Consider the following 576,716-nt stretch of genomic DNA (forward strand, 5'->3'; position numbering starts at 1 on the left):
TAATATTTTAGTTTCCCTAATGATGAGCTGAGATTAAAAGATGGCTGCAGAAAATAAAAACCGAAGACTGCCGTTCTTAAAAATATTTCAGAGTGTCATAAGTCGCTAATTTGTTGAATGTAGTCACTCCAAATTCGAAGCTTTGTTGGACTCTTTCACTTTCATGTACTCGGAGTCGATTTCACAATACCGTCGCAGTCGACAGTACGATAAGGAACAGTACAAAAGCTGTAGGCTAGCGGTGGCTCTCCCTTATTGCCCTGCAATTTAAAAAAAAATATACGTAGTGTGTTCAAAAAGTGGCGGGAATTTTGAATTTCGCATGTTGTATCAGACCAATTCGAGTTATTTTTTTGTTGTTGTGTTGGTAAACATGTCTGAAAAATATCTATACACTGTTATCCATATTGGATATTTAACATTTTATCAGCTGCCAAGAAGGCTGCATGTGTTTTCGTAGTATCAGCGATTATTTATTTTGTGTAAAAATCTGTTAGAGAATATCCATTACGTTTTGCTATAGGGACCGGGTAAAATGCAGCAGAGTTTTAGAATTGTTAAATATTGCTTTTGATGACTCTGCTATGGGTAAAACAAGGGTTTAAAAGTGTTATAAGCTTTTAAAATATGGCCATAAAGACGTCGAAAATGGCGAGCCCCAGTACATCATCAACCGATGAAATCGTGAAAAACGTGATATAAATTACTATGAACGATCGTTGAAACACAATCTGAGCTCGCACTGATGATGTTGGTTTCAAGTGTCTCGTGCCTTGAAATTTTTCTTTTCGGTATGAAACGTTAAATTTCGAACAAAACCGACGGTGAATGCATGTCGCTCAGGAGTGGCTAGATAAAGTCAATAACGATGCATTACTACCGATGCGTGTCGCCACAGATGATGAAATATCGGTTAACGGTTGTGACGACGAAACTAAGACCCTGCCATCCCAGTTGAAACATTCTGGATCGCTCGACAATGTTATGTGCACTGTGTTCTTCAATTTTTAACGGCGTAGAGCACCAAGCGTTGTTGCCTCAAGGTCGAACTATCAATTAGGAATCCGTCATGCAAATTCGATGCCTATTATACGAAGAAACCTGAAAATAAAAAACAGCTTGGATTTGGCTTTCGCACCACAATAATGCAGCTCTGTCGCAAAAAAGAAAAACAAATATTTTAGAATTAGTTGCGAGAATTCTAGGATATATTACAGGAGAGATGTGTTCTGTCTGCGAACCAATGGACCAGTGGAACACGTCTTTGATTAGTGACAGTGGCGCATCCACGGGTGTGAATTAGGGAAAGTTAACACAGATTTCGGTTATGGGTTGTACCATAAGACTGTGGGATGAGTGAACCTCATTTGAAAATAAATGTAGTACTAAATCTTAATCCGATCTATGAGATTGGTATAAACATGGCTCAGAATAAAAAGATCTCTCGTAAGCGAACATAACATTTCCAAAATGAAATTTTTCCTGTGCAGCGGAGTGTGCGCTGCTGTGTCAGGAAGTGACACAAAGTTTTAATATACCAGGAAGTTTCACAGTAACATACCGAGTGATCAAAAAGTCAGTATAAATTTGAAAACTGAATAAATCACGGAATAATGTAGATAGAGAGGTACAAATTGACACACATGCTTGGAATGACGTGGGGTTTTATTAGAACCAAAAAAATACAAACGTTCAAAAAAATGTCCGACAGATGACGCTTCATCTGATCAGAATAGCAGTAATTAGCATAACAAAGTAAGACAAAGCAAAGATGATGTTCTTTACAGGAAATGCTCAATATGTCCACCATTATTCCTCAACAATAGCTGTAGTCGAGGAATAATGTTGTGAACAGCACTGTAAAGCATGTCCGGAGTTATGGTGAGACATTGGCGTCGGATGTTGTCTTTCAGCATCCCTAGAGATGTCAGTAGATCACGATACACTTGCGACTTCAGGTAGCCCAAAAGCCAATAATCGCACGGACTGAGGTCTGGGGACCTGGGAGGCCAAGCATGACGAAAGTGGCGGCTGAGTGCACGATCATCACCAAACGACGCGCGCAAGAGATCTTTCACGCGTCTAGCAATATTTCTTTTTTTTTGTTCTAATAAAACCCCATGTCATTCCAAGCATGTGTGTCAATTTTTACCTCGCTATCTATATTATTCCGTAATTTATTAAGTTTTCAAATTTATACTGACTTTTTGATCACCCGGTATATGTACTTAGTTTGCCATTGCACTAACGTGTTTCTGACTGTAGAATACTAAAGATCATGACGCCTTTGCATACCTCCACGTAAATGTGACGGTTTTGTACACATTGATGTAAAATGTGTGCATATCCACTTGCATCTGGCGTGTTCATGTGTGCAATGCGGGGACCATAACCTAACCATCAAAAACGAGCCATTCCAGCCCAGTCTCTTACCTTCCTGTGCATAATCACTGTGTTAGCTGGGCAGGTGATAGCACATTGCAACTCACGAGTGATAAGTTGCATTGCTTTCATACAATTTTTTACAAGCACCTATGAGTGTCCTTGTCCGTCAGTACATGAGGTCCCTCTGGTCTTGGTTTAGCTGTTGTTGTTCTCAAGCGTTTCCACTTGACAATCACGTCAACAGCAGTGGAACTTCGCAGCTATGGATGGCCTGAAATAATGTCCCTGGTGGATTTATTAAGAGGACCGCACCCTGCCTATCTAACCCATGTTAATTTAGGCAAGTGTTTGACCCATTTATGGAAAACTATTTGATGCAGGACCTTAATATTTTTGCTGCATGTTACATGATGTTAATAGAGTCAACTGTACTAAAATCTACTTTATCCATTTTATAGTTTTTAAGAAATATTTTTTTTAAATTTTATTAACAAAAAATATTAAGTTTTTTTCTGCAGAAGATATTTTTTGTGAACTTCCTAATGGGGGACTATTAATGAATGTACTACCAGAGGTGGCGTTTTATGTTATGTAGAGTCTCTGAAAATTTCATTCATTTATCTATGATAGTTTCTGATATAATGGGGCATATGTAATGAAAATTTTAGTCAGCGGGAAACTGACATTAAAAAAAAACTTTTGAAATTTGTTACCTACAGTTAATTAAAACTGTCCTCCTGCATATGATGGCCCTTCTTTGGCCTCGCCGGCCAGGGTAGCCGAGCGGTTCTAGGCGTTATAGTCTGGAACCACGCGACCGCTACGGTCGCAGGTTCGAATCCTGCCTCGGGCATGGATGTGTTTGCTGTCCTTAGGTTGGTTAGCTTTAAGTAGTTCTAAGTTCTAGGGGACTGATGACCTCAGACGTTAAGTCCCATAGTGCTCAGAGCCATTTGAACCATTTTTCTTTGGCCTCTAGTAGGTCTTCCAGCTTCTTTTTCACCTTCCTGAATGTTTGTCTTGCTTACTTGGCCATATTAGATGCAGACCTGTCTGCATCGGCTATCCTCATGTTGCAGCCCAGTGATCATATTTTCACAGGATTAATTCCCAGCATTTTCAATAACCAACGCTTTCCAATATTACCACAATTGAATGTAATAACAGCATCATGAACTCCTAGGCTCATTGTATGCATGCCTACAAATACAATTTTAGGAAGGCGGTTCCAAATTATGCTGTTGAAACATTCATTAGGGTTCAGTGTCTGCCCATGCAGACATTTCCTTAGAAGGTCAAGATGAGCCAAGTCTCTGGCAATAGGTTTAATTGCTGTAATAACAGCAGCAGGAAGAGAATGCTGGTGAGAATAAGATTCTCCAGTTGCCTGAGCCCTATTTTATTTGCACCACCTCTTGTACAGAAAGCTTTCTAAACTTGTTTCTTCTAAATTGTTGTTTTTTGAAAATGCCTTTACGTTTCGTCATCTTCAATAAATACTCGTATAACAAAACACACGTAAAGAAGCACTGCAAACGTAAGTATAGCAACTACTCGCAATCACACTTGAGCAAAACTAACCGCGTGTTTGAAAGCGTGTTGCTTACAAACAGTAGAAACAAGAGAATACCGACCGTTGCATTCCAAGGATAGCCAACACACTCGGGAGTAAAAAAAAAATCCCTAACGTGCAATGTAGGGGATATAAAGATCTAAACTATAGGCAGAAAAGTGGGTGACAGAGAAGTGGGAGTGGCACATAAACACAGGTGGTAGGAAAATGCTCTTTAAATGCTAGAAAAAAATTTTCAGCAAAATCCTTTTTAGAGTACTTAAATAAAACCATAATCTATCGAAATATGATGAAAACCGAAAATCGATTTTTTCGACCTGAACCACAGTATGGTCCCCTTAAGGTGTGTTTAGATGGCTCGTATTTTACCACAGTATTTCGCCACATAAACATTGCCATCAACATTTCTGTAGTGCGACGGCAAAAGATGACAATTTTGCAGTATGCCTGGAAAAGATTGCTGATCTTGCAGGTTGTTGCAGGTAGTTTCTGGCGTATTACCTAGGGATTGACGGTGTTGTCCACCAAGGTTGGAGAATATTTCGTATTGCGGTACAATAGTTATCTCTATCCTCGTTTGTATGTGCTTCCCTCTCGCTCTACCATTGTTTCCTACTTCTCTCACCAACAGCGCTGCAGTCACGTATCTGAGCCAAGGTCTGAGCGAAAACAACATCGATTTGTTTTTTTTCCGAAAGTTCGCCCGCCAACATATAGGCACGTGTTTCGTAGTTGTTTGCTGCTGTTACTTTGTTGTGTACAGCAATAAAGTGGACAAACGAGAGACTTATTTATTTTATAAATGCGATTCACTTATGACCAGAGATATATGACGTCGAAATTAATGTAAAGAAAGATTCTAGTCTAAAAAAAAAAGTCAGCGAGCTGTTACCGATGAGCTCAGAATCACACTTGATGAAGCATACAATAATTCAGAAGCCTTCTAACCTACGCCAAATGCATAAGTATTCCATAGGAAGTGTGTAAGTGCATATCGCTCTTCATCCACATGGTTTGCGCATGATACCATGACTTTCATATTAATCTCGAGATGTACCTGATGCAGAAATTGCCAGTAAAAACAGCGATGAGTGCTGGTGAACAAAAATAAAATAAAAATATTATTATTCTTATGGACAGCGAACTTTAAAGAGGTACATAAATGTCCATACGAATCACCAGTAGCAAAAAAACAGAAGGGCGATCACAAGTTGGGTTGTAACTCGTATAAAATTTTGAAATAAATAAGTAAATAAAAAATTAATATACCTTGTCTCATATCTGCATCTCGGACAAAGATATTGGAAACTTTGTTTCGAGATTCCTGTAAGATTCTGGAACAGGTTTGTATTCAGCATCAGTTCACTAGTTAAATTTTCTGAAAACATTTTCTTAAAACGTAACGCCTCCACTAAGGTGTTTCAATGAAGTGCCTTGATAGCAAACTGCTAGTGATTTGCAATACTTTGTTTCGGGTTTTTCTCGTTCGGACGTAGACCGTTCTTTCCATCCCAATTGTGCCTACACCCCCCCCCCCCCCAAAAAAAAAACAATAATTTAAATTTCAATCCTCACTCCGCCAGTTACTTGAAAGACTTCATTCCACCCTATACTTCTTCCACTAATACCTCAGGTTTATATCGGTATGTTTGAGTTCTCCACGCAATTAATACGTCGTCTCTTATTGCTGCTTATATGCGTTGTGGTATGGTAGTTTAACTTGAAAGGACTTTGAAATACCATAAGTACTGATATAGTTCGTATTTTATGGGCCTCAAAAATCATGAACAAAAAAACCGAGTGAGGTTAAGGAAACAATCAGTTTCTTGTATACTGACAAAACTGCAGCAATGGTTACAGGAAGCTTTTAGTTAGAAAGACGTAGGCAAATCATAAGAAGAAAATATGGTTTAAAATTTAAAACTAACTAGTGAAAGAGGTTAGAATTTTAACTGAAGTACCTTACCAACCTGTTTAGGTCAGTCACTGCAGTTGTAGACAAAAGAGAAATTAATCTGATTTAGTAATAATAAAGAAGTGCACTAAAACCCCACCAGCATCATTTAGAATCGTACGCCTAAATTAATATTGTATTCACAGGAGGCAAAACTGGGTTTAAACAATGAAAATGCTTAACAAGTCAGAAAGACATAACGCGCTTGTTTTCAGTGTATTCGGAGAATTTTAAAAAAGTGTGGTTCATCTGTAAACGAGACTGCTTATGGGTTGCTGGTGCGACCTATTCTTGAATACTGCTCGAGTGTTTAGGATCCGTACCAGATCAAATTGATGGAGGACATTGAAGCAATTCAGAGGCGTGCTTCTAGATTTGTTACCGATAGGTTCGAATAGTGCGTAAGTGATACGGAGATGGGTCCAGAATGAGATTTTCACTCTACAGCGGAGTGTGCGCTGATATGCCAGGAAGTTTGATACGGAGATGCTTCACGAACTCAAATGGAAATCCCTGGAGGGAAGGCGACGTCCATTTCGAGGAATACTGTTGACATAATTTAGAAAACTGGCGCTTGAAGCTGACTGCCGAACGATTCTACTGCCGCCAACATGCATTGCGCGTAAGTACCACGAAGAGAAGATACGAACTATTAGGGCTCACACGGAGGCATGTAGACAGTCGCTTTTCTCTCGCACTATTTGCGAGTAGAACAGGAAAGAAAGTGACTAGTAGTGGTACAGGGTACCCCCCAACACGCACCGTTCTGTGATTTGCGGACTATCTATGTAGAAGTGGATGTAAAATATGTAAGAAAGAAAATAATTAATTGCAATAATGTAGGACACGAAGTGAACGAAATAGATCAAAATGTCTTGAAATCAGTGGACAATCTGGATATGAAAGAATTAAGCATTACAGAACACACACACAACCAGTAAAACACAGGTTTCATTGCGACGAGATGTTTTCACGAAATTTCAGTCACAAAATGTTCCCCACGAATTCAAAAATATTTTTTTGCCCCCCATCTATGCAGGAAGAAGTGGCCATCTTAATGAAATAAGCGAAATCACAAATCATTTTTCCCTAAGTGCTACACAAGAATGTAACGATCGAGAAATTATCTGCAAGTGGTTCTGCAAACCCTTTGCCAAGCACTTAAATGTCGATTGCAGAGTAATCATGTAGCTGTAGGTGTAGAGATAGACATACAAATTGAATTTGTGATTTTATGGTTAAATCTGACTTTGAGATCACAACAATCGGTGTCACTTCTACAAGTCTTTCAGACCGTCTTTAATTAAATGGACAGTTCTTTATCTCCCTTACCGAGTGAGGTGACGCAGTGGTTAGCACAATGGGGTCGCATTCGGGAGGACGACAGTTCAAACCCGCTTTCGGCCATCCACATATAGGTTTTCTGTGATTTCCGTAAATCGCTTCAGGCAAATTCCGGAATGGTTCCTTTCAAAGACCACAGCCGATTTCCTTCACTAATCCTAGCTTGCGCTCCGTCTCTAACGATCTCTTTGTCAACGGGACGCTACAAATTATTCTCCTCCTTTTCCTCCTCTATCAACCATGTCCCGTTCAGTGGTTGAGTATCGACTACCCACTGTTAGGTTTTGAATCGTATGGTCTTTGTGGGATGGATGTTCGTTTCACTTCTCAATGACATCGAGTACGACTATGGACCGAAGATCGACGCAAGGTGGTTTGTGTGACTCCTGCGTATAGCTGGTGGATTCTGGGAAGCGCTACATCTGAAAAACATGTTCAGAGATTTCATAATGTTACTACATTTGAAAACTAAACTAACATAACTTATAGTGACAAACAAACGGATCAGGAAAAGATGTAGTGTGTAATAGACACTTTTTAGCATATATCTTGGAGGTGTAATACGAGAATGAAAGCTCAGTTACGATAGAGAGGGTGCTGAATCAAAAACAGACAGTCTCATTATATTTCCGTGTCTCTTATATTACGACGATATCTTACTTTTGACAGGAAAAGAGGATGACTTATAAAAATAAATTTGCTTATTGGGCAAGACATGTAAAGAGTGTGGTCGTAAGGTATTGAAAGAAAAAGCAAAAAATAGTTTTAAAGGAAAATGATACATAAGAACAAAAGTTGTTATAAATCATGAAATGGTAGAACAAGTTCAATGTTTTGACTACCTGGATTGTAAGAGAACATACTAGTACGATAAAGATATAGAGAAGAAGCTAGTGAATTTCGCAGATATACGTAGGCAGTAAACCTGAAACACAACATTTGAAATTTTGTAAGGTCGCAGAGTTATTGTATCAAAGTAGGGCCTGGGTCGTAAGTAACTCAAGAATTGTAGATTTAGTAGCAACATTGAAATATCTCCGAGTGGTGTAAATATGTCACAGATTAAAATTACAAATTATGACAATGAGGAACGTTTCTAACGACTATAGATTATGAAATAAAATTCACAAAAATAGAACAAAATTAATTTAACTTATCAACAAAATAAAATTTTAATACATAAACCTGAAAAAATACGAAGAAACGTTGACGAAAAGATGGGCTCGCTACATGAAAATGCTCAGTGATTAAAGTGCAGGAGAAAAAGGAGATAAGCAATGTCCAGTCCCTTGGTACACGATCTAGTAATGGCACACGATATACTAACACGTCTAAAGAGTGCAAAGGAGATACACCAACAGATTGATCTTCACTGGATACATAAACCTGAAGAAATACGAAGAAACGTTGACGAAAAGATGGGCTCGCTACATGAAAATGCTCAGTGATTAAAGTGCAGAAGAAAAAGGAGATAAGCAATGTCCAGTCCCTTGGTACACGATCTAGTAATGGCACACGATATACTAACACGTCTAAAGAGTGCAAAGGAGATACACCAACAGATTGATCTTCACTGGATACATAAACCTGAAGAAATACGAAGAAACGTTGACGAAAAGATGGGCTCGCTACATGAAAATGCTCAGTGATTAAAGTGCAGAAGAAAAAGGAGATGAGCAATGTCCAGTCCCTTGGTACACGATCTAGAAATGGCACACGATATACTAACACGTCTAAAGAGTGCAAAGGAGGTACACCAACAGATTGATCTACACTAGATACAGGGTCATATCGATATTAGAACGTACAGAACAACTGGCTAAAAAGGCAGAACCTCCTGCTACCGAAATCCTACTGTACAGCAATCGTCATAGCAAGCTCGCCTACATATCACACGGAATGGACAGTGTTTGTGAACATGACACATGATATTTGGCGACACTGAAACATATAAGAAAGCTATACTTGGTTTTTCAACTTGGAGATGTCGAGAAAAGAAATTGTTCCTATTAACAGAATAAGATCATGTCATATGAGTACCTACTAAGAAAGTGAGACATTTGGCAAAAATAATACCCTCTACAAACTGCGATTCCTGTCTCACTGAAAATAACATTATACATGAATTAAAAGAAGGTGACAAAGACAGTCATTCAGTACTCTTACACTGTGCAATGTTTTAAAGATTACGAACTATTTTTTGCTACATTACCTCTTTGTTGCATAAATAGGATCGTTCGCTAATTAGTTATACATTTAATTCCTCTCAGTAAAACGCAATTTAAGAATTTTACAAGCATTCCCTATGTATCACGTTGTATACTTCTACATCAATATAGTTTTCTGTTAAAACTATTTGTTCCTCATTGCACTAGTGCAGCTAGACTAACATACTTTTTAGAGTCACTGTTTTAAATAACTGTTCTCTTATCCGTATATCATCTAGTTTTGTGTAATATATTTTTTTTATATTTCGTTGTTAATACCTTCTTGTATAGAGTAGAGCGACGATCTCTACCTTGTAAGACAGGGAGGCGAGGCAAACCCCCCAGGATAGAATCCGTGTGACAGATTAATGACCGTGAGCTGGTACACTGGCCAGCCCGAGTGCGGTTTTTAGACAGTTCTGCACGTTCGTTTTGGCAAGTGCTGGGCTGGTCCCCATGGTACGCCTCACACTTTACGATTCAAGAATAATCAACATTCATCAGGAACGTTATAATTTTAAGAACATGGACATTCATAAATTTTTCCTAGAACAGCATATGGAAGCATGTGCAACAGAAGTAGAATTTCACAAAAAATCCTTCATAATATTAAGTGTATATCGAGCACCTGCAGGTAACTTTAATCTGTTCGTAACCACCCTGAAGCTGTACTGGCCCATTTAACAACAAAAACAAATAAATAGTGGTTCCTGGTGATTTCAATGTAGATTTCCTTAAAGACTCTCCCAATAAGAACTTATTTGAGTTAGTAACACTATCATTCAACTTAATTCCCACTGTAAAGTTCCCCACTAGGATAGCCAATTGCTCACAAACAGCCATTGATAATATCTTTATAGAGAAGTCCAATGAAAAAAATTATATTACAAAACTAGTAGTCAATGGCCTCTCAGATCATGACATGCAGTTCCTTCTGTTAAATGTTAACACTGAACAGGATATAAAATCTGTTAAATCTGAGCTCAAGAGTGTAATCAATAAGCCAAAAATTGATTATTTTAGGACACTCCTCAGAGACATTCACTGAACTGATGTTTACAGTGCTCATGGCATGAATGAAAAATATGACACTTTTGCTAATAAAGTGCTTACCTTATTCGAACACTGTTTTTCCCAAAAACTTACCAAGGTTAGAGCAAAGTCTACAAAGAAGCCATGGATTACTCAAGGAATAGGGGTATCTTGTAAAACAAAAAGAAAACTGTCTGTGAATTCGAAACAGTTACGACATTGATGCTCTAGCACATTACAAGAAATACTGCAAAATATTAAAGACTGTAATACAGACATCAAAGTAAATATATTACACGGAAAAGATAGTCATATCAGATAACAAAATAAAGACAATACGAGATATAGTGAAGGAGGAGACTGGTAAGACCGGACATGAAGAAGGACAAATAGCATTAAGAGTAAATGCTACATTGGTGACAGATGTGTATAGTGTTGCAGAACTTTTTAACAAACATTTCATAACCGTTACTGAAAAGATGGAGTTGTCAGGTTCTGTAGAAGCTGCTATGGAACACCTAAGACCAGACATTTCAAGGAACTTCCATAATATGAATTTGACCCTCACTACCCCAGCAGAAATAATACCCATCATAAAATCTTTAAAATCAAAAACATCTAGTGGGTATGATGAAATATCAACAAATCTAATTAAAGAATGTGATTCTGAGTTAAGTAGTATATTTCCTGAATGGTTAAAATATGCAGAAGTTAAGCCACTGTTTAAGAAGGGAGATAAAGAAATAGCATCAAATTTACATCCATTTTCACTTTTGCCAGCATTCTCAAAATTTTTAGAAAAAGTAATGTACAATCGGCTTTATAACCATCTTATCTCAAATGACATACTGTCAAAGTCACAGTTCGGATTTCTAAAGAGTTTCTAAAGAGAGATATTGAGAAGGCTATCTACACTTACAGTGAAAATGTGCTTAATTCATTAGATAAAAAATTGCAGGGAACTAGTATATTTTGTGATCAGTCAAAGGCATTTGACTGTGTAAATCACAATATCCTTTTAAGTAAATTAGAATATTATAGTGTAACAGGAAATACTGCAAAATCGTTCAGATCTTATTTCTCTGGCAGGAGACGAATGGTGTTATTAGGAAAGAGACATGTATCAAGCTATCAGGCATCATACAACCGGGAACTAATTACATGTGGGGTCCCACAAGGTTCCATTTTAGGGCCCTTACTTTTTCTTGTGTATATCAATGACCTTTCGTCAGTAACATTACCAGATGCCAAGTTCGTTTTGTTTGCCGATGAGACAAACATTGCAATAAATAGTAAATCAAGTGTAGTCTTCGAAAGATCAGCTAATGAAATATATGTGGACATTAATAACTGGTTCCTAGCCAATTCCTTGTCACTAACCTTTACTAAACTTTGAAAAAACACACTATATGCAGTTCAGAACTTGTAAGGGGTGTCCCACGAGTATGTGCCTAACATATGATGACAAGCAGATAGAAGAAGTGACAGTGTTAAATTCTTGGGATTAGAGCTTGATAATACATTCAACTGGGAAAAGCACACCACAGAACTGCTGAAGCGTCTTAACAAATCTCTATTTGCAATGCGAATTGTGTCAGACATAGGGGCTATAAAAATGAAAAAGCTGGCATACTATGCTTACTTTCATTCCATAATGTCATGTGGGATTATTTATTGGGGTAATTCATCAAGCCAAGCTTAAGTTTTCCGGGCACAAAAACGTGCAGTAAGAGTTATATGTGGTGTGAACTCTAGAACATCCCCCAGAAGCCTGTTTAGGATACTAGGGGTACTAACTACAGCTTCCCAATATATTTGTTCTTTAATGAAATTCAGTTTAAGAGAAGCCTAAAGGATTTATTGGTGGCCAACTACTTCTACTCCATAGACGAATTTCTCAGTAAAACCAACTGATTTGTGTGTGTATATATATATAAGTACAATATAACTTCTCCACAATTTCAGTGCAGTAATGTGTTCATTGTAAATAAGTGTGTGTGTGTGTGTGTGTGTGTGTGTGTGTGTGTGTGTGTATGTGTAAGTACAATTTAACTTCTGCACCATTTCAGTGCATTGATGTGTTCATTGTAAATAAGTACTATAGAAGTTGTATTACGTGTTTATTACCTTATAAATAAATAAATAAACCTTTTTATTTTAAATTCAGTGCATTAGTATTTGTAAAATGATTCTTTCATATAGTGTTCATTAAAAAATGACGATCATTCCACTTGGGACCTGTGGAATGGTACACTAGCTTATTTGTTTGAGTTGTAAATATTTGTCATGTATTGTTGTTTTTCTGACATGTTCTACATCCTGGAGGACCTCCTCACTGCGGATCAATTGAAATAAAAATAAATCTAATCTAATAGCTAAAAACGATAACACACAGAACAAAGTTTACGCGATTCACAGACAGATGGCGCTCACGACTTATCTCCCTTAGGTTACATTGACGAAAGAGGCTTCGGGAAGCGCATCCGACCACAAAGTCAAATAATAAAATAAAAACTGTCGAATTTTGATCAAAGGGGCCCCGTACAAGACGGGATAAAGATATTTTGTATTTAATACCAGCAAATGTCCTGTTTGAATTTTTATGTCACAAATTGTATCTTTTCAATCCTGCTTTGCCTGAAACGAACAACAATTTTAGAAATAATTGTGTCCAAAGCCCTCGATTGTTGTTGTAGATTGCAACAGTCTTGTCAAGAATGGCTAAATTATGTACTAAACAGTTCGATATACTATTTTGCACACTGGTTACGATACCGACAGAGCGATGTTCACACACTGTTGCCCAAAATGATTTAGGTTTCTGTAATTTCTCTGAATGACTTTATGGGATACAGGAAATTTATTCAGTTGCAAATATCAAACAACTTCTATCATATATTGGAATGAAGACGATGAGAATTTGTAGCGGACCGGGACTCAGTCGAAATTTCCACTTTATGCGAGCGGTTACCTTAGCCGCTTCGGCCATCCAAGCACGAGTCAGATCCAAACTTCCATATATCGTCGTCCATGTGACACAACCTGCACTCGTAAGTCACAAATATTTCCCTCCGAAAAGGACATATTTATTGAGAGTCAAGGGCCTGGTATTGGCGAATAAATACGCAATAGCAGTGCCTGTGTTATTAAGAATTACGATGTAATGTTCCTTCGGTCACATATGCATGCATGACCGAAGAAACCGAATAGCATCGTACTCCCTAATAACACAGACACTGCTGTTTAGTGTCAACTTTAAAGAAATTCCACAATCGTTTTCTCAACAACACAACGGCAAATTCCCTATCTCATCCTTGTCGAACTGACATTGTGCTGCCGGCCGGGCTGGCCGAGCGGTTCTAGGCACTACATTTGGAACCGCGCGACCGCTACGGTCGCAGGTTCGAATCCTGCCTCGGACATGGATGTGTGTGATGTCCTTAGGTTAGTTAGGTTTAAGTAGCTCTAAGTTCTAGGCGACTGATGACCTCAGAAGTTAAGCCCCGTAGTGCTCAGAACCGTTTTTTGACATTGTGCTCCGTCTTTAAATATCTTCCTCCCCTTTTTATACCAAAAAAGACATGCATAAAGTAAATAGAAGGTTTCTAATCAGTCCTACTGTGACAGTGGTCTCAGCGGTCTCGCTGCCGTGTGAAGTGACGATGTAACCTGAAACAGCTGCAACTGGCGTCGGCGGAGGCCGTCTGTATGTGTGTGTGCAGTACGCGCTGACTCCGTACCGGAGTGTAAGCTGAGATCTGGAAATCGCCCTCTCTGCCTGCTGCGAGGCCTTCAGGGCTTGGGTGGCGTCCCAGTGCCCCTGGCCACCGTACGGGTATATAAGTCGTCCGCCACCACCCCACTGCAGCCCACACCCGAGATCGCTACAGCGGCTGCACCGACGTCCGCTACGACGAACAGTATGAAGATCCTGGTGAGTTTCTGCAAATAATCTACCGTTGTTTGCTGCGACATGCCGTCTACGTGGCACACCATGGATTTTGCTCGCTGTAGCACACCGTCAGCAGCTGGCGCGTCTGATGCTGTAATATGATCTTTAACTTAGCTGTCTGTCTCCGCAGCCGAAGCCACTAGCGAGCTCCTCTCTCTTCACCACTTGCAAGCGTTCTCGTCAATACGGTATCAGAATGTTTAAGTTCTACCACTGTAAAGACGGAAGATCCGCGATTCGGAATGTCGGAACTGTGTAGTAAGTAGCGGCAGGAACACCACCAAATTTACGTATCACTAACACTCCAAACCATCGACTCTCGGAGAGGGATTTTAACCGTGTTCAACCTAATGGTAAAGTATCGAACTATTTTTCTCCGAATCATACAGTTTGTGGGAAAAGCAGGGAGAGTAATTACTTTTGGAAACCTTTTATCAGACAAAGCCTGTCATAACAATAAACTGTTTTGCTTAATAAAACGGCCGCCAGCCCAAATCGGGCACAGTGTCTACACAAAAAGATGAAGTTATTTTTCGACACTGAATAAATAACTACTTTCACTTACTACGTAATTTAAACACAAGCACTTGATTTCCATTTACTACGGTCACTTGGCAATAAGTACTATTAATCCCACTTTCTGTTACTTATGGAATTTATCACTATACTTCATTAATTATTTAAAGAAGACACACATATATTTCAACAAGGATACAAAAACAAAACATTTAACTTATAGTTATCATTCATGTGACCAAAACTATTATTTAACACGACTAAATTTCATTTCTTTAGGACTGTTATTTGTTAACATTTTACTAACACCAATATTTGTCTGGCTTTCTTTGACGTGGAGAAGCAACACGAACAATTACTGTTAAGATTGTTGCAGTTAAACAAATATGTTACTTTACTTTCAGGAATGCTATTGAAAACTTATCCTCATGGTCACGCAAAGCGGTGGCCCTTAAACTTATACGTGCAAACTTTAGTATTTAATAATGATTTTCAGAATTTACTACCAAAACAGTACTCTTGCCAGTAATTTACTATTATAAGCTGCAATAAACATCAGGATACTCGGAATAAATTCGTTTAGGTAAGGACCCTACTGAGGTAAATGAAATAGGAAAATCACGGTTAAACACAAAGGTACATTTAACAGTTATATTCCACTGATTGAAGATGGATAGTTCATACTGTGATACACTTCTAAATAAGGTTACTGATGTCGGAGGTGGCGTGAGGCGGTGCTGCGTAGTAACATTGCGCAGGTACGGCTCTTGATGTACATAGCTCTGTCTTCCTCTTGGTGGCGACGGTAAAATTGCAAATTTCTGAGCTATTAATTTATTTCCGTACTGCGCCAATCATGAGAACACGTCCGAGGCCAAAACCCAGTCTTGCAGTTCCATTCTACCTATGATCCCTACACCTTTTCAATTTACACTTCTGCTTACAAAAACCCTAAGTATGAACCATATACAATTGCATGACAGCATATACATACAAAATTGACATAATTAATTACAGTTGTTCTTTAAATATTACGTAATTATTTACAAAATATGTTTTAATACATTTATTCCACCTACGTCAAAGAGGTTATTTTAAATAGATGAACTACACTTACCAAAAGCTTATTCTCGTTATCTCTCTCTCTCTCTCTCTCTCTCTATTCGTTTAGTCGGTTCCGACTCTTCGTGACCCCATGACCCAAATCACGCCACTTTCTCCTGTCTTGCACTTTCTCCCGTAGACCTTCCAGATTGGAACACATTGCTTCTGTGATGCCATCGATCCATCTCATCCTCTGACGTCCTCTTCTTCTAGTTCCTTTAATCTTCCCCAGCATTAATATTTTTTCCAGCGAGGCATGCCTTCGCATTGTGTGTCCAAAGTAGGTCAGCTTTTGTTTTAACATTAGACCTTCCAGGGAGAAATCTGGTTTAATTTGCTCCAATATTGATCTGTTGGTTCTCTTTGCAGTCCATGGAACTCTAAGAAGTTTCCTCCAACACCACAATTCGAAGTAGTCAATTCTTCGCCGTTCAGCCTTTCTAATGGTCCAGGTCTCACATCCATACATCACAACTGGATCTTTGTTGCTAGTGTTATATCTCTGGACCTTATAACCTTGTCACGGTTTGACATCGCCTGTCTACCGAGCAACAGGCGTCTCCGGATTTCATGGCTGCAGTCGCCGTCAGCAGAGATCTGGGAACCGAGATAACTGAATGTGGTCACTACCTCCATGGTTTCTCCTGCTATATCCCACGAATTGGTAGGTGTAGTTGCCATAATTTTCGTTTTCTTCACATTCAGCATAAGACCGGCCTTTTCACTTTCGTCTTTCACCTTCAGTAAGAGTGTTCTCAATTCCTCTTCACTTTCTGCCAACAGGATCGTATCATCCGCGTACCTGAGGTTGTTTACATTTATTCCAGCTATTTTAATTCCTGTTTCTCCTTCATCTAGCCTCGCATTCCTCGTAACATGTTCTGCATACAAATTGAATAAGTACGGTGACAGCATGCAGCCTTGCCGGACCCCTTTCTGAATCTTTATCCATTTCGTTGTTCCATACATAGTTCTCACCGTGGCTTCTTAGTCAAGGTATAAACTCCGTATCGGATGAATGACGTGATCTGGTACACCCATGTTTTTCAGTACGTTCCATAATTTGTTGTGATCGACGCAGTCAAAGGCTTTGGCGTAGTCAATAAAGCAGAGGTACACATCTTTCTGGAATTCTCTCGCTTTTTCCATAATCCACTGAATGTTAGCAATTTGATCTCTAGTTCGTCTTCCTTTCCTAAATCCAGCTTGTTCTTCTGGTAGCTCTCGATCTAGATATTGGCGAAGTCTATTTTGTAAGATTTTCAACATAACTTTGCTAGCATGTGAAATTAGTGCGATTGTTCGGTAATCTGTGAATTCTTTAGAACTTTTCTTCTTTGGAATTGGGATGAATACTGATCTTTTCCAGTCTTCTGGCCACTGCTGCGTGATCCATATTTTTTGACATATTGAGTGCAGCACTTTCACTGCATCCTTTCCAGTGACTTTAAACAATTCTGCTGGTATTTCATCATGTCCACTAGTTTTGTTATCAGCCATATTTTCAAGGGCCCACTGAATTTCGCTCTCCAAAATATCTGGCTCTAGTTCTAAATTAACATTAACATCAGCAGTAGGAGCCCTGTCATGATGCAGTTCTTTCTTGTATAGTTCTTCTACATATTCTGCCCATCTTTCCTTCACATCCTCTGCTTCACTCAGATCTTTCCCGTTTCTATCTTTTATCATTCCAATTTTTGCCTGGAATTTTCCTTTAATTTCTCTAATTTTCTTATAAAGATCTCTTGTCTTCCCCATTCCGTTACTATCTTCAACTTCCTTGCACTATTCATTAAAGAATATATTTTTATCTCTTCTAGCTAATTTCTGAAATTCTTTATTTAATTCAAACATAGCTGATCTATCTCCCTTGATTTTTGCTTTCCTTCGTTCTTCTGCAACTTGCAGTGCCTCAACTGATAGCCATCTAGCCTTCTTACTGTTCCTTTTCTTGGGAATGTGTTTCTCTGCGGCCTCCTTGACAGTATTAGCTACTTCTGTCCAGATCTCTTGCCAGCTTTTGTCCTCCAGCTGTAATACATTAAATCTGTTTTGTACCTCTACAGCATAGTCGGAGGGTATAGAGTTAAGGTCGTATCTGCAAGTTGGGATACTTTTTGCTACATTCTGAAGTTTCAGCCGAAATTTTGCAATCAGGAGCTCATGATCTGATCCGCAGTCAGCCCCAGGTCTTGTTGTAGCTGACTGAACCGCGCTCTTCCACCTCTGATTACAAAGTATGTAATCAATTTGGTTCCGGTGTTGGCCATCTGGCGAAGTCCAGGTATATAGGCGTCGTTTTGGTAGTTGAAACAGTGTATTAGTAATTATCAATGAATTTTCTTTGCAGAATTCTAGGAGTCTCTGTCCAGCTTCATTTGTTGTACCAAGACCATATTTCCCTGTTATACCTTCTACAGCTTCATTTCCCACTTTTGCATTCCAATCTCCAACTATGAAGACGATATCCTTTTTAGGTGTTGACAGTAGTAATTCTTGTAAATCGCCATATAACTGGTCAATAATTTCCTTTTCAGCATCGGTTGTTGGTGCATAAACTTGAATTACTGTGATGTTGAGGGGCTGACCTTGAAGTCTGATGGACATCATTCTATCATTTTTATATTTGCATCCCATTACAGCTTTTCTCACTTTATCACTAACTATGAAGGCTACTCCATTACTTCTGTTGTTATCGTGCCCAGAATAATACACCATATGGCCATCCGAAGCAAATTCTCCCATGCCAGTCCACCTCATTTCACTTATTCCCAATATGTCGATGTTAATTTTCTCCATTTCTCTTTTCACTATGTCTAGTTTTCCTTGATACATGGATCTTACATTCCATGTTCCTATGCAGTGCTTCTCTTTGCACCATCTTACTCTTCATGAAGCTCCTCTCAACCTGGTTCCCCCCGGAGATCCGATCGGTGAACTTGAAACTCCGGAACATTTTGAGCTGAGCGAAGCCATGGGGTTTTCTTGGGATAGTTCAGTGGTGGTTTCCCGTTGCCTTCCACTGTCCTCCAACTCCTATCTGCTCACCGACTCAGTTTCCCGCTGGGGTTGGTTACCCAACCTTCCGCTGAGTTGCTCGGCTTAACAGGGGCACCACGTGTAGGTAGGAAGTTGGAGAATTGAGGTGACAGAGGCTGTGAGAACTCTCTTGCTGAGTTCTTGTAATCGCGTATCACCCCCATTTTATGCCAGAGTCTCATGATGTCTGCAGAGACCCCCCCAGGTCATTTCCTGGGCCCATTCTCGTTATAGTATTTGCTTAATTTTTCAAAATTATTACAGAGCAAAAAAATTTTAAAATATACATATTAATGACAGTATTATATTTACAATAGCGTTACACACTGAGTCACTTCACATAGTGCGGTAGCGCTAGGTGCAGAGGCAGACAGACAAATCATAACTGGATTACATTCTGGGTAAAATATTAAAGCACGCGTTAGTACCACGAAGGTAGTGATGGCGTATGGGCCAATCTTCTGCTGTCCGAGAGAAGTAAACAACGAATCGACAAATGATTTCGCCATCTCCCTTTCGTTCCCGTAGAAATCCTCAACAACACAAACAGTGCACTCTCTGCACGAGCACTAATCACAGTTCTCCTCGCAACACAGAATCACCGCTGACGTACTAAGCTGCATTCTGACTCTTTTTCTGAAGCGCAGCGTTTCGAATCGTTGTCCCACCATTCAGATCTCGGTTGTTCGTGGTTCCCCTAAATCATTAAAGGGAAAGGCTGGATGGCTTCATTGAAAAGCACATGGGCGAATTTCAGCCCCAGGCAGAGCCTGTGCTCCGTCTGTAACGATCTCAACGTAGACGGGATGTTGAAACCTAATCTTCCTTCATTTCCTGCTACACTGAAGAATCGAACATCCGTGAATATACGTTACACTGACAACAGCAGCAGCTCCAGCCGTAAGACTTTTTTTGTTAGTTTCTTTCCAGTTCCTTTAGTTTTGCAGGTGCGGTGAATGAGCCTGCTCCACTTATTTCTATGCACTCAAGGGATATCGATGACAGTCTGATACAAGTGCAGACCTCGCTGTGCTACATCGTCTCTTATCTGTTCGATTCATATTTTCTTGGCCGCCTTCTTAGTCTCTCTAACTTCTTTCTTCAACCACACTAGCTGCTTGTGGAACCATCCTTCTCAGATTGCCAAATCATTTCAGCCTATTTTCATTAATGATCTCATTAAGGGATTGTTTCTCTTGGACCAGGTGACGTTCCACATTTTTACCCTTATTTCTTCCGTCCTTATGTTCTGAAAAACAATTGTTAAGAACTTCGTATCGGAAACTTGACATGGTTTCCTAAACTGTCTAAACCAGCCATTTCTGTTGAGAGAAACTTACAATTCAGCTAGTCTTATTGCCACCAACTATCAAATTCACCGCCCTCCTTACTGAAAAATTCCTCGTACGTTACACTGTTTGAGATAAATGAACGACTGGGGTAGAATCGTTTACTAAGCTGCGAAAGGTCAGAATTCGCCATACTTCTACCGTTTTATGTTCTATAATCATTTATACAAATGGATACATCTCAACAACGTAACTTAGAACTGACGCTGGAAACGAGTGTCAAGAATTTCTCGTAAACGTATTATGGGATCACTGCTTTTTCGTAAACGGTTTAGCGTCCAATATAGAAATTTCTCAAATAATGCTGATTCTTTATAAAATCCAGGTTCGGCTTCAGAAAAATAAGAAATTCATAAAATGTCTGCCAGCTTTAGCACTGAAACTTAATGACTATAAATTGCTATGCTGCCTTTTTAGTTCGCTTACAAATCGCGCTCCTTATCGCCAAGTCACAAAACATCAAGAAACTAAACTTCGAGTCTCCTAATTCACCTGTGTTCTCCAGAAGTACATTCATACTATTCTGTAGTAAATTCTGGCAAAACGTTGATACAAGTTTCATGTATCGCTGTGTTGACTCCTACCTCAAGTTTCAGCGTTCACTCACCAGGAAGACCACGCACAGAGTAACTGTCAAGACATGGCAGTGTGACACATACTTCGCAAGTATATAAGAAAAGTACACAAAAGATTTGTAAAACTTATAGCTTTTTGGCTACGATTCAGATTACGAAGCGCTTCTATTGCTGAGGGCGTATCAGAAAAATTATAGACCTGTAGCTATTTTTATCTTCGTATCGGTCCTATCGAAAGCCACATACACTCTTCATCGTATTTTCGCTGCCGGTTGCATGTCACAGAGTAACTGCTTTCCTTTTCAGGTTTTTTTTTTCTGTGTTTATCGCTCATCAGTAAGAGATATTAACTTACAGCATTTGAATGAGATACCTAGTATATTCATCGAACTTTTGGACAAATACGTCTTCTGCAAGTCGCTATGAAGGAACACATTTGCAGTCACTAAGGAGGTAGAGCGAAGTGAATGAGAGAGTCTTTAGATCCTTGTTTTGAACTGCATTTGTTAAATGAAAGATATCCCGCTTCTCTGCCAGTTAACGGAGTGTTTGGTAAATATGCGGCCGAGACAAGCAGAAGACTACAGCAAAATTGGACTATATATCTAAATTATATTTAAAATGAAGAGTAAAGAGATGTACGAGGGGACTTCAGAAAGTACATTACATAGGTCGTCCCACGCCAAGACCACTACGCAACAAGATATGTACATTGTCAGAAAAGAACCTCATGTTTTTGAGTTTCGTGTAGACACAATTCTGCTGCGGTGCGGATAAAAGGTATATCACAGTGTGAGGGTGAAATTGCGCTGCTACTGGAAACGTACTCCAAAATTGAAGTAAGAAGAACAGCACGGCTCTTGTGGACATTCTAGTGATATATACTGAAGAAATGCAATGTGGTGTCCAGCCAACAATTTCACCAGTGCTGCACAGACATCGACCACAGACAACAAGACCCAGGCCGTCAAGGAACTGATTCGCTGCAACTGTACGTATTCCAACGATGAGGGCGTTCACACAGCGATTCTCGAATGGCTCCATGACCAAGGTGCCGAAAAAACAGTGTATCTGTGTCATTATGTGCTGCAGCATTCACTAATAGTTACTTGGCATACCATAATAATGTGTAGATTACGTTTTGAAGTCCGCTCGTAGATATTCTAGAAGAGGTGCATATCCAGCATTGATAATAATGCAACTTCCGAGAGTTGCAAGTCGCCCATTGTTTACGCTCACGGCTTTTGGAATGGTGTTTCAAATGTCCCTGTCGCGCAATAATTATACATAACAGGTATGTGTTAACGATGGACAGAGATTTTAAAAACATACTTCCTTCTCTTATTTTTCAGTACTGACAAAATTTCATGAGTGAAGATTAAGAAGCAAAGAGTAAAATGCTGCTTCTTGATACCAAACACTACATTTTGAAATGTTTGTATTTACTTGTCTACTGTTGTTTGTTCTAAACGTTTTAAAATGTTTACCATTAAGCTCACTGAACATACTGGTTTTTTTTACAATATTAAATTCATTTTTACTGACTACTTTTACTCTGCACATCTGACATTTTTGTCTTATTTAATCTGAGCCGAAAAAGAGGAAAATAACATGCAGATAAACAGCAAATTACGTACTTTCGTGATAATTTTATGGCCGGCGCTTCAGTGGGGCACGACTGCTCTGAAATGCCGCGCAGTTATAAATCCCATTCCAACTTGTTAATTTTTTAATTCGTACTTAACCGTTTATGCGTCATTTAGATTGCAACGAAGATGCAAATGAAAAGAAACACTGCTCTAGATTTCCTATTCTTGTAATTCGTAACTACACACAGATTTTTGAGTAACTGGTTGATTAGAATATTTTGGGACGTTTATGCGTGAGCGGGAAACACGGAATTTGACTTCCTTGTAGCCATATGTTAATAAATGTAACATAAGTTCTGTCAGAGGTATTCAAATAGTGAAGTGTTTTCGTGCAGGTAAAAATCCACGGAGTCCCCTACAGACGTAGTAAATTTCTAATTTTCCCACTTTGGTGGATGGGGTTGAGGTGGAGTAGCACGATTTCGTAATTTGCAGTTCGTGAATTGATGTCCCGTAAACTATTTACAAGTAAGTTTTTACCAGTATGACAACAGAGTAAGACTTTGAATCGGTTTGTTCATTACCATAAAATCGTGCAGCGACGTCTCTTATAGTGTACCAAATGTCGTTTAAAGGCTTGTAAAGTGATATATTTTCTTCAATGATGTCCCTAGCCATGTAATCCTTTTTAAAGGACAGCATTTCACCTTCCACATTCAAATTAATGTTATATTTAAAAAATGCATAAGAAATTGTTCGTGATATTTCTCGATAAATAGGCAATTTGATAAGCACCCTCTCACATGTCAGTTGGGATTGATAACACTGTGTAATGTTACACTCGACAGTCATGTACCCCGAATGGTAGCGTCGTCAATGCTAACAAACGACAAAGCACGTTCTCATTTAAGAGATAAATCCAGTAACATCAAAACCTCTTCATCACGTGAAACAAAAACACTAGAGGCTAGTGACGTTCATTTGAATAATTTTGGAGACACTATCCATATTTAAAACAGTGACCTCTAACTTGTTTCTCTGATACTTAATGCTGCGTGATATTTGGTATGCTAGACCCATGCCCACTTTGCCCCACCGAAAATCCCCGTAGGGTTTCGTAAATCACATGGGTGAACACAAACTGTTAGTTATACTAGATAATTCACGGAATATCAAAACGACTGACGCTACAAATGTATGTATTTCTTCCAACAATCACGGTCCAAGGTGGAGGAGATTTTAGGACGTATTTGGACAGGTACTAACTTCCTAATCACTAACTACCTACAAATAATGTTTTACAACGATGGTAGTTTAGCGTCCCGTCGACATCGAGCTGATCAGAGATGAAGCATATACTCAGATTGGTTCAGAATGGGCAAATAAATTGGTCGTTGCCTATTGAAAGCTATCATTGTCTCATAGGATATAAATAATTTTGGAATTATTCTCAAAACATAAATCTGAATAGAGAAACGGAGACTAGATATCCAAGGCGTGCCTGGTGCCTGTGGTAGTAATCGAAGGCATCACAACAACTAATGACTGCCTGAGCATTATTGCAGACCAGTTGCTTCCATGCATGCCTGATGTCTTCCATGTAGAACATGTGGTTGACCATCTCGGATGTTTGTCCCAGTACCAGAATTCACACATTTCTGGGCCGATTTGCCTCAGGAGGGGCATTAGAGGGTGGATCCAGACAAGCGAGGGTGTAACGTCATACTGATAAGTGGGCCCACACTCCCAAGTTCTTTGTAAATATGACATGGTATTGTAGTCATCGAAATAGCATACCCTCTCAATCCATAAGGTTTCACGTTGTTTCCTCTTCCCCTTTAGGGTGATTCACCTTATATGTGAGGCAGTGGATATTCTATCAAAACTTATCTGTATGTAACATTTAAGAGACATAATTCCTTATAGGGTAAAGAAAATACAATAACGAAGATGTTATTCGAAATCTTACAACCCATGAAAATCGTCAGCCAATCAATATCGGTATAACAAATAATGATTTTTGCTATGGTGGAGGTATTATGTAGTGCTAAGATTGTAGGGACACAACAAATTTTTGGCAAACAAAAGTGTGCACAGCGAATTAATAAACAGAAAAAAGCGCCCTGAGAACAACACAGAAACGAGATTCACTGGAAGAATGTGGATGACACAATGGGAAAAGAAAAAAGGTAAACTCTGCGATCAGGTCCTAAAGATCAAGCGATGCCGATCGGCCTCCGTGTCATCCTCTGCCATGTGGCGTCACTCGGATGCGACATGGGTGGGCATGGGGTCAGCACGGCGGTCTCCCGGCCATTGTCGACCTTTAAACTTTAGAGCCGCTACCTATGAATCAGGCAGCTCCTGAGTTGGCATCACAAGGCTGAGTGCACCCCCGGCCAGTCCTCCCACCAAGGAAAAATCCTCGGCAGTATCGAGAATCGACCCCGGGCCCTCCGCAAGGCAGCCATCTACTTTCACCACTCAGCTACGGAGGCGGACACAATATGGAAAAAAACTCAATTTTCACTCTCCTACAAGAATGACTTAGTATGAAATATCAGTGTGGTCCTTCCAGTTGAAAAGTTGTATAAAATGTTAGTGGACACTGTGAAACATAAACTTAAATGTAGAAATTAAACGTGGATTTAGAAGCTAGCACCATAACGGCAAGATCCAGCGAAACGCAAATAAACTCTAAAATCAAATGGACATGGCATCCAAGTGCAAAACCGAATACATTTACCTGTTTATTGGGAAAATATGTTTAATAGGTAATATGTCATGAAAAATCGTTCTATCTCAATAAACGCAAATGCTAAATATGAGCTGAAATACGAGCAGAATTTCTTGTCTGATATTTTAAACCAACAGAGATAAGTAACACTTTTACTTTCATCTCTAAAGCAAGGGTCGGTGTTCAGCTCCAAGTTTTGTACACAGTATTAAATTTCCATCCATGGGATATACATCTTGACCACTCGTTTACTAGAGTGTTGGTCCATCAATGCAATGCAGTATAACAAATGGTTCAAATGGCTCTGAGCACTATGGAACGAAGCAGGGTTTATTCGTGAGTGTGTTTAATTATCACGCTTTTCACGTTTGAAGTCATCTGCGCTCCAGCCCACATACTCTGCACGAGTCTTCAGATCAGCGAAGTTTCTCATAGAGTGCGTGGTTCGGAATACTAGGTAATGGTCTTATTGGGCCGTACATGTTATCATACAAACGTAGTGAACGGTATTACCTTCGGTTCCTACAACATCGTCTTGCATGATTGCTTGAGGATGTTCCCTTAGAGCAACGCCACACGATGTGGCATAACGGGCGATCAAAAAGTTTTCGTTCGAAGGTCCGCACAGTCCAACATCGGCATGCCAATCAGCAAAATCGCCATGAGCATTGAAGCAATTATCCCATCGACGCAGCCGGCCGCGGTGGTCTAGCGGTTCAGGCGCTCAGTCCGGAACCGCGCGACTGCTACGGTCGCAGGTTCGAATCCTGCCTCGGGCATGAATGTGTGTGATGTCCTTAGGTTAGTTAGGTTTAAGTAGTTCTAAGTTCTAGGGGACGTATGACCACAGATGTTAAGTCCCATAGTGCTCAGAACCATTTGAACCCATCGACGCACCAGGTTTCAGATACCCGTTTGGTAAAACACCGAATCCTGCTGTGTGAAAAATTCCGTAACTGACTGACGCACATCATCGTCCGACGAGAATCATCAACCCTTCACGGCCTTATTTAAGAGACCAAGGGCGTGAAAATCGCGTGGTGAGAGGTCACTACTGTAGGGCGGGTGCTCGATTGTCTCCCACATGAGTGGGTGCGACTTCCACGTTATGACTTTTACGATATGGGTAGGTGCGTTACCATGAAGCAGCAGCAACATCCCTTGTCGCACTTTTCCCGAACATTTCGCCTGAACTGCATGCCTTAATTTCTCCAGCACTGGGCTACACCATTCCCCAGTGATGGAGACACCAGGTTCCTTGAAATCAATAACCGAGAGGGACCAGTAGCAGCACGTTTGTCCTTTTGAGCGCTTTTGGTAATAACACTGCTTCAGTTCACGTTTCCGCATTTAGCGCACGCACGTCTGAAAGCCACGAATGTCAGACTAATATCTTCCCCACATTTCGTTGTTCATACACTCACATCTGAGTCGCAAGACGTTCCATATAAGCTGCAGCAACGCCCTCGAACGGAAACGTTTTGAACGCCCCCTATACGTGCTTGATGGAGCAACGGCACATTTTGTGGCTACGACGAGACCACTTCAAACGCGCCGATGTCGTCAAAGATGGATTGGGCAAGGAAGACCAGTACCGTGGCGTCCAAGATCTCCTGGTATGAACCCCAAGCATTTCTGTGTTTTGGGCAACCTTAAAGGTGTAATGTACGTCTCTCTCGTTAACACAGTTGAGGAATTGAAGTACAGACTTGTCAGTGCTTGTGAAGAATTTCAAAACGATCCAGTCGTGTTTGAAAGGGTTCGAACCTCATTTCAGCAACGGCTACAGTCAAGCAGGCAGGTGCGAAGGTGACGTTCTAAACACTTCCTTTAACTACGAGTACAGTCAAGTAACTGTTGTCGTGTGCATTCAAAACACCTGCATCTCTGTCACAGTATCTCTTAATAGCTACTGCCGCTGTGGCCGAGCTGTTCTAGGCGCTTCTTTCCGGAACCGCGCTACTGCTACGGTCGCAGGTTCGAATCCTGCCTCTGACATGGATGTGTAGGCTGCCCTTAGGTTAGTTAGGTTTAAGTAGTTCTAAGTCTATGGGACTGATGACCACCGATTTTAGGTCCCATAGTGCTTAGAGCCATTTGAACCATTCTTAATAGCTTTTCTTGATTCTGTACTTTTCTTAACTGGAATGATATTTATGCAGAATCAAGTCAGTGGTGGCTGGTAACCACAAAGTCACAGTTATCTCTCAAACGGTACGTTTGCGGACCTGTATTTATTGAGAGTTTTTTGCTGCTAGTGGCGCGTATTTTTAACGGTAAGCGAATACACCATTAATTACGATAAATCCTGTACGTGTGTGTGCAGTTTCGATTTACTAAAATGATATTTCGTTCTGGAAACTGCCATAAGACTACAGCAACATTTGTCGGCCTTTTTAAGTAGTGATTCTATTCAAGCACAAGTTTTCAGATTTAAGCGAGGTAGACTTCAGATAACTTAATTTGCATTACTGTATGCAATATACTATGTAGTTCTAAATTCCCCTTACAAACTCCAAACTCATACAGATGGTGCTGAGTAACAGTGGTTTGAATGGAAATCCAGGTCCGTAACATACCATTTCTGTGCTTAAAAGAACAACCATGTAAGCCAATGTGTTTTTCTGTGTGTGGAGCTCATTTGTTGAATCTCTGATAATTATCACATCTGTAATCAACTGATTAATGTCATAAAAATGCTCATTGTTAACTTGTGTTTTTATAGTGGATGGTATGCAGACCATCAGTATGAGAAGCATAATTTGCTTCTTGTCTCCTTCAACACTGTCATTACCACAGCATTATTTAGTTGTTACAAATGTAACAAAAAGAGAAAGAAACTTGAGGAGTTATTAGATGAAGATCAAATTTGGTTTAGGAAAAGTAAGGGCACAGAGACACATTTTTGGTATTGAGCTCGGTAATGGAAGCAAAACTTACGTAGAATGGAGACACGTTTATAGGACTTGTAGACCTATATAAAGTGTTCGACAATTGGAAATGATGCAAGATTTCGAAATTCTCAGGAAAAGAGGTGGCACCTACAAGGAAAGAGTGGTAATATACAATATGTACAAGAACCAAGAGGGAAGAAGAAGAATGTAAGTTCAAGAGACTAGTAGTAGTTGTAGTAGTAGTAGTAGTAGCAGCAGCTTTATTCATCCGCAGATCTCTTTTTACAATGATATAGGACATGTCAAATTATTTGCAAGTTTAAATCAATTTAACATATGCTAATTCGTATACACATATATTTACAGAATTCTAGTTAGAGACAATGATTAGATTTACTCCTGGTATACAATACTTTTCTTACAAATAACTTATTAAATAATGTAATGCCACACTGTTCACTCATATCTCACTATCAGTCACTGCACAAACTATACACACAATGTTTCATAACACTGAGTACACACACACACACACACACACACACACACACACACACACACACACACACACACACACACACATCTCTGGGCCATATTCTGTATCGCAACTTCCCATTTGCTATCCTGAAAAACTGAGTCAGCGTCCCTCCATAATGAGTGAGATGTTGACCTCAGAAAGAGGAAGAGGTGCTAGTATTGTGCTATGCATAGCTTGCGGGGGTAAGTATTTCTAGAAAGGAAAGAAGAAGGGAAAAAAACATAAACTGAAGGAGTTATGTGGAATGTTGGATATTTTATAATCATTATTACTATTATTTATTTGTATAACTTTTTTTTTATCAAACCCCTACTCTGTTTTACTCGGATAAGAAAGGGTATAAGACAGGACGCAGTCTTCCACCCCTAGTGTTCAATCGATACATCGAGGAACCATTAATGGGATTAAAATAAAGGTTAAAGAGTGGGATTAAAGTTCAGGGCGAAAGGATATCAATGATAACATTCGGTGATTACGCTACTGTCGTCATTGGACGTGATGAATAATCACAGGATCTGTTGAATGGAATAAGCAGTCTCATCAGTACAGAACGCGGACTGAGAGTGAGCGGGAAAAAGGCGAAAATAATGAAAACCATCCGAACTGAGAATAGCGAGAATCTTATCATCAAACTTGGGGACCACGAAGTGAAGGCAAAAGCAAACTAGCCCCAGCAAAAAAAATGGTTCAAATGGCTCTGAACACTATGGGACTTAACATCTGTGGTCATCAGTCCCCTAGAACTTAGAACTAATTAAACCTAACTAACCTAAGGACATCACACACATCCATGTCAGAGGCAGGATTCGAACCGGCGACCGTAGCAGTCGCGCGGTTCCGGACTGAGCGCCTAGAACCGCTAGACCACCGCGGCCGGCTCTAGCCCGAGCAAACAAGGATTTCCTGACCAAATGATGTCCGCAGGTATCAAACATGACCTTAATTTGAGGAAGAAATTACTGAGAATGGACTTTTGGAGCACAGGGGTGCACGCTTGTGAATCAAGGACTGCGGAATAATCGGAAAAGAAGAGAATCGAAGTGTCTGAGATTTGACGAAACAGAAGCTTGAAAATTAGGTGGACTGGTAAGGTGAGGAAAGGAACATATGGAGAACCCTGACAAGAAGGGACAGGACGATATGGTACTTGAGGAAGACAGAGATTGAAATACATTCAATAAATAATTGAGGAAGTAAGGTGTAGGTGCTACTCTGGGGCAAAGAGGTTAGTGTGAGAGAGAATTTCGAGGTGAGCAGCATCAAACTAATAGGAAGACTGGATTACCACAGGGCTTCGATTATTGACGTCGGAGTGGTGAGGAGTTGAAAGCTGGCTCGCTGGTCAAAGCGAGGCTGACGATCCTTCTCGAAACTAACGTTACGCGTGCAGCAGTGCAAGGAATTACCCTAGTCCGCCAAAGAACGTTTCCGATTATATCTGCGAAGCAGCACATCACATAGTTTGTTTGGTGCGCCGTTTATAGCCAGAAGCGCATAGAACCTGACCGAGGCCGCGAATGTGATTTAGCGCTACGCCACGGAAGCTCCGATGTGCGGACGAAAGTGGCGTTTCACATTATATTTACTCTGTCTCAACCAAACGTGACACGCTGGAAAACAATGTTTTCATGGGTATTGTTGTGTCTCGTCTCCGGACAAGTGCTTTACTTGTGATCATTTCCTGTCCCCCACATCTTCCACACGCCTAGCAACACGTAATGTGACTTCAGCAACATATTGCATTTACTTTACTCGCAGATAATATCAGTAGTTCTCTGGGGCTCTTTTGAGAATGCTTACAAGGGAACCTCCCCATCGCACCCCCCTCAGATTTAGTTATAACTTGGCACAGTGGATAGGCCTTGATAAACTGAACACAGATCAGTTGAGAAAACAGGAAGAAGTTGTGTGGAACTATGAAAAAATAAGCAAAATATACAAACTGAGTAGTCCTTGGGTCTCATATGCAACATTACGGAGTTCGTCGGTTCGGGAGCGCCGTGGTCTCGTGGTAGCGTGAGCAGCTGCCGATGAAAAGATCAGAGGTCGTTGGTTCAAGTCTTCCCACAAGTGAAAATTTTACTTTCTTTATTTTTGCATAGTTATTATCTGTCCGTTCGTTCATTGACGTCTCTGTTCACTGTAGTAAGTTTAGTGTCTGTGTTTTGCGATCGCATCGCAAAACCGTGCGATTAATAGACGAAAGGACGTGCCTCTCCAATGGGAACGGAAGACATTTGATCGCAAGGTCATAGGTCAACCGATTCCTCCACAGGAAAACACATCTGATATATTCTATACGACACTGGTGACGGCATGTGCGTCACATGACAGGAATATGTTGTCGACCGACCTAACTTGTGCACTTGGCGAATGGGTAAAAAGACTCTTCTACCTTGCCCGATTTAGGTTTTCTTGTGGATGTGATAATTACTCCCAAAAAAGTGATGAAAACATAAGAGTTTGTCACATAAACTGGAAATAAAAAATTATAATTTTCACTCGATTGAGGATTTGAACCAAAAACCTTTCGTTCCGCAGCTGCTCACGTTACCACGAGACCACGGAGCTCCTGCTATCCTAGCGTCCTTGATGTTACCTATCTTCCCATGAACTACTCAGTTTGTATATTTTGCTTATTTTTTCACAGTTCCACACAACTTCTTCCTGTTTTCTCAATTGATCTGTGTTCGGTTTATCAAGGCCTATCCACTGTGCCAACTTATAACTAAATCTGAGGGGGGTGCGATGGGGACGTTCCCTTGTTAGTTGTTTACGGTCTGTTCACTTCTTCAGGTAATTGTTGTGATACACAGGAAGCCAAACAGATTATCAATGTTGCTTTCATGAGTGACAGCCCAACCTATCAACATGAAACACAATTTATATTGCTTAAAACAATCATAAAAGTATGAATGTAACTCGGTTATGGATCACCGGAATCTGTCGTAACCGCGGAACTTTAATGGAATCCATATGTATTATTTTAAAATGGATCATTAGTTACAGGGTTGAAACCAGAATTTTAGATTAGAGAGTTAATGGAAGACTAATTTATCCACAAATGAGACCGCTTGTTTCAGTGCAATTGGTATGTGACGTTATCTACGCTACAGAAAAATTAAAATTCAAAGAATAGCTATGCAGTTCCTCAAATAGTAGTTCAGTCAGTTCGAGATCGTCATAGAAATGAGCAATAAACTCAGGTAACTCACAACAAAGGTGTTGTGCGTCGTCAAAATGCTTAATATTCCGAGAGCAGATGCTTCAAGAAGAGTAAAAAAATGTTATGCCCATATGTGAGGGGCTCGACTCCAAGTATCCATTGCATGCTGTTCCCTTCGCAACGTTCGCTCGGAAACCGGTTGAGATGGACCTGCATTTATTGACAGCAGAAATTCGTGTCGGTTTTGAAGCCGACTGACATTGACAAGGCCTGACAGTCGCTCACGCTCCCTGTCGGTCAGAATTTTATTGCGACCACTGTTCTTTCTCTGTGTTACATGGCGTCAGTGGTACTTTCTTTCTTGCAGTTCGTTATACAGTCCGTGTTGGTACACCACTGTATGGTATGTTAAATCTATTTTGATGCGTGCGGTACCTGTGTCTTACTACATGGCCTGAGATCTTCGCTTTCAGTGTTTGCAACAACTAAAGTCATACGCCCACTATCGGTTGAGTTATACATTACAGCATTAGGTGACCCTTCAGAAGAATTGAGAATCACTGTTCAAGTGCTCTCTAGTGATGTGCACAGACGGCAGTTGCCATTTGTGGACGTTGCATTCAACTGGGCACATGCAGTGCGACATCTCAGTGAAGTGAAAGATGCAAGGGCAGTCTGGTTCAAGAAGGATGAGCTTACCGTCGTGTTGCTGCGGATAACAGTATCTCTCCATCTGTCATCCGTAGGTTGTGGAACGCTACAGGGTGTTATCAGCACAAAAGGCGATAAGGACATAGTCAACGGCGCATTATAACCCCACGTGAAGACCAATATCTGGTCACGTGCGTGTTGCGGCGTCGTACGGATCCGTATTTTACGGATTTCAGTTTTTTAAAATAACATTTTACCATTTTCATCATTAGACTGGAAACTCAGACTAAAGAAATTGTTAGTTCATAAAACAGACCCGACCTTTAAGATCCTTCGAAATCGTCATCTGAACTTTCTTCTTCTTTTTCTTCTTCCTTTTCGTCATTGTTGTTGTCCTCTTCACATATAAGATAGCCTTCGCTATCATCGGGAGCGTTACTTAGACCGCACTTCTTGAAAGATTTAATAATAATGTCTTCTTTCACTCGAGACAACTATTGTTTCGTCCACTGACACACTTGTTTGATTAAAAGCCGTTTTAAAGCTCCCTTCGGCGTGAATTCTTGCTGGATTTCATCCATCATCCATTTGTTCCATTCCTCTCTCATATACACTTCAAATGGTTTATTTGTCGAGCTATGAAAAGGTTGCAATTGTAAAGTCAGTCCTCCCGGAATAACAGCAAGCTCTTTATTTCCCTGTCCCAATTTCTCTTTCACAGAAATTTTCAGATGACTTCTAAACTGATATAGCAGAAGAAGAGAACTCTTCTTCAATAAACTACCTTTCCTTCTCTCCCACACTCTGTTAAACCGTAATTTCATAACAACCTCGTCTATCCAACCCTTGTCATGTAGATGAACAACAACTCCTTTCAGAAGGTTTTTGCATTGTTTTGCGCTTGATAATGATCATTGAATTTAGTACCGTCAGCACAACATAAAAGGACAGCAGCGTAGAGCCTTTTTTTCATGTGCGCTTGTTTTTGTACTTACAATTGTAACACCTTTCATGGCAGCAATTCTGTTATTCGGCACGCCCATATTCGCTATTTCGCATAGTTCCACACCGGTTTTCTTTCGATATTGAAAAATAAAGCGATGGAAAGATAATATTTTCATATTCTTGTGGCATTTCCTGAGATATTTTGGTTTTGGTTCGCATGCCAATTCCATGAAGCTTCATAAACATGTAGTACCAACCACTTAAGCCCTTAAAGCCTGGTAAGTTCCACTGTAGCGCTAGCTTCCGAGCGTTTATTTGAATCATTCTTGCGTTATTTCCAATGTCATTTTGACGGTGTACTTGATCCATTTCAATAAGTCATATTCTAGTTTGGCCTTTTGGGTTCAGTCTTCTGTTTGCACGCTTAGTCTTCCTTATTTTCTTGATTTCTTCTTTAATAGTCCGCCAATCGCGAATGGTTTTTTTCTGTTGGTCAGGGCTAATACGCCGCTGAGTTGCTCTGTTTTCCTGTTCTTCTGCACATGCTATTACTCTCAATTTATGGCCTGCATGATATGAATACCTTTAAGTTTTTTCTCATTACGAAACTAGCTATTAACAAAAATATTGTGGTTGCCTATAATACAAATAACTTTCAAGTTTACTAGGATGCAGTGATGCATTACAGGCTAGACAGTGTTCTGGGATTGTGAGACTGTGTTAGCAAGCTTGTGAATCCCAACTACTCATGTTCGTCATATCGGTGTACTGCTGCTGTCGGTTGAATCCAGTGTTGCCAGACAGAGATATGTTATTTTCGGCATCGAATATATGGACATTACATTTCTAAGACTGACGGGAATTTTAAATCAAACACGGGACGTTTTTATATTAATTTCGAGACCCACCTGAATTTTGAAGGCAATTTTTCGAAGAAAAAAGTGCGTCCTATAGTCCTTGAAGAACGGTACCGCCAGAACACTGCAAGACGATCTCAGAGAGGGCACTTGAGCCCCTGTGCCCCATCAGACGCTAGTGAACAGGTTACGAGAGAGGACCTTACCACCTAAGCTGCCCCTTGATAACATCCAGCAGCTCACCTTCAGTTCTGCCGTTGCCATGTCTACTGACAACTTCGTCACTGGCGAAACGTCTTATTCACAGACGAGTTCAGATTTCCTCAGAACCAAGATAATGGCCTTGTTCCTGTGTGGAGACGCCTTAGTGAGCGATACGTGGCAAATGTTGTTCAAGAAATATATTCGCCTAGGTTGCGTGACGGTGTGGGAGGCATCAGTGTCGGCAACCATACGGATATTAAACAGTTTTTGATGTTTCTGATCAACAGTCATACAATAGTTTTTAAATGTACTCACTGCCATTTGACTGTACTGTTGTTTATTTAATTACCACCCACGTTTCGGCATTTATACTATTTTCAAGTGACATAAATTGAATCACTTGAAAATGGCATAAAATGCCGAAACCTGGGTCGCAATTAAATAAACAACGATACAGTCAAAGGGCGGTATGTTCATTTAAAACCGTATGGATATTGTTGTCCGTGGTCGCCTTACCGCCAGGCAGTACGTAGAACGAATGCTGTTGGACATTGTGGTGGTCCTTGCATACGGTAGTGGCCCTGAATTACTTTTCATGCAGTATAATGACAGGGCCCATGTGGTTTGTGTCAGAAGGGGCATCTTGCGAAACCTGGACTTCAAAATAATGGAAATGCCACCTGTGAGTTCCGAAGTAAATCCCACCAAGCATGTGTGAGTCATGCTCGACAGATATGTTTCTGGTTGCCCTGTTCCACCACAGACACTCCACGAACTCTCAATGTCCGGTATCGCAGGGTACGACCGGGTAACATCTGTGGACTTCTACGGAACGTGCCACGTAGCTGTCATACGGTGATAAACACTCACGAAGGGCGTATAGGTTATTAAAGTTCCGAAATTTCAATCAAAAGCACCCAGAATGACGGGACGAATTATTGTTTCAGCTTTGTTTTTGACATCTGTCGAATATTTCAGTTCTTTTTGTGTAAATGAACAAGACTGTAAGATGTTTTGCTGTTTAGATAATTTTTGAAAGATAAAGGTGTAATTTGGTAACACATCCATACCTCAATTATCGCTCAGTAGAAAGTAACAGTCAGCCCAAAGTAATGTGCCTCTAATTCTATTGCGCACTGTACGTCAAGGAGAAAAAGGAATCTCGCAACGGCACCTCGCGATGGCTTCCATCGCAGCAAGCTGGATGACGAAAATACTTGCTTTCATTGTTCCCTAATGAAGAAGAGCTTTTACTTACCCTTTTGTCAGGATAATTTTTATTTATAATGTAGAGGCGTCCTCATTATCGATACGATTTTAGAGCGGTTATTTACGATTTTTAGGTCAGTCTTAGAATATACGGGATGCGTCACTTACGGTGTATACTCTCATGGACGATGGAAAGCAAAAATGTATTAATCCATAGGGATCCATAGACGGGGAAGTCCTTAACCAAAAGTAAAAGTGGGAAAATTTCAAATGTAGCATTGGTCTGCAGACGGTGATAAAACTCCAAATGGACACATTTTTGCAGTAATTTAATTTATCTGCAGTAAAAGGGGAAGAACGGCGCGCGGGCATAATGATTGTCGGTAAATATCCGTATGAGCTGTAAGTTCTCTGATTATTTCCTCATGATCATTTCGCGAGATGTATGTGCGAGTATGTAACATGTTGCATTGATACTTCACAGAACGTATTCTCTTGAAACTTCAATAGTAATTTACAAAATCGTTCACGCAGCGTCTGACAATGGAGTTTCTTCATCAACATACAGGGGTTGGTCAAAAATATGGAAACACCGGAAAGCACAACACATTACCGTATCTAATATGGCGTACGAAAACAGCTGGCTTTCAAAACAGCTTCCAGTCATCTCGGAATGGGTGAATACAGGTCCTGTATAGTTTTCAAGGGAATCTTATACCATTCTAGCTGCAAAATACTGGCAAGTTCAGGCAACGATAAAGGAGGTGGATAGCGATTAAACACTCCTCTCCTCAAAGTAGACCACTAGGGCTCAATAATATCGAGATCTAGTGACTGTGACGGCCAGGCTCAGACCATCACACCTGGTGTTTGTTCGCCATGGCGCCCTCCGGGTTGCGCTCATCACGGTACCACCGGCCACGTATGCGGTCATCAGTTGCTGACACGTTGAAGTGAGACTCGTCCGGTAAGGTTACATGTTGCCACTCAGCACCCCAGTGTCGGTGTTCACGTGCTCATTGCAGTCGGAGGAGTTTGTGGCTTCTGGATAATGGAAGCCAACGTAATGGTATGCGTACGACCAGTCCAACCAGCAGCAGACGGCGACGAACCGTCGATGCAGACAAGTTCACACCTGCTGCAGTGCTCCAGCGACGAGCCAGCACTGTGGATGACGCTGTACGGTCCGTAATGGCCATGCGGACAAGATGACGGTCATCCCGTGGTGTGGTCATGTTCCGTGGTCCAGTTCCCGCTCGTCGCTGCGTACGACCTTCCTCTATCCACTGCTTCCACATCCGCATCAGTATAGTAGCAGCATGCCCTGTGCGATCCGAAATGTCACGGTATGACAACCCCGGTTCTCGGAAACCGATCATTCTGCGCTGTTCTAACTCGCTCACATGCCGATACGGTTCCGTGGCAGTCCCTGGCAGTCACTGTATTGTTTCCACTTGTGCGACAGCTCTGCACCGACTACACTAGGCGCTACACCGACCCTGTCAGGCTGACATGAGAGGGCTCTGTTCGGCCTACGTATACCCCATCTCGCTGCAAAACGTATCACGTATTGCTTGCACACCCGTCGCCACTTCCACCAAGTCTGGAGTTATTCGGATAATTCCTTCTCGGCGTGGCACTTTTCACAAACGGCAGTGTAGCTAAGTGCGACGAGTGCTTCTGTTAACTCACTCGCAGACCAGAGTGGGGCGTCGGCAGAAGACAGCAAAAGGAAACCCGAATTTTAATTTTCGCCTGTAGAAAATCTTTTATGCGGAAGGATCGTACAGACATACTATTGTTTGACCGCCGCACAAACTCCCTCATGGAGGACATAGAAGTAGGTGTACATAGAAACAGGCGCCCCTGGCCTTCGAAAACTGCTGAAGGAGCCGAAAACAAATAAGGCGAAACCTAATTAGGTTTTACGGAAAGCACTCCTCGCCACTGAACAATCCTTAGCTTGCACTTGTCGGGAACCTTTCACGCAGCCGGAAGTCCCATACGATTGGAAGAAAGTACAGATGACTCCCGTATGTAAACAGCATAAGAGAAGGAACCCTCAAAATTATAGCGAAGTATCCTTAACATAAGTTTGCCGCAGCATTCTTGAACATATTCTGAGGTCGAATATAATAAATTTTCATCAGACAGAAATACTTCTATTCACAAATCAACAAGGATTTGGACAGCATCACAGATGCGTAACCTAGCTTGCCCTTTTCTCGTACGATATTCCGCGAACCGTGAATAAAGGACAGAAGGCAGGCTACACACAGCCGCACTGCAGACTGTTAACGAAGGTCCGAGCATACGGAAAAGCTTTTCAGATACGTAAGTGAGTCGAAGACTTCGTAAGTAAAGGAACCTAGTACGTTGTCCTGGACGGTGAGCGTTGAGCAGACAAAGGTAGCGTCAGGAGTGCTGCAGGGAAGTGTGATAGGACCACTCTTCTTCTCTCTATACATAAATAATCTGACGGATAGGGTGAGCAGCAATATGCTATTGTCTGCTGATGGCGCTATAGTGTAAAGGGACAGTGTCGTTTTTAAACGTCTGTGGGAGAATACAAGATTACTGTGACAGAAATGCTATTTGGTGTGATGAACAGCTGCTTGCTCTACATATGGAAGAATATAAATTAATGAAGACATGTAAGGTTCAAATGGCTCTGACCACTATGGGACTCAACTGCTGAGGTCATTAGTCCCCTAGAACTTAGAACTAGTTAAACCTAACTAACCTAAGGACATCACAAACATCCATGCCCGAGGCAGGATTCGAACCTGCGACCGTAGCGGTCTTGCGGTTCCAGACTGCAGCGCCTTTAACCGCACGGCCACTTCGGCCGGCGAAGACATGTAAGGAAACAATCCTGTCATGGTCGATCACAGTGTTAGCGGTGTGTTGCCTAACACAGTCATACCTTTTAAATGTCTTGGCGTAACGGTGCAGCGAGCGAGGTGGCGCAGTGGTTAGCACAATGGACTCGCATTCAGGAGGATGGCGGTTCAAACCCACGTCCGGCCATCCTCATTTTTGTTCTCCATGATTTCCCTAAGTCGCTTCAGGCAAATGCCGGAATGATTCCTTTGGAAAGGCACCGTCGATTTTCTTCCCCGTCCTCCCCTAATCCGAGCTTGTGCTCCGTTTCTAACGACCTCGTTTTCGACGGGACGTTAAACACTAATCTCCTCCTCTTCGTAACGTCGCAAAGCGACATAAATTATAACGAGCATGTGGAGCCAGTCGTAACGAAGTGGAATGGTCCACTTCAGTTCAAATGAGAGAATTCTAGGAGCGTGTGCCTCATCTATCGCGTTCAGAATATTTGTACTGCATGAGTGAGGAAGACATCGAAGCATTCCAGAAACGTGCTGCGGCAGATTCGATCAACACTCGTCTATTACGGAAATGCTACGTCGACATGGGAATCGCTGGAGGGAAGAAGACGTTCTTTTCGTGAAACACAACTGAGAAAGTTTAGAGAACCAACCTTTGCCGCAGAATGGAAAACAAACTTACTGTCACCAACAAATATCTGGCGTAAGAAACGCGAAGGCAGATAAAAGAAATTAGGTCTCGTACGGAATCATATAGACAGTTATTTTAATTCGCTCGCCGGCCGAAGTGGCCGTGCGGTTAAAGGCGCTGCAGTCTGGAACCGCAAGACCGCTACGGTCGCAGGTTCGAATCCTGCCTCGGGCATGGACGTTTGTGATGTCCTTAGGTTAGTTAGGTTTAACTAGTTCTAAGTTCTAGGGGACTAATGACCTCAGCAGTTGAGTCCCATAGTGCTCAGAGCCATTTGAACCATTTTTTTTAATTCGCTCGATTTGCAAGTGGAACAGGAAAGGGAATGACTTCCAGGAGCACAAGGTGTCCTTCAGATGCATCGTGTGGTGGCTTCCGGAGTATGGACAGGGCTCGGGAAAAAATAGAAACATGGAAAGAAACGCTTGCTTGGACAAAAATGCAGATATTAGCCAACCTGTGGCTTGCGCTGTTGTATTTGGCCACGGATGGCACTTGTGCAATGTCCTCAATACATGGAGGTCGGAAATTCCCGTTACAAACTTCTAGGACATGTAGAGGGTAGTGGGTACACAACGTTTTGAATAGGAACACATGTCCGGAATCGTATCGTTTCCGTTCTACGACAGTTTCAGTTCAGGTTTGTACCTCGTCAACGTCTGCTTAGGGCAAGAGAAACGTCTCAGAGTTCCCCGTCCTGGTATGCAGCAGGGTAGACACGGTGACGTGTACTACGTCAAACGATCCCCAGATGTCACTTATTGTCCGCTTTGCTGTCAGACCGAGTCAATACCTGTGCATCACCAATAGAGGAAACATGGTGCAGAACACGTTTGCGGAATACACAGACATGTTCCTTGTGTATGGGGAAGCTGGAGGTAACGGAAGAGCTGCTAGTCGGCTGTGTATCATAAACATTTCCGATACCGTCACACTCCAACGCGCAAACTGTTTGCCCAAGTTACACAACGGCTACGAGAAAAGGGTACCTTCACCGTGAGGAGGCAGGACTGTAGTGCTCCACGGCGACGCCTCGGTGTACTGCGACGCATTGAAGATAGCCGCCGCGCGGGATTAGCCGAGCGGTCAGGGGCGCTGCAGTCATGGTCTGCGCGGCTGGTCCCGGCGGAGGTTCAAGTCCTCCCTCGGGCATGGGTGTGTGTGTTTGTCCTTAGGATAATTTAGGTTAAGTAGTGTGTAAGCTTAGGGACTGATGACCTTAGCAGTTAAGTCCCATAAGATTTCACACACATTTTTTTTTTTAAGATAGCCCGTCAACGAGTACACGAACAATTGCGCATGCAATGGCTGCTAGTCACAGTAACGTCTTGGACGTCCTGCACGAGCAACAATTACATCCGTACCACTTACAAAGGGTAGACGCTATGAATCCAGCAGACTTTCCACAACGCGTCACCTTCTGCACGTGGTTCCTGCACCGTTGCATCGACGCGCACCTGTTTCCACGTCGAGTTCTCTTCACAGATGAATGTAGGTTCACAAGGGATTGTGTTCTGAATGCTCGAAATAGCCATGTCTGGGCGGACGAAAACCCTCATGCCACGCATGTTCAGAGATTTCAAGGCAGGTTTGAAATTAAAGTGTGGGCAGGTATTCTGGACGGTCGTTTGATTGGACCATACGTCCTTCCATCCAAGCTTACGGGTCCCGCATAGTTAGTCTTCCTACGACACGTAATGGACCGGTTCTTGGAAGCTGTGCCATTGAATGTCCGTCTGGAAACGTGATTTCAGCCTGATGGAGCACCACCTCACTTTTCACTGGCTATCCGGAGACATCTTAACAGACGGTATGGTGAAAGATGGATAGGCCGTGGTGGTCCAACCGCGTGGCCGCCACGATCGCCGGACTTAACTTCTTGTGGGGTCGTATGAAGAGCCTAATTTATGAGATACCTGTAGAGACAGAGGAAGATCTGCTGGCACGAGTTCTGGCCGCTGCACAAGACATTGAAGAGACACCAGGTGGTATGGAGAGAGTGTACCAGAACATGCTTCGGAGGTACAATGTGTGTGACAACATTGGTGGTCGACACATCGAGCCGCTTTTGTAATGCATTGGTACGTTGCAGCTGGTGCCGTAGATGCAGGGTTCTTGTTGTTGTCGACTAATGTAAACCATAAGGTGTAAGTAGTAATGCAAATGCGTAAGTAATAACGGAACGAGTCAGTATTCTTTTCAAATGGATTGCAACAATTGTACTGGGTCACGCCTAACAAGGGAACCTCCCCATCGCAACCCCCTCAGATTTAGTTATAAGTTGGCACAGTGGATAGGCCTTGAAAAACTGAACATAGATCAATCGAGAAAACAGGAAGAAGTTGTGTGAAACTATGAAAAAAATAAGCAAAATATACAAACTGAGTAGTCCATGCGCAAGATAGGCAACATCAAAGACGTTATGAGATTAGGAGCACCGTGGTCCCGTGGTTAGCGTGAGCAGCTGCGAAACGAGAGGTCTTTAGTTCAAGTCCTCCCTCGAGTGAAAAGTTTACTTCCTTCATTTTCGCAAATTTATGATCTGTCCGTTCGTGCATTGATTTCTCTGTTCCCTGTAATAAGTTTAGTGTCTGTGTTTTGCGACCGCACCGCAAAACCGTGCGATTAGTAGACGAAAGGACGTGCCTCTCCAATGGGAACCGAAAACATTTGATCGCAAGGTCATAGGTCAACCGATTCCTCCACAGGAAAACACGTTTGGTATATTCTATATGACACTCGTGACGGCATCTGCGTCACATGACAAAAATATGTTGTCGACCCACCTAACTCGTACACTTGGCGAATGGTAAAACGATTCTTCTACCTTGCCCGATTTAGGTTTTCTTGAGGATGTGATAATCACTCCCCAAAAAAGTGATAAAACATAAGAGTTTGTCACATAAACTTCAACAAATGAATGCAACAGTTTCACAGTCGCACAGCTTTCCCTATGCTCTGTCAAAACATATGTTTTTAACGTTTTCAAATTTTTCCGTGTGTAGACCGTCCAATCATACATATGTCCAAGCAAATCTGAACATGTCCTGGAATTTTGGAGAGCGAAGTTGATTATGTGTGAGTGCCTGAACTTTGATAATTGTCTGAAAATAAAAAATTAAACTTTTCACTCGAGGGCATACTTGAGCTCCGCAGCTGCTCACTCTAACCACGGGACCACGGCGCTGCCTACCTCATATTGTCCTTGATGTTGCCTATCTTGCACATGGACTACTCAGTTTGTATATTTTGCTTATTTTTTTCATAGTTCCACACAACTTCTTCCTGTTTTCTTTATTGATCTGTGTTCAGTTTCTCAAGGTCTATCCACTCCGCCAACTTATAACTAAATCTGAGGGGGGTGCGATGGGGAGGTTCCCTTGTAAGTACATTCCTCACGTGGGTGTGGATGAGATAATCATTTGCATTGAAACTGTCGTAGAACGGAAACGATACGTTTCCGGACATTTCCTATTCAAAATGTTATGTATTCCTACCTTCTACATGTTCTAGAAGTTTGTAACGGGAATTTCCGACCACCCTTTATATTGCAAGAGTCAGTCGTGGTCAGAAGAGTGTTTTGTGTAGCTGTCAGTGCTCAGTGAAATCGAAAGTAGGCAAGCTTTTACTGCTCGTGCGGTGGCTGCTTCCGCGACCAAGAGAGCCGAAGTGTATGGTGTTTCAAGAACCGTCGTATCGAACATTTATACCGCATACAAGAAAAGCGGAATAACATCATCAGCAAGTGACAACGCGAACGAAAGTGTGTGTTGATAGACTGTGACAGGCGGTCATTGAAGAGGAATGTCATGAAAAATAAGAGAAGGACAGCTGCAAAAGTTACTGAAGAACTGAATGTCGCACTCGCGGGCCCTGGCAACACCACACCAAAAAGAAGGGAGCTCCATAAGCAGGAAACTGCATGCGAGCTGGAATTACAAAACCACTCATCAGTGATTCGAATGCCCGTAACGTGGTGCCAGATCCATAAAACTTCGAATTCATTTGATGGGATGAGTCTTGTTTCACACTTTTTTCAGCTTCTGGACGAATTTACATCCGAAGAGCAAAACATGGCGTGGGTTCGTGATGGTACGGGCAGCCATATCTCGGTATTCCACGGATTCGACGGTTATTTTGCTAGGTCACATTACTGCCAAGGACTTTGTGACTATTTTGGCTGGTTAGGTCCAACCCATGTTACAATATTTGCTCCCAAATGGTGCGTCTGTGTTCCAAGAAGACAGGCGACAGGGCCCCTGTTCACAAAGCTCGCGTTGTCCAGGGCTGGTTTTGTGAGCAATACACTCAATTGATGCGTTTCCTTCTTGGTGTTGCAATTTCCACAAACGGTGGTGTATTACACGGAGGACCATAATTTTGTAGGATTCTCGGAAAGATCTGTCGCTAACGTTAGACGATGGAAGATGAATGCTTCGGGCATAGATCTTTTATTAACACACGAATGTCTACTCACTTTTGTATATTGATAGTTCGGCGTTCTTTTTTCACTCTCAAGTGCAGCATTTTCTGCATTTTTTTTATTGAACTGCGATGGGTTTCTTTAGTCCATAAGCCACTTACTCGTCACATACTTTCACATACTTCTCCAGAGAGCGATCTGCAATCAGTTTAAACTTTGCCCATAATTCTCCTTACTTCATCATAATGGAACTAAATAATATCCATGTACTGTCTTAGTACGATGCTAACAGCTTCTCTTTACCGCATAAAAACTTTAGTAGTACTCTTAATGGATTCATTAAGTTTAGTAACCATCATCTTATCAGTTGCTCTCTGTATTTTATTTCTGTCTGAAATTTAGCCCAACTTTACAGAACCTGATATGAACTGAACTGTATTTGACATGAATGCAGCTTGATTTCGTATTAAATGCGCAACGGAAGTGAAACAATGGTCTGGCCCTAATTAAAATTTCCACTTACCTCGCGTCTTGTCAATATTGTTGCTGATTTATCGAAAGAACAACAGCAAATAGCAAGCAGACACCGGCTAAGCTTCTGTTTCTAAACACATATTCAAATTGTTGTATGTGGTAATGCGTAATGATAAACAGTGGCGTATGAAATGATATGCCGATATTACGATTTTAGAATGAAATATGTATTCAAAAAGACTGAGTAATACTTCACGTGATTTTTACACTGGTCTGAACAACACTACGCTTCACAAAGTGAACAATGATTTTAAAAGGGTACAAAGTTAACACAGAATTTCTATAAAAATCATACAGCTTAATCAATTAATATGCAAATGCATGACTCAGGGAAGTGGCTGTCTTTCTCTCAGCTCTGAGCAAGTTAACTAGCTGACAATAATCATTCCTAGCTGCGCAATGCCGCAGTCTCACCTCAACTTCATCTCTTCAAAAATAATGTCATTATTCAAGAATATTCCTTTCGTCTTTCAATGTGTACATGATTTTGAACCTTCTGTCCGTTCTTCATTTAACAGATGTAATCACAAATCCACACAACATTTCTAAATACGTTCATCATCTACCACACTTCAACTGCTGGCTGAGGCCGAGAGGTTCTAGGCGCTTCACTCTGAAGCCGAGCTGCTGCTACGGTCACAGGTTCGAATCCTGCCTCGGGCATGGATGTGTGTGATGTCCTTAGGTTAGTTAGGTTTAAGTAGTTCTAAGTCTAGCGGACTGGTGACCTCAGATGTTAAGTCCCATAGTGCTTAGAGCCATTTGAACCATTTGAACACTTCAACTAAGAATGTATCAGATTGGGCAGAGGCAAACACTGCGCCACGACAAGACCAAAGAATGTTTAACAGTAACGTAACTTGCTCTCTCTGAGATGCACATCAGTGACACACAAAATCAAAATGACACGACCACCTTACTAAATCTAGAACATGGCCCTTGCCAGCACCAGTACGTAAGTTAGTTAGGCATGTGACAGCCGAGAGTACAATTCAACGCATGCGCTTTCCTTTCCAGAAACTGCACAATAGCTAACTCCGTGCAGAGTTCATTGCATATCACTAGGGTGACTAGAGCAGCGAATAATCACTACTAAGGAAAGTAGTAATTCATTACACCAAATTTGCGCAACCGAAAACCATCTGTAAGTACAGCTGACCGTACGAAGCATCGGCAAATAAGTATAGAGGCCCTAAACTCCAGGTCCAGCGAACGTCGCTGTCCCATTAGCAACCGCATGTCACGAACGAAACCTTGCATAGAGAACCGAAAACAGTTCCTCAAGACGTCGTGCCTAAACTAACATGAACACACACGTTGACTGGTGGATAGCGGCCGCGCCGAGCGACCCCGCGGTTTAAGGCGCCATGTCACTGATTGTGAGGCCCCTCCCGCCAGAGGTTCGAGTCCTCACTCGGGAATGGGTGTGCGCGTTGTTCTTAACATAAGTTAGTTTAAGTAGTGTGTAAGTCTAAGGACCGATGACCTCAGCAGTTTGGTCCCTTAGAAATTCACGCACGCAAATGGACAGCGTTCGACCGACAAATATTAACTGACCCTGTAACCCTGCACACTATTCGCATTTGAAACACACTCCTCTGTCCTAATCGACAATTACACGACATTAGGGAAACACGAAGGAGCCAAGACGAATTTCGAACTCGAGGTACAAAACTAACTAGGAACAGACACACAAACACTAAACCCGCCGCGAAACCATGCAGTCCTCAGCAAACCCAGGGCTACAACAAGGAACACTTACTGCAGCTGGTAGAATGTAGCAACTCCAACCGATGACATCTGCAAGGGAAATTTCCCGCCGCACCCCGTGGCCCGTCAAAAACTGAACACAGATCAAGCATGAAAACAGGAAGAAGTTGTACTGATCCGTTAAAAAAGAGACAAAAAAGAAACAGTGAACGCCCCACGCTCGAGGTGTACAACATCGAGCGAATTTGAATAGCTAGGAGTCCGTTGTCATGAGATCACGGTGTTGCGATATGAAGAGGGGAAGGTGTTCAAATCTCCCTTGCGCCCCTTTCTCACAAAATTACGAACTGTCTGTCCGGTCACTGACGTGTCTGTTCACTCTATTCAAATTTGTGTCTGTGTCTTGTGCGACAGCGAGGATTAAAGAAGGGACCTTCAGACGTATTGACATCCTACTTGTTCCACACAAATACCACATGTCATGATCCTCGTATCCCGTTTTGGAAGATTTGTCTCTTGGTTTACTCTGTTGTAATATAATTGACAACAGATATGTGTTTTTTTTTTCATCTCTATGAGAGGTCTATGCACAATCTCACCTGCTCCCACTATTTATCGCATTTACTTGCGACGGTAATATAGCCTTACCATATGACGCATATTCTATAACCAATGTATAGTATGACAGATGCCACAACTACAGCAGGAGAACAGACACGTCAATGGGCGTACGGAAAGTTCATGGCTCTGAGCGCTATGGGACTTAACATCTGAGGTCATCAGTCCCCTAGAAGTTAGAACTACTTAAGCTTAACTAACCTAAGGACATCACACACAGCCATGCCCGAGGCAGGATTCGAACCTGCGACCGTAGCTGTCGCGCGGTTCCAGACTGCAGCGCCTAGAACCGCTCGGCCACCACGACCGGCGGGAAGTTCATAATTTTGTGAAAAAAAATGTTATTGGGCCACGAGAGAGATTTGAACACGGTTCTCCCGATTTTCAGTGCAACACCGTGACCACGCAACCCCGACACCTGGCTCGATGTTGCACATCTTGAGCTTGGACTGTTCACTGTTTCTATTTTGCTTCTTTTTCTCGCAGTTCAGTGCACCTTCTTCCTGTTTTCATGTTTGATCAGTCTTCAGTTTTTGACGGGCTATCCACTGGATCATTTTAATACTAATTCTGAGGGGAGAGGGGGGATAATGTGCGATGGGGGAGTTTCCCTTGTTAATAACCAAACACGCAAAACACTGAGGATACACACAAACAGCTTCCGCTCCTAAAAGAACGCTGCACAGATGGAAGTGGACTCTGGTGCCCATAACGGTGCGATCGAGAACCTATCACATCTTTCACATACGTCTCTGCACTCCTCCGCGACACAACGAGAAAAATTCTCACACAACCGCTAGAGGCGGCCCATGCTGCTGGCTAGTTCCGCACTGCACTTGCTTGCTGTCACGAAAGATAGGATTCGTCTCTAGCCACCACTCGCCCCACGTCGCGAGAACAAGCCACCAGAGAGCGTCACTTTGACAGCGCCATCGTCGATTGCTACGAACACTCCCCCTTCTTTGATGCATTACCTCTGTTTACGATAAACCTTCCACGCCACGTTAAATATTTCTGAGCTTTCTCTTTCTTATTTCATAGAGTATACACTACTGGCCATTAAATTGTGACACCAAGAAGAAATGCAGATGATAAACGTGTATTCGTTGGACAATTATATTCTACTAGAACTGACATGTGATTACATTTTCATGCAGTTTGGGTGCATAGATCCTGAGAAATCAGTTCCCAGAACAACCACCTCTGGCCGTAATAACGGCCTTGATACGCCTGAGCATTGAGTCAAACAGAGTTTGGATGGCGTGTACAGGTACAGCCGCCCATGCAGATTCAACACGATACCACAGTTGATCAAGAGTAGTGACTGAACTATTGTGACGAGCCAGTTGCTCGGCCACCATTGACCTGACGTTTTCTATTGGTGAGAGATCTGGAGAATGTGCTGGCCAGGGCAGCAGTCGAACATTTTCTGTATCCAGAAAGACCCGTACAGGACCTGCAACATACGGTCGTGCAATATCCTGCTGAAATGTAGGGTTTCGCAGGGATCGAATGAAGGGTAGAGCCACGGGTCGTAACACATCAGAAGCGTAACGTCCACTACTCAAAGGGCCGTCAATGCGAACAAGAGGCGTGTAACCAATCGATGTCGCCAAACACGGATGTGACCATCATTATGCTGTAAACAGAACCTGGATTCATCCGAATAAATGACGTTTTGCCATTCGTGCACCCAGGTTCGTCGTTGAGTACACCATCGCAGGCGCTCCTGTCTGTGATGCAGCGTCAAGGGTCTCCGAGCTGATAGTCCATGCTGCTGCAAACGTCGTCGAACTGATCGTGCATATGGTTGTTGTCCTGCAAACGTCCCCGTCTGTTGACTCAGGGATCGAGACGTGGCTGCACGATCCGTTAGAGCCGTGCGTATAAGATGCCTGTCATCTCGAGTGCTAGTGATACGAGGCCGTTGGGATCCAGCACGGCGTTCCGTATTACCCTCCTGAACCCACCGATTCCATATCCTGCTAACAGTCATTGGATCTCGACCAAGGCGAGCAGCAATGTCGCGATACGATAAACCGCAGTCGCGATAGGCTACAATCCGACCTTTATCAAAGTCGGAAATGTGATGGTACGCATTTCTCCTCCTTACACGAGGCATCACATCAACGTCTCTCCAGGCAACGCCGGTCAACTGCTGTTTGTGTACGAGAAATCGGTTGGAAACATTCCTCATGTCAGCACGTTGTAGGTGTCGCCACCGGCGCCAACCTTGTGTGAATGCTTTGAAAAGCTAATCATTTGCATATCACAGCATCTTCTTCCTGTCGGTTAAATTTCGCGTCTGTAGCACGTCATCTTCGTGGTGTAGCAATTTTAATGTCCAGTGGTGTAGTTTGAGTGCGACAACTTTCCAGGATGGCGGTAAAATCAGGCACTTCATAACAAATGCTTGCTCTAGAAAGTTTCTCTACCTTGTACGCTTTCAGATTTCGGTCTTTGCATACTGACTGACGCGCGTTCATCAGAGCTCTTAAGTATCACGTAGCCTTGATATGAATGTTATGCATTCCACATGTACTCTGATGGACTTCCTCTGTGTAATACACCGTGGCGTATCTACGGGAATTATACAATTATATATGTGAAGACAGTAACTGTTCTCGAAAGAACAGATACTGTAGATGACCGTGCAGCTTTTCCCTGGAATAAATGATGACTAACTGAAACCCTCAGCTGCCGACAGGTGTTGTTGGTATACCTCGATGTGGACAGCTGAAAATGTGTGCCCCGACCGGGACTCGAACCCGGGATCTCCTGCTTGCATGGCAGACGCTCTAACCATCTGAGCCACCGAGGACACAGATGAATACCGCGACTGCAGAGACTTCCCTTCCACGCTTCCCGTGAGACTCACACTCCCAACTGTCCACAATTCTACCTATATAATGTACCTTACAGACATTTGCTCATTCATGCGAATGCGCATAGTTTGCCCTAACTCTTACAGGAAAGCGTGGGCGAGTAATGAGTGAATGGGCAAATGTCTGTAAGGTACATTACATAGGTAGAATTGTGAACAGTTGGGAGTGTGAGTCTCACGGGAAGCGTGCAAGGGATAAGTCCCTGCAGTCACGCTATTCATCTGTGTTCTCGGTGGCTCAGATGGATAGAGCGTCTGCTATGTAACCAGGAGATCCCGGCTTCGAGTCCCGTTCGGGGCACACATTTTCAGCTGTCCACATCGAGGTATATCAACAACACCTGTCGGCAGCTGAGGGTTTCAGTTAGTCATCCATTATACAATTAGCGACGCAATAACGCTGGTCCAGGAAGGAGAGGAAAACGATATTGCTGCGCAGTGTCCCCGATGTGAACGCAAACGTACGCCCGGCAGGTACTGCTGAGCGCCGTGACGGCGGCCTGCCTCGCCTCCCCCGGCTTCCTGGCTAGCGGCGCGACGCCGCTGGACGGCTTCCGCTGCGCCGGCGTGCCCTGCAGCCTGGCCGGGCTGCCCGCCGTATCCTACGCCGCCTCGGCGCCCGCGGGCGTCGTCTTCCCCGCCGCCGCGCCCGTCGCGCTGACGTCACAGTTCCACGCGCAGGACGAGCTGGGCCAGTACAGCTACGGATACCAGGGCGGGCCGTCGGCCAAGTCCGAGACGCGGGCCTTCGACGGTTCCGTGTCCGGCGGCTACTCCTACGTGGACGCCAACGGCGTGCTGCAGACGGCGCAGTACGTCTCCGACCCGGTGAACGGCTTCCGCGTCGCCGCCACCAACCTACCGACCGCCACCGCGCGGCCCGTGGAGGACACGCCCGAGGTGATGCGGGCGCGCGCCGCCCACGCCGCCTTCGTGGCTGACGCAGCCGCGCGCTCCGCCGCCCTCGCCGCCGCCGCCACCCCCGCGCCCCCGGCCGCCGCCCCCGAGGCGCGGGACGGCCAGCAGGCCGCCCGAACCGCCCCCGCACCGCCCGCCTCCGCTGCCACCGGCCGCGCCGCCCCCGCACGCCCACCCTCTGCTACCAGCTACGCCAACCTCGTGATAGGACCTTCGGGAGTGCCGCTGGACACCCCCGAAGTGGCCGCCGCCCGCGCCGCTGACGCCGTCGCCCACCTGCAAGCCAAGGCGGCGGCACTCTTCGGCTGAACGCGCAAACTTCGCTGCGGGCTCCTAGTCTGCGAGTTAGCCATTACGAAAACCTACAGCTTTCACACTTCTCCTCTTCCTTCAGCAGTGGGTTCGCTTCTGTTGCACCGTATCTTCACACCGTATACTTGCAAGTGTATCTCAATGACGACTATGGCAAAGACTCGTATTTATGACTACAAGTATGTATACTGTATAGGAAATAAACAGATCCCACAATATTTCTTCTTTATTCACAAAAAGTTTGAAGTTTGCCAGTACCACTTGATGCGCCAGCATGAAACTAACCCATCCTCAAAACAAAGTACCAACACAACTGGCAATGTCCGCAGCTCGTGGTCGTGCGGTAGCGTTCTCGCTTCCCACGCCCGGGTTTCCGGGTTCGAATCTCGGCGGGGTCAGGGATTTTCTCTGCCTCGTGATGGCTGGGCGTTGTGTGATGTCCTTAGGTTAGTTAGGTTTAAGTAGTTGTAAGTTCTAGGGGACTGATGACCATAGATGTAATGTCCCATAGTGCTCAGAGCCATTTTAGCCAAAACTTGCAAGAATTACTTATTGGGTTGGGCCTGTTCACACACAAGCTGCGCTTACATTACACATACATTTTACAAATAGTTCAAATCGTTCTAAGCACTATTGAACTTAACATCTGAGGTCGTCAGTCCCCTAGACCTAGAACTACGTAAACCTAACTAACCTAAGGACATCACACACATCAATTCCCGAGGCAGGATTCGAACCTGCGACCGTGGCAGCCGTGTGGTTCAGACTGAAGCGCCTAGAACCGCTCGACCACAGCGGCCGGCATTCATTTTACTAAAACATCCCAGTCTCTTGATTAGTATTTATGACATTCATAATGCATTAAGAATTCTTTGCTAAACCCATAATTTATTTTGCCCACAAACTTAGTAAAATCGCAATAGCTTCACCAAATTACAACAGAAAGGAGTTTTGCTATTTGGGGAGCAAAATAACTGATGATGGTCGAAGTGGGGAGGATATAAAATGTAGACTGGCAATGGCAAGGAAAGCATTTCTGAAGAAGAGAAATTTGTTTACATCGAGTATAGATTTAAGTGTCAGGAAGTCGTTTCTGAAAGTATTTGTATGGAGTGTAGCCATGTATGGAAGTGAAACGTGGACGATAAATAGTTTGGACAAGAAGAGAACAGAAGCTTTTGAAATGTGGTGCTACAGAAGAATGCTGAAGATTCGATGGGTAGATCACATAACTAATGAGGAGGTATTGAATAGAATTGGGGAGAAGAGGAGTTTGTGGCACAACTTGACTAGAAGAAGGGATCGGTTGGTAGGACATATTCTGAGGCATCAAGGGATCACAAATTTAGCATTTGAGGGCGGAGTGGAGGGTAAAAATCGTAGTGGGAGACCAAGAGATGAATACACTAAGCAGATTCAGAAGGATGTAGGTTTCAGGAAGTACTTGGAGATGAAGAAGCTTGCACAGGATAGGGTAGCATGGAGAGCTGCATCAAACCAGTCTCAGGACTGAAGACCACAAGAAAAACAACAACAACAACAACTTTATATCAAATTTTTATGCTTGTCTTTTTAAAAGAATTCAAAAGATTTTATTGAAATGTAAATTTACTATATCTTAAGGTTCTAAAATATCTGAGAACTAGTATGAATCTTGAAATGGCTCTACACCTTAAACGTGGCTCAACAATAACCATTTTGAACAGATACAAAGCACACTCTGTGGCGTCTCTATCTTGGGCCATCTACTTTAACATGACAAGGTAGATTATATTAAATGGCACCTGCGAAAGAACTCTTATTAATACCTCATAATAAACACATTAGGCCTGAGAGGTGCCGGCCGGTGTGGCCGAGCGGTTCTAGGCGCTTCAGTTTGGAACCGCGCTACCGCTACGGTCGGAGGTTCGGATCCTGCCTCGGGCATGGATGTGTGTGATGTCTTTAGGTTAGTTAGGTTTAAGTAGTTCTAAGTTCTAGGGGACTGATGGCCTCAGATGTTGAGTCCCATAGTGCTCAGAGACATTTGAACCATTTTTGAACCTGACAGGAAGCAACCTGTGATGCACACAGCTGATTTGACTTACACATTAATGCTCCATCAAGTAAAACCACTTAAGCTAATAATAATACACTAAGTCGGACATACAATACCACTGCTAAAACCGCTGCAGGGATTTTTCTTTGTTTTCCAAATACACCACTCGCTCAAAGCCGATCGAAGCCATTTGACAACAGATTCATGTTACAGATAGTTCAAGGGATGCATGCATTAGCTAAACTAAAATGACATACTAATACTTCACTTCAAAGAGACACGATGCCTAAATTTCTCACGGGGCCGACTAGATATTCCAGAGGGGACGACGAATTAGACTCCAAATTACAGGTTGCACAGCAGACCCAAACGATAAGACACTTCACTACCCATAGCATGACTATAACTTCGGTTAACATCCATCATTCGGAAAGCAATTCCATCACAGTACACTCCTAATTAAAAGCAGGGTGCCGTCACAATACAGTGACTTATAATTCACTGTTGCTGAACACACGACCTTCCCGTATTCCTTAAACAACCACCACAGTCCTTAACGCACACTTTTGTACTATCCCGCGTAAAATTTGTCACAGCGACAGACAGTTTCAAGCCCCACTGTTCAAAGGCATCGCCTACCGGTTTCCAAACAGCATTTTCTTCATCATAAGCCACGACTTCCCTCTGCGTGCGCGCCGCTGCCGGCACCCAGTCGTCTCTCTCCACGCCAATGGATTCTGCTCGTACCGACAATTCCCAGTAGAAGATTTAAAATCTGCAGGCAATCGGCACACACTGTAATTCTTTCAGAGACAGCAGATGTCTTTGAAGAGCGATTGAACGGAATCAACAGTCTCTTGAAAAGAGGTTCTTCTTTTGGTGTTCAACCCTGAGGTTGGTTTGCAGCAGACCGCCATTCCTCTCTCCTGTCGGCCTTCCACTTCATTTCCACGTATGTGTTACACCAAACGCCACTCATGATCTGTTGCGTGTATGATATGCTTGGTCGCCCCCGCTGATTCCTTCCCTCACTAGCTCCTTCCGCTATTGTTCCAATGATGTTGTTGTGTCGTAGTATGTGCCCACAAGTTTGTCTCTTCTTGTTTGGATGTGCCTCCACAGAGATCTGGTTTCCTGTACTATTCTAAGCACCTCTTTATCTGTTACTTTGTCTCTCCAGCTGATCTTCATCATCCTTCTGTAGCACCACATCTCCAGGGCCTCTAGCCGTCTTCTCTCTTCTCTTCCAACTGTCCAAGTTTCACGTCCGTATAGGGCCACGCTCCAAACGAAACCTTTCATGATACGTTTCCTTGTTTTCAGACTGATGTTGTTGCTGGCGAAAAGTTCCTTCTTCGATTAAATGCAATTTGGGCCTTTTGTATTCTGGTCGCAATTTCTTTCTCTCTTGTGATTTTGCTTCCCAGGTAAGTAAATTCCTCTACCACTTCCAGCTCCTCTCTTCCAATTCTCATTCTCAGAGGTTCATATTTTGCTCCTGTACTGCATACCATCACTTGTTTATTCTCATTCCATACTGATTGCATAGAATTTTTTCCGTTGTTCTGAGGACTTCCTCTAGATCTTCTTTTGTCTCCGTGACTATAGCAATATCATCTGCATAACGTAGCATGTCTATCTTCCGCCCATTAATTTTGATCCCCACCTCAGTAGTTCCTCGACATAATAACAAAATTAAATAATATATATTTTTATTAATATTTATTTATTATTATTTAAATAATATTATATATATATATATATATATAATTTAAATAATAAAAATAATAAAAAAAGTAAAATGGGGATAGTGGAATGTAATGGAATCAAATCAGGCGTTGCTGAGCGAATTAGATTACGAACTGGAACACTATGGTAGTAAATAAGTTTTGATATTTCGGCAGTAGAACTTAGAACTACTTAAACCTAACTAACCTAAGGACATCACACACATCCATGCCCGAGGCAGGATTCGAACCTGCGACCGTAGCCGTCGCGCGGTTCCAGACTGTAGCGCCTAGAACCGCTCGGCCACTCCGGCCAGCGGTAGTAGAACTGAAGCGTGTAACATAAGCTCAACTGTGAGTAAGTGGAAGGACTAGGCCTCAAACAAGCAGCATTCGTAGGAAGCACAGATTTATTAACCATAAATATTAATGTTTAAATATTAAGTTGCTTAATGCAGTCGAAACGTCAGCAAAAGTGCGGTTGAACGGTTGAGTTGAATGACAATGGAAGAAATGGAGCAGGACTCAAATCCGTCCAATAGTCCCAGGCATCAGACACGACGTAACGGGAGGCTGATAAATGTAGCGCAGTGCACACCACTTCTATAACAGGGAGATAAAGAATGTAAAAAAAAGAAAACAGCAATAATGAAAACAAGGAGAATTACAGACTCAATGTTAATTACCAGCTGCATCCATAGTAAGAGCAACCAGCTATGTCACCAGAATGGACGCATACATTTACATCCATTAACAGAAATATATTTTATAGGCTAAGTTTCCCGTGGCTCTCAGTTTAAACTAGTGCCGCTCAAATCCGCCAAGCAATAACCATCTGAAACCGGGCTGTGGCGGACATAATTCCGTATGGCGCAGCTAATTTACGTTGACTTGCCGTGGCAACCATCAATTTAAGTACGAAACTACACGAGTCACATCCGATGGTGAACAACATCTACATGTACATCTACATCTACATGGATAATCTGCAAATCACATTTAAGTGCCTGGCAGAGGGTTCATCGAACCACCTTTGCCGGCCGAAGTGGCCGTGCGGTTAAAGGCGCAGCAGTCTGGAACCGCAAGACCGCTACGGTCGCAGGTTCGAATCCTGCCTCGGGCATGGATGTTTGTGATGTCCTTAGGTTAGTTAGGTATAACTAGTTCTAAGTTCTAGGGGACTAATGACCTCAGCAGTTGAGTCCCATAGTGCTCAGAGCCATTTGAACCATTTTTTGAACCACCTTTACAATTCTCTATTATTCCAATCTCGTATAGCGTACGAGAAGAATGAACACCTATATCTTTCCGTACGAGCTCTGATTTCTCTTATTTTATCTTTGTGATCGTTCCTCCCTATGTAAGTCGGTGTCAACAAAATATTTTCGCATTCGGAGGAGAAAGTTGGTGATTGGAATTTCGTGAGAAGATTCCGTCGCAACGAAAAACGCCCTTCTTTTAATGATGTCCATCCCAAATCCTGTATCATTTCTGTGACACTCTCTCCCATATTTCGCGACAGTACAAAACGTGCTGTCTTTCTCTGAACTTTTTCCATGTACTCAGTCAGTCCTATCTGGTAAGGATCCCACAGCGCGCAACAGTATTCTAAAAGAGGACGGACAAGCGTAGTGTAGGCAGTCTCCTTAGTAGGTCTGTTACATGTTCTAAGTGTCCTGCCAATGAAACGCAGTCTTTGGTTAGCCTTCCTCACAACATTTTCTATGTGTTCCTTCCAATTTAAATTGTTCGTAATTGTAATTCCTAGGTATTTAGTTGAATTTACGGCTATTACATTAGACTGATTTATCGTGTAACCGAAGCTTAACGAGTTCCTTTTAGCACTCATGTGGATGACCTCACACTTTTCGTTATTTAGGGTCAACCGCCCACTTTTCGCACCATTCAGATATCTTTTCTATATCGTTTTGCAGTTTCCTGATGGTTTATTACTCGATAAACGACAGCGTCATCTGCAAACAACCGAAGACGGCTGCTCAGATTGTCTCCCAAATCATTTATATAGATAAGGCACAGCAAAGGGCCTATAACGCTACCTTGGGGAACGCCAGAAATCCCTTCTGTTTTACTCGATGACTTCCCGTCAGTTACCAAGAACTGTGACCTCTCTGACAGGAAATCACAGATCCAGTCACATAACTGAGACGATATTCCATAAGCACGCAATGTCACTACGAGCCGCTTGTGTGGTACACTTTTTTTTTCACTAGCTGCTTATATTTTATGACCCACCGTCTAATTTCTTATGGTGGGTCGTATATTGCCACTTAGCCGCTGTGACTGGGTCCGGGGTCCGCAGTGACTGAAAGTAACACCACACAGGCTCCCGTCCCCACTCACACCGTTGCCCGTGTCCCGCCACGTGGAGGCGGGCTCTGTTTAGATCCATTTGATATCTTTTTTTTTGTGCAGCATTAGAAAAACTTATAACTAATACAAAATCAAGTAAGATATTAATAAACAAAACGAAATTAAATATTTAGAAAGAAGGAAGGAAGAAAACTGAATACAGAAGTTATAGGTATAATATTGCCCGTCACCTGGTTGTGGGCGGCGGCCCGGGTCTTGGAATGACCCTCAAGACGCTGGCCGTTGCTCACCATGCCTTTAACATCTACCATCCTAAAAACTACCTTAACTAGAAGATATTAGGGTACGTTAAAGCTAGAAACTAAGACTAAGACCTCCATGTCCAGCCTGCTAAACTATTTACGATATACAATAGAGAGGTAACTGATTTTGTGCTTGGCTCAAAGTTGCTAATGAAAGGGTACTCGTGGTAAAAGTAATAAGGTATTGACGCTAACGGTTTGTGTTGAGCCTACAAGGCTCCTAGTAGAGTACATCAGGCGCAAGCACCTCCCGGCCCCGCCGACAACACGACCTGAACGGTGGTTTTCCCCGATCTACCATAGATATCCGTCGGGTTGGGCTCAAAAGAGAGGAACCACAATTAAGATCCTTCCATCCAGAAGTGCGCCGCCTCTTACCAGGGGGGCGTAGGTCCCTTGAAGAGGTGCCCAACTTTAAGCTTCAGATGAGAAGTTCTTAGTATAGTGGAGGTTGAGGTATAGGCTGTGTAGGTTGGTTGTACAAACAGTTCACACTGAGCCAATGAGACTTACAATGATACGTGGTGTGGCAGTTAGCACCTTCCGGCCCCGCCAGCAACACAGCCTGAGCGGTGGTTTTCCCCGATCTACCATAGGTATCCGTCGGGTTGGGCTCAAAAGAGAGGGACCACAATTAAGATCCTTCCATACAGACTGTGCGCTGCCTCCTAACGGAAGGCGTAGGTCCCTTGAAGAGGTACCTAGCTTTAAGCTCTTATTGGACATGGAGATGCTGTTAACTATTTATATATAAGGTGCAATCTGTTTTTAGGATTGTGTGTGACTTGTGCACCTCTTGTCGGTTGTTCCACTCTGTTCTTTGAATTTGACTTGGTTGACACTATGGATCATCTGCGCTGGACGCTTCAATATCTGTATTGGTGCCCTGGTCTGTATCTGTTTCTTCTTCATCACTCGTGGTGCTAATCATATCTGTTTCCCCCTGGGCGTCGTGACGTCTGTTTGGACCGACTTGCCTTCGGTAGGGTCTGTTGCGCAAGTATTCTATTTGTTGGATCTTCGAGATTTCGTCCGTTAGTTTGTTGAGTTCAGTCCACCTTTCCGGGTCGCATATTATGGCATGTAGTTCGTTCTGTGTGTTCAGGCGATTTATGTGTACTGTGTGTCTTATGTTCGTGCGTTGTCCGCAGAAGGAGACAGTATGTTCAGGGGAACCTTCTTCCCCGCATGTGCATCTATTAGTCTGCTGCAGACTCACGCGGTACAGGTGCGTGGGATAAGGGCCATGTCCTGTGATGAAATGTACCATACCGCGGCTGGGATCAATATGTTTTAGTTTTAGTCTTTCCCGGATGTCAGGGAAGAAGTTGTATACACGGCGGCCCTTATCGCTGTTGGCCCACTCGCTCTGCCAGGTATCCACTCGCCATGCTCTGAGTTGGCGTGTTGTCTCAATTGGTACACCAGTTATCTGCCGAACCTGGGCTATTCTCCCCATCCTAAGCCAGTACATTGCTGCGCGGTACCTGATGGTGATATCTATGGGGAAAATTCCCATGACGACACATAGTGCGTCATTTGATGTTGTGTTGAATGCCCCTGTTAGTCGAAGTAGAACACTTCTTTGGCCTCGACGTACAATGGTTCTGTTGGTTGAGAGATTTAACCTGTGGGCCCACGTACTGGCAGCAAAGCATAGTACTGACTCGAAGAGAGCGCAATGGTATGTTCGTGTCACTGACAGGGGTAGTCTGAATTGTTCCGAATTTAGCCTAGCCAGTTTGTGTAGTATCTTTTCTGCTTTGTTTGTGAATATTCGCATGTGTTCGTGGAAGTTCAATCGTTCATCAATGTATACTCCTAGATAGCGTGTGACTGCTAGTCTTTTAATGTTTGTGTCCCCGATTTTGACTATTGGGTTCCTGCGCAGGATACCCTTTAGCAATGTATAAGTTGTTTTGTTTCCTGCTATCTTTAATTTATTATCTGTGCACCATTGGGTTATTGTCCTAAGTGTTCCATTGGCTCTTTCTTCTAGCTGGGCACGGTTATTTGATGAAACTACGACGAGTAGATCATCAGCATAAGCGACAGCTCCATCTGTCAAGATGTGCTCCTCTAGTAACTGTAGGAGCGGCTCTATAACTATGTCCCAGAAGATGGGGCCGCAGATCGACCCTTGTGGACAGCCTTTTGTAATTCGTTTAATCACTTTCTGGTTGTCCATTTGCCAAACGACCGTTCTGTCTCTGCAGTAGTCCATGAAACTATTATACAGAGACTTCGGTACCTGCAGGTGTCTGAGCCTCTTGAACAAGGCCGGCCACCAGAGGTTGTCGAAGGCACGTGGGATGTCTATGATAATTGCAAGTGTGTATTTGGAGGGTGTGTCGTGTACTATTTGGAGTGCTCTGTTAATTGCGTCGTCTATAGATTTCCCTTCCCTGAAGCCATATTGGTGTGGTGTCAGTCCCCGTAGTGTTCGGTGTGCTTGTAGTCTTTTGCAGAGTAGTTTTTCTTGTACTTTACCGAGTGTATTGACAAGGCAAATTGGTCTGTATGACTTGGGGTCTGATGGGTCTTTGTCTGGAGCCTTTTTGATGATAACCGCCTTCGAGGTCTTCGACACTGCAGGCACACGGCCCAGCCTTAATGCATCGTTTAACAACGTTGTGAGAAACGGGGTGATCTGCGGTGAAATTTGTTTCAGTACCTCAGAGTGGATACTATCCGGTCCAGGCGCCTTTTTGTTTTTGAGTTCTGAGATCGCTGTCGCCACTTCTTCCTGCGCAAATGGACAGGTGACGGTTGGTGTGGTGTATACTGTGTCTACCTCGCGTCTCAGTGCTGCATGTTGTGGTGTGTCTGTGTCTGCGATGTCGTCGGGCAGGAGTTTGCTCAGCAGGAACTCCGCTGTGCGTCTCCAGCCCTTAGTCATCTCACCATCCTCCTGTCGCAGCGTTCCCAGAACCAGTGTGCTCTTAATTTTCTCTGTCACGATTTTGTATGGTTCCCCCCAAATGTTTAGTTGTGTTTGTGCTGCTACAAGTCCCATAGTGCTCAGAGCCATTTGAACCATTTTTGAACTTCATCTGAATAAAGAGCTAGTTGTGTTTCACAAGTACGATGATTTCTAAACCCATGGTGACTGCGTGCCAATAGATCGTTTTCTTCGAGGTAATTCACTACGTTCGAACACAATACATGTTCTAAAATCCTGCTGCATATCGACGTTAATGATATGGGCCTGTAATTTAACCAACTTAGCTATTCTAGCAGGGAGAAAAGGTAGCTATTCTAGCAGATAATCCGAGGGCGCACAAATACCACATTACCGACGTTCCAAAATGTGCTCACCAAATTCAAGTGTACTGAGCACAGTGCGGAATATTCCGGCGAAGCTCCGCGCAGAACGTCGCTGAAAGCCTCGCCCAACGATAGGAACCCGGTACCTCAAGACAATAGGCGCCCCGTTAGACTTCCACAAGCGGGTTGCAGTTCAGTGGTCTGTTGCCGTTGTGCCCCCAGTCGCCCACTCTGGCTTCCGGCACCTTCCGTCGATAGTTGAGAAGCTTGCTGTCCCCTGCCGAAACACAAATTGCCACCATCCGGTATCGCTCGCGTGCAGCAAAACTGAAACATCCGCTCGCGCCTCTGACAAGGGGAGGCCGCCAATTGTGAAATTCAGATTCGATTCATACTGCGCATAATAAAAGCTCATGGGCAGAGGTGTAATGTGGCAAAGCACCAAGATGCACTTCTCAGCCGTTGTCGAGAAAACCGAGTTAAAAGAAACCGTTGCGGTGAAATACTCTCTACGATTAATAGTTTCCTACAGCGTCGTGGCGCAGCGGTAAGCGCTCGGGTTTGTAATCCGAAGGTCGCCGGATCGAATCTCGCGCCATGCAACTTTTTTTTTTTTTTTTAGTATTTGTTTTTTGTAATTCAAATGTATATATATATATATATATATATAAATTCCCGGCAATCAGTTGCAACAATTATGCATATAATAAGTTGTTGAAAGTCGTTTGTCGTGGAAAAACTGGCGACTTCGAACATCATTATGTTTTCCACAAATAAAGTTGTATTTCACAAATGTTATTAATTGTCTTCATAATGTTAACCACGTATAGTTAACGGAAGACGTAGAAACGATATTCCGAAACGAATACGTATAGCGTAAGTAAAACGTTCGAATTAGAATAGAGACCCCACGAACACAAATTTGCTGTGGCAGGTATGAAATATAAACTCCGTTACTCGCTCGTTACACTTGATGGACAGATGTTGAATGGGCCGAAACGAGCCGCCGCATAACAGCGTAGTTGCATGCTAACTTCGAAAGAAGGTAGATGCGGTCCCTAGCGCAACTTATAACATCGTTGAAAATCAGTGCGGACGTGAGAGTTTTGGTACACCCTGTTAAACAAACGGAAAAATGGAGGCGGTACAATTGGAGAGCGATCCGCCTTCTCCAACATGCATAAGCAATTCATCAATTACAAAAAACTAATAATGAAAAAAAGTTGCATGGTGCGGGATTCGATCCGGCGACCTTCGGATTACGAACCCAAGCGCTTACCTCTGCGCTACGACGCTGTAGGAAATTGTTAATCGTAGAGAGTATTTCACCGCAACGATTTCTTTTTAACTGTCGATTTTCTCGACAACGGCTGAGAAGTGCATCTTGGTGCTTTGTCACATTACACCTCTGGCCATGAGCTTTTATTATGCGCAGTATGAATCGAATCTGAATTTCACAATTGGCGGCCTCCCCTTGTGAGTGGGAGACGGGCCAAGCGTTCAGTCACAGAGATTACACATGCGGCCTGTTGACATAAGCCGCGACCGCTCAAAAACAACTAATGATGGATATAAAGTGCAGACTGGCAAGAGCAAGAAAAGTATTTCTGAAAAAGAAGAATTTGCTAACATACAATATAAGTGCAAGTGTTAGGAAGTTTTCTGAAGCCATTTGGAGAGCAGATGGTGGCAGCTCCCTTTCGTAAAACAAAAATATATTTGAATAAGGATGAAACCCATGCTTTAAGTTCATGTTTTTATAGTTCGGCTCGGGTGAGCCACCGCTATTAGGGACCTAAAATGAAAATCCCCTAGAAATATTAATTTATCAGTGCAAGGGGCCTTAGAATATGCATCTGACTTTCTGTTTATGTTGCTCCACCGCTCCGGGCGTCGACAAGCTCGAGAGAATATTAAATGACAAAACAAGGAATAACGAACTACACATAGCAACTAATAAAAAAAAAATTCAGCACACTGCACTCAGTTACTGGAAACAAAATTAGAATATCTTCAACTCGGTTCGCTTTGTAAAGGTAACGGCTGATTACTCGATTAACTCTGTAAACAAAATTAGGATCATTGTACCTCGTCGTAACAACTTATAACAGTTTTTAAATCAATGTTAACAATAACAGTAATCAGAATGAGATTTTCACTCTGCAGCGGAGTGTGCGCTGATATGAAACTTCCTGGCAGATTAAAACTGTGTGCCCGACCGAGACTCGAACTCGAGACCTTTGCCTTTCGCGGGCAAGTGCTCTACCATCTTTTTTTTTTTTTAAATCTCATTTTGTTCGCTTTTGTTCGTTGTATTTACTCGGAGCGGACGTCGTAAGACATCCGATTAAGTTCGTTTTTTTATTACAGAGGGTACGTAACCCTCTGACCGAACACGCTGAGCTACCGTGCCGGCTGCCATCTGAGCTACCGAAGCACGACTCACGCCCGGTACTCACAGCTTTACTTCTCGGTCGGGCACACAGTTTTAATCTGCCAGGAAGTTTCAATAACAGTAATATCCCTAGTCTGGCGCAAATGTAAACACTTCGTTCCAAAATGGGTACAATACTAAGCCTGACAATATGTACTTCCATTAGTCTATTACTTTTTCGTGGTACTGGCGGGATGTGGATGCTGTGTGTCTTAGATGATTGTTCCGTGGCAACACCTCAGTCATCCGGGTACTGCATCCTCCGAACTCCAAGCTACTCAGCGCTCGGAAATCTTTGACGACGACACCTAACAAATTTTTGCACGAATCATTAATGAATAAGGAATTTTCCCCACTTGTCACCATTTCCTATCTCTCAGCCACAGTTTAAAATGAACACTTCCTTGACTTACACTATATGATCAAAAGTATCCAGACACCCCCAAAAATATACGTTTTTCATATTAGGTGCGTTTTGCTGCCACCCACTGCCAGGTGCTCCATATCAGCGACCTCAATATTCATTAGACATCGTGAGAGAGCAGAATGGGGCGCTCCGCGGAACTCACGGACTTCGAACGCGGTCAGGTGATTGGGTGTCACGTGTCATACGTCTGTACGCGAGATTTCCACGCTCCTAAACATCACCTAGATCCACTGTTACTAATGTGATAGTGAAGTGGAAACGTGAAGGGAGACGTACAGGCCGCGCGGGATGGGTGTGTGTGTTTGTCCTTAGGGTAATTTAGGTTAAGTAGTGCGTAACCTTAGGGACTTTCGACCTTAGCAGTTAAGTCCCATAAGATTTCACACACATTTGAACATTTTTTTTTTTTTTTTGACATGTATAGCACAAAAGCGTTACAGGCCGACCTCGTCTGTTGACTGACAGAGACCGCCGACAGTTGAAGAGGGTCGCAATGTGTAATAGGCAGAAATCTGTCCAGACCATCACACAGGAATTCCAAATTGCATCAGCATCCACTGCAAGTACTATGACAGTTAGGCGGCAGGTGAGAAAACTTGGATTTCATTGTCGACCGACTGCTCATAAACCACACATCACGCCGGTTAATGCCAAACGACGCCTCACTTAGTATAAAGAGCGTAAACATTGGACGATTGAACAGTGGAAAAATGTTGTGTGGAATGACTAATCACGGTACACAGTGTGGCGATCCGATGATACGGTGTGGGTATGGCGAATGCCCGGTGAACTTCATCTGCCAGCGTTTTTAGTACCAACAGTATAGTTCGGAGGCGGTGGTATGGTGTGGTCGTGCTTTTCATGGAGGGGGCTTGCACCCCTTCTTGTTTAGCGTGGCACAGACTTACATTGATGTTTTAAGTACCATCTTGCTTCCCACTGTTGAAGAGCAATTCGGGTGGCGATTGCCATCGAGCACCTGTTCATAACGCACGGCCTGTGGCAGAGTGGTTGCACGGCAATAACATCCCTGTAACGGACTGACCTGCGCAGAGTCCTGGCATGAATCCTACAGAACACTTTTGGGGTGTGTTGGAACGCCGACTTCGAGCCAGGCCTCACCCACCGTCATCGATACCTGTCCTCAGTACAGCACTCCGTGAAGAATAGGCTGTCGCTCCCCAAGAAACCTTCCAGCACCTAACTGAACGTATGCCTGTGAGAGTGGAAGCTGTCATCAAGGCTAAGGATGGGCCAACACCACACTGAATTCCAGCATTACCGATCGAAGGTGCCACGAACTTGTAAGTCATTTTGAGTCAGGTGTGCGGATACCTTTGATAACATAGGGTATATTTGAGCTAGCTGTACCTGGCCGTGCGTTGCTGCGAGTCACTGTGTTTAAATGGAAAACAAAATGGGATATACGCCCTAATCTCCTTGTCGCCTTTGTCTCTGTCCATATCACCCCCCTCTCTTTGTCCGACTCTTTCTCCTCATTCGCCTTCTCTCTGTCCGCCACCTCCTCCCCATTCCATCTCCTCTTTTTTAACACGAAACCTGCAGATAGTTGTTAAGAAATATGTGTTGTATGTCCGTCTGAATGTTTAGCGGAGTATCGTTTAAAATTTGAATCTTTAGTGGAGTTCCGATTAAAATTTGAAGTGAATCGGTCCAGAACTTGTCGATGTTTTTGATAACAAATTTTCCCCTTTACATATTACATATTTATTTATATATCATAGTCAGTCAGATTAAAACAATGATCTCATTCACTTCGAAGACTAGATGAAAATAGAATTCTGATCGACTGATTTGGTTTCACGGTTAACTTCCAGTACAAAGCGAATTATAGTATTGACAGTTCAGTTCATCGAACTTTCACAGCAAATGATAACTGGGTCCTACATCGAAGAAAGACGTATTTTGGAACGTGCTCTAGACTATTTAAAAACAATGAAATAGATTAAGCAGGCTTAAAAAATACGTGAACCCAACTGAAATAGAAATGGAACAACGTCAGAAAATGTTATCAACGGAAGAACCCAGATTCTGAACTACTTTCCATCATAGTCGTCAGGAGAGTAGAAACTGTTTAAAGACAAGTAACATAATGCGCGTATGAGGCAGCTTACAAAGAGAACTTGTCGAACTGAGTGTCTGATGAAAACACAAAGTCGAGGAGCAGTAACACATAAGGAAACCTTTGGTGAAACTAAACGGGATTCAATTTTTTGTTAAAATTTAAATCTATTGACGTGGCAAATAAAGTCGGTTTGACAAATACTCTTAGAAAGTTTGTGTAACTGTTTCTTAATAGAGGTACTGATAAACATAACCTCGAAAACCTGAACGAAAATACTCTGGAACTAGTTACCCCAGGCACACATTGGCCACAGACAGGGACAAGCTCAGGTATACAGGCGTAATTCAGATGTTCCTTTGTAGGAAACAAAGGAACGGACAAACATCAAGCATCATACAAAGAACACACAGAGAAGACGTATTTTAATGAATAAACATTTCCATGCAAACGCTTTTCATGCATTACTCTATATTACTACTTTAGTTTATCCAGATTTTGCTTCCTTTCACTGCTACAAAGCGTTCTGAAAATGCCACCAATTGCTGTTCATAGAAACCCTGAGGCTGCAAAATAACATGTTGTACGGCTGCGTAAAGCATCCAAAATGGCATGTCTCATACCTCTGTCGTTAAGTTCCTCTTCGGTTTAGCACTTGAGCAAATGTTTTACTGAAGAAAATCAATAGCTTTCACATGGTACCACAATTTGAAATGATGGACACTGTGACCGGAAGACCCAATTTCGAGTCTCGGTCCGGCACACAGTTTTAATCTGCCAGGAAGCTTCATATCAGCGCACACTCCGCTGCAGAGTGAAAATCTCATTCTGGAAACATCCCCCAGGCTGTGGCTAAGCCATGTCTCCCCAATATTCTTTCTTTCAGGTGTGCTAGTTCTGCAAGGTTCGCCAGAGAGCTTCTGTAAAGTTTGGAAGGTAGGAGACGAGGTACTGGCAGAAGTGAAGCTGTGAGGACGGGGCGTGAGTCGTGTTTGGGTAAGTCAGATGGTAGTGCACTTGCCCGCGATAGGCAAAGGTCCCGAATTCGAGTCTCGGTCCAGCAGACAGTTTTAATCTGCCTGGAAGTTTCATATCAGCGCACCCTCCGCTGCAGAGTGAAAATCTCATTCTGGAGACAGTTAAGGACCTTATAGCTGCAAAGTACACAACGTGCCTCGCAGTTCCTAAGAAAGCAGCCACTCTGCCTCCGAACCCAATCAATCATCCGCTTCATATAATGTGACTAAATTCTTTTCTTCCGTAGTCCGCAGCTCGTGGTCGTGCGGTAGCGTTATCGCTTCCCGCGCCCGGGTTCCCGGGTTCGGTTCCCGGCGGGATCAAGGATTTTCTCTGCCTCGTGATGAGTGGGTGTTGTGTGATGTCCTTAGGTTAGTTAGGTTTAAGTAGTTCTAAGTTCTAGGGGACTGATTACCATAGATGTTAAGTCCCATAGTGCTCAGAGCCATTTTTTCTTCCATATATTGGCTGTTCTCATCGTCTTCAGTACGAATGAAGCACACGTGCACAGGAAGTTCCATAGAGGCCTCCAGCCCGACTGCCTCTTCTCACAACCGTTGACCACTCTCATAGTCTAATTTTCAACATTCTTTTTTAGGACCTTATCTCAAATGCTTCTATGATCTTCTGTTCTTGTTTTCTCACCGTCCACGATTCACTACCATATAATTCTGTGCTCAAAATGAACATTATTACAAAATTCTTCCTGAAATTAAGGCCTATTTTTGACGCTATAGACCTCTCTTGACCAGTAATGCCCTTTCTGCCTGTGGTAGTCTGCTTTTTATGTCTCCCTTGCTTCGTCCGTCATGGATTATTTACTCCCAAGGTAACAGAATTATTAAACTTCGTCTACTTCCCAATCACCAATTCTGATGTTAATCTTCCTGCTATACTCATTTCTGTTACTTCTCATTACTTTCGTCTTTCTTCGGTTTACTCGTGATCCATATTCCGTTCTCTTTAAACAGACCCTGTAATTATTCTTCACCTTCACTGACTACGGGAATGCCACCAGTGAATCTTCTCATTGATATTCTTTCCCCCTGAACTTTAATCCTTCCTTTGATCGTTTCTTTTATCATCGTTATTGCTTATTCGGTGTACAGACTGAACAGCAGGAGCGAAAGACTGCTCGTTACAGAATAATAATACAATCTTGACTTATTCAGTTTTTACCCCATTATCTTGATTTCTGTGGAAGTATAGCCACAACAGTGAAAAGGATTATAATAATGACTAAAACGTACAACAGCTCTCAGTACTGTGATCTCGTCGCCCTCTCTGTGCGAACATCTCAGCATAGCATTATTGTTCCGAGCTCCCATTACACCCTTGAACGCATACGCGAGATGTGTAGTGGTCAACTTTCGATCATTAAACCTCTCCGTACCGTCGTGTATCACTGTTAACGACCAACTAAGCTTCAAGGCGAAGAGTAAATTAGGTATTGCTGTTGTCAGCCGCAAGCAACGCGAGTGAATGGAAAAAGTTTGTTTCCAAGCAAGTCAGACAGCGTATACCGTCGACAGTTCCCCTGCTATGTAGATATTTTCAATTCACTACAGATACAAAGATAAACAGGGCAAAGAAAACACATTAAAGCAATTACGCTGTATCGATCCAACGGAGATGGCAGGTCCCTTATATCAAAATGAGCAATTTTGTCGACGTAGGTCTGGCTGATCCTTTATGTACACCACATCGTTAAAGAGTTTGCGAAGAAAAGGAGAGCAGCATTAAACAAGTAATATATTAAGACGTCATCACCTTCCCACTCCGTCTGTTCTGTGCAGTAGTTCCTCGCAGTAATTGAGAATGTTTCTCTGTAATGGGATATTTATTCTACACTCTCTGTTTTTCCGTGTTTTACTTATTCTTTGTTTATAAATTTTGTAATCAGCATTCCGTAAACTATGTACCGACTCGGTCCATGATCAAGTAGCTTTTACTCTAACGGTCACACGTAGCCTGACAAACAAATAAATACCCACTGTTGGATGATAGTCTCCTGCTCTTTCCTAACGTCCTCAACTCACCTTGTATCAGGTCATCTGCTCTGTATTTTTCTATCTTTTGGAATCCAGCGAAGTTCTTCGGTCAATCTACCACCCATTCTCCTGGCTATACATCTCCACCTCATTTTCATTAGGACCGTCATTACGCCTTCCATTCCCGTCTTTACCTGACGTTATTTTCTCCTGTCTCTTCCACAAATTCCCAACGTGAATCTCTCCAATGTTCCTGTGTAATCGTCAGATTCTGTATGGTTTTCGCATTAAAAGAGCATGTCCCGCTACCATCACTCAAAACCAGAAACCTGTTATACATAGAGATTGTCAGCTTCGCTTTTGACTCGCCGGAAGCTTGATTTTCGAAATTCTGATTAGTTGGCTAACAGCACTTCAGGCCATTTTAACAGATCTTTCTTTCCAGTCGTCGTCTACAGTTCCCCTATCCATGGGAACGTTTTTGATTTACACGTTATTTTTTGCTAACAATCATAGGCGCCATTTGAGTTATCACTACAGCTGCAAGTATGCAGTACTTTGGTCTATCCGTAAGTGGCAAGAGGATCACTAGAAGTGTAATACCTTCACAGTAAGCCCATTTTCCCCAACTGCTGTTATTACATGGGTGGACAACATGGAGTGTGACCATCAAGAACATGTTTCTGTGGAAGGAGGGTGGGAACACAGCGGATATTCACAGGCTATTAGTGGTAGTGTGTGGACCATATGCACCGTTCGACTCGTGTGGAGACGAACGTTGTCGCGTTGAAAGAGCACTTCGTGATGGAGCACAGTCTCCACTCACTGCAACCAATCGCCCGTCAATATCCGTAGTGTTTACACCCTTCTACAAAAGAAACCACGGCGTCCGGCGCTGATCTTGATGTCGACATACGATGTTGTCCGCTTACGTAATGACAGAAGTTGGGAAAATGGGCTGTACTGTGCACGGATTACACTTCTAGTGGTTTTCTTGCCACCTACGGTTAGATCGAAGTACTGCATACTTTCAACTGTGATAATAAGTCATATACGGTTAGATCAAAATACTGCATACTTGCAACTGTGATGATAAGTAATATGGCGCACCATGACTGATGAGAAAAAAATGTAAATCAATATGGAACGCCCCTTCTACAAACATACATCTGAGTCGTTCTATGTGAAGTGTCCTAGGGCTCCCAGCTCGACCATCTTCAATTTTGATGAAATTTGTACAGGATATACCTGAGGGCCCTACATGAACCTACGCAAAGTTTCAGGCTCAACTGTAACTTGGTTGAGGTGCTAGAGCCATTTTCGTGCAGACCACTTTTACAGAGACCGAAAAGTCGTGAAGAAATCGTCGAGTTTTGCATTCCACTGTTCCTAATGTAAAAGAGCTAGCCTCTTGCTTCTGGGTATAGTGGTACAACTTTGTGTGGTCTACACACAAATGTTGCAAGCATAGTTCAGAAATCAATTAATTTGGCATAATCTCAGCTCAAAGTGGGCAACAAATCATGTCGCTAGAAATTGGCCCCATAGTTTAACGAGGCATAAGTAGTGGAGAAAGTGCACTATGGACCTGGTCTTTTGCCAAACTACTGTCTGTCTGGGTGTTTAGTATAGCACAATATCCTTGATATTCATTTGTAGTAGACTATTAGAACTTTTACATCAAACGTACATCTCGAACATAGGGACTCCCTCAATTCCAACAGGCATGGATTCTCAAAACATCAATCACGAGAAATCCCGCGCTTTTCTTGCATGATATCCTGAAAGTAATGAATCGAGGCAGTCAGATATACGCAGTATTTTTTGACTTTCAAAAATCATTTGACTGAGTATCACACTTACGCTTATTATAGGTGTTGTTGTTGTGGTCTTCAGTCCGGAGACTGATTTGATGCAGCTCTCCATGTTACTCTATTCTGTGCAAGCCTCTTCATCTCCCAGTACCTAATGCAACCTATATCCTTCTGAATCTGTTTAGTGTATTCATCTTTCATCTCTTGGTCTCCCTCTTCGATTTTTACCCCCCACGCTGCCCTCCAATACTAAATTGCTGATCCCTTGATGCCTAAGAACATGTCATACCAAGCGATCCCTTCTTCTACTCAAGTTGTGCCACAAACTCCTCTTCTCCCCAATCCTATTCAATACCTCCTCATTAGTTATGTGACCTACCCATCTAATCTTCATCATTCTTCTGTAGCACCACATTTCGAAAGCTTCTATTCTCTTCTTGTCCAAACTATTTATCGTCCATGTTTCACTTCCATACATGGCTATACTCCATACAAATACTTTCAGAAACGACTTCCTGACACTTAAATCTATACTCGATGTTAACAAATTATAGGTATGAAGCCAAATTTGTAACTGAATTGAGGATTTCTTGATAGGCTGGACGCGGAGTCGTCTTCAGAAGTAGAAGTAACTTCAGGTGTGCCCCTGGGAAGGGTGTTGGGACCCTTGATGTTTACGTCGTGTATAATGACCCTACAACTTATCTTAGAAGCTAGATTGAGGAAAGTAAACCTACTTTCCTAGCATTTGTAGACTTAGAGAAAGCTTTTGACAATGTTGACTGGAATACTCTCTTTCAAATTCTGAAGGTGGCAGGGGTAAAATACAGGGAGCGAAAAGCCATTTACAATTTGTACAGAAACCAGATGCCAGTTATAAGAGTCGAGGGACATCAAAGGGAAGCAGTGGTTGGGAAGGGAGTGAGACAGGGTTTTAGCCTCTCCCCGATGTTATTCAATCTCTATATTGAGCAAGCAGTGAAGGAAACAAAAGAACAATTTGGAGTAGGTATTAAAATCCATGGAGAAGAAATAAAAACTTTGAGGTTCGCCGATGACATTGTAATTCTGTCAGAGACAGCAAAGGACTTGGAAGAGCAGTTGAACGGAATGGACAGTGTCTTAAAAGTTGGATATAAGATGAACATCAACAAAAGCAAAACAAGGATAATGGAATGTAGTCGAATTAAGTCGGGTGATACTGAGGGAATTAGATTAGGAAATGAGACACTTAAAGTAGTAAAGGAGTTTTGCTATTTGGGGAGCAAAATAACTGATGATGGTCGAAGTAGAGAGGATATAAAATGTAGACTGGCAATGGCAAGGAAAGCATTTCTGAAAAAGAGAAATTTGTTAACATCGAGTATAGGTTTAAGTGTCAGGAAGTCGTTTCTGAAAGTATTTGTATGGAGTGTAGCCATGTATGGAAGTGAAACATGGACGATAAATAGTTTGGACAAGAAGAGAATAGAAGCTTTCGAAATGTGGTGCTACAGAAGAATGCTGAAGATTAGATGGGTAGATCACATAACTAATGTGGAAGTATTGAATAGGATTGGGGAGAAGAGGAGTTTGTGGCACAACTTGACTAGAAGAAGGGATCGGTTGGTAGGACATGTTCTGAGGCATCAAGGGATCACCAGTTTAGTATTGGAGGGCAGCGTGGAGGGTAAAAATCGTAGAGGGAGACCAAGAGATGAATACACTAAGCAGATTCAGAAGGAGTAGGTTGCAGTAGGTACTGGGAGATGAAGAAGCTTGCACAGGATAGAGTAGCGTGGAGAGCTGCATCAAACCAGTCTCATGAGTGAAGACCACAACAACAACAACAACAACAACAACAATAATGACCTTGCAGACAATACTAACAATAACCTCATACTTTTCGCAGACGTTGCAGTTATCCATATGGAAGTAATGTCTGAAAAAAGCAACAAAAATGTTCCGTCAGATCTTCAATAGATTTCAAAGTGGTACAAAGACTGACAACTTACTTTAAATAATAACAAATATAAAATATTTCACTTTAAAAAAATGAAAAGATATGCTGTTCCACGACTACAATATCAACGAGTCGCAACTGAAATCGAACAACTCAACAGAGATCTGGATGTAATAATTTCGAACGATCACATCATAGGTACAGAAGATTGCAGACTTCGGTTCATTGGTAGAGTGCTAAAGAAATTCAGACTACAAAATAGTTTACTTGCAAAACATTCGTCCGACCCATCCTAGAATATTGCTCAAGTGCATGGGACGCTTAGTAAATGGGTCCAGCCAGGGTATGTTGAGCTATGAAACTTCCCCTTTGATCAATTATACGTGACTGTGCTTAAACTGACACACAATATTTTGTTAGCGCAACGCAATCTGACTTTCAAAATTCCCTACAAAAGAATGGCCCTGACTAACATTAATCTATACCTTTCACAAATCACTTACCTCACAAAAATCTTCGCTGCTCAAGCTACTGCAATACAGCGAGCGCCACTACTGCCAGCTAAATAAAAGATTCAAACTATGGAAGGCACTAACTACTGATAGGGATAGTTAGCAAATGAAAGATATTAATAGAGCTGGGGCCACTGCTGGGGCCACTGCTGTTCCTTATTTATGTAAATGATATGCCTTCTAGTATTACAGGTGATTCAAAAATATTTCTGTTTGCTGATGACACCACCTTGGTAGTGAAGGATCTTGTGTGTAATATTGAAACATTATCAAATAATGTAGTTCATGAAGTAAGTTCGTGGCTTGTGGAAAATAATTTGATGCTAAATCACAGTAAGACTCAGTTTTTACAGTTTCTAACCCACAATTCAACAAGAACTGACATTTTAATCAGACAGAATGGGCATGTTATAAGCGAGACGGAACAGTTCAAGTTCCTAGGCGTACGGATAGATAGTAAGCTGTTGTGGAAAGCCCATGTTCAGGATCTTGTTCAGAAACTAAATGCCGCTTTATTTACCATTAGAACAGTATCTGAAATAAGTGACATTTCAACACGAAAAGTAGTATACTTCGCATATTTTCATACGCTTATGTCATATGGTATTATTTTTTGGGGTAATTCTTCTGATTCAAAAAGGGTATTTTTGGCTCAAAAACGGGCTGTTCGAGCTATGTATGGTGTAAGTTCGAAAACCTCTTGTCGACCCCTATTCAATAGTCTGGGAATTTTGACATTGCCCTCACAGTATGTATTTTCTTTAATGTCGTTTGTTGTTAGCAATATTAGCTTATTCCCAAGAGTTAGCAGCTTTCATTCAGTTAATACTAGGCAGAAATCAAATCTGCATGTGGAATGCACTTCCTTGACTCTTGTGCAGAAAGGAGTGCAGTATTCTGCTGCATCCATTTTCAATAAGCTACCACAAGAACTCAAAAATCTTAGCAGTAGCCCAAACACTTTTAAGTCTAAACTGAAGAGTTTCCTCATGGCTCACTCCTTCTATTCTGTCGAGGAGCTCCTGGAAGAGATAAAAAATTAAGCAAATTCCAGTGTTACATTCTTGATTTTCTTTATTTAAACTAACGACTTGTTTCATTTTATCTGTTTCTACAATCGTGTTATAATTTCATGTATTGACTCATTCCATGACCATGGAGACTTCTCCTAAATGTGGTCCCACGGAACAATAAATAAATAAATAAATAAATAAAGAGAACAAACAATGTATTTACCTTGATATCATCATATATAAATATAGCAGTTCATGACAAATTTCAAAACTCCGCCATCTCTCTCCCCACATCCACCACTGCTGGCGGCTCACCTCCAACTGCGCAACGCTACGCGCTGTTCACATCCAGCTGCCGCTGCCCAACACTACAATGGCGAGTATTACAACAATGCAAAGCAGCCGCAGACTGCACACAGCATAGCCAGTGATTTTCATACAGAGGTGGCGTTACCAATAAAAAACCTAAACAGCCTACTTACAGAACGTACACAAACTAGACCCACACATATGGTCACACGTTCGTTCGACCCATGGGAGAGTGTGACGGGGATGTCGAAGAATTTGAACTGATAGACGCTTGAAGACGCAAACCCTACTTACAAAATCTCAAGAATCAGCTTTAATTAAGGACTCTGGAAATATACTATAACCCATTAAGTATCGATCCCGTATGCACGCAGAGAGGCGTTTAAGTTGTCTTTCTTTCCGCGGTCGTTACGTAAATGTCACGGAAAGAAATCCTGACTACATACAATAGGATGTTCCCTCTGCGATGTACTTCTCAGAGTTGTGTTAAGTATGTATGAAGATGTAATACTATTATAATGCGAAGAGTATTTGTTAGTTAATTAGTTATATGTTCCACAGATCATTTGAACTATCCTTTTAACGAAATATGTCAGAGACTATGGTAGTTATCTTTTACTTTTCCTAATATTTGTAGAAGCCGGTACACAGAAAGTAGAGTGCGTTGGAAAAGAGCGTAAATTGTTCCATAATTTTTAGACTGAATGAACTTGGTAATGCATAACGGACTACAGAAAACATGGCGCAGGGTGAAATGACAGAATCGTGAAAGTTTGATAAACTCTTTTTTTTCTAATATGTTCATTAAACAGTGGTACTGAAGTGCGAGTAGTTCTTCCTGTCACTGTAATTTCATTCCCTTCATCTTGACCGGTGCTCTGTATATTACTTGTACTTTTCTACACATATCTGAAATAGACAAAAACCTTTGCTTTGTAGGTGTGGCAGACGTGCTGTAGTAGTACGTATTGGTTATGAACGAGTTCAGATACCTGCCTGCACAATAAACACATAACGTAGCTGACACAGATGTGGTTGGCGTTTTGTTACCATTCCAATTACTGCAGCGCCTCTCAGCCAACGACGCAGCGCTCTTGTTTGCGCTGCTAGTAATGGCCTAAGAACTTCGCAGACTCGCCGTCAGATGGCAGCGCTAATCAACATAGTCGATCGCGGCGCTGCGGCAGAATTTGTAGTCGGGTATTGTATGTAAAGTGATACCGATGTTTGTAATGCCTGACATTATCAGAAATGCGGAATCCTGTCTTTATATAACTTGTTAAAACCACAAAAAATTACAATAACCTTTTAATGCCTAGATCGCATTTACATAGGACAATCAAAATTTGACCACTAAATTTCCGTTCTAAGTAATAAGCGTCTTCAGATCTGTAAAGAAGCAAAATATAGACAATAAACTAAGAAAAAACTCTTTAAAACGTAACATACAAGATAGAAATTTTGAAAAAAGCAATAAATACAGAGGTGAAACCTACAACTCTGGTAAAAATGGTAGTATAAAACATCGTAGGTAAATAAACCATCATGTATGAAAACGAACGAGCATCACTATAGTCAACTTTCCAGTGTCACACCGATAATTTTTTTTATACTTTTAATATAACCATGTACATATTAAATGCTGTTTGCATACAAACTGGATGTACCAGTAGTAATCTCATGCACTGACATTCATTTGTGTCGAGAGCTATATGAATTAGAAATTTGGTGCTACGAGCACAACAAAACTGAGCCAAGCTGTACACCTGTAGGAATACACAAAACAAACAAATACCTTATTAAAAAATTTCCATACCAAATAATCCAAAAAAATTTAGAATGACTGAGTCGTCATTACAAAGCTACAAACCTATCGTTCTTGGTAAAAATAGCAACACATCACATACGCAACCAATATCTTACGTAATTGTCATTTGAAAATGAACACAAAAGATTCCAGTGCTACACTGATAATTTAAAAACATACCATACTCGTACGAGACACATTTTGACCAAACTGGCTGTCGCATGAAAAATCACATTCGTCATCAATTTGCAGTTCTGTGAAAGGCAAGTTCAGAGAAAAAAAACTTTTCTGCAGCTGCACCAAAACAGAGAATGGTTCTACACCGGTAGGAATGAACCAGACAATTTACAGCAACAGTATCAAATGAAACATTAAGTTAAAGTCCGTAACAAAACTAAGGGGAAGAACGTACCCTGGTTGATATAATCGTAGTCAGTCATAAAAGATGGCCATGGTTGCATCATATAACTCGTCGACAAAGTAACCAAAAGCTCGTACGTCCCGCTGGACTGACTTGACTATCGCCATTCAAAGACAAAACACAACTGACCTGATGTCGATAACCCTTCAACATAAATAGAAGCGCATGCATCTTGCCTATATGTTGTATTTTTATGTAATTTCTTTTTTCGTTTATGTGAATTTTTATCAGTGACATGTAAGAGAAATTATAATACAACCAACTACAAAACTTTATTCACTTTCCATGCCTCGAAATACACTCCTGGAAATTGAAATAAGAACACCGTGAATTCATTGTCCCAGGAAGGGGAAACTTTATTGACACATTCCTGGAGTCAGATACATCACATGATCACACTGATAGAACCACAGGCACATAGACACAGGCAACAGAGCATGCACAATGTCGGCACTAGTACAGTGTATATCCACCTTTCGCAGCAATGCAGGCTGCTATTCTCCCATGGAGACGATAGTAGAGATGCTGGATGTAGTCCTGTGGAACTGCTTGCCATGCCATTTCCACCTGGCGCCTCAGTTGGACCAGCGTTCGTGCTGGACGTGCAGACCGCGTGAGACGACGCTTCATCCAGTCCCAAACATGCTCAATGGGGGACAAATCCGGAGATCTTGCTGGCCAGGGTAGTTGACTTACACCTTCTAGAGCACGTTGGGTGGCACGGGATACATGCGGACGTGCATTATCCTGTTGGAACAGCAAGTTCCCTTGCCGGTCTAGGAATGGCAGAACGATGGGTTCGATGACGGTTTGGATGTACCGTGCACTATTCAGTGTCCCCTCGACGATCACCAGTGGTGTACGGCCAGTGTAGGAGATCGCTCCCCACACCATGATGCCGGGTGTTGGCCCTGTGTGCCTCGGTCGTATGCAGTCCTGATTGTGGCGCTCACCTGCACGGCGCCAAACACGCATACGACCATCATTGGCACCAAGGCAGAAGCGACTCTCATCGCTGAAGACGACACGTCTCCATGCGTCCCTCCATTCACGCCTGTCGCGACACCACTGGAGGCGGGCTGCACGATGTTGGGGCGTGAGCGGAAGACGGCCTAACGGTGTGCGGGACCGTAGCCCAGCTTCATGGAGACGGTTGCGAATGGTCCTCGCCGATACCCCAGGAGCAACGGTGTCCCTAATTTGCTGGGAAGTGGCGGTGCGGTCCCCTACGGCACTGCGTAGGATCCTACGGTCTTGGCGTGCATCCGTGCGTCGCTGCGGTCCGGTCCCAGGTCGACGGGCACGTGCACCTTCCGCCGACCACTGGCGACAACATCGATGTACTGTGGAGACCTCACGCCCCACGTGTTGAGCAATTCGGCGGTACGTCCACCCGGCCTCCCGCATGCCCACTATACGCCCTCGCTCAAAGTCCGTCAACTGCACATACGGTTCACGTCCACGCTGTCGCGGCATGCTACCAGTGTTAAAGACTGCGATGGAGCTCCGTATGCCACGGCAAACTGGCTGACACTGACGGCGGCGGTGCACAAATGCTGCGCAGCTAGCGCCATTCGACGGCCAACACCGCGGTTCCTGGTGTGTCCGCTGTGCCGTGCGTGTGATCATTGCTTGTACAGCCCTCTCGCAGTGTCCGGAGCAAGTATGGTGGGTCTGACACACCGGTGTCAATGTGTTCTTTTTTCCATTTCCAGGAGTGTAGATTCATCAAATAACCTGTGACAATAAAACAATGTCGGTTGCGAATGTGTAGTTTTTGGGATTTAATAAAATATATCAGAACGATAAATAAACACGTAGTAGTGGTTATTTATAAGAGTTGCAAAATATTATGTGCTATATACTTTTACGAACTTTTTGTTTTTATGTGTACTTATTTACTCTCATTTCATACATATTAAATCTGCATCTTTCGTTGTAACATTCTCGGTCTCGAAACACGATTCTGCATTGTTCAACTTGTTCACTTGATTGTCTTCTCGCTGTACGTATCCAAAATTTTCTAATCCCATAGCGAAATCTGTTTCTGAAAGAGTATCGTATTAAAGAAAGTATTAGGTATGCCTTAAATAACTTAAGAATTGAAGGAGGTGAATTTAGATTGCGTGGAGCCGAGATGTGAAGGAATTAATGAACCTTACTGTTTCATATGATACTGTCGCTTGACCAGTAGATAGAGATATTGACGTACGTAACACCCACAGTGAGTATAAAAAGCCTCTTAGCACAACACAAACAGGAACTAGGACCAGCCACGCCTCGACATTCCTGGCTAGTGCAAACGGCAGAGGTCATTTCACAGTGCGATAGTTGCAAAGTACATTTCATCTGGATCTAACAAGATTGCTAATCTTTCGCTCGAGCTGTCCTTCGATAACGTTAGCCCCTAGCAAGCCTCCAGCACATCATAGAAACAGATTCGTGAGAGTATTTACGAGGAACAGTAGTAAGTTAGACAGAAGGGTTGATGAAAAATACTGGGAATCCTAGTCGATAGTAATTGAAACAAACAGGATGATTCCGCCATGAAGAGTTAAAAACATAATTCCTTTTTTTTTTCATTTCCTCTTGGGCTCCATTTATTTTTTTGTACCCATCCCAAGATCTGAGTTATATTTCCATATCCTATAAGACAAGTTCCCAGATCGTGTATTACTGTGAAGTTTGGAAAGTAGGGGTGGAGTTATTGGTGGAGATAAGGATATGAGAGCGTGTTGTTGCTAGTGCTTTGGTAGCTCCGTGGGTAAAGAACATGCTCGCGTATACCAGAGGTCCTAGGTTCGAATCTCGATACGGCTTACAGTTTTAATTAATCAGAAAGTCTCAGGAAAAACGTTGTTTCGAATTTCAACGTCAGTTTCGTACCCTCGCCTTAAAAATAATAATGTCGGCCTGAGAAGATATTGCTTTGTCTTTTATTCACAGAGCGGTATCTCTGTTCTGGTAATTGTGAAGCACGGCAGTATAAGTTTCGTGAAGGACGGACAAATCCAATTAACACTAAATTTGCTTTACAGTTCGAGCTCTTTGACCGAGAGGCGTGTTTCCCAAATACATTTAACCAGTAAAAGAATAAAATATGTTACTTTTTCGCTCTATTTATTTACATAATGTTACTTTATCTCTTAACATTAGATGGAAGATATGTTTGATCGAAAGAAAGTTTGATACATAACATCACAAAATAGCGTCATTATAGAATGAATTTTTCACTCTACAGTGGAGTGTGCGCTGATATGAAACTTCCCGGAAGATTGCGTGCCGGATCGAGACTCGAACTTGCCTTTCGGGGGCAAGTGCTCTACCGACTGAGCTACCCAAGCACGACTCACGCACCGTCCTCACAGCTTTAATTCCGCATAGGTCCCGAGTTGGAGTCTCGGTCCGGCACGCAGTTTTAATCTTCCAGGTAGCGTCATCATATTGCAACAGAAGCGTCTTATAATGCCCACATCAGTGCTATGTGACATCAAATAAATCAACATGCCACAATTTAGTAAAGTCTTCATAACTGACATCTTCAACTTTTATAGTCCTGTCTTCCTCAGTTGCGTGTAATATTACGGTATATTAATAATTTTTACTTATGGACCGTCTGACAGCAACTGTATAAAACACAATTTTAGTGCCATACGCGTTTCGCCTTTATTTTGTGCAAGGCATCAACAGTGGCAGGTTGCGTGGACAATTTCCTACATATTACGCTCCTGTTGCATTTTTGGTGTTGTTCTTCTTCTTATGAACGCCAATTTGCGGTTTTTTTTTCCATTCCACAACACTATGCACTGAACGCTTGTTTTAAAGCAATGAAAAAAAAAGAAAAAAAACATTGCTTTAAAACAAGCGTTCAGTGCATAGTGTTGTGGAATGGGAAAAAAACCGCAAATTGGCGTTCATAAGAAGCAGAACAACACCAAAAATGCAACAGGAGCGTAATATGTAGGAAATTGTCCACGCAACCTGCCACTGATGATGCCTTGCAGAAAATAAAGGCGAAACGCGTATGGCACTAAAATTGTGTTTTATTCAGTTTCTGTCAGACGGTCCATAAGTAAAAATTATTAATATACCGTAAAGCTTCATAACTGAGTTTTCCATTATCTTTGATGTGTATCACGTAATCTGATATCTTTAGATAGGGCACATCTGGCAGAATTTTGAAATCTTTGCAGGGTGAGACACACTAAGGCAACTCCTATGGAAAAATTTGAGGGATTGAGGGTAATCTAAACTGAATAGAGAGTGTCCCAGAAATGTTGTGACAAACTTCGAGGGATTGTAGATGGTCTCTTGATGAAAAAATCGAGGATAGGAACTCATGCCTGGAAACACCATCCAGCGATCTACATAGTGTCAAAGTTATAGGCACCGGCGCCTGCCGCTATGCTACCCCCTCGGCGGCAAACTTGACTTCGTACTACAATGGACAGTAGCGGAACGTCTTGCAAAGTTGTTTGTTATTCACTGACCGCGACTGATTCCCACCATCGCTAGTGGGAAAGATGGAGCTAGCTGCTGCGTATAAACTCTTTGTCTCCTATGACTGTGGTGCACTATTCCCTTGGTGGATGACGGTTACAGACAGGGGTTTCCATCCGCAGTTTATTTATTTTTTCCTGGTACCATCTAATATCCCCAATGTTTTTTTCGGTTTACAGGAGAGAAATAAACTATAGATGGAATCCTCCGTCCGAAACCGTCATCCACCAAGGCAACAGAGCATCGCATTCGTAGGAGATGAGGTCTAGCTCCAGTTTCTCCATTGGCGATCATGGCAATCAGTCCCGACCGATGTAAACAAACAACATTGCAACACGGTCCGTCAGCGTACAAAGTCACGTTTGCTGCTGAAATGGCCGCCTAGCGGCTGGCGCTGGCACCTATAACTTCGACACTCTGGAATGTCATTAGATGACGTTTCCGGACCTGGGTTCCTGTCCTCGATTTGTTCCTCAAAATACCCTCTACAATCTCTCGAAATTTGTCGCAACATTTCCGGGACAATCTGTATACAGGGAGCAGTAATGAAGATCAACTCCGTCGAACAGGCCTCGTAAGGCTCAACGGTTACCGACCAACCTCAGACGATAAGGGTCACTGGATGCGGATATGGAGAGGCATGTGGTCAGCACATCACTCTCCCAGCCGTTGTCAGTTTTCGAGACCGTAGCCCCTACTTCTGAGTCAAATAGCTACCTGATTAGCCTCACAAGTGCTGAGTGCACCCCACTTGCCAACAGCGCTTGGCAGACCCGAACGGTCATCCATCAAAATGCTAGCCAAGCCCGGCAACGCTCAACTTCGGTCACCTGGTGACAACCGGTGTTACCACTGCGGCAAGGCCTTTGGCCCAATTGCTTTAAGATATCTTAGAACTTACTAATAGATGCGTAAAAAAATCCTACACATTCCGTAAGTTTCCTAAATCCGAAACACATCTTTCTACGGTACAAATAGGTGTTAGGTAGATGGTGTGATGTCCAAGACGGAGCACTTGATCAATCATGTTACAACTGTGGTATTAATACATAACTGACTTGAGGCGAATGCCTTTAGGATTCGCATAACAAGGTCAAAGCTAATTCCCCTTTTTTCCCTCCGCTTGATGTACCTCTGTCATGATACAGCCGCCGGCTGATTTAAACTTTAGAGTCAGTTGGCAACTCTGTTACCTCATCGATTTTAGAGTAGCACTCTAATTCTTGTTGACTATCCATCACTGCCAATGACGCAAGCTCTTTTTTCTGTTATTTGATTAGTTTCCAGTTCCAACAGAACAACTGTGGCTGTCGTAGAAGGCCGTCCTTTCCACCAGCTGCCGGCAAACTGATATTTGGAGAACACGAATCCAGAATGGTAATCATATGACACTGTCTTTCTAGTTCCCTCACTTGCTTTATAACACAGGAATGTCTAATGAAAAACCTGTTCAGAATTGGAATGTTGGGACACGAGAGGCTAAGGAGATATAGACACTTGAGTAGCAACTCCTGCAAGAAACTGTCAAATAGTTAACATGAATATTTTCTGGATTTGGCACCGCGCCATGCTGTAAAAAAACTGTTATCGATGAAACCAACTACTTCGATGAAAAAGTTTGGGAACCTTGTTTCTTGAATTTAAGGCAATGTTTCAAACCATTAGTTACTTCTGTGAAAAAAATCATGCATCATCTGGACTGATCTGCCTTTTATGGCGTTAATGTCTCGAGAATTTTTAAGTAATTTACTACCCAGGGTTCGAAATTCGTTCACTTTCCAGTCTACTTTTTCAAGAGCTTCTTTTGGCAGATTCTTCCACTCGTTTCGTTTCTTTAGACGATATAAATGAGCTGTTATCTGTATTATTGATACTTATTCTATCCAGAATCCTAGCTGCGATATGCTACTTTTAATTTATTCTCTAAGAAAAAAACATGGATGCCAAAGGAAGGAATTAGCCAAATGGGACGGAAGTACAGACGAACAAATGATACCGATTTCAGAAAAATTGGATTATTTATTCAAGAGAAAAGGCTTCACAAATTGAGTCAGTGACGTGTTGGTCCATCTCTGTCCCTTATGGAGACAGTTATTCAACTTGGCATTGATTGATAGAGTTGTTGGATGTCCTCTTCAGGGATATCGTGCCAATTTCTGTCCAACTGACGCGTTTGTGAAAGTTCGAGCTGGTCGGAGGATCCTGCCCATAACGCTCCAAACGTTCTGAATTAGACAGAGATCCAGCAACCTTGCTGGAAAAGGTGGGATCTGGCAAGCACGAAACAACCAGTAGAAACGCTCTTCGCGTGCGGGCGGGAATTATCTTGCTGAAATGTAAGCTCAGGAAGACTTCTCATGAAGGGCAACAGATCTAGGCGTGGAATATCACCGGCGTACTGCTGTGCCACAAGGGTTTCATGGATGACAAACAAAGAGGTCCTGCTACGAAATGAAATGGCACCCCAGGCTTTCATTCCTGGCTGTCAGGCCGTGTGGCAGGCGACATCTACATTTACATCTACGTTATTACTCTGCTATTGACAATAAAGCGCCTGGCAGAGGGTTCAATGAACCACCTTCAAGCTGTCCACTCTAGAACGGCACGCGGGAAAAACGAGCACTTAAATTTTTCCGGGCGAGCCCTGATTTCTCTTATTTTATCGTGATGATCATTTCTCCCTATGTAGGGGGGTGCCAACAGAATATTTTCGCAATCGGAGGAGAAATCTGGTGATTGAAATTTCATGAAAAGATCCCGTCGCAACGAAAAACGCCTTTGCTTCAATGATTGCCACTCCAATTCACGTATCATGTATGTGACGCTATCTCCCCTATTTCGCGATAATACAAAACGAGCTGCCCTTCTTTGTACTTTTTCGATGTCACCCGTCAGTCCCACATGATGCGGATCCCACACCGCAAAGCAATACTCCAGAATAGGGCGGACAAGCGTGGTGCAATCAGACTCTTTACTTGACCTGTTGCACCTTCTAAATGTTCTGCCAATGAATCTCAGTCTTTGGTTTGCTCTATTCACAATATTATCTATGTGATCATTCCAATTTAGATTGTTTGTAATTGTAATCCCTAAGTATTTAGCTGAATTTACAGCCTTCAGATTCGTGCGACTTATGCGTAATCGAAATGTAACGGATTTCTTTTAGTACTAATGCGCATAACTTCACACTTTTCTTTATTCAGGGTCAATTGCCGCTTTTCGCACCATACATATATCTTACCTAAACAATTTTTCAATTCTTTTTGGCCGGCCGAAGTGGTCGAGCGGTTCTAAGCGCTACAGTCCGGAACCGCGCGACCGCTACGGTCGCAGGTTCGAATCCTGCCTCGGGCATGGATGTGTGTGATGTCCTTAGGTTAGTTAGGTTTAAGTAGTTCTAAGTTCTAGGGGACTGATGACCACTGCAGTTAAGTCCCATAGTGCTCAGAGCCATTTTTTCAATCCTTTTTGGTCATCTGATGACTTTACAAAACGGAAAATGACAGCATCATCTGCAAACAGTCTAAAAGGGCTACTCAGATTATCTCTTATGTCGTTAATATAGATCAGTAACAATAGAGGGCCTATAACACTTCCTAGGGAACGCCGGATATTACTTCTGTTTTATTCGATGACTTTCCGTCTATTACTACGAACTGTGACTTCTCTGATAGGAAATCACGAATCCAGTCGCACAACTGAGGCGATACTCCGTATGCACGCAATTTGGTTAGAAGACGCTTGTGAGGAACGGTGTCGAAAGCCTTCTGGAAATCTAAAAATATGGAATCAATTTGACATCCCCTGCCGATAGCACTTATTACTTCACGAGTATAAAGAGCTAGCTGTGTTTCTCAAGAACGATATTTTCTGAAACTGTGCTGACTATGTGTCAATAAATCGTTTTCTTCGAGGTACTTCATAATGTTCAAATACAGTATCTACATCTACATCTACATCTATACTCCGCGAGCCACCTTACGGTGTGTGGCGGAGGGTACTTATTGTACCACTATCTGATCCCCCCTTCCCTGTTCCATTCACGAATTGTGCGTGGGAAGAACGACTGCTTGTAAGTCTCCGTATTTGCTCTAATTTCTCGGATCTTTTCGTTGTGATCATTACGCGAGATATATGTGGGCGGTAGTAATATGTTGCCCATCTCTTCCCGGAATGTGCTCTCTCGTAATTTCGGTAATAAACCTCTCCGTATTGCGTAACGCCTTTCTTGAAGTGTCCGCCACTGGAGCTTGTTCAGCATCTCCGTAACGCTCTCGCGCTGACTAAATGTCCCCATGACGAATCGCGCTGCTTTTCGCTGGATCATGTCTATCTCTTCTATTAATCCAACCTGGTAAGGGTCCCATACTGATGAGCAATACTCAAGAATCGGACGAACAAGCGTTTTGTAAGCTACTTCTTTCGTCGATGAGTCACATTTTCTTAGAATTCTTCCTATGAATCTCAACCTGGCGCCTGCTTTTCCCACTATTTGTTTTATGTGATCATTCCACTTCAGATCGCTCCGGATAGTAACTCCTAAGTATTTTACGGTCGTTACCACTTCCAATGATTTACCACCTATGGCATAATCGTACTGGAATGGATTTCTGCCCCTATGTATGCGCATTATATTACATTTATCTACGTTTAGGGAAAGCTGCCAGCTGTCGCACCATGCATTAATCCTCTGCAGGTCCTCCTGGAGTACGTACGAGTCTTCTGATGTTGCTACTTTCTTGTAGACAACCGTGTCATCTGCAAATAGCCTCACGGAGCTACCGATGTTGTCAACTAAGTCATTTATGTATATTGTAAACAATAAAGGTCCTATCACGCTTCCCTGCGGTACTCCCGAAATTACCTCTACATCTGCAGATTTTGAACCGTTGAGAATGACATGTTGTGTTCTTTCTTCTAGGAAATCCTGAATCCAATCACAAACCTGGTCCGATATTCCGTAAGCTCGTATTTTTTTCACTAAACGTAAGTGCGGAACCGTATCAAATGCCTTCCTGAAGTCCAGGAATACGGCATCAATCTGCTCGCCAGTGTCTACGGCACTGTGAATTTCTTGGGCAAATAGGGCGAGCTGAGTTTCACATGATCTCTGTTTGCGGAATCCATGTTGGTTATGATGAAGGAGATTTGTATTATCTAAGAACGTCATAATACGAGAACACAAAACATGTTCCATTATTCTACAACAGATTGACGTAAGCGAAATAGGCCTATAATTATTCGCATCTGATTTATGACCCTTCTTGAAAATGGGAACGACCTGCGCTTTCTTCCAGTCGCTAGGTACTTTACGTTCTTCCAGCGATCTACGATAAATTGCTGATAGAAAGGGGGCAAGTTCTTTAGCATAATCACTGTAGAATCTTAAGGGTATCTCGTCTGGTCCGGATGCTTTTCCGCTACTAAGTGATAGCAGTTGTTTTTCAATTCCGATATCGTTTATTTCAATATTTTCCATTTTGGCGTCCGTGCGACGGCTGAAGTCAGGGACCGTGTTACGATTTTCCGCAGTGAAACAGTTTCGGAACACTGAATTCAGTATTTCTGCCTTTCTTCGGTCGTCCTCTGTTTCGGTGCCATCGTGGTCAACGAGTGACTGAATAGGGGATTTAGATCCGCTTACCGATTTTACATATGACCAAAACTTTTTAGGGTTCTTGTTTAGATTGTTTGCCAATGTTTTATGTTCGAATTCGTTGAATGCTTCTCTCATTGCTCTCTTTACGCTCTTTTTCGCTTCGTTCAGCTTTTCCTTATCAGCTATGATTCGACTACTCTTAAACCTATGATGAAGCTTTCTTTGTTTCCGTAGTACCTTTCGTACATGATTGTTATACCACGGTGGATCTTTCCCCTACTGCAAATCGACGTTAGTGATATAGGCCTGTAATTCACCGGATTATTCCTACTTCCCTTTTTGGCTATTGGTGTGACTTCAGCAATTTCCTGTCTTTAGGTACGGATCTTTCTGTGAGCGAGTGGTTGTACATAATTGTTAAAAATGGAGCTATTTTATCAGCATACTCTGAGAGGAACCTGACTGGTATACAATCTGGACCGGAGGCCTTGCCTTTATTAACTGATTTAAGCTGCTAAGTTACTCCGTGGTTATCTACTTTTATGTTTCTCATCTTGGCAGTTGTTCTTGATTGGAAATCAGGAATATTTACTTCGTCTTCTTTGGTGAAGGACGGTTAGGTTTGTGTCCCACCGCTGTCTTGGGCGTTTCCAGACACGTCTCCGCTGGACATCGGGGCTCATTTCAAAGCTAGAGTGATCACTGAAGACAGTTCAGTGATATACAAGGCCGAATGTGTCATCACTGCAAACGGGCTTGTTGTTGTACAGAGGTCAATGGTAGTCCGCGCAAGGGGCGCCGTCAGATTAGTTCCCTTTCTCGGAGCCGCCTGTGGATGGTCCTCCTGGCCACTGATGCACCAGTTGCACGTCAGATCGATGATAACGATATCCGGGGTTCTAAGTTCCTGACGATTTCTCGGTCCCCGCGTTCCGTCGTCTCTCTAGATCGAGCGCTTCCTTTTTGACGCTGTCTTCGACCATGGTTCAACTGTTCCTGCCAACATCATGGAATAGTGGCCAACATCGCTCCTATTGTATTGCCGAGCGATTAGCCAATTCTTCCAACTGACTTCCTCGAGCGCAGCTACACGTCCTCTCTCAAATGCTGGCACACGCGTATATTGTTCACGTGACCGTCTGCGAGGCATAGTTATTGTCTAATTGGGTACACGGAGTGTACTGGTATCGACATATCCCCAGTTGACTCTCCTTGCCAAATGCGCGGTAAAACTGCGCAGCAGCGTCACACGTTCATCCATCGGCAGCCAAAGATTACAATTTTTCAATTCCCGTCGATACCTGTACGAATACCAATTTGTGAGCAATTTGCATATTTTTTGAGTGATGCGTCTTTTTTTTCTTAGAGTGTATTTTTTCGTCATGTGAAACAGAAATCAATGCCAGAATACAAGCAGGAAACCGATCCTACCACAGCCTAGCACAACTGCTTTGGTCCAGATATCTCTCCAGATAGTTCAAAATTCGACTGTACAAAACCCTGATCAAGCCTGTTGTTGTATATGGCTGTGAGACATGGAGAATACGGAAACAGGACTTCCATAAGCTCCTTGTTTTTGAGAGAAAAGTGCTTCGGAAGATCTTCGGTCCGGTTCTGGATGCAGATACAGGGGAATGGAGGATCAGATACAACCAAGAGCTTGAGGAACTATATCAGCAGCCCAACACAGCAGGAACTGTCAAAGCCAAACGAATGCAGTGGGCCGGCCATGTGGCCCGGATGGAGGATCACAGACGGCCTCGGAAGCTCCTGGATTTCACACCTACAGGAAAGAGACCGCCAGGGAGACCCAAGAAGCGTTGGAGGGATGTACTCCATGAAGATTTAAACCAAGTGTCAATAGATGTGAACGGAAGGCGGATAGCAGAATACAGTGGGGGAGGAAACTTGTAGATGCGTGCGGTCCACTGGACCCGATCACGTAGTAGTAGTAGTAGTAGCGTATTTTCTCGGATACTGGTTCAAATGGCTCTGAGCACTATGGGATTTAACTTCTGAGGTCATCAGTCCCCTAGAACTTAGAACTACTTAAACCTATCTAACCTAAGGACATCACAAACATCCATCCCGAGGCAAGATTCGAACCTGCGACCGTAGCCGTCGCGCGGTTCCAGACTGTAGCGCCTAGAACCGCTCGGCCACCACGGCTTTCTCGGATACTACGAGGATATATTGTTATTGGGCTTACCCATAAACTCCACTGCTTATGTACTTTTTTTTCTCATATTGTGTGAAATCTTTTTACCATGACCTACGTCACGTCCTAGTCAGATTCGCAGTGCAGTAGTATGAACTATTTAGGACGGAAAATTTCGGCACCTGGCTCCAGCAAGACGCTAGACGCATACCGCAGCGGCCGCACCCTTGCCGTGGACGAACCGTGGAGCCGCGGCGGCAGGTTCCTCTGGGCCGGCGCTGTCGTCCTTGCGGGAGCCTGTTCCGCGCAGAACCGGGTTCGCTTCCCACACGCCGTAACGGACACCCGGCCAGACTCGCTTTTGCTGCTACGGTTACGCCGTAAACTAGGACAGCCGGCAGGCCGCACTGCATCTATCGGAATCGTCCTCTTTTGTCAACAACAGTGACGCTACCAGACGCTGAAACACTGCGCAAGATTCACAGCAAGTGGAAGCCTTCGACGGAAAACACGCTGCTAATGAAGACGGCGATCTCTTTGTGCGTCGAGGGCTATAGATTTCGTTAGCATCGGCCCTGGTCTCCATCCTGTCAATTTAAAAAAAAAAATGGTTCAAATGGCTCTGAGCACAATGGGACTTAACATCTGAGGTCATCAGTCCCCTAGAACTTAGAACTACTTAAACTAACTCAGGACATCACACACATCCATGCCCGAGGCAGGATTCGAATCTGCGACCGTAGCGGTCGCGCGGTTCCAGACTGAAGCGCCTAGAACCGCTCGGTCACACCGGCCGGTCCTGTCAATTTAACTCAGTTTTCCTAACCACAGTACAGACAACGTCCTGACTCATCTCGATGCGCTTTATAAATCAATAGTCGTTCGTTAATTAGTATGGTCCGACATACTGTTAAATTCCCATTATAAAAGTCGCTTTCACTCGAGGATTATTGCAGCTTATTCATTATCCGTGAGCTATACATGTTTAACAGTAGTTGCCTCAAGCAAATCACTATCTAATAATTATCTCTATATCTACATCAGCACACAGTATAAACCACCGTGAAGTGTAAGACAGAGGTTACTTAGCATGTGTAAGTAGGCTGTTTAGGTTTTTATGTTGGTAACGCCACGTAGCGCTCTATATGAAAATCACTGGCTGTGCTGTGTGCAGTCTGTGGCTGGTTGGCATTGTTGGAATATTCGCTATTGTAGTGTTGGGCAGTTGTAGGTGAGCCGCCAGCTGTGGTGGATGTGGGGAGTGAGATGCCGGAGTTTTGAGAGCGGATGATCTGGACGTGTGTCCATCAGACAGAGTAAATTTATAAGACTGGATGTCATGAACTGATACATATATTATGACTTTTGAACACTATTAAGGTAAATACAGTGTTTGTTCTCCATCAAAATCTTTCATTTGCTAACTAAGCCTATCAGTATTTAGTGCCTTCAGTAGTCAGAATCTTTTATTTAGCTGGCAGTATTGGCACTCGCTGTATTGCAGTAGTTCGAGTAACGAAGATTTTTGTGAGGTAAGTTATTCATGAAAGGTATAGGTTATTGTTAGTCAGGGCCATTCTTTTGTAGGGATTATTGAAAGTCAGATTGCGTTGCGCTAAAAATATTGTGCGTCAGTTTAGTGTTGATCAGAATAAGTAAAGAGAAAAATGTCTGAGTACGTTCAGTTCTGCTCAGCTGTTTGAAAATCAAATAACGTAAGAGGTTTATCAGCACAGTAATTCATTGATTTTTTTAAGGGGAGGTTTCACATGGTACTATGTGTTAAAGTACCTTATCTTTCCGGGGTGTTCAAAAAGTCTCTCCGCAGTGCCGTATGATTGTTAGCTGCGTGTGCCGTACGATTGTTCGCCTGCCTGGGTTACTTCCCTTCAAGTGGACTCTCCCAACATACTAATGTTTCGTTTATCTCAGCCAGCGTCAGTAGTATCGTTGGTGTGTGTCGTTACGTGTTGGCGTGAACTTTTAAGTTCAGTTACTTTGTTCGTTTGTTTCGTTTTTGTCACTGTTAAAATGCTAACCACTGAAGAACGTGTGTTTTTAGCCGAACAAGTGTTCAAAGCTGACGGCAAATACACAGTTTCAGTTCGTCAAACATTTAATTCAGTTTTCTCGGAGACAACACTCCCACATCGCGATGATGTGCGGTATTTGATTAACAAATTTCGAAGTACGGGTTCAGTGACAGATGCACCGAGAAGTGGTCGTCCTAGCGTTTTGTCTGAGGATAAACTACTCGTTATTTCCGATAAAATGTCCATGATTCCGAACAAGCCAGTAAGAAAACTCGCCCAGGAAATCGATGTTGGTGTCGGAACTGCCCACACAGCTGTAAGCTTTTCCCATACAAAGTGACAGTCGCGCAAGAACTGAAAAATACTGATCATGGCAAGACACTGTATCATTGTCAATGGTTCAAAAATTTCGTTCAACAAAATGGAAGGGATTTTCTTTATGAAACTTTTTCACTGATGAGGTGTGGTTTCATTTATCCGGGTACATGAACTCGCAAAATTCTTGTATGTGGAGTACTGCAAATCCATTGTGTATTCATGAGGAACCACTTCATTCTGTGAAAATAGGAGTTTGGATTGCAATTTCTAGGCGTCGGATTGTGGGTCCTACATTTTTCAACGAAACAATAAACGCGCAACGATACTGCAGTGAGTTTCATTTCGGTATATTCACTGCGGCATACGGCATGCGCGGCTAACAATCATACGGCACTGCGGAGAGATTTCTTGAACACCCCGTATATGGAGCGCAGGAGAATAACTGCTTAAATGCCTTCATGTATGTTGTACTTAGTCTAATTTTAGTAAGACCTGACATCATCAGGTGACAGAAACAAGTGATCCGACGTACGAGGTGTGATCAAAAGGTAACTTGAATTTTTTTCTAAAAGTATCTTTATTTATTCATCAACATTAACTTCGGTCCCTTCAAACTAATACACTACAGATATAATATACTTGTGCCAGCGCTGTTTCTAATTTTAGAAGCGCTTCTGGAATTCACTTTCCGCTATGGTGTTCAGTTCCTCCAGCGATTGTTTTTATCTCATCAATTGTGACAAAACGACATCCTTTCTTGATTCTCTTCAGCCTCTGGAATAGATAGAAGTTGCAGGGGGCCATGATGGGCGAATACGATGGCTGAGGCAACACAATAGTTTTGTTTCTCGCCAAAAAATCACGAACAAGCATTGAGGAGTGAGCAGGAGTATTATCGTGATGCAATTTCCAGCAATTTCCACTAATGATTTTGCCACTATTGGCGCATAACTTCCAGATAATATTCCTTATTTATTGTACAACCGTAAGGTAGGAACTCACGACGTACAATCCCATTGTTATCGAAGAAGACAGTAAGATGAACCTACACAAATGACCCAACTTTTTTTTTGCGGACGCTTGAGGCAGTTTCCATTGGGACTGTTGGGCCTTGGTTTCGACGTCCAACCCGTATACTCGTTTTGTACCTGTTATAACCTTGCTTAGAAGTTCTGGATCGTTGTCGATTTCATTCAGCAACTCCTGAGCGATGTCAGCGCAGTGGCGTTTTTGATCGAAATTCAGTAATTTTGAACAAACTTTGCTACTACACTTTTCATGCCCGAGACAACCAAAAACCTCTCTGATGATGATTCGCCGATTTTTCAGAACCATTTCCTTCATTTCTTCCTCATTGTCGTCCGTAATTGATGGGCAATAGTGTCTAGGCGGTCGTCGTCTTCAACGTCTTCTCAACCAACTTTGAAACGTTTATATCACTCGGAAACTATTATCTTACTCATAGTAGATTCACCAAAAGCCACAGTAAACTTTTTGAATGCGGTGCTGCACTTTATTCCATTTTTCAAATCAAATTTAAAGCAATGTCTTTGATCCATGTTTTTCGAAAGTAAAAATCCGCCAAGCACTTGAAAATACGTAGAACCTTTTAGATTGTCAGCAATAAACTAAATATTCAAAACACCTAAAAATGCAAACATACACCAGGAACTTGTGTACGAGCAAGGTAAAAAAGTTTTGAAAATTGGATGTATAAAGCCAGCCAACTTAAAAATATAACAGTTAAAAGTTGGTTGGTTGGTTGTTTAAGGTTTAAAGGACCAAACAGTAAAAGTTGGTCAAAGCATGTTTGTCACCGTTTGAAACCATCAGAAGAATGACTCATAATATCCTTGTATTACAACAGTGTATTGAAAACATGGTTCATTAGTGAGCAAGTGCCTAGATACACTTCCAGACGTTGTAGTCGTAGCCTACAGTGTAAATGGACACAGAACCTATAGCATGAGTGATCTGAAGATGGCTGTCTAGCAACCGAAACTAGTAATCATAAATGCGATCAACACAATCAAAAAAATTAGAAATAAATTTTATAACATTTTTCGAAATACGAGGTGTGATCAAATAGTAACGAGAATTTTTTAAGTTGACCAAAGCATATTTACCACCTGTTGCAGTCACCAGAAAACTAGCTCATTACATCGTTGGTATAACCAGCAATGTACTGAATCTCACTGAATCACTGTACATTTCACGCTGACTGTAATTTCAGCCCATGTTTATCAACGACCCTTTGCATTATTGTAATAAATTTGAGTATGCCCATCAGTTTCATTCGGTAGTTAGGTGAAACACTTCTTTACTATATCCGTCAGCTATGAGCCCATGCTGTCATGTTTGTTAGGACGACAGTCTTGTCACTCGAAGTTTCAGCAGTTTATGTCGTGCGACTTTTTCATGAATTAATTTCACCTGATTTCAAGAGAGAGGGGCGACCAGTTTCCTGATTAGGTTGCCGATTACAGGTCTTACTAGCATCATAGGAGTATGCTGAGCACCCAATTGTAGTCTCACATAAGATTTTTTCTAATATACTCAGCCGCCTTATAGGTCACGAAATTAAGATTTTTGCAACCCTCTTTTTGAGGATTTTCCATTCACTGTGAACTCTCGAGGCACAATCACCTACAATTTCAAAAATTTTAACCATTTTCTTTTCTTGCACTTCAGACCATAAAATTATGTACAGCGCAACTGAAGTCAGCCGAATAAATTAATGGTTCAAATGGCTCTGAGCACTATGGGACTTAACATCTTTGGTCATCAGTCCCCTATAACTTAGAACTACTTAGACCTAACTAACCTAAGGACATCACACACATCCATGCCCGAGGCAGGATTCGAACCTGCGACCGTAGCGGTCGCGAGGCTCCGGACTGAGCGCCTAGAACCGCGAGACCACCGCGGCCGGCCGAATAAATTAGAAATTGGAAATTTGTGGTAAGATCTTATGGGACCAAACTGCCGGGGTCGTCGGTCTCTAAGCCTACACACTACTTACTCTAACTCAAACTAACTTACGCTATGGGCAACACACACATCCATGCCCGAGGCAGGACTCGAACCTCCGTCGGGCGGAGCCGCATGGGCCGTGGCAAGGCGCCTGAGACAGCGCGGCTAATAAATTAGACATAAGATGATTGCACAGTGGTAATTTGTGTGCACCTTACAGTAAGGGTTGGTGATTTAAGTTCATCGTTGTCCTGTTTCACCATTTAAAACTTTTGGGTGCCATTTTTGTGTTCATTTTGTGTTGTTTTTGTAACGATTTAGTGTGTTCTATTGTGTGCAGGAAATCAGATAACAGATATAGAAATTTTTTTGTGGTTAGTTTTCAGAGATTTGTGTTTGCATTAATGACTGGAATATTCCACAATATCAAGTTCTTCGGGTGAAACTGGTACAGAAAAATGCTTTACCGGATTTTAGCCAGTTCAAAGGGCACTTGCAAGGAGCAGGTAGTTTGCTTCCTACTAAGTGTGCTCAATGTCATTTGACTGGCTACAGCTTGCCGTGGAATACAGCAAGCAGGAATTTTATGCAATGTGCAGACAGTATGGGCACTCGGCACAGGAATGTGAGAGTCTCTCTTGGTTATGCATAAGGAGGAACAACTAGCGTGTTGAGAAATGTGTAAGGAGGCAATAGACCACGATCAAGTATTGATCAAAGATGATGATTAAGGTAAAATTTAGAAATGGATAGATCAGTGGGTAAGAGTCTTTATAGTGATTTTAATCGCCGGCCGCTGTGGCCGAGCGGTTCTAGGCGTTTCAGTCCGGAACCGCGCTGCTGCTACGGTCGTAGGGTCGAATCCTACCTGGGGCATGGATGTGTGTGATGTCCTCAGGTTAGTTAGGTTTAAGTAGTTCTAAGTTCTAGATTACTGACGACCTCAGATGTTAAGTCCCATAGTGCTTAGAGCCATTTGAACCATTTTAATCCTGCTTGCGACATGGCGAGGCCAGCGTTCAGGTATGACTTAATAGGTAAATATATTTCGTTAGATGCGTTCTTCCCCAGATTCGTGATTCTGCACACTGCGTGCGATATTGGTACCGTTGGTTAGTGGCGTTGTTGGTTCATCCATTCATTATCTCAGAGAAAGCATGTCTAATGCAACGCTGGAATGAGGGGAGAATTTTTGTACGTACAGTAGTTGGAGAAACAAACAGAGAGGTGAAGCGGGCGAAGTGCAAGCAGCAGAAGAAGCTGGAGCAGAATATGGATGGTTAGCGGCCACTTGTGAGAGAAATCTGGTTTAGTATTCGCCGATACAACAAGAGCAGCTAAGGAAAATGAAAAGCAAACAGTAAACATAAAACTGACCTTATAGACAAGAGAAATACGAAAGTCGTGATTAGTTGGCCAGCAATACGAATAAATGTGGGCAAACTGAGAAGAGCAAGAAGAATGTGCGGAAAAAATTTCGAGCATGAACGGAACACGAATCGCAGCAGACAGGATTGTTGAGATTCTACCAGAAGTTCAAACGAATACAATTTTACGAACGAATTTCGGGACCGAAACTATCGTGCAAGACATGTTAGTGAAGAGTGTAGGAAACAGCATGAAGCCAATGTCAGAAATTCGACGAAAAATCAAGATATATGGATGAAAATGAGTGAAAAAAAAAAACGAGAAACACATGCACAGAACAAAAGAAATGTTTAATGAATTGAAGGGAGTGCCACACAAGAGAAACAGAGTATAGCTTGGGAAAACCAAAGCGCCCAACTTGCAGCACAAGCTATATATTCACCTACACCCATATAGAAACTCCGCAAGCGGCCGTACAGTCCGTCGCGGAGGGTGCCGTGTACCATTACTAGTCGTTTCCTTCCTGTTCTCCTTGCAAATAGAACGAGGGAAAAACGACTGCGTGTGTGCCTCCGTTTGAGCCCTAATGTCTCTTATCTTCGTGGTCCCTGGGCGTAATGTATGCTGGCGGCAGTTAAATCATTCGGCAGTCACCATCAGATGTCGGTTCTTTTAATTTTCTCAGTGAAGTCCTCGAAAAGAACGTCACCTTCCCTCCAGGGGTTCCCATTTGAGTACTCGTTGTATCTTCGTAACACTTACGTGTTGTTCGAATCTACTGGAAACAAATCCAGCAGACCGCGCCTGAATTGCTTCAGTGTGCTCCTTCAATACGGTCAAGTACGGATCCCAAACACTCGAGCAGTATACAACAATAGGTCGCACTAGCGTCCTATACGCAATGCCGTTAGACATGAACAACACTTTCCTAAAATTCTCCCAGTAAACTGAAGTCGACCATTCGCCTTCCGTACCATAGTCCTCACATGCTTATTCCATTTCATATCGCTTTGCAACGTTACACCCACATATTTAAACGACGGGACTTGTTGCAGCAGTACACTACTAATGTTGTATCCGAACATTACAAGTTTGTTTTTTCTACTCATCTGTGTCAAGCTGTGGAGTAAGTCACGAAAACCTACGGAATGTTGAAACAAAGTGAGAGGGAATGCGAAGAAAATATTACTGACCTAGGAAGGAAGAGCACTGAGAAATGTCAACAGGCCCAAGAAGTAGTGTTGCGAATTTACACGAACAGATAAAAAGAAAGGAAGCCACATTGGAAGCGACTGTGTGTGATCACTGCAGTACAATAAAAAAAAATGTTCAAATGTATGTGAGATCTTATGAGACTATACTGCTAAGGTCATCAGTCCCTAAGCTTACACACTACTTTACCTAAATTATCCTAAGGACAAACACACACACCCATGCCCGAGGGAGGACTCGAACCTCCGCCGGGACCAGCCTCACAGTCCATGACTGCAGCGCCTAAGACCGCTCGGCTAATCCCGCGTGGCGCAGTACAATCACTGATTTACACAGTGAAGACAGATCAGTGCTGATTGTGAAGAATGCAGTTAATGGAGATTTGGAAATATTGAAGAAGAAGCTACAAGGACTATTCGAGGAATGAGAGAGGCAACGAGCAGAAGCTGCACATGAGAAGAGGAGTAGCATTGATAGTATTTGTCGTGCTTCACATCTGCATGAGTCGATTATGAAGCAAGACACGATGTAGACGGAGTACATTGGCGTACAGAGTGTAACCAGCTTTTCGGATCAGAGAAGAGACCTCCACCCAAAACTGTGGATCAGCCCATTGTCCGGGTCACCAGCTCAACAAGTAAATTTTGTAACCTCACATCTGCAAGGCGAGTGGGCTACAACCATGAGAATTTGATCAGAGATGTACAACACATATCTAAATTTTCGATGGGAATTATTGGAACAGTACTGGTGACAGAGGCAACAAGAGCATGAGAAGAGGAAAATTCTGACGTTTCCGAAGTACTTGACCTCTGAGTTCAGTAGACCTGCGTCATGCTGCAAGGATATAATGATGGAAAATAATATGTTTAATTAACCCTGTTCGGCAAGGGACGTCATACTGATTTGCTTGCTCAAGCTGCCACAAAGAGTACAGAAAGAGATAACCGAGGCTGGACAAGGTATGTGTGATGTAGTCAAGTTTAATGAGCTAGTGAAAGTTGTTGGGCACAACTGCAGAACGAATAAAGAAGACTCGCTCTGGATGCATTACTGAATATGGAAAGAGCACTTGAAATACGCATCTGCATTAGTAGAAAGACATTTTACTGTCAGGTGGTTAGGGTTGTATTGTAAATTAGAATTATAAGTGAAAGACACGCGAGATTAGCCGAGCGGTCTGAGGCGCTGCAGTCATGTACTGTGCCGCTGATCCCGGCGGAGGTTCAAGTCCTCCCTCGGCCATGAGTGTGTGTGTTTGGCCTTAGGATAATTTAGGTTAAGTAGTGTATAAGCTTAGGGACTGATGAACTTAGCAGTTAAGTCTCATAAGATTTCACACACTAAAAAAAATTATAAGTGTAAGGGTAAAACAAGTGTGTGTGTTTATTTAGTAAGTTGTGTGTGTGTGTGTGTGTGTGTGTGTGTGTGTGTGTAGGTGGTTAGGGATGTATTCTAAATTAGAATTATAAATGTAAGTGTAACACAAGTGTGTGTGTTTAATTAGCAAGTTGTGTGTGTGTGTGTGTGTGTGTGTGTGTGTGTGTGTGTGTGTGTGTGTCGTTTAACGATCTGATACTGTATAAAATCGTGGGATTTAGTAAGTGTATATGAGTTTGTGGACGGGTGATCAATCACTTCGCTAATATGTATGGACGTCGGTATTTTCGCGTATGGTGAGATATGTACTTGTTCCATTAGTGACTTAAGAGACAAATTATTGCATGACGTATGTGAGGGATCTCCATAATTCTTACACATATGCAAACTGCAGAAAGAGGCCGCACTAAATAAAAGAATTTTGAGCTGTATTGCTGGGCACGAGATAGCACCACATTTGAATATTGAAGGAAGAGGCCAGAAGTGGGTTCACTCTGTGCTGTGAGGAAAGAGGAAAAGTAATTGCAGCTTGGGAGAATGCATTCTGCTGTGCGAAAATAGACTGTTTATTATATAAATTTAACAGACACGAGATCTTTCTCAGTTATCGGGCAATTTTACTGTCAAAGGATAAATGCTCTAAATTACAGAAAAGTACACATATCCAGAGTACCAAGAGTATAAAATTTCTTTGTGTCCTGGTTATGCTTTTCACAGGTAATACAGTCCACACCTGGAGGACGTACACGTTAGGAAAATTTTGTTAATAAAGTCATGGAAGGAAGCAAGTAATTAATAAGAACTTTTTTAACTGAATCAGAAGTAAAAGGTAACATGCTCATCTTGAGGTATGGAGTTATACCAGAATGAGATTTTCACTCTGCAGCGGAGTGTGCGCTGATATGAAACTTCCTGGCAGATTAAAACTGTGTGCCCGACCGAGACTCGAACTCGGGACCTCAGCCTTTCGCGGGCAAGTGCTCTACCATCTGAGCTACCGAAGCACGACTCACGCCCGGTACTCACAGCTTTACTTCTGCCAGTATCTCGTCTCCTACCTTCCAAACTTTACAGAAGCTCTCCTGCGAACCTTGTAGAACTAGGACTCCTGAAAGAAAGGATACTGCGGAGACATGGATTAGCCACAGCCTGGGGGATGTTTCCAGAATGAGATTTTCACTCTGCAGCGGAGTGTGCGCTGATATGAAACTTCCTGGCAGATTAAAACTGTGTGCCCGACCGAGACTCGAACTCGGGACCTGAGTTCGAGTCTCGGTCGGGCACACAGTTTTAATTTGCCAGGAAGTTTCATATGGAGTTATACTTACTCATATGTAATCAAGCACTGGTCTTGTCTGTCATATATTAAGAGATTTTATGGTTTCCAGAAAACCTAAACACTGAGTTGTTATTAAAACGGGACATACATAGTCCACCGAAGGAAAGTATGATGAATATAAGAAAATTTATTATGAAAGATAAGTAACGCCATGCATGCTGCATGGGAAATAGTTTGTGTTATGAGGTGCCATCAAATAGCCTAGCTTTGCATGAGGGCAGTAACTGGAGAGGACCCATTCAGTATAAAAAAAACTCAGGAGTTAGAAGATGATAAGGAATCAACTGCACGAATACTAATTAGTACACAAAATGACATCCCACGCAAAACACAGAACTTCCAATGTAGAGTTAAGTACTGAATATGTGCCAGCATCTTCATGGTTAGTAGCTTAATTAGTTTTTACAGACTGAATAGGACAAAGGAGCATTTTAAATTGTATATTTATCTTATTTCGTCTGTCATGATAATAGTGTATCATGAAAGATTTTCCTGAAATTCCATTGATTTTTAACCAGAAATTCAAAGCGACCAGGTCTCCTGGGGAGCCCAGCCATTAAACTTCCTGCAGAGTCCACTCTTGCTCTCGATGGAGCAGCTTGGCAACTTTGCAGCCCTCAGCACCAGGGACACGTGGCACAACTGGTGACAACATGAATCCCCAAGGCCGACATCGAACAGCCATCAGCCACCTGTAGCCGTCACAACGACAGAGCACCGTCTAACAGCCGTTCTGGACTGTCCAACGCCGATTGATGAACGAATAATCCAGCAGTAATGCTCGCAATGGTTGTTTAACTGCAGTTACAAGAACCAAGCCGGTCTAAAGTAGTTCTGGAAGCGCTTGCGCGAAGTCAGTACTGACTGCTATAGGCTTTATTATTGCGCTGTCCACACAAGTCGCAGCTTCATTATAACGTACAAGACCATGTGCCACAACCACTGAACTTAAGAAGTTATGGACACTGTCAATGATCCTGATGTAATAGAACAATTGCATCTTTTGAACAGGCACTTGTGAGTCATTTCACATGTTCGTACGTGGGACAACTGACTGAAGCATCCCTATGCAGTCACATCGAATAACTATTACAGATAAAATAATGTAATCATGAAGAATATAACAATATTTTTCTGGAAAGAGAGATAATTGACCCATGTTTGATGTAACAGGCACCTAGCGACAGTATACAATGACACTTGCTAGCCCTTGCAACCAGAAGTATAGGTTAATGGCAGATACCACAAACTCCTTCTTCTGCAGACTCGTGGCTAAGTCCACACTTCTGCAAACTCAATCGTAAGATTGTGTGAACTTGAAACCGTCGCACTCCATGTCATTTTTCATATCAGACCTCGTAAGAAAGACAAAACGTATTATACAGTGTCTGCCCAACATCAAACAGTACTTTTTTGTATTTTTGTATTATGTATTTTCAGGGACGATATTTTGATCTTAGTATTTTTCTATAAATAATCACCTCCGTCAAACGATGTATTTTCAGATACTGGCCTGTAAGCTATAACAAAATCCTTAGAGAACGATAATCAAGTGATTGAATAACCCTGAGGCACACCATCAGTGCTGTTGCAACTTGTATTACACTGTAAAACTTTGATAATTTTATTATGTGTTTCTGTGTGTTTGATTAATTTTGTTCAAGTTTCAGTGTTATGTGTTTTACAATTTAGGTGTGATATAGACCCATCAGTATTTACAGATGTACTTGCAGTTCTTTGTACAGTAACAAGTGTTTTGAGTGTATAAATTAATGTAGATTTTATAAATTTCATCTCAGATGATTATAATTCAAATCCAAAAGAGTGAAAAATTTCAATTATGTTTTAATAAAACCAAATGTTGACTAAGTAACCTGTGTGTTATTTTGTGTATGAATATTTTTGGTTTAGAAAGACATCCACAGTTGAGAGTCAGCTACTTAGCAATGTCACTTCCAGATCCGTGTATAGTATATTTAATAAGAGTCATTGAGAAATTAAGAGCTGCTACTCGTTTATTTATATTTAATACTGATGAGACGTGATCATGAATCCAGCAAAGTGTATGGATGATGGAGGCTTTACTTTAGTGATAGTGAATGTTTAAATAATATTGTGCCCTTGGTGTCAACACACCCTAACCCATTCTATAACCTGTGCTATGGATAAGCAATCACAATGAGCAAATCAAAGAAAAAGTAAAATTAACGCACATAATCCAATTTTAAAAAATTGGTTTGTTGTATTTGTTCTAAAACGAATCACAACACATACCTCAGCATCAGTTTTGAAAAAAACAACAGTGATGTGATGATACATGGCAGTTTTTGGCAAACCGACACATAACCTAATTATCTTTCATTTATTTCAAGAAGTAGACCAGTAAAGTCACAAAATGAGTAGTGCATTTGAGTATGTATAGAAATATGAGTTATTACAATGGTTGCGATTCCCTTTAGTTTCTGTTCTTTCTTTTTACACTCTGGCCTCCTTTCTTTCCACCAGCAATACGAGTGAGGTCCCATGGGACATTTCAACTCAGGGGCGCAATATAGGTCATAAATGTATTCCTCTCTGAAAACCCTGATTGAAGAGGTGATTGCCGTGGCTGGAGGCCGAAGCAAGCCACAACCATCCAGAGGCCGCTACAGTAGGGGGTAGCCTGGCGAAACTGTAGACCTTCACGGCTGTGATGAGCTATTTAGGCAGATACACATTTATGAGAGGGAAAAAAGCAAAGCAAAGAACGAAGCCATAGAGAAAAAGAAAGAAGCCAGGTGTTCTTAATCAAATTTGTAAAACAAACCCTGATTGGTTCACGCAAATTATTTTGGTAACCAAAGGAAGGGCTCATACCTTACTGACCAAGACAGAAAATAATAATCTTAGCAAGAGAGTAATCTGAACTTTTGCCCCCACTTTTAACCTCACCTGAAATATACTGTGACTCAGCCGGCCGCGGTGGTCTAGCGGTTCTAGGCGCGCAGTCCGGAACCGCGCGACTGCTACGGTCGCAGGATCGAATCCTGCCTCGGGCATGGATGTGTGTGATGTCCTTAGGTTAGTTAGGTTTAAGTAGTTCTAAGTTCTAGGGGACTGATGACCACAGTAGTTAAGTCCCATAGTGCTCAGAGCCATTTGAACCATTTTACTGTGACTCAAATACACAACCGTGGGAAAATAGGTGTTGCTTTTTAAAGTCTTGGAGAAAGATAGACACTGAATTTGACTTGTTTAAATAAATGAATTTTTAATATTCAGGAAGTTGTTGAAGAACACATCTATGAAAACTTGAACAAGATGAAACAAGCTTAAAAAAGGCAATGTTTAGTACATGTATGATCAAAAAGAAGTAGAAATTAGAAACTCAAGATCAGTAATTAGTGAAGTAAATAAACACATTGGTGACACTATGTTCATGTCATGGTATACTTCTAAGTGTTATGCTATACTTCTAGCCAAGTACTACTGGATGAATATCAAACCAAGACAATGATTCAGAAAGTTATATCTGCATTCAACGAGTAGTACATCAAATGAACAGGAATGTTAGAACCTTCGTACAGGCAAGTACATGTGATCATTAAAATTTGGTCTGAAATGTGGACCTGCCCTATTCCCTCCATATCAAGTCGCGAACTGCAGCGTCCTCGACTATAAAACGGATCCCTATCGGCAGTACTACGGATGCAGCAATCCCAATGAACAAAACAAAGAACCAGCACAGTTGACACTTGATGGATGGTTGTTGATGCATGTGGATGTGCTGTGATTCATCTCTCCCAACGCATCCTATACATGCTCTATGGAATGTAAGTCAGGGGAATGGGCAGGACAGTCTATTCACCAAATATCCTCTAGTTCCAAGTTCTCCTCCACCTAAGCTGTTTGATGCTGTCATGCATTGTCATCCCTAAGAATGAAGTCAGGGCTGAATGCATCCCTGAAACCGTGCAGATGGGGAAGGAGAACAGCGCCATAACAACGTTGATCAATAGGTGTACTGTGTTCAAAAATTGGATGTCAGTACACTCACGCAACATTATGCCCCCCTGCACCTAATGCCAAAATGATCATGTTCGAGAATGTTTCTGGATGCTTTATTTGTTCCTACCTGTAGCCATATGACGGTATGTAATGCACCCAGGAACGTTGTTGACCATGACCATTTTGGTGGTCCAGGTGTTATGGTGTTGGCAAGCATTATGTTGCCTGGGTATATTGACCCCAAATCTTTAAACATGGTATTCTCACTGGTGACACTATACGCCTTCCTGATGTACATATTTATGGAGGCGCATTCGGCCCTAAATTCATTATTATGGATGACAGTGCACAACTGCATCAAATTGCACAGTTGGAGGAGCTCTTGGAATGAGAGGATATTTGGCGAATAGTTTGACTTGGCCACTCCCCTGACGTAAATACCATTTAGCACATCTGGAATGTATTGGGGAGCATGTTATAGCACATCCGCAAGCACCAACGGCAGTCCAACAGTTGTCAACTGTGCTGGTGTAGGAATGGAATGCAGCGCCTCAGAAAGTTCTTACCAACATTCTGACCAACATAGAAGTGAGTCGCAGAGCATGCATTCGAATCCGTGCTGCTCATTCATCTTATTAAAAAACCATTTCCCACCTTTTGTGATCTCCAGAAGACTTCAGTGTAGTTATTGTCTTTGACTAAAAGTGTCATTTCTGTTCCTCATATTGTGTATTTATTTCAGTTACCTCCTGTACTACGCTTTAGCAGTTCTTCCTATGTATGGTCCAAGTTTCATAGAACTATGTTATTTGACAGTGACACACCATGAGAAAGTTACTTTCGTCATTACGTTTTTGGCACCAATGTATTTTCTATAGGCGGTGCTCCACAATATATCACTCTCAATCCAATTTATTTTCCTGCCTGAAACTATTTCTCATTTGAAACAAAGACCTTGCTTCATCTCATTAGTGATTAGCAAATTTGGCACCACCACAAAAAATTATTTTGTAGGCTGACAACACATGGTGGCCCATTACCATAAATCTATACTCCAATCTGATTTTTGCAACGACTATGACCAACCCAAGATCAAGAATCTTGGGATGAATCTGAGGGATGAAGCCAAGATCCCAGTGACCAATATCATAGGCATACATTCATCAATCGTGAACAGCACAGTCTATGTTAAAGTCGTTAACAACATGGCATATGAACACATCCCACATGAGACCAAGCAGGGACTCTGCTTCTGTCATTCCACTGGCAATGTCTGAGCAGTGACCAATAATCACACCGTATAATACGCATTTTTCAATTCCCATTTGAAGCTCCAACAGAGCAGTTGTTGCATCTCCCTGATCATGTGGCACAGTCCATTCTGCAGAAAAATGGATTCAGTTTCGTCCGACAAATCACCACTGATCTCTGAATCCATGTCCCATCGTACTTACAGATCGTCAAATGCCATGCAATAATCATGTGCAACGGTCAGCGTCTAAGACGTTCCAGGTGGGGAAAATAAGATCATCTTAGATCCGAGTGCCTACAGCAGTGCATTAGTTGACTTCCAACTGCCGACTCTCTACCCATGTTGCAAAAAATGGCATTGCCAGTGACCTACATCACTCCCCTCGTGACTCCTGCTGCCTGGCAACGAACGTCCAGACGTCGCCATTGAGCCAGATCATACCTCAACAGAGGGGGACGCCTCGGATGGCCCATTGCCTCGGCCGACAGTCACCCCCACTCTGATGGTGCTCACTCTGCTGAGCACTGTTCCAGTCCTCAGCAACAATATGGAGATTGACTTGCTCAATGTCCCTATGACTGTCTTGTTGCGAGAGAGATGCGACTCCCTGCTGTCGGTGGGCGTGAGGGCAGCGTGAGAAAACAATATTCTACGAAATTTCAAACCATCTTCGGCCAAGGGGAGACATTGCAGGCTGAAGACGAGGCCTCTGTTGACCTAACGACACCCATGAAACCGCCACTGCCAAAGGGGACAACTTGAGCAAGGTGACATCTACCAATATGTGTGCCAGTCCCATCACAGCATCGTGAGAATGTTGAACTACCTAATGGACTTAGCTCTGCTGATACAACATCACGAACCACTACCAAATCTTCGAAGGACCAAATGGATGATACGCTGATGCCCACCTCCATGGCACAGGACAAAGAGGACGTCGAGGAGCAGGATGCGTTATGGGGCCCTGTGTAGTCATTAGAGTTCCACTAACCAAGCTCTTCCCAAAAACCTCCCATGGGCGATCAAGATGATGATCCACTAAGATGCCTACATCCTTCTACAGACAACATGGAATATCCACATCCAACGGTCTGCCACCAGGCCTAGCAGATAGCAACAATGAACACCAACAACAACAGTTCACCAATGAAAATCGACTTTATGTGGGACATGTTCTGGGCTTCTGATATAGATTTCACCTTATTTTCAGGGGGATAAGAACACTACCTGCTAGAAGGTGATTTTAACTGCTTTCTGCACATGAAAGACAAGGCACCCCACTATGCCACATGTCAGGAACTACGTCTAGTGTTGCAGGACCTCCTGCTCCATAATATGTGGTAAGTCCAACATAGCGACCGTTTTGTCCATAAGTATTTTAGAAGCCATCCTACTAGCTGTCTTGACAGAATATATGTCCCACAGGACCTTACATCTGCAGTACGGGACGCCAAACGCTGTCCCCTGGCCTCTCCCGACCTTTGCGCTTACTCCTGCATAATTCTCCTGCTACCAGGACCTGTATGGTGCGGTCAGGCTCCTTCTCATCCACATGACGCAGGTTGTTGCTAACACTTTGCTAACACTTTGTGCTGACTCGCCAGAAATTGCGGGGAGTGGTGATACGGACGTGACGAAATGACCAGGCAGGATTGGAAATTCCATTCATGTATTACATAGTGTTTGAGGAGCTACACTCTGGTCATCTCACATGCTCCTTGTGTGACTCATCAGAAATACATTATTAATGTGTTTGTTGAACACTACCAACGTACTTACAGGGTAGAGGACGCCAACTACATTGCGAATGATGCTGTCTTGTGGTGCATCATGCTTGCCCTCAACCACACGGAGGCGGATACTTTGACGATGGCAGTCACATGGGATGAAGTCGATGACACAATCAAGGGTGCAGTCAACAGGTCGCCCGGCATCGACAGCTTGCCATTTAAGTTTTACCAAGCCTTCCAGGGACTCATGGCAACATGGTGGACGTCTATGTTCCAGGAACGCATGACATCTGACCAAGCAGTCCCACCCATATTTGTTGAGGGTATCATCATTCTGGTCCACGAACAATCCCACAGTTTGATGGTCATACACTATTGGCCACTTTCCCCTCCCTACTCAATGTAGATTACAAGATCTTTCCCATATACTAAAAACGCATCTCTAAAAGATACTAGCATCCTTTCCCTGAAGCAAAAGATGCCTGGGGGACAGGGTAACATACAAACTGCCACAGGTGAATGTCACAACTTACTTACTATGATGGCGATGTGCAGACCCCACATAGCGTCCGTCACTGTAGATTTAGGTAGCGCCTTCTCTAAAGTGCATCACGGTTTCCTCTTTTTGGTGATGGCCAGTATGAGAATCCCATCTCCATTAATAAACGTCCTCTGGCGCCTTTACAGTGGTGTCGGGTCCCAAGACCAAGTCAACAGACATTTGTCAGGAACGGTACTCATCCACAGCTCAAGTCAGCAAGGATGCTCCCTCTCTAACTTCCTATATGCTGTTCCCCTAGGGTCCTCCATTTGAAGCTCTCTACCTTGGCTGTTATCTTACAGTTGGTTCCGTATTTAAAGTCCATTATGAGACTCTTATCCTCCTCCCACTGAATAGAATTGGAGAGAAGAGGAGTTAGTAGCACAACTTGACTAGAAGAAGGGATCGGTTGGTAGAACATGTTCTGAGGCATCAAGGGATCACCAATTTAGTATTGGAGAGCAGTGTGGAGGGTAAAAATCGTAGAGGGAGACCAAGAGATGAATACACTAAGCAGATTCAGAAGGATGTAGGTTGCGGTAGGTACTGGGAGATGAAGAAGCTTGCACAGGATAGAGTAGCGTGGAGAGCTGCATCAAACCAGTCTCAGGACTGAAGACAACAACAACAACCTTCCCATATCCTGTTTTCCTAGGGCCCTTCCTTTGAAGCCTGTAGACTTAGATCCCCAGTCTCGCCTTTCGCTAGCAAACCTTTTGTTACCAACCATTTGCTGACGACCTTCGACTCCTCATCCACTCCGGCTCCAAGATTAGAGTAGTTCTCAGATTCATTATGCGTTATGAGGCTGCCACAGGCATTGTCATGAACGTGGCCAAATCCCTTGTGATGTACTTCAGAAGAGGCCTCCAGGATGGTGTAGTGGCAGCTCTGCCACAAGTGCAGACTTTCCGGTACCTGGCCATTACCTTTCCCCCGCCGTCACACGCACATCTGTGACGAATTTCCGTCACCAGTTACACTTCATCCCCATTGACGTCTGCAGAACCCCCTGTGCTGCCAAGACACCCTTCAGTGTGTTGAATTCCTTAATCATTATGTGGTTTCTAAATTTGTCCATGTCGCAAAAATGTTCCCTCTGCCAATGGCGACTGGGCACCATCTTCAGGTTGCCCTTGGCTGTTATCTTACAGTTGGTTCCATGTTTAAAGTCCATTATGAGACTCTTGTCCTCCTCCCACGGGAAGATGGTCTCGGACTTGTCAACGCATAAATGTGAGCTGTGGCCTTATATATGATTACCATGAGAAAACAAAAAGACTAGATGAACACATCCCTAGCACGAGGTTTGCTTGAGGTCTTCCTACCTACGTCTACCTTACCATCAGTCTCTGTTGACCACATTGTGCCACACCTGTCGCACATTTTGGCCTTCCTCGTTGACTACAGTTACCCACATAGCGGCCTCCCGGACACATGGCCGCCCAGGGCCTAGGATTTTTACACCCTCCTATTGCACTGCCTTCCCTACCCATCAGTCCAGTGGCCCATAGTGTGGCGTATTATCTACCAGTCCGTCCTCCTTGCTGACTTCCAGGCGACGTGGTATCATATAGTCGACAGGAAATATGCACAGCATTGGTTTGCTCGGTTCCCTCTTTGCCTCAACATTCATGAGCATCATCCAACCTGCGCCTCTTCGCACGATATCTGGCAGTTTGTGCAGCATATGGCTGCCAACTACATCCAGGGACTATGGATGCGTTCGATATGTGAATGTTTACGTGGATAAAGCGGTGTGTGATCGGTTACTTTATCCGTAAGTGAGAAAAATCCCGTCTCGACCTCTGGAACTAATTACAAACCGCTTGTGCAGCGCTCTAACGCACTTCAAAGGGTCTTTGTTACACCCGAAATACTTAGGAAGTACTTGGAGATGAGGGCACCCATCCTCCCTACGGCAGTGTCTGAGCTTCAGCTGACTATGAGCGATTCTATCCCCGACTTCCACGGATGGGAGAGCGTGCCGTAAAAGCGCGGATATGGATATTTAGCTTTTCGTTTTGCTTCACACCTCTTCCATCGTCAGTTATTAATCCCCTTCCGGCTCCTACGCACGACCGACGTACTCTTGTCGCCTGGTAATTTGATCCCCCACCCCACTTTTATTTTCTCTCGTTGTTCCTTGAACCAGACTTTGGCAATGATTTAACATAGGTCATTATTCTAATGAAAAAAACTCGGAAGATCACTTACCAATGAAACACAAAGGTCCCGAGTTCGACTCTCAATCCAGAACACAGTTTTAATCTGCCAGTAAGCTGCAAATCACTTGATACCTTGGAAGAATCGCTGTGGGAAGAAGAAACCCCTACCTATAAAGGCTGGGGTGTATCTACATCTACATCTACATGGATACTCTACAAATCACACTTAAGTGTCTGGCAGAGGATTCATCATACCACCTTCGCAATAATTCTCTGTTATTCCAATCTCGAACAATGCACGGAAAAAAACGAATACCTCTGATTTCATTTATTTTATTATGATGATCGTTTCTCCTTACGTGGGTCGGCGTCAGCAAACTCAAAATATTTTCGCACTCGGACGAGAAAGTTGGTGACTGAAATTTGGTGAGAAGACTCCAACGCAACGAAAGACGCCTTTCTTTTAATGATGTCCATCCCAAATCCTGTATCATGTCAATGACACTCTCTCCTCTGTTTCGCGATAGTACAAAACATACTGCTGTTCTTTGTACTCTGTTAATCCTGCCTGGTAAGGATCCAGCACCTCACAGGACTACTCTAAAAGAGGACGGACAGGCACAGTGTAAACAGTCTCTTCGGTCTGTTCCATTTTCGAAGTGTCCTGCCAACAAAAACGCAGTCTTTGGTTTCCCTTCCCCACAACATTTTCTGTGTGTTCTTTCCAGTTTAAGTTGTTTGTAATTGTAATCCCTAGGTATTTAGTTGAATTTACGGCCTTTACATTTGACTGATTTATCGTGTAACCGAAGTTTAACGAATTAGTTTTAGCACTCATGTGGATGACCTCACACTTTTCGTTATTTACGGCCAACTGCCAATTTTCGCAGCATTTAGATATCTTTTCTAAATCGTTTTGCAATTTGTTTTGATCTTCTGATGACATTATTAGTCGATACGCGACAGAGTCATCTGCAAACAGCCGGCCGCGGTGGTCTAGCGATTCTAGGCGCTCAGTCCGGAACCGCGCGACTGCTACGGTCGCGGGTTCGAATCCTGCCTCGGGCATGGATGTGTGTGATGTCCTTAGGTTAGTTAGGTTTCAGTAGTTCTAAGTTCTAGGGGACTGATGACCACAGATGTTGAGTCCCATAGTGCTCAGAGCCATCTGCAAACAACCTAAGGCTGAGATTGTTTCCCAATATAGATAAGGAACAGCAAAGAGCCTACAACACCACCTTGGGGAACGCCAGAAATCACTTCTGTTTTACTCGGTGACTTTCCATTAATTACTAAGAACTGTGACCTCTATGACAGGAAATCACGGATCCAGTCACATAACTGGGACGCTATCCCATAAGCATGCAATTTCACCACAAGCCGCTTGTGTGGTACAGTGTCAAAAGCCTTCTGGAAATCTAGAAAGACGGAATCAATTTGGAACCGCTTGTCAATAGCACTTTGTGTGTGTAAAGAGCTAGTTGTGTTTCAGAAGAACGATGTTTTTGAAATGCGTGTTGACTGTGTGCCAATAGACCGTTCTCTTTGAGGTAATTCATAATGTTCTGACACAATATATGTTCAAAAATCCTGTTGCATATCGACGTGAATGATATGGGCCTGTAATTTAATGAATTACGCCTGCTACTTTTCTTGAATATTGCTGTGACCTGTTCAGCTTTACAGTCTTTGGGTACTGATCTTTCGTCGAGCGAATGGTTGTATATGATTGTTAAGTATGAAGCTAATGCATCAGCATACTCCGAAAGGAACCTAATTGGTATTCAGTCTGGACCACAAGACTTGCCATTATTAAGTGATTTAAGTTGCTTCACTACTCCGAGGATATTTACTTCTACGTTACTCGTGTTGGCAGCTGTTCTTGATTCGAATTCTGGAATATTTCCTTCGTCTTCTTTATTGAAGGAATTTCGTAAGGTTGTGTTTAGTAACGCTGCTTTGACAGCACTGTTGTCGATAGTATTTCCACTGCTATCGTGCAGAGAAGGCATTAACTGTTGCTTGCCGCTAGCATACTTTACATACGACCAGAGCCTCTTCGGATATCTTGCCAAGTTTTGAGATAAAGTTTCGTTCAGGGAACTATTGTAAACATCTTGCAATGAAGTTCGCGCTAAATTTCGAGCTTCTGAAAAAGATCGCCAATCTTGGAGATTCTGCGTTCGTTTAAATTTGACATGCTTTTTTCGATGTTTCTGCGACAGTGTTCTGACCCGTTTTATGTGCCAAGGACGATCAGCTCTGTCGTTTGTTAATGTATGTGGTATAAATCTCTCAACTGCTGTCGATACTATTTCTTTGAACTCAAACCACATCTAGTCTACACTTACATTGTTAATTTGGAAGGAGTGGAGATTGTCTCCCAGGAGGGCGTCAAGTGAATTTTTATTTGTTTATTTGGATAGATATATTTTCCGTTTATTTTTGGAAGATATGGGAGTTACAATATTCAATCTCGCTACGACAGCCCTATGTTGACTAATCGCTGTATCCTTCTGATGCTCGTTATTAGCTGGGGAATATTTGTTGCTAAGAGGTCAATTATGTTTTCACAACCGTTTACTATTCGCGTGGGATCATGAAGTGACTGCTCTTAAAGATTTTCAGAGAAGGTGTTTAGCACACAGATTTGGTTTATGTTTTATAGGTACTAAGGGTAAGGGTGAAAAAGAATTGTAGGCCACGACACGTGAGTACCCAGACTTCATTCATCCAGTATTCGAGACTAGATTTCCAACAATGTTTACATAATCATCTTGAGGTTGAAGCTCTTTTGCCTGTGTTTACTTCAACAATACATATGTTTTTGGATAGGGTCGGTCTTTAGCAAAACAAAATTTTGTTTCTTGTCCCCAAACGTATTTCACTGCAGTTGCAGCATCATAATTTCAAAACTCACTGACAACCCCATTTGCTATTCATGCAGGATAACTGCTGATCAGGAATGACGTTTTTATTTATCACTTCTTTATAAGAAACTATATTCGCGACACATGTTGCACACCGTATACACATATACTAAAAACCTTCCTGGCAGATTAAAACTGTGTGCTGGACCGAGACTCGAACTCGGGACCTTTGCCTATCGCAGGCAAGTGCCCTACCATCTGACTTACCCAAGCACGACTCACGCCCCGTCCTCACAGCTTCACTTCTGCCAGTACCTCGTCTCCTACCTTCCAAACTTTACAGAAGCTCTCCTGCGAATCTTGCAGAACTAGCACTCCTGAAAGAAAGGATATTGCGGAGACATGGCTTAGCCACAGTCTGGGGGATGTTTCCAGAATGAGATATTCACTCTGCAGCGGAGTGTGCGCTGATATGAAACTTCCTGGCAAATTAAGACTGTGTGCTGGACCGATACTCGAACTCGGGACCTTATACTACTGAATGTACCTGCAAAATTATGTCATAGTACGACACATAGTTTGGGTGATACGACAGCAAAAACAGGGAGATTCTTGAAAAATCACATCATGCTTATTACTTCTTTGCTACACATATACTCCCAGTACACTTCGCATACAGTATCCACATATTCCGCTTTGTATACACAAATTACATCATTCTGCGACACATAGTTTATGCGATATAACGTCATAAACATTGACCTGCGTGAAAACAATACAGTACGGCGAAATTCGCTAGAGTTACAGGTGAACTGTGTGTACAAGTATGTGTGAAGTACGTTAAATATATATGAAATATATGTGACATGTGCGTCCGCTAACAAGGTCATAGGTAAAAAGCTACTGCTAAACCCCTGGGTCGATTTCAGCCAAACATGGTACACATACTACTTATCGTCTGATCGTCTGAAAAGAGATACCGTGGGAGTAAGAACCAGCAACCTCCTATTGGGATAAAGGTGATAACGTGGAGAGAGAAGGGGTCAGTAGGAGATTTACAGTTAGTGAGGGGAAGGAAGAGATGAACACAGATAGGGAACAAACGGGCAGAGAGGGAGGGGGAAATGGACACAAAGGTAAAATGAAGAGATGGACTGAGAGAGGGAAGGGGAGGAGATGAACAAGAAAGAAAAGACGAGATGATGAACAGAGAGAGGAAGGAGGAAGAGATGGTCAGAGAGAGGGGGAGAATCAGATGAACACAGAGAGGGGAAAAAAGTAGAAGGACTTAAGAGGAGGTGTGGAGGAGATGGGCATAGGGGTGACAGATGAACAGAGAAAAAGAAAAGAGGAGGTGACGGATAGAGAAAATGGAGAGGAAGAAATGGGCACGAGCGGAAGGAGGAGGAAACAGACAGAGAGAGGGTGAGGATGAATTGCACAGTGAAAGGGTAGGAGATGGACGGGGAGAGAGGAGATAAGGAAATGGACAGAAAATTGAAAGAAAATGGAGGAGATGGACAGGGAGAGGAGGAGGAGGACGAGATGGACAGTGAGATGGGTAGAGGGAGATAGGCAGAGAAGGAGGATGGGTACGGGGAGATAGACAGAGAGAGAGAGAGAGAGGGAGGAGGAGATTGGCAAAGCAAGGTGGGAGCAGGAGATGGACTTAGCGGAGGTGAGTAGCAGATAGAAGACGAAAAAGAGATGGGCAGAGGGGGAAAGAGCAATTTGATAGAGAAGGGGAACAGGTGGTCAGAGAAAGGGGGAGGAAGAGGTGTATAGAGAGAGGGAGAGGAATGTTAAGACCAGACGAAACTACATCCGAGGCCGCGCGGGACTAGCCGCGCGCTCTAGGGCGCTGCAGTCATGGACTGTGCGGCTGGTCCCGGCGGAGGTTCGAGTCCTCCCGCGGGCATGGGTGTGTGTGTTTGTCCTTAGGATAATTTAGGTTAAGTAGTGTGTAAGCTTAGGGACTGATGACCTTAGCAGTTAAGTCCCATAAGATTTCACAGACATTTGAACATTTTTTGAAACTACATAACTGTAGGTTCTTTGATTGCTCTGGAGTATGGCACATTTGAACTACAACATACGAAATATTAGCTCACTTTATTACATGACTGATATAAAGATTTACATAAGTTGATACAGTCCTTTGCCAAAAGATTGCTTGATAATTTACAACTACGACTGACTATTAAGGCATCACTTGATGCACTATTTAACAAACTGTTCTCTTGAAGTACAATGTGCAACATTTACGAAAGTACATTTCCATCTGAGACTTTGAATAACATTTGCTCTACTCGATAATGTTGACTACTTCTGCTGAAGTCGCTCCCTGGATGGAGTGCTTCCACACTCAGCTCTATATTGACCTCTATGTGAGGGCACTGCTGTACTGAGAGGGAGGACGTATCTTCTCCAGTCTCTCGCACAGTCGATGTTGATTGCAGCAATCAATGTGCGTCGTCAACTTTTTGTGTGGCACTGCGATCTCTAGACGATACCACCCTGCCGTTCTCTAGTTACAGAGCTCCCTTCGTGTTGTTTTCGGGGCTGACAGGGTTCGCGAGTGCGACATTCAGCTCTCCAGTGACTTTTGTAGCTGCTGTCAATTTATTTCTCGTTACAAGCCTCTTCATTGAGCGTCTGTAAATGATCACTCAGCACACTTTCACCTGCATATCGGATGACGTTTTCCCGCCTTCCCTGTATGTGGTGAAATTCTTCGATATGGTGCCTCTTGAAACACCAAACACTTCCTCCCCCCTAATTACGGAAATACGCACCATACGCGCCCAACAATATGCCCACGTTCGAATTCACTTATCTCCGACATAATGCACCCATAACTACACAGATTACTGTTCCGACCACGAGCGACACAACGTATTGAGGATATTTCGTATGTGCCGTTCGTGGTCAAATACAACAGCGCAACCTGCACTCCTGCCTGACATCTAAATTTATGTTCAAGCATAAATTTCTCGCTGTGTTCCCATATTTTTGTCCAATACTTGTGCGTAAACATGTTCGACCTGTAATTTTGTTCATATCTGACATTTCAGAGGTACGGTAAGGCAGAAGTTAAGAAATAAATTTCATCTTATATGTTTTAAACGCGAGACGGAAAGGGGATTATCAACCCATTATGCATTATAAAAACATATACTAACTGTAAGAAGATATTTTGTGACCCTCACTTCATGAGACACTACAGACTAAAGACGGATTTAACCCAGCAGACTGGCTCGTGGTGACAGACTCGAAGTCAACTATTTAGTCAGGCGAGTTCATCCTATTCCCAGAGAGTTTAACAGCAAGTCAACACTGAGTCTAATAGAGCGTAGCGCTAGCTGAGTGATCTGGACGCTGGGAATAATCATCCATAGTGTATTACAGCAACCAGCATTACATTCATCCTGGACCGATTTACGCAATCTATGATAGGCACAATTCACGAATTTAATACCGTATTGACTGTTAATTGACAGTGAATGTTTCAAAAATATGAAAAGGTTTTACAAATACCGCTACCAGTCAAAAAATTTATTGACGATTTAAACTGTCTTTTTAGCAACAGGCTTCGAGGTTAGACATCGTACAAAAATATTTACCACTCATTGATGTCTACGTTAAATGTTTTCGTTGTGCCACAGCAGCCTGACGATGAGGTCTAACCTTCAAACATATTGCTAATTATAAAATTTTAGGTTGTCATTAAATTTTGTGACTGGCAAAGATATGTGTAAAACTTTTTCACGAGTCACAGGTACCGAACTGAACTGGAAGCAACTACGAGTAATCCCGAATACAAGCCACTGCGCGAACTTTTTCAGTTATTCCGAAAACCGTTTCTTTTGGCGTGAAAGCAAGCACAGTAGCGTGAATTCTTGCATGAGGAGGGAATAAAATGTAAAGAAACGAAAGAAACTTCTGAAAGCGAGAAGAACTCTGCAGAGCCGTTAGCAGTACGCCGCGGCTTCGATTGCAGGGTTGGTTCTGCTACTGCTCGTTAGGCGGCAGCACACGTCAGCATTGCAATCGCAAGCCGATGTCTACGAAGCGAGAGACGATCGCAGAAGAAAATTCACATCAACTAAGTAATCAGTGCCTCAGGAATAACACGGAATGGTTAATATAAGAGAATTTGAGAGCTCCGCGTGCTGTAAAATGTGAGTAGTCATTTCTACCGATGTTTTCTGCCCATATAGTTTAAATTATACATTTCCAATCCACATCACTGTAACACGACGCTCGTGTGCAAAAGGAAATTCATTGCCTTGTTTTCCCGAGCCTAAAGCCAGGAGGACAGCTTTTTCCCTTGTCTTCGTCCATCAAGTTCATCATATTTCGTCTTATTATGGAAATAATATTCATAAGAAAAAGAAACCAGTAATTTAATACGAAACTGCTACTGCGTCATCCCACACTATTTACTGACGTTAACGTATTGCAAGAGTAAATCGTCACTAATAGCAATATAGTAATCAGGCAATGAAATTATAATCTCAGAAACAATATCGAACTGGATGCGGCAAGTATATTGAAAGAATCCATTTTGAGCACAAAGGACGTCGGATCAGACATGACATATAGCCGACATATAGCCTAAATCAGTAATGGTGTACCACCTTCAAACTGACTCAGTCTAATCAGTAACTATTACGATTCAGGAGGGAACTAATACCCTGAACGGCCAAAGCGCGCAATACTCCTAGGACTCCAAACTGACTCTCTACATGTCGAGTAAGTGTACACATAAACAAATAAACTTACACATACACTGGATATTCTTAATTTGTGTATAGGATATACTACCTCAGAATTAAATTAAAAGTAGTGCCCATTCCCCGATCCTGACCAACGTTTTGCGAAGGTTTCCCTTGAATGTAAGCCACTTGGTGGAACTGAAAATACCCTTCCAAGGATTCCCTATTGGGACGTCCTCTACACTGGGTCAGAATAGAAACAGCTGGCTCTCTCTTTAAGGATAGAGAATAAAAAGTGAAAAAAAACGAGTGTAATATTTGCCGCCGTTTGGTTTGGATATGTAGTGTTTCGTAGCAGCACATGTAGGTTAACATGATACTTACGTAAGTTTTAAGCAATATATGTGGTTTGGATTCTTACTTTTATCTCCGCAATCTTCTGTATGGATCAGTTGACTTTTACGTCAGTATTCCTGGACACAAAATCATTAGCCGTCTGTGTATAATATTTTCACTCTACAGCGCTCATTGAACAATTGAACAGTACAGATCAGTGCAATGTATTACGAAGGAAACTTTATGTTCAGAAGTTTCATGATTTTGAGTCCAGACTTGCTAATATAGGAGCCAATGGACCCATACAGAAGACATGAGAGATATAAGTAGGATTTCAGTCTACATACCATACGCATAGCGTGAGTCTAAATGTGCTACTATGAAACACCACACACATCTCAACCAAACGACTCAAAACAAAACAAATATACAAAGTAAACAATTATTCCAGCTATAATTTTCTCCTGCAGACCACTGAAAATGCTTGTAGTAATTAGTCGAAACATGTTTGCTCAAAAAATTATGTTCGAAAAGACGAGTAATACAGGGTGCGGCAGCGTTCGTAGTAGGATATTAGAAACACACCATCAGGCAGTAACTGTAATTTATTTATTAACTGTTATGTCAATTAATAGTTAAAGGTATGTCATTTACTAATGTTTAAGTCATTGTCCATTGTGTGGATAAGTTTTTGAATACGACTCCTGTGAAATGATGCCTCCTCTGCCCAACACATTCATGTACGCGGCGTTGGAAGCTCTCCATAACTCGGCGTAACGTATTCCCTGGGACGCTGCAGGTGGCAGTTCTGATGCGATCCTTCAACTGAGGAATGGTGGCCAGAATTTGCATGGATTTATTGAGACAGACATTTCCCGCTAGAGTAATTTCCCGTTTTGGTGACATTTCCTGGCCGCCTCGCTCACCTGACACCTGACCTTTCGGTGCAGACTTTTTCCTTTGGGGCTGCCTGAAGCAAGAAGTATTCTGAACACGTTGTGCCACCATTCCTGAGTTGAAGGATCGCATCAGAACTGCCGTCTGCAGTGTCCCAGGGGATACGTTACGCCGAGTTATGGAAAGCTTCCAACGCCGGCTAGATGAATGTGTCGTGCAGAGGGGGCATCATTTGACAGAAGTCATATTCAAAAAGTAATCCACGATAAGGACAATGAGTTACACATTAGTAAAGGGCATACCTTTAACTATTGATTGACATAAAAGGTAATAAATAATTTCTGTTACTGTCTGATGGTGTGTTTTTAATATCCTACTACGAACGCTGCCGCACCCTGTAGTTATTCTTACCCACATTGTGAATACTGATGTCGTTCAAACTGATTTAATACTAAAGGAAATAACGGAAATTTAGAAGATAACAGTGAGTATGAACAAAACCTATTACTCAACTTCAGAGTGCACTAACGGAATACTCGCACAATTATTGTGTTAGCAGGGGCTTTCCCACATCCTGCTTGTTAGATACCTCTTGAATTTTCAGATGGATCTGTGGTGCGAAGGAAGATTTAGCGAAGTGTTCAGTGAAACGTTGCTCATATTAATTTCTCGTAACTAAAACTTCAATAAATCAATAGCTATTTGTGGAAAATTGCGACCAATTGAAGAAGGTATGAAGCGGTATATATCTTGTAAGTGGCATTCAGCAGATACCATTAAAAGCAGAGTACTGCAATCGCACCGAGCGAGGTGGTGAAGTGGTTAGCGGATTGCACTCGTATTCCGAAGTACGACGGCCATCCAGATGTTGGTTTTCCATGAAAGCCATAAATCGCTCCCAGCAAATGCCAGGATGGTTGCTTTGAAAGAGCACAGCCGATTTTCTTCCCCAACTTTGAAACACTCCGAGGTTGTGCTGTATCTCTAATGACCTCGATGTCGACGGGACGTTAAACCCTAGTCTTCCCTATTACAATCGCATAGTTGTCTTCAGCTCCAAAGGAGCACTGAATAGAACCAGTTGGAAACTAACCTTCTATCGCCGATTACTTTCTCTTCGGCTGAACTATGGTGATGGCCTAGTACATATAAGATGTTTACACAACTGAGAGTGTGGTATGGTGATCTAACTCACTGTCAGATATTATGGGCTATCCAGGGTGCTTTGAACTCCGCATGCACCTGGCAGCCAAAAATACGAGGTGCATTCAAGTTCTAAGGCCTCCGATTATTTTTCTCCAGACTGGAAAGAGATAGAAACATGCGCATTGTTTTAAAATGAGGCCACGTTCATTGTCAATACGTCCCAGAGATTGCAGCACCGTACGGCAGATGGAATTTTACCGCCAGCGGCGAGAATGAGAACTGTTTTAAATACTTAAAATGGCGACGTTTTCCTTACTTGAACAGCGTACAATCATTCGTTTTCTGAATTTGCGTGGTGTGAAACCAATTGAAATTCATCGACAGTTGAAGGAGACATGTGGTGATGGAGTTATGGATGTGTCGAAAGTGCGTTCGTGGGTGCGATAGTTTAATGAAGGCAGAACATCGTGTGACAACAAACCGAAACAACCTCGGGCTCGCACAAGCCAGTCTGACGACATGATCGAGAAAGTGGAGAGAATTGTTTTGGGGGATCGCCGAATGACTGTCGAACAGATCGCCTCCAGAGTTGGCATTTCTGTGGGTTCTGTGCACACAATCCTGCATGACGACCTGAAAATGCGAAAAGTGTCATCCAGGTGGGTGCCACGAATGCAGACGGACGACCACACGGGTGCCCTTGTGGCATGTTGCCAAGCAATGTTGACGCGCAACGACAGCACGAATGGGACTTTCTATTCGTCGGTTGTGACAACGGATGAGACGTGGATGCCATTTTTCAATTCAGAAACAAAGCGCCAGTCAGCTCAATGGAAGCACACATTCACCGCCACCAAAAAAATTTCGGGTAACCGCCAGTGCTGAAAAATCGATGGTGTCCATGTTCTGGGACAGCGAGGGCGTAATCCTTACCCATTGCGTTCCAAAGGGCACTACGGTAACAGGTGCATCCTACGAAAATGTTTTGAAGAACAAATTCCTTCCTGCACTGCAACAAAAACGCCCGGGAAGGGCTGCGCGTGTGCTGTTTCACCAAGACAAAGCACCCGCACATCGAGCTAACGTTACGCAACAGTTTCTTAGTGATAACAACTTTGAAATGATTCCTCATGCTCCCTACTCACCTGACCTGGCTCCTAGTGACTTTTGGCTTTTTCCAACAATGAAAGACACTCTCTGTGGCCGCACATTCACCAGCCGTGCTGCTATTGCCTCAGCGATTTTCCAGTGGTCAAAACAGACTCCTAAAGAAGCCTTCGCCGATGCCATGGAATCATGGCGTCAGCGTTGTGAAAAATGTGTACGTCTGCAAGGCGATTACGTCGAGAAGTAACGCCAGTTTCATCGATTTCGGGTGAGTAGTTAATTAGAAAAAAAAATCGGAGGCCTCAGAAGTTGAATGCACCTCGTACATCACACAAATTAAAAAGTCTGAAGCGGCGACCCCCAGACTGGAGGCTTCAGTGTTTAGGACATTCGACTTGTATTCACGTGGAGATGGGGTTCAGTCTACCGTCTGGCCACACAGATGTAGGGTTTGGTTGCATTGAAAGCAGTAAGTTAACTTAGTGGTGGATCCCGAAACAAGACTTGCTCGTTTCGTTCTTCCAACGTTCTCCATCTGAGCAAGTGTTCCACGTGAGTGAGTGAGTGATCCATACCCATACCCCATGAGCTACAATGAAGTGACGATAAACCACAGTCCGCAGCTCGTGGTCGCGCGGTAGCGTTCTCGCTTCCCGCGCCCGGGTTCCCGGGTTCGATTCCCGGCGGGGTCGGGGATTTTCTCTGCCTCGTGATGACTGGGTGTTGTGTGATGTCCTTAGGTTAGTTAGGTTTAAGTAGTTCTAACTTCTAGGGGACTGATGACCATAGATGTTAAGTCCCATAATGCTCAGAGCCATTTGAACCATTCTGATAAACTACAGTGCACTTAGTTTAAAAGTAATAATCTTTCTTTAATGCTTTACAGAAATTTATTTGAACAGGCGACTATCTGTCCCTATATGTCATAGAATATTCCAGACTTCTCTGCACAAAAACTGAATGCCAGCTGTTCACTCGATCCCCTTGGGAATTCGTAGGGTGGCGACTCAGTAGCGACTGTCATACCGGAGGCCCACCCTCGACCAAACTTAATGTAAAACAACCAATGGGTTTGTTCAAAATGCATTGGGTGGAGGAAGTGTATAACCTTTAAATTTTGACGCTGTACCGTAGGATAGCTACAGTATGCCCGTTCTTCCGATAGGTTTACAAATTGTTGCTCAGCCCAGGGTTATCCAAAACGCTTGACCTCTTATCTCCGTGGTCAATAAACCCGAGATATGACCCCCTGAAAAATCACATTATCGTGTGCGGCTTTTTAGAACATATTTGTACCGTGTACTGTCGTGCAAAGATCGATAGTTTCTCAAAGAGTTAGCATATTTTATAGCTTTATGCAGAGCAAGAGTCACAATACATCACGATACAGAAAATTTAAAAAGTTTGTTAGTATAACAATTACCTTCAATAAGGACAGAATCTTAAGTAATGAATTGAAATTCGTGCGAAGGCTGGGATTGAATCTAAGTCTCGGGCTTATTAGACAGATGTGCTGACCACCACACCACTGTGGCATTTTGGCTGGCATACCTCTACGGAATACCCTAGCCATTGCCCTCCCTAACACACATTTCAGTTCACGCTGTCAGCCCATTTTATCCTTCTTAAATCGTTAGTATTGCCGAGACTCTCCGATACCACCTTAGCTTTGTATATAATGGGGAACTCCTGCTTATACTTCCAGCGTAGGTGATCTATTGATTTGATGGAATTACATTTTACTGAAGACATGTGAGTCTCTACATTCGATAAGTCCATGTAACTGCAGTAGCCAAAATGCCGCGGTGATGTAGTGGTAAGCACATCTGCACGTCTGCCTAGTAGGCAGGAGGCCTGGGTTCAGGTCCCAGCTTTGGTGCAAATCTTAATTCATTGCCTCATGTTCTATCCTTATCGAAGATGAATTTGAGACTCATACGTCTTCAGGAAAATGTAATTCCAGCAGATCATTAGCTTCAAATTTGACCTCAGTGCGTTTCCTAATCAAAGGTGAAGGGAATAGCCAAAACTGTAAATTAGTCGTTTCGTGCATATGAGCAATCTCAGTACAATGTAAATTACAATGTCTATGAAACATCTACCGCTTTTGAAGAGAGCAGTCAGGAACAATAGATAGCAGAGAGCACGATGAAGAAAATGTTACTGATGTGTAACCGTGTAGAGAAACGGCCCAGTCCCCTTCCTCTTATTTAAGGAAATATATTATTGTAACGATATCAAAGTGTATAATGCTAAAAATGTTTCAAAACCAGTTCTATTCGACAAGCGTAACCTTTTAGGAAACGTTTTGAGTGTGACTACAGCGTTATAATAAAAAAAATCCCAAAGACAAAATTCATTAACATAAAGTAGGTTTTTCTGATGTTAATCCAGGTATTTGTGAGAAATCTGTATTACCGATTTTATTCATCTCAATAGTAATTTTTAACACCATGAAACCTTCATCACTAAAATCGTTCTACAATATTTACAACGTTAGCAAGCGACTTATTACAGCTTTAATAGAGTCACAGGGCATATGGAGTGCTTTGTGAGAATCTGCTTTTCATGTATTAGGCAGTTAAAGTCTCGTCGACTTCATTAAGGATGGGACACAAGGCATGTTGAATAAAAACAACGACCTTACTGAAGGAACCAGTCTCGGAGCTCGCATAAAAGTGATTTATAAAATCAGAGGGGAGCGTAGATGTTTCTAAAAACTGCGGTTCGCAAACGGCTTCTCCCGAATACAAGTTCAATGCTTTATTACTCAGAAACGAAGCTACCGTTTTCAGATATATCCTTTTCATAAGTTATCCGCATGCTACTTGTACAAATCAAGAGCTAATGGACACCTTTCACTGGCGCTGTCGGTAAGCATGTAATCAATGACGTCGCGCACTTCTTCTGATCTTACGTCAGCCACCTAGTGACTTGGCTCGCTGAAACCGCCTTCAACAGGAGCTGGATTCGAATCCCTTTCCGGCAGGCCTCATTTAGTTTTTCTTAAAATGTTTCTTTGAAATGGACAGTTCGATTTCCTGACCCATGTCCTGTCTGATATTGCAGTGTAACTTTAAAGTCTTCGTCTTCGACGAGACGTTAAGCCTTCAAGTTTTTACTAAGCCCGATACATTTGGAAAGAGAACTAAACACACTTTAAAGACAAAAAAAGTTGCGCGACGAACGAATTATCCGAGTAGGACGGAAATAGGTAGATGTTATGTACAAATACAGACAAGAAAATGATTACCATTTCAGAAAAATTGGGTGATTTCTACAGGAGAAAGAGCTCCACAAATTGAACAAGTCAATAATGCGTTGGTCCACCTCTGGCCCTTAGCAATTATTGGGCTTAGAACTGATTGATAGAGTTGTTGGATGTCTTCCTGGGGGATATCGTACGAAATGTTGTCCAATTGGGGCATAAGATGGTCAAAATCCCGAGATGATTGGAGGGCCCTACCCATTATGCCCCAAACGTTCTCAATTAGGGAGAGATCGCCGGCCGGAGTGGCCGTGCGGTTCTAGGCGCTACAGTCTGGAGCCGAGCAACCGCTACGGTCGCAGGTTCGAATTCTGCCTCGGGCATGAATGTGTGTGATGTCCTTAGGTTAGTTAGGTTTAAGTAGTTCTAAGTTCTATGGGACTGATGATCTCAGAGGTTAAGTCCCATAGTACTCAGAGCCATTTGAACCATTTTAGGGAGAGATCCGGTGATCTTGCTGACGAAGGTAGAGTTTGGCAAGCACGAAGGCAAGCAGCAGAAACTCTTGCCGTTTGCGGGCAGACATTGTCTTATTGAAATGTAAGCCCAGGATGGCTTGCCACGAAGGGCAACAAAACGGGACGTTGAGTATCGTCGACGTAACACTGTGTTGCAGGGGTGCCGCGGATGGCAACCAGAGAGTGTTGCAGGGGTGTCAAAGATGGCAACCAGAGAGGTCCTGCTATGAAATGAAAAGCCACCCCAGACGATGACGCCTGGGTGTCGGGCGGTATGGCAGGCGACAGTCCGGTTGGTATCCGACCGCTGTCCAGGGGCGTCTCCAGCCACGTCCTGGGAACTAATTGGTTAGAGTGGAATTGTCTTCAGTGATGAGTCCCGCTTTGAACTGGGCCCCGATGACCATCCACGTATTAAAATGAAAAATGGACGATGAACAGTTTAGACAAGAAGAGAACAAAAGCCTTTGTAATGTGGTGGTATAGTAGGAAGTTGAAAATGGAATGGACAGATCGAATAATGAATGAGAGGGTACTGAGTCGAATTGAAGAAAAAGTTAATTTATGGCTCAACTTGAGTAAAAAAAAAAACCATCGATTGATTGGAAACATCTAGAGAGGCATCATGGAATCGTGAATTTGGCAATGGACAGAAGTGTTCGGTGTGTGGTGGAGGGTAAAGGGCTAAAGGGGGAGGGTGGGGAGGTGAGCTTTTTACATCTGTACTCATACTCCGCAAACCAGTGCGAAGTGCATAGCAGAAACTAAAACACTGAAGACGAGGATATAAATACGGTTTCATCCTTGTTTATGGGGAAAAGGAACGCTGTTGCATCGCACAGGCCTCGCTTTATTAATTTGCATCATTTCTGATTCATCGCCTATGGGTATAATCGAAGTACTTTGTTGAATATTAAAACAGAAGGGAGACCTCACCAACATTAGTGATACTCCCGGTAAACTACAGCTGAAACAAGGTCAAATTAAGAAAGTTGATATAGTCAGGTATCTAGGAGAATGGTTCGAACCTAATCTATCAGAAGGAACAACACTAACAGCTCGGATTAATAAGTTACAACTAACATATCGATTAACCAAGAACATCTATAAGAAGAAAAGCCTATCTCGCAATTCCAAACTAACACACTGCCAAACAGTTATCCATCCTGAAACCCTATATGCCTCAGAATGCTTGAATCTGAACAGGAAAGGCTTGACAGATAAACTGGAGGATCAGTAGAGGAACATCGTGAGAAAAATTCTGGGACCGATAAAAAAAGATGGTGAGTACAGAAGACAATCAGTCCAGGAGCTATACAATCATACTGAAAAAATCACAGATGTAGCCAGGAAGAGACATCTCGCATTCTACGGACATACCACAAGGATGGACCCAACAAGACTGACCAACCGACTTCTCAACTACTCTAAGAGCAGGTAGACCGTGACACCATGGCTGATAGAAGTCAAGAACGACATCCAGGAACTGAACGTAACTGAAAGTGACATTAGAAACCGAGCACTTCTCAGAAGGATACTAAAAGTAAAGAGGTTTCAGGACAGATCAGCCCTTTGGACAAATGAGAGAAAGGAGAAACATAGCCAGAGAATGCGGGATTACTGGTCAAACAGCAAGTCCCTCTCCAGGCTGAAAAGCTGAATATCGTGGTCTTTAGCTGGCCCATTCGAAAGAAGAAGAAGGGAGACCAAGATCTGAATGTAGTAAGCCGATTCAAATGGATATAGTTTCCAGTAGTTACGCAAAGATGACGAGCCTTGCACAGGACAGACTGATATGGAGGACTGCATCAAACCAGTCTTCGGACTGAAGCCCACAACAGCAAGATCATCTGCCGTTTGACATTTAGTGCTGGATTTGTATTAGCTCTAGACTTGTCGGTGCACTGCCGTCTCCGGCTACACCCATCCACGTACTCTTTCAAGTTCGCTAGTGTCATCTAGAAACCTCCCACTGAATCGTCATCTCAATCTTTTCTTACCTCTTGAAATCCAACAAACATCATCTGACATCCATTCGACTAGTAACATGTTCTACCCACATCTACATCATTTTCAATACAGCTGATTACCTATTATACTGCAGTCTGTGCCCTCAGTTCTTCGTTTTCTTGTTCTTTCTGTGTCAGCCCTCTAACTGGTTTGATGCGGCTTCCATTGCTTCCTCTTCTGTGCCAGTCTCTTCGTCTCAGAGTAGCACTCACACACAGTATCCTCAATTATTCTATGTTCTGCAGCTCCCTCTAATACTATGGAATTTATTCCCTAATGTCTTAACAAATAGACCACTATCCTACCTCATCCTCTTACCGGTGTTTCCGACATATTTCTTTCCTCGTCGATTCTGCAGAGAACCTCCTCATTTCCTATCTTATCAGTTCACCTAATTTTCAGCATCCTTCTGTTGTACCACATCTCAAACGCTTCAATTCTTTTCTCCTCCAGCTTTCCCATTATCCGTGATTTACTTCCATACAATGCTGTTTTCCAGACGTACTTTCAAAAAATTTCCTTCCACAACTTTAGACTTTTTTGGAAAGGAATGCCCTCTTTGCTTGTGGCAGTCTGCTTTATATGTCCTCTTTGCTAACGCCGTCATACATTAATCTGCTTCCAAGATAAAGGAAATCCTTCGCTTCCCCTACTTCGAAGTCGTCCGATTACGACATTAAGTTTTTCGCTAATCTCGTTTCTTCTGCTCCTCATTTCTTTCATCCTTCTTCTTTTTCCTCTCAATCCGCATTCTGTGCTCAGTAGACCATTCCATTCAGAGCGCCCTTTAGTTCGCCTTCACTTTCACTGAGAACAGCAATGGCATCAGCGAATCCTATCATTGATATTCTTTCACACTGAATTTTACTCCCAGCTTTGAACCTGTCTCCCACGGTAATTTCCAATATTCATCGCTTAGTTGTTCACTGATAATTCTCAGTTTCTGAATAATTTTCTCGTTAAAAGTCCATGTCTCACTCTTATAGAATATAACTGGTAATGTGACGCAGTATTCTTTCGATAAGCAGTACTGTTTTTCCATTAAGCAGGAAAATTTCACAGCCTTACAAAAGCGTTAATAATTGTACAAAAGAGCTTTCTCTGCAAATGAACAGTTCGTATAGCACACTCACACACATAGATGCCAACATGGGAAGTTGAAATGATCCCCATGCACTACATATCCCCCTTGCTGACTGACTGAAGGCTTGTACTCAGTAATGAGACTTTACATACCTCGCAGAGCGTTTCGCCACTGCCTACCCCCGACTGCCGAATGCTGTGTCAAACGGGTAGCTTTATGAAATGTTTAAATGTTTGACTGTGGGCTACAAATGTAATGTTTTGCCGTGCGGAGTAGCCGCGTGGTTAGAGGCGCCTTGTCACGGATTGCGCAGCGCCTCCCGCTGGAGGTTCGAGTCCTCCCTCGGGCATGGGTGTGTGTGTTGTTCTTGGAATAAGTTAGTTCATGTAGTATGTATGTCTAGGGACAGAAGACCTCGCAGTTTGGTCCCTTAGGAATTCACACACACACACACACACACACACACACACACACACACACACACACACGTGACGCATTAAGGCGGATGAGTGTGCAAGTATTGTGCCAGCACATCTTCTGCCCACCGCGAATAACACAGCAGACCTTCGCGTCCCCACACTCCGCATGCATCTCAATAAAAACCAATGTACGTTGACACTCAGTGAGACACTGTGGTGAAGTCTGAGATTTAATTGAGGACACAGAACCACAAGCTGTTCATTAGGAACAACCAATCGCCTTTTGCTCTCCCTTTATCAGCTAAATTCTAACGTAGAAATTTTCTTGCACTCTCAAAATTAGAAGTAAGGACAAAATTAAAATTACAGTTTAACTTTCGTATTTGAGGGGATTAAAGGCTGAGCTCTTAGCAAGTATGGGGAAGCAAATCGAGTATGGAGATTTTTGAAGAACCAGTCCAGCTATTCTATTCGCTTGCATTAAGGAAACCAAAGGAAAAACTCCGTTCTCTTAGGTCCAGGATTTGAACCAGCTACTTCCAGACCGATGGTCATCGCGTATCACCATACGTTAGCTGCTAAAACTGCGTAGTGGGCAACAGTCAAAAGTTTTAAGTCTATATGACGTTCTAACAGGTACTTGTTTCGATGCCTAACAAAGAAAGATCGACGTAAACACAGGGTGAGTCAGGAGGAAAGGTACATGCTTCGAGGGACGATAGGGTTAGCGATTCTGTACAAAAAACTTCGTAGAAATATAAGCTCTATTCCCAATGGTTTCCGATATAGAGCATATTAAATATCATTTTGTATGTTTTTTTGGAATAACTCGAAAACTGCTCCTTCGGGCAGAAACGTGTCGCAGTATAAAATTAAACTACATTAAATTTCAAGCCAAAAAGGTCCCATTCATTTTTTCTCTAGGACTATTAGCTTGCGCGAAATAGCTTCTCTGCCGCTCCCCCAAGGTCCATCTGAAAAGAGGCAAAATTGTGACTCCCTGGACCACACTTCACGCCTCCAATCGGTTACTGTTCAGTTTCTGTATTGTTTGGCCCGCTGACGAGGTGTAATTTTGTCCCTTGCATGCCGTTCCCTTCGAAACGGTTGAGGTGGATCTGTATTCACTGACAGCAGCAATTTTTTGAATTTGAAGCCAACTGTCCTCGACACGGCATGACACACGTCTTCGGTCCCTGTCAGTTCGTATTTACGACCATTGCCCTTACCCCACATTACATTCAGTGAATGGTATACTACTCATTGTAGACCCGCTTGATACCCCACGTTGATACACCACCAAATCGGGCAACTTCACTTACGGTAAAGTCAAACACGATAGCCCCTTTCTTGCGTTCTGTCAGGTCGAACCATCTTATGGCACTGATTAAATACATCTGTCTAACACGTACACACCACTTGCCTTCCATGACTTACGTCAGCTTTGGAGAGTAAACCTGGCACCAGTCTTAAGCCATCTGCAACGCTCCAAATGAACAGCATGATTCTTTAAGTGTGTGACTAACACACTCGAAAACAAAAAAAAAAGTGGCACCATGAGGTAATATTACGAATCGAATGCAAATCGATAGATGTGATGTGCAGACAACCAAGTGATCACAGTTTCAGAAAAATTGGGTGGTTTATTCAAGAGAAAGAGCTTCACAAATTGAGCGAGTCAATAACGTGTTGTCCACCTCTGGCCCCTATGTAGGTAGTTATACGGTTTCGTACTGATTGACAGAGTTGTTGGATGTCGTGTTGAGAGATATCGTTCCAAACTCTGTCCAACTGGAACGCCAGATCGCAATGTGTGGGCGAGCATTATCTTGTTGATATGTAAGCCCACTACGGCTTGCCACGAAGGGAACAAAACGAAGTGTAGAATATAGTCGGTGCAACGGCCTTGCCGCAGTGGATACACCGGTTCCCGTCAGATCACCGAAGTTAAGCGCTGTCGGGCTGGCCGTACTTGGATGGGTGACCATCCGGGCCGCCATGCGCTGTTGCCGTTTTTCGGGGTGCACTCAGCCTCGTGATGCCAATTTAGGAGCTACTCGACCGAATAGTAGCGGCTCCGGTCAAAGAAAACCATCATAACGACCGGGAGAGCGGTGTGCTGACCACACGCCCCTCCTATCCGCATCCTCACCGAGGATGACACGGCGGTCGGATGGTCCCGATGGGCTACTTGAGGCCTGAAGACGGAGTGCTTTTAGAATATTGTCTACATTTCGCTATGCTGTAAGGGTGCTGTGGATGACAACCAGATGGGTCCTTCTGTGAAAACAGTTGGCAGCTCAGACCAGCACAGCTGTTGGGCCGTACAGCGGGCGACAGTCACGATGCTATCCCACCACTGTCCAGAGCTTCTCCAGACACGTCTTCGCTGGTCAAAATGCCTCATTTCGAAGTGGGATTCATCACTGAAAGCAATTACACTCCAGTCAGTAAGATTCCAGGTTGGAGACGTGTCTGGAGACGCCCCGGCCAGGGGTTGGATACCGACCTCACTGTTACCAACCATACGGGGCCTACAACCAGGAGTGATGGTCTGGGGTGCCATTTCTTTCCATAGCAGGGCCCCTTTGATTGTCATCTTTGGTTCCCATACAGCAAAACGATACATTGACGATATTCTTCCTCCCATCTTTTCACTCTTCATGGAACACAATCCTCGGCGTACATATCAGCAAGAAAATGACCACCCATATATGGCGAGAGTTTCTACTCCTTGTATTCATGCTTGCCAGAGCATATCCTGGCCAGCAAGATCGCCGAGTCTCCTCAAACTGAGAACATTTGGAGCATTATGAGCAGGGCCCTCCAACCAGGTCAAGATTTTGACAATCTAACTTTCCAGAAGATCGCCGGGTCTTCCCAAACTGAGAACATTTGGAGCATTATGAGCAGGGCCCTCCAACCAGGTCGAGATTTTGGCAATCTAACGTTCCAGTTGGACAGAATTTGGCACGATAGCCCTTGGAAGAACACCCAACAATTCTATCAATAAAAGGCAAGCCGAATAACTGCTTGCCAGAGATGGACAAACACGTAATTGACTTGCTCGTTTCTGAAGCTCTTTCTCTTGAATAAATCATCCACTTTTTCTGAAATTGTAACCATTTATTTGTCTGTAGATGTACATCAGATCTACCGATTTCTGTCCCATTCGGATAATTCCTTCGTGGTGCGTCAATTTTTCTTCACAGTGCAATTTCATCGGTGGGATTAATTTCTGTAAAAAGTTATTTAGTATTCTGTAGGTCCTTACATCGGTTCATGGGTTACTAGAGAAGTTCTAGATTTAATTCGACCAACAATCCTTTCCAAATAATATAAATAATCCTCCTGAAGATGTGATGGTTCAGATAGGTTCCTCTGTTAGGTGGAAAGCCAATCAGACCATTATAAAATGTAGCTATAATAATTAGATACGAAAGAAACCTTTTTGTGTCTGACTAGATCGCATCCTTTTCGTATTTTTGTTGTGTAGTGTCCTGCAAAAGCGAGATAGAGAAACGAAGGTTGCTGAAGGCTTCAGCTGACTTTGTGTGACGGAGGAGATTGACCGTGGCGGTGTTTATGGAACTCGTCTACGCATTATGTGGTTTACAGATACCACGAAAAATTTAAATCACTATGGCCGGACGGTGATTCGTATGTCACTTCTCGCAAATGCGAATGCAGTGTCTGAAAAGGACGTACCCTATTATGGTGATTACGAAACAATATTAGCATTCTGGAGATGGTGACTCCATTTATTTGCTAGAATGAACCTTGTTTCAACTGATATTACAGAATCTAAAGCTACATCGACAAAAATACACTCCGCATGCCACCTTTCAGTATACGATGCTGACATTACCACTCTGCCCTTTTCCTACTCTATTCGTGAATGATGCTTGGCAAGAAATTGAGTAATCTTTGGTATGAGTTCTAATTTTTCCAATTTTTTTTTCGTTGTGGTCAATTCGTTCCAATTTCTCCAATTTTTTTTCGTTGTAGTCAATTCGCGAGGCATATCTGGGAACAAGAAATATTTTACACACACAGAAAAACTCATATTCTATGGAACTGACACCTTTACACACAACTGGTTTGAATCATACTTAACATACAGAATGCAAAACGTTGTGCTGAATAATTCAAACAATGCTGGAAGGATAGAATATTTCAGCGATTAGAGAGAAACCACAAACGGGGCTCCACAGGGTTCAGTTTTGGATCCACTCCCATTCATTGTGTTTGTGCATGACCTCCACCTGAGCATTCAACAGTCAGTTATAGTGAAAGTAACAGAGGAGATTTTTAATGATTTTTTCAAAGAATTATTATGTGCTTTTCGGAAAAATGGACTCTCCCTAAATGTTGAGAAAATACACTATATTCAAGTCTGCAAAACAAACAGAGTCATACCAACAGTTCTCACAGCACATGAACAGGTTTTAGTAAATTGGCAGAATGCCCCAAATTTTTGAGCGTACATGTTGATGAAAACTTGAACTGGAAGAAGCACATTAGTGAACTCCTCAAACAATTAAGTTCAGCTACATTTGTTCTTTGTGTAATTGCCTGTCTTGGAAACAAACGAATCAAACTCCTAATATGTTAACCATATTTCCACTCAATCGTTTATTATGAATTAATTTCCTGGAGTAGCCAGTTAGAAAGAAAATGTTGATTGCACAAAAATCTGAGCATTAACAGCAATATATGGTATTCACTTGCGGTAGTCATCTTGTTACCCCTTCAAGAACCTAGGAATTTTAACTGTGCAGCAACAATACTTATATTCGCTAATGAAATTCGCAATAAATGATCCATCACAACTTGAGAGGAACAGTGAGTTCATACCAGCAATGCTAGAGCGAAAAATGTCCTTTATTGCACATTATTGAAGCTGTCAGTGGCTGAGAAGGGAGTTCAGTATGCAGCAACATTTTTTAAAAAATCTTTTGGCAGTAACATAAAAGGTCTGATAGGTAGCAAAGAAAGTTTTGAATATGGATACCTGCTTCTTCTCTATGGACGTATTTCTATTTAAAAACTGATAACCTGAAAAGAAACCTTGCTTTTAAATTCAGTTGCATGAGTAGGACTAAAAAGTAAGGTGTCCATTGACGCTAACACTAATCATGTATGCATATCACGCAAACTGACTCGTTCCGCATCATTTGGGCAAAAGAATTGTTCAAATGATCTGTGTAATGAGTAACTAGTAAACTGACTAGCTGTTACCGAGCTCTTCTTCAAACGTACGCTATCGGACATTCAACAGTAACCTTCTCAGTGATACGTAACGCCTCTTTTGTCGCGCCTGCCATTAGAGTTTGTTGAGCACCTCTGTTAACAATTTCTCACTTTCTAAACGATCCCATGAGAAACGTGCCGCTGTTTGTTGGATCTTCTCGATCTCTTTATCCTACTTGGCAAGGATCCCATTCTGAATGAACTGTAGGAATGAATCGGTTTGGTGGCCGAGCGGTTCTAGGCACTACAGTCTGGAACCGCGCTACCGCTACGGTCGCAGGTTCGAATCCTGCCTCGGGCATTGGTGTGTGTGATATCCTTAGGTTAGTTAGGTTTAAGTAGTTCTAAGTTCTAGGGGACTGATGAGCTCAGAAGTTAAGTCCCATAGTGCTCAGAGCCATTTGAACCATTTTGAATCGGTTTCACAAGTATTTTTCAAGCCACTTCTTTCGTGGACGAAGTACGTTTCCTTGTGATTCTTAGAAGGAATCTCAGCCTATAATATGCTCTTCCTACAGTTTGTTTTTTGTACTCATTCCCATTCGGTCGCCCCGAAGTCCTAGGTATTTCACGGTTGTTACTGTTCCAGTGTAATCCAATAGTAAACCAGAGACAAAAACACAACAAACGGATGACGAATTGATTCGTTTTTGGATCCTGAGATCCGTCTAGGTACTAATATGCGAATGCGTATGACGCAACCCGAATAGGAGAGACGAAAATACGACAAACGGATGACTAGTTGATTCGTTTTTAGACCGTGAGATCCGTCTAGGCGCTGGTAGGTGTGTACGTATGTATGACGCAACACGCCCGTCAGTAGTGTAATAATATACACCGGGCCTTTGTTCACAACCCCGCCTTCACGGGCGAGGTAGATATGACGAAGCACCTTTGGCGGAACCGTCGTAGTTGGCTTCCTGACACAAGCCGTTTCTTTGTTCACGACATTTCCGGAACTTTCGATGCTTGTCGCGTGTAGTGAGTGCGTTTGTATGTGCGCGTGTACGTGAGTTCGCGATCTGTCGTCAGTAGGTAACGGAAACCCCTAGACGCCCGAGGCGAGTATTTCCTTTTAGCGCGAGTCACTCGAGCGGCGACAAGTATTTTAATAAATCACACCTTTGCGCCAGCGTCGTTATTAGTTGTTTTTCCCCACTGTCGCACAAAGCGACTGTAGAAGAAGAGGGAGAAAAAAATAACCAGCTGTCCTTTGCTTTTCTATCCACGATTCTCTCTATCTCTCTCTCTCTCTTTCTCTCTCTTTGTCTCTCGCTCACTCTCTGTTTCCTTGACTGTCCGTGAAAGAAAGAGAAAGAAAAGAAAAGGCTAACGGTTTGATTTCCATAAAATATGTGGCCGGCTATCAGGTTCAACGAATCTGTAGCAAAAAAGCGGCTTGGCGGCCGCGCGCGAGCCGCGGCGCGCTGGAAAGATCAAGGTCTGCGCAGAGCCACGCCCAGGCACTCCGGCCTCGCCCAGAGACCTGCCCTGCCCGGCCGGCGAGGCAAGGACGACCACTGCCGCAGTCGCCAACGGCTTAATTGGGCGGCAACGGCAACACAACGGCTCCGCGCCGAGGAAGGACAGATTCCAGCGCGAGGCCACAGCGCTCCAGTGCCCGCCGCGCCTAGCGGGACCGCAGGCTCCAGTCGGCTCCTGGCCGCTAGCCGAGGAGCACTCGTGCTGGGCTGCTCTCGAGCGCGACCCGAACGGCTTGCCCCACAGCTCGAGAAACCCAGGGCTCTGCTCCACCTTTTGATCGCCCCGCCATCTAGCGACTTTTCTTGGTACTACGTCCACCGTAGACTCTATTGCACTATCAAATTTCTTTGCCAAAGATTTGATCAAAGATGTGATCAAATATTCCGTCAAATATATTTGACAAAGATCTTTGACGTAGCGCTAGAAGGGGTTTTACACTGTCATCAAATTTTTCGTCAAAGTTCAAGATGGCTGACAACAACTTGTTATTAACCGCAGCAATTGCACGTACTGTAATTAAATTGTGTGCACATGCGGAAAAGAAGTGGGGGAAAAAAAGGAACCATACATACGAGGTTGACAGTCTTGTATTCCTGAGACTACAACTTGATAATAAATTCAGTTGAGAGGAGCACGCCACAGAACTGCAGAAACGGCTTAACAAATCTGTATTTGCAATTCCAGTGTTAGCAGACATAGGCAACATAAAAATGAAAAAGCTTGCATACTTTGCCTACTTTCATTCCATAATGTCATATGGCATAATATTTTGGGGTAAATCTTCAAGTCAAAGAAAAGTTTACAGAGTCCAAAAGCGTGTAATACGTATTATTTGTGGAGTAAATTCACGGACGTCCTGCAGAAACCTCTTCAAAGAACTGGGTATACTAACTACTGCCTCTCAGTGTATTTACTCCTTAATGACATTTGTCCTAAATAATATATCTCTTTTTTCAACAAACAACTCAGTTCATACATACAATATCAGGAACAAAAATGATCTGCACAAGGACTTAAAAGCACTTACTTCAGTTCAAAAAGGCGTCCACTACTCAGGAACACCCATCTTCAGTAATTTGCCAGCAAACATAAAAAATGTAGTTACAAATAAAGATCAGCTTAAAAGGAGCCTGAAAGACTTACTAGTGGCCAACTCCTTCTACTCCATTGACGAAATTTTTAAAAGAAACAAATGGTGTATTTTATTTATTCATACTATTAGTATTGTTATTTCAGCTTTAAAAAAAATTGGCATGTTCCACATCCACGAGGATCTCCTCAGCACGGATCTATGGAACGAAAAACTAATCTAATGCGGGTGAAGCCGAGTGTTTTACGACGACACGATAAAAGCATTCAACAAAACTTGTTACGTGAGCTTACAGTGGAAGACGTCAAGTCGTACATCAATTACTTAAGAATGGATGAGCATACATTTCTGTATGTACTCAGTGAAGTGTATCCTCATATCACAAAGCACAATATTCACTTAAGAACTGCTACATCTTTATAAGACAGACTCACTGTAACACTCCGATTCCTTGCTACAGGAGAGGATATTGTTAGGTTAGGTTTATAAAAACACTACAGACGACAGAACGCTGCAGCGATGCTAGCGCTCCATGTGGTAACATGTCACATTGCAGTGAACAGAAGATAAGCGATTTCTTTGATCAAATCTACAGCGAGACCCTAGATTTGATCAAATATTGGACGACATTTTATAAAGTTCCTATTACACCATCAAATAACTTTGACAAAGATTTTTGACAAAGATATTTGACAAAGAAATTTGATAGGGTAGTTCCGGCCTATTATCTAGAGTCTAAGGCGCCACTCGTAAAAGGCTCTGAGACGGAACCGCTCCGAAAGATGGGCTGGTGCATAAACACATAGCGTTTTTCCATAAGTTTAACAAACACACAAATATAACAAAAAAATTTGTCATCGATAATATAGAGGGGTCCAAAAAAAACGTATCCACTGTTTAAAAGTCCATAACTGACAAACTAATCGACGGAGTTGTCTCATCTTTGGTAGTGTAATAGTTTGTAGTTCCGGCAATCGCCACGTAAGCGTTGTATTGCCTTGTTTTGTTTTGTCTGATGACAGTCGCCAGATAGTCAGTGTTTTGTTCTTAGTTGCACCTAGTTACTCGAGTAAACATGGCTGGCGCAAGGCTTACATTCGATGAACGGAAGTCAGTTTTGAAGTGGTATTTTAAGTACGAAAACATTAATGAGGTTCAACGGCAATGGCGAGATGAGTATCAGAGCCACCGACACGTTTAACGATTCGTCGCATTCGAGACAAATTTGAAGCCAAAGGCTGTGTTAAAGATGTACGCAAACAACGATATGGACGACCTGTAACAGTAACAAGTCCAGCTAACCCCCGTCCTGTGTTACAACAATTCACTCGCTCTGTGAGAAAGTGTGCCCGTGAAACTGGAGTGAGTCGCTCAAGTGTTCGGCGAATTTTGAAGACAGCAAAGTGGAAGTGCTACATCCCACGATTGCTACACGCAATGAACGAGGACGATGCAGATCGTAGAATGGAGTACTGCGACTGGTTTACTAACATGGTGCGCAGCAATAAAGAGTTTGCAGAGATGATTGTGTGGTCTGATGAGGCACAGTTCAAGCTCAATGGTGCAGTAAATCGCCACAATTGCATCTACTGGGCCGAAAATCCGAACAAAGCTGTGAACTTGCCAGGACTAAATGCGTGGTGTGGGTTGTCTTACCGGGGATTGATTGGGCCATTCTTCTTTGACGGCACAGTTACCGGTGAGGTGTACCTTCAGAAGCTTCAGACATCCATTTTACCTGCCATCCGAGACTTGTATGGAGACGGAAGAGTTTATTTCAACAAGATGGTGCCCCAGCCCACTACCAAAATCGTGTTAGGGCGTATCTCGACGAAAATCTACCAGGAAGATGGATAGGCCGTACAAGTGCTGTGAAGTATCTACCACGTTCCCCTGACCTAACTCGTCTGGACTTTTACCAGTGGGGAACACTAAAGGACGTCGTTTATCGACAAAGCCACCCACACTGGATGAACTTCGAGAATCCATCGTACGTTCATGTGCAAATATCCAACTGAACACGTTGCAGTCAGTAGTTGGTGCTGCAGTTCGGCGGCATCGTTTGTGTGTGTATGTTAATGGTGACCATTTCGAACACCTACTGTGATATCTTTAAGTTGGACTTTAAGCTACACTTTCACCAAAAATGAGACAACTCCGTCAATTAGTTTGCAAGTTATGGACTTTTAAACAGTGGATACATTTTTTTTGGACCCCTCTGTATATTCTCCTTCGCCATTTTCACTGAAGACCCAAAGAGACTGATACACGTGACTAATATCGTGTAGGGGCCCCCGCGAGCACGCAGAAGTGTCGCAACACGACGTGGCATGGACTCGTCTAATGTCTGAAGTACTGCTGTAGGTAATTGACACAGTGAATCCTGCAGGACTGTCCACAAATCCGTAAAGAGTACGAGAGGGTGGAGATCTCCTCTGAACAGCACGTTGCGAGGCATCCCAGACATGCTCAATAATGGTCATGTCTGGGGTGTCTGGTGGCCAGCGGAAGTGTTTAAACTCAGAAGAGTGATCCTGGAGCCACTCTGTAGAAATTCTGGACGTATGGGGTGTCGCGTTGACCTGTTGGAATTGCCCAAGTCCTTCGGAATGCACAATGGACATGAATGGATGCAGGAGATCAGACAGGATGCTTACGTACGTTTCACCTGTCAGAGTCGTATCTAGACGTATCAGGGATCCTATATCACTCCAACTGGACAGCTCCACAGCATTCCAGAGCCTCCATCTGTTTGAACAGTCCCCAGCCGACATGCAGAGTCCGTGGATTAATGACGTTGTGTCCATACCCGCCGGCCGGTGTGCCGAGCAGTTCTAGGCGCTTCAGTCTGGAACCGCGCGACTGTTACGGTGAACTGTGCAAAGACTGGGAATTTACACGGGTACCGATAAACGCGCAGTTGAGCGCCCCACAAACTAAATATCGTGATAACCATCATCCCAATCCAACTCCCGTATAGTCTAGCAGAAAGCTGGCGGGAACTGTCGTGGAGTAGCATCATTTCACACAGTCTTCCTGGTCGCTTTCTCTCGGACTGTGACAGTGAGACGTCTCAGTTGTTGACAGCAAATATCAGCAGTGGCCGGCCGGAGCGGCCGAGCGGTTCTAGGCGCTACAGTCTGGAACCGCGCACCGCTACGGTCGCAGGTTCGAATCCTGCCTCGGGCATGGATGTGTGTGACGTCCTTAGGTTAGTTAGGTTTAGGCAGTTCTAAGTTCTAGGGGACTGATGACCTCAGATGTTAAGTCCCATAGTGCTTAGAGCCATTTGAACCATCCGCGTAGCAGAGGTTTGAAGGCGAGGGTCCTACGAAGTACAGATCTTACGGGCCTCCCGATGGCTGTATTCGTTCGGCCTAAAGTCATGTTCCCACGGGCCTGAGTTATTTACACATGCGTGCTCCCACCAACACCCTTACAAAAATTCAAATGGCTCTGAGCACCATGCGACTTAACTTCTGAGGTCATCAGTCGCCAAGAACTTAGAACTAATTAAACCTAACTAACCTAAGTACATCACACACATCCATGCCCGAGGCAGGATTCGAACCTGCGACCGTAGCAGTCACGCGGTTCCAGACTGGAGCGCCTAGAACCGCACGGCCACACCGGCCGGCCAATACCCTTACAGACAAGTTAACATTTCCACAAGCTGAAGTTGGAAACGCTACCTACTTGACTTTCAATATAGCGACTAGCGAAGTTACTCATACCTGAGTTTAGCAGTTTTTAATCGAGGAAGTTATAGTGACTCTGACGAAGAAAAAATGGACCAACAAATGTTGGGTATGGAAACGGGTATCTTGTAGGAATCGCCAATATGAGAGCTGTCTGCCGAGAGCGACATTTCGTTCAAAAATCACATTCGAATGAGTAAAATCAATCCTTTTGACCCACAATTCTGGCTCCATTCAAAAGTGTAATACAAATATGCGAAAAGCGCTGCCAGATCACATTAAATTACAAGCAATATTGTGATATCTGGCAATTGGAGTCACTGCAATATAAGTATCGCATTCCGAAGCACACTATTTTTAAATTTTTATGGTATCTACAGTACACTCAAGGTATGAGGGCTAGTCCAATAAAAACTGATCACCTGCCGCAACAGGACCATGGAATGATTACATTCAGAAGTAATCACCATATGCGTTAAGACATTTATTCCTCTGAGAGACGAAAAGATCAATTCCTGTTTCGTAGAACGCGGTCGGCCGCTGACAGAACCACAAACACGCATCCACTCATGTACTTCCTCATCCGACAGAAAGCGGCATCCACGTACGTCTTTCTTAGGTCGCAAGAGGTATGTAAATCACATGGTGAAAGAGCCGGCCTGTGCGGAGAATGTTACAGCATTTCCCAACTAAATCACTAAAGCGAAGCCTTCGTCCGATTAGCAATGTGGGGGTGGGCGTTATTTGACCGTATGGCATCGTTGACCGGGAGGCCCGATCCGGGGAAGTTCGGCCGCCAAGTGCAAGTCTTATTTCAGTCGACGCCACATTGGACGGCTTGCGGGCCGGCGATGAGGATGAAATGATGATGAGGACAACATAACACCCAGTCCTCGAGCGAGGAAAATCTCCAACCCGGCCGGGAATCGAACCCGGGCCCACTGGCACGGGAGGCGAGCACGTTACCACCCACCTAAGCAGGCGGACAGAGCAACAGAATGATTCTTTTCGACAGCATTCCGATGGCCCGAAGGCTAAAGGCAAAGCATACAGTAGAAACATCCGACATCTCCCCCGACAAAATAATCTGAAGCTGTTCACACAAATTCCGGTAATGTCATGACGATCTTCTTCTTCGACTGAAGGGACACTCTTCTCGTCGAGTTCCTCGAGCGTGGAACCACAAATAATGCACAGTGGTATGAAGAGACTGCAGAAACTGCGACAGGCCATAAAGTCAAAACGACCACAAATTCTGTTGAACGGAATTGCACGATAGCGCCCACCCTAAACTGCTTGTCAGCGCTTTGCTTGCGAAACACTGCAACACTTTCCGCTCAATCCAAATCTTTCACCCTATGATTTTCGCATCTCTGTCGACCTCAAGAGGAACAGAGTGGACTTCGGTTTCAGACGGACGAAGTGGTGGGGGAGTGGGACTCGTTGTGGATCCGTCATCGGCCGATCTCGTTCTACGAAACAGGAATTGATCATATCGTGAGGTAAATGTCTCGACTCTGGTTGTTATCTTTGAAACGATACGTTTGACTGCCCCTTGTACATGGGAAAGAAAGTTTTTGTCTCAACAGTTCCGCTTTGTTTTTCTGTTTAGAGTTAGTGAAGTTTCTGATAGGTGCTGTCAGCATTGCGTTTCCTTCGCCAGTACGCTACTTAGTTTTGTAACCAAGCTTTGTACTGCTGTGCAGAACAGTCATTAGCGGCACTCAGTGACAGAGCAAATACAGTGATATGGAAAGCTTAAGAACGAAAGTAACTTCCTCATGGAGTCATTGCCAAGTAACAACTCTATGAAACTTAGACTTTACATACACTCATGCTCATAAATTAAGGATAATTGCAGAATGTGGTGCCACACAACATGGCACTACACAGAACTGGCGCTAATAGCATAGGCACATAGGGCACACACACGACACAGATCTGTTAAATCCACGGTATTGGTGATAAGTTGAGAAAACCGTCCTGAAACACATGTGCTACAAAACGCCACTGCTTCCTGCACATGTACATCGACATCAATATTAGATATGATCACCATGCACACGTACACAGGCCGCACAACGTGTTGGCATACTCTGGATCAGGTGGTCGAGCAGCTGCTGGGGTATAGCCTCTCATTCTTGCACCAGTGCCTGTCGGAGCTCCTGAAGTGTCGTAGGGGGTTTGAAGACATGCAGCGGTACGTCGACCGAGAGCATCCCACACGTGCTCGATGGTGTTTAGGTCTGGAGAACAGGCAGGCCACTCCATTCGGCTGATATCTTCTGTTTCAAGGTACTCCTCCATGATGACAACTCGGTGGGGCCGTGCGTTATCACCCATCAGGAGGAAGATGGGACCGACTGCACCCCTGAAAAGGGGAGAACAGGCAGGCCACTCCATTCGCCTGATACCTTCTATTTCAAGGTACTCCTCCACGATGGCAGCTCGGTGGGGCCGTGCGTTATCATCCATCAGAAGGAAGATGGGACCCACCGCACCCCTGAAAAGGCGGACATACTGGTGCAAAATGACATCCCGATACACCTGACCAGTTACAGTTCCTCTGTCAAAGACATGCAGGGGTGTATGTACACCAGTCATAATCCCAACCCACACCATCTCACCACGACCTCCATACAGGTCCCTTTCAAGGACAGTAAGTGGTTGGCATCTGGTTCCTGGTTCACGCCAGATGAAAACCAGGCGAGAATCACTGTTCAGACTATATCTGGACTCGTCCCTGAACATGACCTGGGACCACTGTTCCAATGACCACATACCGTGTTCTTGACACCAGGCTTTACGGGCTCTCCTGTCACCAGGGGTCAGTGGAATGCACCTTGCAGGTCTCCAGGCGAATAAACCATGTCTTTTCAGTCGTCTGTAGACTGTGTGTCTGGAGATAATTGTACCAGTGGCTGCAGTAAGGTCCCGAGCAAGGGTCTCCGTGGCCGTCTGCGGGCACTGATGGTGAGATATCGGTCTTCTTGTGGTGTTGTACACCGTGGACATCCCGTACTGTAGCGCCTGGACACGTTTCCAGTCTGCTGGAATCGTTTTTGAGATCACGCTTTGTGGCACACGGAGGGCCCGTGCTACGACCTGCAGTGTTTGATCAGCCTCCAGTCGCCCTAGTGTTCTACCCCTCATAACGTCATCAATGTGTGTTCTTTGGGCCATTTTCAACACACAGTCGCCATTAGCACGTCTGAAAACGTCTGCACACTTACTCGCTGCACCGTACTCTGACATGCACCAACATACTTCTGCGTATGTGGACTGCTGCCAGCGCCACCGTGCGACGACCGCAGGTCAAATGCACCGCATGGTCATACCCCGAGGTGATTTAAACCAGTAAGCAACAGCGTTGTTTCACCATGTATCAGTATTATCCATAATTTATGAGCATCAGTGTAGAAAGAATTGCTGCATTATGGTACAGAATGTAATTGAAAGAAATACGCAATGTGACGAAAAGAAATGACACTTTTATTCAGAGACAATAATTACACTTCCTTCACCGCGATTCATAATAGCCCACTGGACATTACAAAAGGTGGGACATGGTTCTTGATGTGGTGAGTGATCGTCAAGGACGACAGTGCACGATCTGCAAAGTGTTTCCCGTGCTGGCTACAAGACTGGTGAGGCGTTGTTGTGGTGGGGACTTCCATTCCTTCATCAGCACGGTTGACAGCCGCTGGATGACTGTTGGTGTACGAGAATGTGCTGCAGTACACCTTCCCTGCACATCCCACATGTGCTCGACAGGATTTAAGTCGGAGGTACGAGCATTCGCCAAATACCCTCTCGTTTCAAGAGCTCCTACACTCGCTGTTCGATGCGGTCGCGCATTGTCATCCATAAAAATGAAGTCAGTGCCGAATGCATCCCTGAAAAGAAGCACGAGGAGAAGGAGTATAGTGCCACAGTAGCGACTACCGGTGTGTTTATTGAGGTCAAAAGATTCTGAAGTCAGTACACTCATATAACATTATGCATACCCACACCATAACACTTGGGCCACCAAAACAATCATGTTCGGCAGTGTTCCTGGGTGCATTACGTGTTATTCCCTCTCACCATATTAGGGTATGTCCACTACTGTCGAACATAATCGCTTTGGTGGTCCAGGTGTTACGCTGTGGAGAGGCATAATGTTGCGTGGGCGTATTAACCTCCAAATCTTTGGAACACAGTACACCCACAGTCAACTGTACGCCTTCCTCAAGTGTGTCTTTTCATGGGTGCATTCGTTCCTGGCTTCATGTTTATGGTTGAAAATGCGCGGTCGAATCGAGCAGCGAAAGTCGAGGAGCTCTTGGAACGAGAGGATATTCGAGTAATAGACTGGCCCGCCCATACACCAACTTAAATCCTATCGAGCACGTCTGGGATGTGTTGTGGGGACGTATTGCAGTACGTCCATAGGCAACAACGGCCGTCCAGTAATTGTCAACAGCACTGGTGTAGTAATGGAATTCCCTACCAGAATACTTCTTACTAACCTATTGGCCAGCATTAAAGCACGCTGCAGAGCATGCATTGTCGTCTGTGGTGATTATATACCCAATTTAAGAGCCATGTTTAAACTTTTGTAAAGTCCAGTGGACCATCGCGAATCGCGATGACTGCTGTGTCTTTGAATAAAAGCGCCATTTCTGTTCGTCTCATTGGATATTTCTTTCATTTGCTTTCTGTTCTTCCTGTGTATGGCTGGACTTTCTTCGAGCTATGTTACTTGGCAGTGACACATCATGCGAAAGTTACTTTAGTCCTTAACTTTTACACGTCACTGTACGAACACTTCCCGTCGGAGGTTCGAGTCCTTCCTCGGACATGGGTGTGTGTGTTGTTCTTAACATAAGTTAGTTTAAGTAGAGTGTAAGACTAGGGACCGATGACCTAAGCAGTTTGGCCCCTTAGTAATTCACACACATTTGAAATTTGTACGAACACTGTTGTATTTACGTAGGCTTTTAATGAGGGTCAAGAATAGCTTTAAACCTCTGAACACACAATTAAATTTCCACATCACCATAATATTTACACTCAATGACTAAAGCAAAAAAAAATATTATCATTGTACTGAAATACAAAATACCTTTACAATTTGTCCGCAGTTCGTGGTCTAGTGGTTTGCGTTGCTACCTCTGGATCACGGGGTCCTGGGTTCGATTCCCGGCCGGGTTAGGGATTTTTCTCTGCCCGGGGACTTAGTGTTTGTGTATTCCTCATCATTTCATCATCATCATCTATCGTGACAGTGGCTAGATTGGACTGTGTAAAAATTGGACTTTGTATGGGCGCTGCTGACCGCGCAGTTGAGTGCCCCACAAACCAAACATCATCACCTTTACAATTTTGACTGTTCTGTAGTAATATGAGCCTCAGCAAGTTCACACTCTCACTTATAATACGTTTAAAATCTCTTTCGTCACTTCAAATGATGGTGTTTTGCTTGACTACAAACAAGTGGTTATAAGGAATTGCCAAATGCTAGAAAGAGATTCCTATCGCACTGTTCAAGAACACTGCTATTTAATAACGTATTTATTAACTTAGTTGAAGACTAAGTCCCTTACTTTGGCAAGACGTTAACTTTTCATGGACGTTAACAAATGACTCACTATCTGTGCCGTCTACCGATCCAGAACAGAATGAAGGCAACTCTATCTACAGCAGTTGCTGGCGAGAGATACGTCATGCAAGAAAATTAAACGCCTTTTGCCTTTCGTAGGTTAGGAGTAAGTTGCCTTGACAGTGTTGAGGTAGGGTGTTTGTACACGTAAGCTGACTTACGCGGCGGTGGTGAGGTAATGCATACTTAAGTAAATCACATGGTAATCCACGCCTGTGGAAACCCGGCTTAAGGATCTCCCACCAACCTCCACGTGATTTTTACGTTCCGCTGCTTACGACTAAAGGGAATTAACAGAGCAGCTGTACCTTCGCTATGCAATCCCTGTCTTTGTATATCTCTATTATGTTTTGATGCGTCGTTAATCAAAATTTAATGTTCTGTTAGTGTTGAACATACTTTTTTCAGTTATATCCTCTTAAGGAAAGGCATGCTAAGTTCGTAAATTCGCATCTACATCTACATGACTGCTCTACAATTCACTCTTAAGTTTCTGGCAGAGGCATTCTTCGAACCACTTTCACATTATTTCTCGACCCTTCCGCTCTCTAACAGTCCGTGCGAAAAATGAACACTTCAATCTACCGCAGGAGCTCTGATTTCTCTGATCTTGTTATGATGATCATTTCTCCCTATATAAGCTGTCGACAATAAAATATTTTCACATTCAGAAGAGGAAATTGGTAACTGAAATCTCGTGAAGATGTCTCGCCGCGAAGAACAGTGCATTTGTTTTAATGATTCCCGTCTCGGTCTCGCTCATCATATCCGTGACACAGTCTCCCCTATTTCGCGATAATACAAAACGAGCTGCCCTTCTTTGAACATTTTGGATGTCCTCCGTCAATGTTATCTGGTAACGATCCTATACAGCTTAGCGATACTCTAGCAGAAGACGAACAAGCGTAGTGTAGGCAGTCTCTTTAATAGACTTGCATCATCTAAGTGTTCTTCCAGTTATGCGTAATCTGTGGTTCGTCTTCTCCACATTATCCATGCGGTCGTTCCAACTTAACTTGTTCGTAACTGTAATTCCTAGTCATTTATTCGAACTGACAGCCTTTAAATTTGTGCGAAGTATCGCGTAATCGAAATTTAATGGATTTCTTTTTGGACCCATGTGAATGACCTCATACTCCTCCTCATTGAGAAACAATTTCCATTTTTCGCACCATTCAGATATTGTGTCTAATCATTTTGCAATTGGTTTTGATCTTCTGACGATTTTAGTTAACGGTAAATGACAGCATCATCTGCAAACGGTCTAAGAGGGCTGCTCATATTATCTCTTAAATCGTGTGTGTAGATTAGGAACAGCAGAGGTCCTATAACACTTCCTTGAGGAATGCCGGATGTCACTTTCATTTTTCGGTGATTTTCCGTCGATTACTGCGCCCTGTGACCTTTCTGAGAGGAAATCTCGGATCCAGTTGCACAGCTGAAGCGATACTCCATAGGAACGCAACTTGATTAGAAGTCTCTTGTGAGGACCGTTGTCAAAAAACTTCTGGAAATCTAGAGATATGAAATCAATTTGAGATAACCTGTCGATAGTACTCAGTACTTCGTGCGAACAAAGAGCTAGTTGTGTTTCACAAGAACGACATTTTCTGGTCCGTGCTGACTGTGTGTCAATAGATCGTTACCTTCGGGGTATTCATGATATTCGAACACAGTACATGTTCCAAAACCCTACTGCAAATCGCCTATAGTGATATGGGTCTGTAATTAGCGGATTACTCTTATTTCCTGTCTTGAGTATTGGTGCGACCTGTGCAGCTTCCCAGTCCTTCGTCAAGCGAGTGGTTGTATATGACTGCTAAGTACGGGGTTATTGTATCAGCATTCTCTGAAAGGAACGTCATTGATATGGTATGTTGATCGAAAGACTTGCCTTTACTAAGTGCGTTAAGCTGATTCGCTACAGTGAGGATATCTACTTCTAACTTACTCATGTTGGCAGTTGTTCTCGATTCGAATTCTGAAATATTTACTTCGTCTTCTTTGGTGAAGGAATTTCGGAAAACTGTGTGTAATATCTCCGCTTTAGTGGCACTGTCATCGGTTATATTGCTATTTGTATCGGGTAGTGGAGGTATTGACTGCATCTTGCCGCTGGTGTACTTTACATGCGACCAGAATCTCTTCGGATTTTCTGTCAGATTTCGAGACAGAGTTTCAGTGTGGAAGCTATTAAAAGTATCTCTCATTAAAGTCCGTGCTAAGTTTACAGCCTTAGAAAAACATAGTCAATAACTCGCTAGAACGCACTATAATACGGTAATGCAAGTGGCACCACCTAGCGAGAGGTTCGCTAATGATTAGAGAAATAAGGGCACGAAACATGTTCCTATACCTTTATTTGTTAAGAATTTCCTTGCTTGCTGACGGCGTTTACGGGATAAAGTGCATTATTAGAAAGTTAATTTTTGTGAGTTTTATTGTCTTCTGAATAACTGTAGTACATTGAGAGTCTGAAAACAGCGTAATTTGGATTCAGTGTGCAATTTGTGAGCCATAAATTCGGAACACGGTGAGGGTGAAGAAACTTGGAGCACTCATATTCAATTTAAACATCAATCAACAACAAAAACAGTGCAAATCAAAAAAAAAACAGTATACACGTAATTGCAAGGGAGCAGTGCATGGTAACATTTTAGCTATCAACGTTATATTTGCCAGCAGTTTAGCACAACAAAACATACTACAAATTACGCGTTTTGGAGAGACTTTTAATTCCCTACATCACTTAAACTGCATATTTTCGCAGTGCGCAAGCATAAATACGAAAACAACAAATGCGGCAAGTTAGCTTAGCAAAAACTTAAACCAACTAATGGGCTACTCGGTTTGATCCTGCAAGCCAATCGCAGCATAGGACCTGTGACGTAATGGAACATCATTGTTTCGTCGCGTGAAAAACGTTAAACATCTCAAGTTCGAAACTGAAACACGAAATATATTAAGCACACAGCGAACCTAACATATATCGTACCTAAGGTCTCTCAAAAATGCGTCATTTCTAGAACAGTTTGTTGTGATAAAATTTTAGGAAACGTGGCGTCAGAGGCTAAATATGCTATCTATAGATCTTATCCTAAAGTATTCGTTTCGAGTTTTTTTTTCTTTTTCTTTTATTATTTGATAATGAGAAGGAAAGAAGATGCAGTCTGTATACTTTTCAGAGCACCTTGGTATCAAAGATCCGATCGGCAAACGTTCGCATTCTTCTCCTGAATGGAAATTACCGAGTCGCGCGCGACTGCCATAGATACATAGACAGCGCGCATGGCCCTATTTCTGCCGTGTCAAGTTTGAAACCAAACCACGTGACGAAGGCAAAATGTCGATTCTCTTATCACACATTAGCCGAGATCGTGCTGACAGTTACAGATTTTTTAATATATAACTGAAATCAAGCCCTGATTATAACAATTCAACTACTTGTTATATAATGTTATTACACATGCAGTAGTACAATTAACCGAATTTTTCCGATGTTCCCAATATCAATGTGAAGGTTATCATTTCTACATTTGTCCAGGTGAAAGGGTAATAAATAGTTGGAACATTATGTCAACTGTTTACAAGGGACGTAATTAAAGTTCGTCAGTGAATGGGTTGGACTGCGAGTCTTTTCGTTCAATTCTTCCACGTGAGTAGAAGAAAAAACATCCAGTGAAACTATATGGACCCAGAGACCGTTTCAAGTCTCACACATCTATGATGTATATATGCTGACTGAAGGACGAATGAAAATTTATACCAGTCCCAGGATTCGAAACCAGATCTCCCGCAGATGCGCTAACCACTACGCCGCCCTGGTGTACTGGTGTGTTGACTACCCTAGTACGCCTCCCTGCTCAGTCCAGGTTCCCATCCACCAAGCAGGCTGAGGCGTGAACGGGAATTTGGACTGAGGGGAGAAGCATAATAGGATAGTCATGCAGATAAATGCTCAGCCTGTTGAGAATGGTCTTTCTGATCATGGTGCACAGCTAGTTACAATATATGACATAACTCCATTCAGCAATACTAAACAGTCCTCCAAAGTAGTACGTTCAGTCAACGATTTAACAATTGCAAATTTCAGGGAAAGCCTACAGCAGTTAGACTGGGATGAGGTGTACCGTGAACCTGATGCCAATTTAAAATATAATTTATTTCATGACATTTTTGTAAATGCATTTGAAAACTGCTTCCCCAAGAAAATAGTTAAATATACTCGTAAGAAACCTTGTAACAAACCATGGCTTACTAAGGGTATAAAAATATCTTGTAACCGGAAAAGGGAAATGTATCTGACAGCAAGAAAGAGTAGTGACCCAGAAACTATCAAACATTACAAAAACTACTGTGTTATATTAAGAAAAGTTATTAAAACAATTTGGAATATTATTAAACGAGAAACAGGTCAACCAAGAGCAGAGGAAGACAGTATTACCATCAAATTGAATGAAAACTTTACGAACAAAAAGTCAGAAGTTGAAAATATTTTTAATAATCATTTTCTAAATGTTGTGGATATAGTAGGATCCAGGTGTTCATTAGAAGATGCTAGGCAGTTAATGGAAGAGGCCATACCTATGCAATTTGATACAATTGAAATCTCACCCACTTCTCCCTCTGAAATTAGGAAAATAATAAACTTGCTTAAAAGCAAAAACTCACGTGGAATGTCCAGCAAAATACTAAAAGCTTGTGCTCAACAGATAAGTAAGATTCTCAGCCACCTGTGTAATAGCTCTCTGGAACAGGGCATTTTCCCTGATAGACTGAAATATGCTATTGTTATACCTTTGCATAAAAAGGGGGATAGATCTGATGTCAACAATTACCATCCAATCTCCCTTCTAACAGCTTTATCCAAAATTTTTGAGAAAGTAATGTATTCAAGAGTAGCTTCACATATCTGTAAAAATGAAGTACTAACAAAATGTCAGTTTGGTTTCCAGAAAGGTTTTTCAACAGAAAATGCCATATATGCTTTCACCAGTCAAATTTTGAATGATATGAATAACCGAACACCACCCATTGGGATTTTTTGTGATCTCTCAAAGGCTTTTGATTGTGTAAACCATGAAATTCTGCTAGACAAGCTCAAGTATTGTGGCATGAGTGGGACAGTGCACAAATGGTTTAATTCGTACCTGACTGGAAGAGTGCAGAAAGTTGAAATAAGTAGTTCTCGTAACATGCAAAGATCAGCACATTCCTCAAACTGGGGAACTATCAAGAATGGGGTTCCACAAGGGTCAGTCTTGGGTCCTTTGTTGTTCTTATTACATATTAATGACTTGCCATTCTATATTCATGAAGAGGCAAAGTTAGTTCTCTTTGCTGATGATACAAGTATAGTAATCACACCTGACAAACAAGAATTAACTGATGAAATTGTCAATACTGTCTTTCAGAAAATTACTAAGTGGTTCCTTGTAAACGGACTGTCACTGAATTTTGATAAGACACAGTACATACAGTTCTGTACAGTGAATGGTATGATGCCATTAATAAATATAGACCTTAATCAGAAGCATATAGCTAAGGTAGAATATTCCAAATTTTTAGGTGTGTCCATTGATGAGAGATTAAATTGGAAGAAACACATTGATGATCTGCTGAAACGTTTGAGTTCAGCTACTTATGTAATAAGGGTCATTGCAAATTTTGGTGATAAACATCTTAGTAAATTAGCTTACTACGCCTATTTTCACTCATTGCTTTCATATGGCATCATATTTTGGGGTAATTCATCACTGAGGAATAAAGTATTTATTGCACAAAAGCGTGTAATCAGAATAATAGCTAGAGTCCACCCAAGATCATCCTGCAGACATTTATTTAAGGATCTAGGGATATTCACAGTAGCTTCTCAGTATATATACTCTCTTATGAAATTTGCTATTAACAACCAAACCCAATTCAAAAGTAATAGCAGTGTGCATAACTACAATACTAGGAGAAAGGACGATCTTCACTATTCAAGATTAAATCTAACTTTGGCACAGAAAGGGGTGAATTATACTGGCACTAAAGTCTTTGGTCACTTACCAAATAGTATCAAAAGTCTGACAGATAACCAACAAGTATTTAAGAAGAAATTAAAAGAATTTCTGAATGACAACTCCTTCTACTCCCTAGAGGAATTTTTAGATATAAATTAAGGAAAAAAAGTTGTTATATTAACTTAAGTATGTTGTTAAATTAACCTAATTATGTCATGTATTGGAAAATTCGACTCGTTCCACATCATTACGAAATATCGTATTCATGATCCATGGAACTTGTATTAATCTAATCTAATCTAATCAGTTGTGCAAAGCCACTGCGCCAGGATGGCGAAGTGGTTAGCGCATCTGCCTGGTGAGCAGTAGACTCGGGTTCGAGTCCTCGCCTTGGTACAAATCTTTATTCGTGCTTCATTCTGTAAACATACATCACAAAAAAAGATACACACACCTCTGAGTATCCCAGTTGGTGGACGGATGTGCCAGTACTACTAACAGAGACGTCCAGTGTAACAGTGAGGCGTTTGATTGTGATCCGTCGCTCATCTCAAATTGAAGTGTCCCCACATTCCAACACTGTAGGAGTCACTGCTCTATGCGACCGGCTGGCACACTGGAAATCAAACTGGTTTGCACGACTTTGTGATGACGACAGACGCCTCGCCAAACGACTCGCCATGCTTTTGTTCACTGCCAGGTCCCCGTAGACTTTCTGCAAGCGCTTATGAGCATCTGTGAAGCTGTGGTTTTCCGCCAAAATAAACTCAATGACATCTCTCCGCTTTGAAGGCACCTCCGTTACAGACGCCATTTTGAATGCTACGTATAGTGCAGCCACCTATCGGAACTTCATTAAACTATAGGGTTTGAAGAGGTGTCTAATAACAAATTTTGCCTTTTGTCAACCGAAATTGGGCGTGAAAAAAAGTATTGTATTACTTACTGAACGCTCCTCGTAGGTGACTGCCTAATCTGCAAAAAGTCTGAGATTATTGATGATATTATCTGAAAGGTCATCAACATACAAATGAACAGCAAGGGTGCCGACACACCTTCCTGGGCCACACCTGAAACTTAATACTACTACTTTTGTCGATAGCTCTCCATCCAAGATAACATACTGGATCCTCCCAATCAAGATATCCTCAATCCAGTTACAAATTTCGCTTTATGCACCGTATCACTGTACTTTCGATGATAAGCGTATGTGTGGTAGTGAGCTTAAATGCCATGTGGAAGTCAACAGTACAGCTACAAGTGAAGTGCTTTATTGCTCTCTTATAAGAAATGACATCGGATTCTATCCATAATATCCAGCTTTTAGACGAACTAAATGTTTTTGTTTTATGACTTTAGCTAAATCCACTGCAGATACCGAATTAATCCCTATATACGCGAGGCAATGTCCTGACTGATTGATTCATCATTGTCCAGCCAAACCGCCGAGGATAGAAACTTGAAATTAGGAGGTGTGGACATGATACTGTAGGCATCGACTAAGAAAGAATTTTTCGAAATTCTAACCCTAAGGAGGTGAAACAGGGAATGAAGGTCTTTTTGAAAAACGTTGCTATTAAGGCAATTTTGAAGCTAAATCTCCGAAAATAGGTATTTGGTTTCTCGGTCAGAAATAATGAATTACATGTTTCAGAATTTTTGGAAATTTAAACCTATGAGGGTGAAATAGTGCGTGAAAGCTTGTTTTGAAATATATCGCTATTAAAGAACTATTAAAGTATTTTTAAAGCTACATGTATGAACACCGATGTTTTCCATCTCGGTTACAAATAAAAAATACGTGTTTCAGTGTTTTTGGAAACTGAGTCCCTAAGGGGGTGAAATAGGGGATGAGATTTATTACGAAAACATTTTATTGTGAAAGTATTTTAAAGCCAAATCTATGAAAATTTAAATTTCGCTTCTCAATTAAAAATTAAAAAAAATACGTGTATCACTGTTCTTGGAAATTCAGCCCCTTTGGGGTGAAACTGGGGATGAAGATTTTTATGGAAATGTTTCATTGTGTAAGCAATTCTGAAGATGATGCTATTTTTGGAAACTCAACCATCACAGAGATGAAATAGAGGGTGAAACGTATTGTGAAAATACTAAATTTCGAAAGCATTTTTAAACCTGAATCTTTGAAAACTGGTGTTCGGCTTCTCGGTTGGAGATGAAAAAATACGTGTTTCACTGTTTTAAGAAATTCAACCTCTAAGGGGGTGAAATACGGTCAGACTGATCCACTGACTCATCATCGCCCAGCACAAACGGCTAAGGATAGAAACTTTAAGTTTGGAGATGGTGTGGATCTTATACCGTAGACGTCGTTTAAGAAGGGCTTGTCCGAAATTAAACTCCTAAGTGAGTGAAATATGGCGTGAAAGGCTTTTCTAAAATAAGCCGCTACTAAGATAATTTTGCAACTAGAACTACGAAAACTGGTATTTGGTTTCTAAGTCAGAAAATAAAAATTACGTGTTTCAGAATTTTTGGAAAGTCAACCGTTAAAAAGGTAAAAAGCAGAGTGAACGTTTTTTTTTTTAATATAAATAATTACTGAAGAACTACTAACGGATTTCCAAGCCTAGTTCTATAATACCTGATATTTGACTTGCCGGTTATAAATTTAAAAAAATAAGTCTTTCAGAGTTTCTGGAAATTCAACTCCTATGAGAGTGCAATAGAGGATGAAAATTTTTAAGAAATTATTTGGTTACATTAAAACAAAATTTAAAGCTAAATTTATGGAAATTGGTATTTCAATTCATGTTTAGATATAGAGAAATATTTGCTAAGAAATGTCTCCACAAGAACGCAAAAGGCATGATTAACAAAAACTTTGGAGTCCAGCTACCAGAGTCGCTTTTTGTTCAGAACTGCATTCGGAAAACACCGTGCTTATATGGCCTTAAGTGGCATGAAAAGCTTAGAAGGCGTTGCAGTTTATGAACAACATAGAAATACGATTAATTAAAAATAAAAAAGTCTGTGCAGACCACACAGTCTATGCGAGCGATGGTCACTAAGCTAGTGACAAGATACGAAACATATTAGAAAACGTTGATTAGTGAGAAAACACTCTTAGTGAGTTAGACATTGATATAATAGCTTTTCAAAATCTTCATCATTTATGGAGTTTTAGATCTGAGGATCAACGTAATTATATGAGGCCGGTGTAACCGCTCAATGGCATTCAATACGATCACGACGACACCCTTCGATCGACGTTAGCACTCGTGGTGTCACTCGCCTTCATACATGGCAGTGGACGTTTGAAAATTCGTGATGGTCGTCAATTGATTTAAATGTATTTCCCGGCTGACTCTTAATTCAATTACTGCCACGGGGGTGAGGAGAAAGAGCACATCCTGGTGGTACCAGCATTATGCGTATTTAGATGTTCGATTAATATGATGGTTTGCAATGTTCCAGCGATTCTATTCGAACTCTATGCTGATGTACCGACAAGGACCATTTTCGCAGATAAACATGCAAGTACGTAATGGATGTTCAGTTTCTCAATATAGTTCGTCGCACTCACACATTATACATCCGCTGTAAGAACAATTTCATGCATTTACATTTTTGGTGTCCCACAATATTGGTTGGCTAAATATTATGACGATGCGTTGCATACAACTTCCACAGATATTGTTTATCATGTAGTGAAGACTACGTAATGAAGCCAAAATCGTGGATAAAATTGAAATGTAGTTTGTTTATTAACACTTCTCTTTTCACTAATTAAATATGAAATATGAATCGGGATTGGAGGTGATGATCCTATCCTTCTTTTTTAGTATTTTAGGTCCCCGTTAATTAATATCTGGTAGTTAATAAGCGAACTATTTTTATGATGGTGCGTTGTTTGTATCAGTTACCCCGCAACCGTCCAAGGATAAGATACTCTTAATGTTCCGCGCACACGCGTTTCACAATTTTATAAAATGCAGAATTACGTAAACTATAGCTTTCCATTGCGTACAACTTTCGTGGGCTCCACAACCATAATAGTTTCCCAAGAGTACTTTTCCCAGCTAGTACAAAGTTCGAATTATGTTGTCGGAATCATTTTCACTTCACCCGACAATAAACGTCTCTGATCACTTCGTCACACGTAATGTATTTTAAACGTGCTTGAAGAGTCTTTAAATAATCTCCTTAACGAATTTCGCAGTCGAGTACCACTTTTTCATCGACCAGCCCGATCGCGATAACTGCGGGTAGAGAGCTCAATAATGTGTTACATGTTCTTTTATATGTATTAAAAAACAAACGCACCCCTATATCATTCTGTCCCGCTTGGTCTTTGCTACTTTGCTTTTTATTGCTTTTCATTATATTGCTTCTTAGTAATACTGTGCAGTTATTAAAGTTTCGTATTACTTTCCCCTTTTTAATTCTTCCAAAATAAAGTCTATTTATCCCCCATTTTAGTTAATATTATGCTAATTGACACGCCTGCCCGCAAAGTACCGTTATACCGACCGGTGTGGCCGAGCGGTTCTAGGCGCTTCAGTCCGGAACCGTGCTGCTGCTACGGTCGCAGATTCGAATCCTGCCTCGGACATGGATGTCCTTAGTTTAGTAGTTCTAATTCTAGGGGACTGATGACCTCAGATGTTAAGTCCCACAGTGCTCAGAGCCACTTGAACCATTTTTATGAGATAGACAGTTAATGACCCTTATTATTCGACTCGCGTAATTTAGAGACAGATAAATACTCTCAAACGGAAGACTATTCACATGTGATTAGTAACGATATCACACTTTAGCTTCAACCTGTAAATTCACTTCCTTGCTCTCGAAAAATGCGTTCACCAATTTTCCTGTGTTCTTAAAAAACTTTACGTGTGGAAAGAAATATTATTTCCTTTGACATATTTTTTCAGTGCAACCAAACGCTGCATAAGATTTCACCATTTTAATAAAGAGATCATTACCGAAGGTACTGCAATTAAGATAAATTTAACAGTAGTGTTAACTGAAACAGTCAGCCACTAGTTGCACAAAAGAAATTTCATTTCATTTACTGGTTTCAGGCACCTAGCGCCCTTCTTCAGATGGTTATAACAATCGCATCATTATTAGTGAGATAGACAGAATGTGAGAGTTGTATCATTTTGAAGAAGAGCACTGGGTGCCTAAACCGGTAAAGGAAATAACATTTCTACCTCATTTGCTCCAACTTGCGAATATGACCATAAACTTGCTGCCCATACAGGTCACTGATAAGTTAGTAGGCTTCCACGGCCTCTGTAATTTTCGATAAAATAGTTTTGGGTACACATTTTCGATAAAATGGTACAGCACCGCGTCACTGTAAACCACTAAAGAGGACCGCAGCAAGTCGGTCGAAACGTCAGCACTTCAGCTGTTTTAGTAGTTTACAATGACACGGCCCAATACCCAAAATTATTTTATCCGAAATAATTGTGAATTAAAAATGTCTGTTAATGAAAATATCGTGAAAGTAGGAGCAGCTCCAGACGAAATCAATCAAGATTCATTTTATACAATGAATGTGGAAGGTTAGGTTAAAAGTTGCGGTCATTTATTACGAAATTTTGCTTGCTGAAAATGATATGATTACAGCGTGATCTTCAACGTATGCATGGTAATCTTCCAGGCTTTCTGATGAAAGAGAAGTTTTCATAAAGGTTATGGAGTATGTCTTCCAACAGATCTTTTAAAAGAATGTTGTTCGTGTAGACATTCGTCCGACATAAATTGTGTTTTCAATGTTTTTGTGATAATTGTCATTCTGGTACTTGTATGTAAAATACGAAACTGACAAGTAAAGACGATATTGTAAAAATTTCTATGAAAATAGAACCCTTCGCGAAATTTTGTTACAGAGGTAATTAAAGCTTTAATTTACCTCCATTGAAAATACATTTGAAACTATTCAACTTCTTAAAAATAAAATATTAATTGGAATTCATATTTTTATGTTAATTAGCTATAACAGTCATAACATAATTTAAATAAAATTCTTCATGATCTAATTAACAATTTTAGGTCATTAACTTTATTTGAAAGCTTTTATAATTTTTAAAGCAATTAAAACAATAAAATAGGAAGAGCACGGAAAGTAGGATCTAACGTGGATCGCGTGCGTAGTAAGCGAGTCCAGTAACGGCGCAGGCATTTCGATCTGCTGGCCTGGGATATAAGTTGACCGGTATATGAGCTGCGCTTAAAGCTTTAGAGCCCTCTTCTGGCTAGGGCGCTTTACGACTTACGTCGATGGATACCCTCGAGGTTTACTGCTAACCTGCAAAGTCTCATCCGAACTGAATTTCCGAGACGGCAAGATCCTCTTGTAAGCATTTGAGTGAGTGACCCCGTGCGCCGGCCTAATCTATGACGATAGAGCGATAAGACCGCATACCTTGCCCGCACCACATGCTGTAGCATTTTTTCGTGAGACATTGGCCATTCACCGTTTACACATACACATTATTATTATAACAGGATTAATCAATACCAAGATTAATTAATAACAACATCTTGTTGTATTCCTGTTATCCTCCGCCAAGCCTCTTTACCCAGGGAATCTTCCTTGCCGATGCTGCGATGTTCCATTACTCCATTTATTTGGTCTGTCCGAGAACGTCGTGGTCTTACGCGCTTACGTCTGCAGGGTGGTTTCCAGTCATAAACCCTCTTTGGCCACCGATGATCTGGCATTCTCATCCTATGTCGTGCCATTTTAATGATTTTCTTTCAATTCTATCTATCACTGTATCATTTGCTTTCATTCCAGCTCTTACGTCATCATTAGTTTTCCTTTCGATTCTTGAAATTCTGGCATTCCTACGCAAATAATCCATTTCCACTGCTATTAGTCTTTTTTTGAGGTCTGCATTTAAGATCCATAGTTCTGATCCATAGCATAGCACTGATTCAACAATTATCTTACCTACTCTTTTCTTATTGCAGCTGGAAATATTCTTATCCCACCGAAACGAAATCATGCACTCTAACACTTTTCTGCTTTGCTGTATTCGATATTTTACTTCTGTGTGGCCCAAGCCATTTTCATCAATATGTGCCCCGAGATATTTAAATTTCTCTACCTGTCTCATAACTGCTTTGTCATTTATGTGTACTTCAAATTTAGCATCACTATTCACCAACAGATACTCTGTTTTTGTTAGACTGGTTTGTAGTCCCCATCTGTTGTATTCCTGATATAATCGTCGTACCATGAAGTCAACGTCATAATCATCTTGTGCTATAATAGCTTGATCGTCAGCAAAACTTAATGAAAATATCTATACACCGTTGACAGTGATTCCCATTCCTCTGCAGCTGTTCTTCCAATTTCTGAGTGCCACTTCTACATATAAATTGAACAAGATGACTGACATACTGCAACCTCGTCGCAATCCTTTAGTGACAGTAATAGGTTCTGATAACTTTGTGCCGCGTTTAATCTGTACCACATTACCTCTGTATATTTCAATAATGATTTGTAAAAGGTGATCATCCATGCCTATACCTTTCATAGCTTCCCACAGCTTAGATCTAGGGACTGTATCGTAAGCTTTTGCTAAATCTACAAAGGCAATGTGTCGCTCCTTCCCTACTGCTATATATATCTCCATTAGTAGTTGTAAAACAAATATGTTATCTGTACATGATCTGTTCTGCCTAAACCCGCTCTGGTCTGCCCCAATATGGTGGCCAACATTTTGTCTAATTTTTTCAAACATTATCTTGCCAAATATGCGGCTCATTGTACATAGCAGTTTGTGTCTTTTGTATTCCCTTTCTTGAAAATAGAAACCATATACACTTGACATAAGATATATTCTGGAACAGTCGGCAACGTGTTGTTCGAAAATTCTTATACAACTGTTCGTACTCCACGATGAGACCATTTTCTCCTGGATGTACCCTGCACTGGCAGGTACAAATCAGGGCCGGCCGCGGTGGCCGTGCGGTTCTAGGCGCTTCAGTCCGCAACCGCGGGACTGCTACGGTCGCAGGTTCGAATCCTGCCTCGGGCATGGATGTGTGTGATGTCCTTCGGTTAGTTAGGTTTAAGTAGTTCTAAGTTCCAGGGGACTGATGACCTAAGATGTTAAGTCCCATAGTGCTCAGAGCCATTTTTTTACAAATCGGGACATTGTTGTGTGATGGAATGCATCTGTGAAAGAATAACACGTCCAGAGCTTCAGGTTCTCAATGTCTCGTTAAATGTTAACACTCTTCCACATTTCGAAAACTATAAGTCCAGGAGGGAAAAAAACTATGGGATTTGACTTATTGTGCATAGCAGCTTGCGGTCATCGACTTCGTATTCCCCATTTATGGCTCACACTATACATCATTTTGGGTGTTTCAGACGCAACAGGTGCAAAGTTTTTGTTGTTTATGACGTAATTTTATCCGATTCGCCGCGCTTTTCGTAAATGCGAGATCGTCTGCCCTCGATTTAGTCCAAATCGATTGTTTCATATGATAACTGCTTTTTTCGTCATAACCTAAATTCAACGTAATAAAAGTTGGTTCTCATGCAATGTAACAGACAATTTCGGCCACTACATAAAACTGCTTGAAATCATCTGACCCTCTCCACACCGAACTTTGCACTTACACACTGAGGGGTTGTAGTCTTAGTGATTAAGTTGTCACGGTCATCGGCAATCAGATGGCGGGCAGGACACATGTCTGGAAACCCTCTGTTTCGATTCTGGGATGGACATATCGACGGATTACTGCACATGTTAGGCGCAATGTGTCGGTGGTGTACCTCTGCTTTCAGAAGTAGTCTGTGGAACATGCCCACACCTGTAGATCACGTTCTCGACATGAGCGTAGTACGGACGCATGTTAAGATCGACGCATTGTGCGTGCAGCGGCGGCCGACCGAACATCATCCAGGAATGAAATCTTGGCACCTGCTTTGCCATCATCAGAAACCATTATGAACCGTCTGCTTGCAGCAGGATTAAGACCATAGCCATACTACTATTGACACTGCTATATTCTTGATAAGCAGTAATAAGAAACAGATAAGCAAGAACGAGGGTTTATTACGACCACAGTAGAGAGGATCAATAACAAAAAAATAAAATAAAAAACGGTAAATAAACGTAGTGGGACTTCAATACGATGTCACTGATAATTCCTAACGACCGAGGAGTTGGCCGACAGGTACGTTTCAGGATATCGCTGGAAAGTCATAGGTCCCGCTGCGGCGCGGCGGCTTCCGGCCGGGCTCTGGACCGATGGGCTGCTAAGAGCCAGCGGCTGAATTGGCCCAGAGTTTCGGTGGATCGAACCGCCGACTCCTTTACTTGCGCCGCGCTGTACAGCCGGGGCACGGAGGAATTTGTGTCGATCCCCTTCTGTCAACGTTACACGGCGGAGGAAATAGGGAGCACCTCTGGTAGCGCGTGTCCTGCCGTCTTTGGTCCTGGTGGTCGATACAGTCCGGGGAGGCAACGCCTTGTACATATGCAACCCCGTAATGTTTCAATGTCTGAGGGGCTGCCGACTCCTGTAGGCGAACGTCGGGTACATGGCAGACACCACGCCATTGTCAAGCGTCACTACTGTGGTGTCGTGAAACAGTTGACGAGAGTGGACTGGCGTTGTTTCTTTCAGTGATGAGAGGAGATTTTGTTTGTACGTGGGTGATGTACGTACACTTGCATGGCGTAGACAGCGTGAGCTACTATTCCAGAGTGCATTCGCCCACGGCTCACAGGTCCCATCACAGCTTCCTCGTGGACTCGTGGGCAATTTGAAGTTTCTGCAGGGTAAAGTAATCAGTGTCCGCTGCATTGCACAGGTTGTTATCCTCGTGTTATGGTCATTTCTCCAACGGGAAGGTAGTGTGCCTTTTTAACAGGACAGTGTACGCCCACATACGGCTTCTGCTATCTGCGATGCTACGTGCTCTTCGTAGTGTATAACAACTGCCCTGGCCAGCACGATCACCAGATCTCTCGCCAATTGAACGCCGGGGAGGTGTGAAGCAGGAACTTACCCGTCCTCCAGGTGCTGCAAGAACCATTGCCGAATTGCAACAAAGAACGCAAGATGTTTGGGACAATCTGTTGCAGGATGGCATTCTGGAACGTTATGATCGTTTTCATGCGAGAATATATGCATGAGCTGTTGCCAGATGGAGGTATACAGTGTACAGAAGCGACTGTTTGGGCACCGTTTACTGCGACACGTATGTTTCATTCGGTCTGAATTTGTCATCGTATACTCTTACAATTATGAATCTCCTGGCACTTCACTTGTCAATAAAATGACATTTTCCTTGGGGGTATTGCACTTTTCTCGATAGTTTATTTATTTTTCTTCGTGTTATCCAAGTTTTCGTACTTGTTTCCTCCATTAGAAAATATCCGCAGCTTTACTAACGTGTATTTGAAGTCTGAAACACCTCTTATTCGTTATGGCATAATAGGTTTCGTGGGATATAGCTTCAATCAACTAACCCTCCAAAATCTGATATGAGAACACTGCTCATCTTAATTCTGATACTTATTTAGAAATGCCTTTTGAAGCAGTCGAACGCATTAGTTTGACACTCATCACAATAGATTTGTGTTTGATTCCAATTTTGACATTTTTCTAGTGATTTTTGTTTTTGTATGTTTTTACCTCTTTCCACTTCCTTTCAGCCCGGTTGAATCAATGTAATGCAAAAACGATCTGCATGCAAACACGACCGACGATTTGTGAAGGACTTCCAATGCTGTGCTGGTACTGCGAACGGCTGAAAGCAAGGGGAAACTACAGCCGTAATTTTTCCCGAGGGCATGCAGCTTTACCGTATGGTTAAATGATGATCACGTCCTCTTGGAGAAAATATTCCGGAGGTAAAATAGTCCCCCATTCGGATCTCCGGGCGGGGACAACTCAAGAGGACGTCGTTATCAGGAGAAAGAAAACTGGTGTTCTACGGATCGGAGCGTGGAATGTCAGACCCTTAATCGGGCAGGTAGGTTAGAAAATTTAAAAAGGGAACTGGATAGGTTAAAATTAGATATAGTGGGAATTAGTGAAGTTCGGTGGCAGGAGGAACAAGACTTTTGGTCAGGTGAATACAGGGTTATAAATACAAAATCAAGCAGGGGTAATGCAGGAGTAGGTTTAATAATGAATAAAAAAATAGGAGTGCGGGTAAGCTACTACAAACAGCATAGTGAACGCATTATTGTGGCCAAGATAGCCACGAAGCCCATGCCTACTACAGTAGTACAAGTTTATGTGCCAACTAGCTCTGCAGATGATGGAGAAATTGATGAAATGTATGATGAGATAAAAGAAATTATTCAGGTAGTGAAGGGAGACCAAAATTTAATAGTCATGGGTGACTGTAATTCGAGAGTAAGAAAAGGGAGAGAAGGAAACATAGTAGGTGAATATAGATTGGTGGTAAGAAATGAAAGAGGAAGCCGTCTGGTAGAATTTTGTGCAGAGCATAACTTAATCATAGCTCACGCTTGGTTCAAGAATCATAAAAGAAGGTTGTATACATGGGAGAATCCTGGAGATACTAGAAGGTATCAGATAGATTATATAATGGTAAGACAGAGATTTAGGAACCAGGTTTTAAATTGTAAGACATTTCCAGGAACAGATGTGGACCCTGATCACAACCTATTGGTTATTATTGGTTATGAACTGTAGATTAAAACTGAAGAAGCTGCAAAAAGGTGGGAATTTAAGGAGATGGGACCTGGATAAACTGACTAAACCAGAGGATGTACAGAGTTTCAGGGAGAGCGTAAGGGAACAATTGACAGGGATGGGGGAAAGAAATACAGTAGAAGAAGAATGGGTAGCTCTGAGGGATTAATAGTGAAAGCAGCAGAGGATCAAGTAGGTAAAAAGACGAGGGCTAGTAGAAATCCTTTTAATAGATGAAAGGAGAAAATATAAAAACGCAGTAAATGAAGCAGGCAAAAAGGAATACAAACGTCTCAAAAATGAGATCGACGGGAAGTGCAAAATGTCTAAGCACGGATGGCTAGAGGACAAATGTAAGGATGAAGAGGCTTATCTCACTAGGGGTAAGATAGATACTGCCTACAAGAAAATTTAAGAGACCTTTGGAGAAAAGAGAACCACTTGTATGAATATCAAGAGCTCAGATGGAAACCCAGTACTAAGCAAAGAAGGGAAAGCAGAAAGGTGCAAGGAGTATATAGAGGGTCTACACAAGGGCGATGTACTTCAGGACAATATTATGGAAATGGAAGAGGATGTAGATGAAGATGAAACGGGAGATATGATACTGCGTGAAAGGTTTGACAGAGCACTGAAAGGCCTGAGTCGAAACAAGGCCCCGGGAGTAGACAACATTCCATTAGAACTACTGATGGCCTTGGGAGAGCCAGTCCTGACGAAACTCTACCATCTGGTGAGCAAGATGTATGAGACAGGCGAAATACCCTCAGACTTCAAGAAGAATATAATAACTCCAATCCCAAAGAGGGAATGTGGTGACAGATGTGAAAATTACCGAACAATCAGTTTAATAAGCCTAGCTGCAAAATACTAACGCGAATTCTATACAGACGAATGGAAAAACTAGTAGAAGCCGACCTCCGGGTAGATCAGTTTGGATTCCGTAGAAATGTTGGAACACGTGAGGCAATACTGACCTTATGACTTATCTTAGAAGCTAGATTAAGAAAAGGCAAACCTACGTTTCTAGCTTTTGACAATGTTGACTGGAATACTCTCTATCAAATTCTGAAGGTAGCAGGGGTAAAATATAGGGAGCGAAAGGCTATTTACAACTTGTACAGAAACTAAATGGCAGTTATAAGAGTCGAGGGACTTGAAAGGGAAGCAGTGGTTGGGAAGGGAGCGAGACAGGGTTGTAGCCTCTCCCCGATGTTATTCAATCTGTATATTGAGCAAGCAGTAAAGGAAACAAAAGGAAAATTCGGAGTAGGTATTAAAATCCATGGAAATAAAAACTTTGAGGTTCGCCAATGACGTTGTAATTCTGTCAGAGACAGCAACGGACTTGGAAGGGCAGTTGGACGGAATGGACAGTGTCTTGAAAGGTGGATATAATATGAACATCAACAAAAGCAAAACGAGGATTATGGAATATAGTCGAATTAAGTCGGGTGATGCTGAGGGAATTAGATTAGGAAATGAGACACTTAAAGTAGTAAAGGAGTTTTGCTATTTGGGGAGCAAAATAACTGATGATGGTCAAAGTAAAGAGGATATAAAATGTAGAATGGCAATGGCAAGGAAAGCGTTTCTGAAGAAGAGAAGTTTGTTAACATCGAAAACAGATTTAAGTGTCAGGAAGTCATTTCTGAAAGTATTTGTATGGAGTATAGCCATGTATGGAAGTGAAACATAGTTTGGACAAGAAGAGAATAGAACCTTTCGAAATGTGATGCTACAGAAGAATGCTGAAGATCAGATGGGTAGATCACATAACTAATGAGGAGGTATTGAATAGAATTCGGGAGAAGAGGAGTTTGTGGCACAGCTTGACAGGAAGAAGGGGCCGGTTGGTAGAACATGTTCCGAGGCATCAGGGAATCACAAATTTCGCAATGGAGTGCAGTGTGGAGGATAAAAATCGTAGAGGGAGACCAAGAGATGAATACACTAAGCAGATTCAGAAGGATGTAGGTTGCAGTAGGTACTGGGAGATGAAGAAGCTTGCACAGGACAGAGTAGCCTGGAGAGCTGCATCAAAGCAGTCTCAGGACTGAGGACCACAACAACAACATTCAAATGTCATCTGAATGCACAGAATCAACTGTGTAATTGGCCATCAGTATAGCTTAAATTGACACTAAATGCTGCCTTGAGCCATAAGATACGTCGTAATTCTGACATAAGGCTTCTTTGACATCATGAAAATTACGTTACAAGCCACATAAATAAAAGCTGCAGCATCAGCTGCAGAGGACTGCTTGGTATTTGGCCAGTTCGGGTTTCCATCTTCAGACGATATCAAAGAGAACAGTTAGCAGAAACGCTGTGCCACCGATTCGCTGGTTTTTTAAGATGGCGCTGTATTGTTTTTGCCTACTGTGAGGGTGAGAACCATAAAGCTGAGAGTTATTTCTATGCGTCGATGTGCTGTTGTTGTGCTTGTACTGAACAACAATAAGCGAGCTTTATTCAAAGTTATTAAGCGTTATTTATAAAGCCAAAAATTATCTCAGTCAACACATGAAGCCGTGAACTTGAAACCCTGAACAACAAACGACTACAAGGTAACTCCGTCCGAACAGGCCTTCAAAGGTCCAACGATTCCGACCGGCCGCCGTGTCATCCTCAGCCCACAGGCGTCACTGGATGTGGTTATGCATGTGGTCAGCGCACCGCTCTCCCGGCCGTATGTCAGTTTACGAGGCCGGAGCTGCAACTTCTCAATCAAGCAGCTCCCGCTTGCCAACAGCGCTCGGCAGACCGGATGGTCACCCATCCAAGTGCTAGCCCAACCCGACGGGGCTTGACTTCGGTGATCTGACGGGAAGTGGTGTTACCACTGGGGCAAGGCCGTTGGCCCACTACACCATAAGTATACTGTATAAACGGGAGATGTGGGTTTTGGGATCCACACTGCCCAATAAAGGAAGCGGAGCAGCCAGAAGGAAGAGATGGGGAGGAAATGAAACGAAATTTCTCGGTTCGGAAGATATGAGATGTCATTTCGGCGATTACAAAATCGAGACAAATTTAGAAAGAAGTTTGCAGTATGAGCTCACTTATCAGTATGGCCCATTCAGCTCACGGGACTTTGCTGGCAGTCTCCGTAAAACTACCTTCCACACTGATGTCGCTACATTCCTCAGCCGTCTGTTGATTCCTCGTCTGTCGTTTCAATCGTTGAATGCAAGGACGACTCTCGGTTAGGATCCGTGCCGACAGAGATATTTTCAATTTCCTCGTCCATAAAATTCTCTCTCCTCCGATGACGTCACACACTTCTATTAATGTAACATACGGCTATTCTTCTCTCTTCTAATACCCAACAACGGAAACAACAGTCGCAATTTTTTTCAACTCCGAGTGGAGATTCCTGACGTATTACGACTATGGATCTTATTATATTGCAAGATTCCAGATGATACCTATGGTATTTAAGATTGGATGGTATGGCGGCATTAGGCGGGAGTAAACCCATTTGATTTAAAAAATTTGTCAGTGGAATAAGCAGAAAAATTATTAATTAATTCCGACGCTTACCTTAGATCTGGCACTTAATGTGTATGACTGCTGGCCACACATAACTTTATTCAACTTTTTAGCGAACTAGAGGTAGATGAACTGTGAGAAAACAGGTACAGCAGAGAGTCGAAGCATTTGGGATGTGGTGTTACAGAAGAATGTTGAAAATTAGGTGGACTAATAAGATAAGGAGTGAGGAGGTTCCCCGCAGAATCGGTGAGGAAAGGAATATTTAGGAAACAATGACAAGAAGAAGGGAAAGGATGATATAACATCTGCCGAGACATGAGGGAATAAATTCCAGAGATTGGAGTACATCCAGCAAATATTTGAGGTTTTCGGTTGTAAGTACTACTCTGGGATGAAAAGGTGGGCGCAGGAGAGAAATTCATGGCGGGCCACACCACACCATTCTGAAGACTGATGAAAAAAGAGGAAAATGGCGTATTGTCTTGCATGTTGTGATATGGAGTGTTACCAAAAATGACCATACTTCTAGCAGCTAATCCTACAATATAGTGAGTCTCTACTTGTTTTAAAAACTTTTTTCCAGATATTTCCGGATGACAATTCGAAGTTTAACTTTATATTTTAGAAGTAAAAGTAATACTGTCACGCAACAATTGCTGTTAGAGCAAAAACCATCTACCTTTTATAGTTCAGGAGATATGACGTCAGGAACAGTGAGGTGTGTGAAAAACTTCTGCATGAGACATGACGTTTAAATGTATTACTTCTGCGCTACTATATGCGCAGTACATTTCGCGGGCGGTATCCACATGTGCAGCTAAATGTATTTACAAAAGTATATCAAAATGGTTCAAATGGCTCTGAGCACTATGGGACTTAAATTCTGAGGTCATCAGTCCCCTAGAACTTAGAACTACTTAAACCTAACTAACCTAAGGACATCACACACATCCATGCCCGAGGCAGGATTCGAACCTGCGACCGTAGCGGTCGCGCCCTTCCAGACTGTAGCGCCTAGAACCGCACGGCCACTCTGGCCGGCAAAAGTATATCATGGTATGACATACGGTTATGAAAATATGACGTCATAAACACTGAGATGCCTGAAAAACTGTCGCATCATGCATAACGTTTAAATTTATTACTTGTTCGTTACTAACGCTATTCGTAAAATATTTGGCTGAACGTATTCACATATGCAGCTGAATGTACCTACTCAATTATATCATTGTATGATACATATTTAAAAATATATGACATCATAAACACTGAGAAACGTGAAAAATCCCGCGTTATTAATGAAGTTTAAATACATCTAGTATTTATTAGTAAGACATTCCTACAGTCGAATCGTCTTCAAAAAATCCATGACATCTGGCAGCACTTTTGACAGCTTTCAACTTCTAAGCGCAAAAGGCGAAAACGATAGCCGTGTATAGAGCTATGAAGATGTGTTGCCGTAGAGACGTTTACAAAATCGCGTTGTACACACGCGAAGCACCTGCGCCCAGCATACAGAGCTGTCCGGGATGATGTTCCTTAATTCCGATACTTTACTTGTGCATTTGTACATTATGCATGTTTCTTTGTACGATATCTTCATAATTTCAAAGGTCGGAATGAATACCCGGCTAATGCCAGGCTTGTCAGCTAGTACACGAATAAATTAGAAGCGTAATGCAATGGCAACGACATGAAAGTGACGTCCAAAAAACGTCAAACTGGCTTGGCATGAAGTACACTGCCCGATTCTAGGGCGCCCACACGCAAAGGCAAGAGGGAGGCTGTTCCACCCCCTCTCCCCTTGCTCTCAGGGGAAGGAAAAGTTTAGTATAGTCGCTTGTTTTTCTTTCAAGTCAATATTACGCAGTTTTTTAAGAGTCTGCCGCGCGGGATTAACCGAGCGGTCTGAGGCGCTGCAGTCATTGACTGTGCGGCTGGTCCCAGCGGAGGTTCGAGTCCTCTCTCGGACATGGGTGTGTGTTTGTCCTTAGGATAATTTAGGTTAGGTAGTGTTTACGCTTAGGGACTGATGACCTTAGCAGTTAAGTCTCGTAAGATTTCACATACATTTGTACATTTTTTTCAAGAGTCTCGGACCGGGATCTTGTTTATGGCTATTTACAGGTTTAAGGGATCCGTGATCCCACGAACATAGATGCTAGTATCCGACACCCAGGTCGATAGTAGACAGGAGTCGATTGTCAAGCGCTGCAGGAGGCAGTGAGACGAGTATCGAGTGCGCACTAGTATGGGGGAGTGACGAGTAGTGTTGGAGAGACAGGCAAGAATGGTGGTCGAGTAAGTTGTAAACGGTAAAATTCACCGGAGTATGACGAGTGAGCACGTCCCCCTGATCGCCGTGGGGTTGACCCTCACTAATACCGATTCGCGACTGATATGAAGCAGAAGTGACAAGTGCCGAATTACGTGGTTCGCGTCAACCGCGTCGGCCAGCAACAACCATGGATTGCAGTGAGGATTGTTGTGAATGTTAACCATCATCATTGCGTGTGACGAAGTACTGAAAATCAGCAACCAATAGAAAGATATAACTGTAATTAGACGTGTAACTGCCTCAGAATTTGTGTGTTGGTAGGAAATATATATCAGTTTGTACATCGCAACATTTGTGGTCCTTAATAATAGACAAACTTTCAATCATTAGCTATTCCGTCTCAGAACAGCCGCATTCGGTTGAAATACTCCCGAAATCACAGCAGGAAAACCGATAGCCTTCATCCATTAAGCACGCGGTCATATAATCATAATAATTAACTGTTTGGCGGCTTCGATAAATTACACAAAACCCAATGAAGGAATTTAAACGGGGGTGTTTCAAGGTCTCGATTCGTCTTACAAAATATTAAAAATACTTAATACCCCCAGGTCTAGTCCACACCCACACCCTATAAACTATCATATGGGCTCCCTTGGCATGACTGGATATGCAGGTGACTGGTATTTTTAGCGTAGCCCCAACAAAGTTCGTTGATTGTGAGAAGGTAGTATTGTGCTACACCGAAATCCGACGGCAGTGATATCATGGCCTGTCGAGACTCTTGGTTTATCGTTCTGCAACATCACTGTTATTGGCATTCGGCATACCATGACTGACGTGTGGATATGAAATCAATGGATTCATGAATGTTTATATTCAATGTCATGCAGGACCTCAGTGGCTGTGAATGAGTAGCGCCTGAGAGGACATGTGTACTGTTCTCTCGGCAGTGCAATATTGTGTAGCCACACGACATACAGGGTCACAATTATTGAATTATATGAAAAAAACGTAAATTAGTTACAAACTACGGCGTACACACAATTTATTCAACATGTAAACGTCACTACAGATACTCGGATTTAGGTTATGACATGTTCGATATTCTGCCATTAGTGGCGACGATGTGGCGCAGACGAATAGCAAAATTTTGCATGAACTGCTGAAGTGTCGGAACATCGATGCTGTCGATCACCCCATGAATGGCTGTTTCCAGCTCAGCAATGGTTTTGGGGTTATTGCTGCACACCTTGCACCTCTGGGTATCCCAGAGCCAGAATGCGGTCCCCACTGTCCTGCTTCGATGGTGTCAAGATCCGTCTTGCATGAACCATATCTTATCGAAATTAGGGTCAGTTTGGATAATCGGAATGAAACATTCACGTACCGTTCCGTAGTCACCGTAACATCAAGGAATATCGCACTGACTATTCCGTGACTGGACACTGCACACCACACTGTTACCTGTTGTGGGTGAAGAGGCTTCTCGAAGGCGAAATGCCGATTCTCAGCCCCCCAAATGCGCCAATTTTGCTTATTGACGAACCCATTCAAATGAAAGTGGGCTTTGTCGCTAAACCAAACCATGCATGCGCATACTAATTCCCATAACGCCCCACGGCCAAGCTTGCAGTTTGGACGTCCTAACGCAAACTATTCAAGTGTTATGAGTATTTTATTTCATATAGTTCAGTAACTGTCGCCCTGTATCTTGAATCAGGAAATTGGCCTCGCTGAAAGACAACTATCCACAAGAACAGGGTGACGGCGTCTGGAACATCATGGACTGTCAGTATAGCAACCAAGCAGTGGTGCGCCCAGTGACAAGATTGGACACAGGAGTGCACCACGTCGTCTTTTCAGACGAGTTCCGGCCCTGTGTACTGCAGAACAATGCATGTATCCCTGCGAAGAGGCTCAGAGAGGAACGGACGTCTCTAGGTTGCATTCGTCATCGGCACAGCGGCCCAGCACCAGGAATGGTGCCATAGGCTGCAGTGGGTACAAAACACGATGTCCTCTGCTTCACATAGCCAATAATTTGGACAGCAAGCTTTGCATTTCTGAAAATTGAGGCTGATGGCTGTGCCCTTACTTTGAGATCTCCGTAACTTTATCTTTCAAAGTGATAACACAAGACTGCGTATTGCCTGTGCTATCCAGACGTACCTTGATATGGATGGTGTTCACACATTGCCCTGGCCAGCATGTACTCCAGACCTCTCACCCACTGAAAACATCTGGTGATGCATTGCCAAGATACTGGCATGCCATGACTCGCAAGCCACTACAACTGGTGAACTTTGGCATGGAATGACATACACATATGTGTCAGCAAAGCTCGGTTCGACTCATTGGTCAGGTGTGTTAGAGCCACTGATTTTGCCACAGGTGGCAACTGAAGGAAGTCATTCACAAGATGTGCACGATGGAGTCACGAATTGTCATCCATGAAGACGAATGCCTCGCCAATGTGCTGCCGATATGGTTGCACTATCAGTCGGAGGATGCAATTCACATGTCATACAGCCATTATGGCACCTTCCATGACCATTACCGGTGTACGTTGGCCCCACGTAATGCCACACCAAAACATCAGGGAACCTCCACCTTGCTCCATTCATTGGGCAGTGTCTAAGGCATTCAGCCTGACCGGGTTGCCTCCAAACACTTCTCCGACGATTGTCTGGTTGAAGGCATATGCGACACTCATCGGTGAAGAGAACGTGATGCCAATCCTAAGCGGTCCATTTGGCATGTTGTCTGGCCCATCTGTACCACGCTGCATGGTGTCATGGTTGCAAAGATGGACCTCACTATGGACGTGGGGAGTGAAGTTGCGCATCATGCAGCCTCTTGCGCACAGTCTGAGTCGCTACACGACGTCCTGTGGCTGCATGACAATAATTATTCAACATGGTGGTGTTGCTGTCAGGATTCCTCTGAGCCATAATCCGTAGGCAGCGGTCATCCACTGCAGTAGTAGCCCTTGGGCAGCCTCAGCGAGGCATGTCATCAACAGTTCTTGTCTCACTGTATCTCCTCCATGTCCGAACAACATCGTTTTGGTTCACTCCGAGAAGCCTGGAGACTTTCCTTGATGAGAGCCCTTCCTGGTACAAAGTAACAATGAGGACAACGATCGAACCACAGTATTGACTGTCTAGGCATTGTTGAAATACAGACAACACGAGCCGTGTACCTCCTTCCTGGTGGAATGACTAGAAATGATTAGCTGTCGGACCGCCTCCTTCTAAAAGGTGCTGCTCATGCATGGTGCATGGTTGTTTACATCTTTGGGGGGGGGGGTTAGTGACATCTCTGAACAGTCAAAGGGACTGTGTCTGTGATACAATATCCACAGTCAACGTCCATCTTCAGGAGTTCTGGGAACTGGGGTGATGCAAATGTTTTTTTGATGTGTGTATTATTTGCAGTCAGATGCTTAAGGAGAAGCTTGAACACACACTTTTCAAATATTTTTGAAAAAGATGGCAAAAGTGAAATTGGTCGATAGTTTGATGAGGCTTAACTTCAGCATATTATAGCCAGTCTGGAAATGTTCCACTGATAAAAGACTGGTTACACAAGTACCTTAGGATAGACCTCAACTCATATGAGCAATCTTTGATTAACTTCATTGGTATGTTATCATAGCTACTATAATAGTTTCATTTTATGGATTTTATGATGGCTGCTACTTCTTTGGGAGATGTGTCATTTCCATTTTACTGAAGTTATTTGTAAAAATTGGATCCGGATACTACATTGCATTGTTTTCTTAATCCTGATAACCACAACCTGTCAGTAACATAAACAAAGTACTTGTTTAATAAGTTTGCAACGCTATGTGCACTTGTTACCAGTGTCTCATTTACTTTTAGAGCTATCTGTTCCTCTTCCTTTTTGGCCCCACCTGTGTTTGTCTTCATTATATCCCATATAGGTTTTATTTTGTTGCCACATGTAACTACCTTTTTCTCACAGTAAAGCTGCTTAGGTCTCTAGATTACTTGCTTCAATATTTTGCATTATTTTTTGTAATGTATTACAATGCTAACATCGGAGCTGTTCCTAGATAGTAGATACAGTCTCCTCTGCATCCCACATGATATGATATCTTTATTCCTTGTGTAACCCATGATTTATTTTTAGACTTACGTTTAATTTGAATTACCTTTAGGTGGAAACCATTTTCAAAAGAATTTACTTTATGAACGAATTATTTCATTTTCCATTTGAGTTAAAAGTATTGTAAACATCCATCCAGTTCATGTCTTTGAGAGATCTCCTAAAATTCCGAATTTTAGACTGATTTATTGCCCTCCTGTACTCAGATTTAATAGATTTTTTATCCTGACAAGTTTCAACATTTAACAGAAGATGCAGCATATCATGATCAAATAACCCATTTCCTATTGGTTTTGTGATATGTCTTTTTCCCGTATATTTGTCTACAAATATATTATTAGTAGCAGTTTCAGAGCATTTACAATTGAATGACAGTATTGCTGATTGCAATAATTGTTTACTGATAGACCTTTTCAGCAAACCCAGATTAAAATCACCAGCAACCACTATTTCCCTTATTTATTTATTTTTTCTTTACTCAGCAAAATTTATTAATATCAGTATTCTTGAAATTAATACAGTTTCAACAAATGTGGCAACTCTTCCTTTCTCTATATTTTCTCTACAGAATTAAGAAGCTAACTTGAATCCTGTATCAGTGCTCACATGATGTTCAGAGAGACAGATCATATCAACTGGTTAGCTCAGTTATTAATTCTTCAACACAAATAAGCAACTCATTAAGCTTACACCATGGTCCTCGGGTATTCTGATGCAATAAGGATAACTGATTTTGTGCACTGGCTGAATTACAAATGGATGAACCTAATTTTTCTGTCAATTTTTTTAATATCTCCAGTTTCAATCAAGGGCTGTCTGCATGAATTGTGTACATTACACAACTTTTTCTGACTTCTTACTTTCCAAACACTTTTTGAAATTTTGTGTCCTGTTTACTCCTGTGTCCACTTGTGGCTCGTCAGTTTCCAAGTGACAACAGATCAAACCTGTTTTCCACACTGACAACAAAACTGTCTTAGAAAATCCTATTCCTATTTCTTTTATAACATATTGTTACTTCCTATTTCTCTTTTCCCTTCTCCCCTGCCCCTTCGTTTTTTTTGGTACCAGGACATGTGGAAATTTGGACAACAAAGGGAGGGAATTAGGAGCTAAGAAAGCTTCCATTATCTCTACAGTTACAGAATATAAAGTCACCTACATAGAGTAACTTCACTCTCGAGGCATAGGGCCATGCAATGGCTGGGAGTGCATGACAAGAAACTGCAATCAGTGAAACCAACTATCCAGCCTCGAAGTTGCTCCTTCCAGGCACAGAAGTATGACTAAGTGTACTATTCACACTCATCTATAAATTGGGCTACATCAAAGAGATGGTATAGGTACGTAGGATGATAAGTATCATTTCACACTTTCTGTACCACTGGATACCATCTTTTATTTAGCCAATCTGTAGCTTTTTTGAAAGTGAAAGAGTCTGTGAGAGTTGCATTTATATACTTTGTTTTGGACATAATGTTTGCTGTGTGCTCAGCATATAATTGAATGCACAGAAGCTATAAACATATGAATTTTTCTTATTTTGGTTTGCGTAATTCACAAATATTCGCTATTAGTGTTATTTCTGTTAATTTTCTACGGTGTAGCTGACTATGTATTAAAAACCATCATTGCTTTCCGTAAAAAACTAGAAATGGATAGTTGTGATAAGTAGAGATAACCAGTTTTTGACAGAAAAATGTTCTTCACATTTTGAAGCCAAATTTATGCTTGATGTGAATAACACTTCTATACAATAATACTGCTTCCTTTATTTCTTAAGCATTTGTCAACTTAATGCCATCAACATATTAGTCAATTAGTGATTGCATCATAAAGTTGTTCTAGGCTGAAAATGTCAACTTTCAAGCCCAATTCTCGTCATTTGCAGAAAGTTTTAATTTTCTGCTGTAGCATGAATAAATCTGTCGCTGAGGCACATAAAGTGCTGTTAGATGAACGGTGAGGCACCTATTAGTGAAAGGACATGCAGAGAATGATTTCAACTCTTCAAGAATGGTTATTTTGATGTCGAAGGCTGGCTTGGCGGTGGAAGAGAGAAGTTTTTCAAAGTTACTCTAACCGATGGAAACAATAACAACATGTCATTACCGAAAGTGATTGATGTGTTTGATCTGACCACTGAAAGACAAACACCCACAATACAGCGGTTAATATGAAAATGTGATTTTGCAGCACGACAACGCTCAGTCCCATGATGCAAAACCTGCAAAAACATACTTGGAAAAACATTGCTCCCTCTGACTACCACCTTTTACGATCAATCACAAATGCCTTGGCTGACCAGCACTTCCAGTCATATCAATAAGCGCAGAATTGGACTGATTCATGAGTCTCCTGAAAAGATGCCCATTTTTTCCGCCAACAGGATTCGTAAGCTGCCCAAAGGATGGGGGAAAGTAGTAGCCAGCAATGGCCAATACTTTGAATCATAATTCTTTTGTTGGAAAAGAAAGGTGAAAGTAGTAACACATCTAACTACAGGCATGTTCTGAAAATTGGTCACAAAATCGAAAAAATAATAAATGAAAGGCTATGAAATATTTCAGATATAATTTTAATGGAGGTTTCCAAAAGGGAAGACAGTGTATAGTTGATGTTTTCACACTGAAAGAAGAAAATTCTGGTCCTATGTAAAATCACTAAGTGGGTTGCTGGTTGACTAGTCTGGTGTGGCAAAAAGAGATAGAAAAAAGTAAAGCTGACGTTTTAAATTTTACTTTTAAGAAAGAAATTGTTCACACAGGGGAATTGTACAAACAAACCACTGTTTGACCATTGCACAGACTCCCATATGGAGGACATAGTAAAATGCAATCCAGTCGTGGAAAAAAAAACTGGAGAATTAAAAGCAAAGAAGTTGCCAGGTCCAGACAGAATCCCAAATTTGTTTTTCAAAGAGTACTGTACAGTACTGGCCCCTTACTTAGCTTGCATTTGAGTAGGAACGACGAGAAACCTCACCCATCGAAAAAAACTAAACTTTTCAGGAGATAAAACACTCCAGGTCTTAATATAACGCTGAAATTCTATTTTTTCTTAAAATGAATGTAGAATGAATAATACCAATGCATAGTAGAATATCATGATATATTTTCTTGATGTTAAGTGAATGTGTGGACTATCTCAACATTTTGTGATGAATAAGTCATACATAGACAAAAGCCAAATATATTAAGCATAATTTCTATTCTCTTTGGCATTATACTCTACAAATGGTTCGTTCTTTGACACATGTTGGCGAATTGTGTATTTCAGAGTAGATGATTTTTTCTTTTGATAGAAATCATCTTATACCAAGCATATTCTTCTCTTTTACAGGCACATGAACTTGATACACCTGACTTTCAAGGTTTTGTGAAACTATGCATGGACCAACCAGTTGGAAGGTGTGCTCTTCTTCCCCATCACTGAATGGCCTAACAACACCAAGACTTTCATGCAATAGCAGAATCACATGATTCGTGTAACAAAAAAGTGACATTTGTTATTTCTTTATGTAGCCCTCCCTCAAGTTTGAATGTAAATAGCATTCTTCCCATAGAACTTTGGCCACCATTCCTTAAAATTTAGCCCTCTTCGGTTTTTGGTCTCTTCACTTCAAAAGTCATCTTTGTGCTGCACTCTATTACTAACTCTGCATATTCTTTCACGAATATATCCTATCCTCCTTCCTAATTTTCCATCTTATAGTGCTGAAATGTCTATCACATAGAAGGCAAGAGTGGCCTCTTATTGGAAGTAATTAGTGAGGAACTGAAATCTTCCCACTGTCACAAGCATTAAACAAAATCTCACTACTTCATGGTTCTTATTTTGGCCTGCACACAATTTGGTGAACAAAAGAAAGTGTTTAACATCTTCATTTATACAAGCAAAAAGAAATGAACAGATTTCATTAGGGCTTGTTCATGCTCTTTCTTCACAATAGGGGTAAAACCTAGTTCTTCCATTTTGTAAGTCATTCACATTAAAGACATTTACTAAAAGCTGACACAAATAAATTTTATCTTGTATTGGTATCTGAGGCAACTGCATGTTCTGCATAACAATCAAACTAGAGGCCTTTTATCTTCAACTGCAAGTAATTTCTTGAAGATTTTATCAGCATGCCTCTTGTGTACTCTTAACTTTCCTGTCGCTGCCCACTTAGCAGTGTCATTCTGAGACAGACTTTCAATTTTTACACAGAGCTCTTCACATGTGCAACAAGTGCCCACTTGCGGTTGCCCAAATTTTGAATTAAAATGTCCGTGGAAAATTTTCAGATAAAATTGATAGTTACCTTGAGTATTCAATTTAATGTTTTTGGAGATCTGATACATAATCTTTATAGCCTATTAAGTTTTGGGTCAAAATAATTTCTTCAATGGTATAATGTGTTTTCTTGCCTGGAAATGAGGTGACGTAACCCCCCCCCCCCCCCCACCTACACACACACACACACACACACACTATTAAATCCACTGGTTTTGCATTTCCAGGAGGAAATTTTCCCTACGTCTTCTGGAGCTTTACCTTCTTTCAATAAACAGCATGGGTGCCTTATTCAGTCACTGATGACACAAAAAACAATTTAGAAGGCAGATTTACAAACCTGAACATTACCTTCAAACCTTGATTATCAATAAGCATATGACTGTCCCTTCGGTTTCCTCCTCCCAACATCCTTGTCATTACTAGGCTTCTTTCTTGCCAACAGTTTTCATCTAAGAGGGTTTGAAGGAATCCATCTTGTTCTTTTTTGTTTGGAAATCAATAAATTTAGTGTATAATTCTATCTTGCTGTCGGCTGTTATCCTAGTTGTTATGATTTTCATCCGGCAATGCAAAATAGAATTACACATTCAACTTAATTTAATGTTCTATGTTATTATGTTAACCGTTATAATTAAAGCTTAACTTTGAAGCAATGCTATGTTTCAGGTTTAACTCACCTGCAGTTATAACCATGATGTTTTGGTTGCACTCTATCCCCTTTCCCATTTGTGTGTGTTTCATTTTTGATTCTTGCAAGTATTTTCAGAAACTCCATTGCATTCTTCCTTTTTTTATTTCTAGACATTTGTCACTAGCACTAAAACTGCCTTGACATTGTACCATCAAGAACAGGAATCATTTAAACAAAGAGTGAGCGACAGTATCAATTATTCTCTCTGTTTACAACAGTGCTGGCAACTGAAAATTTTGAGAAGGCCCATATCTTTTGTTCATGTGGCATTTCTCTTCAGTTTAGGCGATACAATGGCTGCATAACAACACAGAAAATGCCCAAAACTATGGGGCTTTATCTATATCATCATCGGTCTATATGTTTACAGTACAAAATCACAGGTAACTCAATTTTGTCACAAAATGGACATCTGGTGTTCCTTTGTATTCCCATCCATTTATCGCACATCCCTCACCCAGCACAAAGTCCCAAGTGAGAGGAAATAACTGTAGGTGACTCCTGGACCTGCAAAATTACAGGCCAATATCCATAACATTGATTAGCTGCAGAATTCTTGAACATATTCTCAGTTCAAATACAATAAATTTCCTTGGGATGGAAAAGCTTCTGTCCATGCATCAGCTTGGTGTTAGCACTCAACTTGTCATTTTCTAACATGATATCCTGCAAACCATGGACGAAGGGCAACAGGCAGATTCCACATTCCTAGATTTCCGAAAATCATTTGATACAGTGCCCCACTCTAAACTGTTAATGAAGGTAGAAGCATACAGAATAGCTTCCTAGATATGTGAGTGGCTCGAAGACTTCATAACAACAGAACCCAGTATATTTCCCTTGATGGCGAGCGTTCATCAAGGACAACGGTATCATCAGTGTGACAGGAGCACAATTATTTTCTACATACACAAGTGAGCTGCATACAGGGTAAGTGGCAATTTGTGGCTGTTTGCTGCTGTTGTCCTGTTGAAGTAACATTGTCTATGAGGTAATAATGTAATGTAATGAGGTAAAAGTAAGCTAAAGGAGTTCTTGCTGGAAAAAGTTTATATTCTCTAGGGGAATTCTGTAACTGGGATAGCTAAGATTGTTTACCATGTATTATTGTGTATTCCTGATTCAACATATCTTACTGCTTTAATTAGATTAATTGGTGATCTGCAAGTCATGAAGATGGTTACTTTTACTCTGCAAAAAAATTGTTTAGATATGCTCTGAAAATTGTCTCTTAACCTCTGTTTGTGAGTGTATTTAGAACTTACTGATTGTGTTACTTTATTGTTTTCAGTTTGTATTCTTAAAATTTGTTTGTTGCCCTGGTGGAAACAAATGTAGTAACGAATTAAATGTTTTGACTCATTCCACATCCATGCATTACCACACAAAAATGGATCTATGGAATACATGTTGCAATAAATAAAATAAAAAAGTGACTGTAAGAGGATATGTGATGACTAAGACCAAATTTCTAGTTCGCACGATCAATGCCAGGTAGTTCTGAATGTACAAAAATGTAAATTAATGCAGATGAGTAGGAAAAATAGACCCATAATATTCAAATACAACATTCGCTGTATGCTGCTTGACCAGTTACATCAACTAAATCTCTAGGCGTAACATTGCAATGCAAAATGAAATAGAACAAGCATGTAAGGATTGTAGTATGGAAGGTGAATGGTCGACTTAGGTTTATTGGAAGAATTTAAGGAAAGTGTGGTTCATCTGTAAAGGAGACACATATAGGACACTAGCGTGACACCTTCTTGAGTATTGCTCAATTGTGTGGGACCTGCACTATGGCCAATTCAAGTCGAGAGAAGAGCTCAGATGGCGGTGCAGTTGCCAGTATTCGACACTGACAGGCAGTGAGACAGCGGCGGTTGGCCAGCAACACCGGGGTGTTGCCACGGTAACATAAACAAAAGCTCATGATCTGATTGGCCGTCATAGATGCACTAAGCACATGCGATAATACTGCGTCAACTGCCAGAGCTCTTCTCTTGCCATACGCAATGTAGATTTGTTACCAGTAGGTTCAATCAACACACAGCTATTACAGAGATGCTTTGGGAACTTAAATGAGAGTCCCTGAAGGGATTGTGATGTTCTTTTTGAGGAACACTATTGAGAAAATTTAGAGAACTGGAACTTGGAGCAGACTGCAGAATGATTCTACTGCCGTCAGAGTATATTTCATGTAAGGACCATGAAGATAAAGTAAAGAGACACTAGGGCTTGTACGGAGACATATAGACAGTCATTTTTCTATTGCTCTATTTGCAAATGGAGCAGGAAAGGAAATGACTAGTCATGGTAGAGGGTACCCGCTGCTATACACTATACAGTGGCCTGTAGAATATTTATGTAGATGTAGAATGCAAGAGAGACAAGAATTTGGAAACTCACCTAGCATTAGTGGAGTATGAAAAAGAATTTGACAGAATTCAAAGAGATTAACTACAGGCAATAATGGGAAAAACAGGCATCCTTAAATGTCTGACCCAAGTTAAAAAAAGCCAATAAATGAACACCAGAATTAGAACTGACATGGGTAAAGAGACAACACCTGAAATACAGTTGGAGTAAAGTAAGGATGCAGCTTGTTACCAACATTATTCAGTATCTATACTGATAACATGACCAGAGAATGGAAAAGAGGGAGATCACCATCAGGCATAAAGGGAGAAAGACACATATTAATGATGATCAAGTTACCTTACAAGACAATGGTGATAAATTACAAATGGGACTACATAAACTAAATGAGGTAAGTGCAAACTACAATCTGACTATATCTATGAATAAAACTAAAATATCACCTTTTCAGATATTGACCCAGTACAAACAAAAATAATTGTCAAAATAAACTGATAGCACTGGTAGCTCATTTCAAGTATTTGGGGGGTGGCATATCTTACGATCAGGATATCTATATAAAGAGAAAAACTAATACTTATACAGTGTGTGTGGCACAATAAGGAGAACATTTCAGAGTAAAACATGGAAAAAGACAACTAAAATTTTATATAGTTACCACAGTTCCCATTTTATTACATGGGGCAGAAAGTTGAGAAATAACATCAATTACAGGCATCAGAAATGAAATTTCTAAGATCTGTAAAAGGCTGCATTAGGGAAGACAAAATTAAAAAGTAATAAGGAAAAAATTAGGGGTGCAACCAATAACGCAAAAGGCAATCCAGAGTAAAGAAAAAACAAGAGAACATGTACTTCATGTGCCACCGCAAAGACTTCCTAAACTAGAAATGGATTATAAACCTGGGGCAAGAGAAATATGGGAAGACTGAGGAAGAGATGGTGAGACCAGAACAGGCATTAGACCTAACACTGGACTGACAGAACAACAACAACAACACAGAGAATCTTGTTGTGGGTTGATATCAGGAAACAACTCTTCCAGCTACACTTTAATTTCTTCAACTACTGAAAGCCAGTATTGGATGCCAAAGGGAGTGCTTCTGCCTTTGTCCAAAGTCCTCCACCTTTCAGCCAATGAATCTTCAGTGGAATTCTCTTTGAAGCCACACATAAAATTGCAGCCACCACTCCCTGCTTCTAATATCTGTTCGAAGCCCTGCACCTGGGTCTGCTGGCATACAACGTGTAATTCTCCTTGAACCAATCACCTGGTTCTTCACTTGGAAGCATTCCCCTTGTCACACAATACCACCAAGTTCTCAAATGCCTCAACAGAGTACTCCGTTAAGGTTTTATTTCTCAAGTCAAGCCCTGAAATGAGATTGTCTCACTCTGATATCTTTCCTGCACCGACATGTTTCACTACCTCTCCAAACTTTGTTGTTAAATTAAATGACATTCCCATATCCTTATCTGTACTGAAAAGTTCCCACCCCCACAGTCATTCCCACTGGAAAATATGACCTATGTACCCATCCACTGCCACTCCATTACTGGCATATCATACAGTAGGCATAAGATGTGAAACTACAAGCTCTTACCAACTGCATTTATTGCACAGCTTTTTATATAGGAATGGTCACCACTAAACTGGCTGAACAAAATGGGCAAAGAAGAGCTGCCACTTGGGGACCCCTAATACCCAGTTAGCGATGAGCACGACACACAGCATGACTCAAGAGACCTGAGCACTTGCTACATCATGCAGGACATTTGGATCTTTCCATCCAGCACTAGCTACCCTGAATTCCAGAGATGGGAACTCACTTGCTAACATATTCTCAGCATCCCATCACCCTCTGGGATTTAATTTCCACTAAAAAATCCCCCCTCCCCCAATTAATTTTATTCACACTGAGTGATAAAATAAAATTATCCAATATTTCAGTGGATGACCATATGCACCAAAAAAAGAAAACATGTCTTATAACCATGGATTCTACAAAGCGTACATTCTGACAAATGACCACTTGTTCGGGGAAGGTGCTCAACATGAGGTCCACTCATCTCAATGCATGCCTCTGCCCTTTGATGTAAGCACTCAGGCACTCTTTGAAATTGCCCTGGTTGGTTCTGAATGTGCTGAGATGCACAGAGAATGCGACTGTGTAGTGTCTGCACACTTCTACCTTATGGTGTAAAGAGTCACACACTCTTTAAAATAACCTAGTTGGTTCTAAATGTGCTGAGATGCACAGAAGACAAGACTGTGTACAGTCTGCACATGGTTTATGGGAGTGACACAGACCGCCTGCTCCATGTGTTCCCATAACCAGACGTCTAGTGAATTTAGGTCTGGGGAATGAGAAGGCCAAGGTATCGAACCCCCACCCAACCCCCCCGCCAATCTACTAAATTTCACAAGCAGAGAAAATGTACTGGTGCACCATGATGCATGAACCACATTTGTAGTCTGTCTTGAAGTGGCACATCCTCCAGCAAGAGAGGCAAAGCGGTGATAACGAGCCCCGATTAATCTGTGAGATAGGATGTATAGCCCTAGTATTCCATTGCCAAGAACGCCTACCCATACACTGGTTGAGAATCAGTCCTGATGCCTTGCTCCTTGAACAGTATGGAGATTTTCATCGGCCCAAACACAGTGATTATGGAAATTTATAATGGCATCTCAAGTAAATCCTACCTGATCAGTAAACAAAATCTTGGAGGCAAATTGTGGACCTGCACCACACTGCTGCAAGAACCATTAGCAGAACTGCACTCACAGGATGATCTTGTGCCCTAAGGGCCTGGACATGCTGCAAATGGTACAGATACAATTGCTTATGAATTACCACCAAGACCAGAGGAACATCTTCAGTTGCTGCTGTTCATCATAGGCCTACCATGATTCCAGGATTGTTGACCACTGTACTTAGAACATGCACCTCAATTTCAGGCATGCAAACTGAACAAGGCCTTCCACTGTCTACTTTCTTGGGTGCTACAAAACCCGTTTCCCCAACATGCTGGCACAGTTGGCTGAACAGTTTAACAGATGGTACCTTGAATGTTGGAAGTCATTTGCTGTGTAGGTTCAGGCTCTCAGATTAACTCCATCTGCTAAACCATAACAATAAATCATGTTTGCCATTTCCCTGATGGGATAAAAAGGCCTACATTCCTAGGTTGTGTCAGAGTGTCTGCTTGAGAGGAAACATGTTATACAGCACCACAAATGTCCCAACAACAACATGCACTTTAAAGGTGACCCTAAGTAGCTCAAACATCACAGTATGCACTTGGGAGTTGGACAAATGTATGCAGACATAAACAGATGTAACAAGACTACAGTCCAATCTCAACAAAAGTGCTCATATCCACAACCACATGTTCGTGATGCCTTCCACCTCACAGTATTCCATGCCAGGGGTTAAAATTAACATTAATTATTTGATAGTCATCTGTAGTAGGACACTTAATGCATTTCCAAGGATGACATCACAAGACCACCTCCAACGAACATGTCATATGTCAGAACATATGCTTTGTTGGACATATGGTCACAAGACATTTTTGTCTTGTTTTGATGCATACTATCATCCCCTGAAATACTGGATGGTTTTTAACAGCCTGTATATTATCATAGCCAGTATTTCCTTATTTACTCAACTATTCACTCTCTTTCTCTTATTCCTTTTCGATCAAATATTTGAGCAGAGTGAAAACAAAGCCTCCTTATAAGTTACATAATGGACTTTTGTCTGAATTTTTGTAGCCAAACGATGAATGGTAAATGGACAAATTGTGTATCAAACTGACCAGTGTGAGGTCTAGTTTTGTAAAATAATATTTAATTGGAACTTCATGGGAGATTAAAGCTGCCTGCCAGACCGGGACTTGAACCTGGGACTGCTGCCTTTCATGGGAAAGTGCTCTACCGACTGAGCTATGCAAGCATGACTCTCAGCTTTACTTGCCTCATTTTTTTCTTTCTTCCAAACTTCATAAAAGTTCTCCTGCACACTTTCCAGGACTAGTACTCCTGGAAGAAAGGATACATGTTTGGAAGGTAGGCAATTAGGCAATGGCAGAAATAAAGCTGAGAGAGCAGGTTCTGAGTTGTGCTCGAATTGCTCAGTCAGTAGAGCTATTGTGTAAAAATGACAAAGGTCCCAGGTTCAAGTCACGGTCTAGCACACAGTTTTACTCCGTCATGAAGTTTCAAATCAGAGCACACTCTACTGCAGAGTGAAAATTCACTCTGGAAAAAGATCCAATTGCTTGAAAGTAACCAGGAAAATATTCTCTAGCACTCTTTACAATACTAAGTTAAACATGCAATTTTAAATTCTCACTCAACAACTCTTTTGCTTTCTCTCAATCTGTACACTGTTAAAGACAATAGATTGGTTGGTTGATTTGGGGGAGGGGACCAAACAGTGAGGTCATCAGTTCCATCAGATTAGAAGAGGATGAGGATGGTAACCAGCCAAACACTTTCAAAGGAACCATCCTGGCATTTGCCTGAAGCGATTTAGGGGAATCCCAGAAAACTGAAATCAGGATGGCTGGATGCATGTTTGAACCGTTGTCCTCCCAAGTGAGAGTCCAGTATGCTGCCCACTGCGCCATCCTGCTCGGTCTAACAATAGACCACCACCTGATACTGAACTTATTATATTTCATGCTTTCTGAAAAAAAATATGAGAATAAAAAATAGAAAAGAGCAAATGTTTTGAGAAACAGTTTGCCTAAAAGTATGAAAGAAAATAGATTAAAGAAACATTTGACACATGTTTGAACAATACTCAAAATCATGTACAGCAAATGAGAAACTGACTGATAATTTAAAGATCGATGTTTAATTTAAGAAATTTTGAAGAGTATTAAAAGATATTTGTCTGGTGATTGAAGTACATCATGCAGTTTGACATATTCCATGCCTATAGGTGTAAAAAAGTTCCAACGAATTTTCAGTCTCAAAATTTTTTAGTAGAGGATTTTTGATACGTTAAGAAAGAGAACATGAATGGTGCAAAAAGTAATGTCTCTCCTACAAGTACTGTTCACATTATTATTCTTGCTACTCACTTTTTCCAATAAAAAATTAATTTAAAAAACAGAATAATTTGGAATGGTAAATCAGAGATCAGTTTCACTTAAACTGTGGATTCTGCTTAGTGCTCTCTCTACATGACTGATTGTCTCGCCTCATCCTCACAACTGATGCATCCCTCCCAACCTGGAGTCTGATTGACTGCCTTTTCTTCCCAAACCCATACTTTTTTCTTCCCAATGAGGAACAGCAGTTCAAAAAACTAAGAGTAATAGCTTTTTCTTCTTTTAATTTATCTTTCACTAGTATTGCAATGTCATTCTGTCTCCTCGTAACTCTACAGTTTTCTCAGGCGAATTCTGCTTTTGGTATTACAATAATATTTATCAGATTTCACTTAAAGACACTCAAGAGATAAAATAATCGCTAGACATCACACCAGAATTTACATTAAAAGTTAATTTACTTCAAACTTTGTTCTTTAATTGGTAAATTATCGCATCTTTGGATGCCCTTGCATTCTTGTGACCTGATGAACACAACTTAATACTATACCTTAACACCTCAGTGAAAACACCTAAATACAGAATTTATTTATAGTGTTTTCTAAATTTTTGGCATACACTTGACAATATGTGGAGTTTTAATATCATCTGCAAATAATGTAGTGATACTTGACTAGTAAATACTTCTTTATTCTTTCACAAAAAATGTGCTGCTGCTGCTTTGCCATCAATAAAGTTTAATAAAGCTGCCTTGCCACTTGTTTCATGTCTCATGTTCCAAATGACGGCTATCAGCAGTATGCTAAAAGATACCTGTAGAGCAAATGTTGCAAAACATTACTGCACTGTTTGCAGAGTTTGTAGGAAGCTTAATTGTTTATTTACTTAGTATTCATTGTGGACTGTATTTTTATGTGGATCTGGTTATTTTCAGTATGCTATTTCTTATAGGCCACTAGCACACAATTTCTACTAGAGAATCATGTAGCCTAATTCAAAAGTAAGAGTACTCAATGTCTGAAACAATAACTTTATTTGATACAAGATAATCATTGTTCCTCTTAATCTGTTTTACTCACAGAGTTTTATATTGTTCATACAAATATTATATCCATCTTTAGACAGATGTATTAATCATATAAATAAAATGTCTGGATTTAGAATAATACAGACTTGGCCATGTGCAGCCTACTCATAAAATGTGCATATGGTTCATACAATAATCACAGTCTTATTACAAAGAGATTACTCTTCAAGCATGAATGCGGCAATGAAAAATAAGGGAAAAAAACATATACATAAATACTGAGAAAATGAAAAACTGCCATACAATAAGTATTTTCCACTTAAATTAAAACACATTAATTAGCTTGCTATGGAAATGGAAATCCTCAGTCAATGTAGTAAATCAGGTTCTAAAACACGGAGTTACACACAATCATTTTTCCACCAATTCTCTGAGATAAATAAAATACGATAACAGTTCGCATTTGTAATAAAACAAAAGTAGATGTAAAACAACAGATTTAATTAAACCTGTGACATGTCAACGAAGTGCTATGGGTGTGAGACACTATAGCACACTGAACATACATATATATATTTTTTTCTTTTTACATTAACAGTACTACATAAATTATTCTTCCTGGCAAACTAAAACATCACATTTAAATTCAATACAGCCTAACACTAATATCACACTGTTCTTCTCGTAGGTGCAATACTTCACCGTACAAAAAGATATTATAAACTTGCATTCTCTCAAACAAAGAAATAATGTTCACAAAATCAGTTACCACCAAAAAGTGAAAAAATATTTTGAATGTCAAAATATTGTATTTAAATCATGAAAAAAAAATCAATTTTTACTGATCCCAATCATTCAAAAAACAATATAAGTTACCACAGTTACAATAGATCAGTTCAGCACCCTTCAAATTATTAATACTGAAGAAGCACAATTTAAAAGCACAATTTAACACCACAATATAAAACAATTGGAAGCTCAGTGATAAAAGTGAGCTGCAGTTCTGTCATCTACTCTCTGTGAAAACTTCATGTGTATTTCAATTTGGGGGGTGGGAGGGGGGACTGTGTTTCACACTGGAAATACGGTAACTTGAGGGATAATTTTCTTAGAACATTACAACAGAAGTTAACTGTTGTTTTTATGGTTAAGAAACAGCCTTTACCACGTAGAAACTTTCAACAAACAATTCCAAAGCTTCACCAAGGTGGTTGTTACTTAAAAACAAGGTTGATACCTATACAACTCTCTGATAGCAAAAAAGCAGTCATACTGCTCTTCTTCAACCTTACAAGTCTGGTTTGTATTCCAAATCAATGACCAACTACTGGGAATGAAGTACCATAATTATAACACAAGTGTTGGGCAACAGACAGGTATGTAAACCATCCACATTTCAACAGTTCAGTGAAGATGACAAAAATTATAACAAATTTATGAAGCAGTACATAGGGCGAAACAATAAAATGAGGCAATGTAGTGTTGACAAAAGTGCTTTTTAAAGACTGAGCTTTATCAAAAAATTACTTTCTTTGTTCTAATAAAGAAATTAAGAACAGGTCACTGTTTTGTACTGAGAGGCACTGCCTGATTAGAATAAACACAATAATATAATAACAGTTCGCTACACGTACACAGTAAAGAACTTCTTATTAAGTAAGTCTATGTGACTGGTTCAGGTTTGTACTAGCAAAGTGACTGATGAAACAATACATCTCATTCAATTGCAACAAACAGCTTTAAGCAATGAATTTAATTAATGTGTTGGGAAGTTCTTTAGTTTTAATTTGAATAGGTGTTATGAAACCAAATAACTGATTCAGGTTACAAATTATTAAGAATCCGTCATCATTTCCAGTCATGGCAAAGATATTAGAACACCTCAGACAGTGTCAGTGTCAGTGTCACTCTGCTCAAATTATCAATTACAAAGAAATATGATACTCCACCAATCAGCAAAAACTTGTTTTCCATGTAATGTTGCACTGCCCACGAATCAATAGCTCCTAAAATCTGACCAGCTTGGCTTTTATCTTCTAATATATAAAACTACCTGTCTGTCTACTCTTTCACGAGGACCCAAGTTCCAAAACATAAAGTCCATAAAAATTTCTTAAATGGCTTAGCCACTTTTTTGAGGCAAAGTGAGTGTGTTATTTGTTTTTAATTATAATAGTCACTACACTTACTAATACTATTTTCACTATCACAGGGTTTACAGCAAAATAAAAAGTAAACCAATGTGAACATTATGGTCCTATGGCTGTTTTTCCATTTATTAAGTGTTTCACAATTTGAGTATAGGTTCAGCTTATTTGCTTGTAGGCAAGGGAAAAATAAAAACTGAAAATATAGTGCAAACTGTATCAATAAAATATGTCAAGCCAACATAATTTTTATTGGCAGCATGATCGAAAATGAGTTGCACATTTCACGTTAACCAATAAAAACATTATACCTCAGCTTTCAGATGTCATAAAAATCTTTGTAGATGACAGATCTGGCTGCAGCTAAATTCACTTGAATGGAAGCTTCAGAGATAGCTTACAGATTTGCCACATTGTCCTGCAACAATACTTTGTGCAGACCATGGCATACACGAACAATGGCATGGCAATGCCAAACTACTTAAATCCTTATCACCAACAATTTAATTAATTCTTTAAGTATGCCATTTGCAAGATTCATAATTTCAGTAAGTCTTTTCTAACAGCCATCATTCGTAAATGGAAGAAACTTTAACTGATGCTAAAATAACAAAGGTGCTAATCAGTTATGTGCTAGTAGTAGACAGGGAGAGCTTCTGAACTCAACAGGATTACTCACATACAAATACTGAGGAAAGGAACAGAGAAACTGAACTTGTCACAAGTCTTCACAAATTTCTTACTACAGTGCTGTGAAATATGTTGCAGATGTTTTGAAAGCTGTACCTGTAAGGTAGTAGAAAACATGTATTGAGTTACTGATTACTTAAAAATACTATGATGTCATCAATTTTCCATTTTCTTTTTTTTTTTTTTGTGTTGTGCATACACACAAAAACCAACTGCAACTCTAACTGGCTTTATGTAATAACTTATGTTAGGAATAAATTTAACAGCCATATTTCAATTATTTAAGAGAGAAGGTTCCCTAAAAAGATAGGGTTACTGGTGGGAGACTGAATATGGGGTTGATCTGTTTTTGCTTTCTTCTGTTCTGTTACTGTGAACCAGAATGTTCACAACCAGTGGAAAGAAAGCTACATATTCTAATATGACAAGAACCACAAGAGTTCTTTCTATTCCTGATGTAATGAAGGCATTCTATCTCCAATCAGTGTTTCTATCAAAAATATCTGCCTATAGCAGTTAACTTAAAAACATCAAGTATGTGTTTAATGAAGTGGATAAAAACAATTACAAGTGTTACTCACAGAGAGGAGACAAAGAAAACAAAACCAATGACACAATGGATCAGCTCCAAACACATATTACACTGTCGTCCCTATTTCTCGAGTTAACTATTAACAAAAAGAATTCTCTGAGTGAGATTCCGTGACAGAAACGCTTTCAGTTTTATTTTATGGGGGCAAAATAATAGCCAATTCTATCACTCTTCAGTTAGTTCATGTTATTCAATAAATATTGCAACAGCAAAGCAATGTGGAATGTTTATTTTCAGCAATAGACTGTGTCACTGAAGAAAATGGGTGAGAATTAAAAAAGTACAAGACACGTTAGTTCTATCGGAGCTTTGAATAGAAAACGAAAAGCAGTCATCAATGGCAGTGTATTAGTTAATACAAATTTACAACAGTTATCTTACTGTACATTTTGTTGTCAGACATCAATACATGATACACGTACAAATGTCCACACAAAAAATCAAAGAGCACACAGCAGGCAGAGATCAGAAAAGGATAGCATTTATATGCATAATGTTATGTAACTTCCTTCACTACAACAAAGAGGAAATTTCATCACAGAATTCTCCACTGAATCTCTGACTGCTGATTACAAGATAATTATCAGCTAAACTATTCTCCATGTTCATAAATGTTCACATACCACTTCTTAACAAAATTACTACAGTAAATATTTACTACAGTAAATATTTTACAGATTGTATATCTTCAATTTTTTCTGGGATGTAGATCATCCTGGAAGTTGTACATTCACCACTTATGAGGCTATTATTTTACATGTTCGCCACCCACTTATTCTCAAGACAGTCAGCCTGCATATGGCTTAAATGTGTGTCCATGATGTTCTGAAAATAACTAGCTGGAATACAGAAATTTCACTGAAAATTTTCTATATTATTTCTGCTCATTTTGCATATCAAGAAATAGAAATATATGATATCACAATGTGTTTCACAGCATACAGTGCATCCTATAATGAGTGCAGGAGAAGTCAATGACTAGACAAAAGAACAACACATGACATAAAAAGAAGTAACATCATACAAATTGGCACCACAAGATGTGCTGTGAAGTACCACTGTCCAAATATGAGATTAAGCCAGTAATCACTGTTATCCATTTGTTTCATATAAGTTCATGGACACCAGTCAGCAACAAATACAAGGTACGTTACACTAAACTGTGCATTACTGGAACATTCCAATTCCAAAAAAAGATTTTATTTAATACTGATGCTAAATGAAACTGCACACTCACCTCTCTTTCAACAATCTAACAGAAAGGAGGTTTTTAAGACTGACTGCAATATTTCCATTTCTTCTCTCTGCATGTGAGGAAATAAACTATTTACGAATATCCTTTAAATACATGGTCTCATGAACATTTGTGTACATGAGCACAACACGCGCTCTCTCTCTCTCTCTCTCTCTCTCTCTCTCTCTCTCTCTCACACACACACACACACAAACACACACACAATTACTAACACTTCAGTAACAACTACATGTGATACATGTGGCTGTTAGCTGAAGAGTTCTTAATTATTTTCCGCAAACTGTCTAATACATGCTGTCGACATAGTGACATTTTGTGCAGCCATGACATTAAAAGTTCATATCAGCTGCTGTAGAAATGACACCCTCATTCTTTGTTATAACCACTATCAACAGTAGTGAATCACATCCACTGTCAATTAGCAGCTCTACATTTACACATGAAAGAAGAGATCTGCTGTGATAACAGTGACCCATTAGCCATTACCTCAGGCACAAATTCCATGCTCTATTAATAAAAGAGCTGTCCAGGGTCATGAGTCTCATTCACTCAGAAGACACGGCCAAGATACGTTATCTCAGGATTCAGTCCAGGATGCAATTCCAGAAAACCTAACTTACCATAAAACTCCAACATATAAGTGTCCTTTGAATTAATGGGAACATAGACACCAAACGAACCTGCAAATCAACACACAGACATTTTAGCACTTAACAAAACACATGTAAGTTGTGTTGTATAACTTATTAACACAAGTACTGCTATTTCCATCAATTACTGCATCCAAACAATCAGACTTACAACACACTGCTTGCTGAATATCACTTAGTAAAGATTAATTTAAAGTAATATAACTAGTTCTATGATTGTTTTCATCATAAAATACAATCACACACATGAATTATAATTAAAAAAACATTTAAAGGCCAATAAAAAAAAACATCAAATGTTTCAACAGATGACTGTTTCAGTAAAGTTGTGTACAGTACTTCGTAGTACTGCTCAATTGAAGACTATACTGTCTCTCCACAAGACCCATGACACACAGCAAGATGTATTTCCACTCAAGACTTCACAACTGCTATTCAATATTTCAGACACTGGTGAAGGTATTCATCCTCTCATTGATTTCTTATGGTAAACAGAGAATAAGCCATTCTGGGACTCTAACTTCACTGAGTGCAAATGAGCTGAAACTCCATGTGTGGCCACAAGTTCCAAAAACACAAATGAAGATAGTGAGTTGTGAACCCATTTTTTTTTAAAAAAAAGATATACTGGACCAGCAAAACTGCTATTTTACTTTGTCTATAGTGTACTTAAAATTTATATTTTTATTTTTTGTTTTAGGATTTTTAGTTGTGCCAAATTGTAATTTCTGTATGTAACTACATCTGATATTGGGCATTAACCTAAAACTAGCAATACTGTATTACAGTATTAATGCCAAGTCATTAACAGCAGGCAATATCAGAGATCTGAATTAATTATACTGAATCACATCACAGAAAGAGCTGGTAATGATAAACAAAATTTCTAATTTTTACACACTCAGTTTTGGTAATTCCTAGAGATCTTTTAAATATTTCGCCAAATGTTACTGAAACATCAGTAGTCAGTAATACTATTTGCAAAAGGCAGCTATTTAAAATAACACATAATTCTTGAATTCACAAGATGACAATATATCACAGATGTTATTAAATTCATATGGCAACAAACTAAGTTCCAGGGGGCATATAATAATAATAATAATAATAATAATAATAATAATAATTGGACATCTTCTGAATGGATATTGAGATTTAACCCCTTGAATTAGAACACTCTGTAGCTACTGTATTTCTACTTTACATTCCAGGGACAGGAATGAAGTATTCAAAACCATAAACACCGTTCTAAAAGTCCACACTTTAAAATGATACACAATTTAGTCAACTAGGTATGAAAATTAATTTACACCTGGAGTGACTCTCATTCAACCACAAAACATACACATTCCACATCTAGATATTTACGCCACCTGCTGTGAGTATGTCCCTTAATTAAAGATAAGTAAAAGGGTCCAACTGAAGCTCTCCTGATGGTGGTCATAATGATGATGATGATGATGATGATGACAATAATGATTTATACCTGTATGTCCACTGTAGGCTCTTTCCTTATTTCTAACTGATTAGCCATTATTAAGATGATAATATATTTAATGACTTGCCTGTCCATCACAAAATCTGAACTATACTAATATATATCCTCTTTCCTTAGGTCTAAGGAAGCTGCCACCTTTCTCTGTCTCATAAAAATAGTAGCATTTCATTATTTTATAGTCAGACTTTACACAACTGCCAAAAGCAAAACATTAAATAACACATTAAAAAATTATGGAATAAGCAAAAGGCCATAATTTGCCGTTTAGTTAAGGCATTAGATGGACAACAGACACCTTAGCAAGATAAACTGTTGCTGAGCTTCCATACGGTTTCAGAAATAACTTATGCACTTTGCTGCTTGTATGTTTGTGTTTGTTATTTGGCTGTGAAGAAAGACATTGCCTGAAAGCTTAACAATGATTCAAATTCTTTAGGACTGAAGGAGACCACTCACTGAAAAACAGGGGTGTGGAGTTGTCGATAGGCACACACAAAAGGAAGAGAACTTGCTTGTTTTCGGATTTTAGCCTTTGATGACCTACAGTAAAACAAAACACACACGCGCACAGATGTACGCGCATGTGAGCAGAGACACGCATGTGCCCCTATGAGGTGTTGGGTGGAGGGAGATGGACAGGGAAGGAGGGGGAGATAGGGAGGGTGAGAGGGAGGGAGAGGGGGGGGGAGAGATGCAGGGAGAGTTACTGAGGGTGGGTAGCTAGTGGCTCGGAGGGAGGTGGCTAGTTTGCTGACTAGAAATAGAGGATGGAGGGGTGGCGGATATATAGGCTGGCATGATTGTAGAGGCTGGTGGAAATCAGCGCACGCCAAAGACAATGTGAGGACGTGCACTGGGAGGGGATGACAGGACAGAGGAAGAGGAAATTGTTGGATGGGAGAGTCCAGCGACAGTGGATTCTCTGGGACTGAGGCCATGACGATTACAGGAGTGGAGGATGTAGCTCCCTATAGTAATGTTTTAAATCTTGTTTATGTGCCACTCAGTGCCTCAACTATACTTCAAGTTCTTACCTTTAAACCATTCATTATTTGTAATCTACTCAGGACTTTACAGTATCACATTCATATCTCAGCTGTTATTAAAAGTGATTTATTCTACAGATTTTTTACACCCACCCCTCCCCCAACTGCACTCAGTAACTTTATACTCTGTTTTAACATTTTAATACAAATTTTGCACACAAAAAGTCATTTAAAAAAAAAGAAGCAACAAAGATGAAACAACCAAGCTATCATATCAATTCTGGAAAACTGAAACAGTTAAGAATGTAGGAAAAGATTTTATGAATTTACTTTAGTGAATGCAGTGATCAAGAAAACAATGCTTTTCTTTCAATGAAATGGACATTAGCTACAGATAGCTAGTGGACTGTTGTGACATCCTGTTGTAACCCACTAGGACATAAACAGGTCTTCGCACTGCCTGGCGGACAAGTACCATTCTTTTAATATATGTTTAGTCCCATGTATTTTAGCAATACTGCAAAATAAGTTATCTGATGAGTGGTTCTCACTATTTGCCTTTCTATATGTACATTCCAATGCCATGTTAACTTATTTCCTTTAGTATACCTCACACTAGCAGCGACTGCTGGCATGTACTACATCAGCACCTCCTAAAAAAAATAAAGCCTGTGAATGTAGTGAGTGATGTCACAACATGGCATCATACGTCAGCAACAGAAGCTTGTAAACATTCGCACTGCATGCTATTTGTCGTAATTGTGCTCATTCATGAATAATTGCTACATGATTGATTTTGTTTACCTTGCGTGCACTAGAATGGACAATCTGTGTGTGTTCAATCAACTTATGATGATCTTTTTACTACCAAAAGCTGTCTCATTGTTCTGTGCCATCTCCTAGAAGAAATTATGATGGAGGCCCAAAAATTATTGTATTTAAATTTCTGGAGGATGAAATGAGGATAGCTCTCATGGATTCACAGAAATAACTTTAATCAAGTTCAAGTGTTTTGTTTAAGTTTTTAAAAGAGGTTAATTTTAATAAGTAAAAGTACAGTTTGGCATGGTTCTTTTCTCGGCTTGCGACATCCCCCCCCCCCCCCCCCCCCCATATTAGCTTGTTTACATTACGTAAATTTGTTATTTGCGCAGGTGCAAGCAGCAGAAATTTGTATAAATCTGACAACTGAATGTTCTGCAGATGCTTCTTCGAGAACATAAGCTTCCTTACGTTCACATGGCACATTTCCTCTTTAGTATTTGCTGCTAATAACACAAATTGGTCTGGCTGTAGTATTCAGTTCTGGTTTATGCTGCAAAAACTTTCAGTAAGCTGCCTGATGAAAAACGGCAAGAAATTTCATATAGGTCTACCAAGTAAATGAAAACTAAGAGAATAGTAGCCATCAAATCAGCATATCTCCCATGAATTTGACTGTATGTAGCAACATGATGTTCAAAATTCATGTTAGTAATTCACTGCATAGCACTGAGTCAAAAATGCTTCTGATCTTACGATGCACAAATAAGCTAACTATTTTTCTTTAAGGATATTGACAAAGTTCCCCAAAAGGGAAAAATGCATGAGTAGGTGAATGCAGCAAATGGAAAGACAGGTATGTTTTTCTGTTTTCAAGGATTTATAGTCTGTCAGCAGATATAAACACAAAAAAGTCCTTGAACACATGTGTAAAATGTTATGTGTAACTTATCAGTTCTTTCAACAAATTATCTTAATTTCTGGTTCTGAATTTCAGGTATACAATTAAACTGTTTGAAAATAACTGTGTGCATATGTTTCTGCTACCACACAGCACTTACGTGGCAATGTTTCAGCTTTCTTCACACTGTCAGTTTTTGTGTATGAGTTAACACATTGACTTTGAAATAATAATTAAAACACAGAAAAGCAAAAGGACCTCACAGATAGTCCATAAAAACACTACCATTTAAAATAAATAGGCCATAGTTAAGGAGAACAAAGAAGTGTTTTTGATACCTACATAAATACACTTCTTGTAGTAATTACATTACTTTCTTTCAATAGCTTATATGGAACATTTTGTGTCTACTGTCAGGTTTTGTGTGTGTGTTTATGTGTGTGTTTTGTGTGCCTTCCCCATGTTTCACATTTGAGTATACTCATTTTTATTTACAAGTATATCAAACCCACTTTCAGAAGGATGATTGTCCTTGGAAAACACAAATTTGGCATAAAATGACAGAACAATTATTAAATGCCCCTTCTAAAAATGATGTTCGAAGCCAGGTGTAGTTCCATTGCTGTTCCCGGACTGCTCTTCCTGCTTCTCAAAAGAAGAGAATAGATGTGAAGTGACAGACGAGAAAAAGCTGAGGTTGAAAAATTAACAGCTAGCAACAGCTTTAGAGCATAATCTATCTACTGAAAAAGACTAAGAAGACACTTTCGGCTTCAGTTCTGTAGCAATGAAACATACTCTAATACAAAGTATTTCCTTCCTTCCTTAATTGGTAAAGATTGATAAATAAACCATTAATTCACAATTTTAATGTTTTCAGAATGAGATTTTTCACTCTGCAGCGGAGTGTGCACTGATATGAAACTTCCTGGCAGATTAAAACTGTGTGCTGGACCGAGGCTCAAACTCGGGACCTTTGCCTTTCACAGGCAAGATAGGAGACGAGGTACTGGCAGAATTGAAGCTGTGAGGACAGGTTGTGAGTCATGCTTGGGTTGCTCAGATGGTACAGCACTTGCCTGCAAAATGCAAAAGGTCCTGAGTTTGAGTCTCGGTCCAGCACATAGTTTTAATCTGCCAGGAAGTTTCAATTTTAATGTTTCCTGTCTGCATACCTTTCAACATGCAGATGCATAAAATATTTACACCTGATGCTTTATCTTCAGACTCATTTTAATGGTCTCTCACACACTTTGTGTCACAGTGCTTAACAGCTTTAAATGATACCTTTAAGTAAATAAATTAACACTATATCTTTTTTTGTACCTTCCAGCCTTAAACAGCTTGGTATAAATGGCTATGACATAATTTATATCTTACAGTTATGTAAGTACCAGTATGGCTTGTCCCTTACATTTCATTTCATTATTTGCACTTTTATTTTGATTCCATGTTCAACAATAGAGGCACCTACGTAAAAGGTCTGTTAGACAGATCTCTAAAAGCAGCTTTATAACGTCCCTAGCAGGTTATAGGAGTCTCCAATGTTGTTTATGAAGTTTCTTGAAATTAATACAATTTTTCCACATGCTGCATTGTTACTTTTATGGTCCATTTGCCCCAACAAATCTGCGGCAAAAATTTCATGCCTGTGTGCCTAGTCATTTCCAAGAAAAACACCATCAGTTTGCCCAGTGTCATATTTAGACAGTGACTCAACTCTATTAGGAATTAAATATGACTACCTAAAAAAAGAAAACAATTTTTGTTTGATTTTTTAAAAGCAATGCATTTCAAGTTATGTACACTTCTCCACAGGTGTTGCTCATGTTTACATGTAAGTTGGATTTTTGATCAATGTAGTTCAAATTTGATGCCAAATATATACCCAGGCCGTTGAAACTTTCCACTTGACATATGCATTTCAAATTGGCGGTGTACCAGATTAACATATGAAGAACAAGAAGCGCTAGGTAGGAGCTAGGCATGGTGCGTGAACCAATATCAGCACAGTAATTGCTGCCTAAACAACATACACTCTGTGTCGTTTCTACCATGTGCTTGTGTTGAACTGTGATTTCTTTCACTGTGGCTTACCACATTCTGATACTCAAAACAAATTCACTTCCTAGTGACAATCCTTTACGTCAAGGCATGCCACTGGACAGCGCTGCAGTGAAGTTACTACAGACAACCCATGAGTTTTATGAGCAGGAGAAAGAATACACATGTAATCATGGACAGCCATCAATTCCCCCCAATAAAGCTGTGGAACGAACATCAAAAGCTCTTGGAATTAGTGCAAGAACAGTAGTAAGCAAGGTAATGTTATTGCAAAAGCTGAAAGATGTAGACATGAGCCGTAAAGATTCCAAGCTGTCTAGATCAGATAATATATTTTTAGCAACACCTGGAAAGAAGAAAAAGCTGCCTCGCCCTGTCACTGAGTTAGAGTCTTTCAAGATTGGTGCAATTTGCAGGCATATTTATGCTTACTACAGCAGGAAAGAGTATCCTACGGTAGCAAAGTTACTAGTGTCATTAAAAGAAAGTGACCTTTTTAGGTGCGGAAACATCACTAAAAATTGTGCTGAAAAGTACTAACTTATGTTACAAAGCACTAGACAAACACAAAGTTCTGTTGGAAAAGGAGCATATTGTTACGGCTCAAAGCATATTCTTGTACAGACTTGTGGGTAAAGAGAATTCATTCAAATTTGTTTTTGAGACGACCATGTGGATGATTTCGGCACAGATTCCAACTGCAGTGACGAAGGGGAACTGGATGGAATTGTGGCATTGTTGCCGTAAAATGGTGAGTGAATATGGGTTGGATTATCGGTTATTTATTGCATCATTGTCATTATAAGACATGGAGCAGGAAGTTACAAACTCAATTATTACTATTTTAGAAACTATGTACCGTACTGTTTTCAAGATGTCAGTCCTCATCAAATGCTAATTTTCTGTATTTCTTTGCTCCGTTATCAAAAGTGTGTGCTTCACAATGATTATGCATACATTATTAGGCAGTTGTTTATTTGCTGTCATGCTGGTAGCACGTCAAAAACGATTTCTTATATATACTGTTGTTGCTCAATAACTTACATTTACAAGATGGAACAGAAAACAGTACCGTCTGCTAAGATAGATGTGTTATTCCTCTGGTCATTATCTAATAGACATTTTCTGAATCTATCTAGCAGTTTCACTTCTTATGGTGTAAAGTGTGTTCAAAAAAGGTCCAAACATGAATATTAGAGTACACTATAATTCAATCTGTGACCACAAGCTTATAATCATCTTTCAATCTAACATAGGCCTCGGGCTATCCTACAAAACCAAGATTTCTGGAGGGCGGGCGGGGTCCAGTATTACACTTCACACTATAACCAAAAATATCAGTGCTCGTGCCAGATGAAACAGCACATGTGAAACTTTTATCAGAATAAACTATCTTCTTGACTCATTTCTTCGCCCATAAGTGGATTATATGTTCAGAGCGTGAGACACAAAGTTCTTAGAATGAAGTATGAACATTGGTCATCGGATGACACATGGAACTGAATATTATAATGCTTAAAGGTTTCTTTTAGTTGCTGCTTATGACCTAATTGTAGCTGCAAAGATTATTGTGAAAACTGCAACTTCTCAATCTCTGTGATTTGAACCAAATATGTGATTTACTGCCGGCCTTTAGTGTGAAAGGTGTTTCAGTAATGAAGAAGACAAATACTCAAAATGTTACGTGCAAGCAAACTATATATTATGACTAAAATCAGGACAATAGCCTACTTATTATTTCCCTCATTATTTGTAAGCTGAGCATTATGAAAAAACACTCAGTCTTCCTTCGTAGTCCAACCACAGCAGTGAAATTTTTATTGGCACCCATTATTAGATGCATTATAACATTTAAAAAACTGACTGAAAAACTGACTGAAATACAGTTAGCTTACAGATAAAAACAAATTGTAAAAATTTACAAAGTAGGCCTGTCATAACTTTCTGGTAACATTGAACATACTCATCTCGAACAAGTGGGACATTTGAATGGTAAGGCTATACAAACTGTGATGGGCGATTTTTTTGCAGTTGTTATTGGGGAAACAAGAGGAAGATACACCAATGACCACAGAAGATGCTTTACACGTAAGTATAAAACACTTCTATGAAACAATTCCTTTAAATTGCAGTAAAGAAAGAGCAGAGAAAGATCCTTGGCATCTCTCTGAAAGATAGAATATCGAACACCTCAACACACAAGATGTCAGCAACAATAGACATAGCACAACAGGCTTTGAAGACCAAATGGAAACGGGGCGGCCACGTGGAGAGGCTGCAAGATGACACCTACATCGGCAACAGACTCCCAGGAAGACCAAGAAGCAAATGGTCGGTCTTATTCAGAAAACAAGCAGGAACACAGTGGACTAGCATAGCCTGAAACAGAAAGGAGTGGAAAAAAACTAGAACTACAACTAAGTGATCAAGTGTAATTCAATGTGTAGTGTGCATTAAGTGCGGTACCCTCTTATGCGGACTAGCTCACCGAGTGAATCTTTAAAAGCGGCTACCCCTACTTGTAGGAGGCCTTTGCCCTCAATGGGACAACACAGGCTATTTTCATTCATTCAAACTTAAGACAGGAAAAAACAACAAATGTAAATTTGTAAATAAAAGCAAAACGTCTATGGGGAAAATATTCTCTTAAATTGCAGCAAGCATAAGACAGCAAAAAACAATAACAATTGATACATAATATCTTCCATGGAATATGGCCACGCAATTAAACATACTACATTATTTCATTTCAAAACCACTTAAACATAATCAGCAATAAGTTACAAATGCAACAATTATGTCATTTCAAAGAGAAAACACCATTCCACAAAGCATCAGATAGTTCAAAGCAATTTCTTCACAAACTTTTGACTTCTGGGGCCTGTTACCAAAGAGACTACACAGAGGCTGCAGTGATGTCACAGGCTTCCTTTTTCAGCAGATGCTGATTGTATGGATATCTCCTTTTATCTCATTTTACTTGGTGCCATGGCTTACTTTTTGTTTCTCATTGATGTAATATTCCTTATATAATGATCAACAGATGATATCATTTGTCATACAGTATTCACTTGTATGTAGATATGTAATTTCTTTATGTTAAACACCTTTGTGTTTCGAGACTTCTAATGTCATTACATTGGTACGATACTTTTAACCTTTTCTTTCTGTAATGTTGCTACACGTTTTTAGGTTTGCTGTTTTATTTATTTATTTACAGGTCTGAACACTGCTGCAGATCATAACCGAAACCAATAATTGTAAATGTGAAGCTAGTGGTTGTCATCCAGTTGTATACAAGAGGATTGTCATCCAGTTGTACAACACAAGAAAAAAGTAATGGAAACATGTAGTGAACAGTCTACTAAAGTCAAAACCATGAGAAAAGAAAGAGAGATTTAATGCTCATCCTGTAAGTCAATTATGGAATAAGACAACAAACTGTGTTCTTTAGGGAGATCATTCTGACAAACAAAAGATTAACAAAACATTACACACCCCTAAAATGTTTTCTAGCATCAATTGCTGTTACAAACATAGTGCAAAATTAAAATTACACGACACCATTGTTGGAACACATACACAAGGACAAACATTCCTCCACAGGATAACAGTCTGTTAATTATAAACTCAACCTGCCAATAATTAAATGGGCACAATGCACAACATTAATAAAGGCATTTGAAAATTTCAGCTATTTATAGCATGAGACATTAAATTTTCAAGCTGCTGTCCTACTTCCAATGATCCCTCTATTTCTCACTCCACACTTGTATTGGCTAATAAACCATTCATGGGCATTTACCACACCACTGAGAAAATGACACTCAGAAAGGTCACCACCTTCTTATTCTCTGACCTTCCTTCTATTGGTAGTGTGCCAACTGCTCAGTAAACACTTATTTTCTATTTAGTATACTATTTCTCTCACATAGCTTTCACTGAGGAAACCTGCAGCTTCAACACTTAATTCACTGCTCTCAAGGTTATTTCCTGACCTTCTCACTAAATATACTTTCAAGCAATTTCAAAATTTTACTCTGTGATTGCATTTTTCTGTAATTTTTAATATCTCATATTTTGCATACTATACTGAGCAGCATGAAAAACGCAACACCCAATAAATGATGTGTAATAACTGTATAATTATCTTCAATCAAACTAGGCATTTCAACCAATGTTTTGAGACAGGGTATGTTATTGATGCTGCTTAGGGAGCAAACAATGAAGTGTTGATTATTTACTGCACTAGCCTCAATTGTTGTTTCCCATGCAATCTGGAAAACTAGTCACTGAATGCGAGTGAATAAGGTTTTCTCACTCTTGTAGTGCTTATTGTTGTACCCTGAACTATTCCCCTTTCAATCTCAGGTGTGCATAGGATCTTTCTGTGATTGCCATTATCAGATTTCTGGAGTAGACAGGCCGCTAAGCAGTGAACAAGCTGCTAAAGCTGTTGCTTTAGTGGAAGATGGCCACAGCATGCATTACATTGCAGAAGTATTGAGGACTACACCTTCCACGATTTTCAGAACCGTAGGATGAAGCAGACAAAAAGGAATACAAATGTCTAAAAAAAGGCATCGACAGGCAGTGCAAAACGGCTAAGCAGGGATGGCTACAGGACAAATATAAGGATGTAGAGGCATATATCACTACGGGTAAGATAGATACTGCCTAAAGCAAAATTAAAGAGACCTTTGGAGAAAAGAGAACCACTTGTATGAATATCAAGAGTTCAGATGGAAACCCAGTTCTAAGCAAAGAAGGGAAAGCAGAAAGGTGGAACGAGTATATAGAGGTTCTAGACAAGGGCGATGTACTTGAGGGCAATACTGTGGAAATGGAAGAGAATGTAGATGAAGACGAAATGAGAGATATGATATTGCGTGAAGAGTTTGACAGAGCACTGAAAGACCTGAGTCGAAACAAGGCCCCCGGAGTAGACAACATTCCATCAGAACTACTGATAGCCTTGTGAGAGCCAGCCCTGACAAATCTCTACCATCTGGTGAGCAAGATGTATGAGACAGGCGAAATAACCTGAGACTTCATGAAGAATATAATAATTCCAATCCCAAAGAAAGCAGGTGTTGACAGATGTGAAAATTACTGAACTATCAGTTTAATAAGTCACGGCTGCAAAATACTAACACGAATTCTTTACAGACGAATGGAAAAACTGGTAGAAACCAACCTTAGAGATGATCAGTTTGGATTCTGTAGAAATGTTGGAACACTTGTGGCAATACTGACCTTATGACTTATCTTAGAAGATAGATTAAGGAAAGGCAAACCTATGTTTCTAGCATTTGTAGACTTAGAGGAAGCTTTTGACAATGTTGACTGGAATACTCTCTTTCAAATTCTGAAGGTGGCAGGAGTAAAATACAGGGAGCCAACATGTTATTTACAATTTGTACAGAAACCAGATGGCAATTACGAGAGTCGAGAGGGCATGAAAGGGAAGCAGTGGTTGGGAAGGGAGTGAGACAGGTTTGTAGCCTATCCCCGATGTTATTCGATCTGTATATTGAGCAAGCAGTAAAGGAAACAAAAGAAAAATTTGGAGTAGGAATTAAAATCCATGGAGAAGAAATAAAAACTTTGAAGTTTGCCGATGACATTGTAATTCTGTCAGAGACAACAAAGGACCTGAAATAGCAGTTGAATGGAATGGACAGTGTCTAGAAAGGAGGATATAAGATGAACATCAACAAAAGCAAAACGAGGACAATGGAATGTAGTTAACTTGGGTGATGCTGAGGGAATTAGATTAGGAAATGAGACACTTAAAGTAGTAAATGAGTTTTGCTATTTGAGGAGCAAAATAACTAATGATGGTCGAAGTAGAGAGGATATAAAATGTAGACTGGCAATGGGAAGGAAAGCGTTTCTGAAGAAGAGAAATTTGTTAACATCGAGTACTGATTTAAGTGTTAGGAAGTCGTTTCTGAAAGTATTTGTATGGAGTGTAGCCATGTATGGAAGTGAAACATGGACGATAAATAGTTTGGACAAGAAGAGAATTGAAGCTTTCGAAATGTGGTGCTACAGAAGAATGTTGAAGAGTAGATGGGTAGATCGCATAACTAATGAGGAGGTGTTGAATAGGATTGGGGAGAAGAGAAGTTTGTGGCACAACTTGACTAGAAGAAGGGATCGGTTGGTAGGACATGTTTTGAGGCATCAAGGGATCACCAATTTAGTATTGGAGGGCAGTGTGGAGGGTAAAAATCGTAGAGGGAGACCAAGAGATGAATACACTAAGCAGATTCAGAAGGATGTAGGTTGCAGTTATTACTGGGAGATAAAGAAGTCTGTACAGGATAGAGTAGCATGGAGAGCTGCATCAAACCAGTCTCTGGACTGAAGACCACCACAACCACAACAACAACAACAACAACAACAGGATGGTACAGGGAAACTGGAGGCTTTGCAAGGAGACCCCAGAAATAGGCCCAAGAAGAGCAGCATTGGAGAGAGATGACTGCTTCTTACAACTGTAAGTCCCTCACAACTGTCACAGCACTGCTATTGAAGCACGAAATCAACTCCACCAGTTTCGAGGGGTCAATGTTGGTAGAGAACCGCTCAATGAAGACTGAAAGAAGCGAATCTTCAGTTCAGAATACCTTCTACAGGTCTAGAACCCACCAGAGAGCACTGCACAGCTCGACTACAGTTCCCAAGAGAACATCTTGGCTGGACAGTACAACAATGGAATCAAGTGTTGTTCACTGATGAGTAGCAGTCTAGCCTCCAATCACTGTGAAGAACATATAAGGATTAAATATTGAAGGTCTGTTTATATTAGTACCAGTTAAAGGGGGTAAGACATTGAAAAAGGAGAAAAAAAAGATTTTTCAAAAATATGCTTATTTTGTAACGCACATCTTCCTGAATAATTTGATGTATAAAACTATGTATCTGAGGAGTTATAAGGTACGTAATTTGGTCTTAAGTGTACGAAGGTGCAGCGCCACGCCCCTCTGCACAGCATTCTTCTGTCATACCTACGGGTATTTCACTCTGTAGAATTCGAATGTAATATTTGTGCCAAAGATAGTCATACGTGAAACAAAGGACTATCGATATCAATACTTTCTCTGCTGCTATCAACATGCATAGCTTTGATCGCTGGTTTTGTTTGTTCTATGTATTGAAAGACGTGCAGTGTGGTGCTGTGATCTTCGACACAATTTTCATTTTGCTGTGTTGTTTTGTGTTCGTTTGTGGCATATTATCGCACAGGATGCCTAGAATTCGTTGCTTCAACCGTAAACAACGTCACCATGGCAACAGATACACAGTAAAGGGTGTTACAACAAATGTTACACCAGTGGCTCAAGACTGCAACCTTTCAGAGCCAGTAAACAATTCACTGAGTGCTTCTAGAAGGAAACTTGTTTTTGGTACTACTGAAAATGGAGGCTGTGAATCCGAAGGTTCATGTAATATTATAGTTGATGTTAACATACTGTCACAATTAATATTGGACAATGTTATGTGCAAGCATTGCTTTGGTGTTCAGTGTGTTTCTTTGGTGGAAGATAAAGAGTGCCAGGAAAGGCCTTGTTATGAACTTATCTGTAACGTGCAGCAAATGCAACGTTGGTGCATTTTGCACGACATCTAAAATCGCAAACAAAGGTTATGATGTGAATTTGAGGGTAGCATATGGCATGTGCTGTACTGGTAGGGGACAGAAGGCAGCAAGAACACTTTGTGCAGTGATTAATCTTCCTCCTCCTCCAGCAAAGTTTGAGAGGAATTATGGCTTACTGATTGAGGCTGTAAAAGAAGTTGCAGAATCTTCAATGAAAAGTCCTGCAGAAGAATCTATTGTCGAAAATGATGGTGACAGGGACATACTGGCTGCTTTTGATGGTACCTGGCAAAAAAGATGGCACACTTCATTGAATGGTGTTTTAACAGCAACACCTGTTGACACTGGTATGGTACTAAATGTTGAAGTGCTGAGTAAATTTTGTCAGAGTTGTGTGAAAGGGATTGCAGATCATGTATGTAATACGAACTATAAAGGCTCAAGTGGAGGTATGGAAGTGCAGGGAGTTATAAGCTTGTTTACCAGATCTGCTGCCTCCCGTGGCCTGCGTTATGTGAAGTACCTTGGTGGTGGTGACAGTAAAGCTTTCCTTGAGGTTCAAAAGTGTGCACCATATGGAGCTGAGACTATTGTGCAGAAGTTAGAATATGTGGGACATGTACAGAAAGGACTTGGCACTGGACTTACAAGGCTGAGACAAGATTTGTCAGGAAAAAAATTATCTGATGGGAAGGGAATAAAAGGGAGAGGGCAACTGACGGATGCAGAAATTGACAAACTACAGACATATTATGGTTTGGCAATAAGAAGGAACACAGGGGACTTGAAAAATATGAAGCAAGCAGTTTGGGCCTTATACTTCCACAAAATGTCCACAGACAATAACCCTATCCACAACTTATGCCCAAAACGAAGTGAATCATGGTGTGGCTACCAAAGGTCAATTGCTGGTGGTGAAGAATATCATCATAGGAATTCTCTACCAACTGCTGTAATGGAAGCCATCAAACCTATATTCAGGGACCTTGCAAATGAAAACTTACTGAGGAAATGCCTTCATGGTGGTACCCAAAACCAAATGAAGATTTTAACCAATGTGTATGGGAAAGATTGTCAAAAACTGTTTTGTGGGAAGAAATGCACTTGCTATTGGTGTTTATGATGCAGTTTCATGTTTTAATGACGGTGTGCAAAGCAGGAAATATGTATTAGAGAAAATGGGAACTAAGCCCGGAGTGAACTGTAGCAAAGCTTTGTATGCAATAGACAGAGAGCATGTAGTGAAAGCAGATAAATCATTTTTGGAGGTCATAAAGTCAAGAAGAGTGCATCATAGGAATGTGAAGAGGAAGGAAACTGACATTGAAAACGAAAAAGAACCTGCTTGTGGTGCTGGACAGTTCTAAAACTATGCCAAATACAAGCAGAAACTTTAACGGCCATTTTCTGTAAAAACACAATTTTCTGTACTTAGGTACATGTAGAATCCAAAATAAATATTCTATTATCAAACTAGGTATGCTTATTAAACACAAACTCCTTAATGCAAAACTCTAGAATTTTCCAAATCTATTAAAAATTATGGTAAAAATTGGGATAATTAAATATAAAATTTGAGTTGTTTCTAAACATGAAGTTTAAAATTTAATAACTCAGTCACTTTTCCATAAATTAAATAAATTCTAGAGTTTCATACTCCTTTAATTATGAAGAAAAGTGTACCTAAAGCAATTAATGCAGCCAATGGTAACGGTAAAAATGGTCGAATTTCACATATAAAGCAAATTGCTTTTGTTATGTTTTTCAACGTCCACTGCTATCAGTGTGAATCCTGAATACTTCTTGGTTATGCTGACAAGTTTTTTATGAATTTATTTGTAAAAGTATAGACAGTAGAAAATAAAGTGTCCTGTGGTGCCTCTCCTGCTGTAAGTCGGCCCGTTTGACGTCCTACCCCCCCCCCCCCCCCCCCCCTGTTAAATAATCTACAATTTTTTTAAATCATTCTATCAAAATTTTTCTTTTAATTATTTAAGCAGCAAATTTTTATTAAGATTTCCAATATACGTATCACACTCCTAGTCCCCCACCCCCACCCCACCACGATTCATCACCTGACGGAAGAGAGAGGGTCTGGACAAGGCCAGGGCAAGGGATTCCCCTTGCATATTCTCCTCCATGACACCTTTCAGGGTGCTTCTGTGATTGTGTGGCGGGAATCAATACAGCTGCAAGGACAGGTTTGGTCTTCGTGGAACATGGGAGCCTTACCATATATCAGTATGTGGAGGAAATCTCTCTGGAGCATTTTGTGCCTTTCACTCCATTTATTGGTGGTGAATTTTATGTCAATGCATGACACTGCACACCCACATGATGCAAGAATTGTGCAAGAGTTCTTTGGTGAAACAGGGATTCACGCTATGCAATACCCTGATCGAAGCCCTGATTTGAATCCTGTTGAGCATGTTTGGGACCAGCTAGGGAGTAGAGCCCGTTGGCACTATCCAGCCATCCTACAGGACCTACAGAATGCCCTCCTGGAAGAATGGGATATAATTCATGAACAGGACATTACCACATTAATCAGGAGCATCATGAAGCATTGAAAGCTGTCACTCGTGTTAGAGGTGGCAATACATGCTTATGAAGATGCGAACAGAGATGTCCGAGATCACCTCCGAGGTCTGTGAAGCAAAGCGTCAAGTGTATAATATCAAAACAGACGTGCATTACCTTTATGAGCTTACTCAAAATTTCTTTGAAGTGTGCGTCTTTGGCTTAATTTGTTTAGAATTGTCTTCCTTTTCTTGTTGTTGAACACTTAGATGGACAGTACCACAACATTCCATCACAAGATAGTCGATTATTGTCATAAAAGTGTCATAATTTTAAAATAAATTTCAGTTTTTGTAAGAAATTGAAGGGTTGTGTTTTTCATGCAGGTCAGTGTATTACCAGCAACCAGCAACCAAGGTTCAACTAAAGATAGAATAATTCCTCACCATTTGCTCGCAGAGCTGCCAGTAAGCAGGTTACTAGTCTCTTGGATACACTCTGATCCAGGACATTTGGAAGCAGCGCACAACACATAACAGATGGATGGTGACTATGGATAACATCAGGGACATCTGCTTTGTATGTATGGAACCATTCTATTACCTCCTGAAATTGAATACAACACTACAATAGAATTTTTTTAAAGAAAGTGACTTTACATAGTAAGCTTACCGTATTTACCCAAGTATAAGATGACCCTGAATATAAGACATCCCTGAATATAAGACGACTCCCCATTTTTTAGGAGGCTTCTTGAGAAAAATTTATTTTTTTATCAAATTCTTACTAATCAAAATCATAACCGAACATGTAGCAGATTTTGCTTCTATACTGACGAGAGAATGTTACAATGTCTTTTTCTACAAAAACATACTGTCTCCTCGACACTCTCACATTGGCTGTGTAAAACCAACAGCTGACACCCCCCTATTGTTTCTGTCATACCTCATAGTGAGCAACGAGAACATTGCTCCATGAAACATGTAAGTACGCCACTGACCCCAATCTAGACTTTAGCATACCCTGCAGAAATGTATGCTACTGTTGAGTGTTGAGTATTTGTCCAATTTTAAAGTCAATTCCATTACGAGCACAAATGGATTTGGGCAAACAGCAGTTTAAACATGGTAGATGTTCATAAAAAGCCAATGTATGCAGTACAGATTACCATGGTTGGAAGCAAAATGAAATTTACTGCTCGCTCACCACTCCCCTCCCAACACTCATCATAGTTCTCTCCAAAATAAATTTGTATGAAACCTCAACAGCCAAAGCATCATCTGTAAATGTAAGATGACAATCATATTAATCTATTAAACAGAGTACGTTTTCCTCAGCAGCAATAGTTCAATCTGCGAATATAAGACAATCCCAGGTTTTCCAATGACGAATTTGGGAAGAAACCTCGTCTTAAATCAGGTAAATACGGTATATAAACATTATATACAAAGAGCCACACACAAATGCATTCACAGAAGTGCCTCTACCCCCCCCCCCCCCCCCCCCACACACACACACACAATAAGAAAAAACTTGGCTGAAGACTTCTTGCACCTCTGCCAAATGAAAATATGTCTTTAAATATGTCTGCTTGTGTCTGTATGTGTGGATGGATATGTGCGTGTGTGCGAGTGTATACCTGTCCTTTTTTCCCCCTAAGGTAAGTCTTTCCGCTCCCGGGATTGGAATGACTCCTTACCCTCTCCCTTAAAACCCACTTCCTTTCGTCTTCCCCTCTCCTTCCCTCTTTCCTGATGAGGCAACAGTTTGTTGCGAAAGCTTGAATTTTGTGTGTATGTTTGTGTTTGTTTGTGTGTGTATCGACCTGCCAGCGCTTTTGTTCGGTAAGTCACCTCATCTTTGTTTTTATATATAATATATTAACTTCAGTGAAGATAGCAAGCTGTCCTCTCATGTCAAAGAAATAACAGGGTACCGAATCTATAGATGTAGGCTAAATTTACATATGTGTGACAAGGTGAGTCACTCAACGAAAAGGCAATGTTGGCCCATCACAAGCTAACGGAGCCCCAGGGGTCGCTGTCATCTTCCAAACTGCCATTTCAGTCTCCCTATAATGGCTCACGATTTTTCTTCACTTATGCACAGAATGAAAAGCTCACCCTCAGCCCCATCAAGTTTGTACCCCTGAACTGTCTTTAAATGATTGTGGTATAATCAGATATCAGGCATACCCCAGTAAGTTGTCTTTTGAGCTAAGGAAAGTTAAGAGAAAAACTTTTATAGTGACAAATTTTTGTACAGACATAGGAGGGAGAGCCATGAGCAACATGCTACAAATCCTGACCACTGGAGTGTGAATATGAGGGTTTTTCTTGAGTGATTCAAAAATTGCAGCTTCCAGTGAAAAAGTTTAGCAGTATGAGACTAAACTACATTAAATTTTCTACAAAAAAAGGTTTTATTCATTTATTCTATAGCATTAATAGTTTCTGTGTTGCAAGGATGGAAAAATTGCAAACTATTAAAAGCAGTGTTTCAATGGGATAAAATTAATGTTTGTTGCCAAATGAAGTGATTTAACAACAGTTGTTAACTGTGTGTACCACAACTAAATGTAGGAGATCTGTTTTAAGGAATAAATTGTGTTCTGGGGTATGGAAGGGGGGCAGAATGATGGAAGGCAGGTTGTCACACTGTGGTCATGCTCTTCCCTCCTTCATAGGTTTGCAAACTGAAAACCTAACACGCAATTTCCCACTCTCTCTGCCCCACTACATCACAAGAAAGAACTATTGTATATTTCACAAAGTTATACCAATCCTTTCGCAGTCCACCTTATGAACCACCAGCGATGCAGTGCACAGATATTACATTCCAGAATTCAGGTGTGAGTTACCAAAAATACTAACACATATGAACTGGATCTGTATAAATCTCTGCTAACTGTTCTATACTGCTATGGGAAAATTGATTATGCCATCCTGTATGGCAGCTGAATCATTCTTTTGGTGGGGGATGGGAGGGGGGGGGGGGGGGGGACAAATTCCCAACAATGTGTGCTGCTCACTTTCTAGTTTACAAATTGACTATACTTCCCCAGAATTTTTTATCCAGTTCTCTTATGTGAGTAGACAAAATTGCTTCACTGGGCTCATGTTTATAAAGTACAAAATAAGTTAGTGCTGATTTCCAATTGTTAAGTGAGCTATTATGTAAAAAGCTCAACAGTTGGCGGTATCAATTGTCTACCAAACTGAAGAGCCTGTTCCAAGTCATGTTGCCAATATGTATTCGACAATGTCAATTTCATTGTCCCTACTACCAATGGTTGGGTTGCTTCTCACAGCATGAGAGGTATCACATGCATCACCCTACCTCAGCACTCCCAACATCTGAATAGGCACGGAGGCTTAAATTGGCTCTCTTTTTACAACAAAAGTAGGTCACCTATAATATGTTATGAAACTTTGGATATTTGAACGTAAGTCAAGTAATAGATTATAGCAGATTATTTTTCTAGACTTGAACATGATCAGTCCCACTCTGTAAGACATATACACACCCATCTTGGAAGATATACTGTGGATGTGTGGCAAGTAGCTGCACTCAGTGCAGCTGACAACACAAACGCCAGCAATTCCTGAATGGGTGAGATCTACGCACTCTACTAGGAATGTACTCATGGTGAAACAGGTGCAGTAACTTTCTGGTCATTCATTAATTCACCACCAAGTGACTTAAACACAGTTTTATGGCTTTACAGTATGTTGACAACAATATACGGAAGCAATGTGTCATATTTACCAGGCAATTCCTTTTCTACCAACATTACAGAGATCACCAACAACATCACACTTACAAATTAAACACTTCTCAACCACTGTTCATAGGAATATATTTTACACTAAAGCTCACTAAACAACTTCAATTAAGTAATTGCTTAATAAACTGAAAATAACTGCACTATATAAACATGAGTTCAGTGAAGTTATTTTGACTACTCACAAGAGAACTGGATACAGAAGGCTGGAGAAACTGAAAAATGAGCGGCACTCATGGTAGGTGAAATTGCATTCGGTGGACTGTTGCTTATAAACAGATGCCACATCAGCGCTCTTGGAAGAGAGCTGTGGCAGTGACGTGGCTCTGTTGTTGTTCCAACATAATGATTTGCGAAGATGGAAAGAATTTAGATTCGAACAGTGATTAAGTACTTCGTAAAGAAAGGTATGAAAGCAAAGGACTTTCGTGCCAATTTCCAGAATACATTGGGGGACTCTGCTCCTTCATACTCAACTGTTGCCAAGCTGACAAACGAATTTAAATTTGATCGGGAGAGCTTAGATGATGATCCAAGCAATGGTCAGCCAAGATGTGTCACTAGTCCAGAAATCATTGCAAAAGTGCACAAAATGGTCATGGAGGATCGCTGATTGAAAGTGTGTGAAATTGCTCACGCTTGCCATATGTCATCTGAAAGGTTGTTGTTGTTGTTGCTGTGGTCTTCAGTCCTGAGACTGATTTGATGCAGCTCTCCATGCTACTCTATCCTGTGCAAGCTTCTTCATCTCCCAGTACCTACTGCAACCTACATCCTTCTGAATCTGCTTAGTGTATTCATCTCTTGGTCTCCCCCTACGACTTTTACCCTCCACGCTGCCCTCCAATACTAAATTGGTGATCCCTTGATGCCTCATAACATGTCCTACCAACCGATCCCTTCTTCTGGTCAAGTTGTGCCACAAACTTCTCTTCTCCCCAATCCTATTCAATACTTCCTCATTAGTTATGTGATCTACCCATCTAATCTTCAGCATTCTTCTGTAGGGTATACCACATTTCTGTAGGGTATATCACATTTTAACTGAAGAATTAGAAATGAAAAAATTATCTGCAAGATAGGTGCCGCAACTTGACGCTGGATTAAAAATGCATGAGAATGGACGTATTGGAACAATGTTTGGCCTGTTTTAGGAGAAACAAACAAGATTTTTTGTGCCGGTTTGTGACCACAGATGAAACTTGGGTGCACTACTATATCCTAGACACAAAACAAGAGTCAAAGCAGTGAAAACATGCTGATTCTCCGCCACCAAAGAAGGCAAATACAATTCCTTCGGTGGGAAAGGTCATGGCACCAGTGTTCTGGGATGCGAAGGGGATTCTGTTTGTAGATTATCTCCCCACAGGGCAAACAATTACTGGCAAATATTATGCTAACCTCCTGGACAAATTGCAAAAGAGGTACACGAAAATACGCCAGGTTTAGCAAGGAAGGAAGTCACCTTCCATCAAGACAATGCACCCCCACACACTTGCTGTCGCCATGGTAAAATTACATGAGCTAAGTTATGAATTGTTGGCACACCTGCCTTATTCACCTGATATGACTCCATCAGACTTCCATCTCTTCCCAAAACTGAAAATATTTCTTGGTGGACGAAGATTCACTTCAAACGAAGAACTGATGGCCAGAGTTGACAACTATTTTGCAGGCCTGGAGAAAACCGACTTTCGAGATGGGATCAAGGCACTGGAACATCGTTGGACAAAAGTGCATTAATCTACAAGGAGACTACATTGAAAAATAAAAAACGTTTCAGTGATGGAAGTACTTTCCGTTCCAAGAACTTTTCAAATCACCCTCACAGATTCAGTCCAGATGCATTTAATGTGTTAGCATTACCAGTAACAGTATTACCAGTAAGTACTATTAATGCACTGTTTGGAAAGTAAACAGCCCCAGACACTTCTTTGCACTGCGTCGTCAGGGAGCCATCAGGCATGCTGCGGAAGAGTCAGTGTAACTTTGTGAAACACACCGTAGTTGCTTCTTGCAATGAAGTGAGGAATCACTTGTGGGCTCTTCAGTTTATAGACCTATGAAGGAAGGAGCAGCATGACCAAAATCCGGTGATCTTGCCCCCTGTTCCAGTTACAATGCTACACCTCTAGAACACAATTTATCCCTTAATATGGGTCTATTGTGCTTACATGTAGTACAAACATTTAATATTAAACAAGGGTAAATCGAGGGTGGAATAATGACAATATTATGAACAGGATAAATTGCTGTTCACCATACAGAGATCTCAAGTCGCAGACAGGCACAACAAAGGTAATGCTAAACACACGAGCTTTCGGCCAAAAGGCCATCTTCTACAGTAGACAAAACAGACATGCACATATGCATGCACGCGCGCGCTCGACACACACACACACACACACACACACACACACACACACACACACACACACACACACACACACACACAATGTAAAGCACAACACACACACCCATGACTCCTGTTTCTGCTCACTGTGGCCACAGGCTGCAGAGAGAGAGAGAGAGAGAGAGAGAGAGAGAGAGAGAGAGAGAGAGGTCAACTTTAGAACTACGTCTTTGGCCAAAATCTCATGTTTTGCAGCCTTTTTGTTGTGCCTGTCTATAGCTCAACGTCTCCTCTATGTGGTGAGTAGCAATCAATTCTTTTCATAATATAAATGTTTAATATTTGTTCTTAATCCTCTTCATCTAATAACAATCATTAATTTTAATCCATTAAACATTATTTTTAATCATGTGCAGTTTTTCTATCCCCTGCAATTCAGAAACTTATAGACCTACAGTAAAAATGAATAGGACCTTTTTGCAGGAAATTTAATGTAGTTTAATTTTGTACTGGGAAACTTTTCACTAGCAGCCACAGCTTTTGAGTTGCTCCAGAAAAACATATAAAAGTGATCTTTAAACACCCTGACCCTCATGCCCTCACCCCACCAGTCAGGTTTTTTAGTCTGACACTCTCTCTTACCACTGTACAAAAACTTGTGACTGCATGATTATTCCTCCTATTTGATATTTTTTGGTCTTTGTGAAATGGGCTGTATTATAAGTGTCTACATTTGTAGTAAAACATCAAAGAACTTTGAAAATAGGTATGAAAATTAGATCTTAACATCTCATTAAGCCCATTGGAGACAGAACAAAAAGTGTTTGAGGAAAACAAAATAAATCTGAAATATCAATTCAATATTACCTCAGAAGGTGAAAGTGTTCCTGAGAGATTGTTGGACCGAGGATATTTGGCACACATTTCTGGCAACCAGGCTAGTTCCAACTTCTTGTGATACTGCCGTGCATCAAGTGCCGCCAACGCATACCCAACAAGTCCATTCTCATCCTCAACAACAAAGCAGAACTCTGTACTAAGTGCCAAGAACCCTCCAACCAACCTAGTAAAAAAAAAAAGTAATTTCACCGTAGTACAGAAAAGCAGACATGCTACAAGCTTAAACTGGGAAAAAAAAGATTCCACAAAATTTAGTGTTATTCTTGTCATGCATTAGACAGATGGGTATTCAATGCTTTCATAACATAATTCAGTATCTGAATATTCAGCAAGTACACTCATCAAGCAATGACAAAATTTTCAATTAGTTAGCCCTAAACATTACATCTACTCACATGATGTACAGTATAAGAATAAAGTATTTACTAACATATGCTGAACAGATTACATAAAGTAAAAAGTAACTGCATCTATATGTAATGTATATCACAAGAAATTAGGACTTCAGCCACCTACACACTTTGAAATAAATCAATGGTGAAAGTTGAAAATTTGGACATGTATGACAGAACGGACACCACATATCTGTATCTCTGTATGTAACATATTTGTAAACATTTCCACACTGTGTTTGACACCTTATTCATGATGTGCATGTTTTCAGATCTGTAAGCCAAATCAAGGCAAGAATTCACTGCTGAATTCTCACCCAGCCCTCCCCTCCCATCTACTACACACAATAATTCCATGTTTCCTGTTCTACTTTCAAAATGCAGCTGTGTCAATCAAGCATGGAATGATATTTTGTTTGGTTTGAATAGATATAACTGTCGAAATGATCATCAGCCTCCTCATTTTCTTAGTTGTAATATTTTATTAACTGCTTAAATCTGTATCTCTGTAGCTGATGCGTTATTTACTGCTGACATCAAGAGCTAATCAATCCTGTCCAACAAGCACCTGCTTCATTTTTTGAAAAAATTACATTAATGATACTTATGTTCAATATGTTTTTCCCACCAGCTAATGGTACTGAACTCAAATCAAATTACATTAAGTTGTACACATATTGTCCAACATGATAGTACCTAATCATTACGTTATTGTAATACATAAAGAAAGCACCAGCAAAAACTTGGAAATAGTTAAAAGTTTCACAGAAAAAGTAACGACCAACCTTTGTCATCATGATGAGTTGTCTCAGAATGAAACATTTTTTTAATATGCTCTGCTTTATTAATTCAAATTTAGATATACAATTCCGTCTGCACTGGAGTGAATGCCACCACAGAAGTAGTTAAGAATCTGACAGCAAGAAAACTGTTTCAAAATTTGATAAATTGAACAAAGTTTCAAGGATGTGATTCTTGATAAATTTCCTACATTCCTCTCCCAGATGCAAATTGTCATAACATCATACTTCTCAGTGTCCAATCATGTTCGAGACAGCGCACATATCTGCAGTACAGAAACAAGGATTTGCAATATGACATCAACGCTGCTGGGCATCATTTTCAGGCATGTTTCATTGGCGTATTTTTCAGTGTTATGCGAGATCGATGTAGGACAAGACAAAATATTGAAGACATCTATGTTGTCCAAATTGTGAAATGGAAATTATAATCTCCTGACATTAAGTGTGGAATCCTCCACTATATACTAATCTGTAGCATCTTTCACTGCAGCTAATAATGCTGCAGAACTTACACTCTGATGTGTTCTGCACAAATGTGCCTTCAGATAGGTCATAATGGAACTGAAAGACAAGAGAGAAGAGCACCTGTTACACTACACATAACCAATGTGATTTCCATCCTCTTTATAATGACTGGTGAAACTCTTTCCCAAACACTGTTGCAAGCAGCATCTTTCACACTCATGTCATTACCTTCAAATCTAGCTAAACTTTCACATTTTCTTCACGTTCCTGTTTACACACCATGGTCTTGCAACAGATAGTGGATCAGTGATCAATAATTAGACAGATAGGCAATTTGAGTGTGGGACGCCTGAACAAGCGTGAGTGAAGTTGGATGCTGTTGCTACCCCCTTCCAACAAGGATGCATTGACATTTGCTAGACTTTCGCGATCTACACGTGGCGCCTGCACTTTACCACCATATAACCCAATATAAAAAACACAACTCTCCACGACACAAAGATATTGTGTTTATTCAAACAGTAGTCCAAATTTGGACAGGTAATTCATGGCAGTGCAAAGCATATGCGTATTACAATGTCACTATGGTGCAACCAAATTCACCAACATTTTTCAGAAAAATTAATATGCTTGTACATGGCACTACCATTTAAATAAATATTAAGAGCTACACACTATGTGAAGGTCCTAGGCAGATTAAAACTTCATAACAGATGGTGATCTCTAACTCTACCTCCTGTAGGGAGAGATGTTATTAACTGAACTATCTGTTATGCCGCAAGGCTTCCATCAAGCTGAGTGATATATCCTTCATTATTTCTGAAAAGTTGCATGAACATAAATATTAGATGCAGACTTCTAGCACAAAATACCAAATTCTGATAAAGAAAGAAAGGGAAAGTTTCATATGTGCTAATTTCAGGAAGATATGGAGTTAGTTCCAAGTTCAACAAGGGGGAGTAACTTTGGTGAACTTAAGTGCTGTGTAATATGAGGTCATCGTACTTACATTTCAGAAAGCTCATAGCTATCAAGTTATACAAAGAGGAAAGTAAATACAATTATCATACACATGATTTGACCAACAAACTGGAACAAGTGATCTCTGACTGTGTAACATGCTTACTACCAATGAATAAGAAATCAGCAAAGATTCCTACAACACTCATTTAAAGAGAGTAACCTACTGAAATATCAGACAGATCACACTTTTTGACAGAATAATTTAATTGGGTAGATAAAAAAATCTACTCACCAAGCAGCGACAGAACATACACATGAAAGGAGGTTGTAATTAGGCAAGCTTTCAAAGCCAGTGGCTGCTTCTTCAGGCAGAAATTCTGCCTAACAAACGAGCCACTGGCTATGAAGACCTACCTTCTTTTATGCATGTGAGATGCTGCTGCTTGTGGAATAGATTTTTTATCTATCGAATTACATTATTTTGTCAAAAAAGACAGATCACACTGGATCACATCAACTGACTTACAAAGGATAAAATCATATCTGAAGAACTAGTGATGCATTGGGCAAGTTTACTTGCTACATCCCTTAAAGATTACAAAAACAGAATTCAGAACTTGAAACTACAGATAAGTAATACAGGAGATTCAGTACAAGAAATTACCAAAACAGGACCTTCCAACCAAAGAATTTGAGGAGTATTTGGAGGAAGAATGAACTGAACATTTTTAATAAAAACAGGACTCCACAAAGTAGATTGAGAGCATCAGTTCTTATTTGGCAAAAATCACTGCTAAATTTACCACTGACAACAAGTTTTAAGGGTGCAAAGCAGTATCATCGAATCAACTGGAACCAAGTATTCTATATAGCACTATAGCATCAGGAAAAACCATTTGAAGTTTCGATGGTTGTTAATATGCATATACACACTGATCACAAACTTAGAAGAAGAAATGAAGATTGATTCATTTTAAGAAAGATTCAAAAAAGGGGGGAATGTTAAGTCATGAATCAGCAAAGTTCAGGGTGAGAAACACACAAGCTTCAATTGATACTGGAAGAAAGCCTTTCTGTACAAAGTTGATGACCTCATGGCAACAAAATGAATACAATTCAAATCATAACAACATAAGATGAAGGGCAAAAATTTCAGTCCAATCAAGTTGAAACAAATAATATGTACACACATGAAGAAAATGATAACCCTAGGGTCCCATGATGATGACAACATGTGGCCCTGGGGAAACAGCTATTCACAATCATGTTGGATGACTAACATGACATTCCTATGGGGAATTTGAAGGTTTTTCCCACCAACAAGGTAAGAAGTTTTCAAATAATCCAGGTAGTATTTCAAATAATCTGAACAATGCAGAGTCATTGGTGACAAATGACACACGAGTCACTGTTGTAAAATTGCAGAGTCCAGAAGTGATTTGCTTTAAGACCATTCGTTTGTTCCATTTACGGATATAATTGGTAACCTTTATAATAATAAGAGAGTATGTAAGATCTGGAATCGTGTCATTCCCACACTGATTGAAATAAGAATAATCAACACAGAGATTTGACACAATGGTGTACCTGTTACACAGGATGTTGGAATAAGCCATTATTCCATGAATTTTATTCAGAGACTAATTAATTATAACATACACACACAGGGAAACAGGCAACCTGAACAATTATTATTACCCAAAACGCAGCATTCACCTTTTGAAACTACATTTGCTTGTTTGGTAACTTACTTGTCTCCAATAATATCTGGCAAATCTAGAAAACGGTCAGTTCCATCCCGTCCATCTGCACATGTTTGGCGGCACACTGCATATACCAGACTTTCATCTGATGGTAAGTATGGCCTTATGGTAAAAATCTGACTACTTGGTACATCAGGAGCTTTGTACATGAACAGATCATTTCCAGAATCCACAGGTATTAATCGCTAGAGAAATGAAAGGGGGAAATTATTTATTTGTGTATCAAAAACAATCTTCAATGAAACAACATTCAATTTCTACTGTCGTTGAGAATAATAGTGCATCTCAAATATCCACATCATGAATACACACTCCTGGAAACAAACACTTGGAATGCTAACAATGGTGTATTCGTTACAAACTAAAATAAAATACTACACATCACACAAAAAAGCACTAATAAAGCCCAGTGCTCTTTCACAATCATTTTTCCTTATACATGGAAACACACTTAAAATGTCTGAAGTTCTTATGCACCATGTATGGCTTGGGTTAACCACAAAGCATGAAAAGGAAAACAGATCATTATTCACAGAGGGCACAGTGACTAATACGTGAATATAAGGATCCTGATTACAGCACTCATCACAAACCTTCACTCTAAGATGAGTTGAATGTGCCTTCTTGGCAACATATTTTTCTACACTATCAGATACCTTTTAAGTGTTAAATACAATACTATCAATATTATGGGCAGTGAAGCTCAATTTTGACAAATTGGAGTAAAGAAAATGGGGCAGCCTCTATGAAAAAAAAAAGAACATTTTGGTACAGCATTAGTGTGGAAAGATTCAGAGCAACCACGCAGAGGCCAAATATGGATGACTGGTGGATGACTGCTCCTACAGTATAATTAAGTTCCTCTCGATAACGCACCTGCACTTTACCACCATATAACCCAATATAAAAAACACAACTCTCCACGACACAAAGATATTGTGTTTATTCAAACAATAGTCCAAATTTGGACAGGTAATTCATGGCAGTGCAAAGCATATGCATATTACAATGTCACTATGGTGCAACCAAATTCACCAACATTTTTCAGAAAAATTAATATGCTTGTACATGGCACTACCATTTAAATAAATATTAAGAGCTACACACTATGTGAAGGTTCTAGGCAGATTAAAACTTCATAACAGATGGTGATCTCTAACTCTATCTCCTGTAGGGAGAGATGTTATTAACTGAACTATCTGTTATGCCTCAAGGCTTCCATCAAGCTGAGTGATATATCCTTCATTATTTCTGATAAGTTACAAACAAACTAGGTGTTTCTTCTTTTTTATTTGTCACTTGAAATACTGTGACCCTCAAAAACAAATCCCTTTCTCAGCTTTTCATTGTTCAAATTTATTAACATATATAAATAAAAAAGTCATCTTTCCAAAGGTGTGTCTTGTGAATAATGACCTAAAGCTACTTTTTTTCCTTTGTAACAAAATAATTCTGACACTAAACAGCCTACAAACACTTGAAAATATGTGTACCTGAAGGTCAGCTGTCAGACCACCCCTGAACACCCACGGTTCTTGTTCACCACTCATAAATGTCTCCTTCCATCCTTTTGAAAACCCTTTTTTTGTTTTTGTAAGAGAACAGAAAATTTAGATAAGTAGAAATCAGTATATACTGAACTGATTAATGTCTATCTGCTACTATATAATGTCACTACTAATTTAAACGGTCACAGTACCTAATGATTCAGGTAAAAAGGGGTTCAAATACAAATTGTCTTGCAGAATATCTATTAGGTACTGCTAAACCATAACAAACTGTACTTTTAAATTACAACTAATTAAATTTCTGAGAAGTCTACATGAAACTGAGCTTGCTGCCTTTTATGTAATTTGCAGCAACAATCCTGGGAAACTGAGCACTACAAGTTTTCCCTTTTATTACAGAATTCATAAATTCCACGGGAAACGATAAAACGGTCCTGTTCTTAACTTTGCACATATGACATTCTGCAAAAACTTTTTGTAATTGACTGGAAAATTGAGATGGCTTAATTAAATTAGTGATTCTTGCTACAGCTGTTTTCAGTAAACATTAAGTGAAAAAATATAAATAATTGAAAAATAAACAAAGAGATAATTAAAAATATAAAGCAACATCTGGAGGTCTGCAAATAGTGGAACAATTCCTCTTCCTACAAAAGAAAAATGTAAAGAAATAAAAATTTGTGTACATAGTACTAACATAATACCTGCAAGGTGCATGTATGTAGTACTGATAAATTTCTTGCTTAAAAACTAGTACTGAAGTAAAGGATCTCAAAATGTTTAAGAAACAGCTGCAACAGCATTAATAATACACTAAAAGCCACATGTTTTTTGTTAGGCAGCATAGAGGAATGGGAGCTTGCAAGGTTGCAGCTGTGGTTTTGCATTGAGAGTAAAACTGTTACAGCACATCTCCCACAGAAACACAAATTCTCATTTCAGTCAAATCAGATGAACATTAGATCTTGTAACTTGAAACTATACAAAATGTAAAAATCACTACCAACAATTGTTGCCAGTTTTTAAAGTCAGTTAGAAAAGTTGAGAGAGTCTACAACTACATTTTTTCCTTAAATTCAATAATGTTTCATAGACAGTTTGTTGGTGGAAAATAAAACAACTTGGTAGATGTGCTGACCAGAGTACAGAGAGCATTACTTTCTAGATGTGGCTGTGGTGGTGGCGGCACCAGAGGTGACAGCGGCAGCGGCAGCAGCGGTGGCAGTGGCAGTGGCAAGTATTTGAAGGGAGAGCACTAACCCAATGAATGACCAACCTCTTCCTTCGGGAAAACTGAAACAGTTACTAGATAGTAACTAACAGTTACCGTCTGGAAGAAGAATTTATAGCAATCATCATAGCACATAGCATGTACTAATATCTGAAAAAAAGTACTAATTTAGAGAAACTAGCTGGCCAGTCCCCTAAGAAAAATAACTGCCATTTCATAATGTAGGCACTAGAGATTGACTTAACCAGTAAATGTGAAAACCTGCCACAGCTTTCCTGCAATTATGCAACTGTAAGAAAGCTGAAAAAAATCAATAAAATATAAAAGTATGGAAATTATTTTTATCAGGGGAATAGCCAGTATCATATTTTGGCCTGCATCATCCTAGCAGGCGCCTAGAAGAGAAAACAAAATATTATTTTGGTCCCTGGAATGCTGAAATTGGGAGCGCAGCATGCACATGTGGCTTACCTGAATCATTAGGTTCAGGATTTTTGTGTCACAGAACAAATGTACCAAACAAGCATGCATTTTTGTCAGTACCTTAGTTCCTCAAACAAACAAAAATTGAAAATCTATTTCAAGCAAAACAATTTCTATGCTACGTTTGTCACTCACTTTTAGCGTGTGAGTGTAAACTTCATTTTCCTCAATTTTAATGACTTTAGTTTTTGTGACTATGAAGACATGATATAGTTACATTAACCAAATGTAATGTTCTGTGACAACATTAATACTACAGAAAAAGGGATGGGCATTTTAATGGATTAATCTCAGAAATGCCACTGCTAAAACATGGAAACTGGTGATGACGCTGCCAGTGGACATCTTGTCATATGAATGTTTTGGCAGAGGCATTGTTGACATGATTGCTAGTTACGAGAGTACCGCGTACATGTGTAGCTGCCGAGGGTGAAGCTGGCTACCATCTGCGGGAAGCGGCCGCTAGCTGTGGAAACAAGCATACATAAATTAGTAAAAATACAACTTCCTGTTCAGAAAAAAACATAAGTCACCCAAGTCAGATGGAAGCTCTCTTCTCAGCACAATGTGGAACGCAGCCTGTTTAAATAAGGGCAGCTGCTGTTTAACCCTTCAAAACATATCTTCAAAAGTTCAAAGGCACCAAAGTTTTCTGTATTTTATAATTTTAAAGATCAAGCAAGAAAATCAATGAGATATTCTTTTCTTCTGAATTTATTTTCTTATTTGTCTTTGCAATCTGTAATCATACAAACATTCACTATTGGTATTTGAAGTTATGGGCACAGCTGGCAGTAGGAAACAATTTGTAATGAAGGGTTAAGGCTTGAGCAGAAGTATATTGTTTTATCAGTCACAGCATTTAGTTCAGAGTCTCCTGTATTGAAATAATGATGCAAAAATTGACAATTTGCAACACAGCATAGCAACTGTCAAATGTAATTGATTCTTTGCTACAATATAGTGATAAGTATTTTTTTTCCATGCTGAATCTGTGTACAGTATATTACTGGAAACTGAAAAAGAACACCGTGAAGGATTGTTATTAGGTTTACTAATACTGACCTCACATGGAATCAGGATTACTAACACTGACCTTATATGGATTCAGGATCACTAATACTGACCTCACAGTGTTTATGGGTCTAATTTAACCCTTGAACTGCTCTGGATGTGTTAACGCGTGCGCATTTGTACCCGTCCCTGTGTGCTCTGAACGTGCTTATGCGAACCACCAGTCGTAGACACTTTCAGAGTACCAGGTAGAAGGACTGGTGGCGCGCGTAAACACGTTCTGAGCACACAGTTGTTGTTGTTGTGGTCTTCAGTCCTGAGACTGGTTTGATGCAGCTCTCCATGCTACTCTATCCTGTGCAAGCTTCTTCATCTCCTAGTACCTACTACAACCTACATCCTTCTGAATCTGCTTAGTGTATTCATCTCTTGGTCTCCCTCTACGATTTTTACCCTCCACGCTGCCCTCCAATACTAAATTGGTGATCCCTTGATGCCTCAGAACATGTCCTACCAACCGATCCCTTCTTCTGGTCAAGTTTGGCCACAAACTTCTCTTCTGCCCAATCCTACTCAATACTTCCTCATTAGTTATGTGATCTACCCATCTAATCTTCTGCATTCTTCTGTAGCACCACATTTCGAAAGTTTCTATTCTCTTCTTGTCTAAACTATTTATCGTCCACATTTCACTTCCATACATGGCTACACTCCATACAAATACTTTCAGAAATGACTTCCTGACACTTAAATCTATACTCCATGTTAACAAATTTCTCTTCTTCAGAAACGCTTTCCTTGCCATTGCCAGTCTACATTTTATATCCTCCCTACTTCGACCATCATCAGTTATTTTGCTCCTCAAATAGCAAAACTCATTTACTACTTTAAGTGTCTCATTTCCTAATCTAATTCCCTCAGCATCACCTGACTTAATTCGACTACATTCTATTATCCTCGTTTTGCTTTTGTTGATGTTCATCTTATATCCTCCTTTCAAGACACTGTCCATTCCATTCAATTGCTCTTCCAAGTCCTTTGCTGTCTCTGACAGAATTACAATGTCATCGGTGAACCTCAAAGTTTTTATTTCTTCTCCATGGATTTTAATACCTACTCTGAATTTTTCTTTTGTTTCCTTTACTGCTTGCTCAATATACAGATTGAACAACATCGGGGAGAGGCTACAACCCTGTCTTACTCCCTTCCCAACCACTGCTTCCCTTTCATGTCCCTCGACTCTTATAACTGCCATCTGGTTTCTGTACAAATTGTAAATAGCCTTTTGCTCCCTGTATTTTACCCCTGCCACCTTTAGAATTTGAAAGAGAGTATTCCAGTCAACATTGTCAAAAGCTTTCTCTAAGTCTACAAATGCTAGAAACATAGGTTTGCCTTTCCTTTAAATTTTCTAACCTACCTGCCCGATTAAGGGATCCCGACATTCAGGGACAGGTACAAAGGCGCACATTAACACGTCCAGAGCAATTAAAAAGGGTGTACGAAAAGTTTTTTGTTAAGATTGCTGAGGGAATTCTTTTACAATTAGCTAAAGTGATACTGAAGACTATCAGGAAAAACTTTTAAAACACAACCTCATGTTTTGCATCTTCACTTAATCTCTGCATACTTATTACACATTATAAAACAACACAAGTTCACCACCCCTTTCACATCACATACTGGGCATAAGATTTCAGGAAACAGACCCTATATATTATTCACGTGATACATTTGGCAAATATTTTACATGTTTCCTAACTAGTGTTCAAATCGCTGGTGAGGAAATTATAAGCATCATTTAAAGTGCGCAACATAACTGTACTTCCCTATGGTGTGGACTTCCCAGGTCCTTAGTGTATAGCCATGCACAGACTGCAAAGTAGCTGTAGATTGCAAGGAGGCACAAAATAAACAAATTTCATGCATCTCCCACCCTAGTGCGAGTCTTTCAATGTGTCACTATTACTGCTTATTTTTTGAAGCTTCCCATTTGCTCTCACAAAATCTCCCCACCGCAGAAGAATCTGAGATAAAAATCTACGAATCAAAAGCATGTCCTCAATGACAGCAGCAAGGAATGCTAGCCACAAGGAGACATATGCAGTCAACTTAAGGTGCTTTGCAAGCTCTGAGCTGACACTTTGACGATATCTGAAATGTGACTGGAATTGTCAACAAATGGTGTTCTTTGGCTCGGACATGTACTGTACTTCAACATCACATTCCTTATAACTAGTGTGACGTTATTCAAGATTTCATGGCATGAAAAAGTTTTCTGGTGGGAAATTCTAGTTACAGTGAGGAACAAATTACTGATGAAGCCTTAAACATAATCAGTAATAATACTGATGTAGTAAACAGATCCCAGCAAGCTTTCTGCAGTAACCACTGACCGCAGGGAAGTCTAGGTGAATGTTTTCTACAGCATACTACTGCCACAACATTGTTTCACAAGCTGCTTTCAAGCTAGCATTTACAGGGTGACAGCATAGCATGACATGGTCAATTGTGTAATGTAAACAGGGACAAACTCTAGTTACTGTGCTTCAGTATCCACTCCAATGGCAATTGAGTGTGTTACTGTATAAAAACAACAGTAGACATATGCACCAACAGCTGCTAAACATCAATTCAAGAATGAGCAATAAACACTGCATTCCAAAATATTTGTGCCTTGCATTACACTGCACTCACGTTTCAGATGCACCAGATAGAGTTATCCATCCCTATTTAAAAATCTGGTAAGTCCTTATTGTCCCTATTCATGGATGAGATATGTTGTTTTCTAGCTGATCAGTATCATCAAACGCTTCTGACATATACTAACGAGAGTAAGCAAATATTCCATGAGCCCAACTGGTTCCGTGATCATTCACCATTAATGGGGTACAATACCTTCCTTTCTTTTTAAGCAATACCTTCCTTTCTTTTTAAGTCAGTTAAATCAGAATTTTCCCAATTCTAAACAAATAAACTCTGCATGTTATAACCTCACTTGTGTTTTGTTCCTATAGCAGTTTATCATTATGTTAAGCCTGAACAGCATCTATTAGTATGTGGTACTGAAGCAGAGATAAAATAAGATGTTTTCTATATCGCCTAGTTTGGTGATGGATTTAAGGGACCTGAATGACGAGTGAAATATTGAACTGTGTTAACTACAAGAGGGGAAAGTTACTTCCTTCTATTTTGCTAATAAAACACAATGATAGTATAATGAAAAAGCATCAGAGTGGAGCAACTACCGCACTTCAGTAATGAAGGTAGTTTCCAATGACTTTTACATTCTGTGGAATCTGAAACTATGGTGAATACAATAGTCCACCATCAGCTTGTGTAGCTCAAAGTAACAAAAATTAATGTGTCACTCCCTCACAAACAATGTGTGGTTATTAAGCATTACGAACATTTTGAACAGTCGGTGCAAATCTAGACTGTACGTGTAGTGTTAGAACACACAAATGATTACATTTGACAAAATGAGTTGGGAGCTAATAAAATAGCCAACTGATTCTGTACCGCACAATAATTTCCATATGTCTAACAAGTACATGTTTGTTTGTCCTCTAAGCTAGTAATCTGATCGTAATCAAACGTTGGTGAGTTCTTGTGTGCATGCCCATAAGGGTTTCTGAGGATGTACAAAAACATACAGGGCAGAGGGGGGGGGGGGGGGGGGGGGGGGGGGGGGGAAATGTCCGGAGCAATTTCAGCCAAATTTTGTATATAAAGGCTCATTATTTGTATAAAACTACTGTAGGTGTAGGGTGCCCTAATACCCCTACAGGTTGGTGTGGGAGTGAGAAGCCATGAAAGTAAAAATATTTGATAATGACTGATGTACTAATATTGAATTGATAGTTTCCTGTTTCATAAGACTCATTGGTGACAGTCCCAATAAATTTTCACCAAGAGTGTGGATGTGTGAGGAGTGGGGATTGCAAAGGCAGTGAAATGTCAGCACATCTCTGTCATGACTGAAGCAATTTCTACCCAACTTAGTACCTGTATCACCGGAAAAAAATTACTGTGGCAATAAGAGACCCCTAGCATCCCTATGGCTGAAGGTGAAGCTGAAACGAGTAACACATACATATGTTTGAAAATGATCTGATGACATTTTTTCCTGTATATGGTTGACTTGGAATACTTCAAAAATGTGAAGTTCACCCAGTCTCTTACTCATGTTGTTCAGTGTGTCAACAAGGTCGCGACAATGTGCACTGCGACAGGGCAACAATTCTGTACAAGTCAAAAGGAGATGTTCTGATTCCACATATTCCCATCATTCCTAATGACACACTATCTGATTTCATACAACTGGAGTTCCTGGCTAACCTTGCATTCTCAATGACCATTTAAAGGGCCCAAGGTTAACCACTTGAAGTAAATCTGGAAAATCCATGATTTATATGTGGACAATTGTATGTTGCATGCTCACAAGTGGGATAGCTGAAAAATTTAATCATTTTCCAGAAGACTACCAAAAATTTTGCATACCCAAAAGCACTTTAAGTAACTTAAAATTTATTTTAATGCACAAAAATCATTGTCATTAATTTATTTTACACATATAACTGTGCCTTGTATAGGGGTATATGCACCTACTTCAAAAAGAAAAAGAATCATTGCAACAGATATCGTGCACAGCTAGTGATTCCATACATCGAAACTGAGGTTTGCAACATCCAGAACACGCATCACAGAACTGAAACAGTACATACAGTTTGCATTCTAACATTTTTTAAATGCTATAATACTCTCCTCACAATAAATTATGTTGCACCTTTTTGGTGTTCTTCTTCAAGTATGCCAATATATAACAGATACCAGATTGCCAGCTTACTAGTGTCCATTTTTCGAGCTGTCAATATACACCACATCCTGATGTTCCCCTTCTGATCTTGCAAGATCACCAAACACATTTATATTTCCTTTAATAAAATTGGTTTTGACACAGCCATCCATAAACAATGAACAAAAATTTCATAATGTAAGTACATCTGTATGCACTTACAACAATGCAAATATTAGATTATTGATAAAGCTCTATTTTGACTTTCACATAAAGCTCATGAATTCCTATAACAACAACTGATTGCATAAAATCACTACTGCATGTACCTTATGCAAGATCAGCCGTCAAACATATTAAACGACTTGCAGACATGTTTCCCAAGAATGGCTTGTCATCCAAGATTGCCTAAATGCTGAGAATGAATTAGAAATTCAAATAAAGATAGAACTGGAAATGCAATACCTGAATACTTCCATCCACAGTATTCATTATGCATTCCTAGTCCTAATCCAAGATGAAGTAAAGTTATCCACAGACTCTAAACATCACATCAGTGTAAATAAGAACAATATACGAAATCCTCCTTTTTCTAGTCCACAAGAACATAATGATTCATTTTAATTTAACACTTGAGAATTTTATTCAAGCAGCATATTTACTATAAAAGCAGAGTCTATAAAATAGTTTATAAATATTTTACTGTCATATTTAGCAACATTACAAGAAGATAAAATCTGTGGACCATACATTTACTTGCATCTTCAGTGGCAACTGTAGCACCATAAATATGATGTCTCCAAGTAGGTAACTTGTCCATTCCCCTTGCATGTATGAAATCAGCTGGAACCAATAGACATGGCACACAAACAGTGCTTGTTTCAATTTTGCATACATGGTTAAGACAAATCCATAAGCTTGAAAATCTTTTGGTTGAGATTTCTGCTTCAGCAAAACTCTGAAATGGCTAGTTGAGGGGCAGGGAATGAAGATTATTTCAGTACAGTAGTAACAGCATACTTTAACAGAATCTGAAGGGTCTCAAAATAACTTCAACAACAGGCAGTTAACAAAGTATTGTTACATGTTGTTAGCACTAAGGAAAATTGATCACAACATATTCTTCCCTAACTAACAGAGTTTGCCAGTTTTTCTAAACGTATAACATTCAATGAATGGCACATTTCTGGAGTGTATCAGACGGACTTTTACTGATGAGATATACATATAGCTCCAAAACTTGGCCAGACAGCTGCTCTCTAAAGAGGATTTGAAAGAAAGGAGTGGTAATTTTTGAAATTAACATACTGCATCTCTCAACTGAAAGCCATACAAATGCGCCATGAAATTAAGGAAAAAGAAGAAGAAAGAAAAAAGGTAAGAAAAAAAACTGTTTTGACAATGGCAGTGTTACAATGACACAAACACAAGTGTTCAGCAGTAAACATTATAGAATAGCATAAATAAAGTGATAACCATTTCTTTACAACTTAAAATACCTGAGGAACAACCAGAAACCTGAACTACATACAGCACAATGCTTTGTTTAAATATCCGTATTTTGCTGAAGCTGGCATAATACTGCATTCATTCTCATGCATGCAAGAGGAACAGACATAGCAGTTACATTCTGTTAAAAGACACTTATACGCTGTGTATTTTTAATGGGTGTGCACTACACCATTTTAAAGCTGGAAATTTGTTATAGAAAGACAAATCTTGCTCTCTGACTACAAATAAGTACGTGAGTTAGTAAAAAGGTAACAACCAACAAATAAAATACTGATCACTAATTACTGCAAAATCATTGCATTACATATGGTCATATTGCCCAACCTGTGGCTTTATAATTTTGTGGACAATCTGTTAGACATTGCCTTTAGCCTTTACAAAAGAAAAGCATAAAATGAATTAACAAACTAAAATGTGGAAAAAGTTTCACATATCACACGATATGCCTACCACCCAAAATGTGCGCACGTGCTCACACAGATACACATCTCCCCCCCCCCCCTCCCCCCCTTTTCCCCCTCACTACATAAACAACTGTGAAACAGAAACACACAAATGTGAAACAGACAAATGAATATAATGAATAAAAATGGGGTTGGCAGTAGAAGGTGTTATTATGACCTATGAAAAGGTAGTAGTAGTAGTACAGGGTCATCTACATTGCTGTTTTTTGGAATTTGTGAATTGTGAGTCACATCACAATTAAATAAATGGCAAATGCATTAGTTACCTTGCTTTATCTGATACCCTTTTGTACTGAAAATAAATGTGAGTGCTTAAGAACTTTTTTGTGCACTGTTAATATTTGCAATCAAACTGCACTGCACAAAACTGGCTGAACAAAGGGAAATAATCATTTTTGTGTTAAAAATTTCTTGGGCATTTGTTCTCCTCACATGCGAATAACAGTTGCTGATGAATAGGTTAGAAGAGTGTGAGAAGGAGGGGTGAAGAGGATGGCAGCAAGAAGGAGAAGAAAATTATTCTGCAACTAGAAAGTAACTTTTTCTGTTATAGGTGACCTCTAATTAGTGTCTGCTGTGGTGCTCAACACGATCAAGATTATAGTTATAATTCACTTCTTTCCCTTAAATTTTGCAAGTAATCAGCAAACTACGATACTCTGTGTAGATTTATAGTTATTATGTGAATGACAGCTGGTTATTTCAGATCTTTACATCACACCATTCCCTGGAAACTGGATCATTATTATTCACTGGGTGAAAATCAGTCAGATCATAGAAAACCATAACTTGTTTCCTTCTGTACTCTCTTTTTCTTATGGTTGGTATTGTTTTTCTGCTTTGTACACATTCCCTTCATTTGCAGTACACTCTGTTGACATAGCCTATCATCTTTTCTGTCTATATCCATGCCCATAAAATATTTTCCTTAAAAGACAGATGTAATTTTACCCAATAAAAGTGTATCTTGCACGGGTTTTAGCATACCTAGCTTTGCTTCCTCCCCATCATCCGACACAAAAAAAATTTCACTAAGAAGCTCAGAAGAAGTGTTCATCCAAAGGTTAGCAAAGTTCTGTCTGGTTTATGTGCCTATGGCCAACTCAACACCTCAACTATTAGGTAAGTTCTTGCCTTGATTATTTAAATGATTTAAAATCACAAATAAAAAAGAAAATTTGTTTCCTTCGTATTTTCCAAGACACAACTTTATTGCGAATTTAGTTTCTCAATTACATTTAAAATCTTATTTTCACAGTTTTAAGTCAGTTTTCCTTTTATAGCTGGGATTCTCCACTTACTAATTTTACATTTCTCAAAATTTATTTCCCTGATCTCGTATTCCCTTATCTCTTTCTCTCAGTCTCCAGCAGACGGTCTTAAGTCCTTAACTTGACTGAAATCTGTCCTGTCTGTCTGCACATATAAATCTGCTGTCTAGTTATTACAGCTCTTTCTACCAGGCTTCTCCATTATGATCTAATACCTTACATCCTTTCCATTTATCTTCCATGCAAGGAACAGCTTATTTATAAGCTTAAAGCACAATGTTCTTGTTAACTGTACCAACAATACATTTACTATAGGCTTACTCTTTGTTAAAGCCACTTCAGGTGTGTACCTGGGACGTGTGATGGCACTTCTGTTTTTCATGCTGTATGTCAGCAACCTGGCAGACAATACTACTAGTAACCTCAGACATTTTTGCAGATGATGCAGTTACCTATAATGAAATACTCTTTGGAAGAAAACTGCAATTTAAGTGTTCAATAATGTAAAACTGTGAATTTGATAAAATACAGAAAAATGGTATCCCATGATAACAGTAGCTATGAGTAACAACTGGAATCAGTCAACCCATACAAAAGCCTGCATGTAACATTGTGTACAGATACAAAATGGAATGATTACATTGGCTCAATGAAGGTAAAGTAGGTGGTAGATTTCAGTTCATTGGCAGGATAATGGGAAAATGTGGGCTTACAAAATGTCCCACATCAAAATAATGTTGCTAACGTGTATGGAACCCACGCTAACTGGGTATATTGAAAGGATACTAAGAGGGCTAGCACACACAGTCACAGGTTCATTGACCCACAGGAGAGCATAACAGAGGTGTTGAAAAACCTGAACAGGCAGAATCTACAAGATTGACACCAATTATCCTGTGAAAACCTACTTACAAAGTTTGAAGAACCAGTATTAAGAACAAATATAAAGGTATTCTTCAGTCCCCTACATATTGCTCCTACAGTGACCTCGATGACAAAATTAACTAATGACATCGTGCACATAGGTGTTTATGCTGTCATTCTTCCCAGGCTCCATACACAATTGGAATAGAAGAAAACCCAAACATGTGCTATCATGCTAAGAACACTCTGCATGCAATTCACAGTGGCTTGCAGAGCATGAATGTAGATGTAGATTAAGGATGGAACACATTGTACAAAAATCTTAAGCTGTAGTCCCCCCCCCCCCCCCCCTCTCTCTCTCTCTCTCTCTCTCTCTCTCTCTCTCTCTCTCCCCCCCCCCCCCTCTCAAATTTACAACTGCTGGAAATGAGATAATCTGACATGAATCATTCAAATTTTAATGGAAATGCCACCGGCCATAGCATTCTTGCATTGTATCATTAAGTTTACTTCAAGAACTTTCCAACTACTAAAAAAAATCCCAAACAAAAGCAAGTTCACACAACTCCTAAGACACTCAAGCCCTCTTTTGACTGAATGGTTCTTACACACAATGGATTGTTGCAAAGCAACTTAAACATTTTTCATAGGGCACACTGAAACTTCACTACTATTTGCAAAACTTCAAACATAGCACACCAGAGCCATTACACCAATAAAACAAGGAACTGAAATTGTTTCCTTTCCAGTTTTTGTTTACATGATTCCATGAAGCAACTGAACATCAAAACAAGAAGTAAGCTCACTATAATTTTTGTAACAATATGACTTGACATGTCACAGTGGTAAAATATTGTGCTCTGAACAGTGAAGTTTTAGAAACAGAATGCCATCCACTCACTAAGTTCAATGGAGAGCACACAAATTACATGCCAACAAATACAGAAGAAATCTACATCTACTCTCTGTGAATCTCTATAGTGTGTTTGTAAGAACAGTAGTAACAATTTTAAACACATAAACATTGTGTTGTGCTAGAATAATGTAGAATTGCTTGAGACATACAAAGGTATACTGGAAAGAAAACAACAACAGCCAATGTACTGCATTACCATGCAACAAAAAAGTATGAGATAAGGGAAGTACTCACCTAACCATTTGATGTAAGAGTTCAGCAATGATATAACACCACGCATATCCCAAACATATGGATATAAATCATACAACAGTTCCCTATTTGCACAGTAGGTGAGTCTTCGAAATAAGGTATTCACAGCCTTACTCATTTCATCAAGTTTTGCTGCCCTTTCTAACCACTCTTGTACCTGAAAAAAGACAGGGTTTTAAGTACATTCACTGCATAAGCATATGGCAAAGATTTTTAACATGTTTTTGCTTACAGAAAACAATTTCAAATGTGGCAAGTAGAATGTGTACAACTGTCACTACATGTGTTTAATTCCAGCACACTGTATATTTGCCCCCACTGAATGCCACATGATTCTGAAGGAAGAACGAAAACCTGGGTCAGAAGCCCATGTCACTTCACTGGCACAATATGTAACAGTAGGATGAAGGTGTTTGGGAAGAGACCTAATGCAGCACACTTGTTGCAAATGCTTTTATAGGTTACCTCAGAAGCAAACAAAGTAGTTTAGTCACACAGATACCTCCATGCTCTCTTTACCCACTGAGGAAGTAAATGGAACGTGTACTCACATGTGGCAATGTTCTTTTGTAATCTTCTGAAAGGCCATACATGAATACTTATGGGAAAATCTCCCACAAAGAATTGGTTTGTTTGGTTAGAACAGATCAGTGCTGGTTAGACCGTCAGTGAGAGCAGCACCTCTAGTTCCTGCTACTAATAAGGCGAGTACACCATTCGCTTGTTACATATTTTTACGAGCTTCAAACAGGAGCAACTTATTTTCAGTTATTTGCGTAGTTAATAGTATATTTTTGTAATTTCTTGCGTGTTTGAGTGCTTACTAGGAACAACCTTTTATTGGAATAACAGTGTAGTGTACAGTACCGCCGTTGTATTGTAAAGGCCTCGTATTGTAAAGGCTTTTGTTTGTTTGCTTAGAGCAGCTCAGTGTCAGTTAGACCATCAGCGAGAGCAGCACCGCTAGTTCCTGTTACTAATAAGGCGAGTACACCATTCAATTGTTACATATTTTTACGAGCTTCAAACAGGAGCGACTGCAGTAATGGATGGGAACCGTGATTCTTGTGTACAGATGTGAGCTGGGTTGGCGACCCTTCGCTCACAGCTCCAGGCTGCTTTGGCTTCTATCACACAGCTTGAGGCTGCTGCCAAGGGGTGTCACTGTGAGGGATCGAATGCGAGGAACGTCGAACACGTCCCACCTTTCCTCCGATCAGTCCACTGCTGTAACCGCTCCAGGTACTGCCTGCACTAAGGTTGACCCCTCACCCTTGGTCGAGTGGGAGATCATTCCAAAGGCTGGCAGGCAGTACAAAACTTTACAAGGGGCCAATCGTAGGGCCTCCCTGGTTCATTTGACAAAAGGGTTTCAAGCGTTATCTGTGGCTGATGATGTCTCTGAGCCGAATGCAGTCGTCCACCCTGTTCCAGAGGAAGCTTCTTGGCCCGCAAGGTCTGGGCATTCACAGAGGGTGGGTTTGCTGGTAGTTGGGAGCTCCAACATTAGGCGCGTAATGGGGCCCCTTAGGAACATGGCTGCCATGGAGGGGACGGAAGCCAGTGTGCAGTGTGCATTCTGTGTGCATTCCAGGGGGGGGGGGGGGGGGATCATTCCGGATGTGGAAAGGGAGCTTCCAGATGCCATGAAGAGTACAGGGTGCAGCCAACTGCAGGTGGTGGCTCATGCTGGTACCAATGACATGTGTCGCATTGGATCGGAGCAGATTCTGTCTGGTTTCGGGCGACTAGCAGAAACAGTAAAGACTGCCAGTCTTATTTCTGAGATTAAGGCGGAGCTCCCATCTGCAGCATCGTCGATATAACTGACTGTGGTCCTTTGGTGCAGAGCCGAGTGGAGTGTCTGAATCAGAGGCCCAAGCGGTTCTGTGACCATGTAGGCTGCAGATTACTTGATTTGCACCATCGGGTGGTGGATTTCCGGGTTCCGCTTAATAGGTCAGGCCGGTATTACACTATCAAATTTCTTTGTCAAGTATCTTTGTCAAAGATATTTGATGGTGTAATAGAAACTTTGTCAAATGCCGTCCAATATTTGATCAAATCTAGGGCCTCGCTGTAGATTGGACCAAAGAAATCACTTGTCTTCTGTTCACTGCAATGTAACATATTACCGTACGGAGCGCTAGCATCGCTACAGCGTTCTGTCGTCTGTAGTGTTTTTATAAACACTGCCGGTAAATACAACTGGTGTGTGCCGACAACTACAAAATTAATAGAGATCTATGAAGCTGATGAGACGCTTTACAAAGTTAGGCACCCTGCACACAAAAATAGATTAAGAAGATTGGAGACCTGATCTGACCTAACATAACCCTCTCCTGTAGCAAGGAATCGGAGTGTTACAGTGAGCCTGTCTTCTGGAGATGTAGCAGTTCTTAAGTGAATATTGTGCTTTGTGATATGAGGATACACTTCACTGAGCACATACAGAAATGTATACTCATCCATTCTTAAGTAACTGATGTACAACTTGACGTCTTCCACTGTAAGCTCACATAACAAGTTTTGTTGAATGCTTTTATCGTGTCATCATAAAACCCATGGTTAGATTAGTTTCTCGTTCCATAGATCCGTGCTGAGGAGATCCTCGTGGATGTGGAACATGTCAATTTTTTTTTAAGCTGAAATAACAATACTAATAGTATGAATAAATACAATACATCATTTGTCTCCATTAAAAATTTCGTTAATGGAGTAGGAGTTGGCCACTAGTAAGTCTTTCAGGCTCCTTTTAAGCTGATCTTTATTTGTAACTGAATTTTTTATGTTTGCTGGCAAACTATTGAAGATGAGTGTTCCTGAGTAGTGGACCCCTTTTTGAACTGAAGTAAGTGCTTTTAAGTCCTTGTGCAGATCATTTTTGTTCCTGATATTGTATGTATGAACTGAGCTGTTTGTTGGAAAAAGAGATATGTTATTTAGGACAAATTTCATTAAGGAGTAAATATACTGAGAGGCAGTAGTTAGTATACCCAGTTCTTTGAAGAGGTTTCTGTAGGACGTCCGTGTATTTACTCCACAAATAATACATATGACACGTTTTTGGACTCTGAGAACTTTTGTTTGACTTGAAGAGTTACCCCAAAATATTATACCATATGACATTATGGAATGAAAGTAGGCAAAGTATGCAAGCTTTTTCATTTTTATGTTGCCTATGTCTGCTAACACTCAAATTGCAAATACAGATTTGTTAAGACGTTTCTACAGTTCTGTGGTGTGCTCCTCCAACTGAATTTATTATCACGTAGTAATCCCAGGAATTTAAGACTGTCAACCTCATATGTTTGGTTCCTTTTTTCCCCCCACTTCTTTCCTGCATGTGCACAGAATGAAATTGCAGTACGTGCAACTGCTGCGGTTAATTACAAGTTGTTGTTAGCCATCTTGAACTTTGACAAAAAATTTGATGACAATGTAATACCCCTTCTAGCGCTACGTCAAAGATCTTTGTCAAATATATTTGATGGAATATTTGATCACATCTTTGACAAAGAAATATGATAGTGTAATACCGGCCTCAGGAGTCCACTACACACAGGAGGTGGCTACACGGGTAACGGGGGCTGTGTGGAAGGGACTGGGCAGTTTTTTAGGTTAGAGGGTCTTAGGGAACCACAGAAGGAACGTCTGCCTATAGGTGAGCAGGTAAACACAGTAAGGTAGTTGTAGAAACGATTGGTATTGTAGTTGTTAATTGTCGTAGCTGTGTTGGGAAAGAACCAGAGCTCCAAGCCCTAATAGAAAGCACTGGAGCTCAAATAGTAGTAGCTACAGAGAGCTGGCTAAAGCCGGAAATAAGTTCTGCCAAAATTTTTTCAAACGATATAACAGTATTCAGAAAGGATAAATTAAATACAGTTGGTGGTGGAGTATTTATTGCAGTCAGAGGTAGTTTGCCTCATAGCGAAATTGAAGTAGACAGTTCGTGTGAAATAGTATGGGTAGAGGTTATACCTGACAATCAGACTAAACTATTAATTGGATCGTTTTACTGACCCCCCGACTCAGAAGATATAGTTGCTGAACAGTTCAAAGAAAACTTTTAGTCTCATTTCAAATAAGTACCCCACTCATACAATTATAGTCGGTGGTGACTTTAATATACCCTCGATATGCTAGAAAAATTATACGTTTAAAGCCGGCGGCAGGCATACAACACCATCCGAAATTGTACTGAATGCTTTCTCAGAAAATTATTTTGAACAATTAGCTCATGAGCCCACTCAAAGCGTAAATGTATGCGAAAGCATACTTGACCTTTTTGCAACAAATAATCCTGGGCAAATAGTGAGTATTGTGACGAATACAGGGATTGGCGACCACAAGCCAGTTGCTGCTAGGCTGAATACCGTAACACCTACAACCATCAAAAAGAAACGCAAAGTATATCTATTTAAAAAATCTGATAAAATTGCTCTTAATGCCTTTTTAAGAGACAGTCTTCGTTCCTTCTGATCTGATCATGTAAGTGTAGAAAAGTTGTGGAATGTTTTCAAAAAGATAGCATCGACAGCAATTGAGAGATATATAACACATAAATTAAAAAGTGATGGTACTGATCCCCCATAGTACATAAAACGGGTCAAATCGTTGTTGCAGAAGCAACGAAAAAAGGATGCCAAATTTAAAAGAATGCAGAATCCCCAAGATTGGCAAAGTTTTACAGAAGTGCGAAATATGGTGCATACTTCAATGCGAGATGCTTTTAGTAATTTCCACGACGAAATTCTGTCTCAAAATCTGGCAGAAAACCCGAAGAGATTCTGGTCATACATAAAGCACACCAGTGGCAAGACGCAATCAATACCTTCACTGCGCGATAACAATGGTGAAGTCACTGATGACAGTGCCACTAAAGCAGAGTTATTAAACACGGTTTTCCGAAACTCCTTCACCAAAGAAGACGAAGCAAATACTCCTGAACTCCAATCAAGGACAACTGCCAAGATGAGAAACATAGAATTAGATATTCTCAGAGTAACGAAGCACCTTAAATCACTTAATAAAGGCAAGGTCTCCGGTCCTGATTGTATACCAGTGAGGTTGCTAATAAAATGTATGCTAGAGTATGCTAATAAAATAGTTCCATATTTTGCAATTATATACAACCACTCGCTCACAGAAAGATCCATACCTAAAGACTGGAAAATTGGTCAAGTCACGCCAATGCCCAAAAAGGGGAGTAGGAGTAATCTGCTGAATTACAGGCCTATAACACTATCGATGATTTGCAGTTGGGTTTTGGACCGTATACTGTATTTGAACATTATGAAGTACCTTGCAGAAAACGATTTAGTGACACGGTCAGCACGGTTTCAGAAAATATCATTCTTGTGAAACACAACTAGCTCTTTATACTCATGAAGTAATAAGTGCTATCGACAGGGGATGTCAAATTGATTCCATATTTTTAGATTTCCAGAAGGCTTTCGACACCGTTCCTCACAAGCGTCTTCTAACCAAATTGCATGCCTATGGAATATTGCCTAAGTTGGGCGACTGGATTTGTGATTTCCTGTCAGAAAGGTCACAGTTCGTTGTAATAGATGGAAAGACATCGAGTAAAACAGAAGTAATATCTGGCGTTCCCCAAGGAAGTGTTATAGCCCTCTATTGTTCCTGATCTATATTAACGACACAGGAGACAATCTGAATAGCCGTCTTAGATTGTTTGCAGATGATGCTGTCATTTACTGTCTTGTAAAGTCATCAGACGATCAAAACGACTTGCAAAATTATTTAGATAAGATATGTGTATGATGCAAAAAGTGGCTACTGATCATGAAGAGTACTAAAAGAAATTATCGATTACGCGATAAGTCACACAAATCTGAAGGCTGTAAATTCAACTAAATACTTAGGGATGACAATTACAAATAACCTAAATTGGAACAATCACAAAGATAATATTGTGGGTAGAGCAAACCAAAGACTGCGATTCACTAGCAGAACACTTAGAAGGTGCAACAGGTCTACCAAAGAGACTGCTTACACCACAATTGTCCGCCCTATTCTGGAGTATTGCTGTGCAGTGTGGGATCAGCATCAGGTGGGACTGACGGATGACATTGAAAAAGTACAAAGAAGGCAGCTCGTTTTGTATTATCGCAAAATAGGGGAGATAGTGTCAGAGACATGATACGTGAATTGGAGTGGCAATCATTAAAACAAAGGCGTTTTTTGTTGAGACAAGACCTTCTCATGAAATTTCAATCACCAGTTTTCTCCTCCGATCGTGAAAACATTCTGTTGGCACCCACCTACATAGGGAGAAATAATCATCATGATAAAATAAGATAAATCAAGGCTCACAAAGAAAAATTTAAGCACTCATTTCTCCCGCTTGCGATTCGAGAGTGGAATGGTAGATAGACAGCTTGAAGGTGGTTCACTGAACTCTCTGCCAGGCACTTTATTGTGAATAGCAGAGTAATCACGTAGATGTAGATGGTCTGTGCAAGACTATAATAATGATCTGTTGCAATTTGTATAGATGAAATTTACCCTTCAATAAAGGTGAAACATTCTGTCAAAATATACTTGAGTTTCTGCGAGCAGCTGACTAAAACTGGAATTAATATATTTGGTGCTTTTCAGGTTGACACTATAAATTCATTGTCACTATAAGGATTTTACCAGAGTTTTTTTTTAAAAAAAAAAAAAAAAAGTCGTAAACAAAAACTTATGTTTGATGCAGGTATCAAAAACAACTGTCAATATCAATGAATTTATTATGCTTCACAAAGTGTGGAAGGAACTAAAGCTATAATCAAGATGCAAAGCAACTGACAGATCAAAAGACCCAAATAATGCAAACAAAGTTGCAAGACTAAACACAAGCAAGTATAAGGGTTTTGCAATCAAATCCTTGCAGAAGTTGTTTACACAACAAACTTTAATGGTACACGAGTATGATAAATGAGCAACTCATTATCAGCTTCAAGGAGCATCAATGGTATAATCATTATAAGTAAAAATTTGAATGTTTTAAGAAGTTACTCTAACAGCCACTCAAGTAAAGTTCCTGACAAAAAAGGCCAAACACCCACAAGACATGGTTGGATTTCAGTCTAATTCCACACAGCACACCATCAGCGAACATGTACATCATGAAAGATAAAATTATATCTGTTAGGTAGAACGGCCATCTCAGTGCACTGGTATTGTTCATGTTTAGTGTTGTTATCAGGCCTGGTACAGTATCCAAAGGTGTGAACAACATCAGATGTTGCATGATCATTGTGGAGAACATGGAGTTACTGCACACTTGTGTGAGACAGTGTCACCTATACCAGACAGTGTGTGAAAGGGGCTTCATTGTGGCTGGAATAAATATGCTGTGTCTAGATTTGTGGGGCATTCAGATGTGACAGTAGCCCAATGTTAAGACCACATACAAGGGCAGGCATTCTGGCCATAAATGTTCCAATCGACTACGACTAATCACCACAGAGGAGATCACCATATTATGAGCTAAAACCTTCACATCTGCACCTGCCACTTGAGAGCAAGTAATAGACTCCTAGCAACATCCATTGTTATCCCTGCGGTGAGACATGTTGTTCATTCAGAACAACATATTACCCTTCTTCATCTCAAGCCAGCAAAAAATGTCCATGTAAAAACATTTTTTATGTAGTATTTAACAGAGAACTTCCCGCTGTGCATCCTGTGGTCTGGTGTATGTGCAGATATGGTGAAATAAGTGTGAAATTAGAAGATCGACAAGATATGATGCAGTGGGGCCTGTTATACATTGCTGCTGCAGAATGGCGTGTCTTAGAAAGCATGGAGAAAGAGGCGCTGCTGCTAATGACAACGCCCGGAAACAGCTGAAGAAATTTTAATAGAAAAATCATCCTGTTTAGAGATTCAATTCTAAGACTCACTTCAGTTGTGCTCTTCTTATTTATAAATTAATAAGTGATCTGTTCACCTGGTGCTGTAATATTGCATCAAACCAGCAAAATACAGAAGGGTGATTTAAATGGTGGTTACTTCATTTCATAGCTGCAATCGTTCAAAGCTCTCTTCCAGCTATCGACACTCTGCAAACTGCGAAGAACTCGCATGGCAAGATTTTGTGGCACTTCATTGTACATCTACTAGGTGAAGAAAATTATATAATCAATCTGAAACCTTCCAGTGTCTCTAGGTCTCTTTCACGTGTACAACCTTCTATCATGATTCTTAAACCAAATGTTAACTATGATTAAATTATGCTTTGTGTAAAATTCTAACACGTATCTTCCTCTTTCATTCATTTCCTCCAGTCCATATTCACCTACTACTTTTCCTTCTCTCCCTCTTTCCCTATTGAAATCCAGTCCCCCGTGACTATTAAATTTTCAGCTCCCTTAACAATCTGAATAATTTGTTTTATCTCATCATCATACATTTCCTCAATCTCCTCCTCATCTGTGGAACCAGCTGCCAAATAAACTTGTACTACTATGGTGGGTGTGGGCTTCTTGTCTATCTTCGCTACAATAATGCATTCACTATGCTTTTCATAGTAGCTTATCCTCATTCCTATTTTTTTTTTTACTCATTATTAAACCTACTCCTGCATTACCCATATTTGATTTTGTATTTATGGCCCTGTATTTACCAGACCAGAAGTCCTGTTCCTCTTGCCACTGAACTTCACTAATTCCCACTACATCTAACTTTAACCTATCCATTTGACATTTTAAATTTTCTAATCTACCTGCCCAATTAAGAGATATGACATTCCACACTCTGATCCGTAGAAAGCCAGTTTTGTTTCTCCTGTTAACTACAGCCTAATGAGTAGTCCCTGTCTGGAGATCCAAGTGGGGGACTATTTTACCTCTGGAATATTTTACCCAAGAGGACGCCATCATCATTAAACCATGCCCTTGGGAAGGTGCATGGCCTCGGGAAAAATTACAGATGTCGTTTCCGCTTGCTTTCAGCTATTCGCAGTACCAGCACAGCAAGGGCATTTTGGTTGATGTCACAAGGACAGAACAGTCAATCATCCACACCCTGCAACCACTGAAAAGGCTGCTGCCCCTCTTCAGGAACCACACTTTTGTCTGGCCTCTCAACAGATACCCCCTCCTTTGTAATTGCACCTATGGTACAGCTATCTGTATCCCCACCAATGGCAAGGTCCATAGTTCTTTGGGGGGGGGGGGGGGGGGTGGTATTATAATATATAGTTATAAATTTGTTTTAATTTGGAAATAACACAACAGTCCACATAGACTTATGCGTTATTTTTCTCACAAAGTTAAGAAACTGGCCACAGTCCCACCAATAGAACTTCAAGGATAATAAATGTGTGAAAAAATGAAACCAAAATTGTGGTAGTGTGTAAATTTTTAAGCAAATATCATCCAGTATTCATTAACATGTTAAGTTTCACAACTACAGACTGGCATGCTACAGAAAAGGCAGGGAGGAACAGACGACTAGGCATGGAAGAATGGACAACTAAAATCAGGCTGATCATCTTACAAACTATCAGAGCACTAGTCTTTACAGATTTAGAGAATTCACAGAAAACCTAAATATGAATTGTCAGACTGGGATATGAACTGGTGTCCCCCCAAACACAGAGGCAAGACAGGGGACAGGTGCAGATGGTATGAGATGGAAGGATCTAGGTTGCAGCAACAGCACTATGTGGATAAGCAACATGAGGAGAACTGAAAAACGAAATCAATGTTAGTTGGGCAGAAAATGAGGAAATTATAATATAAGCTTGAGTAACTAGAAATACACAGAGATGTGTAGCAGATTAAGTTTCTACTCATGAATTTTTGTAGTGTGGACGCAAAAGAACACAAATGATTCAGATGTGATACATGGCAGCTTAATAACAATTGATTTTGTTTAAGACAACGTCTTGGGATTAATATTGAAAACTGTTTCTGCAAATACTTAACATTAGCTAGAATGCCACATAATAGCTTTCTTAGCTCTCTTGATTGATAGTACATGTTCTGACAACAATGAGACTGGAAGAGTAGATGGTTTCATACTGAAGAGAACACCGCATAAGGAAGCTAGTTGGGATATGACCAAGATTTTGTCAAAACTGATAAAGGCTTGTTTTCCTATGAATTATTGCAACTCATTAAACAAATAAACATCTTTACAAGACTCTCTTATGCAAAAGAATGAGTTCACCAAAAGAATGAAACTGCCATCTCTGCAACACTGTCAAAATTAGGCAAGGGTCATGCAAAACATCAAACAGTATTTTCAGACAAGAGGATTTGAAAAGGCCATTAGAAACTAATTTAAACACAACAAACTTGTAAGGAAGGCAGCACACACACTTTAACATTCACACATGGAATACATGAAGTCCATAATACACATGTACGGAAAGAGTAGTAGCGACAACCAGCTTTCAGAGATGGCTATACAATATTCTGAGCATCTTAATGGATTTCGGAGTGGCAAACTACATTACAGAAGAAGCTTTAACTCTCAAGAAATCATGTACTGTTGCACAAAGCCTTACAAAAGAAGAAGCAGATATCCAGTTGTTAGATGCCTAAATGCGAAAGATAGCAAAGACTTGAACCTTTGCTCTCAATATCAAGGAGGCTGCTTCACAAACTGTAAAAGGAGGAGGAGTCCTTCAAAGTGCCAATATAAAAATTTACAGGGACTCCTAGCAAATGCAAACTGATCAGAAAAATGATTACACTCTCAGGAAATAAATATACGATTTGGTCACCTAAGCAACAGTTACAATGGGAAATGTTCACAACAGAAAGCAGTGAATGTATGGACACTATTGCGGCATTAATAACCAGTTACTTAGATGGTCTGTAAATCATACTTATAATGAATATTGTAAATTTTAATATATTATTTATACAAAAAAGAGACAGAAGTTTGATTTTATCTGCAGATGGATTGCACAGCAGCATCTGACAAGTTTCAAAGTAATTACACATTGCTATGATAATTAGAGTCTTTGATTAAGATCATGGAATAACATATGATGTTCCATATTATTGTTGTACCAATAACACTGCTTTAAAAAACAACAAATGAACATACCTCTGGTTTGTTACCATGCTCTGCATCAGCCTTGTTGCGATTCTGAAGTGTAACAACATGGGCATTGCTTTTAAGCCAATTGAACTCTTGCAAAAGTTGAAGACCCTGTCCTCCATGTTCAAATGGCAAGTAGAACAAATCACATAGTAATGCAAGGTCATCCTCAGTTAACTGGTGATCACTACTGCAAACAAAATATTTCAGCTCATTGAAAACATAAATTAGCAACAAGTAGACAAGATAAACTGTAAAACTAACCAAACTTCAGGTTTTTTAATACTATGAGGGTGTCAGAAAAATAATGAGACTTTTTTTTTGACCATGATTTCTATTCTTTGCACACATCGAGGTAGACCCCTTCAAAATAGTTACCTGTGATAGTTACACTCTGATAGAGATGCTGTTTCCAGTCCATGTAGCAATTCTGGAAGGCTTCTACTGAAATAATTGGTTATGCTCTTCTGGATGTCAGACATAAGTACCAAAGTTAAGCCCTTGCATGGGCATAATAAAAAGTAGTCACAGGGCTTGTGATCCAGCAAGTAGGAATGCTGAAGAACCCTTGGATGCACATGTCACCCTTTTAAAGTCTTTTGCAGACTACTCGATAAAATGTTTGATTGAAAGTGTGTACTGGAGGCACAAATTCTTTGTCTACTGTTCCCCGACTGCCGGAACAACGCTAATTTGATTTTAGATTAGTGTGCCACTTCCAACTATGGTATTTTTGTCTCAGAATCATATTCAAAAATCCTTTACTCATCAACTTTTATCGCAAGATCCTAGCTCCTTTAGAAGGCAGCCTGAAGATCAGTACTAAAATCCTTCAGATTGTTGTGCTTAGTTCTGATGTTTTTGGAACCTCCTCTGCATAGTTTTCAGATGCTCAAACTGTGTCAAGATTTGATGGACACTAATACATTCAAATTTAACTCACAAATGGTAATTCTCATGTCAATTGGTACTCTAACTTCAAAAAACTCTTCACTCTTTCCATACCGCTATCCATTCTTTAGCATGATTATTTCCCCCACAAACTTTGTCTTTCATTTCTTCTCCTGCTGAAAAGGAGTTGTGTCATCTGGACACTTGTACCCTATGTGGGGAACATTCTCCATTAGACCTTTGTAACTTTTCGAAAGTTGCAATAGTAGTTACACCTAGCTTCACCCCAAATTTCGGTGGAACATTGGTTATACAATCGCTGGTCCACTCAATGTCTTCACTTCACACACTTTCCGATATTTAAGTAACTACTGAAACAATTTAAAACTAATACCAAATCAAGCGCTTTATTCAACCTAACAGTTGTGTGAAAGGGGGGCAACAGTGCTATCAGTTCATACAGAATGTTACCAGTCTCATTATTTTTATACCCCCCATGATAGTTAATTTTCATATTTTATACTCAATGGTTCTTCCTTGTATAAACATTTCTTTCTTTAGTACAGAAAAACGAGAGAGAAAAAATTTGAAATCCTGTACGTATTTATAGACTACAATACTTTATTGATCAGTCAGGTTATAAATACAATTGTGATCTTTACTGATCAAGAGATACTATAACAGTAAACTCAATACTATACCTGACTCTCCAGACCTTGGATTTGTTCAGTCTTGTATCACATAAATTACACTTTTGAAAATCATGGAACTCCAACCTTGAGAAATTCAAAGAGTTCTGTTAACTAGTCTCCGTAACAGTTGTAACATAATGTGCATTAGGTTCAGCTCGCAAATTTTGGTTGAAATCAATTGTATTCTCTGAAGCACTGCTGTGTAGTACAAGTGGAACTTATATAAATAGTAATGCTCTTCACACTAGAGCTTCATTTATTGTCCACACCATCACATACACTGCAAAATATTGCAAACCAGAAAGCTAACAACAGCACATCTGGCAGCAGAGCAACAGCAGGTGTAGCAGCCCAGCCATTGGCAGAAAGTAAGGCCTTAGTTTGAGGTATAGCAGAACTGATCCACTCTGCGCTCCACGACACAGATACCCTTGATCAGATTGTAAGCACTATACCAGATGCAGTAACTGCAGACGACTTACTTCAAATGCATGTTAACTATTGTTAGCAATACTTCTGAAATTAGTGATCTACAAAAGGCTGTGTCTGAGTATGAGAAAAAGACACAGGATTTGGAAGACAAACTGTCTGCTACTACTGATGAACTAAAACAGTACTGAAAGCAAAACAGCCTGTGGGTATTCAAAGTTGTGCAAGTGACCCAATACATAAAGCCCATACAGGTTGTATGTGAAAAATTAGATGTGGAAGTAAGCAAGCCAGACATTTACAAGGGCCATCGGATGGGACAAAGAGTACCAGGTGCTACTAAATCTTGATCAATAACTACAAAGTTTGTTTCGTACCAAAAAATGGTGGAGACTTTTAGCCATGGGAAAAAAATGGCAAAACCAGCATTAACAATAAGCTGATAATCATGTAGCTGTTAGGTTTACTTTTCTCTGCTGGCGGCGTTCACCCTGCAAATCATCCTCCTCTTTATTTCTGCTCTGAACTGCACAATCTACATTTCATCCTTTGTAATGCAATGATTCTAGCAAGGCTTATCACGTGTTGGGACATGCATTTTTGCATTCGTGAGAGGCCACTAACAAAGAAAGAAACCCCAGACAATTAAAAACTGACAGCATTTTGGGAGGCAAAACCATGAAAGTATCGGTTAGGTTTCAAATCTTGATTTTTTTATTTATTAATTCTTCTCCAATCTCTCTCTTGAAATGAACTTCGACTGTGATAGGTAATGATGAGCACAGACATCAGGTTTAAGCACATCATCAATTGTGAGACTGTAGCACTTATTCATGCTTCTGACACCTGTTGATCTTATGGTGAGTCGGTTGAGCTGTTCTTTAGGCCCACACAGTATGTATGAGCATTTGTGACAGGCTCTCTCGATGGTTTTTCTGGTATTCACTTAAATGTGGGCTCAGCAACTGTGTGCTTTAGGCCCTTATGGTTCTCAGCACTTGAATATGTTCTGCTTCTTAAACTCACTCTTATTATTACGTTTTCTCTTCTTTTCTTTTAAAGTCTAATAGCCACAAGGATTTCAGTAGAATCAAATCTGTTCATTATGTCAGTCCTGTTAATAACATAATATTTACATATTCATTCATCATTATCCTTTCTTCACCAATTAGGTTTTACTTGCAGTAATCAGTTATACCTGACTTATCAAAACATTATATTTATATTAGCAACAGAGTCTACTTGCTTTCCAATGCCCATACCACAATGTATTTAAAGTCGCCCGTCTTATGTAAACTTCTACAATAATTATTCAGCTTAAAATGAATTCCAGAAAAAGTTCTAATACTTCAGTCATTAGCTACTTGGCCACTGTTCTAAAGTCACTACTTGTGTAATCCATCCTTAAATTCTTTAGATATGGCAAAATAAGGATAAGCTTGACTGTATATATCACAGCTGACAATATTATGTTACGGATAGATTGTTATTCTCCATAAAGATGACATGCTGAGTTGCAGACAAGAATGATGAAAAGGCCATTACTTTCAAGCCTTCTTCGGTTAAGAGGAACACACACATCCACACAAGCAAGCAAACCTCACACACACATGACCACTACCCAGGTCAGACTGCAACAAAAAAGTGTTGAACAGGGAGCAACAATCAGGAGCAGAGCGGGGAAGGGATAAGGACAGCAGGGTATTGGTGTTGGGAGAGGAATCACTACTGCCTAGTGGAACATATAGGGACTCAGGTGGCAAGACCGAGCTGACAGGTACAGTTTCTGGAGGCTGTTACAATTAAGCTAACCATCTTCGTACAAGCTTCTAAACTAACTCATTAACCATCTTTAGAACACTATTCAAATCTAATCATATTACCATTCACCAAGTTAAAAATATAACAAATTCCTTTTGTACCACAACCACATCAATTATTGTAGTTATCCGATTATAAGATGAGATTTATCACTCAAAAGATAAGGGGTCATCTCATATTTGCAGATTAAAATATTGCCACTAAGGTCAACATTCTTACATTGTTTAATAGATTAATATGGGAGTGGTCTTGTATTTGGGAAATCATGGATAGCCTAAATCAGGATGGCTGGATGCGGGTTTGAACCACTGTCCTCCTGAATGTGACATTTGGGACTCGCAGCAGTAGTGCAAGGAATAAGCGAGAAACTATGAACCAGTCACTATAACAATTTAATACTCTGCTTAAAACTTGACAATTTTGTGAGGAACAGGAGGAAAGAACATGAAATTTTATCAACTTACAAACTTTTAATGTATTGGAACAGGTGTGTAACAAAAGCTTTAATACATTTATGGATGCTGTAAACATACATATACGCTGCTTTTTAAGTAAAAGTAACATTCAAAGGTGAAAATCTTGTACTTCGAAAACCATTACTTGATTCTGAACCCAACTCAATATTTTATTTGGTTATGAGAAACTCTAACAAATCACCAAGTGGACTGCAAATAAGAAATTCAGTCCCAGTTCGCATATTAGGATACCAGGGAAAAAGCTTACCAGCTTTTAATCAATGTTACCAGCTTTTAATCACCTTTAGAACATTATGATGAAAGAAAATTAATCCAAAAGTAAATCTATAACAAATGAAATAAATCACATTAAACTCACCGCAACTGTTATCACAAGAGTAAATTACAATGGAATGTTGCGTTGTGGAGACAATACCATGACGCATTGTGGAGATTACACCAACAAATGTCACTAGATTACAGGATGAGCGAAAGTTTGAGCCTCTGACTGAATCGAGATTGTGATGTTTTATTTAGCTATTAGTTGCTATTGTTACTTATGGCCTACACTCTAGCGGATACCAGTGTCCACAATTCACTGTTGCTCAAGCGCAATACTATCGAACATGGAGGAGAAACAGTAACACCAACTTGGCTGAGAACTATGATGAGGACAAGCAGTGGAATGTTAAACAGGCAGTAAATTTTACCATGCAGTCAACCTTCGGAATATACACTAAGTACTTTGGCTTTCTAGGGACCTCTACCACACTTAAACTGAAGTTTGCCTGAATCCATTTGAACTCAGAATCAAAATGACTTTAAAATTGGATGAATGTTCAACAATAGCATACATTTCTGCAGGAGATGCTGAAAGTCTAGATTGGAGCCAGAGGCGAACTTACGTGTTTTGTGCAACAATGTTGTCAATATTCACAGTGAGGTACGATGTGAATGACACGGGGTGTCAGCCATTCGTTCTACACAGCTAATGAGAGAGCAGCGGGTGGCTGATATGTTTGGAAACAAGACAAGCGACGTGACATTTTCATGTTGATATAGAAAGGATGTGTTCAAAAAGGGATGGGGGTGGGAGGGGTGGGGGGGTGAGGGGAAGCTGTGATCTCAGGTCCCACCATAACCACAACCTCGGAAATAGCAACATATTCAGAAGAAACAGCCAAATATTTGTGACAACAAAGATGTAATTTTCACAGCTGTCCTGTTAGGATGACGACGAGTATGATGATTGGAAGTAATGATACTACAGATGACAGGCTAAGTAAACACAAAAGGCAGTGATGACAAAAATTATTGTAAACAATTTCATTTTGTTTATTACATTTCTCCTTGTATTATTTAAAGTAGACAATTAATAAATGACTAAGTTTAGAATAGGTGTAATCTTAACTGTTTACACATATGGATGTAAGATTACATCAATAAAAGTTTGTAATTCTGATTAGTTGAAATATGTAAAGAAATAAATTTTCCTCAAGGAGCCTCTTTTTCCTTGGCTCCTTGAGGAAAATTTGTTCAATTGATTCAAATGGCTCTGAGCACTATGGGACTTAACTTCTGAGGTCACCAGTCCCCTAGAACTTAGAACTATTTAAAGCTAACCCTAAGGACATCACACACATCCATGCCCGAGGCAGGATTCGAACCTGCGACCGTAGCGGTCTCGCGGTTCCAGACTGCAGCGCCTAGAACCGCTCGGCCACCCCAGCCAGCAGGAAAATTTGTTTTTTTACATATTGCAACTAATCAGAATTACAAAGTTTAACTTCATTCACTGCCAGTTAGCATTAGCATTCTTCATACTATGATTATCCAATCAGCTTTAATGTTCTAAAACAGTCTGCCATATTTATATTTTAAAAAATCATTGTGATTATCTGTGAAACTTCCTTAAAATATGCTCTGAAATCATTATATTGCCAAACATTTATTCCCCCCAAATGACCAACTGTATTCTGAAGATCCTAGAGATATTTTTTGAAATTGAACATGTTGGACATTTGGTAAACCTTTCTTAATAACTGTAAAATTCTATAATATGTATTATCAGCATTTCTACATCATATTCAATAATATCTACTGTCAGTATTGGTGTATGAAATCCTGCAATAATTTGTGTCACTATGTACACCACATACATGCATGCACTGGGAATGCCTGCCATTCCCTGCCACAAGGCAGTGGGCCAACATGGTCCACAGCCACAAAAACCCAAGGTGTCTCCGGTATTATTAGATATAAAATATTATACACAAATTAAGTAACATAAGTGTTAATATGTAATATTAAAGTATTTTTGTAATATTAAAGTAAATGTTTTCATTTTGATTACAGTAGGATGCTAAAGGCACTGATTAAAATAATATAATTTTATTTAATTGGGTCAACAAGTGACATATTTTCTTTAGGTGATTGTGATCCATGACTTCAGGAACGACAGCAATAAACTTTTCCTCACAATACTGGCTATTTTGCCCAGGCCAAGGTTTGCTCCAACAATCGACTTGGAAGAAGATCTGTTACAAATGGAATGTGTCCTGCTTAGATGCTAGAGGAGTGGAAGCTTTATTTAATGAAATAAGCTAATGCTGTAAATTCTTCAGCTGTGAAATGGCTAATGCACTGTCAGCTAATAGTGTGGTTCCTTAAGTGCTGCATTATAGAAGGAGCAACATGTCTTACAAATGTGTAAAAAATAAATTTTTTTGTTATGTTTGTGGCAAATTCATTTTAAAAGTGCAGAGGGACAATCTGCCTCTAATTAAAGAAGCTTATGAGTGTTATTTTGAAAATAAAATAGACCAGAATGATTTGGGCTCCAAAAATGTGTTGTGCCAAATTTGAAACATCATTAACGGGCTGGTTAAAAGGATCCTGTCATATGAGTTTTGCATTTTCCATGATATGGCGGAATCATTTAACGGACTACTACTTCTGCATAATAAATAAAGGGTTACTTCACATGATTTATTAATTTTCAAAGTTCAATATTTTCCATAAGTATTACATGTACACATGTAAATAGAACTGTAAACTTATTGAGTTTACATAATGCTCACCACATGACAAATGCAGTGCCTTGAGAAAATGGTGACAAAGCATGACACAAGATTTTGTGTGTTGTTTGTTCTAGTCCTTCCATTGTGGTGAGAATCAAAATCAAGCAATTTATCATTAAAGTTAGATAGTCTTTTGTTTATCTGACCAAATCTTTTGCTCATGTGTGAAAATCCTTTGTTCGCATCTACTTTTATTTCTGTTGACTGATTTAATATCACCTGCATAACTGCTTCTACATCTACGTCTACATTTACATCCATACTCCACAAGCCACCTGACGGTGTGTGGCGTTGGGTACCTTTAGTACCTCTATCAGTTCTCTCTTCTATTCCGGTCTCTTATTGTTCGTGGAAAGAAAGTTTGTCGGTATGCCTCTGTGCGGGCTCTAATCTCTCTGATTTCATCCTCATTGTCTCTTCGCGAGATATACGTAGGAGGGAGCAATATACTGCTCGAGTCCTTGGTGAAGGTATGTTCTCGAAACTTCAACAAAAGCCCGTGCCAAGCTACTTAGCATCTCTCTTGCAGAGTCTTCCACTGAAGTTTATCTATCATCTTTGTAACGCTTTCGCGATTACTAAATGATCCTGTAATGAAGAGCGCTGCTCTCCATTGGATCTTCTCTATCTCTTCTATCAACCCTATCTGGTGCAGATCCCACACCGGTGAGCAGTATTCAAGCAGTGGGCGAACAAGTGTACTGTAACCTACTTCCGTCATTTTTGGACTGCATTTACTTAGGATTCTTCCAATGAAGCTCAGTCTGGTATCTGATTCACCGACGTGTAAATTTATATGGGCATTCCATTTTAAATCACTCCTAATGCCTACTCCCAGATAATTTATGGAATTAACTGCTTCCAGTTGCTGACCTGCTATATTGTAACTAAATGATAAAGGATCTTTCTTTGTATGCATTCACAGCACATTAAACTTGTCTATATTGAGATTCAACTGCTATTCCCTGCACTATGCGCCAATTCGTTGCAGATCCTCCTGCATTTCAGTACAATTTTCTGTTGTTACAACCTCTCGATATACTACAGCATCATCTGCAAAAAGCCTCAGTGAACTTCCAATGTTACCCACAAGGTCATTTATATATATTGTGAGTAGCAACGGTCCTACGACACTCCCCTGCGGCACACCTGAAATCACTCTTACTTCGGAAGACTTCTCTCCATTGAGAATGACATGTTGCGTTCTGTTATCTAGGAACTCTTCAATCCAATCACACAATTGGTCTGATAGTCCATATGCTCTTACGTGGTTCATTAAACGACTGTGGGGAACTGTATCAAATGCCTTGCAGAAGTCAAGAACACGGCATCAACGCGGGAATCCATGTCTATGGCCCTCCGAGTCTCGTGGACAAATTGCGCGAGCTGGGTTTCACACAATCGTCTTTTTCAAAACCCATGCTGAATGCTACAGAGTAGATTTCTAGTCTCCAGAAAAGTCATTATACTTGAACACAATACATATTCCAAAATTCTACAACTTCTAGTGTCACCTTTTCCTATATGAGAGAAATTCAGACAATCTCCCAACAGTAAATGATAAAGCCACAGAACAGGCATTATGATAAAAAATATATGTTTCTTTTGTTTACATATCTCAGTAATAAACTAAATTCCCTGAACAAGTTATCTTTTGAAATTCAATTTTGTTTGGCACTTCAATTGTACTGTCTTTCCTTCTCATCCCACCTGGTAACTCCCCTGTTTCCTGAACCTCACCATTCCTTTCCTTTCATATTTCTTCCTGCCCCTTCAATCTTTCTGCCAGAATGAGCCACTGGCTCTGAAAGCTTGCACAATTTATTAGCTTTTGTGTGTGTTTTCTCCTGACACCACTTGGTATACTACTGACTTACATCAAATAATGAACTACAAGGATGTTGCTTGCAGATGTTTCAATGCAAATCTGAAATTTGAATGCCTAGAAGAAAACAGGAAACTGCAAAACAATGTCAGAATCAGCCACGCTTTGTTCCTTTCTGTACAGCAACATGACATCTGCTGTTGTGTGGCAAAATCTCTGTAGCTTGGGGGTCAAAATGGCAAAATCTGAAACTGTTTCTTTTAGATCTCAGCTAATGAGGTGAATAATTTCTCAGCAATGGCCAATCCTCTTGCTACAAAGAACTATCGTCTACAAGAATCCCCAGATTATGGAACTTACCGCAACACTTTCCACCTCAAACACACTGCAATAAACACAACAAGAAAAGCAGTAATGATAATCTCTTCTGAGGCAATAGGCATCAAAGGTATCAGAACAGCCATTATCACTAAAGGAACACGACCTACTATACATCTACATACATACTCCACAAGACAGCATACAGTGCACGACAGAGTACATTAGTCTAAGTATGGAAAACTGTGCAGTAAACTGCTGTACATACACACTATTTTAATTTACTCAGTACAGTAAACATGTATTAGAATATTTGGCAAGAAAACATTGGGTTTAAACAATGCATAACAATGAAAGAAAGCTACCCAACTTACTAAAATACAGTAGACATTTTACCCCTACTTTTTAGATTACAAAAACTCAAGTCATTGTTTTTTGGCGTAATGAAGACAGTCTGTTATATGATGCACAGTTACTCCATCGTCTCATAAACATAAAATCAGCAGGTGTAGCAGTGGGTTGTTGCTCCGAATAACATAGTGTGGTGTCAAGGGCTTCTGCTGCGTCACTGTGTGGCACCAGCTCTCAGGCTCATTGTCACTTCCATCACAGTAGTCCACTTCTTCCTGGTCTTCAGTCACAGCAGCAACAAATTCAGCGTCAGTAAGGTTCTCCACACATGACCCCTCTGCTGGCATCCACTCATCTACGTCTCCTTCACTAGCTTCTTCACATCCAGGGATTGTTTGTATCATTTGTAGTACATTTTCCTCTTCATTTGTCCTGAAATTCAAGAGGCGTCCACAGTTTTCTCCACGATTTTCTCAGAGTATTTTCTGAAATATTCAGCCACGTCTCAGTGGCCCAATAAACAACATCTCCACATTGGTCTTTTTTATTTTGTCCGCTATCATCTTGGAGCAGCATTCTTAAAAATTGTTTTCTGTTAATCAGTTTTAATGTTTGCAGTACACCCTGGTCCATCGGCTGTAGAAGTAGTGTAACATTTGGTGGCAAAATCTTCACCACTGTTTCTCCATCACATATTCCTCAGTGCTGGGGTGAGATGGCGCATTATCAATCAAAAGGATTGCACGGGGAGACAAATGATTTTCCTTAGAAAACCATTGAACAGAGGTAAAAAACAGGCCATGAAACCATTCTTTGAACAGCTTATCATCCATCCATACTTTTTTCTGGTTGCGATAATATATGGGCACGGGCTTCATGTTGTAGTTTTTATGGATCGGCATTAAAGGCAGCTTGTGATTACCAGCAGTGTTGCTGCACGCTAACAGAGTCACACAATCTTTGCACATTTTAAAACCAGGAGCATGGTCTTCTGCTTTTGATGCCAGTTTTTTTTGTTGGCAATGCCCTAAAATTAATGCCAGTTTCGTCAGCGTTATAAATTTGTTGGGGAGAATACTTTCCCTCTGTTATCATTTTTTCAAATTTTCCCAAATGTTTCCTCGCTGCATCACCATCAGAAGAAAGCTTCTCTCCAGTAATTGACAGATAATGGATTCCATGACGTTTTTCCAACCTGTCCCAACTAACCTGTCCTCGCACTAAAAGACTCATCACCATTCATTAACTTGTTCAGGTAAACGGCCTTCTCCTGAACCAGGGATCCACTCAAAGGAGCTCCCCTTTCTCTTTCCTGCACAAACCAAAGGAAAAGAGCTTCATCCACTTATCGTACTGGGACTGTTTCAGTCTGCCGAATTTCCAGTGTTTTTCCCGAAGACATTGCAGAGGATTGTTCAAGCTTCACTTGGTTCTTCTTCCAATCACAAATGGTTGCTTTACCAACACCCAGTTCCTTTGCCAGTTTAGGTACATTCTTACCATTGTCTATCCATTTCAAAGCATTCAATTTTTCTTTGAGAGTTAATGTTACATGTTTCCGTTTACCCATGACGAAAATACGTACACCACTACACCTGAACGAATACAATAAAACTGTTAAACGTGCCAGCGATAGGTAGCTAACATAACCAATCGCTTTGCGAACCAACTGGCAGTGCACTGACCTCAGACACTGTAAAGGTCTCAACAATGGATGACAACAAGGGCAGGGAGTGAGAGTGAGCCATTGTACCCACACTTGTTCCCATTTGTTACCAGGGTGTACCTACTTATCTGCTTGGTTTACTTCAGACTAGAAACTCGTCACTGTAATTCCAGCTAATCCGAACAAATCGGTAATCCTAACAAGGTCCAGTCCCAATTAGTTCAAATTAACGGGACTCTAATGTATAAAGAAAATAGCAAAATCCTATCACAGTTCCCTGGGGCCCTCCAGATGTTACCCCTATCTCCAATTAACACTTGCTATCGAGGACAATACACTGGGTTCTATTACGTAAGAAGTCTTCAAGCCAGTCACATATCTGAGAGCCTATTTTGTATGCACGTCCTTTCGTTAACAGTCTTTAGCGGAGTAACGTGTCAAATGCTTTTTGGAAATCTAGAAATATGGAATCTCCCTGTTGGCCTTCATCCATAGTTCTCAGCATATCATGTGAGAAAAGTGCAAACTGGGTTTCGTATGAGTAATGCTTAGCTGTGCTGATCTGTGGGCACGAGCTTTTGGGTCTCTAGGAAATTTATTACACTCGAACTCAGAATATGCTCTAGAATTCTGCAGCAAACTGATGTTGAAGATGCTGGTCTGCAATTTTGCAAATCTGTTCTTTTATCCTTCTTACATAAAGGAGTCACCAGTGCTTTTTTCCAGTTGCTTGGCACTTTGCGCTGGTCGAGAGATTTGCGATAAATTCAAATTAAGTAAGGGACCAATGACATAGTGTACCCCCTTGTAAATCTCAACTGGGATTCTATCTGGACCTGGAGACTTATTTGTTTTCAACACTTTCAGTTGTCTCTCTATGCCAGGCATGCTTATTACTGTGTCATCCATAGGATGACTCTGTGCAACGGTCAAATGACAGTACGTTTGTATGATCCTCCTGCGTGAGAAGCATAATCTGGCCTTTGCATAAGTGTGAAAACACACAATCGCCTTGTCATTACAGACCAATCAGCACTGACCCCGTTATACCCAAAGTGCTAGAATATATCATACATGCCCAAATTAGTGAATATTTATGGAAATTCAACTTTTTGCAAACACACAGTACAAACACAGCCTAAGTTAAGGTGCAGATGACCTATAATATTCCATCAACAACTGTGCGATCACAATACTGACACTACTAGAACTCAGCAAAAATATTGATACCGTTTTAACATACCTCTCAGAAGAATACAGCAGTGTAAGTTTTCAGAGAGCACACTGAAGTGGTTTGAAAGCTATGTGATAAAAAGAGAGCAATGTGATGTCTCTCTGTGTGACCATGGTAGAGTATAGTATGCCCAATTAGGTTGGTAGTGATCAGATAAGTTATTGGACTCTCATACGTTATGTCAACTTTATTGGCTCCACAGTGTGCATTCACCCCCACTACACTACTTCACAGATTAAGTGCTGGTTATCTAACAATCGAAATAATCTCAGTTAACTAGTGTTCTAGCTGTGTCTATCAATAAAATAAAAAAAATTATGAACTTCTTTGCTGCTGCTGTCTGCATCTGGAACAAGGAACCCTGCACTTTGCAGACATTTCAGTGACCTTTTGCTTCTAAGTTGTGAAGTACTTTTATGTTCCTGTAACAATTACAGTATGTGGCCAATTTTTCCCTTCAGTTAAAGAGTAAAGCAAATGCTCTCATTTGGTCCAGTTATGCTTCTTTCTCTTTTCATTTCTCAGTCACATCATTTTTTCCCTATCTTCATGAAATGTGTTCTACCATATTCCTCTTGCCTCTCCTCTTCCACCCCTTGCTCCATGTCCATTATTGCTAGCACTCACAGTTTAAATATACTTTCCTATAACTTGTTTTATTGTTGTATTTCTCATGCATGAATGAAAACTGTGTTTTATGTCTGCACTACAGTAATCTCTAAATCTTGTATTCCGCGATAGATGTAACTCATATAATACACTTATCGTAATGTGTGCCACGTAAAATATGTAGAATGCCTGGTTAGATGCAAGAGAGGACCTGATGGCCCTAATCTTGCCAGTTTACATAAATCAATAAATGAATAAAAATAAAATAAAATATTTAGGTCCAGGCAAATGTTTGCAATACCTCTCACTGAGAGTCTCATTAGTCTCAGCAGATAAAGAATGATCTCCAGATGACGGAGCAGGAGGCGGTGGTGGTGGTGGAGGAGGAGGAGGATTACACTCCATTGGCTCAGCCGAATCACCAACCACAACTTTTGTTTCCGATACAAGAGAGTTCATCACTGCTCCAGGAAGTGGCTGCATCATACTTTCATTGGTATTTGGCACCTTAAAAAAAAGGTTCTCAATTATAAAAGCGTATTCCTTACATGCATTTGATTCAATGTATTTTGCTAAGTATCTCATACAATTATCTTACTGAGAAGAAAAACAGTAGAGAAACATTGAAATCTGCTCCAACCAAAGCTGCAAAATATATTATTATACAACATGGGGATACATCATAAAATAAAGAAAAAAATGGGATTTTTGAAGTGATTAAAAAGTAGTTCCTGAGTGTCTAGTATATGCAGAATAACACCTGAAAGTCACAACGCAACAAGACAGAAAAAATTTTAGTCCTCCACCATAGTTTTGGATGTGTAAACTATAAATTTATCAAACTGAGAAGATAGGACTATAAAAAGAAGATGATAATACACAAGTCAGAGGGTAAGCAAAATAATAGGAGGAGGAAGATGGGGGGCAGTCTGCCACAGAAACTTCTGCTGTGCCATATTAATGAGCAAAGTGAATCCTAAGCAACATTGCTGACCCTTCTTTATAAAGCTCAAGATGTCGACTGTTGTAAACTGATATGTTTGTACAGTACTGCTTTATGTCAAAAGCAACTTAAATAACTTCAACACCAGACAGAACATACACCTTCACAAGACAAAACGCAAACTGGACTTTAAAATGCTAAGACACAGACTGACAAAGACCGCAAACTCACATGAAGTAACAAGCTTAAAACTTTTTAATAAACATCCAATATATGTTCAGTTCCTTTCCTCCACTATTTCCGAAGTTAAGATATATGATTTGTTACTGAAACACCCACTTTACAAGAAAGCAAGTCATTTGAAATAAACATAATCAACATTAGTTTTTAAAAACACCTCTAAGAGAAGTGGAATTAAATTATAAGAACTTCCCAGTAAACTGAACATCTAAACCTATTCTACTATAGTGGTCAATATTGAACAAAAACTTTATTTGTACTGCCTGCTTCTTCATTCTACGAATTTTATAGTATTTACTCACATCTTGACAACAAAAAAGGACTAGAAGCATGAAGCAATTACCAGAAACTGAGCTACTCCTCATTCTCCATACTTTCCCAAAGTTTGAAGTGTGGCTAGATTGTTATTCAAAAACCATCAGTTTGCTGTCCTTAGAACCCATTTGTGCAGGTGTATTTTTGGCCCTGTTTTATTACAAGTGTATTTATTTTGTGTTGGGATCATTAAAAATAAATTCAGCATTCACTTACTAATATACAATGGCAACCAAGACAGGTGAGCGGCAACAGAAGTCAATGCAAATTGATGTTTGAGAAAGCAAGGTCATGAATGACTACGTTTTTTTTTTTAACAAATGCTGGAAGAACTTTTAAGACATTGAACCTGCTTTGAAGTATTTTAATTGGATAAATGTCTGTGGACTGAATCAACTGCATGGAAATTTTCATGTGAGATATTTCATGACACAGTGAATAAAGAAAGTACACCATCGAGCTCCTTGATAATACACTATAGCAGTACCTGTTTGTGATTCAGTAATGACACAAATAATGGGAAACACATTCCTCTGGGTAAAGTCACATCCATATGGGTTTTGAGGGTCTTCATTTCCATCTCTCATAAGGAGCAATATTTTCTTGTGATTTTCCATTCTTATTTCTTAATTTATGTGACTTTAGAGTGACTTCCATCGGATATTGTTTTAGTTACATATGGAGGAAAACATCTGCTTTACAAAGTCACAATTTTGGCTCTCGTAATATTATTTGTTTCTTGTAACAATTTCTCTTTAATCAGTATGCCTTCTGAAGTTTTATCACCCTTGAGTAAGTCTGATCTACTGCTGAATCCTGATGGCAGAATGATCTTGGCAAAGTATTTGATGAACATGTGAATATTGTTTCATTTTCCAGTTGTAAAGGAATATTTCTGCCATTTGGGCCTAGTCTTTCCAAGGAATAAGCTTTTTTGTATGTTTATGTGACAGCAAATGTAGCAATGATGTTGTGCTAGATGACAAACACTAAGCAAAGTATAGTTTTCTGTCTAGTCTTACTGATAGCTGTTGTATTATTAGTGAAGATAAAATGGATGCTTGAAATCCTATGAAGACAGTCATTAGAAATTTAAGTTAATTGAACTACGGAAGATTTACAGGAAATAATCTTCACAGAAGACACCATGTGGAATCATACAGCCTTTGAAACACTAGTAGCAAATTCTCTCTCTCTCTCTCTCTCTCTCTCTCTCTCTCTCTCTCTCTCTCTCTCTCGTGTAATAGAGCAACACAGAGTATTTAAACTGAGTGGATTAAATTAAGAAACAACAAAACAAAAGAAATTCAGGGGATAGGGAAATAAAAATTGCCAGATGCTTGAAAATCTGTTCAGAACTGAGTAAAAAGTCTCCCAAACCCAACTGCAGCCATAATTTCATGTTTACTTCTACTGCTGTTACACATTTCGCTTTATCACCCCCTATCCCCTCCCCTCATTGATCTGTTGCAGATCTTTTCAACCAGAGTAAGCACACTAAAGTCACAAGTGTACATGCACATTTTTGAGTAAGTCTACAGATGTATGATTTTAGGTTTTCCCACCATATGCTTACCGTGCTGCACACATCAGCTAGTGCCTGAAGTTGGTTTGCATTTACAGTAGATAATGTGGGTCCACAGCCAGCTGAGCAACTAGTTGTTGTTGTTGTTAGACTCATACAGGTATTGACAGATGGCACTATAGGCACAGGAATGGTCACAGGAGCAACAACTTGTGGTTTTGCAATAGGGCCCCATGCTGGTCGTGGGCGGTGGAATTCATGTAACCATTCTGAAATGGCATTGCGCAGTGCCCGTCGTGGGTGATATGTATTGGGACTCAGATTAGATGGAACATCCTCTCCCACACCTCCATCCTCAGTTTCAGTTTCCAATTTGATGTCTGCACTCACAGAATCATCTGAAATAAATTATTACTTCACATAGCTGATAAATTTGCAGAAATAGACACTAATGTAAACAGTTATCTGTAGATAGTACAGCTGGGACATTTATTACGACACCAACAAACAGTTTGCACTTCTGTTACAAATAGGGAATTCTTCCAACCAGTTGATGTTCAAAACCACACTGGTCTATAGGACACTTCCAAGCAATTAGTTTTACGAAGCAATATAAAAATCTTAACACCAATCTCATCTCCATGAAAATATTTGCTTCCAGAAACATTTTAAACAATGGAAAATCCAACATGGAAGGTAACTATATTATGAATAGGGTAGCTCCTACCAACCATATTGCGGAGATGCTGGGTCGCAAATAGGCACAATAAAAAGACTGTCACACAATGTTTTCTGCCAACAAGGCCTTTGTCACAAATAGAGAAAACACACACACACACACACACACACACACAAATGACCAAAGCCAGAGGCAGCTGAGGCAAGACTACAGACAGCAGCACCTGATGGCATAGGCAACCGGGTGGGTGTCAGGAAGAGGCTGGTGTGAGGAGGGGGAGGGATAGCATGGTAAAGATGGGGGAAGCAAAGTGCTGCTGCCGGAGCATGCAGGGATGAGGTGGAGAGAGAGTATGGCAGCTCGGTGCAGTCAGGAGGTTAGATGGAGGATGGGAGAGAGAAGGGGTTAGTGGAAAAAGAGAGAAATAAAAAGACTGGGTGCGTTGGTGGAATAGACCGCTGTGTAGTGCTGGAACAGGAGCAGGGAAGGGGCTGATAAGTAAGGACAATGACTAACAAAGGTTGAGGTCAGGACGGTTATGGGAACGTAGGATTTATTGCAGGAAGAGCTCGCACCTGTGTAATTCAGAAAAGCTGTTGTTGGTGGGACTGATACAGAAGCCACAGGCTGTGGAGTAATCACTGAAATGAAGAATGTCGCATTTGGAGGCATGCTAAGCAACAGGGTGGTCCTGTTGTTTTTTGGCCACAGTTCGTTGGTGGCCATTCATGTGAACAGACAGCCTGTTGGTAGTCGTGCCCACATAAAATGCAGCACAGTATTTGCAGCTTAAGTTGTAGATCACCTGACTAGTTTCACAGGAAGCCCTGCCTCTGATGGGAGAGGTGATGTTTGTGACCAGATTGGAGTAGGTAGTGGTGGGAGGATGTATGCGACAGGTATTGCATCTAGGTCTATTACAGCAATATGATGCACGACGCAAGTGGTTGGGAGCAGGGGTTTTGTAGGGATGGATGAGGATATTGTGCAGGTTCGGTGCGTGGTGAATAGTGTTGTTTGTGTGTATGGGGGAGGGGGAGGGGGGATGGGGGGGGGTGTAGTAGTGTGTAGGCCATTTCTGGGTACTATGAGAGGTAGTCAAAACACTGTCGAAGAATGTAATTCAGTTGGAGAGTGGAGTGTGGATCAGTGGAGGACACGGTTGGTCCCAGAACCTCTCCTGGAGTTCATCTCTCTCCTCACACCTACCACTCCTGCCTACTACATAATTCTTAAAGTCATAAATCCAACCACCCACGATACCTCATTGTGGCTGGTTACTGTGCCCACAGTGAGAGAATCTCTGGTCTTGTAGACCAACACCTTCAGCCTATTACATGCAACCTAGCCTCTTATATGAAATATATCAACCATTTCCTCCACTGGCTCTCCACAGTTTGTGTTCTTTTACCATATGGTGCCCTACTCATCACTACTGATGCCACCTCCCTTTACACTAACATCCCTAATGTCCATGGCCTTACCACATTGAACACTATCTTTCCCAATGCCGACGGATTCCAAACCAACAACTTCCTTCTTAGTTGCCACAACCAACTATATCCTCACCCACAATTACTTCTCCTTCAAAGGCATTACCTACAAACAAATCTGGGATACAGCTATGGGCACCCAACATAACACCATCCTATGCCAACCTATTCATGGGCCATTTAGAGGAATCCTTTCTAAACACCCAGAATCCTTAACCCCTCACCTGGTTCAGATTAACTGATGAAATATTTCCGCTCTGGATCAAGGGTGAGGACACACTATCCACATTCCTCCAGAACCTCTACACCCTCTCCCCATTCGCTTCACCTGGTCCTACTCAACCCATCAAGCCTTCCTTGATGTTGACCACCTCACAGATGGCTACATCGGTACCTCTGTCCATGTCAAACCCACCAACCGCTAGCATTACCTCCATTTCAACAGCAGTCACCCATTCCGTACCAAGAAGTCCTTTCCATACCTGTGACCGTCGCATCTGCAATGATGAGCAGTCCCTCTCAAAATACACCGAGGGTCTCACTGAGGCCTTTACAGATGAAGATGAGTAGCTTTCTTCAGAAATTCTGAAGGAAAACTATTCATGTAACATGGACCGTTGATTCTTGTTTTCAAAACACAAATGGATCCCAGAGTTTCATTCGGCATGGATTACCTAAACTGATTGAAATTATTCTTCACCAAGCTGAACACGCTCACACTCTGCATTGTTGTGTGGTAGAGTCAAAACAGAAAGTATTAGCCTGGATAACCTATCGTACGTAGGAATACATCAGCTCCACGAATGCTCATCAATCGATCCCATTTGGTATCGTCTGTCAAGTTCTCACTCTCAACAGTAGTAGAGTCATCAATCTGCAAAATGAATCAATTTTCCTACTGCTATCCTTCATTGTCACATTGGATATGTGTTTAACGGATTTAATATGATTTATTAATTCAGTTCTTCCTCCGTAAGCAACATTTATATCACACAAACACATGAACAGAACGCTAATGTTGCATCTGTCCGTGATCGCATCATACACAGAAATTCAGCAGAATATGCATCCCTGAAAGACTGATGATATCGTTTATTAGTTGAACTCATCATGAAAACACTAAATCACACAAAAATTCGTCACACAATTGCACGAATACCAGAATATACAGCAAACACTGCATATTAGCAAGCACAAAAAAACCTTTCCCGCTAACATGCAGTTGAAGCACAAAGAGAATGCAGCAATAAACTGTGAGATGTGATTATCGATAGAATTTTTGATCAACTTTTGCCGGAACTGTTTCAAACACAAAGAGTAAATGAAAAAAGCGCAGCGATATTCTGGGAGAAAGGAATGTCGATAATATTGTCAGTTGTACTTCGAATTTCACTCTCATCTCAGAATAGCGGCTATTATCGAAAGTCAAAACTGAAATGCGATATGAATGCAATGGGTGGGAAACAGCCCAGAAGTTGGGGAAAAAAATTATGTTCATCCAAAAAACCGGAAGACTACCCCAAAATCCGGAAATCATCTGGGAAAACTGAAAAACTTGGCAAGTATGCTTATCTTTCCAATCACCCACCAACTCTCAACAAAGTCCCACCATCCGGTCACAGAGGCGCATTCCTCTTGTGACGTAGTACCATCCAGGACTGGAGCAACCGAATTACATTCTCCACCAAGGTTTCAACAGTCTCTCGTCATGTCCTGAAGTGAGAAATGTCCTACCCACTATCCCGCCTCCCCCCCTCCCCCCCTCCCAAACAGCACTACTCGCCGCCCACCAAACCTGCACAATATCCTCATCCATCCCTACAGAAACCTGCTCCCAACCCCTTGACTCGTGGGTCATACCCCTGTAATAGGCCTCAATGCAATACCTGCCCCATACATCCTCCCACCACCACCTACTTTAATCTGGCCACAAACATCTCTTAAGCCATCAAAGGCAGGGCTACCTCTGAAACCGGTCATGTGATCTACAACCTAAGTTGCAACCACTGTGCTGCATTTTATGGAGGCATGACTACCAACAAGCTGTCTGTCAGCATGAATGGCCACCGACAAACTGCGGCCAAGAAACAAGTGGACCACCCTGTTGCTGATAACACTGCCAAACATTACATCCTTCATTTCAATGACTGCTTCACAGCATGTGCCACATGGATCCTTCCCTCAAACACCAGCTTTTCTGAATTGCGCAGGTGGGAATTTTCCCTGTGATATATCCTACATTCCCATAATCCTCCTGTCCTCAACATTCGTTAATCACTGTCCTCCCCCACCCAGCCCCTTCCCTGTTCCCATTCCAGCATTACACAGCCCTCATTACACCATCACACCCACCCTTTTTACTTCTCTCCTTTTCCACTAACCCTCCCCCTCTCTTCCCTACCCACCACCTAACCTCTCAACTGTACCTTGCGGCCCTACCCTCTCTCCACCTCGTCCCTGAACACTCCCGCAGCAGCACTTTACCCTGCCCCATCCTTATCCTGCTAACCCTCCTCCTCCCAGCTCCAGCCTCTCCCTTACCTCCACCTAGTTACCTCTCCAATCACGTGCTGCTGTTTATCGTCTGGTTTCAGCTGCCAGAGACTGGTCATGTGTGTGAGCATGATCAGTGTGTGTGTGTGGCCTTTTTCATACAATGGCCTTGTTGGCCGAAAGCTTATTGTGTGAGGGTTTTTTTTGTTGTCCCTATCAGCAACTCAGCATCCCTGGTATATGATGAGTATCAACTATCCTTTTTATAATACAGAAACCTTGTAAGTCAATTAACCTGTTTTTTTACACTTACTGAGGGATGAATCACGTTTTCCATCAACACTGCAGCGACTCCACTGAGCCAAGGTATGTATTGCCACAAAATTTGCACCATATTCACAATTAGGATTTGTCAGAACCCCACGCAACTTTGGTATAAGATCAGGAGATCGACCAGAATATGGTCCTAAGAAAACACGTTTCTGGTCATAGTCATTGGCGTGCAAGTTGTCCCAAATAACAGGTGGCCTTCGAAGAACATCCGTTATTTCTTCAATTGATTCCACTGTAAGCAGACGTGAAATGACTTTTGAACCTGCAACAGAGAGTAAAACCGTTTTAATAAAGTTACAATTGAATAATAGAAATTTGGAAAAAATGGCCATGTTTCAGTCATAATATACTAAGATCAAGTGTCTCTGAGCCTATAAAAGATGTAATACGTTGGAAACAACAGTCAGATAAACAAATATACAACATGTATAACATGAAGTTCTGAAAATTGTCCAAAACATGAGGATTCCATTCCTACACATCATAATTCAGTACAGCTTTATTCAACAATTGTAAAATACATACGCTACAATTTTTCAAATCCATAAAAAATTGGAATTAACAGAATTGTCCTATTGCAACCTCCAGAAAATTGTGGATTAAATGAGTTTTGGTCATAATTTTTCTACAAACAGTAATTGTAGAACACACACAGTAATCACTAAACTGACTGATACTATACTGTAGTATATTTGTCATCAACATGTAAATATTATATACACAGCTTAGAAAGTTATCGTCAGCCTACCACACATAACTGAAACATTAAAAATTATAAAATCAGTAGAAACTATTTTATCTTTGCAACAAACAATGGGGCATACATTTTCACAAGTGCATAGATCACAATGAAAATAATGTTAAAATTCAAACCTGTCCACATAATATCAATCTCAGGTGCCAGTTTTGCTCCAAGAGTATTAAGATATTCTGAATTTTGCACATTAGGTGTCGCTCTAGCTGCGCAGTACTGAGTGGGACATAACATAAAGCGTGGCTGCCCCAGGTGTTGGAAAACCTCGTTACTGACAGACACCTACAAAGAAATTAATACAGACATGTAATGTGGCTTAACAAAGTAGGAATGACATCTATTTTTCACCATAATTTGTTTGAAGGAGGCCACAGTATTTGTTAACAGACAGTTTGCTTTGAATTTTATAGCACTAAGCAACAGCAACCTAAGCAATGGAGTAGGACATATTCATTATTCAAGTGAGTCAGCTGAAATCACAAAAACAACAAAACTAACCTCAAACCTTGATGTGAAAGTGAGGCAAGAAAGCAATAACAAAACTAGTCAAGAAATTTCCAGAATGAAATTTTCACTCTGCAGCGGAGTTTGCACTCATGTGAAACTTCCTGGCAGAGCACTTGTCCGCAAAAGGCAAAGGTCCCAAGTTTGAGTCTCGGTCCAGCACACAGCTTTAATCTGCCAGGAAGTTTCTAGTCAAGAAATTTGACTAGAGGTGTTTATTTCAATTAAAAGAAAAAAAGCCATTTACTGAGTAAAAAGTCCAAAACAGGATAAACAAAAGTCTGAAGAAGTATTTAAAGCATTTGGAAACAACTAGGAGTCATTCCCAGGATTTAGATTTTAAACAATGTAGTCTTTGATGAATTCTCGTGCATGAACTACACCTGCTGCATCTGAATTAGAATTCGAAGAAGACTATCGGCTATCCTATAGCCAGTCAGTTTGATAACGGTAACTGGAATAACCAAATATGAAGCTTCGTTAAAAATAATAAATTGGATAAAGAAACAAAAAGTAAGTACAGAAAAAGCACAGAAAGCGTACGGGATAGGATGTAGATAAATAGGAGCCTTATGGCTAATGTCACTAAGTGAAAGCTACGGAAAGAGAGACCAGACTGGAGAAATAGGAGACAAGGGTGTTTACAGCTGACTAGCAGACATTATAGAAAGCAAGAAAAGGGTGTACCAATCCATTACTTGTTTGGAGAAAACTGTAAAATGGTAAAATGATTTGAACAGTCATTCCAAATCTCTCTTTGTGGCGTAATGTAGTAATCTTGAGAGTTTTTTAAATTGTATATACCATAGCTACATGTTTGTCAACATTACCTGTGCATGAGCGAAAGACTGGAAAACTTCTTTATCAGCTTCTGACATTTCAGGTTCTATATCATCAAACAAGAGTGCAAATGCAGAGCAACCAAACTGAGAGACCTGTAAACAAATGAAACTAATAAATCATTCCCCCCAATTCATTGCAAACAAAAGCATCATTCAATTTAAATTTCCACATAGTTTGAAGGATATGATTAAAGTTCATTTATCTACTAGTTCAAACAGTAATGCACAGCTGTTCTGTACACACATATTCCTTGATAAGAAAACAACATACTTGTTAAAACATGATTGTGTTCATTGCTTTCCTTTAATTATTTTGTACTAGGAAGTAAACTCTCCAAATAAAAAGTACTGAAAAGCGAAGCAAATACAACCAAATACAGCCAGCTATAAATACCACATACAGTAATATATTAGTAGGAAACTGCTTTGAGCTGCCTTTCCTGAGGGCGTAACAGATAAAAACATCAAATGTGCATGAAGCAGTAATCACATTGTCAATCAAAAGGAAAACGTTTAAAACATTTCAATACAACGTAAAATTTGCTTACCGTATTTACTCAAATCTAAGCCGCAATTTTTTTCCGGTTTTTGTAATCCAAAAAACCACCTGCGCCTTAGAATCGAGTGCAAAGTAAGCGGATGTTCTGAAAAATGTTGGTAGGTGCCGCCACAACTAACTTCTGCCGCCGAATATATGTAGCGCTACATAGGCATACTTAGCAGGCACAAAGATAAATACTGGCGCAAAAATCTCTGTGTAGAGAGAGAGAGAGAGAGAGAGAGAGAGAGAAAGAGAGAGAGAGAGAGAGAGAGAGAGGTGGAAGACGAGCTTTTTTCTCCGCTCCGAGTTTCGACCACTGGATTTTCATACATTATCCAACGAAGTAAATACAAATTCTGTATTGTTCATCTTCAACTGTAGCAGCATTTCAATGTACTACGAAAATCCGACTGGCAAGACTGTTTGGGATGTGTGTCAATATGGCTAACTCTACGATTTGAATTTTTTCCTACCTGTGAGAAGAGATGGTTGCTAATACAAACTTTTATGAATTGTGAATCACAGGCAGTATTCTCTTCACCATAAGAATAATACGAATATAAACATTTTGCCATGCATTCTTTCATGTTTGCTGCTATCTCATTTAAATCCTGTCTGCCTAATAAACTACGAAACTAGAGTGAGACAACAGCAAACGCGGAAGAATATACATATCATGTCATGTTTATATCCGTATTATTCTTATGCCTAATAGTGATACAATCAGAAATGAAGCATGGCAGTTGACTAGATTTTTAAATCTAAGATGACTTTAATTTCTGCGCAGAATGTAATGTACCGGTACCAAAGAGGCGTCTGCAAAGATTTTCAAACGGAGAAAAATTTTCGCTGAACTCTCATTCAGAACATCTTCTATCATACACAGTCTATTATTTGGTTCTAGTTGATCATTATCAAAGAAAGCAGCAGTGTAAGTAACAACAAATAGCAGTCTCTTGCCATTGTTTCGCTAATGAAACGATTCCTCTCTTTTTTTTATTGTAAGCGGCAGTAGCGCGCACAAAAGCAAGCTATGCCGCGAGCGGCGACAGGTCGTAAACACTCATCATCAGAATGCGACAAACAATGCATGACACAGTACAGTAATGCATTTTCAACTTAGAGTGGTGTAAACACCTATAACAAAAAGAACGGCACTTATCAGATCAAAGAAAAATAAGCAATCACTTCAAACTAGATGAAGCACGTGAAAAAGGAAGGGTACCGTACCCGTATAAATAAGGACACAGCGCCTGATGCATAGCAATGGCTACCTGGTAAAGCTTAACTGCTAAGCTTACGACTCAAACCAAACTACTGTAGCTGTATCGTCATTCATTCGACCTAAATTGTGCCTCATATTACAATGGACCAACTTTGTTTCGATTTGGAGGTGGAGCCTAAAACTTTTCTCTCCCCTTGAATTTCGAGTCTCAAATTTCAGGTGCGGCTTAAATTCGGGAAAATTTTTATTCCTCGATTTCGAGTCTCATTTTTCATGTGGAGCTTAGATTCGAGTGCGGCTTAGATTCGAGTAAATACGGAAAAAAAAAAAAAAAAAAAAAACAGGAAAACATAAAGCTGTAAATTGATTCAATAGACGCCTTTCGGGGAGGTATCTTTTTATGAAAGTAGTAACTGTAAAACACTTGCGGCATTTAAAACTATCCTAATTTACTGAGGAAACCACTGCAGTTCAAACAAAGCCTTGTGAAGATTTTACTAAGTGCGCGCGCGCGTGTGTGTGTGTGTGTGTGTGTGTGTGTGTGTGTGTGTGTGTGTGTGTGTGTGTGTGTGTGTGGGGGGGGGGGGGGGGGGGGGCAATTACCACTGCTCAAAAGCCAATTAAATTATAAGTACCATTATAAACTAGCTGCCTAAGGTAGTTGGCAGATTAGAGGCAGGCAAAATGTGTCATATCCATTGATACCAAGTACAATAAATTACTGCAGTGCTCATATCTGCTTTGAGCCAAAGTGAAACATGTGATACCTCTTGTTTCTATGATTTTTACACGTAAGTTTAGTAAACACCAATAACACCAACAAGAATGAATTTTTATGACACATAAAGAAACGCTCATAAAACTTCAGTAATCTCGTGCTGCAAAAGAAATTCTAGAATCCTGTTCAAAATAAGTGTTATGCAGAGACTGTAGCAATAAAATTTTTACTTTATTATAATCCCTCCCATTGACCATGTCAATCAGGTTATTAATTTCAGTCAATGATGACCATCTTCAGACCTTAAATACACACACAGAGGTGACATACAAATATATCCAAATTACACAAATTATGAATAAGAAATCCATTTAAGTAACACAGAAACATTTCCATACCTAAGTGGAGTCAGTATAATAAACATACTGTGTCTTTATCTATAAAAATGGTGCAATCACAATGATTATCCACAAAAGCTTCATTACAAAGTTAATGTATCTACTCAGGTGTGAGAGTGCTTCCGTGTAGCTTAAACTGATTTCTGATACTGTATTTGTGTAATTTGGATATATTTGTAAGTCATCACTGACTGAAATGAAAAACCTGACTTATAAACGCTTGTGGTCTGCAATTGTAATTATAATAAAATAAATATTTCCTTAATTGCTGGAAAACTATACTGCGTCACACCTTGTAAATGAACTATATTAGCTTGGAAAGAAGCTAAGAGATAATCAGTCTTCACATACAATGTCTGCGGAGGACGGGGACTAATTATGGTCTGAGAAACTCTCAGCTATATACACTAACCCATGGCTTCTGAGTATGAATGTAGAAAATTAGGGGGTTGAAATCACAAAACTCACAAGGAGAGGTCCCCAATGGTGGGATCAACTTTTTGAAAGCATCTACACAGTAATGTACATTAAGATCCCAGACACCACACACTGTAGCCATTCACTGCTGAACCCTCGTTTGCGAATAGTTGACGGAAATAAAATTCAGAATTTTGCACGACCTTCAATAGTGTTAAAAAAGTGTTGCTGTGTAGATTGGCTGAGTGCTGTAATGGGGAGAATAATGCTTTAACGTGTAGAAGGCTGCAGGTTCAAACCTTATCAAGTAATTCTTTTTTTTTATATATATATGTTTAAATCTTTATAAACTTGACTTTGATCATTAGTTTTATTGAATTAAGTCTTTAAATGTAATTTTATATTTCTATTCCTTTGTCACATCATTTTGATAATCATATCAACTTCTTCATTTGCACTCATTTTTTTCCCTATCATTCTCTTTCCGTTTGAAATCTTTGTTCATGTGATTTTCATTAATTTTATGTACTAATTTCGATTTAATTTCCTCTTTTGTTTAAATCTTCATATGTGTTATTTTGTCCATAGTTCAATAGAAATTTAGGCTTTGTTTTAAATGTTTGTATGATGATTACCATTCAAAAAAATTCACATTGCATAACAAAAAATACATTTCTGAAACCACGGCACAGTCAATATACAAGCATTGTTCAATAAGTAATGCCCCACATTTTTTAAAAAAGCTCTTAATATTCAATGACAGAAATCCTCGTTGGTGCTTCAAATTTGATGTTTGTTCTGTGCGCTGGTGAAGCTTCAAACCTTTCTGGCAGATTACAATACAGCGTCAAAATGGCGCCTACATACGCCTCATGTTACAAGCAGCATGCTGTTACTGAATTCTTGTGTGCAGAAAAAGAAACTGTGGTGAACATCCATAAACATTTTTGTGCAGTGTATGGCAATGCTGCAGTTGAAAGGAGTACAGTTGGGCGTTGGTTAAAGAAAGTCGGGAACTGCAGAAACAGAGCTCCATGATCATTCACTCTCATGGTGTCCTGTCACAGCCACTGCTCCAGACATGATGAATCATGCGGATATCATTATTTGTACCGACCAGCGTTATCACAACTTGACAACTGGCTCTACAGTTGCCGGCCAGAATTGGAAGTGCATCTGCAGTGATCAAGACTCTCGGATATTCATAGAGGTGCTCACAATGGGTTCCATGAATGCTCACAGAGGACCACAAGATTCAAAGAAAGGCCATTCCTTCTGAATTGTTAGAGTGTTCTGAGACCGACGCAGAGGCCTTTCTGTCATGGATCGTAACGTTGGTCGAAAGCTGGGTGCACCACTTTGCACCAGAAACAAAAAGGCAGTCCATGGGGTGACATCATCCTCATTCACTACAAAAGAAGAAATTCAAGACAACACCCTCTGGAGGAGAAGTCATAGTGACAGTCTTCCGGGATTGTGATGGTGTCATTCTTATGGATGTGATACGAAGTAGGTTAACCATCAATTCAGAGGCATATGTGAAGACTTTGAATAAACTCAAGAACGGTTCCCAACATGTTCGATCGGACAAGGATCCAGCAGAAATCTTGCTCCAACACAATAATGCATGCCCAGAAACAAGTCTGAGAACCCGGGAACACATCACCAAATTGGGTTGGACATCACTGCCTCATCTACCCTGACACCCCTGGACTTCCATCTCTTTAGGCCGCTTGAAGATTCTTTATGGGGAACAGACTTTCAAGATGACGAGAGTGTCTGTCATGCAGTGAAAACATGGCTATGCCTATAGGACAAGAGCTTTTACCAGCAGGGAATACATGCTCTTCCACAATGTTGGCATATGGCCATAGAACTTGACAGAAACTGCACAGAAAAATAGGACATGGACAAGACATGTTGATGTATATTGTCATCAAATTCTGACTCTTAACAATATATATTTCTGAGGAAAAAATGTGGGGTATTATTTATTGAGTAACCCTCATAAATAGATTATTTCATCTTTTGTTTTTAACTGACAGATAAGTATTTTCACTTATTCTAATATCAAAACAAATAAATATAATTGAATTTTCATTCACAAAAATTCCAAGTGGAAAAAGAATGGATAGAAAGAAATATGAGGGTAAATGAAGAAGTTCATATGATGTTCAAAATGATACGACAATGGAATAAAAATATAAAATTATATTTAAAGCACTTAATTGAATAAAACTAATGATCAAAGTTATTTTGATAAAGATTTAAAAAAGAAAAATAAATTTCAATCACCTCGCAAGGTTTGACCCCCACAACTTTCTGCACGTGAAGATATCACTGTCCACTGAATCACAAAATCAATCTGCTCATTACTACTTTGTTTGACACTACTGAACGTCAAGTAATATACCACAGTATAGATAGTTTCAAAAAGTTTATCTTGCTGCTGGGGATATCTCCTTTAGTTTCTATGATTTTTATACAGAAGTTTAGTGAACACCGGTAAAGCCCATAATTTTAAAAACTACTTTTTAGCACCATTATGTAATATTTACATTACACCACTAATGCAACATTTTTAGTTATTGATCCATGAAAATCTCATGGTGCTATTAAATTAATGAAATTTAGTGAACAATATACTCAATTTGTCACTTCTAATTCTTCACCCTGGCATCTAGTCCATTTTAATTAACTTCAAGTACTACAATTTTTTTTCATTCAAGTAATCACCAGTACCCCGTTCTCATAAGCTGCATACAATTCCCTTTATCAAACATGCTGTTTATCACTGAACATTGTACATATGATATTGTCAGTTTCCCAGATTAACAACTAATTATACTGAATACATATGGTTGCTTGAAGATTCAGTTACAGATGGAAAGTTGTGATGCTATGAGGCATATGTTACCAAGCCATAGCTTCCACTGGGTGGCCTGGAAGAAAGGGTAAAGTTTAACTTCCCATTGAAAAAGATGGCACAGGTAACAGAGCATACAGAGATAAAAAAGGATCAACCGAGAAACTATTTCAATGCTACAGAAAATTCATTGTCGGGCATCAAACTGCACCTGTCTCTTTGCAAATAAGAGTACAATTCCTAATGATGTGTATTTCATAACGTAGAAGTTCTCAAAAGATCAAGCACATGGTACAGTAACAAAACACTGAACCTGCACTTTAAAATAGCATTTTCAAATGCTCATCTGGCCAAAATGGTTTACCTAATTAATTTAAGGCGAATGCTGACGAACTACAAAGACTTCTTCAGTGGCATTATTTCCTGATATTGTTACTACTAATACACACGCAATGCGTACAATGTGGTATCCTCCTGAGACATACAAACCTGTTCAAGTTTCCTCTTCAAAGCAGCTACCTCTTTGGCACTAGAATATGTTATGTCCAGGCCAGGAGAAAGAGCATAATAAAAAGTGATTCCATTTTCTTTTGCTGCAGTTATAAGACTCGTAAGATGTTCTGCTTCCTCCACTGTATACAACTCGCGCCAGTATGCCCTGTGTTTGTAGTCATCTTTTGGAGCATAGAGGTATGAATCCATTCCCCACTTTTTTAACCTGTAATGAGGCATTCAGGGTAATGAAAAATCGGAGAAAAAACAATCTAATTTATTTCAGTAAAAGATGATGAGAGGAAAAATTGTTCAAGAGACATATAAGAAAAGTGTGGAGTCAGTGCAGTGCTATCAACAATCAGGAGCATTTGATATACATTTTCTGACCTCAAAAAACACTTTTGCAATGGAGATCATGAACATATTTCTCATAAGGAGTCCAGAAGTTTGCTTGTTCTAAAAATGTTTTGATCTTACAGTTTATTAAGTAACCAATCCAACACTTTTTGATAGATCAAAATCTGATAGTAAACTCTGAGAGCAAGACTTGCATTTAAATATATGCATGTATACACAAATACACAGTGTCCTACCGAACTAAACTGTTGCGATGCTGCTGCCTGGCCCAGATAAACTTCAATGCTGGAACAATATAGTCAGCCAGGAGATTGTAACTGAGTGTGTGTGTGAGGAGGAAATTGTCTGAACAAAGGGGGGCAATAAAGTATGTCGGAAGATACAATACTCAGTAAAATAGTCATATCTCAAGGAGGAACTGAGAAAATTTAGCTGTGGGCAGGAGCATGTGGGGAACTGTGGGTCATGTTTAGAAGTTATTTACCTAGTGGATCACTTCCATTATGGGAAGGAGCCTCCAGTCTCAAGAAAAAGCAAAAGAAACAGCAACTACTGCATAACAGATGTAAAAATAACCATAGGACTTAAATATATAATAAATCTGTTTGTAATAAGGTGAATTTTTTAAGCATTTAGTGACTGCCATAATAGAACCTTAAAGCTACCTCTCACAAAACCTAAAGAAATCCTGTTAATGCATTAGAACTATCTGTGGCTTCAAAGTTAAGGTATCAAAACTAATGGATGACAAGAACAAGGAAATTGAGGGTAGGAAAGCAAAAGTTGATATACTGAACTTCATTTCAGATGTTCCTTTACAGAGGAAACACCCAAGTAATGCCACAGTTTACTCTGCTGTCACTGCAAAGATGAACAATGTTTAGTGTCAGTGGCATTGAGTTAACACTGAAATCACTAAAACTGAACAAGGATCTGGGGGCAAATGGAACTGCTGCCGGATTCTAAATAGAATCTGCAGGTTGGTTAGTTCCTCCCATAACTATAATACACTGTATATATGCCAAACAAAAAACTGTCCCCCAATGGTTGGAAGAAAGCACTGATTATGCTCACTTACAAGTGAGCTGCAGGTGTGATGTACAAAACTACCATACAGTACCACTGACATTCATCAGTTATAGAATCTTAGAACTTGTTCTGAACTCAAATGAAAAGTTGTATCTCAAACAAAATGACCTTCACCATGTTAGCCAGCATGGATTTCGAAAACAACGATCTTGCCAAACTCAACTTGCACTTTTCTAACATAGCACCCCGAAAGCCATCAATAAAGGGAAGCAGGTGGCTGCCATATTTCTTGGCTGCTGAAATGTCATTTTAATCAGTACCACACCAGTGCACATTAATGAGAACACAATTATATAAGGCAGACTTTGTCGTGGTCTCTAGTCCAAAGACTGCGTTGATACAGTTCCCCATACTAGTCTATCCTCTTCAAGCATTTTCATCTCTGCACAGTTACTGTAACCTACATTGATCTGAACTGGCTTACTGGATTCAAGCTATGGTCTCCATCTACTACTTTTATAACCCTGCACTTCCTGCCATTACCAAACTGAAGATACCCTGATGCTTCAAGATGTGCACTATCAAATAATACCTTTTCTTAGTCAAGCTGTGCCATAAATTTATTTTTTCCCGTTTTAATTCAGTACCTCTTCACTAGTTACTCAATCTACATGCCTAATCTTCAGAATTCTTTTGTAACATCAGATTTTGAAAGTTTGTATTCTTTCCTTGCCTGTCATCCATGTATTATTTCTGAGCAAAGGTACACTCCAAACAAATACCTTCAAAAAATACTTCGTAACATTTAGATTTACATTAGATGTTCTTCAGAAATGCTTTTCATGTTGTAGCCCAAATGCATTTTATTTACTCTCTACTTTGATTACCATCAGTTAGTTCACTGCACAAATAGCAAAAATCCTCTACTACTTTTAGTGTCTTGTTTATAAACTTAATTTTTTTCAGCATCACCTGATTTAATTAACTTAATTCCATTATCCCCCCATGAACCATGGACCTTGCCTTTGGTGGGGAGGCTTGCGTGCCTCAACGATACAGATAGCTGTACCGTAGGTGCAAGCACAACGGAGCGGTATCTGTCGAGAGGCCAGACAAACGTGTGGTTCGTGAAGAGGGGCAGCAGCCTTTTCAGTAGTTGTAACGGCAACAGTCTGGATGACTGACTGATCTGGCCTTGTAACACTAACCAAAGTGGCCTTGCTGTTCTGGTACTGCGAACGGCTGAAAGCAAGGGGAAACTACAGCCGTAATTTTTCCAGAGGGCATGCAGCTTTACTGAATGATTAAATGATGATGGCGTCCTCTTGGGTAGTATTCCGGAGGTAAAATAGTCCCCCATTCGGATCTCCGGGTGGGGACTACTCAAGAGGATGTCGTTATCAGGAGAAAGAAAACTGGTGTTCTACGGATCAGAGCATGGAATCTCAGATCCCTTAATCGGGCAGGTAGGTTAGAAAATTTAAAAAGGGAAATGGATAGGTTAAAGTTAGATATAGTGGGAATTAGTGAAGTTCGGTGGCAGGAGGAACAAGACTTTTGGTCAGGTGAATACAGGGTTATAAATACAAAATCAAATAGGGGTAATGGAGGAGTAGGTTTAATAATGAATAAAAAAATAGGAGTACGGGTAAGCTACTACAAACAGCATAGTGAACACATTATTGTGGCCAAGATAGAGACGAAGCCCACGCCTACTACAGTAGTACAAGTTTATATGCCAACTAGCTCTGCAGATGATGAAGAAATTGATGAAATGTATGATGAGATAAAAGAAATTATTCAGGTAGTGAAGGGGAACGCAAATTTAATAGTCATGGGTGACTGGAATTCGAAAGTAGGAAAAGGGAGAGAAGGAAACGTAGTAGGTGAATATGGATTGGGGGAGAGAAATGAAAGAGGAAGCCGCCTGCTAGAATTTTGTGCAGAGCATAACTTAATCATAGCTAACACTTGGTTCAAGAATCATGAAAGAAGGTTGTATACATGGAAGAACCCTGGAGATACTAAAAGGTATCAAATAGATTATATAATGGTAAGACAAGAGATTTAGGAACCAGGTTTTAAATTGTATGACATTTCCAGGGGCAGATGTGGACTCTGACCACAGTCTGTTGGTTATGAACTGTAGATTAAAACTGAAGAAACTGAAAAAAGGTGGGAATTTAAAGAGATGGGACCTGGATAAACTGAAAGAACCAGAGGTTGTACAGAGTTTCGGGGAGAGCATAAGGGAACAATTGACAGGAATGGGGGAAAGAAATACAGTAGAAGAAGAATGGGCAGCTTTGAGGGATGAAATAGTGAAGGCAGCAGAGGATCAAATAGGTAAAAGACGAGGGCTAGTAGAAACCCTTGGGTAACAGAAGAAATATTGAATTTAATTGATGAAAGGAAAAAATATAAAAATGCAGTAAATGAAGCAGGCAAAATGGAATACAAACATCTCAAAAATGATATCGACAGGAAGTGCAAAATGGCTAAGCAGGGATGGCTAGATGATAAATGCAAGGATGTAGAGGCTTATCTCACTAGGGGTAAGATAGATACTGCCTAAAGCAAAATTAAAGAGACCTTTGGAGAAAGGAGAACCACTTGCATCTGTAATTAATATGCATCAGCATTTTGCAACCATTATGCTTTAAATGAACAGTTTGGCAATATTCATACTTGTCATGACCTACCTTCTTTGGAGCAGGAATTATTATACCGTTCTTGAAGTTTTATGGTTATTTTGTCTGTCTCATAAATCTTCAATACAAGGCGAAATAGTTGTCATGTGTGCCTCTCCCAAAGATCTCAGCAACTCTGATGTAATGTCATCTACTCCAGGGGACTTTTTTCGACCTGCGTCTTTCGAAGTTCTGCGAAAGTCCTCTCACAGCATCATATCTCCCACCTAATCTTCATTCATTTCCTCTTTCTCTTTCTATAATATTGTCTTCAAGTTAGTTTCCCTCATAGAGGCCCCCTATATATTGGTGGACAGTGTCTAACATCTTGAATAGGAAATACAGGCTGATCCGTAGACCATGCTGCTATAATCGAAACATGATCAACTAACGTCCTACAAAACTGCAGAAGGCAGGACCTGTCCCCTCCCCATGCTTTTCCATTAAGGGATTTCAAAATATTCAATGACTGGAAGCCCTTGTTCATAGGCCTTTCAGGTGTGGGAGCCAAGTTAATTTTGAGTCAAATAATAAAGCCAAAAAGCTCACAGTTTCCTGAAAATGTAAAATATTTTCCCCCATTGTGAACACTGGTTGATTAAAACTTCAATGAGCACAATTAAAATTGACAGACGTACTCTTCTCTGGTGAGAACCAAGAACCAGTTGTCTTGGCCCAGGTTACCAGCCTCCTGATGATCAGCTGTAGCAGCCTCATCATCAGTGTAAGATCAGAGGAAGAGTAGAAGATTGCGAAGTTTCTCTCTCTCTCTCTCTCTCTCTCTCTCTCTCTGTTCCTCTGGTGTTTCAGTCAAATTTGATCTGATGGACAGTATACCATGATTTGGAAGGAGGCAATATTAGTTCCATTATGGAAACCAGGCAAGGACCATAGCACCTCTACGAGTTACCAGAGTGTAGCCATACCAGTTACGTGGGTAAGCCTCGTGAATGCATGATCAACCACTGCCTCGTATGGCAACTCAAATCTCGAGGTCACCAGAGCCACCCCCAGTGCAGTTTCAGGTGCTACCATTCCACCCTTAACAGCTTAATCCTACTGGAGATGGTGATACGGGGGTCCTTCTTGCACTGAAACCATTTGATTTGTGTGTTTTTTGACCTTGAAGTCGTTGCCATTGCTATCAATGGGATTTCCTTCGCAGTCAGGAGCCCTGTCAAATGCCCTTTTGTGTGTGTGTGTGTGTGTGTGTGTGTGTGTACATTGATTGTTGACGAAGGCCTTAATGGCTGAAAGCTTTGTTTATTTCTGACAGTCTTTTTGTTGTGTCTATCTGCAACTCAGCATCTCCACTATATGGTGAGTAGCAACTTTCCTTTCCATAATACTGTTGTATTCCCTCCTGAATTTTCCACTGTTTTTTTACACAGATGATTTTAATGTCATTGCTTTACAGAGAGGATTACAGACAGTACTGAAGCTTCAGCTTTCAGTACTAGAGCTACCTTTACCTTATGATGACGATATGAGAGAAAAGGCATAAGGTTATCAACCTTTGAATGGACAGAGAGATCGCTTGTGGCATCTGACGAAGCATACATAAAGGATTAATGAAGATATGGTAAGAATAAAACCAATGTTTTCATGTTTATGCACTGCAACCTGAATCTTGCCCTACCTTGATCCACATTTCTCACTAATGCATCTTCTCATATAAAGCTTTGGACAGTACTTACTTTTGGAAGAGATCTTTTCGTTGCTCTGTTGTCCATGGCCTCCCATAGAATCCTTAAAAGTTAAAAATTGTACACATTAGTGACAAAAATGAAACAATGCAGGAAAACAATGAAACAGAGGATAAAAGAAATCAAACACGTTATTAAAAAACTGATACTTATTTGTACATACTAAATCGTCCAGGATTATGGAAGCAATTATCCGGAAAGGATATTGCTGTCATTATGTCATAGAATTCATCAAGTGCCCAAGCGTCTAAGACTTTTTCTTCTGAAATGATAAATTGCGATTTACATGTAGATCTTGCAGGAAACTTGACTGACTGCCTTTAGCCACAGAATTTTAAGGAATTACAAGAAGCTTTGTCTTCACATCAGCTACAGCTCTACAGTATTATCTACTAATGATGTCCCTACATGTTTGCTTTAAGTAAACTTAGTGATGTTGCGACTTCCTTTTCCATACAATCTCCTAAAACTTTGTAACCAGAGGGCACCACCTTGTAGATCACCCCCGGTAATGGTGCCCTGGCTCTCACGAGTAGTACTAAATTTTTTTAATAGTTTTTTTTCTCATACTTTTGCAAGTTTCATTTTGGCACGTATTTCAATGTTGTGTAAATCTTTCTTCCATTTATACAATTTACGTTAAGATTTTTTGAAATGAAACTGGCTTTCCACACTGCTTAACTTTAAGCACTTTCTCTCCCCTTTGTTTGATCAGAAAAATTACAGCCTGAAAGCTGTAAATGTCAATGTTTTCTTTGGGCTTGGAAGGTATTGCATTTTTGTTCTTGACTTTCATTTGCACAACGATCATCATTCAAACCATAATTGACGGAAGTGTCAGTTATTCCTAGTTACTTCTAATGTTTATAATGGATAACAAGATGTCTATACCATTCGAATGAATTTCCAGGAAATTTACTAATAAGTAACACATATGTAGGTTTTATCTAAATTGAAGGTGGAAGGGAAGGAAGCAAAAGGGAAGGAAAGGAACTAATGGTATCAGCTGAATCAGGACTTTATGCATGATCAGCGGCAACAAGTGAAAATATGTGTCGGACCAGGATTTGAACCCAGGATCTCCTGTTTGCTAGGCAGCTGCATTAACTGCTGTGCCACCCAGACAAAGTGTTTATGGCAACTGCACAGATTATCTTGGCATGCTCCCCAGCTGACCCACATTCCCACTAGCTCCACCTAGCCACAAGGTCAATGTCCATACTTGTTAATTTTAGATTCACATTGGAGGTTGAACTTAAATGTGCATCCGCACTGAAGGTTGTGGATTCATTATCCATTGAAGTGGATCAATTATATATGAGTGCATGGTGTCTGTTCTTTCATTCAACCTCCAGTAGGAATCTAAAATTAGCGAGCATGGAGGACAAGGATGGGGACTGTGGATAGGTGGCACTAGGTGGGAACAGGGGTTGGGCAGGGAGTGTACTGAGACAGTGTGTGCTACTGTGATAAACAATACTATGTCCCAGTGATTCAGTGGTAATGCAACTGCCTAGTACGCAGGAGATGCCAGGTTCGAGTCCAGGTCAGACACATACTGTCACTCAGTACCGCTAATTCTGCATAAGCTCCAAATGCAGCTGATATCATTAGTTGCTCCCCTTACCTTTCCTTTCTCCCTCTTCTATCTTCAATTTCTATACAATGTATCACAGCTGTGGACCAAGAGTGTTTCCTATTGAGCATGAGCCCCCAGGAATTTCGTAGTTTCAACGAATGGAAGGGCAACAGGCCCAAGATGGGGAGATGGTGGGAGAAACCATCTGCATCACCAGAAATTCATACAGATGGTTTTGTCAGTGGAAAAGCAAAAGCCATTGTCGATGCTCCAGGAGTAAAGATGATCAAGACAGCACTGAAGATGCCGCTCAGTGAGACATGTCCATGGAGAACTGCAATTGATGGCCAAATCGTCAACAAAAAGAGAGCCGGAGATGCCCAGCGGGAGACAGGCCGTTATAAGGTTTATGGTGACAGCAAAGAGGACAACACTCAGGACAGAACCCTGAGGCACACCATTTTCCTCGATAAAGGTGTCTGACAAGGCAGAACCCACACCCGCCTTGAAAACTCAGTCTTGTAAAAATGCCTGAAGAAAACAGGGCAGGCACCCATGGAAGCCCTACATATAAAGAGTATGGAGGATACCAGTTCTCCAGCAGGTGTCGTAGGCCTTCTACAAATCGAAAAACATGGTCACAGTATGGGATTTCTGCAGAAAACCATTCATGACATGGGTGGACAAAGTTAACGAGATGATCAACGCCCCACTCGAAATCCACACTGTGCATTTGTTAGTAAATGGCGAGACTCGAGCCACCACGCCAGCCAGACATGAATCATATGTTCCATGTCCTTGCAAAAGCAGCTGGTAACACAAATGAGGAGGTAGCCAGAAGGAAGGTTTCTGTCCTTACCAGGCTTAGGTATGGGTATGATGGTGGCTTCCTGCCAGTGTCCAGGAAATGTGCCCTCTGACCAGATGCAGTTGTATGTGTTACGCAGAAAGTGCTTGCCCGCAAGAGAAAGGTGCTGCAACGTCTGAATGTGGATGGTGCCTGGCCCTGGGGCGGAGGATCGGGATGAACTGAGAGCATGATCTAGCTCCCTCATAGTAAAGGTGGCATTGTAGCACTCGCGATTCGGAGATGAGAAGGGTATCGCCCGAGCCTCCTCCACTCATTTCCGATGGAGGAAGGCAGGGCGATAGTGGGAAGAGCTCAAAATTTCTGCAAAATGGCGGCCCAAGCTGTTGGAGATAGCAATAGGGTCCACAATGACATTGTCAGCTACTGTCATGCTGGAAATTGGGGAATGGATCTTGGTTCCAGAGAGCTGTCGGAGGTAGGCCCACATGACAGAGGAAGGTGTGGAACTGTTAAAAGAACTAGTGAATGAAATCTAGCTGGTTCTTTTGCTATCCCGAAGAACGCAACGACACTTTGCACATATCTGTTTATAATGAATACAGTTTGCCTGCATAGGGTGGCCGTTAAAATACGGATAGCAAGTCTCCATACACGAATTGTGTCACGGCATGCCTCACAGTCCACCAAGAGACTGAGACATGATGTGGTAAAGAGGAAGTAATGGAGATGGAACATTCTGCAGCAGTCAGCACAACTGGGGAAATATCATTCTTCAAAGGTCGCCAAGGAGAAGTAAAGCTGCCAGTCAGCATGTACAAGGATGGGGTAGGAGTCGGCAAACGGATAGCACCCGGGAAATGATCGCTCGACTAGGTGTCAGAAAGAACGGACCACTCAAGACCAGGGGCAAGCTGGGCAGTGCACAAGGGAAGGTCCAAATGGGAATATGTGTGTGAGGAGTTGGCAAGGAAAGTGGGTGCTCCAGTGTCAAGGCAGAAGAGGTTAAGTTGGTTAAGGTGGTCAGCCAATAGGGCACCTATCTGACAGGTCCTGGAAGAACCCCAAAGGGGAAGATGCACATTAAAATCACCAAGCAGCAAAAAGGGGGGAGATAGCTGCCCAATAAGTTGAAGGAAGTCTGACCTGGTGACAGCGAATGACGGAGGGACATTTATGGTACAGAGGGAAAAAGTCAGGAGGGGAAGGAAAAGATGAACTGCAATAGCTTGAAGATTGGTAGTCAGGGGGTGGGGTTGACTATGAATGTCAGCCAGTATGAGCAGCATGACGCCCTCATGAGATGGAATGCCAACCTCAGGGGGAAGATCAAAACGAAACGGTAAGAAATGTGAAAGCTCAAAGCAGTCGTGAGGGTGCTATTTTGTTTCCTGAAGGCAGAGTACAAAGGGACGCTGCAATGCTAAAACCAGCTATAAATCCTCTTTGTGGGACCGAAGGCCGCGAACATTCCACTGGAGCATTGGACGAGAATCATGATGATGAAGAGATGTAGGGGTGTCACCTCAGCGGCTGCCGAGAGAGAGCTGGGGAAGAGGCACTACTACAGGACACCAATGCAGGAGGATCCTGCTCCATGGGGTCCACAGAAGCATCAGCTTGCTTGTGCGGTCGGTCTGTGGAGTCCAAAACAGTTGTTGGTGCGCACTGGCGACATGGAAGCCGGCTGGGCTAAGGAACCACGTGGCGACACCATCGAAGAGGATCTTCAAGGTGGCAAAGGAGAAGACCATTTGCCTTTGGTGGACTTCTTCGAGACTTTCCGGTTAGGGGAAGCCTCGGTGTTGTGTGGCTGAAGGGATAGAGGAAGTCTTCATGGGAGTACTCCTTCTGTCCTTTGTGGCCTAGCGGTTGTGTAGCTGGTGGCTTCACCCCATGAGGCGAGAGTTTGACGGCTTGTTGCACAGCCGGACAGGGGGATGGCGATGCTACTTTGACACTGGGCGATTTCACAACCTCAAGAGTCGAATTGGAGGTCGCATGTCTGTGTAGCCATGTCCTTCATGGAGCGAAGGGTAACAAGAACAGAACTATAGGTACCAGACGGGAGAATGCAGGGTTTGTGACTAGCCAGTAACTTGTGAGCGACTGGATAAGGCACCTTTTCCTTTACCCGGATCTCTTGAACAGCTCACTCATCAAGATACACTGGGCAATCCCGAGAGGAGGTGGCATGGCCACCTTTGCAGTTGATACAGTGGGGAGAAGGAAGTGGACAATTGCTCTCGTGTGCATCCCTACCATAGGTGACACATGTGGCTGCGTGTTGATAAGACTTTCTAGTGTGGTTGAAATTATGACACTGGTGGCAGCGCATCAGGTTCAGAATGTACGACCAAATGGTGATAATTTCATAGCCTGCTTTGAGCTTGGACAGAAGCACCACTCTATCAAAGGTGAAAAGAGAGTGTGGGTGGGCACTAAGGAGGAATCGTACCTTTTACATTACACGATGGACAGCAATGACACTCTGATCACAAGAAGTAAGATTGGATTTCGGCCTCAGTTAGACCTTTCAGCAGCCTGGTCTAAATTACAACACAGGAAGAATTTAAAGTTCTATGGGCCTTGACACGAACAGGGTAACCGTGGAGAAGCGAGGCAGCAAGCAGTTGTTGTGCTTGAGAATCAGAAGCGGTCACCAAAAGCAAAGTGTCATTCCGTAAATGAGAGCAGGATTTCACAAGGCCAGCAATTGCATCTACACCTTTCTGAATAATAAATGGATTTACTGTGGCGAAGGACTGTATGTCTTCAGTACATGAGACCACGAGGAACTGCGGTGCAGCCGGAAGGGTCTTTGAATAATTAGCCTCATGACTGGGAAAATGATTGACTCATAGTGAGAAAATCCCCCATGATTACCAGTGTCTCCGATGGCATGCTCCTTCCAACTGGCGGCCCCCTTCACAAGGGGGCGCACACGCCTTAGGTAACTGTTCACACCTCAGGTCACACCTCCCGAACACCTGACAGAGGGACCAGTCAGCAATTTGGGAAGGTTACAGCTCAGGCATTCACCCCTCCCTGGGCCTGGCCGGTACCAGGGGGTACGTGCGAACCCTACCTGTCGACCCGGGGCTGGGAATTACACATTACTCATTCACCCGTTATAGGCAGACGCATGGGCCAGTCTTCAGGAGCACACAGGGAGAAAGAAGAAAAAAAGAGAATCCTCAAATGCCAAAGCAGAGAAACGAGAGGAGAAGGAAAACAAAGAAAAGAAAAGGGAGTGAAAAACAAAAGTGAGACTGTTCACTCTTCAGCGACAGAATGCACAACATTCCCAATAATACTGCAGACATTTTCCCCAAGGGAGGGGAAAAAGAACAGCAAGAGGATAGCCATGCAGCACGGAATGGAAAAAAATGCTGCAACGGCTGGGGATCCACGGTAGGTAAGCATGAACCTGCTAAAGAGTGGCGAGCCCCCTGGTGGGGTAGCACCATATGACAACAATACCAATGAGTCACAGTTCTAATCGGCCGACTCAGACAAACACCTGGGTGTAATACTTTGTAGGGATGTAGCATGTGAAAGTTGCTGGATTTGGACGGGTTACTCCTATAACTGAAATATCAGATCGGAGGATGGTTCTGAATGAACCGAAACCGGTCATATATATATATATATATATATATATATATATATATAAAAATTGCAATCAAGACGGATTTTAAGTAACAAAACTTTGTAGGGATATTAAATGGAATGATCATACAGGTTCAGTCACGGATAAAGCGGGTGGTAGACTTCGGTTTATTGATATAATTGTGAGGAAGTGAAATCAGTCTACAAAGGAGAATGCTTACAAATCACTTGTATGACACACTCTAGAATATTGCTCAAGTGTGTGGGACCTGTACTAGACAGGACTAACGGGGGATATTGAATACCTACAGAGAAGAACAGCACAGATTGTGACATTTTTATTTGATGCTTCACAGAGACAGTGAAGAAACTGAACTGGCCAACTCTTGAAGATAAATGTAAACTATACTGAGATAGTCTACTAACAAAGTTTCAAGAACTGGCTTCACATGATAATTCTAAGAATATATTACAACACCCTTCAGGGATTGTGAGGAAAAAGTTATAATAATTACTGCACGCACAGAGGCATTCAAACAATCATTCTTGCTGCATTCAATATATGAATGGACTGGGAAGAACCCTAATAACTGGGTCAAGGGGAAGTACCGTCTACCATGCACTTTAGGGTAGTTTGCAGAGTATAGATGAAGACATAGAAAGGTTCACAAATATAGGAAAGATAGGTTAGACTTTTGTGAAAGAGAATATGGTGTAAAGAGGTAAAAATAGAATATCTGGGTTTAAAAATATACCTGATACGATTGTGGTAACCATAGGTTTTAAATGGCCACCACATACAGCAACAGCTGTCTCTAAATATTCCAAATGCAACATAAGTCAACTTTAAAGAAGTATTCAAACCATGTAATAAAAGTGATAGTATGAGAGGGTAAAAACAGAATAACATTGCTGTTGCCAGGGCTTGTGTAATATACATTTCTGCATCTTGGTGTCTATAGCACAGCTCATTGCTAGTTCAGTGCCACCTGTGTTGTCAACCTGGCTTGTTCTGTTCATATGCAGTGACTGCTTTTGCTCGGACTGTTTTGTTCTCATTTCGTTCTTTATGATGGAAAGTTTAAATGAACACTATGCAACAGTGAGTAGTTGACAAGGACACACAAAAAGGAAAGAAAACTTGTTAGCTTTCAGAATAAATACTTCCTCCAGGTACAGTATGAAACACACACACACACACACACACACACACACACACACACACACACACAATACCAGCTCTACACACAGTGAAAGGATTGCAGTTTGACTGGTGGACTATAGTGAGGTGGGGTGGGTAGAGGGGAAGAGAGGCGGGTAAGGATGGGTAGCCAGCAGCTCAGAGGGAGGCGGATGGTCTGTTTATTAGGAGCACTGGAGGGAGAAGTGGCAGGTGCATGTGCTAGGCATGTGGGCAGTGGTGGTGTTGGTGTGTGTGTGTGTGTGTGTGTGTGTGTGTGTGTGTGTGTGAGAGAGAGAGAGAGAGAGAGAGAGAGAGAGAGAGAGAGAGAGAGAGAGAGAGCGCACATGCTCTAACTAGAGAAAGAATTTACTCTGAAAGTTAAAACAAGTTTTCTTTCCATTTTATTTTAACAAGTTTTCTTTCCTTTTTGTGTGTCCCTGTCAACTATTCAACACTTCTGCTTTTCGCTCAGTGGTCTACTTTACTCCTAAAGTATTTAATGGAAGAACTTTCAGAACTGCTTTGTATGCGAAGAATTATGGCTGAATCTGAGGTCAACTACCTATCAGCTCTTACCATTCCCCTTTCGGGGCCCACAGTATATGCTGTATCTGTCTACATTACTGTTATTATTTTAGTGTTCATTCTTCAGATGTCACAATTTTTAACGATGATCACACAACTGTGAAACAAATTCTCTAAACTAAAAACTTAACAAGGAACTTCGGCACTCATTGTTTTATCCTGAAATTAAATAAATGTTATACTGTACATTAAATTCTATGTCACTCATTTATTCATTACATGAACTGCTTAACATTCCCTTGATTTTCCTATCAGTTTTTAACCAGATCAAAGATGTTGGTTGGCTGATATACACTCCTGGAAATGGAAAAAAGAACACATTGACACCGGTGTGTCAGACCCACCATACTTGCTCCGGACACTGTGAGAGGGCTGTACAAGCAATGATCACACGCACGGCACAGCAGACACACCAGGAACCGCGGTGTTGGCCATCGAATGGCGCTAGCTGCGCAGCATTTGTGCACCGCCGCCGTCAGTGTCAGCCAGTTTGCCGTGGCATACGGAGCTCCATCACAGTCTTTAACACTGGTAGCATGCCGCGACAGCGTGGACGTGAACCATATGTGCAGTTGACGGACTTTGAGCGAGGGCGTATAGTGGGCATGCGGGAGGCCGGGTGGACGTACCGCCGAATTGCTCAACACGTGGGGCGTGAGGTCTCCACAGTACATCGATGTTGTCGCCAGTGGTCGGCGGAAGGTGCACGTGCCCGTCAACCTGGGACCGGACCGCATGGACGCACGGATGCACGCCAAGACTGTAGGATCCTACGCAGTGCCGTAGGGGACCGCACCGCCACTTCCCAGCAAATTAGGGACACTGTTGCTCCTGGGGTATCGGCGAGGACCATTCGCAACCGTCTCCATGAAGCTGGGCTACGGTCCCGCACACCGTTAGGCCGTCTTCCGCTCACGCCCCAACATCGTGCAGCCCGCCTCCAGTGGTGTCGCGACAGGCGTGAATGGAGGGACAAATGGAGACGTGTCGTCTTCAGCGATGAGAGTCGCTTCTGCCTTGGTGCCAATGATGGTCGTATGCGTGTTTGGCGCCGTGCAGGTGAGCGCCACAATCAGGACTGCATACGACCGAGGCACACAGGGCCAACACCCGGCATCATGGTGTGGGGAGCGATCTCCTACACTGGCCGTACACCACTGGTGATCGTCGAGGGGACACTGAATAGTGCACGGTACATCCAAACCGTCATCGAACCCATCGTTCTACCATTCCTAGACCGGCAAGGGAACTTGCTGTTCCAACAGGACAATGCACGTCCGCATGTATCCCGTGCCACCCAACGTGCTCTAGAAGGTGTAAGTCAACTACCCTGGCCAGCAAGATCTCCGGATCTGTCCCCCATTGAGCATGTTTGGGACTGGATGAAGCGTCGTCTCACGCGGTCTGCAAGTCCAGCACGAACGCTGGTCCAACTGAGGCGCCAGGTGGAAATGGCATGGCAAGCCGTTCCATAGGACTACATCCAGCATCTCTACGATCGTCTCCATAGGAGAATAGCAGCCTGCATTGCTGCGAAAGGTGGATATACACTGTACTAGAGCCGACATTGTGCATGCTCTGTAGCCTGTGTCTATGTGCCTGTGGTTCTGTCAGTGTGATCATGTGATGTACCTGACCCCAGGAATGTGTCAATAAAGTTTCCCCTACCTGGGACAATGAATTCACGGTGTTCTTATTTCAATTTCCAGGAGCGTATTTGTGGGAGAGGACCCAACAGCAAGATCACTGGTCCCATCAGATTAGGGGAGCATGGGGAAGGAAGTCAGCCATGCCCTTTCAAAGGAACCATCCCAGCATTTGACTGCAACAATTTTGGGAAACCACAGAAAAACTAAAACAGGATGGCTGGACATGAGTTTGAACTGTCGTCCTACTGAATGCGAGTCCAATGTGCAAACCATTGCACCACCTCACTCGGTATGAAAAATGCCTTTAAAGAATCGCAATAGGTTCCTGTTGAATTAACATATGGACACTAAATGTAAGTTTGTTACTATGAGTTACATTTTTGCGAGATTATTTTTCTTGTACAGATATTTACAACATTTACTTTAACATATCTACACAACAGCACATAAAATTATGTAACATTACATACATGGATTGGATATGAAAGTACTTGAAGCTTTGAAGTTATTCTGATTTTTGAGAACAGGACCAGAAATGAGTGTGTTTCTAACCATAAGCTGAACTCATTGTTCCACCAATTTATATGCGTCAAGCTTATTTCTTTATTGCTGAATAGTTCAAAATTGGTGACAAAGGGAACAATAAACTAGTCTGGTTAAGGTTTTAAAATATGCTGCTTTTTCCTGCATTGGTAGAATACATAAACAGTTCTGAATGCACGTACTGCAAAAGAATAATCAGTGCGAGAATAGAGAAATATTTTGAGCCAAGGTCTGATAAATTTACAAAGATTGCAATGAGGAAGGCCGCATTCTGCTCAAAAGGCTTACCACACATTGTGTCACAGCTATTCCACATAGATCAGCCCAAGAAAGCAATTGACAGTTGAATACAGTTAAGCATACAATGAGGAAACACTGATGGTTCACCAACATCCACATAGATACTACAACCACACCACCAACAGTTGTGTCATTCTTTACAGTACATCCATTACATACTTCCCATTAATGTGCAGTATCGAGTATACTTTTCTGTACACTTTCAATGTTAACTATAGATGTTTGGAAGTGTTAAACATTTAGTGCAGAGAAACAAAGTACAAAATGAAAACAATCACAACACTTATTTTATTGGCTGTATTGTGATCTGCAACAAATTCGGTGACTGGCATCGAGTGATCAGTGAAATATGGCAATGGTATAAAGAACAGAACATTTGACCGAGCTCATTCCCGATTAGTTGTTGCAATGCTGTGTGTCCTGCAAACAGCTCACAGCAATTCATTTTGTTATTCCAAATCAGATATAATAGCGTATATTTTTTCTCGTGGCAAGGGGACCAGTACTTTCTGGAGAAGAATTAAAATATCAAGTGGAAAGAAATAACTGTCCTTAACTACTGGTCCATTGTCTGTTAGAATTCTAAGAGCTTTGAACATAGAGCTACATGTGATTTCTGGTTTAATGCCACTTCATAGCACACTTCATAGCATTATATTTAAATGAACTGTGTAATATTATAGCTTTGAACTCAAAACAGTGATATGAAACAATTTTTTAGGCTTCTTGGTACAATGCTGCCAATTTAAAAAATTATTCCAACAGCGACAAAGATTAAATGATATGCTTAGAATGTTTTCCATTTTTCAGTGATATTCACTGTGTGAAACTGAAACAGCATAATTAAGAGAACTCACATAAAAGTAAATGAATAAATGTTACACTATATGTTAAAGATTAAATAGGAGCTTTACCTTAAATAATGTTCTGATAATATTCATTGGATTATAATGTATTTAGTTCCTATCCAGAACATCAAATGATTGTAGTTTCATCACTTGCATGCAATTTATCTACTGTGTTATATTTAAAATCCAATTAAAATGTCCACAATAAGTTTACAGCATGTTAATGGTCAGACAGCATGTCCTTATGCTACTCCTGTTCTCACACTAAGCATTTACATTATTCCCACAGGTTTAATTAGGCAATGAATCTCACTTAGGGGAAAAAACAGAATTAAGGACATACGTCTGCAGATGCATCTCAAAGTCATTCAGTATCCTCCAGGAAACATAGTTGCTGCATCATCAAGCGTAAAATAATTACATTAACTTAAGTAAAACAAAATGATGATGTATTACAAAACTTCATATCACCAGAATGCTAATGACAAATATTATGGCAATGCTTATATTCACAGAGTTACATGTTGAATACCATTTGGAATAGACAACGTCTTGATATTAATCTTTTTGTTGAGAGTGGCAGTGACAACTATCTGAATGTTGCACAATTGTCTTAAGATTAACCTGTACAATGCAAAAGGTTCAGGATAGTGTGTCATGGTATTAAACATTGATACAATTTGTTATAATGTAAAAGTAAGGAAGTCACAAAACAGGTGACATGTAATTATTAGTTTATTCACGTTCAGAGACTGCTGTTTTTTGACAACTGTAAATTCAATTAATGAAAGGCCACTCTAATTGCTAAATATATACTTGTACTTTATCCAAGTCCACAACTGGGTTCGGGTTTCCATCCAGACCAATTTCAAGCGGAGCGGGAAATTTTAATGTTGCTTCACAACAGCATAATTTTTGGATGTGTACCAGCAAGTGGAGTAGCCTTTCATTGACTGATATGGAATCGTTCAACTCTTTTACTGAGTATGTACTATGTTGTTTATAGGTGACTCAAAATCAAATATCTGTACTTTATCGGCAGTGTGTTTCCAACTGTACTATGTGCATTCACATACTTAACCCATTCTTTTCAAACTCTATATTGACCCTTCATAGTACTTTAAGACTAGAACATTCAGGAGAATGGATATGACATGGAATCTGACATCATGGCCTTTAAATTACTGCTTAGTTGGAGCTGTTATATTCATTTGTGGAATAATACTGTGTTGATTGTGTGTGACATTTTAAAGGTGTGCATCAGATAGTCATGCCCAAATACCTGGCTTCTGCAGTCTATAAGCGATTAACTACACTATTATTCAGAAAATATTTCTTTCTCGTCGTGATTTAATAGTCCATCAGATTAAATTGTTACTAGTTAGTTCGTTTCTGTTCTATAGATCATTCGTATGATTAATCGTGGGTCATTTTACATACATATTACACATTCATATGTAAATATGGCTTCATGCTGAGAACATGTAAGTATTTTTTTAATTATCATACATGTTGAATAGTAATTCTTACCCACCATTTTTTACATATTGCATAAATAGAAATTCTACTATGGAATCGAAGCCGTCAAACACAAACTTTTTGTTTGTTTTAAAATTTAGTTTCGCAGACTGTCAGACATTTTCTATCATTCAGTAAACGATCAAAATTTTTGGTAGCAGCACTGCACACCTCTTTTTGTGCTAAGGACAACCTTAGTGTGGAATACTATATGTTTTCTTTTCTGGGAGTTTTATTACATATATCTTTGTTCCTTCTGAACTGTAGTGGGTTATTTCAAACATATTTCACCCGAGAATAAATATACTGTGAAGTAGCACTCAAAATGCCTAACAACTTAATCAGATGTCTACAAGATGATCGTGAGTGAATACGTGTTGTTCTTACAGCACATTTTACAGTGACAAAAATTTACTTTCTTAAAGATGAATCACCCCAGAACATTATTCCATACATAACTGAATGAAAATAAGCAAAATATGTTAACTTACTCATTTGTCTCACATCAAGATTTACAATGACGTGAAATGCAAATGTGGCTGAAATAAGTGGTTTTAGAAATTGAAAAATCAAACAATGGAAACTCTGAGTAGGAATATCAACAATGGAGGAAAAGATAGATTGCTTCTTACAACAAGGAAGGCATGTTAAGTTGCAGACAGGTACAATTAAAAGACACATACACAAAGATTTCGGCCACAGCCTTCATCAGAAAAAGAGAAACACACATCATTCATACACACAAACAAGCACACCTCACCGAAACGTGACTGCCAACTCTCATTCCAGAATGCAACTATCACACGGGATGGTAGCAGCAATCTGGAGGGGGCGGGAAGGGAAAGAGAGAGTGTATCGGTGGGGAGACAGAGGATTGCTGTCTGGCGGAGTATGCAGGGATTAGAATGACAACAGCCACAGCTTCTTGAGGTTGTGGAACAAGGAGGTGGAGTAAAAAGGAGAGGAGCGGATAAAGATGGTTGGGTGCATTGGCAGAGGGCGCCAAACAAAGAGGCTGGGAGATGAGAATGGGGAAGAAATGATAGGACCGGGGTTGGAAACTGTTGGGTGGAGGGTGTGGGGACAGTATATTCCCGTAGGTTGAGGCCAAGATAATTACGGGAGCAGAGAGAGAGTTTTAAGAATAACTTCCAAGTGCACAGTTCAGGAAAGCTGGTGATGGATGGAAGGACCCAGATGGCTTAGGTAGTGATACAGCCATAGAAATAAAGCATGTTATGGTCAGCTGCATGTTATACCACAGTGTGGTTTATTCTGCTCTTGGCCACAGTTTGGTGGTGGCCATTCATCAAGGTGGACAGATGGTTGGTAGTCATACCAATATAAAAAGCTGTGCAATGGTTGCAGCAAAGCTGGTAAATGACATGGGTGCTTTCACTGGTGGCCCAGCCCCTGATGGTGCAGGATAAACCTGTCACAGGATTGGAACAGGAAGTTGTGAGTGGGTGGTTGGATTGTGCAGGTCTTGCACCTGGGATTTTCACATGGATATGACCCTTCTGGCAAGGGGTTGGGGTTGGGATCGGGAGTAACATAAGGATGGACTAGGATTTGTGGAGGTTGGGTGGCCAATAGAATCCCACTTTAGGGGGAGTGGGAAGGATCTCGGGTAGGATGACCCTCATTTCAGGGCATGACGACAGGTAATCAAAACCCTGCTGAAAGATAATGTTCACTTTTTCCAGCCCAGGGTAACATTGGGTGAGAAAGGGGGCACTTCTTTGTGGACATTTCTTGGAGGTGGTCGAAGGATTGGGGTTGTAAGAGGAAAAGGCATAGGAGATCTGTTTGCAGATTAGTTCTGTGGGGTAGTGCCTGTCTGTGAAGGGCTTAGTGAGACCCTCAGCATATTGAGCAAGGGAGTTCCTGGCACTGCAAATATGCCACTGCAGGGTGGCCAGGCTGTGTGGGAAGGATTTTTTTATATGAAAGGGATGACAGCTGTCGAAATGCAGGTACTGTTAGTGGTTGGTGTGTCCAAAGAAGTGCACAGGAGTGCAGATGGAGCCATCAGAGAGGAGGTGGTCAACATCTAGGAAGGTGCCACATTGGGTTGAGGAGGACCTGGTGAAGCAGAGAGAGGTGTTGAGGTTGTGAAGGAATGAAGATGGGTTGTCTTGGCTCTGGGTTCAGATCATGAAGATATCATCAATGAACCTAAACCAGACTCAGAGCTTGGCATTTTGTGAGGTTGGGGAGGGCTCCTCTAGTTGGCCCATGCACATGTTGGCACAGGAGGGTGCCATACGTGTGGCCATGGCTGTACTGCAGAATTGTTTGTATACCCTCCCTTCGAAGGAGAAGTAGTTGTGGGTTAGGATAGAGTTAATAAGATGTACGAGGAATGAGGTAGTGGGTTTGGAGTATGAAGGATGTTGGGAAAGGTAGTGTTCAATAGTGGCAACACCAGGGACACGAGGGATGTTGATGTATTGGGAGGTGGCGTCAACAGTGATGAGTAGGGACCCTGGAGGTAAAGCTGTGTGAATGGTGAACAGTCAGTGATGTGGGAGGCTAGATTATGGGCAACTGGTTGGAGGTGTTGGTCAATGAGGGCTGAAATTCTTTCAGTGGGGGCACAATAACCAGCCACAATGAGGCATCCAGGATTGTTGGGGTTTGTTGATTTTTGGGAGCATGTAGAAGGTGGGTGTGTGGGATGTCATAGGGTTGAGGAGGGAAATAGATTCAGGGGAAAGGTTCTGGAAAGGGCCTAAGGCTTTAAGTAGGGATTGAAGGTTGTGTTGGACTTCTAGGGTGGGTCACTCTGGCAGAGTTTACAGGTGGAGATAATTGCCAGAGGCCTTCTGCCAGGCTGTCACTGTGATTAATAACAACAGTTGTGGAGCCTTTGTCTGTAGGTAGGGTGGTTAGATCAGCATTTGTTTCGAATTTATGTATGGCTATTCTTTCTTTTGTTGAAAGGTTGGTATTTTGAGGAAGGGAGCTGGGGAAGGATGGTGAGGCTAAGCTGGAGGTAAGGAATCTCTGGAAGATGGCCAGCAGGCAGTTAGGTGGAAGAGTGTAGGATCACGGTTGGCTGGTAATACAAACAGGGAGAAGCAGGGTTCAGTGTTGGAATTAGGTTGGTTTTGGTTGATAGGAAGGGGAGCAAATAAGTGCTTCCATTGCAGGGATTGTGAGAAGGAGGTGATCTTTGACACATCCAGCATTGTTAAATTTCAGTGTAAGGCTACAGATGAGGCCTTTAGATAGGACTAAAACTTCTGTGGACCTGAGGGTTTTGATAGAAAGATTAGCAACAGTGTTAAGAGAATGTTTTGTGAAGTGTTGGTAGGGAGTTTTGGGGGATGTGGCAAGTTGAAAAGGTCAGCTAGGCAGGGTTTAGGTGCTATGAGCGGTGGACAAGGAAGAACTATGTGGACAGAATAGGGGTTGGATAGTGGTGTCCCAAGATGACAACAGGATGATAGCAGGCAGGATATCTTATGGAGGTGGTGTCTGGTATGCTCCTCCAGGTGCTGGAGAGCAAGGACTCAATTTCAGGGGATATGAAGCATGGAGCAAGGATTGCACATCTGGTGGTCATGTGTGCATGATGTGTGCTTGCTTGTGTGTTTCTTTGTTTCTCTTTTGGGGTGGGATGGTGAGGGTGTGGGGACCTCACTAGTGGTTCTAAGAACATTATTTCCAATTTCTTCTGTTGTTTGGCGTATGTTCTGACAGGTTAGAATACAAGTGTCACCTAAAAAAAAGAACTAATTCTACTGGTTGTGCATTAGAGAGAAGGTAGTTTGGATATTTGAAAAACAATAGCTGATGTAACACTGGCTTGGGGAGCCCTACAAGTGATTTCTTCCCAGTCAGAAGAATCTCCTCTGCTTACACTTGTTCAATCATTAAGTATAGCTTTCCACGTTTTTGTTTGATTCCACTGGTCGGCTATAACATCCATTTCATAAACCCTCAGTTTATGTAGTAGGATATTGCGATTCATACTTTCAAATGCCTTTGATACAGCACAGAAACTACTAGTGGGTGCTATTTTATTATTTAATGCTTGTAAAATTTGTAAATCATATTTTCAGTTAAGCAACTCAACTCATTTTAATTGCAAACTGTGTTTTACTTAGATTACTATTGGTGCTCAAGTAGGATATCATTCTACAGTACACCATCGTCTCAAACATTTTGGAAAATGATGTCAGTTGTGAAACGGGTTGGTAGTTTATTGGCATCTCTCCTATCACCCTTCTCACACAAGAGTTTAGAAATGGAATATTTCCCTATCTCTGGAAAGATGCCCAAAGTTCGTGGTGCTTCACATAATTCAGAAAAAACAGCTTCTACAGACTGTGTCTCACGAAAGATGCCCGGAAGGGGTCTGTGGGTCGCGTGCCATGGTTACCGGCCGCCGCCGCGCCCGACACACTTCTGCAGGTAGTGGTGTGTGTGTGTGTGTGTGTGTGTGTGTGTGTGCGCGCGAGGCCCGGGTCTACGGTGGGGCAAACCGGGGTATCTGCCCCGGGCGGCAATTTCTGGAGAGCGCCAAATTTGTATTCATGAAGAAAAATACCTTGTTGCACGAAGTGCCTTTGCGTTCAGTGCACATTGGTCTATCGATTATTCAAATGATTTTGAAACGCATCCCAGCTGATTTCTGGAGATTTTTGAACACATTCTAAGTTGATTTCTCAATGAATCATAGTTTGATTTTTGAATGCGTGCATAATGTACGTGATGTCTCCGCCAGGGTAATCCAGGACGCATCTAGAAATAATAAACTTTCCCGTAGACAAAAGGGGACACGGCTATACGAACTGAGCCGAACGGGTGAATGCCAATCGCTGTTTGTTTAAGTGGTTGATTGGGTGTGCGAATGATCAGCGTTGTTGCAACTGTTTGTGAAATCCATGGATTCCGACTATCAGAGTGGAAATAAATGACTAATTGGAATGACAAGTAAGAAAGATTACACATTATCTTCTCCGTGACTCCAGGAAAATGAAATTTTGACAGAAAATTTTTGCCAGAACGCTACTCTATCAGTTGTAACACCTGGTTAGCAGCCGCTTCAAGTTCTGTTCTCGGAATAGCGCGGAAAACGCATTGTACGAACAAGTAATAGCGCCTAACTCGAGAATAAACGTGGAGTAACTGAACCTGTGATTCTGGCAGGGTTAGTTAAGTTAAGTGGTGAATAAGTTTTGACAACTGCGGGAACAGTTACAGAATTAGTGGTGACAAGATTGTTTGTCACAACAAGGTAGTAGAAGAAACGAAGAAAATTTTTATACTTATTTCGTACTGCTACTTTTCGATCTCACGCTTGAGAAAATGGAGTGTATGAATGAAATGTGACACTATTTCCTGACATAAAACTTGTTGCTTGTAGTAGGCCAATACGCATTTGATATTAGCACTTTGTGAATTATGTTCTGTCATTCTACTTAAGTAAATGATGTAAATAAAAATGACAATTTTGTGCCGAAACAGTCTCGCTTATTTGGCGTATGTTACAATTGCTGCAATATTAAAAAGGCCTATTTCGTTTTATCTAGCAGACAGTGGCTAAACAGGCGTAATCAAGTAGAGAAACCACACCAGCTTTGGGCGTACTGCGTGGCGGCAGGAAGGGCATCCGGCCATACCTAACATTAACATTTCCAAATCCGTTGTAACCACGCCCACCCTGCGATAGCTGCGTGACTATGGCGTAAGCGAAAGAAAGAAAGATACATGTTTTACATATGAAACTCTTCAGAAAGATGTGCGCTACAAAATGAACATATTTTTGAAAAATCGATTTTTTTTTAAATTTTTGACGTCCTGTCTCAACCGCTCGAGACGGGGGAGGCGCTATCAAGTTTTTGACCCGGTTCGTAAATATCGTAGATCCGAGACTGGCGCGCGCTTCTCCCGAGTTAAGCACAATGTTGCCATCTGATCAACTTAAGCTTACCTTTAATTATAGTAGGTGCTCAAAATGATGTCCCTCTGTAGTAAGAGCAGCCTGATATATCCTAAACACATTAGCAAACACTCGTCGAACTTGGTTGCCGAAATCTGGGAAATGATTAGCAGAAACCAGTCTTCCAACTCTTCGAGTGTGTGGGAACTGGTTGCATACACCTTGTGTTTCAACATACCCCAAAGACAAAAAACTCACGAATTTAGATCTGGAGAACGAGGAGGCCAGTCCAACTACCCTATCATCAAAAACACTTCGTATTGCTGTCATAGAAGTATTGGCGATGGGTGGTCTTGCACTGATCTGCATTAAATGTTCACAGAACGTAATGTTTCGTGGAAAAGGATTGGTTCAATAATTCGTCTTGCACTAACTGCACACCACACTCAAGTTTTCACATCACGAAGAGCAGCTTGATATGATTCATGAGGATTTTCGGAGCTCCAACGTCGATTGCTCTGAGAATTTACGTACCCTGACAAATGCAGCCATGCTTCATTAGAAAAAAAAAATCTCAGGATCAGCTTCCCCATTGTGCAGTCTTAACAGCCAGTAGCGATAACGACGTCGGGAAACAGTATCTCAGTTGGTGCACGGCCTTTATTTTGTATGGTTTCAGTTTGCACACAGCTCTGTGAGCAGATGCTCCAGACACAACAGTCTCAAGTGCCAAACGGCGGATAGATTTTCTCGGACTTCTCTTCCAAGACCTCCCCCATCTGTTCTAATTTATTTTCGGTTAAAACGCTAGGTTCTCTAGGCCTTCGTTTGTGTAACACAGAGCCAGTCTCTTGAAATTTCTTCACTAATCTGCCTATTGTCGAATCATTGGGAACATGCTCATCGGGAAATTTTCATATGAATTCAAGCCGACATTCCACATACGATTCTGTTTTTGCCAAGTTCAACAACACAAGAAACACTCGTTGATCCTTCGTGTATACCATACCGAACGGAAACGCGATCGGAAACTCCAGACAAAACACCCGAACATTGAGTCGCATAGTACAGAAGACACGCGCACGGTGTTTCTAGATCCAGAGACATTTGGGCAGGGAAAGCCCCGGACTCGGCGCAGTTGCAACGATGACGTCTAGCAACAACATTTATAGCGATTAAACTTGACAAAATAACCCAAAAGAAAACTCTAGTACACTCAATCGCACAGTTTAGAAGGCACGAGCAAAAGTATTGGTGTCCAAAAACAACGCATAGCGACAACCAGCAGACGTGGCGCCAACAACCGGGAAACGCGCAGAGCGCCCAGCTGCCCCCCGCCCACCGGGCGTCTTTCGCGAGACACCTTGCATTTTATGGAAACAAGTCTTTCGCACTCTGGGGAAACATCAGATTCAGATTAACTGTTACTCTTGAAAGAATATATAATTCTATTCTCAGAAGGGGACCTCTATATGCGACATCTATAAGTATTTTATAGGAGTTTCTTTTAACGTCGTGCTTTGATTTTTCTCGTGATCTCTTGCACCTACACTTTATACTATATTTAACATGTGATAACTAAACATAGGCCTACTTGTTACCTGAGATCTATTGTTTATAGCAATTTTAACAAATAGTGATGTTATCCTGTTCTGTGACCTTTTGTCCTGTCGCTTGTTTCACTACATTCTATACAGACTTAAATCTGTTGTCGGATTTATTGATTTCCGACATAATGTACATGTTCCTCGATTTTTTAATACTTTACTGGCCATTAAAAGAGATACACCACAAAGATGACGTGCTACAGACGCGAAATTTAACCGACAGGAAGAAGACGCTGTGATATGCAAATGATTAGCTTTCAGAGCATTCACACAAGGTTGGCGCCGGTGGCGACACGTACAACGTGCTGACATGAGGAAAGTTTTCAACCGATTTCTCAAACACAAACAGCAGTTGACCGGCGTTGCCTGGTGAAACGTTGTTGTGATGCCTCGTGTAAGGAGGAGAAATGCGTACCATCACGTTTCCGACTTTGATAAAGGTCGGATTGTAGCCTATCGCGATTGCGGTTTATCGCGTCGCGACATTGCTGCTCGCTTTGGTCGAGATCCAATGACTGTTAGCAGAATATGGAATCAGTGGGTTCAGGAGGGTAATACGGAACGCCGTGCTGGATCCCAACGGCCTCGTATCACTAGCAGTCGATATGACAGGCATCTTATCCGCATGGCTGTAACGGATCGTGCAGCCACGTCTCGATCCCTGAGTCAACAGATGGGGACGTTTTCAAGACAACAACCATCTGCACGAACTGTTCGACGACGTTTGCAGCAGCATGGACTATCAGCTCGGAGACCGTGGCTGCGGTTACCCTTGACGTTGCATTACAGACAGGAGCGCCTGCGATGGTGTACTCAACGACGAACCTGGGTGCACGAATGACAAAACGTCATTTTTTCGGATGAATCCAGGTTCTGTATACAGCATCATGACGCTCGCATCCGTGTCTGGCGACATCGCGGTGAAGGCAAATTGGAAGCATGTATTCGTCATCCCCATACTGACGTATCACCCGGCGTGATGGTATGGGGTGCCATTGGTTACACGTCTCGGTCACCTCTTGTTCGCATTGACGGCACTTTGAACAGTGGACGTTACATTTCAGACGTGTTACGACCCGTGGCTCTAACCTTCATTCGATCCATGCAAAACCCTACATTTCAGCAGGATAATGCACGACCGCATGTTGCAGGTCCTGTACGGGCCTTTCTGGATACAGAAAATGTTCTACTGCTGCCCTGGCCAGCACATTCTCCAGATCTCTCACCAATTGAAAACGTCTGGTCAATGGGGGCCGAGCAACTGGCTCGTCACAATACGCCAATCACTACTCTTGATGAACTGTGGTATCGTGTAGAAGCTGCATGGGCAGCTGTACCTGTACACGCCATCCAAGCTCTGTTGTACTCAATGCCCAGGCGTATCAAAGTCGTTATTACGGCCTAAGGTGGTTATTCTGGGTACTGATTTCTCAGGATCTATGCACCCAAATTGCGTGAAAATGCAATCACGTGTCAGTTCTAGTATAATATATTTGTCCAATGAATACCCGTTTATCATCTGCATTACTTCTTGGTATAGCAATTTTAACGGCCAGTAGTGTAAAATGATAGAAACCAAATTTGTAAAAACATAATCTGGAGTAAAAGCTTTCTTGTACTGCATCAATCTTAAAATCACTTTGGGCCTTTGAAGACACCAAGGCGGCAATGCATTCCTTTCCTGGCTGTGTATTTAGAATTCTGATAGATCCAGGTCCAAGAGACAGTCAGCAGCAAGTATCTCGAATGAATGGGTCACATGGGGCCGATTCCTAAACAGCCATTCAAAGTTGGGTCGGACCACTGCACTAAATGCCAATGACTGAGGTGACACGAGATTTGCGGTGCCTGTCGAGCCAAAGGGTACGTTGCTGAATCCAGAGTGGTGGTTCACTAGTCTCTGTACACAGACTCTGAACTGGTTTGGTCCAAAATGATTCAGTTGATATTCAAATGCCTTCATGGTGGTCAGTGTCTAACATCCTGAGTAGGAAATACTGGCTGATCCGTAGACCGTGCTGCTATAATCGAAACATGATCGATCAACTAACGTCCTACAAAACTGCGGAAGCCGGGACCTGTATTCTGCGGTATTTCTTTGGCCTCGGTTATAACAGGGTTTTTGTATTTTTTGCTAATAATCGAGTAAAAAATCAAAATATCAATTAGCATTAGCAGCGGTGCTAAAATTTTTTCGGATTTAAATAAAACTTTTTTTTAAAAGAAAGAGTAATTTTTATTGCGTTATTACAGAACATGAGAAAAGTGACCAGTGCTATTTTCATAAAAATGCTGACAGAAACGAGCAACAAAAACGCGACAGTGACCTATTTAATATTCTGATTCTATGTACCTTGAAGCTGAGAGAGTCAAATTTTTTCTATCTTTGTTCGATTTCTACGATTGGTACAGGAAATAATAGGAATAAAGACCCGAAAATCGATTATTTGAGAAACCAGTTTTTTGAGCGGTTTTAACAGGTTAAACCGGCGTGGAAAAAAAACGATATAATCGAAAAAACGGTTGTTTCACGTTGGCTGGCGACACTGCCGCTACTACTAGTGTAAGACTGAACCAAATGTACAGGGTTATTACAAATGATTGAAGCGATTTCACAGCTCTACAATAGATTTATTATTTGAGATATTTTCACAATGCTTTGCACACACATACAAAAACTCAAAAAGTTTTTTTAGGCATTCACAAATGTTCGATATGTGCCCCTTTAGTGATTCGGCAGACATCAAACCGATAATCAAGTTCCTCCCACACTCGGCGCAGCATGTCCCCATCAATGAGTTCGAAAGCATCGTTGATGTGAGCTCGCAGTTCTGGCACGTTTCTTCGTAGAGGAGGTTTAAACACTGAATCTTTCACATAACCCCACAGAAAGAAATCGCATGGGGTTAAGTCGGGAGAGCGTGGAGGCCATGACATGAATTGCTGATCATGATCTCCACCACGACCGATCCATCGGTTTTCCAATGTCCTGTTTAAGAAATGCCGAACATCATGATGGAAGTGCGGTGGAACACCATCCTATGGTACGTTTAGCTCCCTGCTTGCTTTATTCGTCGACTTCCGCGGGCTACGCGTGAAACTTGCCCGCACGCGTTCAACCGTTTCTTCGCTCATTGCAGGCCGACCCGTTGATTTCCCCTTACAGAGGCATCCAGAAGCTTTAAACTGCGCATACCATCGCCGAATGGAGTTAGCAGTTGGTGGATCTTTGTTGAACTTCGTCCTGAAGTGTCGTTGCACTGTTATGACTGACTGATGTGAGTGCATTTCAAGCACGACATACGCTTTCTCGGCTCCTGTCGCCATTTTGTCTCACCGCGCTCTCGAGCGCCTTGGCGGCAGAAACCTGAAGTGCGGCTTCAGCCAAACAAAACTTTATGAGTTTTTCTACGTATCTGTAGTGTGTCGTGACCATATGTCAATGAATGGAGCTACAGTGAATTTATGAAATCGCTTCAATCATTTGTAATAGCCCTGTATCTAGACTGAAGGTGGAAAGTCGCTGGATGTAGCTAAAATAATTTCATGGGTTTGACGAATTGAAACACAAAAATATTATATCTATATTCATTATTGCAGACTTTTTTTTGTTTGTACATATAACAAGTTAGGAATGTCTTTTAAAGTAAACGAAGAAAAGAAGACAAAAACAATTTATTCCTCTTCACAGTTGGAATTGTAAACTAGACACATTAAATACAGAGTCCCATATCTGAAGTTGATGGCTGTGCATCACATTCATCTTTACTCCCAAGTGCGTGATTTGTTGGTTCCAGTAAGTCTTAGTACAATTGTTGATAACTCTTAGTCAAAACATTTTTATTCAATATTTTTAAGGTGCTTTTGATCATCAAAATACAGTACAGTGAATTAAGACAAAGGCTATTGCTAAGTTTTGATTAGACTATATTCATAGCACTAAACTTCGTTTTATCTCTGCATTTGAATAGGGAAATGACACGACATGGAATAGTGCACAATTCTTTGAATTGATTTCGATTTCCACCACCTTTATACGATCTAACTTACCGTATAGCGTTTTCTGAAGCGTGACTTACTGCTAGCTGTAAAGAATGACATACGCAACGCACGAGTACGAGATTTGGCAGTCCACAATCAGTTTTTAAAATTGTACGTAGATCATTATTCACTTCTGCCATAACTGACGCGTTGTCTGCAAATATCCCACTCAAATTTTTAATTCCCGGGTTGTGATCTTTTAAAGTTATTACGAGTGCATCCGTGAAACCTTTCGCATCGGTTTCTTCGACGTGAATGAGCGATAAAAATGTCGACACTATTGTTTTGATTCGCTGTAATATCTTATTGCAATTATTAGATGTTTTAGAAAAGTTATGCCGGTGGATTCGTCTACCAGCAGACCAAATTTTTCGTTACCGGTATCAGTTCGCAGTTTTTCCACGAAGTGTGGATCCAACACTTCACTCTATATGTTTGAACCCATCGTTCGATGTAACTGTATGCCTGTGGTGAATTTAAAGTAAGAAAACATAACTTTACACAGCTGTCCCACATGTTCCAGTCATAACCGAACAAGTTAAGCTATGAAGAATGCAAGTGAGAATTCCGCTTTACTATTGTCCACTTATTGTACAAACAAGCTCTTCTGTGCCGATTTTATGTCAAGTCTTAGTTTATGTTTCTTCGTTTCAGCGTGGTTACTCTTTTTTTACATCGCTCAGTTTAGTATAAAATCCGGTCTGGTAACAGCGACACATACCTTTAATATCATTTCCAGGTACTGGTTTCAGCCATCCTGTAAACATAGTTTATTCTCCCATTCTCTTTTGTACTTTTGAGTGTAGCACTTTTTCTTCACTGGTACTTGCATTCCACCACACTGTATCCGCTCATCATACACGACGCCACAAAGAAACAAATATGGGCAAAAATACACTTGAGTCTGCCCTTGGCGTTAGCAATACCAGCCCTAGCTACCAGAACGCATACGAAACGACACGGCCCAAATGCCGATTACAAGCTACCCGAACAGCTCGAAAGTGGCACGAGACAAATGCCGACTTCAGAGTGCCGCGCTCTAGCTTTTTGAAGTGTCAACTGTAGATCAGGATCAGAGAAAGCATTTCTTACCGAGTACACAGTTATTTCCTTGTTTTTGACAATTAGCCTCTTGCTGCTGACAGGCTCGCAGCACGGTAAGGAATCCATTCCTCATAAACAGTTCAAAATATTTCAGTGGGGATGTATATACAGTTACAATTAAAAAAGAACTATTTTTCAGTATTTATTCAGAAGCAGACACTGCTATGTGCTGATCACTACCACAGCTACTTGTTTCAACGTTTTTGAATTTCTATTCTGTTTTAATGTATGCAACAACTGCTCCTATTCCGATGTTAGTTCTACAGGGATACGGTGCTAGAGTGTAATCTTTTTGTCTAACTTCTCTAACCCTATGGTTGTGTGGTGCTCAGATGTTTGTTTATCAACTATACACAATACTTTAATTGCACACTTCTGCAGCAATATTTTTTTCAGCTTCACTGGAATACCCTACAAGATTATGCCATAGGACAAAACTGAGTAAAAGTGTGGCTAGTGTGGCAGCAACCTTGTCTGCACATCAATATAGTGAGAGATTCCTGACTGCAAAACAGGTAGAACTGCGCTTCTTGGTTAACTTAGCTACATGCTCATAGCATCAAAGTTATTATCCACGTCATCACTGTTAGCTGCAACAGGCAGAAGACGACTTGCTTTGTTGTTGCTGCACATTTTCGTGAATTTGATAGATGGAAACTCAAGCTGCAATGTTTTTCTTCGCCACACCAGTGTAGAAGTTGGCGCCGAGACAGCTAATTAAAAGAAATACCTGTGCAATTTGCACGTTTATTTAAAGGAAAAGCCGACTACGGAATTTCCTTTGTGTGAGACCGCTTGTGCAAGATCGTGTGCCAACTGAAATTCTAGATTCGCGTGTTTTACAGCTCGCGTCGCTCTGCACAGTCTTGCACTGATTTCTACAACACTTGTTTGCCTTGTGATTAAAATCTTGAAAATTCGCGAGTACCGCGATAAATTCGTACTGTTATTGTCAGTTGTGAGCTTAAACCTATTTGCGCTCTTCTAAAATTTTTGAGAACATTAGGCCTATCCTCGTCCAAAACAATCATTCTCTAAATTTATTGTATAACTACACGATGAACTGGTTATTTCCGAGGATTTTCGCGCTTACAGAACTATTTTTTTTTTTTTTTAATTTTCGTAAGTTATGAGAGATGCGGGCAACTCATTTCATAGTACATCATCGTTTGTGACTCACAGTTACTGCCAAAGAATAGATCACCGCGAATTTCGTCGTATATCAATGCAAATAAACATACATTTCTGAGAATTTTCGGAAGTTACCACTGTCCTGTGCAAAAACTAATTCGTAGTATTAAAAAACATGGCATACATAAGACTCCATGCCAATATGGGAAATCTTATGTCGGTTAGACACGCCGAACCGTGCAACAAAGTCGTGTTGAACACCATCTTCATACACGTCTGAGCCAAAGTGATAAATCAGCGGTAGAGGAGCATTGCCTGGACACGGAGCATCGCACGTTTTGCGGCAAGAGCAAAGTTTTATCCTCAGCGCTATCATTCTGGGACAGTTTTTAATGAGCCGTGTGCGGCGGACAATATAACCTCTTCAGTCCCGACGTACACATACGTGCACATCAGGTCTTTGTAGTGTCATCCCGGCAAGTGTCGTTTTCCCGAACTGAGACCTGATGTGCACGACTGTGCCCATCATGTAGTTTCTGTTGTTGCCACTAGGTCGCGCGCAAGTCAGTTTTGACGGATTTTCTCGCATCCTGAAACTTCCAATCTTAAGAATGGCGTCATCTGCGACAAGCGAGAAAGGTAAATTCAGTTTCAATATTCGTTTTTTAATTGTATTGCTGTTTTTATCGTGTCTTAGTCCAAACAAGACATCAAGGAAGTGCTATGTGCATGCAATGAAGACGATAGTTTCGTAGTTTTACAAACATCGACTGTCGAATTTGAAGTACACATTTGTGTACATCAGGTCTTAGCTCATAGAATGTAGTGGTACTAACGCTAAGACTGATCTCACTGAGAAATCGTAATTTAAAACGTAATCTAAATTAAAATCTGAATGTTTAGGTACTAATAATGTAGAGTATGAGCAAAGTCGTTGTGCGTGTTACGGGTAGCATGATGGACATGTAATCTATAGGTCCTCGGTACTAATCTCAGTAAAACCTCTACATTTTTTAATTTTGTTATTAGGTTCACTTTCATTTCCTTATTCAATTACATCAACAGTTACCTTCACTTTATTTAATTTTCGCTTCTCAGCTCTGACAAACGATGATATTATGAAACTACTTGAGACGAGTGACCTGAGTAAATTGTCAGATGAAGACGAGGATTATGTTGATGAACTTCAAATCAACCTGAACGTATTGGTGTGGCACTATTAATTCATGGATTATGTACAAAAGGTGTTGTCAAAAAGAAGGGATACCAAAACAAAAGTGGATGTCTCTCATTATCTTCAGAATTCACTTGGCCCACGACTTGGTGAAGTCTTCAAAAATTGTTGACTCATTGGAAGTGTCAAAAGAAATTTCTTCGAGTGTAACACAGTTCTGATGAAGATGAGGAGCATCAAACCACACAAAACGAAGATTAAATGTGCCAAAGCCAACTAGAGAAAGCAAATGTGGCGGGGTTGGCCACCTTCCTGAACATATTGAGAGTATTTTTGCCTCAACGTGTCTTCTTCCAAGGTGTAAGTCACGTTCTTGCATAATATGTTAAAAGTGTGTTCATAAAATGTAATGTGTACATAAAAATGAGAAGTAATGTGAACATTTTTCATTTCAAATAAAAATATGAAAATACTACGAGATCAGCATTTTTTTCTCTGTTAAGACCCAATGTATACATATGTGTACATTCAATTATTCAAACATTATCTAAAATTAAATTTCAAAATTAGAGTTTTGTGCTACTTTGAGATCAACTGCACCAAAGAAAGTGACTGAAATATTTTTCCATTCTTTGTTTATCTTCGGGACTGAAGAGGATAATCAACAGGGATGCAGGTTTTCAATTTATTAAGCGCTGTCTAGAATAGAGCACTGGCTGAAATGAAATCAAAACAGAAGAAACAAGAACTTCCAGTTCATGACTCGGCGCAGCGAACTCCTGAGACTTAATTCCGCTTATAAGTAGACCACGAATTTTTAGGCCGTAAAAAAGTGTGTTTTAGGCACCTAAAATAGGCTCCTTCAGTAGTTTATTTAGGCTACATAAAACCTAAAATAGGCTCTAATAAAAATGATGCAGAGAAAATAATAATAAATTAATATACACAGTGTTGACAGTATGAACATCTTATTAGTCATTAAAACAAGGAGTATGAATATTTACACAGCAATCTACAACATTAATGTTGAACAAAACTCCAAATACTTTTGAGTTCCTGCAAGATAAAGATCTCCGTAAAAAAGATGTGGCAATGGTTTAATTAATACATTAGTAGTTTCACATATTCTGACCATAGTTGGCTTCACAATAAATAACCAAAATCTTTTCTCGGTTTTCTAGTGAAAAACTGTGGCGCTTGTCAGTCAGAATCAATTTATACGTTGAAAAATAACGACGTTCTACATCAACAGATGTGACAGGGGCGTACTTCATTTTCGGCACATGTTGGACAGGAATGCTATAGTCAGGAGTGCTGGATTTTCCACTAAGTATGTCGGCAGCTGCACACCACTCCTTCAGGCGAGTGTTCTTCTGCAATACCGTTTGCATTTTTGCCCGTACTTTTTCCCCCTACTTCACCTGGCTCTTCATTAATTTTCATTTTAACTTCTTCAAGCAAAGAAATATTGTCGTAGATAGGTCTCCCTGAGCCTTCTAATTGTGAAATTATTCTTGCCATAAATGTGTAGTGGACCCTAATGTAAGATAAGTCCCGTTTTAAAGAAGAATCTTTGAGTAACTCCATTGCTGCAGTTACGGATGCAGCATCCTGCGGTATATTTTCAACCACCTTCTGGACAGCTGAGAGATGCATACTATAGTATTCTGGTGCTATCAGCCACGTGCCCCAGCGGGTGACAACAGGCTCTGGCGGCAATTGGACATCTGGAAGCTGTTCTTTGAATGCCTGTATTCGTGATGGTGCCTTAAAAATTTTCTTCACCATAGATATTACTTTATTTACTTTAGGAAATTGTAGCCTTACTTGCTCTGCTATGCGGTTGATCCCATGCACTACATAAGTTACGTGCAACATCAATGGGTAGAATACTTTTAATAGTTGAGCACCTTATTCTCATCCACTCCGTTTGGGTATAGCACCTTAAGCCCATTGTTCACAAACTGTGCTACTGTTTGTTGGTTAGTTTTTGCAAGCTGTTTTGAGTAAATCAAATGAGCCCTGGATGGAGCATCTGGATCTAGCTTGCCAATAATCAGGTTTGCAATGTAACGGTCAAGACTGTCAGTAGTTTCATCCACAGAAATCCATACACAAGATTCTCCAACGTCTTCTCGGAATCTGTGCAATGTAGCATTGTAAGCTGAATCCACATAATTCTTACGTAAAGTTGACTGTGCAGGAATAGACTGGTGGCAGTACTTCTCAAGAAAACCTCTAAAATTGGGTTTCCTAGTTTCCGAAAGGGGATGTCTGCTGCCACAAGTGCACGACACAAATCACTGCAGAACTGGTTTTTTTCGGAGGATTCACCAGATTTATTGGTTAAAAGAGTTTGCTTCAATTTTGACTTTCGTTCAACGTTAGTTTTATGTGCGATTCCATCTGCTTGCTGAGTTAAGTGAGAGTTCTTAACACTCGCAACCTAATACGAGAGAAAAGGGAAATGCAGTTTAGAATCGCATATAAAGAGTATTCCGTATTACTAAAGGATAGCGATAAAAAAGAAACCTAAGTGACAGGAAAATAAGAAGTCTAAGAAAAACATCAACTAACCTCCTTGTTGCATGCTTGGCAGAAAATAATTTTCCCATCTGTTGTATAATGCGGAAAATTTTGCAGCCACTGCCTTATATGAGTAGACTTTGAACTAGCTGTTTTCGGCATGACGTAGTATTCTCACACAGAAACTAGAATTTATTTTGCACTTAGCAAGTCAGTAACACTTAACACGTCGGTCGCTACACAACGTTCTGATTTGTTTTCGCTGGAAAAAAGTGAACCATGACCTGGGGTTTTTTTTTACTGCGGTGCATGGGAGCGGTAGGGGAAGTACCGTACTCGTTGCTGGACATATGGCACCTGACAGATGGCCGCCCCTTCTGAACAAGCGAATGGAATCTACTGGTGCTTCAGATGAAAACATCTCACTACTGGCAAATTATTTTTCGAACCTGAAAATTCACGTATAATACCTTTCACGAAATAGTAATTTGATAGGACTGCCCGTAGACAGCAGCGCGAAGGGCAATAATTCAGCTATAGAGGGCGCCTACGATTAACATTGTGATTTTTTAATCCATGCTCAGCTTAAAGCCTATGAAACTGTTTCTTTGCGAAAATACACAGCTGGCCACAATCCTACGAACGAAATATTTTCAAATATAACATTTAGTACTCCCACGTTCGATTCTAATGTATAACTCAAATCTTTGACCGGTTCCCATTCGCTCAACGAAGTTAAGCACTGTCGGGCTCAGCGCGTACTTGGATGGATGACCATTCAACAGTGCCAAGTGCTGTTGGTAGTAAGGTAAGCAAAGGAATTGTAAACAGTCTCTAACGACCTTCGCCTTTGACGAGACGTAAAGCCCTAAGTTTACTTCCTTTTTCTAATCTTTGAAAACACAAGAACTCTATGTCAGATTAACGAAATAGGTACTTTTTAGGATTTTGATGCCGAAATAGGCAAAATCAGGTGTCAACGTCGAAATACGCAATTTTAGGTCCTATAGAACTAACGGTATTCAGAATGCGATTTTCACTCTGCAGCGGAGTGTGCGCTGATATGAAACTTTATGGCAGATTAAAACTGTGTGCCCGACCGAGACTCGAACTCGGGACCTTTGCCTTTCGCGGGCAAGTGCTCTACCAACTGAGCTACCGAAGCACGACTCACGGCCGGTACTCACAGCTTTACTTCTGCCAGTACCTCGTCTCCTACCTTCCAAACTTTACAGAAGCTCTCCCGCGAACCTTGCAGAACTAGCACTCCTGAAAGAAAGGATATTGCGGAGACATGGCTTAGCCACAGCCTGGGGGATGTTTCCAGAATGCGATTTTCACTCTGCAGCGGAGTGTGCGCTGATATGAAACTTTATGGCAGATTAAAACTGTGTGCCCGACCGAGACTCGAACTCGGGACCTTTGCCTTTCGCGGGCAAGTGCTCTACCAACTGAGCTACCGAAGCACGACTCACGGCCGGTACTCACAGCTCAGTTGGTAGAGCACTTGCCCGCGAAAGGCAAAGGTCCCGAGTTCGAGTCTCGGTCGGGCACACAGTTTTAATCTGCCATAAAGTTTCATATCAGCGCACACTCCGCTGCAGAGTGAAAATAGCATTCTGGAAACATCCCCCAGGCTGTGGCTAAGCCATGTCTCCGCAATATCCTTTCTTTCAGGAGTGCTAGTTCTGCAAGGTTCGCGGGAGAGCTTCTGTAAAGTTTGGAAGGTAGGAGACGAGGTACTGGCAGAAGTAAAGCTGTGAGTACCGGCCGTGAGTCGTGCTTCGGTAGCTCAGTTGGTAGAGCACTTGCCTGCGAAAGGCAAAGGTCCCGAGTTCGAGTCTCGGTCGGGCACACAGTTTTAATCTGCCATAAAGTTTCATATCAGCGCACACTCCGCTGCAGAGTGAAAATCGCATTCTGGAAACATCCCCCAGGCTGTGGCTAAGCCATGTCTCCGCAATATCCTTTCTTTCAGGAGTGCTAGTTCTGCAAGGTTCGCGGGAGAGCTTCTGTAAAGTTTGGAAGGTAGGAGACGAGGTACTGGCAGAAGTAAAGCTGTGAGTACCGGCCGTGAGTCGTGCTTCGGTAGCTCAGTTGGTAGAGCACTTGCCCGCGAAAGGCAAAGGTCCCGAGTTCGAGTCTCGGTCGGGCACACAGTTTTAACGGTATTCAGTTTAGGTAGTCATGAAAAGCATAAGTACCACTTATATGCAAATTGGAGCTTAGGAAAAAAAATAGGTTTCAACCTAAAGATCCGTGATCTATTTTTTACATATGAATAATAAAACACCTATAAAGAGTATTTGGTATGAACAGGGATAGCGATATAAAAAAATAAAAAAGACCGAAGTGTTAGGCAAATACGAAGCGGTGGTGGTGGTCGTTAGTGTTTAACGTCCCGTCGACAACGAGGTCATTAGAGACGGAGCTCATGCTCGGGTTAGGGAAGGATTGGGAAGGAAATCGGCCGTGCCCTTTCAAAGGAACCATCCCGGCATTTGCCTGAAGCTATTTAGGGAAATCACGGAAAACCTAAATCAGGATGGCTGGAGACGGGATTGAACCGTCGTCCTTCCGAATGTGAGTCCAGTGTGCTAACCACTGCGCCACCTCGCTCGGTAAATACGAAGCGTGAGCGAATATGAACTAGCCACATTGCTGCACGCTGGGCAGAAAATATTTTTTCCATCTGTCGTATAGTGTGGAAAAACTTGGAGCCACTGTCTTATATGATGCAATAGGCACTTTTTAGGATAAAGCCGAAATAGGCACTAACGTCAAAATAGGCTTTTATAGGTCCTATAGTATTAACGCTATTAAGTGTAAATAGTCATGAAACGCATAAGTACAAATTTTTATGCAGACAGGAACAAAATAGGTTTTTACCTAAAATCCGCGGTCTACTTATAAGCATACATGGGAGCGTTTGGCAGCATAGTCGTTGCCCACCGCGCATGCGCGACACGGCGTTCTTTGCATCCCGGCAGTGGGTCGTATGTGCGCCATTTTCCTCCAACGGCCAACGTCTTCCCACGTACGAGTATTGCCTGCTCCGGGCCTTATAAATTGCGACTTGCCGCACGCCTATCACCCGTCACGCCTTGTAGCATGTAGGATCTTCACAGTACGATCCGACAGCAAATCCGAGAAGAGTATTTGCAGCAATCCTGAAAAGTGTCACATGCTGCTGCTTCTTTATTCAAGCACTCCTCCTCCAGCCTCACGAGGTTGAGTGGTAGCAAACTTCCCAACTTCAGAAAAAATCTGTTTTTGGGCATAATATACGGTCTTTATCTTTTTGATTACACACTGAATAATTTTAATACCGCTTGCTGTGCATTTTTAATCTTGATTGGAGCTAGTTCTATGGCTTAAGTGAAGTTCTCTCTTCCTGATACATGATATTTTGATCCCCGATGTTGGCCACCCTTTTTCTTTGTTCTAAGCTATTGTAAAGGAAAACTGATTTCATAACATTGTAAGATTTTTTTTAAGAGAATAATTAAAGTTCGTGTCTACTGTATCTCCTAGCTCAGCTTCCTCCCGTTTTTCATACCACAAATTCTCTGAAGTGAGAGTGAGTTGGCATTTACAATTCTTTGACATTTTCCTTTACCTTTTTAAGGTTCTGTAACTCAATCAGTAAAAAAAAGAGGCCCTTAAAAGTTTACTTTGTTGTCCGTCTGTTAAGACGCCTTTCTCTCAGAAACAGTTACATGTATCAAGTTGAAATTTATGTCAAATTCTAATATCCCTTGATGGTTTAAAAAAATTTAAGCTTCTAAGTCAACGCAATCAGAAGATACGGCCATTTATGACACTTTTTCTTAATGATAAACCACTTTACTGCCACCTGACCACCATGGTCAGATAAACCATTTATTATGAGCACATGTCGATTTCAGTAAAGACAGATGGATTTATAAATAAATTATCAGCTACTGTTGCATTACATCTTTCTGTTCTTATTGGGAATGTTTTTGTGGATATTAAATCAACACTGGAAATCTATAACTCTAGGTGCCTTGATCAGAATTCAAGATAAAATCTGTGTACTGAAATCTCCATACACACAACCATATCCACACACAGTTAGATCTACTAAGTCTTATTAGTATCCCGCCTAATTGCTTAATAAAGTTTAAAACATTTCCTGTGGTGTGGGGGGGGGGGGGGGGTTAGAACCATGGATGAAGGGCAACAGGCAGATTCCATATTCCTAGATTTGTGTAAAGCATTTGACACAGTGCCACACTGCCGGCCGTTAACGAAAGTACAAGCATATGGAATAGGTCCCCATGTATGTGAGTGGCTCGAAGACTTCTTACGTAATAGAACCCAGTATGCTGTCCTTGATGGCGAGCGATTATCAGAGACAAGGGTATCATCAGGAGTTGTAAAATGTAAACTTTAATGGCTGGAAATGTTACAGTTAATAAAATTTCTGGGCTATTACACCATGGTTGAACAGATTTCTCCTTAAAACCCAATGTTTCATTCCCATCTGCAGTGGATATTTTCAGAGGGGATCATAGCATCTTTGAATGTCCATTTCACACCTGGCTCACTACTGAATGCAGCAGAATTTCATTTCCATGCAATGATGTGACGTGGCGTAGCATATAAGAAGGAGGAGGGCATAAAACTGAATGACATCTGGATTCCCACGCTGAAGGTGAACCCTGTGATTCCCACTGGACAAGCAATACTGACAGGGAAACACTTGTGGCACCTCATGTTGGAAAAATGGTAGTTTCTAGTGGAAGCAAAGAAAGGACAGAATTTTATCAGGGACTGACAGATGACAGCATATTGGCTCAATGTACATCAGGTAAATATATACGTTGAAAAGACTACCTTGTGAAGCAAAGGACAAAGTATTTAGTGGGTGTAGCCCACAAAAATGAATAATTGTAAAAAAGTGTATTTGTTGATTTCTAATGTGGAATGAATTACAGTAAATTTTATCCCTCTCTAATGTAACATTGTGAAGGAGGTACAAGCAGAATGCACTTACAGAATTATTTTCTGTCTTTTCTCTTGCAAACATTATTTGAAAAATGAATAATAATATCCATTACGTACCAGCCAGAAAGATAAAATTAATAGTATGACAACATGGTAGTGCACAGATTTCATTTATTTTGGAAGAGAAGTCTTTCAACTCCATTTGAAAACAAATAAACACATAAATTACCTTTAAACATTGCGCATTGGTGGTAATGGATCAATTTAAATGCAGTAAAACACTTCAGTGGTGGAGAAGGAAGAGTTGCATTTTTTCTCCTGGTTACTGGCAAAAGCCACAAACAGAAATGTATAGAAACATTTTTTCCCCACTCCCCTCAACTGTAACATACAAGACACTCTTGTCTAGAGCCAGGCTGAAAAGGTGAAACTGCAGTCTGATCACACAGTACTGTCAACATGTTATTCACATGAAAGATTAAGTGACATTAGTTAGTAGTAAATTATGAATCCAGTTACATAATTACATACTCAGCCAGTGAAGACTTAAAGTATATTCATTCGCAGCAGAGGCTATCACTAAGCACATGTGTGGCAGCCACCTTTAGGTTCCATAATATGCTGTTGCTTCTTGTTTAGGCAACAAGTCTCAGAACATTACATCTACTATTTGTGAATGCTCTAGCTGGTACTCATTAATATTGGTGGCCATAATTACAGCTGCAGACTTTCGTATCAACTGCTCGTTACTGGCATTGCTCAAGGTTAAAGATTTCTACACAGCTTGCTCACTGCACATGTTGTATGGTAGTCATCACAAATTTTTTTGCCCTTTTTTCCCTACACGACAAGTTGTACAATATTAAATCATCTGCACTGCAGTTTATAAGTACTGTAACTGGTATTAGCAAGCTGGCACTGTGTGTGTGTGTGTGTGTGTGTGTGTGTGTGTGTGTGTGTGTGTGTGAGCGCGCGCATGTCCTCTAGGTTGACAAAGGATTTGCCCTAAATTACCACAGCATTCTGCGAAGTCAATGAGCCTGCCAACGACTCAGCATCTCTACTATTCGGTGAGTTGTTGCCGTTTGTCCTAAATTATTTACACTCTAACAGAACTTCCCGCCCATCATATTTGTCCATTGTGACTTATTCTGCAATAGACTATAGATAAAATCTCTGAGAATGATGAAACAACAACACTACATGTATGGGAAGTAATGAACACAATGAAATTATGTTTTGCCTATGATGGAATCCTCAAATATATTTTTTTGTTGAAACCTGAACTACACGCTTCTGACGAGCAACTGTTACTATAAGTATCTGAAATTTCGAGCTCTTTTTTTTGGCCGATTATTTACCTTTATAGAAATTCCATCACTTTCTTGGTTTCTTTTTGCTATTTCATTCTATATTATGTTCCAAATAAATCATATCATGTTGCTCGATGAACTTATTTGTCCATAAAGATACAAAAATTTCAAGTGCCAATGACTTTGCACACAATTCAACAAGACAAGTTGCAATTTGATTTAACTTTGTCAGCAAAAGTGTCCCTTGATGTCAATAAAGTATTCTCTCACTTCTGTATGATATTTTGGCAATTTCCAGAGTATGGGATCATCTAATAATAAGACATAGATCAATTACTTAGGACTACAGTTTTCTAATACATAATTTTTCTCCTTTAAGCCAAGGTTTTTTTTTTTTTTTTTTGTAAACATTTGTCATCTGTATTTTTCAGGTACTTCTTGAATTCCCTGATATCTGTTTCACTTATAACAAACGAGTAGTGCTATGGTATTAAATGTTATCATATAAATGTAATAATCTAGACGAGCACTACCTACAGAACATACACTATGAGTTTACAGAGTGAATGTGTGTGCAAAAATGTTCTTGGTGTAGCCTGTATTCCATGACACTGGTAGCAACAGAGACTTATCATAATACCTCAAAACAACAACAAAATCAATTTTTGTATGGTCATTTCCCAGAGTTCAATTTACCATGTCATTTTTAAAGTGTTGCTCCTACTTCATCAAAACATGTTGTTTGGAACCTCAAAGGCAGGTACATCCAGTTTACATATAGTGTTCTGCTGCTTCTCAATATATTTAATCCACAATGAAAATTACCATAAATAAATTTGCTTTTTCCCAACCAACAGCTCAAATTCACAAAATGAATGCTAAATATGATTTGACTGCCACATTGTTTTATGCCAGGCATGGTTCTAATGGAATTGGTTTGCCTTAGACTTCCTCTGAGATGACTTATCCTGCCTGTTATAGAGTAATGTGCTTACTGCGTACCCCAAACCACATTGCAACTTGGCATGTTCTGTAAATGCAAATTATTGCCTGGGATTAAAGAACCAGTAAGGTAATGCTGTCATCAACCTGAAGGTTGGTTTGAGTGCCTCAGCATCTTACTTGGTATGTGCCCTTGTCTTCCTCCGAGCTTTGAACTGCCTTAACCAGAAAGTTGTAGGGGGCCCACAGTTTAATATGCAATTCTAAACCATGCAATACGACTTTTCCCACATTACTTAGTTTTACCAGAAGTGATGAAAGTTGTAAGTGACAATAAAAATGCTAGGCCTGACTGGGGACTCAGGCCGAAATCTTAGGATTTGTAATCTGGAACTTTCATCACTGTGCCACGAAGCTACTAAAAACGCAATACATGAAGAAAAATCTTAAGGACTGATAAGAGATAAAGACAAGCAACTTTGGTTTTGTGGCACTAACACTGGCTCAGAAAAAGGTATTCTCCACGCAGGAATATACTTTTTAAATAGCTTCTCATCAATCATAGAATGTTTAATAATGTACAGAAAGTTCTGGTTGAAATCAGAAAGCTAGTCAAGCTCCGTATTTTTCGTTTGTGTACCTATCGACAATGCACCACTTCTTTCTTTCGATGAGTCATATCCTTGATTCCTAAATAAAATGCTTAACATAAGGACTTACTGACGCCCAGCTCATACTCATATAGTAACTTACACATAAAATGAGTTCAATAAAATATTTGACTTCTGCATATCTTAAATGCAATGACAGGAAACTATCTTAACTTATAAGGCATTCAGTTTTTAGTTGTTCTTTCAAGCTTCTCCACAGCAATGAGGACCAATTAAGATCTGTGTAATGAATATTAATTCCAAGTAGATTAATGTGTACTGTCTAATGTCAAAATACCATAGTTCTGAACATTTTCCTGTCTGGCCACCATGGATTTCAAAGAAATTTTATGAACATTTGCACGACCCCAAGGAACACTGAAAGTTTAACATTCATCGAAGCAGTACTGGCCAAAGTCCTTTCTTTCACTCCATGTGGAACTTTGTACAGAGTGAGCATGAATTTCTGGTGACTGAGTTGTTATACTTTAGGCAATATTTTGTTCAAAGAAATAAAATTTGACCATCTTGTGCGATTTTATCCATTCTCTTAAGAATCATAATGTAAAAGAACTTTACAAGTAATATTCAGCCAGAAAAGTTTAGGCAAAATCATCCAATAAAATTTAATCGTTTGGCTTCCTATATCCAAGGGGCGAAAGGTATGGAGAACATGAAACATCTTATGTCATAATCTAACAACGTTATTAAGTATAAAGTTTCATTTATGTAACACTTTTCAAACTGAATACATTAAGTGCAAAGGCAAAGATTTAATAATAAAAAATAAATAAAAAGGTCAAAAATTCAATTTTTTCCACCCCATTTTGCAAAAACCCATGTTATAGAAAACCTTCCAAACTGGGCTCATTAGAAAGATCATGAACTCAATCACAAAAAAATGTGTGTTTGACTATCCAATGAGGGCTAACAATGCTACATAATAGAATAATATTTTCACTCTACAGTGGAGTGTGCACTGATATGAAACTTCCTGGCAGATTAAAACTGTGTGCCAGACCAAGACTCGAACTCAAGACCTTTGCCTTTCGCGGGCAAGTGCTCTACCAACTGAGCTACCCAAGCAAGACTCATGCCCCGTCCTCACAGCTTTAATTCCACCAATCTCCTACCTTCCAAACTGCACAGAAGCTCTCCTGCGAACCTTGCAGAACTAGCACTCCTGGAAGAAAGGATATTGCGGAGACATGGCTAGATAATATGAATCACAACTGAGCACAAAAATCGCATCATGAAAAAAATGTGAACTTCGGATTCTTAAATCTCTGAGAGTAGATGCATGAAGAACATTAAACTTCATATGCGATAGCTCGGTAGCAGATGGATGTGGAGTACAAAATTTAATTTGCCTGCTATTTTTGTAATTTTTATGAAAACCTTTACACAAATTTGGAAAACATTACATGAATGATATTTTACAGTGGAAAACTGCAGTTAATTTGTGACAGTATGCACTGGTACTCCATATACTGGCACCTCTGATGAAAAGAAAATCAGAACAGCCGCAGATTTTGAGATGTGGCACAAATTACGATTGAACTTTTGTTGTGGTTAAAGCGATGTTAAACTATTCCTACTTGGTGCGTTGTATTCAAACTACTGAACAGCTCAGATAAGTGTTAAAGTAATGTTTTACGAAGCCTCAATTTCAAGAGCACTCTCTTTTTTTCACAAATCAATCACTGATTGAAATCCTCATGTTGCTAAGCTGCTGTGTCCAAAGTTTCATGCTTATCATGCCTTTAAACAATGAGCTATATGAAGCCAAATTTAAAACCTTATTTTCAGCGGTTTTTTTTTGGCTACTTTGCCTCAATTTATGTAGGACAGTTAGCCAATGTTGGAAATTAAACCCAGTTTCCTCCTGTTTAGAATGAGACTGAAGGTTTAATAGAAAATGATATTTATAAAAGAAGTGATTAATATATTCTATTCTTTCCACAAAAATCATCATCTTTTCAATGAATTTGTAGATAAATGGAAAATAGAAGGGGAATGAATTTCTGTATTTCACATCCTTGTGCTATCGAGCTATTGCATGTCAAGGTTCATGTTCTGCATTTACTCCGCGAGATATAAAAATCCGAAGTTTACATTTTTTTTGTGCCATGACCTTCGCTTCCAACTTTGATTCAAGCTTCCAACTTTGATTCAAATTACCTAGAGTTGTAAGCCAGTGCTAGATATCAAATACACTTCTTTGCGGTTAAAACCATGGTCTTTCTAGTGGGCCAGTTGGGAAAGTTTTATAGAACACATTTTTTTTGCAAAGTAAGGTCAATAATACCTCATTTTCCACCTTACAAATCTTCAACTTTGCACTTAATTTATTCAGTACATAAATGAAACTTTATTTTTGAGAACCTTGTGGGGGTATGTTACTACATGTCAAGTTTCACATTCATCATACCTTTGGTTCTCAAGATATAAGAAGCCAAATTTACAATATTTTCAGGCGATTTGGATACAATTTTCTGGCTGAATATTACTTGAAAAATTCATTTCACTAACAATCTTAGGACACTGCGTAAAGCTGTATAAGGTGGCCACAGTTCATTTCTTACAACAATATACTGCTCGAGATATAATAGCTCAAAGTCATCAGAAATTAATGCTCGCTCTGTGCAACATTACACATGGAGTCAAATGACTATATATGTAGGCCAGTCCTGCTTCCACGAACCTTGAACTTTACCAGTGTCATTGAGGTCACATGCTAATGTTGAACATCAATTCGTAAAACCCATGTTGGTTGGGCAGGGAAGCCTAGTTGAGTTGACATGGAATGACCAGTATGATATGAATTGTAGTCCACTGAATACTGTGCTATAACATCAGCAATAACCAACATACAATTTTAGCAACAGTGTTCTTCTTCACAGATTTGTTAACTCTGAACATCAGCATCCATCAACGTGAATAAATATATATTTGTGAGAATTTTCAGAAGTTATGAGTGTAATGTGTAACACATTTACTGGTAAATCTGTGTTAGTGACTTACAGTTACTGCAGCACACATTGTAGTACCATATCTTGTTTCATTTAGATTTCCCTTTCGATAGGAGTGTATTTTGTCAGCATCTATCATAAATAACTAGTACTTTGGGGTTTGTTAGCAACTATAACATCAGAAAAGATTCAAGGAACCACTAACTTTTATCCCACGTTATTCTGTTGCCTTAATAGAAATATCATTTATTAACTGCTTCAGTTCTGAATAGGTATTATTAATGTGTTTTAGCTTAACAGAGTCATAAAAGAGAATCAGCAAGCTAATTTTAGAGTTATTTGTTTACTGTTCTTCAAAATATTGCATCAGTCCCTATGCAGCCCCATTGTGAATTTTACATAAAAAAAAGAAGAGACATAGTACCCTTTGACTATAATATCAATGAATCACAACTGCAATTGGTAACTCCTATAAATATCAGGGGGTATTAATTCATAGGGATGTGAAATGAAAAGATCATGTAGGTTCAGTTGTAGGTGAATCAGATGATAGATATCACTTCATTCATTGTAAACTAGGGAAATACAACCACTCTACGAGGGCAATTGGCAACAAAACATTTGTGTGACTCATACTAGAATATTGCTCAAGTGAGAGGGGCTCGTACCAAATAGGACTAACAAGGGATATTGACATATACAGAAAAGCACACCACAAATGGTCAAGGCTTGTCTGACCCACGAGATACTGTCATAGAGATGCTGAAGCAACTGAACTGGCTTACACATGAAGACAGTTGCAAATATCCAGATAGAACCTCCTTACTAAGTTTGAAGGACCTGCTTTAAGTGTCAAATATAGGGATATACAACCCCCTATGTACTGCTCATGTAAGATTTACGAGGATAAGTTTAGACTAATTACAGCATGCAAAGAGGAATTGAAACAGTCATTCTTCCCCCATTCCATACACAAATGGAACAGTAAAAAGTCCCAACAATTGATACAATGGAGGTACTTCACATTGGTTTGCAGAGTACAGATGTAAATGTTACATTATAGACAATGCATACCTATGTTATTTGAAATCATAATATTCACCATCATAATATCCACCATACGAAATACAGGTTGGCAGTTGGAAAAATGTAAAGCTAGCTGAATACATAAAATGATGTAACCACTGAAAGAGCTTCACCCAGTATATGTCACCATGGCACTATCTTGAACAGAATGGACAGTATCTTGAAAGGAGGATATACAATGAACATCAACAAAAGCAAAACAAGGATAATAGAATGTAGTCTAATTAAATCAGGTATGCTGAGGGAATTAGATTAGGAAATGAGACACTTAAAGTAGTAAATGAGTTTTGCTATATGGGAAGCAAAATAACTGAGGGTGGTTGAAGTAGGGAGGATATGAAGTTTAGACTGGCAATGGCAAGAAAAGCAGTTCTCAAGAAGAGAAATTTGTTAACTCGAGCACAGATTTAAGTGTCAGGAAGCCCTTTCTAAAAGTATTTGTAAGGAGTGTAGCAATGTAAGGGACAATTAACAGTTAAGACAAGAATGGAATAGAAGATTTTGAAATGTGGTGCTACAGAAGTATGCTTAAGATTAGATGGATACATCATGTAACTAATGAGGGGGTACCGAATAGTGGGCAGAAGAGAAATTTGGGTAAAACCTGAGTAAAAGAAGGTATCAGTTGGTAGGACACATTCTGAGGCATCAAGGGATCACCAATTTAGTACTGGAGGGAAGCATGTGGAGTAAAAATTGCAGCGGTAGACCAAGAGATGAATACAGTAAGCAGATTCTGAGGGATGAAGGTTGTAGTAGTTACTCGGAGATGAAGAGGCTTGCACAGGATAGAGTAGCATGGAGAGCTGCATCAAACCAGTATTTGGACCGAAGACTACCACCACATAATCACAAAATTTGTAAGAAATATACAGCACATAGGTAAGACAGTCCTGAAGACGCAATTCTATACAATGTGAATGAAATATACCCTCAATCATCCATTGTTTTGAGAATGAGAATTTTAACTACTTGGGGAAAAAAGTGAAAGAGTGCATTTCTTCTCAGATTGTCATCTTCAAATCTAAGTCCATGTTGGGCTACCTATCAGTATGCCATCACACACCATAACCAATCAATTGTATTCACATTGTCAACTTCCGTCAACTCACAAACTGTCAACTTTCAACCCAATTTTCACATCAGTACAAAATACTGTTTGTGGTACCCCTGAAGTAGTCATAGGTGAATACTATGTTGTGTTTATGTTACTTTAAAATGAAGAATGATTCCATTTATGGTCCAACAAAGGAATTGCTAACAACTTTGTGGAAGTACAAAACACTGATACATATTAAATAAATTTTCGCTTTGCAACAGAGTGTGCACTTATCTGAAGATCCCTGGCAGATTCAAACTGTATATGGAGTAAGACCTGAACACAGGACCTTTGCTTTCACAGGCAATTGCTCTACTCACCAAGTTATTCACGCACAACTCACAAACCTACCCTCACAGTTTTATTTACACCAGTAACTTTCCTCTACCTTCCAGACTTCACCCTTGTAGGACTACCACTCCTGGATGAAAGGATAAGGAAAGAAATGGCTACTAAGCCGTAGTCTAAAGAAATATTAGCAGAATGACTTTTCACCCTGTAGCACAGCATGCATTTATTTGAAATTTCCTGGCAGATTAAAACTGTGTGCTGAAATATGACTTGAGCCCTTTCTTACAGAAATGCTCATCCCACAAGATATGCAGGATAACGCCTGCGAAGTTTGCAAAGTAGCAGAGAGGTAGGGCCTACTGGTGGAAGTAGAGCTGAGGGCAGGACAGGAGTTGTGAATGGATAGCTCAGCTGATAGGGCATTTGCCCACAGGGCAAATGTTTCATGTTCAGATACAGTTTTAACATGTCATTTAGTTACACAGATACCAGCTGCCTGCACTGTGAGAGGAAAGGAGGGCCAACCCCTGTCAACCAGTACTGCTCCACTCACCTTGGTAGTCTATATAAGGCATCTTTGTAACAGTAAGACCTTCTAATAGGAAGGATGGTTCTGCACGTAATACTTGACAGGAAGTACGACATAAATATTTTCACTGTGTGCTACCGATATCACTTGTCTGTCATTTCTCAGTTTGGTAAAATTTTTGTACTTGCTTGTACGATTCTGTTATCTACACAAAAATTTGATGTATTTAATTCTGTTTCCTAATCTTTTACAAGCATAAACCTTTGTATATTTGCGTTTGTGAGCTAGATAATTTCAATACTTTCCTGCAATAGTGTAATGATATTCAGCACTTAAATTAGATACTAGAGTGTGATTGTGTTCCTCTCCCTTGATATCTTGGTTGTAGTGACAGGCTAATCTGTAGCATAGCCAGATGTCAACATTTTCACTAGATGTAACACACTTTCACTGTAATCTGCCACAACTGCATGGAAATTTTTTTAAGTACTACATACTACGTACATTTTCAACGAGAATTTTGGTGCACATTATGTTCATACATCATACATTACTTACGAGAAATGCATTGTTTTGTGGGGTTGTGATGTGGTCAATAAGTAGGCCTACCTATAATAAAAACTTGTCCCAGCATTCTTAAAGTTTTAATTCCTTTCGGTATCCAGTTCGTAATCACTTGAGTTTTGTTTACCATGTAAAAATACAGAGAAAGTATCACTTTAAGAAAGACAAGGATCCAGTAGCGGAAATCTCCTGTAACTGCGGCCACACAAGTAGTAGTCCGAAACCATTAAATCATTTCAGATTGTTCGGTAGTACACATGAACATGTTGTACATCCTACAAAACAAGCTACATAAGCTAACTGTGTATGATACAAACATCAACATCCTAGCAATCATTAAAATCCTACATTGCAATAAACTCCAATAGCAGATAAACTACTTAAAAAAATAATGATTCAAATAATGACTAATAGCAGAGCGCCTTCGAATCTAATGTAATTTCAGTTTGTTTATTTACCTTCGACAACACCGCAAATAAAGTTGCCATTTTTCACATGTAAGTTGTCAACAGTTGCACACTTGTCAGCCATTTTGCTGGGACAGCTGCTAGACTTGATATTGTGTATAAACTTTACCGCACGCCAATACCGCTACCTTTATTTTTTTAAATTTTTTTTTCCGTCAAGCGCCAGTAAATCAGCTACAGATTATCGCTCAATACAGTTTACTATTAACGACACCTGTCGAAGGATAAGGTGCAGGTTCTAAAAACACAAACTTTATCGATTTACTTTCACAAAGAAGTTCAACGACTCGGGCAAAGTTGTGTAGTGCTTCCACTATAGATAAACCAGTCCCCATATACAAGTCGATAAGTCACGATGCATGCAGACCTACCGATATTTTCGAAATTAATATACGATTATCATGGTTGTAACCGAATAGCATGTCAAGTAGTAATTTTCTGTCAAAAACGGTCATGTAAAATTTTAAAATTGGAAAATAATTTTTAGGGGATTGTCAATGCCTGAAGCATATACCATTAACACGCAGCAAAAATTCATGTTTAAGTTTCAACGAGGCAATGCTGTATGGCTTCATTTATTGGAAATACTGAACGCAAGAGGACATATATAAATGAGATGGAAACAGTATAGCCAATCTTCACATCAAATGAACTTTTCCGATTTTGGCCGACGGTTACGTGATTTCTGATAATCGTCAATACATCGTTTACTTGTAGTCAGTCGCCAAAATTTCTATAGGTGTTAACCATGAATACCAGTTGAAACTCAATTTAAAAAATGTCTTTAGATTTTCTCATGTTTACAACTATGATTTAGGTTTAATGTTTGTGTTCTAAGATGTTGTGTATTCTATTTTTACTCTAAGAAAGTGACTGTAAGAATGTCGTAAAAAAACAAAACAAAACTTGTACTGCCAAAGTTTATTGTTTCAATGTTTGTTGCTTTGATGGAGTGATTATAACCATGACTTCAAACGAGGAATTTTTACGTACGTTTGATTGATGATCCAGCTGCCTTATGCCCAGCAAGTAAAGGATTGCCCTCAAATTACTTGCAATAATCGCTTTTGTATTCTTTGCAGCGGAAGAAGTAACGAAGCAGGCTTTCCGTGAAAAAGTTTGGAATTATTTAGAGAAGAATGATTTAGCAGCATTTCCAAGACCAGTACACAACCGCATACCCAACTTCAAGGGCTCGGAAGAGGCTGCTCATAAACTAAAAGAAATTGACACCTTTTTAGCATCCCATGTTGTTAAAGTGAATCCTGACAAGCCCCAGGAAACTGCTCGCTTACTGGCTTTGGAAGTAATAATCTATGGCTTAGTTTTTAAATAGCAGGTGTTGTGAGATGTGAGCCAGAAAATATGTTGGCTGTTTTGTACAGTTTAATGTTTTCTCATTAGTTTGGTTTGTCAGCCATCTAAAGTAGAATTTTCGTTACTGACAGAGTATTACTCCCCTTACCATTTACAGCTTAGCACTGACAGATCTAAATTAGATATTTCAGTTAAGACCAGGCTGCAAGAACCTGGGAAACGCACATTTAGCTATAAAAAGTTCTGCACGACTTTGGCTATGGGAATGTTTTGCTTGTCAGTAGAAGTATGGTTGCTTAATTTCGCCATTAATCACTTTACATTAGTAAATTACGTACATGAAATAGTTTGACTAACCAGTGATTTATAGAATTCGTGGTTGTACATCAGTAAATTGATTTTGAATATTTGAGGCCGTACTTTTGTGAAGATGCATAGTTCTACTGTTGCTGTTTACAGTTCACTAATTTAGACAGAACATTTGTTTAGGCTGCACATTTTACACTATATTTTCTGCTTGTACTTGAGCTTTTATTCATAAATTTCAATAATTTATAGTTATTATTTTCGTGGGTTATATATATCCTTGTGGTGGTTTATGAGTACAAGGTGAAATGCATTCTTTTGATGGTCCTAGTGGCTGTTTTGTCAGTTCTCCCTCCTCTGTCAGTATGATGTATGTGCCAGTATCGTGTGTTTCTGTCAGTGGGTACAAAATGGGGGTGGGGGAGGGAGGGGGAAGAAGAAGAAGAAGCACGCCAGCATGTAAACTACTTCTCTCAAATACCATCAGTAGAGAAGCGTAAGGTCAGCATTTGAGAAATGGCACCAAATGATAGCTGCACTCTTGAGGCACTACAGATAGATGCGGTATTTAATATAGGGCACTAGTACAGTTCGTTGATTCATAGGTTTTAAAGGAAAACCATAATCTGTTAACTAGAAAATGAACTGACAGGTGGAAAGAATGTGCAGATATTGCTTAACCTTGATAATGTATGGTATAACAGCTGTGTGATAGAAAAGTGAAAATTAAGAACAGCACAGAATTGAGAAAAAAAGTAATGAAAAGTTCTGTCAGATACTATTAGGTATTTTCTTAAACCGCAACCAGTTTTGCCTTTACAATTGGGCCATTTCAAGTGGATCTGAAAATTGTGATCTTGTGAACAAATGTCAAATGATCGTTTGACATTGTATATCAACAGCTCAGTTTTAAGGTACAGTTGATAATAGCTTGATTGTATTAACTTGGAATTAAGAAAGAAGTTTAATTTTTTCTGTGAAACTCTCACTAAAAGGCAAAACACATTGATAAGGCACCCCAAAACACCTTGTCACACATAACACAGCAAGGGAGGCTGCTGTAGCAATGAAAACCATAGGCCTAACAAAGGTTGCATCATGAAAGGCAGATTATTAGAAGCAATGGGCATATCTACATAGATACTCCACAAGCCACTGTACGATCCATGGCGGAGGGTACCCTGTACCACTAATTGTCATTTCCTTTCCTGTTCCATTTGCAAATAGAGTGAGGGAAAAACGACTGTTTATACGCCTCCATATGAGCCATAAGTTATCGTATCTTTGTGGTCCATATGTGCAATGTGTGTTAGTGACAGTAGACTCATTTGGCAGTCAGCTTCAAATGCTGGTTCACTAAATTTTCTCAATAGCGTTTCAAAAAAAAAAAAGAATGTCGCCTCCCCTCCAGGGATTCCCGTTTGATACCCGAAGCTTACGTGTTGTTTGAACCTACTGGAAACAGATCTAGCATTTCACCTCTGAATTGCTTTGATGTGTTACTTCAATCCGACCTGGTATGTATCCCAAGCACTTGAGCAGTACTCAAGAATAGGCCGCACCAGCATCCTATATGCGGCCTCCTTCACAGAGGAACCACTCTTTCCTAAAATTCTCCCAATGAACCAAAGTTGACCATTTGCCTTTCCTAACACAGTTCTCACATGCTTGTTCCACCTAATATCACTTTGCAACATTACACCCAGATATTTATATGACTTGGCTGTGTCAAGCAGGACACTAGTAACATTGTATCCGAATATTACAGGTTTCATCTTCCTACTTATCAGAATTAACTTACATTTTTCCACATTTAGGGCTCGCTACCATTTGTCACACCAACTGGAAATTTGTCTAAGTCATCTCATATCTTCCTACAGTCACTCAACTTTGATACCTTACCGAACACCATGGCATCATCAGCAAACACCTGCAGATTTTGTATGACAATAAAAAAATAAAATTGCACACAATTCTGATCTCGTATTTGTTTTCTTTGTTCTAAGTTATATCTAGACAACACATTAAATTATTTAATTCCAATTGCATTAAATGGTTTTTGCCTGAAGCAATCATCTGTTCAAAGAGTACTATTACTATCACAAACATTTGAGGTATCACTTGTGTTTGATCTCAACAAAAATTGGAATAATGAATTGGATGCACGGTAACTCTCTCTCTCTCTCTCTCTCTCTCTCTCTCTCTCTCTCTGTCTCACACACACACACACACACACACACACACACACACGTATTAAATTAGCTCCTTGAGTAGGAGGAGTTAAGCAAAACTAATCTTAGAGCTGCTTACTCTGTCTGTCAAGACCTATAATTTAATGGAGAAGTAATAAAACAATTTTATGGCTGCATAATTTTCTTCTTCCATGCAAGAATTTATTGTCAGTATTGTAGGCAACTGTTTTTCCGGGCATATTTATGAATACGTTTTTTATGTTGACTTTATATGGCATTATTAACGAGGCATCCTGGAGGGATAGGTTCAGCCATCTAATTAGAAAGGCTTTCTTCAGTGTACCATTCAAGTTTAGTTGAGTGTGTACGTAATTTAGTTTATTGCTGGTGATGACTAGATAGGAGGAGGAGGGTGAAACTTATAGTCAGCACTAGCCTTCTCCACTTGAATAATATCAAGAGGCTGCCGACTTTTACACCCTATTATTTTTATGGTGTGGCTAGTTTTTGATTAACTGTTGTGTGTGAGCATTAATTTGTTTTGAGGCCATTATTGGTACTTGCATAGTTGCTTAAGGAAATGTATCATGTTATATTGTAAGCTTTGTGCAATGAATACTTTGTGTCCTAGTGTAGAATTACTCAGTCCATGTAAAATAAAAGTACGAGGAGATAGAATGGCTGGATAGTCCTTACCTTGAGGAGGAGAAATTCCGCTGACATGCATTTATAAAAGTACAAAAAAATAGTCCTAGCTTTTTGAACCATTAATTGCTTTGTGGATGTGAAAGAGTGATTAACTAAGGAAGGTCAGAAAGGAAAGGCAGGTCATTAAGACTCCAGTCTGTGAGGGCCACACCTGTTGTAAGTAAGGAATCAACAGTTCTGAAAGGTAGAATAGGGTTTTTGTGATTTTTGTCTGTTTCATTTGGCAGTACTGAGAATTTCGCCCCCTAAAGGTAAAGTACTACACAACCATTCTGTCTCCTTTGTAATTTTGTGATATTTTGTGTGATATTAGTGAATGGGAACATACGAAATAACTTACATTTGTCGTGTCTCAATTGTTAATCTTTTATGTGCTGAATTCTGGCTAGGAGTGTGTTGTAAGGCTGTTATTGACTGCTTAATCTTAAGGATCAACTGCTTTTAACTCTATAAATACAGGGTGAACACAAATAGCTGTACACATCTAAGAAATTCATATGAACGAAACAGAACAACTTGCTTCCTTCAAACTTTATCTTGTTACAAACATAGTGTACCATTTTTTACATAACCACATAAAAAATACAAGGAATTAAGTCTGGTGAAAAAGAAGTGGCTCTAAATCTTTTTGCTCAACATTGCACACAACACATTGACCTTTGGTGAATCTCATTGGTGTCAAGTGGAGAAACGAGGATTTCCTGTTCCCCAAAAATTAACTTTGTGCCGATTAACTCCACCATTAGTGTGACACATTGCTTCATAAATAAAAATTAACCTCTTTTATTTATCATCATTTTCTGCCCTTGCCAATGCCTCGGTACAGAAGTTGTTTCTGGGATCTGAAGCTTACAGCTTGCTTGTAATGTTCATTTCTGTGGGCCTCATTGGAATGCTCCTCAAATGTGATTGACATTTGCTCCAACACAGGAGACTGGCTGGGACTTTTAGCTTTGCAAATGCAGCCCTTCTCTTCAAACTGTTTGTACCCAACATAAGTGGAAACTCTGCCAGGTGTCTTCTGGTGAAAGCGTGGGAAAAATGCTTGTTGAACAGCAGTTACCAACTCCCTTTTTGCTAACTAAAGCAAACATCAACCCTTCTGTTCTGATTATTTGCCATTTTCTACACGAGTACTCTCTGGCAGCGATAGTGTAGAATGCAGTAATTTCACCCATACATAAAAAAATCTTTCAGAGGTACTCTATTAACCGCTTACAGTTTGAAGCATGTAAGATGCACTGTTTTGTTAATATAAATTTTTGAAAGTGTAAAGTTCTTTTGTGCTCACCCTTTATAAACTCTTTGCTATGAATGCTGACCAAATATTCTTTATAAGTGGGTGTCAAGAAATTAATTGAAAAAGCCGCCCCCCCCCCCCTCTCTCTCTCTCTCTCTCTCTCTCTCTCTCTCTCTCTCTCACACACACACACACACACACACACACACACACACACACTAACTAGTTGATGGTCACTTGAATTACACATGGCTACTGTGTTTAACAGAAAATACTACTATCACAAGGCAAATATAATAGTTCAATATGCCACATGACTGATTGTTGTCAAACTTTTTATTGTCTGTCAACGTGAAAGTTGTTCACAGAATAGGCACAGTTCACAATATCAGCACATTTGATCATTGCCAGATTGTGAGTGCACGATGCATGGGGCAGTCCACATCTGCGACTGTGCAACAGGCACTGGGTTTTTCGCATGCTAATTTGTCTAGGATGTACTGTGATTACAATCATCACCACAGAGACAACTGTCATGAGCAAAAATGTGTTTATGACAGGATCACTTTCAACCCCTCCCCCCCCCCCCTCTCTCTCTCTCTCTCTCTCTCTGTCTCTCTCTCTCTGTCTCTCTCTCTCTCTCTGTCTTTTTCTTTTTAATGAGAAAACAGACTTCTGTACAGCAATGTACTTGCTGTTTCAGTGCTGGATAACAATTTGTCAGCAGGAGAAACACCTTTTCACTAAAGAGTACATAACATTGCTTCAGGTATGTATCTTTGTGCACTGTGTGACGCAGGGCATCAGGATTTGCATGGGGGCAGGAATACCACTGTTTGGTGACCATACCATGGAAAAGATCACATGGACTCAAGAATTACGGTACATTATAGTATACCCAGATAGAAAGGTAGCGTACGGCATAGTGTCCTTCTTCATATAAGAGCAGTATTTAGCCAGATGGTGGAAGTTTTTAATTAGGGGGTGTTTATGTGTGATGAAATAAGCTCCCTGATAAATCTAACATCATCTCTTATTGGAGAGTGACACAGAACGGTCCAGTTATATGCATCAGGTTGTTCACCCCACAGGTGACGTACCTCCAGCAAGGCAGTGCCCTACCTCATCAGTCCCAGATTGCCAGAATGTTTTGAGGAGATGGACATAAGTGAGAATGTGGTCCAACTAAGTCATCTAACCTCATTCCCATTGATTGTCATATTTCAGCATCTTGAGCCCATGCCATAATGTGGCATCCTCGTCATTAGATAGATAGAGTGAGTGAGAGAGAGAGAGTGTGTGTTTGGTGTTATGATTTCTTGTCACATTAAATGCTACTCCACACTATCCATTGTCTATTTGTGGACTATATGCTACTGAATGTATCAACCCGGGTTCGATTCCCGGCGGGGTCAGGGATTTTCTCTGCCTCGTGATGACTGGGTGTTGTGTGCTGTCCTTAGGTTAGTTAGGTTTAAGTAGTTCTAAGTTCTAGAGGACTGATGACCATAGATGTGAAGTCCCATAGTGCTCAGAGCCATTTGAACCATTTGATTTGAATGTCTCAATTAAAATGCATTTTTTCTGTTACATGCAATGCTAAAAGGTAAGTGTGTGAACAAACATATGAGGGCTCTAATGGAAGTAATGCTGAAATGGTCATGAGTTCTTTATTAAATTATTTATTGCTAAAGAGGCGCTGGTCACACATTGATTTCACCTTCAGGTTATTCTTCATTGGACTCATTGCTGTTGTGGCCTCCTACAACTGATCTCTCTCTCTCTCTCTCTCTCTCTCTCTCTCTCTCTCTCTCTCTCTCTCTGTGTGTGTGTGTGTGGGGGGGGGGGGGGGGCTGTCAAATGAAGATTAATAACAGGTTACCGTTGTATTTTATCCATTGTAAATAGTTACTGAAAGCCTGTGATTGTAAAAATGATGGTTTTGTTTTTCATAAACTACATTTGCTACTATCATACAATTTTTGCATTATTTTAAGCATGGTGCATTTCAGGGAGTAAGTAAAGAAAAATGATGGTTGGCAGCAGCAAATGTCATTGCGTAAGGAGCATAACCAGTGGTTTAATGGTCACATTTATCGAAATTTTTTGGGACATTGTTCATGGAAATAACAGCGGTTGAAAGGTCCTATTAAAAATGTTGATTAAAATCTGTCTTAACAGCATAAAATAATTTATTTTAATTTTAAAAAGGTGACTGGTTTTAATCTATGAGATATCACATTCAGACCAAATAGCCAGTGAAAGGAGTAACATTAAAATTCCACCTTCTTTGTCATGTTGTATTGCTGATGTAATCTGTGATCTCCCCAATAAGATAATCCACACTGCCAGCATTACTGTTCCATGCTTGACAGACCCTGTTCACTGTTGGCCAGGTCCATGATGGAGCATGGCCATTGCCACCACTACCCGTGGTTAGTGTTGTGCCTTGCAACATCATAAGCAGCACCCATCCTCCAATGGTCTCATTATCTTTAAACGTCTTTGGCACCAGAGCCCTTTACTTAATCAAACGGAGCAAATGGGTGTGTTAGGAATGCTTTGTATCCTCTCTAGGTTCCTCTAGAGCCCTTTACTTAATCAAACGGAGCAAATGGGTGTGTTAGGAATGCTTTGTCTCCTCTCTAGGTTCCTCTGTCCCTTTTTCACGAGTGTGGGCTACACTCCACACCCTAAGAGGTTGTCTGCGGCAATCTTCCATTCTGGGTCTTGCCCTTCCAAATGACCTTTTTACAGATGCATCAGTTCTCGCAGAACACCTCACCACTCATTTTGTGACTGCATTTGTGTCAGCCTCCTGTCCAGCTGCCTGCCTCCTCCAGCAACAGCAGGCTAAAGCTTCCTGCTTATGTTTTACCCTTCATCAGGTGTAATCCTACAATGGACCTTTTACTGAATGGGAACTTGTTCTAGCCCTCATTTCTTCCCACGATTCAGCTCCTGGCCTTGATTCCATCCATAACCTATTGCTTCAATACCCAATCCTCCAAAATGCCAACATCTCCTCCAGGTGTTTAACCGTAACAAGCCCATCAGCCTGATCAGTGTCCCCTGCAAGTTACTAGAATGTATGGTGGCTCATCAGCTCAATCGGGTCCTTGAATCTCAGGACCTTTTATCTCCTTACCAGTTCTGCTTTCAGAGGGACGGTCTCTGATCGATGATCTGCTATGATTGGAAATTGCAGTTAAGCAGCCTTTTTCTCAATGCCGCGATCGTGTCACAGTATTCTTTGATCTCTGTAAAGCCTATGACACAGCTTGGCACCATCACATCCTCCATACGCTCCATTAGTGGAGTTTTCAGTGCTCCCTCCCAATTTTTATTTACCAATTTGTATTGCACCAGTCGTTCAGAGTCTGGGTTAATACTATTCTCAGCCCTCCATGGACCCAGGAGAACAGCTCCTATTATGTATCCTTTTTCTAATTGCTATTAATGGACGTATGGCCACTGCTGGACTGTCGGTCATCCCTGCTCTGTATATGATGATTTTTGTATTTGGCCTAGCTCCCACTCGATGACCTCTGCAGAATGACACCTCCAGGATACCATCTGGCGCACTTCCACGTGGGCACTCTTGCACAGTTTTCAGTTCTCTTCCTTAAAATTGGGGGTGGTACATTTCTGTCACCATATTATGTTCCATCCTGAGCTGGGGCTCTACCTCGATGTCCAGCGCTTGACCATGGTCCCCGATTTCCATTTCTTGGGTCTTATTTTTGACAACAAGTTTCCTTGGTTGTCCTGTATCCGTCATCTGAAGGTTGACTGTTTGCATAAAGTCAATGTTCTTCACTTCCTTGCCCACATGTATTGGGGTGCAGATCGTTTGACACTTCTCCGCCTTGACTGGGTGTTAGTTCTGTCTTGTCTTGACTATGGTTGTCAAGTTTATGTATCAGCTGCCCCCTTCCACACTAGCTCCTCTTGGCCCTGGTTTACCATCCTGGAATCCGTTTAGCCATCGGTGCCTTTCACTAACCCTGTCAATAAGTCATCTGATTGACGCTGAGATACAGTGGTCCCAGCTCCTAGTTTCCTGTGCCACTAATATTCACTCATCCCCTTCTCACCCTTCCTGCTCTGTTCTTTTCACAGTTTCGGGGCCATTGCTTGCCAACTGCCTGTCCTTGGGTGGGTTTACCGGTTGAGATTCATCTCGCTTCCCTCCACTGTGACTTCCCTCTTCCCTCTTCCCTCCTTGTCTTCTTCCCCTGTTTCTCTCCCGACCACTTCCCCTTGGTTAGTTCCTTGGCCACAGATTCAAAGGGATCTCTTTTGGTCTTTTGGGATCCAAAGCCACCATCGCTCAAATGGTGTTCCGTTGTTTGTTCCAAACGCACTTGCTGTTGTTTCAGGATGCCATTGTTTTTTATACTGATGGCTCTAAATCCGCTGATCATGTGGATATGCATTCACATCTCTTGCCAGCCACATGTGGAGTGTTGAGTGCAGAGTTGATGGCCATCTATTGGGCCTTCTGTTTCGTTAAACCGTCCTCCCTCACCCAAGTTTTGTTGTGTGCAGATTCAATGAGAGGCCTTCAGGCCATTGCTCGGTGTTTTTCATGCCATCCCTTGGTCTCTGCCATCCACTACCTTCTCGCTTATCTTGGTGATGCTGCTTGTTCAGTCGACTTTCTTTGGGTTCCTGGCTAGGGGGGAAGGGGAGGTCACCTCCTCCCCCCCCCCCTCCATTCTCCGTGACCCCTGCAGGGGCAGATTTGCTCAATCATCAGCTCACTCGTGTGAGGCTTTCCATCTGTCTAATAAATATGATGCTATCAAGGAGACTCCCACCTTGTGTTCTTGCCTCTGCCTCTCCCGACAGGAGTCTTACCATCCTCTGCCGTCTTTGTATTTGTCATACTATGTTGACCCATGAGTTTTTACTCCACAGTGAGCCCCCCCCTCCCACTCCCTCACATGTAGTTGTGGGGCTCCACTCACTGTGATCCATATTTTGCTCCCTTTGTCCCTTCACATTAATTATGCATTCCCACCTTCCTTGCCTCAGGTGTGACCCCTGAATGGTTATGTCTGTCCTCTGTGTTCTTCATGAAAGTGGTTTGCACTCTCAGGTATAAGTCCTTGAATTTTCCTCTGGAATTTGAGTAATACTGGCCAGGTTCTCCCCACCTTTTCTGTAGATTTTGTGTTTTGTTGTACTATTTTGTTTCCTCTTTTTTTGTGTCATCTTCCCCTGGTGTTTCCATGTTGTATCATGATAATACTATTGTATGGTTTGAATGTCGGTATGGTTCTGTTAAGGTGCTGGAACCCTACCACATGTAGTGTTTCTGAGGCACCCCTGCTCTACCCGTTTCCACCCATCCCCATCCCATTCTTTCCTCCTCCTACTGCCCTTATGTTCCATTTCCCTCTTTATTTGCTCGTTATCCCTTCTCCTTGACTGGACTGTGCTGTTTGTGTTGTTCCTCCCTTGGTTCCTGCTATCCTAGGTTATGGGACCAATGACTTCACTGTTTGGTCTCCTTCCCCAAATCAGCCAACCAACCAATCTAAATTCTCCAAGCCTTCTTTCATTATTAAAAATTCTTCTAGCCTCCTTTCATTATTAAGCGCAGGACACAGTCTTGTAATAAATTTTTGTATGTAAGCGGCAGCACACCTCATGAGAGACGTTTCATTTTTCTCTATAGGTATGTATCGTCAAAGCAGATGAAACTGACCATGTAAAACTGTTACCATTTCTATGGAATGTAATATGTGGTACAAATCACTAAACAAATTGGGAGGTTGTTAAGTAAGATGACATCAAACCATAATATAATAGCAAATTGTGAATAAATTAATTAATCTTCTTTTTCTTGAGCCTTCGCCCCACATCAGCACAGGGTCAGCGTGATTATTAATGGATTTGGTGCAGTTAATTTAACAGGTGGTCGGGTACCCCTCCTGTTTCCACCCTGTTACTTCCTGCAATGAAATGCGTGTATGCCCAACTGTCTGTCTGTACTGTTATTTTTGTGAAAGTATTCTTATGTTTGTGAATTGTGTAACTGAGGCAGGACTGGGTACCAGTGTGATGTTCACATACTGGGATGTGGGAAACTTCTTAAAAATAAGGTTGGCCAGCACATCAACCATCATCATTAACCTGCTGAGCAGTTTTGACTTGGGACCAGTGCATCTACCCGTCCCAGAAGCGGTGCTTTAATACGCGCGACTATCCGGACATCTGAATACATTAATTAATGAAAAACTGAATAATCTATAGAGCAATTTGAATATTCAATAACATTCATTTATTCACGCATCATGTACCATAAAACCCATGATGAATTAAATTATACAAGAATAGGCTGAAATAGCCACTGCAGACTACTTCTGTAAAGTATATTAACAGCAAATTATGACTGGTGCTAATCTCATACTGATTATTGTCAATCTGTATATGTGTTTTTGTGTTTTAGAAGAAAACAGCTACTTTGAAAAAAACCCACTGCAGTTCCTCTTTCTGTTTTTATCTAGTACTTAAAATGAATCATTTGTTTAACTTTACACAAATCACAATCATCAGTCTGTATGCTGGCAAAGTCAAGATCATTTCAATATTAACAGTAGAGTGGTGTAGAATTTACAACCCAGAGTCCATAAAATTCTTACAACTTGTAATATCAGTGTCTTTGTTTTTGAATACCTGCAGATCTCGTTTCCTGCCTAATATGTACCATAACCTTCTGTGCTGTAGATTTTCTAAATCTAAGATGCATAGTCTGTATTGAATTACTTTTAGTATTGTGGTTGTGAAGTGCACAGTTCATTCCAAATTTGCTCTTGTTATTAACCACAAATACTATTAGATAATGTATTTATAGGTGTGGAAGTGTAAGAATGTGCAAGGTAATCAATTGTCAGTTTTGTACAGTAGTCGTACTGCACACTTCTGTAGAATAAATACTTTTTCTCATATTGTTTATACACTTTTGACATTTACTTAGTTTTTCTGCTTGTAGAATTACAAATCTGCGACAGATTTTTCAATGAATAACCCTACTTGTATTTAAAACTGCTGTCAGACCTATGCTTTGTGTACACTTTCCACATTTTGTCTACAGATCTTCATGTAAACCTATATGCTGCTTTTGCGTGTGTGTGTGTGTGTGTTTGTGTGTGTGTTTGTGTGTGTGTGTGAAGCTTGAGAGTGGCCAAACTGACTTAACCAGTTAGACATATGGACCAAAACAAGGGCTTCATGAGGAGAGAGAGGTGTGGGCCCCCATTCCCAATGTCTCAAGAGATATGCAATGGTGATGCTGCAGTTAAGTTGTTGAAGTCAGATGCTGTGCATCTGCAGGGTATTGTCGGTTGTCCTGTCGCTAGTGACTTAACCCACTTTTCACTGTGGCAACGAGAAAGATCAGCTGGGAACAGTATGTTAGGTTCTTTCTGTTTTGACTAATATAACCTTTGACAAAACGATAAGGGCAGTGTGAATAGTGTCTCACAGCAAAACTAAGCCGTGTTTAATAGTGGAGGAGTGCAAACTGTTGTGGGCACTTCACTGCACAACAGCAAGGTGACGTAAAATCTTGAAAGAGAGGCCTCGCAGAGCAGCAGTGATTTTTGTCAATGATAGTTTTACTCAGATAACAAATATGACATACACTGTATCTGTATGTTATTCAAATACCTTTACCATCAAGAACAAAAACATCACGGATTGGCTTTGCTTAGAAAGAAGACAAAGTGTACAAGGTGGACGAAGACACTGACATGGACTCAGGCGGTGAGATTGACTTTAAGAAACCTGCATAATTTCTTTCTTCCTAATGCAATAGGTTAAGCACTACAGCGTATAACATATGTTCTTCTGCAGAGTCATGTTCTTGGTGAGTAACTCTAGAGAACTTGGAAGACATTCTCAATCCAGGTAATTCCCTCATTCCCTTGAAGGCCTACATTACACTCCCAATGAGATGGCTAACAGTTACATGTCTGATGATGATGTGATGCTAAAAGAGAAAAGAAGCAGAGAAAGTAACAAAGTAATTTGTTTCATGCCTTGCAGTTTCTTTAACATTGCAATAAGATGACAAACTAAAAACTTGAAATGAACCTGCCTCGCGTTTTATAGGATAATGCAGAAAGTAATAACTCTCAGATATTGTTATTGATATAAACAGTGATGGCACAGATCTGAAGAATAGATTTATAAAAAGAGGAAAAACAAGGAAACATTGGCTGAAGAGAGGGAATAAGAAAATCAGGCGAGAGCGGAAGCCTCTACATGAAGCAGGTCGAGAATATCAACCAATGAATGGGGCAGTTGTGTCAGCTCAGGTAAGTATAGCATTGGCTGAACACAGAAAGAAGTTTAGAAGAAATACCTCACATGAAGTTTGTGAGAAAATATTTGACATACTGAAAAATGAATGACTTATGCAGAACAGCAGATTCCATTGTTTGTTTCCTTAGAGTTAACTGAAATAAAACAGTTCATAATAAGAAATGAGAATGTAAATAATCGATTTAGAAAATAAATGAGAAGTATCACATGGGGTGTGCATTAAAAATTGATTTTACAAGTCACAGTTTTTAAAGAGAGAGAGAAATATTTATAGAAACCTTATTAAGGAAAAAAGTTTATGTTAATCCATAATGGTCTTAACAAGTGTGCTAAGGGGCTTCACTCAAAAAGCAATAAAACCCTAGAAGAAATAAAAGTGTGTGTCTTGTATTGTTCTAGCTAAAATCCCTACATATAAATCCTACTATTCCAGAAGAGGTTGTGAGAAAAGGTTTTACAATTTCAACTGGTGTGTTGCATGAAATCTCATGTATTTCAGCTCTCAAATATTTTTGTTCAGGTTTTGCTCCACAGCTTTTATGAAAGATTTCTGTGTGCTCCACCAAAAATCTGTATTACAACTCTTATTAGAATGTAAGTAATTTAGGACTAAAGGTAACAATTCACAAAAATTAGAAGAAATGAGCCACTGACTAATGAGAGCTGTACAAATATTTACTATCCTGTGTGACATATAATCATGTGTATTTGAGTCATTATTTCAGTGATTTGTTAATTGCTGCACTTGTCTCTCTCCCTTTTTTTCTCTAATACTACTATCGTCCGTGGCTTTCGTGCAAAATGATAGCGTAAAAAAGTTTCGATATAAGTTGTGTCAGAGACATTCTCTCTGAGTCTACTTAAATTGACCTGAAATGATCATTTAAGGTATTTTTAGATCTCATAATGTCACCAGTGTCTTTCATTTACCATTTCATGAATTTAATGTATGGACCTTTTTCTCAGACTGCCTGACAGTGGCCCATTTCTTATATTGTCCTAATTTTATTCAGAGAGTTTGTGTCTTAATTACATTACCAATACTTTCTGGAAACACTGCTTTAAGCATTAAAAAACTGTCAATAATAATATACTCCAAATAACTCTTGATTACATTGTAAGCTTTGATACAGTTCCTGGTTTCTCGTACATGGAATTCTGGTACAACAGATTGTCACCCTTTCTGCCTGTCACTACTAGGATTGAAGTAAGGACTAACAGATCTGTAAATTTATTGTATCAAAAATTTGCTTCCACCTGATTCTAACATTGCTCACAGTTATCTTTCAATTGTTTACTACAATCTTTTGAGATTAAATCTTTTTTACAATGGCAACCCCTCCTCCCATACATAGTAAATACCTGAAAATTTGATAACATGTACTTTGTCAGAAGAATTCCTACAACATGCTTAGAAGAGGATGGTGGTGTTGTCATCTTCAGTCCAAAGACTGGTTTTATACATGTCTCCATGCTGATCTATGATGTACAAGCCTATTTATATCTCCTGGTACATACAGCCATTTGAACCTGCTTATTTTAATGAAGCCTTGAGCTGTTCTATAACTTTTTACCCTCACCACACTTCCCTCTATTGCCAAATTGATAATTTGTTCATACCTCTAGATGTGTCCTATTAACCAATACCTTCTCTTAATCAAGTTGTACCATAAATTTCTTTTCTCCCCAATTCATTAGTTATATCTGATCTACCCATCTAATTGCTTTCTGCTGTAGAACCATATTTCTGAAACTTCTATTTTCCTCTTGTCTGTACTGTTTGCTGTCCACATTTAATTTCTCTAAAAGGCTACATTACAGACAAATATCTTCAGAAAACATTTCGTAAGAGTTAACACTTTTCTTGCCATTGCCAGTCTGCATTTTAAATCCTCTCTACTTCAGCCATCTCCAGTCATGTTGCTGCTCAAATAGCAAAACTCATTTACTACTTTTAGTGTCTCATTTTATAATCTAATTCCATTAGCATCATCTGATTAAATTCTAGTACATTTCATCGTCCTTGTTTTATGTCTTGTCTGTATTCATCTTAAATGCCTTTTTGAGATACTGTCCATTCTGTTCAATTGATCTTCCAATTTCTTTACTGTCTGTTGTGGAATTTCGATGTCATTAGCAAACCTCAAAATTTTTATTTTTTTCTCCTGCACTTAAATTCCTTTTCCAGATGACACTTTGGTTTCTTTTACTACTTGCAAAATGTGCAGACCGGATAACATTAGGGATAGGCAATGAATCTGTCACACTCTTTTCTCAACTTTCACTTTCCTTTCATGTCCTTCTGCAGTCTGATGTCTGCATGAGTTGCAGATAATCTGTTGCTCGCACTATTTTATCCATGCTACCTTCAAAATTTCAAAGAGTGCATTCTACTGAACATTGGCTAAAGTTTTCTCTAAAACTGCAAATGCTTTAAACATATGTTCGCATTTCTTCAGTGTGTATTCCAGTACACGTAATAGGGTCAGTATTGCCTTGTGTGTTCCTCCATTTCTCCGGGACACACACTGAACTTTCCCAAGGTCAGCCTCTATGAGTTTTTCTGTTCTGTGAAGAATTTGTGTGAGCATTTTATAACCATGCCTTATTAAATGACAGTTCGATAATATTCACATCTGTCGGCACCTCCTTTGCTTGGAATTGTAATTATTACATCTTGTATGAAGCCTGAGGATATTTTGCCTCTTTTGTATATCTTGCAGACCAGGTGGCATAGTTTTGTCATGTTTGATTCTCTCAAGGATCTCAGTAATTCTGAGGGAATGTTGTCTACTCTAAGGACCTTATTCTGATTTAGCTCTCTTGTTGTTCTGTCAAATGTTTCTCACAGTATCATATTTTCCTTCTTATCCCTGTTTGATTCCCCTCCCCTTTCCATAATATTGTCTTTCAGTTTGTTTCCTTCCATGTTTCAGCCCTCCTCCCTTCTTTGCTTGGTATTTGCTTATCATCTGATCTCTTAATATTCACACAGGTGCTTCTCTTTCCTCCAGAGGTGTCTGAATTTTACTGTAGGTGGCATCTATCTTCCCCTATCCATGCACTGTTCCACAGCACTGTATATCCCACTAGCCATTCCAGCTTCGCCATTTTGCACATTATGTCAGGCTCACTTTTTTGACACCAGTATTCAGTTTTTCCTGTTTCATTTGCTGCATTTTATATTTTCCTCTTTCCTTAATTTCATTCAATATCTCTTGTACTGTCAAATAATTTCTGCTGAGCCTTGTCAATTTGTCTCTCTGAGCTTCAGCTGTTGTATTCCTTTCTCTTCTTTCACTCACTTGTTACCTATTGCTCCATTTAAAACCTTGGGTTCCCTCACTTATCCAGGTCCTATTTTCTTAATTTCATTATTTTCTGCAATTTCTTCAGTTTTATTCAGCAATCATAACCATTAAGTATACCAAGAGTCCACATTTGTCTCTTGAAATGTTTTGCAGTTTAAAAATTGATTTCAGAATTTCATTCTTACCATTATACAAAGGATTTTGTAAAAGTATCCAACTTTATTTGTTATTGTTGAAACCAACAGTGGTATCAGGGCATGCATGCTCTCTGTGCTCATGGGCATATGTAGTGTGCATGCCTGATTTTTTTCATGGCTGTGGTAGCAACTAGTCACTGTCTAGTTGTTGACAAGTGGACATATGTAAGTGGTAGTTGACTGATTTTGTGTTGTGGGCAAAATGACAAAAAAAGCTGAGCAATATTACTGCATCAAAGTTTGTTTTAAGCTTGACAATTCTCAGGTTGAAAACAATGCACAAGATTTGACAAGTGTTTGGGAACGAAGCAGTGGATAAAGGAGTGGTACAACTGCTTCAAAGATGGCCACTCATCAGTGAAGAGTGAAGCATGTTCAAGTAGTCAACATCCACAAATGAGGTTGTTGTTGATCATGTAAGACCGTGGTGATGTAGGATAGACAAATCAGTGAACTTGAAGACAAGGGTAAAAGTAGCATTGGCTACATTCATTCCATTTTAAAGGAATACTTGATCCTCAGGAGGATCTCAGCAAATTTTGTGCCGAATTTGCTAACAACTGAGCAGAAGCAACTTCATTCAGACATCACACAGGACATGCTGGAGTCTCTAAACATTAATTTGGACTTTCTTATTTCAGTAAACACTGTTGATGAGTCTTGGGTTTATCGGTATTACTCAGGAATGAAGTTCCGGTCATCGCAATGGAAGCATCCATTATCTGCAAGACCCAAAAAAGCAAGGGAAGTCTGCAGCAGTGTGAACCCTTGCTGACCATTTTTTTTTATTCTTGTGATGTAGTCTTATCATGAGTATGCCCCAGAAGGTACTAATGTCAACAAAAAGTACCACCGAGAGTTTGTGCATCACCTTCTTGAAGCAGGGAGATGCAAATAGTTTACTGTGTGCAGTTGGCACCTCCACCATGATAATGCACTCATTCTCAATTCAGAGTTTTTTTGACCAACCACAATACAGCTGTGGTTTGTCAGCTGTGGTCTGTCAGCTTCCCTGTTCCCCTGATCTAGCATTGAGTCAGTTCTGCTGCTTCCAGCAGTGCAGCAGCATTGGGAGAGTTGCGTAGAAACTGAAAGTACAACTTTGAAGGTGACTAGTGTCAAACAACTGTATGTGAATAAAGATCAAATAAATGTCGGATACTTTTTGAACAGCCATTATATATGTTTAAAGCTTTCCTGGTGTACTGATTGTTCCATAAAAACACGGGAGAACTGCCGAATATCGGTAACATCCTGCTACAATATTTCGGCGCAGAGTCTTCTGGCCAGATATCCGGCAGTTCTCCCTTGTTTTTATGGAACAGCCATTATATAATTTATCTGAAACCTTCTGGTATCTCTAGGTCTCTTTTGGATGTGCAGCTTCCTTTAATGATTCTTAAACCAAGTGTTAGCAGTGGTTAAATTATACTTTGTGTAAAACTTGACAAGGCACTTTATCCTATTATTTGTATACCCCTCTCCAAGTTCTCTAACCATTTTTCCTTTTCCTGCTGAGGGTGGAGATCTCTATTTATGTAAAGTTTTGTCACGTACCTCTGCTCTCTCGCAGGTAACACTTGTCAGCATTGTTATTTCAGTCATCGTGTCATTTTGATTTTTCACCACATTAAATTTTTTCCATGTCTATACTATCATGCTTATCATTACTTATTAAGGCCATATTTAGTTGCCTATCTGATTTTCTTTCTTTTTTTTTTTTTTTTTTTTTTTTTTAAGAACAGCTGAGTCTACAGATTGTTCATAATGCTTCCTTTGCAGTTTTTCATGTCTAAAGATTCCTTGGCTTTTCTTAATTATTACTTCTGCCCTGCTGACAGTCTTGAAAAGATTATTGTTGTTTGAATGTCTGCAAAATTGTCAGATAATGTACACAGACCAGTTTTACATTACTCTTTGTTTCTGTCTCTTATTCTTTGCACACACATCTCCCTGTATCTAGTGAAACCTCTATGCTTTTATTTATCCTAGTCATGTGTATTTCTTTTTATTGATTATATCATTTTGCAGATGGCAGCATTCACATGAAACAGTATAAATGACAGTCGCTTCATATTGTTCCATCACTCTTTCAAGATGAAGTTTTGTGTTTGGTATTTACCGTGAATGTGGTGTTTTACATTTGCTAACATCATGTGACAAATTCCAGTGGTCTCTTCAGTCCAAGTCTTTGACACACAGACACACATTGTACTGCCATTTGTTCTGATCAATAATTGACGAAGCTTCACTGCGCAACAAATTATATCTTCAAAGGCTGGCTGTACATACCCATTTCAATTCCTTAATGTGATGTTTAGTGTTGATGTATGGTTTTCCCACATGGAGCATTACTGCTGACATAACAGTATATTTCCTTGTGTGATGGTGGACAGGTATTTGACTTGGGAGAATCATATAAATAACACCTGTTGTAACATGAGGGCAATTATATTTCTAATGAGAAAAACTTTGAGCACAAGAAACACACAAACAATACTAATGATATACTATGGGCTAGTCCAAACACAACTGTCATATGGTATCCTGGTATGGGGAAATGCAAATGTGCATATACGAAGATTATTAAAGCTACAAAAGAAAGCTGTAACATTTATAGCGAAATTACCTTGTAGATACACCTGCAGAAACAAATTAAGTGAAATAAAAATTATGATTGTCATGTCTCCATAGGAGACAACAAAATATCTTTGGATTCAGAGGAGAAAGTTGATGATTGAAATTTTGTGAAAGAATCTCACTGCAGTGAGATGCACTATCATTTTTATGATACCACCCACATGGGCATCGTATCCATGACACACTCTCCCTTATTTCACGACAATACAAAATGAGGTCCCTTCCTTTGAAATTTTTTCATGTCATCTGTCAAACCTATCTGGTAAGGATACCACCCCATACAGAAATACTCTAGAAGAGAACAGACAAGCATAGTGTAAGCAATCTCTTTAGTACATTTTTTCAACTTCTCACAAATTTTCTGATTATAAATTGCAGTATTTGGTGGTTCACTTTTAGCACAACATTTTACTGAAACAGTCACTACAGGATTGTATTTTGTTTGTGTTACTAAATTATTACAACTGCTCTCTTCTGGAGCCTGAACACAGTATCCACATAGGCTGCACATCTTCCACCCTAAATTTTAATCCCATATGTGAATGTAGATGTATTAATCGGTTGTACATTTCTTCCAGGGCAGTAGTTATTATGGTTGTGAGACAGTTTAATGAGTACAGAGCACAGCTAATAATTTTATGCATATTAACTGATATGATTTTCTGTGTAAGATGCTCATGCATCAAAATATCTAATGTTGTTGTTGGTGTTGTGGTCTTCAGTCCTGAGACTGGTTTGATACAGCTCTCCATGCTACTCTATCCTGTGCAAGCTTCTTCATCTCCCAGTACCTACTGCAGCCTACATCCTTCTGTATCTGCTTAGTGTATTCATCTCTTGGTCTCCCTCTACAATTTTTACCCTCCACGCTGCCCTCCAGTACTAAATTGGTGATCCCTTGATGCCTCAGAACATGTCCTACCAACCGAACCCTTCTTCTAGTCAAGTTGTGCCACAAACTCCTCCCCAATTCTATTCAATACCTCCTCATTAGTTATGTGATCTACCCGTCTAATCTTCTGCATCCTTCTGTAGCTCCACATTTCGAAAGCTTCTATTCTCTTCTTGTCCAATCTATTTATCGTCCATGTTTCACTTCTATACATGGCTACACTCCATACAAATACTTTCAGAAATGACTTCCTGACACTTAAATATATTCTCGATGTTAACAAATTTCTCTTCTTCAGAAACGCTTTCCTTGCCATTGCCAGTCTACATTTTATATCATCTCTACTTCAACCATCATCAGTTATTTTGCTCCCCAAATAGCAAAACTCCTTTACTACTTTAAGTATCTCATTTCCTAATCTAATTCCCTCAGCATCACCCGACTTAATTCGACTACATTCCATTATCCTCATTTTGCTTTTGTTGATGTTCATCTTATACCCTCCTTTCAAGACACTGTCCATTCCACTCAACTGCTCTTCCAAGGGATCACCAATTTAGTATTGGAGGAAAGTGTGGAGGGTAAAAATCATAGAGGGAGACCAAGAGATGAATACACGAAACAGATTCAGAAGGATGTAGGTTGCAGTAGGTACTGGGAGATGAAGAAGCTTGCACAGGATAGAGTAGCATGGAGAGCTGCATCAAACCAGTCTCAGGACTGAAGACCACAACAACAACAAGTTGTAGAGTCAGTATTGCCTCACATGTTCCAACATTTCTATGGAATCCGAACTGATCTCCCCGTGGTCGGCTTCTACCAGTTTTTCAATTCGTCTGTAAAGAAATCGCGTTAGTGTTTTGCAGCTGTGACTTATTAAACTGATGGTTCGGTAATTTTCACATCTGTCAACACCTGCTTTCTTTGGGATTGGAATTATTATATTCTTCTCGAAGTCTGAGGGAATTTTGCCTGTCTCATACATCTTGCTCACCAGATGTTAGAGCTTTGTCAGGACTGGCTCTCCCAAGGCTGTCAGTAGTTCCAATGGAATGTTGTCTACTCCGGGGGCCTTGTTTCGACTCAGGTCTTTCAGTGCTCTCTCAAACTCTTCACGCAGTATCATATCTTCCATTTCATCTTCATCTACCTCCTCTTCCATTTCCCTAATATTGTTCTCAAGAACATCGCCCCTGTATAGACCCTCTATATACTCCTTCCACCTTTCTGCTTTCCCTGCTTTGCTTAGAACTGGGTTTCCATCTGAGCTCTTGATATTCATGCAAGTGGTTCTCTTTTCTCCAAAGGTCTCTTTAATTTTCCTGTAGTCAGTATCTATCTTACCCCTCATGAGATAAGCCTCTACATCCTTACATTTGTCCTCTAGCCATCCCTGCTTAGCCATTTTGCACTTCCTGTCGATCTCATTTTTGAGATGTTTGTATTCCTTTTTGTCTGCTTCACTTACTGCATTTTTGTATTTTCTCCTTTTATCAATTAAATTCAGTATCTCTTCTGTTACCTAAGGATTTCTACTAGCCCTTGTCTTTTTACCTACTTGCTCCTCTGCTGCCTTCACTATTTCATTCCTCAAAGCTACCCATTCTTCTTCTACTGTATTTCTCGCCCCCATTCCTGTCAATTGTTCCCTTATGCTCTCCCTGAAACTCTGTACAACCTCTGGTTCTTTCAGTTTATCCAGGTCCCATCTCCTTAAATTCCCACCTTTTTGCATTTTCTTCAGTTTTAATCTACAGTTCATAACCAATTGACTGTGGTCAGAGTCCACCTCTGCTCTGGAAATGTCTTACAATTTAAAATCTCGTTCCTAAATCTCTGTCTTACCATTATATAATCTATCTGAAACCTTCTAGTATCTCCAGGGTTGTTCTATGTATACAACCTTCTTTCTTGATTCTTGAACCAAGTGTTAGCTATGATTAAGTTATGCTCTGTGCAAAATTCTGCCAGGTGTCTTTCTCTTTCATTTCTTAGCCCCAGTCCATATTCACCTACTAAATTTCCTTCTCCTCCTTTTCTACTGTCGAATTCCAGTCACCCATGACTATTAAATTTTTGTCTCCCTTCACTACCTGAATAATTTATTTTATCTCATCATACATTTCATCAATTTCTTCATCATCTGCAGAACAGGGAATCAGTGATCATAAGGCCATTGCAGCATCCCTGAATACGGACGTTAATAGGAATATAAAAAAGGGAGGAAGGTTTATCTGTTTAGCAAGAGTAATAGAAGGCAGATTTCAGACTACCTAACAGATCAAAACGAAAATTTCTGTTCCGACACTGACAATGTTGAGTGTTTATGGAAAAAGTTCAAGGCAATCGTAAAATGCGTTTTAGACAGGTACGTGCCGAGTAAAACTGTGAGGGACGGGAAAAACCCACCGTGGTACAACAACAAAGTTAGGAAACTACTGCGAAAGCAAAGAGAGCTCCACTCCAAGTTTAAACGCAGCCAAAACCTCTCAGACAAACAGAAGCTAAACGATGTCAAAGTTAGCGTAAGGAGGGCTATGCGTGAAGCGTTCATTGAATTCGAAAGTAAAATTCTATGTACCGACTTGACAGAAAATCCTAGGAAGTTCTGGTCTTACGTTAAATCAGTAAGTGGCTCGAAACAGCATATCCAGACACTACGGGATGATGATGGCATTGAAACAGAGGATGACACGCGTAAAGCTGAAATACTAAACACCTTTTTCCAAAGCTGTTTCACAGAGGAAGACCGCACTGCAGTTCCTTCTCTAAATCCTCGCACAAACGAAAAAATGGCTGACATCAAAATAAGTGTCCAAGGAATAGAAAAGCAACTGGAATCACTCAATAGAGGAAAGTCCACTGGACCTGACGGGATACCAATTCGATTCTAGACAGAGTACGCAAAAGAACTTGCCCCCCTTCTAACAGCCGTGTACCGCAAGTCTCTAGAGGAACGGAAGGTTCCAAATGATTGGAAAAGAGCACAGATAGTCCCAGTCTTCAAGAAGGGTCGTCGAGCAGATGCGCAAAACTATAGACCTATATCTCTTACGTCGATCTCTTGTAGAATTTTAGAACATGTTTTTTGCTTGCGTATCATGTCATTTCTGGAAACCCAGAATCTACTATGTAGGAATCAACATGGATTCCGGAAACAGCGATCGTGTGAGACCCAACTCGCTTTATTTGTTCATGAGACCCAGAAAATATTAGATACAGGCTCCCAGGTAGATGCTATTTTTCTTGACTTCCGGAAGGCGTTCAATACAGTTCCGCACTGTCGCCTGATAAACAAAGTAAGAGCCTATGGAATATCAGACCAGCTGTGTGGCTGGATTGAAGAGTTTTTAGCAAACAGAACACAGCATGTTGTTATCAATGGAGAGACGTCTACAGACGTTAAAGTAACCTCTGGCGTGCCACAGGGGAGTGTTATGGGACCATTGCTTTTCACAATATACATAAATGACTTAGTAGATAGTGTCGGAAGTTCCATGCGGCTTTTCGCGGATGATGCTGTAGTATACAGAGAAGTTGCAGCATTAGAAAATTGTAGCGAAATGCAGGAAGATCTGCAGCGGATACGCACTTGGTGCAGGGAGTGGCAACTGACCCTTAACATGTTGTTGTTGTGGTCTTCAGTCCTGAGACTGGTTTGATGCAGCTCTCCATGCTACTCTATCCTGTGCAAGCTTTTTCATCTCCCAGTACCTACTGCAACCTACATCCTTCTGAATCTGCTTAGTGTATTCATCTTTTGGTCTCCCTCTACGATTTTTACCCTCCACGCTGCCCTCCAATACTAAATTGGTGATCCCTTGATGCCTCAGAACATGTCCTACCAACCGATCCCTTCTTCTGGTCAAGTTGTGCCACAAACTTCTCTTCTCCCCAATCCTATTCAATACTTCCTCATTAGTTATGTGATCTACCCATCTAATCTTCAGCATTCTTCTGTAGCACCACATTTCGAAAGCTTCTATTCTCTTCTTGTCCAAACTATTTATCGTCCATGTTTCACTTCCATACATGGCTACACTCCATACGAATACTTTCAGAAACGACTTCCTGACACTTAAATCAATACTGGATGTTAACAAATTTCTCTTCTTCAGAAACGCTTTCCTTGCCATTGCCAGCCTACATTTTATATCCTCTCTACTTCGACCATCATCAGTTATTTTGCTCCCCAAATAGCAAAACTCCTTTACTACTTTAAGTGCCTCATTTCCTAATCTAATTCCCTCAGCATCACCCGACTTAATTAGACTACATTCCATTATCCTTGTTTTGCTTTTGTTGATGTTCATCTTATATCCTCCTTTCAAGACACCGTCCATTCCATTCAACTGCTCTTCCAAGTACTTTGCTGTCTCTGACAGAATTACAATGTCATCGGCGAACCTCAAAGTTTTTATTTCTTCTCCATGAATTTTAATACCTACTCCGAATTTTTCTTTTGTTTCCTTTACTGCTTGCTCAATATACAGATTGAACAACATCGGGGAGAGGCTACAACCCTGTCTTACTCCCTTCCCAACCACTGCTTCCCTTTCATGTCCCTCGACTCTTATAACTGCCATCTGGTTTCTGTACAAATTGTAAATAGCCTTTCGCTCCCTGTATTTTACCCCTGCCACCTTTAGAATTTGAAAGAGAGTATTCCAGTCAACATTGTCAAAAGCTTTCTCTAAGTCTACAAATGCTAGAAACGTAGGTTTGCCTTTCCTTAATCTTTCTTCTAAGATAAGTCGTAAGGTCAGTATTGCCTCACGTGTTCCAGTGTTTCTACGGAATCCAAACTGATCTTCCACGAGGTTGGCTTCTACTAGTTTTTCCATTCGTCTGTAAAGAATTCCTGTTAGTATTTTGCAGCTGTGACTTATTAAGCTGATAGTTTGGTAATTTTCACATCTGTCAACACCTGCTTTCTTTGGGATTGGAATTATTATATTCTTCTTGAAGTCTGAGGGTATTTCGCCTGTTTCATGCATTTTGCTCACCAGATGGTAGAGTTTTGTCAGGACTGGCTCTCCCACGGCCGTCAGTAGTTCCAATGGAATATTGTCTACTCCGGGGGCCTTGTTTCGACTCAGGTCTTTCAGTGCTCTGTCAAACTCTTCGCGCAGTATCATATCTCCGATTTCATCTTCATCTACATCCTCTTCCATTTCCATAATATTGTCCTCAAGTACATCGCCCTTGTATAGACCCTCTATATACTCCTTCCACCGTTCTGCTTTCCCTTCTTTGCTTAGAACTGGGTTTCCATCTGAGCTCTTGATATTCATACAAGTCGTTCTCTTATCTCCAAAGGTGTCTTTAATTTTCCTGTAGGCGGTATCTATCTTACCCCTAGTGAGATAGGCCTCTACATCCTTACATTTGTCCTCTGGCCATCCATGCTTAGCCATTTTGCACTTCCTGTCGTTCTCATTTTTGAGACGTTTGTATTCCTTTTTGCCTGTTTCACTTACTGCATTTTTATATTTTCTCCTTTCATCAATTAAATTCAATATTTCTTCTGTTACCCAAGGATTTCTCCTAGCCCTCGTCTTTTTACCTACTTGATCCTCTGCTGCCTTCACTACTTCATCCCTCAAAGCTACCCATTCTTCTTCTACTGTATTTATTTCCCCCATTCCTGTCAATTGCTCCCTTATGCTCTCCCTGAATCTCTGTACAACCTCTGGTTCTTTTAGTTTATCCAGGTCCCATCTCCTTAAATTCCCACCTTTTTGCAGTTTCTTCAGTTTTAATCTACAGGTCATAACCAATAGATTGTGGTCAGAGTCCACATCTGCCCCTGGAAATGTCTTACAATTTAAAACCTGGTTCCTAAATCTCTGTCTTACCATTATATAATCAATCTGATACCTTTTAGTATCTCCAGGGTTCTTCCATGTATACAACCTTCTTTCATGATTCTTAAACCAAGTGTTAGTTATGATTATGTTGTGCTCTGTGCAAAATTCGACCAGGCGGCTTCCTCTTTCATTTCTGTCCCCCAATCCATATTCACCTACTATGTTTCCTTCTCTCCCTTTTCCTACACTCGAATTCCAGTCACCCATGACTATTAAATTTTCGTCTCCCTTCACAATCTGAATAATTTCTTTTATTTCATCATACATTTCTTCAATTTCTTCGTCATCTGCAGAGCTAGTTGGCATATAAACTTGTACTACTGTAGTAGGTGTGGGCTTCGTATCTATCTTGGCTATAATAATGCGTTCACTATGCTGTTTGTAGTAGCTTACCCGCGTTCCTATTTTCCTATTCATTATTAAACCTACTCCTGCATTACCCCTATTTGACTTTGTGTTTATAACCCTGTAGTCACCTGACCAGAAGTCTTGTTCCTCCTGCCACCGAACTTCACTAATTCCCACTATATCTAACTTCAACCTATCCATTTCCCTTTTTAAATTTTCTAACCTACCTGCCCGATTAAGGGATCTGACATTCCACGCTCCGATCCGTAGAACGCCAGTTTTTTTTCTACTGATAACGACATCCTCTTGAGTAGTCCCCGCCCGGAGATCTGAATGGGGGACTATTTTACCTCCGGAATATTTTACCCAAGAGGACGCCATCATCATGTAATCATACAGTAAAGCTGCATGCCCTCGGGAAAAATTATGGCTGTAGTTTCCCCTTGCTTTCAGCCGTTCGCAGTACCAGCACAGCAAGGCCGTTTTGGTTATTGTTACAAGGCCAGATCAGTCAATCATCCAGACTGTTGCCCTTGCAACTACTGAAAAGGCTGCTGCCCCTCTTCAGGAACCACACGTTTGTCTGGCCTCTCAACAGATACCCCTCCGTTGTGGTTGCACCTACGGTACGGCTATCTGTATCGCTGAGGCACGCAAGCCTCCCCACCAACGGCAAGGTCCATGGTTCATGGGGGGGGGGACCCTTAACATAGACCCTTAACATAGACAAATGTAATGTATTGCGAATACATAGAAAGAAGGATCCTTTATTGTATGATTATATGATAGCGGAACAAACACTGGTAGCAGTTACTTCTGTAAAATATCTGGGAGTATGCGTGCGGAACGATTTGAAGTGGAATGATCATATAAAATTAATTGTTGGTAAGGCGGGTACCAGGTTGAGATTCATTGGGAGAGTGCTTAGAAAATGTAGTTCATCAACAAAGGAGGTGGCTTACAAAACACTCGTTCGACCTATACTTGAGTATTGCTCATCAGTGTGGGATCCGTACCAGATCGGTCTGACAGAGGAGATAGAGAAGATCCAAAGAAGAGCGGCGCGTTTCGTCACAGGGTTATTTGGTAACCGTGATAGCGTTACGGAGATGTTTAATAAACTCAAGTGGCAGACTCTGCAAGAGAGGCGCTCTGCATCGCGGTGTAGCTTGCTCGCCAGGTTTCGAGAGGGTGCGTTTCTGGATGAGGTATCGAATATATTGCTTCCCCCTACTTATACCTCCCGAGGAGATCACGAATGTAATATTAGAGAGATTAGAGCGCGCACGGAGGCTTTCAGACAGTCGTTCTTCCCGCGAACCATACGCGACTGGAACAGGAAAGGGAGGTAATGACAGTGGCACGTAAAGTGCCCTCCGCCACACACCGTTGGGTGGCTTGTGGAGTATCAATGTAGATGTAGATGTAGATGTAGAGCTAGTTGGCATATAAACTTGTACTACTGTAGTAGGTGTGGCCTTCGTATCTATCTTGGCTACAATAATGCGTTCACTATGCTCTTTGTAGTAGCTTCCCCGCACTCCTATTCTTTTATTCATTATTAAACCTACTCCTGCATTACCCCTATTTTATTTTGTATTTATAACCCTGAATTCACCTGACCAAAAGCCTTGTTCCTCCTGCCACCAAACTTCACTAATTCCCACTACATCTAACTTTAACCTATCCATTTCCCTTTTTAAATTTTCTAACCTACCTGCCCGATTAAGGGATTTGACATTCCATGCTCCAATCCGTAGAATGCGTTTTCTTTCTCCTGATAACAACGTCCTCTTGAGTAGACCCCGCCCAGAGATCCGAATGGGGGACTATTTTACCTGCGGAATACTTTACCCAAGAGGACGCCATCATCATTTAATCATACAGTAAAGCTGTGTGCCCTCGGGAAAAATATCTAATAAGTATGGGAATTAAAATTCTTGAAAGAAAGCAAACAATTCAGGAGTAAAGATAACTACTTACTGAATAGGAGAGGCATTGAGTTGTCGACAGACACATAAACGGGACTGAAAACTTCGCCTGCTTTGACTAGTTTCACAGATGGCCTTGCCACCAGTGGGATAGGATAATTCTGTAATGGGACTGGAGTAGTCACAGGAGATGGGGGGAGGGGGGGGGGGGAACACTTATCCTTATTCAGAGGGTGTTCATTGAAATGTGTGGCAAGGGCCTCCCAGCGGGTAGACCTGATTGCCTGGTGCAAGTCTTTTGAGGTGACACCACTTTGGCAACTTGCGCGTCAATGAGGATGAAATGATGATGATGAAGACGACACAAACACCCAGTTCCAGAGCAGAGAAAATCTCCAATCCATCCGGAAATTGAACCCGGCCCCTCCTGGCATGACAAGCCAGCATGCTGTCCACTCAGCTACAGTGGCTGACAGTGGGTGTTTATTTATCATAAGATATTCTGTAATCAGACAACTTGTTCTCATTACCGTTTTGCATTTAAAACACTTGAGTACATTCGTAACTAATATAATCACAATAGTTCACTAACTTTGAGCTACTTATGCAACACTTTGTTGGTGTTGTGTATCAAATTTGGCCACTGTGATATGTTATGTTAATAAGATAAAAAAATGGCCCATTTTTTTTTTCATTTGGAAGCACATAAACATTTTGGCATGATATTTTTCACAGTTAGAAACTGCTCCTCATTTTTTAAATATGGTATGGCACATTTTCTTCTACCACCTAAATAAGAATTTAAAAATCTGATTCTTTGCTTCCTTTATTCAACACTTTACAGAAAAAAGTTGGTACTGCTGTTTGGATTTCTCTTCTAGGAATCGGTACTGCTGTTTGGATTTCTCTTCTAGGAATCCATATTGTGATTTGCTAAGCAAGCTGTATTTACTGAAGAAATATTCCATCTCAACAACAATTACTCTCTCAAGTAATTTAGAAAGTGTGAGGCCACTGAAACTGGCCTGTAATTGATTGTGAAGCTGATTGCTTCCATTTTATTCACTGGTTGTTGTTCAGTGATTTAAGAGGTCAGGAAAAATCCTCTTGGCAGCTGAACTGCACTGCCCACTTTCAAACTGTTGCTGTGTCATCCTTTTAATCTTCAGTAACTTCCACATCAGTTACACATTTCCTTTGTTCATTTTTCAGCAGTTTTCATGAATAATAGTATGCTACTCAACACAAATATCATTTAAAAGCTTACAAACTCACAGATAACTTTGATTTCCTGACTTCTGAGAAAGACTGTGTAGGGTTAGAGTGGCTGTCTGTAGCATCAGCTGATGTTTGGCATCAGTTTAGATCTAGATTGTGGTGAGCACAAAGTCGTGACCTGATCATAACAATTTATTACAGAATAACTGTTTGACATAATTATTTGCATTTGATGCCGTTACGTAGGTTAGTGTTACTAGTTTTTTGTTAAGACCACTTACATTAGTAAACCTCAGCGTGTGCTCCCTTGGTAGCTCGGAGAATGTCGAGACGGTATTCCAGTTCCCGTCAGGTGTTTTGTAACGTGTTCTGTCACAGTACCCACTGCAGCTTATATCCTAGCCTTCAGTTCGTTGACATCAGCAACCGGTGTGACGAAGACTCTATCTTTCATATAGCCCCAGAAACAAAAAGTCAAGGGGTGTCATGTCTGGAGAACGGGATGGCCAGGGTGTTGGACCATTCTTTCCAATTCACTGATCTGGAAATGTTTCATCCAGGAAATCACGCACTATCAAAGCCCAGTGGGGCAGGGTGCTCCATCTTGCTGGAAAATTATCCATGGTTGATATTCTTCTAACTGTGGGGCAATGACCTGTTGCAAACCATCTAAGTAAATGTTGGTGGTAATTAATTTTTCCGCAAAGAAAAATGGACCAAAAACCTTGTTACGCATGAGGCCGCAGAAACATTCAATTTTGTGCTGTCTCACTGTAACTATACAGTAGCATGTGGAGACTCTGAACCCCATATAAGGACATTATGCCTATTAACCATTCCACTGACATGAAAGGTGGATTCATCAGTAAAGCATATGCGATTTAAATAATTGTTAGCGCCATCAATCCTGTTGAGAATCTCAGTTGCAAATTCAGCATGTGTCAGCGAATCATTCAGTTGCAAGGCCTGCACGATTTGCAGTTTGTAAGCATGCAATGTAAGCCTTTCATGAAGAATCTTCACCACACTTGCTTGTGGTATTTGAAGTTCACATGATGCTTGATGAGTTGATTTAGATCAACTCTGTTGAAACGATTGCCAAACACAATCAACAGTTGCATCACTCTCATGAGGCCTGCCACTTTGAGGACGATCTTCAATGCTGCCTGTTTCATTAAACGTTGCCTACCGTCACTTTATTGATTTAACATCAGGAAGGCTGCTTCCAAAGAAGCCCAAAACTTACACTGGGCACTGATGGGCGGTTTCATTTTGTGAAACCAAAGCACACATTGCGCTTTCTCCTGCTTTGACGCCATTTCTCCAGCAACTAACGTGACCTAACAGACTGCATCGGTGTTGTAGAGCACAAGCGCCATCTGTTGGTCACAACAACTAATAACACTAACCAGCCTAATGACATCAAATGTAACTTATTATGTCAAATGGTTATTCTGTTAAAAATATACACCACCACCTTCTTGGGGAGGCAGGGTGGAGGGGGATCAGATGAAATTATTGAAACTTAAACCTGGAGTTGAATACTCTGTATCAATCACCACTAGTTTTACTGGACTTTTATGACTTTAATTATGTACCCAGAATGAAACGACAGTCTCCTTGGAAAGCAGCATACTGATTATGTGAGCACCAGTGCTCAGACACATGCTCTTGACACATTGTATCTCAGAAGTCAGATTTGGATTCAGTGGTTTTTGACTTTAAAAAAGCTTCGGATTTTGTACTACATCAAAATCTGTCAGGGAAATTATTGTAATGTGTAATATTGATCTAGGTTTTTGACTTAATTGAAAACATCCTGACAGCCAGAATGTAACATATTGTCATGAATGAAGAGTCACTACAGATGCTAAATTAATTTAATTGTGCCCCAAGAATGTATGATAGGATTGTGCATAATATGTTAATAAATTTTTCGGAGAATATTATTTACAATCTTGGCACACTTCATATGTGACACATTTATCAAAATGGTGGGTATATTCTGTAAAAATCATAATACTATGAAGTCTGGTCTTGGAAAAGTATCCAAGTGACGCAAACAAGTATAAATACACAGTAGTAGACTTTAAAAACTCAAAATCCAGTAGTTTTTGGCATCATGATTAACCAGTAGAGCTAGTCATTTCATTCAAATACTTTGGAAATATTTTGTGGATTTACTTAGTGGAACAATCACATACATTCAATCATAGATTATGCAAATAGCAAGATGGATTTCTTTTGGTAGAATACTGGGGAACTATCTTGCTTGGAAAAAAGTTTGCCGGTAGAACATCTTTAGAAATACTTCCCTAGTGTTCAAGATCCAGTTGAACTCTTCAGGCACTGATAACATAGGGAGTGCAGGAGGTGTTTTGCAAGTTAATAATGATGAACTAGTTAGCATACAAACAATAAACGTGAAATTGTGGTTAAAGGATTTTGGGACAACTACCATGTCATGAACCAAAGGTGTGAAATGTTTAATCCCATTTTTAATGTGATTTTTGTATTTTATTGTATATTTCTTATTTAAATAATGAAAATATTCTCATCTTATTTAAATTACTGTCATTAGTTTCTCATCTGTATGATGAGTTTTATTTTATTTTTCATTTTGCCCCACAGGCAGGAAAAACTGTGTTAGTGCCAATACCACGTTTACGCAATGGATTATTAAAACAAATACAGTTGCCAGTGGGAGCATCAAATAAAGATTGTAGAGTTGGAGCATCTCGAAAAGGACTTGAGCTGTATGGAAAACCCATTGGATTGGATGCCAAGATCAAAGTTGATTTAGTTATTATTGGCTCTGTTGCAGTTTCAAAAGAAGGTACGTTAATGTTATGAGTTTTATAAGTGCTTTTGTTAGATTTTCATTAGACTAGTATCATTGGCAACTTGCATTTCTGCATATATTCGACCTACTCATATTGCTTAATGCACGAAATGGAGGTGACAGGGAACTGAGCCAGAAAAGGATCTAATCTATATTCCGGAAACAATGGCCATTGGCCTGCTGGAGTATGGTGTTTAGTCAGTTTTCCCCATTTGTTTAGGCAAATACTCGGCTGGTTCTTTCTCTACACCTCTGAAACACAACATACAAATAGTGAAATACAAACACACAGAGGATGTAGCTTGTGCTTTCACAGACAACCGGCACACAGAACTTTCCTCACATAGGGTAACTAACAGTTGGGCAACAGCAAGTGCGTCCTACTAACTATTTTAATGTAAGTGCCAGCTCATGGATTGACAACTGCCAATCATTAGCACTTCCTGGTATGTAAGGGACAAATTCATTTATTAATTTTTCATCTGTTGATCACCTTTACAGTGGTACTGGACATCTCAGGTTCTAAATTAACAAATCATTTGATATTTATAGAAGACACATCTAACAGAAACATGTAATAGTTTCATGTTTACACTTACTACAAGCAGTTTTCTAGCTTCAGACAAATTTCAAGTTTCAGGTAAAGTTTGCAATGCACCGTTGCATACTTCTGTATGTTATATTTACAATTTATTATTTTGTGGCAGATAAATTACCAAGGGAATAATTGCCTTTTATTCCAATCTGTCATTTAAGTATCATGGAAACCTCGTGAACTGGTGCTAAAAATCCCCTTACATTGTAACAAGAAGCCAAGATCAGGTGACTTCTTAATTTTTGTTTGAAAGAAGCCCATATTTTTGTGTTCTTGATCAGCATGGAAATTTATCATTAAATATGAATCCAGCATTTTCAGGTTATTTTTTGCTTAACTTAAGCATTTTTTTCTGTACATAACAGTTTTCTGTAAATTTAATGCTGTATTGTTAACATCTTCGTTCAGCAAAGCAGGAAAGGTTACTCTTAAAAACATATTTATCCATAGCTGTACAGTCAGTATTTGAAATTATTTAAATTTATTTCTGCAGTACTACTTACATGATATATTTCTAATGTAATTAATAGCCTCCTTCTGCAGTTTCTGTAGCGGGAAACCAGCTTTTCTATGCCCTCTTTGTTTAGTTATTTCGCAACAATACAGATTTTTCTTTGTTCAAAAACAATAGTGTATTAAAAGTCTACACAGTAAAGCTTAACAATGACAAAAACTGTCATTGTGCCAAAGAGCATGTAACAGTCTGTGTCTGATAAAACAGAGACATTTAAGTGTCATCTAAGTTGTTAAGTAAAAATGTTCACAACACAAAACTGTAACACTCTTCGTAGAAAGATGCTGCTAGTGAAGAGAGCCACTGTTGAACACTGTTTTTTGCCTTGTCATTGCTGTGAAAGCACTTTCCTCCAGAATCATGTTTCAAGTTCAAGAACAAGTAGTAGACAGAAGGTGTGAGACTGGGGCTGTACAGCAGGTGAATGAACTGCTCTCAGTTGAATTGTTGAATAAGGTTTTGAGTGGCACCAGCAAACAGGGGACTTGCACTGTCTTGAAGCAACTCAATGCCTTGACTGAGCATTATACGACTTTTGTTTTGAACTGCATACTGTACTACATTGACGCATTCACCTCTGGGAAGGAATTCAGCAAGCAAAAAATGATGCAAAAAACACTCTCTCTTTTCACTAGTGCCATCTTGGTGTGAGTAGGACATAGAAAATTTGATTTCTCACTATAACTTATGTCTGAACTACGGTGACAGCTATGTAGAAAAATAGTTTAAGAAATGCTCTTTCTTGTAAAAATAAATTTTGGATTGAAGAAAGGAGGGTCTTTTTTTCCAAATCAGTACCTACTTTCTGGACATTTGCTTACACGCCTTAATTCCTTTGACCCCTATGGGGTCACAGGACACCCAAGAGAACTCGCCATGCATCTCTGTCTTTGGCCATTTCCCTCAGTTCCACCCAGGTCTTGCCAACTCTCCTTGCTTCCCCTTCCACCATCCTCCTCCATGTACCTCTACTTTCTATCATGTATCTATTCCTCTATAGGTGTCTTGTTTGTTTCTCTCCAGAGATCTTCTCCGGCCGCGGTGGTCTAGCGGTTCTAGGCGCTCAGTCCGGAACCGCGCGACTGCTACAGTCGCAGGTTCGAATCCTGCCTCGGGCATGGATGTGTGTGATGTCCTTAGGTTAGTTAGGTTTAAGTAGTTCTAAGTTCTAGGGGACTGATGACCACAGATGTTAAGTCCCATAGTGCTCAGAGCCATTTTTTCCAGAGATCTTCATTATTTATTTTTTCTGGCCACCAGATATTCATTATGAAGCTCTGTAATTACGATGTTATCTTTGTTTCTGGGAGAACAGACAATGCATTTGTATTGAAAATATGAATTTTGGTTTTGCATGTGATGTTTCTGTTTCTCCATATTGGGTACAGTTATATGAAGGCAGCATTTGCCTTCTTCATGCAGTTCTTCACATCTTCTCTGGCTCCACCATCTTCTATCAACACATTACCCAGATACAGGAATGAATTGACAATCTCCACTTGCTGCTCCCCTAAAAGCAGTGGCACTTCCATTTTACGAGAATTTATTCTTATTTCCTTTGTTTTACTTATGTTAACTTGGGCCCAGCAACTTCTTTTTCTTTTTGCATTGAGTTTAATTTATCTTTCTTATCTGTCAGCCTTTGAGATAATAAAACAATGTTGTTGGCTGAGTGGTCAGCACGACGGAATGCCATACCTAATGGCCTTTGAGCTAATAAAACAATGTTGTTTGTGAATTCCAAATCATCCAGATGTCTATGGATCACCCATTGGATTCCTCATCTCTTGTACGCACTGGCTCTTCTCATAAATGAGTCAAGGGCAAGTAGGAAGAGAGTTGATGACAAAGTGCTAACCTGCTGGGCTCTGGCTATTATCTCTGTTGGATGTGTCAGATTTCCCTTGTGGAATACACAACATTTGTAGCAATCATACAGGTCTTTGGCGATGTTTAGAGTCTTCTGTGGTATACCATACTTCGGTGACACCTGCCATAAAACTTGATCTTTCACAGAATTGAAGGCCTTTTGAAAACCGATAAATGCCAGGTACATTGTTGCTTTGACTCTTTGCTTTGCTCTAATATGATCCTAAGAGTATTAATAAGATCATCATGACTGCTTTGTGACTGAAAACCAACTTGTTCTTTATGCAGTCAATTTTTGATTGAATCTTTAATCCTATTTAAAATAATTCTGGTTAGGGCCTCACTGGGTGCTGACGGCCAGTTGTTACAATCCAAAAAAATTCCTTTTTTTTTTGTGGAACTTTACCACTCTGCACTCCTGGTGATTTCCCTTCAAGCCAAATATGCTTTAGCTAGGGATGGAGCATTTCAACAAAGCTTTTTAATATCGGCTTTTCACAGTTCCGGTGCTATGTTGTCTGGGTCTGGAGCCTTTGCATTTTTTAGATTTCTCAAAGCACTTCTTATTTCACCCATTGTGGGACACTGCAGATTTTTATCTTGATCTGCTTCAGCTTCCTCTGGAACATCGCTCACCTGTTCCTTTTGGTTGTCTTTATGATTTAACAACTCCTTGAAATACTCCACCCATCTCTGTAGCTGTGCCTGTTGCTTTGTAATCATCATCCGATCCTTGCCCTTAACTGGCCATCATGTCTAAAGTTCTTCATTGAGAGTTGTTTGGTGGTATTGTACAGCTCCTTTATATTTCCCTGTCTTGCTGCCTCTGCTGATAACTGTGTTAATATAAACACTGCAAATGACAATAGAGAATCAACAACATTTATTGATTCAATTAAAAAGTCTGGTTTTAAACTAAATTTTTCGGAATTCACCAGAGAAAATATTCACTCAGCAACATGCATCGACAACATTGTAACAAATTACTACTTTGATAATGTACATAAATTCTGTCTAGACTGAGGACTTTCTGATCACTCAGCCTCATTTGTCTCACTGGCAAAAACTGATAAACATAATATAAGAAAAACATATATCAAAAGAAGTTTCTGTGAAACAAATATTGAAATATTCTGTGAGAAACTAAGTAAAGTTAAGTGGTATTTCATGGATGGTGATTCAACAAATGATAACTTTAGTACATTCTTAAACACTTTTCTTGAAGTATTTAATGAAGCTTTCCCACCAAGATCGTATTGCAATAAAACGTCAAGTAAGATAAGATGGATCACACCAGGAATAAAAATATCGAGTGAGAGGAAAAGGAAGCTACACAATCAACTGAAGTACAACAAAGATCCTGATTTTGTAAAATATGTTAGAAACTATAAAACTATTTTTAATAAAAGTTGTGAAAGCTTCAAAACAAATGGCAAATACCAAATTCATTCTAGGGCAGAAAAATAAAACAACGGCAGTATGATCTGTAGTTAAGTCTGAATTAGGTGTCCGAAATCATAAACAAGACATTTTAGAAATCAAACTTAAGGAAAAATGTGTTGTAAATCCAGCTCAAATAACTGAGTACTTCATAAATGTAGCAAAATCTGATTTAGACATAGCAAATTATGAGTAGAAAGTAAATGGTTTTGGGTTAAAAGGCGATACCAGTGAATGTCTCAAAAAATTCAACACAGTCTCAGCAAAATTTGTTGAAAATGTCATACTCTCCTTAAAAGACAAAAACACTGCTGGCTGGGATGGGATACCCACCAAAATAATTAAAACAGTTTACAACAAAATAGCTCATCCTCTCTCTCTCTCTCATAATAAACAAGTCCTTTGAAGAAGGTTACTTCCCTGATCTTTTGAAACACACGTAAGTAAAACCATTGCTTAAAAAAGGTTCAAAATATGATATGGGAAATTATCGCCCCATCTCAATACTCCGTCATATCAAAAATTTTTGAAAAAATTGCTGTTTTACAGATACAAAGCTTCATCACACAGAATGATATCATTTCAAATAACCAATTCGGCTTCCACCAAGGCAAAAACACAGTAGATGTGATAAATGAGTTTATCAAAAAAATTACTTCATCACCAGGTAAGAAAGCTAAGGTCACAGGAATATTCTGTGATCTTACAAAAGCATTCGACTATGTAAACCATGCCCTGATGCTTTTCTAACTCAGCAGGTATGGAATAAGAGATGTTGATTTGAAATGGTTTGAATCATATCTCTTGGAGGGGAAACAAATGGTAGTAATCACATCAAATGGAGCAGATCACTTCTCTGAGTGGAAAACTGTGTCACAAGGTGTTCCTCAAGGCTCAATCCTTGGACCAATTTTATTCCTGTTTTATGTAAATGACTTGCCTCTCAATATAAATACTCATTTAACTTTGTTTGCAGATGATACTTCTGCCCTAATTGAAAATGAAAATTCTGACAATATACCACAGAGTGTCATGAATATGTTAAGTAACCTGGAAACATGGTGCAGTCAAAATGGCTTAAGGCTAAACACTTCAAAAACCCACATGATGAGTTTTAAAACCAAACATTCAAGAACTGAAGAAATCTGTGTAACTCACAACAATCAAAAAATGGAAGAACTTGATTCAGTCAGGTTCCTGAGAATAAACTTGAACAGAACTTTGAGTTAGAATTCTAATATACTCATAGAATATCTAGCAAATAAATTAAACAACCTTACATTTGCAATGGAAATTTTAGCCTGTGCCACTGATATGGCCACCAGGAAAATAGCATATTATAGCTACTTTGAATCAGTTATTCGATATGGAATAATTTTTTTGGAGAAACTCGGGAAATGTTACACTAATTTTAAAGTTCCAAAAAAGAATCATTCGCAACATATGCTCTGCACAGCCGAGGGCATCATGTCGACCATTATTTAAAGACCTAAAAATATTAACTGTCCCCCCCTCTTTACACATCTTTGAGGTGATTCTTTTCTGACGCAGCAGAGCTGATCTATACAAAAAAATCATTTTGAACACTCGTATGACACAAGGCATAAAGAGAACTTTATGCTCACCTCTCATCACTTAAAAATGCATGCTCAGACTCCTCAGTATACCGCCATGAAAATTCACAACACAATAAAAGGGTGTGACATAATGAATATAAAGATAAATATTTTAAAAAGCAAGTTCCATGATTTTCTAATTGAACAATGGTACCACTCTGTGGAAGATTTCATGAAGGACAAAGTGATACTTTGAGGTGGATGCCTAAAATGGAATAAAAATTTATGATAATAGTATATGTAAATACTGTAACTTTGACAAATTGCAAGTAAGTAAACGCTCTACAAAGTAAGTGTGACAAAATTTTAAATTAGCAGATTTGAACCTTGACATGTCTCCTGTACATCAGACACATATTCTGAAATTGTGTACGTTGTGAGATGAATAAAACATATTTCACATTTGGTCATATATCCACTTCCTTTTATCTCGCCTTATTCTCATTTTCAATCTTTTGTTTGCCTCCATATATTCTTTATGCACATCAATCTTCTGCACTTTTGTCTTACAAAAATTTAACTTTTAGTTTTTTCCTGCGGCTAATGTCATTCCAGGTATCATCAGAGATCCATTCATTTCTGTGATGTGTCTTAAATCCTGATATGTTCTCTCCAACATCTAGATAGCTATCTTTAAGTTTCTGCCAACCTGTTTCAGTTCCTTCCTACATAAAGGTTTTGTCGGAGAGTACCTGGAATCTGTTTTGTAGTTCAAAGGCAAATGTTTCTTTTATATGTTGGTCTTCTAAACTTGCCACTTTTTACTTAATTTTCTCCTGTGATTGAGCTTGCTTCTATTTGCCACTGTCTTCAATCTGAACTCAGCTAAAACTAGGTGGTGGTCACTTCCAACATCTGCTCCTCTCTTATTTCTGTCATTTTACAGAGAATGTCAAAATTTATAGCCTATGGCTATATGGTCTATCTGATTTTCAGGAACTTGATCTGGTGAGATCTATGTTATCTTACGGCAGTTTCCATGACTAGGCCATGCTCAGTGTGTGCAGTTCAGCATCTGCATTTCTGTTCCCAATGCTGTGTACACCCATGACGTATTCAAGCCTTTCGTTTTCTGAAACGACTTAAGCGTTCAACTCTCCCATTAAAATTTTTATGTCTCTGCAACTAGTTTGCATAAGGACACCATTTAGCTCTGTAAAAAATCTGTTAATTCTTCTTCAGGCACTTCAGTAGGTGCATATCATTGAATTAAAGTGATATTTTGCACATTTGTTCTAAAGAGTTCGGTTAGTATCCTTTCTGACACTGGTTTCCACTCTAGTAAACTCCTTTTGCAGTTTTTAGACAGTAAGAGCCCAAAACCATTCCTATGCATTGCATCTTCACTTGTCTGCGCTGCTTACAGCAGCTCTCCACCACATTGTGTTTAAACTTCCCCAGATTCTGGACACCTTATTTCACACAGTCCCACTATATTCAGTATTTTTTGCCCCGCATTTGTGTATGACGTAAACTGTATGGATAAGTGTGGCCTTTGTGCATTTTTAGTAACCTGTTGCTGTTGACAGATTTTTTATGGAGGAGAAACATATTTGTGCTCATTTTTGAACATGTTTTATTTATAAGATCATCCCACATGTACAACTGTCAGCCATCAGCTACAGCTGTTTACTGCAATGAACTTTAGAAAAACATGTATCTCCTGGCTTGATCATCAGCCTTGATTACCTAATTTTGCTTGTATTCTCATGTATATTGTCTCACTTCCATTTATGAAAAGATTGCTTTCACCAAAATATATATTTGCTAGCTCTTTAAATTTTGTCAAACATCCTCATTTCCTCAGTAAAATCTTCTCAGTTCACAAACTGCGTCACTGCAAACAAAGAACTTAAGCTTTAGATAGTTGTCTCCACCATCACCATCAGAAGATAAAATCACTGACTACCAGACAGACAGTGATTTTAACTCATGGTGACAATGATGGAGGCAGCTATAAAAAGCTCAAGTGTTTTATTGGTAGTGATGCAGCTTGTAAACTGAGAAGATTTTATGAAGTTCCCATCACAAAAGACTTCAATGACACATCCTCATGTCTTAGTCCTTCACTGTTTAATTGGTTAGTACTGGAAATGTGTGTAAAGAATATATGATCAGTTCTTAGTTTACAGTTTCTACCATATCATTTACACTGATGGGCCAAAACATTATAACCACTGCCCATTGTGAGGTTGAATGTCTTCTGGTGGTGCTGAGGGCATGTGACACAGTGAGGAAAAAATGTAAGCGGAAGAGAGATGAATGGACAGACATTATAGTGAAGATACGGGACGCAAATCCGGAAATCCACTGATATAAGTAGTTTTGACAAAGGACACATTGTTGTGGTGCTGCAGCTGAAAGTGAGAATCTCTGAAACTGCAAACCTGTTTGCCTGTTGGCGTACTATTGTTGTGAGCACATATGGAAAGTGATTGGAGGATGGTGAAATAATGAGTAGGCCATATTATGCTACTGGAAGATTACATCTCATCACAAAATGTAGAGGCTAGAGGATCCACCACTGTAATCCAGGATAGGTAGTGACCTGTAGCAGATTTAATGACAGAGTACAATGCTGGTGCAGGCACAGGTGTTTCAGAACACACCATTCAAAGGGCATTGTTGAACATGGAGCTCCACATCACACAACCCCTACGTGCTCCTGCATTAACTCAAAACCACATCATCAGTTATGATTGCAGTGAGCACAGCATCACTGAGTTTGCACTGTGGATCAACAGAGATGTGTTACCTGTTGAACGAATCACATTTCTTATTACACCTGGTCAATTGTTGGGTCCTTACACACTGTATCCAGGTAAATGGCTGCACGAAACATATTCGTCACACCATGGATGCAGGCCAGTGACGGCAGAATTATGCAATGGGGAACATTGAATTGAGCTTCTGTGGGTTCTGTGGTAGTAATCAAAGGCAAAGTGAAGCGTTATTGCGGGCCACTTGCATCACTTTGTGCTTGATGTCTGCCCCTATGGCGATAACGTCTTTCAAAAGGATAACTGTCCATGTTGCAAAGCCAGAATCATGCTACAGTGGTTTGAGAAGCATTGCAGAGAACTCAAATTGATGTCTTGGCCAGCAAATGTTCCTGATCTGTACCCATTGGAACACACATTGGGTGCCAGCTGTGTGCCCGTAAACCACCATCCATAATTTGCAGGAATTACTTGACCTGTGCATAGACATTTGGTGCCATACACTTCTGAAATCTAGTCAAACACTTGTGGAATCCATGCCAGGCAGAATCTCTGTTGTACTATGTTTGAAATTTGGAACAATACCCTATTAAACAGGTGGTCATAACGTTTTGGCTCATTGGTTATGTAAAGAATAAAAAGTAACGGTGACAGTACTGAACCTTGTGGTGCTTGTTTCTAACCTCTCAAAATTGAATGCATGTTGTCCAGTCTGTCAGCAATCTTACAGTTTATCTATACACATAGTTATCAACATTGCAGGAAATGGAGATTGTTACACTGTGAAGCACCAGCCCAATATTTATGAACTTTGTTGAGATTAGAGATGGGCATAGTCATTCATCCTTGGGAACTAGTTCACTGGTGAGCGTTCTTTTTTGGGAACTGTTCAGTTTTACTTGTTCACAGTTCATTGTGCTTGGTATACGATTTTTATGAAAAATTGAAAATTAGTAGCGTAGGTGACTGAAGATGGAAGGCGTGAAGACGGGGGCTTGCCTCCCCCTGGAGTACAGAGTTTTCATTCATAACAGAATTCTTACACACTTGTAATTTTCATGATTCTGCAAAACATCTTGTTTAGCCAACCGTAGTGTTATGCGGCTGATCGCAGTGGAATAATATAAGGTGGCGCACGAAATCCAGCTCTGCGTATAGACTGTTCACCAATTTTGTTGACCACTCCGAGCAGAGCAGATAAACATGTAATAATTAGGCAGTGAAGAAATAACAAATAAGATAATGCAAACAACTTTGGAACAATAAATGATGATTGGTGGGCGACAGTGAGCAGTCTAGTACTCGGGGCCGATCTTTCGTGCGCCACCCTGTACCACAGAAATAATATTGTAGGAGTTACAAAATGTGACACCATACACTCAATTACAAAGCGTGGGCTTCATGCGGTTGTGAGTCGGTCTACCTTCCATAGCAATGAACATACTCTTATACCTTGGATCAAAAAAAGACGGAAAATGGCCACTCGTGTGTGACATGCCGACATCCTTTGCATGTGTAATAACAAAAAGTCTTGCCTTTTTACAAGTATTTCTTCCGCTGTTTATCGAAATAGTGATGTAAGCTGATACACCGTTTTGTTACCTGAAAGTATGTATGTATTACATACTATGTAATTTTTATGTAATTTAAGTAATTATAAAATACATTTTAATTACCAGTCGTGGATGATGAATAGAATAAGAAAAGAACCAGAAGCTCAGAATTCAAAAAAGGTTTGACACAGATCTAGAATGGGCGTGCGAAGTGAACAAAACGAACAACAACAACTCGATACTGAACTAACTATGAGCAGCCGGCAATGGAACTGTGACGAGTGGCCACGCGTAGGACGATTCCAGCCAAGCGACACCGAGACCGAGACAGATGGCAATGGGATTGATGCTGGAACAAGACCGGCCGACGTGCTATTTGGGAACAAGACCGACCATTTCCTGTTCCCGGGAACTATAAGTAGAGAGCCGTGATCGAGACCGAGACAGATGGGAATGGGACTGAGGCTGGATCAAGACCAGCCAACGCGCCATTGAGAATTTGTTCCTCGCTCGTTCCGTTCACCTTGGTGAACCATTCCTTTAGACCCATTAGTTCACCAATGACCCATCTCTAGTGGAGATGTTATGCACAGATTTGTTAAAATAATTAACCTTCATTCAGTTTGGGATTGTTGTCCATAATTAACATCAGTATTTGATGTGACTCCAATGGGCATGAATATGCTGTTATATTTGTTGTGGCATGGAAGTCATGGAAGCAAACAGTCTTCAAATATCATCCTTAAGAACATTTCCTGTGCCTCAAACACCTGCTACGTCATTTAATGAAGATTGCTAGTTGAAAGCTGACCCATGGCAATCCAGACATGGGTGACAAATGTGGATACCAGGCTACCCAGTCAAGGACCCATGTGTTCCTTAAGGCAGGGTGTCTTTCATTATTCTGCTCAAATATGCCATTTGGTACCAGAATCATGAAGGGTATTACAAAAATGTTTCCCAGTCTTGCTATGTACTGGTGAGCAGACAGCTTCTTTTCATCAATTATCAGACCAGTCTCTTATATAAGTAATTGCTACCCACACAGTGATTCTAAGAGCAGGTGATGTATTGGTCTCAAGAATTGCTTCTTCGTGTGACCTTTCATCAGGTAGTCTACTGACACATTGACATCAATCTGATCCCCATAAACAGAAGCGAGACTCATGTAAAGTACACCAGTGACAAGACACAATCAATACCTTCACTGCGCGATAACGATGGTGATGCTATTGATGACAGTACCACTAAAGCACGGTTACTAAACATGGTTTTCCAAAATTCCTTCACAAAAGAGACAAAGTAAATGTTCCAGAATTCTAATCAAGAACAACCGCCAACATGAGTAACTTAGAGGTAGATATCCTAGGTGTAGCAAAGCAGCTTAAAGTACTTAAGAAACGCAAGGCTCCTCTGGTCTAGATTGTATACCAGTCAACTTCCAGGCCGAAAACTGAAGAAGAAGAAGGAATAAAAAGAACAGTGTGTGCTGATACAGTAGTTCCATACTTAGAAATCATATACAACTGCTCACTCGTAGAAAGATCCATATCCAAAGACTGGAAATCTGACAAGCCACACCAGTAACCAAAAAAGGAAACAGGAATAATCCATTGAATGACAGACCAATATCTCTAACGTTAATTTTTGGTCGGATTTTGGAACATACAGGGTGTTTCATTTAGCTAGACCACCCTAAATAACTGTTTGTCCAGATGCAAATTACAAAATGTTTCAAGCAAATGTTCTGTAGCTGTCAGGGGGACATCAATAAGCATGATTGCCTTTGTAGTAGCTTTATTTTTTTACAAAGATATGGACAGCAGTATGACTCTTTTAAATGGCACCCTGTGTTTTTTATTCGGTAATTCATCTTGTCTCCTAAAGACCTATTCAAAAATGTATCACAGTGTGCCATTCACTTAGAAACAATGTTATTAATTACATAACACAACATTGACATTGATGCTCCCAGCGCTTGTGCAGGTACTCGGGGTATTGGAACACACCTGTGTGCTGACGTAGAGGACAAATGTAAATATAAGTAGAACGCACCCCCATCATTCTGTCAACCATTGTCAGTTGAAGAGTTGTGTGAGTAGAATGTACACCAATGAAGAGAAGGTAGAAATGCTACTCATCTGTGGGGAATGTAAGTTAGCAGAACAGTAATTGCAATACTGTTTTCTTATGTACAGGTACATTTAGTACAGTAGTTTAGTCCTTTTAAATACTGTTGTGCAGAGTAGACATACAGTAAAGGCTGTCCATCCTACAAACTGCACCGACATAACATCTTTTTTATTGTTGTCGCTGAAGGTAAGCAAAGTGCTACGCAGGCAGCAGAACTGTACAGAGCGCGATATCCTAACAAGAACCCACATCCCCAATGGATGTTTTCTCATCTTGTTGCAATGCTTCAGGAAACTGGAAGTTTCAACCCATGACAACGCAATCATCATAGCACTCGCACAGACGAAGCTGCCGAAGTTACTGTTCTCGCTTCCATTTCTATGAATCCACATGTGAGCACATGGCAGCTTGAACATGAGATTGGCATTTCTAAAACCAGTGTACATCGTATTCTTACACGTCACCGGTTCTATCCTTACCATGTACACCTACATCAAGAAGTGCATGGCAGTGATTTAAGGAATCGTGTACAGTTCTGCCAATGGGCACAGAAGCAAATCCTCGTATCCAAATCATCGTATTCTTACACGTCACTGGTTCCATCATTACCATGTACACCTACATCAAGAATTGCATGGGAATGATTTACAGAATCGTGTACAGTTCTGTCAGTGGGCACAGCAGCAAATCCTTGCCAACCCAAACTACTTCTCCAATGTTCTATTTACCGATGAATGTTCCTTTTCAAACAAAAGGCAGGTAAATACGAGGAACATGCTTTACTGGTCCAGTGACAACCTACGATGGCTTAGAGTGGTGGAACATCAGCATCAATGGAGAGTTAATGTCGTGTATGGGATGCTTGGTACTACAATTATTGGCCCTTATTTCATCAGTGGTAGTCTAAATGGCACTGCGTATGCCAACTTCCTCAGACAAATTCTTCCTCCTCTTCTGGATGAAGTGCCGCTAAGAACCAGAATGTTTATATGGTATCAATAAGATGGATGTCCAGCACACAGTGCATTGAGTTCACATCGTGTTCTGAACTGCAGGTATCCTGCCAGGTGAATTGGTCAAGGAGGAACAGTTACTTGGCCTACTAGGTCTCCTGATTTAAATCCTCTGGATTTTTTCTTTGGGGATGCATTAAAGACGTTGTCTATCACGATATTCCAACAACTCCAGAGGACATGCAGGAATGTATCGTGCTTGCTTGTAATTCTCTTCAGCAGGCAATACTGGAAGCAGTAAATAATTCTATCATTCAACAAGTGCACTGGTGTATCGGTGTCCAGGGGCATCACTTCGAGCACCTTTGAATGTTCTACTCCTGGGCAATGGTACAGGAGAGTGAAAGTCAATTTGTTTTATGTTTTTACTTGGTTTTCATTTGTTTTCTGAGAACTCCAGCAAGTTGACGAGTTTGTGATCCCAGGCTCAAAGTCAATGTTGTGTTATGTAATTAATAATGTTGTGTTTCAGTGAATGATATGCTGTGATACATTTTTGAATAGGTCTTTAGAAGAGGAAATGAATTATGAAATAAAAAATACAGGGTGCCATTTAAAAGAGCCATACTGCTGTTCATATCTTTGTAAAAAAACTAAGCTGCAACAAAGGCACTCATGCTGGTTGATGTCCCCCTGCCAGCTGAAGAAAATTTGCTTGAAACATTTTGTAATTTGCATCTGAACAAACAGTTATTTAGGGTGGTGAAGATAAATCGGACACCCTGTATACTGTACTCAAACATTATGGTCATCTTGAAGAAAATGATTTATTGACAAATAGCGAACACGGATGTATAAAATATCATTCTTATGAAATACAACTAGCTCTTTATTCTTGCAAAATTTTGATTGCAAATGATAGGGGGCATAAGATTGATTCCATATTTTTAGATTTCCTGAAGGCTTTTGACACTGTTCCTCATAAGTGACTTCTAATTAAATTTTGTGCCTAGAGAATATTGTCTAAGTTATATGCTAGTTACATGATTTCCTTTCGAAATGTGGTGCTACAGAAGAATGCTGAAGATTAGATGGGTAGATCACATAACTAATGAGGAAGTATTGAATAAGATTGGGGAGAAGAGAAGTTTGTGGCATAACTTGACCAGAAGAAGAGATCGGTTGGTAGGACATGTTCTGAGGCATCAAGGGATCACGAATTTAGTATTGGAGGGCAGCGTGGAGGGTAAAAATTGTAGAGGGAGACCAAGAGATGAATACACTAAGCAGATTCAGAAGGATGTAGGTTGCAGTAGGTACTGGGAGATGAAGAAGCTTGCACAGGATAGAGTAGCATGGGGAGCTGCATCAAACCAGTCTCAGGACTGAAGACCACAACAACAACAACATGATTTCCTGTTAGAAATGTCACAGTCGATAATAAGTGATGGAAAACAATCAAGTAAAATAGAAATAATATCTAACAAAATCAAACAATGAAAAATCCAGGATGGAATGTAACAATATTATGAAAAGAATAGTTGCTACTTAAAATATAGCAAAGATGCTGAGTTGCAGATAGGCACAACAAAAGGACTGTCCCAGAGTACGAGCAGCAGCACGTGATGGGAGAGGCAACTGGGTGAGGATAAGGAGGAGGCTGCAGGGGGGGGGGGGGGGGGGGGGGGATAGTACCATAGCAGTGAGGGACGGTAAAATGCTGCTAGTGAGAAGGTTTAGGGACAAGGGGGGGAGAGGTTAGGGCAGCTAGGTGCAGTCAAAGGTTAGACGGAGGGTGGGAGAGTGAGGGAGACAAGCAGGAAAGGAAAGATGTAAAAAGACTGGATGTGTTGGTGGAATAGAGGACTGTGTAGTGCTGGAATGGGAACAGGGAAGGGGCTAAGTGAGTAAGGACAATGACTAACAAACATTGAAGCCAGAAGGGTTACGGGAATGTATAATATATTTCAGGGAGAGTTTCCAACTGTGCAGTCCAGAAAAGCTGGTGTTAGTGGGAAGGATCCAAATGCCACAGGCTGAAAAGCAGTTATTGAAATGAAGAATGTCATGTTGGGCAGTGTGCTCAGCAACTGAGTGGTCAAGTTGTTTATTGGCCACAGATTGTCAGTGGCCACTCATGCGGGTAGATAGTGTTATATCCTAGCCAGTAATGCCACCCGAGCCCGCTGCCAAAAAGGTTGGCAGCATCAAAGTTCGGACGCCGTCCGCATAAGCAGCGCCAGCGAGACAGGAAATCGCCGCAAGTCTGCGCGCGCCACCGCTGGCTTCTGGCTTCTTAAGCGCTGGAGTCGCGAGCGCTAGGACAGTTCTGTATTCGCCGCTCAGTTGTATACTCGCCACCGAATTGTGTACTTGCTAGTCAGTTGTGTGTTCATCGCAGCAGAGTTGTTGTTTGTCGTCAGCCGACGCTGACCTAGCCGCTCCGACTCGAACTAGACAGATCTCTGTAGACACGGAGTTGACTATTGTGTTTCTGTATCTTCGTCAATAAAGATAAGTACCGACTTTTATTTAATCAGAGTGTTTGGGTTTTCATCTTTCTGTTCACTGTTCCAGCGGACCGGTCGGCCCGCTATTAAAAGTGTGGCGGTGACTTCGTAAGCCGTTTCTACAGCGAATTGTTTGTCGCTACGAACGCCGCCACAAAAGATAGCGTATCGGTTGTCATGCCTGTGTAGAATGCTACACAGTGGTTGTAGCTTAGCTTGTAGATCATAGGACTGGTTTCATTCATAGGACTGGTTTCATGGGTAGCCCTGCCTTTGATGGGATAGGAGATGTTTGTGACCAGACTGGAGTAGGTGGTGGCGGGAGGATGTATGGGACAGGTATTGCATCTATGTCTGTTACAGGGATATGAACCATGACGCAAGGGGTTAGGATCAGGGGTTGTGTCAGGATGGACAAGGATATTGCGTAGGTTAGGTGGGCAGCAGAATACCATTGTGGGAAAATCACTCAACATGTGAAACTGACCTTATATCTGCAGAGAGAACAGCAATCCACCACCTAAACATTTATAATCCTACCTGCTGATAAAGGCTCCATCAGTGTTGTTTTGAACACCAAGGATTACCTGTCAGAAGGACTCAACCCCTGTCAGATTCATCCACCTAAAAAACCCTGCCATTGTGACCCTGTTCCAAGCTGACCACTGTGGCCAAGTGGTTCTAGGCGCTTCAGTCTGGAACTGCAGTGCTGCTACGGTTGCAGGTTCGAATCCTGCCTCAGGCATGGATGTGTGTGGTGTCCTTAGGTTAGTTAGGTTTAAGTAGTTCTAAGTCTAGGGGACTGATGACCTCAGATGTTAAGTCCTATAGTGCTCAGAGCCACTTGAACCATTTGAACCCTGTTCCAGAAATCCAGCAGGATCTGCAGTCTCTCTTCAAGACTTTAGGCCCATCCTAGAACCTGTCCCTGTGATCCATGTCTCTGCTTGCCCCTACCACTCCTCACACTCCTGCCTTCTACATGCTTCCTAAAGTCCAGAAACCCAACCATACAGGATGCCCTGTTGCCATTGGTTACTGTGCACCCACTGAGAGACTCTCTGCTCTCGCAGTGCAACACATTCATCCTATTACCTGCACCCTACCCACATATACTAAAGATACTAACCATTTCTCCCACCAACTCTCCACTGTTCCTGTTCCTTTACAACACAGTGCCTCACCCATCACTATTGATGCCACTTGCTTTTACACTAACATCTCTAAAGCCCATGGCCTTACCACTATTGAACACTACCTTTCCCAATGCCCGACAGATTCCGAACCAACAAACTCCTTCATAGTCACCAATACCAACAATATCCCCACCCACAGTTACTTCTCCTTTGAAGGCATTACCTACAAAAAAATCCAAGGTACAACTACGGGCACCTGCATGGCACCATCATATGCCAACCTATTCATGGGCCATCTACAGGAATCCTTCCTAAATGTTGAGAATCTTAATCCCCTCACCTGGTTCAGATTCACTGATGAAATCTTTGGGATCTGGATCAAGGGTGAGGACACCCCATCCACATTCCTCCAGAACGTCAACACCTTCTCCCCTATTCAACTTCACCTGGTCCCACTCAACCCCACACCCACCTTCCTTGTGTTGACCTCCACCTCAAAGATGGCTACATCAGTACCTCTGCCCATTCAAACTGACCGAACACCAGCAGTACGTCCACTTCAACAGATGCCACCCATTCCATACCAAGAAGTCCCTTCCATACAGCCTAGCCACATGTGGCCATCATATCTGCAGTGATGAGTGATGCTACTAAAAAATACTAAGGGTCTCACTGAAGCCTTTACAGACCATAATTATCTCTTCCCCCCCAACCTTGTACAAAAACACATCTCCCATGCCTTGTCTTTCCAGTCACATCTCCCATGCCTTGTCTTTCCAGTCACCCACCACCAAGTCCCACTGTCTGGCCACAGAGAAGCATTTCCCTTGTGACTCAGTACCAACCAGGACTGGAGCAACTGGATTACATTCACTATCAGGGTTTCGACTATCCCTCACTGGGCCCCAAAATGAGAAATGTCATACCCATTATCCTTCCCACCACTCCCACAGTGGTATTCCGTCGCCCACCTAACCTACACAGTATCTTCGTTCATCCTGACACAACCCCCTGATCCTAACCCCTTGTGTCATGGCTCATATCTCTGTAATCAGCCTAGATGCAATACCTGTCCCATACATCCTCCCACCACCACCTACTCCAGTTTGGTCACAAACATCACCTATCCCATCAAAGGCAGGGCTACCCATAAAACCAGTCCTGTGATCTGCAAGCTAAGCTACAACCACCGTGTAGCATTCTACGAGGGCATGACAACCAATAAGCTATCGATCCACATGAGTGGCCACTGACAAACTGTGGCCAAGAAACAACTGGACCATCCTGTTGCTGAGCACACTGGCCAACATGACATTCTTCATTTCAATGACTGCTTTTCAGCCTGTGCCATTTGGATCCTTCCCACCAACACCAGCTTTTCTGGATTCCGCAGTTGGGTTCTCTCCCTGCAATGTATTGTATGTTCCCATAATTCTCCTGGCTTCAACATTTGTTAGCCATTGTTCTTACTCGCCTAGCCCCTTCCCGGTTCCCATTCCAGCACTACACAGCCCTCTTATTCCACCAACACACCCAGTCTTTTTACTTCTTTCCTTTTCTGCTAGTGCCTCTCTCTCTCCCCTGCCCGCCATCTCGCCTTCGACTGCACCTAGCTGCCCAACCCTCTCTCCTCCTCGTCCCTGCATGCTCTCACTAGCAGCACTTTACCGACCCTCACCCCTATGGTACTATCCCTTCTTCTCCCCCTCCCCATTGCAGCCTCCACTTTACCCCACCAGGTTGCCTCTCCCATCATGTGCTGCTGCTCGTAATCTGGTTTCAGCATTTCTTATTTCAGGGCACAATGAGTGATAGTCAAAACTGCAGTCGTGTGTGCGTCCGTGCGTGTGTGTGTGTGTGTGTATGTGTGTGTGCGCGCGCGCTCATTTTGTGACAGTCTTTCTGTTGTGCCTATCTGCGACTCAGTATTTCTGCTACGTAGTGAGAAGTAATGTCTGGTGTTCTCCAAGGAATTGTTATAGGCCGCCTGTTGTTCCTGATCTACATAAACTATTTAGGAGACAGTCTGAGTAGCCCTTGTGACGTTCACCTGCTTTATTTCTTCATTGGTAGTCCTCAGTGTCAACATACTGAATTATTATACTGGCTGAAAAATGGAGGATTAAAGTTCAACACTGATTAATGTAAATGATGAAGCTGACAGTTGCACAGTTGTGTTTCACAGCTCTTTACTTTCACTGTTCACAACCCCGCACCTATATTACGCAGTTATATGGTCAGTTTACTGTTGGTGAAAGTTGATAACCCTCATTAATAGGTTGCAGACAAACATTTACATACTGCTACAATAGTTTTCTGTTGAACATCTGTGAGCAGCAAATACCTAACCACATAGTTCACAGTTCTTGCAGAATAATAAGGTATGTGTGACACTATTTCTCAAATAAATTGAACAGACACTGTCGTTGTTTTAACCCATGGCCTATTTGTGTTACACTAATTCCACTCTTCACTTGATGCATTGTTGGTACTTGAAACAGTACGTAATTTCTCACTGAAAATCGGCCATGGAGTGACGGTGTAGAGGCCAAAGATCCATTCTTTATACATCCTCACAGTAATAGGTACGGAAACTATCCATTGTTCAATATTTTATTTACAGAAACTACAATTAAAACATAACTCATTAAGTTAACTGAATACATCAAAAAATTCCTTCTCTTCAACAGTTCCTTCTATCATGAAGGTCAGGTCAAATTATTTGTTTAAATAATGAAATTAACGGATATAGTTACACAAACCATGCTTTTGACAAATCTGGTAATTATTTTGGAATTAATTAAGGGCTGGATTTGCTAATATGTTTTCAAATGGAGCCAAATAAATACTTTAAGAATCCTAGTGGTTCTTCTTCCAAATATTTGTAGTTGGCACACTATTTATATTTGTTTTATAAGTCAACAATAGAATGTAAGTCACAAAACAATTACTGATTTCACCCTATAATAAAGATATTAATGGTCAAAATAAATTAAGAAATTAATTTCATACACAAAACTAAGCACAAAATTAGAACTGGTGCTATATTCATTAAGAGTGAGGGCCAACCTTTCTCTTTTATGGAAGTGCAGATTATACTCATGCATGTTAAAGGTAATTAGGAAAAAATGAAAATAAAATGAATTTAAGGAGGCAGGTGGCAAAATGATAGGAAGTCAAAGAGATCCCAGCTTGCTTTGTCACGCCCTGTCGGATTGTTTGCAGATAATGCTGTCATTTACCATCATGTAAAGTCATCAGATGATCAGAACAAATTGCAAGATGATTTAGACTAGATATCTGTATGGTGCAAAAACTGGAAATTGATTCTAAGTAATGGAAATTGCGAGGTCATCCACATAAGCACTTAAGGGAGAAGTTTGGGTCGGTTACACCAAACAACACTCCCATTTTGCAGTAGTTCGTTTATTCACCTAAACACATCAAAGGCTTACAAAGAACTGAACATGGTGGAAGAGAGCAAAGATAATCTTACCTTAGCATCCAAAGACAATGCTCAGAGTCTAGAGACAAACATATACGGAGTACTCTTGAGAGGCCGGGCCGGGGGGGGGGGGGGGGGGGGGGGGTGACCAAGGCGTTGGCAGGGGTGGTACGCGGGAGCCGGACCACGGTCAGCTCGACAGCGTCATCGGGGAGCTGAGTGGGTAAATGTCGTGAAGGAAGGTTCGGCCACCGAACCTGGAAGTTGTTGAAGCACAGCGGGCGTCGTACTGGGCATACTGGTCGTGCGGTGACAGGTAGCCCAGCAGTTTGTAGGTGGAGCGGAGAGACGACGATGATGTCTCCGGTGGGCGTGGTGAACACACAAAGCATGTCCAGGTCAACATCGGGCAAGAGGGGAACACATTTCACCAGGTGGCAGGGAATGGTGGTGGTTGTGTCATGAGCACCGTATGAAGGGAGACACACGATGAACAGTGTATCATTGCGTAGTATTATAGAGATATCGTAGATTATGTCAGGGGGAACAGGCACAAACACCTCAAGCGAGGGCAGGTTCAAGATGTGGGGCATGAGAAACCTCGACAGGGCGAGGCAGACGATGGGGGAGAGGTCGAAGGGACCAGTGAAGGGCCCGGCGGCAAGGGCGTGATCGTAGGTAAGCTCGACGTGGGAGCATGGGGTCACTCAACGGAGTGCGTGAGACCGGAGTAGGGGGCGAGATCGGAGTTGAGCTCGACGATTGGAGCTGGAAGTCACTCGATTGAGTGTGAAAGTTCGATTGGAGGGAGTGGTCGGAGCGTCGTGAGCCACGACAGTGAGTGGCGTGGTTGTGGCCTGAAGGGGGGTAGAAGAAGGCTCGACATGAACAGGCTTAAGTCTGTTGAGAGAGACTGTGACAGTTGAATCTTTCATCTGGATGTCATAGGTGTTGGCTGAGCGCTGGAGAACTCTGTATGGGCCGGTATATGGAGGTTGGAGGGGAACACGGACAGTGTCATCTCAGAGCATGATGTACTCACAATTGTCCAGAGATTTCAGGATGTGAACTTAGGGCAGGAATGTCTGGCGGGTGGAGGGATGTGGAGGTTGATGAAGTGGCATATGATGTGGTCCACGAAGGAAAGTAAGTCAGACTGAGGGAGAGAAGCAGAAGGGCTCACGAGTTCCCCAGGGAGAACAATGTTCTGGCTGTATACGAAATTAGCTATTGTGCCTTTGAGGTCTTCCTTATAGATCGCACGAATGCCGAGTAGCATAAGGGGAAGGGCCTCCATCCATAGAGAGTCATGGCATCGAAGAGCCGCCTTGAAAGTGCAGTGCCAGCACTCAACTAGCCCATTACTTTGCGGGTGATATGCTGTGGTATGGATGTGCCAGATGCCGCAAGTGTTACAAATCTCGTTGAACAGGGCCTTCTCAAATTGTCTACCTTGGTCAGTCATGATGATAGCTGGACATCCGAAACGCGATACCCATGACTCGACGAAAGCTCGAGCAACAGTTTCTGCCGTAATATTGGGGAGGGGGACAGCCTCAACCCAGCGAGTTGTTCGGTTGATAGATGAGAGAACGTAACGAAAGCCATTAGAGGGGGGGAGAGGGCCAACAATGTCAATATGAATATGCTGGAAATGCCCAGGAGGGATCGAAAAGGTGCCGAGGGGGAAGGGGGGGGGGGTGATGTGTGCTTGTGTACTTTGCAGTATTGGCACGTGACACAGGAGCGTGCCCATTGCTGGCAGTCCTTGTTGACATTTCTCCACACAAAGTGCTCTGCTACGAGGCGGGCGGACGCACGAACACCGAGGTTGGCTAAATTATGCAATGCGTTGAAGACAGCTTGATGGAGCATGGTTGGGATGAGGGGGCATAATGTGCCCGTACTGTCGTCGCACCAGATTTCACCAGAAATGCTAGGGAAGGTGGTGAGGACGAAGTGTAGTGAAGAGATAGAGTCTGAAATCAGGTTTTGTGTCTCCTCGTCGGTGGGTTGGAGGTTAGGCAGTTCAGAGAGGTCTAACAGTGAATGGATGGCGTCGACTCATGAAAGAAAATCAGCAGCTATATTGTCAGCACCCTTTATGTGTCTGACATCGGTGGTCAACTGAGATATGAAGTCCATGTATCTGAAACGGCGAGGAGGCGGGTTAGCTGGCAGATTTGTAATGGCCGCAGCCAGGGGTTTGTGGTCCATTAAAACATAGAAAGGGTGTCCCTGAACGTCAGTCTTAAAATGCTTGATTGCTTCGTAGACCGCGAGCAACTCCCTGTCAAATGCGGAATATTACCGATGTGCATTGGTGAGCTTGCATGAGAAGAACTGCAGAGGCGAAGTTTGGCCGTCAATTGTCTGGCTAAGGACAGCGCTGATGGCAGTATCGCTCGCATCTGTGGTGATGAAAAGCTGCACATTGGGATGAGGATGCGCAATGGTGCAGGCCTCGGCAAGAAGATTTTTGAGGGCAGTGAAAGAGTCAGTCATAGCAGGGGTCCATGGAATGGGCCGAGGTCCAGAAGTGTGGGTGCCTGCCAAGGTGTCCGTCAGTGGAGCCTGAATCTTTGCAGCCCGAGACAGATGTTGGCGATAGTAATTAACTGTCACCAGAAAGCGCCGGTGCTTTTTGAATGATGCAGGTCTGGGTAATTTTAGTATTGTTTGTACTTTCTCAGGGGGCGTTGAAATGTCGTCGGCAGACACCCGAAAACCAAGAAAAGTGACAGCGGGTTGATGTAGCTGCAGTTTGTACTGGTTGGTCTCGATGCCTGCTGCCGCGAGAGTGTTCTTAACGGTTTGCACATGTCGAATGTTGTCCTCGACGGAGTAGCTGAACACAAGAATGTCATCAAGATATGCAAACCAGAATTTTAGGTCGAATAGCACTTCATTGATGAAGTGTTGCCAGGTCTGGGTTGCGTTTTTCAGACCAAAGGGCATGAATCGAAACTGAAATAACCCGATCGGGGTGGTGATTGCTGTCTTCTCGATGTCTTCAGGTGCCATGGGGATCTGGTGGTAGGCCCGTTTGCAGTCAGTGACAGAGAACGTGGTTCCACATGTGAGGGAACTGGTAAAGTCGGCAATGTTGGGTATGGGGTAGGTGTCCATAATTGTTCGTGTGTTTAGTCAACGGTAGTCTCCGCACATGCGCCACGACCCATCGTTCTTGGGTGTCATATGTATGGGCGTAGATCAGCTACTGGCAGAAGGTTCAATGACACCATAGCTTAGTAGTTCAGAAACCTGTTTTTTAAAGTCAGAGAGGTGCTCGGGACAAAGTCGACGTGATTTACTGGAGATCGGGGGACCTGGCGTGAGGTGAAGCTTGTGAACCGTGCCATTGGTGGTGACAGAAATGTTGCCGGCGGCACAGGAGGCGGTTTGTTTACAGTGTGTGGCGGGCAGGGCAGGCGCTGCATGGTCTTGGTGTTCAGAGACACCCAGCGGATCCGACAGGAGCTGAGGTGGCGAAGTGTCCCAGGAGTCAACGCAACAAGATGGCCAGCGGCTCAAAGCAGTGGCACCATGGTCAGGTGAGCTCAGTAACCGTTAGTGAGTCCACTGTCTTAGGGTGCGACCTGTGGCGCACGGTCGTGGGCGAGACGCTTGGCGCGAGTGCACTGTTTGTGTTGTCAGTTGCAGTCACATGGCGGCACACAGGAACCGAAGTTGCATAGTTTGAGGTGCTGTCCGTGAGCGGCAGGGTAGGAGCCGTCAGTTCGGGAACACGTGACGCTCGTCACACATGCGCACTTGTGTCCGGCTGAGTGTCAAACGTTGCCGTGTTAGGGGGGTGTGGCCCTGCGGAGCTGTCAGAACATGTTATGGCAGTCTCGATAGCACAGTTGCGAGGGGTAGTGGGAGGTAAATACACTGGGGGCTCAATTGCTGGGATTGCAAGCAGATTCGACGCACTTACTGACCTTGCTTTGTCCTTGCTCTAGTGTCTGTAATTCCTTTGCTGCATCGGAGAGCTGGAGCTGTGTTTCATGGAGCCGGAGGGAGAGCTCGAAGTTTTTCTTGCATAGGCGAGTGACGTGTTCAAGCTCGACAGGGCACTTATGCTTGGTTTCTTGTAACGTCGTCAACAGAGACAAGCATGTACGGATGAGATGAGCCCGGACCGATGTGTCACAGAGGGGTGGGGGGTTGCTCGACGGAGCACAGGGAAAGTGAGTCTTGGACGGATGGCGAAACACAGTGGTTCGCACTAGGTCCGGTGAAAGTTTGTGGTGTTGCAAGAAGTCAATGCCTAGTATAGGTTTGTCAATTTCACACACTAAAAAAGTCCACTCGAGTTTGCAGTTTGTGGAGAGTGAGACGACATGTGAAGTTGAACCCGAGCATTGTAGTTCAGTTGAATTCACGGCTTGCAGTGAAGTATGATGAGGGCAGATGTTCTACAACATTAAGAACGTGGGCGGCAGTGAAACATCGGCGCCTGTGTCCACTAGGAAAAGTTATCCCAATGAAATGTCTTTAATGTAAAGTTGTCCACAATTATCCAGTCGTTCTGGGACAGAATGGAGCACTGGGGGGTGCCTGTCATGTTGTGCGCAGGAGGCGGAACCCGAACCTACGTGCAATTGGCATTTGGCAAGTAGCAGGGTGGTCTGCAGTTCTGATCCGCCTCACCAAACCGTGTGTGGAAGTAACAGTACGGATAGTGCAGTTGCATTTCCTGCAGAAAGTTTGTTGCCAGTGGCAGTGGCCGAGGTTCAATGGCCGCAGCAGGTTCAGTTGCAGGAGGGGGCGTGACTGCGGGAAGAGCCGGTGGCGTCCCAGTTGCTTGTTTACTGCTTCCTGGAGCGAGCGGAACAGTCGGCACAGTACGGCCCCGGCTGCGTCTGGCCGCAGGGCGATGAGCCTGAGCCTGAAACTTGTCATGTGGGCTGTGGCTGGCGAAATGGAGCAGTGATGCATCGTGTAGTTTGTCAGCAATTGTCATTCTTTGCTCGACAGGTTTAGGAGGCCTTTGAGCCAGAGCAAAGCAGATGTGAGGAGATAGTTTATCTGACCAGATGGTGAGGAGAGCTGTGTCAGCGAATAGATCGGCGCTGACGAGGGCACGTAGCCATCCTCAGAGCTGGGAAGGTTTGTCGTTGCCTAGTTGCTCGACGTGTAGCACTTGCTGTATTGCTGCCTCAATTGAGCGTGCAAGCCGATGTAGAACTGTCTGTTTGGCTAGAATGTACCGGGTAGATGAGTCCGGGGCGTCGACCAGGTCAGCAATCAAGTCCTCCTGGTCGTGCAGGTGGATGATGAGGCACAGAAACCTGGTTGACTCATTGAGTTTGTAATGGTCGAACACTTCGTCCGCAATTTTGAACCTGGTTGTAGCTCTGTCGGGATTAAATGGCGGCAGCATTGGTAAGCATTGTAGAATGTTCGGAAGAACAGGTTGAGTTGAGTTCGTCGGGGCACTGCCTGAAACGAGCTGCTGTTGCTGTAGTATTCCAGGAGAGTGTGCCTCCAGGGGATGTGGCAACGATGGCTGTTTGGGAGGCAGCGTGAAGGTGACACGTTGTGGTTGAGCATGATCCGTCGTGACATGGAAGGCCGACGCGGGTGAGACACCATAATGTGTCGATTGCGGTTGCGGAAGCTCAACACGTTGCGAGTATGTTTGGATTGATGCATCGCGGAAGACCGACACAGATGAGGCACCAAGATGTGCCGAGAACGGTAACAGAAGCTTGACTGAAGCTGACACGTGGGTGACAGGTGAGAAAAAGTTTAAAGCTTGAGAATGTGTGTTAGTCCGCGGAAAGCTCGACATATGATCAGAGCCGTGCCCACCTGTGTTGCAGGAAGGCTGCGGAGGTGCGGGCTGTCCAGAAGCACAGTGTTGGAAATGATGTTGAACGTGGGACGGAATGTGTGAAAGTTCACTGTTCATAGTCACTCCACTCAAAACGGTGTGTGGATAAGGTGAATGTCATGGCACAGAACACTGAGGCATAGCAGTGGAACGGAGGTGGAGGTCGTGCACAGATAACAAGTTATTGTTCCTGTTGCAGGCCAAGGTATCGAAATAGGAAGGCAAGTGCTGTTGCTGAACCGAGGCAGGCACAGGCGTGGTCGAATGCTGAGTAGGTTGACCTGTGAACGAAGCACTTCCAGCCACGTGGCAGGTATCCGCGTGGTACTGCACAGATTGCAGTGCGGCAAATCGTTGTCCTGGCGGTTGTAGGTTGTCCAACGAAGCATTTGCAGAAATTGGCGTTGGTCTCGCACTGCACGGAGATCCATAATAAGTAGCTGCATAGTCAATGAGGGAGGGCACATGTGGTGGGAACAAAGGCGTCTGATAGCCGGAGTCATGCACACTCCTAAGCTCACTTATTGTTGCAGGCTCGAAAACGTCTGGTGAAATCAGCGTAATCATCGAGTGAGAGGCATCGTGTTGCAATCCTGGTGGGTGTACATCGCCCACAACACGATTCATGTTGATCACAAAATCCGGTGTAAGGCGTTGGGCCGAAGTCATTGTTCGAATGCTGTGTCGATGTAATACACGCGAAAATAACTGACGCGGAGGTCGTGGACACAGTAAAATGGCGAGAACGGATGACGTTACAACTTGGGGTCACCAGTGAGGAGAAGTTTGGGTCGGTTACACCAAACAACACTGCCATTTTGCAGTAGTTCGTTTATTCACCTAAACACATCAAAGGCTTACAAAGAACTGAACATGGCAGAAGAGAGCAAAGATAATATTAGCTTAGCGTCCAAAGACGATGCTGTGAGTCTAGAGACAAACATACATCGATGCTGGTGTCAACATCATCAGCGCCACACGCTAAAAGGAATCTGCTAAATTTCAGTTACTTGGTAAATAAAACAAATCTGAAAGTTGTAAACTCAACTAAAAGCTTAGGGGATATAATTATGAATAATCTTGCAGAAATAGTAAGCAGCTAACCAGTTGCAAATTAGAAGGTTTATTAAAACTCCTTTACCATGATTTCAGAGTTTATAAAAACAGTTTCATCTGAAGGAAATATGGAAACTGGATTAAATGTTGTGGCAGAGGTATGTTAAAATATAACTGAAAACCATGAGTCAGATATAAAATTTTATCTCCATATTAAATTCAAACATTCGCAACATTGTTGTTGTAATATATTTCCTCACCAATGTATGGGGACCTCTTTGACAGGCCCACTTTGATTTTATTCAACTTATAAGGTTTGAAGGTCAATACTAACTTCAGTTTCCTAAAGCAGTATGATGCACTTTTCATAAACACTCGAAGGAAACAACTTCAAACATTTCTGTACACCACCATATACAACCTGTAGAGCATTTTTGAGTTTTTGTTAACAGAATTATTTGTTTGTGTAGCATTCTTGATAGAACCAACTTTTTTCCTTTCATTTGAATTCTATATTTATTATCAAATTTAGATGTTAATAACAAAAATTGAATCATAATTTCTTTTAATAAAAGTAACATCTTTTATGTTCAAAGTCCCCCACCCCCTTCCCAGTGAAATGAAATGATCATACGGCATTCTTGGCCTGGAGACCCCATGCGGGGTGTTCGGTCGCCGAAATTGCAAGTCCTTTTTTAGCTGACACCACTTCGGCAACTTGTGAGTCAATGATGATGAAATGATGAGGAAAGACACACAACACCCAGTCATCTAGAGGCAGAGAAAATCCCTGACCCCGCCGGGAATCGGACCCAGGACCCCATGCGCGGGAAGCGAGAACGCTACCGCAAGACCACGAGCCGTGGACTTCCCAGTGTTTTTGACGAAGTAATTTATGCTCAGGCACCGACCTTCAGCTCTTATTAATTACGAAGAAAAATCAAAGAAGGCCAGTCCATGAGATCCCCTTCTAAGATCTAGTTAGATGCCCATCATTGTATCTAATATATGAATAACAAGGACCTTTGATTAGACTCATTTCATTTTTCCCTTCTCCTTTTGCCTTTTTTCTTATGGCTGCTTATCATACTACGAGAGGATGGTAGGATTATAGGTTCCAGAGGAAATTTTATTGCAGTGGGGGCTCCAAATGATGTGTGAATCACCTGTGCATGATAATGTGATTTGCTTAAAGAAATTCCATACCATCCAGATCTGGGCTAATAGAAGTACATAAAAATTTCTCATATGACAAATTACAACTGTTTCGTGTAATTCAGGCAAGACAATATGCTGTGCGTCATCATAAAGTTGTGTCCCATCATCGTATACCAAAAGGTTCATATTTACAAATAAGAAGAAAGGAAAAATAATTCCTAGTATTTGGCACTGTTTTACTTTTAGCAACAGTCAGACAACATTGTACTCCTTATTGACAAGAAAAGAAATATTCAGGCAGAAACTATTACATACTTTGGAATTACTGCAGAGTTTAAAGTACTGTAAAGAAATTTAGATTGATTGCATGAAATGTTAGCTCAAAATTTAGGCTACCCATGTAAATCAGTATTTCATAGTTTAGAACTGATTATGTGCATGATTTAATGCAATGTCTCTTATTTTTATTTCATTGTTGCAGGACACAGAATAGGAAAAGGTGAAGGATATGCAGACCTTGAATTTGCCATGATGGTTGGAATGCATGCTGTAGATGATGACACTGTAATAATAACAACTGTTCATGACTGCCAGGTACTAAAGGAACATAATTTCTATAAGCATTTAATAACTGTCTCGGAGACCTTTGAGAAGTGCCAGTCCATAATAATAAAATCTAGTTTTTCGTTGCACCGTAAAAATAATAGACTTACACATAGACTAGATGGAAGTTACACTTTAAGTATGGTGTCATCATATCAGATTCCAGCACAAACAATTTAATGTAGCACCGATTGAATAAACTGCCAACATTGTTGTACCATAGAGGGATGTGCATATGCTAAGTCCTTGACTATTACTATTACCCATTGTGATACTGCACTGTCAAGCAATGTGCTATATGTCTTCACACATTAGAATGGAAACATGATGCAAATGTTTTATTTATTTATTTATTATTTGTCCCGTAGCTCAGATCAGTACAATGGCTTGTACAGCTGATATGGGGTAAGTCAATACAAATATACAGTTTACAGGAGTCTAAAATAGTAAACAAGAACACAGAAGAATGATTATTTTACATTACCTACAAAATTATGTTACTTAAAGTTACAGCTTTACAGAGAATTGTTACATGATGTGACTTAACAACATTCAGCTTTGATACATTATCATGCACTAAGACAATTTTGATTCCAAATATTCCTAGTCTTTTATTAAAAGAGATTTCACTGTCTGTTTGAATTTATTTATTTCTTGGTTTTCTTGTATAAAAGTTGGAAGATGATTATATAATTTTATTCCCATGCACTTGACACCATCACTGTACAGTTTTGTTGAGTGGGGAAGTATTCTTAGAGAGGTTTTTGATCTTGTGTCATAATCGTGGTAATCCATATTTTTGCTAATTTTGTTGATACTTTTTTGGTAAAGAGTAATAATTCTAGTATGTATTGGCATGGGAGGGGCAAAATATTTAGTTTCTTAAATAATGGTTTACTAGTGTCTCTTTGTTTTTTGAACATAATTATTCTGACTATCTTCTTTTGCAGTTTGAATATCTTAATTGATTCAGAATTTTGGCCCCAGAAGATGATTCCGTAGTTAAGTACAGAGTGAAAGAGTGCATGGTACATTGTGGTTAGGGTACTTGTGATAGTGACGTTCCTTATTGATCTAATCATGAAGCATATTTTACTAAGTTTTGTGCTGGTAACGTCAATGTGCCTTTTCCATGTGAGCGTATCAGTAATAGTGACCCCCAAAAATTTTATTTCATTTTCAAGTTTAACATTATTTTTTTCCAGTGATATAGTTGGTAGTAATGGATTTCTGTTTTGGGCAGTGTGAAAGGTTATTCCAATTGTCTTTTTTGCATTAAGCAGCAGCATGTTACTTTGAAGCCATTGACTTATTTGATCTGTGGTCCTATCTACAGGGTGTTTCAAAAATGAGCGGTATATTTGAAACAGCAATAAAAACTAAACAAGCAGTGATAGAAATACACCGTTTGTTGCAATATGCTTGGGACAACAGTACATTTTCAGGCAGACAAACTTTAGAAATTACAGTAGTTACAATTTTCAACAACAGATGGCGCTGCGGTCTGGGAAACTCTATAGTACGATATTTTCCACATATCCACCATGCGTAGCAATAATATGGCGTAGTCTCTGAATGAAATTACCCGAAACCTTTGACAACGTGTCTGACGGAATGGCTTCACATGCAGATGAGATGTACTGCTTCAGCTGTTCAATTGTTTCTGGATTCTGGCGGTACACCTGGTCTTTCAAGTGTCCCCACAGAAAGAAGTCACAGGGGTTCATGTCTGGCGAATAGGGAGGCCAATCCACGCCGCCTCCTGTGTGTTTCGGATAGCCCAAAGCAATCACACGATCATCGAAATATTCATCCAGGAAATTAAAGACGTCGGCCGTGCGATGCGGCCGGGCACCATCTTGCATAAACCACGAGGTGTTCGCAGTGTTGTCTAAGGCAGTTTGTACCGCCACAAATTCACGAAGAATGTCCAGATAGCGTGATGCAGTAATCGTTTCGGATCTGAAAAATGGGCCAATGATTCCTTTGGAAGAAATGGCGGCCCAGACCAGTACCTTTTGAGGATGCAGGGACGATGGGACTGCAACATGGGGCTTTACGGTTCCCCATAAGCGCCAGTTCTGTTTATTGATGAAGCCGTCCAGGTAAAAATAAGCTTCGTCAGTAAACCAAATGCTGCCCACATGCATATCGCCGTCATCAATCCTGTGCACTATATCGTTAGCGAATGTCTCTCGTGCAGCAATGGTAGCGGCGCTGAGGGGTTGCTGCGTTTGAATTTTGTATGGATAGAGGTGTAAACTCTGGCGCATGAGACGATACGTGGACGTTGGCGTCATTTGGACCGCAGCTGCAACACGGCGAACGGAAACCCGAGGCCGCTGTTGGATCACCTGCTGCACTAGCTGCGCGTTGCCCGCTGTGGTTGCCGTACGCGGTCGCCCTACCTTTCCAGCATGTTCATCCGCCACATTCCCAGTCCGTTGAAATTTTTCAAACAGATCCTTTATTTTATCGCTTTTCGGTCCTTTGGTTACATTAAACCTCCGTTGAAAACTTCGTCTTGTTGCAACAACATTGTGTTCTAGGCGGTGGAATTCCAACACCAGAAAAATCCTCTGTTCTAAGGAATAAACCATGTTGTCTACAGCACACTTGCACGTTGTGAACAGCACACGCCTACAGCAGAAAGACGACGTACAGAATGGCGCACCCACAGACTGCGTTGTCTTCTATATCTTTCACATCACTTGCAGTGCCATCTGTTGTTGAAAATTGTAACTACTGTAATTTCGAAAGTTTGTCCACCTGAAAATGTAATGTTGTCCCAAGCATATTGCAACAAACGGTGTATTTCTATCGCTGCTCGTTTAGTTTTTATTGCCGTTTCAAATATACCGGTCATTTTTTAAACACCCTTTATATTAGATTGGAGAATTTGTTCGGGCGCAAATACGAGTATAGATGTGTCGTCAGCAAATAAAAGGGTTTTTGTGTTTGGTAGGCTGTGAGGAAGGTCATTTATGTAAAGTAAGAACAGCAAGGGGCTCAGGACGGAGCCTTGGGGAACGCCTTGCTTTATGGTATGTATGGAGGAATGTACAGTGCTAGCTATACCTGAGAGCTTAGTTTCATTTAATTCGACATACTGCTGTCGATCTTCCAGATAGCTTTTAAACCAGTCATAGGCATTTCCTCTTATTCCATAGGAATGCATCTTTTGCAGAAGTATACTATGATTAACCATGTTGAATGCCTTTGTTAGATCTAGGAAGATACCAATGGCTGGGAGTTTTTTGTCCACAAGCTCCAGTGCATAATCTAGAAATTCTTGTACTGCATCAGTTGTAGCTTTCTTACTTTGGAAGCCGAACTGAGCAGGTGACAGGGTATTTTCTTTGTCTAGAAAGGACATGATTCTGGTGACCATTATATATTCAAATACTTTACTAAAAGTTGAAAGCAGTGCAATGGGTCGATAATTACTGGGATCCTCTTTGCTTCCTTTTTTGTGGACAGGTATAATTTTTGCAATTTTGAGCATACCAGGAAATGTACCATTCAGGAATGAGAAGTTTATTATGTGGGCTAGGGGTTTACTGATAAAGTTACTGCAATTATGAAGGAGGAAGCATGGGATTTGATCTTGTCCAGCAGATGATTTTTTTAAAATTTTGCTATGAAGTGTCTTTTCTATTTCAATTTCAGATGTAGGCCTTAAAAAATAGAGTCTCAGAGCATAAGTTTGGTTCTAGTTGTAAGGGACAGCTATTTTTAAGATGGTTAGCCAGGTTTTCTACTGTTTCTGTAAAGTAGTTATCGAATTCCTCTGCTGTTTCTGTCCCACTGGAGACTAATTTTCCATTTATTTTTAAGCTAATATCACTTTGTAGCTGTTTTCCTCTATTAGTATTCATATTAATAAGTTGCCACATGCTTTTGCTCTTATTCAATGGCAATTTGAGGTAGTTATCATTCTGTAGCTTTTTGGCTGCATTTACTACGTTCCTTAATATCTTTTTATATAGAGTAAAGTATGACTTAAATGCTTCACTACTGCCTAGTTTGGATTTGCTCATGTAAAAAAGTTCTCTTTTTCTTTGTGATGATCTAATGATTCCTGGGGTGATCCAGCTGGAGAGTTTTCTATCTTTGTTGATACATTTTGTTTGTAAGGGAAAGTGGCAATTAAAATAATAACAGAAAATATCCAAGAATGCTTCATATTTGCTGTCTCCTGTTTGAGCCTCATATACATTTTGCCAGTTTTCATTTTGTATATCAAAGAGGAAAGTATGCATGTGGGTTTTATTGAAGTTTCTCCTCTGTACAGTGATTTTATTGTGTTTGTGACTGTTATTTTGCAGCCAGACCTGCATAATTAATGCATTGTGGTCTGAAAATCCTAGTTTGATGGAGGATACAATACAATTTATATTACTTGCTACCTGATCCAGACAAGTGGTACTGTGATTTGTTATCCTGGTTGGAATGTTAACCATTAGGTCTAGGTTGTAGCTGTTCATAAAATTTTTAATGCTTAGATGGCTAGAGTTTTCTGAGAGAAAATCTATATTATAGTCACCACATATTAGAACACTATATGCTTTTCTTTTACTTAGATTTTCTATTACTGGTGCTAGATTTTTGTAGAAAGTCCCTATGTTACCAGAGGGTGACCTGTAAAGTGCTATTATATAAACATTTAGATCTGTAATCTCTATACCTGACAGTTCTATATCTTTTTCAATACTATAAGAATTGCAAATATCAAGAGGTGTAGCAGTAATGTTGTCTTTTACAAATATGCAACTACCTCCACCTTTGTAAGATGTTCTTGAGAAGTGACCTACGAGTTTAAAATTTGGTATCACAACACTTTCTATTTCAAAAGACCTCATGAAATGTTCATTAATACATAATATCTGTGTATCTGACAGTTCACTTGCACTTGATAACAAAATTTCTAATTCATTAAGTTTGGTTTTGAGCCCTTGTACATTATGGATGTATACTTTTAGATCAAGGATTTTTTTTTTTTTTTAATTTTTTTACACATTGGTGAGGAGCTTCAGACTTTACCTTATTTACTACAATTTGCTGATGGAGTCCTTTGCAAGTTTTATGGTGTATCTTTAACTTGTTTGATGATGGTATCTTTAACTTGTTTGGTGATGCTAAGTTTTTTCTTTTCTCAGAGGGGGATAGAAAAAATCCTCCTCCTTGGGTATATTCCGCCTTGGTCTTAAATTAACTCTTACAGGTGTGGCTGCTGCAGTCCTTTGTGGATCTTCTGATGTCTCCTCTTTCCTGCTTTCTTCGTTTTTGTCGAATTTGCTTTCCTCATTTTTGCTTGTAAGTCTTTCAGGAAGCTGATAGACTGATCTATTTCGTAATAGTCTTTCTTTAATTATTTCACTGATGTGATCGCACATAACACTTTTTCCGTTGTAATTAAGGTGCATTCCGTGTTTGGTGTGTAGGTTTCGATGTAGTTTACTTACGTCCAGTACATCGCACTTTGCGTATTCTGCACACAATTTCTCAATTTTGATGTTAGTTTTCCTAATTTCTTTATTAACACACGATCTGTAAATTAGGTCATGTCTATGAGGCACAGTGGCTACTATTGTGTTCCTAGATTTATTCACTTTTAGAAAGTTCTGTAGCGTTTTAATGCAGGCATCGGCTTCATTTTTAGCTATGTCATTCGAACCCACTATACATACTATAAAGTCATTATCCTGTATTGTGTTCATCTGAAGATCAGTGTCTACGACATGGTGTGTTCCCACTCCAGATTTCACTATGCTAGTCACTGCCGTTTCTCGATTTTTCTCTCGGAGCATGCTTGATAGCTTTCTGCCGTGGCTGTCGGCAAGCAAGAGAATACCACACTTTTTCCTTAATGATACGTGTTTGCCCTTACCACTGTTTCCAAGTTTACTGTTGGTGTCCGGATTGCAGGTTTTTACAACGTCACGATCAGTTGTACACTCGTTATGATACAAGACATCATATTTGTTTTTTTCTAAGAAAGTAACACTTTTAACAGTTTTCATGATTTGAGACCAAACTTTTTGCGACACTGCTATCCACTCGGATGATTTATCATGTGTATCTTGTTTCACTTCACACGAATTTTCCACTGTTTGTACTTCGCCGATTTCTTTCTTCAGTCCAGCTATTTCCCTTTTTAAATTATTGACTATGAATTGTAGGCTTGAAATTCGTTTGTTTAGGGTTGTAATTTCAGCTTTACAATTTTCACAGGTTTTCTTTTTAACTACATAACTATAACTATTTCTCGTGTTAAAATTAGCGACTTCCATACTCATGGCCATCTTGTATCCTACAGGTACTGTAATGACAGTGCTGAAATGGCAATGTAGTATAGACTGTTTTATATAGACAGCACACTGAAACAAGCTGCAGTTTCATGTGTCATCTTCTAATTACATCCCTGTATGCAGTTGCCACAAAAAATAGTTGCAGCATCCCAGAATATCAGTAAGGAATAAAATACTGTAACAGTGACACCAAGAAATGCTTCAGTGAGTGTACATGTCTTGGTAGGTCACAAAGTAGTATCTAAACATATCACATGCTGCGTTACAATCTCCTGCAGTACAATAACATTTAAAATCATGTCACTCGTACTTCTTTCTCTCTGACAGCATTAACCATTTCTGACTTTGTAGAAAACCATATGGCACTACAGATGAGATATTTATTGGCCAAGTATTGTAAATGAACATATGGTAGGAGGAGAACACTCACATTCTTGCAATATAGGGGACCAAAACACATTAAAGATGTATTTTTAGTTATTTGATCTCTATATGTGTCTGTAATGTGATACAGCACTACCATGTTGTACTTAGGAGGATTATTCAGCACACAAAACACATTTGTAAAGGATTGGTCATCCACGCCTGTCTCATTCAATGGTTCATCAGTCTGACAGCCTTATTCTATGACTATCAAAGCCATTGCATCTTATTTCATTAGAAAATAAACATGCAACAAGACAGACAAAGAACAACTTTTGTGATTAGCAGACCATTCATGTAGGGGGGGGGGGGGGGGGGGGGAGGAATTAGGAAGGGAAACAACTTACCTGCAGATGAGTGACAGTTTGTGCATAGGCATATAGGCATATTCTACTATAAACACAAACACTCACTCACTTATAAATGAAAAATAATGGAAACAGTACAAGTTTATGATTGTTTACATGTGCCTGTGTGCCACCCATAACTCATCTACAGGTGAATGATATCTTGTTGTCGTATGCTATTTGTTGTTTCCACACCTGTGAGTAGTCTAGCTGCATAGGCCATAGGCACACTGTGATCACGGAACTGTTCTTCATTTGCAGTCACTTGTCTGTATCCATGGATATGTCTACCTGCCTGTATAGGTAGCAACACAACTGCCAGCAGGCTGATGGGTGCCTCTCTGGGCTTTACACTAGTCACATCTCATGTCCCATCAATCAGGCCATACCGCACACCTTGCTGACCGATCAGCATCGTCACACCTCAGGTGGCTGCCATTTGTTGAGCAACATTCCCATTGGGCACTGACCCTGCAAATGCTGACATCGGCTCTTCAGCTTCACCGATGCTTGCTCTTCAGCTTCACCAATGCTGTCATTCCTGATGGGCTTCCAATGCATTGATATTGCAGCTTGTGTCGAGATTCTGCCGAGTCAATGTTGCTGCTTTGTTATCCTGCTCAGCTCTTGCTGCCTCTCCGTTTCGGCCTTCAATCAAGTTGATGCTGCAGTATTACCAGGCTCCTGCCAAGCCCACACAGCAGCTTCCCACTGTGCTTCTGCCAATCTTGTGCTACAGCCCATGCCGGGCTCCTACTGAGTCTGCAGTGCAACAACATACCAGGCAATAGCTGCAGCCTTCACTGGATGCCAGCAGTACCCACTCCAAGCTTCACACCAGGGCCAGCCATAGCACTATGCTGACACCAGTAGGACTGGCTGGTCAGCAACCAGCCTGCCAGATCCGGAGGAGCACTCTCAATTGTAATAACAGATGTCATCCTTTGCCTTGGTTATGCAATAAGGTATTACAGATGGCTATCTGAGGACAGCTGTTTATTTTGTTCTGCCGTTGCCACTACCAAAGAAAAAAAGAAGTCTGGTTTCAGGGACTCATTTGAAAAAGTCTGGGTTGGCATTATATCTAGTGGCTCTCCAGCCAAAACAGCAAAGGCTCTCTCATATTTATAGTCCGATCTACGAACGATGGTGGTTCACACTTGTCAAGGCATGGATGGGGATTGCATTGTTGGTGATTCCAAGTGACAGTTGTGATACATGCATGTGTTTGCTTTTCACTTGAAGAAAGCATACCTCCTACAAATAATATCTCTCATTTGCTTGTGCAGAATTTATCACTTACCACCACCCACAATGATGACACCTTGCAACAAACGGGATATAAATTCACTGAACAACTTGTTACAGTCACACTCAGTGCTTGCATTAGCTACGAAATTCACAGCAGAGCACTCAGAACAGTACTGAACGCTCATTGGCTGTCAGAGAATGCGTGATGTAGGTGAACAGAATAAGCCTAAACTTGACTGCTATTTTTTGTGACTCCAAATGTGGTGAGAGTTTTTCAAGTGACAGTAGCCTGGAAACGGAATGTCATGCCCACTGTGTCTAAAATCATACCATTAACTAGCATTAAGGTATCACACAATTCCATCCTCATCTTGCCCTTTGGCTTTCCTTGCTTGTAGCAGGAGAAAACACTGAGTAAACCCAATGCACGTCTGCTTTCTGAAAACAAGGATTTGGTGACAGCATTTCTCTCAGACATTTAGCTGTTTTTGTCTTACCCAGAAACAGTTGTATTTCACATGCCTGCTTACTGGTCTGACAGACTATAATATTTTATCTCTTGGCACCATCATAGCTCTTCTGCTGCATCAATTTGAAGGTTTCCTTCCATTCTGAAACTAGCAACACTTGTTGTGTCTTTACTCATACCAGTTTTCCTAAAACTTCCCATTTCCCTGGCTAGGAGTGAACTGTGAAGTGTCATTAATGTGCATTCATACTCACCACTGGAAACTGCACCAACACATGTTGTCTTGCTCCATCCATGTTAGTTCCAATTGTTCACGTGTTGTGAAATAGTGACAAACTCCGTTCTCTTGTGGTCCCACTATATGCTGAAAATCTGCTGTTAACTTTTGCCGTACTTGTCTGTGGTCTAGCTAAGAGCTGTTGTGGTGGCAACAATGTAAGACTCAATAGTCCATGTGCTGCTTGATAAACTGCTTCTTGCAATGTTGCTACTTCCATCCATGCTTCACTCAAGCTGTCTACCAGGGAGTGTAGTAACACTGCTACAGCAGTTCTTCCATCCATTAAAATGTAGTTAGTCTCCATTCTGTCCAATTTGTTCCTACAATATTCTTCATATACTTTCTTTCTGATGACATTCAACACATCCAGCTCTAAATTTGACAACTGTGTGATATGCCATTCCACATTTGCCCTGTAAGCATCAGCTACTGCTTGTACTTCTTCTAACATTCTGTTCAACTCCTAAGTGTCATTATTATCCATTGTGCTAACCATCCTCTCTTTCTCTGCATCAGTGTTCATGGTATCAAGTCCATTACGGACGTAACTGCTTTCTCAATGTTTTGTATGAATGTCGTAAGCTGTGATATTCTCCTTGCACTTCCGTTAATACTCCTCTGTTCTCTGCTTCTTCATGCAACTCTGTAAATGATTCCTTTAACTTACATATCTCATTCCTCACATCTCATGTGTTACAGGTCAACCTTAATGTCTGCTGGTGAGTAGTTAACAAAACGTCCATGTATTTGGAAAATAACACTCCTGCTTTGAGTAGCTGGTTTTGTAGTGCACCTACTACTTCTCCCCCCTCCCCCCTCCCCCTCCCCCAGAGAGGTGTAGAATCATCAGGATTACAATATTGATCCTGGACATTCTCAGCAGTGTGCATACACAATTTGCTAGTGCATTCATACTGTTTGACAGCACTCCAGTTCCTGCTCACTTACAGCCTATAAAGACACTATTGGAACTCCCAAAATACAGTAATGCTTAACAGTAACATAAACAAACTCATACTATACCCCAAATATATTACAACAGTGACAAAACTACCTCACATATTATCCAAACCATGTTACACTGCTGTTTGCTGAAGTGATATAAGTGCATAAGGCACTTCATGTATACCTTGGTCATCATCAACTTCCACTCTTTTCCCCTCTACCCAAGATTTAACACACTGTACTAATGATGATGCTGGTACTTGCAGCAAAGTGTCCACAGTTCCTTTAAATGGCTTAACAGATACCACATGGACAGTGGAAGTTTCCACTGGTGACCAGAACTTGATATTGACAGGTAATGTCGTCTCTGTGACTTAACATGTTCCCTAACATCAGATTAAGAGTTTATTTGTCTTACCCTTTGGTGTATAGGTATATGAGATGTATTCAAAAAGAAACCGAACTTTTGAAATAGCACACCAACCAGTAAAAGAGTGCACTGCGGCTACTGAGTGCACCTAGCGGCGGGTTTAGACAACAAACTGCCATTTGCCTCGTGTCGCTCAGAAAATTAGTAAGCAAACCACCGCCACTCAATTAATCACATGTAGAGCCTGCTCGTTAGATTAGTGCAATGAAGGAGCTTGAAGAACAATATGTGTGTGTGAAATTCAGCTACAAACTTGGCAAAACCTTCACAGAGACATTTCAAATGGTTAGCCAAGCATACAGGGAGGACAGAAGGAGTTGCACGCAGTGCTATGTGTGGTTTAAATGTTTTCAACAAGGCAGAATGTCTGTCTGTGATAATTCCAAGTATGGAAGTCCTTCCACATCAACAGATCATGAACATGTGGACAGTGTTCCTGTTGTGATTTGCGGAAATCATTTTTCAACTGTTCAGGAAGTTGCTGAGGAAGTGTGCATCACCATAGGATCATGCCATCAAATTTTGAGTGAAAAATGTGAGATGCATCGTGTCAGTGCAAAACTTGTACTGCATTTGTTGACTGAAGATCAGAATCAGTCCTGTGTTGAAATGTGCGAGGAACAGCTTGCCGCTGTTAATGACAGTGAAAACTTTCTTCAGAACATCACAACAGGCAATGTGACCTGAGTGTACGGCTTTGATGCTGAAATGAAGATGTAGTCGTCGCAGTGAATGTGCAATGGTTCACCTCATCCAAAAAATGCACGCATGAGTCAGTCAAAGATCAAGGTGATGTTGGTTTTTATTTATTTATTTATTTATTTTATTTATTTTTTTTTTTAAATTACAGAGACATTATCCATCATGAATTTGTGCCACGTGGTCAAATGGTAACATGGAAGTTTACCAGGGAATCCTAGTATGCATACGGGGTGCTGTGCACAGGAAGAGGCGTGAATTGTGAGAAAACCATTCTTAAATGTTGAGAATGCACCAGCTCACATGTCACTCCCTGTGTGCAGCTATCTAACAAAATACCACTTTCCCATTGTGCCCCATCCATCTTATTCTCCAGACCTAGCACCAGCAGACTTTTTCCTGTTTCCCAAACTGAAAAACACTTTGAAATGATGTTGTTCCCAAACCATAGAGGACATACAGGACAATGCAATGAGAAACCTGTGCACCATCCTACAAAATGTGTTCCAGGAGGCATTCCAGAACTGGAAGAAACGATTGAAATGGTGTATTGCCAGTAGTAGAGGGGACTATTTTGAAGGGGACAGAGCTTAAAATATTGTACAATGAGTGGTAAAACTGATACAGTAAAACTTCAGTTTCTTTTTTAACATATCTCGTACATCAGCAAAACTCATTGTCCCACCCCTGAAGTAACTTACTAATATGTCATCCTATCTGCTGTTGACATTTGAGCACTTTTATATTTGCTTTTTACCCCTGCCCAACATCCTATGACTTTTTCACAAACTTCTTTACTGAATCCCTGTTTTTCACCAGTTTTGTTTTAACTATGGCTAAAGGTGAAGATGTCTCTCTACTGCATACTACCTTGTAAGAGCAGAGCTCAACATTGCTACGTGCTTTAGAGTTAAGCACTGACATGATTGTTATAACCTTTAATCACCAATAATTGTGTGGATATTCAAACACACTCACTTAGAAGCAATAGCTGGTTACATGATAACAACTCAGTATCTCGTATTCGACTGCCGTGCCATGACATGCGGCCGGCGCCATTCGTAGCTAGGCGGCACTCCCGCGCTCAGCCGAGTTGCGGAGCGCCTCTATCGCCGTTTGCGCGTACTGTCGTGGCAGCACTATTAAATGTCGTGGCACTGTCACAACACTTTTCCCCCCTTGAAAAAAAAACACTCACTTCCTTGGAGACATGGACAGTGCGGAGACATCCATGGCCTCATGTGAGGCCCCGAGAAGATCCCGCAGAGAGACACGAGAGTATGGTCGAAAATGTCCAGGACGGAAGCTCGTACATGAAACGTGCCTCCTGGACGAGATGATGGGTGAAAACTCCGGAGCAGCATCCATAGGTGTCGTGGACCTGGGGGTGTGCTCCAGCGAGATGGGTCCTGGAGAAGGCGGCGTCGCGACTGGGGCCGGTTCCGGCGTACTCGGAAGCGGTAGCGAAGTCGGCTGCATCAACACGTACGGTAGATTGGCAGCAGCGACAGGACTGGCTTCTCGGGCTGGTGGAGCCGAAGGAAGGGGCGGTGGCACCGGCGTGGCCACCACTCGTGGGCACATCTGGTCATAATGGCGAACAACCGTGCCATCGTCCGTATGTATTTCACAAAGCCGGCGGCCGCGAAGAGCCTTGACCACCCCTGGAATCCATTTAGGGTGAGATCCATACCCTCGTGCCCACACGTCAGCGTCCACCGAGTATTTTCCCGCACTAGGGGACACAGCACAAGGCCTGACAGGGTGAAGCAGGTGCAGTAGAGTGCGCGGTTGGCGGCCATGCAAGAGTTCAGCAGGGCTGTGATCACCCAGAGGTGTGAAGTGATAAGAACTCAGAAATTGCAGCAGAGCGTCATCTGTGGAAAAATCACTAAGGAATTTTTTCATCTGGCTTTTGAAAGCGCGGACAAGGCGCTCGACCTCCCCATTCGATTGCAGATGGAAGGGCGGTGCTGTAACATGATGAATCCCTTGTCCAGTACAAAAATCACGGAAGGCCTGCGAAGAGAACTGAGGGCCATTGTCCCTGACGATCGTGGATGGAAGACCTTCTAGCGCAAAGATTTTGGACAAAGCCAGTGTCGCCGCCGCAGTGGTGGGCGACGGACATCGAACAACAAACGGAAACTTCGAGAAGGCGTCAATCAACAGTACCCAATAAGTACCAAGGAAGGGGCCGGCAAAGTCAGTGTGCACCCGTTCCCATGGCTGCGCCGGATCAGGCCACGGAGAGGGCATTGTACGAGGTGCAGCCAGTTGTTGAGCACACTGACCACACGCAGCAACCATGTGGGCGATGTCCGAATAAATACCGGGCCAATAAACGTGCCTGCGGGCCAGGGACTTAGTCCGAGAAATACCCCAATGGCCTTCATGCAATAGTTTGAGAACATCTTTGCGAAGAGAGGCTGGCACCACGACCCGTGGAGATGCGCCATCCGTGGCCAGAAGAACAACACCATCACGAACAGACAGACGAAGGCACAAGGCATGGTAGTTGCGAAGGGGATCCGATGCCCGGCCCTTGGTCCTGTCCGGCCAACCCCGTTGAACAAAACCGATCACCTGACGCAGGACCGGGTCCCGTGCAGTAGCCGACGCGACCTGCTAACCTGTAAGCGGAAAACCCTCGACCGCACGACGTTCTTCCTCATCAATGTGGAAACAGAGTTGTTCATCACGATTGAAAACCAGGTCGGGGCCCATCGGCAATCGCGACAATGCGTCAGTGTTGGCGTGCTGGGCCGTGGGGCGATAGTGAATCTCATAGTGAAAGCGAGACAAGTATAAGGCCCAGTGTTGCAGGCGGTGAGCTGCCTTATCCGGAAGTGACGCCAGTGGGCTGAACAGAGAGACCAGCGGCTTGTGGTCGGTGGTGAGGTGAAACTTAGAACCATAAAAAAAAACGCTGAACTTTTTTAGAGCGTAAATGATAGCAAGCACCTCCTTTTCGTTGAGGGTCTTGGAAGCATAGGCGATGGGTCGTTCCGACCCATCCTCATACCGATGGGCGAGAACAGCCCCTAGGCCATACTGTGACGCGTCAGTCACCAGAACCAAGTGCTGACTCGGACGGAATGTGGCAAGACAAGGCGCCGACTGCAAATGAGCCTTCAGGCGGACAAAAGCCTGCTCACACTCGTTGGACCAACAGAAAGGGACGTTTTTGCATAACAGCTGATGCAGAGGATGAGCTACCGCCGCTGCGGATGGAATGAATTTGTGATAATAAGCAATCTTGCCTAGAAACACCTGAAGTTCTTTGACCATAGACGGCCAGGGTAGAGCGTTAATGGCTGCAACGTGCTGACGTAGAGGACGTATACCCTCACGGGACAAGTGGAAACCAAGATACACAATGGAGGGTTGGAAGAACTGTGACTTGTCCAGATTGCACCTCAACCCAGCCGAATGCAAAACCCGAAACAGTGAACAAAAAATTGCGAAGGTGCTCCTCAGTGGAGGCCCCCGTGACAACAATGTCATCCAGATAGTTTATGCAGCCGGGAACGGAAGCCGTGAGCTGTTCCAAAAATCGCTGAAAAGTGGCCGGCGCGCTAGCGACGCCAAATGGTAACCGCTGGTACTGATACAACCCACAAGGAGTGTTGATGTTGAGAAATTCCTTGGAAGAAGCATCCAATGGCAACTGATGGTACGCCTCCGATAAGTCAAGTTTGGAAAAGAACTGGCCCCCAGCGAGCTTGGTAAATAACTCCTCAGGACGAGGAAGAGGATATGTGTCAATGAGGCTCTGAACGTTGACAGTGGCTTTAAAATCACCACACAATCGCAGACTCCCGTTTGGTTTAGAAACCACCACGATTGGCGATGCCCATTCGCTGGAGGTAACAGGAAGGAGAATCCCTGAAGCTGTTTACCTGTCTATCCCAGCCTTGACATGTGCGCGCAACGCCACCGGAATAGGGCGTGCTCGGAAAAACTTAGGGCGAGCTGTAAGTTTAAGAGTAATGTGGGCTTCAAAATCCTTGGCACGACCCAGACCAGCAGAGAACACGGTCAAAAATTCAGAACACAGTCCATCCAGCTGTTGATATGGAATATCCTCAGATATGAGGTGCACATCGTCATCAATGGAGAACCCGAACTACTGGAAGGCATCATAACCGAACAGGTTTTCAGTGCCCACATGATCCACCACATAAAACGTGAGGGGCCTAACAACAGACTTGTACGCAGTGGAAGCATCAAACTGGCCAATGATAGGAATTTTCTGTTTATTATAAGTTCTCATATTTCGCGTAACTGGAGACAAGGGAGGGGAGCCTAACTCCAAATACGTGCGAGAATTAATGAGAGTTACTGCAGAGCCAGTGTCCACTTGCATGCGAATGTCTTTATTCAGAAAACGAACAGTAACAAACAACTTATTTGTTTGAGAAAGCACACAGTTAACATCCATGTCCGATGCCTCGTCCTCGTCAACAGGAACTTTAGGGGACTGACACACAGAAGCAATGCGGCCTTTTTTCGTACATGAATTACATGTGGCCCAACGTTTTGGACACGCGGCCCTGTCATGCTGTATGAAACAACGTGGACAAGAAGGAAGTGCGGAACGAACCTGCTTCTGTGGTTGCTGTTTTCGCTGCGAGCGTTGCGGCCCAACGCGACGTTGTTTACACGAGTGAACCGCCGCCACATCTTCGTTCTCCTGTGAAACAGGCAAATTGTCCGTGTCGAAAGTTGACTGTACAGCGCCTACATCACACCACGCGTCTATTTGCGCGCCAGCAGCGTGAGACACTTCAAAGGATTGAGCGATGCTTAGAACTTCCGACAACGACGGGTTTGGCAGTTGTAGGGCACGTTGCCGAACTTCTTTATCAGGAGCAAGCCGTAGAATAGCATCCCTAACCATTGAATCAGCATAAGACTCATGATGAGTGTCCGTGACAAACTGACATTTCGTACTCAGACTGTGTAGTTCCGCCACCCAAGCCCGGTAAGATTGATGGGGCTGTTTACGACACCGGTAGAACGCCACACGGGCGGCAACGACGTGGGTGTTTTTTCAGTAATAGTTAGACAATGAGTCACACATTTCTTGGAAGGACAGAGAGACAGGTTCCCGCAGAAGGGCTAACTGAGATAGCAGCTGATAGATCCGTGGGGAAATCCAAGATAGAAATAACGACTTACACATAGGAATGTCGACTACGCCGAAAGCCAAGAAGTGTTGCCGCAAACGCTTCTCATAATCCTCCCAGTCTTCAGCGGCCTCGTCGTAAGGAGGGAATGGAGGCAGAGAAGAGGAAGACAGATGATGAGTAAGAAACGTCGACAACGCCTGAATAGCAGCCGTCAGCTGTGTTTTTTGTGCCTGAATAGCAGCCGTCAGCTGTGTTTGTTGTTCAATGAGCGCTTGCATAAGCTGTTCCATGTCTGCCCCGTCACGAACACACAAATCCACAACGCAGTGAAAATATCTGACCTCGTTGCCAAAAAGTGTTATAACCTTTAATCACCAATAATTGCGTGGATATTCAAACACACTCACTTAACTTCTGGTGAGATATAAAATTAATACCTTTATCTGTGATAAGTCGAGAAGACCAAACTGTAGCAGCCAGCTCTTCACCATGACCTGTGCCATCATACTTGTTTGTCGATCTGGGTTGCAACCGTTGTGACAGAATGTGAAAAGTGATCTATCATGGCTAATATATAATGATTAGCTTTTTAGCTTTTGGTGTGTATTTGAAAGGCTGTAGAATATCCATTCCCACTATCTGAAATGGTTTGGATGCTTTTTGGTAACTTGTAATGACCATTGATGACTAAGATCAGCGCATTGTGCACAATTTTTTATATACTGCCCAGCATCCTGTCTCCTTGTTCTCCACCAGAACTTTCTGGTTACCTATTGAGCACTTACTCTCCAACCTCCGTGACCTACTAAAATGTGGCCATTTGCTTGCTTTAACACTTCATCCTTGAAAGTTGCAGTTACCACCAAGCGTAGTCTGCACTTTTTCACCCTGCACAAAAGAACTTGAGTTGTAAACTGTGACCATGTCCTAAATACCTCGCAGTCAGCATCAGCAGCCTGTGCTTCTTGCCATTCAGCAATCCTACCTACCACTCGCACAACTCCAATTTTAGTACTCAAGCCATAGGCATTGCTGTGCCTTTTATGTGGTTTATATATCACTTCATAATTAGTTTCACTTGATTTCAGAACCCATACTTTAATTATGCTCTAATCTTAGTAACCCCTTCAGTGCGGTGTGGTGTATTACAGCTTTAAATTCTCTCCTGTACAGGTAATAATGGAAATACCTAATACCATAAATGACAGCCAACATCTCTTCAATAATGCCCTCAGACAACTGTTGATCAATAAATTCTTCCATTATAGACTGTAGGTGCTGAGGTACTCTGTAAATAAAATCTGCAGGTACTGTTTTTAATGACTTTAAATGATGAATTCAATAGCATAGGTACCTTTAAGATTGCCGTTTATTACTGCTAAACACTTATTGGTGTCAATGGTCCAGCAGTTAAATAAAGTATAAGTTGAATAACAGGGCAACAATAGATTCCTACTTCATGTAATTAGTTATGAACAACAACATAGCTCATGAGATATTCACTTTTAAGTGCATACTACAACTTCACTGCAGAAGCCACAGAAGTCTCACAAGTGCACAAGTCGGCACTACGAAATATTTCTTTCTCCCGTGACCATGCACAAGCTGGTCCACTCTCCAGGTCTTTCCTCTGCTTCCCATCCAGCACTCTTGTGTGTCCTGTCCAGTATTCCTCCATGTCCTGTGTGACCCAGTGCTCCTCCCCCACTTCCATACAGTTTCACCATAAACGAGCACTATGATTGGCTAAAGCACTCCCGCCATTTCTCCAAGCCAACGCACACTCACAAACCTATTGAAACACATTTGAAATACTGAATTTACATTTAAATAACTTGAAATTAAATAAACATTCCTACGGCTGGACCATAAACACTCTCTAACACACATTATTAAATACATAAACAAATCAAATAAACATATATCAAAGGAATAGAAATAAAAAGTAGACCAGTAGCCTAATGTCTCTGTGCTTTCTAAAACATGGTAAATATTTAACCAATTTATTCATGAATAGTATATATCACCGAATAAATATATTGATAAGCATGCTGCTACCGTTTTTTCGTGTAAGTTTGGAGTACTTATGGCCTATGCGATCAGTAGTAACCGGCCACTTTGATCTCCAATAAATCATGTACTACTCAAGTTACATGCCTGCAGTTCATACTGGTTTAGGTTTACACTAATAGCTTTCTAAAGACACATCGATCAACAAAATCGGATGAACCGTTTCGATTTTGGAAATTCGTTACTGGGTGTTACTTTTATAATTTACAGTCAGATACTAAACTTTAAACTAATAAAGATATTGAAAATCTGATTACACCATCATGTACGTAAGCATCCTGTCCGATCACTTGCATTGATTCATGTCCGGTGTGTATTCCAACAGATTTGGACAGTTCCAGTAGGACAATGCAACACCCCACATGCCGAGGATTGCTACAGAGTGGCTCCAGGAACACTTTTCTGAGTTTAAACACTTCCGCTGGCCACCAAACTCCCCAGACATGAACATTATTGAGCATATCCAGAATTCTTTGCAACGTGCTGTTAAGAAGAGATCTCCACCCTTCGTACTCTTATGGATTTATGGACAGCCCTACGGGATTCATGGTGTCATTTCCTTCTAGCACTACTGTAGACATTAGTCAAGACCTTCTGCGTGCTCGTGGGGCCCTACACAATATTAGGCTGGTGTACCAGTTTCTTTGGCTCTTCAGTGTGTAATCCTTCCCAGTGCCTTGAGGAAAGAGTAGTGAGACTGGTCGGTAATTATTAATACCTGTCGTATCACCTTTCCTATAAAAGTCTAACAGTAGTGATATATAGAATAAGTGACTGAGAAACTGCATATGCATGAGGAACATGATTTTTGTAATTTACTTGACGTAGCAACTCCAGGAGAGTTTCAGGTTTTCCATTATCCTATTGCTCTCTCCCTTGAACTGCCCTTGCCAATCTTCGAAGCTGTTATATCCCAGAAGCATTATGCTTGTGCTCATCTGAATATGCAAAAGGTTTTACCTGCCTTGGTCCTCCATATAGTGGATGAACATTTATTCACCTCGTTAATAACATCAAGGAATTGAAAGGCAGGGAGTCCGTACTTTTCTCCTGGGTATCTGGCAAAGATGACAGGGAATGATTACTCCTAATCATGACAGGGGTATTAGTACAAAGTCTGGAGGGTGATGGAAGAGTGCTTGCTCAGTATTTTCGGATCAGTTTAATGAGGAATAATTTTTTATGTATGTGCAATACATAATATTTATTGAATAGAAAATCACACAGAGCTCAGAGTTGGGGAGGTGCCCAGCTTTTACCATGGAAAATCATCAAAGACAAATGCAGTGAGTTGCAGTTTGTTCTGGCTACCATCTGAAATAATACAGGATTCACTATTTACAAACTAAAAACCTACAGCTCATAACATACAAATGTTGTCTTTTCCATTGGTGCCCATCGATGAGTGACTGTTTCCCAAAAGTTTCCTGGCTGCATGCAGAAGACTGATGTCTGTACATGCACCCCCACCTCACTGCTAATAACAAAGTCCTCACTTTCCTTAACTTATTTCCCAGTTTCTCTTTTAACAATTCCCTACACATATATTTAATTATATTATCCAAATTACACAGTCCAGTCACATTAATGTGACCATCATCTGTTTGAGATCAATGGCAATAACCACTCACAGATGCAGGTTGCAGTGGAGGGGTGTATAAAATGAGTTGTGGGGACGCAGTAAACATTGCAGTAATGCTCATAATGCAGAAACTGAATGATTTATCAGATTCCAAAAGGGCATGATCATTGGCTTTCAGAGCAAGAGTGGAAGCATTTACGAAACAGCCAAGTTTGCATGATGCCATGATTAAAGTGTACCACGCATGGCATAGCATCCAAAACCACTGCTGAGGCAACTGTGGTGACCACGGACCATAGACGACGTGGGTGAATGATGGCTGCAGAGATGTGAGTGAGTAGATACATGTGCAGCTGTCTCCTCAATGACCATTCAGCGAATGTTGCTGTGTAAGGGCCTTTGCAACAGGCACTTGGTTCATGCACTCCAACTGACTGCTGTTCATCGGCAATGAACACTGAAATTTGCATACCACTACTGCAACTGGATGTCCACTGAGTGGTCACATGTGGCCTTTACAGACGAATCATGTTTTATGCTCTGTGGGACAGATGGCTGTTAGAGTGTATGGCATGAAACGTCTGAAAGCAAACACCCTGCTACAACTGTCGCAAGAGTCCAGGCCGGAGGAGGGAGCATTATGGTCGGGGAACGCTTTCATGGCATCCCCTGGGTGATTTCAGCATTCAGGAAGGCACACTGTGGCCAGCCGGTGTGGCCGTGCGGTTCTAAGCGCGTCAGTTTGGAACCGCGTGACCGCTATGGTCGCAGGTTCGAATCCTGCCTCGGGCATGGATGTGTGTGACGTCCTTAGGTTAGTTAGGTTTAAGTAGTTCTAAGTTCTAGGGGACTGATGACCTCAGTAGTTAAGTCCCATAGTGCTCAGAGCCATTTGAACCATTTGGTTTGAAGGCACACTGGATCAACACATGTATAAATCTATCTTAGAGGACCATGTCTACCTGTACACACAGTTTGTTTTTCCTCAGCACAATGGCATTTACTAGCAAGACAATGCAACATTTCACACAGCTCGCAATTTTAATGTGTAGTTCAAAGATCACCAGGCTGAGTTTACCATAGTTCCCTGGCTACCAAACTCCCTGGATTTAAACCCAATTGAAAATCTGTGGGACCACCTCAATCAGGCTGTTTGCACCATGGATCCCCCACCCAGAAACTTTCCACAGCTGGCCATGGCACTGCAGTTAGCATGGCTCCACATCCCTGTTGGTACCTTACAGAATCTCACTGACTCTCTTACTGCACATTTCACAGTGGTCCATGCTGCGAAAGGTGGTTATTTAGGCTTTTGACACGTGATCACATTAATGTAATGGGACTGTGTGTTAATGTCAAAATTTACACACAGGTCTTTTTTTTAAAAATCTCTTTCTTCAAGACAGCACAGTATGTCTTGAATATGAATTCAGTCCTACTTCTCTGTTTGTCCTATCCTATTTCATACTATTTCCAACTCAATAATGAACTCTATTTACAATGTTAAGGAAAATCAATGTGTCCCCCAGTGCCTGAAACTGTAGCAAATACACGGTGTTCCAGGAGGAATTGCCAGTGTTCAAGGATATGACAGGAACGATCATTGAAGCAAAAAAATCTAATAAATATGGGCTCTAAAATGTGTACCAAGAGAGCCACTGAGCACTTGTTCAGTGGAAGCGATGTGTTTCACAGTAGCGAAGACGAACGAGTGCTTATAGCTTGTTAAGGTATGCACTTTGTAGCCCATGTTTACTGTACTTCTTTTTGTTTTGTTTTGATCCACACCATTCGCTTACAGGTTTGTAATTGACCAATTGTTTATGTTGAATTCCTCAATGGTATAGAAGGAGTTGTTAAGCAGATACAACTTTAACTTACATTTGAAAACACTTTTGATGTCTGCCAGACATTTTATTTCAGTGAGCAGAATATTAAAGAGTTTTATAATAGTTTTGCACTCTGTTCTGTGCCAAAGTTATATTTACCATAGGGAAATGCAGATTATTTTCTCTTCTAGTATTGTATTGGTGAATATCTCTACCACTCTCAAACTGCAATGTATTGTTGGCAACAATTGTCAAGAGTGAACAAATTTAGTGTGAGGCTGGTGTTAATATTTCCAATTGTTTTAATAGATGCTTGCAAGGTGTTCATGTGTGAACTCCAAATATAAGTCAAATTTCTCTATTTCGTGCAATGAATACTACTCGCATTCGGGAGGTCGACGGTTCAATCCCGTCTCCGGCCATCCTGATTTAGGTTTTCCGTGATTTCCCTAAATCGTTTCAGGCAAATGCCGGGATGGTTCCTTCCCCACCCTTCCCTACCCCGAGCTTGCGCTCCGTCTCTAATGACCTCGTTGTCGACGGGACGTTAAACACTAACCACCACCACCACCAATGAATACTTTTGTCTACACGAGGAGCTACCCCAGAATAGTAGCCCATAGGATGTCCCCAAAGTTAACAGTTATTCTTATGGCAAAAGTAGCTGAACTTAAATGTATCATCAGGTCTAAGCCTCTTCTTTTTGTACTTAATTCATAATAAGTGTTTTTTCCATTATACAAAACTGGAGAAGAGCTATGTTTTGTCTAACTTTAAAATAGTGTATTTGTGCAAAATCACTTAAACATTGTTAAATCATTATTTATAATTTTTCTTCAATAATTACTGTACCTTCAGCAAGAAGGACTAATTACGCCTCCTCATTCAAATAAAATGGTAGTTGTTTAACATAGAGCAACAGTAATAGGTCCGTGGTGGAACACTGCAGAAGGCTCATTACGATTTGTTCCAATGAAAAGGGTATAGTGTCCCTGTTTGTATTACTCTGACATCCCAAAGTAACGCTTCTCTATCCTGTTTAACCAGGCATATACTGAACCACGGATCCCATAAAAACTTAATTTATCTAATAGCATATTAGATTTCCACAACAAAATGCCTTCAATAAGTCACAGATCCCAACTGGTGATATTTTATCATTTCTGTTCTCAGTGAAGATACAAACAACTTCTTCATCAGAGCAACCCTTTTGAAATTCTTACTGTGATTGAGTATTCCCAGGTGAGCAACAATCCCCATGTACATTACCTTCTCAAAAATTTGAGAAATTATGTAAGAAGCGAGGCTAGCTGGTAGTTAACTGATGTCTGTGGAGTTACGTTTCTTATAGAGAGAATTAACAATGGCATATTTTAATCTGGGGAAATACCCTGCACTAATTATGGGGCCACAATTTGTAATGTCGTATAGGAGATTTCTACAACTCCAAAGGAACTTTTTCTTTTGAAGATCATGATGATCTTTGTTATTTCAAATGGGGATGTGTGAGAAATTTTCATTTCTCTAACTCTTCTCAGTACTGCTTCTATTTTACTTTCACTTTTGAACCCCTTGAATGAGTTTTCTCACCAAATTTTAAAAAGAAATTAATTAAAATAAATCTGCTGCACATGAACTGCTCCCATCCTCTGTAATAGAAACAATGTCATCATCTAAGGTTTCTTCCCCTGTGTATTTTTTAACAATATTCCATATTCATTTGATTTTATTGTCAGACCACCAATTTCTGACAATGTGTGTACTTTTTAATTTTTTTTACAACTTTTCTTATATGTTCACTGCTTATAATATGAAAGTACTCTAGGGTACTTACTTGTTCTGGCTAGTTTGTAGCATTCTCTTTTTCAGCTTGTAGCTTTCTCAAAGCAGGATCATGTGATGATATTGGGTGGAGTGGGAAAGAGTATTGATAGAGATCAGAGCTACAGTATTGAGTGTGACCTGGTGAAAATAGTCTCTGCAACGACCCATACCAGTATTGGGCTGGTGCCTGCTTTCGTACGGCATGATCAGCCTCAGTTGAACCGCTCTGTCCTGAGGGTAAATATTGAGTTGGATCAGTTGCATAGGGCGGCCACTCTGTCAGACATTGGATTGGTTCCTGTCGAGGCTATTGATAGGGGGGATTTCACAAGGCATGGCCTACACCTCACTAGGAAAGGGAAGGGTAAACGGACAGGGTTGTTAGCGAAATCCATAAGGGGGGACACTAGTACTCATGGATGTACCTCTTTTTTAGACAAATATCAGTGTCCAATGAGAAGTTCGGGCAGGCAGGTAGGTGCTAAAGAGGTCCAAAACTCGCAAGATTCTCACAACAGTAAAGTAAACAATAAAGTTACTATACTTAACCAAAATATTGGTGGATGAAAGAAAAAAGTAGATTCTCACAAATGTAAAGTAAAACATAATGTTACCATTTTTCACCAAAATATTCCGGGATTGAAGAATAAAGTAGATGAGCTCCTGGTTTGTTGAGATGACATTGAATCTGATAATGTAATAGATATACTATACCTGTCTGAGCATCACATTGTGTCTGATATGGAAAAGGTAAATATCAGTGGTTATAAACTAGCTGCACATATGAGTAGAGAGAATAAGGTGAGAGGAGGAGTTGCCATATATGTCAAAAGTTATCACTGTGTAAAAAGCTTAGATACAAAAAAGTTTTGTTTAGAGCAACATATAGAAGCATGTGCCTGTCAACTTAAACTGAAGGAGGGCTCTTTTATAATTGTAACAGTATATAGGTCCCCTTCAGGAAACTTTCATTTATTCCTGGAAAACTTGGATGCCTTGTTGTGCTATCTGTCAGATAAGGGAAAGCAAATTATTATCTGTGGGGACTTCAGTGTTGATTCACTGAAAGAGTGTAATAGGAGGAATGACCTGAAAATCTTGCTCGATTCTTTCAATTTGACATCTGTCATTGATTTTCCTACTCGGGTAGTAAAGGACACCAGCACATTGATGGATAACACTTTTATAGACCAAGATAAGTTGAAAAACATAAATCCTTGTCCTGTTGAGAATGGCCTTTCTGATCATGGTGCTCAGCTAGTTACAGTACATGACATAGCTCCATTCAGTAATTCAAAACTACCCTCCAAAGTTGTGCGTTCAATTAATGACTCAACAAGTAGAAATTTCAGGGAAAATCTTCAGCAGTTAGACTGGGATGAGGTGTACAAGGAATCCGATGCTAATTTAAAATATAACTTATTTCATGATACACTTGTAAGAGAATTTGAAAACTGTTTCCTCAAGAAAGTAGTTAAATCTAATTATAACAAACCATGCAAAAAAGTTGGCTTACTAAAGGAATAAAAATATCTTGAAACCACAAGGGAACTGTATCTAATAACAAGAAAGAGTAGTGACCCAGAAACAGCTAACATTATAAAAACTACTGTGCTACATTAAGAAAGGTTATTAAAAAGTCCAGAAGCATGTGCATCATGTCTGAGATTAATACCACTGATAACAAAATCAAAACAATTGGTATATTATTACAAGGGAGACAGGGTAGCCAAGAGTACAGGATGACGGCATTACCATCAAAGCGAATGGAAACTTGACAAACAACAAGCCAGAAGTCGAAAACATTTTGAATAATCATTTTTTAAATGCTATAGAGAAAATAGGATCTAAATGTTCATTAGAAGAAGCAAGGCAGTTAATGGAAGAGGCCTTTCCCACACAATTTGATACAATTGAAATTCCACCCACCTCTCCTTCTGAAATTAGGAAGATAATAAACTCTCTCAAGAATAAAAGCTCTCATGTAATTGATGGCATTTCCAGCAGGATAATAAAAGCTTGTTCCCAAGAGATAAGTGGGATTCTTAGCCACATATGTAATAAAACTCTCTGAAGCAGGGTATTTTCCCAGATAGACTGAAGTATGCCATTGTTAGACTACTGCATAAAAAGGGGATATGTCTGGTGTCAACAACTACTGCCCAATCTCCCTTCTGACTGCCTTATCCACAATTCTTGAAAAAGTAATGTATTGTACAGCAGCTTCACACCTTTGTAAAAATAAAGTTTTAGCAAAATGTCAGTTTGGTTTCCAGAAAGGTTTTTCATCAGAAAATGCTATATATAGTTTCACTAATGAAATATTAAATGCTCTTAGTAACCGGAAGTCACCCGTAGGGATTTTTTGTGACATCTCAAAGGCTTTTGATTGTGTAAATCATGGAATACTTCTAGATAAGCTCAAGTACTGTGGTATGAATGGGACACTGCTCAAATGGTTTAAATCATACCTAACTGGAAGAGTGCAGAAAGTTGAAATAAGCAGTTCACATAATATGCAAAAAAACTGGTGTTTTCTCAAACTGGGGAACAATCAAGAGTGGGGTGCCTTAAGGTTTGGTCTTGGGTCCTCTGCTGTTCTTAATATATATTAATGACTTGCCATTCTATATTCACAAAAAATGCAAAGCTGGTACTTTTTGCCGATGATACAAGTATAGCTATCACACCCAACAAACAAGAATTAACTGATGAAATTGTAAATGATGTTTTTCAGGAAATCATTAAGTGGTTCTCTGCAAATGGGCTCTCATTAAACTTTGACAAAACACTGTACATACAGTTCCACACAGTAAATGGAATGACTCCATTAATAAATATAGACTTCGATCAGAAATCGGTAGCTGAAAAAACACACTTAAGATTTGCTGAAACGCTTGAGTTCAGCTACTTATTCTATTAGGGTCATTGCAAATTTTGGTGATATACATCTCAGTAAATTAGCTTACTATGACTATTTTCGTTCTCTGCTTTCGTATGGCATCATATTCTGGGGCAACTCATCATTGAGTAAAAGAGTGTTCATTGCACAAAAGCGTGTAATCAGAATAATTGCTGAAGCTCGTCCAAGATCATCCTGCAGACTCTTATTTAAAGAGCTAGGGATCTTCACTGTAGCCTCACAATATATATGTTCACTTAAAATTTGTTAATAACAATCAGAATGAATTCAAAAGCAATAGCAGTGTACATGGCTACAACACTAGGAGAAAGGATGATCTTCACTACTCAAGGTTAAATCTAACTTTGGCTCAGAAAGGAGTAAATTATGCTTCCACAAAATTCTTTGGTCACTTACCTAATAGCATCAATAGTCTGACAGATAGCCATATATAATTTAAAAGGAAGTTAAAAGAATTTCTGAATGGTAACACCTTCTACTCATTAGATGAATTTTTGGATATAGTAAGTGGGTAATTCCCCCCCCCCCCCCCCCCCCCCAAAAAAAAAAAAAAAAAAAAAAAAAAAAATATCAAGTGTGATGTAATATTTTGTGTAATGTAACATCTTGTATAGACACCTTTTTTAACCTGACACGTTCTACATCATTACAATGTGTCGTATTCATGATCTATGGAACAAGTACTAATCTAATCTAATCAGTCTAAAGATACTTTAATACCTGTGTAATCCATGGGCCATTAAAGACTTTCTACTATTGCCTTTAACTTTTTGTTTTTCTTTAAGACATTTATGTTAAAATCACCACAAATCAATAATCCCTTTTTTCTGTCACTGAGAGCACAGTAAGGCATAAAAATGTTTCATACAAATTTCCCTATTACTCAGCTGGGACCTGTATACTGTAACAATAACAAACATGTTATTTTCCAGTATTACTTACAAGCATATCCTTCTGTATCCTGGTCTATAAAAAATTACTTATTTCCAAATGTTTGAACATACATCCACTTTGTTATGAAAGTGACAACTCCTCATTCGTTCATATTGGATCTACATGAATTTCTAACTAGTTTGTAACCACTTACTGTAAGATTTTCTATCCCAATGGTTATATGGTCTGACAGGAGGCTGCTAGGGTAGTCCATGCAATTGTAATGACCACTGTGCCCGAATCGCTCAGTGGCCAGAGTATCTGCGTAGTAAGCAGAAAACCCGGGTTTGAATCCCAGTCGAGCTCAAATTTTCAACTTACCTCTTTGATTTCAATTAGTGCATCTCACAGTTAAGGTCTGTAATTCTTTTGTGTCTTAATTCTTAATGGCTGTTAGATCAAAAATAGTGTTTGTTCTTTCAGACATGTCCAAAAGGACAGACACTACTTACATATGTAATTAAGGCAAGACAGTCAGTGCTAATGCATGCCAGGCTTGAACTCTTACGGGTATTTGTAAAATGCCATGAGTAATGAGGTTAATGGGCAAGGGGTACTACACTTGTAGTGTGTAGATAAGTTGCGAACTTAGGTCTGATGGGAGTCCAATGCCCATGCAGTTGAAAAGACCAATTGTGTGTGGGTGGCTCAGTGATCAGAACATCTTTCTGGTAAGCAGGACACACGTTTGAATCCCTGTCTGGCACAAATTTTCAACTTTTTCCACTGATTTCAATCAATGCCTACTTGTAGCCGAGGTCTGTATATCCTTTGTGTCTTAATTTGTAATGAGTGCTGGATCAAAAATGGTGCCTGTTCTTTTAGAAATGTTTTTTGACTTCATCTTTTAGTGATGTCTCATTGTTTTCACAATTTTGCATCATTGTCTCATCTGAAAGCATATCCTTTTCTCTTTCCTTAGTACTGTCTTCAAATTGCTTGCCTTAAGTAGTGCTTCTATATATTTCTTCCACCTTTCGGCTTTTCCTTCTGTGCTTAGTAAGGCTTTCCATCAGAGCTCTCAATGTTCATACTACTGCTTCTCTTTTCTCCAAACATTATTTCTCTGAATCATTAGTTCAGTAAGCCATAGCTTCAAAATGCTAACTGGTATTATCTACAGAAGAATGGGACAGCTGTAGGTGTTGACATGGGATAAGATCAGTTTGCATTCTGGAGAACTGTAAGAACAAGCAAGACAGAAATGACTATGACTTATGTAGAAGATAGGTTGAAGAAAGAACAACTCGGAAAATGGCTTTTGACAATGTTGACCAAATAAACCTGTGGATTTCTGGAAGTATCAGAGATAAAATACAGCAAGTGAAAAATTATGTACAACTTGTGCCAGCTGCAAATCATAGTTCATTTCAGTGTGAATGTCACTTGTTGCCTGGATTCTGAGGACATCTTTGGTTCCTGAATTTGTGACGACAGGTAGCCCGTGTACAGGAAGAAAGCACAACTCACTATTTGGTATTTGAGTTTTAGCTGAAAAATAGGTCTGAATTAGAGGCTCAGACACTTCTTTGAAAATTTGTGATGCGTATTTCTATACCTCCACTCTCAGGTGGAGAATTGTATGACTTCCGTTACAAAAATCCAAATTGGGCATGGACTACACAAAGGGAGTAGATACTCTGACTAGAGAGCACATGTTTTTATTATTATTATTATTATTATTATTATTATTATTATTATTATTAGGTTAGAGGAACGCCTTCATAGGGTATCAGCCATATCAGTTAAAGAGGAGAAATTTCATTCTTACAGATTGAAAAGAAAAAATATTTATGTGATATTAGTGAACTATGTGAGTGCCCATTGTGAAATCCCTAAATTAGTCTAACATATTAAAGGTAACTAATTCCCATGTAGTAAGCATAACAGAAAGCTGGATAAATGAAAAGTGAATAGCAGCAAACTTCTAAATTCATATCAGAATGTATATCACAAAGATAAGATAGATATCAATGGTGCCAGCATATTTATTGCAGAAAAGAACAAATCAATATTATCTAGTGTCGTTATTGCAGGGTTCAGATTTGAAATAATCTTTATGTAGGTAAACATCAAAATGTGACACTCAGATACTTCTTGAGGCAACCTACGTCATCAGCTTTATTGGACTGCACTGTGTGTATGCTGTGGAGAATACTGTGGGTAAATTTCCTGACCATGCTGTTGTAATAGGGAGAGACTTAAATTTTCTAGTCATAGAATTTGAGATTTTTGTAATTAAAACTGACACCAGGGACAGAAATTCATGTGAGATGGCTCTGAATATGTGTCCTGAAAATTATTTTGATAAGTTAGATAAAAGGCCCCTAGTTCTGGCAACTAACAGATCCTAACGTGTCATATCAGGTAGCATTGAGGAGTAAACCAAACTTGTTCAAATGGATAACACTCAAAAGCATTATAAAATATATTATAGTGTAGATGTGTATGTGATGAACAAGGTTTTGAGGGATGGGAAAACAGTAGCCATGGTATGTAGTTGCAAGAGAATTTCATCACAGTCTCTAGTAAATGCTAAGTCCTCTTGACAAACAAAAGCTATTTGAAGTCCAAAGGAGTGATATTAGTGCATTACAAGATGCATTCACTGAATTGTATAGTAAAATTATACCAACTGAAATGACAAAACTTCTAAGAAGTTTTGTTTCCACTTAAAGTCATAGTCTGTCTCTCTGTGGGATCCGTGGTTCAGCATATGCCTGGCTAAACAGGATACAGAAGCGTTACATTGGGATGTCAGAGTAATACAAACAGGGACCCTATACCTGAAACAGGAAATGAGGAAACCAAAATACTATGTTTGGTCTTTCAAAATTTTGTTTATGGACAACTGTAATACAATTCCTCCTTGCAGACGTTGCAAGAAAGAGCATATATCGAAATAAGTGATCAAAGACTAGAAAGTAAACTCAAGTCACTCAACAAAGGAAAGATATTTCATCCTGATGAGATAACTGTAACATTCTGTACAGAATATGAGAAAGAACTTTCTGTCTTTAAAGCATTATTTATCTTAGACCTCGATTTTCTGTCAGAGAGTACTGACTTAAGGGCACCTTCAGTTGTTGAAGTCCAGCTTTGGATTATTTTCCACAGTAATATTATCTGTGAGAATTTAAGGACACAGTTCAACAGCTGTTAACAGTCTGTTATTGGACCTACAACCCACAGTGATTTAACTGTAAAACAAATAGTCAATGGTTCATCTGACCATAATGGTCAAATGTTAACAATAAAATTTACTGGCTACTTAGATACACATCATAGAAGGAAAGTATTGTGTTGTAGAATCATAAACAATAATTTGATCACAGTGTCGAGAGAGAAACTACAACAAGAACACTGGGGAGAAATTTAGAGACAATATAAATGGAAAATTTAACTCTTAAACACATTCCTACAACACTTCAAGTCTTGTTTTCTCCTGAAAAAAATAGGGCAAAATTGAAAACAAGCAAAGGTAGGGGGTTGATAAGTCCTTGGATTAAAGTAGCTTGTGCTAGGAAGAGAGGGCTTTATGAAATTCAAAGAAGAAAATCAATAGACTAGATGTGAAACACTATTACCACCAGTATTGTCAAACCCTCCACTTTGACATTTAAAAAAGCAAAACTCAAGTACTGTACTCAAAACACAAAGCACTCCAAGAATAAGGCAGAAACTTTTTGGAACATTATTAAACAAGAAATTAACAAAACTAGTTATCTAAATGAAATTGAGCCCACCATAAAATAGCTGTGGCAGAAGTGGTTACACCTTCGAATCATTGGCCACCAAATTCAGCGATTACTTCATCACAGCAGTTGCAAACACTGCACCCAGTGATAAACGATGACATACAGATACACTCTTAAGTCATTAAAAATGACGCACCACAAAGAAATTGTAAAAATGGGTGAAATCAGTAGATGTTACATACATTTACTGACAAAAAAAATTATTACAATTTCCAAAAAAATGGATGATTTATTCAAAGAAAAGCTTCACAAATTGAGCAAGTTAATAATGCAGTGGTCCACATCTGGCCCTTATAAAACTAAACTCCATCCAAACAGGCCTTGGAAGGCCCAACGGTACCGACCGGCTGCCGTGTCATCCTCAGCCCACAGGCATCACCAGATGCGGATGTGGAGGAGCATGTGGTCAGCACACTGCTCTCCCGGGCGCATGTCAGTTTACGAGACTGGAGCCACTACTTCTCAATCAAGTAGCTCCTCTGTTTGCCTCACAAGAGCTGAGTGTGCCCCACTTGCCAACAAACAACGCTCAGCAGACCATACGGTCACCCATTCAAGTGCTAGCCCAGCCCAACAGTGTTTAAGTGGGAACCGGTGTTACCACTGTGGCAAGGTTGTTCCTGGCCCTTATGCAGGCAGATATTCAAATTGACATTGATGATAGAGTTGTTGTATGTCCTTCAGAGGGATATTGTGCCAGATGCTGTCCAATTGATGTGTTTCATCATCAAAATCCTGAGCCAGTTGGAGGATCATGGCCATAATGCTCCAGAAGTTCTCAATTTGTGGGGAGGGGGGCAGATCTTGTAATCTCGCTGGCCTCCCTCAGGAAAACATCCAGTATCCTTGCCAAGCTGAATAATTACTTTCATAAGAGCCAGAGGTGGACCAATGTGTTACTGAATTTCTCAGCTTGTGAAGCTCTTTCTTTTGACTAAATTATCCAAATTCCCTCCTTCCCTCCCCCCCCCCCCCCCTCCGCCCCACATATTTAAGATTTACTTTGAATTTACTTGTGGAGTCACTGCATGCGCCATCAGCAGACATTAGTTTAAAAAAATGCAAGCCCTACACAGCTGGAGATTAGCATATCACTTCTTATTGAAGTCCTACAACACTACTTCCAGAATTTTCTAAAGTATTAGAGACAGTGGCATTTCTTTGAATACCGACACATTTAACTGAGTAGAACTTGTTAACCACCTTTCAGTTTCGGTTTCCTAAAGGGTTCTCCACCCAGAAAGCAGTATAAGACTTCACAAATGAAGTGCTAGTAGAGCTAACTAAGAAAAATTATCCTACTGATATATGCTGTGGCCGTGTCAAATCCATTGATTTTATGGGTCACAGAATTCTACTTAATGAACTAAGTGTTATGACATTAATATCATTCATCTTACATGGATGGAATCTTACATCCATAATAGAACACAGTGTCTTATTAACATATTTCATCTCAGGCATGAAAATAATCTCAGAGTGGCAGAGTGTAACGTGAGGAGTGCCTCAGGAATCAATGCTGTAGTCTCTCTTGTTTCTGACATAAGTATAGAACCCTTGAGTAACTTTAAAGAGCAACTCAAAAACTGTAATGTTTGCTGATGACACAAGAACAGTAGTCACGGGTCCTTTCAGATGATAGCTCAAAAGGCCTACAAGTGGTTAAGAGCTGGCAATTTTAGTATTAATCTCACAAAGATTCATATTATGGAATCTCAAACAATAATGGAGATAGCATTTTCCACTTTTGCTATATTAATTTATTTGTTCTCAACTAGTTTCAGCCTTCAAGGCCATTTTCAAGTGATTTTGTGCTTCTGCAATAGGATATTACATATTGAAATGTCATTGTCTGTAAACATGTGCCCTGCAGCCAGGCAACTAGCACAAATTTTGGTGTTCTCATAAAGATAAGACATTTTAGATAATAATAATATTTAGTTTAGTACTGATTACATGGTAAATAGGTGTATTGGTGTGCTTTTTAAGCATACCATCAAAGGTTTCATTTTTCTTTATGTAATGTAGCAGAAAATGCAAAAAGATCATGCAGTTGGGTTATAATCATATTTTCTGTTTGCGTTTTGCCGCAGCAAATCTATAGAATTTCATTTAATTGTTCTTTGCTCTTTCCAACAATTTAACTGTAGCGAACCTCTTCATTATTTAATTCACATTTCCAGAAAGTAGCGTAAAGTTTAAGTTGTAGTTTAAGAAGCTTTGCTCTGTTGTTTTTGTTCACATACAGTTGAGTATAGGCCAAATTTGTGGTATCATATTTTCGTGTTTATCTGTAATTTAACTGACTTATTCTTAATAAACTATTACATTTATCATGGGTGAAAAGTGCTTGATTTGCTGTAGAATTGTTAGGTCGGGGCTTTGGTGTGATGGGTGCTGTAGTTTTTTCCATGTGGGTGACGGTAGTGATGTGGGAGTAGGTGAAGTAAATGAGACTCATCAGTGGTTTTATAGGCTATGTAGCAGAGATAGTAAGATACTAGAACAGGAGTGGAAAATTGCCACCCTTCAGGCTGAGTTAGACAAGGCCAGGAGAGATCTTGACAGGTTAAGTAGGGGGGAGGGGTGAAGAGAGGTGGGAAGTGGCAACAGGCAACAGGAGGAACAGGCTTAGAACTTTGTGTGACAGCTTCATGGTGAATGTGGAAAATAGATTTGGCCTGTTGCTTCAGTTAGAAGCTGGTGAGCCTCAAGCTGTTGCAGGTGTAGACAGGGCACACCAAACTTTCAGCAGCACATTCTAAAGTAAGAATGTAGGGAAAACAGTAAAAAGAAAGAAAGTGTTGTTGTTAGGTAGTTCCCAAGAAAGAAGTGTTGGCCAGCTTTTGCAATATGAACTAGGATCAGAATACCAGGCTACCATTTTTTTTTTTTTTAACCTAGTGCTGGTCTGGAGCAGGTGACAGGATTTAGGATCACTTTGCAAAGATTTCACTAAAGAAGACACTATGGTTATAGTGGATGGTCCGGGTAACAGTATTGATGGAAATCCTGGGTACAGTAAAAAGTGTGACCCAGCAAAGATTGCATCAGCATTGTAACATACTAGTGTTGAGTTTGTATCTGTTCTTGGGTGCCGTGACTGACCTCATTTGAACTCTTCTGTAAGGGGAGTTAATTTGGAGTTGGAAGGGCTGCTTGTGTCTGGTGCAGGGTCACACATTGGTGTGGTTCCTGTTGATTCTCCCAGTAGTTCAGATTATACTAGGCATGGCCTTCACCTCGACAGCAAAGGGAAGAGTAAACTGGCTGGGAAAATAGCAGGAAAGTTAAAGAGGGGTGGTACTGTCATGTGTGATAAAATACCAGTGGTTATAGGGTTCAGAAAAGACCCTGTCTTTAGGGTAGGCAGGACAGAAATAAACCAAGTTTTAAGAGAGATTAGGATTGAGACAAACTTTCGGTTTGAGAAAGAAATCAAAAAACATAATTCTAGCTTACTACATCAGCATAAACAGCTGTTGGTTAACTCTACCCAGCTTTAACTCAGTCAATGTGATATGTCAGCTATCTTTATTGCATCAAAATACTAGAGGACTGAGAAATAAAATTAATGAATTAATTATCTGCATAGATGAATTAGAGTCCTTAAACACAACTGACATAATCTGCCTCTCTGAACACCATGTGACCTCTGGTATAGAACTTTTAAGTGTTACAGGACTCAGGTTAGCATCTCATGTTTGTAGAGCAGAAATGGAGAAAGAAGGAGTTGCCACATTCATCAGGAACTGTCATAAATTTAAGGACATAGACATTCATTAATTTTGCCTAAAACAGCATATGGAAGCATGTGCAACAAAAGTAGAATTTCATAAAAAAAATCCTTCATAATATTCAGTGTATATCGAGCACCTGCAGGTAACTCTAATCTGTTCATAAACCATGTTGAAGCTGTACTGGTCCATTTAATAACCAAAAACAGAGAAATAGTGGTTGCTGGCGACTTCAATGTAGATTTCCTTAAAGACTCTCCCAATAAGAACTTATTTGAGTTAGTAACACTATCATTCAACTTAATTCCCACTGTAAAGTTCCCAACTAGAGTAGCCAATTGCTCACAAACAGCCATTGATAATATCTTTATAGAAAAATCCAATGAACAAAATTATATTACAAAACCAATAGTCAATGGCCTCTCAGACCATGGCATGCAGTTTCTTCTGCTAAATATTAATACTGAACAGTATATGAAATCTATTAAACCTGAACTCAAGAGGGTAATCAATAATCCAAAACTTGATTATTTTAGGACACTCCTCAGAGGCATTCACTGGAGTGACATTTACAGTGCTCACGGCATGAATGAAAAATAAAACACTTTTGCTAATAAAGTGCTTATCTTATTTGAACACTGTTTTCCCCCAAAACTAATCAAGGTTAGAGCAAAGTCTACAAAGAAGCCATAGATTACTCAAGGAAAAGAGGTATCTTGTAAAACAAGAAGAAAACTATCTGTCAATCCAAAACAGTTCTGATGTTGAAGCTATGGCACATTACAAGAAATACTGCAAAATATTAAAGAGTGTAATACCGACATCAAAGCAAATATATTACAAGAAAAGATAGTCATATCAGATAACAAAATAAAAACAATAAGGGATATAGTGATGGAGGAGACTGGTAGAACCAGGTATGAAGAGGCGCAAATAGTATATAGAGTAAATGGTACATTGCTGACAGATGTGTAAAGTGTTCCAGAAATTTTTAACAAATATTTTATAACTGTTACTGAAATGATGGGGTTGTCAGGTTCTGTAGATGCTGCGATGGGATACCTCAGAGCAGGCATTTCAAGTAACTTCTGTAATATGAATTTGACCCTCACTATCTCATAGAAGTAATGTCCATCATAAAATCTTTAATATCAAAAACATCTAGTGGATATGATGAAATATCAACAAAGTTAATTAAAGAATGTGATTCTGAGTTAAGTAACATATTAAACTATCTGTGTAACCAAACAGTGGAAAATCCAGGATGGAATGTAACAATACCAGAGAAGGAAAGTTGCTACTCACCATATAGCAGAGATGCTGAGTCATGATAGGCACAATATTCACACAATCACAGCTTTTGGCCCTTAAGGCCTTTGTCAGCAATAGACACACATACAAACATGCACACACACACTCACGCAAACACAACTTGCACGCACCTCTGCACTCTCAGAGAGCTGAAACTACACTGCGAGCAGCAACACCAGTGCATAATGGGAGTGGTGACTGGATGGGGGTAAGGAGGACGCTGGGGCTGGGAGGGGGAGGGGGAGGGATAGTATGGTGGGAGTGGTGGACAGTAAAGTGTTGCAGTTTAGACGAAGGGAAGATGTGATGAACATGTGTGGCTAGGCTGTATGGAAGGGACTTCTTGGTATGGAATGGGTGGAAGATGTCGAAGTGGAGGTGTTGCTGGTGGTTAGTAGGTTTTATATGGACGGAGGTACTGATGTAGCCATCTCGGAGGTGGAGGTGGCTTGTTGGCTTGAGTAGTACCAGGTGAAACAAATTGGGGAGAAGTTGTTGAGGTTCTGGAGGAATGTGAATAAGGTGTCCTCACCTTCAATCCAGATAGCAAAGATGTCATCAATGAATCTGAACCAGGTGAGCGGTTTAGGATTCTGGCTTTTTAGGAAGGATTCCTCTAGATGGCCCATGAATAGGTTAGCATAGGATAGTGCCATGTGGGTGCCCATAGCCGTACCATGGATTTATTTGTAGTTAATGCCTTCGAAGGAGAAGTAATTGTGGGTGAGGATAAATTGGTCATGGAGTCCTTAACCCCCACCCAGTCACCACTCCCATCATGCATTGGTGCTGCTGCTCGCAGTGTAGTTTCAGTTCTCTGAGACTGCAGACATGTGTGCAAGTTGCGTTTGCATGTGTGTGTGTGTGTGTGTGTGTGTGTGTGTGTGTGTGTGTGTGTGTTTGTGTGTCTACTGCTGATAAAGGCCTTATGGGCCAAAAGCTGTGATTGTGTGAATCTTTTTTTTTTTCTTGTGCCTATCGTGACTCAGCATCTCCGCTATATGGTGAGTAGCAGCTTTCCTTCTCTGGTATTGTTACATTCCAACCTGGATTTTCCATTGTTTGATTTTTGCCTGACGGCTTTTCTTCGATCCTAACCCTGTGCTGTTTTCCTTTGTAACTACTTTCTTTTGAATTGCTATACTCATTGTCCATCCTTCTTTATTTTCTTTCCTGTGTTTCTCTTGTTGCCTTACGAACTGCACTGCACACTCTCCTTATGAGCCACACTGTATCAACCGAGTTTGCTGCACGCAACAGATGGCCTCAAGACCACGCTGATTGTTGGTGCAGCATCTTATGTCCCACATTACTCCTGCCGATATAATTAAGCCTATACCTTCAAACTGATCACGCTTCCTGTGTCAGTTCCCGTATTTTTGCGTGTTATCTCCCGCACTTTTCCGGTGCCACATAATCTTACATCTATAACTGCGAACCCCTCCCCACCCTCCACACTTTCTCCGTTCTATCCCTGTTCGCACCCACCAAATCCACCTCATCCAGTCACATCTGCCGTCCCCCTTCTTTATGCTTATCTGCCATCAAACCTGCTACCCACAGTAATATACATATATTTATTAATGATTAGTTATTCACCACTTTGACCTTTGTTACTTCTCGCCAATTTTAGTGAGTTTTTGCCTTCTACTATCGTCGTCTTCTTCAGATTGCATCTCTTTATTTCCCCCTGTGCATCCATTTCACCCTTTACGTACTTTTCACACGTATTTGGGTGTATTTTTACGTAATTTTTTGGACGTTATTCTACTTTCTTACGTAATTTTTCGCATTTTGCACCACCATGGATCCTTGCTCCTTCCATCTGCGTCAAAACAGAAAAGTTTCCTTATACATAGCCAAATCTCAGTCCCACATACTGTTCCTGCATTGTTGCTTGGCTCATGAAATCCCCCCAAATGGCCTTACCATCAAATTACCCATCTCTGGTTGCCACCCCTCCTTCCATAATGACCTCCAACTGTTCAGATTCTGCCAATCCTTAGCCCTCACCAACATAGTCCTACAAAAACATATCAACTAAGCCCAATCCTCCTTGCAATACCTTCTCTCCATCCACAAAATTCTCCTGCTATGTAATCCCAAATTCCTGGAACCCATAACACACATTGAAACTCTTGCCCTGCAGGAACTTGAGCAACATGCACAACGCCACCTCAAAAAGCTCTCCATCCTGCTCACTTCTTACTCCCACCTTGGAGCACCACTGTCCACCACTTTTACAACAACCTCCAAACCTCCCCCACGCCCCTTCATAGCTGACAAATCCTGTCTTGCAGACCCACTACACTTACCCCACCCTCCAAAACTCCCTCCCACTACCACACAGAACCCAAAACCTAAACAGACCCGCAACACAGTCATGAACTTTTCCTCCAGAAGCCTTAGTCCCACAGAGATATCAGTCCTTTCCAAAGGCCTCACCTTTTGCCCCACTCCCAAATTCAACCATGCAGGACTAGTTAAAGACCTTCTCTCCTACTCCCAGTCCCCACAGTGGAAATTCTTTTTCGTCACCAACCCGACCAATCAGACTCAACCAAAGACCAATATTGAACCTTGCCTAACTCAGTTCACTCCTCCATCCAACCGTGATCCACCCCCACTGCCTCCAAACCACCCCTTGTTAACTTTCCAGAATTTCTTATCCTTGAACCTCTCCTCACCATCATTCCCCAAATCCCTCAACATGCATACTAACCTTAACATCCACAGAAAGAACCACAGTCCACCATCTAAAAACTGATCCCAATCTTATAATCCTACGTGCAGACAAAGGCTCCACTACAGTTGTATTGAACTGCAATGATTACGTGTCAGAAGGACTCCATCAGCTGTCAGATACCTCCACCTACAAACCATGCCACAATAATCCCATTCCAGCAATCCAGCAGGATCTCCAATCACCACTCAAATCCTTAGGCCCATCCCAGAACCTCTACCCAGAGTCCATCTCTCTACTTACCCCTACCACTCCCCGCACTCCCAACTTCTACATGCTTCCTAAAGTACATAAAGCCAGCCATTCAGGACACCCCATTGTGGCCGGTCACTGTGCCCCCACTGAGAGTATCTCTGCTCTCATAGACCAGCACCTTCAACCCATTACCCGGAACCTATCCTCATATATAAAAGATACCAACCATTTCCTCGACTGACTCTCCACAGTTACTTCCTCTTTACCACACGGTGCCCTGCTCGTCACTATTGATGCCACCTCCCTGTACACTAACATTCCTAATGCCCACGGCCTTACTGCTATCAAACACTACCTTTCCAGACGCCCTATGGATTCCAAACCAACAACCTCCTTACTAGACTCCATGACCAATTTATCCTCACCCACAATTACTTCTCCTTTGAAGGCATTACCTACAAATAAATCCACGGTACAGCTATGGGCACCCACATGGCACTATCCTATGCTAACGTATTCATGGGCCACCTAGAGGAATACTTCCTAAAAACCCAGAATCCTAAACCCCTTGCCTGGCTCAGTTTCATTAATGACATCTTTGCTATCTGGATTGAAGGTGAGGACACCTTATTCACATTCCTCCAGAACCTCAACAACTTCTCCCCAATTTGCTTCACCTGGTCCTACTCAACCCAACAAGCCACCTCCCTAGATGTTGACCTCCACCTCCGAGATGGCTACATCAGTACCTCTGTCCATATAAAACCTACTAACCACCAGCAACACCTCCACTTCGACAGCTGCCACCCATTCCATACCAACAAGTCCCTTCCGTACAGCTTAGCCACCCGTGGTCATCGCATCTGCAGTGACGAGCAGTCCTTCTCTAAATATACCAAGGGTCTGACTGAAGCCTTCACTGACCATAATTATCCTCCCATCCTTGTACAAAAGAAGTCCCACAGGCTGGCCACAGAGGAGCATTCCCCTCGTAACACAGTACCATCTGGGACTGTAACAACTGAATTACATTCTCTGCCAGAGTTTCGATTACCTCTCGTCGTGCCCTGAAATGAGAAATGACCTACCCACTATCCCTCCCACCCCTCCTACCCTGGTATTCTGCCGTCCACCGAACCTACATAATATACTCATCCATCCTTACACAACCCCTGCTACCAATCCCTTACCTCATGGCTCATACCATCTGTAATAGACCTAGATGCAAGACCTGTCCCATACATCCTCTTACCACCACCTACTCCAGTCCGGTCACTAACATCATCTATCCCATCAAAGGCAGGACTACCTATGAAACCAGTCATGTGATTTACAAGCTAAGCTGCAACCGCTGTGCTGCATTCTATGTAGGCATGACAACCAACAAGCTGTCTGTCTGCATGAATGGCCACCGACAAACTGTGGCCAAAAATCAAGTGGACCACCCTGTTGCTGAACACACTGCAAACATGATACCCCTCATCTTAATGACTGCTTCACAGCCTGTGCCATATGGATCCTTTCCACCAACACCAGCTTTTCTGAATTGCGCAGGTGGGAACTTTCCCTGCAATACATCCTACGTTCCCGTAATGCTCCTGGCCTTAACCTTCGTTAGTCACTGTCCTCACCCATCCAGCCCCCTCCCTGTTCCCATTCCAGCACTACACAACTGTCATTTCACTGCCACACCCAGTCTTTTAATTTCTTTTTATTTCTCTCCTTTCCACTACATACTCCTTCCCCCCTCCTTCTCTCTTGCCCACCGTCTAAACTGCAACACTTCACTGCCCACCACTCCCACCATACTATCCCTCCCCCTCCCCGCCCCAGCCTCCTCCTTACCCCCACCCAGTCGCCACTCCCATCATGCACTGGTGCTGCTGCTCACAGTGTAGTTTCAGCTCTCTGAGACTGCAGACATGTGTGCAAGTTGCGTTTGCGTGAGTGTGTGTGTGCATGTGTGTATGTGTGTCTTCTGCTGACAAAGTCCTTAAGGGCCGAAAGCTGTAATTGTGTGAATCTTTTTATTGTGCCTATTGCCACTCAACATCTCCGCAATATGGTGAGTAGCAACTTTCCTTCTCTGCTACCTGTGTAACCAGTTGTTTTTCAGCAGAATATTTCCTGAATGGTTGAAATATGCTGAAGTTAAGCCACTGTTTCAGAAGGGAGATAAACAAATACTGTCAAATTTCTGTCCAATTTCACTTTTGCCAGCATTCTCAAAAATTTTAGAACAGGTAATGTACAATCGGCTTTATAACCATCTTATCACAAATAACATACTGTCAAAGTCACAGTTTGAATTTCTAAAGGGTTCTATATTGAGAAGGCTATCTACACTCACGGTGAAAATGTACTTCATTCATTATACAGAAAAATGCAGGGAACTGGTATATTTTGTGATCTGTCAAAGGCATTTGACTGTGTAAATCACAATATCCTTTTAAGTAAATTAGAATATTATGGTGTAACAGAAAAATCTGAAAAATGGTTCAAATCTTATATCTCTGGCAGGAAACAAAGGGTATCATTAGGAAAGAGACATGTATTAAGGTATCAGGCATCATCCAACTGCGAACTAATTACATTTGGGGTCCCACATGGTTCCATTTTAGGGCCCTTACTTTTTCTTGTTTATATCAGTGACCTTTCATCAGTAACATTACCAGATGCCAAGTTTGTTTTGCTTGCCAATGATACAAACATTGCACTAAATAGCAAATCCAGTGTAGTCTTAGAAAGATCGACTAATAAAATATTTGTGGGCATTAATCACTGGTTCCTAGCCAATTCTTTGTCACTAAACTTTGAAAACACACTACATGCGGTTCAGAACTTGTAAGGGGTGTCCCACAAGTATATGCCTAACACATGACAACAAGAAGATAGAAGAAGTGGACTGTGTTAAATTCATGGTATAAATAAATTCAACTGGGAGAAGCACACCACAGAACTGCTGAAGCATCTCTCTATTTGCAATGTGAATTCTGTCCGACATAGGGGATATAAAAATGAAAAAGCTGGCATATTATGCTTACTTTCACTCCATAATGTCATATGGTATTATTTCTTGGGGTAATTCATCAAGCCAAGCTAAAGTTTTATGGGCACAAAAACATGGAATAAGAGTTATATTTGGTGTGAACTCAAGAACATCATGCAGAGGCCTGTTTAGGGAACTAGGGATACTAACTACTGCTTCCCAATATATTTATTCCTTAATGAAATTTGTCATTAAAATATATCACTTTTTCAAACCAACAGCTCAGTTTCTGGAATCAGTACTAGAAATAAGAATAATCTTCACAAAGATTTAAAGTCAGTAACTCTTATACAAAAAGGTGTGCATTATTCGGGAACATACATTTTCAATAACTTGCTAACAGCCATAAAAAGCTTAACAAACAATGAAATTCAGTTTAAGAGAAGCCTAAATGATTTTTTGGTGTCCAACACCATTGACGAATTTCTCAGTAAAACAATTTGTGTGTGTGTGTGTGTGTGTGTGTGTGTGTGTGTGTGTGTGTGTGTGTGTGAAGTACAATCTAACTTCTGCATCATTTCCATGCAGTAATGTGTTCATTGTAAATAAATGTTGTAGTAGTTCTATTATATGTTTATTACCTTTTTTTAAATTTTAAATTCAGTGCATCATGCAATCTTAGTAAATAGTGTTGCGAAATGATATTTCCATATACTGTTCATTTTATACTGTTTATTTTTTATATTTTCTATTTTTAATTCCCGTTGTTTTATGGAATTATCTTGTGGGGCAGTGTGTGTAAAGTAAATAAAGTGTTTGTTCAGTAGAAGTGAGAAGTTAGATTATTATGTAAAACAGGTAACCATACATCTAGAGAAGGAAAGTTGCTACTCATCATGTAGCAGAGATGCTGAGTCGCGATAGGCACACGTGCAGTCTCAGAGAGCTGTAACAACACTCATTACATTCCATCCTGGATTTTCCATTGTTTGATAACCATACATCTGACAGAGGAACTTGAGAGTCTTACTTTAACTTTCCAATAAGTATACTCCTGAATGTTCATTGTTACTGATAATGATAATCAGTTTCTACTGAATTGAAATATTCAAAGCCACAATTAATTTTCATGTAGACTTTACCTCCTCTTCCAAGTGTTCAGAATTGAGTTATGTACTCTGGTAGCAAGATATTCAACATGCTTCCATCTAACATAAAGCAAGAAATTGGAAATCCCTGCCAGTTCAAAATAAAATTAAAATCATACCTCAATAGCCACATTTTCTACAAATTATCTGAATATTTAGATTCATGGATTGAAAAGTTATATTAACTACATGGACAGGAGCAGTGTTTGTTAAAAAGCTGTGTGACAAGCAATAAGATATTGTACATAAGACTCAGTATTCATTGATTTAAAATATTTTCTTTCGTGAAACCATTGTAATGAAGTTAGCATTACTGTGTAACTTGGCTTGTTCTCGTTCTTGATGAAATGTGCGGAACACAGTGAATAAATACTGGAGCAATGAAGGATACCAAGTGATTGGAAAGATACACACATCATTCCTCATTTTAAGAAGGGCTGTTTAATAGATACAAGCAATTGTACACCTATCACTGATTTCATATAAAAACAAAGATGAGGTGACTTACCGAACAAAAGCGCTGGCAGGTCGATAGACACACAAACAAACACAAACATACACACAAAATTCAAGCTTTCGCAACAAACTGTTGCCTCATCAGGAAAGAGGGAAGGAGAGGGGAAGACGAAAGGAAGTGGGGTTTAAGGGAGAGGGTAAGGAGTCATTCCAATCCCGGGAGCGGAAAGACTTACCTTAGGGGGAAAAAAGGACAGGTATACACTCGCACACACGCACATATCCATCCACATTGAAATATGTCTGCTTGTGTCTGTATGTGTGGATGGATATGTGCGTGTGTGCGAGTGTATACCTGTCCTTTTTTCCCCCTAAGGTAAGTCTTTCCGCTCCCGGGATTGGAATGACTCCTTACCCTCTCCCTTAAAACCCACTTCCTTTCGTCTTCCCCTCTCCTTCCCTCTTTCCTGATGAGGCAACAGTCTGTTGCGAAAGCTTGAATTTTGTGTGTATGTTTGTGTTTGTTTGTGTGTCTATCGACCTGCCAGCGCTTTTGTTCGGTAAGTCACCTCATCTTTGTTTTTATATATAATTTTTCCCACGTGGAATGTTTCCTTCCATTATATTGATATCACTGATTTCAGTTTGTTGTAAAATTGTGCAACACATATTATGCAGATGTACTATAACATTTTTTGAAAATGAATATTTTCTCTGTGCAACCAAGATCTTGCAGAACTTAGCATGATCTGTTCATGAGATCCAGTGGGCTATAGATGATGTTGTCCATATGTTCTTAGACTTCCATAAAGCATTTTATACAGTTCCACACTGCCATTTATTGAACAAAATACAAGTTTGCTAAGTACTGGACCAGATTTGTGACTGGATTCTGAAATTTTGAAATTTCTAGCAGATAGAACTCAACATGTCACTCTCAATAAGATATAATTACCCTGTGTTTGTGTTGCAAGGCTGTTACTTCGCATTTATAAATGATGTAGTAAATAATATAAGACGTTCCTTGGGTTGTATGTAGACAGTGCTGTTGCCTGTGGGAAGGTTGCAACATGCACAGACTACAGCAAACGTATTGCATGTAAATAAGTGAAGAGATCCATTACTGTTTGATTATACTATTGAAAATAAATCAATGAAAGTAGTAACAACTGTAAAATACCTGTTAGTAACAGACTGGAGCAACTTAATGTGGAATGATGATGTGGAGCATACTTTTAGGAAAAGCAAAGGCCAAGTTAAGATTGATTAGAAGAATATTAAGGAATTTCAATTTACTCTTGAATGAAGAGGCTTACAAAAACTTGTTTGAGTGATTCTACATCCAATCTATACTCTGCAAACCACTTTACAGAGTATGATGGAGGGAACTTGATGTCCTACTGCTGCTTCTCCCATTTTCTGTTCCACTTGTAAATGGTGTGTGAGAATTGTATTGTTGGTAAGCATCTGTGTGAGCTTAAATCTCTCTAATTTTATCTTCATGATCTTTTCCCAAGATATTTTTGTTTTCGGAATATTAAGTGAAAACCAGTCAGTAATACACAATGACTCTATGCACATCCACTACTGGAGTTGGATGAGCATCTACCATGTTTTCACACTTACTAGACAAACCCGTGATGAAAAATGCATCTCTTTGCATCTTCTCTATTTCCTCTTGCAATCCTGTATGGCAAGGATCCCTTGAATATTGCTCGTCAGTCTGGGACCCTTACCAAGTAGCACTGATAGAAGTAAAATGCAATGAAAAGTGGTGCAGTTTGACACAGGTTCATTCATTAAGATTGATAATGTTACGTAGGTACTCATCAGACTCCAGTGGCAGGTGCTACTAGAAGGCATTGTGCATCACAGAGAAATTTTCCATTAAAATTGTGAGAGTGCATGTCCCAAGAAGAATTGTGCAGCATATTACAAAAACATGAGCACCTTCCAAAATACCCTCATCAAGAAAACCAGATATTTGGTGGCTTATTGAGCTTATTGAATCTTTCTGTCCACGCACCATTCATGAATGGAAAAGAAGAATGATAAAATAGTGATATCAGAAGGGCCCTTCACCACACACTGTAAGTTGGCTTGTCAAAAATGGATGTAGATGTACAGAAACCGGACTGCAGTTCTAAAATTCAAAGAACATGAAAACGAGACAGTAGTTGAAAGACAAGTGAGGAAATATTGAACTCTGATATTATCCATCTTCTTTCACTCACATCATCAAAATGACAGACATCTCCAAACTATATCTTCCATCTTAATTCAGACCTTAGGCTGTACTGTAGATCACTCTATCACCATGGCTGACTTTCCAGAAATAATATGGAAACAAAATAAATATTGCCAGTGCTGTTTTATATCTCTGTTTGTGCATGTACAGGATCATGCCCCACATTGGTAGTGTCAACCAGCCCATGAGTAGGACACGGTTTAACCTGTTTCCCCCCTTGCTATTCAGTCTATACATAGAGCAAAAGAAACTCAGGAATTGGAAACTGAATTAAAGGTTCACTTTTAAGTTTTAGTGATGGCATAATAAATCAGTAAGAAGTTATATGATGAACATATACATTTACGTCCATATCCTACAAACCACTGTGAAGCGTATGACAAGTGATACTTCCCATAGTACCCAGCCCGGTACAAGAGTTTTTTCTCATTCCATTTGTGTATTGAATATGGGAAAAATTGCTCCTAAAATAGCTCTGTGCCTGCTAAAATTAATCTGATCTACTCTTTGTGGTCCATATGGAAATGAATCATAGGAGACTGTAGTTAGTTTTCACTAAATACTTGTTTTTAAACTAAAGTAAGGCTTCACGGTATAGTCAGCATCTTTCTTAAAGTGAATACCAGGTCAGCTTTTTCAGAATTTCCATGAAACTCTCTCATGAGTCAAATTTATTTAATATAGATCACACACTTAAGTGAATTCTAGAATGGGTTGCACATGTGTTTTGTAAGCCATCTCCTTTGTAGACTGTCCACACTTTGCATGCAAGTATTCTATTAATGCACTGAAGTCTGTCATTGACTTGATCATTCCATTTTATTTCCCCAGAAATTTTTGTGCCCAGATATTTGTATGGGTTTTCTGAGCCCAGCTGAGTTAACTGGTATCATAGTCATAGGATATTATGCTTTTGCATATTGTGAAATGTATAATTTTACATTTTTGAATATTTAAAGCAATCTGCCAATTGTTGTTTGACTTGTCAGATGTGGTCCTATACTTCTAAAGCTTTCCTGAGATAGTACATCTTTCCAGGCAACTGCATCATCTGCACTAGTTGAGGTAACTGTTCACGATTTGTCATATCATTAATACACAACAGTCTCAACATGCTTCCCTGGAGCACACCTGAAGTTACTTGTAAATTTGTTGTTAACTCTCCATTTAAAATATCATGCTTTGTCCTCCATACCAAGAAATCCAGACCCAGTTACAAATTTCATTTGGTACTGCATATAACTGTACTTTTATTAATAAGTGTTGGTGTGGTACTGAGTCAAAATATTTTCAGAAATCAAGAAATACTACATCCTCTTGTTTGCTTTCACCCATTACTTTCAACATGTTACATGAGAAAAGAACGAATTTTGTTTTACATGAATGATGTTTTTGGGATAGATGCTGGGTGACTTGGAGGACACCCTTCCATTTGAGACACTGGGTTTAATTTGCGTTCAGAATATGTTCTAAGCCTCTACAGCAGATGGATGTCAGTGATATATTATAGTAGTTCTGTGGACACTTCAGTTACAGAAGTTGTTGCAAGCCATATACTGTGAGCGTTTTACAACCAAATGCATTTCATTGAGCATTTCACTATCTGTAGCTCTGTGCTTTGTTTTACACCTGTTACTCAGAATTTGTTGTTTCTTAGAAGTTTCTTCACAGAGACTGTATAAGAGGAGGGCCACTCTCACCATGAACTGTTCTACTAAACGGTCCACCAAAAAGAGCTCCTGCATTAAAAAAATAAAAAAGATACAGAGAAAATACTTTTACTTGTGAACAACAAATACTATGATATTTTACATTAACTGGTTTTAAAAATTATGTATGGTAAATGGCTCCTCCATTCTTGACACATTAATGAAGCATCCCCTGGAAGTTTTCCGTAGTTCTTCGTGACATTTCCAGGGGAATGGCAGCCAATTCCTGGGTTATTGTCTCCTTACATTAATGTAGGGTTGTGGGGTGATGTTTGTACACTTGAGCATTTAGGTGTCCCCAAAGAGAAAAATCACAAGGTGAAAAATTAAATGACCTTGGGGCCCAGACGATGTATCTTCATGAAGAGAGACAACGTCCAAGAATTTTTAGAGGATGCTGAGTGGTATTGCTGTGGCTCTGTATTGTTGGAACCATACTCCTCCCTTTTCATGATCCCCAACAGACTGGTTATATAAACTCCCTACCAAGTGACAATAACAATTTTAGTTAACTGTCTTATACCTTCTTCGAAAAAATACAGACTCCACACACCTAATTCAGCAATGGTGCATTGAATTGTCAATCACTTGCTGTAATGTAGTCACTCGTGAAGTTCTTGAGGGTTTCCTGCTGCCCTGTAGTAGAAATTTTGTTTATTTATATTATATGACAAGTGGAAGTGACCCACATCAGAAGAAATCAAAGCAGCACCTGGGGGAATGTTCTGAAGCATTTCCTCACATACAGCTTTGCAAATTTCAATGTCTCTCTCACTTCATTCTTGGGTAACAATAATTTTGTCATATCAGACAATCCCAGGGTAGCTGCATGTTTAAAAGCTAAACATTTGGAGAGTGCTGGCTGGACAATCTCACATGCATCACATTTCCCTGTTTGTTACAGTCCGAGGTTGATCAGTAGATTTTCTTTTCTGTGGAGAAACTGATGCTGTAAAGTTTGATACCCAAACTTGAATGGTTTTTCTATCAGGAACAGAATCTTGTTGGCCAAGGTGAAACTGAATGTGAAATGTTTGAGTAGTAATCACAGAACCACCATTACAGATCTACTCCTCTACAACAAATACATGATGCTCACCCAGCCGAGCCATTGCTTATGCTGAAAATGGCATGTACACAGCTATCAATCAATATCTGCTCCATGTCAATAACCCCATCACAATTCACACAGTGGCCTCTCCAAATAGGGGAAATCTTTTTGCCAGTCCCTGCAGTTACATGTCTGTCCAGTGCTTGTCTAATACTCTTCTAAACTTTATCCATTGTTCCTCTTCTTGTCCTGCCCAGAGCTAAATGTTTTACATTCCTCCTTGGGGGATGACACCATTGCTTGTCTACCTATTTTACGGTGTTAATAGTAGTTTCCTTTTAGTTGAATGATCACTGTGCTGTAAGTGCATCATTATCAATTATCCAGTTCATTGTGTCTGTCCTCAAAGAACTCAGGTCTACTTTTTGTTCCCATTAGATCTAACATATTTCTGTTATGAGTTGGCGTCCCAAATATCTGTTGTCGGCAGCTTTCAGATAAGTCATTTAGAATTATTTCACATGATATCTTGTTGTGTCCACCATGTACAAAACTATAGTTATCTCAATAGATTATTAGATAATTATAGTCTCTTCCAATGACAGTATAGTTGGGGAAATTATATACCAGTGAGATTTGTGCTAAAGTTCTTTGTTTCATTTGGGGTTAGTCTGATGGTCAGTATAAGGCCCAATTAAAGTTGGTGAACACACACATGATACTCAGTCTTCCCCAGATGATCTTGCTTGCAGCTTCAGTTTGTACCACAGTGGATTTGAATTTCTCATCTACCATGGCAAATACATCACCACTATTTCTCATTAGTCTATCCATTCAGTATGCATTTAGATTTACCCCAAAAAGCCCACTACTGTGAATTTTGTATTATTACCGGCTTTCTGTACTTAGTATTATGTAAGCTCCATTCCTTTTTAGTAATGCTTCAAACTGAAAGAGCTTCAGCAGTTGCTCACTATTACTTTAATAGTCTTGCCTGTCAGGGGAGTTCTTTGGAGTTAACAACAATATTTCATGGTCTCCTATAGATATCATTTTCTGGACTGGATGGAGAATTGCCTAATCACGCCAGTTGCGCAAGTCTAACATGTCATGGTCTGGTTTGTGACCAAACCTTTGAAGTCCTGGTCCAAGCCTTCCTCTTGACTCTGAAAATGCTCTGTTCTGGGGACACTGCTGCAGATTGCAAACTTCATTGAAATTCCATGAGCAAAGCTCAGTTAAAACAAATCAAGGGTGATGGACTTTTGGATGATACTGAGGTAACTGAGTTGGGAAATTAGATGGTAAAAGCAATAGACACATTTTGCTATTTGGGCAGCAAAACGACTGACATTGGTGAAGTAAAGAGTACATAAAATGCCTACTGGCAGTAGCAAGAAAATTTTCAGAAAAAGAGAAATTTGTGAACATTGAGTTTTAATTTAAATGTTGGGCAAGCTTTTCCAAAAATATTAGTCTGGATTGTAGCCTCATGTGGAAGTGAAACAATACTAGTCCTCTAAATATTTTATCATTCTCCATCTCTTTCAGGCACAGATGAAAACCTACCAGTTTTTGAGTTCCTAAAGCTCGTAATGTTTTTGCCCTTTTTTGTATCAACCCTGTCACAGTTTCAGCAGTTTGCAACTCATTGCTTTTCAAATGTCTTATTGCAATTTTTGGCTTCAGATTTGACTTGAGATTAGCACTTATGTCTGTTCTGATGTTATACACTACAAGCTGATATGCCTGCATTTTGTATTTTAAATTTATTTATGAGAACTTTCTAACCATTTTCAGGTATTTGATTCTCTCCCTCATCAGTTGTTTAAGAGTCATGATGTTCCTGTTGACATCATCATAACACCAACACAGATAATAAATGTCACACCTCGACTTCCAAGGCCTCCTGGAATAATATGGAGTTTATTAACAGAACAGAGACTCAGAGAGATACCTATATTGCAGGTCCTACGTGAACAACTAATGAAGTAAGTCTACTTTTGTTTATTTTATTTTTTTCTTCTTTCTGCATGTTGTAACTTGTCTTCACTAATAATATTTATATGTACTTACCAAAATACACTCGTATGTAGTCCTTTCTGGTTTCTTTTGTGATAGTTGACTATAAGCACTGTTGCATTTACTGAACTAAAGCTGCATGGGAGATCATTTGCTCAAGGCTCAGTATCAAGGTTAGGCATGAACATGTTGTGAAGTATGTAAAGACTGTTAGTGGCGCCAAAGTTAGTGTCCAGTCCCTAGTGTGTGAGACAGGAAATGAGATTGACGGTACACGACCAAAATCTGAAATGCTTAGCTCCATTTTCAAATGTTCCTTTACAAAAGAAAATCCAGGAGAATTCCACCAAATTAATCCTTGTGCCGCTGGGAGGATGAACAAAACAAATATTAGTGTCAGTAGTGTTGAGAAACAACTGAAATCAGTAAAATTGAACAAAACTCCATGTCAAGATTCTGTGCTGAATTTGCACCTGAGTTAGACCCTCTTTTAATTATAATCTATCATATTCCTTGAACAAAAGACCATGTCCAGTTCTTGGTAAAAGGCACAGGTCACACCCATCTACAAGAAGGGTAGTCCAGTATCCTTGACATTGATTTGTTGTAGAACCTTAGAACATATTCTGGGCTCAAACATAATGAGGTATCTCAAACGGAATGACCCCCTCAGTGCAAATAGCATGGATTTCAAAAGCATCAATCACGTGAAACCCAACTCACACTTTTCCCACATGACTTACTTAAAGCTTTGGATCAAAGCAATCAGGTAGATGGTCTATTTCTTGATTTCCGAAAAGTGTTTGACTCAGTACCACAACTATGCTTATTGTAAAAACTAAGGTCATATAAGCTATCAAGTGAAATTTGTGACTGCATTGAGGACCTTTTGGCAGGGAGGATGCAGCATGTTATCTAGGATGAAAAATCATCGTCAGATGTAGAAGTAAATTCGGGTGTGCACCAGGGAAGTGTGTTATGACCCTCGCTATTCAAATTGCATATTAGTGACCGTGCAGATGATATTAATAGTAAAATTAGGCTTTTTGCAGATGATGCAGTTATCTGTAATGAAGTACTAGCTGAAAGAAGCTGCATAAATATTCAGGCAGATCTTGATAAGATTTAAAGTGGCACAGAGATTTGCATCTTGCTTTAAATGTCCAGAAATGTAAAATTGTGCATTTCACAAAACGAAAAGCCATAGTATCCTATTACTATATCAGTGAGTCACTGTTGGAATTGGCCACTCATACAAGTACCTGGATGTAACACTTTGTACAGATATGAAATGGAATTATCACATAGGTTCAGTTGTGGGTAAAGCAGGTGGTAGGCTTTGGTTTATTGGTAGAACACTGGGGAAATGCAATCAATCTACAAATAGACTGATCACTTTTGCAATCAGCTCTAGAATATTGCTCAAGTGTGTGTGATCCATACCAGATAGGACCAACAGGGGTTATTGAATGTATACAGAGAAGAGCAACACAAATGGTCCCAAGTTTGTTTAATCCATGGGAGAGTGTCACAGAGATAATGAACTGAACTGAACTGGATGTCTCTTGAAGATAGACATAAACTGCTTGAAGAAAGCCTGTTGACAAAGTTTCAAAAACCTGCTTTAAGTGATTACTCTAGGAATATACTACAGCCCCCTATGTGATGCTCACATAGGGATTGTGAGGATAAGATTAGAGTAACTACTGCACCCACAGAGGCATTTAGTCAATCATTCTTCCTGTGCTCCATACTTGAATGGAACACGAAGAAACCCTAATAACTGGCACAATAGGATGTACCCTCTGCCATGCACCTCATGGTGGTTTGCAGAGTATATATGTAGATGAAGATTGTTTGTTCCTTCTAGCAACCACATGGTTCACACCTAAATGTCATTGATCTTCCCCAATCATTTAGTCATCTTCGGAGGAACATTCAACAATAATACATCATTACAATTTTATAAATGGTATGTCCTCCCCCCATGAACCATGGACCTTGCCGTTGGTGGGGAGGCTTGCGTGCCTCAGCAATACAGATAGCCATACCGTAGGTGCAACCACAACGGAGGGGTATCTGTTGAGAGGCCAGACAAATGTGTGGTTCCTGAAGAGGGGCAGCAACCTTTTCAGTAGTTGTAGGGGCAACAGTCTGGATGATTGACTGATCTGGCCTTGTAACACTAACCAAAATGGCCTTGCTGTTCTGGTACTGCGAACGACTGAAAGCAAGGGGAAACTACAGCCATAATTTTTCCCGAGGGCATGCAGCTTTACTGTATGATTAAATGATGATGGTGTCCTCTTGGGTAAAATATTCCGGAGGTAAAATAGTCCCCCATTCAGATCTCCGGGTGGGGACTACTGAAGTGGACGTTGTTATCAAGAGAAAGAAAACTGGCATTCTACGGATCGGAGCTTTGAATGTCAGATCCCTTAATCGGGCAGGTAGGTTAGAAAATTTAAAAAGGGAAATGGATAGGTTAAAGTTAGATATAGTGGGAATTAGTGAAGTTTGGTGGCAGGATGGACAAGACTTTTGGTCAGGTGAATACAGGGTTATAAATACAAAATCAAATAGGGGTAATGCAGTAGTAGGTTTAATAATGAATAAAAAAATAGGAGTACGGGTAAGCTACTACAAACAGCATAGTGAACGCATTATTGTGGCCAGGATAGACACGAAGCCCACGCCTACTACAGTAGTACAAGTTTATATGCCAACTAGCTCTGCAGACGATGAAGAAATTGATGAAATGTATGATGAGATAAAATAAATTATTCAGGTAGTGAAGGGAGACGAAAATTTAATAGTCATGGGTGACTGGAATTCGACAGTAGGAAAAGAGAGAGAAGGAAATGTAGGAGGTGAATATGGATTGGGGCTAAGAAGTGAAAGAGGAAGCCGCCTGGTAGAATTTTGTGCAGAGCATAACTTAATCATAGCTAACACTTGGTTTAAGAATCATGAAAGAAGGTTGTATACATGGAAGAAGCCTGGAGATACTAGAAGGTTTCAGATAGATTATATAATGGGAAGACAGAGATTTAGGAACCAGGTTTTAAATTGTAAGACATTTCCAGGGGCAGATGTGGACTCTGACCACAATCTATTGGTTATGAACTGTAGATTAAAACTGAAGAAATTGCAAAAAGGTGTGAATTTAAGGAGATGGGACCTGGATATACTGAAAGAACCAGAGGTGGTACAGAGTTTCAGGGAGAGCATAAGGGAACAATTGACAGGAATGGGGGAAAGAAATACAGTAGAAGAAGAATGGGTAGCTTTGAGGGATGAAATAGTGAAAGCAGCAGAGGATCAAATAGGTAAAAAGACGAGGGATACTAGAAACCCTTGGGTAACAGAAGAGATACTGAATTTAATTGATGAAAGCAGAAAATATAAAAATGCAGTAAGTGAAGGAGGCAAAAAGGAATACAAACGTCTCAAAAATGATATCGACAGGCAGTGCAAAATGGCTAAGCAGGGATGGCTAGAGGACAAATGTAAGGGTGTAGAGGCTTATCTCACTAGGGGTAAGATAGATACTGCCTACAGGAAAATTAAAGAGACCTTTGGAGAAAAGAGAACCACTTGTATGAATATCAAGAGCTTCGATGGAAACCCAGTTCTAAGCAAAGAAGGGACAGCAGAAAGGTGGAAGGATTATATAGAGTGGAGTTTGACGTCTGTTTAAGACAGTGTTATTACTCAAGGAACATACATGTTGAAAGCACCGATGATGGCTGTTAATCAGTCAAAATCGATATGCAAAATTAAATAAAGAAAACATGCTCTTTCGGCTGGTTGCTGCTTATTTGGTAATTTTATGGATATTAATGTCAGTGGACTGAGCTGAAATTGCTGAAACTGAATAGGACCCCAGGGTTGAACAGCATCCACAGGTCATACGTATCTACAAGAAGTGTAACAGAAGTGATCCACAAAACTACCATCCAGTATCATAGCCCAGTCAATGAAGACCAGAAAAGGTTAAATAGGGGAAAAAATTCGTGTAGTCACAAAGTTATGTACAGTTGTAGGATGTGTTGCAAAGAACAACTTACTACCAATCCTGGTCGATGGGGTGTTTGCATGTTGGGCAAGGAGAGGGGGCAGGGAGGAAGAACCTTTAAAGGTCACTTTTTAACATTTTTATTGAACAAAACCAACAGGTGTTTCACAGAGCTGTACTGACCTTTTTGCAGCACATCTTATGAATCACTGGCAATATAGTGTCCCGACATTCCCAGGGGTGTTTATTTTCCATGAATTGTGTTAACACTGCATGGAATACAGAGATGAGTTACTAATAGTATTAATGCAATAAATGTATGTGGGTGGATTTTATTGAAATCTCTGCTCACTGTTATATGCTGCTAGATGGGAAACAGATTCTTAGTCATCCTGTGTGGCAGCTGTAGCATTCTGAGAAATTTGTCTTTCCCACCACCACAAGTGCTGTTCACTTTTTAGTTTACAGATTATACCTCCCAAGCATTTCCTGTCCTGTTCTCTTATGTGAGTAAACAAAATAACTTCACTCAGCTCTTTTTTTTACATAGAGGAGTTTTTATGTGTTAACTGAGCATGTATGTAAATTACATTCCTACAAACAATGTCTGAGAAGTGTTTAATTTGTAAGTGTGATGCCAGCTACCTACATAATGTTTGTAATGCTTGTGGGGAAGGGACTGGATTGGTAAATGAGATACCTTGCTGCTGTCTTATCATTGGTGTCATATTGTAAAGCCATTTAACTGTGTTGTTGTTATTTTGTGGTGAATTAATGAATGGCCCTAAAGTTACTGAACTTCTCTCACCATAAAGTGAGGTACTGGTAGACTGCGCAAATCTCTATCATTCAGGAATTGCTGACATTAGTAGAGTGAGCTGCACTGAGAGACTGAGTGGAACCACTTACCACACCTCTACCTTGCAAGGTGGGCATGAATACGGCTGGTGGAATGTTCAAGTGTTCTGTAATGCATTGACTGACATATGATGAAACAGCTGAAGTTCCATAATGCATGGGTGGCGTACTCCTGTTACAGAGGGAGCCAATTTAGCCTCTCAGCCTCTTCAGGTGTTGGAAGAGATGAGGTTGGGATGACGTATTTGATACTCCTCCTGCTGTGAAGACTGTTAAAGCCATTGACAGTGGAGGCAGAGAGATTGACATTGTCAAATACATATTGTCAGAATGTTACACTTGGGGCAGGCTCTTAACAGTTTCACAGCTCCAACTGTTGATATTTTCTTTTTTTTTTTTTTTTTTTGCATAATAGCTCACTTAATAAACTGAAAATAACTGCACTGTATAGACAAGAGCTCGGTGCAGCTATTTTGCCTACTTACATAAGAGAACAGGACAGGAAATACTGGGGAGGTATTGTCTGTCTGTAAACTGAAAAGTGATCAGTGCACATGATGGGGGAAGTCACATTTTCTGGAAGAATGCTATAACTGCTATACAGAATGACTAAGGATCAGTTTCCCCTCTAGCAGTGTAGAGCAATGAGCAGATCTACATAGAATCTGTCCATATGAGCTTCTTACATTACTATTATTAGGAATTCATATCTGTATTCCATGTAGTGGTATCACACTTCGTGGAAAATGAACAACCCTAGGAATGTCGGGGCACTATGTCGCCCGTGATTCATAAGGTGTGTTGCAGACAGGTCAGGATGGCAACTTATATAGACACACATCATTTTCATGCAAAATAAAGTGAAAATTATACTGGTAAAAGCAGTGAGTTCATGAATTATAGTGATCAAATCAAGTTAAGTGATCCTGTAAGTAGTCTTCAACCAACAATTAACGTTCTGCTGAGTGATGTGAAAAAAACCTACATCTCAGTGTGTGAGCCTTCATTAAAATTGCACATACTTTTGCATGGTAGCCATACTGTTCCAAATATAAATATGAAAAAGCTAACATATAAAAAGTGTTTTGAATGGCTATTGCTATGAAAATGAAAATGTGTAATTTACGGATGATAGTCAAACTCTTCCAAATAAGTGGACTGTAACTACTACTGAAACAAGTGTTAATGATAAACATGAAAGTGTGAAGTGTGATGACAACAAAGCTCGTAAACAACGCAGCAGTGGAGCAAACAAAACAACAATGAGACTCAGTGACAATAGAATCAAGAATCAGTTGCAAAAAAGACACAATGTTCTTTTCTTAAGAGACAATCATGCCAGAAACCTGGTGAGTATTTTACAAGACAATAACAAAGATTTCCAAGCAATGGGAATAGTAAAACAGTGTGCAAGTATGAAAAATGCTGCCGATGTTGACCTACAGGAAAAAAGGAAAGATGAAAATGAATATGTCATGTGCATATCTGGTGCCAACAACGTTGCAAGAAACGAGGCACAAAACTGCATAGCAAGCCTCAAAAAGTTCTTAGAAGCTAACAAATCTTGGAACACAATAGTTATAATGTTACCTCACCTAATATACAATTCATCTTCCACAAGGAGATACAAAAAACGAACATCAGAATCAAGCAGATGAGTGCTTTGTGTGGAAAACATAGAATAGCGTATGTAGGTAAAATGGACAAATGCCTACATACCAAGCATGGGATCATCTAAATTTCGAAGGCAAGAAACTTTTATGTGAGAAAATAAGCAAAATTATTGCAGAGAAAGATGACGTAAACAAAATTATCAATCATAAAGGTGATAGGGATGCTTTTTTGGAGTAAAACGTAGCAATTTAATCCTTACATACCAGAATGTTCAGTAACATAATGAATAAAACAGAACACTTGGGCGTATATCCAAATGAATCAAAATCACATTTCTTAAAAGTGAGTGAATTAGGTTGCAAGGAAGAGGAAGCATATGGATAGAGGCTAAGATATTATGAACTTATAAACTTGTACTGTAGAAGGACACACAAAGGTGGAGGGGTAGGCATTTATAGCAGAAATGATATAGCACATCAAAAAGTCAAATGGATTGATGATTTGAGTAAAGAAATAGTACTTGAGATTGCAGCAATAAATTTAAAACTAGGGAACAACAGGCTGATTATAGCAGCTCCATGTAAGTCACTTGGAAGCAGCATTGAAGAACTTCTCAGTTGTGTGGAGGACCTGCTGGAGAAGACATCAACATATAAAAAACATGTGCTGTTTATTGTAGACATCAACATAGACCTTTAAATAAAAGCAATAATTATTTGCATTGTGTTGATTTACTTCAGTGTTCAGCTATTATCACATAAAATCAGAACCTACAAGAATTACTGTAGAAACACAAACATGCATTGACCACATTCTCGAACTAAAAGTGATACGGTTATGTATTAAAGAAAATGTAATTATAATAAACTTAAAAGACACTAGGCAATAAAAAATGGGAACCAATTTCCAATGCTACAAGCATGAATGATAAATGGGAAAATTTCTATAAATTATTCAATAAAACTTTATATGAAACATGTCCTTTAGTAAAACAAGTAAACAAATCTGTTAATCACAAAGCTGAGAATTACCCTCCAGAAGTCATTGAACTGAGAGAGAACGTGAAAGACTATTACATACTCTTTAGAGTAAAAACAGTGCATATAGCATAAGTTTGTTTATGCACAAAAAAATGATAATTTCTTATCTTCACTATTTATATCAATGTGTGCACTTATGTTTGTTAACTAAATCTTTGTGTCTGTGAACTAAAATCTGTGACAATGTCCAAAAACTGTTTTTTATATGGACAGCAAACAGACAAATAAACAAATGCATAAATTTTGCCATTAAAACACTGTTTTTAATAAGCTGTAATTTTTCAGTCTCCTAAAAGGTGGAAATTATTAGTCATAGAGAAAACTGAACAAAATCTTTTCTGTAGGAAATTTAATGTAACTTAGTTTTATACTGGGAAGCATTTTTTCTAGAAGCTATAGTTTTCAGTTTATTAAAAAAAAACACACATTAGGATTTTTAGTATGTTCATCATGGCACTCCCTTCCACAACTGTACTATAATTTGTGACTGCACGATTTTTTTTCGTCGTTGACTGTACTATAATTGACATTAATCTGTTTTATACTTTCAGAATTTAATGATCTCGGGTTAAGTGCCCCAACCCACCTACATACATTTCTTTACAATGAAGCACTGTACGTACATCCTGTAGAAAGTTTCTAATAGGTAATTGTGAAATGCCTTCCAACCTCAGAAACTGGGTTCACTTTCTTTTGCTATAAACCTGGAAACATTTATTTTTAAATGTTAAATATCTTCTGTTAGTCCTATTTGTAATTGGTCCAACACACTTGAACAATATTTTAGAATGTGTCACAAGTATTTTGTAAGCAGTTTCTTTTGTATACTGGCTGTATTTTCCCAGTATCATACCAGTGAACCTAAGTCTGCTGTTTGCTTTGTCTGTGATAGAGCTTCTGCAATCATTCCATTTAATGTTACCAAAAATTGTGACTCTGAGATATTTTATGAGTTTACTGATTTCAATTATGACTCACTGATACTGTAATCAGAGGATACTATGTGTTTGTGTTTTATGAAGTGCATAATTCTACAGGACAAGCCATACTGTTTAATAGTCTGCAATTGGGTCTCATAACAGCAATATGGAAAGAATAATTGCCACTCACCACACAGAAGAGGCAGTGTGTGGCAGACAGGCACATTGAAAAAGATTGTTAGATATTATTAGCTATCACATTAAGTAATTCATCAGACATAGGCAAACTAAACATATACACACGGACACTGTCGTCTCCAGCTTCTGGGGGTACAGAAAAGAGGTGTGAGGGGGACAGTTGGGGGGGGGGGGGGATGCTACTGCTGTGCTGCTTGTGGGACTGTGCAGGGTTGTGGTGGTGACAGGACAGGGGCTGCAAGGTGCTGCATTGGGAGGGGGTGGGGGCAAAGGGTAGAAGGGAGAAGTATGGAAGGATTATATAATTCGCAAAAAGTTTATATGCACCTTTAAAAACCAAAATAAAACACTGTGTACAAGATTTACTACAGCTTGTAAAATTAACAAAGTCTGGCAAAACAAGATTTTAAATCACTTTAAGGAACTCATGCATAGAGGAAGAGGAGTGTCCCACAGGGAAACCTTTCAAACTAAGATTTAAAAATCTTGGATTTATTGCTCTTAACTGGAAGTATATTGAAAAGGAAACTTTCAAAATAATGCACATTTATTTGTAAAATAGTTAAAGAAGTGTTGTGTAAGTGCAAATTGTTTTCCTGTCTAATCTTCACTGACTGAATGTGGCAGTTGGCATTTCATTTTTAATGACTTCATATTGTTAACCACAAGCCTCACGAGGAAAGACAGAGTTAGAATTCTGAACTGCTGCACAAGATTCACAAACTCATGCCAGAGGTCATTCTGGCTGTTTCTCATTCTTTGTGAATGCACAGAGTTGCCTCGAAATATGATACCATAGAGTATAATAATAATATACCAAAAATAAACAAAGCAAATTAGTTTTCATGCATTAGTGTAAGAGGCTGTGAAGATTACAGCATCAAGTTTCTGTACAAGACCCTGGTGCGACAAGAGACATTATGACCTATCTTCAGTGGTAAGTATTTTAAGTGGCTGACTCCACTGGTTTTATGAGGACAATAAAATTTTATTTCTACAAAAGCTCTGTGTCAGAAGCTGTATACGCTGAGTTTTGGTTGCAAAATGTCACAATGCATAGTGTTTCATGTTATCCTTCAGACAGTTTATTGCTGAACTTGTGTGTTGCCAACACCTTGCATGTTAGTTAAATGCCAAAAAATTATTCAAAACACGTAAATAAATGCACTTTTTTCACTCCGATGCCAAGCCTCATTCAACACAATTCTTTGTAGGTCTCACATGCACAATTCTTTGTAGCTCTCACTTGCTCCAGTCCCGAAACTGGTTGTACTAGGTATCAGTGCTGCATAATACTGCCATCTAGAGATACCTATGTTAACTCAGTGTCAAATTGAAACAGTTGTTTTGAGAAAAAGTTTGTTGTTATTATATTCAAGTTAGTGGGCGTGAAGTGGCTAGTACTGCACATACAGTCCTCTCTTTGCAAGAGACTGTGGAACTTGTAGCAGAATCTCTAAATGAAAACAAGAATGACAATGATTTAGATGATGACAGTAATTCATATGTAAACAATTGACTGAAATTATGATTAACCACCATGAAGAGTGTTTCAAAAGTAGCAGAAAATGAAAAAAATATGTGTTGTAATGCTTATGTGGATATATTTGGACAAAAGTGCACTTTTTCTTTTAGTGTATATCCTGGCTGGTGTTCAGTGGCCTCATTGTTTCCACAAAGGGAATTGCACATTTCTGTATAATGTGTTTTGTAGCCAGGTGGCAGTGATTTAAATAAGAGTGCACAGAGATGTCTTGTGTATGCATTAGGGACTGCAAAGGTTTAAAAGCCTCTTTGGCACATGCACATATCTTTTGCGTAATAGTCGCTGGAAAAAAACTTGGATTAAACATTCCTGAAAATGGGTCTGTGAATAATTAGTTAATGATAAGAGACTGTCTTGTGGGGCAGGAGATTAATAATAAGAAATAAGTAATAGGAAATATTGTTCACTGTCTTCTATGAGCTCCTGAAAACTATTTCTGTGGTCAGCCAGAAAGCAATGGAGAACATACTGACCATAGTTTCCAGTCTGCAAGTCCACACTCTTGTCTAGTGCACTGAAAGAAATATTTCTATTCTCAGTGGAAACAGGAACTATGATTATAAATGCAGATTTTGAGTTTTAATTGATAGACATATTTGATAAACTTTCACACGCACAACGTAGTAATATTCCTGATGATATAATAATAATAATAACAATAATAATGATTATAATAATAATAATAATAATAATAATAATAAATATGATATCTTTATCATAAACAGCACTATGAACAGTTCAGAGGTGACGTCTATGGTAAGCTCCCAGTAAATGGTCTTTCGCCCTGACTTCTGATAATCAAAGTTAATTGCTCACCACAAAAGTGGAAAATAAAGTCACCACTTGCCATACTGTTTTGTTAACATTGTGGGTGGCACACAAACAGTTACTCCCATGAAATCTAACAAGGGAACCTCCCCATCGCACCCCCTTCAGATTTAGTTATAAGTTGGCACAGTGGATAGGCCTTGAAAAACTGAACATTGATCAATCAAGAAAACAGGAAGAAGTTGCGTGGAACTATGAAAAAAATAAGCAAATTATACAAACTGAGTAGTCCATGCGTAAGATAGGCAACATCAAGGATAGTGTGAGCTCAGGAGCGCCATGGTCCCGTGGTTAGCATGAGCAGCTGCGGAACGGGAGGTCCTTGGTTCAAGTCTTTCCTTGAATGAAAAGTTTACTTTCTTTATTTTCGCAAAGTTATGATCTGCCTGTTCGTTCATTGACGTCTCTGTTCACTGTAATAAGTTTAGTGTCTGTGTTTTGCGACCGCACCGCAAAAACGTGCGATTAGTAGACGAAAGGACGTGCCTCTGCAATGGGAACCGAAAACATTTGATTGCAAGGTCATAGGTCAGCCGATTCCTCCACAGGAAAACACATCTGATATATTCTATACGACACTGGTGATGGCATGTGCATCACATGACAGGAATATGTTGTCGACTCACCTAACTTGTACACGTGGCGAATGAGTAAAAAGATTCTCCTGCCTTGCCCGATTTAGGTTTTCACTCCCAAAAAAGTGATGAAAACATAAGAGTTTGTCACATAAACTGCAACAAATGAATGCAACAGTTTCACAGTTGCACAGTTTTCCCTGTGATCTGTCAAAACATATGTTTTTAACGTTTTCAATTTTTTCCATGTGTAGACTGTCAAATCCTGTGCATGTCCAAGCAAATCTGAACATGCCCTGGAATTTTGGAGAGCGAAGTTGATTATGTGTGAGTGCCTGAACTTTGATAATTGACACATGATCATGTAAACAATACTGCTCTGTGTACCTGTGCAGCTTCAAACGGATGGACAGATAATAGTTGTTTGAAAATAAAAAATTAAACTTTTCACTCGAGGGAAGACTTGAACCAAGGACCTCTTGTTTCGCAGCTTCTCACGCTAACCACGGGACCACGGCGCTCCTGAGCTCACACTATCCTTGATGTTGCCTATCTTGCGCATGGACTACTCAGTTTGTATATTTTGCTTATTTTTTTTTCATAGTTCCACACAACTTCCTCCTGTTTTCTCAATTGATCTGTGTTCAGTTTTTCAAGGTTTATCCACTGTGCCAACTTATAACTAAATCTGAGGGGGGTGCATTGGGGAGGTTCCCTTGTAAGTGATACAGGATGGTGTACAATTCTCACGAGTTCACTTCCTATTTGTGCCAAAAACTTGTGTTTTTTTACATCTTAGCTGTTACATCACCTGAGATCGCGCGTACACCAGCACTTGACTGATACGGACCGTACGATAGCTGGGTGCAAAGTGAAGTCACTGCCCCTTTCTCTTTTTTTTTTTCCGCTCTTATCTGGAGGTAGATAGGTTTGAAAGTAGAGTGAAGTGTAGCAGTGTGAAGGGCAGAGGAAAGATAGTGCCAAGGCAAGCACGAAGGGGGAAAAAAGCCTCTGCAAAGTTAGGTTGGGTAGGAAGAGCAGTAGCAGATGTCTTGTGTAAGCAGATACCGTGTCAGTGCCATAGATTGTTATAATAAAAGGAGTCTGATTTGGCAGCTCAGTGTGTTGCCTTGAGCCCTCTGCTGCACCATGTCATCTGTGACTTCGCACAGCATCATCAGGCTGGTGCTGAACAGCAGCAGCTCGCTGTTGATCGGTGTCTCCTGTTACTTGCATGCCACAGCTGCTCCTCCAACTCAATTCTGCTTGCTCGGCATACTGTGCCGCAGATTGATCGGAGAGCTGCAGGCCATTCTCTCGCACATGGGCAATATATGCTGCCTTTTTGTCTACTCTTTCCTGTGCAGAGGTTGCCCCCATGGCTTTCGGAATCGCTGTCATTGCTGTTGGGGTGGCAGCTGCCTTCTTAGCGCCCTTCCCCTGCATCGCTGCTGGGGCAGTCGGTGGGCAGGCATCCATGCACCCTTCTGCGTGGTTTCAACAGCGTTCGCTGGGTTTTGAGCACCTTCTGCTGAATGTAGGCGTTGGGGAAGGACTGCATGCAGTTGCCTCAAGGCCTCATCCTTCTCTGCAGCCACGGTGGCTGCAAAGACAGCCCTCTCTGCCACTGTGATGACTTTGAGGTCTGCTGTGGCTTCCTCCATGGCTCTGCTGAAGTTGATGCCACTGATCTTCTCGAGGGCGTGAGCTGCATCCCATCAATCCATATCTGGGCAGTCATCCCTGCAGCTGGCGAGGGGAGCTCTTTCTGCGCTGTCCCTCTGCTGAGCCAGGCTGGTTTGTGCCCGTTGTCGTCTTTTCCGCTGCATCAGTATGGCCATGGCTGCTTCGCCATCTTTGGCACAACTGTGGCTTGAAAAAAGCCAAGCAGCCACGGCAGCTGATGATGTGCAGTCTGCCACACTGGGCACATGTCGGCTTTACTTTTCAGCTGGGGTCACAGGCGTGGCTGTCATGTGCACCGGAGCACTTGCTGCACCACGCCGCATTGCGGCAATACTTGGTGTCATGACCCTCACTCTGGCACTTGAAGCACTAGGGCTGGGGGTCCATGGTAGATTGGTAGATGGGAGAGCTTCTGTCAGGACAGGGAAGCCCAGCAGCTACAACAAACGAAACTTATTGTCCTCGCCGTTGGCTGTTTGCACAGTCATGGCGTAGAGCAGCAGTCTCTTCTTGTTGGTCAGGTTGTGCAGCTTTGTGGCTGTGTTACCAAACGTGGCTCGCAGCAGTCCATCATGGACCATTGCCTTGTCACAGCACCAAGGCAGACCCCTTAGGAGTGCCTTAGTCGTCTTCTTTCATCCAGCGGAAAGCGCCTTCTATGCACTGGCAGCATGATAACGATATGGGCAGCCACAATGCTCTTGATTGCCCTGTGATCAACCAAGTTTGCTGCCGGAACACAGATCAGCAAGTCTAAGTCGACAGACTCGTAGATCTTGGCACAGGTCATCATTAAGTCGAACAGTGCTGTCCACTCACCTCTGCATTTAACGTACAAAGGGGGGACAGGCTGTGACTCATTTTCTCGGTTCTTCTTGGTTTGGTCGGCAGACTCAGTGAGTCGCACCACTGAAGGCCCACTCGTGGCAGCAAGTTTCTTCTGCGCATTCTTCTTTCCCATGCTGTGGTGTGCTGAACATGACAATTTGCTTGCATTCTTAAAACAACACATGACAATTTGCTTCTCGCAGCTGCCACAGCACAGAACTCCTCCGTAAGCTCTCGATGGCCGAAAAAGCATAGCATGCAGCGGCAGTGATATGCACACTTCTCTGGCTCAGGCTGAACGTATCTGAAGTCACTGCCTCTCAGGCCGTATTTATACATGGGCACAGGAGACAACCAAGGGAAGACCCAGTGTCATCCACTCTATGCCCCGTTAGTAACCTCTAAATAGCCGCTTCGTTGGATACGCAACATTTTATGACACTGTTGTGTATTAATTTAGAAGCTTTGTAATTTTTGTATGAATGGAAGCAAGTTAGGAATAATTACATAAAAAGATTTAACTCACCTGCTTTTAAATTTTGCCGTCTAGAATTTTTAGAACAGAACTGACAGTAGAACATAACCTCTGAACTACAACTTTAAGAAACCTTGTGTTGATTATTATTGCTATAAGTCTTGAAACTTGTTGTAGCTATATTATTTAATGGGTTTGATCACATGCTGTAGTCATAACTTTCTAGCATTAACATAACTGATACTTAATCTATTGCAAATTAGGACATTTTTGCCCCAAATTTAGTTTTCAGTAAATTACCCAAAAACTATTAGAGGTAGTTTAATGGAGTCACATAATTTAGATTTTTATATCGAACTGAGGCTTCATATGAATTTTTGGTTTTCTTGCTTTGTTACTTAGCGCCACTTATTTTTTGAAAAAAATCTGGATTCTGACTAAAATTTTGTTCTGATCAAGTTGAAACCTGTAACAGATGATTTTGACATACATTTGCACATTCTGACCAATTTTTGGCTTTCTAGCTTTATTATTTAGTGCTACTTATTTTTTCTTAAAATGATGTATTTAGGGAAAGATATTCATCTGTTCACTCTGAGATTTTCTAGATTAAACATTAATATACTGAAGCATATGTTGACAAAGTTTGGAAAAGCAACTTTAATTTTTAATTTCATTCTTAAATTTTGTGCAATACTTGTATGTTTTGCACAGGCGCATTATGATGACATGGCGCTAGTGGCAGTGAACTGGGGTAAGTCCCGATACACTCGCTTGCCTCTGTATCACACAAAAGATACAGCACTTGTTTCGCCAGTCTGAATAACAATAATAAAAACAATACTGTATTTTACGAACTGTAAGAGACACTTTTTTCTTTGAAAAATTGCCTTCAAAATTCAGGCGCATCTTATACTCAAAATTAATGTAAAAATGTCCTGCCTTAAAAATAGCCATGTATTCGATGCCGCAGGAAACATGTCCCTATCTGGCAACATTGGATTCAACTAGTAGCAGCTGTGCACTGATGCAGCATTTGAGTTACTGGGATTCACAAGCTTCCTAACGTTGTCCCCCCCCCCCCCCTCCCCTCCCCCAATCACGAACTCAGAACACTTTCTAACCCATTTGCAGTCTACGATGCCAGAGTGGACTTGAAGTGAAAGTGATTTGTGTTATCAGTAACAGTACAATATTTTTTTTAGTAGCTAGTTTTTTAATGAAAAAGAATAAAAAAAATGGTATTCATGTGATGCGGGCTATAAATTAAAAGTAATAGCAAATGCAGAAGAACATGGAAACAGAATAGATGAGCAGCATTTTGGCCCTCCACCAACAGAATAAGCCATTCACAAATAGTGGGTTAGTAAAGAAGAACTGAAAAAAATGAGGAAGACTAAATGTGCAAGTAGAGAACGGAATGCAAAATGATTGGAACTAAAAGATGATGTTTGGAGACGTACTTGAGGACACTATCAAAATGGCGTTAGAATTAGTACAAAAATGATTCAAATACATGCTCATAAGCAAGTGCTACAGTGGAACTTTACAGACTTTAAGTGTGCAGTTGATTGGTGCTGCAGGCTTATGAAGTGTCACGGACTTATCATGCAAACCAGAAGTGAAATATCTCAGGAGATGCCACAAGAGTATGAAGAGAAAATATTATGTTGCCATCACTTTATTTGTTGAACATTGAAGGAAAACCAGTGTGGAACTAAGCCAGATAGCAAATGTTGATGAAACTCCTCTGACATCTGATGCGCTGAGTAACACAATTTTTGCCATGAAAGGCACTAAAACTGTAATAATAAAAACAAGTGGACATGAAAAAATGCACTATAATGTTGTTCTTTCATGTTTTGCTGATGGTATTAAATGTAATCCAATGATCATTTTCGAGTACAAAACAGTGCGAAAACCATCTGAAATACCTCCAAGTACGTACATGACAAGGTTTGGATGGATGAGGCTGGTATGAAATTACGGATTAACGGAGTGTGGGAGAGAAGCAAAAGTGCTGTATTGAAGAAGAGTTCTCTTCTTGTGCTAGACCAGTTTAGTAGTCATTTGAAAAATTCAGTGAAAGAGAAACTGATACAGGGAAATACAGTACTCGCTGTTACTCCAGGAGGACTTACTTTACAATTGCAACCTCTTGATGTCTTGATAAATAAACTATTAAAAGTGTATATGAGAGAGGAATGGAACAAACAAATGGATGATGGATGAAACCCAACATGAATTCACACCGACGGTAGCTTTAAAAGAACCTACAGTCAAACAAATGTGTCAGTGGGTAAGGCAATCATGGCTTAAAGTAAAAAAAAGATGTTATTGTTAAATCTTTCAAGAAGTGTGGCATAAGTAATGCTCTTGATGACAGTGCAGACCATCTTATACATGAAGAGGACAATGACGCTGATGATGATGAGGAGGAGGAGGAGGGGAGAGGAGAAGAAGAAAGTTCAGATGACGGATTTAAGGGATTTTAGAGGTCAGTTTGATTTATAAAATAAGATTTTTTTCTATTAGTCTAGCTTTGTCATCTGACAATAAAATGGTAAAAATGTTATGCTTTTAAAAAAAATTGCTCAAAAATTAAGGTCGTTTTATAGTTTGTACCATCTCATAGTTTGTAAAATACGATGTATGTTTTTATTATCTAATCACATATTGTGTTATTCTTATCTAAATTATAAGCATATGTGGCTTAGAGAAACAACTGAAGGAGTCAAAAACAAATATATCACCAGGTCTGGAGGGAACCCTAATTTGGTTTTTCGAAGAGAACTCTGTATCATTGGTCCTTTACTTAGTTTACATTTATTGTGTATATAAGAAGGGTAAAAGAATAGACCCACAAAATTACAGACCAATGTCCTTAACATCAGTTTGCTGTAGAAGTCTTCAACTTATTCTCAGTTTGAATATAATAAATTTCCTTGAGACCAAGGAGCTTATGGCCACAAATCAGCACAGTTTTAGAAGGCATCACTTGTGTGAAACTCAGCTTGCCCCTTTTCTCACATGATATACTGTGAAGTATGGATGTAGGGCAACAGGTAGATTCCATATTTCCAGATTTCCAAAAGCAATTGACACAGTGCCCCACTGTAGACTGTTAACAAAGGTACAAGCATATGGAATAGGTTCCCAGCTATGTGAATAGCTTTGAAGACTTCTTAAGTAACAGAACGCAATATGTTGTCCTCAGTGGCAAGCTTCATCAGAACAGAGCATCATCAGGAGTGCCCCAGTGAAGTGTGATAGGACCTCTTGTTGTTTTCTGTATATATAAATGGCCTGACAGACAGGGTAGGCAGCAATCTATGGTTGTTTGCTGATGATGATGCTGTGATGTACGGGAAGGTATTGAAGTTGAGTGACTGTATGTGAGGATACAAGATGACCTAAACAAAATTTCTAGTTGGTGTGGTGAATGGTAGCTATCACTAGATGTATATGTAAGGAAATGAGAATGAGTATGAAAAACAAACCTGTAATGTTCAATTACAGTGTTAGTAGTGTCCAAGTCACATAATTTAAATATGCTGGCATAATATTGCAAAGCAAAATGAACTGGAACGAGCATGTGAGGACTGTGGTGGGGAAGGCGAATGATCAACTTTGGTTTATTGGGAAAATTTTGGGGAAGTGTGTATAGAACACCAGTGCGACCCAATCTTGAGTACTGCTAGAGTGCCCTACCAGGTCAAATTGAAGAAAGACATTGAAGCAATTCAGAGGTGGGCTGCAAGATTTGTTGCCATTAGTATGCAAGAATATGAAGGTACCCTGACAATTGACATGGGAAACCTTGCAGAGAAGGCAATATTCTTTGTGAGGAACATATTGAGAAAATGTAGAGAACTGCCATTTGAAGATGATTGCAGAATGATTCTATTGCTGCCAACAGGCATTTTGCATAAGGACCATGAAGATATGAGAAATAGGGCTCATACGGAGGCATATAGACAGTCATTTTTCCCTCACTCTTTGAGTGGAAAAGGAAAGGAAATGACTAGCAGTGGTACAAGATACACTCCGCCATGTACGGTAGCTTGCAGAATATGTATGTAGACTTGGAACAGGAAATGGGCTAAATAACAGAGATACATAAAGTTCCCTCTACCACACACCATAAAGTGGCTTGCAGAGTATAGATGTAGGTGTTGATGTAGATTACATTATCCAGTAATTTTTTTGAAAAGTTCATTTCTATGTTTATTAAATACTTTTAATTACCCACATGAAAAATTTAAAAAAATATAAATACAAGAATTTGAATGCACTGTATCCTTGGCCATATGTAACTGCTCTAATTGCTACATCAACTCTCCATTTGAAAGTAGTAAAGCACTCAAACATGATAACTGTTGACCTTGATTTTTTCAACGACTGTCCACCTCCTTAGCTGAGTGGTCAGCACATGTGATTGCAATCCAGAGGATCTGGGTTTTAATCTCAGCTGGGTCAGAGATTTTCTCCACTTGGGAACTGGGGGTTATGTTGCCCTCATCATCATTTTACCATTATTGACACACAAGTTGCCCAATGTGGAGTCAAATGAAAGGACTTGTAACTTGGCGACTGAACTTCCTCAAGTGAGGATTCCCGGCCATCAGTGCCATACAATCATCTCATTTCCTTTCTTCTTCTTCTTCTTCTTCTTCTTCTTCCCTTCTTCTTCTTCTTCTTTTTTCCAGAAACTAAGGCCCAGTCGCCTATAACCTGTATGGACATATTTAGAGGGATGGAACTGTGTAACGCTGTTGTAGGATCACATTACCTGAAAGGGAATGTCATTCTGGAGTAATTTATCATATTAAAAGTTGTCATTGCATGTGAAAGTGGTCTTATGATGCCTTGACTGATAGTTTAAAGTGGCAAGTTATGGTTGTCATTTCTCTGTTTTCCTAGAATTGCCAATGACAGTAAATGATTCCTGGCCAGATAATTTGTTCACCTCTCTTTGGGTCCATCCACTTAATTCACAGGCTATTTACAGCCATGTCAATGCTCTTGTTGTGGATGGTAATTTGACAGTGTCAGAGACTGGAGCATGATATGGCATTCCTGAGCATACTGTACAACAAAGCACAAAACAATATTGTGATACTGGAGAATCGAGTAAGTGTGCCTGAACTGGGCATTGGAGTGTAAGAACACTAGTCCAGCCTACTGAGCTTGTAAACATATCATTGCAAAATCTTTTTTAAAAAAAGCAGTGTAGTTGAAACATACTACTGGGTTGTTTGACATGGTTCAGTTAATGTTTGCTGAGGGGAGTCTCTATTGTTGTTGGCAGAATGTAATACTTGTATTTTATGACAAATCAGTATTTTCTGCACCAACTCGTGGTCCAGTACAAGTATATAGGTTACATGTGGTCCATTTTGATTCCACATATATCTGCTAGTCATCTCACAGAGGACATGTGTCTTTAGCAGTTTGGGGCTGCACATGTTGTGTCAGACTATACTAACATTAAGGGTAATGTTATGCTTCCATCAGCACAACAACGATATCCTTAGGGATTAATCTGTTTCCAGCAGCTGTGGTTTGCAGAACAGAATGAGATTTCTCTTCTCAACCAACCCCCTTCTACATCAAACTTCAGCCCCATTGAAAACATACAAATGGTGACAAAACCGATCATGTGAAAAACTGGCCTGACCCTCTGCCAAGAACACATGATGACCTATGGAATGGGAGAAAGTAGCAGAAAATGAAAGATTTATTAATCTCTCCATAGGTTCCCTTTCTCACAGGATGCAGATGTTCATTGGAGCGGAAGTCCTTTGGAAGGGATATACGTACACATTATAATCAATGAATGAATGTGTGTGTGTGTGTGTGTCTGTGTGTGTGTGTGGGGGTGGGGGGGGGGGGGCTGTTCCAGATAATCTTCTAAATCACTGGACCAGTTTTAACTGAACTTGGTACACACATCACTTACTGTATGCGTGGAAAGAATCACTACGGAAATAAGAACCATATACCTATGAAGGGGCAGAGGTGGGGGTGAAAAAGTAGTGTAGCCCATGATGTCTGAATTCACAGGTTTTATTCATCCAGTTGAGAATGAGAGTATTTAGTGACTTCCAGCAAACTTTCCACATACAGGGTGTACATAAAGTCTGGGAACACTTTCAATTATTTATTGCACTGGAACTAAACATTGTACAGATGTCACACATATTGCATTTTGAAGAGAAACTCTGAAAGTTTTTTTTTTTTTTTTTTTTTTTTTTTTTTTTTTTAACATATGATATGCAAACCATGAGTGACCCAGCAGGCGTCAATATGGTAATTGAATTCTTGCCATACCTGTCCCAGCATGGCATTGTTGACTTTGGCAATCACTTCTGTATTCTCTTAGGAGCTCTGCTACATCACGTGGTGGAGGCAGTACATACACCAGGTCTTTAATGTGTCTGTCCCCACAGAAAAAAGTCACACAGAGTGAGATCTGGTGATCAGGGTGGTCATTTCATGAAACAGCTCATTCCACACCTGACCTCGCCATGTTTGTGACTAGCGCTGACTATCGGTAAATTACCAAACTACGCTGTGGTGGTATACGTCAAAAACAACTTTCAGGGTTTCTCTTCAAAATGACATATGTATGATAACTGTACAATGTTAGGTTCTTGTGCAATAAATAATTGGAAGTGTTCCCGGACTTTATGTACACCCTGTATTTTCAAGCCTTTACGAAACTTTTTCTAACTGACAAGCCCCATCAAAAGATGAAAGGAAAAAAGTTTGTCGCGTACTACATTTCCACTGTTCACACACCAAAACTGCTGCATTATGCATGACATTTAATTTATTCTACTCTCAACAAATTTTGTGGACAGTGTCCACATATGTTGCTATTGTATTTACAAAATTATATCATCGTACAACACATAGTCCAGGAGATGTGACATCATACACACTGCGATGTGTGAAAAATTGCTGCATTATGCATGATGTTTTGCTTTAGCAGACAATATCCACTGAATGTTCGTGCAAAATTATATTATTTTATGAGATACATTTCAGGAGATACGATTCCATAGAAATTGACCCATGTGAAAATGAAACTGCATGGCCAAATTACGTACAGGTACAGATGAAATATGTTTACAAATATGTGTGACATTAGTTGAAATTATGTGTAATATATGTGACATGTGTGTACTCAAAAGATCCTTCTAAACCCCTGGATTGATTTCAGCCAGTCTTGGTACCCATGTTACTTACTATTTGGAAACAAGTTCTGTGGGGGTAAGAACCAGCAGCCTCCGTTTGGAGTGATAGTAATAACATGGAGAGAGGAGGGGGAGGAAGAAAGAGACAGGCAGGGGGGAAGAGGAGATGGACATATTGAAGCGGAGCGGTAAATAGACAGATAAAGGGAAGAGAAGGAGATGGGCAGAGGATGGGGGGGAAAGAGGAGATGGACAGAGGAAGGAAAGAGGAGGAGATGGACAGAAAGGAGAAGGAGGAGGAAGGGAGTGAGGAGGAGACGTGGTGGCAGGAAAGATGGATTGAAAGGGGAGGAGAGAGATGGACAGACGGTGAAGGAACAGATGGTTAGAGGGGGAAGAGCAGATGGACAGAGAGAGGGGGAAGTAGGCAGACGGACAAAGTGATGGGTAGGAGGAGAAGCAGAGGGGGGGGGGGGGCCTAGATGGAGGTGGACATAAAGAGGAGGGTAGAAGAGATTAACAGAGAGGAGGGCAGAGGAGATGGACAAAGAGATAGGGTAGGAGGAGATTGGCTAATAGAATTAGAATAAATACATACCCAGGCAACACTAAGCACTCAGTTAAGTAATAAAGAAACCTCATGACATGCCATTTTGAGAGCCAAAAATATATTTTTAAGAATCATGAACTGTTTCATCTGTTATTTTCTTACTTTATATAGATTAAATAAATTAAAACAGGAAAAAAATTACAGGAAGTGAGATTCAATCCAATTTCTGCCATTGTGTGGTTTCTTGTCTATGCCAGTGAATCAAAAAGTCACTATACTAACTGTTGTGATATTCATATATTTCTTACTGTTGTTCCGCTCTTGACTCCATCTCATGACCTGAAATACATTTTCCATGCCTGAGATGCTAGGAATAACACAGAATGGACTTTCAGAGGTTGAATGCTTTGTACTGGGTGTCACTGACAACTCACATATGGGAGGACCAAAGTACAAATCCACGTTTGAGCATCCATATTTAGATTTTCCTTTGAGATAGACACAGCCAAATTCCTCCCCCGTCTTTGTCATATTAGTGCATACACTCCGTCACTAATGATCTTGTTGTTGATGGTATATTAAACCCTAAGTTTTGTTTCTTGTTGTGCATTTCAGTATTTGATTGATATTAATATTTCATAAATAATTTGTTGTTGGTTTTTCCCAGCATAATTTTCCAAAATTTTAATTCATTTTCACAGCTATTTTTTGTACCTTTAACTCTCTCCATTTTTAGACATGTTTGTGTTTCACAAGGTAGATATAAGTTTGAAAGCTAAAGACATTGATGGACTCTTTAGAGTTTCTCGCTAGTGTGTTCATTGTTGGTTAATGATGGTGTATCTTATTTGAAGTTGAGCATATCTCAAGTCAACTTGCAATTATTACTGTCAAAATATATATATATATATATATATATATATATATATATATATATATATATATATATATATATATATATATATATATATATATATAAAAAAGCAGCACAAGAAACTATTCAAGCTTTTGGAATTATTACTACCTCTTCTTGTGGAGGGAAGAGGGATAGACTTTTACTTCCCTTGTAGAGTAAGTTTGTGATTATTGTAGTCAGTTTTTTTTTTAATCATCTTACTGTAGTAGCAGAACTTAGATAAAGTAGTTTTCTTGTTTCAATAACTGTTAAATTTTACCATGAGTGAGAAGTGTGGGCTTTGCTGTAGGTTTGTGAGTAGTGGATTGCAGTGTGAGAGTTGGTCGAAGTATTTTCACTGGGGGGAATGCAGTGGGGAAGCCAGTGGGCATTCTGGTGAGATCCTCTCCTGGAACTGCAGGTTATTTAGCAAGAGTAAGTTGATAGAGGAGCATGAGCGTAAGATCTGTGCCCTTCAGGTGCAGTTGAAAAATGCACGGGAGGACCTAGATAGGATGAGGAGGGAGAAGGGGGTTGGAGAACGGGAGCTGGCTGTTGCCAAGAGATCTGCTAGGAGAAGGAGATTTTCAGATAGTTTTACTATTGGTGTTTGCAATAGATATGATCAACTGTCAGAGTCCAGTGGAGAGGAATCTCTAGTAGCTGTAGATGTAGGAAGTATGCAGCAGACCTCAGCAGTTACGGTGGCTAGGACAGTTGCAAAGTCGAAGAGAAAGAAGAAGGTTCTGCTGTTAGGTAGTTCTCATGGCAGAGGTGTAGGTCAGCAGTTGCAGGAAGTGTTGGGGAGTAAGTACCAGGTCACCAGCATTGTGAAGCCTAATGCAGGATTGGCTCGGGTGACTGTTAACATAGGGGGTTATGTAGGGATTTTACTAAAGAGGGTCAGGTAATGATTGTGGGTGGGGCTGGTAATAGTATTGATAGGGATGGGGAGTATGACATAGATGGTGACCTGGAAAAGATAGCCACTCAGACTGGCAACACGAATGTGCATTTTGTGGGACTGTTTCAGTGTCACGATCAGCCTCATCTTAGTACAGCCATCAGGCGTAATAACATGAGACTTAGGGGTGCGCTGGTGACAGAAGGCATGGGTCACATTTCAGTGGTGTCAGCAGAGTCTATCAGCAGGACGGGTTTCACTAGACATGGCCTGCACCTCAACAGGTATGGGAAGGGGAGGTTGGCAAAGCTTATAGGTGACAGCATAGGTGGGGGTGGTGGGATCACTCATGGAAAAATTCCGGTAGTAGTGGGTGTTAGAGCTGCACCTTTTTTAGATTGAAGTCAGTTGATAGGTATTCCTGCTTAAGGGAAGTCTCTCTAACAAAGAAACCACTTTCGACAAAGCTTAGGTATCTGAGCAATGAGGGAATTAGTATATTTCATCAAAATATACAAGGTATTAGAGATAAAGTTAGTGAACTGTTTATAGATGTTGACTCTGAAATCATTGGTATATCTGAACACTTCTTAAATAAGGAGATAATTCAGAGGCTTCCTTTACCAGGATACAAGTTAGCTGACAGTTTTTCTAGGAGCTCTTTGTGGTGTGGGGGAGTAGCCATGTATGTGAAAAACGGCATCCCATTTGAGTCAATTGATGTTTCAAAGCACTGCACTGAAAAGGTGTTTGAATGTTGTGCAGGTGTGGTTAAATTTAGTGGAGCTAAACTTCTAACTGTTGTTATTTATAGATCTCCAGACTCTGAGTTCACAACATTTTTGCTAAAGGTGGAGGAGGTTCTTGGTTCACTTTATAGGAAATACAAAAAGTTAGTTATATGTGGTGACTTCAATATTAATTGTATAAGTGATTGTGCAAGGAAAAGAATGCTGGTAGACCTCCTTAATTCATATAACCTTATGCAAATCGTATTCTTTCCAACAAGAGTGCAAGGGATTAGTAGAATAACATAGACAACATTTTTGTTCATTCCTCATTACTAGAAGGGCATTCTGTTAGCAAAAAGGTGAATGGCCTTTCAGATCATGATGCACAAATTGTAACTCTAAAAGATTTTTGTGCTGCAACACATGTTAAATATACTTATCAACTGTTTAGGAAAGCTGATCCAGTTGCTGTAGAGACCTTTGTAAACCTTATCAAGGAACAAGAGTGGCAAGATGTTTATAGTGCTGATACAGTAGACGATAAATATAATGCTTTCCTCAAGACTTTTCTCGTGCTCTTTGAAAGTTGCTTTCCGTTAGAATGTTCAAAACAGGGTACTAGCACAAACAGGCAGCCTGGGTGGCTGACTGGAGGGATAAGAGTATCTTGTAGAACAAAGTGACAATTATATCAAAATCTAAATGCAGCAGCCAATTACAAACAGTATTGTAAGACGCTTAAAAATGTTATTAGGAAGGCAAAAAGTATGTGGTATGCAGATAGAATAGCTAAGTCTCAGGATAAAATTAAAACCATATGGTCAGTCGTAAAGGAAGTGGCTGGTCTGCAGAGACAGGTTGAGGATATAGAATCAGTGTGTAGTGGGAATGTCCATGTTACTGATAAGTTGCATATATGTACAGTATTTAATAATCACTTTCTGAATATAGCAGGTGAACTAAATAGAAACCTAGTCCCAACAGGGAATCATATAGTGCTCTTAGAAAAAAGTGTTCTGAGACTGTTACCTGAAATGCTCCTCCATGATACTGACAAGAGGGAGATTGAGTTAATAATTAAATCACTAAAGACCAAGAACCCTCATGGATATGACGGGGTATCTAGCAGAATACTGAAGTATTGTTCTATCTATGTTAGCCCAGTACTTAGCCATATCTGTAACTTTTCCTTTAGGAGTGGTCGGTTACCTGACCGATTAAAGTACTCGGTAGTGAAGCCACTTTATAAAAAGGGAGACAGGGATAATGTTGACAATTTTAGACCTATTTCTGTGCCATCGGTGTTCGCTAAAGTTATTGAGAAGGTTGTGTATACAAGGTTACTGGAGCATTTAAATTCACATAATTTGCTGTCAAATGTACAGTTGGGTTTTTGAGATGGTTTAACAACTAAAAATGCTATATTCTCTTTTCTCTGTGAGGTTTTGGACAGATTAAATAAAAGGTTGCGAACGCTAGGTGTTTTCTTTGATTTAACGAAGGCTTTTGACTGTGTTGACCACAAAATATTACTGCAGAAGTTGGACCATTATGGAGTAAGGGGAGTAGCTTACAACTGGTTCACCTCTTACTTTAAGAACAGAAAGCAGAAGGTAATTCTCCACAATATTGAGAGTGGTAGTGATGTTCAGTCCCAATGGGGCATTCCCTAAGGGTCGGTGCTGGGGCCACTGCTGTTTCTTATTTATATAAATGATATGCCTTCTAGTATTACAGGTGATTCAAAAATATTTCTGTTTGCTGATGATGCCAGCTTGGTAGTGAAGGATCTTGTGTGTAATATTGAAACAGTATCAAATAATGTAGTTCATGAAATAAGTTCGTGGCTTGTGGAAAATAATTTGATGCTAAATCACAGTAAGACTTAGTTTTTACAGTTTCTAACTCACAATTCAACAAGAACTGATATTTTGTTCAGACGGAATGGGCATATTATAAGCGAGATGGAAGAGTTCAAGTCCCTAGGCGTTCAGATAGATAGTAAGCTGTTGTGGAAAGCCCATGTTCAGGATCTTGTTCAGAAACTAAATGCTGCTGTATTTACCATTAGAACAGTATCTGAAGTAAGTGACAGTTCAACAAGAAAAGTAGTCTACTTTATGTCATATGGTATTATTTTTTGAGGTAATTCTTGTGATTCAAAAAGGGTATTTTTGGCTCAAAAACAGGCTGTTCGAGCTCTATGTGGAGTAAGTTCGAGAACCTCTTGTCGACCCCTATTCAATAGTCTGGGAATTCTGACATTGCCCTCACAGTATATATTTTCTTTAATGTCGTTTGTTTTTAGCGATATTAGCTTATTCCCAAGAGTTAGCAGCTTTCACTCAATTAATACTATGCAGAAATCAAATCTGCATGTGGAATGCACTTCCTTGACTCTTGTGCAGAAAGGAGTGCAGTATTGTGCTGCATCCATTTTCAATAAGCTACCACAAAAACTCAAAAAACGTAGCAGTAGCCCAAACACTTTTAAGTCTAAACTGAAGTTTCCTCATGGCTCACTCCTCCTATTCTGTCGAGGAGCTCCTGGAAGAGCTGAAAAATTAAGCAAATTCCAGTGCTAAATTGTTGATTTTCTTTATTTAAACTTACAACTTGTTGCCTGAATAGGTTTCTTATATTTCATTTTATCTGTTTTTGCTATTATGTTATAATTTCATGTATACACTCGTTCCATGACCATGGAGACTTCTCCTTAATTTGGTCCCACGGAACAATAAATAAATAAATAAAAACTGTGAAGGTTAAAAGGGGAAAAACAAGTCACTCAGACCCCAGTCCCATCTGTTCTGAGAAGGTCTGATCAGCCATTTTGTCTTAAAGTTTTAACGCTGAAACTTCCTGTCAGATTAAAACCATGTGCTGGACCAAGACTTGAATTTGGGACCTTTACCTTTTGCGGACAAGTGCCCACGAAAGGCAAAGGTCCCAGTTCAGGTCTCGGTCCAGCACAGTTTTAATCTGCCAGGAAGTTTCAATCAGTGCACACACTGCTGCAGAGTGAAAATTTCATTCTGGAATTTTAAAGCTTTCTCAAGTGAAATTTCCATTTGATATAAGTTTCTGTCTTCTGTTTTTAGCGAAGGTAAAGACTGTACCCTGAAGGAAGTTGGCCCTGATGATGATGAACATCTTTCTCAAAGACCACCAGTGAGGCCAAACAGAAATAGAGAACGCAGGAACAGGAACAAGCAACGGAGTCGTGGAGATAGTGACTCTCAGGCTCCAGTTGAAGAATCAGCTGCTGATGGCAGTGATAACATTAAAGTCAATGGAGAGCATACGAGTAAAAGTATTCCTGGTGATTTTACAGCTGGACAGCGTTCGCGAATGTTTCATCGGCGGAGGCGTCGTAACTCCAGACGGGATTCAGCTAATGGTCCTGTCGGCCCCAGTCCTGAACCAGGAGTGGAAACTAACAATGCAGCCACTCTCGATTGTACAAAAGGTGAAGCAGAAAATCATATAAAAGAGCGACCAAGACGCAGACGTACTCGCAAACGACCAGTTGAGATACCAGCAAGCCAGAGTCCTGAAAATGTTGATGAAAGGGAAGTACAGGATCCAGAAAGAAGCAAAGACCAATACAGAATACGTAGAGCACATCGAAGAAATGCATTTAACTTCAGTCTACGTGTGGATAATATTGGAACAGATGTACGAGTCCGAGAATTAAAAGCAGCACTTGCTGAAAGGGGTGTTCGGCCCAAAGACATCACCTGGAAAGGGTCAAAAGGGTTCGCTATGTTGCATTTTCGTAATCCTGATGAACATGAAAATATTATTGCATCCCTGCAAGACATAAAACTGAGAGAGGAAGGTGAAACATTGTTGGTGCAGTTGGCACAACCAACGCGAATAGAGGTGACTGATATTTCTTCTTTGTAACAAATACAAATGATAGAGCAGCTTTCTCTGTGATCTTTCTGTGCTGTTGAGGGGGTGAAACTGATGATTATTCTAAAGAAAGTGAAGTATTTTTGATGTGATAAAAGAGTGAGAAATATTATATTTATATATTTTTGACAGTAATTTAATAGTTTAACATGAGTGCTTGAGAAAGTGATTGTTCTAATGTAATCAACATATGCATTGTAATTTTCATTTTATAATATTGAAATATCTAATAGCAGCTCTATTTTTATTTTTGTTGTTATTGTATGTGTGTGTTATATTTAATTTATCTTGAAACTTATTGTTAATGTCTCTTTGTTAATATACTAGTGTATATAGGTATATACATTGTAACATATTATGCACTGCTGTATTTGTGTATGTAACTATGCACTCTGTTTTCATGTAATTTGTATGTGTTTATACAAATAAATTTGAGGCTAATAATATTGATTTTGAGGTATTTATTAACTTATGTGTATAAATTATTTAGAAAGCTGTTTCAGAGAGGATTTCTGTATGTTTTCTGACACAAAAAGTGAGCAGATTGTATTCTAATATGATTAGTATCAAAGGATTGAAGAATTTTTGCTTAGTTGCTCTGACATTTGCTGTAAAATCAGTTGATGTCTTTATTTTATTTTTTGTTTATTTGCTCAGTTAATTAGCCCAATATAAATGTGTACATAGAAAATTGTAGGATAGATTCAACAAAAGTGTAATTGTAATTAATATGTTGGAGGACGTATATCAGCATTAGTTCCTACATTACCGGGCAAGCTAATCTAAGAGTACAGTAGCATCAGATGTTCCAAATGTGACATACTGAGCTCAGATCTGGTGCAGTATGCTATTTTTACATCTTTGGTATGTTGTTTAAGAATGGCTTGTTCTGCTTGTGTTTGTTGCTCTGAGAAAGACGATTTCATTGTATCTTAAGGGACAAATGAGTATATCCTGCAACATAGCTTTTTTCCATTTCTTATTTCACTTCCAGAGACGAGTTCCAGCAGCGGCAATGATAATATACAGTAATATCACCTTGTACTTTTATGTACACACCATCAATCTTGGACCAAATATTTATTCTCTCATTAGCATTAACACGTCTTCTGTTCCTAGTATATAGTGAAAACGGTTTATCTGTATGAACAACAGCAGTACCATAATTCCTATCTCCTTGTACACCAATGGAGAAGGTACGATAAGCAATAATGTCTCTGTCATAATATGACTCTAGTCCTGGTAATGGTTTATCACTCCCTCGTACTATGGCTATAGTCAACCAAGAATTACCAGCTACAACCTCTGTAGTAGTGCAAGAAAAATTAACGTTGCATCCTACAAAAGTAATAGGACCAGTGAGGAGGTCTTCTTGGACAACCTCGTTTGGTGTAAAACTGAAGCCAATCAGCGGGCAGCGGAAGGGCGTCGTCGCACCGGAAATTCTTTTTAGCAGTGGATCGCGCTCTGTTAAAACTAGAGCACGATCCTCTGAGCCCTAGCGGCAGCTGCTGGAACTCGTCTCAAGGTCACCCGCCTTGCGCAGCGTTGTGTAACTACAGCACACAGCCATGCAATATAACCCACCCACCTCCCCAGGAGTTGTAACTCCCACACCCTTTAGAAGATAAAGATGCTTCAGTAGCTGAACAATTTTTTTGTTTTGGAATAAGGTTCTTTATTAAGAATGATAATATACAGTAATATCACCTTGTACTTTTATGTAGTAGGAGACTGAGATTGCCAGTATACAAGACAGTTGATAGCTTCAGTTTTACACCAAACGAGGTTGTCCAAGAAGAGCTCCTTACTGGTCCTATTACTTTTGTAGGGTGCAAGGTTAATTTTTCTTGCACTTCTACAGAGGTTGTAACTGGTAACTCTTGGTTGACTATAGCCATAGTACGAGGGAGTGATAAACCATTACCAGGACTAGAGACATATTATGACAGAGACATTATTGCTTATCGTACCTTCTCCATTGGTGTACAAGGAGATAGGAATTATGGTACTGCTGTTGTTCATACAGATAAACCGTTTTCACTATATACTAGGAACAGAAGACGTGTTAATGCTAATGAGAGAATAAATATTTGGTCCAAGATTGACGGTGTGTTGACCAAGTACATAAAAGTACAAGGTGATATTACTGTATATTATCATTCTTAATAAAGAACCTTATTCCAAAAAAAAAAAAAAATTGTTCAGCTACTGAAGCATCTTTATCTTCTAAAGGGTGCGGGGGTTATGACTCCTGGGGATGTGGGTGGGATATATTGCATGGCTGTGTGCTGTAGTTACACAACGCTGCGCAAGGCGGGTGACCTTGAGATGAGTTCCAGCAGCTGCGGCATGATAGCATCAGATGTTCCAAATGTGACATACTGAGCTCAAATCTGGTGCAGTATGCTATTTTTACATCTTTGTTATGTTGTTTAAGAATGGCTTGTTCTGCTTGTGTTTGTTGCTCTGAGACAATTTCATTGTATCTTAAGGGACAAATGAGTATATCCTGCAACATAGCTTTTTTCCATTTCTTATTTCACTTCCAGATGGTATCACAAAACTTGTATGTTTGTCCAAAATATGTTAAATTTCTCTATGCTACATGGACAAGAATTGTTTGTGTTAGACACCCGTGAAACACCTGGAGTGAAGTGCCATGATAATTAATATACAGTATACTCCAAACCTTTAGGGGAAAAGTTACACAGATATAGAGAATCCTAAAATGAGTATTTTGAGATGAAAAACTAAAGATTCACTATGAATTTTTAGTTTATGTCAAAAAACATATATCGTATAGCAACAGCTCATAGTAACTGTTTAAAGTGGTGGCTGCCTGTATCAACACATGTGTTCTTTCAGCACATAAAAATTTACCACACCCTTTACAATGTTTGTATTGTCTATTGTAGAGCGATAAAGGTACTTAAAATGTTATAAAACAGATTCAGAGATTGCAGTGGCCATTGAACAGAATCACCTATGATTAGAGCATCTGTTGATCAGTTGTTCATGGCTGTAAATGTTTAAGTGGGACACTGTTAGGGGTAGTCTCCAACAACTGTGGCAGCAGATCTCAAATAAACATCGCATAAGATGCGGCATTACAACTGGGTGACAGCAAATAAACACTTATTAGAGAAAAAAGTGAAGCATCCGTAAGAGAGGAGAAAATGCTATGAAACTTCATGGATTGAGAGGATGTATAAAGTTATTTCAGGGATTACAAAATCAAGTCAAATTTACAAAGAACTTGGCTGAATCAGGTCACATATCAATTTGACAGTGCACCTACTCTGGCCTGAATGCACACAGTGGTTCACTTGGGAAGGGTGTCATAAAGCCACTGTATCCTCACTTGAGGGGAGCTAAATCAGAACTGATCTCGTACCATATTTGTTCTGTAGGGGACAGATCTGGGGATGTTGCCAGTCATTGCAGAATTTCAACAACATGCAGAGAGTTCAAAAAGATATGTGCCATATGTATATGAGCATTGTGCTGGAAATGGCACCATCATACTGTTGCATGAGAAGTATCACATGAGTACACAGGATGTCTGTGATGTACCGTTGTTCTGTCAGAGTTTCCTAATCACTACCAGCTGTGACCTGAGGTCATAACTGATAGCTCCCCACACCATGATGTCTCTGCAAGACATTGAAAGAATGGGACTCCTTCCCACATCAGTGCCACGCTTGCTGACAATGGTCATCTGGTGTAGTGCAGAATTTCAGTTCACCACAGAACACACTACAGGACCATTCATCGTCATCAGTCCATGCTTCCCAGTCATGGCATCACTCCAAATGCTGCTATTTGTGTTGTGATGTTAATGGCTGCCTGTGGATGGGACAGTAATTTTATAGTTCAGCTGCTACTTAGTATTTGACCAATGGTGTGGGTTGACGTAGCATGCGGCAGGGAGTCCATTACTTGTTAGTGGATGGCAATGTAGATGTGAAAGGGTTAAAGTGTTCTTGGTGCACAATAGCACGATATTCTGTTGTGGTGGTCAGACATGGTCATCCAGAACCTCTACAATGAGTATGTCTGCCTTCACATTCCCATACAATCCATCATTGGGCCACTGTCACATACAAGTACCCATAAATCTGGATATCACACAATTTGACCACCTAACTACATGACGACCCACAGCAAGGCCCCTTTCAAATTCTACCATGTGCTTATAACATTATCCCACATGAGTATGCAGCATATCCATTTTTTTCACATTGATGACTCAACATCTGACTCTTTTCAGGCCTGTTATGTACCTTACCAGGCCTGATAACAACGCTAAACATAAACAACAATAGTGCACACCATTGACCATTCTACTTGTCACAGGGAATTGCAAATCTAATTGTTTACATACACCTCCATGGTGTGAACTTTTATCATGTTACATTGACATATGACTGTGTCTTCTGGATGCTTTCTTTTTTTTTCATCACACATATATTGCTTTTGTGCCAAATGAAAACACCGTTATAGTTGAAAGAGTGGCCAGGTGACTTTTCTGGCATAAAGTAATTTCATTTATGGGCCAATGCACAAAAATTATGATTGAAATGCAGAGAACAATGTAAAAGAACTGAATAACATCACTTTCAAATAATTTAAATGATTTAAGCAGCATGCAGCAGGAAAGTTCTCAGAAGGCACATTTGGTGTTCCATATTTAATAAGCATTCAGAGTGACATCTTGTGGCAATCATGGAAGCTCTGTACTACCACATTGCCCTGTCCACCTTGAATCAGTGTATCTATTAGTGAGAACCATATCAAATTCCCTACAGTAATTCCTGACATTTGCCTTCATCTACAGACAGAAAAATGTGATAACAGACCTTTATTTGTAAAAGTATTGAAGAAGAAAATTACAGATGTAGAGATTTTGGGAATAATAGTTCTATGGGGTTCAGTGGGCTGGTGTGTGTCTCACTTAGACGTCACTTCATGTGTGTAATGGACAACATTGAATTGATTCATGAAGATGCGTGGGCAGCATAAAATGTACAAACTCCAAAACAGAAAACAACAATAGGTCACACAATAGCGACAATGGTGTCTTGGAGTGAGCAGAAAATTGTGTCTGCTGCAGGGAGCAGTGAAGTTGAAACAGAAGCTCTGGATAATGCAGCAACAGCCCATGCTGCAAGTTCTGCCATTCACTGCTAGATGGCAATCGTTTTCACACCGGCGATTGACTTTAATTCATCATAGTTCATCCAATTTGCATGGAATGTTTATAAATTACATACACAAATCTTCCTTGTTAATGAGCCTACCTGTTAATAAGACCATATGAAAATTCCTTCCGTACTTCCTGAGATCAGCTGGGACATACAGAGAGAAGCAACTAGGGGACTTACGTTTATGTATGTATACTTACAAACTGTAGAAAGTTAGGTACTGCATTTCTGCACTGGATGATCCATTGAAAGAATCGAACTGTGGTATCAAAATCATTTAGCTCTCTCGCTAGTACATGCTGTCATATGATTGGAGCGTGATTGCTCCTGTGACTTTACTCTCCACACCACATGCTTCAAAGTGTTCATTTCATGAAAAAGTCGATGAGTGATTATTTATGACTGCTCTCCCAACTGATCCAACAGCATCTCTTCAAATCATCATGTGTAAACAGTTCTTTGTGTAGAACTTCAGACAGGTCTCTGCAGCTTCAATAGTGAACAACCTAGTTTCCTGTCAAGTTTCTATCCACATTGATAATTTTTTTCTAATTAGGCAGACATGCTATAAATATTTTATCTGTACATTCAATTGACTTCTCTGGCTTTATGAATCCTGCTGCACCTAACATTAAGTACATAGCTGCAAGTTCCTGTGAGGAAGTCTAAAAAGTGGTTAGATTCACAGTCAATGCATCACAGATAATTGCGTATTGTTTTTCAGGATAGTGCCACCAGCATCACAGCTGACAGCTATTATGTTTTGTATCAAATTAATTTACAAACACATGCCTGAGAGAAGACGTTGTATTATATGACATATTCATTTGCGAACATTGCTTTCGTATCTTGAATTACAAATTTTAGGATCCTCTGCCACTTTATAATTTTGACGCTAAATATTTGAGATGCACTGTATTCAAGTGTGCTGCTTGAACTAGTATGTGCACATTCTGACCAACCTAAATCCTGTGTATTGCATAAAATATTTATTCATCACTTACTCATGGGATAATAAAATGATCAATTGGTAGTCATTTGTCCACAGATTCCACACACAGCCAATGGTGTCAAGTGATGTGTCTTATAACATGGAAATACACACTCATTGCAAAAGGTCAGACGTACCCTCTGAAGTTTAAATTATTTCAGGCTGATCTGAGTGAAAATGCCAATTTTGTTGTCAAAGATTGTGTTCATCGTTTGTGGAACCTATGTTCCACTCACAAACACATCAAATGTTATGAAACAGAGTTGAACAGAAATCACGGCAACCAGTTTACAAATATCACCTTAATAAGCAAAAGAATCAGTCACACATAGAAGATGCAGAATTGTAGTATTTTGTTCTCAATGCAATACATTATTTAGCCCTCACAGTGTTCTCAAGTTAGTGTGAGTTATAAGTTTTCTTGCAAGAAAAATGTTCATGCCTTACAGTACATACTTGTTTAATGGAAGATTGTAGACTGTGGTTTTATTAACCCTTTGTTTCCTGACATAAGAAAATTTTTACTTTTTAACATTTTCTTTGCAGAATTTATGCTATTGTGGCCTCAAATGACGGTAGGATTTTTTGTAAAGTTTTATTTTATTTTTTGCAACTTTTTTCTCTCCTGGTACTCAGAAGTACCGTCAGACTCCATGGACAGAATCACAACATGTGCAGAAAAATGCTCCAATTTTTATAACTTGTACTTTATTCCACATAAATATTAAATATTTTTACATTAGAAAATTAACAGAAATATGATATTTCTGAATTTTTTTTTTTAAATTTCGCATAAATTTATTCTAGAGCAACTTCACAATACATAGTAACTTGGCTATACATTTTTGACAGTATATACATATCACATATTTAGTGATACCTCATGAAATTGTAGGAAACAGTTATTTTTCTGATTGCAGAACAAATACACTTTGCATGCACTACATTGTGAATGGGGTCTCGACTGAATTTTATTTTTTGCACACATTTCACAGCGTCCTCTTTTACAACTGAACACTACAAAATGGTTTCCTCGGTTGCCAAGACGTACATCCTTCGGAACAGAAAAGTTATCCTTCCTTCTCTTTGGGAGAGTTATTTCATCTTTACCAGAGTTTCTCTTTTTGAGATTTGGCACTTGCTGTTCATTCATTAGCCGTAGTGCCACAGCACGCCTGAATTCCAGCAGTGGCAGTGCCCCATGTAGATCACTGAAAATGATGTAAGCATTGACAAAAGCAATTTCTATTGCTCCCCAGAAGAGACGGTGCCACCATTTCTTTGATCGCTTGTCAAGACCATGAGTTGAACGTAATCTGTCTGCATGATCCACACCACCCATGTTTTTATTGTAATCACATACAATAATTGGACATGGTATAGTCATACTAGTTCCAACTTTCTGTTTTCTTGTCACTACACTCTGTTCGGTGCTATGGAAGTTTGACGCAACATACACTACTTTTTTTTCCTTCCATTGAAATACTGTTAGTTCTAAAGATGACACTCTGTGATTTGATTTAGACATTTTTCTTTAGGTAAATTCCCTGGCAAACCTTTCCTGTTTTTTCTAATTGTTCCACAGGCAAATGCATTTACGGATTTCTGTGTGAGAAAAAGTGGACAGAACAACTAGTGAGAGGTAACGCACTGTTGCTACAATAAAGTGTTCGCACAACCTGACGGTACTAATAAGTCCGCCTTATATTTTCCACTTTATCTCATTCACTTGTAACGTAATGCTTCAAACTGTTATAAAAAAACAAAGAAGGTAAGTACGTACAATGGAAAACTCAACGGAAGTTTCAATAAATTGCGCACAAATTCAGGCAACACCATGGAAACAAGCACATACAATCTTCTGTTTTCAAAGCAGCGCGCGAAAAACAATTTCAAGCTCTGACCGCCAGAGAGGTCTATGTATTGCACAATAACAACTATGAAACAGTAGAGCAGAGTTACTGTTACGTTCTGACAGGCTCTCAGATCACGAAACTGCACCACGAGAAAATAATGAGAGTCAAAAATTACTGGTACTTTTAAGTACCGTCAGGCAACAAAGGGTTAAAGCACTTTCAGTTTTTCAGCTGCTCATTTTTGAACATGCGTACAGAACATCAAATTTAACCAATTAATAAAAGATACACTGAATACATTAACAAAATGTTACCTCATAAATCGAGACATTCTGTACTTTTAACACTGTTTTTTGGAGCTTCGTGAAATCACTTGTAAATTTTTATTATTCTTGTCTTTTTGTATTTATAAAGATTTTGCCGCTATTTTTATGTTAACTTCCTTGCGTCACACAGTACTAAAACCTGATTACCTCACTATAGTTTTAGTTTACAATGTAACATTGTATAGCAGTGCATAGTTTCACGGCGGCTGCACAACGCAAACATTACCATATATGGTGCCGGAGTGGGTACCAGTGACATTACAGGCTGGAAGCCCGAGAAACCTTCATTAGTACATATCGCTGTGAAACTATGCACTCTTATGCTACGTACCTCTATGGGGAGGAAAAGTGGCGCTACATCAAACACCTGGGGAAGCTGCGTGTTAAGAAGGCTAATTTATTAAGTTCTCTAGCCTTTCTATTATGCTGCCATGAAGAGAAGACTATTCCATGTTTTGCCTATGTGAGCCACCATATTAACACTGCTGCTGCCAAGAGAACAATTCGTCATGCCAGCTTTTCCCTGATGCAAGAGAGGATACATCATACTAGAAAGCTGTTGGATACAAACGGATGTGAGCTAATGACCATCCACTTGTGGTTGTCAGAGTCACTCTTGGCTTTGGATTGGGAATGGATTGATGCAGCCACAGTAGCACAACAAATGTCATCACTGAGGACAACCGCAGAAAGATAGAAAGGGAAATTTGGCCAGCTTTCTCAGCAACAGCATGGAGCAGTGCGGAAAACAACAGTACATGCCATTATCAACATGGCGACCAGAAACATCAATGCGGTTGCCATGTCAGCTCTCAAGAAGGGACTTAATTATGCATCATTGCTGCAGAGTATACCTTTTGCTGACATAATAGGTGGAATGGAACAAACAGTTCACAAGATGCCCAGTGAAACTGCGGAAGAAATTTGCCCAAAAACGAGCTGCATTCTTTCTAAACCCAAGCTGCTGACTTTGAGCATGACAAGAGCTGAGCGTAATGGTCTTTGTGAGCTCCACAATGATCCATACCTCTTATTTCTGCCAGCTAACGAGAGATATGCAGCCATCATTATGGAACAAGCCGACTATAACGCGAAGATTCAGTTGATGCTGGAGGAGGAAACATATCAAAAACTGTCAAAGGACCCAATGACAAGAATAATGAGGAGGATGTTGGAGCTTCTCAAAGGTCTTTGCTGGAAGAGAATGTCATCAAAATGCTCCTCCCTCTGTCACCTCGACCACCTACCTTGTATGGCCTTGCAAAGGTTCACAAGAAGAACACTTCTGTATGCCCCATCATGAGCAGCTTTGCATCGCCGACTTACAGACTCGCAAACCATGTGGCCAACCTCCCTACCCTGCACATTGGTCACTGTGTGCACCACATCGAAAATGCAGCCGACTTCACCAGTCGAATTAAATGCCTGCATCTTGGAGAAGAGGATATTATGGTCAGCTTTGATGTAGTGTTATTGTTCATGCGTGTTCCCATTAAAGACTCTATAGATCTGACGACAGTGTTGTGCATTTATTTAAGCATACTCTGACATCATTGGATTTCTTCTATGATGGAGAATATTTCTATATGCGTTGTGATGGGAAGCCCATTAGCTGCAGTTGTAGCCAATCTGTTCGTGGAGTACTTTGAAAACATTGCCCTGGACACAGCTCCTGAAAGGCTAGTTGGTTTTATTGTTACATCAATTACACGTTCATTGTCTGGTCACATGGATGTGAAAAGCTGGGAGAATTCTTGGACCACATCAATAACATCCATGACAACATCAAGTTCACGATGGAGATAGAGACGGATGGTGCCTTGTCGTTCCTTGATGTCCTCGTCTGCCACAAAGCAAATGGGTGTCTCATCTACAGGGTTTACCGGAAGTCCACCCACACAGACTGATATCTGTACGCTAACAGCTATCACCATCTGTTGCAGTCAAGTTCTGTTCTGAGGACCTTTGTGTATCGAGCCAAAACCGTCTCAAATTCTGAAAAGTTGCTGAAGGAATTGAGCTACTTACGGAAAGTATGGGAAGGAAGTATGGAAAGTTGGGAAGGGAGTAAGACAGGGTTGTAGCCTCTCCCCGATGTTGTTCAATCTGTATATTGAGCAAGCAGTAATGGAAACAAAAGAAAAATTCAGAGTAGGTATTAAAATCCATGGAGAAGAAATAAAAACTTTGAGGTTCGCCGATGACATTGTAATTCTGTCAGAGACAGCAAAGGACTTGGAAGAGCAGTTGAATGGAATGGACAGTGTCTTGAAAGGAGGATATAAGATGAACATCAACAAAAGCAAAACGAGGATAATGGAATGTAGTCGAATTAAGTCAGGTGATGCTGAGGGAATTAGATTAGAAAATGAGACACTTAAAGTAGTAAAGGAGTTTTGCTATTTGGGGAGCAAAATAACTGATGATGGTCGAAGTAGAGAGGATATAAAATGTAAACTGGCAATGGGAAGGAAAGCGTTTCTGAAGAAGAGAAATTTGTTAACATCGAGTATTGATTTAAGTGTCAGGAAGTCATTTCTGAAAGTATTTGTATGGAGTGTAGCCATGTATGGAAGTGAAACATGGACGATAAATAGTTTGAACAAGAAGAGAATAGAAGCTTTTGAAATGTGGTGCTACAGAAGAATGCTGAAGATTAGATGGGTAGATCACATAACTAATGAGGAAGTATTGAATAGGATTGGGGAGAAGAGGAGTTTGTGGCACAACTTGACCAGAAGAAGGGATCGGTTGGTAGGACATGTTCTGAGGCATCAAGGGATCACCAATTTAGTATTGGAGGGCAGCGTGGAGGGTAAAAATCGTAGAGGGAGAGCAAGAGATGAATACACTAAGCAGATTCAGAAGGATGTAGGTTGCAGTAGGTACTGGGAGATGTAGAAGCTTGCACAGGATAGAGTAGCATGGAGAGCTGCATCAAACCAGTCTCAGGACTGAAGACCACAACAACAACAACGGAAAGTATTCAAGGAAAACGGCTAAAGCAACCTCCAGATTTGGCAAGCTATCTTCCTGAAAATATGTAAGCAGAAAGACTCCAAGGAGGACTCAAAGAAGTTTGCATTCTTGCTGTTCTGTGGCTCAACAACACAAAGGATAAGTTGAGGGCTCCAGCAAAAATTTGACAACTCTTGAGGCCTGTGAAAGATGATGTAGGCCTCAGAATGACAGGAGTATATAAAATACCATATGGGTGTGGATAGTTCTATATTGGACAGACTGTGTGTGCCATTGAGCAGCACTGTGTAGAACACGAGAGATGTTTTTGCCTACGGTACCCAGAGAAATCAGCGGTAGCAGAGCATGCATTAGAAAACGGTCATCATATTGCATTCTATTATCACATGGACTAACAGTTTTTGGGATAGCGTAATAAAAGAAGCGATCGAAATAAAACTTTGTGACACCATCCTCAATAACGACGGCGGCCTGCAGTTAAGCACAGCGTGGGACCCGGTCACCGGAAGGTTGAAGCGGGTGTGGTGGCTGCACAACGGAAACATTACCGTACATGGTGCCGAAGCGGGTACCAGTCACGTCACAGAAGGCAGCAAGGCTATATAAGGACGGCAGCAGCAACTAGAAGATAGTCACCATGTGACGTAGCTGAAAGCCTGAGAAACCTTTATTAATGTAATATTATCTTCCATATTTGTTTTGTGTAGGTTGTCCTCTAAAGCTGCATGCAATAAGTTACAGTAAAATTAAATTTTCTGTCACTGCTGTTTTTAAGTTCCATTTATTTTCATTTGTGTGCTGTATATATCAGTCTAGTTTCTTAGAGTTTATTACAACACACATTTGCAGTTGTCAAGACACTGTTTCATTTTTGTAAATAAAAGCCAACATATTGGGTTCCTGTTGTGCTAAACATACATTACATTCAAAAAGGAGAGTTTCAGTGTTCTCCTTTAGCCTCTTCAGGCGTGAGCTTAGATTTTATGAATGTAAAAGTTATGTTGGTGAACAATGCATTGTTGTGTAACAAAGTAAGACTAAAATACTGCTCTGAAATCCCTATTTTATGTTGTCATGTGGTCAGACTTAAAAAACACAAAATTGAAGAAAATGCATAATTGAGGAAAATGTCAAACAAATCACAATCCCTCCAATACTTTGTATAAAATCGGTCTAAGTGAAGGAAATTAAATGTACAGTACAATGTTTATACAGTAATTCTGTAATGAATTTCATCAGTTCTTAAATCACATATGTGTAACAGCAAGTAAAAACTCTTCAAAAATGGAAACTGGTATTGGGTACAAGGTAAACAAGCTATTTCTGACATGCTATGACCCCAAATTATACATCCAAAACACGCGTTTTTGAGAGTTCGTGCTTTGTGCTCAAAAAGAAAAAGCAAAATTTGATGAACATGTTGAATTAAACCAAAAACATCACAGCAGCTAAGTGGTTAAGCCATCTGCTTAGTGACAAACTTGCTGTTACTGTTTAATGCTTTTCTTACGAGTGACATTTCATATGCCCACCACCATTAAAGAGTTATTTTAGGCTTGATGAGAGAAACAGAGATGTGAAAAATGAGTTTGCTGCCCCAGTTGATGTTACAAGCTTATTAAAAGTCGGCTCAGTGAATTTCTGTACATTTTGTAAAACGTAAATTCAAAAGAAACGTCCAGTGCTACAGTTTTGCTTCTTGCCCTCTGTTGCTGCTGCCAATCTTTACGATCTACAGTGTGTGGGGCAAAGTACATACGCGAATAGTTTGTGTAGCTGTTGCAACTGTATTGTGTCAGATTTAAACATCGAAGTCTTTAAAATGTGTTGTCACAAAACCCTTGTTCTATTTCCGTGTGACATCTCTGTCATAGCACCTCATCTGCACAAAAAGTATATTTTCAGCACTTCATAGAAGGCTTTCACCCCTACCTACACTCCGATTATTGAAGGGCCATTCCCCCTATCCACAAATCCAGTAGGTGAGCTTATTTTAAGTGTGTTAGTGTGCTGTGGCGGCTGCACTGGCTATTGGGTGACTTAACAAGTCGCCAGTCAATAAGAGTTCACTAGCTGGAAATGGTCAACATTTCCTCAATTATGCTGAGCTGAGTGTTTGAATTAAAAGATTGATGATTAATATTGTTGCTGAATACAGTACACTGGAATTACATGCAAAAAGATGAGACTGAGTTACGTATGGCACAAGGAAAGATTGCAGCTGCCCCCTTCATCACATATTGGCTTGGTCCAGAAAACTTTCCTGTGACTGTCTTGTCTTTCCATTACCCCTGTGACCAAGCAGTAGATGTAGCATAATTGCATGGTTAAGCTAAATGTTGCAAGCTGTGTTGGCAACACCAGTCATGGATTACATCAGCATTTCCCCTTTCATGTGACCCTCTCCACAATGGTCCAAAATATTCCCTTAACTCTGCCACCACCCTTAGTGTGAACTGGCTGTATTTTGCGCCACTTATGACTTGTTCTGTCACATCAAATGTCAATATGAAGAAAACAGGACTAAGTCAAGTGAGACGTCAAGTAAGAACTTAGAATCAAGGTAAATCTTACTAGGAAGAAATGTAAAATTGAGGAATTCTTAGCATTAGTCTTATGGGTTTTTCATAGGTGCTACAAATTTATGATGTAGAATCACAAAAAATGTAAAATCGGAGAACTTAAAATGAAAGTTCCACTGTACACTTAAAAATCAGTGTGTTTCACCAAAATTTTAGGTAATGTTCAAAGTGAAAACTATGTTAGAACAAACTAAAATATGTACAATACTCAAAAAACTCAAAACTTAACACCAAAACATTAGTAAAATAATGTGACTGTAATGTGAAGGAATATATCACCAAAGCACTGGCAGGTCGATAGAAACACAAACAAACACATACATACACACAAAATTCAAGCTTTCGCAACAAACTGTTGCCTCATCAGGAAAGAAGGAAGGAGAGGGAAAGACGAAAAGATGTGGGTTTTAAGGGAGAGGGTAAGGAGTCATTCCAATCCCGGGAGCGGAAAGACTTACCTTAGGTGGAAAAAAGGATTTCCCCCTAAGGTAAGTCTTTCCTCTCCCGGGATTGGAATGACTCCTTACCCTCTCCCTTAAAACCCACATCCTTTCGTCTTTCCCTCTCCTTACCTCTTTCCTGATGAGGCAATAGTCTGTTGCGAAAGCTTGAATTTTGTGTTTATGTATGTGTTTGTTTGTGTTTCTATCAACCTGCCAGCGCTTTCGTATGGTAAGTCACATCATCTTTGTTTTTAAGTATATTTTTCCCGCGTGGAATGTTTCCCTCTAATATATCACCAAATGTAGACGTAGTGCTACATCAAAAATATTTTCTATATTGTTATGATGAAATGAACAATTATTCATTTGGTAGTTTATGGTATATTAGCATATCACAGCATATTATAAGCACAATCTAGTCCAAAATTACTAAAAACGAACAGCAATTACCTTGATGCCTTGAAAGCTACGTTTGTTGGGTTGTTTGGCTAAAGTGTGACCTGTGGCCAGCATTAGATAAGCTGAATATGGGAAACCTCCCAAAACCACTCTGAAATTGATCGGTAGAATCAGCTATTAACAGCTTAGGACAGAAGCAATGTGGTTTTCATCTGCTTTGTGTGATACGTTATTGGCCAATAATGCCAGATAGATTGCAGGATTTGTTGCAGTGTGTTGTAACTTTGGCTTTGAGAATGTTCCAATTCCTTTTCAAACTTATGATACACTTCTTTTTCTCTCTTTGACTGATGCATTTCATAGATAATGTATAGATATACACACTTACAGTACAGCATGGTTACAATCTTCAAAGAGCACCACAATATCTCCTCTGTGTGAAACTGAATGATTCTAGCAACTATCACAGTTGCTCTTTGTCCATAGATACATGGTAAACTACTGTTGTGTTTAAGTTGTGTTATTGGTGGGAGGGGCATCTGTTTACACTGTAGCCATGTTTATATGTTATGCTGGGAATAGTTGCCACAATTCTGCTAGTGTGTTGGAGCAGTCCTTACTGAAATGTGGTAAGGACTGTATGAGGAAATGACAAAGAAAAGATGTAGATTTACATCCACATTGATCCCAGACAGCACCAAAATCGCAGCCACGCCAAGGAAAGGGCGTACCTTACCGCTGCAGGATGACAAAAAAATTTCGTTATATAGTTATTGCTTGGAAATGGTAAATCTTTGGTTCAGTAAAGCTGCAGAGAATCATTGTGTGAGAATTCTGTAATGAATAAAAAGTCTATAATCCCAAATTCCAGGAGGAGACAAGTGCCCCTCTTGCCTCACTCCATTTGCGATGCCACTGGGTGTAGGTAGTTTGTCACAAGAGGTTAGGGGAGAGGTTCCCAATCAGAACTGGTATGATTGAGAATAGAATTTTAATGCCCATGGTCATTATTAATTTACAGAAGCCACCACAACTTCTTAGGAGGCATGTGGAAGTACAGGCTGATGACAGTTGCAATGGCATGTGTAGTGAGTGTGAAATCCATTTGTCTTAGAAAGCCATATGAGAATCAATTTTTGGCCAGGAGAGAAGATTAAGGTTTGAAGTTCCCCTTAATGAAACAGTCATTATAGACAGAGCACTTGCTCAGATTGAGCAAATGATAGGGAAGGAAATAAGGCACCACTGAGTAGCATGAAGAATCCATTCAGCTCATCTTTTCCATGTGGCTGTATTACGAAGTTCACAATTACCTTCAGCAATATAAACACACAATATAAAATCAAAATTAGGCTAACAGAATGAGGATTTTAACCCCATATGTCTTGAATGCAAGTCCATTGTATTAAGAACTGTGCCACTTCACTTAGCCAAATATAAATAGTGTCAATAAATGTTGTGTTTTTAGGACAGAGATGATAAAACATGTTTAGACAGATCATTTAGGAGCAGCTGAATTGTGCACGTTAATCCTGACATGAAGGAATTAAACAAACTGTGCCACTTCAGAAATTGTTTGCTTAGTGCCTTTGCATTTCATACAATGTAATGTGATGAAGGTGTGGTACCAAACTTTGCTACAGGTGCCAAATTAGTTTAATACCTGGCCCTGTGACTGGACTGATGGTGTCACCTAGGCCACTTCTGACTGTGCAGAAGGAGGAAATAGGGCTTCACAGATGGAAAGCAGATGCCAGACTGTGAGTCATAAGAAGAATCTGAAGAAAATGTAATTCATACATGAAAAAGGTGGCTTACAAGATGCTTGTTTGACTGATTCTTGAGTATTGTTCATTAATCTGGGACTCTTACCAGACAGGACTGGTAGAAGAGATAGAGAAGATCCAATGAAGAGCAGCAAGTTTTTCAATGAGATTGGTTGGTCGGCATGAGAATGTTACAGAGATGCTCAACAAAATCCTGTGGCAGATGCCACAAGAGAGACGTTTTGCATTACAGAGAGGTTTACTATTGAAACTTTAAGAATTCTTTTTGGGAAGAGTCGAACAACATATTACTTCCTCCCATATACATCATGCAAAATTACCTCAACAAGAAATTAAAGCTAATGCAGAGGGTTACTGGGAGTCACTCTTTCCTCATGCCACCATCAGGTAGTGGCTTGTAAAGCATTGATGTAGATGTAGAAGGGGTTGGCAAGATTGGACTTGCAGGATAGTGGCGTACTTGTCAATGAGATGACCTATAATGTAGTGGCATGAATTTCATTTCTTGGCTACTGTCACTGGAATGACTACAATAAATCTGACAGTCTTGTCTGTATGGGCTAGAGAAACTGCTAGTTGTGTTGCCAACCCAGAACCTTACCTTGCTGATCACCACTCCAAAATCAGACTTCCATCACTTAGTAGATGAGCTTATAGGTTCACAAAAGGTACATATTACAATGGAACTGATGTTTCCAGCATGTATGTCAGTATTGTGATAGGCAATTCTATTATGACATGACTGTAAGTGTCACAGTTTCTAGTGTTATAGTGGCTCTGATTTTGTTTTGTGTAACCTGAATGTACCTTAAGTGAAAACCCTTCCACTCCCATAAACTGTCTATGCATCAAATACCAGTCAAGTGGGTAACCATTACAGATTAGTAAGAATTAATTGACAGACAGAATACCCTGTTGACCTCAGTTGTCTTCGTTGCGTTGCTTCTCAATCTTCTGTGGCAAGATCCTGTAGTGCAGCAGACGGAGTTTGATAATATAATGTGCAACCCAAGCCTTTCTTCTCGGCCAGAACATTATGACCGCTGACCTACTACTGATATAAACCTGTCCAGGTGATAGCAGCATCACCTGGTGAGGAATGACTGCTAGTCAGACACACGCACGGTACGTGTAGTATCAGTGAGCGTGCTCTCCGTGTATAGAGTTTGATCGAGGGCAGACTGTGATGGGCCAGAGGCTTGGAAAAAGCATTTCAGAAACTACATGACTTGAGTATTTGAAGAGTGCTGTGGTGAGTGTCTCCAACATGTGGCTAAACCAGTGGGGTGGGCAGCCACCCTTCATTACAGATGTCAGATGACGTAGGCTGGGTAGACTGGTAAAACAAGACAGGTGGTGAACTGTGGTGGAACTAACATCAGACTTTAATACTGGGCAGAGTACAAGTGTGTCTGAACACACAGTGCACCAAAATCAATGGGCCTCCGCAGCTTATGACCCACGCATGTGCCAATGTTAACATCAAGATATCGGCAACTAAGACTAAAATTGGCATGTGACCATCAGCACTGGACATTGCCACAGTGACAGAGCATTGCATGGTCTGATGAATCCCAATACCTTCTTTATCATGCTGATGGGAGAGCGCAAATCCATCATCTTCCAGAGGAACAGCTCTTTGACACCTGTACTGTGGGACAGAGACAACCCGATGGCGGCTCCATTATACTCTGGGGAACATTCACGTGGACAACCATCGGTTGATGGCCAATGAATATCGTACGTACACCCCTTCATGACAATCATGTTTCCTGATGGCAGTGGAATTTTTCAGCAAGATAATGCAGCATATCACAAGGCTGGGAGTGTGATGGAGTGGTTCAAGAAACACATTGGTGAGTTCCAATTAATGTTCTGGCCCCCAACTCACCAGATCTGCACTTGATCAAACACTTCTGGGATGTGACTGGAAGTGGCGTCACAGCTCATTGCCCTCCCCCCCCCCCCCCTACCTGAAATTTACTGGAATTAGGTGACTTGTTGGTGCAGATGTGCTGCCAACTGCTTCCAGCAACCCACCAAGGTCTCTTTGTTTCCATGCCATGATGCATTGCTGCTGTTATCCATGCCAAAGGTGGACTCACTGGCTGTTAGATAGGTGGTCATGATCTTCTAGCTGATCCGTGTATATCTGCCTTTCTATCTCAAAATGCAGTATCTCCATGAGATTGAGTCTTCTGTGCCGATTCGGTGTTAGCGACATTGGCAACATTGGTGGATACAGAGGACAGCTTCAAACAGTATGTTCTGGCGTGCCTTCTACACGACAAGCTCATTCCGAGGTTTGTCTTCAACCAGTTCAATGCGTTTATGTGGTGTAAGGTGCATGACTGATCAAGAAGTGTGTAGGGATCTTGAAGGGTTCATTTGCCTCATTCTCTGTCTCTGGTTTATATTTAGGTGAAAACCATAGGTACGCCTCACTGTTTAGTGAATTTTCTGTTTGCTTGTGGCCCGTATTCCTGTTAAATTCTACATTTCATGATATTGTTCTTTCTCTGGCCAGTACATAGCAGCTTTTTCATATCTGGAGATTGAATGAACAGATCCCAAGTATTCTCTGCAAAGTGTCAACTGCACGCTATTAACTATTTGTGCTGGTGTTATGAGCAACAGTCTGTTCATCTAGGCACTCCATAATATCCCATGATAACAGTTAAGATGGCGTTATGATTCATTCTTATTTCTTGAATTAGAACAAGGGCTATTCAGAAAGCAGGGAACGTTTTGGTATTAAAAAAAAAAACTATGTACAAGAAATACATTTTATTATACACATCTGAAAGAGCGACTGACATACTACTTTTCCACATAGTCACCAAACACATTGAGGTATTTATCACAGTGGTGGACAAGCTTCCAAAGACCTTCATCGTAAAATTCTGCTGCCTGAGACTTCAGCCAGTGAGTCACGCCCACCTGGAGTTCTGCGTCATCATCAATGAAAGCGCTGCATTGCAAGCTAGTTCTTCATCTTGGAAAACAAGTGGAAGTCGCTTGGTACCAAGATCGGGGCTGTAGGGCAGATGAGGGAAAATTTCCAATTTGAATGAATTAAGGAGTTCTTTAGTGTGGTTTGCCGCGTGAGGTCGGGCATTGCCATGCAAAAACAAAATTTTGGACGTCAGCTTTACTCGGCATTTGTTTTGAATTGCTCTTCTAAGTCTGTGCAAAGTTTGACAGTACCAGGCAGAATTTATGGTTGCTCCACGTTAGAGAAAATCAATAAGAAGCACACCTTGCCTATCCCAAAACACTGTCGCTATCAACTTTCTTGCTGATAAGGTCTGCAAACATTTTCTTGGTTTTGGGGGGATCTTGTGTGCCCTCACTCCATGGATTATAATTTTGTATCGCAATTGACGTGTTTTACCTATGTCTCGTCACCGGTTACGATTCGATCCAGAAATGAATCACCATGTTTGTGGTAGGCCTCCAGAAATGTCAACGTTGTCCCCATTGGCTGCTTTTTGTGGTGCTCTGTAAGCATTTTGGGCACCCATCGTGCACAAAATTTGTGGTAGCCTAACTAATGAGGAAGTATTGAATAGGATTGGGGAGAAGAGAAGTTTGTGGCACAACTTGACCAGAAGAAGGGATCGGTTGGCAGGACATGTTCTGAGGCATCAAGGGATCACCAATTTAGTATTGGAGGGCAGCGTGGAGGGTAAAAATCGTAGAGGGAGACCAAGAGATGAATACACTAAGCAGATTCAGAAGGATGTAGGTTGCAGTAGGTACTGGGAGATGAAAAAGCTTGCACAGGATAGAGTAGCATGGAGAGCTGCATCAAACCAGTCTCAGGACTGAAGACCACAACAACAACAACAGCTTTTGAGTGACAATTTCAAACAATGAAGTCCGTGAAACTTGTGGAAAAGAAAGTGAAAGCTCAGTTATTGTGAAGCAACAGTTTCCACGAATCGTTGCATCATCTTTAGCGGCAAGGTCGTCAGTCACAATGCTCGGGCGTCCACTCTTCTCTTCATCATGAAAGTTGGTTCGGCCATTTTTAAACCGAATGCACCATTTCCGGACAGAACATTCACTCATTTCATTGTTTCCGTACATTTCGCACAGTTCACGATAAATTTCTATGGTTTTAGGTTTTTTGCCAACAAAAACCATATCACAGACCGCACCTCACAACTGGCGGGACTTTCGGTTGCAGCGTACTTTTCAAATTCGAATATCGAGAAAACCAGACACGCAGAGACGTCCCGCTGTGGAGCATACACATACAAAGATATACGCGATCGGCGCGCGCCTAGAGGCGTCAGACGGAAACGTTCTCTACTTTCTGAATAGCCCTCGTAGTTTGTAATCATAGCTGGCTAGGCTGACAATTTTGTTCATCACGTTCCTACCTCTCTCGTTCATTTCTTCAGTATGTGTGCTTATCCCAGAAACACCTGGGTATGTGGTGAAGGGCTTTCTCTTTAGGGACATGTTTTTTCATTTCATGATCTGATCACTTAAAAAAGTACGCTTGTAATAAGATGTACGTGCCTTTTTCAGGCACAACAGACTATTAAATTCCTTGACACTACTGATGTAATTGTTGAGGGCCGGTGTTACGTTCATCTTCCAGGGTGCTTCTGGAGCCTCCCTTCACTAGAGTCATCACGTCATTGGCATGTGCTGGTACTACCACAACTGCTTCATTATCCTGCACCTTTCCTAGCAGTGGGTCGAGTATCCCTGAAATCCTGTGGAAACTTTCGGAATTACTTTTCTAATGGTCTGTGCTGGAGAGCACGACAGAGCTCCTTCTCTTTTTTGAAAATAGTTTTTAAAACAATTGTATAACGCTCATGGCAGTTCCAGTCCTTCAGATGGTCGAAAGGTACTGACCACCATAAGTGATCAAAAGCTCTGGCAGTAACCACCATTATGCATATTCTTGCAAGTCTTATCACCTCATTTGCAGCCTCTTATTTTGACTTTCTACTTCTGAATCCATATTGTTCCATTCCATGAAGAAGTATTTTCTCCTGTAGTCTACCGAAGTCTACTTTCTCCAGGACTTTCCCTAAGGTATCGAGAAGGCAAATTGGTTTATGGAACTATGTTTCCTAGGTATGATAAATTTCTGGCATCACCATATACCGCAGGCAGCCAGTATCCAAGCTTCATTAACAGACACTTTTAGATGGGAAGAATGCTCCCAGCAGGCAAGCACTGCAATGGACCGATCAAATGCAACGTGTATTTGACAAAACAGGAGCCATGGAAGAGGTGTAAGTGAGAGCTTGCAGGAAAAAGTATGTAACAGGTACCAGGTCACAAGTTTTTTCAATCCCAGTGCACATCTTAGATATGTTATAAAAAATGGCTCTGAGCACTTTGGGACTTAACTTCTGAGGTCATCAGCTCCCTAGAACTTAGAACTACTTAAACCTAACTAAGCTAAGGACATCACACACACCCATGCCCGAGGCAGGATTCGAACCTGCGACCATAGCGGTCGCGCGGTTCCAGACTATAGCGCCTAGAACCGCTCGGCCACCCCAGCGCCAAGTTATAGACGATGTAAGATCATTGTGAAAGGGTTTTACAAAGCAGGATCATGGTATGATAGTGGGTGGAGCACGAGACGGCATTGATAGAGATCAGGGCTACAGTAATGCGACCTGGTAAAAATAGCATCTGCAACAAACCATAGAAATGTCCTGATTTCATGTGGCATGATCGGACCCAATGGGTCAGTACAGAGCTAAATCAGCTGTTTTGGGAGGCTACTTTGTCAGGCATAGGTTTGGCTCCTGTTGATGGTATTGTTAGGTGGGACTTCACAACGCATGGCCTGCATCACAGTAGGAAAAGCCGGCCGGTGTGGCTGAGCGGTTCTAGGCGCTTCAGTCTGGAACCGCGCGACCGCTACGGTCGCAGGTTCGAATCCTGCCTCGGGCATGGATGTGTGTGATGTCCTTACATTAGTTAGGTTTAAGTAGTTCTAAGTTCTAGGGGACTGATGACTTCAGATGTTAAGTCCCATAGTGCTCAGAGCCATTTGAACCATTTGAACAGTAGGAAAGGGAAGGGTAAATTGGCTGCAAAGATAGCAAAATCTTTGGGGGTGGGGGGCAATGAAAACCATGGGAGTACCTATTTTTTAAGGCTCATTTCAGTGTGCAATGGTTCAACACTGAATGAAATTAAGCTTAATGAGAAGCTCAGACAGGCAGATACTAGAGATGTTCGAATATCACAAGATTCTCATAAAAGTACAGTAAAAATAATGTTAGTATGTCACACAAGATTCTCATAAAAGCACAATGAAAAATAATGTCAGTATATTGCATCAAAATATTAGGGGATTAAAAAACTAAGTAGATTATCTTCTTGTTTGTTTAAAAGATTCAGAAACTGAGGGTGGAATAGATGTACTATGCCTTTCTGAACATCATATAGTCAAAGATATGAAAAAGGTAAATGTAGTCGGATATAAGCTTTCAGCACATGTAAGTCGAGACACTATGCAGAAAGGAATTGCCATATGTGTTAAAATTTATCATAGTGCGAAAAATTTAGAAAATATAAATTGTTGTGTAGAGCAACATATAGAAGCATGTGTGTGTGGGCTTAAACTAAATAATGTGATTTCTATAATTATAGCTACTTATAAGCCCCCATATGGGAAATTTTCAGCTGTTTTTTGAAATACTTAGATTCTTTGTTGTGCTATCTGTCAGACAGAGGGAAGAAAATTATTATTTATGGGGATTTCAATGTAGATTTTCTGAAAGAGTCTGATAGAAAGCTTGACCTTGAGTTATTACTTATTACTCAGTTCTTTCCGTTTGAAATCTATTTCCCATCTAGTATAGTACAGGAGATAACGTTTTATAGACCAAAATAAATTTAATCAAATAAAAACTTTCCTGATTAAGAATGGTCTGTCAGATCACGGTGCACAGCTAGTTACAGTTTATGACATAGCTCCATACAGTAATGCAAAACATTCCTCCAAGGTAGTGCATTCAATTAAAGCTTGCAACAGTACGATTGGGGTAAAGTGTACAGGGAATCTGATGCTAATTAAAAATTTAACCTATTTCATTATACCTTTGTGCATATATTTGAGAACAATTCCCTTAATAAAACCATGAAACATGATTGTACGAAACCATCTAAAAGCCATAGCTTACTAAAGGGATAAAAATATCTTGTAAATAGAAAAGGGAAATATATCTTGTAGCTACAAGGAGTAATGATCCAGAAACAGTCAAACGTTATAAAAACTACTGCACTGTATTAAGAAAAGTTATTAAAAAGTCTAGAAGTATGTGCATTATGTCTGAGATTAGCACCTCTGATAATAAAATTAAAACAACTTGGAATATTGTTAAAAGGGAAATAGGGCAACTGAGAGCACAGGAAGACTGTATTTCTAACAAACTCAATGGAAAGTTTGTTAAGAAAAAGTCAGAAGTACAAAATATTTTTAATAATCATTTTTTATTCTTGAAAAGAAAATAGGATCCAGCTATTTGTTAGAAAATGCAAGACTGCATATGGAAAAGACAATATCTACACACTTAAAATTGAAATTCAATCCACCTCTCCTACTGAAATCAGGAAAATAATAAATCCACTCAAAAGTAAAAATTCACATGGGAGTGATGGCATTTCCATCAGAGTACTAAAAGCTTGTTCCCAACAGATAATATAGAATAATGTAGAAGCTCACAGACACAGCATTTTTCCAGGTAGGCTGGAAACCACTGCATAAAAAATGGGATAGGTCTGATGCTGACAGCTACCACTCAATCTCACTATCCAAAATTCTTGAAAAAGTAATGTATTCAATAGTAGGTTCACATATTTTTAAAAATGAAGTACCTACAAAATGTCAATTTGGTTTTCAGAGAGGCTTTTCAACAGAAAATGCTATATATGCTTTCACTGATCAAATATTAAATGCTCTGAATAACAGAACATCACCTATTGGGATATTTTGTGATCTCTCAAAGGCTTTTGACAGTGTAAATCATGAAATTCTTCTTGATAAGCTTAAGTATTGTGGTATAAATGGGACGGTGCACAAATGGTTTGATTCATATTTAACTGGAAGAATGCATAAGGTTGAAATTAACAGTATGGATAGTCTGCGAAAATCAGCAGAGTCCTCTAACTGGGACTGTATCAAGAATGGCATCCAACAGGGTTCAGTCTTGGGTCCCTTATTGTTGTATATACATATTAATGACTTGCCACTCTATATTCATAAAGATGCAAAGCTAGTTCTTTTTGCTGATGATACAAGTATAGTAATCACACCCAACAAACAAGAATTAGCTGAGGAAATTTTAAATAAATTAAACAGTAGTTATCTGCAAATGGACTCTCATTAAATTTTGAGAAAACAGTGTATACAATCCTGTAGAGTAAATGGCACAACAGCATTGATAAATATAGACTTTGATCAAAAGGCTGTTGCTAAGACAGAATATTCAAAATTTCTGAAATGCATTGATGATCTGCTGAAAAAATTAGGTTCAGCTAATTATGATATTAGGGTTATTGCAAATTTGGTGACAAACACATCAGTACCTTAGCCTACTATGTATATTTTCATTTACTGCTTTCATATAGCATCATATTTTGGAGTAATTCATCATTAAAAAAGTATTCATTGCACAAAAGTGTGTAATCAAAATAACAGCTGGAGCACACCCAAGATCACCTTGCAGACATTTATTTAAGGACCTTGGGATATTCACAGTACTTTTACTATACATATATTCACTTACGAAATTTGTTATACCATCCCAGTTCAAAAATAATAGCAAAGTGCATAGCTACAACACTAGAAGAAAGGATAATCTTCACTATTCTGCATTAATTCTGACTTTGGCACCGAAAGAGGCGAATTAGGCTGCCACAAAAATCTTTGGTCATTTGCCGAATAGTATTAAAAGTCTGACAGATAGCCAACCAACATTTTAAAAAATTAAAAGAATTTCTGAATGTCAACTCCTTCTATTCAATAGATGAATTTTTAGATATAATGTAGTAAATGCAAACTAAATAAATAAATAAATAAAATAAAAATAAAATTATATTGTGTGAAGAAAACTTGTGTTAAACTCACACGTTCCACATCATTACGAAATGTTTTATTCATGATCTATTGAACAAGTATTAATGTAGTGTAATGTAATGTAATGTCAGGGATTGTCTACGCCAAGCCATTACCTTGGCACACCCTCTACCTTACGTACCTTTGTCTATTATAACAGAGCAGCAAAACCACCATCAGTGTGGTTTTACAGCAGGTGATATCCATCCGGCAGCAACCACTCCAGCTCTTCCCACAGAAACTCACACATCGCAATGCACAATGCATATCATCCACCTACAACCCAGCGGAGCAACGATAAGCCGTGTGGAAGGAGCATGTATATAAAATAGATGTGACCCCTGCTGACTTCATGTACTGGTAGCTCTAATTCATTTTTGTGCTCTAAAACAGTACTGTCATACGAATTAGGAGTTTCACTCTCTAACTAAAGACCGGCTATAAAAGCAGCGAATAAAAGAACAAATGGGTGAGGAGTGAGAGAATCTCACCAAACTGGGCGATATTTTGCCATTTGGGCTACTAATGATCGAATATTGAGCAATTTTTTTTAAAGAAATGAAACCACTGCCATTTGGGCGATATTTTTGTTGATAAATGCGGTTTTTGGGTGGCACTGATTTTAATTTAATGTTGTTGGTAATGATATTTATCGCTCCGCTTCTATGTGAAATACTGAAATATTGCAACACACAAGTTCTTCCAGCCTCCAAACAACGAATTCAGTGCTAACATTAAACTGCTATAGATAGGTAATAAGGCTATTACAGTAGTGTGTATATATTTTTAGCTTACCATAACGCTAAAGTACGAATCAAATCGATTTTTCTCTTCTTTCTTATTTCAAATTTATCCATAATTTGAAACTATCACAACAGCACACAGAACAAAAGCAAAATGGTAGCACTTACATTATATTCAACTGCAGATAACAGATAAGAACTAATTAACAGAAAAACTGAGCTCAAGCAAGGCCAAAATTTTTCTTGGCTAAAATAGGGATGGGCGATAGTTGATAGTGCTGTGGATGTACAGATAGTTTAAATCTATCGTTGGCCTTGTTGACTATAGATAGTGCGTAACCCTTTTTCGTCGTCTTACTGAAAATTGAAATATCTTTCATTTTCACTACACGGCAACGAGGTCTTGTTTAATTTCAGTTAGGTGATTGAGGGACGGGGGGCGGACCCCTTCGATAAGGCCCCCCCACAATCCTTTGGCTACATCCTTGGCGTGACTGTGTCTACTATGTCGAGCTTTGCCAATGTGGAGACCATTTTGAATTTTGAAATTCCCAATCTTGTAAAAGTCTAAATATCGTTTGTTATTTTTTGCTACAAAATATGCTGTGCGAAACACCTTCACACTCACATTTGTGTTATGCACATCACAACACTCTGAGCACCCCCACTTCCCCTCACTACACGTTAACCACTCGTATTTTGTCTTACTCTCCATGTATTTCGTTCCAACAAACAGAATAATTAGATATGATTTGGGACTCCAAATAACAAGGAATTGCCTCACATGATTGGCTTTTATCTTCAACAATGCCTGTTTGGGTATTACTATTCGTAAGTGACGTAGATGTCCCATTATTTATTTATTTATTTTCAGAGAGGACTGCAGAATTAAGGGAAAAACGTATTTTACTAGTTATACTTTATTCGAACACAAGGACATGATTACATTGTATTAATTATATAGAATTTGAATCAATCAACATTAGATTGCAATTGCAAACGCATTCGTTTTTTATTTGTCGGCGGAAGAAATAAGTTTAAAAATGTTGGGTCTAGTTTTCAAGTAGGAAAGAAGCTTATCGCATTATTTGTTGATGTTAGTCTTGGTAATTAAAATGGCATTCAAAACTGCGACACTTAACTGTGTTAAGTCAGTTCTCCATGTCTTATTCATTAGAGAAAATACTCTTTCGTCAGATGTGTTACTTCCAGACAAACATAAAACATATTCAATAATCATACGAAGTTCCGTACAGTTTAGATTTTTGCCACCGAAATGTGTGAACAATTCCACCCAACGGTCTTCATAGCAACATTTTTAGCTTTCCAGCTTGATATTTTTTCATTTGTGACGTATTTGGAAATAAGGGAAAACTCATCGAATACGTTCGCATCTTTGTCGCTGCTTAGAAATTCTTGTGTAATCAGCAAATTCGTCACATTCTGTATTTCTTCCCACTTAGGTACTTTTGTCAAAGTTGCCCATTCAGACACTTCGAAGTCTGCATTGATGTGACACCAGTGATCCAAGTATTCTTTTCTAGTCTTATACAATTCAGCCGCCGCTGTTTCTACATGCTAAGCAACAGCGTCATTTTCTTGTTATTTTGCTATTAGATGTCGAACAGTGCGAGGAAGAAAAAGCGAACTCTCTTTACGTTCCGAGTTCTCGGAGACGCTTAATTTCCTTTGTAGATTCCACATCAGACACGCATTGTGCTTCCATTTTTAACACCCGTTTGATGAAAAGTCGCTGCCTATGCATGCAAAATATATAATCATAATTCAGAGGTGGGATTTTCGAAAAATGTTTTTTAGGCATTTATCGAAGCATAGAAAATAGATTTTTAAGTGCAGAAATATTTTAAGAATTCTTTCAAACACGGACTTTGACATGAGTCACCTGGTTTTGCTGTAGCCCAGCAGTTTCTGACGCTCTGTCATTGGAATCACAGAACTCTTTGAGAGCTTCCACTCGAACGCTGTAGTTGTAAAAAAAGCGAGTAAGTTTTCACGATGATACATTCGAAGTCACAGACAGACGATCTGAAGCTGTATTGATCGCGTTGTGAACTATATAGTCTCCACATGCAATCCCAATGAGTTGCTTTCCGAGTGATAGGATCAGTATTGTTTACACATTATTACTGCCTTTTCTATTCTTTGCTCCAAAATTTCAGTTAGTATTATCTCCACAAAACGCCATAAATTTATTTATTTAAATCATTGCACGATAATACCTCCTTAAAAGTATCCGATGTTTCACTTGGCCGCTCTCGAAACTCTTAAAAAATCTTGACTTTCACACCGTCATAAGGTAAAAAATATCGAATCAAAACAGGGAATCATTTTACTGAGCCATGATTTGAAGCATCCTTTAATAAAGATAATCATTTTACTGACAAGGGGAGGCCGCCAATTGTGAAATTCAGATTCGATTCATACTGCGCATAATAAAAGCTCATGGTCAGAGGTGTAATGTGGCAAAGCACCAAGATGCACTTCTCAGCCGTTGTCGAGAAAATCGAAAGTTAAAAGAAACCGCTGCAGTGAAATGCTCTCTACGATTAATAATTTTCTACAGCGTCGTGGCGCAGCAGTAAGCGCTCTGGTTCGTAATCCGAAGGTCGCCGGATCGAATCTCGCACCATGCAACTTTTTTTATTATTAGTTTATTGTAATTCAAATTATATATATATATATATATATATATATATATATATATATATATATATTAATGAATTGCTTATGCATGTTGGTGAAGGCGGATCGCTCTCCAATTGTACCGCCTCCATTTTTCCGTTTGTTTAACAGGGTGTACCAAAGCTCTCATGTCCGCACTGATTTTCGACGATGTTATAAGTTGCGCTAGGGACCGCATCTACCTTCTTTCGAAGTTAGCAGGCAACTACGCTGTTAAGCGGCGGCTCGTTTCGGACCATTTAACATCTGTCCTTCAAGTGTAACGAGCGAGTAACGGAGTTTATATTTCATACCTGCCACAGAAAATTCTATTCTAATTCGTACGTTTGACTTACGCTATACGTATTCGTTTCGGAATATCGTTTCTACGTCTTCCGTTAACTATACGTGGTTAACATTATGAAGACAATTAATAACATTTGTGAAATACAACTTTGTTTGCGGAAAACATAATGATGTTCGAAGTCGCCAGTTTTTCCACGACAAACGACTTTCAACAACTTATTATATGCATAATTGTTGCAACTGATTGCCGGGAATTATATATATATATATATATATATATATATATATATATCATTAGAATTATAAAAAAAAGTTGCATGGCGCGAAATTCGATCCAGCGACCTTCGGACTACGAACCCGAGTGCTTACCGCTGCGCCACGACGCTGTCGAAAATTATTAATCGTAGAGAGTATTTCACAGCAACGGTTTCTTTTAACTGTCGATTTTCTCGACAACGGCTGAGAAGTGCATCTTGGTGCTTTGCCACATTACACCTCCGGCCATGAGCTTTTATTATGCGCAGTATGAACTGAATCTGAATTTCACAATTGGCGGCCTCCCCTTGTGAGCCATGATTTGAAGCATCCTTTAATAAAGGTATTCAGTGAGATTCATAAAGATGCTCCTTCAGTTCATCCATCACAATAGGTACCAGCACATTTACAACAATAGCCTGGGATTTTGTTCGAGCACGTCTAATTTTCTTCTCAAAATATGCTTGAATTAAGTTATGGGTAGTCATTTGAGTGAAAGTTGTGGTCTTCTTGAACCTTGTGATACGCCCATACACCTTCCGCTGCAGCTATATTCAAGTTCTTCAAGTCGGCAAATCGGTTCTTCTGAAGAAAGCAAGCATTGACGTCGGATTCGCGACTCCACGCGCATCGTGTTTATTTTGTTTTTTATTGCGTTGTCTGTCTGGGCGATTTACCGGTGCTCAGTTGACTTCACAGTTAATATGTTCAATGAGTTATACCTCAGCACTGAAAATAATTTAACTGAGAGAAACGGTGAATGTGAATTACTGTGGTAAGAAATCGTTCCCCTTCCAATACGAACCTGCTTCAGGACATCGATACCTCGAAAGACAACTGTCAGAAGTATCAATTCACGCGATTCATTTTGAAATAAATTCAGAAAGCAAAACATGCATTCGTGTTACTTATACTGTGTCTGTTGATTCATTCATGATTCAAAATTCAGCCTATAAATGCTATCCAATTAAATTAGCAGAATATTACGAGTCATCCATAATTCCATTCCTGAGTAATGAAATGCAGCTTTAGTATACTTACTCCAGAAAGAGTGCATGTAGAATCTAAAAGGACGTGAATTGCTTTGGCAGAAAAAGAAACACGGCAGTTTATTGCCAAATATACACTCCATTTTAAACAATAAATGAAACTTGTCAGACAACTCTAGTGCTTTGTATGTACGTGCTAGCGAATATATGAAACTACTTGTATCAGTACATTACTAATAATAATCATTATCATGCTATTTCCGCAATTTTCGCAGTTGATGTGGATGTGGAATATGACAGGAACGACCATTCGAAGTAAAAAGGCCTAGTTATCACGGATTCTAAAATGGATACCTCCAGAGCTATGAGCACATGTTCATCTAAAATACCGTGAAAAATATCTCTTCTACTGAAAGTTCTGCTTTCCATATTCAGAGAAGTTGTTGCAAGAAAAAAATGTTCAGTAAACATGGGCTCTGAAGTGCGTACCTAAATAGTTACAAGAATTTGTTAACACTCGCTACTTTGAAAGACAACTCTTCTGCTGAACAAGGTGTGCATTTTAGAGCCCATGTTTCCTAGACAATTTTTTATTTGTTTTGATCCATACTGCCTCCTCCTAAAATGTGGAAAGCAAGGAGCTTGCACTGGAATAGATTTATGTTACAATATCGAAGATGAAGTAGTGTTCATAAATCTTTAGATAAGCATTTTAGAGCCGATGTTTACTAGACTCTTCTGCTGTATGTTTATAATATAGAAAATATTACAGAACATACTTATATTGATATAATGAGAAAGCCCCAGACTCTCTTATAAATCCTAAGGCGTAAAAAAAAACTGAACATAGCAGAATGCAAACTTACTCCTATCGACTTCGTAACTACATGCCAATACCCACTACACTATGGTGAACACACAATGTTTGACTTCGTCTTGTTGTTGCCGTGGTCTTCAGTCCTGAGACTGGTTAGATGCAGCTCTCCACGCTACTCTATCCTGTGCAAGCTTTTTCATCTCCCAGTACTTACTGCAACCTACGCCCTTCTGAATCTGCTCAATGTATTCATCTCTTGGTCTCCCTATACGATTTTTACCCTCCACGCTGCCCTCCAATGCTAAATTTGTGATCCCTTGATGCCTCAGAACATGCCCTACCAACCAGTCCCTTCTTCTTGTCAAGTTGTGCCATAAACTCCTCTTCTCACCTATTCTATTCAATACCTCCTCATTAGTTACGTGATCTACCCATCTAATCTTCAGCATTCTTCTGCAGCACCACATTTAGAAAGCTTCTATTCTCTTCTTTTCCAAACTTTTTATCGTCCACGTTTGACTTCCATACATGGCTACACTCCATACAAATACTTTCAGAAACGACTTCCTGACACTTAAATCTATACTCGATGTTAACAAATTTCTCCTCTTCAGAAACGCTTTCCTTGCCATTGCCAGTCGACAATTTATATCCTCTCTACTTCGACCATCATCAGTTATTGTGCTCCCCAAATAGCAAAACTCCTTTACTACTTTAAGTGTCTCATTTCCTAATCTAATTCCGGCAGCATCACCTGACTTAATTCGACTACATTCCATTATCCTCGTTTTGCTTTTGTTGATGTTCATCTTACATCCTCCTTTCAAGACACTGTCCATTCCGTTCAACTGCTCTTCCAAGTCCTTTGCTGTCTCTGACAGAATTACTACGTCATCGGCGAACCTCAAAGTTTTTATTTCTTCTCCATGGATTTTAATTCCTACACCGAATTTATCTTTTGTTTCCTTTACTGCTTGCTCAATATAAAGATTGAATAACATCGGGGAGAGGCTACAACCCTGTCTTACTCCCTTCCCAACCACTGCTTCCCTTTCATGTCCCGCGACTCTTATAACTGCCATCTGCTTTCTGTACAAATTGTAAATAGCCTTTCGCTCCCTGTATTTTACCCCTGCCACCTTTAGAATTTGAAAGAGAGTATTCCAGTCAACATTGTCAAAAGCTTTCTCCAAGTCTACAAATGCTAGAAAAGTAGGTTTGCCTTTCCTTAATCTTTCTTCTATAATAAGTCGTAAGGTCAGTATTGCGTCAAGTGTTCCAACATTTCTACGGAATCCAAACCGATCTTTCCCGAGGTCGACTTCTACCAGTTTTTCCATTCATCTGTAAAGAACTCGCGTTAGTATTTTGCAGCTGTGGCTTATTAAACTGATAATTCGGTAATTTTCACACCTGTCAACACCTGCTTTCTTTGGAATTGTAATTATTATATTATTCTTGAAGTCTGAGGGAATTTCGCCTGTCTCATACATCTTGCTCACCAGATGGTAGAGTTTTGTCATGACTGCCTCTCCCAAGGCCATCAGTAGTTTTAATGGAATGTTATCCACTCCCGGGGCCTGTTTCGACTCAGGTCTTTCAGTGCTCTGTCAAACTATTCACGCAGTATCGTATCTCCCATTTCATCTTCATCTACATCCTCTTCCATTTCCATAATATTGTCCTCAAGCACATCGCCCTTGTATAGACCACCTTTCTGCCTTCCCTTCTTTGCTTAGAACTGGGGCCGAGCGAGGTGGCGCAGTGGTTAGCACACTGGACGCGCATTCGGGAGGACGACGGTTCAATCCCGTCTCCGGCCATCCTGATTTAGGTTTTCCGTGATTTCCCTAAATCGCTTCAGGCAAATACCGGGATGGTTCCTTTGAAAGGGCACAGCCGATTTCCTTCCCCATCCTTCCCTCACCCGAGCTTGCGCTCCGTCTCTAATGACCTCGTTGTCGACGGGACGTTGAACACTAATCTACTCCTCCTCCTCCTCCTCCTTAGAACTGGGTTTCCATCTGAGCACTTGATATTAATGCAAGTGGTCCTCTTTTCTCCAAAGGTCTCTTTAATTTTCCTGCAGGCAGTATCTACACTCCTGGAAATTGAAATAAGAACACCGTGAATTCATTGTCCCAGGAAGGGGAAACTTTATTGACACATTCCTGGGGTCAGATACATCACATGATCACACTGACAGAACCACAGGCACATAGACACAGGCAACAGAGCATGCACAATGTCGGCACTAGTACAGTGTATATCCACCTTTCGCAGCAATGCAGGCTGCTACTCTCCCATGGAGACGATCGTAGAGATGCTGGATGTAGTCCTGTGGAACGGCTTGCCATGCCATTTCCACCTGGCGCCTCAGTTGGACCAGCGTTCGTGCTGGACATGCAGACCGCGTGAGACGACGCTTCATCCAGTCCCAAACATGCTCAATGGGGGACAGATCCGGAGATCTTGCTGGCCAGGGTAGTTGACTTACACCTTCTAGAGCACGTTGGGTGGCACGGGATACATGCGGACGTGCATTGTCCTGTTGGAACAGCAAGTTCCCTTGCCGGTCTAGGAATGGTAGAACGATGGGTTCGATGACGGTTTGGATGTACCGTGCACTATTCAGTGTCCCCTCGACGATCACCAGTGGTGTACGGCCAGTGTAGGAGATCGCTCCCCACACCATGATGCCGGGTGTTGGCCCTGTGTGCCTCGGTCGTATGCAGTCCTGATTGTGGCGCTCACCTGCACGGCACCAAACACGCATACGACCATCATTGGCACCAAGGCAGAAGCGACTCTCATCGCTGAAGACGACACGTCTCCATTCGTCCCTCCATTCACGCCTGTCGCGACACCACTGGAGGCGGGCTGCACGATGTTGGGGCGTGAGCGGAAGACGGCCTAACGGTGTGCGGGACCGTAGCCCAGCTGCATGGAGACGGTTGCGAATGGTCCTCGCCGATACCCCAGGAGCAACAGTGTCCCTAATTTGCTGGGAAGTGGCGGTGCGGTCCCCTACGGCACTGCGTAGGATCCTACGGTCTTGGCGTGCATCCGTGCGTCGCTGCGGTCCGGTCCCAGGTCGACGGGCACGTGCACCTTCCGCCGACCACTGGCGGCAACATCGATGTACTGTGGAGACCTCACGCCCCACGTGTTGAGCAATTCGGCGGTACGTCCACCCGGCCTCCCGCATGCCCACTATACGCCCTCGCTCGAAGTCCGTCAACTGCACATACGGTTCACGTCCACGCTGTCGCGGCATGCTACCAGTGTTAAAGACTGCGATGGAGCTCCGTATGCCACGGCAAACTGGCTGACACTGACGGCGGCGGTGCACAAATGCTGCGCAGCTAGCGCCATTCGACGGCCAACACCGCGGTTCCTGGTGTGTCCGCTGTGCCGTGCGTGTGATCATTGCTTGTACAGCCCTCTCGAAGTGTGCGAAGCAAGTATGGTGGGTCTGACACACCGGTGTCAATGTGTTCTTTTTTCCATTTCCAGGAGTGTATTTTACCCCTCATGAGATAAGCCTCTACATCCTTACATCTGTCCTCTAGCCATCCCTGCTTAGTCATTTCGCACTTCCTGTCGATCTCATTTTTGAGACGTTTGTATTCTTTTTTGCCTGCTTCATTTACTGCATTTTTATATTTTCTCCTTTCATCAATTAAATTCAATATTTCTTCTGTTACCCAAGGATTTCTACCAGCCCTCGTCTTTTTACCTAATTGATCATCTGCTGCCTTCACTATTTCATCCCTCAGAGCTACCCATTCTTCTTCTACTGTATTTCTTTCCCCCATTCCTGTCAATTGTTCCAATATGCTCTCCCTGAAACTCTGTACAACCTCTGGTTCTTTCAGTTTATCCAGGTCCCATCTCCTTAAATTCCCACCTTTTTGCAGTTTCTTCAGTTTTAATCTACAGTTCATAACCAATAGATTGTGGTCAGAGTCCACATCTGCCCCTGGAAATGTCTTACAATTTAAAACCTGGTTCCTAAATCTCCGTCTTACCATTATATAATCTATCTGATACCTTTTAGTATCTCCAGGGTTCTTCCATGTATACAACCTTCTTTCATGATTCTTGAACCAAGTGTTAGCTATGATTAATTTATGCTCTGTGCAAAATTCTACCAGATGGCTTCCTCTTTCATTTCTTACCCCCAATCTACATTCGCCTACTATGTTTCCTTCTCTCCCTTTTCCTCCTCTCAAATTCCAGTCACCCATGACTATTACATTTTCATCTCCCTTCAGTACCTGAATAATTTCTTTTATCTCATCATACATTTCATCAATTTTTCATCATTTGCAGAGCTAGTTGGCATATAAACTTGTACTACTGTAGTAGGCGTGGGCTTCGTGTCTATCTTTGCGACAATAATGCGTTCGCTATGCTGTTTGTAGTAGCTTACCCGCACTCGTATTTTTTTATTCGTTGTTAAACCTACTCCTGCATTACCCCTATTTGACTTTGTGTTTATAACCCTGTAGTCACCTGACCAGAAGTCTTGTTCCTCCTGCCACCGAACTACACTAATTCCCACTATATCTAACTTTAACCTATCCATTTCCCTTTTTAAATTTTCTAACCTACCTGCCCGATTAAGGGATCTGACATTCCACGCTCCGATCCGTAGAACGCCAGTTTTCTTTTTCCTGGTAACGACGTCCTCCTGAGTAGTCCCCGCCCGGAGATCCGAATGGGGGACTATTTTACCTCCGGAATATTTTACCCAAGAGGACGCCATCATCTTTTAACCGTACAGTAAAGCTGCATGCCCTCGGGAAAAATTACGGCTGTAGTTTCCGTGATGGCCTTTACCACCGACATGTCAGTAACTGACATTATTTATAACCAATTGCACAAGACGCGCTGGCGACAGCATATATTCCTGAGACGTAAGTAAAAGCAACGAAATTCTGTGTCGTCTCCAACGTTCTTCATTTGCCGACTGCTATCGAGTTTCGTGATCGAATCGAGTGTTATGGAAGGCAGGACATTTTGCGTCACTTCCCGGTAAGCTTCGAATGACATCAAATTTTCCCCCAACAAACAAACGGCAAACTTATTATTGTTGTATCAAAATATTCCCAAATGAAATTTTTGTAATGTATCTTACAATTAATAAATCATTTTCAGTTGTAACCCTACATAAAATAGTCACGTCAATCAATTTTTGGTGGCCACCTCCTTCTATTCCATCCATGAATTTCTCAACAAGTGCAGTAGACCATTTTACTGAAAATTTATTATACTATAATTTTTGACAATACTTGGTTGTAATAGCCAAGTAACTAGCTACTGTATGAATGATGGATTTAATTAAGGCAGATGTAAGTATTAAACCTGTAAATATTAGAAGTTTAATTTTAATTAATGCACATAATTTTACTGTTTATTGACTGAGGATCATTAAAACTAATGAAACTCAAGTTTTTCGAATTACATTTTTGTAATGTGTTTATCTGACATGTTCCACACCCAGGAGGTTCCCCTCTTTTGTGGGTCTGTGGAATGAATAATTAATCAAAATCAAATCAATCAAAATAAATTTGTCATTCACTCGCTTCACTCATGAATGACGATGCCCGAATTAGCCTGAATCCACCCGATCATCTATGGGCCCCTGCTGCTCGCTACGCGTTACAACATGTTCCATGGCAACGTTCGGCTGACTATGCGACGCCGGATATCCGGCTTATGCAGTGGCTGGACATCTAGTATCCGATGAAACAGCTATCCGTTTCATCTCTAAAAGACAAGATATGTGGCTACCGAGGCGTAAAGAAATTCAACGTAGAAAATCTTTTGTTTAAGAGTAACCTTTAATCGAAGCCGTGGTCTAGGGTCTGAGTAAACCGATCAAAGACGAACTTAAACGGATGTCTTACGACATCCGCCCCGAGCACATACAACGAACGAAAACGAACAAAATGAGAATTTAAAAAAAAGGGGGTAGCGTCTTTGATCAGTAATCAAAACGTCCTCGGTCCCGGATTGTGACCCCGGCACTGCTTAAATTTTGAATAAAAATCACCAGCAATGGCGGCCGAAGCCTTCCGGTGTAAGAAGTCACCACCCTCATTATGCCAACGGTCTTGTCAAAGACAGCCAAGGAGCCAACATGTTCAGGGCACTCACTCGCCCTTGGTGTGGGAAACTGCCACTAAAAGGCGCAAGAATCAGCAGGGACCAACAGCATGAGGCTGTAGAAGGCAGTGGAAAGCAGTGGATTAAAGACACATAATGTGTGTCCACATGACGTATGGCCTGTAATTGAAAAGTGTCATAATGACCTCTCCATTGGCAAAAGATTCCGGAATAGTCCTCCATTCGGATCTCGAGGAGGCAAGTGCCAACGGGGAGGTGACCACGGGAAAAAAATTTAATAACTGTCGAAAAGATAACGTTCTAAGAGTCGGGGCGTGGAATGTCAGTAGCTGAACGTGGTAGGGAAGCTAGAAGATCTGAAAATGGAAATGCTAAGGCTCAATCTAGATATAATGGACCTCAGTGAAGTAAAATGGAAAGAAGACATAGATTTCTCGTCAGGCGAGTATAGGGTAATATCAACAGCAGCAGAAAATTGAGTAGGCCTAACGGGAATAGGATTCGTTATGAATAGGAAGGTAGGACAGAGACTGAGTTACTACGAGCAGTTTAGTGACAGGATTGTTCTCATCAGAATCGATAGCGAATTAACATCGACAACAATAGATCAGGTATACATGTCGACATCGCAAGCAGAAGATGAAGAGAGAGAGAAAGTACACTACTGGCCATTAAAATTGCTACACCAAGAAGAAATGCAGATGATAAACGGGTATTCAATGGACAAATATATTATACTAGAACTGACATGTGATTACATTTACACGCAATTTGGGTGCATAGATCCTGAGAAATCAATACCCAGAACAACACCTCTGGCCGCAATAACGGCCTTGATACGCCTGGGCATTGAATCAAACAGAGCTTGGATGGCGTGTACAGGTACAGCTGCCCATGCAGCTTCAACAACACGATACCACAGTTCATCAAGAGTAGTGAATGGCGTATTGTGACGAGCCAGTTGCTCGGCCACCATTGACCAGTCGTTTGCAATTGGTGAGAGATCTGGAGAATGTGCTGGACAGGGCAGCAGTCTAACATTTTCTGTATACAGAAAGGCCCGTACAGGACCTGCAACATGTGGTCGTGCATTATCCTGCTGAAATGTAGGGTTTCGCAGGGATCGAATGGAGGGTAGAGCCACGGGTCGTAACACATCTGAAATGTAGCGTCCACTGTTCAAAGTGCAGTCAATGAGAACGAGAGGTGACCGAGACATGTAACCAGTGGCACCCCATACCATCACACCGGGTGATACGCCAGTATGGCGATGACGAATACACGATTCCAACATGCATTTACCGCGATGTCGCCAAACACGGATGCGACCATCATGATGCTGTAAACAGAACCTGGATTCATCCGACAAAATGACGTTTTGCCACTCGTGCACCCAGGTTCGTCGTTGAGTACACCATCGCAGGCGCTCCTGTCTGTGATGCAGCGTCAAGGGTAACCGCAGCCATGGTCTGCGAGCTGATAGTCCATGCTGCTGCAAACGTCGTCGAACTATTCGTGCAGATGGTTGTTGTCTTGCAAACGTCCCCATCTGTTGACTCAGGAATCGAGACGTGGCTGCACGATCCGTTACAGCCATGCGGATAAGAGGCCTGTCATCTCGGCTGCTAGTGATACGAGGCCGTTGGGATCCAGCACGGCGTTCCGTATTACCCTCCTGAACCCACCGATTCCATATTCTGCTTACAGTCATTGGATCTCGACCAACGCGAGCAGCAATGTCGCGATACGATAAACCGCAATCGCGATAGGCTACAATCCGACCTTTATCAAAGTCGGAAACGTGATGGTACAAATTTCTCCTCTTTACACGAGGCATCACAACAACGTTTCCCCAGGCAACGCCAGTCAACTGCTATTTGTGTATGAGAAATCGGTTGGGAACTTTCCTCATGTCAGCACGTTGTAGGTGTCGCTACCGGCGCCAACCTTGTGTGAATGCTCTGAAAAGCTAATCATTTGCATATGACAACACCTTCTTCCTGTCGGTTGAATTTCGCGTCTGTAGCACGTCATCTTCGTGGTGTAGCAATTTTAATGGCCAATAGTGTATATGAAGATACTGAACGAGTAATTCAGTACGACAAGAGAGATGAAAATCTAATAGTCATGGGGGACTGGAATGCGGTTGTAGGAGAAGGAGTAGAAGAAATGGTAACTGGTGAATACGGGCTGTATACTACAAATGAGAGGGGAGAAAGACTAACCGAGTTCTAAAATAAATTTCAGATGGTACCAGCGTATATTCTGTTCAAGAATCACAAGTGGAGGAAGTATAGCTGGAAAACGCCGGCATATACGGGAAGATTTCAATTAGATAAGATCTTGGTCAGACAGAGATTCCTAACTCAGGTAGTGGATTGTAAGACGTACCCAGAAGCAGATGTAGACACAGACCACAATGTAGTAGTGTTGATTAGTAGGCTGAAGAAACAATGCGCAAAGAAGTGGGATTCAGAAGTAGTATGGAATGAAGAGATACGCTTGAAGTTCTCTGAGGCTGTAGATACTGCGATAATGAATAGCTCAGTAGGCAGTTCAGTTGAAGAGGAATGGACATTTCTAAAAAAGGGCAGTCACGGAAGTTGGAGAGAAAAGCGTAGGCACAAGAAGGGTAACTGTGAAGAAACCATGGGTATTAGAAGTTGATCGACGAAAGAAGGAAGTATAAAATGTTCAGGGAAATTCAGGAACATATAAATACAAGTCACTTAGGAGTGAAATAAATAGAAAGTTTAGGGATGGTAAGGCTAAATGGCTACATGAACATGTGAAGAAATCGGAAAAGGAATGATTGTCGGAATGTAAAAATGGTTCAAATGGCTCTGAGCACTATGGGACTTAACATCTGTGGTCATCAGTCCCCTAGAACTTAGAACTACTTAAACCTAACCAACCTACGGACATCACACACATCCATGCCCGAGGCAGGATTCGAACCTGCGACCGTAGCAGTCGCGCGGTTCCGGACTGAGCGCCTAGGCTCAGCATATAGAACAGTCAAAACAATCTTCGGTGAAATTAAAAGCAAGGGCGGTAATGTTAAGGATGCAATGGCAATTCCACTGTTAAATGCGGAGGAGAGAGCGAATAGGTGGAGAGGGTATATTGCGGACCTCTATGAGGGGGAGGACTTAGCTGATGACGTCATAGAAGAAGAAACAGGAGTCGATATGGAAGAGATAGGAGAACCGGTATTAGAATCAGAAGTCAGAAGAGCTTTGGAAGACTTAAAATAAAATGGGGCAGATGGGATAGATAACATTCCATCGGAATTTCTAAAATCATTGGGGAAAGTGGCAGCAAAATATTATTCACACTGGAGTGTAGAACGTATGAGACTGGTGATAACACCATCAGAGTTTCGGAAAGGCATCGTCCACACAATTCCTAAGATTGCACGAGCCGACAAGTGCGAGAATTATCGCACAATCAGCGTAACAGCTCACGCGTCCAATTTGCTGACGAGAATAATGTACAGAGGAATGGAAAAGAAAATTGAGGATTTGTTTGATGATGATCAATTTGGCTCTAGGAAAGGCAAAGGAAGAGGAGAGGTAGTTCTGACGTGGCGTTTGATAATGGAAGCAACACTGAAGAAACTCAAGACAACCTCATGGAATTTGTCGGAAAAAAGTACACTAGCTGAACACTGGCAAGGAAATAACAAATGACAACAACCAAGTTACGCGTATTTTAGTTATTATGGGGGTGAAATTTTGTATATGACTGATGCCTTTCGTCTACGTACCTCTACCACAACGTGTGACGCAGCTATCAATATTTTCTTCTGAAGAAGACGTTTGTTTAAACGTTGAAACCATGATAAAGAGGCTTTTGCAACTGGATGGTTGTTTATTATTTCTACAAGAAGATTTCATCCTACATTTGCTGCTCCAGCTATATACAGAATTTAAAAAAATGTGATGATACTTCATCGTAACTTTCATAAAGTCTTGATTCTAAAGTTTTATCGTGGATACTACTTTTTCTGGTAAAGTGTCATGTCCTTACTCCTGTGTGCTGTACCAATGAAAATAGCCACTGAATGTGATTAAACTGACGTCGAATTACTACAGACGTCTTACGATGAAAGCACAGGCACCTTCCATCCTCGCATTTATCACATTTCTTAGCTATTTTTGTGAAATGTGGCATTATGAACATTAGGATTTGGCATGTTACTTTAATTCATGCAAGCTATCGAATGCCAGTTAAAAAACTTGATACGATAACTACGACATACAGAGCGCGAATGTTGTATAGGGGCAGTAAGGAAAGAACGTGATTTGTTTGAAGAATGGCGCGTGAACACGATTCCCGGTTCTGCGGCTTGCAGACGCGAGGAATAGCAACCTGCCTTTGGTGGCGCCAAAGCAGCCATTGAGAGCTTAATAGGGGGATCTTCGGCGGTCGGCCCCGAAATTGCTATCATCAGTGCAGTTTTACGCGACCCCTGACGAGCATTTAATACCGCCAGGGGAATCACATTATGATTTTTGGAACACCCCGCCCAGTTTTCTCCTCTCAAGATTCTGAAGGAGTCGAATTTGGTACCTAATGTGACCTGTAATAGCCGGTGCGGGTCTAGGCGGAGTCACAAAAGAGCCCATCCCGGGCCAAAGCGTCTCGGATCACTGACAGGCAGTTTCGGAAGCATTTTTCTCGAGGCAACTATTCCGCGAGAATAGCAGTTTACGGAGAGTGATAATAGCCCTTCCGAACGGTTGTTAGTGCGGCACGACGAGGTCGATGGGAGGTGATTGAAAGGTTTCCAGGACCTGAGACAAGGATGCTTCAGCAGTTCTTCGAACACTGGTGGATAGGCGGGAAGAAAGCTGACAGTTACTGAATGTTTTGAAACACTATATCGCTCAATAATTTGGCAATCGAACTTCACAAACAGATCAAATGTTCGACGTCATAGATATCCTGGCGTTGTTATTTTGTAAATATGGAAAAATGAAAGTGTAACAGTTAGAGGAAAATTAGCTCGCGACGATTGATATACACACAGTAGACATACTATCTAACCAAAAACATGCAGACACCTGAAGTGGATACGAATATGGGGTGTGTCCACCCTTCACCTTTATGACGGACTCAGTTCTGCTGGGTACATTTTCAATGAAGTGTCTAAATGTCTGTGGAGGAAGGGAAGCCCATTCTTCCGCAAGAGCCGAAACCAGAGAGGGTGGTGATCTTGGACGCTGGGGTTTGGAGCGAACTCGACGTTTCAACTTTTCGCAAATTTTTTCATTGGGTTCAGGTCGGGACTCTGGGTAGGCCAATCCATTTCAGGAATGTTACTGTCTACAGATCGTTACCTCACAGATCATTTATTTATTTCCGTGTCCGGTCAGCATTTCCCAAAAATGGACTGTATTCCGACCGGTCTTTCTCAAGACCCAGATCTACATCTACATCTAAGTGATTACTCTGCTATTCACAATAAAGTGCCTGGCAGAGGGTTCAATGAACCACCTTCAAGCTGTCTTTCTACAGTTCCACTTTCGAACGGCACGCAGGAAAAACGAGCACTTAAATTTTACGGTGCGAGTCCTGATTTCTCTTATTTTATCGTGATGGTCATTTCTCCCTATGTAGGTGGGTGCCAACAGAATGTTTTCGCAATCGGAGGAGAAAACTGGTGATTGAAATTTCATGAGAAGATCCCGTCGCAACGAAAAACGCCTTTGTTTTAATGATTGCCATTCCAATCCAAGTATCATGTCTGTGACACTATCTCCCCTATTTCGCGACAATACAAAATGAGCCTCCCTTCTTTGTACTTTTTCAATGTCATCCGTCAGTCCCACCTGATGCGGATCCCACACCGGACAGAAATACTCCAGCATAGGGCGGGCAAGCGTGGTGTAAGCAGTCTGTTTAGTAGACCTGTTGCACCTTCTAAGTGCTCTGCCAATGAATCGCAGTCTTTGGTTTGCTCTACCCACAATATTGTCTACGTGATCGTTCCAATTTAGGTTATTTGTAATTGTAATCCCTAAGTATTTAGTTGAATTTACAGCCTTCAGATTTGTGTGACTTATCGCGTAATCGAAATTTAGCGGATTTCTTTTAGTACTCATGTGAATAATTTAACACTTCTCTTTATTCATGGTCAACTTTTCAGACCACACAGATATCTTATCTAAATCAGTTTGCAATTCGTTTTGGTCATCTAATGACTTTACAAGACGGCAAATGACGACATCATCTGCAAATAATCTAAGACGGCTACTCAGATTGTCTCCTATGTCGTTAATATAGATCAGGAACAATAGAGGGCCTATAACACTTCCTTGGGGAACGCCGGATATTACTTCTGTTTTACTCGATGACTTTCCGTCTATTACTACGAACTGTGACCTTTCTGACAGGAAATCACGAATCCAGTCGCGCAACTGAGGCGATATTCCGTAGGCACGCAGTTTGGTTAGAAGACGCTTGTGAGGAACGGTGTCGAAAGCCTTCTGGAAATCTAAAAACATGGAATCAATTTGACATCCCCTGTCGATAGGACTTATTACTTCATGAGTATAAAGAGCTAGTTGTGCTTCACAAGAACGATATTTTCTGAAACCGTGCTGATTATGTGTCAATAAATCGTTTTCTTCGAGGTACTTCATAATGTTGGAATACAGTATATGTTCAACAGCCGTACTGCATATCGACATTAGTGATACGGGTCTGTAATTCAGCGGATTACTCCTACTTCCCTTTATGGGTATTGGTGTCACGTGAGCAATTTTCCAGTCTTTAGGCACGGATCTTTCTGTGAACGATTGGTTGTATTTTATCAGCATACTCTGAGAGGAACCTGACTGGTATACAATCTGGACCGGAGGCCTTGCCTTTATTAAGTGATTTAAGCTGCTTCGTTACTCCGTGGATATCTACTTCTATGTTTCTCATCTTGGCAGTTGTTCTTGATCGGAATTCGGGAATATTTACTTCGTCTTCTTTGGTGAAGGAGTTCCTGAAGGCTGTGTTTAGTAACTCTGCTTTGGCAGCACTGTCATCATTGACTTCACCGTTGATATCGCGCAGTGAAGGTATTGATTGCGTCTTGCCACTGGTGTGCTTTATGTATGACCAGAACCTCTTTGGGTTTTCTGCCAGATTTCGAGGACTCACAGATAATGCTTTATGAGAGAGTGCACTGTCATGCTGATATAAAGAACCGTCGTCTCCGAACTATTCCTCTACTGTACACAGCACACAATGCTGTAAAATGTGTTGATACCCTTCTGCATTAGTGTTTACTTGAGTACAATAAAAAGGCCGCACCTTAACCAGTAGAAACACCTCCATACCTCAACATCACCTTCTCCGCACTTCAGTGTTGGTGCTGTGTATATGCTGATGGGTAGCGTCATCCAGGCATTCGCCAAACCCAAACCCTTCCATCGGACTGTCGCAGGGGATAGCGTGAGTCATCACTCCAAATCACTCTTTTCTAGTGACCCGCTGTCCATGGCGTCACCCTTTACACCACCGCAAGTGCCGCCTACCATTGACTACAGAAATGTGTGTCTCATAAGGAGCTGCTTGACTATGTACACTACTTGCCATTGAAATTGCTACACCACGAAGATAACGTGCTACAGACGCGAAATTTAACCGACAGGAAGAAGATGCTGTGATATGCGAATGATTAGCTTTTCAGAGCATTCACACAAGGTTGGCGTCGGTGGCGATACCTACAACGTGCTGACATGAGGAAAGTTTCCAACCGATTTCTCATATACAACCAGCAGTTGACCGGCGTTGCCTGGTGAATCGTTGTTGTGATGCCTCGTGTAAGAAGGAGAAATGCATACCATCACGTTTCCAACTTTGATAAAGGTCGGATTGTAGCCTATCGCGATTGCGGTTTATCGTATCGCGACATTGCTGCTGGCATTGGTCGAGATCCAATGACTGTTAGCAGAATATGGAATCGGTGTGTTTAGGAGGGTAATACGGAACGCCGTGCTGGATCCCAACGGCCTCGTATCACTAGCAGTCGAGTTGACAGGCATCTTATCCGCATGGCTGTAACGGATCGTGCAGCCACGTCTCGATCCCTGAGTCGACAGATGGGGACGTCTGCAAGACAACAACCATCTGCACGAACAGATCGACGACGTTTGCAGCAGCATGGACTATCAGTTCCCAGACCATGGCTACGGTCACCCTTGACGCTGCATCACAGACAGGTGCGCTTGCGATGGTGTACTCAACGACGAACCTGGGTGCACGAATGGCAAAACGTAATTTTTTCGGATGAATCCATGTTCTGTTTACAGCATCATGATGGCCGCATCCGTGTTTGGCGACATCGCGGTGAACGCACATTGGAAGCGTGTATTCGTCATCGCCATACTGGCGTATCATCCGGCGTGATGGTACGGGGTGCCATTGGTTACACGTCTCAGTCACCTCTTGTTCGCACTGACGGCACTTTGAACAGTGTACGTTACATTTCAGATGTGTTACGACCCGTGGCTCTATCCTTCATTCGATCCCTGCGAAACCCTACATTTCAGCAGGATTTCAGCAGGCCTTTCTGAATACAGAAAATGTTCGACTGCTGCCCTGGCCAGCACATTCTCCAGATCTCTCATCAATTGAAAACGTCTGGTCAATGGTGGCCGAGCAACTGGCTCGTCACAATACGCCAATCACTACTCTTGATGAACTGTGGTATCGTGTTGAAGCTGCATGGGCAGCTGTACCTGTACACCCCATCCAAGCTCTGTTTGACTCAATGCCCAGGCGTATCAAGGCCGTTATTGCGGCCAGAGGTTGGTTGTTCTGGGTACTGATTTCTCAGGATCTATGCACCCAAATTGCGTGAAAATGTAATTACATGTCAGTTCTAGTGTAATATATTTGTCCAATGAATACCCGATTATCATCTGCATTTGTTCTTGGTGTAGCAATTTTAATGGCCAGTAGTGCATATACTGGTGGGTAGCGTCATCCAGACACTCGCCAAACCCAAACTCTTCCTTCGGACTGTCGCAGGGTATAGAGTGATTCATCACTCCAAATCATTCTTTTCTAGTGACCCATTGTCCGTGGCGTCTCTCTTTACATCACCGCAAGTGCCGCTTACCATTGTATACAGAAATGTGTGTCTTATGAGGAGCTGCTTGACTACGTACTTTTTTCCGTTTAACTCCTTAAGGACAGTCTTCGTGTTTGCTGTATTGCTGGCATCACTTTGGAACCCAAAACTGATCTTTTCGGCTGATCCCATGTGATTTTTTTATAACCACCCTCCGCAATGTTCGACGGTCCCTCTCCTTCAGTACACGAGGGCTGCACGCTTTTGGTTTAGCTGTGATTGTTCCTTCACGTTTCTACTTCACAGTCACATCGGCAACTGTCGACCTGAGCAGCTCTAGAAGGGCTGAAGTGTCCCTGATGGATTTGTTAGTCCGTCCAACGACTAGTCCACGTGCGAAACCACTGAGATCTCCTAACCATCCAATGCTGCTGTTAATGCTTCTCCACCGACAAAACAAAACTGCCCGCCTTCTTTTATAATGACGGGTCCGCCTCCAGTGACATTTAGTGGTTAATTCCACGTATCGTACTTGTGCCCAGATACTAAAAAAAAAAAAAAAATGTTCAAATGTGTGTGAAATCTTATGGGACTTAACTGCTAAGTCGTCAGTCCCTAAGCTTACACACTACTTAACCTGAATCATCCTTAGGACAAACACACACACCCATGCCCGAGGGAGGACTCGAACCTCCGCCGGGACCAGCCGCACAGTCCATGACTGCAGCGCCTGAGACCACTCGGCTAATCCCGCGCGGCCCCAGATACTCTTCATCGGATACTTTTGATCAGGCAGAGCCTGGCAGAAAACGCGATGATTACAAAATAAAGTCAGATTTACAAAGAACTTTGCAGTAAGAGACCACTTGACGTTCCAGCCCGTCTGGCCTGGATGGATGCTCTGATTCGGTTGCGAAGGGTGTCATAAAGCTCAATAGCTATCAAGTCTTCGAATAAAGCACCTGTGAAATGACTGAATTCACGACATCCAGAGTTTTATGCCTCTGTGTGATAGCTTCATTTATTTGGATAGATGCATATGGGGCCTGAAGATGGCATAATGAAATGCTGAAACTGGCAGCCTTCAAAATAAAATAAAATAACATCTTAAGATATACGGCTGCTGGTGAATTTAATTGAGATTGACAGGTACTTAACCAGCCGGCCGTGGTGGCCGTGCGGTTCTAGGCGCTGCAGTCCGGAACCGCGGGACTGTTACGGTCGCAGGTTCGAATCCTGCCTCGGGCATGGATGTGTGTGATGTCCTTAGGTTAGTTAGGTTTAAGTAGTTCTAAGTTCTAGGGGACTGATGACCTAAGATGTTAAGTCCCACAGTGCTCAGAGCCATTTGAACAGTTACTTAACCAGCCGATGTCCGCTGTCCATGATGGACCAACAGAGAGGTAATGCACTTTGGTGGCCATTTCCCCTGTCACAGAGGACTGCGTCTCTAATCATTCACATATCCACCAATGCTGTGTACATGTACGAGCTACATTGTGACATCCGCAGTTATTGCAGAAATTGCAATTGCTATTGATATGCGGTTTTCACAGAACGGATTGGTAGTTAAAGACTCATATTGTTAGTCAATAAAACAGAGTCTAATAATACTTAGAAAGTGAATTTTTTGTGAAAACATTTTTTTAAATGGAGCAATGCCCATTGACATTAACAAACTCAAAGAAGCGTAAATTATAATGTCAGTGGTGTTTGTTGTAGTAATGACACATAAATCCTGGGAGAAATCCGTACCTTGTTTGGGGCAATTTCAGTAGTTACAGTATCATATAGGAGCAATAAAGAAACTGTTTAAAATTACTAAGTGTCTCAATTGTCTCAATCAAGGCTGTTCTTAATCACGAACACTTTTTAAAATTTAGGTAATTGAAATTTTTTATATTATTAGTCTGCTGACTGTTTAATGCTGCTCGCCATGATTTCTTTCCCTGTGCCATTCTCTTCATCTCAGAGCTGCAAGTAACAACCAACGTCCTCAGTAATTTGTTGGTGAAACTCCCATCTATGTCTTCCCTTGCAGGTTTTGACGTCTTGTACGATGAAAGTTATTCCTTGATGTCTTCAACTTAACACATGTTCTATCATTCTGTCCCTTCTTCTAGTCAGTCTTTTCCATATATTCCCTTCTTCCTCAAGTATTATGTTATTAGTTCACGTACATTTTGCTAAATGTATTTGTCCTTCTGAAAGAGTGCATCTGAAACGCTTCGATTCTTTCCTTTTCTGGTTTTCCCACATCTTTGTTTCACTTCCATACAATGCTGTGCTCCAGACGTACATTATCAGAAATTTCTTCCTCGAAGTAAGGCCTAGGTTTTATGCTAGAGACTTCTTTTAGCGAGGAATTTTCTCTTTGCCTCTACTAGTCTGCTTATTGTTTCGACTAGGATTTTTATGGCCTCGAAATCATACGTCCATAAATTTACAAAAATATTCACATTAAGACAAATAAAATGACCTAATAATGTTAAAACGAGGTAAAATTTCTGTTGCAAAATAAATTAGTAAGTCAATTTATGGTTATGAACTATTTATTTAAGAATAAAATGTACGTTGGAAAGGAACTAAACTATGGAATCTGATGTTGCAGTATGCTTTTTATTAACATTATGAGAACGTAGTAAACCTATGATGTGTTTCTTTGTACATTCTCATTTTGCTTCAGTTTATAGTTGTAATATACAGCGAATACCTTGCGAAAAAACTCAAATAAAAAAATTTCCTATTGTCAGTCATCAAAGCACTGTGCTTAGAAAACTTCTTTGCACTTCAGCTGAGACAAGAGAAGCCCGTTTAATAAGGATAATATCATTTAAATCTACATCTAAATGATGAAGAGAGAACTTTCCACCCAGGAAAAACATTCAAATGGATCGCACTGCATGATATCCTTCGCTTTTTTAAAAATCTTCTACATCTTTTCTCTCTCAGTCTAGGGGACTGATAACCTCAGATGTTAAGTCTCATAGTGCTTAGAGCCATTTGGACCATTTTTGAAGCGAGATGTCCGCACTCCTGAACATCCCTGTTTCCGATATGATAGTGATGTGGAAACGTGAAGGGACACGTAAAGCACAAAAGCATACAGGCCGACCTCGTCTGTTGACTGACAGAGTCCGCCGACAGTTGCAGAGGGTTGTAATGTGTAATAGGCAGACATCTATCCAGACCATCACACAGGAATTCCAAACTGCATCAGGATTCACTGCAAGTACTATGACAGTTAGGCGGTAGGTGAGAAAACTTGGATTTCATGGTCGATCGGTTGCTAATAAGCCACACATCACGCCAGTAAATGCCAAACGACGCCTCGCTTGGTGTAAGAAGCGTAAAAATTGGACGATTGAACAGTGGAAAAGTGTTGTGTGGAGTGACGAATCACGGTACACAGTGTGGAAATCCGATGACAGGACGTGGATATGGCCAATGCCCGGTGAACGTTATTTGCCAGCGTGTGTAGTGCCAACAGTAAAATTCGGAGGCGGTGGTGTTATGGTGTGGTCGTGTTTTTGATGGAGGGGGCTTGCACCCCTTGTTGTTTTGCGTCGCACTATCACAACACAGGCCTACATTGATGTTTTAAGCACTTTTCTGTTTCCCTCTGTTGAAGAGCAATTTGGGAATGGCGATTGCATCTTCCAACACGATCGAGCACGGTCTGTGGCGGAGTGGTTACACGAAAATAACATCCCTGTAATGGACTGGCCTGCACAGAGTCGTGACCTGAATCCTATAGAACACCTGTGAGATGTTTTGGAACGCCGACTTTTTGCCAGGCCTCACCGAGCGACAGCGGTACCTCTCCTCAGTGCAGCACTCCGTGAAGAATGGGCTGTCATTTCCCAAGAAACCCAGCAGCACCTGATTGAACGTTTGCCTGCGAGAGTGGAAGCTGTCATCAAGACTTTAAGGGCAGGCCAACGCCCTTAGCGATGGAGGGCGCCACGAACTTGTAAGTCCTTTTCAGCCAGGTGCCCGGATACTTTTGATCAGATAGTGCATTAACTCTATCATCTGAACAGAAGTGCGTAGACTTATACACTGACAGAAATGGAAAGTGTTACTCCATAAACATCTTAACCGAACACTGCCAAAATTTCCGTTTCCTACAAGGCAGTATGAGGAACGATCTATGATCATGGGACATGTGATCAGTACGTTACAAGACCCTCCAGTCATTATTGCTAGTAGATGAATCCTGATGATGCCGCTGCTTCTTTATTCAAGCAGTTCTTCATCTGGCATCATAAGACTTAGATAACCTCGCCCCAGATCTTCCTACCTCAGTAAAATTCATTGAGGTGGCCGGAATCAAATCCAGATCCTTCCACGCCGAAGGGAGCAATGCAATGTTAAACATTTAACCATGGGGGTGACAACGGTAGAATTTTGCGCAGAGCATAATCTAATCATCATTAACATTTGGTTTGAGAATCATGAAAGAAGGTTGAATAAGTAGAAGAGACCTGGAGACAATCTAACCTGTAAGCAGTTCAGTAACCTAGGGCAAAAAGGACAACAGAGATACTCGCTGACGGAAGACACCAATCCAACACAGTGTGCAATAATGATCCATGGAACACGCTGAATACACTAACTGACACAATCTCTGCAGCAGTACACTCTGAATGCTTGAGAAGATTGTATTGTGGACTACAAAATATGCAGCACTAAGGCAGATTCCACAGGGTATATTGAGCACAACGACTAATTAGCAAGCAATAGTCAAAGATGCACTTATATGAGACATTTATTGAATAGCAGATAACTAATAAGTTAACGAATATAAACTAGGTACATACAGCGACCGTTTATTATACACAATGTGTCAGTATAAGCCCATAAATGGATGTATATACAGATGAAGATTGTGACTGGTATTGTACTAGAGTGACACTACAAGCCTGTACATAAATGTACATATTGCATTTAGATATTGACAGTTGTAGACATTACTCATTTGACATTCTACATGTTACAACTAAACACACCAACACAGTTGAGCTACAACACTTCAGTTGCAAACATTACTCATTTGCCATTGTACATGTTACAACTAAACACATCACCACAGTTGAGCTAAAAGACTTAGAATTAAGAAAGTAACATAGGAAAATTGAAGTAGATTGGTTGCCCGTCACTCGACGAAACAATCCGAGGCTTTGGCTTCCGGCTGCCAAGGTGGTGGGACATATCTCTGTTCTATACTCTATCCTATCTTCTTTTTGTGTCTTCCTATTTGCCATTTCATGTAGGGGAGAGTCCCTTACCTTGATATACATTGGAGAATTTCACTCTGTAAGGGAAGTTAAATTATTTTCTTATTCCACTTTTAAATTATGGCATCACACTTTGGGTGCTGCAGCCTTTTTTGAAATGACAAAAATTAATCCAGAAAATTAAGATTTTTTCCACATGTGTAAACGTGTTCCAATGTATAATATGGTCATGTACCTAGGAACAATTATTCGATTGAAATTGAAAAGCATTGCAATCTACAAAATATTGTCGATACTGTATTTAATTGCCTATCTGTACATTCTTACTCTACTTCATACCAGTAATCAGTAAGTGAAGTCTAATTAAGCAGAAGTATTATCAAAAATCAGTTACAGGTTGAATACATTTCGAAACAGAAGCTACTGTAAACTAAACAGATTTCTGTTTTCAAGACAGATAAAACTCCTAAGACATTAAAGAAACTCACTTCATTTGCAAATATGAGATAATCCGTGGTAAAGACCTAATTCAAGGTACAAGATTATGCACGACCGACGACGTATATCTTGACCTTCTACATGTTATATAAATAATTCTAAAAAATGTAGCAATTTACTCATCATCAAATTCTGTACCTGAAGAATTAACAATATATTCCAAATAGCTTAAATATACATATAACACTTAAATGTATAGAACGTGAAACGTTTACATATGCTGTGCAAAACACAACTTCATGGCTAACAATGACAAAAACCGTAGTAAATGGCAGAAATTGCTTACGGTGCTCTCTAGAGCATATTACTTCGTGTGATTCTAAAATTAATCACTAGACTGAAGTACTGACCAAAAACATCGAGTGTTTCTAGGTGCACAATCTTCTAGGTGCAACATTCACTCCTACATACTTGTGAATCAAAGTGCAAACGGGGAAAGGTGGCACTTAGCAGTTTGAGATGGGGATAACCTCTAGGTACTCTCAGTCCTCAGTGTCAACTGCAGAGGTTAAGAGAGCCAAATGTCCAGCAATAAGAAACTGGACACCTGGCCATAAAAATATAGGAGCAATAAAAAAGATAACAGTATTACAGAGATTATGGAACAAAATTTTTAATTGTATGATACTTTCAGGGCGATTGTGGTCTCTGCGCAGAACTTGTTGGTAATGATCTGCAGATTAAAACTGAAATAACTGCAAAAAAGTGGGAAACTAAGGAGCTGGGACATGGATAAGCTGAAAGAACCAGAGTTTGTTGGGAGTTTGAAAAGGAACGTTAAGCAACTATTGACTGCAATAGAGGGAAGGAATACAGTAGAAGATGAGCGGGTAGCGTTGAGAGGTGAGACAGTGAAGATAGCAGAGAATGAAGTAGGTAAAAAGACAAGATCTAGTAGAAATCCTTAGATTCCATAGGAGACATGGAATTTAACTGATAAAGGAGAAAATATAAAATGCAGTAAATGAAGCAATCGGAAGGGAATAAAAAGTCTAAAAACGTTTTGACGGAAAGGCTAAATGGCTAAGCAGGAATGGCTAGAGGACAAATGCAAGGCTAGAACCACGGCAACTAGGAGAAAGATAGATGCTGCATGTAGGAAAATTAAAGTGGTCTTTGAAGGAACGAGAAGCAGCTGTATGGTTATCGAAAGCTCAGATGGAAAACCAGTATTATGCAAAGAAGAGAAAGCTGAAGGGTGGCTATACAAGGGAAATGAACTTGAAGGAAATACTATAGGAAGGGAAAGGGGAGTAAATGAAGATGAGATGGGAAATATGATACAGAGCACAGAAAGACCTGATCCAAAACAATGGCGCTGGAGTAGACGGCATTTCCTCACAACTGCTGATACCTTTGGGAGAGATAGCCATGACAAAACTAATCCACTTGGTATCCAAGATGTATTAGACGGGGGAAATACCCTCAGACTTCAAGAAGAAAGCAATAATTCCAATTCTAAAGAAAGGAAGCGCTGACAGGTGTGCATAGTATCGACCTATTAATTTGATAAGCCGTGGTTGCAAAATGCTGACCCGGATTATTTTCAGAAGAATGGAAAAACTGTTAGAAGCTTACTTCGAGGAAGATCAGTTCTGGAGAAACATAGGAATACATTGAGGCAGTACTGTTCTACAACTTATCTTAGAATACAGGTCAAAGAAGGGCAAACCTACCTTCATAGCATTTGTAGACATACATAAAGCTTTTAATAATGATGACTGGAAAAGACTCGTTGAAATTCTGAAGGCAGCAGGAGTAAAACACAACTTCTACAGAAACTGTAAGGCAGTTATAATTGTCGAAGGTCATTAAAAGGAAGCAGTGATTGAGGAAATAGTGGGACACAGTTTTATCTTACCCCCGATGTTATTCAATTTGAACACTGAGCACAGCAGTACAGCAAAACCAAAGAAAAATTTGGAGAATTCTTTAAGTTCAGCGAGAGGAAACAAAAATTTTGAGGTTTTCTGATGACATTATAGCTCTGTCAGAGACGGAAAAGGACTTGGAAGAGCAGCTGGACGAATTGAATGATGTTTTGAAGTCGTGTGACTAGGGCCTTCCGTCGGGTAGACCGTTTGCCGGGTGCAAGTCTTTCGATCTGACGCCACTTCGGCGGCTTGAGCGTCGATGGGGATGAAAAGATGATGATTAGGACGACATAACACCAACACCCAGTCCCTGGGCGGAGAAAATCTCCGACCCAGCCGGGAATTGAACCCTTAGGATTGACATTCCGTCGCGCTGACCACTCAGCTACCGGGGGCGGACGGTATTATGAAGTGAGGATATAAGATCAACAGCAACAAAAGCAGAACTAGGGTAATGGAAAAGAGTGGAACTATGTGTTTTCCCATTTGCCCAGTAAAATAACAGATGATGGCCAAAGTAAAGAGGATATGAAATGTAGACTGGCAATGGCAAGAAAACCGTTTCTGAAGAAGAGAAATTTGTTGACATCGAATATAAATTTAAGTGTTATCTTAGAAGTTTTCTGAAGGTGTTTATCTGGAGTGTAGCTTTCTGCGGAAGCGAAATGTGGACGATGACCATTTCAGACAAGAAGAGAGTAGCAGCTTTTGAAATGTGGCACTACAGAAGAATGCTGAAGATTAGATGTATAGAGAAAGTACCTAAACGAATTACGAAGAAAAGACATGTGTGGCACAGCTTGACAACAAGGGATCGGTTGATAGGACACATTCTGAACCATGAATTTAGTACTGGAAGTAAGTGCGGAGGGTAAAAATTGTAGAGGGAGATCGAAAGATGAATGCAGTAGGCAGGCACAAGTAGATGTAGGCTTGTAGGGCCGTAGTTACTCGGAGATCAAGAGGCTTGCATAGGGCAGGGTAGCGTGGAGTGCCGCATGAAACCAGTTTTTGGACTGAAGACCACAACAATAACAACACAACTTTGTTCCGGTAACTAAGCTGTTTCAGCTGCTCGCTTCTTTCTTGATGTATGTCTCAACAATATGAAGCCAAGTTTTCCAATTGCTGGTGTTCATTCACTCCCTGATGCTACTGCACACATACATCAAGAAAGAAGTGACCAGTTGCAATAATGTACTGCAACTGGTCACTTCTTTCTCGATGTACGTGTCAATAATATTCAGCCAGGTTCTCCAGTTGCTGGTGACACGAATGTTCTGTATGTTGATCCGCTTTCTGAGGTGCTTCACAAAGTTTCACACACGGCAGTGCAGATCTCATAGGCACCAAGTACCAGCCCATGTTCCGTGTAATCTTGCTCTTAATTGTTTTGGAATTGCTGATTACAGAAGAGGCAGAAGTGTTGCATAAATCGGTAATCATCTAGCACTGCACACTTAACGTCCTCCTTGTCTGGATTCAGTCTGAAGGAAAAAACCACCTGCTTCCAGAAGTTTCATCCTGGGAAATGATTCTGGGTCGTGCGATTCTTTGTCTAGGCCAGAATTTGTGGACAGTACAAGTACATTAGCTGCCACCATCTGAATTCTGTAGTTACCATTCTGTAATCAGAGCAATTCGAAAATAATAAAGAGCACGATTTATACGGAACTGGATCCGTTACTTGGTGCTGATAAGAGCTGCGCTGTCATGTGGGAAATTTCTCCACATAGTTGTTTGGTTGGTTGGCGTCGATCGCTTCAGTCACCGAAACAGTGAAGACACGCTGGAACTTTCCCCGTTGTTCCAGTGGAGGTCCGGGTCGCTAACTTGACCTCAGTGCTGTCGTCGGCCATGAGGATGAACAGTGGTCCCCCGCATTGTCATCGCAGAAACAGCAGGACCAAAGTGCCCTTCCCATAGAGTTCGCCTTCATCGGTCGAACGGCGTATCTTCCTATAGTTCAGCTGGTCTGTACCCCATCGACTGGAGAAGGCGAACGCAGAGAGGAAAACGGCACTTTGGCTCTTCTCTTCCTGCGGTGAATGCGAATTAGCCTTTGCCAATCACTTCACAGTGCTTTGCAGACTTCAGATGTGGATGTAGAAAGGCAGCATTGATAAGCACTAAAAATAACCAAAATAGGCATGCATTTATGCACTAAAATGCTAGATATATGCACCAAAATCGCAGGAATACTTACTACAGTACCACAAATATGTGCTATAAATACATCAACCTATATTTAAAAAATAACTAAAAATACAAAGTAAGAAATGCATGCAGTCAGAAACTGTTATTAGCGATTTCTAATGTAAATTTAATCTCACTGACGAAAAGGAATCTAATCTGTTACTATGAATTATTAAATATTTTATCATGTTTTCTGAAGTAAGTGGATCACTGGATAATTATAAGGTCCGCCTGCTATATAAAATACTGCTTTTGTATGTGACCCAAACAAGTTTCAGTACCTCTGTGCTGTTATCAGTGGGTTTCCTTTATTTAAATCTGTGAAATGTGTACATGTTTTAAGTGATAACTATCCTACGAAAATTAGGCCTAAAAACAGGTTTTATTTGTTTCTGTCATTGCCTTAATTTTTCATTAAACAGTTATGCAGGACCATTTGTACATAATCATGTAATGGCAGCTTGTCATATGCAAGCAAATGACGTTAATGCGAATTTCGTTGATGCGATAACACATTACTTTACGTTTAAACATAATTTTGTTGTATTGAGATATTTCGTGCATATATTTCCTATTACGTACTTTTTGCTTTAGCGGATCTTTCTTTTTTTTTTTTTTTTTTTTTTTGAAATCGCATGAACCATTCAGAAAAACACACAAATACTATCGATATTTTGCAGAATTTTCCTTGTAAGAAACACTTTTTACACAGTTACACGTACATGCACACACTCACACACACACACACACACACACACACACACACACACACACACACACACACACACAAACAAACAACACCGAAAGAGAGGAGGACAGAGGGATAGAAAGTAAACAAAATCCAAAATCAGCATCAAACTCTCTTGAGAACTAATAAACGCCGACTGGGATGGGACGCTCAATAACAGCGTTTACTTATTGTTTCGGCAAGGTGAAAAGTGTTTGTTATGCCTCGATACAACAAAATTACGTTTGAACATAAAGTGATGTGTTAACTCGGCATCCAAATTCACGTTAACATCATTTTAGTTGCAGATAAGCTACCAGTGCATGATAATGTACAAATCGTCCTGCCTAACCGTCTAATGTAACAAAAACTGTATTTAGGCTTAACGGTCGCAGATCAGTTATGTTTTAAAATATGTTCACGTTTCACAGATTTGAATGAAGAAAACCCACTGCTGATGACACGAAGTGCTGCAACTTGTTTGGGTCATATGAGAAAACAGTGTCTTTCATAAAAGGCGGAACTTATATTCCAATATTTTTTACTGCAAATATAGAAAACATTAGAGCAGCAAGTCCAAGCGATGAATATCTCCACAAAACGTGTGTTCCTTCATGGTGTAACACTTTCAGTTTCCATCAGTGTATTTAATGAAGTAGTAACTAGTTAGAATTGGACTGAAACACACCAACCACTGGCGAAACGGGCCCCTGCTGATTGAAACGTGTCACGCTGACCACGATACGTTTTTCATCACAAATTGTTTGATAAAGCTTCGGAGCAGGCAGCACAACCACTTTCTTCTTCTGGCGAGATTGCAGCATTGCGTGTGCGACATCAGTGTTTCTAATAACTAAACATTACTTTGGTCAACAGACTCTTGCAGCTGCTTACTTCCTTCATGATGCGCGTGTCAACAACGTTCAGTCGACTTTTCCAACTGCTGGTCAGACAAACGGCTTGTGTGTTCATCCACTCCGTCAAGCTGCTGCACACGTACATCAAGAAAGAAGTGACCAGTTTATTAGTGCTCCACAACTGGTCACTTCTTTCTTGACATACGTGTCAACAAGATGAAGCCGGCTTTCCCAGTTGGTTATAGGACAAACTTGGCGTGTCTTCTCACTCCTCGGCGTTACTGCACAAAATTTCGCACATGGCAGCGCAGATCCCTTTGTACCGATTTGCAGTTTCAGTTGCGTATAGATCTTGATCTTTATTGTTTCGATACGTCTCGGATAACAGAAAAAGAAAAGTGTTGCGTAGATCGGTAGTCACGCACGCTCAACGTCCTCGTCACCTGCACTTAGTCTGTAGGAGCGACTGTCTGCTTCCACACGTGCTGCCGAGTCAAATATTTTTTGTTAGCGTAGCAATACTGCGGCTACCTGGTTGGCTTGATCCATGGTTTGCTATCGATGCCATCCCACCGGCGACTTTAAGTCGGCAGTGAAATTGCATGTTTCCTTCAGACGTCATTAGCGGCCGTGTGGTATCCAGCGGACACGACGGTGCTCCAGCGGCTCTGTACGAAAAGTGCCCTCTGCTTCTGCGATACATGACGGTCGTTGGTAGATACGCACCCCACTTGCACTAGGAGCCTCTCTTCTATGGGACGCCATGCTGACGGCGCCTGGAAGCCTCATCCTTGTTGACATTGAGACAGCTAGAGTCTGTTTCTTACTGCATTATTTGTAATGAGTCTTCATACACTTGTAGAAACACAAGTTGGGCAAATCTTCTGTTTATTGTGCTACTTCGTTCGTTCGTCATATGTACTCCAGCATTGCTACGACGACAGTTGCTGCACCTCCCTGTAGCCCACCTTTACTTACCATTGTGTGTGAAATCGTACACAACACATGGCTTCCAGAGTGTGTAATAAAAACGCACAGACTTAGTGCAGACAACAAGGACCTTAAGCGGGAAATTGACGATGACTATCGACCTAAGCAACACTTTTACTTTTTCTGTTGTCAGAGCTATGCCAAAACAATAAAGAGCGAGATTTCTATGGAACTGCAACTATTACTTGGTGTCGATGAGCCCTACGCTGCCATGTGTGCAATTTGTGCAAATACTTGTCTGCGTATGTGACGTCGAGTGCTTCAGTTGTCCGAACACTGTAGGCTTTTGGGACTTTCCTTTCGTCACATCAAAGAACCAGGCCGTCAGACTTGTCCCCAGCACCGTCGTTAGGCGAGATGATGATCTGCAGTCCTTCTCGGAGGCACCGCAGGAACAAGAGGACCAAAGGTCCATACCTGCAGCATTCGCCCTCACCGGTCGAACGGAGTATCTTCCACTACTTGAGCAGATGTGTCCTGGAACAAAAAGAGAACTTCCGCTGGATTGTACGGCCAGAGCAGTCTAACGTAAATTATGTCACGAGATCTACATGCGAAATGCAACTCGCGCTTTTGACACATATCATGAGATCCATGACTTAAGATGCAGTATTTCTCTACTTCCGAAAAATACACTACTGGGCATTAAAATTGCTACACCACGAAGATGACGTGCTACAGGCGCGAAATTTAACCGACAGGAAGAAGATGCTGTGATATGCAAATGATGAGCTTCTCAAAGCATTCAGACAAGGTTGGCGCCGGTGGCGACACCTACAACGTGCTGACATGAGGAACGTTTCCAACCGATTTTTCATACACAAACAGCAGTTGACCGGCATTACCTGGTGAAACGTGTTGTGATGCCTCGTGTAAGGAAGAGAAATGCGTACCATCACGTTTCCGACTTTGATAAAGGTCGGATTGTGGCCTATCGCGATTGCGGTTTATCTTATCGCGACATTGCTGCTCGCGTTGGTCGAGATCCAATGACTGTTAGCAGTATATGGAATCTGTGGGCTCAGGAGGGTAATACGGAACGCCGTGCTGGATCCCAACGGCCTCGTATCACTGGCAGTCGAGATGACAGGCATCTTATCCGCATGGCTGTAACGAATCGCGCAGCCGCGTCTCGATCCCTGAGTCAACAGATGGGGACGTTTGCAAGACAACAACCATCTGCACGAACAGTTCGACGACGTTTGCAGCAGCATGGACTATCAGCTCGGAGCTGCTTGACGCTGCATCACAGACAGGCGCGCCTGCGATGATGTACTCAACGAAGAACCTGGCTGCATGAATGGCAAAAACGTAATTTTTTCGGATGAATCCAGGTTCTGTTTACAGCATCATGATGGTCGCATCCGTGTTTGGCGACATCGCGGTGAACACACATTGGAAGCGTGTATTCGTCATCACCATACTGGCGTATCAGCCTGCGTGATGGTATGGGGTGCCATTGGTTACACATCTCGGTCACCTTTTGTTCGCATTGACGGCACTTTGAACAGTGGACGTTACATTGCAGATGTGTTACGACCCGTTGCTCTACCTTTCATTCGACCCCTGCGAAACCCTACATTTCAGCAGGATAATGCACGACCACATGTTGCAGGTCCTGTACGGGCCTTTCTGGATACAGAAAATGTGCGACTGCTGCCCTGGCCAACACATTCTCCAGATCTCTCACCAATTGAAAACGTCTGGTCAATCGTGGCCGAACAACTGGCTCGTCACAATACGCCAGTCACTACTCTTGATGAACTGTGGTATCGTGTTGAAGCTGCATGGGCAGTTGTACCTGTACACGCCATCCAAGCTCTGTTTGACTCAATGCCCAGGCGTATCAAGGCCGTTATTACGGCCGAAGGTTGTTGTCCTGGGTACTGATTTCTCAGGATCTATTCACCCAAATTGCGTGAAAATGTAATCACATGTCAGTTCTACTATAATATATTTGTCCAATGAATACCTGTTTATCATCTGCATTTCTTCTTGGTGTAGCAATTGTAATGGCCAGTAGTGTATTTGACTCATTACCATATCGACACTTATTGGCTGAAGTCCTATCGTATGGGATATCAAACGAAATTTGTCACTGAACTTTTTTTTTTTTGTCTAGTGGACGTATAAGGGATGGAAATCATCCCCTAAGGTAGAAATAATTTCAGGAGTGTCCATTGGAAGTGGTTTATGACCCTTGCTGGTCAACTGGACATCAGTGTCCTGGCAGACAGTATCAATAGTAACCTCAGGCTTCTTACAGATTATGTACAAATCGCGACACAATTAAAGTGTCGCTTTTTCGAGACCCTCCTAATTTTCTCCCTTTGCGACGCATAAATTTGAAATTTGGCTTAAAAGTTGCGACAACCTTGCGAAAAAACCGCCAGAGATCACAAGTTCACTTGATGTGTAAGGTTGCTTCCGAAAGGCACTGCGAACGTGTCAGACGATGGGAAGGTCGTCACATTCCCTCTTACCCTTATTTCATCCCTTCTGTTGACGCCTCTGCAGTGGAGGTCAGAACCAACGCGTCCAGCATTGAAAATACGCAGGTTTTCTATATATGTGGACGAGGAAGACACTTGAGACACAGGACCTCTCAGAATTGACACGAAAAGCCTTAAGAGGTGATTCAAAGGGCGTGAATGAAACCATCCCTTCCCTTGCGACGTTGATTCTCACACATTTCATGGTCGAAAACGACAGATCCCAATTCGATAAGCAACAGTACGACGTTCTTGACAACCTTTGACATTTGCTGACACCACTGGACGATTGAACCCTAGGCTGAAGACATCACGCGACATCAATCCCTTTGGAGTGCAGAGAGACAGCAATTTTTGCTCTGGTGTACGGCATGGAGCCACTAGGAACCGTTCAAAACCATTCGACAAAGTTTTAAAGCGATCCAGTGCAGCAAAGTGTGCCTGTGCTTTTTCAGCCCTCCTGTGGCGCGATCACAGAGAAGTGCGACATTGTTACACACATAAAGAAAGAAGAAAAGGGCCTCCCGCCACCCTTTATTCAGAACTTTAAAAATGTACCTTTACGGACAGAAACTGTACTGACGTTCTAGGCGCCTGCAGGTAGGCTATGCCGCCGCTCTTGCGCCTGATAGTAGGCCATCTGGAATTGCAGGGGTGTAGAAAGGTGTTACCTGTCTAAATTGCTTATGAGTTCGTCACAGGTTGTCTGTGTTCAGGCACATTTTTAAATGCTCAAGAAAGGTGGGTGGGTGGCACCGAGGCTGCTAATAAACTGGTGGGTCTTAGAAGAATCCTCTGACGTTTCAGTCACGTACGGGTCAATGTGATGTCCCGCCCCCTCCTCCACTGGGATGAGGACAGAGGAGGGCGCGAAGCAGGAGGGCTCAAAAAGCATAAGCAGTCTCTGCTGCTTTGTATAGCATTCAGATTTCGTCCCTAGTGATTCCACCCTGTATCTACATCTACATCCACATACATACTCCGCAACCCACCATACGGTGCGCGGCGGAGTGGAGTACCACAACTAGCATCTTCTCTCCCTGTTCCACTCCCAAAAAGAACGAGGGAAAAATGACTGCCTATATGCCTCTGTACGAGCCCTAATCTCTCTTATCTTATCTTTGTGGTCTTTCCGCGAAATGTAAGTTGGCGGCAGTAAAATTGTACTGCAGTCAGCCTCAAATGCTGGTTCTCTAAATTTCCTCAGTAGCGATTCACGAAAAGAATGCCTCCTTTCGTCTAGAGACTCCCACCCAAGTTCCCGAAGCATTTCCGTAACACTCGCGTGATGATCAAACCTACCAGTAACAAATCTAGCAGCCCGCCTCTGAATTGCTTCTATGTCCTCCCTCAATCCGACCTGATAGGGATCCCAAACGCTCGAGCAGTACTCAAGAATAGGTCGTATTAGTGTTTTATAAGCGGTCTCCTTTACAGATGAACCACATCTTCCCAAAATTCTACCAATGAACCGAAGACGACTATCCGCCTTCCCCACAACTGTCATTACATGCCTGTCCCACTTCATATTGCTCTGCAATGTTACGCCCAAACATTTAATCGACGTGACTGTGTCAAGCGCTACACTACTAATGGAGTATTCAGACATTACGGGTTCTTTTTCCTATTCATCTGCATTAATTTACATTTATCTATATTTAGAGTTAGCTGCCATTCTTTACACCAATCACAAATCCTGTCCAAGTCATCTTGTATCCTCCTACAGTCACTCAACGACGACACCTTCCCGTACACCACAGCATCATCAGCAAACAGCCGCACATTGCTATCCACCCTATCCAAAAGATCATTTATGTAGAGAGAAAACAACAGCGGACCTACCACAGTTCCCCAGGGCACTCCAGATGGTCAGAGCGAAAATTGCGGTCGCGCTGCACTACAAAGGGGTGCGATCACAATCATTGGGGTTGCTGACCCCTGATGTCCTTAGAGTAGGGTTGAATCGTTCGGGGTGTCAGCAGTGTCAAAGGCTGACGAGGACTTCGTCCCATTTATTAATGCACTGAGACCTGTCGCTGTCGACCGGGAAATGTGTGGGAATCAACGCCCCATGGGAAGTGGATGGTTTCACTGACCCCCTTTTCGTGTTGACTCTGAGAGGCGGTGAGTCTGAAATGTTTTTACCTCGGCCATCCATAAGAAAACCACGTGATTTCAATGCTGACCGCAGTGGTTCTGAACTCCACCGCAGAGGCGTCAAAAGAAGGGTTGAAATGTGGGTAAGAGGGGATGTGACGATCTTCTCTTCGTGTGACACGTCGACGGTGTCGTTGGACAGAATTTTGCTGAAATCTGGTGCCAATGTGACATCATTAACCCACCTTACAGCTCACGTGAACTTCTGATTTCTGGCGTTTTGTTTCGCATGTTTCGACACCTTGCTGTTTCAAGCGTCGCTGAGACCGCGGGTGACGTCACAAGGTGCCAAGCTTTTGCATCATTACAGAAGAAGGCTGTCGGCACCTTTGAGCCAAATTTCAAACACATGCATCGTAATGGGAGACCATTAGAGGGTTTCGGAGAAGTGATCCTGTAACTGTAGCACAGAGTAGTTATGCATAATAATGCACTGTCTGAGAAAAGAAACACAAAAACTCATTCAGATCTTGATAAATTTCTGAACTGGTGCAGAGGCTGACATTTTGTATTAAATGTTCAGAAATGTAAAATTATACATTTCAGAAATCGTCAAATTTGGCAACCTAAGACTACAATATGAACCTGTCACACCTGGAATCTCGGTTCCTCTGTTTCCTTTTAACAATATTCCAAATTGTTTTAATTTTATTGTCAGCTGTGCTAATCTCAGACAGAATGCACATGCTTTTTAATAACTTTTCTTAATACATTACAGTATTTTTTACAATTTTTCACTGTTTCCAGATCATTACCATCTCTTTTAGGAAATACTCAAACGAATGTGGAAAAGTTTTAAAGTTCTGTGACTTGTCCAATGTTTTTACCAAGATTTTAGGGAGAAAGTCTTAATTTGTTCACAGGCTGACTGGCTCGCCCATATTTTACGTAAGTGGCCAGCCACTGACAATTTGCCGTGGCATCCTTGACGCTCCTTTCTCGTTTTCCTTACGTTTTATTTTCTTATACAACATTTTTCATATTTTCCCGCTTTCTTTGCGTGTATGATTCCATGTTACTAAGTTTGTCCACATTCGTTTCTTTTAATGTGTGTCAGGGCGCTGATGACTTCGACGTTGAGCGCCCGTAAGCCCCAACACACACAAACACACACACACACACACACACACACACACTCCTAGCTATAAGATACATTTCTGTTTTCTGTTTACAAGATGTTTTTATCCCTTTAGTAAGCCATGACTTTTTACGTGGTTTCTTACAATTATATTTACAAATATACTCACAAAGGTATCATGAACCAGGTTAAATTTTAAATTAGCATCAGGTTTCCTGTACACCTTACCCCAGTGTAACTGTTGCAAGCTTTCCCTAAAATTTTCAATTGTTAAAACGTTAGTTGAACGCACTATTTTGGAGGGCTGCTTCTCATTACTTTATGGAGCTGTATCATATACTGTAACTACCTGTGCGTCATGATCAGGCAGAGCATTCTTAACAGGAAAAGTTTTTATTTGATTAAATTTATCTTGGTCTATGAAAACATTATATATCAGTGTGCTGCTTTCCCGTACCACTCGAGTAGGAAAATCAATAACTGACGTCAAATCGAAAGAACCAAGTAATACTTCAAGGTCAAGCTTTTTATCGGACTCTTTCAGAAAATCTACATTGAAATCCCCACAAACAAAATCAACACGCAGAGATGCGTCCGTCAAAGAAAAGCCAGAACAATGGATGCTAAACTTATTAATCTCATAGCTTCAGTTGTAGGTTGACTGGCTTATTAGTGGGGAAATGCAGTCCGTCTACAAAGGAGATTGTTTACAAAACACTCGTGCGACCTATCCTGGAATATTGCTAAAGTGGTGGGACACATACCAAATACAGTAGCACTAGCAGAGTGTGAGGGTACTGGTGTGTAGTATCTGTAAGAGGTTGTTATTTGGAGGGCGACAATGCCCAGTGGCGCAGAGAGTTGCAAGCAGAAGCAGTTGTTGAGAGATTGTCGAAGGTGTAGGCTGCGTGAGCCAAAGGCGGTTGCGTAGCGAAGGATTTATCTCTATGTTTAATAGTAGTGGCACACAGTTTTAATAATAGTGTGTTTATGTTTGTGCAGTGTGATAAACGAAATAAATTAAGTTTTACCAGTTCTTAATGCATCTCTATCAGTTAGTACCACACCACTGCATTTAACAATGAACGAAGTCTCGATATACACGATCAACTACAACAAGAGTATTGTAACATAATAATCATTAATTAACCCATATAATCTCCAAGGAGACGGGAGCTTATAAGAGGATATTGAACATATACAGAGGGGGGCAGCACGTATGGTCATAGGTTATTTTGGTCAATAGCACCGTATCACGGAAATTCTGAAATATTTTTCGCTTCTATAAACTTAAAGATAGACGCCAACTATCAACTTAACCTACTTATGAAATTTGAAGAACAGCCATTAAGTTAGGAATATACCACAAATGACTATGAATCGCTCCCTTGGGGATCTTGAAGACGTGAATAAACTAACCAGCTGAAAAATGCTCGTATCGGAGGAAAAGAAAGGGCGAATGTGTTCCCAGTTAAAATACTCTGATGGAAAGTGGGGAACCAACTGCCCCAATCCTCACTGCGACTTCCTCACCAAAAATTTGGGCATGGGAACATATTCGTGATCTTTTAACACAAAACATTGTAAATCCTGCCACCGAATTCTCTCTGTAGCTAACCCTTCATACTCAGAATCTACCTCTCACTGCCACTGTCTGTGCATGTCTCTTTCCCACTGTCTCCTTTCTCTCCCATTGATTTACGGTATCTCCTACTGCCACTGTGTCCTCCATGCCTCGGCAGCTCAAGATTCTGGGGAGAACTAACTTCTTTTTCCCCCACGTCTTTAAAATTTCTGTCTAAAATGCGTCCTTCGCTATACCAAAGTGACAAAGTTCGGCGGTCTGGGGGAGTTCAGACTCTTCAGGCCTATGTATGGTCTCCGCTCATGTGTATTTTTCATTTCCACTACCTCGTCTCTCTTTTGCTCCCACTGTTACTACCTTCATCCATCCCCCTTTTTCTTCTTCTGCCGTTGTCTCTCACTGAACATCACTACCTCCTCTCTTTAGCTCCCACTGCTGTTGTCTTTATGCATCCCTCTTTCCCTTTCGCTGCCGCTTTCTTTATTCCGCCATGACTGCCTTCTCTCTCTCTCTCTCTCTCTCTCTCTCCCAGAGGCATTGTCTCCGGTCTCTCTGCTGCTCTCTTCCAACACAAAAAAGCACGAATATGTTCGCCTACCAAAACTTCTGTTGAGGAAGGCGGATTGAGTATTGAGGCTGCTGGTTCTCCACTTTTCTGTCAGACAATTTTAAAGAGGAGCATATTCGCCTTTTTTGTGCTCTGATAGGAGCATTTTTCCTCTAGTTTCCTTCTTTTCCCTTCTATAGCTAGGTGTGCTGCTTATATAAAACGAATTCTATAGCTCGGTAAATTCTTGAGAGTTTATTTATATACAGCAGCACATTTACATACTCTTGACACATATGAACAACAAATAAGTGCGCATAATACACAGTTAACACAAAATCGTTTGCTTTATATCTTTTTTTTGGATACTTTACTCATCTTTTGGAAGTCATCGAAAACGCCCAGCTTATGATTTACACTTTAAAAGAGTAAAAATGTTATTAGAAATATTTGACTGAATTTTCAGTCTTTCCAGTTTACCGAACTTTTGGCAGTCATTTTAAGCTCTTTTCAGGTACCGGTACTACAAGACTCTTTTTGGCAAATTTTTTGTCGCAGCAGTACCATTGGAACATATCTGTATAGGCGTGAAGCGGGCATTATACAAAGACAGTGCCTCAAACATTTATAGGTGAAAAATGCTGACCAAAAACAGAGTTTCGTGATTTCAGAACCCTTTAAATGACCTCAGAACCCTTGCCATCTGTTCACTGCGTCAGTTAAAACAACATTTCTGCCAAATACTGGACACCATGTGCACATGTTACGTGCCTAAGTACAGTAGTTTTGAGCTCCTGGATCTCGGTCACAGAAAAAGATACGTAAAAAACGTTTCAACGTACCCCGAGAGTGTCACTTTAAGAGCACGTGGTAAAAATTTCGACAGCTTGCTATGAACAGAAATTACAGAAGTGCTCATCCCCACAACTGGTACTTTGGTAACCAAAAATCATGGTTTCCAGGTGTATCTTGTTAACGGAAATAGATTTTGTAAAACGAGAAAATGGCGTTTATAGATAAATGTCTAAATAATGAACAGTTAAAATTTGAGGCATTTGATAGGGTTATTTATTTAGGTAATTGCGGAACACGGTGCAAAAATAGCTAATAATCGATTTTGGCGGTTTTCTGAATAAGTAGGGTTAACTTGAACTTCTGGGTCTCGGTAACGGATAGAGATATCGAAAAAAGTTTCGAAGTTCCCCGACAATATCGTCTTAAGAACATATGGTAAAAATTTCGACTATATGCCACGAACAGAAGTTATATAAATGGCCATCCTCACAACTAATACTTTTAGTACACAAAAATTGTGCTTTTTACGTGATTTTCGCAGTATCCTAGATGAATGCAAAAGAACCAACCAATTTGCTCAATTTTCCGGGTTCGGAGAAACTGTGCGATATTTTTCAATTCGGTTTAACGTCCCGTCGACATCGAGGTCAGAGACGGTGCACAAACTTGGATTGTTCAAGGATGGGGAAGGAAATCGGCCGTGCCCTTTGAAAGGAACCTTCCCGGCGTTTACCTGGTGCGATTGATGGAAATCATGGAAACCCTCAATCTAGATGGTGGGACGCGAGTTTGAACCGTCGTCCTCCCGAATGTGAGTCCAGTGTGCTAATCACTGCTCCAGCGTAGGATATCTACAGTAAGCCCGATCGTCCGAAAGGTATACAAATAGTCGCCAGGCCAGGGCTTCCAAAACGCTTATTCTCTACCTCTTATCAATGGAACCCGGGATACGGCCCCCTGAATAGTCCCATTTTCGTGCGCGTCTTTTTGGAACATATTGGTACTACGGACGACAGCGCGCACAGAGGATGTTAACCAATCATTCCTCCCGCGACCCATTCGCGAAAAGAAGGGGAAAATGTCCTAGTAAGTGGTAAGTGAGCAGAATGCAGGCGTAGATGTAGAACTAGAGGCAGCATTGATAATCAATACAATAACGGAAATACGCATGCATTTATGCACTAAAATAATAGAAACAGCCCAAAAATTCCGGAAATAACTACTACAGCACAAGAAATATGCGCTAAAAATACATCAGCTTACACTTAAAAAAGAGCTAATAATAAAAAAAATACGAACTATATGCAGTCAGAAAGTGCTGACAGCAATTTCCAACATCAATTTCATCTCGTTTACGACAAACAGTCGCATCTGTTGCTATCCATACCTAAATATTTTCCAAGTTCTTTGAACTAAGTGCCTTTCTTTTGAACGTCAAAACATTTTTCAAGATTGGAACTTGACCCCAGTTCACATCATGTTAGAGGGCAGGACTCCACTGCCGCATTGTCTCTACGAGCCGGCCTGAGTGGCCGAGGGGTTCTAGACGCTTCAGTCTGGAACCACGCGACCGCTACGGTCGCAGGTTCGAATCCTGCCTCGGGCATGGATGTGTGTGATGTCCTTAGGTTAGTTAGGTTTAAGTAGTTCTAAGTTCCAGGGGACTGATGACCTCCGCTGTTAAGTCCCATAGTGCTCACTTGTCAGAGCCATTTGAACCATTTGTCTCTACGAGAATAATTTTCCAAATGTTTCTCTGCGTTCTGGGATAGCATGTTAGTGACATCACGAATGAAATGCATACTTCGATTCCTCCGTAACTTTTTGAACAGAAACAATCTCACTGCGGAAATACCAGGTATGAGCACGATTTACGCTAACTGTAATTTTGATTAACATTAGTCTTGGGCACACCTCATGCCGACGGATATGACATGTGGACATTAGGCACAAAAAAAGGCAATCATACGGATTTGTGGAGGTAGAAACAAAGACTGTTATAGAACGTTCAAATGTGTGTGAAATCTTATGGGACTTAACTGCTAAGGTCATCAGTCCCTAAGCTTACACACTACGTAAGCTAAATTATCCTAAGGGCAAACACACACACACCCATGACCGAGGGAGGACTCGAACCTCCGCCGGGACCCGCCTCACAGTCTATGACTGCAGCGCCTTAGACTTATAGACCGTATTTAAAAATAATAATAATAAAAATACCAACAGTTACATCCCTGTTTGCTCTAAATTGTTTGATACAGACAAAAGAGAATCAAAAGAGTAATAAAGTGTAACAGTCATCGCCATGACACACACCAAAAACAGCAGACTGATATCCCAACTACGAGACATACGAAAACTCAAGACAGTTACATACACATGAGTTTACAATTAAGTAACAGGTGGTCTGTCACTTAATGCGTTCTGAAGTATCACACGAAACTGGCTCAGAGAAAAGGCATTATATTCAACAGCATAATTCAAAATACGTCCTAAAGATGACCGTAAGAATTATTATTGTTTCATTTGTGTTATGTGTGTAATAAATACATTACCGGCCATTAATATGCTACACCACGAAGATCACGTGCTACAGACGCGAAATTTAACCGACAGGAAGAAGATGCTACGATATACAAATGATTAGCTTTTCAGAGCATTCACACAAGGTTGGCGCCGGTGGCGACACCTACAACGTGCTGACATGAGGAAAGTTTCCAACCGATATCTCATCCACAAACAGCAGTTGACCGGCGTTGCCCCGTGAAACGTTGTTGTGATGCGTCGTGTAAGGAGGAGCAATGCGTACCATCACGTTTCCGGCTTTGATAAAGGTCGGATTGTGGCCTATCGCGATTGCGGTTTATCGTATCGCGACATTGCTGCTCTCGTTGGTCGAGATCCAATGACTGTTAGCAGAATATGGACTCGGTGTGTTCAGGAGGGTAATACGGAACGCCGTGCTGGATCCCAACGGCCTCGTTACTAGCAGCCGAGATGACAGGCATCTTATGCGAATGGCTGTAACGGATCATGCAGCCACGTCTCGATCTCTGAGTCAACAGATGGGTACGTTTGCAAGACAACAACCATCTGCACGAACAGTTCGACGACGTTTCCAGCAGCATGGACTATCAGCTCGGAGACCATGGCTGCGGTTACCCTTGACGCTGCAACACAGACAGGAGCGCCTGCGGTGGTGTACTCAACGACGACCTGGGTGCACGAATGGCAAAACGTCATTTTTTCGGATGAATCCAGGTTCTGTTTACAGCATCAAGACGCTCGCATCCGTGCTTGGCGACATCGCGGTGAACGCACATTGGAAGCGTGTATTCGTCATTGCCATACTGGCGTATCACCCGGCGTGATGGTACGGGGTGCCATTGGTTACACGTCTCGGTCACCTCTCGTTCGCACTGATGGCACTTTGAACAGTGTACGTTACATTTCAGATGTGTTACGACCCGTGGCTCTACCCTTCATTCGATCCCTGTGAAACCCTACATTTCAGCAGGATTTCAGCAGGCCTTTCTGAATACTGAAAATGTTCGACTGCTGCCCTGGCCAGCACATTCTCCAGATCTCTCACCAATTGAAAACGTCTGGTCAATGGTGATCGAGCAACTGGCTCGTCACAATACGCCAGTCACTACTCTTGATGAACTGTGGTATCGTGTTGATGCTGCATGGGCAGCTGTACCTGTACACGCCATCCAAGCTCTGTTTGACTCAATGCCCAGGCGTATCAAGGCCGTTATTACGGCCAGAAGTGGTTGTTCTGGGTACTGATTTCTCAGGATCTATGCACCCAAATTGCGTGAAAATGTAATCCCATGCCAGTTCTAGTATAATATATTTGTCCAATGAATACCCGTTTATCATCTGCATTTCTTCTTGGTGTAGTAATTTTAATGGCCAGTAGTGTATGTCACTTACCTTATTGTGGAGTAAGCATTTTGTAATTAGTAGTACTAACTATCTTCCTTACAATGTGTAAACACTGAGGGAAAAAATCGCAACACCAAAACAAAATTAATGCAGATTAATAAAATTTCGGGGAAACATTTAAGTGATTATCATTGCAAGATCATCGGTTAATATAAGCACGAGATAAGCCTTTGAAAATGTGAAATGCTGGTATATTAATAACCAGTGTAACTTCCAGAATGTTGAAAGCAGGCATGCGAATGTGGATGAATTGTGTGGTACAGGTGCAGGGAGTCAGTATGTGGGATGGAGTCTCATGCCTGTTGCACTTCGTCCGTCGATACAGGGACGGTTAATGCTGTTTGCGGATTACATCTACATCTACATCTACATTGATACTCCGCAAGCCACCCAACGGTGTGTGGCGGAGGGCACTTTACGTGCCACTGTCATTACCTCCCTTTCCTGTTCCAGTCGCGTATGGTTCGCGGGAAGAACGACTGTCTGAAAACCTCCGTGCGCGCTCTAATCTCTCTAATTTTACATTCGTGATCTCCTCGGGAGGTATAAGTAGGGGGAAGCAATATATTCGATACCTCATCCAGAAACGCACCCTCTCGAAACCTGGCGAGCAAGCTACACCGCGATGCAGAGCGCCTCTCTTGCAGAGTCTGCCACTTGAGTTTATTAAACATTTCCGTAACGCTATCACGGTTACCAAATAACCCTGTGACGAAACGCGCCGCTCTTCTTTGGATCTTCTCTATCTCCTCCGTCAGACCGATCTGGTACGGATCCCACACTGATGAGCAATACTCAAGTATAGGTCGACCGAGTGTTTTGTAAGCCACCTCCTTTGTTGATGGATTACATTTTCTAAGCACTCTCCCAATGAATCTCAACCTGGTACCCGCCTTACCAACAATTAATTTTATATGATCATTCCACTTCAAATCGTTCCGCACGCATACTCCCAGATATTTTACAGAAGTAACTGCTACCAGTGTTTGTTCCGCTATCATATAATCATACAATAAAGGATCCTTCTTTCTATGTATTCGCAATACATTACATTTGTCTATGTTAAGGGTCAGTTGCCACTCCCTGCACCAAGTGCCTATCCGCTGCAGATCTTCCTGCATTTCGCTACAATTTTCTAATGCTGCAACTTCTCTGTATACTACAGCATCATCCGCGAAAAGCCGCATGGAACTTCCGACACTATCTACTAAGTCATTTATATATATTGTGAAAAGCAATGGTCTCATAACATTCCCCTGTGGCACGCCAGAGGTTACTTTAACGTCTGTAGACGTCTCTCCATTGATAACAACATGCTGTGTTCTGTTTGCTAAAAACTCTTCAATCCAGCCACACAGCTGGTCTGATATTCCATAGGCTCTTACTTTGTTTATCAGGCGACAGTGCGGAACTGTATCGAACGCCTTCTGGAAGTCAAGAAAAATAGCATCTACCTGGGAGCCTGTATCTAATATTTTCTGGGTCTCATGAACAAATAAGGCGAGTTGGGTCTCACACGATCGCTGTTTCCGGAATCCATGTTGATTCCTACATAGTAGATTCTGGGTTTCCAGAAATGACATGATACGCGAGCAAAAAACATGTTCTAAAATTCTACAAGAGATCGACGTAAGAGATATAGGTCTATAGTTTTGCGCATCTGCTCGACGACCCTTTTTGAAGACTGGGACTATCTGTGCTCTTTTCCAATCATTTGGAACCCTCCGTTCCTCTAGAGACTTGCGGTACACGGCTGTTAGAAGGGGGGCAAGTTCTTTCGCGTACTCTGTGTAGAATCGAATTGGTATCCCGTCAGGTCCAGTGGACTTTCCTCTATTGAGTGATTCCAGTTGCTTTTCTATTCCTTGGACACTTATTTCGATGTAGCCATTTTTTCGTTTGTGCGAGGATTTAGAGAAGGAACTGCAGTGCGGTCTTCCTCTGTGAAACAGCTTTGGAAAAAGGTGTTTAGTATTTCAGCTTTACGCGTGTCATCCTCTGTTTCAATGCCATCATCATCCCGTAGTGTCTGGATATGCTGTTTCGAGCCACTTACTGATTTAACGTAAGACCAGAACTTCCTAGGATTTTCTGTCAAGTCGGTACATAGAATTTCACTTTCGAATTCAATGAACGCTTCACGCATAGCCCTCCTTACGCTAACTTTGACATCGTTTAGCTTCTGTTTGTCTGAGAGGTTTTGGCTGCGTTTAAACTTGGAGTGGAGCTCTCTTTGCTTTCGCAGTAGTTTCCTAACTTTGTTGTTGTACCACGGTGGGTTTTTCCCGTCCCTCACAGTTTTACTCGGCACGTACCTGTCTAAAACGCATTTTACGATTGCCTTGAACTTTTTCCATAAACACTCAGCATTGTCAGTGTCGGAACAGAAATTTTCGTTTTGATCTGTTAGGTAGTCTGAAATCTGCCTTCTATTACTCTTGCTAAACAGATAAACCTTCCTCCCTTTTTTTATATTCCTATTAACTTCCATATTCAGGGATGCTGCAACGGCCTTATGATCACTGATTCCCTGTTCTGTACATACAGAGTCGAAAAGTTCGGGTCTGTTTGTTATCAGTAGGTCCAAGATGTTATCTCCACGAGTCGGTTCTCTGTTTAATTGCTCGAGGTAATTTTCGGATAGTGCACTCAGTATAATGTCACTCGATGCTCTGTCCCTACCACCCGTCCTAAACATCTGAGTGTCCCAGTCTATATCTGGTAAATTGAAATCTCCACCTAAGACTATAACATGCTGAGAAAATTTATGTGAAATGTATTCCAAATTTTTTCTCAGTTGTTCTGCCACTAATGCTGCTGAGTCGGGAGGTCGGTAAAAGGAGCCAATTATTAACCTAGTTCGGTTGTTTAGTGTAACCTCCACCCATAATAATTCACAGGAACTATCCACTTCTACTTCACTACAGGATAAACTACTACTAACAGCGACGAACACTCCACCACCGGTTGCATGCAATCTATCCTTTCTAAACACCGTCTGTACCTTTGTAAAAATTTCGGCAGAATTTATCTCTGGCTTAAGCCAGCTTTCTGTACGTATAACGATTTCAGCTTCGGTGCTTTCTATCAGCGCTTGAAGTTCCGGTACTTTACCAACGCAGCTTCGACAGTTGACAATTACAATACCGATTGCTGCTTGGTCCCCGCATGTCCTGACTTTGCCCCGCACCCGTTGAGGCTGGAGTTGTCGTTCGATGATGTCACATATGTGCTCGATTAGAGACAGACTTGGTGATCGAGCAGGCCAAGGCAACATGTCGATACTCTGTAGAGCATGTTGGGTTGGAACAGCGGTATGTGGCGAGCAGCATACTGTTGGAAAACAACCCCTCGAGTACTGATCATGAATGCCAGCAGAACAGGTCGAATCACCAGATTGACGTCCAAATTTACACTCAGTGTGCGTGAGCGAGTGCTCCTGCCAACAAATGAAATCGCACCCCAGACCGTAACTCCAGATGTAGGTCCAATGTATCTAGCATGTTGATACGTTGGTTTCAGGCTCTCAACAGGCCTCCTTCCAACCAACACACGGCCATCACTGGCACCGAGGCAGAACCAGTTTTCGTCAGAAGACACAACAGACCTTCACAGTGCTCTCCAGTGGGCTCTCGTTTGACACCGCTGAAATCGCAAATGGCGGTGGTTTGGTGTCAGTGGAATGCATGCTACACGGCGTCTGTGTCGGAGCTGTCCTCGAAGTAACCGATTTGTAACAGTTGGTTGTGTCACTGTGGTGCCAACTAGACTTGGCCACTGTTTCTATGTTTCGATACAGTGTATCGATACGTCGAACTGTTTCAGTGTTTCAGAACGGCTACGGTTCACTGTTTCGAAACAGTGGTGTTTCATTCCACCCCCGTCTCGGATAACTGGACCAGATTCGGTCTCGAGCCAGACACAGAAACTGTTATCATTGTTTCAAAATAAGGCTGTTTCAGTCCACCAGTGCTTGGAACGGACTAATTGTATCGAAACAGTGATGTTTCATTCCCCTCTGTGTCGGACAAGATTCGGGCTCGGCACAGGTACTGAAACACATTTAACATACCACTTCATGAAACACTTTCAAGAATGTCGAAATCTTTTTGACAAGCAATAGCATGAAGCTTAAGATATCCGAAAATAAAGCTTCGTTTCTAGCTGACTGTCATATTCCGAAATGGCGTAACATCTGCTTTATAAACACTAACCAAGCAATAAAACAACGCATACTATTCACATTCAAAATAATAAATATGTGAAAATCATTCAGTTAAATTACACATTTTGATAACATACGCTTCTCTGTTCATGTACAGTAATCATATTAAGAAACGTAAGTAAGCCTACAAAATTTTTAATAAAAAAAAGGAGGAGAGTGACAGTTATTAGACATATACATGAATTTGCTCCAGGTATAATTGCAAGCAATCTGTTTGACATATCACTGATAGTGTAATGGTGAACGGGAAGGACTAGGCAGCATGGTGAATTTATAGTAACGGTTCGAAACACCTTGAAAGACAAAATTTTTTTCTGTTATATTTTGTTATTTATTCGAATTATTTGGCGTTACTTGTGACTCTATAGTCACTGTGCCTATTATCCTCAATGATTCCCTTTGTGTGCATGGAAATTAGCAGGATGGGTATATTACCCATACTAACGGAATGTGGGAATCCCAGTAGCATATCCGTTGTTTCTGCAGTTTGCTCCCACCTCCAGTTCCGTCCGTGGTGGCTCTTCTGTCTTCAGCTATGGCTGTCCTCAGCCAATTGAAAAGTATGAAAGTCACACGACACGAAAGCAGCGCATTTGCTGCAGAAATACGAAACTGCCAAGACGCCTAAGTGATAATTTCATACTTTCTGCGATATTATTAGCGCTCTCGCACCTCATTTGTGTTTGTGGACATACTTATACAGTAGACAGTGAAGATGATAAAATGTGTAGGTTTATTAGATAACAAAACACAAACTGTTTCACTGTTTCGAAACAGCGTATCGAAACATTACATTGTACTGTTTCATTTGTTTCGAAACAGTTACGTGTTTCAGTTTGCCCATCTCTAGTGCCAACTGCTGTTCATATTGTTGCTGCAGATGCAGTACGATGCGACAGAGCCATATGGCGAACACGACGATGTCCCTCTCGATAGTGCCACGCGGCCGCCCGGAATCCGGTCTTACTGCGAACGTACATTCTCGTGACCACCGCTGACAGCAGTCACGTAGGGTGGTCACATTCCTGTCATGTCTTTCTACAATATCGAAGATGGATCATGCAGATTCTCGTAGCCCTATTACACGGCCTCGTTCGAAATCAGTGAGTTGTTGATAATGGCATCTTTGTCACCTTAAAGGAATTCTTGACGAACATCAACTCACCGTGCCCGATCTGAAAGGTAACTAATGCTCACTATCGTTACAGCGTTTATTTAAGTCAAGTCTGATGTGAATTCTCATTGTAGCGCTACTAGTTCTACTCTTCTGCCACCGCCGCGAAATTTGAGTAGACATCATCTTTCAGATGTAGAAACACGCCTACCAACTTTTGTTCATGTCGCACAATACCTTATTCGTGTTGCCATTTTTTTCCATCTCTGTATGAATGTGTACATTAATAAGTGCATGTGCACGAAATGACGATATCAACTGTATTTATATTCTTAAAGTAAGTAAATATTTTATAACTGTTATCAGTTTCCATTGATTTATTGTGCAATTTATCTAATAATATTGAGAGTTTCCACCATTTGATGGGCAATATCTTAACATTTATTTGCGCTGACCAATAGTTGCAACTATCTACACCAAGAGTCTTTGCTCTGTAGGTCTTGTTGCCTGTCACTAGTTTTCTCGCATTGTGGCTTTCCTATATACAAATGGAGCGAACCCATAGACATACTCGGTTGGCGGGGAGGTGGGGACGGGATTCAGGCGGGGGGTGGGGGGTATTGCTACCTCCCCCCCCCCCCCCCCCCCCCCTCTCATTCCCTAAAAAGTTATGTTCAGAAATCGACTCCGATACACAGCCGTACACGGACGTATCGATTCAGTATCGCTTTGAAGGAATGTGGAATATTTAATATACAGTGACTAGCAATTTCGCCACCTCATTAGCTCGGATGCTGGGTACGCTCTTGAACGACCCCAAAACCTTGGACTGCTCCTGAACTTCCTGCTTAATCTACGAAACGTTAAGACGTTTACAATCGGCCTTAACAATTGTAATGCAAATACGAGCGTCTGTTATATGTCGCTTTCCAACAATGCCTCTGTCACGTAGAAACTCCACATTCTTCGGCCTTCGCCTTTTTACATCATTCGGTTCACATTCTGCACCACCTGGATATCAGGGATTGAATGTCTGATTCGTTCAAAGAAATCAAACAGACATCACTGTGAATATCTGAATTGCTAGACAACGCAGCAATACATTGTTGGCAAGAAAAAGTAGAGATCCTGTTATAGTTGCACACAACAAAAACTACTAAAACTTACTAAGAAAAGCTATTTAAAAAATCAAGGAAAGCCACATAATATCGAAATCAGTAATTACGACAACAGACTTGAGGTTATGTAGAATGTAGTGAAACGAGAGACAGGGTAAAAAGTTAATGAACGGGATAACATCACTATTTATTGAAATGAAAGGACTATGAATGATCTGCCACAGGTAGCACAGATGTTTAATAGTCATTTCTTAAGTGTAGTAGACAATACAGGGATAAACAGTTGCAGATAAAAATCACATGAATGTATCGCCAACTTCTCCGTCTGAAATTAGAAAATTATATATTCTCCCAGAAATGAAAGCTCATCTGGTTTTGATGATGTTTCCAGTAGAGAACTAAGGATTTGTTCCCATACCTGTCTTATCTGAAATATGTAATGCATCACTAACTGAAGGCATTTTTTCAGAGAGACTGAACTCGGCCGTTGTAAAACCCGTCTAAGAAAGATGATAGGAGAGATGTCAATAACTGCCGCACTGCTGATATAGTTTTCCAGGTGACAGATTCTAGAACAATATTCTCATTTGGAAAATAGTAATATCCTCGGCAAAACACAGTTTGGATTTCAGAAGACTTTCTGTACCGAGAATGGCATTTACATGTTCACTCACCAGATTTTAAAATGGCTCTGAGCACTATGGGACTTAACATCTATTGTCATCAGTCCCCTAGAACTTAGAACTACTTAAACCTAACTAACCTAAGGACAGCACACAACACCCAGCCATCACGAGGCAGAGAAAATCCCTGACCCCGCCGGGAATCGAACCCGGGAACCCGGGCGTGAGAAGCGAGAACGCTACCGCACGACCACGAGATGCGGGCCCAGATTTTAAAAGCATTAAATAATAAAAAGCAACTGTTGATATTTTCTGTGAACTGTCTAACACATATCACCTTCTGAATCACAGTTATCTCCTAAAAAATTGAATTTTTATGGGATTGATGACACAGCCAATATCATACCAAGGATTACAGCGAACGTAGTCTGGGAACAATTGTGACTGGGGAGAAATCAGGTATGGGGGTTTTGTTCCTCACTTACGTAAACGATGTTCCATCTAATAAACAATAAGCAGAATTAGTTCCTTTTGCGGGTGACACAAGTACTGTAATCTATTCAAGTATAGACACATAATCAGAAGAAATGGTAAACAATGTCTTTAAAATATCATTGACTGTTTCCTGCGAATGGTCTCATCCTCAATTTTCAAAAGACACAACATCTTCAGTTCTATACAACTGGAGGTACTACACTGATGATAAGTGTGACACATGGTGAGGAAATAATAAATACGGTAGAAAGTTGAAAATTCTGAGATGTCCATGTTGATGAGAATTTAAACTGGATAAACCACATTTTAGAACGCCTAAAACAACTTAGTCCAGCCACATTTGCACTTAGAATCATTGCAAATCTTGGGGAGACAGAAATCAGTAAGCTGACATATTACGTATTACGTATATTTTCATTTAACAATGTCATATGGAATAATGTTCTGGGCTAAATCAACTTTTAGAAAGAACATCTTCGTTGCCCATAAACGTGTTGTAAGAATAACACGATTATGTGGTGGCCGGCCGCGGTGGTCTCGCGGTTCTAGGCGCGCAGTCCGGAACCGTGCGACTGCTACGGTCGCAGGTTCGAATCCTGCCTCGGGCATGGATGTTTGTGATGTCCTTAGGTTAGTTAGGTTTAAGTAGTTCTAAGTTCTAGGGGACTAATGACCACAGCAGTTGAGTCCCATAGTGCTCAGAGCCATTTGAACCATTTTTTGATTATGTGGTGCTCACCCACGATCATTCTGAAGACATCTGACATTCTGACTATCGCATTACACTATATTTATTCCCTCATGAAATTTGTTGTAAACAATCCACCACAGATCAGGAGATACAATGATGTACGTAATTACAATATCAGAAGGAAAACTGACATTCAAAATCCCACATCAATGTTCTCTTTAGCACAAAACGTGCTGCAACAAAAATTTTTGATCGCTTACTCAGTGATATAAAATATGACAGACAGTAACGTAAAACCAGAAAACAAACTGAAAAAATTTCTCCTTGAAAACTCATTATATTGGCTCTGAGCACTATGGGACTTAACATCTGTGGTCATCAGTCCCCTAGAACTTAGAACTACTTAAACCTAACTAACCTAAGGACATCACAAACATCCATGCCCGAGGCAGGATTCGAACCCGCGACCGTAGCGGTCACGCGGTTTCAGACTGAAGCGCCTAGAACCTCACGGCCACAACGGCCGGCCACTCATTATATTACGTAGAAGAACTTCTATCCCTGTAATGTGTAAAAGGTGGTGGATAGATATTACTAACTGACAACTTTCTATTAAAAAAAAAAGAATAAAACGAATCGTTCTACATCATTACGATTTATTGTGGAAATAGTTCATGGAACATGAAATTAACTAACATTTAATTGACTCTTAGTGAAAACGGCTCTGCCGTGTGCCAGCATTCATCAACCGGACATACTTATGGATCATATGGCGTAGTTGGGCCGCTTGAGCAAAAGAAAACTGCCCGTGTGCTATAGGCCTACACGTTCCATACTTAACAATCATATATAACAGCTTGCTCGACAAACGATCCGTACCTAAAGACTGGAAAACTGCACAGTTCTCACCAATACTCAAGTAGAAAACTAGGAGTAATCCGCCGAATTACGAACCCATATTACTGACTCTGATTTACAGTAGGATGTTGGTAAACATAATGTGTTCGAAAATTATGAATTATCTCGAAGAAAACGATCTCTTCATAGCACAGATTCAGAAAATATGGTTCTTGTGCAACACGACCTTCTCTATATTCTCATCGAGTAATGAGGATCTCAAATTGATTCTGTATTTCTGGATTTAAGGAGGCTTTTGACACCGTTCCTTACAATTGGTAGCTAATCAAATGACGAACCTGTGGAGCATCGTCTCACTTGTGCGATTGAAATTGTGATCTCCTATCAGAAACGTCGCAGTTCGTCGTAACTGAAGGAAAACCATCGAGTAAAACGGAAGTGGTATCTGGCGTTTCCCAAGGCTCTTTGCAATTCCAAATCTATACAAATGATTTAGGAGTCAGTCTGAGCAGCACTCTCATATTGTGTGCGGATGTTGCTGTCGGTACCGCCTAATAAATTCATCAGAAGAACTTCGCCCCCGGTAGCTGAGTGGTCAGCGCAACAGGATGTCATTCCTAAGGGCCCGGGTTCGATTCCCACCTGAGTCGGAGATTTTCTCCGCTCAGGGACTGGGTGTTGTGTTGTCTTCATCATCATCATTTCGTCCCCATCGACGCGCAAGTAGCCGAAGTAGTGTCAAATCGGAAGACTTGCACCCGGCGAACGGTCTACCCGACGGGAGGCCCTAGTCACACGACATTTACTTTTACCAGAAGATCAAAAACAGCTGCAAAATGTTTTAGACAAGACACTTTTAAGGCGCGAAAAGTGGCAATTGAATCTAAATAACCACAGGGATACTATAATGAATCCGTTAAATTTCAGTTACGCGATATAACACACAAATCTAAATACAGGGGGATAACAATTACTTACAGCTTAAATTGGAGCGATAATATAGGTAATGTTGTGGGAAAGACGAAAAAAAGATCTTTGTTGGCAGAGCACGGAGGAGGTGCAACAAATCCACTAAAGAGACAGCCTACACTACGCTTGTCCGTCCTCTACTAGTTTACGTGGTGCAGTATAGGATCCTTGCCACATAGGATTGAAGGTCGACACTAAAAAAAATTCAAAGAAGGGTAGCTGGCTTTGGACTGTAGCGAAACGGGGGAGAGATATGATATGCGAGTTGGGGTGGAAATCATTAAAACAAAGACGTTTTTCGATGCCCCGAGATCCTTTCACGAACTTTCGGTCTTCAGCTTTCTCCCACGAATGCAAAAATATTTTGTTAACGACATCCTGTACAGGGACAACTGATCATCGTAATAAAATAGTAATAAAAGAGATTTAAGTGTTCTTTTTCCCGCCCGCTGTTCGAGAGTGGAACGGCAGAGAATTAGTGTGAAAATGTTTCTATGAGCCCTCTGCCAGGCAGTGAATTAAAGTAGACATAGATGTAGACTACTCACCTCTCCTCTTATAGAATGCTTTCCGTGTCTATGGCAGAACTGTGTGTCTTGCTTTGAAGCTTTCAGCTTGCGACTGATTATCTGAAGCCCACAGTGCCACTATTTGTACTTCGTCTTATCTCAGTATGATAAGCTTGCATGCTCTGTTACCACGAAAGTACCTTGTGTTGCCACGTTTTTGACTTAAACCGGTGTACATAACTGGTAAGCTCTCATTATTAATGCCCCAAAATATTGCCCTTATAAAAAAAAATTTCCACCCATGGTCTGATTTCGACTGACCAAACATTAGGTAGCAGGCACTCTTTCATAGCGCAATGAACAGTATGAAGGGGCCTCTAACACGTGTGCCGAATCATAACCAAGATCAGTTATTCCACTGTGAGTGTGGATGCATCTTCTCTTACAGAGAAAACTCGGTGCTATGCACATGCAGGCCACACGTTGTATTGCCTAAGACTTGATAACAGAGAGCATTAATCACGAAGTTACTTTAAAATGAGCATAACAGTCTCGACCGCAAGAAACTTTCTTTCTTTTTTGTTTTTAGGTCCGGTTTCTGTCCGTTTTAGACCATCTTCAGACCTCATACGATGATGGTAGGTGGTGGCGGCGAACACCACCATGGTGTTAATTATTTCTTAAGACACATGTCATTACATTGATTTGACGTTATCCTCTGTCTTTCCCTATCCAGTGGTATTCTTTTCAACTCTCTATTGCTGTTACACCCTACATCCTCTGTGCTTGCTTTGTGTATTATAAGTCTCTGCCTGCATTCCTGCTGTATTTCTCCTCTCTTGCTCCTTCCACCGTCAAATCCAGGATGCCGCAGAAGATGCCCCACTAAAATGTCCCTTTTTCTGGAAATAGTCTTTTTAAAGACACATTTGCATGCTGAACTTTTCTTAGCACAAAACGTCGTACACAGCTATATAAATTTGTATGCAGCCGCTGGAAACATTTGAAGATGATTGAAAGAAGAAGAGTCACCTTTTATTTTCTAGGTCTTGTCCAGATCGGACGCATTTTGCCACACCGCCATTAATACTACATTATGTTATTCACGAGTTGCAACCAAACGGCAGTCGTAATTGCATAACGTAAGTGTCGTTATTTAAATTGTGTTTTTATTTCAGAATATACTGTTATTAGTAACCTATGTATGTTTTATTTTGTGTCTTTAGTCATTGTAAGATTGGTGGGTGACTTGGCATGGCAAAAGAGTCCGTACTTTTAAGCAAAAAGTGGTCCAGCTCGATGAACCGCCGTCTTCGGGTGCTGTTTTTTTCACGACGTCCGATTTACCACAGAGAGAAGAAGCACTGTTAAACGGATCTTTAATATAAAAAAAAGCCATGCTCAAGCGCCTAGAGTTTGTATGAAATTTTTTGATATTCATTACTATAATTCATTGTATTGTTTCGATCCAGGAACGAACGAGGAAAAAAAAAATTGAAATTGTATCTTCCATAAACTTCATTCTTCATCTATACTTTTTAGAAGTTCTTCATTCCGCACTTTATGTGCCCACTTATTTTTTAGTACCATGTTACTAGTACTTCTTTTTACTTCATGCAGTGCTGCACTCCAGTCGTATGCTTCCACGAAACTTTTCCTCATTTCCACATCCATGTTTGGTGCGTCCAGAGCTCTTGTACTAAAGAAAGCTCGCTTCACCTGTGCTAATCCTCTTCTGATGCAATATTTGCTTCGTCCGACTTGCGTAATCTTACTTCTTCGACAGGAGAATTGCCTCACCTCTTCCAATATGATGACATTATCAGCTCTGATAAACACTCGCTCTTTCCTCTACTTACGCCGCCTTTGATTAGTGGCTAAAGTGATACTGGGGACCCAGTCTTAACTCATAGGGTATATTCGTCCCGCAAACAGGCACTGGCTACCGGTTATTAGTAACATCCCACCACCATCCATAAGAGGATCATGATAATTGCTGAACATGTGGAGAAGAATAACAAATAAAGCAGAATTACCAATTCATTCAGAATTTCCACCATCAGAACCACAGCGAATGAGGTCTAGAAAGCCATCGTGGCGCACAGCAGTCCGTCTGCAGAACAGCCATTTGGTCGTGCAAGATGCCGGGGACAATCAATGGCCGGAAGGCACTTTCTAGACGCATCAACAAACAATTGAAACTGCCTGGGAGTGAGCGGCAGGTGTTCATGTATCCCGACGACACTGACACATAATGAATCGGGTCAGAACAGACCGCGGCAGATGTGGAACACTGCTGCACCAGTAAAGATGGACGTTGTCGCCTCGATGTGATTGTGGCGACGGGGGACCAGCACGGTGTACATTATGGAAAATTTGTATGGTCCAGCAGAGCATTCAGAGAGACTATGGAAGAGCTTCACAATTTGTCTACAGAAGCTACTGACTGGGTTTCATACTTGCAGCTAGGGCAATGAAGCTATTATTTACCCGAGTTCGTGTGCGTCTGTGTAAATATGTATATATTTGTTGCGAATACACAGCCTGTAAAATACAGCGAAGCATCCCAAAGGGAAGAAGGAAACTAAAGGAAATTTCACGGATTGAGAGGATATGTGATGTTATTTGAGTGATTAAAATATTGAGTCAAATTTACAGAGAACTTGACAGTATGTGCCCATGTGACCTAAATGCATGCACTATTTACGTTGGAAAGTGTTTCATAAAGTCCTTGTATGCTCTCCTGAGGCAAGCTGGCCTACAACTGTTTTAACTGGTCCTTGATATCAGGTACACTGGCGCTGGGAAGAAGTTGTACGAGCTGGCCTCACGTATGTTCTATTGGACACAGATCTGGCAATCTTCCTGACCGCGAGAGTGCCTCAACATCACGCAAGCAGTTCATGGAGAGACATACCATGTGTGGGCGATTACCGTTTTGTTGAAACGTCATACGCGAGGTATCACATGAGGAGGCTGGCTATCCGTTGGGCCATTTAGAGTTACCTTAGTGAGTTCCAATCGTGGTGACCTGAATTGGTACACGATGACTCCCATAACCATGACACCTCAGGTGACAGTTTTGTGCCTCTCCAAAACAGTGGAAGAGGGGGACTTCTCCCGAGATCACGGCCATACGCGACGATGATGATCATCCGATTTAGTACAGACCTTCGGTTCATCCCTGACCACAACGCGAAGCCACTCACCAGCAGTCCACGCTTCCCGTTCAGGCAACACTCCAAACGCAGCAGCCCAAGCACGTGACGGTAATTCACTAGTGCGGCTGTCCTCCCCCGGTAGCTGAGTGGTCAGCGCGACAGAATGTGAATCTTAAGGGACCGGATTCGATTCGTGGCTGGTTCGGAGACTTTCTCCGCTCAGGGACTGGGTGTTGTCCTAATCATCATCATTTCATCCCCATCGACGCGCAAGTCATCAACGTAGCGTCAAATCGAAAGACTTGCACCAGACGAACTGTCTACCCGACGGGAGGCCCTTAGTCACACGACATTTGCTAGTCCGGCTGCTGTTAGTCTCCGACCAATGACTCGGGATGACGTCGAATGTTGCAGGGAGTCGGTTACTCGTTCTCGGATGGCAGGCGCAGATGTGAAGGAGTTACGACGCTCTTGGTGCGCAATACGGCGCAGTACGACAAGTATGCCAGTCCTCACTTTGCCACGCAGTCCGACACTGGACCCCTGATACATCCGAATACCCCACAAATGTGGATAGCGCATGATTAGATCAGCCTGTCAAATGGAGATTCACCAACAAAGCCTTTTCCAAACTCCGTCGGTTGCTGATAATACTGTCTCACACGAGTATGTGGCGTGTCCACTTACCGTTATTGTGCCCTAACATGCTCCGCACAATGTCGACAAATTCGCTTGGCCTGCTAGATCAGCAGATCTGTTTCCAGACTGGCACATTTTCGGACATCATCAGACGAGTTTTCCAGTGTCATCCACAAACACCACTCACCGTCCGTATGTTGATCTACCAAGTGTAACAGGCACGAAATTCCGTCTCACAAACTGACATCCGGTACGTGAACAACACAATGCATGCACATCCAACATTCTGGCGGTTATACAAGCATTTCACATTTGCAATGGCTGATCTCGAGCTTACATCTGACTGTGATCTTGCAATGTTAATCACTTAAATAAGTTACCTAGACAAATGTATTCCTCATTGTTGCCTGATAGTAAGGGATTTGTGTACCGAGTTTGGTTGAAATCTGTCCAGTTATAATGAATTCTACTCTGCTTTTGTGAATGATGAAAGTCTATGTGAATGCAGCTTGCCGCTAACTTGGTGTAATGTTTTGTCTGTACAGAAGTGTATCTGTCGCCTTTATCGCTCTTTCCCTCTCACACATAAATCGGTACAATAAAGTCAGGGCTTCGTGTTTTCTAGTTAGGCTGATCCGTGAAAAGACAGAGAAACAATTATGCTAATGGAGGATTCTCTCACTCTCACTCTCTCTCTCTCTCTCTCTGTCCTTTATCTGTGTACAGTTTAAATATATTATTTACGTGAAATCAGCCTAGTAGAATCTCTGGTGGAGCCCTTCGTCTTAATATTCAGCGGCTGGCTTGCTAGAAAAGATCTTTACATTTGTTATTATTATTAAGCGCTGCATTCAGTTGGGAAAATCGATCGTTTGAACAATTCGTTCAGTTTACGACAGATCTAAAATTTCAGATGTGGACGAAGCCTTTTTGGACGATTTCAAAAAACTCAGAGATTGCAGGCTCTCTTCGTCACAGCTGAAACTTCCCAATTAATTACAGGGCCCAGACAATCATCAATGGTTCAGACAGAGAACTCATTCGTCATTCACTCTAGAATAAAATGGTCACAAACCTTATTTCTGAGGAAAATTGTATATTGAATCCATTTCCGTACATGTTCCGTTTTCTGTTGGTTCCAAGTCTCATGTAATTTTCTTTTACAGGTTTTTCTTTCTCTTTATCTATCACGCTAGCGGCACAAACTTTCCTAGCTCGCTTTAGCGCGAAGAAGAGTAAATAAATCTCCTTTAGCAATCCGACAACCTTCCAACCGATACTTCCGAAGCTGTTCCTCTCTCTCTCTATAATAACCATGGAGCATACATTTCTGTACCTCTGTTGTTCCAAAGAATAAACGTACTAGAAAAATACCTTGGCGTCGACGAGCTGTCGGCGCATATATTACTAGAAAATCTGATCAGATACTTTTCAAACGTAAATACATGTGGATGATTTGGTTGACCATTATTAATTATTGCGTGGTAGAGGGTAATTTTCCGTGGGGAGATTACACAGTGGTTTAGCAGGAGATATGGAACACTACATTAATGACTTTATGGTGTTGCGATTTTGTTTCCTTCAGTGCATTTGTGTAGGTACATTCAGCGGCATATGTGGATACTGACTAGAGTTAGTAGCACCGAAGTAATAAATTTAAACATCATGCATAATGTGGTAGTTTTTCATGCATCCCATTGTTTATGACATTATATCCCCTGAACCACGATAACCCCTCAACTATTGTTGCCTGACAGTAAGAGGTATGTGTACCAAGTTTGCTTGAAATCGGTCCAGTGGTTTAGTAGGAGATGTGGAACACATATCGCTTATAAGCGAAACTAATTCTGGTACCTTTCCATCGATGCTTCTGTAGTTATTGACATTCTATAAATGATAATTAATTGAAACCCTCAGCTGCCGACAGGTGTTGTTGATATACCTCGATGGGGACAGCTGAAAATGTGTGCCCGGAGCGGGACTCGAACCCAGGATCTCCTGCTTACATGGCAGACGCTCTATCCATCTACGCCACCGAGGACACAGAGGAATAGCGCGACTGCAGGGATTTATCCCTTGCACGCTTCCCGTGAGACCCACATTCCCAACTGTCCACAATCTACATACGTAATGTTCCTACTAGATATTTGCCCATCCATGCATTACTCGCGCACACTAAGGTGACGATTCCCGTAAGAGTTCGGGCAACCTGTGCGCATTCGCACAGACGAAGATCAATGTAAGCAGGAGATCCCGGGTTCGGGTCCCGGTCGGGCACGCATTTTGAGCTGTCCCCGTCGAGGTATATCAACAACACCTGTCGGCAGCTGAAGGTTTCAATTAATTATCATTTATTCTAGAGAAGCTGCACGGTCATCAATCGTATCTGTTCTTTCGAGAACAATTACTACCTTCATTTTGACTTTCTGTTTCTCCGATCTGCCATGACGAATGCTACTCTCTCTCTGATTAATGTGACTGATATTCTTCTCTGCCTGAAATCGGAACGTACCTTACCAGACCTATGGACGGATTTTTCTATTCTGGAAAGAAAAAGCTTATTTGCAAGCCTAACACTTCTCTGGAAGCCGCTTCCTGCACACAGTACACGTCTGATCTATTACTGAGATTCCTACAATTCTACGCGCGACAGCGGAGGTCGAGATATCCGCATCCAGGATCGTCACAGAATCGTTAGAGCCTCTGATTTAAAACTTCAAGTCGGCTTGAAACCAAAGAATCGCGATCGGTTCCGGGAACGATACAGCAAAACGTCAGCGGCCTTCACCAATGCTGCCAGCAGCCTGTAGGAACCGAGGAAGGGCTCTGAAGTAGAGATGGTGGTGATCACTGAAACAACCGATTTTCGGTTATACCGTTTTTTTTCACGCTATTTTAATTTCACTGTTAAAACCGCTCCAAATTACCAATTTCTGAAACCACTGATTTTCGGTTTTTTATTCCTATTATTTCCCGTGATAAACGTAGAAATCGAACTCAGACTGAAAAATTTTGTCTCGTTCAGTTTCGAGATACATAGAGTCAAAATATTAAATTAAACAGATAAAATAAAATAAAACTTAGTCTAACACTGTGTTTTCTGGTTTTGTCGAAAAGTGACAAGTGATAGTATACTACAAAAAGATCACCAGCATTCTCCTATTGATTCAATTTTTTTGAAACTCTCTTCAAAAATCATGTTGTAATCGGGGATAATATCACTATTTGGGCATTACGAACAGTCAATGCTAAAGAGTGGAAACTGAGGAGGTTGAAGAACGCTATTTTTCGTGTTAATTTGCCCGTTTTCAAGGGTTACAAGCTGAAAAAGGCATATTATGTATACACAGGAGGTAGATCAGCTACTTTTTATTTCTATTGTATACTATGAATGAACTGATGTTAGTTTGTTAATTTGTTACTGTTACCTTCCTCTCGATATTTCATAGAAACGACAGGCAAATCTTTAATTTTAAAACAAATGAAGCGTTGTACTTCGTTGCCACAGGACTTCGTAAAATATTTCCATACTAGCGTTGGCGCCATTTGGCAATACGACGTATGTCCAACGACGACAGCGCGAAATTACCGTATAGACCGCACCTTCATACGTAGCACGGCAATGGCAACGGGAACATTACCCTCTCAGCAATGCTCCACAATTTCTTATGACATGTTTTTTGTTGCTCGTTTGTGTCCGCATTGTTATTAAAATTTCTATAATAACGGAGTATTTCAAATCAATGCAAGCTTTAATCAATAAAAATTACTCCCTTCTTTAAGAAAGTTTATTGAAAAACAAAATTTTTGCACTGCTGGCACGGCTAATAGATATTTCGGTTTTTTACTCGGTTTTTAGCGAAAATTAAAAACACCTATTAATAGTGAGACAAAAAAAAAATACCGAAAAATGGCAGTTATTCTGAACTAAAATACCGACATCGGTTTTTCCCATCCCTACTCTGAACCCAGACAGCAGGCGCATTCGCGGCGACATGAGCCGTGACTGGCAGCAGGTTGCACCCTAATGGACGACGCCGGGAGTTCTACGAGGCTTTTCAAGGATGACACTGTTACATACAGGGAAGTCACGACAGCGGAAATGGAACGGACTGCAGGAAGACCTGCAGATACCGAAGCTTGGTGCAGGGATTGGTAGCTGACCTTCAACATAAACAAATTGTAAGCGTATTGTCATATCGCTGGCTTATGTGGGGTATCTTTGCGGTCAGTCGCGTCTGTCGAGTCGAGCATGGGATACGGAACTATATTATGTTGTGTAGCGTGTAGCTCTGCATGTGAGAGGCATTGTTAGCATGGAAGTTGAAGTGTTGCTACAAGTGCTATTACAGTAAAGTGATAAAATAAGTAAATGATTCAGAGGAAAGTGCGTCAAGAAGTAATTTAAAAATGAGCAGTGCTGCTGATAACGTATTTGTGTATCCTCTCGTTGCGTGTCGTGCCGTACTGTATCAACCATCCCCACCGTGTTCGGTTGAGAGGCACCCACATGCCTTGCTCATACTGTGGCATCAAGCAGTCAGGCCTGCAAGATGAGTGGTCTGCCAAGCGAGTGGATTCATTCTTATTTATCGAGTAACATGAACTCTAGTACTCACACTTAAGTTACAAGTTATCCTCCTATATGATTAATACGCAACGGAAACACACGTCTGACTATCAGTAATTTACAGAACTCTGACTGTACACTACGCACTGGCAATACCACATTTTCTTTCCTTTTTTATTTAACGGCTTTTGTCTACACGTGGTCACCGCACTGAATATGAATGGCGCACACATTATAAATTCTGGATATCATGACAACATACAACTCGAAGGAAAAGTCCACCAATCTTTTTCTTTTCACTATCTTATTTATTCCGATAAATTCTCTAACCTAAACACACAAATTCTATAACCTACAACAATAACACATGAGAAATTCCGCCCAGTGGGCATGGCTTTACATTGGTGAATCTCTATATTATGGTCTCGTAATTATTTAACGCTACAGTGCACTTTCTGGATAGGATGGTGGATCTTTTATTATCTCTGACACTTCGACTCTCACAATCATCATCACGAAACTATCCTCCAGACCGAGCAGTACAGAAGGAACAAGCATAACCCACTAATCTTTTGCAACTACCTTGCTACTCTCCCATGCAAACCACACATACCCAAATTACATGACATACACCACACTACAACATGAAATACTACACATTCTAGAGAATGGTCACAACATTATCACTTTCAGCTTTCCCACTTCAATTAATATTTATCCCAGTTTCACACGACACTGCCCCACTTCGTAATTCTACTTTCCTACTATGAACTCTGGAGATATATACACGTCTTCCTGTGCAATGCAAGCCAAGTGGCGTTGCTGGATAGACGGCCGACTCACCTTGCTTCTCTCTCAGAGTTTGAATCTAGCGTCACACGGAATCATATCACGCAAAGTAATATTAAGAACGTATTCATCACACACGCGAGTCCTCAACTGATACCATGGACGAGTACTTCTCTTTATCTTTTGTCTCATACACAGTTTGAGACTCACACAGTACTTACCACGTGGAAGTACTCGTCTCTAATTTCAAGTCCTGCACACGCCATTTCTTAAATATTTCAACTTATGGTACACACGCTATTTCTTAAATATTTCAACTTATTGTACACACGCTAGTAATTCAGCTTAAGCACACGGAAGTATTTCAACTTATTGCTACACGTGGTTTCATTGTGACCGTTGGTCACTTCCGAAGATTACTACAATCCCAATAATATTACCTGCCTGACATTTAATTCTCCCCACAAAAATTCCTGAAATAGAGAAATTATTATTTCAAACTACTCTTAAATATTCCACATGCATACCATGTCTCCACTCTTTCGTCATTACGGAGCACAACTAAAACAGGTCTTAACAGCACAAGATCCAGCGGCAGAGTGCTGAAACATGGCCGTTCTCCAGGTCATCTCGTACCTATGTCGAGGTGGGGGAAGACCATGCTACCGTATTGGTCAGCCACATTTCAGGCGCTCAAAGCTCAGGTAAATTTCATCTCTTTGGTCCCACCAAAGGTGGCCAAAGGATCGTCTCAAAGATGATGATATATTCACATACACTATCTGCGGTTAGCAGACGACCATACATTCATTCATTTCACAGATCTCACCAAACTGTATGTAGGGATTTACTTTGCGGGAGTGCACATGTGATCAATTAAATAAATAAATTGTCATTCTTTCCCACACTGGTATCCGGCTTCGCTGTATTAATTGAAATTGAGTTATTTTACAAAAAAAATGTGTTGTTCTGACTAAAATAATGAAGTACCTATTTTCAATGTCGGGCGGTACTGTACCCTGTCACGGTCTCCAAAAATGAACTAATGTGAATCGGTAATACTATTTACCACAAAAGAGAGTATTTAAGTGCCAGTGTCTTGTAGCGAGCGTGAGGACGTGCGTTCGGTCATCGCGTTCCGCATTATCAACAATTAGCCGCGCCGCGACGGTTACGCGCACGCTCGTTCAAGTGAGAACTGAAAAATTAACTTTACGAACAGTGTTATATCATTACTAGTGTCAAGGAGGACTGGTACCAGATATCTGTGTATGAGTGACGAGCGTAAGAGCTTTCGTGCGATCATTCGGCTTCCGCATCATCAACAATCACCCGCGTCGTGTCGGTTACGCGTACGCTCGTCCGAATGATATTTTGGACTGTTAATCATCAAGATTGTTAATTGGGACAACACTTCTGAATTAGAATGTAAACAGTGCAACCTGCGACTTTCTATTATCGCCTCAGAATATAGTTGTTCATACCAGACGTCGGACAGTGTTGTGTTTTAACGTTGAGTGGCTCCCCTAAACCCGCTTGCTTATTTCGATAGATAATTTCAGGCAAGCCAACAGCAGTGTGGAGCAGAACAGTACGACCGCCGCGGGATTATCAGGTACACGTGGTTCAAAGGGTTCAAATGGCTCTGAGCACTATGGGACTTAACACCTGAGGCCATCAGTCCCCTAGAACATAGAACTACTTAAACCTAAGTAAGCTAAGGACATCACACACATCCATGCCCGAGGCAGGATTCGAACCTGCGACCGTAGCAGTCGCGGGGTTCCGGACTGAAGCGCCTAGAACCGCACGGCCACCGCGGCCGGCTACACGTGGTGTGGACAGGGCGCACGGTCAAGGAAAGCAGAAACGACAAACAGTTTAAAAGTACCCCCACCCCACCCATTAGTACTTCCGGGCGTGTTAGAAAATGTAAAGAATTTTTAATAAATAGGCAGAAATATCCATCATTCTATGAATGCACGATTGCAGAGCAATCACTGGAAGCAGTCACATCTATTATATATACGGTACGGGTGAATCCGCGCAGAGTGGCTTAAAGTGGAACAAATACATAAAGCTAATGGTTCGTAAGGCAGATATCAGAGTAAAATTCTTTGGAAGGATCCTCAGAAAGTGGAGTCCACCCACAAAGGAAGTTGCTTACAAAATCTCGTTCGACAGGTACCTGAATATTGCTCGTTTGTCTGGGATCCCTACCGGATGGGAGTGATAGAGGAAGATCCAAAGAAGAGCAGCGCGCTTTGTTACAGGTTCGTTACGCAAGTGCGAAAGCGTCACGGAGATGCTCCTCCAACTCCAGTGACAGACGCTGCAAAAGAGGCGCCGTGCATCACAATGCGATTTACTGTTAGAGTATCGAGAGCGTACGTTCCTAGAAGACTCAACTGAATATATTGCTTCCTCCTACGCATATCTCGAGAAAAGGCATTAAGAGAGATTCGAGCTCACATGGAAGCTTCCCTATGATAGTTCTTCCCGCGAACTAAGCTGACGGAAAAAAAATTACAACACAGAACGTAACTGAAGTAATGAAATTTCGCAAATAAATTTGTCTAGGTAACATATTTAAGTTATTAACATTGCAGCATCAGCATGTAAGTGCGAGATAACCCATTGCAAATGTGAAATGCTGGTATATTAGTAACTGGTATAACCACCAGAATGTTGAATGCATGCATTGTGTTGTAAAGATGTCGAATAACCACGGGAGTGCTCCTGCTATAATTCTAAATCACATCCTAGACCATACCTCCAGTTGTCCTGTCTAGCATGCAGAGAGGTAGGTTGCAGGCTCTTAACAGAAGTTGGGAAGGAAAACATAGGTACAAAGAAGGTAGCTGCGAGCAAACCATGGGTAACAGAAGAAATACTTCAGTTGATTGATTAAAGGAGGAAGTACAAACATGTTCCGGGAAAATCAGGAATACAGAAATACAAGTCGCTGAGGAATGAAATAAATAGGAAGTGCAGGGAAGCTAAGACGAAATGGCTGCAGGAAAAATGTGAAGACATCGAAAAAGATATGATTGTCGGAAGGACAGACTCAGCATACAGGAAAGTCAAAACAACCTTTGGTGACATTAAAAGCAACGGTGGTAACATTAAGAGTGCAACGGGAATTCCACTGTTAAATGCAGAGGAGAGAGCAGATAGGTGGAAAGAATACATTGAAAGCCTCTATGAGGGTGAAGATTTGTCTGATGTGATAGAAGAAGAAACAGGAGTCGATTTAGAAGAGATAGGGGATCCAGTATTAGAATCGGAATTTAAAAGAGCTTTGGAGGACTTACGGTCAAATAAGGCAGAAGGGATAGATAACATTCCATCAGAATTTCTAAAATCATTGGGGGAAGTGGCAACAAAACGACTATTCACGTTGGTGTGTAGAATATATGAGTCTGGCGATATACCATCGGACTTTCGGAAAAGCATCATCCACACAATTCCGAAGACGGCAAGAGCTGACAAGTGCGAGAATTATCGCACAATCAGCTTAACAGCTCATGCATCGAAGCTGCTTACAAGAATAATATACAGAAGAATGGAGAAGAAAACTGAGAATGCGCTAGGTGACGATCAGTTTGGCTTTAGGAAAAGTAAAGGGACGAGAGAGGCAATTCTGACGTTACGGCTAATAATGAAAGCAAGGCTAAAGAAAAATCAAGACACTTGAAACGCGTACGTTTCAACCAGCGATGGCGAGGCATGACAGAATCTCTGACCAGAGAGTTGTTTATCGTTGCTAGTCTGCGCTTGACTGCGCGAGAGTGCAGTTCCGAGTTGGACGCAGTTGCGAGTCGGAGTAGTGTGTGAGGAGTCGGCGGGCGTCGACATGGGTCTCTGGTCAAGGTTCGGGACGAGGTATATTGATAAATAAGGTAATGAAGCAGCATTGCGCACATCTGATAATGTAATGTATGACAATTGTAATTAATTTGTTCAAGAAATGCCCCAATAATAATTTTGTTTTCAAAGCAATCTTTTTTAAGAAAAGAATCATTCCAATTGAAACAATATTTTCAATGCTTTTCATCCCAGAATCAAATTATCAGATTAATTATTGCACAGGGCCTAAGGTCAGCGATGCTGCCGTTCAATTTATCAGATTAATTATTGCACAGGGCCTAAGGTCAGCGCAGCTGCCCTTATAAAATTTATCAGGTTGATCTTAACGTTAATTTTGTGAGGAATTAACATTTTTGCACATTTTTATTATCATTGACATTAAATTAATTATTTTCTTTCATTTTTGTGCGAAGGTTACACTTGGCTCTATTCCAATTAACATTTAATTATTGTCCTTTCAAAATTCTGTGGGAGGTTAAACTTGGCGACATCCGGACCAGGATCGTATTTCTTTGAGAATCTTCTGAGAAGTAGTTAGATATCTGCTCTTATTTAATAAAACATAATTAGCATTTGGCGCAACGCTTTTACTAATTTTGTGACTTTCTTTCCTCAGATCATCGGCAATTCGTTGCTCTTTGTTGTATTTGTATTTGTTGGATTTTGTATTGTCTTTGTCTCATTTGTGAATAATTGTAATTTGTCTTAAAATGCCGCGAAAAACTCTTAATAGTACATCGCGAAGTGTAATGAATGAAATAACCGATTTAAATAACTTCACCGATGATACCTGTGACACACAGTGCAATGATGACAATTCTCCGTTTACTGACAATCAGCACGTACCGGCCACTAATAATAATTTTTATCTTAATGATGAACAAACGAACGCAAATGTGTCCTCTGATAATGTGACGACAATTGATGACGCGGGGCGTTCTGTTGCAATGAGCGCTGCCCAGCTTAACACACCCGGTTTGCAGGATTTACGTGACGAACAGATAAATTTTTCTAATGAAAATGAGCAGGATACTCAAAGTGTGTCGGATTTATTTAATTCCGATTTGGTGAATAACAGTCACATCCGACTGGCGAACCTTTTAAAAAATCACAGAATGACCAAATGGTCACAGCAGATAATAGAAATGCTAATTTTGGCTCGGATTCAATTATGGCAGTGTTGCTACAATTTAGGGAAGATTTCAAACAACAGAATGAAAGACAAGACAACAATCACAAACAACTAAGTGAACAGATCAAACAACTTAATGAAAAACAAGACAACCTTAATGAAAATAACAAACAAATTAATGAAAAATTAGATAACAATTCCAGACAGCTTAGTGAACAGATCAAACACCTTAATGAAAAACATGACAGCCTTAATGAAAAATTAGACAACAATTCCAGACAGCTTAGCGAGCAGATTACAGCCGTTGCCGCGCAGTGTCATGACACTAAGGAACAATTACGCGAGGAAATTGAGGCTTGTGCTAGGAAAAGTAGCGAAGAAATTAGATCTGTTGCGCAAGAATCAAGGGATATGCAAACAGCTACAACAGAAACACTTAGAGAGGAAATTAGCGCAGTCGGTAAACAATGCTCTGAAAAGGCAACACAATTACGCGACGAGTTTAAATTAATTACAGCAGAACTTTCGCGCACAATGGACGCAAAGATAGACGCGAAATTCGAACAACAGAACACTCAAATTGACGAACGCTTTAATCATCACCTACAAAACAGTGATACGCGTTTCCGCAAATTTATACAGGATCAAAATAAAGTAAAACGTCAAGTCATGGAAACAATCACTGCACAGAGACAAGAAGATAAACGTAAAATGTTTGCGAAGGCAAAAACATACGTAGACAACAATATTGCTACAGTATCGGACAAAATTAATACCATCGAACAGTTGAACACCGAATTACGTGATGATATTTCTGATCTTAAATCAAAAACAGATACACACACAGTAGATATTCAAACAGTGACCGACAGACTCGAACAATTAGAACTAACACAGGATTCTGATGACAACAAAGCTGACGTTAAAAAACTGAACGAAACCACACGTAAAATGCAAAAACAGATTAATGCCTCTGACACTAAAACCGATGATCAGGTGAAAATACTGACTGAAAAATGTGTTGAATTGGCCAGTCGTATTGATATTATTGAAAGTAATAATGACAGCAAATCAAACGATACTGCACCGATTTTGTTTAACCAAACACCTCAATTCCAAAATTTACAGCAGACAATCAATGAGATCGATTCGTCTAATAACACATTGCGTAGAAAATTGTCAAGTTTACAGCAAGAGGTAACAGAGATAAAAAATGTTTCAGGGTTTAACACATCACAGCAGATGCCGCTTAGTGAACATTTGTCAGACTCACGCAGCGCGTATAACTTGGGTAATCTACAAAGACTACGCAACTTAGAATCCAAAAAACTACGCGACTTGAAATCTAAAAAGCTACGCAACTTGAAATCCGAAATAACACAGACGAACAGATTCTCACACAAACCTGAACGTGTTCTCAAGTTCAGAGACGAGAACGTAGATTACGAGCAATTTTTATCTATAAGAAAATCTATGGAATTTAATAATGACAGAGCACAAATACACGATTTGCACCGTATACGACAATTTATTTTTGTACTTTCACCGCTATTACCTGTAATGCAGAAACTAGCTTTGAACTGGATACGACAATTTTCTTTTGGATTTTTACCGCCATTGCATGAAACGCAAAAGCTAAAATTTATTTGCAGTACGTAATAAACCTCAGGGGATTCATTACGCTTTAATGAATATGTGCCGTAGCGTGCATAGGGCCCCGAGCTGTAGTAGTGCTGTTTCATCTTTAGTTTTCTGCACTGCTGCCTTCTCTTCTACTATCCTTTATATCTATCAAAACAGCTCTTTAACTATTGCTCTACCTAGTATTAAGAATGACTAATGAAAACCCGATAAGACAAATTTCACCGAATGTGACGATTTTTCATTAGACGCTCCAGAAATGACAAACACGAGAACTTTAATAACAGAAAAAAAAAATTTAATCATCAGTATGTATAGCATTTTTAGCAATCGTCAAAATTATCAGCAGTCGCAAACACATTTTTGGTAACAATAGAGGTTTTTCACCGCAACAGCATCAAAGCCAGCCGGTTAGCATACCTAACCAACAATGCAGTCTACAAGGTCAACCAAGCTTTAATGTTTCGCCGCGTGCACGTATAGTCTGAGCTCCAACGAATAGTAACGCACAGCAGCAAAGAAATAACTATGTACAGAAAACACACTATTTCAATTCCTATCGCACTGCACCGTATAGAAATGACTATCACGACAGACGTAAAAACAATGAGCACAATTTTTCAGCGTACATTTAATAACAGTCGATCTTTTCAGCAGCAAGAACTTCAGCAACAACATATTATCATGAATGAACCAGACAATAGGTGTCATCCATAGCGTAAGACGTCAGGAAGGAATAACAGAACTGCTCAAATAGTTGAAGTGCCACAGAATCCTCCTGATAATAATAACACATCAGACAGAATTTGACTAGATACAGTACAGGTTGCATATTCCAGTAACGCAAGCAATAATTTTGACACGCAGAATCTTGTTCACGAAAATCTTATCTGAAACATGCTTTGTTGAATGCACCACTTTATTCGCACCCAGATCTTACCAGAAATTTTTCCATTGCCACCGACAGTTCCAACACCGCTTTAGGCGTACACATTTTTCAGGAAATTGAAGAAGATGGCTCAACAGTAATTAAAAACATCGCATTTGCGAGTCGCATTCTGTCACATGCTGAACGAAATTATTCTGTTACAGAAATGGAAACATTATGTGTTGTTTGGGCTTTTACGAGATTCAGGCATTTTCTTTATGGAAGAAATACCACCGTCCACACAGACCACAGAGCGATACAATTTTTACGTTCAGCTAAATTTACTCACGACAGATTAAGCAGATGGAAACTTTATTTACAGGAATTTAATTTTACGATAGTTCACATTCCCGGCACACAAAGTATTGTAGCAGATGCACTATCACGTTCTCTCAGCAACAATCAGCGTGACATCGCAACCAACTTCTGCAAAGCAAATTGCAGCGTGATGTACATCCAACAAGTTGCATTTGAAAATTTCATTTCATCGTCACTACAAGACATAGCAAAAGAGCAAAGTATAGACAACGTGTGGAAAGAAATTAAACACCTTTGGCAAGATAAGAATAATGTTACGATTAGAAACCACTACACTGTACGCAATGACATTCTGTTTCGCCGCTCTCATCCAGACAGCAACAATTGGTTATTATGCATTCCTGACAAGCTTGTTAACAAATTAATCTGGTATGCTCATTTAAGTTACGCACATTACGAAGCTACAAAATGTTTTCTTATACTGAGACAGAACTGTTATTTTGCCAACATGGAGAAACGTATACGACGAGTTTTAGCGTCATGTAAAATTTGCCAGAAAGCTAAGTCAGACACAACTTCACATATTCCTCCATTATATCCCATTGTACCTGTTAAATTGAGACATATGGCCGCTGTAGACATTTTTGGTCCAATTCCGAGAACTAATAGAGGTTTTTGCTACATCTTTGTCGCTGTTGAACTCACTTCAAAATTTGTCACTTTCACTCCGTTACGCAAAGCTACTGCTAAAACCGTTTCGAAAGCATTTGTAAAGCATTTTTTATTTCAAGTAGGGCATGTGTTGAAAGTAATTTCTGACAAGGGATCACAATTTCGTTCTGCTATATGGACACGTATGTTACGAACTAGAAACATTTCTCCGATCTATATATCCAGGTACCACGCTTCTTCGAACCATTGTGAACGATTAATGAAAGAAATTGGTAAACTGTGTAGAATATACTGCCACAAAAGACATATTGATTGGGACACACACATATTCTCATTCCAAGATGTAATTAATTCCATACCAAATGAATCTACTATGCTATCTCCGTCTGTTATACTGAAAAATGTTGAACCACCTAACAAAATTACAGAATTAGTAAACTTTCCTACATCTCGTCGACTACGACACCATGAAATAATTGACATTGCACTGAACAACATCAAACGTGCCGCAGAGCGCCGGAGAAGACAACAAAAATAGGTTTGTATACACTGTGACTTTCACATTGGACAGAAGATATTAGTACACACCATTTGTCCAATAAAGGAAAAGGTAGGTGCAGTAAATTTGAACTTCTATACGCAGGACCATATCGGATTCGCAGCATTCCTCACCCAAATGTTGTACACGTTGAAACTTTGAGAACCAGAAAATCCTAAGGAAACCACCACGTCTCCAACATTAAACCCTTTATTGAATGAACATACTTTATGATTTATCACACTGTAATGCCATTTCCTAATTTTTTTTATTTATGACCATTTATGCAATTATATTCACATGAACACTTACTGATGGTTATCGTATTTTTTCTTGGCAAGTGCCTCGCAAGGTAAGGTTAGCAGGTCGCTTTTCTTGTCGTTACACATCAGACCGTGCACATTTTCCATTTTTTATGTATATATGATTGTTTCATGTTTTGTTTGTATGCACTATGAAATAGTTAAGATATAGCAAACACCAGTTGACTTTGACATTTTTGCCTTATGATATCTCAACATGTGACTGTTTTACATTTTTTTTGCTGCTGCATTATGATATTATGTGTACATTTTTTCATCTGAACACTGTCTATATATTTTGAGATATTACGTTATCTGTCATGTTATGCTGTATGCTTAAATTATGTTACCATAAACCAGTCATTATGTAGTGAGTATATGATGTAAATGCAAGATATTAATCTTTGTTCATCAATTTCAGAAAGAAATGATGCGTGAAAGAAATAAATTAAACAAAATGGGAATTTCACCTTCGGAATGAACGAAAGAGAATGCAATACTTCGTGATGAAGAGTAAATGGATCAGAATTAATAAGCATTAACAAGAATATACTATACACATCGTAGAATAGCAGTCTTAACTAATTTTTTCTTTCAGAATACAAGGCGATTGATGCAGGCTGTCAGACAGAACTACACATCTTAGTTTTAGTGATGGAATATGCTAGAGATAATGAATAGTTATGTAATGAGTAATGAAGTGATTTTTTTTTGCAGATGATAATGAATGCTGATGAATAATGATGAAGAATATGCTACTATGGATAATGAAGTTTTTCTTTACAGGTGATGATAATAATGGAGTTATGATAATGAAGTGATGGATAATGAAGTTTTTTCTTTACAGATGAGGATATTGTTGAAGTTACGTATTCATGCTATGTAGTTATTTAAGTATTTGTTGCAGTTCGCTTTGACAGCAGGTGTTATATTGCATAGTATAATGACTGAAGGTTTTGGAAAGGACAGCTATGGAACACATTTTTATACACATTTCACTACCTGTTAATTCGAAGTTCACTACTTTTCAGCATAAAATGCATTTCTTCTTTCAGCTTAATAATCCATTTTTTGTATATTTTTGCAGGAGAAATTATTTATGAAATTAATGTGCTATAAGCAGTTGTTCATTAAATCTATGTCATTTATGAATGTGATTACATACACTCTACTTGTTTCATAATCTTGCAACAGCGGACTCATGACGAATGACGTTACACATTTTCATTTACAGCAACAACCCAGAAGCAAATTTTTTTTTCTTGCTTTCCCCTATAATTACCCAAAGCAATGCATTGCTAACAAAACAATGTATTACCAGTCCCAAATAATGATACCAGTTTGAGAGAGTTTTGAGTAATGCTGATCAGCTATGAATAATATGTAACTTGAATAATGAATGCTACTGATTACGGTATTCAAATGACCAATGATTAATAATGCTTTGTAACTAGGAAATGAATGCTACTGATTATGCTTTGTAACTGGGAAATGAACGCTACTGATTACTGTATTGACATGACCAATGCCAATGTCGTCTGTAAAACAATTAATGAACATTTTTCTGTAATACTACATACATGGTACAGAAATGTTCAATAACTGGGCTATGAATGCCGCAAACTACTAATGTAATTCCCAATGACGACTAGTATGTGACTTAATGTTCTTCACCTTCTGACCTAACTACCCTGAATTACTGCAATATCCATTTGTCCTGTATATCCTCTTGGTCATGGAGCACTATATTTGGTTTTTGCACTAATTCTACGTTGGTGTGCCTTGTAAGAGCGTGGTGTTGACACGACATGCTGTCCACTACCGTGAGCCATGGAGACGTTACTATGGTCCCACTGTTTGGTGTACCTGATGTACTGCCAAAATGATAACATGGAATATTACTACGACATTTCAGTGTCTTGGGTACGCTGATTAATACTCTTGGGAAAAGAACTTCAGATTGTCTCACTTGGTGTTGTACTTCTGTGGAAAGCTATGGACTTTAAGTGCAGCTGCGTGCAACCTAAAGTGCTACAACCATGATGCAACCCTTCCCTTTCCTATCCTAATTCTTGTAACATAGTGAAAATCATTTTTTTGCTAACATCATTTGTATTTATGGCCTATACATTTTTTTTCGAACTACAGTGCGAGTGCACTTTTGCTATTTTCTAACATGATTACTACTCATTGTATGTACATTTCGATTTGCTGATATATTCTGAACTACAGTGCGAGTGCACTTTTGTCATTTTATAACATGATTACTACTCATTGTATGTACATTTTGATTTGCTGATATGTTCTGAAGTGCAGTGCATGTGCACTTATGTCACTTGTCAACATGATTTTTTGCCATTATGTTTACTTGTTGTGAAAATGCTAATCTCTGACCAGAAAGTTGTTCATCGTTGCTAGTCTGCGCTTGACTGCGCGAGAGTGCAGTTCCGAGTTGGACGCAGTTGCGAGTCGGAGTAGTGTGTGAGGAGTCGGCGGGCGTCGACATGGGTCTCTGGTCAAGGTTCGGGACAAGGTATATTGTTAAATAAGGTAATGAAGCAGCATTGCGCACATCTGATAATGTAATGTATGTCAATTGTAATTAATTTGTTCAAGAAATGCCCCAATAATAATTTTGTTTTCAAAGCAATCTTTTTTAAGAAAAGAATCATTCCAATTGAAACAATATTTCCTATGCTTTTCATCCCAGAATCAAATTATCAGATTAATTATTGCACAGGGCCTAAGGTCAGCGATGCTGCCGTTCAATTTATCAGATTAATTATTGCACAGGGCCTAAGGTCAGCGCAGCTGCCCTTATAAAATTTATCAGGTTGATCTTAACGTTAATTTCGTGAGGAATTAACATTTTTCCACATTTTTATTATCATTGACATTTAATTAATTATTTTCTTTCATTTTTGTGGGAAGGTTACACTTGGCTCTATTCCCATTAACATTTAATTATTGTCCTTTCAAAATTCTGTGGGGAGGTTACACACTTTCATAGGATTTGTCGACCTGGAAAAAGCGTTCGACAATATAAAATGGTGCAAGCTGTTCGAGATTCTGAAAAAAGTAGGGGTAAGCTATAGGGAGAGATGGGTCATATACAATGTGTTCAACAACCAAGAGGGAATAATAAGAGTGGACGATCAAGAACGAAGTGCTCATATTAAGAAGGGTGTAAGGCAAGGCTGTAGCCTTTCTCCGATTTACTCTCAAACCATACTGTGTACTCATTAGACTGTTCATTCCGTTCAGCAGATCATTTAATTCTTCTTCACTTTCACTCAGGATAGCAATGTCATCAGCGAATCGTATCATTGATATCCTTTCACCTTGTATTTTAATTCCACTCCTGAACCTTTCTTTTATTTCCATCATTGCTTCCTCGATGTACAGATTGAAGATCTTCAGGTTGATCTTAATTTGGTATTTCTTAGAACGATCCTTTAGACAGCGTAGCCAAAGGGCATCGTCGAATACATCAGGCCAACATCGCCTTCGTTAAACTCAGTAAAAACTTTCTAGATGGACGTGAGTGACTCCAAGACCTGCATAACGCGTTCCCGTTCGCAGCACCGAGTAATAAAATAAGATGGGGCTCTAGTAGTAAGCATAATGCACCACAGCGTCGTGTGCTAGTACTAGCACTAGATGTATTCGACGATGCCCTTTGGCTACACTGTCTAGAGGATCGTTCTAAGAAATACCAAATTAAGATCAACCTGAAGATGTCTAAATAAGGCGAAACGCGTAGTTGAAAAATAAAAAAAAGACTAAAATTGCAACCAAGACTGTCTTTAACCAACACATTCTTGACTAACCTCAACTCATCATGTCCAACACAAAGGTAAATATCGTTACAACGTGTATTTAGAACAAAATTGGTTTGCGTCCTCGTAGTGGTGTTATTAGCGCAACTCGTATGCGACTAGCACGAAATTTGAATAGATATCGTCCTTCAGATGTAGAAACACGCCTGCCAACTTTCGTTTATGTCGCACAACTCCTTCTTGGTGCTGCGATTATTTTCCTTCAGTGTATTTGCTGTACTGACAGAACTATACTGGTAACAGGCATCTGGTAAGAGTGAAACACAGATAAGACAGACCACCCCAAATACATAAAGAACGAGTAGATGTGTCGTGGTTCGATTCTCAGTTGAATTTACTGATGTACGCACGTAACTTTTAATGTTTATAGCTGCCGAATTATGAGATCCACGTCGCTTTTTAATGCACCTATGTACTTTCTCTGTGGCACTGGAAAGAGCTTTCGAAGAAGATTTCATCGACAAAACACTTGTGGTTCTTGATCAACTAGTACGAAGGTAGCAACGCTGAGAACCACTGTCCCGCCTTCAGGAAAAGATGTCCCACAAAAGTGAGCTCTGTTCTATCAAGTTTGAGCAAACACGTTAATTCAGATAAGGTTCGGGTGTTGACATGTGACTCTCAAGTCCATCAGTTCGTGCTCCGCGATAAGATAACTTTAACTTGAAGATATCCACACTTTCGCAATATAACCGACAGTCGGAAATGTCGGTATGATTTTCGTTTATGGCTGAATATCGTCAAACTGTTGCAACAGCGCTAAGACTGATGGTGAATGATCTCCTGAAATGACATGTCGTCACGAGGTGTCTTCCCAAAAAATATTTTAAAAATCGAGAACCTGGAAGTATAGCGAATAAAATGAACTATCGGATAAGGTCAGGTTGGACTGGAACAGAAAATGATGACAGAAATGCAACTAACATTTTACAACGGTGGCACACAATCCACGTGTCACTACGAGGTGGCTTGACTGTGCCAAAGGTGTCTTTTGCGAACACTACTTTCCAACTTATTTTATGCTTTCTACATTTCGCTCCATCAGTAGTTTCAGGGTAATGAATTTCAAAATCTGTAACACTTGTCCGAATCTTACCTACAGAAACTGCGGTGTGATGCGAGGTTTCTATGCAAGATTTTATTTACGGAAGAGGCATTATTTGCAAACCAAGGGCAAATCATTCTTCAGAGTATGCACTACTGATCAGCTGAGAATCCACTCTAGCTGAGAGATTCGGACTAATCAAAGTGTGGTACGTACTTTTCAAGAGCCGCATCACTGATCCCTGTTGATGAATTTCTCAGTAGAACCAACTGATTTGTGTGTGTATATATATAAGTACAATATAATTTCTGCCCCATGTGGAGTTCGCTGGTCTCCCATCGGGCGCCTCCCCAGGTGGCGGATAGGGGAATGCTCACCAGATATGGTGGGTACTGGGGAAATAAAATACCCGGGGTGGACCAAAACTAGCAACTGCTGCCTTGTAGTATGATAGTGGCTTATCAAAGGCTAAAGGAAGAATACCGTGAGTAAAAATTACCTGGTCCTCCGGGTTGGGGGTTGTGCAGTGGGCCAGCTCCTCACTCACATAAAAACATAAAAATGCTAAAAAACCTAATAATATGCCTCGGAAAAATTGGAACTTTGGACGACGAACTGGCGATGAGAAACGGAAAATTATGTTTGGATGCTGGAATGTGCAAGGTATTTCCACTAAAATAAATTTACTACCTGCAGAACTTGACATGTTCAACATGGATGTTGTCGTACTCTCTGAAACAAAGAAGAAAGGCCAAGGAGAAGAAGAACTGGATAATTATGTGCATATCTGGAGTGGGGTATCAAAAGCAGTAAGAGCCAAAGCAGGAGTCTCCATTATGATAAAGAAATCATGGAAAGAAAGAATCACAAATTGGACATTCATCAATCAACGTATTATAACTGTCGAAATGACATTATTTGCTAGGGAAGTTGTGGTTATTGGCGTATATGCACCCACGAACGACACAAAAGATAAGGAGAAAGATACATTTTGGGACACCCTCAGGGAGACTATTGAAAAAATCCCAAGAAGAAAGGAACTGATTATCATGGGAGATCTGAATGGAAGGGTAGGAATTAGAGAATCTTGTAGAATAGTAGGAAAACATGGAGAGGACGAATATAATGACAATGGGGAACGATTGATTGCAATTTGTGAACAATTTGGTCTAAAAATTACCAACACATTTTTCAAACATAAGGACATTCATAAATATACTTGGCAACAGAACACCAAAGAACTTCGTTCTATAATAGATTATATTATCACTAGGCAAACAAGTAGTTTCAAAGCAGTAGACGTCAGATCTTATAGAGGCGCCCAGTGTGGATCAGACCACTATCTAGTTAAAATGAAGTCTTTCTGGCCATGGAAGAATGCAAGGAGTGATACAAGTAACATAAATAAAACGAACCAGACTGAGAAAGATGAAAATTTACCTTTTAATATTGACAGCCTACAAGACGAAAGTATCAGAACACTCTTTGCGGCCAGGATGGAAAGGAAACTGGTTGAATCATTTGAAGGAAGTACAGAGGAGATATATGACTATATAAAAGCTAATGTGAAAATCATAGCAACGGAGGTCTTGGGTAAAAAAGATAGCAACCACAACCGTGCAGCAGAGTGGTGGTCAGAGGAACTAGAGGTCCTCGTTAGAGAAAAACGAAATGCGTTCCTTCAGTGGTTGAATGATAAATCAGAAGAAACAAGATCAATATACAGGGAAAAGAAGAATGAAGTGATGAAAAAATAAGGATGGCAAAAAATGAAGCATGGGAAAGAACATGTGCCAAGGTGAATAGCAAATTAGGATTTGGGAGAGAAAAAGAAGCATGGTCAGTATTGAAAGGGCTTCGACAGGATACAAAAAGCAAAACTAATCTCCAACTGATAACACAAAAGGAATGGGAAGTGTATTTCCATAAATTATTAAATGTGGACAGAGAAGAATATCTAGAAGAAGGAACAGGGGAAGATAAAGGACATGAAGATGATGAGATCCAGATTTTAGAAAGTGAAGTACTTCAGGCGTTGAGAACAGGAAAGAATGGTAAATCACCGGGACCAGGCAATATCAATCTGGAGTGTCTGAAATATGGTGGTGACAAAATTGTGAAACTGATAACACAGCTCTTCAAAAAAATGACACATGGAGATTCAATACCCAACGAGATGAAGCTAGGTTACATTAATACAATATTTAAGAAAGGGGATCGCAAAATCTGTTCAAACTATCGAGGAATTTGTGCTACAAACACATTAATGAGAATTTTTGCGAAAGTAATTAAAAACAAACTGGAAAAAAATTTTAGAACCCAAGAAGAACAATGTGGATTCACGGCTGGGAGATCATGTGTAGACCGTATTTTCACATTACGACAGATTTTGGAGAAACGTAGGGAAAAATCGAAAAATATAGGATTAATTTTCATAGATCTAGAAAAAGCGTATGATACTGTTCCAAGAAAATTACTTTGGAGAGCACTACATATGGCAAACATAAACCCTTCCTTGATTAAAATAATACAACAGATATATAAAGATAACATTTGCCAAGTGAAAGTTGGTAATAAACTTTGACAGAAATTTAGAACAAGCAAAGGCCTTTTACAAGGCTGTCCCATGTCACCATCATTATTTAAAATCTATATAGATATTAGCCTTAGAACATGGTCTCGTAAATGTAATAGTACGGGATTAGAAATAAGAGATGGAGTTTACCTACATCATTTATTATTTGCTGATGATCAAGTAGTCGTAGCACAAGATGGGGAGGATGCTAACTATATGTGCAATCAACTAGCAGTAGCATACAAAACTTGGGGTTTGAAGATTAATTACCAAAAAACAGAATACTTGACTAATGATTCAGATGAGCTATACATTGAAGGAAAGAAAATCAAAAAGATAAACACTTTCTGTTATTTGGGATCCATTTTAGAAATCGAGGGAAAATCAGAGTCAGAAATCAATAAAAGAATTAGTAGCGGATGGAGGGTCATTGGGATGCTCAACTCAGTCTTATGGAGCAGGAATGTAATGAGCAGAACTAAAAAATTAATATACAAATCCATGTTAGTGAGTGTGGTTCTGTATGGAACGGAGACCTGGACAATTAACATGAAGCACATTAAAAAATTACAAGCTCTAGAGATGGACTTTTGGAGAAGATCGGCAAGGGATCTCCAGGAAAGAAAAGATAAAGAACACCGAAGTAATAAGGAGAATGGAAATAAAAGAAAGAATATATGACGTAATGGATAGGAAGAAATTACAGTGGTACGGGCATGTACGACGAATGGAGAAAACCAGAATACCAAAATTGTTACTGGAGTGGGAACCGGAGGGGAGAAGAAGAAGAGGACGACCATATGACAATCTGGCTCCAAAATGTACAGCACATAATGAGGAGAATGGGCGCAGAGGAAGAGGACACACAAGATCGAAACACCTGGAGAAATATTTTGAGATTATAGTTTAAGAACGTTTATTGCTTGTATTGTAATTTCCAAGTAAATTATTATGTTGGAGATAAGCCTCTGTAATGACGAAAAGCTCAAAATAATAATAATAATAAATAATTTCTGCACAATTTCAGTGCAGAAATGTGTTCATTGTAAATAAGTGTATATATATATATATATATATATATATATATATATATATATATATATATATATACATATATATATATATATGTGTGTGTGTGTGTGTGTGTGTGTATGTGTAAGTACAATGTAACTTCTGCACCATTTCAGTGCAGCAATGTGTTCATTGTAAATAAGTATTACAGTAGTTGTACTACGCGGTTACGCGGTTATTACCTTATAAATAAATTTAAAAAAATTTTGTTTTAAATTCAGTGCATTAGTATTTGTAAAATGATTCTTTCATATAGTGTTCATTAAAAAATGACGATCATTCCACTTCCGACCTGTGGAATGGTACATTAGCTTATTTCTTTGAGTTGTAAATATTTGTCATGTATTGTCGTTTTTCTGACATGTTCTACATCCTGGACGACGTCCTCACTACGGATCAACTGGAACGAAAGTAAATCTAATCTAATTGATGGGATCTTTATAGCCACAACTGTCTACAATTCCTAACGTACACTCTGCCGCAGTTATCGGCAGACATACCGCAGACATAAGGCAGACCATGTGGTACCAACATAACGGATGTCCTGCCTGCTTCACACACATAATTACTGACCTTCTCAACAGAACATCCGGTGATTGTTGGATCGGTAGTTCGAAAAAATGGTTCAAATGGCTCTGAGCACTATGGGACTCAACTGCTG

General features: G+C 40.8%; 3 protein-coding genes, 1 non-coding gene and 1 pseudogene across 5 annotated transcripts; 3 read left to right on the plus strand and 2 right to left on the minus strand.

Moving 5' to 3' along the window:
- Positions 1 to 14,326: 14,326 nt before the first annotated feature.
- LOC124606513 (cuticle protein 21-like) lies at positions 14,327 to 50,750 on the plus strand. The gene is made up of 2 exons (XM_047138496.1): positions 14,327 to 14,429; positions 49,998 to 50,750. The coding sequence occupies exons 1-2, from the start codon at positions 14,418 to 14,420 to the stop codon at positions 50,748 to 50,750; spliced, it is 765 nt and encodes a 254-aa protein (XP_046994452.1). The 5' UTR covers positions 14,327 to 14,417.
- On the minus strand, positions 49,387 to 49,460 carry Trnaa-ugc. The gene has a single exon. It is a non-coding gene; the product is annotated as a tRNA-Ala (tRNA).
- Positions 50,751 to 128,955: 78,205 nt separating the features above from the next.
- On the plus strand, positions 128,956 to 129,071 carry LOC124608017 (annotated as a pseudogene).
- Positions 129,072 to 185,245: 56,174 nt separating this feature from the next.
- Positions 185,246 to 324,933, minus strand: LOC124605520 (protein O-GlcNAcase). The gene is made up of 16 exons (XM_047137263.1): positions 324,653 to 324,933; positions 279,668 to 279,719; positions 273,889 to 274,117; positions 267,223 to 267,327; positions 266,008 to 266,170; positions 265,115 to 265,396; positions 260,188 to 260,534; positions 257,415 to 257,620; positions 243,749 to 243,932; positions 232,655 to 232,829; positions 221,994 to 222,047; positions 219,853 to 219,938; positions 218,348 to 218,544; positions 213,941 to 214,136; positions 207,383 to 207,542; positions 185,246 to 190,626 (listed from the first exon to the last, which is right to left on the minus strand). The coding sequence occupies exons 1-16, from the start codon at positions 324,723 to 324,725 to the stop codon at positions 190,496 to 190,498; spliced, it is 2,640 nt and encodes an 879-aa protein (XP_046993219.1). The 5' UTR covers positions 324,726 to 324,933; the 3' UTR covers positions 185,246 to 190,495.
- Positions 324,934 to 325,218: 285 nt separating this feature from the next.
- Positions 325,219 to 467,207, plus strand: LOC124605540 (methenyltetrahydrofolate synthase domain-containing protein). Of its 2 annotated transcripts, XM_047137295.1 has the most exons (7): positions 325,219 to 325,650; positions 325,744 to 325,967; positions 331,128 to 331,193; positions 357,800 to 358,004; positions 387,032 to 387,144; positions 437,750 to 437,940; positions 465,941 to 467,207. In XM_047137295.1, exons 1-7 carry the CDS (start codon positions 325,626 to 325,628, stop codon positions 466,746 to 466,748), a joined length of 1,632 nt encoding a protein of 543 aa, XP_046993251.1. In that variant the 5' UTR covers positions 325,219 to 325,625; the 3' UTR covers positions 466,749 to 467,207. The 2 variants fall into 2 exon arrangements, with proteins under 2 accessions (XP_046993251.1, XP_046993252.1); XM_047137296.1 differs by lacking the exon at positions 331,128 to 331,193 and having other exon boundaries at positions 325,461 to 325,650.
- Positions 467,208 to 576,716: the final 109,509 nt, after the last annotated feature.

The sequence above is a fragment of the Schistocerca americana genome, chromosome 3 (assembly GCF_021461395.2).
Source record: "Schistocerca americana isolate TAMUIC-IGC-003095 chromosome 3, iqSchAmer2.1, whole genome shotgun sequence".
Classification (NCBI taxonomy): domain Eukaryota; kingdom Metazoa; phylum Arthropoda; class Insecta; order Orthoptera; family Acrididae; genus Schistocerca; species Schistocerca americana.

Bases quoted from the DNA above. Each gene is read 5' to 3' on its own strand.
- LOC124605520 (XM_047137263.1), bottom strand. From the start codon at position 324,725: ATGGCTGACAAGTGTGCAACTGTTGACAACTTACATGTGAAAAATGGC. The intron at 260,535-265,114 runs GTAAGTGTAAAA...AATTTATTTCAG, and splicing joins AAAACGTGATTCATCCCTCA to ATGATTCTGTGAGTGCAGAC. The intron at 214,137-218,347 runs GTAAGTTACCAA...TTTTTTTACTAG, and splicing joins CCAGATATTATTGGAGACAA to GTTGGTTGGAGGGTTCTTGG.
- LOC124605540 (XM_047137295.1), top strand. From the start codon at position 325,626: ATGACTTCAAACGAGGAATTTTTAC. The intron at 331,194-357,799 runs GTATGTATCTTT...TTTGCCCCACAG, and splicing joins AGTACATAACATTGCTTCAG to GCAGGAAAAACTGTGTTAGT. The intron at 387,145-437,749 runs GTACTAAAGGAA...AACCATTTTCAG, and splicing joins CAACTGTTCATGACTGCCAG to GTATTTGATTCTCTCCCTCA.